This window comes from Oryx dammah, unplaced genomic scaffold, assembly GCF_014754425.2.
Source record: "Oryx dammah isolate SB20612 unplaced genomic scaffold, SCBI_Odam_1.1 HiC_scaffold_27, whole genome shotgun sequence".
In the NCBI taxonomy this organism is placed as follows: domain Eukaryota; kingdom Metazoa; phylum Chordata; class Mammalia; order Artiodactyla; family Bovidae; genus Oryx; species Oryx dammah.
In genome coordinates this window covers 40752619-41226972 of record NW_024070211.1, presented here as the reverse complement: position 1 = coordinate 41226972, position 474354 = coordinate 40752619, and the positions used below count along the sequence as shown (strand labels likewise).

The 474354-nt window shown below is 39.9% G+C and overlaps 4 protein-coding genes and 1 non-coding gene across 6 annotated transcripts; 3 read left to right on the top strand and 2 right to left on the bottom strand.

Moving 5' to 3' along the window:
- Positions 1-14823: 14823 nt before the first annotated feature.
- Positions 14824-14930, bottom strand: LOC120855246. The gene has a single exon (XR_005719210.1). It is a non-coding gene; the product is annotated as a U6 spliceosomal RNA (small nuclear RNA).
- Positions 14931-48909: 33979 nt separating this feature from the next.
- On the top strand, positions 48910-154785 carry ZDBF2 (zinc finger DBF-type containing 2). The gene is made up of 6 exons (XM_040227920.1): positions 48910-48969; positions 50227-50354; positions 52245-54882; positions 55015-55310; positions 55428-59167; positions 154544-154785. Exons 1-6 carry the CDS (start codon positions 48910-48912, stop codon positions 154783-154785), a joined length of 7104 nt encoding a protein of 2367 aa, XP_040083854.1.
- Positions 154786-155595: 810 nt separating this feature from the next.
- On the top strand, positions 155596-345090 carry ADAM23 (ADAM metallopeptidase domain 23). Of its 2 annotated transcripts, XM_040228708.1 has the most exons (27): positions 155596-155809; positions 156907-157124; positions 202401-202477; positions 257516-257579; positions 268426-268508; positions 269544-269607; positions 273590-273662; positions 274656-274732; positions 276790-276855; positions 286843-286914; positions 289172-289335; positions 290374-290458; positions 291217-291307; positions 293976-294024; positions 296772-296871; positions 300387-300458; positions 301058-301147; positions 303008-303088; positions 310104-310154; positions 310828-310891; positions 312134-312239; positions 315487-315606; positions 318435-318603; positions 321105-321216; positions 333469-333559; positions 341387-341480; positions 341864-345090. In XM_040228708.1, the coding sequence occupies exons 1-26, from the start codon at positions 155596-155598 to the stop codon at positions 341433-341435; spliced, it is 2502 nt and encodes an 833-aa protein (XP_040084642.1). In that variant the 3' UTR covers positions 341436-341480; positions 341864-345090. The 2 variants fall into 2 exon arrangements, with proteins under 2 accessions (XP_040084642.1, XP_040084641.1); XM_040228707.1 differs by having other exon boundaries at positions 341387-345090.
- A 29726-nt stretch (positions 345091-374816) lies between these two features.
- On the top strand, positions 374817-379199 carry FAM237A (family with sequence similarity 237 member A). Its single transcript, XM_040228706.1, has 2 exons — positions 374817-375228; positions 379060-379199. Exons 1-2 carry the CDS (start codon positions 374817-374819, stop codon positions 379197-379199), a joined length of 552 nt encoding a protein of 183 aa, XP_040084640.1.
- Positions 379200-382202: 3003 nt separating this feature from the next.
- DYTN (dystrotelin) lies at positions 382203-441113 on the bottom strand. The gene is given in 13 exon segments (XM_040227919.1): positions 382203-382306; positions 395792-396006; positions 396008-396300; positions 398463-398622; positions 419290-419438; positions 421136-421247; positions 427451-427614; positions 427870-427941; positions 433008-433108; positions 433628-433713; positions 435613-435814; positions 439157-439231; positions 441092-441113. Coding segments are annotated over 13 exon segments (1755 nt in total).
- Between the last annotated feature and the right edge of the window lie 33241 nt (positions 441114-474354).

Here is a 474354-nt window from a genome sequence, read left to right as displayed (position 1 = left end):
CAACCAGGGAAGAGACCCACTCTCCGCAACTACAGAAAGCTGCAACCAGGGAAGAGACCCACTCTCCGCAACTACAGAAAGCTGCAACCAGCGAAGAGACCCACTCTCCGCAACTACAAAAAGCTGCAACCAGGGAAGAGACCCACTCTCCGCAGCTACAGAAAGCTGCAACCAGGGAAGAGACCCACTCTCCGCAGCTACAGAAAGCCCGCGCACAGCAATGAACAACCAGCACAAACAAAACGAACTAACTAAATAAATCTTAAAAAAAAAATAAAAAAGACTGATTCAAGAAGTAAAAGCATGGATAGCAGTGATGTGACTAATAGTTGCCTAGGACTTCCCTGATGGTCGAGTGGTTAAGAATCTGCCCTACAATGCAGGGGACACCTATTGGATCCCTGATCCAGGAGGATTCCTGGAGGCTGGGCCTTGAGACAAGCCACTGCAATGAGAAACCAGAACACTGCAACAAAGAGCTCCCACAGGCCATAACCAGAGATAGGACTTGGGCAGCAACAAAGGCCCAGCACAGCCACAAATGAGATAAATACATAAACTTATTAAGAAAAAAGCTGCCTAAATTGTATCTTCAGCAGACATATCAGTTTTACTAAAATTAAGCTATTAATTGTTGATGTAGAGCAGGAAAAGAATCTTTCACCCCATCCATCAAAAGAGGTCCCTCTAACAAAAGACAGGTTAACAACAAAAAACATACAAATTTACATAATTTTAGATTTACATGACTTAAGAGACTTCATAAGAATATGCAGGCCTGAGGGAACAGTTGAACCTGAGTGTTTTTATGCTTGGTTTGATGAATAGCCCAGTCTTGAGAAAATTAGATGGGATAGAAAAATTATGAACCAAGTACAGTAAATTGGGGGAAATAGCAAGTCCCATCTGTTCAGATTCCCTTGGTGTCTTAGAGATGAGAATGCCCCTTTCATCAGTATAGGAAGGGAACCACGCACATGATGGTTTCATGGCTCAGGAGCAGCTCGGGACAACCTGTTTCTTAAATTCCTTCAGCTCAAAATATTCAATATGGCAAGGTGCCACACTTTGGGGTGATGTATCCTGAGCCGTGTCACTGGACAATTATTTGCAGAAAATATTACATTGGGGGTTCCCTGATAGCTCAGTTGGTAAAGAATCCGCCTGCAATGCAGGAGACCCCAGTTCAATTCCTGTGTCAGGAAGATCCCCTGGAGAAGGGATAGGCTGCTTCCTTTGTGGCTCAGCTGGTAAAGAATCCATCTTCAGTGTGGGAGACCTGGGTTCAATCCCTGGGTTGGGAAGATCCCCTGGGGAAGGGAAAGGCTACCCCACTCCAGTATTCTGGCCTGGAGAATTCCGTGACTGTATGGGGTCACAAAGAGTCAGACAGGACTGAGCGACTTTCACTTTCATTATTACATCAGACTGTGAACAAAGGATCTACAGTCAAACTGTTAGATATTAAAAATTGTTGAAGAAACAGTTCAATTTTTCTCCTTTTGTGTTATAACTATGTATTTATTTTTCACTTTGTTTCCTGGCATAATTATGTAGTCAAAGTTGAGTAAATAAAAATTCTCACTACCTAGATTTCTTTTTGTTTCATTTCATGACATTGCTGGAAATTATTTGGTCATATTGAGGGGTATGTGTGTGTGTTAGTTGCTCAGTCATGTAATGTATGACTCTTTGTGACCCTATGGACTGTAGCCTGCCAGGTTCCTCTGTCTATGGAATTCACCAGGCAATAATACCGGAGTCAGTTGATATTCCCTGCTCCAGGGGATCTTCCCGACTTGGAGATCGAACCTACGTCACATGTCTCCTGCATAATCAGGCAGGTTCTTTACCACTAGCGGACCTGGAAAAGTGAAGTGAAAGTGAAAGTCACTCAGTCGTGTCAGACTCTTTGTGACCCCATGGATTATACAGTCATGGAATTCTCCAGGCCAGAATACTGGGTTGGGTAGCCTTTCCCTTCCCCAGGGGATCTTCCCAACCCAGGGATCGAACCCAGGTCTCCCACACTGCAGACGGATTCTTTACCAGCTGAGCCACAAGGGAAGCCCAAGAATACTGGAGTGGGTAGCCCATCCTTTCTCCAGGGGATCTTCCCTACCCAGGAATTGAACAGGGGTCTCTTGCAGTGCAGGCAGATTCTTTACCAATTGAGCTTTCAGGGAAGCTCCTTTTTAAAACTTGTTAAAGACTAAGTTAAATAAAAAATCTTCTTAGCTGTGTAAGGATAAACAAGAGACAGAGACAGGGAGAGACTCTCCATTTGTCCCAAGAGATATTGAGGAGGAGATTACTAAAAATCACTCTAGTCCAGGTGTCAATGTACTAGTACACCATTCCCATCCACATAGGGACCACCCAGATAATGTTACAGACGAAAAACTTTTCTCTCCCCTCTTAGGTTTCTTAGTGAGGCCTGTGAATTAAACTGACAAAAGATATATTAATAGGAAGAAAGGTTATTTCTCATGCACACAAGGACCTCACAGAAAAGAAATGAAAGCCTAAAGTAGTTAGGCCTGGAAATTACATATCATTTTAACAAAGAGCAATAAGTTAAGGAGAAGTGACTAGGCCAAAAAAAGGTGAGTGATTGTGCTTTTTAAAAAATATTATTTATTTATTTATTTGGCTGTGCTGAGTCTTGGCTGTAGCATGTGGGATCTAGTTCCCTGACCAGGGATCGAACCCAGGGTCCCTGCCTTGGGAGCATGGAGTCTCAGGCACTGGATCCCAGGGAAGTTCCAATGATTGTGCTTTTGCAGATAATACACTGAGGAAATTTAACTAGAAAATTTAGTGTGGTAGAGAAGATTGTTTAGTAAGTGCTATGGTCTGAATGTGTCCCCCCAAAATTCATACACTAAGATAGTATTAGGAGAGGGACCTTTAGGGGGTGGTTAGGTGAGGAAGCAGAGCCCTCATGGGTAGGATTAGTGCTCTTATAAGAGAGGTACAGAGAAATGCCTTCCTTGCCCTTTCTGCCTTTGAGGACACAGCAAGGTGCCAGCTATGAACCAGGAAAAGGGCGCTCATCAGAATACCATCATGCTGCCAGCTTAATCTTGGGTTTCCCAGTCTCCAGAAATGTGAGAAATACTTGTCTGTTGTTTGTCAGCTGCACAGTTCGTGGTCTTTGTTACAGCAGCATGAATAGACCAAGAAGTCAGTCAGGTTTATTATGCAGACTCAAGTCAGTGCCATCTCCAGTACTAAGAGTCATTCTCGTCCTGGTGCAGGAACGGGAGGCACCTGTACAAGTGAAAGATTTACGCCTTGCTTTTAGGCAGAAAGAGGGAGGGCAGAGAGTTCCTCCTGTGTCTGCTGCTTCTTAACTGCTTTCAGGTAAAATAATCCTTATGCCAAAGGGCATATTCTGGGTTGGCTTATGCTGATCCCCTTCAGTTACCTCATGGGCTCATGTGTCTGTCCCTGGATTTATTCTGTGTTGGAGTTCTCAGCGGTTTAGTTGCTAAGTCATGTCTGACTCTTGTGATCTCATGGATGGTAACTTACCAGACTCCTCTGTCCATGAAATTTTTCCAGCTAGAATACTGGAGTGGGTTGTCATCTCCTTCTCCGGAGGATCATCCTGACCCAGGGATCAAACCTGAGTCTTGAACCCAAGTCTCCTGCACTGCAGGCAGATTCTTTACTGTGGAGCCACCAGAGAAGCCCCTGGAGTTCTCTGTACTCCATTTAATTTTTTTCTTTTTAAATCTCCCAGATGTGTAACTCTATACCTATTAAACAAGAACTCCCATTTTTGTTGTGATTCCCGCCCCCACCCCCCACCCCCCAAGGCACCACATAGCTTGCAAGATCTTAGTTGCTCAGCCAGGGATTGAACCCAGGCTACAGCAGTGAAAGTACTGGGTCTTAACCACTGAACTGCAAGGGAACTCCATGTGTGCGTGTCAATTTTTAAAAGAAATTTCAACTGACAGTTTAGGTAGAGGGAGGACCCCTGGCTAAGTAACCAGCATGGGGAAGGGCAATGTGAGTGGTGAGGGGACCAACATCACACAGTGCCCACGGAGAGTAACCAGCATGGGGAAGGGCAATGTGAGTGGTGAGGGGACCAGCATCACACAGTGCCCACGGAGATAGAAAGGACGATATGAGCAGATCCGACAGGGGAAGCCTGATTTGCCAGGCACGGCAGTCTTCCAGGTGGAGTTGTTGGAGGGGCTAAAAGAGGCCAAGACCACTATTTCCTTCAGCATTTGAAGAGGCTTGGTGTCCTCATCCTGAAACGTCCATGGAATGAGACATCAGCGGCTAGTTAAAGCTGTATCACTGTGCTGTCTATGTCATGACTGACACCTGACACCCACAGTCATTTTTTAAAATAATAACATTTCTCAATTGAGTAGTATGCTTATCATAAAAAACATTCAGAAAATGCAAAAGAGCATAAAATGAGAATTCGTCTTTAGCTTCACCATTTCAAGAAATCAAAGCCTTGGAATTTTGGCACAATTGTTTATTTTAAAAATGTTTATGTGAGATTAGATTGTACTTACAGTTTTATAACCTGCCCACTTCGCTTACTCCAGGAGCATTTTCCATGTCATTATAGGTTACTCAAAAATATGTTTTTTAAATGACTGCATAATATCACAATCTACAGATGTTCTTTAAGACATTTTTAAAGATGGCAACTTTACTCCCATTCTAGAACACAAAAATTGCAGGACTGTCAAACCTGTCTTCAAAGTAATTTCCAATACATCTTATACTGACACAAAGTTCTATCAAGTTTGATACCAAAAATGAGCACATTTTCAGAAATATTAAAATGAAATATAAAACCTTAACACAGGCTGCAATTTAGCCAAATAGAATCTGATATTATCTGTCAACAAACAACTTAGAAAACTTTTTCCTAGAATTAAATAATAATTTGATGTGTTATCCACTATATTTGTAGCAGTATAATTACAATAATGAGATGTATTTACTATAATGAGACTTTATATTTTGAAAAGGTTAAGTCATGGCAAACATGCTATTTGGTGGGGCCTAGCTATTAAGCCATTTAATATTTTCCATTTAAATGTTAAGAGCAAAGGAAGCAAAGTGGGGAGAAATGTTGAATTACAAGCATATTGAAATGGAATAGTGAGAACTTCTCTATCATCTTCCAGAATTAATTAGCAACAGAGCTGCAAGTTTTTAGCTTCAGTTAGATTCATGAACCCTCTCCAGTGAAGGCAAATTTATGGCATTTTAAAGCATAATTTAAAAAGCATACTTAATTCTTTCCTATCATATCAGCTGTCAAAATACTGCAATAAAATCACACTTGGAATTTACCTGGAAAAAAAAAACACCCCAAATTATTATGGTAGGAAAGCACATAAGGGTGATCAATGCAAAGACCAGGACACCTGTGGCCAAAACAGAACGTGGAAACGGAACTGAAGAAAGTACCCATTAGGAGAAAAAGTAGATTGATTAACATTGCACTTTAAGATAAAGAGCCCAGTCCTTAGAAAGGCATGGACCACACATGTTCTAAAATTCTTTTCTCTCTAGGATAGAAATGCTCAATTTTGTGTTTAGTCACTTGTTTCAGAAAAGTAGAACATACCACATACTGACTGCAAAACACTGGGCATTAGGAAAACCTGGTTTTCTGATTCCATCTGCTCGCCCACTGACCAGCTGAATGACTTTAAGTAAGTTTCTGAAATTCTTTAAGCCCTGATTTTCTTATCTGGAGAATGGGGATAATGATACTATCTATATCATGATGTTGTAAGTTTTCTATGACATATAAAAAGCCACATAAAGAGTAAGGTCTCAATAAACGTTTATATTATGACTTGCTCTGAATTGCCCAAGGTGCTTTTCACTTACACAGTCTGTAAATGAAGTGCTTTTATTGTCCATACACTATGTGACAGGGACCACAGTTACGTCCTCAAAATCCATTCCTTTCTTATTATCAGAACCACAATTTTATTTAGCAAATAAGTATTGTTGTTGTATTCAGATAAATCAGATAAAGTTCTCAGTTTCCACAGATGCTGAGAATGACCATTAAGATTTATGCAGAAAACATGGGCTGGGGCTTCAAGGAAAGCTAGCTCTGCTTTGGAGTTATACTTTGGAAGGCAACAAGATGACTAAAGATTCAGCAGCTCTTTAGGAGCTATAAGGGAAGGAAAAGTACAGGAGAGATGTTACAAAAAGCCTATACTTCTAGAGACCTCAGTCTTGAAATTCTTGAGACACTAAGTGCCAGCAATCTTCTACTTCCAAACTTATTGTTTATTAGAAATGTAAGCCTTTATGTGTCTGGGTCACTACTACTTTGAGTTTGTTGCTGTCATATTTTACCAAATCAAATGATAACTCACATACACCAACACCATGCTAAAATCCCTGAAAAATACCGATGACTTCATTACTCAAGGTATCATTATAATCATAATAAAGTCTCATTGTATGAGGTAAACTGAGTAAGTCTGTCTTGAAACAAACAAACAAAAAACTCTGAGAAGTTAGCTGACAGTGCTGTAAAGATGAAGTGGAAAGAAAGCACATAAAGCGACTTGCCTAATAGAGTCCCTGGTATGTGTGACTATTTGGTTTGTAGTGGCTGACATTACAGAGCTATCACAAAGGGAATCAAGCTACAGACAACTTTGCCTTGTCCTTGGAGTAGAAAGTAGGGACAATTATTTTTATAGCTCATCAGTTGACATTTTATATTATTGTTTTTCATCTGATGTATTCAGTAGGATTTCAGCTCAAGAGTGATTGAGAAGACAATCAATAGTCCAGTGGCTAAGACTCTACACTCCCATTGCAGAGGGCCTGGGTTCAATCCCTGGTCAAGGAAATAGAATCCCACATGCCTCTGCTAAGAGTCTGCACACTGCAACTAAAGACCCCACATGCTGCAATCAAGACTGAAGATGTCATGTGCCACAAATAAGACCTGGCACAGCCGAATAAATAAATAAAAATGGCAAACATGTTTTTTTTTTCAAAAAAAGAGTGATTGAGAAGGCCAGGCATAAAGGAGGGCCAATAGACTTCCTGAGACTGGAAGCTCAGAAGGAGTAACGTTATACTCAGAGGATATCAGGCAACAATTTATCATCTCCTGATGTGTCTCTGGGCTATGAGAGAAATCACATCATTGTACCCTGAACTGACTGTGTCATGGTTCAATGTCTAGGTAGGATGTGTATTCACAAAAGCACAGCTATGCCTGGTCCTGAGATGTTGGCTCATCATTGCCTGTTTCTTTGCTCCTATTTGCTGGTCATACAACCAGCACATCACAACACAGAACAGGAACGAACTCAGCAGCTCTGTGTATTTTTGAACAGTGGAAACATCTACAAGGATTGTCTCCCCAATCTACAATGCCCAATGTGATTAACAGATGACTCAAATGGCAACCTACTCCAGTGTTCTTGCCTGGAGAATCCCAGGGACGGGGGAGCCTGGTGGGCTCCAGTCTATGGGGTCACACAGAGTCAGACACAACTGAAGTGACTTAGCAGTAGCAGCAGCTGAAACTTTCAGATGAACTGTCATTTCCAAAACCCTAAGTGAAGTCACAATTTATACACTGAGGAGAATTTTTTTTTTATTGGGTTAGTCTGTTTTAGCATTATATTCTTTTTAGTTAAACTGTAAAAGAGCAATAAAATGCCAGAGACAGCTCCCAGGTAATGTATATTTATCTTGTCTTAAGCTTATTCTCATTGGATTTAGGAGACAGGCCTCTCTGAAAATTACTATGTCATGAGACATTTTTTGTGAAGCCATAGTGTCCAAAATGCTGTACAAAACACATAAAAGATAAGACTACTGCTTTCCCAGAATTTTGTCCTGTTTATCCAAACAGTGGCCTAATTTAAGTGGAAGGAAACATTCTATAGCAGTCATTCATAGTTAGGGTCATAAAGAGATAGTGTAAGAATTGGTAACCGCATTCTGATGTCATAAATTGTTTTATGATGTTAAAAAACAAGCTAACAATTCTGTGGTATATATAGGAATCACACCTAAATCAAAGAGATTATGTTACCTCCATACAATGGAGTCTTCTGCAGGTGAGAAAGGAATAAAGAATTTCTCTATAACACTTCCTAACACCATACACAAAGATAAACTCAAAATGGATTAAAGACCTAAATGTAAGATGAGAAACTATAAAACTCTTATAGGAAAATATAGTCAGAGTACTCAATGACATAAATCAAAGCAAGATCCTCTATGACCCACATCCTAGAGTAATGGAAATAAAAACAAAAATAAACAAGTGGAACCTGATTAAACTTAAAAGCTTTTGCACAGCAAAGGAAACTATGCTTCTGCTGAGTCGCTTCAGTCGTGTCCGACTCTGTGCGACCCCATAGACGGCAGCCCACCAGGCTACCTCGTCCCTGGGTTTCTCCAGGCAAGAACACTGGAGTGGGTTGCCATTTCCTTCTCCAGTTCATGAAAGTAAAAAGTGAAAGTGAAGTCGCTCAGTCGTGTCCGACTCGTAGCGACCCCATGGACTACAGCCTACCAGGCTCCTCCATCCGTGGATTTTCCAGGGAAGAGTACTGGAGTGGGGTGCCATTGCCTTCTCTGAAAGGAAACTGTAGGCAAGGTGAAAAGACAACCCTCAGAATGGGAGAAATTAGTAGCAAATGAAACAACTGACAAAGGGTTAATTTTCAAAATATACAAGCAGCTCATACAACTCAATACCAGAAAAACAAACAACCCAATCAAAAAGTGGAAAAAGACCTAAACAGACATTTCCCTAAAGAAAACATACAGATGGCTAACAAACACATGAAAAGATGCTCAACATCACTCATTATTAGAGAAATGCAAATCAAAACTATAATGAGCTATCACCTCACACCAGTTAGAATGGCCATCATCAAAAAGTTTACACAAAATAAACGCTGAAGAGGGTGTAGAGAAATGGAATGCTCTTGCACCGTTGGTGGGAACGTAAATTGATACAGCCACTATGGAAAATGGTATAGAGGTTCCTTAAAAAACTAGTAATAAAACCACCACATGACCCAGCAATCCCACTCCTAGGCATATACCTTGAGGAAGCCAAAACTGAAAAAGACACATGTATCCCATTGTTCACTGCAGCACTATTTACAATAGCTAGAACATGGAAGCAACCTAGATGTCCATCAACAGATGAATGGATAAAGAAGTTGTGGTACATACATATAATGGAATATTCAGTTCAGTTCAGTCGCTCAGTCATGTCTGACTCTTTGCGACACCATGGACTGCAGCACAATAGGCCTCCCTGTCCATTACCAACTCCCCGAGTTTACTCAAACTAATGTCCATCATGTTGGTGATGCCATCTTATCCTCTGTCATCCCCTTCTCCTCCTGCCCTCAATGCTTCCCAGAATCAGGGTGTTTTCACATGAGTCAGTTCTTTGTATCAGGGGGTCAAAGTATTGGAGTTTCAGCTTCAACATCAGTCCTTCCAATGAATATTCAGGACTGACTTCCTTTAGGGTGGACTGGTTGGATCTCCTTGCAGTCCAAGGGACTAGCAAGAGTCTTCTCCAACACCACAGTTCAAAAGCATCAATTCTTCATTGCTCAGCTTCCTTTATAGTCCAACTCTCACATCCATACATGACCACTGGAAAAACCATAGCCTTAACTAGACGGACTTTTGTTGGCAATGTGATGTCTCTGCTTTTTAATATGCTGTCTAGGTTGGTCATAACTTTCCTTCCAAGGAATAAGCATCTTTTAATTTCAAGGTTGCAGTTACCATGTGCAGTGATTTTGAAGCCCAGAAAAATAAAATCTGCCACTGTTTCCACTGTTTCCCCATCTATTTGCCGTGAAGTGATAGGACCACATACCATGATCTTAGTTTTCTGAATGTTGAACTTTAAGTCAATTTTTTCACTCTCTTCTTTCACTTTCATCATGAGGCTCTTTAGTTCTTCTTCACTTTCTGCCATAAGGGTGGTGTCATCTGCACATCTGAGGTTATTGATATTTCTTCCGGCAATCTTGATTCCAGCTTGTACTTCATTCAGCTCAGCATTTCTCATGACGTACTGTGCATAGAAGTTAAATAAGCAGGGTGACAATATACAGCCTTGACATACTCCTTTCCTGATTCGGAACCAGTCTGTTGTTCCATGTCCAGTTTTAACTGTTGCTTCCTGACCTGCATATATGTTTCTCAAGAGGCAGGTCAGGTGGTCTGGTATTCCCATCTCTTTCAGAATTTTCCACAGTTTATTGTAATCCAGTCAAAAGCTTTGGCATACTCAATAAAGCAGAAATAAAGGAAACTCTCTTGCTTTTTTGATGATCCAGAAGATGTTGGCAATTTGATTTCTGGTTCTTCTGCCTTTTCTAAAATCAGCTTGAACATCTGGAAGTTCACGGTTCACGTATTGCTGAAGCCTGGCTTAGAGAATTTTGAGCATTACTCTACTAGTGTGCATTGGAGAAGGAAATGGCAACCCACTCGTGTTCTTGCCTGGAGAACCCCAGGGACGGCAGAGCCTGGTGGGTTGCCGTCTATGGGGTAGCACAGAGTCAGGCACGACTGAAGTGACTTAGCAGCAGCAGCAGCTACTAGTGTGTGAGACAGGTGCATTATGCGGTAGTTTGAACATTCTTTGGCATTCTTTCTTTGGGAATGGAATGAAAACTCACCTTTTCCAGTCCTGTGGCCACTGCTGCATTTTCCAAATTTGCTGGCATATTGAGTGCAGCACTTTCACAGCATCACCTTTTAGGATTTGAAATAGCTCAGCTGGAATTCCATCACCTCCACTAGCTTTGTTTGTAGTGATGCTTCTTAATGCCCACTTGACTTTGCATTCCAGGATGTCAGGCTCTAGATGAGTGATCATACCATCATGATTATCTGGGTCTTGATTTTTTTCATATAGTTCTTCCATGTAATCTTGCCACCTCTTCTTAATATCTTCTGCTTCTGTTAGGTCCATACCATTTCTGTCCTTTATTGAGCCCATCTTTGCATGAAGTGTTCCCTTGGTATCTCTAATTTTCTTGAAGAGATCTATCAGTTCAGTTCAGTCGCTCAGTCATGTCCTGATTATCTGGGTCATGAAGATCTTTTTTGTACAGTTCTTCCATGTATTCTTGCCACCTCTTCTTAATATCTTCTGCTTCTGTTAGGTCCATACCATTTCTGTCCTTTATCGAGCCCATCTTTGCATGAAATATTCGCTTGGTATCTCTAATTTTCTTGAAGAATTCTCTAGTCTTTCCCATTCTGTTGTTTCCCTCCATTTCTTTGCATTGATCACTGAAGAAGGCTTTCTTATCTCTTCTTGCTATTCTTTGGACCTCTGCATTCATATGCTTATATCTTTCCTTTTCTCCTTTGCTTTTCGCTTCTCTTCTTTTCACAGCTATTTGTAAGGCCTCCTCAGACAGCCATTTTGCTTTTTTGCATTTCTTTTCTATGGGGATGGTCTTGATCCCTGTCTCCTGTACAATGTCATGAACCTCATTCCACAGTTCATCAGGCACTCTATCTGTCAGATCTAGGCCCTTAAATCTATTTCTCACTTCCACTGTATAATCATAAGGGATTTGATTTCGGTCATACCTGAATGGTCTAGCGGTTTCCCTACTTTCTTCAATTTGAGTCTGAATTTGGTAATAACGAGTCCATGATCTGAGCCACAGTCAGCTCCAGGTCTTGTTTTTGTTGACTGTATAGAGCTTCTCCATCTTTGGCTGCAAAGAATATAATCAATCTGATTTTGGTGTTGACCATCTGGTGATGTCCATGTGTAGAATCTTCTCTTGTGTTGTTGGAAGAGGGTGTTTGCTGACCAGTGCATTTTCTTGGCAAAACTCTATTAGTCTTTGCCCTGCTTCATTCCACATTCCAAGGCCAAATTTGCCTGTTACTCCAAGGGTTTCTTGATTTGCTACTTTTGCATTCCAGTCCCCTATAATGAAAAGGACATCTTTTTTGGGTGTTAGTTTTAAAAGGTCTTGTAGGTCTTCATAGAACCGTTCAGCTTCAGCTTCTTCAGCATTACTGGTTGGGGCATAAACTTGGATTACCGTGATATTGAATGGTTTGCCTTGGAAACGAACAGAGATCATTCTGTCGTTTTTGAGATTGCATCCAAGTACTGCATTTCAGACTCTTTTGTTGACGATGATGGCTACTCCATTTCTGCTGAGGGATTCCTGCCCGCAGTAGTAGATATAATGGTCATCTGAGTTAAATTCACCCATTCCAGTCCATTTTAGGTCACTGATTCCTAGAATGTCGACATTCAATATTGCCATCTCTTGTTTGACCACTTCCATTTTGCCTTGATTCATGGACCTGACATTCCAGGTTCCTATGCAATATTGCTCTTTACAGCATCAGATCTTGCTTCTATCACCAGTCACATCCACAGCTGGGTATTGCTTTTGCTTTGGCTCCATCCCTTCATTCTTTTTGGAGTTATTTCTCCACTGATCTCCAGTAGCATATTGGGCACCTACTGACCTGGGTAGTTCCTCTTTCAGTATCCTATCATTTTACCTTTTCATACTGTTGATGGGGTTCTCAAGGCAAGAATACTGAAATGGTTTGCCATTCCCTTCTCCAGTGGACCACATTCTGTCAGACCTCTCCACCATGACCCACCCGTCTTGGGTTACCCCACGGGTATGGCTTAGTTTCCTTGAGTTAGACAAGGCTGTGGTCCTAGTGTGATTAGATTGACTAGTTTTCTGTGAGTATGGTTTCAGTGTGTCTGCCCTCTGATGCCCTCTTGCAACACCTACCATCTTACTTGGGTGCTCCAGCAAAGCGCAGCCACTGCTCCTTACCTTGGATGAGGGGTGTCTCCTCACTGCCACCCTTCCTGACCTTCAACGTAGGATGGCTCCTCTAGGCCCTCCTGCGCCCAGGCAGCTACCGTTCCTTGGACGTGGGGTTGATCCTCTCGGCCGCCGCCCCAGCCTGGGGTGTGGGGTTGCTCCTCCCAGCCGCCGCCCTTGGCCTCGGGTGCAGGGTGGCTCCTCCTGGCCACCCCTGGCCTTGGGTGCCCAGTGGCTCCTCTCGGCCTCCGCCCCTGACCTCGGACTCGGGGTGGCTCCTTTTGGGTGCCGCCTCTGGCCTCGGACACGGGGTAGCTCCTCTTGGCCATGCACTCACCCATAAAAAAGAACACCTTTGAGTCAGTTATAATAAGGTGGATGAACCTAGAACCTATGATACAGACTGAAGTAAGCCAGAAAGAGAAAGATAGGTATCATATTCTAACACTATATACAGAATCTAGAAAAATGGTACTGAATTATTTATTTACAGAGCAGCAAGGGAGAAACAGACATAGAGAATAGACTTATGGACATGGGGAGAGGGGAGGAGAGGGTGAGATGTATGGAAAGAGTAACATGGAAACTTACATTAGCATGTGTAAAATAGATAGCCAAACTGGAATTTGCTGTATGGCTCAGGAAACTCAAACAGGGGCTCTGTATCAACCTGGAGGGGTGGGATGGGGAGGGAGATGGGAGGGAGTTTCAAAAGGGAGGGGATCTATGTATATCTATGGCTGATTCATGTTGAGGTTTGACAGAAGACAACAAAATTCTGTAAAGCAATTATCCTTCAATTAAAAAATAAAGAAATTTAAAAAGAAAAGAGAGAAAAAAAAAGAATTTTTCTGTATACTGATGTGGAGTATTCAGCAAGATAATTTCAGTAAATTAAAGTAAAATAAAAAATTAATGGGTCCAAAACTGTGTTACAGTATACTGCTTTTTGAGTACGTGTTGGGCTATATCCTTCTGGCCTACAAGGCCTGCACTTCCTCAGCTTCAAGACCAAAGAAAGAGCCCAGAATCGGCAGCAGAGATATCAGTACTCTAATGGATGGGGGAACTTACATATCTGAGGCAAGGTCTTGGAGCAACATCCCACGGTGTGCTGCAGATGGTGGGCAGGATATGGTGGCAGCCTTCATTCCCAAGGGAAGGGAAGATTGCCAGTTTTGGGGGGAATTGATGTCAGTCGGCTCATTCAGTTCAGTTGCTCAGTCATGTCTGACTCTGAGACACCACAGACTGCAGCACGCCAGGCTTCCCTGTCCATCATCAACTCCCAGAGCTTGCTCAAATCCATTGAGTCAGTAATGGCATCCAACCAACTCATCCTCTATTGTCCCCTTCTCCTCCTGCCTTCAGTCTCTGCCAGCATCAGGGTCTTTTCCAAGGAGTCAGTTCTTCGCATCAGGCGGCCAAAGTATTAGAGTTTCAGCTTCAGCATCAGTCCTTCCAATGAATATTCAGGACTGATTTCCTTTAGTTACCAGAGAAACCAGCACCGGTGCCTGCTCATAATTACCCTTTGATAAGAACAATCTCTTGATGAAAGTAAAAAAGGAGAGTGAAAAGGTTGACTTAAAGCTCAACATTCAGAAAACGAAGATCATGGCATCTGGTCCCATCACTCCATGGGAAATAGATGGAGAAACAGTGGAAACAGTGGAAACAGTGGAAACAGTCAGACTTTATTTTGGGGGGCTCCAAAATCACTGCAGATGGTGATTGCAGCCATGAAATTAAAAGACGCTCACTCCTTGGAAGAAAAGTTATGAACAACCTAGACAGCATATTCAAAAGCAGAGACATTACTTTGCCGACTAAGGTCCATCTAGTCAAGGCTATGGTTTTTCCAGTAGTCATGTATGGATGTGAGAGTTGGACTGTGAAGAAGGCTGAGCGCCGAAGAATCGATGGTTTTGAACTGTGGTGTTGGAGAAGACTCTTTTTTTTTAAAAAAAATATGGAACGCTTCACGAATTTGCGTGTCATCCTTGCGCAGGGGCCATGCTAATCTTCTCTGTATCGTTCCGATTTTAGTATATGTGCTGCCGAAGTGAGCACTGGAGAAGACTCTTGAGAGTCCCTTGCACTGCAAGGAGATCCAACCAGTCCATTGTGAAGGAGATCAGCCCTGGGATTTCTTTGGAAGGAATGATGCTAAAGCTGAAGCTCCAGTCCTTTGGCCACCTCATGCGAAGAGTTGACTCACTGGAAAAGACTCTGATGCTGGGAGGGATTGGGGGCAGGAGGAGAAGGGGACGACAGAGGATGAGATGGCTGGATGGCATCACGGACTCGATGGACATGAGTCTGAGTGAACTCCGGGAGTTGGTGATGGACAGGGAGGCGTGGCGTGCTGCGATTCATGGGGTCGCATAGAGTCGGACACGACTGAGCGACTGAACTGAACTGAACTGAAGAACAATCTCTAACTGGGGCCTGGGGCAAGTAGGTAGGAAGATCAGTCATGTGAGTCGTAGATGAAGCAGGCACCGGTCAGGCAGAGGATGTACAGAGAGCAGAGAACAGCCATCTTGAACGGTCTGACCATACAGTAAACTAGGGCATGTGTGTATGTCTGTGCCTGTATGTGTGTAGGTATCTATATATTGACAAAGACGCCTCACTCGACCACACTTTATTCCATTTCACCTGAACCCTCTCTTTAACAAGAATTTGTTTTGCAAAATCTTGTTTTAGCAAGAATCTGCCAGTTTAAGAGAACTCCTCACAGTGCTGTTCTTGATACATATGCTAAATTAGTAGCCTCTTTCTTAACCACTCCCCAAATTTAAATAGTTTCCAAGCTTTTGGAATATACCCCTAGGTCTCATTTCAAGGCCCTAGATTCATGGCGGGATTTTTCACCCTCCCTTGAGAAAGAAAACGTCTTTCACATCTTTTTTTTTTTTTTTTTTTAATTGAGATTTAGCTGACTGTGTTAATCTCTGCCACTCAGAAAAGTGCCCAACCCCTACAGTTGCTCAGTCGTGTCTGACTCTGTGACACCATGGACTGCAGCATGCCAGGCCTCCCTGTCCATCACCAACTCCTGGAGTTCACCCAAACCCATGTCCACTGAGTCGGTGATGCCATCCAACCATCTCATCCTCTGTCCTTGTCCCCTTCTCCTCCTGCCTTCAATCCTTTCCAGCATCAGGGTCTTTTTAAATGAGTCAGCTCTTCGCATCAGGTGGCCAAAGTATTGGAGTTTCAGCTTCAACATCAGTCCTTCCAATGAATATTCAGGACTGACTTCCTTTAGGAGGGACTGGTTGGATTTCCTTGCAGTCCAAGGGACTAGCAAGAGTCTTCTCCAACACCACAGTTCAAAAACATCAATTCTTCGTTGCTCAGCTTTCTTTATAGTCCAGACACTTCAAATTTTAGTTAAGTGTATAGAGCAGCAATCCCCAAGTTTTTTGGCACCTGAGACCAGTTTCACGGAAGACAATTTTTCCATAGACCAGGGTAGGGGTGGAGGGGTTTCAGAATGGTTCAAGAGCATTACATTTATTATCCACTTTATTTCTATTATTATTACATTGTTATATATAATGAAATAATCAAACAACTCACCATCACTTGCCACTCACTAGGGTTTTGACAACCCAGAAACTAATCCCATCACCATAAAACCCAAGACTTTGAACCACGTAGCAGAGCAGTCCTGCTGGGTCCCTTACCTTGCTGTTCTCCACCTGTGTGTCCCTTCCTAATAAAGTCTCTTGCTTTGTTAGCACATGTCTCCTTGCACAATTCACTTCTGAGTATTAGACATGAGCCCACTCTCAGGCCCTGGAAGGGGACACCTTTCCTGCAACACTCAGTTCTTTGATTGAAAAGTATCAAAGAATTGGGGGAATGGAAACCAAGCAGAATGCTGTGGGGCCTTCTAAGGTACAAAAACCCTTCCGAGCCTCCCATTTCTTATTTGTAAAAAAAAAAGGCATTAGTCCCTTAGGCCTTTCCCTGGTTCCAAAAAGCACTCAAGCAGTTACTAATTAGAGAAATGAGGGAAAGCAGAAACAAAGGAAAAGCAATTAAATAGGAAAAGTAATTATACGCTAAACAATGTTCATTGATAAAGTAGAGTGCTGGTTCCTCTTAAATAAATTTACATAGCAATTGGATGCATATCTTTCAATTGTTAAGTTGGAAATGGTGACTACTGCTGACTAGAGTGTGTAGAGCCCAGACTGGTTGGAATCTGAAGGTTGGTGATTAAAATTCCCTAAACGTCACGCTGTTGCCTCACCACCAACCAATCAGAAGAAAGTCCCCAAGCTTCAACCCTTGCCCCAAATGTTGCCCCCAAAGCTACTTAGGAACTTGGGTCTTTTGAGAAAGAGCTACTCTTCTCCCTGTTTGACTTTGCAATCAAGGCTATATTTTCCTTCACCATAGTCTGGTGCCGGTTAAGTTGGCTTTGCTGTGCGGCATGAGAATTCAAGTTTAGTTCCACAAAAATTGTGGTGATTACTGAGGGAGAGCAAACCTGAGTGAGTATCTTACCTTGGCACATGGACTCCTCACTAGTTACGTCACTTGGATCCTCTCCAGCCAAGCCTGGACACATTTGCCTCACAGACTGTCCTGAGCACTTGCCGCGAACCCGCATCTGCCTCCGTGCTTTCCATTTCCATATTTCCTGATGAAGGAAACAAAAGATCCTGCTGTGTAAGATACCTCTGGTAAGAGGTGGGGTGACATCAATGTATTTTTTGCTACTGGGGTTCCTTGATTGGAATTTTCCTCTTTGGGGGGTTGGTTGTGAGAAGAAAGACATTTAAAAAAATATATTTTTTATTCATTTATTTTTTGGCTGTTCTGGGTCTTCACTGCTGCATGGGCTTCTTTTCTCTAGTTGCAGTAAGCGGGGGATGCTCTTTGTTGTGGTGGGTGGGCGTCTCATTGCAGTGGATTCCTTGTTGTGGAGCCCAGGTTCTAAGTGTGTGGGCTTCAGTAGTTGTGGAGCTCAGACTCATTAGTTGTGGGTCATGAGTCATGTCTGAATCATCCTGGATCAGGGATTGAACCCACATCCCCTGCATTGGCAGGCGGTTCCTATCCAGTTTACCACCAGGGAAGTCTGGTCATCTGATTTTGAGCAGAGGGCTGCTATCACAGGAAGGGGGCATGGGCGCATGCTCAGTTGTGTTCAACTCTTTTGTTACTCCATGAACTGTAGGCTGCCAGGCTCCTCTGTCCATGGGGTTTTTCAGGCAAGAATACTGGAGTGAGTTGCCGTTTCCTCCTCCAGGGGATCTTCCAGACCCAGGGATCCAACCCATGTCTCCTGCACTGTATCAACTAAAAAGATGCACAGTGTGAGAGTTGTAACTTAAGTTCTGTTTGGGGCAAAGATGAGGACTTCAGCCCAAGAGATAGGACCTCAGATAGCTCTGAGAGACTGCTCCAAAGAGGCAGTGAGGATCAGTATATAACATTTTGGTGAAGAGGGAGTTCAATGCAATTAAGTACTTCCTTTACAAAAGGTTTTCTACTAGTCATGAGGAGCTAATGTCACCCTGAAAGGATTTAGTGCTTTTCTAGATATGGGGAGATGCAAGGACTGAGATCACGAAATCAGTCCCTGAAAATATCTAACTATCTAAAGACCTGTTGCACCAGTTTCCCTGGAGCACAGAGTGCCTTACTCTCCACGCTGAATTCCCCTTAGGGGTTGTGACAGCAGCAGAAGCCCAGGGTTCAACCTCCACAGATTTTGCAGATGGTAAATGTCCTTTTTTGTCATTTTCCAGTTGTTGGCAAATGCTCTTGGCAAATGCTCATTTGTAGTTGACAACAGGCAGGTAGACTGTTTACTACTGAACCACCTGGGAAGCCCCACAGGAAGGGGGGACCCTTTCTGAAACAGGTAGGAAGGGGGCAGGGCACAAACTTTATTTATTTTTTATTTTGGCTGCACTGGGTCTGTATTGCAGTGCATGGGCTTTCTCTAGCTGTTGCACTTGGGCTCAGTAGTTGCAGCAGAGGACAACCATCACAGATCAAAAAGTGGGTGCTGGCCCAATTTCTGTAAATTCCTGCCCCTTTCTTAAAATAGTTTGAATAATCCTCCCGCTAATTAGTCTATGAAATTACCAACCAGTAAAAACTAACCATGCCATATTTCGGGGCCGCTCTCACTTTCTGAGATGGCCCACACACTGTAGAGTGTGCTTCTCTCTAAATAATTCTACTTCTTACCTATCACTTTACCTCTCACTGAATTCTTTCTGCAAAGAGACACCAAGAATCTGAGCTTCATTAAGTCCTGAGACCAGGTGTGTGATCTCAGTTAAAAGACTGTGGGTTCAAATCGATATCCGAGTAGCATGGTTTCATCATTTAAACTGGATTTTTACTTCTGGGTTGAGGAGTTCCTTGGCCATCTGGCACCACTTAAGTGGTAATTGGGAAACTCCCTGCTAGATTGAGGCTTGTTTGCACTTTTGCCCGGAATGGCAGGTAGGAAAGTTTCCATCCTAGCGCTAGGGAACTTGCTACCCTTAGAAGTTACCAGATATGGATCTGCCAGTCTGTCTCTAGTAATACTGGCCATGACTAGAAACAATTCCACCTTGTAGTCCCCTAGCAAGTATTTTGCAAAGCTGGGAGATCTTCAGCTATGTTCCCATGAAATAAAAAAAAAAAATTTGTATTGATCATAATACTGCTTAGCTTCAGTACTCTTTGGGATCTGGAGAACAGCAGCCCTTTATACTTCAATGGCTCTTTATAATACTATCTTCCAACTAGAAATGTCTTGTAAAAGGGAAAGAAAATGGGATGAAATTCCATATGCATAGGCTTCTTTGGCTGTTATATCAAAGTGAAACTGTAGTCGCTCATTTGTGACCCCATGGATGGTAGCCCACCGGGCTCCTCTGTCCGTGACATTCTCCAGGCAAGAATGCTGGAGTGGGTTGCCATGCCCTCCTCCAGGGGATCTTCCCAGTCCTGGGCCTGAACCCAGGTCTCCCGCATTGCAGGCAGATTTTTTACCATCTGAGCCACCAGAGAAGCCCTATATCAAAGTGAGCCTTTTGGAATTGGTTTGGCTTTCATCTTGGATGTTTGAGTATTTCTGTACTTGAGTCAGACTTATTTTTTCTTGGTTTTTACTCTCATTAGGGGGTCCTGGTCTGGGGGGAGATTCCACTGGTGAGAAAAAAAGGAACTGAGAAAATTAGGCATTCTCAGAGACACTCCTGGTACTGAGGAGGATACTCCTTAGAGGATCCTGATAACTTGTCAGGCTGTTGAATGTTCTCCTAGGCTCATCTGTGAACTTTTTTCTATAATCCAATTTGGTAATTTCACCGAAACCTCCCGCCTTCCAGATTTGATCACAGAGTCCTAACCACTGGACCAGCAAGCAACTCTCAAGAAGAATTCTTTTGCTTAAATTCTTCTTGAATATGAACAGGAATTTTATTTCACGAAGCATCATGGAATAGTCTTCTTTATGACTGCACCATAAGGGATACCGCGACACCTTGCGGCGGAACTGCAGCGCCACACTGGAGTCCAGCACATTGTTTTGGAATTCGGAGTCTGGTGAAGCTGTGGGCCGTGGTTCCCTAGTTAAGTCCCCTTCAAGTTGTGAACTCTGGATACGAATGTGCATCGGTATGTTCAGTCATGTATACTGTTGGGATGCGCACCCTCTACAGCTGGTTTTGCTTTTGTGCACTTGTACAGTACAGTAATGTATAGGATATAGTAGTGCAGTATCTTTATTACAAGCCCAGAAAATCCAGAAGCAAGATGGTAGAGAAAATTGAATCCAGCAATGAATCACTTATGGTGTCAACATCAGGCATGAGTAAAATTATAGCATGGCTCAGACGGGGAAAAAAAATCTGCCTGCAGTGCGGGAGGCCCGGCTTTGATGCCTGGGTTGGGAAGATCCCCCGGAGAAGGGAATGGCAATCCACTCCAGTATTCTTACCTGGAGAATCCTATGGACAGAGGAGCCTGGCAGACTACAGTCCATGGCGTTGCGAAGAGTCAGTGATATATCAGCTCTACCATCCCCCAGGATAGGGGTTCGGGGCATTTCTCTTTTTAATATTTATGTATTGATTTATTTTGGGCAGCATCAGGTCTTAGCCGCGGCACCGGGAAACTTGTTGCCGCATTCTTTTTTTTAATATGTATTTCTTGGCTACCTTGGGTCTAGTTGCTGCACCCGGTGTCTTTAAGTTGCAGCTCATGGGCTCCTCGTTTGGGGCCCTGACTCTAGAATGTGCAGGTTCAGTAGTTGTGGCTCAGGCTTAGTTGCCGTTCAGCAGGTGGAATCTTAATTTCCCAACTGAACTTGTGTCTTCTGTATTGGAAGGTGGCTTCTTAACTATTGCGCCAACAAGGAATCTCCTCTGGGTACTTCGTATGCGGTTCCCGCATGTGGCTCAGAACTGGTCTACACAGTCTGACGCTTTGACACATTCCATGCCAGAGATCCCCAACCTTTTTGGCATCATGGACCGGTTTCATGGAAGACAGTTTGTCCATGAACGACAGAGTGGGCATGACGGTTCAGAGACTGATGAGAGGGAGGGAGCAGCCACTGAAGTTTCCCTTGTTTGCCGGCAGCTCACCTCTTGCTGTGAGGCCCGGTTCCTAACTGGCTGCGGACCAGCAAAAGGAAGGGAGATTTCCTACTGAACTCTCCTTTGGCAGCGTCAGTCCGTGCTCTTTCTTTGGATCCTTGGGTTCATCAGCCACCAGCTCTGCATTTCTTGCAGAAACCTACAGTTGCAGTACTTTTTGATGGAGTGTGTGTGTGTGTGCGTGTCCGTGGGTGCTCAGTTGTGTCTGACTCTTTGCAACGCCATGGACTGCAGCCCACCAGGCTCCTCTGTCCGTGGGATTTCTGTAGTAAAATAAGTGCCAAACTTTCACTGAAGCCAGGAGTTCACAGAGGGGCTGGGCAGGGTCTCCCCACCAAGTGCCAAATATGCCTCCACAGCAGCCAAAAACCCACAGACGGGCCCTGTGGGGTGCCCCAAGTAGTAAGTGCTGCGTGCTACTCTCCAACAGCCAGGGGGCCAAATAGGGGCTCTGCAGACTCCCCTCAAAGTGCCAGGGAGGTAGGTTGCTCCACAGTGCCAGAAGCCTGCAGTGGGGCTCGGGGGCTCCCTCCCTGAGTGAGCTCCCTCCCAGCACTTCCTGGTGCTCCATGGCAGTAATTAGTCTGCAGACAGCTCCGCAGGCCCCGCGGAAACCTGACCAATTACACACTGTCCTCCTCAGGCACCAGGAGCCCACAGAGGGACTCGGCAGGATCCCCCTCCACGTGCCTAGTACTCCATGGTCTCCTTCGCCAGCCAGTTTATGGAGAAGGGCTCAGCCAGGTCCCACTCCCAAATGGCCTGTGCCCCAGGGTTATCCACAGCCACAGGGAACACACAAAGGGGTTCAGAGGGGTTCACAGGGCTCCGCCCACGACCACCCAGTGTCCCACCATTTTACACAGTGGCCAGGAGTGCACAGAGGGGTTCAAGGGTTCTGCCCACAACTGCCCAATGCCGCAGGACTTTTCAGAGTGGCCAGGGGCAGGCAGAGGGGCTCAGTGGGCTCCCCCTAAACCTGGCCAGTGCTGGAGGTTTTTCCAAAAGCAGCCAGGAGCACAGCTGCCGAGTGCTACAGAGTTTTCTCCAGAGGCTAGGGGCAAACAGAGCGGTTCAGAGGGCTCCCACTACACCAGCCCGGGGCAGGAGCATTTTCCACAGTGTTCAGGGGCATGTAGGGAAGTTCAAGAGCTCCCCCCAACACCTGCCCAGTGCACCAGCATTTTCCACAGCATTCATGGGTACACACGGGTTCAAGAGCTGCCACTAACCTGACCGATGACACAGGCTTTCTACAGTGGCCAGGAGCGCCCAGAGGGCTTCAAGGGGCACCTCCCCCCCCGCCCCCCCCCCCCCACAGCTGCCCAATGCTGCAGAATCTCCCACAGTGGCCAAGGTAGAGCAGAAGGCTTCAGCAGGTTCCTCCCACCCCTGCCCAGGGTCATAGGTTTCCCCACAGTGGCCAGGGGCGCACACAGGCATTCAGCGGGCTCCCTCTGTACCTTTCCAGTGACACAGTGCTTTCCACAGTGTTCAGGTGTGTGCGGAGAGGTTCAGCGGGCTCCCCTACGTCTGTCCAGTTCCCCTGGGTTTTCCACAGTGGCCAGGAGCCAGCACGGGGGTTCGGAGGGCTCTACCAACGTCTGCTAATTGCCGCAGGATATTCCTTACGGCTGCTACAGCGAAGCGCAGCTGCCGCTCCTTGCCGCCGCGCAGCTGCCCCACTGGTCATAGCAAATAACTCTTCCAACAACACAGGAGAAGACTCTACACATGGACACCACCAGATCGTCAAAACCGAAATATTCTTTGCAACCAAAGGTGGGGAAGCTCTACACAGTCCGCAAAACAAGACTGGGAGCGAACTGTGTCTCAGATTAGGAACTCCTTATTGCCAAATTCAGACTTAAATTGAAGAAAGTGGGGGAAACCACTAGACTATTCAGGTATGACATAAATCAAATCCCTTATGATTATACAGTGGAACTGAGAAATAAGTTTAAGGGACTAGATCTGATAGATAGAGTGCCTGATGAACTACAGATGGAGGTTCCTCACATTGTGCAGGACAGGGACCAAGACCACCCCCAAGAAAAAGAAATGCAATGAAGCAAAATGGCTGTCTGAGGAGGCCTTACAAAAAGCTGTGTAAAGAAGAGAAGCGAAAAGCAAAGGAGAATAGGGAAGATAAACCCATTCGAATACAGAGTTTGAAAGAATAGCAAGGAGAGATAAGAAAGCCTTCCTCAGTGATCAGGGCAAAGAAAGAGGAAAACAATAGAATGGGAAAGACTAGAGATCTCTTCAAGAAATTAGAGATACCAAGGGAATATTTCATGGGCACAAGATGGGCACAATAAAGGACAGAAATCGTATGGACCTAACAGAAGCAGAAGATATTAAGAAGAGGTGGCAAGAATACACAGAAGAACTGTACAAAAAAGATCTTCATGACCCAGATAATCAGGATGGTATGATCACTTACCTAGAGCCAGACATCTTGGAATGTGAAGTCAAGTGGGCCTTAAGAAGCATCACTACCAACAAAGCTAGTGGAGGTAATGGAAATCCAGTTGAGCTATTTCAAATCTTAAAAGATGATGCTGTGAAAGTGCTGCACTCAATATGCCAGCAAATTTGGAAAACTCAGCAGTGGCCACAGGACTGGAAAAGGTTAGTTTTCATTCCAATCCCAAAGAAAGGCAATGCCAAAGAATGCTCAAACTACCGCACAGTTGCACTCATCTCACACACTAGCAAAGTAATGCTCAAAATTCTCCAAGCCAGGCTTCAGCAATACGTGAACTGTGAACTTCCAGATGTTCAAGCTGGTTTTAGAAAAGGCAGAGGAACCAGAGATCAAATTGCCAACATCCGTTGGATCATCGAAAAAGCAAGAGAGTTCCAGAAAAACATCTATTTCTGCTTTATTGACTATGCCAAAGCCTTTGACTGTGAGGAACACCACAAACTGGAAAATTCTTCAAGAGGTGGGAATACCAGACCACCTGACCTTCCTCTTGAGAAATCTGTGTGCAAGTCAGGAAGCAACAGTTAGAACTGGACATGGAACAACAGACTGGTTCCAAATCGGGAAAGGAGTACATCAAGGCTGTATATTGTCACTCTGCTTATTTAACTTCTATGCAGAGTAAAATGCTGAGCTGGATGAAGCACAAGCTGGAATCAAGATTGTTGGGAGAAATATCAATAACCTTAGATATGCAGATGACACCACCCTTCTGGCAGAAAGCAAAGAAGAACTAAAGAGCCTCTTGATGAAAGTGAAAGTGGAGAGTAAAAAAGTTGGCTTAAAGCTCAACATTCAGAAAACTAAGATCACGGCATCTTGTCCCATCACTTTACGGCAATAGATGGGGAAACAGTGGTAACGGTGACAGACTTTATTTTCTTGGACTCCAAAATCACTGCAGATAGTGACTGCAGCCATAAAATCAAAAGATGCTTGCTCCTTGGAAGAAAAGTTATGACCAGCCTAGACAGCATATTAAAAAGCAGAGACATTACTTTGCCAAAAAAGGTCCATCTAGTCAAGGCTATGGTTTTTCCAGTGGTCATGTATGGATGTGAGAGTCTGACTATAAAAAAGCTGAGCACCAAAGAAATGATGCTTTTGAACTGTGGTGTTGGAGAAGACTCTTGAGAGTCTCTTGGACTGCGAGGAGATCCAACTAGTCCGTCCTAAAGGAAATCAGTCCTGATTATTCATTGGAAGGAGTGATGTTGAAGCTGAAACTCCAATACTTTGGCCACCTGATTCGAAGAACTGACTCATTGGAAAAGACCCTGATGCTGGGAAAGATTGAAGGCAAGAGGAGAAGGGGATGCATAGGATGAGATGTTTGAATGTGATCACCAACTCGATGGACATGAGTGTGTGACGACTCTCTGTGTCTCTGGAACCAAAAGTGATAGAGATTGAGTAGGATGATCAAATAATTAGCTTAGAAACCCCATTAGGGAAGCTCCCATTGGAGATAGAGAAAGGGCTTTGTAAGGTGTAATGGGAAAATTCTGAAACAATGTGGGCTTGCTTGACTCATAAAGCAGAACAAATCGCTGAGCATCAAAGCCAGATTGGTTTGCTTAATTAATCAAGCTAACTTGCTTAGAAACTGTCGACTAAAAAATATAGTCACAACCTGAAAATAGAGAGTTATTTTATTTGGTGGTAATGTTTAGGACGGAGAAGGCAGTGGCACCCCACTCCAGTACTCTTGCCTGGAAAATCCCATGGACGGAGGAGCTTGTTGCTGAGGGTTGGACACGACTGAACGACTTCACTTTCACTTTTCACTTTCATGTGTTGGAGAAGGAAATGACAACCCACTCCAGTGTTCTTGCCTGGAGAATCCCAGGGACGGGGTAGGCTGGTGGGCTGTTGTCTATGAGATCGCACAGAGTCGGACACGACTGAAGTGACTTAGCAGCAGCAGCGATGTTTAGAACTCCAGCGCAGGAGACAGTATCTCAGTAGCTCTGAGAAAACTGCTCCAGGGAGGTAGGAGGGGAAGTCAGGCTGTATGCAACAAAGGGAGCAGGCAGTCAAAACATCAAAGGTCAGATATTAAGTTAAGGAATTTAGCATCCTGTGTATGGGAAGATTCAAGCCTCTGGGCTTACTGAATTCATTCTTTTCATATGCACCTCAGCTACCTGGTCGGGGGGCGAATCCTATTTCCTTATTCACCCTGTTTCTTGCATTCTCTCCGCTCCTCAGCAGTCACTGTGGGGAGTGGCAGCATGCACTGGATTTCTGTTTTGGGTGCCCTCATTCACTTTTGGAGGCCGGAAATCACTGATGGCTGTGACATTTCTTGTTTATTAATATGGCAGGTGCGTGCTAAGTCGCTTCAGTCATGTCTGACTCTTTTTGACCAGATGGACTATAGTGCCGGGGTCCAGCTCCCGCAGGATACAGGGAAACCCGAAGGAGAAACGGTGTCGGCGATTGCGATCGATTTAGAGAGAGAGAGATAGTTAAGAATGTGGTAAATAAGAAAATAGAGGAGAGAAGAAAAGAGGCTGATGTTCCTTGGTTTATACAGAAAATCAATAAAGTCTCAAGACAAGAGACTTGCACCGTCTACGTGAGGCCACAGGTGCCCTCCCGGTCTCCCAAGGGAGTGAAGGCACAGGGCGCCTTCCCGTTCAGGTCTTAGAAACCCAGGCAAATAAGTAGACACGGCAGATCTCTGTACTCCAGACGGGAACTAGCCTGAAAGAGAGAGTAAGAGGAGGAAAATGATTGACACAAGGAGATCAAGCTGCTTTGATGAGCGAGATCCATAGCTTTATTTTTAAACGGTACTTATATACTTTTTTTGTCCATAGAGGGAAATGAAAGATGCAAGGTCATACAGAGTCAGTCCAACATTCTAGCAGTTATGCCCTTATCGAAACCATGATTTTTTCTGCATACCTTTCCCACAAATGATGTTGTATACAGTATCTTCTGGCCTTGGAGGCCTGTGAACATTTTATGACCCTCTTTTGATAAAGGCTGCTCAACCAGAAAACTTATTTTCCCTCAAAGTGTTTTTTATTTATATTTCTAATCTATGTCAGTCTCAGAAAATGCCAAACAGAGTTACGTTTTTTACAGAGCAAAGATGCAGTGAGTTACAAGAAAGAACCAATTAGCTCAAAAGTCTGATATGGTTAAATTCAAGGCTACACGTGTTTTTCTTGCATTCTCACTATGTTAACTAATGCATTCCCAGGTGCACAGTGGATAAGAGATATAGGAACTTAGCAACAAGCATTGGCCCAATAATGAAATCCTAAACCAGCACTAGCACTACTTTAATAACTTTTAACTCTTTCAAAGGCTCTATGTTTTAGGCTTCCCGTGCTTCTCACAGTTGGGAGGCTGTAAATAATTGTATGCATAGCTGCAAGAGTCTGGATATACCTGCCAAGCAAGCTAGAATGCTAACAGAGGAGGTCTGATTTGAAATATTCCTCTCATGTCCAGGAGACTTATTAGCTATAGCCCTAAGCTGATTGTCTCCAGAGAAAGGTGGTCAGGGTTAGCCCCTTGTTAATGTCAGAGGAGTTGGTGAAAGTCATGAAACGGTAAAACAGACAGATTCTGGTTTTGGGGTAGATGCTCGAGAAAGCCTAGGGAGCCCCTTGAGTTCTGAAGCCTTGCTTAACAGTTCTCTTCCACATGACCCTGTCATGGGTGGGATCTCCCGTGGCGGCTCCCGGCACTATAGCCCTCCAGGCTCCTCTGTCCATGGGATTCTCTAAGCAAGAATACTGGAGTGGGTTTCCATGCCCTCCTCCAGGGGATCTTCCTGACCCAGGGACTGAACCTGTGTCTCTTATGTCTCCTGCATTGGCAGGCAGGTTCTTTACCACTAATATTTTCATTTCACACAAGCAAACTATGCACCAGAGTAGGAAAAGTGCCCCCAAACAATAAAAAGATGGTGGCGTGGGACCTACATCCTGTCCAGTGGCGCTGCCAAATCAATGAACCACAAAACATGCTCTGTGCACACAGAAGAAGAGTCATTTATGGAAAGGTGACTTTTAAAAATGAAAGACCCTTATTGTCCAGAGACCAGAAAATATTTTTCCAAAGTGTTATCTATGACAGTTGTGACCTGACCATATAGGGACAAGTAAACTTTCCTGCCTTACCTGAAGGAGGGACTGATAAGGAAACGTGATGTCTACTCGAGAAATACAAAAAAGATCTCTCCCTCCCCTCCCTTCCTTTGATTATAAAAACGTAACCCACTGAGAACTTGGGAAGCGCAAAGCTTGCTTGCATCCTTGTGAACCCAACAGAGGTGCTATTCTAATAAATCACTTTTTATCTACCACTTTGTCTCTTGCTGAATTCCTTTCTGCGTTGAGATATAAAGGACTGTGGTGCCATGAAAACTACACCAAATGGTTTCAGGTGGCGACCGCAGCAGGACCGTGGTAAGATAAAAAAGGTTGGAGTCAGGTCCTAGAAGGGTTGTGGGTCGCCACAGGCCAGGAATATCGAGGAAGATGCTCTGCCACAGCTGACTGCAATTTTCAGCCTCAAATGCTTTGCGGCTCTGATTGGATACAGACAGGCCAGAAGAAGGATGATACGGATATGGATATTTAAGACAGGAAATTGGAAGAATTGTGGCCATCATCATGGATTGCCATAGAATGGTGGTGTGGAGATGTGGAAGGGATATTATCGCCGGTTCAGGAGATGCGGGAGAAGGCATATGAAAAGGAAGGAATTTCACTCCCTGGGTTGCTTTGGCCAGGTTCAAGTCCTGGCGGCACACAAACATAAAAAGACTTTGCAAAAGGATGCTGTGCATATCCAACCACCAAGTCTGGAATAAAGTCAGATGCTACATGATGTTACAGGATTTAGCAATCTATACTCTTCTCTTTTACTCTGAGGTTTTCCTGCTATGCTTTATAGCTGTTTCTGTTTCATTTCTTTTAACTCCAAAAGAACTGTATGATCACTGAGATATAATAATTCATCCTTCTCTGTCAGTTTATGTGGAATGCCCAACGGAGGACCTACCAGGTCCTGATGTCAGTCTTTTTCCTCCCTCTGGCTCTTGAAAATGTTAACCCTTTTATTTCTGACTTGCCGCTAGACTGGTTCCAGGTTGTCGTCTGAGGACCACTGGGGATCTCTTCCGTACTACGCCTTTGTGGCAATTTCTTGGCCACTAACATCTGGTAGAGAGACTGCTTTGGAAGCGATACCATCTACCACTTACACACTTGTAAGTGCAAATCTTGATCATATTGCTTGAGAACAAAACTTGTGGAGACTCAGAATCAGAGACGTTTCCTCAGGTGATGGGTCAAACTCAAGTTGATACCCCTCTGGGATGCATACTCCAGGATTGGAAAAAACCTGAACAACAAGATTTGAAGGAAATAAAAAGCATATTAGGCTACATAACCAGGTTTGGCTGCAACATAAGTTAGAGAGCCAAGAAAAGTGGCCACTGAATGGGTCTCTAAGTTATAATACTGTATTGCAATTGGACTTATACCGTAGAAGGGAATCAAAATGGTGTGAAATATTCTGTGTTCAAGTTTTTATGACCTTGTATCTGTAAAATATAACTGGAAGGGAATCTAGTATATGTGTAACCCAGATGGCTAATTTAAGGAAGGAATCAGAGGACATTTTAGCTGACCCAATGTATGGGCTGTGCAAAGACCAGATCCCCAACAAGACGAAGCTGCTGCTCCTACCAAAGTTGCCTGCCCAGTGGGAGCTGTTCCCCACCCTCTTGGAGGAGATATTGTGCCAGCAGAGGCTCCTTGCTTCTGCAAGAGCTGCTGCTCCAGTTGAGGCCAAAATCCCAGGGGAAAGTGTACCCAAGGCTGAGGAGAGGTCACCACCATATTCTGGAACTCCTGAGTTACGCAAGGGACCCCAATCTTAGCCCAGCTAGCACCCATAGTGGCATAAGTCATCAGCCAACTACTTGTACACTCCGGCTTCTGAGGGGAGTTTTGATGAGAATCAAGACCAGTAAGGGTTCATGTACCCTTTCCACTATCTAAGTCTGGCAGAGGAGACATTGGGAAGTTTTTCTGAGGACCCTAAACATTTTACTAAGGAATTTACCAGGTTAAATAAGATCTTTGGATTTTACCTGGGGAGACTTGCAGATTTTTACTATCCTATTACTACATGCTAGAGGAAAAACAATGTATAATACTAGCAGCCAGAGCCTACCTGACCAAATGGCAATTGGAGCCTAAATGAGTGGGGAATGACACCATCTCTGAGGCTGATCCACAGTAGAATTACCAGAATTACTGACAGGGACAGATGGGACCATATGATTAACTGATAGAGGGCTTTCCAATAGCCCTGGTGGTAAAGAATCTGCCTGCCAACGCATGAGAGTCAAGATACTTGGTTCGACCGACCCCTGGATCGGGAAGATCCCTTAGAAGAGTAAATGGCAACCCACTCCAGTATTCTTGCCTGGAAAATTCCATGGAGAGAGGAGCCTACACTCAGAAGGCATGCAGAAGCTTATAGTCAAGCTCGTTAATTACAAGAAAGCAAAAGAAGTCCAACAGGGACAAGGTGAAAATCCTGAAGTTTTCTGAAAGAGATTAGTGGAAACTTTTTAGAAAATATACAAATGTGGATCCCTCCTCCCCTGAGGGACAGGCCCTTTAGGCTATGCATTTCATAGCCCAGTCTGCCCTGGATATCAGGAACAAATTTCAAAAGGCAGCTGCTGGTTGTCAGATCCCTACAGATGATTTAGTCTGATAGGCTTAGTCAGTTTTCAATAATTTGGATATACCTGAAAAAGCTGAATACATGCAGACGGATAAACAAAAGGCTCAAATGATTGCAATGGCTTAGTTCTCTCAGAGACCACCGAAGGAGAGGCCAGGCTTTCTGATAATGGTAGACCACAAGGCCCACGGGTACCCAGACTAAATCAGTGTGCCTAGTGTCGACAAATGGGAGCTGGAAGAAAGATGGTGATTGATGCACCCTTTGCAAACAGCCAGGGCATTGGCAGAGCAGATGCCCCAGACACCAGTGAGCTACAGGGGCCCCTTAGTCATCTTGTCATTGAAGGTTTCACAATCAGAAGACTGATAGGGCCAAGACCAGAAGAGGCTCTGCCTAGAAATGTCATCTACATAACTAGTGCCAAGTCTCAAGTGATCATTGAAGTGGCAGGTCACTTAACAGAATTTCTTATAGACACTGGTGCCACCTTCTCTGTCTTAACCCAAAGAAATGGAAATCTTAGCAGTCATAAAGACTATGTAATGACCATATCAGGAAAAAGACAGGGGCATGCTTTCCTGGAACTCCTTATACCTAACATTAATGGCCAACTACTTTTACATTCCTTTTTGTTTATGCCTGATTGCCCTATCCCTATAATGGGAAGAGATTTATTAACCAAGCTGGGGGCACTCTGTTTCTCAAGGGACAAAAGGAACAGACTGAATCTGCAGTTGAGATAGAAGCCCTAGCAAATCCTGAAGTTTGTACATTGAGGTTTGGGCTTAGCCAAAGACAGACAGCCAGTAGTTATCAGGCTAAGTGCTTGATGACAATATCTTTGTAAAAAAAACAATAGCTCTTACAACTGGAAGCCCAGAGAGGAATTTCTACTGTAGTGAAGAAATATTTTTCATATGGATTATTGGTACCTGTCAGTTACCATGTAACACTCTAATATTGTTGTTTCGTCACTTAGGTCGTGTCTGATGTTTTGTGACCCCATGAACTGCAGCACGCCAGGCTTCCATATCCTTCACTATCTCCTGGAGTTTGCTCAAACTCACATCCATTGAGTCAGTGATGCAATCCAACCATCTCATCCTCTGCCGCCATCTTATCTTTTTTTATTCAATCTTTCCCAGCATCAGGGTCTTTTCCAGTGAGTCGGCTCTTCGCATCAGGTGGCCAAAGTATTAGTGAAGGGTGTATATTGTATATTTCACCCTTCACCTTCAGCATCAGTACTTCCAATGCATATTCAGGGTTGATTTCCTTTGGGATTGACTGGTTTGGTCTTACTGTCCAAGGACTCTCAAGAGTCTTCTCCAGGACCACAATTTGAAAGTATCAATTCTTTGGCACTCAGTCTTCTTTCTGGCCCAACTCTCACATCCATCCATAACTACTGGTAAAACCACAGCTTTGAGTATATGTACCTTGGTCAGCAAAGTGATGTCTTTGCTTTTTAATATGCTATCTAGGTTTGTCATAATTTTCCTTCCAAGGAGTAAAGTCTTATAATTTTAGTTAGCATCTGCAGTGATTTTGGAGCCCAAGAAAGTAAAATCTGTCACTGCACCCCGTTTTGCCCCATCTATTTGCCACGAAGTGATGGGACCATATGCCATGATCTTAGTTTTTTGAGTGTTGAATTTAAGCCAGCTTTTTCAATCTCCTCTTTCACCCTCATTAAGAGGCTCTTTGGTTCCTCTTCGATTTCTGCCATTAGACTGATATTATATGCGTATCTGAGGTCGTTGATATTTCTCCCAACAATGTTGATTCCAGCTTGTGCTTCATCCAGCCCAGCATTAAGCATGATGTATGCTGCATGGAAGCTAAATAAACAGGGTGACAATATACACCCTTGCTGTATTCCTTTCCTAATTTTGAACCATTCAGTTGTTCCAAGTACAGTTCTAATTGTTGCTTCTTGACCTGCATACAGATTTCTCAGGGGGCAGGTAAGGTGGTTTGGTATTCCCATCTCTTTAAGAATTTTCCACAGTTTGTTGTGATGCATAGTCAAAGGCTTTAGTGTAGTCAATGAAGCTGAAGTAGATGTTTTTTCTGAAATTCCCTTGTTTTTTCTATGATCCAATAAATGTTGGCAATTTGATTTTTGGTTTCTCTGCCTTTTCTAAACAAGCTTGTACATCAGGAAGTTCTCAGTTCACATACTGTTGAAGTTTAGCTTGAAGAATTTTGAGCATAACCTTACTGGCATGTGATATAAGAGCAATTATACAGTAGTCTGAACATTTTTTGGCATTGCCTTTCTTTGGGATTGGAATGAAAACTGACCTTTTCCAGGCCTGTGGCCACCGCTAAGTTTTCCAAATTTGCTGGCATATTGAGTACAGAACTTTAACAGCATCATCTGTTAGGATTTGAAATAGCTCAACTGGAATTCCATCACCTCCACTAGCTTTGCGTGTAGAACCTCCTCACACACAAATGCCAGGAGTCTGACACCCAGTCCCACACCCAGTCCTACGGCGTTTAGGGCAGAGGATAGAGTCCTAGATGTAGAGGTCTGATAAAAGAATCCACCTGGGTAGGGGGTATGCATGGACTCTGAATTGGTTTGCTTGCATATCAAAGTTTTGCTGGCAGGCATGTTGTTAGCAACACTGATTCAAAAGACTTGACTTTGAGCAAACTGGAAGATAGAGGACAAAGGAGCCTAGCGAGCTGCAGTCCATGGGGGTCACAGAATCGACACGACTTAGCGACTGAACAACAACTAAATTTTTTTGTCTCCGATTTAGTTAACCCTGGAGAGTGGGTTCCCATTGTACACAAATGGATCAGGAGTACATTAAATAAGATAGGACTGTTAATACAACTGACTCTGTTGTACTCAAGCATTTCTTGGAATTTTGGCGGTAACGATACAAAAAATTAACAAGTTTTAGAGACCTGCTGGGCAACATTGTGCCTACAAATAAAAATGTAGTATTGTATACTGGTGAAGGGGCTTCCTTGCTGGTTCAAACTACTGCACAATTGCACTCGTCTCACACGCTAGCAAAGTAATGCTCAAAATTCTCCAAGCCAGGCTTCAACAGCACGTGAATCGTGAACTTCCAGATGTTCAAGCTGGATTTAGAGAAGACAGAGGAACCAGAGATCAAATTGCCAACATCTGTTGGATCATAGAAAAAGCAAGAGAGTTCCAGAAAAACATCTACTTCTGATTTATTGACTATGCCAAAGCCTTGGACTATGTGGATCACAATAAACTGTGGAAATTTCTGAAAGAGATGGAAATACCAGAAGACCTGACCTGCCCCCTGAGAAATCTGTATGCAGGTCAAGAGGCAACAGTTAGAACTGGGCATGGAACAACACACTGGTTCCAAACTGGGAAAGGAGTACATCAAGGCTGTATATTGTCACCCTGCTTATTTAATTTCTATGCAGAGAGTGGGCTTCCATTATAGCTCAGTCGGTAAAGAATCTGCCTGCAATGCAAGAGACCCGGGTTTGACTCCTAGGTCGGGAAGATCCCCTGGAGAAGGAAATGGCAGACTGCTCCAGTATTCTTGCCTGGAGAATCCCATGGACAGAGGAGCCTGGCAGGCTCATGGGGTCGCAAGAGTCAGACATGACTTAGCGACTTAACCACTGCTACTACTACTATGCAGAGAGTATTATGTGAAATGCCAGGCTGGATGAAGCACAAGCTGGAATCAAGATTGCCGGGAGAAATATCAATAACCTCAGATATGCAGATGACACCACCCTTCTGGTGGTGTCAAAGAAGAACTAAAGAGCCTCTTGATGAAAGTGAAAGAGGAGAGTGAAGAAGCTGGCTTACAACTCAATATTCATAAAAAGGAAGATCATGGCATCTTGTCCCATCACTTCATGGCAAATACATGGGGAAACAATGGAAACAGTGAGAGACATTATTTTCTTGGGCTCCAAAATCACTGCAGATGGTGACTGCAGCCATAAAATTAAAAGATGCTTGCTCCTTGGAAGAAAAGTTATGACCAATCTAGATAGCATATTCAAAAGCAGAGACATTACTTTGCCAACGAAGGTCATCTAGTCAAAGCTATGGTTTTTCCAGTAGTCATGAATGGATGCGAGAGTTGGACTATAAAGAAAGCTGAGCACCGAATAATTGATGCTTTTGAAATGTGGTGTTGGAGAAGACTCTTGAGAGTCCCTTGGACAGCAAGGAGATCCAACCAGTGCATTCTGAAGGAGATCAGTCCTGGGTGTTCTTTGGAAGGAATGATGCTAAAGCTGAAACTCCAGTACTTTGGCCACCTGATGTGAAGAATTGACACCTTTGAAAAGACCCTGATTCTGGGAAACATTGAAGGCAGGAGGAGAAGGGGATGACAGAGGATAAGATGGTTGGATGGCATCACCGACTCGATGGATATCAGTTTGAATAAGCTCTAGGAGTTGGTGATGGACAGGGAAGCCTGGAGTTGGACATGAATGAGCAACTGAACGGAACGGAACGGAACTGATGCTGGGAAAGACTGAAGGTGGGAGGAGAAGGTGATGACAGAGGATGGTACGGTTGGATGGCATCATAGACCTGATGGACGTGAGTTTGGGTAAACTTCGGGGGTTGGTGATGGAAAGGGAAGCCTCATGAGATCGCAAAGAGTCGGACACGACTGAGCGACTGAACTGACTGAACTGAACCGAGCGACTGAACTGACTGACTCGTACGTAGTTCAGCTGGTAAAGAATCAGCTTGAAACAGAAATAATAATTTTAAACCCCCCCTTATTTCTTCATTTTCTATTTTTATTTTTGCCGCGCTGCGCGGCAACAAGTTTAAATTTAGCTGATATGTTATTTTTATATTTATTTAAAATTTTTCTTTCTTTACTTTTGGCTGCATCGAGTCTTACGTTTCAGCATTTGGAATCTTCCTGCAGCACTAGGGGTGGTGTGCAGGCTCTGTAGCTTGTGGTAAGAAGGCTTAGTTGCCCAGAGGCCTGTGTGTGAATGCTCTGACACTACGTGTCTTAACTCTTTGTGACTCCTTGGTCTGTAACCTGCCAAACTTCTCTGTCTTTGGGATTCTCCAGGCAAGAGTACTGAAGCAGGTTGCCATCTCCCCTTCTGAGGGATCTTCCCCATAGAAGGATTAAACTCCACCTCCTGCATCTCCAGCACTGGCGGGCAGATTCTTTACCACTGTGCCACCGCGGAAGCCCCTAGCTAATATTTTAAACAGAAAAAAATTCAGATGACTCATAAACCAGAACACAATAAGCACCAGCGAAACATTTCACTCTCTAAACCTTCATTTTTCCTGTTTAAAACAACTTCAGCTCTGCCACAGAGGATTCTATTCATATCCTGAGTTTCATCTGAGTGTCATCGTGAAAATACAATTATTGTATAACTTTATATTCCTAGTTCTTCGTTTCTAATTTAGACTTATTATACGTTGCTTTTTTCTCTTACAGTATTCTGGAGCTCTTTTTCAAATAATAGTCAAAATGTCACCAAGAAAGTTTTAAAAAATAGGGCTTATGGAATTCACATTAGACTTTAAATTCTTCCTTATAGCAACTGTATTTCTTCGAGAAGGAAACGGCAACCCACTCCAGTGTTCTTGCCTGGAGAATCCCAGGGATGGGGCAGCCTGGTGGGCTGCCGTCTATGGGGCTGCACAGAGTCAGATACGACTGAAGTGACTTAGCAGCAGCAGCAGCAACTGTATTCCAATGAAATACTTCTATATTGTTACAAGTCAATCAATGAAAACACCTGGGAGCTTAAATAGAGGAAAAATCTCAAGAATATAGTTCTCATATTGATAACTTCATCAAATAAAAAGGTCATAGTAATTTTTTTTTAAAATTAAAACACCAGAGCACATGAGCTTTGCAATGACATTTGAGTTAAAGGAAGGGACAAGTGTTAAGTAATGACATTTTCAGTCCTAATCAGTACCTGAAGTTGAAAGCACTGTTTTTGAGGAGTACAACCTGTTTCTGTGCAAGAAAAAAGGAAGGAAAAGAAGAATGGGCAGGCAGAAGCAAAAGAGGGGAAGAAGAGAAAGGAAAAAAGAGAAAGGAGTAGAATATGGTAAAAATTAGGCAAGAATTATTGCGAACTATGCCAAACATGTTCCAAACTTGTCTTAGTGTGAAGGCATGTTACAGGTGTTTCCACGGGATGTAAAAGTGGAATAGAGTTGATCTGATTAGACTGAAGGAAGAAAATAGAACGGGAAGGCTATAACAGAGAAGTTAAACCTCATTGTACATAATTTTAAATTGCTTTAGGGGAAAACACTATGATGTTAAAAGTGTAGTCATTTGCCCTGCTGCTATGCCTTTGCCTGCATCCACTTCTGACGAGCAGAACAACCAGTAAAAAATATTTTTGGTCTTCAGTTCTGAAGGATAATCTGTAAGTCTACTTAGAAATAGGTTTATATTGCTATTTGGTGATATGCCAACTTTAGACAATATGCAGGGGTTAGAGGTACTGACTCCTCTCCTCCAGCAGTTCAAATCTGTGTTGTCTGAGGGTCAAATCTGAGGGTCAATTGTATATTAAATTCTTACATGATAAATGAAGATTTAACTCATCTGCATAATATCCCCCTGAGCTCTCCTCCCCAGGGTTTATACTGCAACTTTCCTAGGTCTACCATATACCTCTGCAACTTGAAGCTATATACTTTAACTTTCATTTCTTTTCGCAAATCTCTTTGTTCTTTCTTGTTCCAACAATCAGAAAGATGAAGACATCAGCACTATTCTTCTTTCCTTAGCCCTCCTTCTTTTGGATGAAACTTTTGTCAAAGATGGGAAATATAAGAGGGGATCAAGAACGAGATGAAATGGGAGGTATTTTTTGACCATTCTCATTAATTCTTAAATAACCATTTGGATGAGGCATGTGAGTGAATTCTTTTCCCTTAAAGATGACATTATACCCTTTAAAGAGGTAAAATGCTAAGCTAATGATTAAAAGCTTCAAAATGATCTGAACTAACTGTAAATAGGTAGGTAGGCACAACAACAGAACTTGGGGGAAACGTAATTCAAGCTCTAGATGGATGGAATCTAAATTCTTTTATGACTTAGGAATGAGATCTAGGTTTTCCCTGTAGCCATCTCCCTTAAGACACTAGCCTAATGTTAGCTTACACAGCTTACAAAGTACAGGTATTTGTGGACACAGAACAGCTTTTTTGCTTCCTTTGAAGAAAGAAGATAATGAAATTATGTATGTGTGTATATATATATATATATATATATAGTCATTTTCTCCCTGAGTAGGGAGTGAAATACAATTGCAACCTTGATCCTTAGCATCTTTTAAACAAGTATTTGCTGAATGTATGGGTTTATATCTATAATGGGTTAATAAAGGATTGGGAGGAAATTATTACTTCTGAGCTTAATCTTAAAAATAATTAAGTTTTATTGAAAATGCACTCACTGCCACTAGACTGAATCTTGTCTGGAAGGACTGCTAGTAAGTAAAATTGGTTATAGTGTTCCTCAATTTTCTTTACATTCCAACTTTTCTGAATCACTTTTTGAATCACTTGTTGATGGCTGCAATTTTCCACACAGTACTGTTTGTGTGTGTGTGCGTGTGTGTGTGTGTGTGTGTGCGCGTGCACAAAAGTGTTGGTGGCGTACATCCTTCCTCTTAGGGTTGTGAGTTTTATTAAACAATGCACTTAACTCAGGTGAAGTGAGGACAATGTGAACAGCTACATTCAAGTTTCTATGTATGGAAGGAATGACAACTTCGTTAATATAACCAACTGGCCAATAATATTGAGACCATTTTGTAAAATGCACCCCAATTTCAGAGATGTTAAACAATACATCATGTTATGGTGTCTGGGTTTATGTGTAAAGGGTTTTCTTTCATCATTTCCAAGGTTAGGATTTGGAAAGGGTTTGCTTCAAATGAGCACTTTTTGGTGTGTCAAAAAAATCTAAACGGGTTTTAAACGAACAGTTGCAATAATCCCAAATTTAAAGCGAGAGAAAGATGTAGTGGGGGAGGCAAGAGCTGAGAAATACAAAAAGAAAGGAAACTATGGACACCACTTCAATGGATACTTGAAAAAAACGGGGGTGGGGTGCAATGTCACAATTTGACCAAAAAAGTGTAATGATAGTTATCAGTTCAGTTCAGTCGCTCAGTCCTGTCCGACTCTTTGCGACCCCATGAATCGCAGCACGCCAGGCCTCCCTGTCCATTACCAACTCCCGGAGTTCACTCAGACTCACGTCCATCGAGTCCGTGATGCCATCCAGCCATCTCATCCTCGGTCGTCCCCTTCTTCTCCTGCCCCCAATCCCTCCCAGCATCAAAGTCTTTTCCAAAGAGTCAACTCTTCGCATGAGGTGGCCAAAGTACTGGAGTTTCAGCTTTAGCATCATTCCTTCCAAAGAAATCCCAGGGTTGATCTCCTTTAGAATGGACTGGTTGGATCTCCTTGCGGTTCAATGATAGTTACAGCAGCAACTAAAGAGAAGAGTAGCTCATGATGCTAAGGTTATTTTTATATAAGACACGCTCTCCAATTGGAGGCCCTTTCCATTTTTGGAATGATGATTTTCCTCCTCACAAATTATTATGATCTATTCTATACTGTGGTTGATTTAGGCTTATATTTCTCATACACAAAACTATAGTGTTTCTTCCACCCCACTATATTCGTAGTGAGTAGCAGTACCGTATGACTAAGTGGATTCTGGTTAATTTTCATAGCCTATTCATGTGTAGTGCAGGTCTCCAAATATCTAACGTCTTTAAATCTCACTTTTCTTATTTGTCAACTGAAAGTTGCTCAGTCCTGTCGGACCCTTTGCGATCGCAGGGGCCGCAGCCCACGCTCCTTGGTCCGTGGGATTCTCCAGGCAATAATACTGGAGTGGGTTGCCATTTCCTTCTCATTTGTCAAAGGAGGTATTAATAGGATTCGTCCTAAGATCCTATAAAGGGGTGCCTTGAGTATACATTGCAAGAATACACAAATAAACCTTGAACAGCTCCATTTTCTTTTCTACAGTTGCTCTGCGGCTTTGAATAGGCAAGCAATTTCCAGGCGGGTCCTCAAAAGCTAAAACCTTTAAGTCCATCCTGCGCTGGGAGTCTAGTCGCTCGGTTTAGAACAGGTTTAACAAAGCTCCGGACTGGGGCCCTGACCCTGGAGGAAGCGTTCCTTCGGAAGATGTGAGGAGGGGACATTGGGGCGGGAGGAAAGGGCATTCCGGCGCCAGGGGCGAGGGGTGGGCAGGGGGCGGTCCTTCGGCTCCTGCGTCAGTGGGGTCCCTGTTCTCGCACCTTCCTTGACGTCAAACCTCAATGAGAGCCGCGAGGCTGTATTCCCCGGGGATGTCTACGTGATGAGGCGTGATGCGGACCGGGGGACCTGCGAGTGACGCTCCCGCTCCGCTTATCCTCCCGCAAAGGCGGGAGAGACGGCGGCTCCGATTTCTGGCTCCGCGGGCGGCGGGCAGCGGCTGCTGTCTGGCCGACCTTGGGGTCCGGACGCCGCGGTGGAACCGAAGTAAAAGGGAGCGCAGTCCCCAGGTCCTCAGCCTTCACCGCAGGCCGGGAAGAATTGGGGAATCTTCCACCGAGGTGAGAACGGCGGCGGGGCGGAGTGGGGGCGGAGCGGACGCGGGCCGGGCGGGGCCGGGCGACACCGGCGGGCTCGGGCCGGGCGCCTTCTTCCTCCCGACGGACGCGCAGACGGCTCGCCAGTCTCCGGCGCCTACCGCGCAGGTCCTCGGCTTCCCCTCGCCCCGAGTCCCCTTCGGCCCCTCGTGCGGGAGCCGGGCCGGCACCTCCGGGCCGCGATCCAGGGGGCCTGGGCGGTGGGTGGCGGTGGCGAACTGGCTGCCTTGCGCTTCTGTCGGGGGCCCTGGATCAGAGGGGCTCCGGGACGAGGCCCGAGGGTGGGGCTGGGGAGGGGGCTACCTGTGGAGGTCGGATTTAGGGCTTTGTGCCCGCGGGGACGTGCAGAGGCACCTGTGGAGCCGAGGCCCGGAGCCCCCTGTCCACAGATCCCAGGGTCCACTTTGCCTCAGTGTCCCGCCTTGTGGCCAACTGTCCCCAAATCTAGGCCTTCAGCGGCCTCTGGCGATCAGAATTTGCTTTGAAAACGTTAGATTTTTGTGTTGATCATTTTACTATTATCGTGCAACGGTTGTGTAAATCTAGTCAGATCACGCCGTCATTTTCACGTGCTCCTAAGGCCCCTTCCAGTTCCTAACATGATTCTGGCAGCGCGTGGAAGAGATACTGGCTCTCACGGAACGAAAACACTTTTTTCTGCCCCCTCAAATTGAAATTTTGTCTACTTTTTTTTTTTTTTTGCAGGAATTATATACTATCAGGGAGGGAAAAACGTTGAAAAAAGCTATAAAACCCTTATCCTCAAGAAAGAGTCACTATTAACTGTTTGAGACACAAAATATATATTCGTGTTACATAAATGGGTTGCTAATATGATCTGTTTTTTAATACAAGAAAGACTTTTCCTATATTAATGTGTAAACATCTTTCTACAGCCTTCCCAAATTGCACTGATTTGGACTCAGTTGCACTGATTTTGGAACAGCAAAAATTTTCTTCTTCAATCTTGACCAGTGACTAACCTTAGCAGAGAAACTATTAAAAAGCTTAATAAATGTCACTGCAGTGGCCAAGGCGTTGGATGAAAGTAAACTGAATTCAGAGTACCAGTCATTTTCTAGAAAATATTATTTGCTTTGTTTAATCACTTGAGACAGTGTTTTTTAAAATGGCAGCTTTCAAACCATTAGTGAATTGTGAAATTAATTTAGTGGATCATAACTACTAAATTGATTTCATAAACCAAAATAAGATAACACAGAAACACCAGAGTTCATTACATGTAATGAAGGTATTGTTTTGTGAAGCTGTTCTAACGTGTGTGTGGTGTATACATGTGGGTTATGATATAAAATGTATTGCTTCCCATGTGCCATGCTAATTAAATTTGGAAATCACTAATCCAAGGTACTGTCAGCACTCATCTCTGAATGGGAGGGGAAAAAATGAAAAAAGAAAAAAGAATGGGTGCAATGATGCAGTTAAGGTTAACAATAGTTTTACTCTTTTCTTTGGTCTATGTGACCTTGTTGTTTGTACACATTAGATTCGTAATTACGTGTTTTCACGTATTATTAAAACAATCAATCAGCATTCCTGAAAATACAGAGAGAAAGCCTTTGAAAGAAGTTCACAGATTAAGAGCATAAACTGCTCAGACTGACCAAGAGTCAATTTGGAGCTATACTGGTGATTGGTGAGTGACTGGAATAAGATAGTGCTTCTCTGTGAACTTCCTGAAATGTAATGTGGGAGTTATTGGAACACCAGCCTTTTAAGGGTGTTTGATATTCAGATGCAGTAATGCCTGTGAAACTGTTGATTTAGTGCTTGGAACATATTTGATTAAATATTCACTAAAAGTTATCTATTAAGACTGAGCGAAGGTATCCAGGATAATTCTTGTCATCAGAGGTAAACCCCTATAAGGCAGAGAATCCAAAAAAGTGGGAAATTGAAGATTAGTTAATAATGTTATAAAGAAGAGTACCCTGAATTAAGATGGTCTTTCAATATCATTTGGTCATTATTTTGTGATTGCTCCCCTATTGTTTTCCTATTGCTAGAAAAATATTTTAGATTTTCTTATTCAGTAGACCAAGTGCCCTTGATAGTTCAGTTGGTAAAGAATCCGCCCACAATGCAGGAGACCCCTGTTCAATTCCTGGGTCAGGAAGATCCCCTGGAGAAGGGATAGGCTACCCACTCCAGTATTCTTGGACTTCCCTTGTGGCTCAGCTGGTAAAGAATCCGAAAGCTTGCATGAGGACTGGGTTTGATCCCTGGGTTGGGAAGATCCCCTGGAGAAGGGAAAGGCTACCCACTCCAGTATTCTGGCCTGGAGAATTCCATGGACTCTGTGGTCCACAGGGTCGAAAAGAGTCGGTCGAGACTTTCACTTATTTATTTATTTTGGCCCCTCTGTAGGGCGTGTAGGATCTTACTTTCGTTACCAGGAATCAAACCTGTGCCTCCTGCATTGAGAACGCAGAGTCTTAACCACTGGACCATCAGAAAAAGTCCCAGTCTTTCCTTATTTGCTGTTGAGCTGATGTCTCTGTTGTCAGGCAATTGAAAAATGTTTCTCACAGGGATTCTGGGTTTAGTTCTTACTCAGTGTCACAGCTTGAGAAACTCACATGCTTCTAACTAACTCAAGGCATTTCAGCAATGTGTTTATTTATCTCTGCAGTAGGTACAGATCTCAGATATGCAAGAAATAGTTCTGGGGGAAAAAAAAAGCACAACTTTATTTCTGTTTTGAGTCAGTTCTGCTGAAGTTATCTCAAGCACTTCAGAGATCTCTATTCGCTGCCCAAGATTGGTTTTTACAGTTTTAAAAGTTACATAAACCAATGAAAAAAGAGTGTAAGCACTGTCATTTTTTTGTAGCATTGTTATTTTTATGAAAAATAAATGCTTTGGCCTCAAAAAAAGGCTGTTGCAAAAGTACTTAATTGGGTATCACAACTGTGAAAGGTTTGGGAAATTCTTAAGCATTAATCGTAATACTGCTTTCGGTTTTGAAAATGTCTTTAAGTTCTTATTCTGTTTTAGAGGAACCAAAATGGAAATGTTACCGAACCGAACTTGGGTCTGCTCGCCTGCTGCACAGCAAAGCCAGTCTACTGACACCAGGTTGTAAAGGAAAGTACAGCGTTTATTTGCAGGGTGCCAAGCAAGGAAAAAAGGCAATTCGTGTTCAAAAAAACCGAACTCCCTGATGACTTTCAGGAAGTGTCTTTTAAGGACAACATTTGGGATGAGGGTTGATGGACTTTTTTCTGATTGGTTTGTGGTGAGATAATTGGGTGATGGCTCAGAACTCTCAATCATTAACCTTCTGGTTCCAGCCAGTCTACCTACTTTCAGTCTACCTGCTTTCAGCATGTAGTCAGCTACACCCATCCCTGGCCCGGGTGTGGGAGGGGCCTTAGTTTCAGCAAAAAAAAAAAAAAAAGCTGGAAGTTATGCTTCAGATCATTATATATATATATATATATATACACACACACACACATACCCTACGATTGTTTTATTACTGAAATATTGTTTAAGCTATACTTACTTTTCTTGACTAACTGCTTTTCCTTTGTTTCTGCATTCTCACTTCCCTCTTTGCTTTTTGGAACTCAGGGAAGGTCTAGGAGACTAAAGCCTTTTTCTACAAACAAGAAATCACAGACATGGAGGGGCTTTTGCACCTGGGAGGGCCCTTCAGGGTCCTGCTGGGTCTCAGAACCCGCCTTTTCTTTGATACTTACCTCAATCCTAAAGGGAGCAGGGATGGGATAAGAAAGGGAATAAAGTTTTGGATAGAAAGGTTAATTATAAAAGTCATCTGAGGAACTCAGTTTTAGGGGGACTTGGTTTCGGAAACTCCTTGAGGGTAAATCAAATGTGTTTATGAAAATATGAAAAAAAAAAAGACTCGGAACTCAAGCTGACTTGTCCACAAAGAGACCTCAATGAAGTAAAAAAGCCCATCTTGATCTTAAGTCAAACATGTATTAATTCGTATGTTTTAAGTTTGATAAAATATCAAGGTTATATGTCTATATATTTTACAAATCATCTTACTGACTAATTTTTTAAAAGTTAACTCACCAACTGCTGGGTCTTTTCTTGTTAGGCAAGAGGACTTTTATCTTACACTGATAAAATGAAATAGTATGTAGTCTTTAAATATTCTGTTTGGGAATTATATATATTATCATATAGAGATATTCATCATATATGGTTAAGAGAGAGGAGACTATAAAATAGAATGGGTAGTATCATTCCATTTTCGTAAAAACATGTTTAGAACAAGATTATATGGCAAATGTGAATGGTGGGTAGTGGGATCATGGCTGATTCCTATTTTCTTTCTTTCTTAATTTTTATAATTGTGCTATAATTTTGTTTTAGTTTCATAATAAAATAAGTCGATAAATTTCACAATAAAATTAATAAAAGTCATTTCTTAAAAAAAGTTAATGTGTGTTTTCCTAATTTATAAACATAAATGGGACTAAGTCTTTGCTCTAGGGGATACTGACTCTTTGAACTTAAATGTTTTGGGTATTAACTAATTCTTCAATATTCTAGGAAGTGGTGCTGAATAGTTTAAAGCTATATTCCTAATCCTGTGAAAAACATCTTTGAGTAGGGAAGAACTGTTGTTCTAGAATTTTCTTAAAGCACTCTCTGAATACACTGCTTTTCAAAAAATTTATATGCTGCCTAAAGATATGGTCTAAATCAGGGGTCCCCAAACTTTTTGGCACCTGGGACAGGTTTCGTGGAAGACAGTTTTTCCACAGACAAAGAAGGGGGTGAGGGAGATGGTTTTGGGATGATTCAAGCACACTGCACTGATTGTGCACTGATTTCTTTCTTTCATTATTGCATCAATTCCACCTCAAATCATCAGGCGTTAGATCCCAGAGTTTGGGGATCCCTGGTCTAAATCTTTGGTCTGCTTTTAAATTCTATTATGTCAGACTTCAGTCTACTTTTCTTGCTCTAATGCCCCTTAAATTTTTAAGTGAAAATGTAGCTCAAGCTGAACTTGTCAGCTTACCATCTCCAAAGGTACCTCGTGCTTTCTTGGTTTTATAGTTTTACCTCTGTGATACTTGGAATATCTTTTCCTGACAATTGTGTCAGCAAATTCTGTGCAGTTCCCAATGTCCAGTTATAAAACCATATCTGCTGTGACATCCTGGTTCCTACAGCTAAAACTGAATTTTGCAACTAAACCCATTTGCACGTATTTGTGCCTAGACATTTCTCAGATACCACCTCATATTTTTGTATTTATTTCCCAGTTCCATTTAAACTTATTAAGAGCAAGAAAGCTTGTCTTATGTTTCTTTCTATCCCTTCATGCTCCTAGCATGGACCTTTGTCCAGGGTAGGAGCCTGATGTTTGTTTCTTGATCAGACAGTGGTGTCGGGTGTTGAGTCCAAGTGTTGGAATTTTTTGCTAACCAGTGATTCTGGATAAGGGGGAGGGGGAGTCAACACTTAGCTCACAACAATGTGGAGGAGTCAAAAATTGATAATTTGGCTGAATTGTCAATTGATATAGATAGCTAATAGGGAATCGACAGTATTTTTTAAAAACTAACACAAGAGCTAAGTGTTGGTGTGGTTAGTACAAGAGCCAAACCTAAATTTCACATAAATATTTCTTCTAGAAGTTTCTCATAAAGTTCATTTTGGGTTTGATGGCCTCTTTGTTCTTAACCCTACCAGAGGCACAGGTGTGCCTTGCGTTCTTACAGCTACTGTTCCCAGAACCCAGACATCTGAAGTGTTGACGGTGGGTTCAGTGAACCATCAGAGTTGCTCTGTTCCAGAACATCTTAAGAGGTCATGTGGGATTCAGTGAGTCATAGTATGTAAAGTGCTTTGTGTTCAAAAGTTAATTTTCTTCTGTTATTGAAAACATAATTGTGTCACTTTTCAAATTTAAGCTGTGACTTGAGGATGTTTATTTAGTTAATGGTAGACACTTAAGAGGGTTTATAGTTTTTTTTTTTTTTTGTTAAACAGTTTTATTTTGATTTATAGATGTTTGCCAGGACTAAATATAGCTGATGAAATATCTGATCTTTTCTGCTCAAGGTAAATGATTTGTTACTTTATAAAAATACCAGGTACCAATAGAATTCAGAGTTTGTATAAAAAGAGCCATTTGGTTATTTAATGTCATCCCAGGCCCCAAAGAAATGGTACCTTTAAGGATTTTGTTACTACATGAAAAATGACATGTTATTGGTTCAACCTGTATCAGAATAATCTTGGAATGTTTTAAATTTGTGTAATATGCATGTGCCTGCTTCCAACCAGGGGTTTTGGTTCCATGTTTTTGGGGTCCTAGCATGTGAATTTTTCAAAATGCCAATGGGTGCTTTTGGTTTATTGTAGGTCTGTTTCATTGTGGCATATATATGGCACTAGAGATGATGAAAATGGCAGGTAATAATGCCTTGGGAGTTACCATAAGGGTGAAAGATAAAAAAAAAATTTTAAATTTTGCGCGCATGTGTGTGAGATGGTAGACTCATACTTTCATTCTGCCTTTTATTCAATGAATGTTTTGATTATATTTTAAATAAAGCACTAAAAAGTTTATTTAACTATCTTCAGAGTTTAGGTTTAAACTCTAGAGTTATCTCAGCCTGAAAATTGCCATATCTGTGAATGCAACTTAAAATTTCTTTCATTTTGTTGCTTCAGGTTAATAAAGTAAATTAAAGGAGAAAAGATCAAATTTTAAGTAAATAATTTCTTTAATATTCTTTATTTCAGAGGCTGATTTAATTGATTTATTTTCCTTATAAGTGAGAAGTCAGACACTATCAAAGTTTCTCATAATAAAAAGTAATGGGTAAGTAAATGTTATGATAGAATTTTGATTTAATGAAGCTTTGTTATTCTCATTGGTTTTAAGGTTGTGATTTCAATGTTTGAACACTGATTTTAGTGAATAAACTTTTTCTGTTGCAGACAATCTTATCAGAAGTACTCAATATTACAGAATTGTTCTCTTTATATTTTTTGACGGTTAAGAGTGTTTAAAATAATTAGAATTAAAATCTTAATGAAATTATTTCTTAAAAATACTATTTTCACTTTCAAAAAACGGTAAAAAGCTACATTGTATTGAATTTATTACGTAAATTTGTCACATTTTGTATAAATGAGTATGTAAGGAAATTTTAAAAATTCTAAATTCTAGGCTCTATTCTCAGATTTACTAAATCAGAATTTTGGAGGATGATTTTTATATTCAGTCTGGCTTGGAAATCACTATATTATGAAGTGTTGAAGGATTATAGTTTTGGGCTTGAGGGTTGAAACTTGGAAACTATTCTTTATTTGTTTAATAAATAAACTGTTCCTGTTTAACAAATAAACTATTCCTTTGTCTCTTACTGTTTTTCATTAAGAGAAATTTTTGTTGGATTTCCACTAGTTGGAAAAAAAATCTTCATGTTTGGTTTATGTAATTGTCAGAAGAGAAATATCTTTTGCTTCAGAGGCTGTATTGGTTGCTATTTTGTTTTTTAGCAACTTTGTTGGATAAATTACTTTAAAATCTGCCTCTTTGTGGATTAAGCAGAAAATAAATGCAGTATCTTTACTCTCATGATAGAGAATAAGGTGTTATATATGACACCGAGTGTTCACATGATGTGGGATTTTGTGTAGAAACATGATGGAAAAATTAACGAGCTTCATTAGAGTATAGTAAGTATACTGTTAGTAACAATTTAGGAATAGTAATTTGTCTTTATAAATTGAGTACTATATTCAATACTGAACCACTTCCTGATAATTCCTAACAACTTACCAGGAAATCAGTAAAAACGTAGTCATCAAGGCTTCAAATATTGGCAACACATTATTCTTTTAGAAGATGCATAGGTCTCAGTGAAAGACAAATACTGTATGATATCATATATATCCACATATATGAGGAATCTAAAAAATAAACTAGTGAATATAGCAGAAAAGAAACAGACTGGTGGGCTGCCGTCTATGGGGTCGCACAGAGTCGGGCACGACTGAAGCGACTTGGCAGCAGCAGCAGCAGATACAGAGAAGAAACTAGTGGTTACCAGGGTGGAAAGGGAAGAAAAGAGGGGCAAGATAAATGCAGAGAATTAAGAAGTACAAAGAATTATGTATGAAATAGAGAAGCTACATGGATATGTAACAATACACAGAATATAGCCAATATTTTATAATAACTATAAGTGGAATATAGCCTTTAAAAATTGTGAATTGTGCTGTGTTGTACACCTGAAACTTATATTGTGCATCAAATATTCCTCAGTTTAAAAAAAAGATAGAAAGGTCTCAGTTCATTGCAGGCTCACTGATTGGTTCAGTAGCACATAGTAGCCTTTTCTATTCTCATAATTATTAGAAATACTAGTGAGTAGGACTCAAGAATGAATTTCTGTTCTATGGTGTTATCATGGCTATCTTCTTCATGGTAGTAAGGAATTATTGTGTTTTTGTCATTTTTCTTTTCTTCCAGTTTGAGTATTCAAGGACAATAGCCATCTGACTTTGGTTTTTCAACATGCAGAACAGATCAGGATATTGCGGTTTTTGTTGTGTATTCTATAATAACCTGGAACAGGTGAGAAGATCCTATTACTATGGTTATACCACAAAGGACCTACTCATAACTTTCCCTTCTTTTACATAATGCGATTCATTTAACAGACCATATTGAGAATCTACTAATGAGGAGATGTGGCTTGTAGGGATATGGCTATGAACAAAATCAGTTTCTTTCATTCATGAAGCTTACAGTTTGATGCACTAAGACAGAAAATAAGTAGTCACATAAATTTAGTACATAGTGTGTCAGATTGTGATAAGTGATACGAGGAAGGTAAAATAGGGAAGAAGGTGCGATTTTAGGTAGAGTGGCCAGGTGAGGTTACAGAAGTGACATTTGAGCTGAGATTTGAATGAATTGTGGGGATCAGGCTTATTTATATCTTGAGGGTGCAGAATTTCTAGGTTAGAGGGACAGGATAGCAAGGATAGAGACCCTGAGGCAGAAGGGTAGGATTACATCCTGATCATAATTTGAAAGTCTTTTAAGTTGGTAATGCGTTTAACACACCTAACCTACTGAACATCACAGCTTACCTAGCCCACCCTAAAAGTACTTGGAATACTTAACATCAGCCCACAGTTGAGCAAAATCATTTAATGCAAAGCCTATTTTATAATGACTGGGTAACATGTAATTTACTGAATACTGTACTGAAAGTGAAAAACAGAATGGTTGTATGGGTCATTTACCCTTCCGTTAGAGAGACTGGTCTCCCTTTGCCTTTGAATCCCCTCCCCTGAGCACAGGTACAAACCACTTGCTTGTTTCTCTTCCCTTCGTACCCTTCCTGCCCTTCCTGTGTATCTTTCTTACAGCCATGGTTGTGCAGGAGTCCTTTTACTCATTTCCAGTTAGTTTTCAGTGAGAACTGTTCAACATGTAGATGTATTTTTGATATGTTCATGGGGAGAAGTGAGCTCCATGTCCTCTAATATTCTGCATTGATTTGTGCAGCCCTTAAAAGGTCCTCTGGAGAAGGAAATGGCAATCCACTCCAGTACTCTTGCCTGGAAAATCCCATGGATGGAAGATCGTGGTAGGCTACAATCCATGGGGTCGCAAAGAGTCAGACATGACTGAGCGTCGTCACTAAATGGTTTTCAGATGCGTATTTTAGAATTGCTTTATATAAAGGGTATATCAATTTATACTTTTACCAGGAGTATGATGAATCTATATTGTGATGCTCTCATTACTAATGAGTATTACCCATTAGTGTGTTTACCCATTAGAATATTTAGAAACATTCATTTTCTTTTTACTTCCTAGCATCTATCCAGTGACTATCACAGATCCTTGATCACACAGAAAAGACAACGGATGGGTGCTGCTAGTTTGATGAAACGTTTCTTGCAGGATGTACTGCAGCACCACCCATGTCATTATCAAGAAAGCAGGTAGAGTAACTGAGTGAAATAATATTAGTATATTCATGTGTGCTAAGTTGCTTCACTTGTGTCCAACTCTGTGCGACCCTGTGGACTGTAGCCCCACCAGCCTCCTCTGTCTGTGGGATTCTCCAGGCAAGAATACTGGAGAGGGTTGCCATGCCCTTCTCTAGGGAATATTAGTACGTAGTTATATATTACAGTAGATGTTTGTGTTAACGTCCTAATATTTCCTAAAGTGAACCTTTGAATCAGGGAATATAAAGTGAACCTTTATCTAGTAACTTATCTTTGCAGTTTAAAATTTTTTCTTAGGTTAAGTAACAAAAATCTCACTCTAAAAGATACGGACTACACTATGCTTTTTCTAAAGAAAAGTCAGGCCAGTAAATATGTATCATCACGGATGTCACAGGATTAAGCAGGGTAAAAAGGTGGGAACAAACATAACTTTAACAAGATTAGTAACCAAAAGTTGGTGATAGTAGCTAAGTAAGGATAGTCAAGGTAAAAATTAATTGCACATTAATGGAACTATTTGCTAACTCTGTGCTACTCTGTAAAACAGAATTGATTATTTTTATAATTTGTCAGTATCTTGATAGCTTACTCTTTTATTAATATATTTTGATTGTTTTAATAAAAAGAAATGTTTTGATAACATTTTAAAAAGTTAATGTCCTATGTTGAAGAAGAACTTTGGTAGAAAATCAGATTATGTACTCTGATGAGTTTGCTGCTACAACTGTATAAGATAAAGCAACATAGATCATTAGCACACCAATACAGTATTAGTTGACTTTAGTCCTAGCAGCAGAATAAAGGATAAACTTCTTGCACACTTTGCAAGTCACCAACCAAAAACTTAGCAAATGACGAAAAAGTTATGATGGGGAAAAGTTAGGAAAATATATTTGTTTTCTTAGCTGGTGGAAAGATGGAATTAACCTATCTTGAGGTCAGTATAAATTACCAGTTTATAGTGTATATAAGCAATGCTTCAGCAAACATATTTGTACATCCAACTCTTTTTGTGGAGTAGACTTCTAGACTGTGAACTTTTGGGCTAAAGTTTATGGACATTAAAATATTTTTTATTTTTTAACTTTGCATTTTAGAATAATTTCAGACTTAAAAAATTTAGTTGCAAAATGTTTCTTGTGTAACATTCACCTAGCTTCCCCAAATGTTAAATCTAAAATAACCACAGTGGATTTCCCTAGTGATAGTGGATAGGAATCTACCTGCTAGTGCAAGGGTCACGGGTTTGATCCTTGGTCCGGGAAGATTCCACATGCCGTGGAGCAACTAATCCTGTGTGCCACAACTAGGGCCTATGAGCCGCAGCCACTGAAGCCCGCGGGTCTAGAGTCTGTGCTCTACAACAAGAGAAGCCAGCACAGTGAGTGGCCCGTGCCCCTCAAGGAGGAGTCGCCCTGTTCCCCAAAACTAGAGAAAGGCTGCACACTACCCAGGAAGACCCAGTGCAGCCAAAAATAAATAAGAAAAATAAAATAACCACCCACTTGATCATGGTGTATGACCCATTAATGAATTGTTGGATTTGATTTGCTAATATTTTGTTGAGCATTTTTGTGTCTGTGTCAATACATAAGTGATACTGACCTGTAATTTTTTCTTTGTCTGTGATATCTTTGTTTGGTACAGCATTAGGGTGATGCTGGTTTCATAGAATCCTTTGGGATTTCCAACTTGTTTGATTTTATGATTCTACCTTCCTTTCTGTCCTTAGCCAAATGTTACAAAATTAATTTATTTTGAAACTCTCTGTTCTAGGAATCTGGCCCAGGATAGAAAGAACATAGCATTTATTATGCGTTGAAAAATCTTAAACGGATGTCAAAATATTTTAATGGAATTTTCCCCCTTATTTTTTAGATCAATGCAAAATGAGAGACTTCATATGACTACTGTGTCACCTTCAGAAGTGGTTCCTAATGATGATTTTAGTCCTGAAATAAAGACTGAGGATGTTGCTGGAGTCAGAGAAGAGATACCTACCAAGGCATCTGAACCCATTGAAAAGTTGTATTCTAGGCCTCAGGGATATATGCATAGTGTTTCAGATCGACCATCAGTTATTCAAAAACTGGAGAAAGGACAGCAGCATCCCTTGGAGTTCATTCATAAAGTTGAGAGCAGTATGAAAGAGTTTAATCCAGTTGGTATTGGTCACAGTACAAATAATAGACAAAGTGTAATATGTTCATCAGTGATTTCTAATGCTCCTATTAGTTGTTTACCTGAAAGTTCTCATGAAAGACCAGTTACAACTGACACTACTACTGGTTTATCACTTGGAGTCCATTTGGATTTAGTTAAGAAATGTGACCCAAACAAAGCTGACAAATACCTTAAACAGCTAAACAAGGGCTCTAGAAACCCTATGCTACCGTCCCATCCAGAAACTTCTTCAGTTCTATATCAGAAACCTAAAGAGTTAAACAGAAAGACTTTATGTACAAATTCAGATAAGTTGACCTTACAGGAAGATGTAAATTCTCAGACTAAAGCATTGTCAACTGGCTTTAAAGTCCATGAATTTGTGGGTACTGAAAACTCTTTAAAATTGGAATCCCTTTCTAAATTTGCAGTAAATCCAGTAGTCAACCTGAGTAAAACTGACATGCCTTCTAATATAGGAATCTTTGAAGATGACATTCCAAAGCACCATGAGAAATTCTTTCCTAATATGGATCATAACCAAGAAGGAAAGCATTTGGTTTTTAACAAGTCAGTCTTTTTGGAACAGAAGATCGCAGTGAGTTCTGAAATGAAGTCTGCTGGTGGCTCTCTTCAGTCAGCATCTGATCACTGTGAAGAGGCTGAACCAGACCTTTTGAAGGGGGAGCAAACTGGCCAAGAAGATAAGAACTGTGAATCAAGAGATTTTGAAGTAAGTTTTGATGGCAGTTCCTCTTTTTATCCACTGATGGACCAATCCAAAGTGACTGTTGAAGAAATAAACCTTTCAAAGGAAGTACATACTGATTTGCAATATAAGAATAATACATCTTATATTTCTGAAATAAGATCTGATTGTGATGACTCCCTTCAGTTGACTACCAGCAGAACTCAAGTGAAAGATGAAAGTGTTCAGAAGGTAATGCATATTAGGCTGGTTGATGAAAGCTATGAATCCAGTGATTCCGAGATGAATTTTGATTGTGATGCCTCACTTCAGTCAACTGCTGACTGCTGCCAACAGCCTGGGAAAGAAGTAAACCTTCCTAAGGGGGTGCTCGTTGGCTTGGTTGATATGAACTATGGATCTAGTAGCTCTGAAATAAGTGCTGATTCTGTTTCCTCGCTTCAGTCAATGCCTGGCCAATTCCCAGTGACTGTCGCAGAAACAGAACTTCAGAAGAAGGTTCAGATCAGCTTGGTTGATAAGAACTATGGATCGAGTTGTTCTGAAACAAGTTTTGATTGTGATGTTTCTCTTCAGTCAGTCTTCGACCATCCTCACATGGCTGTCAGTGAAAGAAAAAACCTGGAGGATAGGCCCGTCTCTCTAAAAGATAGGAATTATAAACCCAGTAGTGCTAAAGCATATCTTGATTGTGATGTCTCTCTTGAGACCGTGTCTGATGGACCTCAGAAGGATGTTGAAAATATTAATCTTTGGAAAGAAAAGAATGGCCCTGTGGATATGAACTGTGAATTTCATGGTCCTGAGATAAAGTTTCATCTGATGAAAACAGATCCTCGGTTAGTGCCTGCCCAATCCCAAGTAGCAGTCAAAGAGGTAAATGCTCAGGAAGAAGCTCCTGACCTGGAGAACAAGAGTGTTAAGTCTAGCATTTCTGATCTCAGTTTTGATTCTCACCTTATAGGTGCTTGTGGTGAAATAAATCTGAAAGCATTAAATGTTGACATGGAAGTTAAGAGCTACGGATGTTCCAGTTTTGAGTCCACTTTTGACTCTGATTCTTCTTTTATGTCGGTTTCTGAGTATCCTGAGCTGGATGTTGAAGAAATAAGTAAGAAGCATGTTAACCTGGAAGATGAGAGCTTTGAATCAATTAGTTCTTTTTATTCTGATGGTCCTCTTCCCCCAGTAGTTGACCAATCTCAAGTAACTGTTTATGAGGAGGATCCTATTGATCTGGAAAATAAGGGTAGTGAACCTTGTGTTTCTGAAATAACTTTTGATTCTGATGTGCCTCTTCATTCAGGGACTTATCAACCTGAAGTAGTGGTTAAAGAAACATTCATTCAGAAAGAAGTGTGTACACACTTAGGAGAGAAAGATGATGCACCCACCGGTTCTGAAATAAGTTTGGCTTCTTACATCCCTTTTCACTCAGTGATTAAGCAGCCAGAAGAATCTGTTAAAAACCTAAATCCTCAAAAAGAAGAGTGGGTACACTTAGAAAATAAGGAAAATGAATCTAGTGATTCTGAAATTTTTGATTATGATATTTTTCGTTCAATGACTGGACATTCTGAATATCCTATTAAAGAAAGAAACCTTCAGAAAGGGGAGATTATACACTTAGAAAATAAGGATAATGTACCTGTTGTTTCTGAAAGCAGTTTGAAATCTGGTAGTACTTTTCATTTAGTGACTGGTCATCTTTCCATAGCTATTAAAGAAATAAACCAAAAAGAAGAACACGTAAATTTAACAGATAAGAGTATTGAGTTAAAAGTTTCTAAAACAAATTTGGATACTGATATCCCTGTTCAGTCAGTGACTCACAAACCGGAACTGATTGTGAAAGAACTAGGGCTTCAAAAAGTTAAGTTAAAAGGTCAAAGTGCTGAATATAGTGGTTCTGAAATAAGTTTAGATTCTGATTATTCAATGACTGAACCTCAAATAACTGTTAAAGAAATAAGTGTTCAGAAAGAAGAACATGTTGTTCTAGAGAACAAGAGTGATAAATATAGTAGTTCTGAAATAACTTTGGACTCTGATGTCCCTCTTCAGCCAATGAATGAAAAATCTCAAACAACTGTTTTGAAGGAGGACCATGTTGACCCAGAAGATGAAAGTACTGGACCCAGAGGCTTTGAAAAAATATTGAATACTAATAACCTTCTTCATTTAGTCATTGACCAACCTCAACTAGCCCTTTTGAAGGAAAAACATGTTCATTTGGAAGATAAAAACAATAAATCTAGTGATGGTAAAATAGATTTTGATTCTGCTGACCCTCTTCAGCCATTGACTGAACAATTTCAGGAAGTGGTTGAAGAAACAAATGTGCAGAAAGAAGAGGATATGAGCCTGAAGAATAAGGTTGATGAACCTAATGATTCTAAATTAATACATAATTCTGATGTTTCCCTTCCAGCTGTGTCCAGTCAACCTAAAGTGGCTGTTAAACGAATAAACCTCAAGAATGCAAATCATGTGTACTTGAAAGATAAGAACAGGCAAGATAGTGGTTTTGCGATGAGTTTGAATTCTGATCTCACGGATCAGTCAGTAGTTGATCATCCTCAGATAACTATTTTGGAGCAAAAGCATACTGAACTAGAAGATAAGCACAATCAATCTTGTGGTTCTGAAATAAACTTTAATTCTGATGACCCCCTTCAATCAGTGGCCAACCAGCTTAGACAAACTGTTAAAGAAATAAGCCCTTGGAGGGATGAAGTTGACATGGAAGATAAGAGAGACGAACCTAAGCATTTTGAAATTGAATCTGACTCTGATGTCCGTGTTCAGTCAGTGGCTGGCCAAACTGAAGTTGTTAAGGAGGCAAACCTTCTGAAGGAGCATGTTGACTTGGAAGATAAGGTTGTCAAACCTAGTAATTCAAAAATAAACTTTGTTTCTGATGAAGCTTTTCAATCTGTGGCTAATGAAGTTCAAGAGGCTGTTACAGAAATGAATCTTCTGAGGGAGGGACCTGTTTGTCTGAGTGCTAAGAGCTATGGACCTAATGATTCTGAAATCATTTTTGCTTCAAATACCCCTCTCCAATCAGTGGTTGAGCCACACCATGATTTGGAAGGGCAACAAGCCAATTTGGAAGATAAAAGCAATGATCCTTGTGGTCCTAAGATAAATTTTGTTTCTGAATATCCTCGTCAGTCAGTGACTGGCCAGCTTCAAAGAAAAGCTGTTAAAAAAATAGGTCTTTGGGAGGAAGACCATATTTACCTGGAAGATAAGAGATACAAACTAGGTGATTTTGAAGTAAGTTATGATTCTGATGTTGACTTTGTAGCTGGTCATTCTGCTGTGGCTGTCAAAGAAATAAACTTGCAAGAGGAGGATCAGAATAACCTAGAAAACAAGAACTGTGAACTTAGTATTTCTGAAATAAAATGTGATTCTGGTGTTCATCTTCAGTTAGGAGTTGCTCAACCTCAGGTGGTTTGCAAAGAAATAAACCTTCAGATGGAAAAGTACCTTGGCATGCAAGAAGAGGTTAGTGAACCTAGGGATTCTGAAATAATGTGTGATTGTGATGTTCCTCTTCAAATAGTGATAAACGAAGAGTCAGACAGAGAAACAGATAAGATGCTGTTTGTGGACCTGAGAGCAAGTGATAATGACTGTGAAGTGATTTCAGATTCTGATGTCCCTTGTCACCCAGTGATTGATTCACCTCAAAGGACTGTCAAAGAAATCAGCTGTATAAATGCACAAAGTTTTGACCTAGATGAGAAATGTGACTCTTGTGATTCTGACCTAAGATATGTTTGTGAAGCCTCTCCTCAATCAGTGACAAACCATTCCAAAAAGGTCTTCAAAGTAGTAAAGCAGAAGCAAGACTATATTATTCTGGAAGAGACAAGCTGTGAGCCTTATGTTTCTGAACTGAGTTTTCAAATTGATTCCTCTCATCAGTCCATGACTTACCAGTCGCAAAAATCTGAAAAAAAAAAGGCAAAATATAGTGACCCCAAAGATAAGAGCTGTCAATATAGTGGTCCTAAAAGAAACTTTGAACGAGAGGAGACTTCTCAGCCAGTAACTCAGCGACAGCAGAAGGTTGACAAAGGAGTCAGCCTTTGGAAAGATGTAGAAAATATTGGCCTAAAAGATAAGAACTGTGAATCTGGTGTTTCTGCAACAGATTGTAATGCATCTCCTGGATTGGTGATCCATCAAATGCCTGATCAAGAAAACCTTTTGAAGGTAAAACATACTGATCTAGAAAGTATGAGCTGTGAACCTTGTGGTTCTGGGGTGAATTTTCAACGTGATCCTTCTCTCCAGTCTGTCAATGACTGGCCTCAAGAAGCTGTTAATAAGATCAACCTATTTAAGAAGATGTCTTTTGACCAGAGAGAAATAAACCATAATAATTCCCATTCAGACTCTGTTCCCATGGTTGATTCTGTAAGGAACTTGGCAAAAGCAAAGGAGGTCATAGAAGATGATCTTCATGAACTACTTCCTGAAGACTTGCCTCCCGTGCCTCCTTCAATCGTGGGGAAAACGCGGTCTCGGGTAATGAAAGAAGATGATGTGCAAATGAGTGCTCTCATGAAGGAATTTAAGAAAGATCATTTCTACTGTTGCTTTGTTAGCGACTGTGAGATGAGAAAAATGAAAAAAAAAATCTTGAATGAAGAAAAAAAGATGACCTGGACTGACCTCAATCAGGATACCACATCAATTCAAATTCTCTCAGATTGTGATGAGAATGTAGGTGGTATTTCAGATATTGATGACTTCTCAGTGGCTTTAGATAAACCTAACCATTATCCTTCAACAGGAAGGAATCGTGAACAAACATGGCAAGCTGCCTCCCAAGGCCAGGCTATAAAAGTTAGCCATAGAACTCAAACCAATCTCACAAGTCAGCCAGGGACAAAAAGAAGAATTAGTGGACAAGAGAAAGACTCTCCAGTAAGGAAGTGTTTACTTTTACAAAACAATGGGAAAACAAGAGAGAAAGTTAAAAAAAATGAATTTCCTGAATCATGTATTAGTGTTTTGAAGCCTTTGCAAGGAAATACCTTAATTTATATTCTTTCTTCAAATATTAAGTTGAAGAAAGGTGAAGCCAACAGCTTCTCTAAGAAGAGGCCCTGTAGTAGAAATAATTGGGATATTAACATACAGTACAAATTTAACCAGAGTTCCTTTAATTGTTATGACCCATTGAATAAGAAAATTGTAATTGATCCTCCTCTGAACATAGAAGTACCAGGGTCTGACAGGAATAATTGTGTTGAAATGCATGTTAGCCCCTTAAATTCTAATGCAGAAGATAATGATCCTTATGTACAAAGCTCTGCTTCAGTACCTTTTATGACAGTGTCAGTAGGACATGAACTGAAGTCGCGTCAGGAGGCCAGTGAATCTTCTGTGTTTCCAGAAAAATCCAAGATTTTTAGTTCTAGTGAAATTTCAAAGGAAAGTAATTTCCAGTCAACTTTTTCAAGTCATGATGTTGCCAAAACTTCATCAAAATCATTTAGAAAAAAGTTTTTGAAAAGTAAAAGCAAAAATCAGAGAAAGAAGGTATCAGCAAATAATAAGCCAGATTCTCCCAAAAAAGGTTGTAGCTCAGTTATTCCCCAGCAAAATATCAGAATTGCTTCAGAAAAACGGTCGATTTGGATTCAGAGCAAACTAAGTGATATAATTAAAAAGTATATTCCAAAATACTCTGTTTTTTTGCGTCACAAATATCAGCCCAGGAGCACTTTTGTTAGGACCCATATTAAGAAGAAAAAACCTAATGTTAGTAGGTTAAAGAAGGCGAAGAAACCAGCTAATATGCTCTCAAACTCCTCAGTTCTGTCAGCAGGAGCTGAAGAGCAGTCACGAGCTATAGCAGGCTCTTCTAAGCAACGTGTGCAGACATCTTCCAGCGTTGCGCGAAGTAAGAAGAATGGCAATAGAAAACATCCTAGAAGACAGCAGAGAAAGCCGTGTAGACCTATTAGAACATATGATTTGAGAAGTTTGTTTTCTGGTGTACCGTATTCGGACAGAATGAAGACTCGATTCTCTAATAACAAATTATGAGGTAATGAAGTAAACTAGAGATGTTTCTGTTAAGGGCTGGTTGAAGATTCAGTGCTTCAGTTGAAAATACATTTGGTACCTAGTGTACTACCTAGTCTACATAGCTTTCCTAACTTTGGTGGAAAAAATGAACCTTCAAATATTTTGCTATAGCCTTATTTTTCAGGACTTTCAATATTCATTTAAAATTAGTGTTAGGGTCTTTTTTTTTTTAATGCCCTTTGTCCCTTTGTTGTGAAAGAGCTTCATCTTAATTTATATTACATAATTTAGCACAATATATATACCATTTTCTACCTTCAATCATGTCCCATTTATTTTTTATGATTGTGTCTCATGTCAGCAGCAAGAATGAATGTGGCAAACATAAAATGCTCTCTTATTATTTACTTTTTAAAAATTGGAACAGATGAATATGTAGTTATTTTCTGTGTGTTTCAAAGTAGTGTTGTCAATTCTAACTGGGTAGTTAAAAAGAAGTTCTAATAGATTATCTCAGCTTTTGAGTGGGATTAACCTAAATAATCACACACAAAATACAATTTATCTTTCTTTCAAAAGCGTTACAGAGAATGAGATTTCATTTTTAATCCAGTTTTTTAAAAAAAAAACTGCTTGGTAATTTAAAGACATAACAGACTCCTGTTTCACTTAAACTGTATCTGCAGGCCTTCAACTTTCTTCACTGAGACACATGCATATTGTATATATACAATCTGTAAGTTTTTCTTTAGCATTACTAGATCTTAAGGGGAAAATGATCTTGCCAGTGTGATTATGCTTTTCTACCAGCTTCCCTGGTGGCTCAGGCGGTAAAGAATCCACCTGCAATGCAGGAGACCCAGGCTCGGTCCCTGGGTGGGGAAGAGTCCCTGGAGAAGGAAATGACAATCCACTCCAGTATTCTTTCCTGGAGAATTCCATGGACAGAGAAGCCTGGCGGGCTGCAGTCCATGGGGTCGCAGGAGTTGAACATAACTTAGCAACTAAACCACCACCACCAATGAAACTGATAACCTAAGTGGAGCCCCATTTTGCTAATGAAAAGCTGTATTTGTACATTGGTTTGGCCTTCCTTCAACCTGCTAACTGATTTTAATAGTTCAAATGAAAGATGTCAAGATATGCAGTTCTTCAGATCTTTTATTCAGGGACACTGGTTGTGCTGGTACAGGTTCATTTGGTTATTCTGCTAAGTCAAGGAAACTGGATCCTTTTCTGTCATTGATGCTAAAAGGGAAACATGAATTTCAGCTTCTATATTGTATAAAGCATATTTAATTGAAACTTGATCAGTGTACCATGTTTTCAGAAGTTAAAATGTGTTACTTCAGAATTAGGTACAGTGTAACAGTTGGTTTCTAAATGTAGCTTTATTTCAGGTGCCATTATTTAGCCTGTGGGTATGTTATGGTGTTACGTTGTATTTTATTAATAATTTCTTTTAGTGCTGTTCAGTTGCTGAGTTGTGTCTGACTCTTCGGTGACCCCAGCACGCCAGGCTTTCCTGTCCATCACCAACATCTGGAGCTTACTCAAGCTCATGTCCATCGAGTCGATGATGCCATCCAACAATGTCATCCTTTGTCCTCCCCTTCACCTCCCGCCTTCAGTCTTTCCCAGCATTAGGATCTTTTCCATTAAGTCAGTTCTTCACATTAGGTGGTCAAAGTATTCCAGTTTCAGCTTCAGCATCAGTCCTTCCAATGAATATTCATGACTGATTTCTTTTAGGATGGACTGGTTGGATCTCCTTGCTGTCCAAGGGACTCATGAGAGTCTTGTGCAACACCACAGTTCAAAAGCATCAATTCTTCGGCGCTCATCTTTATAGTCCAGTTCTCACATCCATGCATGACTGCTGGAAAAACAATACCTTTGACTAGACGGACCTTTGTTGACAGAGTAATGTCTCTGCTTTTTAATATGCTGTCTAGGTTGGTCATAGCTTTTCTTCCAAGGAGCAACCATCTTTTAATTTCATGGCTGCAATCACCATCTGCAGTGATTTTGGAGCCCCCTAAAATAATCTCTCATTGTTTCCATTGTTTTCCTATTTGCCGTAAAGTGATGGGACAAGATGCTGTGATCTTAGTTTTCTGAATGTTGAGCTTTAAGCCAACTTTTTCAGTCTCCACTTTCACTTTCATCAAGAGGCTCTTTAGTTCTTCTTTGCTTTCTGCCAAAAGGGTGGTGTCATCTGCATATCTGAGGTTATTGATATTTCTCCCAGCAATCTTGATTCCAGCTTGTGCTTCATCCAGCCTGGCATTTCTCATGATGTACTCTGCATATTAGTTAAATAAGCAGGGTGACAATATAGAGCTTTAACATATTCTTTTCCCGATTTGGAACCCATCTGTTGTTCCATGTCCAGTTCTAACTGCTGCTTCTTGACTTGCATACAGATTTCTCAGGAGGCAGGTCAGGTGGTTTGGTATTCCCATCTCTTTGAGAATTTTCCACAGTTGTTGTGATCCATACAGTCAAAGGCTTTGGTGTAGTCAAAGTAGATGTTTTTCTGGAACTCTCTTGCTTATTCTATCAACGGATGTTGGCAATTTGATTTCTGGTTCCTCTGCCTTTTCTAAATCCAGCTTGAACATCTGGAAGTTCACGATTCATGTGCTATTGAAGCGTGGCTTGGAGAATTTTGAGCAGTACTTTGCTAGCATGTGAGATGAGTGCAATTGTGCAGTAGTTGTACATTCTGGCATTGCCTTTCTTAGGGATTGGAATGAAAACTGACCTTTTCCAGTCCTGTGGCCACTGGTGAGTTTTCCAAATAATTTCTTTACTTCTAAATTTAAAGCAGTAATCTGGTTTTAAAATGGACAAATGTTTATATTTTTAGTTGCAGAGCAACTTCAACTTACCCTATATTCAAATATTTTAATTTCTTTTCTTAAAATATCACTGTCAGCTGCTAATTTGGAATAATCCTCCAATTTTAATTTAGAAAGAAAACTGTCCTACTGATTAGGAAGTAAATAAGCAATTAATTCATAAAAATATTCTACTTGTGGTTATTGGTATCTTTTTTCCCTATGAAGTAGACATGTAATTCTCTTGAGTACTGTTAATAGACATTCTGCAAGCTTTTAGTGTCAGTTTAAAAGCAAGAGATCATATGGAAAAAAATGTACCATGTAATTGTGATGTATCATATCTACTGTGATTACATCATGCAGAGAGGAAAGTTCTTATAATTCAACTGATCAAAAACTTGAAGAAAATTTACTTACCATTTTCACATTGGAAACTCTTCTAAGTACCTTTTTTTTCTTAAGAAAAAGTTTATATCTAAAGTTTAAAGTATAAAATAGTCCTGATGATTTTAAAAAGCATTTTGAAATGTTTACTAAGTTCCTGTAGTCATTGTTATTTTAGACAGGCTTGAAATCTTGAAATCGTAAATGTTATAATTTAAACTAAGTGGTGAAAAACTTTCAGAGTTTGGTAGGATACAAGTGTGTCCCTTTGTCAAAATTTGTTTGGGCTTAATTTACATATTAGATAAAAATTGGATTTTTCTGTGTGTGTATTCAAGTATGCATTAAATTCTTTTAATAGTAAAAAATCAAGTGATAGCCATAGTGAGTGTTTTATTAATCTTGTCCTTGCTCAGTATCTTGCATAAATGTTTATTATAATTATTCCAAATTTTGTAGTATGTAGACAGTGTGTAAAGTGTGTTTTGGACTTGTGTGTTTAAATTTTTGTGTAACTCAGGCTCTGAGTGACATGATTTTGCTAAAGAGAAACTATATTTAAATACTCAAATGATTATATATTTCCATGTAAAATGAATGTGAAGAGTAATGTATTTTTTATAATGCAATTTAAAGAGTAAGTTTGTTTTCAAAGTTACCATGATAAAATTTATCAAATATTGAAATTTGCCTCTATTTTCTCTTCACGTTAGGAACTTTATCTGGTAATACTTAAGGAATGATAGAATAAGGAAAACAGAAGTTCATTTTATAAATCGTCATACAGATAATATAGGGGAATATAAATGTTGATGCCGGTGAGAAAATAATTTAACCAAAGATACGTAGGCTATATTCGATGAAGTAGTTATTTCAAAGGATTAAAATTAAACAACTTTTTCTTTGTTTGGTGGAGTGGTGAGTTAGCAGTTTTTCACTTTGTATACCTGTATGGAAAGAGTCCGTGAACAGATTGAGTTCAGGAGGCAGTACCTGTATCATTATTTGACACCTACTGGAAGAGAACTTGGTGCATCCAATACCATAGCACATGTTTTAAAGAATGAGAAAACGTGGAAGAGTGTACGTATCTATGTCAGTGCCTTTCTCACCAGTACTGGCTTCTAGAGTTTTGGTTCAGAATTATATTGGATTATATAAAGAGAAGTCTCTCTTATATATGTCTCTTAAATAAGAGACTTCTCCTTATATAAAAATGTTAATAAAGTAAAAATGTTAGTTGAAGCCAATTTTCAATAAAGGACTTTTATGTATAGAAAAAATGTGAAAAACTGTGAAAAATCATGTAATTAAAAAAATCAGGAAATTACCCATCAAAATGTCAAGAAGATGAAAGGCTGAGGAGGAGTCTTAACATTTCCTTATACTTCATTGAGACCACAAATATTAGGGAAATAACAGTATATTTAATAATTTTCATGTGTTCTTGTACTTGATTGTACATATTTTAAAAGTTCTCCTAAAGTCTTTTAAATTATTTACCTTGATTAGGATGAACTATACTTAATGCTGAATCTTTAAAGTATGAACTTGTACTTTTCTCTATGTTTACCATTTATTACATGCATATTTTTTTGCATGCATTTTATTTTCTGAAATTTTAAGCTGGATATGTGTATGTACATGTTGAGCCCTATGTACCAGACATTGTTCTAGACTTTTGACCTGTGTTGTCTCCTTTGATCTTCAAAGGGCCCTTTTGAGCTAGGAACTGTAATTGTGACTAAATAGCCAATGAGAAAATTAAGGCATTGAGCTTCAGTTTGGCGATTAAAGATGAGTTGTTTTCTATAATCAAATGAGGATTACAAATAATCCCCATTCCCTTCCTCATCCCCAATTTCAGGCCGCCCCTAATCTATTGTCTGTCTTTATAGTTTAGCTTTTTCTGGACTTTTCATATAAAGGGCACCATATAATATGTTGTGTTTTGTGTCTGACTTTTTTTCATTTCCTGTAATGTTTTTGAGGGTTATTCATATAGCATGTAACAGTATTTGTTCTTTTTTAAATTGCTGAGTAGTATTTATAATTAATTTTTGATAAAAATGGTAACAGAACACTGATCTTCTGATGACAAATATGGTAAAAGCTATCAGGTGTGAGGTTAGATGTTTATGCGTCGTATACCTGTTACCCTTGATTACTACCCTAGATCTACAACCGACTGGATGTCTGCGTTTGTGAGTGCTCTTATTCCATACTTGAATACTTTATACTTCCTCTGTTTTTGACTCTTATTTTCTTTACTGCCCTTCTTGGCATTCTTTTCATTGTGCTTTGTGAATTCTCATTTCAGTGTCAACACATTACTTTCATTATGAATTCCTTGCAAGTGACTAAACTGAGAATCATATCCAAGTTGCCCATTTTCCTAATCTTACATGTACGATAAAGCCAGGAAGTGTTGATAATGGTACCGGTCATAGTGAAAGTTCCTATTTAAAATGACTGTCCTACGGGGACTTCTCTGCCGGTCCGATGGTTAAGACTTTATCCTTCCACTAGAGGGGGTCTGGGTTTGATTCCCTAGTCAGGGAACTAAGATTCTGCATGTCGCTTGGTGCAGCCAAAAAAAAAAAATTACTCTCCTACATAACCACAGTGTACCTCATCAAAATCAGGAAACTAACATTGATATGATTATTCCCCTCTACTCGACTGGTCTCACTTGGATTTTACAGACTGCTCCAACGCATCCTCTATAGGTCCAGGATTTAATTCAGGATCACACATTGTCATGATTCTAGTTTCCTTCAATATGGAACAGTTCCTCAGCCTTTCTTTGTATTTTATAACTTGACATTTTGAAGTGTACAAACAAATTTCTTTGTGGAATGTCCCTTAGTTTGAGTTTGTGCGGTGTTTCTTTATAATGCTTTTTCTGTGGGCGGTGGGGTGGGGCAGAAAATCTGTGGACTTCTCAGTGTATTAGAACAAAAGTCATGTGATGTCAATATGAATAAATGTGATGACTGAAAATATCTAATTTTTGTTTTCATTTTAGGGTAAAAGCGTTTAATAATCTGAAATGGGGGCTCTCATATAAAGTAAATTATCAACAATGGAAATAGTGTCAGACTTTATTTTTTGGGCTCCAAAATCACTGCAGATGGTGACTGCAGCCATGAAATTAAAAGATGCTTGCTCCTTGGAAGAAAAGTTATGACCAACCTAGATAGCATATTCAAAAGCAGAGACATTACTTTGCCAACAAAGGTCCGTCTAGTCAAGGCTGTGGTTTTTCCAGTAGTCATGTATGAATTTGACAATTGGACTGTGAAGAAAGCTGAGCACTGAAGAATTGATGCTTTTGAAGTGTGGTGTTGGAGAAGACTCTTGAGAGTCCCTTGGACTGCAAGAAGATCCAACCAGTCCATTCTAAAGGAGATCAGCCGTGAGTGTTCTTTGGAAGGAATGATGCTAAAGCTGAAACTCCAGTACTTTGGCCACCTCATGTGAAGAGTTGACTCATTGGAAAAGACTCTGATGCTGGGAGGGATTGGGGGCAGGAGGAGAAGGGGACGACAGAGGATGAGATGGCTGGATGGCATCACCGACTCGATGGATGTGAGTTTGAGTGAACTCCGGGAGTTGGTGATGGACAGGGAGGCCTGGCGTGCTGCGATTCATGGGGTCGCAAAGAGTCGGACACGACTGAGCGACTGAACTGAACTGAACTGATGTGCCTAGCCCTATGGTGGGTGCCCAGGATCCAGACATCAATTAAACAGGTCTCTAGTTGATCACTTTCATTACTGATATGAATGAAAGACAATTTCTGTAGTGGTAAGTCTGTGGAATTGCAACATAATTCTTAGGCTTTCAAAAGATCATTAAAAAACGTTGTGTAAGATCAAGATAGTGCTCTTTGGCATTAAAGAATTCCTCAACTTTCTACATTGGAGCCTATTGCAAAGCATTTCTCATGATTATCTTGGAATGATTGTTTTTCTATATTTGCATTATTATGAATAGTCTCTCGTGTTGGTTTGATGCCCCAGGATGAAGTTAGTTACCCATCTTATCACAGCACAAAAATGACTTCCTAAGGAAAAGTTTATATTTTCATCAGATGTTTATTTGAAAATATTCTAATTGAGGTATAAGATGATTTACAATATTATGTTAGTTCAGTTCAGTTCAGTCGCTCAGTCGTGTCCAACTCTTTGTGACCCCATGAACCGCAGCATGCCAGGCCTCCCTGTCCATCACCAACTCCCAGAGTCCACCCAAACCCACGTCCATTGAGACGGTGATGCTATCCATCTGTCTTATCCTCTGTTGTCCCCTTCTCCTCCTTCCCTCAATCTTTCCCAGCATAAGGGTCTTTTCAAATGAGTCAGCTCTTTGCAGCAGGTGGCCAAAGTACTGGAGTTTCAGCTTCAACATCAGTCCTTCTAATGAACACTCAGGACTGATCTCCTTTAGGATGGACTGGTTGGATCTCTTGTAGTCCAAGGGACTCTCAAGAGTGTTCTCCAACACCACAGTTCAAAAGCATCAATTATTCGGTGCTCAGCTTTCTTTATAGTCCAACTCTCACATCCATACATGACCACTGGAAAAACCATAGCCTTGACTAGACGGACCTTTGTTGGCAAAGTGATGTCTCTGCTTTTTAATATGCTGTCTAGGTTGGTCATAACTTTCCTTCCAAGGAGTAAGTGTCTTTTAATTTCATGGCAAATAGATGGGAAAGTGGAAATAGTGGCTGACTTTATTTTTCTGGGCTCCAAAATCACTGCAGATGGTGATTGCAGCCATGAAATTAAAATTAAAATATTATGTTAATGTATAGCATATTGATTCAGTATTTTTACAGATTGTATTTCATTATAGGTTGTTAATGAGAATAATTCCATGTGCTACATGGTATATCCCTGCAGCCTATCTATTTTATTATATAGAAATTTGTATTTGTTAATCCCATACACCTAATTTATTCCTCCCCATTTTCCTCTCCACTTTGGTAACCATAAGCTTTTTTTGAAAAAAAATCTGAGTCTGTTTCTCTTTTGATACATATATTTGTATTATTTTTTAGATTCCACATATATGATATCATATAGTATGTTGTTTCAGGCTCTGTTTCTTTCTCCTCCGATATTTATGATTTCTTTCCTTCTACTAACTTTGGGTTTTATTTGTTTTCTTTTTCCCTAGTTCTTTTAGGTTTAAGGTTAAGTTGTTTGTTTGGTGGGAGTCTTCTAAACCCAAGTAGGTGCATTTTTCTCCCTCACTTGGCTATCCCGTACCTCCTCTGCAGGACTCAGCCCATATACTTTGAATCTAGATCTTGTTTATTTCTCCCAGTAACCTTTTAATTTTCAAAACCTTGGTGTGGTATATGAATCTTTTTTTTTTTTTTTCAAGTTTTGAAATTTAAGTAGAAGATCCTGAGGATGAAAACGGTGAATTCACTGAGAGATATACACTTGAAGTGGCAGCATCCCTTTTTTTTCTTTACAATTTGTTTGAAAAAAATTATATGTTTATAACAATATATAAATTATATATTAAAATTCAAACACATAGCATTGGGATTCTGGAAGAGTTAATCTCTTGTCACTTTCCGAGCAATTTTTGACTGTTACTATGAATAAGAGGTTCTTTTCCTTTCCTTCCTTGAATTTTGTTACAAAGTCCTCTCTAATAACTTGCCATTGAAGGATCCTATGAGTTTGTGTGTGTGCGTGCATGTGTGTGTGTTCATACGTGTGTTTTTTCTTAACTAGGAGTGGTAGGAGAGAGGGCAAACCTCATATGGGAGAAGATTGTGACATAGGTTAGATCTATTATAATCAATAATCAATGAATGTTGAAGGAGCATTGTATTCCTCAGCAGCTAAGTGCCTGTTCTACATTCTGACCAGAAGCTTCTGGGGACACTGGTGTTTGGGTAGTAGTTTTCCTTTAGGCTAGTTATTTGGCGCCACAGGACACTTTCACCTCTTACAGCTAAAATGCTATGAGGGAAAGAGCTGTGGCTATCAAAATATTTATCTCTAGGATATCAACTATCTAGAAGTCATTTGTCACATTTACTTATTGATGTTCAAGTCAGAGATGTTGAGTGATTTTCTTTACAAAAAACAAAAGTGAAAGCAAAACTTTTAGAAATTTAAGATAAGAGAAAAATAAATTTCCTTGTTTGTTGTAGAAAAACTTGAAGCTATGGACAAAGTTAAAATCATCCAGAAATAACAGTTTTGGTATTTTGGTGTATATTTTTCCAGATACATTTTAATGAGATGATCCTGTAAATAGTGTATGGAGGATTGTTTTGTGACTAGTTTTCTCACCACTAAATACATTGTAATCATCTTTTCTTGCCACATTTTTGAATAAGGTACTTTTTTTTTTTTTTTAGGCCTCGCTGGGCAGCATGCAGGATCTTAGTCCCCTGATGGGGTTGAACCTGTGCCCTTTCATTAGAAGCGTGGAGTCTTAACCACTAGATCACCAGGGAAGTCCCTGAACAACATTCTTTTTAATGGTCTTGCTGTACTCCCTTGCATGCATGGTCACATGTTTATTTAAATAATTCTAGATATATTAGATGGTTTTCAGTTTATTTTTGGCAAGTATGTAAAAACTCTGCAACTACTATTCCTGTGGATAAAGCTTTTGAATATTCATGATTATTTTCTTGAGATAAATTCCTAGAAATAAAACTGTTGGAACACAATAAAACTGTTGGAATACAGCCTACGTGCATTTTTAGTAAGTGCTTTTCCTAATGTAGACAAACTGGTTTTATAATTAGTTGCTCTACCAAAAAGTGCAGCAGAGATTTAACATATGGCTTTTTCTTAAATTGTTCCATAATAAAAAGCTGAGGCTAATTTTTGTGCTATCATATTGTGAAAGGCAATTCTATTGAGGATAAGAGAGCAATATAGTACAGATAGGCTTATTTCTGGCAGCCTGTCTATTATACTGTCTCTCTAACCCCATAGAATGTAAGTTCCATGAAGAGAAGGATTTTTTTTCTGGTTTCTTTAATACTGTATTTTCAATATCTGTATCTAACACAGAGTAGGCATTCAATAAATAATTGTTGAAAAAATAAATAACTCTGGACTTTTGGGGCTTCCCTGATGAAAATGAAAGTAAAAGAGGAGAGTGAAAAAGTTGGCTTAAAGCTCAACATTCAGAAAACGAAGATCATGGCATCCGGTCCCATCACTTCATGGGAAATAGATGGGGAAACAGTGGAAACAGTGTCAGACTTTATTTTTTTGGGCTCCAAAATCACTGCAGATGGTGACTGCAGCCATGAAATTAAAAGACGCTTACTCCTTGGAAGGAAAGTTATGACCAACCTAGATGGCATATTCAAAAGCAGAGACATTGCTTTGCCAACAAAGGTCTGTCTAGTCAAGGCTATGGTTTTTCCAGTAGTCATGTATGGATGTGAGAGTTGGACTGTGAAGAAGGCTGAGCGCTGAAGAATTAATGCTTTTGAACTGTGGTGTTGGAGAAGACTCTTGAGAGTCCCTTGGACTGCAAGGAGATCCAACCAGTCCATTCTAAAGGAGATCAACCCTGGGATTTCTTTGGAAGGAATGATGCTAAAGCTGAAACTCCAGTCCTTTGGCTACCTCATGCGAAGAGTGGACTCATTGGAAAAGACTTTGATGCTGGGAGGGATTAGGGGCAGGAGAAGAAGGGGACGACAGAGGATGAGATGGCTGGATGGCATCACTGACTTGATGGACGTGAGTCTGAGTGAACTCCGGGAGTTGGTGATGGACAGAGAGGCCTGGCATGCTGTAATTCATGGGGTCTCAAAGAGTCGGACACGACTGAGTGACTGAACTGAACTGATAGCTCAGTTGGTAAAGAATCTGCCTGCAATGCAGGAGACCCTGGTTTAGTTCCTGGATTGAGAAGATCCACTGTAGAAGGGATAGGCTACCCACACCAGTATTCTTGGGCTTCCCTTGTAGCTCAGCTGGTAAAGAATCTGCCTGCAATGTGGGAGACGTGGGTTCGATCCCTGGGTTGGGAAGATTCCCTGGAGAAGGGAAAGGCTACCCACTCCAGTATTCTGGCCTGGAGAATTCCATGGACTGTATAGTCCATGAGGTCATAAAAAGTCAGACACAACTGACTTTACTCACTGGACTTTTTATAGGTACATATTGAAGTCATTAACAAGTGCTTAAACTGCATGGTGTTAAGTAGAGGCCCGTTGGCAGGGTAATAGGTAGGAAATGTAAGTTATCTTTATTTAATTGATAAGAAAAATTTAATTATTGCATATATTCCAAGAAAAAACATAAATAGAGTTAGAAATGAAACTAGAGACTTATTGTGAAACATTCCTGTCAAATAAAAATGCCTGTGAAATATAAAAAGGGAGGGAGCAAGAGTAGGCAGAAAAGTTCTTCAGATGTAGTACATGTCTGATAGCTATGAAAGGAGAAGGGGGAAAGAAAGAGGGTTGAGTGGGGAGAGACACAGACTTGTACAGTCTGATAAAGTCTTGGCCAGCCAGAAGGGAGCTCCAGTGACCCGTGGAAGAGTTCCACATTGGGTAGCAGTGGCTCGGTGGTAGGCTGAGGGTTGTCCGAGAGACTCATGGGCTCAGCTCAAATACTTAGTGGATCCTGAAGATTCTGCAGCTAGAGATGATAAGTTAACTGCACTCCCGGTTGCTGACCAGTGAATTCCTCTTAGACCAGGAGGTGTATCTTCTTGGTTACCATAGTCCTTATCTTGAGCTGTGCAAATCCTCCTCTTCATGCACATTTTTGAGGACACCTTCATCAAGGTTTGTTATGGACTATTGCCTTTAAGCTTACACCTTAATAAGCCATGTCACTGCTGCTTCAGACTCACTGCTGTTTGGTGGTACTGTGTGCATTATGACCAGTGATTCCCATGGTCATGAGCTCATTACTGTGCTTCCTTTGCTGTGAGGTAGGTTGGATGCTATGCTCTGTGTGGTTTCATGGTTGCAGATTAGTCCCTCTAAGCCCTCAGATCAGGGATGTTGGCAGGAAAAGTGGAGGCAGAAAAGAAGTTGCCTTTACTTTAAACAAGTATCTGTTCTTGAGAGAACGAATCACTGGCTTTTTGAGGACATAGGGGGCCCAGAGTAGTCAACTGGCCACCAAGTGGTTGTTAATAGTTGGTTTCATTAAGAAATAGTGCCCAATCATGGGTTCAACATTGGTCTCTATTGTTGGCAGCTTAGACATTCAGAGATAGCACTACCTCAATTGGCCTTGGTAAGTAAAAGTTCTTGCTCTTGGGACCACGTGCAGCCTCTATCCCTGACGTGGTGGGTACTCTATTTGTATGTCTATCTTTCCTGTTCTCAAGTGATTAATGATGAAAGCTATCTAATGTCACCATTCTATCTGTGCTGTTGTTTATTGCCTCCATGCTTTCTGGTGGACGTTAACATTTACCATAAAAGTTTTTACACTTTGTACCCATCACCATCTGTCCATCCACTTGCCTCTTCTCCAGAACTCTTTTCTCCAGTCACTCAGAATTTTCCTCTTAACCCCTTGACCAGTCTATCAGGCCATTCTTTTTTTTTTTTTTTTAATTATTTATATGGCTGTGCCAGACTGTCACTGTGACATGCAAATGCTTATTTTTGGCATGTGAGATCTATTTCCTTGACTAGGGATGGAACCTAAGCCCCCTGCACTGGGAGCTTGGAGTCTTAGCTATTGGACTACCAGGGAAGTCCCTATCAGGCCTTTCTTTACTGCTTATGATTTTGTATGTATTCTCACCTTGGACCATTTCTCCTTCCACACAAGTGAGTGATCAGGTGTGCCAGGTGAGGCTCCTGTCATTGTAAAGATCTTTTTTCTCACCACTGTCTTTCAAAGTCACCCCTGGATGGGACGTAATGCAGCTTCCATTTATGTTCAGCCTTTGCCAATATTTAGAGCCAATCCATCTGTGAACCTAGGTCAGGTTTTCTCCTCTTGATTCAGCTGTTTATGTGGGACCCTCCATATCACCATGAAGTGTAAGCTAAAGGAGGAACATTGGTGCAACCAAGGAAGGCAAATCGGAGTCTGGACTACTTCCCCGTGCAGCTCACATATACTTTTTTGTCTTGCATAAGCTTGATCTCTGGCCTATCTTTTCAATCTTCTGCTCTTGCTGGGCAGTTATGTGCCTGGTCTTTACCATTTCAGGGACCCATTATCGCCACTGCCATCTCTGAGCCTCTCTGACTGGCTCTCCTGTGGTCAGCCCTAAGCTGCAGAGATGGACCACACTGAGCTTCCTAGTGACACTGGAGCATTTCCTCTCCCTACTGCACTTCCTTTTGTGGAATTTCTTTTTCTTAGGTCTTATGGCTTAATTTCAACATTATTATGCAAGTCCAAACTAAATCAATTTTTTACATACATTAAAAACTCTACCTTTATGTACCCCACCAAGAGATATGTAACAAAATCACAGACATGGGGCTCAGATTCAAGACAGATGAAGCTAAGTCACAATACTAAAGAGAAACAGAGGGTCAGAGGAATCTAGGAAAGGTCAGAATCCAAAGGCAAGCACTTGACTATAAGTCAGGGAGCACTATTACCTCTGTAAGCGCCCCAGCACTCAGAGAGCAGAAATAGGTCAGGGGGCTCCTGTGGAGGGTCAGAAGCTTTACTTAAAATCCTGGCTCAGTTAGGAATACCTACATAGCTAGGGGCAAGTAATTAAATCTTTCTCAGGTTCATATTTCTCATATTAAGTGGGATAATAGCACACCTTTGCAGGTGTTTGTGAAGATTAAGTGAGTAAATGAGTTCTAAGTGCTCCCTACTGCATTTCTGATAGCCTTTGTGAACAGTGTGTCCTCCCGGTTCTCCTGTGGAATATTACTCTCTGGTTGTCTTCTGCTGCTGCTGCGGCTAAGTCGCTTCAGTCATGTCCGACTCTGTGGGACCCCATGGATGGCAGCCCACCAGGCTCCCCCGTCCCTGGGATTCTCCAGGCAAGAACACTGGAGTGGGTTGCCATGTCCTTCTCCAATGCATGAAAGTGAAAAGTGAAAGTGAAGTCACTTAGTTGTGTCTGACTAGTAGCAACCCCATGGACTGCAGCCTACCAGGCTCCTCCGTCCATGGGATTTTCCAGGCAAGAGTACTGGAGTGGGGTGCCATTGCCTTCTCCGGGTTGTCTTCTGGCCCCACATATATATGCATTCCAGCATGTTCAATTCCTTGAGGCTTTAAATGATTTTGCCACTGCTTTTCAGGGCAACTCATGCATTTAAACTTACTTAGCATGGCTCATTGCTTTCTCCAGGTGTTTAAAGTCACCCTACCAGTGAGTTTCCATCATCTCTTTGGGTCCTTGCCAGGGTGCTAAATCTTGTGTTCTGAGACAGTGTCTCTTAAGTCAGTAAACTCTTGCTTGTATGGGAATTGATCAAGCACACTCAAAAATCCAGTCCTTTGTCTTCTACCTGTATGTCTTAGCTAATCCTTGCTGGTCCTTTAGGGTATAATCTCTTCTTCACTTATTATTTCCAACATGTTTCCAGGGATTTCACCCTAGTTATTGATCAGACAGCTGAGGAGGTGGAAACAGCTTGTGAGATGGGGTGCTGGTTGATACGCAAAGGGAGACATCTCCATAGTGTCTTTCTCGTAGGGGAGGTGCTCACTCAGAAGGGAGCCTCATGGAGGAAATGCTGTCTTCATAGGGAGGGATAGGTAGTCTGTGAGGGCTTGGTCTACAGAGCCAAAGTCTTATGGGAGACTTCATTCTTATCCCATATTTTAAAGTCCTATGTTTTCTAGCCAGAGCCCTGATCTTAGTAAAACAGACTTGCCTTGGCTAAGTATACAATAGTCTTTGAAGACTGGCTATCCTAAATTGGCTCCACAGCTGTCTGTTCTCTGTGGGAGATATATCTCTTTGGAAGCTGTTTTTTTGTCTCACATGCTTAGTTTTAAAATAAGTGGCTTCAGTTTCTCATTGCCCCTTTATATCCTACAATAACCAGCCAGTTCCATTGTCCTTGTGTGTATAGTTCACCCGCAAATGCCTGAATTAATGCACTGGCCAGAGAAGTCTCCTGCATCAGAACATGCTCCTGGGTCACCACTGGTAAAAGTTTAATGAATAGCGCCATTTTTTGCTGGGAACTATCCATGCCACTGGGGCACAGGGTCCTCATTTGCAGCTGGGCAGTGAGTAACCTAATCCTGAAAGTCCCTTTTGCTATCCATTGTTTTGGACCACTCTCAGGATCAACTGACTGAGTTTGAATCCTCTGGGAAAAAGAGGTCAAGTCCAAGTTGGTAGTGAAAGTGATGGGAGTGACTCTGTGAGATGTAAACAGAAATAGGAACAGGCAGGTAAAAAAAGGGGGATAAATTAAGTAGGAAAGGGCTAACCCTCACTCAGTTCAGTGGAGGGCTCTGGCATAAGGACCGTGGGTAGAGGGGTCCCATGTTGGGAGATGACCAGTCCCTTGCATACCTGCCATGCGCGGTCATTGGCTTGGGGTTGCCAGGCAGAGTGTGGCAAATCCTGAAGGTGTTGTAGTTGGAGGCTGTCAGCTAACTTGAGTTAGCTTGAGCTGACTGACAAATCCGTATGGCACATATCTACAGCTGCCATATTACATCAGTTATTTATACATAAACCCAGGTGTGGTAGATTGATAATAACTCACAAGTGTCCTTATTAGGAAAGAGGAAGGTCACACACACACATACGGTAAAGTGATGTGAAGATAGAAGCAGAGTTGGGAGTAATATGGCCAAGGAACATCAGCAGCCATCAAGGCTAGAAGAGACAAAGGGGAATTCTCCCCAGAAATCCCAGAGGGACCACAGCCCTACTGACACCTTGATGTCAGACTTTGGGCCCCTAGAATTGTGAGAATAAATTTCTGATGCTTTAAGTTACAATTCTGTGGTTGTTACAGAAGCCCTAGGAAACTCATGCAGCAGGTGCATAATTTCTTTTTTAATGTAATTTTTAGTTGAGATTTAATTCACATACTATAAAATTTCCCTTTTAGAAATATATAATTGAGTGATTTTCTAGTATAATCACAAAGTTCTACAACCTTTACCACTCCACATTTTCACCATCCCCAAAAGAAACCCATACTTGTTAGCAGCAACTTCCCAATTTCCTTCACCCCATTCCTTAGCAGTCACTCATCTGTTTCATGGACCTAATAGATTTGCTTGTCCTGAACCTTTCGTATAAATGGAATCTTGCCATGTGTGGCCTCTGATCTGGCTTCTTTTGTTTGGCATAATGTTTTCAAGGTTCATCCTTATTGTAGCAGTCATCAGTACTTCATTCCTTTTTATGGCCAAATAACATATCTCTTTCAGGACTCAATCTGTGGCTTTGGTTGAACTATGAAAAAAAAAAATGGCCTTAAATAGATGTCAAGTGGAACAAACAAGAAGTATTTTAAAAGTCTTGTCAGGTAATTGTGGACGTTTGTCTTTGAAATTACATTGAAACTTGACAAGTGGTAGTTTCTTAAAGGATAGTTGCAATGTGAAATCTAAAATCATACCAGTGATCATTTTATACTTTGTTACTTTAAGGTCCATTGGTTTATTTTGCATTTTGAATGAATCTTTAACCCTTGCATGATTTTGTAACTTAATATGCATTGATCATTTGGGAAAATGCCATTTCACCGAGATATGCAGATCTTCCAAATGTTGACGCCTATTATACAATATCAAAAAATTATTTATATTACTGCTAATTGTATCAGAAAGTTCTTAAAGTATTGGCCAACTGTTAAGTTCACAGTGTTGGATACAGTTTTCTAAAATTCTAATTTTCAAGTGAAAAAGCTTGCACTTTATCATTGGTAACAATACTGTCAGTTGTTTTCCTTGAAGTTAAAGGTTCATTTTGTTTATTTTCAATAAAGTGTCTGCCAAATATATAAATCTGAATAAGCATACCTTGCTTTTTTTTGTTTTTTTGTTTTTTCAAGAAAAATGAGGTTACAGGAAAAAGTCTAGTTCACAAATCAACTGTGCAAATTCTCTTCCAGGAGACTATTTTAGTTTAGCACACAATAGTTCTTTTTAATTTGATTTGATTTATTTTTTTATTGAGTTATATTTGGTTTACAATATTACATAAGTTTCAGGTGTAATACTCAGGAGATTTTTGTGTACTTGCCATTTCATTTTATGGAATATTTAAAAGACATGTACCTAACCACCCAGATAGACTATAACTAATAATTTTTACTGATTCATCAAAGGCATTCTTAAATGAACCTGTTTTTCCCCTCAATAAGCACATTTTGGTAAAGACTATAATAACCATTGGTACAGCACCACTATTTTATTATGTACTTACGTTCCAGCACTTTCAATCACTATCGTTTTGTGCTATCAATAGAAATGTTAACTTGGTGATGCAAGCCCTTCAAATGATGTCTTAGTAATATTATAAAATTAATTTTTTATCTTATGACCCCCTGAAAGGGTGGGCTTCCCTGGTGGCTCAGATGGTAAAGAATCTGCCTGCAATATGGGAGACCTGGGTTCAGTCCTTGAGTTGGAAAGATCTCCTGGAAAAGGGAATGGCTACCTACCCCAGTATTCTGGCCTGGAGAATTCCATGGACAGAGGAGCCTGGCAGGCTACAGTCCATGGGATTGCAAAGAGTTGGACATGACTGAGTGACTTTCACTTTCCAGGAAGAGTATCCCTGATCCCCAGTGGTCCATGGGTCATGCTGTGAGAACAGCTGCCTTAGATCATCTTGTGTTCCAAGTGCAATGCTGCTAGGAGCTTTAAGCACCCCATTATCTCAGCTAAGAAGCCTTGACAGTGGAGGTAGAGGGCTGCAAACTTCATAATTTAGCAGTGAAGATAGGTGTGAAACAAAGAAGCTTTGACTTGTTTAATTTACCAACTGTTTATCATCTGGCTTGTTTGCTTATTTATTTGTACCACTTTGTTCATATGGTTTTTATTATAAGCTACAGCAGTGAACTCATCAATGCAATTTTATAAATATTTATATGGTATTAAATAGGTTGATGAGATAAAATAAACTCTCAGCTTGACAAATGAAGCTGTTCAGTTTCCATAGAGCTCTAAGTCATCCAAAGATAAAAGTCACTTATAAGAGCAAAGAACAGGGACAGAAATCGATTCTGGTATCTCAAGTGGGCAAAATCCATTTTCATGTTCCAAAATGATCGTTACACCAGAATCTAAAAGGTGTCATTTTCAATATGAATTCTGCTTCTGTGAGTTGTTCAAAATGGATACCATTTACTGGTTAGTAATTTCACAGAACAAGGAACTTTCTGTATTTTTATTTTTATTTTATTTTTTAGCATATGTTTCAATTCAGGTCAGTTTCAGGGTAAAGCATCAACAAGATCAAAAAGCAGTTATGTGGGCAGCAGTTATAGTATAAACATTTTTATTATGGTCGTGGAGATATACAAAAGGAGAATTTCAGGGTGTCTTCAAGTGCTATGAAAGGGCTTGCTTTATTTTAGTAGTAGCCAGTTAGAAAAAACTAGAAATCTATAGATAATGATTCTTTAAGGGAACTAAGATGTGATATGCAGTTGCCTTGAGAGAGAAATCAGAAGGTTTGACCAAATATCTGCTAGGATTTCTTCTAGATAAAGTGCTCCTTGTCAGGGAACTTGCTTGAAATAGTGACCCTCAGTGATACAGCTCATTCATTCAGACAACACTTATTTATTATGTTTTTTTAAATGGGCTGACTATATTCCAGGCACAATGTATTTGATCTGATAGACAATTATGAATGTGTGTCAAATCTGAGTGTTGGAGTAAGCCATAAGTTTGACAGTAGTTCAGTAATATAGTGATATGATACAGGAAAGTGGAAGCATGCTGCAAGCTCGAATGCCCACTTAGTCTTCCACTCCCTATTTATCTACTTTCACTCTGAGTAACTTGCACTTATACTCTTTTAGTAGGTCCCAGGTGTTACACATCTCCTTCCATCCCACTTCACTCATTTATCCAACAAATATTCATTAGTCACTGCTTGTGTGCCCGGCACTCTGCTAACCACTAAGGATGCAGCCATGAACAGGGCCCATGGGCCCATGTGGCACTTGCAGTCTATTTGAGGAGACAAAATTAGACACACAGTTGGATAACTAACAAGTACAGGTGTGATAAGCACGAGAACTGACGAAGACATGTGATTTGGGACTTACTTACCCTCTGTCTTGTGTACAGTCAGGCAGCCAGAATCACCAGGATGATGATCAATTGTGCAAATCCAAGGACCAAGGGGTATATGGACTCATGTTATGGTGACCAGATTTGCCTGGGACTTGACATTTCTGGCACATGAGTCTGTTAGTGTAAACCCAGGTAATAAACCACGATCATCCCAAGCTACCCATATCCTAGGACATTTTCTATCAAGTGGAAGGTCAGAGGCTCCTTTGGAATTGATGGACCTTAAAGACAGTGCCTGGTAGTGACACAGAATTTCCCTGTCTTGCCATCTAAAGGGGGGTGGGGTGGGTGGGATGCAAAGGGTTAGACTGGAAAATGTATAAGCTTGGTCACAGCAGGTGAGTCCCGAGGGCAGGTCTCCTCTGCCAGTGCAGAGCATTGTTTAGTGTGACTGGAAATTTCCAGTGGTTCCAAGCTCAGTAAATACTCTTCAGTTACAGAGGGAAGTGTGATTAAGTGATTTTACTATGGTTACAGAGCTAGTTGAGAGAATAGGTGATGCAAGTCTGGTTTCCATGGAAACAGACTCGCAATGATGATTCTGTTGCCAATGATTTATTAGAGCTTGCTCTTGGGAGCAAGGAAAGCAGGAAGAGAGATAGGGGAGAGATAGGTTGAATTGTGATGTGTTTAGCCAGGAAACTCTGAAGTGGGGATGGGCCTTCAGAGATGTGTGGATTGAGGCAAGAGACCTGGGTCCATGAGTCATTCTATGTAGACTGACCCTGGGAAGAAGCATAACCTTTTGACTGAGAGTACTCTCTTTCATTCAGCTGGGGCAGTGAGTACTTAGCTCTAAACACTAGACTGAGTGGCACATATTCTAGATACCAGGTCTTTGAGTTTCTAGTCAATGTTCCCATGATACCATGTGTCAGCACTTAATCAAGAATCACCTGTTTCTTTCGACTGTTGACTTCGTGTGTAATAAAAAAAATTTCCTGTCTTCAGAAAGATGCTGATTGATATGTAAAATCATAAAGTTGTTAATAATGAATGAATCTGTAGATGCAAATGGGATACAATTACTGTGTTGTGCTTTCACTGAAAAGACAGTGATTATTTCAGGTGGAAGCTGACTTTTAAAATATAAACTGTGATATACTCATGAACAAATAATCAGGTTTTTTTTTTTTTTTTTTTTTTTACAATTTCAGCATCTACCAAAACAACATGTGAGGTGACATTTTCCTACCAGCTTAGAAAGTATTCTGTGGACATCTAAGAAATTTCAACAGTAAGTTAACAGAAGAAATTGGGGAAATGTGTCTGAAAACTTAATTTTTCTTAAAGATTTTTTTTTGATGTGAGCAAAAAAAAAGTTTTTTAAAGTCTATTGAATTTGTCACAATACTGCTTCTGTTTTATGTTTTGGACTTATTTTTTGGTTGCAAGGCATGTGCGATCTTAGCTCCCTGGCCAAGGTTGGAATCCATGTCCTTACACTGGAAGGCAAAGTATTAACCACTGGACCACCAAGGAAGTCCCTAAAAACTTAACTTTAAAAGACTCCATCAATTCTTTTTTAAAGTAATGTCTCTAAATCAAGTTTAAAGACTTTATTCAATTTCTTGCTATATGTCAATATAGCATAATGTAAAAAAAAGATAACCATGTTTCATTAGATAAAATCAATCCATTTAGAGTTGAGTTAATCATGAACAAAAAAGATAGATAATTGTTTTCTTGCCTCTAAATCTGCTATGGTGAAATTGTAGAATGGCAGCCTTTAAACACAGCTACATATTAGAACCACCAGGGGAATATTAAAAAATGCTCAGACTCCACCCCAGATGTAATGCATTTGAATCTTGATGTGGCCCTATATATAGCTTGTATTTTGGCCAAGCTCTGAAAGTAATTCAAAATTTACAGTTAACTGGGCACTAGGCCAATGCCCTGATTTACTTTGGGGAAGTTCTGCATGAGAGTACAGCTTCAGTTGTGGGTTGTGTTTTGTTGTAACTGACTTTTTTTTTTCATTGTGGTAAAACATATATAACATAAAATTTACCACTTGAACCAATTTTAAGTGTCCAGTTCAGGAGCATTAAGTAAATTCACATGGTTGTGGAGGTACCACCACAATCCATCTGCAGAAAATAATCAACTTCCCCGACTAAACATGATATCCATTAAACAATAACTTCCAGTTCTCTTCTATCCCCAGCCTCCTAGCAACCACAGTTCTATTTTCTGTCTCTGTGGATTTGACTGTTCTAGGAACCTCATACCACTGGAATCATACAGTACCCTTTTGTGACTGGCTTAGTGTCTTCAAGGTTCATCCATCTTATAGCATGTGTCAGAATTTCCCTTCTTTTAAAGGCTAAGTAATATTCTATTGGATGTATATACAGCATCGTAGATGGATACTTGGATTGCTTCCACCTTTTGCTATTGTTAATCATGCTGCTTGAAAATGGGGCAATCTCATCATTTTAGCCAGAAAAGGGCCAATTTTTCCTTATTATCACTAAAACTTGTTATTTTCTTTAAAAATAACCATCCTAATGGGTGTATAGTGGTATCTCAATTTGATTTACTTTTCCCTACATGGCATCTGGTCCCATCACTACATGGGAAATAGATGGAGAAACAGTGGAAACAGTGTCAGACTTTATTTTGGGGGGCTCCAGATGGTGATTGCAGCCATGAAATTAAAAGACGCTTACTCCTTGGAAGAAAAGTTATGACCAACCTAGATAGCATATTCAAAAGCAGAGACATTACTTTGCTGACTAAGGTCCATTAGTCAAGGCTATGGTTTTTCCTGTGGTCATGTATGGATGTGAGAGTTGGACTGTGAAGAAGGCTGAGCACCGAAGAATTGATGCTTTTGAACTGTGGTGTTGGAGAAGACTCTTGAGAGTTCCTTGGACTGCAAGGAGATCCAACCAGTCCATCCTAAAGGAGATCAGCCCTGGGATTTCTTTGGAAGGAATGATGCTGAGGCTGAAACTCCAGTACTTTGGCCACCTCATGCGAAGAGTGGACTCATTGGAAAAGACTCTGATGCTGGGAGGGATTGGGGGCAGGAGGAGAAGGGGACGACAGAGGATGAGATGGCTGGATGGCATCACTGACTCAATGGACGTGAGTCTGAGTGAACTCCGGGAGTTGGTGATGAACAGGGAGGCCTGGTGTGCTGCGATTCATGGGGTCGCACAGAGTCGGACACGACTGAGCAACTGAACTGAACTGAACTGAATATGATTTCTATATGATTTGTGATGTAGAGCATTTTTAAAGTGCTTATTAGTCATTTCTCTTTGGAGAAATGTCTATCCAATCAGTTTATATTTCAATAAATCCTCTAGATTTATTGAAATATGATTGACATATAAAAATGTACATATAGCACAATGTTTTAAAACATGTACACATTGTGAAATGATTACCATAATCAACCTAATTGACATATCCATCATTTCTCATAGTTCTCATTGTATGTATGTTGGTGAGAACACTGGAAGTTTATTCTCAGCAAATTTCAAGTAGAGATCTTCCTTGACTTACAATGAAGTTAAGTCCTGATGGTGAGTAGAATATTAGTATATGCAGTATTTACAGTATATGTCAGTATCTCTTAAAGAGCCATATATACAACAATACACATATTCTCTTGGTTTACTCATTTGTCATAATCCACAGGCTTAGTCACAGAATTAGCCCAAGCAATTTTGGAAAACTCCAGTCATGATTGATAAAAGTTATCTAGGCAGGAAGGTGACAAGATGGCTTGGCAGTAGGTACCAGACATAGGGGCTTCCTGTAAAGAATGACTCAACAGGCAAAGAATCTGCTTCCAATGCAGGAGACACAGGAGATGTTAGTTCGATCCCTGGGTCAGGAAGATTTCCTGGAGAAGAAAATGGCAACCCACTCCAGGATTCCTGCCTGAAAAGTCCCATGGACATAGGAGCTTGGCCTGGTGGGCTACAGCCCAAAGGGTCACAAAGAGTCAGAGATGAGCAACTAAGCATGCACCAGACATTAAGCACAAATACTTACATTTTCCCAGGGACCTTCCAGAGAATGATCTCATTTAATGGAAGGTTATAATAGTGAGGATTTCAGGTCCTATGTCAAGCCAGAAGTGCAAAAATTTAGGGGCAAATGGACTTGTCTCTCAAATCACACTATCTAGTAGGTGATTGCTAGTTTTGATTTTATGAATAATTAGTCCCAAATCTGAACAACCAATGTCTTCCAGGAAGTTAGACTACTTATTTCTTTATGAGGTACTTTGAATTGAAGAGTTCATTGGGCTGATGTAAAGCCAGTGAATTGGCAGGTGAGTAGAATTCTGCTTTCCATTCAAGCCCCATTTTCTCTGACTAATCTCCCCACCCTCCCTGTTCTCTCCACCCCATTTCTCACTTGTTCTCACATCTGCTGGAACTGTTTTCAGAATTTATTTTTCTGGCAACTTATTTTGACATAACTGGCAGGTTGACTCATGTGAACAGTTAAATTAATCATGGGTTAAAAGTTTGTCATTTTGGTAGCACATTAGAGCTATCATAACTCCAGTGTTGTCTTTGCATGAATTTTCCTTCCTTGTCCTCAGCTGAACATCTCATTTTCAATTTAAATGAGAGGTTCCTGAATCTGTCTTTTCTGTCTTGTTCACTGTTCTGGTTTAATTCACTATCTTCATTGCTAAGCTAATTGGAGTTGGAATGTTATTTCCTCTGTTTTAGAAGAGATAGAAAGTGGCTAGACTATGATTCAGAACTAAATAAGATAGTTTCTGTATCTATTTTACAGTAAACACAATTATAATCTTTTGGGCATATTAAGTGTTCTGTTTCTGGGGGTGTTAGGTTCAGAGCTTAAAGGAGCTCAGTTGTGATTTGTTGAGACCAACCTATAATAATTTGTCACACTGAAGAGCTTCTTAGTAGTGAATTGGAAGCTATCCTCTTTGGGAATAAAACAAATTGAGAGGACTTCCCTGGTGGTCCACTGGTTAAGAATCTAGTTTTCAATACAAGGCATGCAGGTTCGATCCTCGGTTGGGGAACTAAGATCCCACATGCTGCAGGGCAACTAAAGCCCTTCAACTGGAGAGCTAGTGCACCACAATGAAGATCCAGCACAGCCAAAAAACCTGAACAACCCCCACCCCACAAAACAAACAGACAAAAGCAAACTGAAAATCTGATGGATATATGAGATGAAATATATAAAATGGACATATAAGTGGGACTTAACGTTTATTCATCTTTGAATGCCTAGTATGTAAGTACTCATGAAATATTTGGCTGATTTAAAGGTGTTTCCCTTGTTTACCTCCCTTTATTTATCAGTCACCTACATAAATGGCATGATTTACGAGATACTGAAAGGTCCGCTTGCTTTCCAGTTTTTGCCATGCTAGTTTGACATGGTATCTGAAATCTTTATTGTAATAATCACTCCCTGGAAGGCTTTTGAGAATATGCAAATATTAGCGTTTTCTCTTAGTACTTTCTGCCATTTACCTCCCTAGTAAAATTGCTCACTATCATTGATGCTACTCTCACTTTGCCTATTCAGACCATTCATATCTCCTTCCAAAGAACTTTCTATAGCACAATATTTAACCAGATGGTGATTGTCTCTACTTTTGGTATGGTCCCATTTAACCTTGAAGTAAGATTTAGTTATTTTTCACATTTCCTCAAAGATAAAGCTAATCAGGGGCATATTTTAAGGAGTCTTCCAAGATTGTTTCTTTTCAGGTTCTTTTCTAATAGACCCACTTGATACTTCGGCTTGTACCTCATTGATTGGAACTTAGCTATAGGCCGTACCTATCTACGAGGAAGTCTGGGAAATGCAGTCTGTATTTCAGGCAGCAATGTACTTGACTATAGATTGGGATCTCTACCAAAGAAGAAGGTGTGAATAACTATTTGCAGGTAGCCAACTGTCCTTGGCCTGTGACTCCATACTGTCTTTTGGGTATTCCTTCTCACGTGGCCTGTCTGGGAGGTGTAATGCTTGGGATGGCCGGATGAGCAGAAAAGCATATGACACGTGTAACTCTTCAGATGCCACATGGAAACCACAAGTCAGCTGACGTCTCAGCCTTTCAATGTGCTCTGCTTCCGTCATGGGGAATTTTCCTGTCCTGTTCCTTTCTGCTTGCCGTATCGAGGGCCCTGCCATCGCTCCAGATACCCTTGATGCTTGTTTCCTCCCTGTTTCCCAGCCTTACATCCTGCTTCTTCCTCTTCAAGGGTATGTTTTGTTTTGCCACCATTGGCTTGTCCTCAGCTCTCTCTTTTATACTTTCCACAGTTACTTTGAAATTCAGTTCAGTTCAGTTCAGTCGCTCAGTCGTGTCCGACTCTTTGCGACCCCATGAATCGCAGCACGCCACGCCTCCCTGTCCATCACCAACTCCTGGAGTTCACTCAGATTCACGTCCATCAAGTCAGTGATGCCATCCATCCGTCTCATCCTCTGTCGTCCCCTTCTCCTCCTGCCCCCAATCCCTCCCAGCATCAGTCTTTTCCAATGAGTCCACTCTTCGCATGAGGTGGCCAAAGTACTGGAGCTTCAGCTTTAGCATCATTCTTTCCAAAGAAATCCCAGGGCTGATCTCTTTCAGAATGGACTGGTTGGATCTCCTTGCAGTCCAAGGAACTCTCAAGAGTCTTCTCCAACACCACAGTTTAAAAGCATCAATTCTTTGGTGCTCAGCCTTCTTCACAGTCCAACTCTCACATCCATACATGACCACAGGAAAAACCATAGCCTTGACTAGATGAACCTTAGTCAGCAAAGTAATGTCTCTGCTTTTGAATATGCTATCTAGGGTTGTCATAACTTTTCTTCCAAAGAGTTAATTTCATGGCTGCAGTCACCATCTGCTGGAAAAACCATAGCCTTGACTAGATGGACCTTAGTCAGCAAAGTAATGTCTCTGCTTTTGAATATGCTATCTAGGGTCGTCATAACTTTTCTTCCAAGGAGTTAATTTCATGGCTGCAATCACCATCTGCAGTGATTTTGGAGCCCAGAAAAATAAAGTCTGACACTGTTTCCACTGTTTCCCCATCTATTTCCCATGAAGTGATGGGACTGGATGCCATGATCTTCATTTTTTGAATGTTAAGCTTTGAAATTAGCAACTCCAAAATAATTTTAGTCTTAGTGGTGGGGGTTGGTGATGAGAGAGAGTAGGCAGGCGTGTATGTGGGGATGTTATTAGGTCTTCTTCCAGACTTACCTCCTCCGCCATACCTGTCATGATTGTTGTTCTTCTGTAAGAGACTCTCTTTAGTCACAGAACTTGGCTTGAATTCTGCCTAACAGCAATGCCAAGCATTACCTTAATTATTGTTAGTTACAATTGAATGAATGAATATTCCCCCTTTTACTTTCTAGCATAAATTCTTTATTTCAGATGGTTGGGGTTTTTAACTTTCCCTTCCCTTTCACTTCCCAAGCTCAAAATCAGTAGTTTGTGGAATCTTTTCTACTTTTGTCATTTTGTTCTCTTCCTACTTCCCCACTTATCTGTGTCCATACTTTCAATCAATATTTTACCTGATTCTCAAATAGTAGCTCAGTAACAACCAAGCACTTTATGCTGTCTTCCCTAACTCTTCAGTTCAGTCACTCGGTTGTGTCCAACTCTTTACGACCCCATGGACTGCAGCATGCGAGGTTTCCCTGTCCTTCACCATCTCGTGGAGCTTGCTCAAATTCATGTCCATCGGTGATATCACCCAACCATCTAATCCTCTGTCGTCCCCTTCTCCTCCAGCCTTCAATCTTTCCCAGCATCAGGGCCTTTTCCAATGTGTCAGTTCTTCCCATCAAATCGCCAAAGTCTTGGAGTTTTAGCTTCAGCATCAATCCTTCCAATGAATATTCAGGACTGATTTCCTTTAGGATTGGTGGTTGGATCTACTTGCAGTCCAAGGGATTCTCAAGAGTCTTCTCCAACACCACACTTCAAAAGCATCAATTCTTCAGTGCTCAGCTTTCTTTATAGTCCAACTCTCACATCCATACATGACCACTAGAAAAACCATAGCTTTGACTAGACAGAACTTTGCTGGCAAAGTAATGTCTCTGCTGCTTAATATGCTGCTTAATACAGCTTCTCTTCCAAGGAGCAAGCGTCTTTTAATTTCATGGCTGCAGTCACCATCTTCAATGATTTTGGACCCCACCCCAAATGATCTCTTTCATATTAGAATACTTTGAACATTGGTAGTTTGTATTACACACTCAAACAGTTGACTGTTTTGTGTCATTTATCTAGTTATTTCATGAGAATAATAGCTCCTCAATAGTACTGTAAGATTTTAGAGAGGAGGAACTATGTGACTGATCAACCTCCTACCCACCCTGCTACCTTTCTTTATCTATCATCTATCTGTCTATCTATCTTCTATCTGTCTGTCTATATTCTACTCAATATTTAGGGTAGTATAGGAAAGATCAGTTCAGTTTAGTCGCTCAGTCATGTCCGACTCTTTGCGACCCCATGAATCGCAGCATGCCAGGCCTCCCTGTCCATCACCATCTCCCGGAGTTCACTCAGACTCACATCCATCGAGTCTGTGATGCCATCCAGCCATCTCATCCTCTGTCGTCCCCTTCTCCTCCTGCCCCCAATCCCTCCCAGCATCAGAGTCTTTTCCAATGAGTCAACTCTTCACATGAGGTGGCCAAAGTACTGGAGTTTCAGCTTTAGCATCATTCCTTCCAAAGAAATCCCAGGGCTGATCTCCTTTAGGATGGACTGGGTGGATCTCCTTGCAGTCCAAGGCACTCTCAAGAGTCTTCTCCAACACCACAGTTCAAAAGCATCAATTCTTCGGTGCTTAGCTTTCTTTATAGTCCAACTCTCACATCCATACATGACCACAGGAAAAACCATAGCCTTGACTAATGGACCTTAGTCAGCAAAGTAATGTCTCTGCTTTTGAATATGCTATCTAGGTTGGTCATAACTTTTCTTCCAAGGAGTAAGTGTCTTTTAATATAGGAAAGATAGTTGTCATTATATAAACATCACCCTGACAAATAAAGCAGAGTGAAGATAACCTATAAAAGAAGAGATACTGCACTTTAATGAATTATCGTGCTCATGCTCAGTTGCTCAGTCGTGTCTGACTCTTTGTGACCCCATGGACTATGGACTTCCAGGCTCCCTTGTCCGTGGGATTCTCCAGGCAAGCATGCTGGAGTGGGCTGCCATTTCCTACTCCGGGGACCCCTCCTGACCCTAGGGGGTCAGACCCACCTCTCCGGCGTCTCCAGCATTGGCAAGTGGGTCCTGTACCGTTGAGCCACCGGAGAAGCCCAGTGAGCATATAGAAGGACTCTAGTCCTGGTGATGAGATCACCTTCAGTCATCGTGGTGACACAGCAAGGGCGGTATGAGCAGCAGTGGATGGTCATGGCAGCTGCTGTGAAAGCTGCATCTGCTCTTCGTCACGTCGCTGTGGGATAGTGGGGAGGCCATGGTGCTGGTGCTACAGAAGCAGCAAGAGAGCCATCATGGCCTCTCACGAGAAAACACAAGCCGCTAGAGGCTCTGCCTGGCCAGTGAAGGAGATCAGGGGCACTTAAGGACCCTGTACCTTTATCTGTGAAGAGACACTCTGGAGTCTTCTTCATTGGCTCAGAATTTCCAGAATGTTCCAGAGTAATTGAGAAGGAAAAAGACTGATTCACCATTGCTTAATAACAATAATAATCCTGATGATGAGAATAGCTAGCACACTCTGCTAATGGTGTGCTAGGTGCTGTTTGAAGGGCTTCACATACACATTAACTCAGGCCTACTGCCATCCACTACCGAAACCCCCAAAGCACCTATTGGCCATTGCTGGCCTCTCGAGACTGGGAGGGTGCTGAAGAGTGTGTGGGGAGCAGAGATGAGCTGAGAACTGTCTTGGAGAGCAAGCCTGTAGATTAGGTCTTTTTTCTTCTGAATCTACTCTTTCTGCTAAATTTTGAAAATTGCTAAGCAAACCAGTTTTTTTTTTTTTTTTTGTTGTTGTTGTTCAATAGTTTTCTCTCTCTTTATTCTAAATTAGGAATTTTCATTTGGAAATGCATTTTGGGGTTGCTCTGGAGAGCAAAGGATAACAGAGTAGTGATGGGCAGTTATGACTCACAGGATGCATGATTTGTGCATCAGTGATTTCCAGAAGAGCCACAGGGTTAGACGAACATAACAGGGAGCTGACAGATTGCACTTCTAGGACTATAGGTAGAGTCTTCAATAGTAGCTGACCATTTCTGCTTCTATTCCTATCTTAGAAAAAACTGTTTATTAAGGGAAGGTTTCTCCACAGGCCACTGGGCAATTATCCATTGCTATCCGGTAAAGCGTGACACTTAGTGTACTTTGGGGAGCAAAGTAGTTTTTGTATTTCACTATTTTGACACAATATAAAGCATTATCTTCCTGGTATTTGAAAAAGAAATAGTCAAAAACCTTATTCTTCATCCAAGTAATTAAAACCAGAGTTGATAGTAAAGGAAAGCCAATTATATTCTGCAGAAAATTAGTTAAAGAAATTGAATGTATTCTTATTTCTACTATTTTAAGTACTTATTGATCTTTCCTGGTAGCTCAGTGGTAAAGAACTTGCCTGCCAATGTAGGAGATGCAAGGGAGGTGGGTTTGATTGCTTGGTTGGAAGATCTCCTGGAGAAGGAAATAGCAACCCACTCCAATATTCTTTCCTGGAAATCCCACGTACAGAGAAACCTGGCAGGCTATAGTTCACACGGCTGCAAAAGACTTAAACACGACTTAGCAACTAAACAGCAACAACAACAAAGTATTTATTATTGTAATCACTTTTTTATTGGAAGATAATTGCTTTACAACATTTCATGCAGAGATGGGCACAATAAAGGACAGAAATTGTATGGATCTAACAGAAGCAGAAGATATTAAGAAGAGGTGGCAAGAATACACAGAAGAACCGTACAAAAAAGATCTTCATGACCCAGATAATCACGATGGTGTGATCACCCACCTAGAGCCAGACATCCTGGAATGTGAAGTCAAGTGGGCCTTAGGAAACATCACTACGAACAAAGCTAGTAGAGGTGATGAAATTCCAGCTGAGCTATTTCAAATCCTAAAAGATGATGCTGTGAAAGTGCTGCATTCAATATGCCATCAAATTTGGAAAACTCAGCAGTGGCCACAGGACTGAAAAATGTCAGTTTTCATTCCAATCCCTAAGAAAGGCAATGCCAAAGAATGCCCAAACTCCTGCACAATTGCAGTCATCTCCCACGCTAGTAAAGTAATGCTCAGAATTCTCCAAGCCAGGCTTCAACAGTACGTGAACTTCCAGATGTTCAAGCTGGTTTTAGAAAAGGCAGATGAATTGCCAACATCTGCTGGATCATCGAAAAAGCAAGAGAGTTCCAGAAAAACATCTATTTCTGCTTTATTGACTATGCCAAAGCCTTTGACTGTGTGGATCACCACAAACTGTGGAAAATTCTTCAAGAAATGGGAACACCAGACCACTTGACCTGCCTCTTGAGAAACCTATATGCAGGTCAGGAAGTAACAGTTAGATCTGGACATGGAACAACTGACGGGTTCCAAATAGGAAAAAGAGTACATCAAGGCTGTATATTGTCACCCTGCTTATTTAACTTCTGTGCAGAGTACATCATGAGAAAGGCTGGGCTAGAAGAAGCCCAAGCTGGAATCAAGATTGCTGGGAGAAATATCAATAACCTCAGATATGCAGATGACACCAACCTTATGGCAGAAAGTGAAGAACTAAAGAGCCTCTTGATGAAAGTGAAAGAGGAGAGTGAAAAAATTGGCTTAAAACTCAACATTCAGAAAACTCAGATCATGGCATCTGATCCCATCCCTTCATGGCAAACAAATGAGGAAACAGTGGAAACAGTGGCAGAATTTATTTTTTTGGAGCTGCAAAATCACTGCAGATGGTGGCTGCAGCCATGAAATTAAAAGATGGTTGTACCTTGGAAGAAAAGCTGTGACCAACCTAAACAGCATATTAAAAAGCAGAGAGATTACTTGGTGGACAAAGATCTCTCTAGTCAAAGCTATGGTTTTTCCAGTAGTCATGTATGAATGTGAGAGTTGGACTATAAAGAAAGCTGAGTGCCAAAGAATGGATGCTTTTGAACTGTGGTGTTGGAGAAGACTCTTGAGAGTCCCTTGGACTGCAAGGAGATTCAGCTGTCAATCCTAAAGGAAATCAGTCCTGAATATTCATTGGAAGGACTGATGCTGAAGCTGAAGCTCCAATACTTTGGCCACCTGATGCAAAGAACTGACACATTGGAAAAGGCCCTGATGCTGGGAAAGATTGAAGGCAGGAGGAGAAGGGGATGACAGAAGATGAGATGGTTGGATGGCATCACCGACTCAATGGACATGAGTTTGAACCTGCTCCGTGAGTTGGTGATGGACAGGGAAGCCTGGTGTGCTGCAGTCCATGCGGTCGCAAAGTCAGACACGACTGAGCCCCTGAACTGAACTGAACTGAACTGAATTGCTTTACAATGTTGTGTTGGTTTCTGCTATACAACATTGCTAGTCAGTCATGACTATATATATATCTCCCCCCTCTTGGACTTCCCTCCCACCTGATTATATTCTTGAAAGTGCCCAACACTCCATGACTTTTGGTGTATTCTTAAATCAAACTGAAAATTTTAAGGGAATGGACCAGAATTTTTTATAAAAGTAATCATTTACATTTTTTTATGAAAAGCATCTGTTACACAAGAACCAATTTAGACAGATGCATAATAAATGGGTAGATGGAGTAACATCTAAGATTTACCCTGAAAAAAAAGTTGTGTCATGTTGTCCCCATAGACTGCTTTGGAAATTTTAATTTTTAGGAAAATTCCAAGAGATGTAAAGGAAAGCAAAATTAGGCTACATGAAATAAGCATCTTTTCCTTTTTGATGATTATTATAATTTTGATGATTTTTTTTGATGATAATTATTTTTGGTTAAAATTGTTGCTGTAGTGGTTAGAGTTAATATATCTGAGACCTGAGCTTAAGATCAATATACTTTGTGTAATGGAATTTAAAATGCAAGTTTTACTGTCTTTAAAAAAGAGATTTAAGTTCTTGTTAGTTGCAAGTGGACAATTTAAAATGATTTATAAAAATTATCTCTCTTAGTGACGTAAGAGGGAACTCTGGTGCTATAGCTACTATTTTCAGGTTCTAAAGTTCTCTTTGAGAAAGGTTTATTCTGAAGACATTAAATTTCTCTAGAACATGGGAAAATCGGCCTGAAAATCAGAAGTATGAGAGTGAGCATGGCATATTTTAGGAATAAGAAATAAAGGAAAGTATTTCAACTTTATTAAAAAAATAAAAGCTTGATTAAAAAAATAAATGCTTGATCGTGTGCTTCTTGCTACTCTGATATCCATGTAGATGGCATTTGTGCACAATATAACTTTATGTGGACAGAAAACATCCTCAAGGGTCCTCAGTTGTGTGCGTGCTGCTAAGCTGCTCGGTCGTGTCAGACTCTTAGTGACCCCATGGATCGCAGCCCTCCAGGTTCCTCTGTCCATGGAGTTCTCTAGGCAAGAATACAGGAATGGGTTGCTGGGACTTCCTCCAGGGGATCTTTCTGATCCAGGGATCAAATCTCTTACGTCTCCTGCACTGGCAGTCTTGTTCTTTACCACTAGCACCACCTAGGAAGCCCAGGGATCCTCAGATGCTGCAGTAATTTCCAACCAAATCTAGCAGACACAGCATCATGTCACAGTTGTGAGTAAGATACTGCTTCAGGCTCTTTTCAGTTTTGTGTTATATTCATGGTGGTTCTAAGGCCAATATGGACCTGACTTTTATCCTGGTTGTCTGGTGGCTAACTTAATGAAGCCTTCCCTCTAGCCTTTACTAGGCCCTTACCATCTACACCTGGATCACCAAAACCCCACCTAACCTGGCCTAGACATGAAGCCAGACATGTTTCTAAAGTGCAGTTCTGATCACGCCATTTATCGTTTAAAAATCATTCCCATCCAGTTTCCTGGCAGAGATGCAAGCTTGTACACATCTGTTGGATGAGTGTTGCCAATATTTATCAAGAATTTAACAAATACATCTCTCTTATGATTCAGCAGTTCTATGTCTCAGCATCCGTCTTCAGCAGATAGTCCTAAGCAAGGTGTTTTGAATACAGAGATGTTTAATGCAGCATTATTTAAGATAACAAAAATTGGAAACAAACTTAATATACATTTACATAGTTAAGTAGGCCATGGTCAATAAGATATTTTTCAGCAATTAAAAATACTTAACTACACTATTTTATAGCATAGAAAGATCTCCTGTAGAAGGGAATGGCAACCCACTCCAGTATTATTGCCTGGAGAATTCTGTGGACAGAGGAACCTGGTGGGCTACCATCTATAGGATTGCAAAAAGCTGGACACGACTGATTAACACTTTCACTTTTATAGCCTGGGACAGTGCTTATGCAATAATGTTTAGTAAACATCTTAAAATACAAAACTATCAAAATCCAAAGCCATAAAATATAGAAAAAGAGTTGAAACCTTCTCTTTCCTCTTCTCATTTCTGCGTGCCCTGCCCCCACCCCAACCACCCAGGGTGGAGTAGGGAAGGATAATAAACTTCATGTTGCCTTTTACTACTGACAAACCTAGTCTTGGAGATAGATGCCCTACCTAAGACAACGATTTGATATAATAGAAAAGCAAGTGATTTCAACGCCTTGCTATTTCTTTGTGGAGCCAGATGTGGCCACCTCAGATGCTTGGAAAAGATGCAGAAATTACAAACCTGGGAAGGATTTGTGAGCAGGAAGACAGGAAGCAGTTGTGGGGTGGTGAGGTTGTTTTGTATGATAAGGTAAACAGTATCTTCGGTATATGTGAGGCCCATGTTAACTCACATCTAGGAAACTGTTTCTCTAACTCCTTGGTATGAGCTGAGACTGAACTCAGAATTTTCTTTGTCTCTGTGTGTGTATACATTTGATTCAAGGATTACTTGCTGAATCTGTCAGGAAGAAAGCTGCCTGTTTTTACCTTACAATGGTAGAGACACCTTTCCTGGAATATTATTCTGACTTTGGGAGATGTTCTCCTGAGAGTGTTCCACGGACTGCTTATGAGAGAAAGGAGCTGAAGGCAGGGGTCTGGGTCTGCTGCAGACTGCTTTGGTAGTGATGGCTGTTTTTCCTTGAACTGTGGAGCCTCACCTCTGGTGTCTGGTTTGCATTTTTCTTTGCTGTGTTTCACTTTCATTACGTCCGACCTTCCAGAAAGTCTGTTCTCTATTTTAGGCTTGTGCAGTACTGTTGAAGGGAGATTAAGGAGCACGTCAGTAAAAGGGGTTTGCCTGGTAGCTCAGCTGGTAAAGAATCCACCTGCAATGCAGGAGACCTCGGTTCGATTCCTGGGTCAGGAAGATACACTGGAGAAGGGATAGGCTACCCACTCCAGTATTCTTGGGCTTCCCTGGTGGCTCAGCTGGTAAGGAATCCTGGGTTTGATCACTGGGTTGGTAAGATCCCCTGGAGAAGGGAAAGGCTACCCACTCCAGTATTCTGGCCTGGAGAATTCCATGAACTATATAGTCCATGGGATGGCAAAGAGTCGGACACAACTGAGTGACTTTCATTTTCCCAGGAAAAGCATCATGTAGCTCACTACTGTAGCAGCTCACTGACTTACTATGCATGAACTCAGCAGCACAAATAGCAACTGTCCCAGCAAAGACACTAGGTATGATTCCAGGCACTGGTGGGCGGAGGAATGGGCCACGGCCAGAGCAGGGCTGGGCATAGGGGAGTAATACTCCTTAGGAACAGGGGGCTGCCAAATGGGTGGCTCCATGGTGTACTGAGACCATTTGCTTCTTCACCAAAGAAATGAAACAGAGGTTCTGCTCCAGGTTGCTCTGGAACAACCTGGGAGTTTTCAAAGCTACTGATACCCGGGACCCAATTCGTAACAACTGAATCTGAACCTCTGGAGATGAGGTCTGGGAATCAAGATTTTGTAAGAGGTCCCCAGGTGATTCTGATGTGCAGCCAGGTGGAAACCACTGCCATAGAGATGGTGATGAGGAATGGGAGAGGCTGACCTGGGTAAGAAATATATATCATACAGATCTCAACAGCAATAGTGCAAAAAACTGAAGCATCTTAAAAAGTCTGGGAGAAAATGCAGTCCATTTTCAAACTGGTAGTTATATTCCCTAAGGTCTGGAAACGCTGAATTAGTGAATACTGAAGCACTGTTGCTAGGAGAAATACGTTCTTGCATATACATCTCTCAAATACATCATAATCTTAAATACTAAAAACAAATCGTCCTCGTAGAAAACCATGAGGTTCAGAGGTGTTAAGTGACTTGCCTGAGACCCTCCCATCACAGGTACCAGAGTTTAGATTCAAACCGTGTCCAGGTGATCGCAGAACCACAGCTTCTTTCGCTACACCACACTGCCCCCTACTGGCTCCATCCTCTGGTCTTCTTTGCAGGAGAGCTGAAATAGAAGGCAAAGAGTGACCTTCCTAATCTGGAAACCAGTGCAGCTCCAGTAGACTGCTCAACATTTTTCACTCTATATCATGCCCACAAATATTGATTTTGGAGTTCCAAATAAATTTTAGAGAGTAGGTGCATTTGCAAATTTAGAATCCACTAATAATGAACATCAATTGTAAATAATCATATTACTGGCAATTGTGTTTGGACATAATTAATTGACTTTTTCTTTCTCATTTTTCTATTTTTCTAATATCCCTTTACTGTGTACATATAAATTTTGTAAGGAGAAAAATGTGAAAAAGACAAACTAAACAGGTTCCCCACTGCGTTTGCCTATAGCTCTTTTTCTTCCTAAAGTGTGGCTTTGACATAGTTACATCAGAATCAGTTTAATTGGTAGCTGAAAAAGTTTAATACTGTCCCATCCCTTCCAAAACTGCTAACCTAGAATCTCAAATGAACCCAAGAAAATCTGCATTTGGCAAATTCCCCCAGGTTATCCTTATGCATGCTGTGTGAAAAACATTTGCTATTGCAGTCTCTAAAGAGTGAGGATGAAATAATGGTATTTCAGATAAAGTGACTGAAAAAATTTACCTGTCACAAACTTTTGCTAAAAGAACTATTTAGGGATATACTTTAAGAAAAGAAAACTAAAAGGAAGCATTGGGATGCAAGAGGTAATGGTGAGCAAAATGATTGGTAAACATATGGTAAACCTGAACAATTACTTATAGCAAACAACAACAAAAAAACTAATAAAAGGGGAGGAAAATGAAAACGAGGTGAAATTAAATTAAAAGGCAACTGTAACAAGGAAAAAGAGATGGTATAAGTGGTGCTAAAGCATGCTGAAATCTTTGCAGACTTTGGAAGAAGAAAGGAGACACTGTTCAAACCTTTTTTTTTGGAGGCACATGAGCATAATATAAGGATAATAAAAAAATAAAAACATAAAGTATAATTTTGAAGTTAGTAGGGAAAAAGGAATTTAAAAACTATGATAACCAAATAAAGAGAAAAAGAAGAAACAAAGAAGCAAAAGTAGGAAGACAGAGTGTTTCAAAAGAATGTGTGGGCAATGGAATAGAAGTGGAGAAGAGGCTCCACCATCAGGTACATTTGATTTTACTCTACTTACATGCTAATAACTTAGCCTATTATAGCTCCCTGGATGTTGGCAGAAGACACAAGATTGTTGGGTAAGATACAAAGGGCAATGTTACTCACAGCCTGGTCAATAATGTAAGCGTCAGTCAGCATATCTGTTTCAGTCCCTGTGTTTCCTAAGTCCCATAGCAGTGATACACAGGGTTCAGAGGGATGTTTGCACATGTAGGGGGTTGTGTTACAGGAGAGAAACACTGAATCCACTGATGATGAACATCAACTGTCAGTTGTATTATAAGCAATTGTATTTGGTTTTATAGCAAGCCGTAAGGAAGTCTGTTCTTTGTCCCAGAGGAAAACGTTGCCTCATCTCCACAGGTTATAGATAACCCTGAGAAATTGTCCTGGTAAACATCAGCTAGGGCTTTGCATTCTTGGCACAGTAGACATGTAAGAGCATGAGAACCTCAGTGGAAGCGAAAGAGTAGAAAAGAAGTTGTATGTTGTTGTTCAGACACTCGGTCATCTCTGATTCTTTGGGGCCCCATGGACTGCAGTCCATGCCAGGCTTCCCTGTCCTTTGCAAAGTCATTGAAATCTTCAGTGCGAAGGGACTTGTGTGGCTACTTGGGCTGCTATAGCAAAATACCATACACTAGGTGGCTAAAACCACAAACATTTATTTCTCACAGTCCTGCAAGCTGGGATGTCCAAGATCAAGGTGTCAGTCAGATTTTTATAGCATCTTAATAAAGAACAATGAACAGAAGAGCCTGGTGGGCTAGAGTTCACGGGGTTGCAAAGAATCAGACATGACTGAGCACAATAAAGAATAATAAACTTGTAATGACAAAACAAAGGAAAAGCACTGTGAGCTTCTAGGGGATGGCAAATTATGGAAAGATAAATATATAAAGGAAACTAACAAATCTAGACAGAGTATTAAAAAGCAGAGACATTCCTTTGCCAACAAAGGTCCGTCTAGTCAAGGCTATGGTTTTTCCTGTGGTCATGTGTGGATGTGAGAGTTGGACTGTGAAGAAAACTGAGCACCGAAGAACTGATGCTTTTGAACTGTGGTGTTGGAGAAGACTCTTGAGAGTCCCTTGGACTGCAAGGAGATCCAACCAGTCCATTCTGAAGGAGATCAATCCTGGGATTTCTTTGGAGGGAATGATGCTGAAGCTGAAACTCCAGTCCTTTGGCCACCTCATGCAAAGAGTGGACTCATTGGAAAAGACTGATGCTGGGAGGGATTGGGGGCAGGAGGAGAAGGAGACGACAGAGGATGAGATGGCTGGATGGCATCACCGACTCAATGAACGTGAGTTTGGGTAAACTTCAGGAGTTGGTGATGGACAGGGAGGCCTGGTGTGCTGCGATTCATGGGGTCGCAAAGAGTAGGACGCAACTGAGCGACTGAACTCAGGGTTGATGGTATAAGTGGTGCTAAAGTATGTTGAAATCTTTGTAGACTTTGGAAGAAGAAAGGAGACACTGGTCAAGCCTTTTTTTTGGATGGCATCACTGACTCAGTGGACAAGAGTTTGAGTAAACTCTGGGTGATAGTAAAGGACAGGGAAGCCTGGCATGCTGCAGTCCATGGGGTCACAGAAGAGTTGGACAACATTGAGCAACTGAACAACTACAGAAATGGACAAGTGTTTTTAGCAGTTTGTTATGTAGTATTCTCTGGCGCCATCTCTGGGCTGATAAGAGTCTAGTGTTGTCTCTAATGATTGAGAGTCTATCTGCCCTTTCTGGTAGAGAGGGGAAGACAGGAAGTTTTTCTTGCGTCTGATTGTGGTTCGTTTTTTATATCTTTAGTTATAGAAAACTTTTCTGGTAGGTTATGGCCTTTTCCACTGACGGTTGTTCTGAAAATAGTTGCAATTTTGGTGTACTCCGCTATCTTATCTCTAAGTGCAGACCTTTCATTGGGTTGGTGAAAAAGTTTGTTTGGGTTTCCCCATAAGATAGTACAGAAAACCCAGAATGAATTTTTTGGCCAGCTCAATAAAATAGACTTAGTCTGTTTATATCCCATGCCAATATTTCCTTTTGGAGGAGAGATACCTCTAAGAGCTCTTTGTGAATGAAGAAAATTAGCCCTTTGTTACATGTGCTGTAAATATTTTCCTGAATTGTTCCTCCTCCTTTTTTATTGAGTTATAGTTGATATACAATATTATATAAGTTGCAGATGTACAAAATAGTGATTCAGAATTTCTTTTTTTGGCTGTGCTTTGCAGCATATGGAACTTCCCCAACTAGGGATCGAACCCGCAACAGAAGCACAGAGTCTTAACCATTGGACCACCAGGGAAGTCCCAGTGATCCACATTTTTTAAAGGTTGTATTTCATTATAAAATATTGGTTGTATTCTCTGTGTTTTGCTATATGTCCTTGTGAAGGTGAAAAGTGAAAATGAAAGTGACTCAGTAATGTGTGACTTTGCAATCCTGTGGACTATACAGTCCATTTAATTCTCCAAGCCGGAATACTGGAGTGGGGTAGCTGTTCCCTTCGCCAGGTTGATCTTCCCAACCCAAGGATCAAACCCAGGTCTCCTGCATTGCAGGCGGATTTATTTTTTTACCAGCTGAGCTATCAGGGAAGCCTATATGTCCTCGTAGCTTATTTATTTTGTACATAGTAGCTTGTACCTCTTAATCCCAAACCTATATCTTGTCCCTCCACCCTTCCCTTTCCCCATTGAGTTGCCCTTTGTTTGTTGAATTGTTTGTGGCCTTGGAGAAATGTTTAATTTCTTCTTCTTTTTTTTTAATGTCAAATGTTCCATCAGATATTCAGTTCAGTTCAGTTCAGTTGCTCAGTTGTGTCCAACTCTTTGTGACCCCATGAATCACAGCACGCCAGGCCTCCCTGTCCATCACCAACTCCCGGAGTTCATTCAGATTCATGTCCATCGAGTCAGTGATGCCATCCAGCCATTTCATCCTCTGTTGTCCCCTTCTCCTCCTGCCCCCAATCCCTCCCAGCATCAGAGTCTTTTCCAATGAGTCAACTCTTCGCATGAGGTGGCCAAAGTACTGGAGTTTCAGCTTTAGCATCATTCCTTCCAAAGGAATCCCAGGGCTGATCTCCTTCAGAATGCACTGGTTGGATCTCCTTGCAGTCCAAGGGACTCTCAAGAGTCTTCTCCAACACCACACTTCAAAAGCATCAATTCTTCAGCGCTCAGCTTTCTTCACAGTCCAACTCTCACATCCATACATGACTACTGGAAAAACCATAGCCTTGATTAGACGAACCTCAGTCAGCAAAGTAATGCCTCTGCTTTTGAATATGCTATCTAGGTTGGTCATAACTTTTCTTCCAAGGAGTAAGCGTCTTTTAATTTCATGGCTGCAGTCACCATCTGCAGTGATTTTGGAGCCCCCCAAAATAAAGTCTGCCACTGTTTCCACTGTTTCCCCATCTATTTCCCATGAAGTGATGGGACCAGATGCCATGATCTTCGTTTTCTGAATGTTGAGCTTTAAGCCAACTTTTTCACTCTCCTCTTTCACTTTCATCAAGAGGCTTTTTAACTCCTCTTCACTTTCTGCCATAAGGGTGGTGTCATCTGCATATACGAGGTTATTGATATTTCTCCTGGCAGTCTTGATTCCAGCTTGTGTTTCTTCCAGTCCAGCATTTCTCATGATGTACTCTGCATAGAAGTTAAATAATCAGGGTGACAATATACAGCCTTGACGTACTCCTTTTCCTATTTGGAACCAGTCTGTTGTTCCATGTCCAGTTCTAACTGTTGCTTCCTGAGCCATTTCCTTCTCCATTAGCATTACTGTACCTTAATTTTTTCATGTAGAAATCATTAATATATTATCTGAGGCTTAAATGAGATGCAATATTGGAATAGTGCTTGGCAGAGAGTGAGTGCTTCCTAAAAGAGAAAGAGAACTTGGGTTAGGTTTCAGGTGGACTGGAAAAAAATAGACATAGAGAGACTTGTAGATTGTAGGTGAGTGAGTTCAAGAGGAATGAATGATCAACTGTCTTTCTGTGATTAAAATCATGACCATATTATGAAAACAACAATCAAATGCTGTGGCTTGGAGGTTCAACATAGAGACTCTAGAACCAGACAGCTTATTCTAGCGCTAGCCCGTTACTGGTTTCATGACATTGGGTAAATCACTTAATGTTTCTCTCTCTTGGTTTCTTCAACTAAAGATGTGGAATAATAATTATACCTATCTTATAGATGAAGAAATGAAAAGTGAGCTAAAATGTATAAAACACCTAGAAAGCCACCTGACACAGAGTCTGTGCCCGAAAAATAGTTATTATATGACTACTAATCATTTGTACATTTTGTATCATGCATTTTTACTATTACCTCATTTGAGTTTTCTGAGATACTTGTTCTTTTCAATATATATCCACCTATTGCCAAGATACTGTTCCTGATCTCACCAGGTCCTAAATTTGGGGACTGACTTAAGCCTGCTTTTCCATGCTTTGGATCTTTCATATGCTCTGCTAAGCTAATCATATTCTATGTTATTAATAGGTATTGATAACTTCATGTTATCCTTCTCAGATGACATTTGCATTTTAACAAGAATTTTCAAGGCCTTGACTCAAAGGAGTGAGTAATGTGGTTATTTTAGGGATCTTGGCAGAGGGAACCAGTCCTTGGGTTGGGAGAGCTTTCCTAAACTCTAAATTTATATCAATCTGGCAGCTGTCTGCTCTTCTCACTCAGAATATGGTGTGGGGTTGCATTGGTGACCTGGGAGTGATTTAAATCAATTAATCAATATTTTCATCACTAGTTATATGCCAGGAGCTGTATTAGATAATATGGAGAAGAATATAAAAATGAATAACCCTTGTTTCAAGGAATCTATGATCTAACTGAAGAGCTTAAGATGTGGAAAAATAAAAAACATAGTTATTGCCAAGGTCAGAACAGACCTGAGAATCTTGCCTTCCATGCATGAATGCTAAGTTGCTTCAGTCATGTCTGACTCTGTGTGACCCTACGGACTGTAGCTCACCAGGCTCCTCTGTCCATGGGATTCTCCAGGCAAGAATACTGGTCCATATGCTGGTGTGAGGTCTTGAGGGCCAGGTCAAACCAGGAAGATGATTACCTAGAAGCTACTTATAGGATTGTTTTATTGCAGGGCCATAGTGAGAGCAACTGCTTAGAAATGGATCTGGCTCTGCAGTCAGAACCTCTGAAGGGGGAGATACCGCACTCAGTTATGCAGTGGATAGAGAGTCTGGATGAAGCATTATTAGAGAGGGAGAGCCTGAAACAGGATGGGAGTGCAGGGTAAGTGAAGGTGGAGGATCCATGTGACTTAGCAGGGACCTCTATATGAATTCTGGCCAGACTTTTGAGGTAAGGATAGCATCTTAAAGAAACAAAACTGGGATGAACAAATAATATCCCTTTTCTCATTTGTGGGGTTTCCCTGATAGCTCAGTTGGTAAAGAATCCACCTACAACACAGGAGACCCTGGTTCGATTCCTGGGTCAGGAAGATCTGCTGGAGAAGGGATAGGCTACCCACTCCAGTATACTTGGGCTTCCCTTGTGGCTCAGCTGGTAAGGAATCCTGGGTTTGATCACTGGGTTGGTAAGATCCCCTGGAGAAGGGAAAGGCTACCTACTCCAGTATTCTGGCCTGGAGAATTCTACAACTGTATAGTCCCTGGGGTCGCAAAGAGTCGGACACGACTGAGTGACTTTCACTTTCACTTCTCATTTGTAAAATAAGGAAGGTTGAAGCACATGACTACAAAGAAATTGCCCAGCTCTAGAAGTTTATAAGTCACGCATTCTAGAACCAGACAAAAAGCATTAATAGGTAGTATTCAGATCAGCTATATAGACTGATGTTTCCAAATCATAGCCCATCAGAGTTCTTTTATTCATTTGCTGTGAAATCTTTTAATTTTCTTACACTATCACTTGAATGTGTTGAGGAAAGGTAGATTCATAATTCTCCAAAATTGAAGTGATCTTCTTTTCAGAAGAAAAATAAACTTAATCCAATTCAGTGATTTAAACTTAAAGTTAAGCATGTTGAGTCAAAATGATAGTAGCCCTTCTCCATTTTTTTCCACTGAACATCAGATCAGCTCTGATAATAGCATTTTTTTTATTATCCTTCTCTGTTTTTAATGTATTAACAGCTCATCACTTGTTTATTGTATAATTCTTCAAAAAGGCCTCCCAAAAAGTATTGCTGAAAGGAAAAACAAAAAGTATTACTGAAAAGAAAAACAAAAAGGAATCTATGAATATGAAAAAAAACAATTTAACTAATCTTATTGGTCTTTGGACTTTCTTCGTCCTTCTTGTTTCACTGCAAGATGGTGTCTTGGTGTATTTGCTCAGATAATCTTATGGTATTGAGAGGAGGATGTCCTTGTGTTCATAAACCATGTCCTCTGGCTCTTTAGTGCTATCAGTTCTCTACCCGATTAGTGCCAGACCTGAATGCACTCCACGGTGAAGCCTAGGGTAATTTGCATTCTGGCCTCTCTAGTTTGATCAGGGCCAGTGTTTTCCCTGGTTGACAGGATCTATGGAAACTCCTTATAGTCTGGTTTTGACTCCCATTTGGCCCTGGCCCACAACACTCTTCCCTCTCATTACACATTCAACTTCTACCCTGACTTGTACTTTTTCTTTCAACCCCCCTTGCCAGTTTTCAATGATAAATGAATCCCATCTATACTACGTCTCCCAAACCATGCTTACCACCTGATTCACTTTCAGGAGTTCACGTGTCTCTGGTGGGTGCTGGGGCAGCTGGAAAGGTGATTGCATTCCAGATGTTCAACAGGAAGCAGAATGAAAGTCTTCTGCCCGTGGAGGTCCCCAGCTTATATGAGTGTTTCCAAGTCTCCCTTAGTTTCTTCACTCATTCAATCAATATATATTGAGAACAAGATAAGGTCCCTATCCTCTGGGACTTTATAGAGTAATGGGGGCTGGGGAGTACACATGATAAAGAGCTCAGGAAATAAGTGAATAAATGCAATTTTAAAAAGTGCTATGAAACAAACAGGATTTTGTGTCCCAAATAATAAGTGAGAGTTACTAAAAAATCAATTTTAGAAGTAGTTTGGTGAAGATTTCTCTGATAAGATGATCTGTTAAGGATGAGAGGCAGCCAACCATGTGAAGATGGGAAGAGTAATGCAGGGTAAGGAACAGCAAATGCAAAGGGCCTCGATCATAAAGAGCCTCCAGATGGGTTGGGAAGTGATCTGCAGACGTAAGATTCTCCTTACATGCTTATAGAGAAGTCACGTGATTTTTCAGGTATGATTAAAACTAGAAACTAGAAAATTGCTGAGTTTTAAACAAGGCCCAGGCTAGAGTAAGACAAGTGAGGCACTCACCTCAGGTACAAAATTTAAGGAAGCACCAAAAAAAACTGAAGTTTGGAAGAAATGATCCTTATGAGTGCATTACTAGTTTTGACTTGATTTGGTAATGGAGTTCTATTGTTATACATATATTCATTCACTTAACAAACATTTATTAACATATGAAAAATTATCACTAGCTTTTCCCTTTGTTAGATTTTTTCCTTGTATCATCTTGATGATTCTCAAATTCTTTTTCCATTGAAAATTAAGAATGAATGAAGGTTGAGCTTCCCATGTGACACAGTGGTAAAGAATCTGCCTACCAATGCAGGAAATGCAAGTTTGATCCCTGGTTTGGGAAGATCCCCTGGAGAAGGAAATGGCAACCCACTCCAGTATTCTTGCTGGAAAATGCTATGGGCAGAGGGTCCATGGTGTCATTAAGAGTCAGATACTGCTAAGTAGGCTGCATAAAAAATGTTTGAACAGTGCCAATATAGCCCCCAAATCAATGTTTGAATTATTTTAGAAAGGCTTTATGGTAAGAAAGAAAGATGGCATTAAGATTTAAGCTGCCATTTGAGTCACTTGCCACTTCAACGAAGAATGAACAGGGCTGTGGCAATAGAACTGAGATGTGGAATAGGGGCTCCAACCGTATTCTATGATGAAGCTAGAAACGTAAATAAAGCTGAAAACTGTTGTGCAGGAGTTCTGAGATTTAAGGGCTCGTAAGGCAAGCTCTGGGGGTAGTCACAACTGAAGGCAGCTAGGACAGCCATGTTTGAAGCGAGTCACGACTTCTGTAATCTCACATCCTCTGGGTAGCAGCTGGGAGCTTTACTAGACTGGGAGCCGTGAGGATATTAAGGGTAGAACCAGACAGTATCACCCACTTAGTTATTCTCCTTCAAAGCCATCTGAACTGTCACCTTCCCTTGCTCTGTCTTCATGCATGTATGTATGTACTAGTCACTCAGTTGTGTTCAACTCTTTGGGACCCCATGGACTGTAGCTTGCCAAGCTCCTCTCTCTATGGAATTCTCCAGGCAAGAATACTGGGTAGCCATTTGCTTCTCCAGGGGGTCTTCCCCACCCAGGGATCCAACCTGGGTCTCTCACATTGTGGGAAGATTCTTTACTGTCTGACCCACCAGGGAATCCCTTGTCTTCATGCCTTTGCTCAACTGTACTTAGAAAGCCAAATTATTGTAATTAGGCTAGCTGCAGAAAGGGCAGGGTAGATCTCCTGGCATATTTTTTTCTACTTTTCTTTCTTCTTTTTAATCCACCTTCCATTTTTGTCTTATCATACAAACTATACACCTTCACATGCATACACAGACCACACACATTGTGAGTCCCAGGACATCTGAAAACTCATGTGGACATAACTTCAGAACATACCCAACTCTCAGCACCGGTCTTCTCGGGTAGGAAGATAATATTTCCCTGCTGTTAATTTCTAAACTGAAAAAAGGAACCCGGTTTGCTTTGAGTTCAGCGTCCTTTCCACTGGCTTTACGGATGAAGACACTTGAGCAGGTAGGATCCAGTGTACCCGATACATTGTGTACATGGGTACATATCCCGTGTACCGTAGAGAGGAAAGAGATGACTGAGGGCTGCCACAAAGAGAGAACTAGGACTGGATCAGGTCTGGGACCAGGTCCTGGTATATTCTTTACCAACCTCACCACTAGAAGTCAGTGTGCTGCTCACTCCTCATTTTCTGGATTGCTGAACTATCTCCTTTGGATAATCAGAAATCCTGAGGTATTCCCATAGACAAAGGCTTTGGATATTGGTTGGCCAAATTCAAGACACATTACTCTCTTGATCTTGCGTGTCCATATAATAACTATAATTAGCTCAGAAAGCCAGGAACTTTGCTGTTTTTCCCCTAAAACACAGCTGCAGTCCCTATACCCTTCATTCTGAATGTTGTGCTGGGACTGAGGCCACCTGTCTCTGTATCTGTAATTTTTTTCTCAAAGAGCTGAGTGATTGCCTTGAACAGCTGTGGGTATTTGTGTTTTATTTTTATAAGCCCTAAGCAACTGAGTGAAAAGCAAAGCCAATTATGTCATTGAGTCTTTTAATATGTATGAACAGAAGAGCAGAAAACTGAGTTAGCCATGGCAAATCCAAGGTTTACATAGAAGCAGTAGCACTGAGTTTTACTGGGGAATCAGTGAACAAAGAGGCAAAATGTTTGCTTTTGGGGGGAAAGACTATTTTTATTTTGTTTATGTTCGTTTAGATAAACTATCTTTACACAAAGTCTCTTTAAATCCTACAAACACTGAATTCATCGATACAAAATGGTAGAGGAAACGTGTTTGGAGGACATGCAAAATCTAAGTCCAGCAAAGAGAATTAGGCCTCTAAAGGCAGTAATCCCTACAGACTTATTTGTTCTTGGGGATGTTTAAAATAGTGTTCCCTTTTTCTTTGATTTTTTGTGGAATTTAAATGTTACAGTCAAGTTCAGTATCCCCTCTGAAAACCTGCTTGTAGCATCATCTCTTACTGTCAAGAATTTGGAGAGCTGGAGCCTGATTTCTGGCATTCATTTCAGATGCCATTGGGTCTTTGATCACTATCACTGGAGAATCTTCAGGTCAGTGTTTAAGGCAGAAGGCAGTTTAACCTAGTATTGTGTAGCATCTTGTTTGAAATTACAGGTCATATCTTCGATGGCTACATTTTTAGTGATGACGATGATGGTGAGTGGTGATGTTTTGGGAAGTTAAATACGTGGACCTTCCAATCTCCATGTGAAAACTTGTAGAAGCATTCTACTTAAAAAATTATGACAAAATCTGAGTCGTTTTGATCTCTTTTTCTTATTATTTTCCTTCTTATTTTAAGGTGAATGCAGTTTATCTCAGTTGTATTTTTTCTTCTTTATTATGAAAATGCCACTTAATTATTGCCTTTTAAAATGACAGAAAATATAGGAAAACTAAAGATAAGAAAAATTCTATCCCAAAAGGCAGTGTTTTAAGAACCTTATTCTTGGCCCAGATTTTTGTATGTGTGTGTATGTGTGTTTGAAATCGCTCAGTCGTATCCGACTCTTTGCGACCCCATGGACTGCAGCCCGCCAGGCTCCTGTGTCCATGGGATTTTCCAGGCAAGAATACTGGAGTGGGTTGCCATTTCCTTCTCCAGGGGATCTTCCTGACCCAGGGATTGAACCTGGGCCTCCTGCATTGCAGGTAGATTCTTTACCATCTGAGCCACTGTGTGTGTTTCTGTATTTGTAATTGAGTCTGTATTGTATGTACACTTCTGAGTTCTTTAAAAAGTTAAGCATCATAAGCCTTCTGCAATGTTATTAAAAATTCCATAAGCAATTTTGCCACTTCTTCTTTTACTTCTCCTTCCCTACCTTTCCATTCACTTTCTTTTCATTTAAAAATTCATTTATCTATTTATTTTGGCAGCCCCGGGTCTTCATTGCTGTGGGTGGGCTTTCTTTAGTTGCTGCTAGGACAAGTGGGGGCTACTGTCTCGTTGTGGTGCAGACGTTCTCATTGCAGTGGCTTCTCTTGCTGCAGAGCACAGGCTCTAGGTGTGTAGACCTCAGTAGCTGCAGCACACAGGCCCTATAGCACAGACTCAGTAGTTGTGGTGTGTGGGGTTAGCTGCCCTGTAGCACGTGGGATCTGCCCAGACCAGGGATCTCCTATGTCCCCGATGTTGGGAGGTGAATGCTTATCCACTGTATCACCAGGGAAATCCCCATTCTCTTTCTTAAACAGTATTTATTTTCTTATTTTTCTTTCTTTCTTCCTTTTTGCTTCATCAAAATGCCATTAAGAAAATGTTTGCTTTTGGACAAGACAGACTAGGAACTGGGTTTTCCTTGGAGCCTATGAGGAGGAGGCAGTGTGAGTCCAGTGGGGCCACAGCAGTTGAGACTCATGGGGTATAGTAGCAAAGCGATAACTGCACAGAAATAGAGCTCTAAAGATCTGAAGAGCATCAGAGTTTTCACCTGAGTACTGAACGGCATATTAGTGTGAGGAAATTATGACGTTTGGGGAAAGAACCAAATAAAAGGACTAGAAGGAAAAATCACTGGGATTCACATAGGGTTTAGAAGAGCCTGTAATCCCACTGGCCAGGGTGGATAGAGGGCGTGAGTTATGGATGTCAGAGTTATATACCAGAAGGATAAGGCTGTGCATCAGTGGGACAAAATTGTCCTTAGATTAAAAGCTGTTCTGGTCTCACATAAAAAAGTATAAAAGCAAGCCTCAAAAAACTTGAAATCTTTCTAAGTATTTTTACTCCAAGAACAAAGCTCAAGAATATTTGTATAAATATGAAAAAATAAAAGCCAGTACCCAACAGGTAAAATTAACAGTGTTTGATAGCCTATAAAAAGTTAGCATTTATACAAAGAAGTAGGAAAATATGAACCATACTGGAAAAAAAGTGGTCAATAGAAATAGATTCCGAAATAACATAGGTTATAGAAGTGGTAGACAAGGACATCAAAACTGGATATTGTAATTATATTTTATATATCTGAGACAGTAAGTTAAAGTATGAATAATTAAGGAGAGTCATGAAAAAGTTTTAAAAACTCAAACAAACTTCTCAAGATTAAAAATATATCTGGAAGTGACTTCCCCAGTGGTCCAGAGGTTAAGACTCTATGCTTCCAATGCAGGGGTATGGGTTGTATCTGTGGTCAGGGAACTAAGATCCCACATGCTGCGGGGTGCAACTGCCCACAAAAAAGTCTGAAATAAAATATGCATTGGATGGAATTAACAGTGGATTGGTCACTGCAGAAGGGAAGATTAGTAAATTTTAAAGCATAACAATAAAACCATAAAAAATGAAACACAGAGAAAAAGAAAAAAACTGAAAAAAGTGAACTCAGCTTCAGTGAACTTGGGACAAGTTCAAACAGCTTAATACACATATAAGGGGAGATCCTAAAGGAGGTAAGTGAAGATAGAAAAAGATGCAAATAAATAGTGGGTAAAAAGTTGCTAAATATGATAAAACTCTAAATCCACATCCGAGAAGCTCAATGAACTCCAAGTATAATGTTTTCCTTCAGTTCAGTCGCTCAGTCCTGTCCGACTCTTTGCGACCCCATGGACTGCAGCACGCCAGGCTTCCCTGTCCATCACCAACTCCCAGAGTTTACTCAAACTCATGTCCATTGAGTCGGTGATGCCAGCCAACCATTTCATCCTCTGTCATCCCTTCTCCCGCTTTCAATCTTTCCAGCATCAAGGTCTTTTCCAATGAGTCAGTTCTTTGCATCAGGTGGCCAAAGTATTGGAGTTTCAGTTTCAGCATCAGTTCTTCCAAAGAATATTCAGGACTGATTTCCTCTAGGATGGACTAGTTGGATCTCCTTGTTGTCCAAGGGACTCTCAAGAATCTTCTCCAACATCACATTTCAAAAGCATCAGTTCTTTGGTGATCAGTTTTCTTTATAGTCCAACTCTCACAGTGATAGAAAAATCTTAAAAGTAGGAAGAGAAAAAATTTATATGTAAAGGAGAAGAAAGAAGAAAGATAAGGGTAACCACAGACTTCTCACTGGAAACAATGCAATTAAAAGAGACAACTAAATGGAGGAATCTACTGTTTTCATGAATTAAAATAGTAGATATTATTGGAGGGAGCTGAGGCCGGACTGGGAAAGGCTGTTTGTCTTCTGAGCCTGGGCACAGTCCACGACTGCAACGATCTTCAGGGGAGAGGAAATAATGTAAAGAAGTGTCTTCTTTAAAGAAGAAAAACTTGAGAACCAATAAGTTTACTACAAAATTGGAACCTTCCCTTGGGGAGGGGTCTTTCCTGGTGGCTCAGACAGTAAAGAATCTGCCTGCAATGCAGGAGACCAAGGTTCACTCCCTGCATTGGGAAGATCCCCTGGAGAAGGGAATGGCTACCCACTTCTGTATTCTTGCCTGGAGAATTCCATGGACAGAGGAGCCTGGCGGGCTGCAGTTCATGGGGCCTCAAAAGAGTCAGACACAACTGAGTGACTTTTCTCTCTAGACAACAACCACAAAGGCTCTCACCTTAGATTAGATTAAAGACACCATCAAGGCAGGGTGAAACATTAAATAAGATTTTACTATCTGTGGAAGGAAAATGTACAGAAAAACTTTACCTGGAGAAATGTGTCTTGAATCTGGACAAGATATGACTTCTCCTTGGGGACCAAAGGGATGGCAACCACTCCAGTATTCTTGCCTGGAGAATTCCATGGACAGAGGAGCCTGGCAGGCTACAGTCCATGGGGTCGAAAAGAGCTGGACACGACTGAGTGGCTATCACTCACTGAGGACCACAGAACTGATCCATTTAAACTGGGCATCCAGGGAGAGATGCCAGCTAGGGACTTCCTCCCTCCAGGCCTCAACGTCCTTTGCTCAGGAGTACAGTCAGACCTCCATATGTGATTCTGCATCTGCAGGCAGATTCAATCAACTGAGGACTGAAAATATTAGGGAAAAAAATTCAAAAAGTACAACAATTTACATATCATTTACATTATATTAAGTATTATAAGTAGTCTAAAGATGGTTTCAAACTACGGTGCTGGAGAAGACTTTCAAGTCCCTTGGACAGCAAGGAGATCAAACCAGTCAATTCTAAAGGAAAGCAACCCTGAATATTCATTAGAAGGACATGCTGAAGCTGAAGCTTCAATACTTTGGCCACCTGGTGTGAAGAGCCAGCTTGCTGGAAAAGACCCTGATGCTGGGAAAGGAGTGAGGGCAGGAGGAGAAAGGGGCATCAGAGGGTAAGATGGTTGGAAAGCATCACTGACTCCGTGGACATGAATTGGAGCAAAATCCAGGAGATAGTGAAGGACAGGGGAGCCTAGCATGCTGGAGTCCCTGGGGTCAAAAGGAGTTGGACAAAAATTAGTGACTGAACAATGACCAACAAGGAACAGGCTGACTTCTGCCCTACTTAACACATTCTTTAATTTCCGACTTAGTGACTAAAACAACAAAGATGGTTTAAATGGGAGGATGTGCTGTAGATTATATACAAATACTATCATCATTTTATATAAGGGACTTGAGGACCTTCAGATTTTGGTATGTGGAGGTGGGGAGGTGGAACCAGTTACCCATAGACCCTAAGGGATGGCTGTACATCCCTGCATCTCCCAAAAGCCATTCCGAGAGGAAAGAACAGCAGCAGACCTTATGTTTTAAGTCATGGTCGGTGGATGGGGGTGAGTGTTTAAAGATTTTGGGGAAGGAAAAAAAGCTTTGTTACTCTTATTTCCTAAGTTCCTCTGCTTTCCCTGTACTTCGCCTACTCATCTATTTGGTTGATAAAAAGCCAGTCTTGTTACTCTAATAAAATATAACCCAAAGATCCCCCCTCCCCCAAATAGTAGATATTATTAAGATGCCAATTCTCCCTAAACTACAATCCAGTATGAATTGCAACAGTTTTTTGTTTGTTTGTTTGTTTACAAATGACAGTCTGATTTTCCAGTTTATATGGAAATTCAAAGGGGTTGGAATAACCAAAAACTTTGAAAAAGAAAAAGAAAGTTTGGGGGCTTATAATGCTTGATTTCAAAACTTATAAAGATACTAAAATCAAGGCAGTGTGGCTTCAGCATAACATTGGAAAAATGGTGAAAAACTATAAATAAAACTGCTTCCATAAGAGTCTTGGGTACCAGGTAGGAGATCATGAAAACCTGGTACAGGTAAGGAGAGCTGTTTTGGCAAGACAAGCTCATAGTCAGGTGACTGACTAGCTGTGGTCCCAACTTCAGAAATACAAAGCAATAGTATTTAAAACAGCATGATACTGGCATAAAAATAGACACACAGAACCATAGAATAGGACAGAGAGCTCAGAAAAAAACCTACACATTTACCATCAACTAATATTTGACAAAGCAGCCAAGAAAATTCAAAGGGGAAAGGATAAGTGTTGGGAAAACTAGAAATTCACAAGCAAAAGAATGAAAATTGATTTCTGTCTTATACCACTCACAAAATCACAATATTTAACTTGAAATGGGTTAAACACTTAAATGTAAGGCCTGAAACTGTAAAACTCCTGGGAGAAAATATAGGGTAAAAACTTCTTGACACTGGTTTTGATAACAACTTTTTGGATATGATACTAAAAACACAAGCAACAAAACCAAAAATAAACAAGTGGGTCTATATCAAACTAAAAAACTTCTGCACAGCAAGTGTCAACAAAATGAAAAGGTTATGTACAAGATGGGATAAAGTGTTTGCAAATCATATATCTGATAAAGTGTTCCTATCTAAAACATGTAAGAAACTCATATAACTCAATAGGGAAAATAATAAAATAGTTTGATTTTAAAAATGGGTAGACATTTTCCCAAAGATATGCAAAACAGGTTCATGAAAAGATACTCAACATCACTAATCAACAGGGAAATGTAAATCAATACCATAATCAGATATCACCTCATGCCTGATAGAATAGCTATTACCCAAAACAAGAGATAACAAGTACTGATGAGGTTTTTGGAGAAATTAGAACTCTTGTACATTGTTGGTAAGAGAGTAAATTAACAACAGTATGGAGTTTCCTGAAATTTAAAATTAGAATCTCCATATGGTCCAACAATCTCACTTCTGGGTATAGATCTGAAGGAAATGAAATCAGAATCTTGAAGAGATACCTGCACCCCCATGTTCGCTGCAGCATTATTCACAATTGCTAAGACTTAGAACCAGCCTGAGTACTCATCTACATATGAATGGATAAAGAAAATCTGGAATACATACACATAGTAGAGTATGATTCAGTTACAGAAAAAGGAAATCCTGCCCTTCACAACAATACGGATGAACTTGAGGACATTATGCTAAGTGAAACAAGTCAGAGAAAGATAAATACTGTATGATCTCACTTACATGTGGAATTTACAAAAGTCAAACTCATAGAAGCAGAGATCAGTATGGTAGTTGGCAAGGGCTAGGAGGTAGAGGAAATGGAAATAATTGGTCAAAGGGTAAAAACTTCTCATATAATTGAGATGTATCAATTATATCTCAATAAAGTTGGATAAATAAATAAATAAACAAGAAGGCTAGAGAAAGTCCTTTGAATAGAAAGCTAATTACTACATGCGGAAGAATTGATGATATTAGAAAATCTCCATTTGGCAAAAATTAGAGTAATGATTAATATTAATGGGTGTCAAAACTAGTAAGTGAAAGTGACATAAAGAATCAGATTTTATATAGTTATCTCTCTAGGAAATATTTACTGATGACAAAAGGGGAAAAACACAGCTTTACACTCTTAAGGATCTGGCAAATACTGTCTTGACCATGCGAAGTTAACACCTCAAGTAGCAGGGTTTTTGTAGAGATGAGATGGACCACCTACCCACAGTTGGTTCAGGTGTTAAGACTGGTGATCACACACACACACACACACACACACACCCCAAGAGGACAAAAAGAGGTTTATCACTCACATTTTGAGACATTTTGAAAAAAGTAGCAAGCATGTCTCAAAATGGCTTGAGAGAACAAGAAATGTGACTGCGTTTGGCTTTTATTGGGTTAACGGGTGGGGCTACAGATGTGGCTTCCAAGGCATGGGCCAGGGCTTGGAAGTTGGAACTTTGCTGCATGAAAGAAGGGAGCATCTGTGCTTTCTCACCAGCTTGCCCAGATGTGGGGCAGCAGAGGGAGAGGAATAAGACTTAAAAACCTTCAGCTTGTATTCAAAAAGAAGTTGTCCAAAGTCTATTTTACTGCACGTGAATCCATCATTTTAGCATTTCAAACATCTTTGTTAACATGTAGACAAAATGTTGTCTTGTTTTAATTTTTATTTCTTTGATCTCTTTAGCGGGTGAAGTATTTGCAAATTTTGTTGCTCATTAGTGTTTCCTCTTTTGGAAATAACATTTATGCCTTTTTTTGATCGAGGGTATAATCTTTCTCCCAGAGTTTTATATAAGTGCTTTATCATAGTTATTGCAGTATTGCCCCAATTTGTGGTTTGCCTTTTAACTTCGATTATCTTACTCTTTAAGAGAAAGAACTTTTTTCTTTTTGAAATGAGAAAATATGCTGCTGCAGCAAGACAAATTGCCAAATTCAAGGCTAGCTCTATATCTGGAAGGAGTTCCTAAGTCAGAGGAGGAAGGAAACACTGCCAGCTTTGGCTAAGGGGCTCTGTGTTTTGTGCTCTTGAGTTATACGGGAGTGAGGAATGTAGGTGGTGCTAGTGGTAAAGACTCTACCTGCCAGTGCAGGAAACATAAGAGATGCGGGTTCAATCCCTGGGTAGGAAAGATCCCCTGGAGAAGGGCATGACAACCCACTCCAGTATTCTTGCGTGGAGAATCTCATGGACAGAGGAGTCTGATGGACCATGGTCCATGGGGTTGAAGAGAGTTGGACACAACTGAAGTGCCTTAGCATGCTTGCAATATGCATCAAACTCAATAAGTTTTGTTGTTTTTTTTCTTTTTTTAAAAAAGATTTTACTTTATTTATTTTTGGCTGTGCTGGGTCTTCGCTGTTATGTGCTGGCTTTTTCTAGTTGCAGTGACTGGGGGCTGCTCTTTGCTGTAATTCAAGGGCTTCTCATTGCAGTGTCTTCTCTTGTCGCAGAGCATGGACTCTTGAATGTGGGGTCAGTAACTGTGGTATTTGGGATTAGTTGCTCCATGGCATGTGGGATCTTTCTGGACCAGGGTTTCAACCAGTGTCCCCTGCATTGGCAGGTGGATTCCTAACCAGTAGGCCACCAGGGAAGCCCTTATTTTGTTCTTAATCATAGGTCTAGATGACTTGTTTTGAGAACTACTTTAGAGTAAATTACACACACACACAAGTCATTTTTCTCCTCTGTCAAAGAATATTTGGAAAGTCTGGTACTAAGTTAATTGTATCACAGCCCTAAAAATTAAAAAAAAAGCTCAAAAAATGAGTTTACATAAATAGTGCCATGTGGGTTGACAAAAACAGACAGAAAAGAATAAGCAGATTGTACAATCTATTATTGAGAAAAATTCTGTGCTAACCCCAGTCATAAATACTGTGATATTCAATGTTTCAGGATAAGAACTCACCACAAAATAATATTATTTCAGAAAACACTATTTAAAAAACACATCAAAAGAAGATAAATGGATTGCACACAGAGTTGAGATGTTCAGAATAGCTAGGAAAAAACCCAGCCTACCCATCCAGGTGAGCAGAAGGTTTCAGCCACTTTGTTGTTCAGTTGCTCAGTTGTGTCCAAAGTCGCTCTTTGCACCCCCATGGACTGCAGCATGCCAGGCTTCCCTGTCATTTACTATCTCCCTGAGCTTGCTCAAACTCATGTCCATTGTGTTGGTGAGGCTAACCATCCATCTTGTACTCTGTCGTCTGTCCTGCCTTGAATCTTCCCAGCATCAGGGTCTTTTCCAGTGAGTCAGCTCTTTGCTTCAGGTGGCCAAAGTATTGGAGCTTTAGCTTCAGCATCAGTCCTTCCGATGAATATTCAGGGTTGATTTCCTTTAGGACTGATGGGCTTGATTTCCTTGCAGTACAACAGACTCTCAAGAGTCTTCTCCAATACCACAGTTCAAAAGCATCAATTCCTCGGTGCTCACCTTTATAGTACAACTCTCACATCCATACATGACTCCTGGAAAAACCACAGCTTTGACTAGATGGACCTTTGTTGGCAAAGTAATGTCTCTGCTTTTGAATATGCTGTGTAGGTTTGCCATAACTTTTCTTCCAAGGAGCAAGCGTCTTCTACTTCATGGCTGCAGTCACCATCCACAGTGATTTTGGAGCTCAAGAAAATGTCTGTCAGTGTTTCCATTGTTTCCTCATCTATTTGCCATGAAGTGATGCGATGGGCCACTTCAGTTCAGTCCAATTCAGTTGCTCAGTCGTGTCCGACTCTTTGCGACCCCATGAATCGCAGCACGCCAGGCCTCCCTGTCCATCACCAACTCCCGGAGTTCACTCAAACTCACATCCATCGAGTCAATGATGCCATCCAGCCATCTCATCCTCTGTCATCCCCTTCTCCTCCTGCCCTCAATCCCTCTCAGCATCAGAGTCTTTTCTAATGAGTCAACTCTTCACATGAGGTGGCCAAGGTACGGAGTTTCAGCCTCAGCATCATTCCTTCCAAAGAACACCCAGGACTGATCTCCTTCAGAATGCACTGGTTGGATCTCCTTGCAGTCCAAGGGACTCTCAAGAGTTTTCTCCAACACCACAGTTCAAAAGCATTAGTTCTTTGGCACTCAGCTTTCTTCACAGTCCAACTCTCACATCCATACATGACAACTGGAAAAACCATAGCTTTGACTAGATGGACCTTTGTTGGCAAAGTAATGTCTCTGCTTTTAAATATGCTATCTAGGTTGGTCATAACTTTTCTTCCAAGGAGTAAGTGTCTTTTAATTTCATGGCTGCAATCACCATCTGCAGTGATTTTGGAGCCCCCAAAATAAAGTCTGACACTGTTTCCATTGTTTCCCCGTGTATTTGCCATGAACTGATGGGATTAGATGCCATGATCTTAGTTTTCTGAATGTTGAGCTTTAAGCCAACTTTTTCACTCTCCTCTTTGACTCTCATCAAGAGGCTTTTTAGTTACTCTTCACTTTCTGCGATAAGGGTGGTATCATCTGCATATCTGAGGTTATTGAGATTTCTCCCAGCAATCTTGATTCCAGCTTGTGCTTCTTCCAGCCCAGCGTTTTTCATGATGTACTCTGCATATAAGTTAAATAAGCATTTGGAACCAGTCTGATGTTCCATGTCCAGTTCTAACTGTTGCTTCCTGACCTGCATATAGGTTTCTCAAGAGGCCGGTCAGGTGGTCAGGTATTCCCATCTCTTGAAGAATTTTCCACAGTTTTTGTGATCCACACAGTCAAAGGCTTTGGCATAGTCAACAAAGCAGAAATAGATGTTTTTCTGGAACTCTCTTGCTTTTTCCATGATCCAACAGATGTAGGCAATTTGATCTCTGGTTCCTCTGCCTTTTCTAAAACCAGCTTGGACATCTGGAAGTTCATGGTTTACGTATTGCTGAAGCCTGGCTTGGAGAATTTTGAGCATTACTTTACTAGCATGTGAGATGAGTGCAGTTGTGCAGTAGTTTGAGCATTCTTTGGCATTGCCTTTCTTTGGGACTGGAATGAAAACTGACCTTTTCCAGTCCTGTGGTCACTGCTGAGTTTTCCAAATTTCCTGGCATATTGACTGCAGCACTTTCACAGCATCATCTTTCAGGATTTGAAATAGCTCCACTGGAATTCCATCACCTCCATGAGCTTTGTTTGTAGTGATGCTTTCTAAGGCCCACCTGACTTCACATTCCAGGATGTCTGGCTCTAGATGAGTGATCACACCATCGTGATTATCTTGGTCATGAAGATCTTTTTTGTATAGTTCTTCTGTGTATTCTTGCCACCTTTTCTTAATATCTTCTGCTTCCATTAGGTCCATACCATTTCTATCCTTTATTGAGCCCATCTTTGTATGAAATGTTCCCTTGATATCTCCAATTTTCTTGAAGAGATCTCTAGTCTTTCCCATTCTGTTGTTTTCCTCTATTTTTTTTTGCATTGATCGCTGAGGAAGGCTTTCTTATCTCTTCTAATCTCTTTCTTATCTCTTCTTGGTATTCCTTGGAACTCTGCATTCAGATGCTTATATCTTTCCTTTTCTCCTTTGCTTTTTGCTTCTCTTCTTTTCACAGCTATTTGTAAGGCCTCCTCAGACAGCCATTTTGCTTTTTTGCATTTCTTTTCCATGGGGATGGTCTTGATCCCTGTCTCCTGTACAATGTCACTAACCTCCATCCATAGTTCATCAGGCACTCTATCAGATCTAGTCCCTTAAATCTATTTCTCACTTCCACTGTATAATCATTAAGGATTTGATTTAGGTCATATCTGAATGGTCTAATGGTTTTCCCTACTTTCTTCAATTTCAGTCTGAATTTGGTAATAAGGAGTTCATGATCTGAGCCACAGTCTGCTCCACGTCTTGTTTTTGCTGACTGTGTAGAGCTTCTCCATCTTTGGCTGCAAAGAATATAATCAATCTGATTTTGGTGTTGACCATCTGGTGATGTCCATGTGTAGAGTCTTCTCTTGTGTTGTTGGAAGAGGGTGTTTGCTATGACCAGTGCATTCTCTTGGCAAAACTCTATTAGCCTTTGCCCTGCTTCATTCTGTATTCCAAGGCCAAATTTGCCTGTTACCTCAGGTGTTTCTTGACTTCCTACTTTTGTATTCCAGTCCCTATAATGAAAAGAACATCTTTTTTGGGTGTTAGTTCTAAAAGGTCTTGTAGGTCTTCATAGAACCATTCAACTTCAGCTGCTTCAGCATTCGTAGTTGGGGCATAAACTTGGATTACCGTGATATTGAATGGTTTGCCTTGGAAACGAACAGAGATCATTCTGTCATTTTTGAGATTGCATCCAAGTACTGCATTTCAGACTCTTTTGTTGACCATGATGGCTACTCCATTTCTTCTAAGGGATTCTTGCCCACAGTAGTAGATATAATGGTCATCTGAGTTAAATTCACCCATTCCAGTCCATTTTAGGTCACTGATTCCTAGAATGTCGACGTTCACTCTTGCCATCTCTTGTTTGACCACTTCCAATTTGCCTTGATTCATGGACCTAACATTCCAGATTCCTATGCAATATTGCTCTTTACAGCATCGGATCTTGCTTCTATCACCAGTCACATCCACAGCTGGGTGTTGTTTTTGCTTTGGCTCCATCCCTTCATTCTTTTTGGAGTTATTTCTCCACTGATCTCCAGTAGCATGTTGGGCACCTACCCACCTGGGGAGTTCCTCTTTCAGTATCCTATCATTTTGCCTTTTCATACCGTTCATGGCGTTCTCAAGGCAAGAATACTGAAGTGGTTTGCCATTCCCTTCTCCAGTGGACCACATTGTGTCAGACCAGCCCCTTGGGGGAGCTCAGATCTCTCGTCCCTCAGTTACTACGCCACTTGCAAAGAGGTTGCCAGCAAGACACTGGATGATGAGTCAAGTCCAAGAACACAGTTAGGGCATTGTGCGAGGGCCTGGAACTTTATGCTGAAAGGAAGGGGAAACACAATTCCTTTTCAGGGTCTCATATTGCAGGGTTTTCTTTGATTGAGTTTTTAAGAAAACAGGTTTCCTATGGAGTTGGGGTGATCAAAGAGAGCTCTTCCTGGACAGAGATGCTCTACTGTCCCCTGGATGGTCTTGGGGGACAATGAATGACTTTCGGTATTAAGAAGAACTTTTCTTTCTCTCCTTGATTCAATTGAAATTTCATTGGAATCGTCTTTTCTCTCCATCAGAGGCAAACAATGAGGATGACTGCACGCCAGTTAACCTATCTGGATAATGGAAAAGAAGTGGTCATAGTGCACCAAGAATTAGTTTCAGGGGCAAAGGAGGGCTCAGCTCACAGAAGAAAGAGCTCTGTAGAGAATTTTGGACTGGCGGTGCTCGCATTTGTGGACAGGAGAGTGCATGCACTATCCAAGGGTTTTATTTCCCTTTAATCTCCTTTTTCTCAATATGGACTGAGATAAATTCTAATAATGGCATAGATATTAGATCACTAGAAGTGTCTGATAAGACAGCACAATGAAATTCATCACTAAACAGATAAAGAGTCCTTTTCTCTCCTTTTCAGTTACCACTCTCCTTCCCTTCATTCATTCCTTCAAGCTAGAAGACATATGGGAGAAAACTTCCTCTCTCCCTCCCTCCTTTTCTCTCTCTCTCTCATCCTTCTTTCCTTCTTCTCTTTGTTCACTCATTCATCTTTTCCTTTTTGATGTGGTTCCATCTAAGATGTATCAGTAATTGCTTTTCCTATTTGGAATTGACTTTTAACAATATAAGTGATTCCTGAATACACTCTCCTTTCAACAGACCAGAAACCTACAGTTAAAGCTGCTGTGAGGTCCTCTTGGAGCACTATCTTATTGCCCCCAGTGTGCATCCAAGCATCATTATTAAAGGAGGCCTATAGCCAGATTATCTTGGCTTAAGTTGTACTCTACCAATTAACTAACTGTGCAACTTTAGGCAAGTTACTTAACCTGTCTGTGCCTGTTTCCTTATCTGGAGAATGGAAATGTTGTTAATACATACCTTATAGGGTGGTTTTAAGGATAAAATGCAATAATTTATGTAAAACACTTCAATACTATATCATATTTAATAAGCTCTTTAAAATATTGGCTGTTACTCTGGTTCCCATTTGTGATATATTCTTTTCTTCCATTCCTGGAGGTTATTACTATTATGAGTTTTCAGAATATTGTTTTAATATCATGTGTGTGTGTGTATTTGACAAATGGTGACCTATTAGTTCACCAGGCTCCTCTGTCCATGGAATTTTCCAGGCAAGAATACTGGAGAGGGTTGCCATTTCCTACTCCAGGAGATTTTCCTGACCCAGGGACTGAACTGATGGGAGGTGAATTCTTTACCACTGCACCACCTGGGAAGCCCCCAACATATTACACATATTATTCTGTAATTTGCCTTTTTAAATGAATGTTTATGTTTTATGATTTATCCATGCTGATGCAAATTGATTTAGTGTACTCCTTTTGCTGCTAAGTCACTTCAGTCGTGTCTGACTCTGTGTGACCCCATAGATGGCAGCCCACCAGGCTCCCCTATCCCTGGGATTCTCCAGGCAAGAATACTGGAGTGGGTTGCCATTTCCTTCTCCAATGCATGAAGGTGAAAAGAGAAAGTGAAGTCGCTCAGTCATGTCTGACTCTTTGCGACCCCATGGACTGCAGCCTACCAGGCTCCTCCGCCCGTGGGATTTCCCAGGCAAGAGTACTGGAGTGGGGTGCCATTGCCTTATGATACTGTAAATCTAACTTGTTTAGCTATTTCCTATTTGACAGATAGTCAAAATGTTACTAATTTCTTCTATCATAAATAGTGCTGCATGGAACCCTCATATAAGTTTCTGGGCCATATTAGGATAGAAATCTATGTGTGGAACTTATGAGTTGTAGCAAAAGTACAAACTGGTTGAGCCAATTTGTATCCCCACTACTAATATCTGAAAGTACTCATTCCCCAAAACCTTGCAAAAATTCAAGAAGAAAATCAACCATTTTTGGCAATCTAATACATAGAAAGTTTGCCATTATTGTTTTAACTTATATTTCTATGGTTACTAGTGAGATTGAGCATCTTTTCATGTTTAATGGCCATTTGTATTTTTTGTGAATCATCTGCTCATAGTCTCTGTTTGCACTTCTATTATATCATTAATCTTTTTCTTATTACTCTGTAAGATAATCTTTAAAGTACATGACAATACTGTCTCCTAATCAGGTTTGCTTATCTTTTAGATTTGTTCATGAGGCCTTTGATCATACATGCCTAAATTTGTTTTCAGTTGTACTTAACTGCACACTTATTCTTGTAAATACCATTTTCATGCCTTTAGTCTATAGAAGGAAATTGAAGTTCCATAAGAAAAAGCAAATTGTGTAGAAAGAACACATAGAGTGAGAAAGGGAGAAAGGTGAGAATCAAAGCTTGCTGTAAAGAGCACCTTTATGTACAAGTGGCAAGTCTGGAACATGGACGAGAATAGATCTAACTTTAAAAATATATTTTGTCTTGCAATTCAATGGAGAGAGAACATAAAGAAAATGATGACATCAATCAGACAAACAGTGTAACCCTAGATGTTGTAGAGGAGGAATCAGAATAACTTAGGAAAGGGTGGAAGTTTGGGGGGAAAGCCCCTAAATTTGACTCTAAAGAAAGAGGGATTCTCTAGGGGGAAATGGAAGTGGAATACAAGAGTAAGGAATTAGTTTGTGTTACTATAGGAAAACTAAGATCATGGCATCTGGTCCCATCAGTTCATGGCAAATACATGGGGAAACAGTGGAAACAGTGTCAAACTTTATTTTGGGGGGCTCCAAAATCACTGCAGACGGTGATTGCAGCCATGAAATTAAAAGACGCTTACTCCTTGGAAGAAAAGTTATGACCAACCTAAATAGCATATTCAAAAGCAGAGACATTACTTTGCCAACAAAGGTCCGTCTAGTCAAGGCTATGGTTTTTCCAGTTGTCATGTATGGATGTGAGAGTTGGACTGTGAAGAAAGCTGAGTGCCAAAGAACTGATGCTTTTGAACTGTGGTGTTGGAGAAGACTCTTGAGAGTCCCTTGGACTGCAAGGAGATCCAACCAGTCCATTCTGAAGGAGATCAGTCCTGGGTGTTCTTTGAAAGGAATGATGCTGAGGCTGAAACTCCAGTACTTTGGCCACCTCATGCGAAGAGTTGACTCATTGGAAAAGACTCTGATGCTGGGAGGGATTGGGGGCAGGAGGAGAAGGGGACAACAGAGGATGAGATGGCTGGATGGCATCACTGACTCAATGAACGTGAGTTTGAGTGAACTCCGGGAGTTGGTGATGGACAGGGAGGCCTGGAGTGCTGCAATTCATGGGGTCGCAAAGAGTCGGATATGACTGAGCAATTGAACTGAACTGACTATAGTAAAAGAGGTAGAGAAAGCAGTGTTCTTCTTGACCTGAAAGAAAGCTAGGAAATGCATGGGATAAGACATATTGCTCTTTGCTGCACCACTAAGGTCTTGAGAAATGTTACCAGTGGTAACTTCAGAAATATACTGATGGAAGGATTCTCCACCTGGTACAAATGTGGCGGCAGAAGGAAATGCTAACCTAGAAAGTAGGATTGTTAGGACTAAAAAAAATTTTAGACTCCAAAGTCTAAAAGAGTAGCATCTTCAGCATAGATGATATCATAGGACTGGAAACAAACAAATACATGACAGCTGGTAGGAGAAAGAGAAACAGACATGAGCAGGAAATTGGAGGTATGGGGAAAATACACCAGGCAATGGGAGATGCCTTTTGTAAATGAGTGAGAACTGTTATAAGAGAGAACATGTGCTCTTTGATGGGGTTCAAACTCAGTTCAGCATTTGGACAGTAGGAATAAGGCAATAAATATGAAAGCAACTTAAGAAAATTTCAATATGCAGAATGAACACCAATGAGAAGAGAATCCTAGAAAGCCCTGGAGACTGGTGGACCCTCAGTGCAAATTTCTGAGTCATGCAATTAAAAGGACAGTTTACAGAGGTGATGGATTCTTTAATAAAACTTGGAATTTAGTATCATAATTAATCTCTTGGTTGCATTTCTTCTAGGTGTAAGGTCATGGGGTTGATGGAATGGACTCTGGAAAATTGCATGGATTATCCTGGCCATGCTTTTTCTCTTTTCTCTATTCCTTTTTGGAATGTACCTGTGTTAGTCTTACAATAAATATGCATTTGAGCATTTTTCATTCCTCAGCTGACACACTTGTTCCCTTTGGTTAGGTTATCTTTGTGTCTTTGGAAACAAGGCCATCCTTGAGGACATTGTGATGCTCTTCAACTTCTGACTCCTGACCAGCAGGTTTATCTATAGTCACACTTTACTTTTGTTTCTTTCCAGACTTCCCCATCAAGTGGTACTGTGAGCATATCCTTAAATATTTCCTCTCTGCTCCAAACCTAAAAGACCTGGCAATGAGGAACAAAAACCCAAACAATAACTCAACATTTTCATACACCAGAAATGGAAACACTCGGCAGTAAGCCAGGACTGCAGCATAGGCCTGCTGGGCTCTAGGTTCAGAAATAGACAGAGTTAGGAGAGTGACTTCTGCAGCAGAAAGAAAACCAAAGTGACTGACATGTGGTGAGGCACCAGGGCCAGCATCTTCATGTAAAGGCCAAGGCCAGGTGGGCCCACCCTGACCATGAAAGGAGGTGGAAACAGCTCTGATCACTGCTTGAAGCTGTGGCTTTATAAAACTGAGGCCCGGCAGGGGAGGCAGGAGGAAGTAGAGCAAGCCCAGCGGCAGGACTTGTTTGGCTCTGCAGCTAGATCTAAAATAGCCCCATCACTCTGCACTTGGACCTGTTCTTCAGTCTAAGACCTGGTTCTGGACTTGAGTGGTGGGTCTCCCTGGGGGCCGAGTGGAGGGAACCGCATAGTTTATAGAGAGAGGTATTGTCACAGAGAGAGAAAATAAGGTAATATAAAACAGCAACAAACCTGTTCCATCTAAGATTAGCCTACCAACCCATGATACAAATTCAGCATTATGAAAACTACCATTAAAAAAGAGAGCAAAATATTCAGATGGTTCACTCCTAGTAAAATGCAAAATAATAGAAACATATTGAATGATATAAAAAAATAGGTTTCCGATCTTCAAAAAAGAAAAAGAACAAGAAATTATAGGACTTCCCTGGTGGCACAATGGATAAGAATCCACCTGCCAGTGCAGAGGACATAGGTTTGATTCCTGATCCAGGAAGATTCCACATGTGATGGAGCAACTAAGCCTGTGCTCCACAACCACTGAGCCCGAGCTCAAGGGCCCGTGAGCCACAACTACTGAGCCTGAGTGCTACAGTTACTGAAACCCTCGCCTAGAATCTGTGCTGTGCAACAAGAGAAGCCCCCAAATGAGAAGCCTGCATACCTTAACAAAGAGTAGACCTCACTTGCTGCAGCTACAGAAAGCTCGTGCAAAGCAATGATGATCCAGCACAGCCGAAAATAAATAAAATCAAAATATATGTAAATATATATGTAAAAAGAAATTATAAAATAGGAATAGCAGATCTGAGTAAAGAACCAATAGGTCACAAATAAAAAACAATTAGGAATTGTGAGAATGAAAATACAGTTAAATAAAAAGTTTAATAGGGTAAACACTATACTAGACACTGTAAAAGGACATTTTAGGAATTAAATAATCTTACAAGTATTACATTTCCCCTCTTCTTCTGATGGTCTTGTATGTGAATGCTCTAAAGAGCATTTGATTGTCACTTTTCTCCCTTTCTCACGCTACGTGTTCTTCCTACGCAACTTGTTTTCTCCTGTGGCTTTAGTTTCCTCCTATAGCCTAAAGGCATGAAAATGTAGTTGCAAGAATAATTGTGTAATTATGTGTAATTATGCAAACATGGTCGATGATACATGAACCACTGTAGCTTTCGTTATTGGATAGTTTGCTAGAATAGTAAAACTGTTCTTCAGACAATGTAAAATATTGGCTGAAAATATTGCCACAGATCAGCTTTCAAAGTTTCTCCTAACTTTTCTGCAACAGGCACTATGATGAACAAGCTGCAGAGGTTCCAACTATTCATGTGACATATAAGTTATAGAACTATTCTGGCAGCTCACCTTCTCTTTACCACTGTATTCCTTTCATAAAATTGCTTTTGAATTAAAAAACTGCTTGGAAGACACTCTAATTGACAGGAAAGTCTTAATATGCATCTACTTGAATGAATATTTGGCTTCCTAGGTGGTGCTAGTGGTAAAGAACCACCAGTCAGTGCAGGAGATGTAAGAGATGTGGGTTCGATCCCTGGGTTTGGAAGATCCCTGGAGGAGGGTATGTCAATCCACTCAAGTATTCTTACCTGGAGAATCCCATGGACAGAGAAGCCTGGAGGGCTATAGTCCATGGAGTCGCAAAGAGTCAAACACGACTGAAGCAACTTAGCAGGCATGCACAGGACTTCTAGGCTGTGACCAGTAGTCTGATGACTGGGATGAGGAAGGTGTGGGAGGCGCTTCTGGTTGCTTTCCAGTCTTTCTACTCCCTTCTTTGCTAACAGAGCCCCAGTTTTATTCAGGGTGGTAATGGGTTCAGTCTTAAGGAGGAAGAATTCCCAAGTAAAACCCATGGTCCAAGAAGCCAGTTGTGACAATCCTGCTTTGTTCTTTGTTCTTTCTGCCAGCCTCCCTCATCCTTCCCTGGTTGTGACCCTGTGACTCAGTTCTATTAAGTAGGATGTGAAAGGAAGACTACTAAGTAGAGGAGCTATGTGGTTAGTTCTGCTCCTGCCTCTTTCCTCCTGCCTTGAAACTGATGCTTGAAAACTGTGACAGCCATCTTGGGAATGAGGGACAGATCAAGAGAACCATAGGAATACCAGTCCTGACCCATTGAGCTGGGTGAATGCCAGCAGTAATCTGCCATTGGACATTTTGTCACATAAGAAAAACTAGGTTTTATCAATGTGCGTTAAGCCATATGCAATTCTAACTGATACAGTGTGGGAATAAAATAGTTGGCTCTTTCAATCTACATTTTGAAGATTAAAGTGATTAGATCAATTCTAGGCTAAAGTAAAAGAAATACATGTTAACTGATATGTATTAGATAAAAACATACGCTTAAAGAAGAGAATAGGAAATATTTCCCTCACAACTCTTGTTAGAGTTTTTCAATGAATGTGGTGATGGACTTAAATATTTGAGCTCCTGTGATATCTCGACTGAAATAACTGAGGTTTGTTTTTTTTTTTTTAAGTATTCTTACCACTATATTTACAGAAATGAGAGTAGCATATAAAGATTAGAGAACTGAATATGAACTGAGGGTGAATGTGTTGGGCTCTTTCTAGCAGCTTATTACTGTCATTTATTGCCTTCTTATTATTCTTATTTTGAATAAATTTTAAGTTTATAGAAATGTGGTAAGAATAGTGCAAAGAACTCCCCTATACCCTTTACCCAGTTTTACTCATTGTTAACATTTTCCCACATTCCCTTTATCAGCCTCTCTATTTTTATTTATTTTTGGATGCAAACGTATTTCATTATATTTTTTCATGGAAAGACATTTTATTTTAAGTATAGCAATGTGTGCATGTCAGTCCCAAACTCCCAGTCTATCCCTACCCACTACCCTCTCCCTACCCCCATATCCTTATATTTGTTTTCAAAGTCTGTGAGCAATCTCTCTGTTTAGAAAAGTAGATATAGAAGTAAATATTTTTTTCTGAACTATTTGAGAATAAACTGTAGACCAGATGTTCCTTTACCCTTAAACTATTCAGTGTCTATTTCTAAAGAAGAAAGAAATTCTCTTACATAGCCATAGTACAATTATAAAAATCAGGAAATAACATTAATGGAATATTATTTAATAATAATATGGGCCTTATTCTAATTTTGGCAGTTTTCCAATAATGTGATAGATAGATCTGTCTTTGGGTCCAGGATCAAGTCAGGATTACATATTGTTTTTAGTGGTCATGAACCTGTTAACTTTATAACTAAAAACATGCATGTGTCTATTTTTCTAGGTGGCTGTATATAACAATCAAAATACAAAATGCAGTATTAACTCACTGTCTGTCATGATTTGTAAGCATAAGGCTATCATCTTTAATTAAGTTTTAAATTTGCACTGAAGTTTTAAACGCATGTAAAGAGTCAAATAATTCTAAAAGTTTTCTTACAAGAAAAAAAATAACAGCTTCTATCTTGACTTTTTAATCTTTTCTATTTCTCCTTTCTTAGAAGCAAATGTGTTAAACAATCTTAGCTGATTCTTTTGATATTTACTTTCATTACCTAAATAGCATGCTTATATTACTATATATTTTTAGGAGAGATTATACAAAATCTATTGATTTCCTGCTGTGGCAAATGAGAACATACCCTTCCCATATATCTGACCTAATTTAGTCATATCATAATTTTGGTTAGATTGGCTTAAAGCTCAACATTCAGAAAACGGAGATCATGGCATCCGGTCCCATCACTTCATGGGAAATAGATGGGGAAACAGTGGGAACAGTGGCAGACTTTATTTTTTGGGGCTCCAAAATCACTGCAGATGGTGACTGCAGCCATGAAATTAAAAGACACTTACTCCTTGGAAGAAAAGTTATGACCAACCTAGATAGCATATTCAAAAGCAGAGACATTACTTTGCTGACTAAGGTCCATCTAGTCAAGGCTATGGTTTTTCCACTGGTCATGTATGGATGTGAGAGTTGGACTGTGAAGAAGACTGAGTGCCGAAGAATTGATGCTTTTGAAGTGTGGTGTTGGAGAATACTCTTGAGAGTCCCTTGGACTGCAAGGAGATCCAACCAGTCCATTCTGAAGGAGATCAGCCCTGGGATTTCTTTGGAAGGAATGATGCTAAAGCTGAAACTCCAGTCCTTTGGCCACCTCATGTGAAGAGTTGACTCATTGGAAAAGACTCTGATGCTGGGAAGGATTGGAGGCAGGAGGAGAAGGGGATGACAGAGGATGAGATGTCTGGATGGCATCACGGACTTGATGAATGTGAGTCTGAGTGAACTCCGGGAGTTGGTGATGGACAGGGAGGCCTGGCATGCTGCTATTCATGGTGTCGCAAAGAGTTGGACATGACTGATCGACTGAACTGAACTAAATATTTGGAGTTAATGTTTTTATTGCTATAAAAATGCTACTGATAGTTGATATTCTAGGATAACTTTTCTTTTTCTGCCCATATTTACTTTCCTTGGATTTAATAATTGTCTTTTTATATTTGCTTATTTTCTATGTACAACATATAGCACTAACTCAAGGCCACATTCCTCTCGTTGTCTGTCTCTTTTTATTATATTCTGCTGTATTATGTCTTTTATCAATTGATCTTCTTGACAAGATATCTCCCAGAGCCCTCTGACCTTCTTCCATCTGAACCAGTTGCCCCTGTCTAAGGACCATTGTCATCAAGCATCTCTATCATCATTCTGAGGATTCTCATACCCTTTCTCTTTTGTTACATCTCCCATTTCCTATATTCTGTGTCTTAGTGTGTATTTATTTTTGGCTGTGCTGGATCTTTCTTGACACGTGGGCTTTTCTCTAGTTGCAGTGCGCAGGCTTCTCATTGTGGTGGCCCCTCTCACTGAAGCACAGGCTCCAGGGCATGCAGACCACAGTAGCTGTAGACCTCAGGAGACGTGGATCTCAGTAGTTGCGGTTCGTGGGCTCAGTGTCACGGTTCCCAGGCTCTAGAGTGCAGGCTCAATAGTCATGGTGCATGGGCCTAGCTGCTTCATGGCACGTGGGATCCCCCCAGACCAGGCATCAAACCTGTGTCTCCCACATTGGCAGGCAGATTCTTTACCACTGAGCTACCAGGGAAGCCCTATTCCATGTCGTCCTCTTTCTTTTTTCTGTTTCCTGGCACTGTCAGTTTTTGAGATTTTTGACAGTTCTAATGTCTACGTTAAATCATATCTTTATCATTTTCACTGCTGGCTTTAGATTCTGGTTTTCTTATAATTTTCAAAGACTCAAGAAGCAACACATGTGACAACATGGATGAACCAGGAGGACATTATTTTAATGAAATAAGCCAGTCATAGCAGGCCAAAGGCCCTGTGATTCCACCTATATAATTACTTAGAGTATGTAAGTACTTAGAGTAGTCAAATTCATTGATATTTTACAGAGGGTAAAATGGTGGTTAACTTGTAGAGCACCTGCCGCAGTCACCAGAAGGTTTGGACCTTGTGGGTGGGCCGATGCAATCCCCCTGGCCCAGGCCGTGCCAGAGAGCTCACAGGGCCAAGGTGGCAGAGTAGAAGGACGTGTGCTCATCTCCTCCTGTGAGTACACCCAAATCACAACTAGCTGTTGAACACCCATTGACAGGAGGGTGTTGGAACCCACCAAAAAAAATGTACCCCGTGTCCAAGGACAAAGGAGAAACCACAACGAGACTGTAGGAGGGGCACAATCATGATAAAATAAAATCCCATACCCACCAGGTAGGTGACCCGCAAACTGGAGAATAAAAATGCCAAAGAAGTTCTCGCGCTGTTGCAAAAGTTCTAGGCCCCACATTAGACTTCTCAACCTGGGGATCCAGCAAAGGGACTGGGAATCTCCAGGGAATCTGACTTGGAAGGTTAATGGGATTTGATTACAGACTATCCACAAGACTGGGGGAAACAGAGACTTTTGAAAGGCACAAACAAAATCTTGTGTGCTCCACGACCCAGGGGAAAGGAGCAGTGCCTCCACAGGAAACGGAGCCAGACCTGCCTGTGAGTGTTGAAGTTCTCCTGCAGAGGCTTGGATCGGCAGTGGCCTGCTATGGGGACAAGGGCACCAGCAGCAGCAGTCCTGGGAGGTGCATGTTGGCATAAGTCCTTTCGGGGGTCACCAGTAGCCCTTCTATGGAGCCTGTAGACTCCAGGACTGGGTCACTTCAGGCCAGACAGCTAACAGAGAGGGAGCACAGCCACACTGACCAGCAGACAACTGGTTTAAAGATTTGCTGAGCATGGCCCTGCCCACTGAGCAAGACCCAATTGTTCCCATGGCCAGACTCTCCCATCAGGAAGCTTGCACAGACCTCTTATCCTTATCCATCGCAGGGCAGATGCAAGAACTATAAGAAGAAGCAAAAACTATAATCCTATAACCTCTAAAAGAAAACCACAATCACAGAAAGCTAACCAAAATGATCCCATGGGTCACAGCCTTGTGTAGCTCAATGAAGCTATGAGCCATGCCACGCAGAGCCACCCAAGACGGCTGGGTCATGGTGGAGAGCTGGAACGAAACATGGTCCACTGGAGAAGTGAATGGCAAACCACTTCAGTATTCTTGCCTTGAGGACCCCACGAACAGTATGAAAAGGGGAGAGTGAGGAGTGGTGTATTATTGCTTAAAAAGTATAGAGTTTCAGTTTCATGAGAAGAAAAGATCTGTGAATTGGTGGCGGTGACAGTAACACAACGTTGTGAGTGTTTTTAATGCCACTGATGTGTGTACTTAAAAATGGTTGAAATGGAGCAAGATGAGGGAGTAGGGAGACTTCTGTCATTTTCTCTCCCATGGGCACACTGATTCCACAGCAATACATGGACCAATTTCCCCCTTTTTCCTCAAGAAATCAGTTGAGATGATTCTATCACTAAAGAGAGCAAAACAAGCCACACTGAAGCTGGTAGGAGAATCTGAGGCTCCATTTTGCTATAATCCTTCCCTTTGGTACAGTCCCACATGATGGGAAACTTGCAGCTCCCCGGATAAGGAAAGAAAAGATTAGACTGTGTGTCCAACATTCTGACTTTTCTGTGGGCACAGACCATATACTGGGATTCTTCCTTGCCTGAATGTGAGTGCTGATAGGTCAACACCCTGCCTTGGGAGCTTTTAAAAGCAAAGGCAGTTCTTTGGATTAACATTCAAGGACTCACCATAGCCTTTCCTCTGGGCTCAGTACTGAGTTAGAGAATGAAAAAAAAATTCCAAATCCCAGCTTCTCTCTGGGGAGGGAAAGGATTGGGCCACATGTCCAAAATTCCAACTTTTTTGTAGTGCTGTCTGAGAGACTGATATCTGTCTTACCTGTATCAGAGCACTGGATGGGATCAGCATATTCTAGATTTCTGAAGGCCACTGAGAATAAAGTCAAAGGCTTGGATTAGTACACAATCATCAATTAGAGCTCCTCAAAAACAGAGTGAGCAGAAAAAAAGTCCCAAATACCAGGTCCTAGCTGGGCAGGGACGGAGAAGGCGATAGTACCGCACTCCAGTACTCTTCCCTGGAAAATCCCAACCCTGGTAGGCTGCAGTCCATGGGGTCGCTAGGAGTCGGACATGACTGAGAGACTTCACTTTCACTTTTCGCTTTCATGCACTGGAGAAGGAAATGGCAACCCACTCCAGTGTTCTTGCCTGGAGAATCCCAGGGATGGGGGAGCCTGGTGGGCTGCCGTCTATGGGGTCGCACAGAGTCAGACATGACTGAAGCAACTTAGAAGCAGCAGCAGATTAGATTGCCACGGGCTAGTTGATGAGCAGCTAGGACCCTCTGTGACTGTGTCCATCTTTCCTTATATTTTACTTCATAGGCCTGTAATATTTATTTATCTGTATGTTCATTTTTAAAAATCTTAATATTAGAGGCATGTTCATCGACAGATGAATGGATAAAGAAGATGTGGTATATATAGAATGGAATGTTACTCAGCCATAATAAAGAATGAATTTGAGTCAGTAGTAATGAGGTGAATGAATCTAGAGCCTGATATAGAGAGTGAAGTAAATCAGAAAGACAAAAACAAGTATTATATATTAACACGTATATATGGAATCTAGAATAATAGTACCGATGAACCTATTTGCAAGGAAGGAATGGAGATACAAATATAGAGAAAGGACTTTTGGACTCAGTGTGGGAAGGAGAGGAAAAGACTAATTGAGAAAGTAGCATTAACATATATACACTATCATGTGTAAAACAGATAACTGGTGAGTGGTTGATATATAACACAGGGAGCCCAGCCTGGCGCTCTGTGATGACCTAGAGGCATGGGAGGAGAAGGAAGGAGGCTCAAAAGGGAGAGGATATATATATATATCTATATAGATATATAGATACTATATAATTATGGCTGATTCCTGCTGTTGTATGGCAGAATCCAACACAACATTATAAGGCACTTATTCTATAATTAAAAAATAAAATTTAAAAGTTTTAGAAGCATGTGAGTAGAGAGAGTGGAGAAAAATGGATGGGTTTCAAAGGATCTTCTATATCAATGAACATTTGTGTTTATGGTAGAGTGACCGGGGTTATGGCCTCAGGGTGGGATAAGGAGAAGGAGGCTTCTTGCTGAATAGTTTCTCTGATGCCCTAAATGCTTCATTGGAAAAAAAAAAGTCTTAATTTTAAACTGATAGTTCTTTGCCAGCTAAAATGCTGCTATATAGAGTAATTCCTTTAATTCCCAGCACATTAAAATCTAAAGTGATTGGCAGATTCTTCAGTTGGTAGTCTGAAGAACAGAAAAAAATAAATAAATTTCACTGTTTGAATAATTTTGCATCTTTTATAGGTCCTTGGGGTCCTTTCTGTTTTCACTCTAAATAGTCAGAGTTCTTGGAAACACAGAATTGCTCATTTTCTAGCCCACTAGAGGTAATGCCAGCCGGTACTTTGATAATTGAACTTCCTGAGGCTCACACTGTCAGATTTATGAAGCACAAGGAAGGAATTTCAGTAACGGGACAAAATTCACTTCCAAGAAGGGGAAATGTCAGCCATGTTGCTAGTTCATGTCAATATAGATCAATGGAAAGACAGTCTCCTTGACCATGTGTGGAATGTTGTGTCCTTTTTTTGACTAACTCTCCACGTATGTCACTAATGTAAATGAATCTTGGTAAAACATATTGAAGGTGAAAAAGACAATAAGGAAACATCATATTTTTTTTTTGCCTTTATGTTAAACAGTATCTTGTTTCTAGAAATGCTTTAAATTTGAAAACTGACTTAGCTGAAGTTGTTTGGGATGGAAAGGGTACAGAAAATGTCAAAGTTTAACTGCTGCCCTCAAGTCTACCAGTGACTGCGGACTAGATTATGAAGATGGAGTTGAATGGGGTCTTTTTCAGGCTTACAATGAGTCTGTTTTAGTCTCACTGATGTTTTTGCCAAAGATTTTTTTCCTTGCATGCTAATGAGATCCTCCTCTAACTTAGCCTTACTTAATCTTCTACTTTGAAAACTCTATCAAGTATCTCCTAATGGTTGCACTTAGAATGAAAAAATAAGGGACTTTATTGTTATCAACATCAAACTCATGCCTACTACTGACTAACTAGTTTGGGGGCAAGTTACTTAAATTCTCTGGAATTAATTCCTTTAGCCACAATGATCAATGGGCAATTTCTGAGTTGGGCTGAATCTTCAGAGTTGAGAGGGAATGTGGTGGTTATATTTTTCAGAGGGCTCAATTAATAGCTCCCTAGTTCTCTAAACAGAATCTATACAAGTCGAAAGAAGACTAGAGGCCAAAGCCTTATTCTGTTCTGATGGAGGGCTTCTGTCCTCTGTGGGTCACTCAGTCCCAGTAGGAGAAAGGAAAGCTGATCTGTGATGTCCAGTTTATTCATCTCAGATTTACTCATCAGACAAATCACTTCCGTATTCCAAAGGCGGAGCCAGGAAAGTGACAGAGAGAAGCCAGGAGCAGAATGCAGTCGATTTCCACTCCCTTGGAAAGAAACATCAGGAATGGAATTATTTCCCGCTAATAATGTTATATACATGTTAGTCATGTATGGAGGTGATAGTTGGACCATAAGAAAGGCTGAGGGCCAAAGAATTGATGCTTTCAAACTGTGGTGCTGGAAAAGACTCTTGATAGTCCCTTGGACAGCAAGGAGATCAAATCAGTCAATCCTAAAGGAAATCACCCTGAATATTCATTGGTAAGACTGATGCTGAAGCTGAATACTTTGGGCACCTGATGCAAAGAGCCGACTCATTGGAAAAGACCCTGATGATGAGAAAGATAGAGGGCAGGAGAAGTGGGTGACCCAGGATGAAATGGTTGGATGGCATCACTGACGTAATGGATATGAGTTTGAGCAAATTCAGGGGGACAGTGAAGGATAGGGAAGCCCGGTGTGCTGCAGTTCCTGGGGCCGCAAAGAGTCAGACACGACTTAGTGACTGAACAGCGACAATAACAACATGTTAGAGCAGAAGATATAAACTAGGAGGTTTGTATGGTAACCACGGGTCAGATCATGAAGGCTCTTGAAAAAAAAGGCAATAGAGAGTCATTGTAGGTACTTCAGAAAGAGCAAGATGAAAACAATTTAAAGAAAAGAACAACTCAACAAAAAATTAAAGAATGATAGTTTGGAGAACAAAGAGGGACTGGATGGATTAGAAAAGGAAAGAGGTAATAAAAGCTTAGGCATTTTGTTTTTGGAAGACATATTTCAAGAACAAAAAGCAAGTACAGGAACAGGATTCTCCTGTATTGATCCAGAGAATAGAGTTATATTAAGTGGAAGTTACATTAATATTGAAAGCTTTGGTTCAGAATAGGGAACCATTCAGGATTAGAGGTGTTGAAATGTTTTTTGTGCTATCAGTCTGGTTTTTCATAGAGAAAAAGTCACCACTGTGAATCAGGTCTGGTTCACATCCAGGTTTTCTTTAACTTCAGGCAATATTTTAAAACATTTGAATAAGTTGCTGCTGCTGCTGCTAAGTTGCTTCAGTCGTGTCCGACTCTGTGCGACCCCATAGACGGCAGCCCACCAGGCTTCCCCATCCCTGGGATTCTCCAGGCAAGAACACTGGAGTGGGTTGCCATTTCCTTCTCCAGTGCATGAAAGCGAAAAGTGAAAGTGAAGTCTGTCAGTCGTGTCCGACTCTTAGTGACCCCATGGACTGCAGCCTACCAGGCTCCTCCATCCATGGGATTTTCCAGGCAAGAGTACTGGAGCTAATATTTAATAATTTTTAAAAATCACCAAAAATCTGGATTTCCAGTTCTTAAGAAATTGAAAGGTCTAGCAACATTAAACTTACAGACAACAATTGGACTGAGCTATGGAAGGACTGCCCCATGTAGACAAGACATGCGTTTTCCTGTTTACCACCATCCCCACCATTCCTTATTGTATGGCAAATGCTTTTTTTATTACCTGCTGGTACCTATACACGCATTTGACTTTTCAGCCCTTGTGCAAGAAATCTCTACACCAAGAGAGGGGATGGATTCAATAACTCTTGACTCATGGCTTTTCTGATTCCAAGGTCTTTGGCCATTTTTATCTAAATTTATCTCATTTTAAATAAGACCAGCTTCCTTCTGTGATGTGCTATTTTTATTATCATTTTTCCCCTCATACTTCATTTCATTGTTCTGGTAATATTTCCTTTTACTTTGGAACAACTATGTGAGGTTTTCACCTGGTATTAAGCATAGAGATGGCCCACAGAATCTGTAGGTGGGCCTGGTGTCAAGCAAAGAGGAATGTGACCAGATTAGCTAGAGGTACTACTTCTCCCTCTCAGTGTGTCATCCAGGAAGATGGGGGCTCTTCGGGACACTTGCTATAGGTATGTTGTCACAGCTTGTACTCTCAAGTCCCTACTTAAAAAGGCCTCAGAAACCCTGGGCTTCCTAGATGGCTCAAGTGGTAAAGAATCCACCTGCCAGTGTAAGAGATGCAGGTTCGATCCCTGGGTCAGGAAGATCCCCTGGAGGAGGAAATGGCAACCCACTCCATTCTTGCCTGGGAACTCCCATGGATAGAGGAGCCTGGTGGGCTATAGTCCATGGGGTTACAAAGAGTTGGACATGACTTAGCGACTGAGCACACACACACAGAGTACTCTACATGGTTCCTGGCTAGCCTATTAGACTGCTTGCATGTGCACTAAGTGGCTTCAGTCATGTCCAACTCTTTATGCTCTTATGGACTGTAGCCCTCCAGGCTCCCCTGTCCATGGTATTCTCCAGGCAAGAATACTGGAGTGGGTTGCATGCCCTCCTCCAGGGGATCTTCCTGACCCAAGGATCGAACCTGCATTTCTTATGTCCTCTGCATTGGCAAGCGGGTTCTTTACCACTGGTGCCGCCTGTGAAGCCCTTGGACTGCTTAGCATGGCTTAGTTTCTGAGAAGTGGTTCTAAAGCCATGTCAGAATGGTTACATACTCCATAGTCAGCACAAGGAAACCTGATCCACAAGGAAATAAATAAGTCAGAAATGATTCTAGGGAAGCTAGGAAGAGATGCAAAGGACGTTAGGGGACAGAAACAGTAGGAGGTCAGGTGGTCAAGGGGGCATCAGTAGGGCAGGGGAGGGACTGTCAGGGGTGGGAGTAAGCAAAGTATCTGCACTACAGAGTGGGTGCAGGAGAAACGTTGTCAAGTAGGGATTCTGATTACTGTTGTCACTTTTGTGTATATTTTGGTTCTGGACTGCAGATGGGTTACTTTTTTGTTTACCTTACCTTGTTGACTGACCATGACTTGTATCTTATTTCTTCACAGTTATTAACAGAGAGCCAATAAATTGATGAACAGTTGATATTATGATAAAGGGAAAGGATCTCTTAGATACTAAGGAACACGTATATTGATAAAACCACTATAATATATTATATATATGTAGCACTGAACCTCAGAGGGTGGTTTTTCACTCACAAATGTTGCCCCATGTCTGGGAGCTGTTCCAGAAAATGAAAGAGAATACATATCCTGGATATCAACAAACTACAGCCATGATCTGCCCCAAGGCTCACACTACCATAAAGCCTCATTTTCTTCCATGACATAAATACCAATTACCAGAGATGTATGTCAAATCTGTCCCTTGCTTCTAATAATTTTTATCAACCATAAACATTTAATTAAATGTAAATTCCAAATATGATAATTGACAAGTTTGCAGTATGTCAGAGTTTATCTAGTAATTCCATGTGTACCCCTTTTAAAATTCTTCATAAGACTGTACTGAGACAAGACCTTCAATCGTGAATTGTATGCTCCCACAGGTGCACTACACTGCCTTTCTGCTGCTCTTACCAGTTCCTGATTTTTGCCAAAATGCATTATTTATCAGCCCTTCAGTATAGCAAATCACCACAAAATAGATTGTGTACTCCCCAAAGAATGTTATAAATGAGGATTTCCTTCTTTACTTAAAACATGCAATCATATTAAATAAATCAAAACAAACTACCAGTATTTCCTCTTTAAAATCCATTAATAGTAAGTCCAATAAATTGGAAAGGAATGTCTATACATGTTGATTACACAATAGCTCAAATACAGCATAGTTTATACAAAGTTTGGCAAATTTCTAACTCTACTTTATCATAAATACCACCCATCTAAAGTACATATGCTGGTTAAAATAACCATCAATTAAATGTGCAAGACAGACCTATGTATTTTAATGTAACAGTATAAAAATATTCAGTGATAGAGTTTTAGGTTCTACATTGCAACTAAGCTTTTGAAAACCAACACTCATGTAGTTTTAGTTTAGTAGCAAAGAAAAAAAATCCAATTATCTAAAATGGTTACAAATAGTACTCATATGCACTCATTGTGTGAGGCTGAATTTTTTTATATCCTGAAGCTCAAGCTGGAATCAAGATTGCTGGGAGAAATATCAATAACCTCAGATATGCAGATGACACCCCTCTTACGGCAGAAAGCAAAGAAAAACTAAAGAGCCTCTTGATGAAAGTGAAAGAGAGTGAAAAAGTTGGCTTAAAGCTCAACATTCAGAAAAGTAAGATCATGGCATTTGGTCCCATCACTTCATGGGAAATAGATGGGGAAACAATGGAAACAGTGACAGACTTTAATTTTGGGGGCTCCAAAATCACTGCAGATGGTGGCTGCAGCCATGAAATTAAAAGACGCTTACTCCTTGGAAGGAAAGTTATGATCAACCTAGACAGCATATTCAAAAGCAGAGACATTTCTTTGCCAACAAAGGTCTGTCTAGTCAAACCTATGGTTTTTCCAGTGGTCATGTATGGATGTGAGAGTTCGACTATAAACAAAGCTGAGCGCAAAGAATTGATGCTTTTGAACTGTGGTGTTGGAGAAGACTTTTGAGAGTCCCTTGGACTGCAAGGAGATCCAACCAGTCTATCCTAAAGGAGATCAGTCCTGGGTGTTCCTTGGAAGAACTGTTGTTGAAGCTGAAACTCCAATACTTTGGCCACCTGATGTGAAGAGGTGGCTCATTTGAAAAGACCCTGATGTTGGGAAAGATTAAGGGCAGGAGGAGAAGGGGATGACATAGGATGAGGTGGTTGGGTGGCATCACCGACTCAACGGACATGAGTTTGGGTAAACTTCGGGAGTTGGTGATAAACAGGGAGGCCTGGCGTGCTGTGGTCCATGGGGTTGCAAAGAGTCATACATGACTGAATGACTGAACTGAACTGAACAATAATTAAAGTGAATATTATTCTATTTCAAAACCAGCCTCTGCAATATTCAAATACTGAATACATTAAAAAATATATAAGAATAGCCATGATTCCTCTCATTGTTCCCTCTGTTTATAGCAAGAGCTAAGGGGAACATTAGACTGGTTCCAATTAGACTGGTTGGAACAATAGACTGGTTCCAAATAGGAAAAGGAGTACGTGAAGGCTGTATTTTGTCACCCTGCTTACTTAACTTATATGCAGAGAACATCATGAGAAACGCTGGACTGGAAGAAACACAAGCAGGAATCAAGATTGCCGGGAGAAATATCAATAACCTCAGATATGCAGATGATACCACCCTTATCGCAGAAAGTGAAGAGGAACTAAAAAGCCTCGATGAAAGCAAAAGTGGAGAGTGAAAATGTTGGCTTAAAGCTCAACATTCAGAAAACGAAGATCATGGCATCCGGTCCCATCACTTCATGGGAAATAGATGGGGAAACAGTGGAAACAGTGGCTGACTTTATTTTGGAGGGCTCCAAAATCACTGCAGATGGTGATTGCAGCCATGAAATTAAAAGACGCTTGCTCCTTGGAAGAAAAGTTATGACCAACCTAGACAGCATATTCAAAAGCATAGACATTACTTTGTCTAGTCAAGGCTATGGTTTTTCCAGTAGTCATGTATGGATGTGAGAGTTGGACTGTGAAGAAAGCTGAGTGCTGAAGAATTGATGCTTTTGAACTGTGGTGTTGGAGAAGACTCTTGAGAGTCCCTTGGACTGCGAGGAGATCCAATCAGTCCATTCTGAAGGAGATCAGCCCTGGGATTTCTTTGGAAGGAATGATGCTAAAGCTAAAACTCCAGTACTTTGGCCACCTCATGCGAACAGGTGACTCAATGGAAAAGACTCTGATGCTGGGAGGGATTGGGGGCAGGAGGAGAAGGGGACAACAGAGGATGAGATGGTGGAATGGCATCACGGACTCGATGGAGGTGAGTCTGAGTGAACTCCGGGAGATGGTGATGGACAGGGAGGCCTGGCGTGCTGCTATTCATGGGGTCACAAAGAGTCGGACATGACTGAGCGACTGAACTGACTGAAGGGGAACATACGTCTGAGTTTTTTCAAGATATCCCAGTTTTTGCCAGTTCTTCTTTTGGTTTAAATATTAAACACACTACTTTCACTCTCAAAAGTTTCTTGATTTGGAAAACAAATTTTCTATTCTCCTTAGTCAGGATCCTCCTAGTGCTTCTCATTGTGGATGGGTACCATTTCTGACTTTTCAGAAAGTGAAGCAAAGCTACTGATCCTTATATCTCCAGAGAGGGATCTACTCTCTTTTCTTAGGTCCGATTTAAGAAAAGTCCATAAAAGGCAAGGATGTCCCCTCTCACCACTCCTTTTCTACACAGTGGAAATTCTGGCTAGTGCAATAAGACTATTTTCCAAGAATAGACAGATACACACACACCTATGTATATATGTGATATACACACAGATACACACAGATACACACACGTATATGTGATATACATGTGAATATATATCACATGTTCAGTCCATGGGGTTGCAAAGAGTCAGACAGGACTGAGCGACTAAACAGCAACAAAATCACATTTTCTTTATTACGTGTTGATGGACACTTGGGTGACTTCTATCGTAAACAGTGCTGCTATGTACACGGAGGTACATGTATCTTTTCAAATTACTGTTTTCATTTTCTTCAGATATTCATTAAAGTGTGAAATTGCTGGATCGTACAGTAGCTCTATTTTTAGTTTTTTGAGAAAGTTCCAGACTATTTTCTATAGTGGCTGCACCAATTCATATCCCCTCACCAACAAGGTACAAAAATTCCCTTTTCTCCACATCCTTACTAACATTTGTTATTTGGAGATTTTTGATGATGGCTATTCTGACTAGTGTGAGGTGATAGCTCACTATGATTTTGATTTGCATTCCTCTAATAATCAGCAATGTTGAGCATCTTTTCACGTGCCTGTTAATCATCTGACTGTCTTCTTTGGAAAAATGTTTAATTAGGTTTTCTGTCCATTTTTTAATCAGGTTGTTTTTTTTTTTTTATATTGAGTTGTATGAGACTATGCATTTGTGGGAGTAGAGGGCATAGGGAAATTACTTTACCTTAATCTCAGTTTTGCTCTGAAACTTCAGTTCAGTTCAGTTCAGTCACGTCCAACTCTTTGCGACCCCATGGACCACAGCACTACAGCCTCCCTGTTTATCACCAACTCCCGAAGTTTACCTAAACTCATGTCCGTTGAGTTGGTGATGCCATCCAACCATCTCATCTTATGTCGTCCCCTTCTCCTCCTGCTATCAATCTTTCCCAGTGTCAGGGTCTTTTCAAATGAGTTAGGTCTTCACATCAGGTGGCCAAAGTACTGGGGTTTCAGCTTCAACATCACTCCTTCCAAGGAACACCCAGGACTGATCTCCTTCAGAATGGACTGGTTGGATCTCATTGCAGTCCAAGGGACTCTCAAGAGTCTTCTCCAACCCCACAGTTCAAAATAATCAATTCTTCGGTGTTCAGCATTCTTCACAGTCCAACTCTCACATCCATACATGACCACAGGAAAAACCATAGCCTTGACTAGATGGACCTTTGTTGGCAAAGTAATGTCTGTGCTTTTGAATATGCTGTCTAGGTTGGTCATAACTTTCCTTCCAAGGAGTAAGCGTCTTTTAATTTCTTGGCTGCAGTCACCATCTGCAGTGATTTTGGAGCCCCCAAAATAAAGTCTGACACTGTTTCCACTGTTTCCCCATCTATTTGTCATGAAGTGATGGGACCAGATGCCATGATCTTCGTTTTCTGAATGTTGAGCTTTAAGCCAACTTTTTCGCTCTCCTCTTTCACTTTCATCAAGAGGCTTTTTAGCTCCTCTTCACTTTCTGCCATAAGGGTGGTGTCATCTGCATATCTGAGGTTATTGATATTTCTCCTGGCAATCTTGATTCCAGTTTGTGCTTTATCCAGCCCAGCGTTTCTCATGATGTACTCTGCATATAAGTTAAATCAGCAGGGTGACAATATACAGCCTTGACATACTCCTTTTCCTATTTGGAACCAGTCTGTTGTTCCATGTCCAGTTCTAACTGTTGCTTCCTGACCTGCATACAGATTTCTCAAGAGGCAGGTCAGATAGTCTGGTATTCCCATCTCTTTCAGAATTTTCAACAGTTTTTGTGATCCACACAGTCAAAGGCTTTGGCATAGTCAATAAAGCAGAAATAGATGTTTTTCTGGAACTCTCTTGCTTTTTCCACGATCCAGCAGACGTTGGCAATTTGATCTCTGGTTCCTCTGCCTTTTCTAAAACCAGCTTGGACATCTGGAAGTTCATGGTTTATGTATTGCTGAAGCCTGGCTTGGAGAATTTTGAGCATTACTTCACTAACGTGTGAGATGAGTGCAATTGTGTGGTAGTTTGAGCATTTGTTGGCATTGTCTTTCTTAGGGATTGGAATGAAAACTGACCTTTTTTAGTCTTGTGGCCACGGCTGAGTTTTCAAAATTTGCTGGCATATTGAGGGCAGCACTTTCACAGTATCATCTTTTAGGATTTGAAATAGCTCAGCTGGAATTCCATCACCTCCACTAGCTTTGTTCATAGTGATGCTTCCTAAGGCCCACTTGACTTTACATTCCAGGATGTCTGGCTCTAGGTGATTGATCACTCCATCATGATTATCTGGGTCATGAAGATCTTTTTTGTACAGTTCTTCTGTGTATTCTTGCCACCTTTACTTAATATCTTCTGCCTCTGTTACGTCCATACCATTTTTGTCCTTTACTGAGCCCATCTTTGCATGAAGTGTTCCCTTGGTATCTCTAATTTTCTTGAAGAGATGTCTAGTCTTTCCCATTCTGTTGTTTTCCTCTATTTGTTTGCACTGATCACTGAGGAAGGCCTTCTTATCTCTTCTTGCTATTCTTTGGAACTCTGCATTCAAATGAGTATATCTTTTCTTTTCTCCCTTGCTTTTTGCTTCTCTTCTTTTCACAGCTATTTGTAAGGCCTCCTCAGACAGCCATTTTGCTTTTTTGAGTTTCTTTTCCTTGGGGATGGTCTTGATCCCCATCTCCTGTACAATGTCACAAACCTCCATCCATAGTTCATCAGGCACTCTGTCTGTCAGATCTTTGCAACCCCATGGACTGTAGCCTACCAGGCTCCTCCCTCCATGGGATTCTCCAGGCAAGAGATCTAGTCCCTTAAATCTATTTCTCACTTCCACTCTATAATCATTAGGGATTTGATTTAGGTCATACCTGAATGGTCTAATGGTTTTCCCTACTTTCTTCAATTTAAGTGTCAATTTGGGAATAAGGAATTCATGATCTGAGCCACAGTCTGCTCCTGGCCTTGTTTTTGCTGACTGTATAGAGCTTCTCCATCTTTGGCTGCAAAGAATATAATCAGTCTGATTTCAGTGTTGGCCATCTGGTGATGTCCATGTGTAGAGTCTTCCCTTGTGTTGTAGGAAGAAGGTGTTTGCTATGACCAGTGCATTCTCTTGGCAAAACTCTATTAGCCTTTGCTTCATTCTGTACTCCAAGGCCAAATTTGCTTGTTACACCAGGTGTTTCTTGACTTCTTACTTTTTCACTCCAGTCCCCTGTAATGAAAAGGACATCTTTTTTGGGTGTTAGTTCTAAAAGGTCTTGTAGGTCTTCATAGAATCATTCAACTTCAGCTTCTTCAGCATTACTAGTTGGGGCATAGACTTGGATTACCATGATATTGAATGGTTTGCCTTGGAAACGAACAGAGATCATTCTGTCGTTTTCGATATTGCATCCAAGTACTGCATTTCAGACTCTTCTGTTGACTATGATGGCTACTCCATTTCTTCTAAGGGATTCCTGCCCACAGTAGTAGATATAATGGTCATCTGAGTTAAATTCACACAATCCAGTCCATCTTATTTCATTGATTCCTAGAATGTCGATGTTCACTCTTGCCAGCTCCTGTTTGACCACTTCCAATTTGCCTTGATTCATGGTCCTAACATTCCAGATTCCTATGCAATATTGCTCTTTACAGCATCAGATCTTGCTTCTATCACCAGTCACATCCACAACTGGGTATTGGTTTTGCTTTGGCTCCATCCCTTCATACTTTCTGGAGCTATTTCTCCACTGATCTCCAGTAGCATATTGGGCACCTACCCACCTGGGGAGTTCATCTTTCAGTGTCCTACCTTTTGCATTTTTATACTGTTTATGGGGTTCTCAAGACAAGAGTACTGAAGTGGTTTGCCATTCCCTTCTGCAGTGGACCACATTTTGTCAGAACTCTCCACCATGACCCGTCCATCTTGAGTGACCCTACTTGGCATGACTTACTTTCATTGAGTTAGACAAGGCTCTGGTCCATGTGAATAGTTTGGCTAGTTTTCTGTGATTGTGGCTTCAGTCTGTCTGCCCTCTGATGCCCTCTCTCAGCGCCTACTGTCTTAGTGGGATTTCTCTTACCTTGAATGTGGGGTATCTCTTCACGGCTGTTCCAGCAAAGTGCAGCCACTGCTCCTTACCTTGGATGTGGGGTATCTCCTCACCCTGCTGCTCCTGATCTTGAACGTCGGGTATCTCCTCTCAGCTGCTCACTGCTCCAGCTGTGAATCTTTTTTTTTTTAATTAAAAAAATTTATTTTTACTTTATTTTGCTTTACAATACTGTATTGGTTTTGCCATACATTGACATGAATCAGCCATGGGTGTACATGAGTTCCCAATCCTGAACCCCCCTCCCACTTCCCACCCCCTATCATCTCTCTGGATCATCCCTGTGCACCAGCCCCAAGCATCCTGTATCCTGTATTGAACATAGACTGGTGATTTGTTTCTTACATGATAGCATACATGTTTCAATGCCATTCTCCCAAATCCCCATCCTATCCCTCTCCCACAGAGTCCAAAAGTCCGTTCTAAACATCTGTGTCTCTTTTGCTGTCTTGCATACAGGGTTATCATTATCATCTTTCTAAATTCTATATATACGTGTTAGTATACTCTATTGGTGTTTTTCTTTCTGGCTTATTCACTCTGTATAATAGGCTCCAGTTTCATCCACCTCGTTAGAACTGATTCAAATGTATTCTTTTTAATGGCTGAGTAATACTCCATTGTGTATATGTACCACAGCTTTCTTATCCATTTGTCTGCCAATGGACATCTAGGTTGCTTCCATATCCTGGTTATTATAAACAGTGCTGCGATGAACATTGGGGTACATGTGTCTCTTTCAATTCTGGTTTCCTCGGTGTGTATGCCCAGCAGTGGGATTGTTGGGTCATAAGGCAGTTCTATTTGCAATTTTTAAAGAAATCTCCACACTGTTCTCCATAGTGGCTGTATTAGTTTGCATTCCCACCAACAGTGTAAGAGGGTTCCCTTCTCTCCACACCCTCTCCAGCATTTACTGTTTGTAGACTTTTTGATAGCAGCCATTCTGACTGGTGTGATATGGTACCTCATTGTGGTTTTAATTTGCATTTCTCTGATATGAGTGATGTTGAGCATCTTTTCATGTGTTTGTTAGCCATCCATATGTCTTCTCTGGAGAAATGCCTATTTAGTTCTTTGGCCCATTTTTTGATTGGGTCGTTTATTTTTCTGGAATTGAGCTGCAGGAGTTGCTTGTATATTTTTGAGATTACTTGTTTGTCAGTTGCTTCATTTGCTATTATTTTCTCCCATTCTGAAGGCTGTCTTTTCACCTTGCTTATAATTTCCTTTGTTGTGCAGAAGCTTTTAATTTTAATTAGATCCCATTTGTTTATTTTTGCTTTTATTTCCAGTATTCTGGGAGGTGGATCATAGAGGATCCTGCTGTGATTTATGTCGGAGAGTGTTTTGCCTATGTTCTCCTCTAGGAGTTTTATAGTTTCTGGTCTTACGTTTAGATCTTTAATCCATTTTAAGTTTATTTTTGTGTATGGTGTTAGAAAGTGATCTAGTTTCATTCTTTTACAAGTGGTTGACCAGTTTTCCCAGCACCACTTGTTAAAGAGATTGTCTTTAATCCATTGTATATTCTTGCCTCCTTTGTCGAAGATAAGTTGTCCATAGGTGTGTGGATTTATCTCTGGGCTTTCTATTTTGTTCCATTGATCTATATTTCTGTCTTTATGCCAGTACCATACTGTCTTGATGACTGTGGCTTTGTAGTAGAGCCTGAAGTCAGACAGGTTGATTCCTCCAGTTCCATTCTGCTTCCTCAAGATTGCTTTGACTATTCGAGGTTTTCTGTATTTCCATACAAATTGTGAAATTATTTGTTCTATCTCTGTGAAAAATACCGCTGGTAGCTTGAATCTTAAACTGCTCTATAAAACAGTCTTAATTTTTAAAATCTCACGTAAAAACTTGATTGGGCACACTGAGCTGGGGGAGCAAGACCATGAAATATAGACATAATCATGGGCACCTACTCTCAGAATATTTTCAGCAGTGGGGATTTCCCAAGAGGGGTCCATGTGTGGGACTACTTGTCTGCTCAAAATTTCTCTCTCAAATTTCAGATGCCTCGCCTTCATTAAAATATTTTAGGATTTGGATGGTTATGTTCACCTTATCTACACTGTTCATGCTTTTAAATCCTTTGAAAATATTCCTTCTCATTCTTTATCTTGCCAGATAATGTGGTTTTTATCTTCACAGGTTGTTCTCAGCTGACAGCAGCTGGGTCTTTTAAAATGCTCTTTCCTGAATCATGCCCAGTTGCTTTATAGAACTTGTGCATCATAGTTTGGTATAATTTTGATCATATTTTCTATTTGGTTATCAATATTGCTTTGTTGGCATTTTTAAATAAAGTTGTTTTATTCAAGTGAGAGTCAGCTCCACAGTCTAACTCCCATGTTGGTGTGCAGGGGTGTGTGTGTGTGTGTGTGTGTGTATGTGTGTGTGTGTGTGTTATTGCCAGCTGTGATGTGGATAATACACTATATGTGCTGTGATATTTGAAGGTGGGATGTATAGCTATGTAGATATATAAACAGTTTAGATTACTTTTTCCAAAACTTACTTGTTGATAATGAAATTCTTTTCTTAGTTTTTTTTTTTGGCCAGTTCACACAGCCTCAAAAATTTTTGTTTATAGTTTATCTCAGTTCAGCCAAACATTTTATTACAAGGAAAAACTTCATGTTTTCTGCAGAGCATCTTCAGCATGCAATCCACCCCTCAGATAATTTACCAAAATAGCAAACAAAAAAGTCTTAGAATTGGATTCAGGAGAAGCCTAGAGTTTTATCATTTCCTTCTAGAGAAGTGATTGTCTCTATCACTCGTTTTCTACCTCTAAGCTATGTCTATGTCCGTGACATGAATAGTCTAATTCCATGACAGTCTTACAGAAATAATATAGCTATTTTAGCTTTAACTCATGTGCCAGAATATAGTAAGTGACAAATGTCACAAATAGCACCAGAGCATGCTATATGATCTAAGGGGCTGTTAGCTATTTCCTTTGCCTCAGAATAACAAAAGAATAAAAATATTTAATAGCTGCTGATCAGAGTTTAAGCTTTCTTTGTTATGTCATTAGAAATCTGAACATGTTAATGTGTTGGCAAAAGCTAATATTATTTTATAGGAGTAGATTAATAAATGTTGCTAATTATAATTAAACTAACTTGAATGGGTAGCTATGTTGGTTAATTTGAAATTTAGAAAAAGTTGAATTCTCTAGTGAGGATCTTGGCCCTCTCTTGTGGAATGGTATTTTAATTAGAAAACTAAATATCTGGACATAGCTAGGTTTTGTTTTGGAATTATACAAATAATTATATAGAATGGCAGTAGAGATTCAAAAAATCTCTTCTGTTAAGTAAGGAACACAATTCAGAACAATTCTGTGTATGGATCAATATGTTTATGGGTTTAAACAGACAAAAACAAAACTAAAAATTCTATTTATAGTCAAGTGCCATGATTTCAGAGGTCTATAAGTCCTTTGAAATGACTGTTTCAGGTGTTTGTTTTGAGGCTGTGGCCAAATAAATTATACAGCATTGGTGTTTTTCAGCTCCAGTTTTGAACAAAATTAATTTCTGATTAAATGTGGAATGGATAGAGGATTGAATTTTAGTTATTTTGTGGTGAATTTGATTATTAGACTTGATAAATTGACAGTGATTTTGACTCATCATGACGTGGTTGAGAGTTTATTCTTTGGAGTCAGGCAAACACATTTCCTAATCCAGCCCTACTTCTTAGTGGTCATATGACCTTGGATAAATTATTTGACTTCTCCCAAGCCTCAGTTCTCTAATCAGTCAAAATGGGAGTAAGAACAGTAGCTCTTCATAGAACTGCATGAAGACTTAACGAGATCATCCAGTTAAAGTGCTTAACCCAGTATCTAGCACATCTTAGGTGCTGCATGAAAATTTCTCTTCTTCCTTTTTCTCTTTGTTGTTATTATTTTATTTTGGAGGCTTACTAGGTGGCTCAGTGGTAAAGAGTCCACCTGCAATGCAGGAGATGCCAGAGAAGTGGGTTCAATCCCTGGGTCGGGAAGATTCCCTGGAGGAGGAAATGACAACCCAGTCCAGTATCATTGCCTGGAGAGTCCCATATGCAAGGAACCTGGTGGGCTACATTCCACAGGGTCACAAAGAGTTGGATATAACTGAGCATGCACGATTTTATTTTTATTGTTATTATTTGTGTTCTTTTTTGGTTTCTCACCAAATTTGGTACTACCTAAACCATGATTTAAGAAGTTACAGTTGTTGAATTCTTAAAATATACTGAGGGTATTACAAGAAACTCATTGGATGAGAAAATTGTCCCTTGGAAATATTTGAGACACAAAAGACAAGAGAAATAGGAGAAAAATAGGTATTGTATTTTGATGGATTACCTCCAAAGACGTGCGGGACCTTGCCGCATAGTTTCTACCCCTCCCCCTCCATATTAGGCTGCATCCATGCTGCTATACAAGACTGTATTGTGCTTCCATGCTGTTGAACTGGGCTTAGTGGAACTGATGCTGTTGGGCCCAGACCTCATAGCTCTATCTTTCTTTATCTTTACAGAACAATGTTGAGTGGAAGACTAAAAATGAATTACATTGCAGACTGACCAAGACTTTTGCAAGTCAATTTTTTTAAAGCAAACTATTTACAAAGTACAATGGAATGTACTGGAAAGCCTGGAAAGAGGAACTCTGAATCCAGCCCCAGTTCTGCCACAGATTGGTGTGAATTTGGGTAACAAGCTTAAACTCTGGGTCTTTGTTTCCACAACAATGGGTATGAAATCCTATTTGTCTTCAAAGATAACTTCCTGCTCAAATGCTAATTATGTATTTTCTTAAATCCTGCAGCAATTGTTCTAAGTTAATTTTTTAAAATTTCCTTGTTCAGGGTAAACTTGTTATAAGAGCAGAAATAGGGAAGAAGACCTTGGGAACAGTGCAGGACTTGAATTCAGGGTTCCAATTTGAGTTCTGATATGTTAATCTTGTTCTGGTGTGTGATCTTGGGAAATCCCTCTTCTCAGTATATCTTTACTCTGCTTCACATTCAATTAAATTGGAAGAAATTTTAAAACACTGATGTTAGACTCCATTCATGAAGGTTCTAAATACTTAGCCATCAATAGGTTGTTAAAGCTTTCCAGGTGACTAGAATGGAAAGGCAGGATTGAGGATCACTGCAAAAACCAGGGGTTCTTAATGTCCTTGCCTCCAAGATGGAACCCCTAAAAAGAATAGTAATTACTGTCCTCTCTGTGACAGAATTGAAGATCAAATAAAATAAAATAAAATAGAGAAAAGCACTTTAAGGCTTCCCAGGTTAGCACAGTGATAAAGAATTCGCCTGCCAATGCAGGAGACGCAACACGGGTTTGATCGCCTGGAGAAGGAAATGGCAACCCAATCTAGTATTGTTGCTTGGGAAATCCCATGGGCAGAGGAGCCTGGTAAGATAAAGTCCATGGGGTTGAAAAAGAGTCAGACACTACTGACCACGAGTGTGCACCATGCAAAAGCACTTTGTGATGTGTAAATGCACGGTAAGTATTAAAGCAAATGTTATTAAAGAGCTTAAGTATTATTATTAAGTATGTAAATGTAGGGATTAGTTTTAGTACATTAATTCTGTTGGTGGGATTCTACCCTTTCAGATAAAATTCACTTACAGTCTCTAAAAGTATTGATAGTTGAGGACCTCCTTCCCCAGTCAGTACTTGGCAATTTACTCCTGCAGAAACTCAAAGAGTTGCTCTGTGATCCAGAGAGAGTTTAATAGTGACGTGTTGCCTCAGTGATTATTATCAATAAACACAATTCTTCTGAGTTTTGCACAGCATTGATCATCACCACAAATCATCAAGACACGCTTGTTTATCCCTTTGTACTACAGCTTGTAAGTGCAGCAAACTGGGATAAACTAGTCAAATGTTCGTGTAGTGGGGAGAGAAGTCAATTGTTTTAAAGCTGTATCTTATTCTGTCAGGAATTCAAACTTAACCTTCATTTAGTATAAATAATATCCTTTAAGAATTAAATTTTATGTGTTCCCAATGGTTATCTTTATTCAGATATATTCATGCTTTGACACTTGGATACATTTTTGTCTGTTCAACTATTCCATTAGAAATATGTCTGTGACCACTGCAGTTTTGGTAATAAATACTTTTACTTTTCCCAGTAGAGTTAGAATAAGTTACACCTTGACTTCTGAAATTGGCCCACTGTGGTCTGTCCTTTAGAATGAGCAAGTGTATTTAGTACAGACTTGCAGACTTATTTTTCATGAATTTGTAGGCTGCCTGTGCAACTGTGTACTTGCTGCCTTGCAGCTACTCTTCAGGGTTGAGTTTGACGAACACATACTCAGGACACCTATGGTGACAGCGTCCAGGAAGGGCTGTCACTGCGTGTGTTAGTCCATCCTCTGACTTGTCACTGCTGGAACCTTCATTCAGCATCTCTCTGCTCACCAGAAAATGCATCTTGGCAAAACAAGACAAAGTCTGGGATGTTTTCTGTATCTGTATTTTTTTGGCAAATGATTTCTGACATTTCCCTCTGTTTTCTAAGTCTGGGAATGATCTCAAAATGTAGGAATGCTTCTTTCTTTGGGAATCCCTTCAACTGTTGAATGTCTATTAAACATTAAGCAATTACATGCTGATTAAACAGATCGTAAAGTTCAAGGAACAGCTAGTTCTTTTGGAGTTAGAGCCACGTGTACTGTTGCATATGCTTTTTGCTCACAAGCATATTGATGCAGTTGATGAAAAAATGTAACCTGAAGTCATATATATATGTAGTTAAAAATGATAGGTTGACAAACTAGGGCCCGCAGGTTGCATGCTTTTTACATTTTTAAAGGGTTATTAAAAATACTGGGAATATGCATCAGAAACCATATGGCACACAGGGCCTAAAATATTTACTATATGAGACTCTAGAGAAAGTGCTCGCTGACCCCAGAACCATGTGGAAAGTGCCAATAAAGAGCTCACCCATCTCTGGCTTTTACCAAGAAGTACGTTGTCTTGTTTTGAGAGGCTGGAGCTGGGGGACTGAGCTAAGAACATGCAGATTACGACCTGCTGAAAGGTGAGGGGCACAAGCCACTCACAGGGGCAGGCTAGTTTCTCTCTCAGTTATCTGAGCTCCCACTTTGGGAAAGTGTAATCAATTAAGTCAGTTGGATTGAAGGCATAGTTTCAATAAACCCACACAAAGGAAGCAGAGAGACAAGATTTATTACTTTCAGATCCCAGAAGCTGGGGGAGTGGTGGGAGTAATGAGCTGGAGAAAGGGCAGTCCTCTGTCCCAGGTCACCAATGAGCAGGAGATAAAGAGTGTGGCAAGCATCTATCCCTTATAAGGTGGTTGGGGCAGAGGTCACTGACCTTTTACTGGCTTAACCCTAGGTGGTTACTTGAAGAGGTACAGGGGGAAAAGCAAATGCGACCTTACGATGGGGATCTGAAGGTCGAGTCCTCATCTAAATGTTGACTCTGGTTGTGAGCAGGGTTTTCATACTGTCAAATGCCTAGGCAGCAAGTCAGAAAAACAAAAAGTTGTTTTTCTCATCACACTTCTTCCCTTGGAAGCATTAATTCTCACTTGTAAAATCAGTCTTCACAGCCAGTCTAAAAAGAGAATGAGAAACCTCCTGTAGCAGACGCTGTAACAGAATTCTCAGCTCTTCAATCAGAGCTGCCACCCTTTGGCCCTTGTTTGCTCCTTTGCTCTCCCTCCCCCAGACTGCTCCTCAACATCATCACCGGCCACCAATTTGCCACCCGCCGTCTTTGACCTTGGCTTCTTGGTCAAATGATTTTTCCATTCTAATTGCTCTTGTGAATCTGCTTTGCTACATTGTCCTACTTTTTCACCTGCTTTCATCTTCCAAGACCCCTCTTCTGTGATCTTTTTTTTCCCCCCTGCCTTCTCCACCAGAATCTCAGCCCTGTAGAGACAGATGCCTTCCAAATAGAATATTTCTACCCTTTTACTTGCTCCTGTGCAGGCCCAGTTTGCTCGCTGGTTTCAAGGCAGGTCTGGTTCTGGCCCCTGCTGCAGACGATAGCAGACAGAGGACTTTGGGCATTTTCCCTCATCAGCCTAGCTGCACCACTTTTGGGGAGCAGCACAGCTATCTTTCGTGGACACTGCTTGCACACATCCTTCATCCTGTTTATTTAGTATCCATATTGCTTGCTGTAATTTTCTTCCTGTGGACCTTCTGGCTGCTTGCTTTCCCCTATAACTGTAGCAGTTTTCTCCATCTACCAAACTGACCAGTCCACTCCAGTGGTGCCGGCTGCTCTTGGGGTCCAGCACACATGTCTAACTAGAGCTATTGCATGCTGAGTTGGTAAGTCATGCCTGACTCTGTGACCCGTGGACTGTAGCCTGCTGGGCTCCTCTGTCCATGGGATTTTCCAGGCAAGAATACTGGAGTGGCTTGCTGTTTCCTTCTCTAGGGGATTGTCCCAATTCAGAGATGGAATCTGCATATTGCATCTTCTGCATTGGCAGGTGGATTCTTTTTCATTGTGCCTCCTGGGAAGCCCAATCAGAGCTATGACAGCATTCAAATTTCTGATACATTTCTCTCTTCATTCCAGTTCAGCTTACTGAATCCCTCCCTCCTACCTGTGAGAGCCTCCTCTACCCAATACACATTTATCAAGTGTTGACACTATTCTGGGTGCTATCTAGGCTTTGCAGATGAAGGATGACTGACAGGCAGCCTAGGTCTCAGTGTTTTTTGACAGAGGAAAGATGATATGCACAGACATGAATATAGAGCAAAGCAGTAGGTGGTGATGAATACAATTACTAAACATTATGAGAGCAGAGGAGACTGTTTAGAACTAAACTCTCTAATGATAAAACTTCCAAACTACCTAGTGAGGATACTACTAAATTAAACAAATTAACCACTTAAAGAATCTTTGATTCTGTTTTTAACCTTCCCTTAAATATATAGTTTAAAGGTCAAACTCCTGGGACATTTTTTTCTGAGTGACTTATTCCTTCTCTGACTCAGTTTCATTTACTGATACATTATCTTGCCTCCAGTCGAGTCTATAAACATTAAAGTTCTGTAAATAAATGCAGTTTTTGGATTATAGTGCAAAAGACAACATCTTTTTTTTTTCTTTTTCTTTTTGCAAACACTCCTGCTTCTTACTAGAAATGGAATTCAGTCCTTATTCCGTTTCTCAAGTCTGTGGGATGGTGTCTGCTGACAGGTGGGTGTGCAGTTGATCCAGGGTGATTCATGGCTTTACTTATTGGAAGAGGCTTTGAGAGGTTGTCACTCGATTGCAAGAGATAGCTTTTAAAGAACTTTGCATCTGGGCATCCATTGTCTTCATTTCCTTTTTCCTTCTCATTCCTTATCTACATCCTTTGGCCCAAACCCTTTCCCAGGATTATATTGATATATCAAATATAAATTGGGAAAACCTGGCCATGATCTGCTTGTCTTGAGGGGGATATCCCCAAGAGCACCGGGCTGCAAGTAGGAACTGTGGGGTTTTGAGTGTGTTTCATCAGCTTGCCCCATGTGACTCCTGCCATGGGCACCACCGGCTGGTCTAGTCATTCTTGACATATTTTCTGAGAGCCTTCTCTCAGAAGCCTTCTCTGTGCCACAAACACCATGTTAGGTTCTAGGGACACAAACTGAGTCAAAAGGAAAACTGTTGCTGCCCACATTCGGGGGAGGTAGCATCAATTACAAGTTCACATTAATAAATGTGTGATAACAAATTATCCTATCTCTGATAGAGAGAGGAAGAGCTAATATTAGTGTTTAATTCTCCAACAGTTCTGAGATCTCTGGTCTCTGTGGGTGTGTCTTATCTCTCTCTTTCCCGCTCTTCCCTCTCTTTGAAGTGAAAGTGGAGCAGACAGCTAACACAGAGTCCTGCATGGTGCAACATACCCACATCTTTTCTTTTATTATTTTAATTGGAGTATAATTGCTTTACAATGTTGTTTTAGTTTCTGCTGTAGGACATGAATCAGCTATATGTATACATAAATCCCTTCCCTCTTGAGCCTCCCACTGCTCCCCCATCCCACCCCTCTAGGGCAACAGAGAGTACTGAGTGGAACTCCCTATGCTATACAGTGGCTTCCAACTAACCCTAACACATCATTTAAAAAAAAATATAAAATATATTTTACACATCTTTTTTTTAAATTGTGGAATTCTTCATCTCCCAAAGTAGATGTTATTATCTCCATTTAAAATACACATAATGGAGAAAAACACTATAGTTATTACTCAGACTGTCATCGGGAGGCGGAATAAATGAGTGCTTGTATTATGGGAGCTGGGGGCCGAAATCTGCCACAGGCCCTAACCGGAAACCATCGGATTTAGCGGCTGCTAATCCATTCAATTCCGGCATTTATTTTTTCCTCCGTATTTTTTACAGCGGTGAGAGAGAAATCTTTTTCTCTACAGAAGTCATTTCAGATCTCAAAATCTGAAATGCGTCCTCTCCGATGCATGCCCACCCACAGGGTTGACAAATGCTAGATTTCCCAAGATAGCTGCCACACGCTCGGTTTCTAATCTCCTTATTTATTCCCCGCCAGAATTTCTAAATCCTTCCCTAGTACATCTAGCCATCCTTTCTGAACTTTTGAGCTCCATCTGCTTTCCACAAAGCTCCTGGGCACTAGTCGGGCGACAGAGGCCAGGGCGGAGGGCCCATTTGGGGGATCCCTGCACCCGAGGTCTAACTCTGCAAGGCCTCTGGGCGTTCTCGGGCCAGCCAGCCCGCTACGCGCCAGCGTGCTTCCCAGTCTTAGCTCCCCCGGCGCTGCCGGCGAGCTGAATGAGGAGCAGCGCTATTTTTACCTTCCCGGCTGCAATCCCTTACATATATTTGCAGGAAGGAAATAAAGGATTGAGAAGGAAACGCTTGGCCTAAGTTTTACACTAGAAGGCTGGGGTTGGACTAGGAGCGGGTATGTAAGGTCGGGGCGGTGGAAAAGGCAGGTCGATTTCTCTGGGTGGTGGTTTCCTCCATATCCTTTTGCCCTGGAAATCCTCACACTCTTCTTTTTTTCCCCTCTGGCTAATCCCTGACTGCCAGCGTCCTCTCTCCCCCGCCCCCACCTCTGGAGGTGCCACCATCACCTCTGATGTTGCATCACTCTGCTGCCGTTTTCCCCCCATCTCTTCTTTTTCTTCCAAAATAAAGCATGCGCAGTGCGTCCCGTGCCAGGGAACAGCATCAGCACCAGCATCAGCATCAGCATCAGCATCGGGACGCGGAGCTGCGCTCGGGCGCGCTCTCGAGGGCGGGGAGCACGCCCGCGCCACTCGCGTCCGCGCGCAGCCTCAGCATCCTCAGCCCCCGCAGTCGCTGGAGCTGCCGCGCCCGCCGCAGGGAGGGCGGAGCATCTGGGGAGGCTCCAAGTTGGCGAAGCGACTGGGAACCCCCGGACTCTTCAGCGGCCGCCCGGGGAGGGGCTGAGAGGCGAGCAAGGGAGGGGGCGCCGCCCAGCCCCTAGCCTCGACCCCCTGTCCGCGGCCGCACCATGCGCGACGAGCCGGCGTGACCGGCTCCGCCCGCAGCCTCCCCTGCAGCCTAGACCCGCTCTTGCTGGCCACACCAAGCGGCGCCCGGGAGCTATGAGCCATGAAGCCACCCGGCAACAGCTCCCGGCGGCCACCCCTGGCGGGCTGCAGCCTTGCCCGAGCCTCCAGCGGCCCCAGCGGCGGCTCCACCGCCCCGGCGCCCATCCGCGCCCTGGCCCGCGCGCCTCCCTGCCGCCTCCTCCTCGTCCTTTTCCTGCTGCCTCCACTCGCCGCCTCGTCCCGGCCCCGCGCCTGGGGGGCTGCTGCACCCAGCGGTGGGTATGGCCCCGGTGCCCTTTACATTGCCTTGCCCAACGGGTCCTGCAGAAGAAAGCGAAGGGCGCGCGGGACCCTGCGCTCCGGACACGTCTAGGGCTCGGCCTTTCCAAGCCTCCCTGCCTGTCCACCTCTCTCATTCTCAAACCCGCGTTCACTCCAATTCACTTTTTGAAGTCCATTTTTTGTTGCAGTCACTAAATTACTGCCGGAAGGTATTTAGTGGATGCGGGGTCTCTAATTGATTTCTGTGCAACTTGGGGAGACCGGTGGACAGGAGATGCAGCGAGGGAGCAAGTTTTTTTCTCGGGTGGTGGAGCCTGAACGCGAATGCGGGAAGATGTGATGAGAACAGTGCTAATGTATCTTTTTAGATTGCCTAGTGGGTTTATTCACTGCTGTTGGAATTATAGGTGGGGGAGGGAAACCGGGGCTCTACACCTTTGGCTTGTGATTTCTCAAAATGCTTATTATTACAATGAACAATTAAGATAATGTAATGTTCACTACACTGATGACGGAAAACCAGTGAGAGCAGAAACCTAGCCAAAGCAGGAAAATGAAATTGGAAAGCGGCCAGCCTCTGCATCCCTTTCTGGCAAAGGATTTTTTCTCATCTCAAAGTTAAAAGAAAAAGGAATTGTCCATTTTGTTTAATGAATCAATCAACATTAAGTGTTCATGAATTCAACACTCAAGTTATCTTAGGAGTGTTCTTAGCTCTCAGGTGGGATACTGCTAGTCGGAATCCCATTGAGCTTTTGCAGAAGCCGAAAGGGTGGAGATGAGCGTCAAGAACCACTGAGCATGTTTGTTTAATGACCCTACCTTCAAGTCCATTCTCGCCCACCCCCATATTTAGACATATAGATTTAAGACTATAAACAGTACATTGTTGTATATGCCTTATTGGCTATTAACCTATTCAGGCCATTTCACTGTGGCAATTACTTGCTTTCCTGTGTCTCTACTCCTTACATGCTTTTAAGTAGAAAACTTTGGTTTTGCAATTAATGGAAAAAATGCATTGTAGTACTTATGTATTGATAGGGTACTTGTGTGTTTGTCTATGTTTGTGTCCTCCCCCCCACCCCAGCTCCGTATTGGAATGAAACTGCAGAAAAAAAATTGGGAGTCCTGGCAGATGAGAACAACACATTGCAACAGAATAGCAGCGGTAATAGCAGTTCCAGCCATGCAATGCAGAAAGAAATCACCCTGCCTTCAAGACTCATATATTACATCAACCAAGACTCGGAGAGCCCTTACCATGTTCTTGACACAAAGGCAAGACACCAGCAAAAACATAACAAGGTAGGCAGGGACTGGGTATGCAAAAGTGGCTGCTGTGAAGAGTTGTCCTTTGATTTGATTTTCTGCCAGAATCTGATTTTACAAATTTTACTGCAGCAGTTTATTAGAAAACCAATTAATGATAGGGGAGAAGCTGAAGGGATTTCACCTGGAATCTACTTGGATAGGGTTGCTGTTTCTCTTTCCTTTCTGACTCTAAACTGAAATTGGAATTTTCTTAAGGCCTTATAAGTTTAACAGCTGAAATGTGGTCCATTTTTCTTGTAGGTGCATTGAACACTGAACAGTAGTTAAACCAATATGTTGATAGTCCTGACTTTTATCTGTGAGGCTTTATGTAAGGGTGCAGTATTCTACCTCCCATGATGAAAACTGCTTTCAGTCTGCACCCAGAAAACTGCTATAAGAAGCTGTTGGGCCGTAGATTTCGCATCTACACTTTCACTTAGAAATCGAGTCATTAAGTTTAAACAACCTCTTTCTTTAGTTAGTCAATACTTTTTTTTTTTTTGGTTATATTTTCAGTAGGTAAATAATATGACATATTGAAGGATTATGGTGAATATAAACAAACAATTTATGTAACTCAGAGACCAGTTCTTGCATGACTTTATCTGTCTTGTTCATTGTGAGCAGTTGCTTTACTTTGGTTCAGAAAGTGTCACTGATTTTTTTAAAAAAGCACTCAGTGGAAGATGAAGGTGCATAATATCCAAAGAGTTTAAGGGATCTTTTTTTTTTCCTGCTTACTAGTCATTATTTGAGTTAATAATATTTTGGACGCCAAGCAGATTTCTATAATGGATTATCAGTGCCTTTTTCTTTATTAGCAACAGAAAATAGAGTTTCTGTGTTAAATATTTTACTTTGGACTTGTCAGGGAGGAAGAAAACTTTCTTCTAGCTTTCTAGGTTCTTCTCGCTGGTCCAAATATTAAATTGACATGAGTTTGATTAACAAGAGAAAATGAAATTTACTTTCATACGTATACATGTGAGGGTCCGAGGCCCCTGCATACCTGAGAGGGTCAGAGATGGAAAGATAAAATGAGGCATATATACCATCTTAAGCTAAGGAATGGCATAAGGCCCTGGAGCTTCCAGGGACAGGAGGGTCATTCATAAGATGATAGAAAGAGTGGATGGTTGGTAATTACATGTTTGGTGGCCATATAGATGGGGCCACTTAGCTAAAATTTCTCTCTGGTAATAAATCTTTTCTGGGAAAAATCCTCAATTTAAATTCTTCTGAGTTGTTAAGGGAGGAGCAGTGGCTTCTCTTGAACTTTCAGGGTCTTGATTGCACCTTTAGCTCAAAATAATCCTGATGGAAAAGTGACACATTGTGGGGGAAGTGGTTCTGAACACCTACAGATTACACTTGTTCAGTTGAGAAGAGCAGTCATTTTCTAAACATCTAGAACTTAAGGAAAGTAGATGGTTTGCATTATTACTTTTCTTAGTTTTCTAAAATTTAGGTAACAGTATTTATTCCCATTTTCCAAATGGGGAGTTAGACATTTAAGCCCATCAGATGACTTTCCATGACTGTAAAACCACCAATATAAAATTCAGGGGGCCTGAATATTTAATATTTACAGGTCAGGTTTCTGAGAAAATGTTTCCTTCATATAAGATGTTATTGGAGAAGTTAACTTTGCTTCATGTTGTTGTGAAGTGGCTGCTCCCCACCTTAGCTGAGGTGCAGGGGTCTCTATACTCACAGCCCTTTTCCTGGCTGCTTGTATGTAACTTGATGGGTTGACTCCTGGATCTTGTCTACCCATTTGTCTTGTTGGTAGGAGGAGTGGGTGAGTCTTCAAGGAAGAAAAAGTTCCTCTTGATAAAGACACTGAGGCCAATTTTATGGTTTTCCTACTAATTAATAAGATCTTCTATAGTTTGGTGACAAGTTCTCAAACTCACCAGTGCCTTTTGCATAAGATGCTGGAGGAAGAAAAAAAAAATGGCCAGAAAGTCTATTTTAAAGAAGTTCTCTGGAGTTGAGATGAAGGAGACTTTAGGGGAACTTTTTTTTTTTTAAACAACTCAGGTATTGTTGGCTATGGCTGACTCCTGTCTTCTAGCCTAATGTTATGTGATTGCTTTGTTTGGTGGGACTTGGTTTGACTACAATATATCAGAAGTTTTATGATAATGAGGTTGTTAAAACTTTACCCACCGCTCATATAGAGGAATCGGTTTCCCAGATGATGCTAGTGGTAAAGAACCCACCTGCCAATGCAGGAGATGTAAGAGATGTAAGAGATGAAGAGATGTAATGAAGAGATGTAAGTTCTATCCCTGGGTTGGGAAGATCCCCTGGAGGAGGGCATGGCAACCTGCTCCAGTATTCTTGCCTGGAGAATCCCATGGACAGAGAAACCTAGCAGGCTCCATAGGGTCCATAGGGTCACAAAGAGTTGGACATGACTGAAGCAGCTTAGCATGCATGCACTCATGTACACATGCAGAGGAGTAGATTTCTCACTGTGGAGCACATACTTGCTTTTGGAAGGATGTTACCTCTATTTCCACCGCCCTTAGTGGTTGAGTTTCTCCTATCTTCAAAACAAATGTTTATGCAAAAATTACATTTGAAAACATTTTTCTACTTATTAGTTTGACTCAACAAGTATTTGTTGCACTGTTCTCATGTGCAAAGTAGTATGCTAAAGATTCAGAGATAAGAGATAAGGAGAACATGGATGAACAAGACATGGTCTGTCTTCTAGGAGATGCAAAAATGAGATCAGCAAGATTCCAAACAGTGCTCTTGCACAAGTGTAAGCAGTGTTCTTCCTGTATGGTGGTTTCACTGAAATTTCCCTTTGTGTCCTGTGATTTCTCCTGTGCTTCTGTTTTGAAGCTTCTCTTGAACTCGTTGACAAACAGTGTTCCATATGTTTTCTGCTAGATCTTTGGCTGACTTACCTAACATAGTGATGGGAGATGCATATCAATTCAGCAGCTTTCCAAATGCTTCAGCAAGAGAGAAAGTATACAGTTTCCTTATTTTTGCTTTTATAAAAGAAGTTTTGATTTTAATATCTGTGTATTTTGCACCTTTTTTTCTCCCCTGATTTCATTGCACTCAAGCACATTTTAATGAATGTCTTAGAAATGCTGAATCACTGTACCATTCTCTTGGGTCCCTAGATTGGGGGATAGAGGTGGAGAGGGAGATTTCCAGATATAGATTGCAAGGCAGAGCTCCGTATTTACTTCCTAAATATTCAGAGTTGACCAGGCGCTACTACTTTACAGCTGTGAAAGTTAAAATGTTTGTTAACTCTTTCAAAATCAGTAAGTTTAAAAGCAGACTGTGCAAAGCACCGCTGTTAACACTAGTGTTTTTGAAAATCTTAAAGTTTTCTCTGTCTAAGATTGTTTAGAAATCTTTTTATCTCTAGATAGGGCTTTGTGTAACTCACCGTCCAAACTGTGACATTTTTTGAGAGTGAAAATAGGTGCACCTAATAATTATGCCAGGATAATTGGCATAAACCTAGATGGTTCAGGGCGCACTGGAAACTTGGTTACCTCAGACCTAAGTAGTAATATTCCTTGATTTTTGGAACTTACCCAAATTCAAGTGTTTTTAGAGACAGCATTATTTTCTGATGATTTATTGTAATTTTTTTCTTACTAACTAGGAAGTTAGTTTACCACCATGTGGAAGTAATAGGGTCTGAATTGGAAACATAGTTTTGCTGTGTTATCAAGACTTTACTTGTAGAGACTTTTATAAGCATAAATGAAATTTATGATTACTAAACACAAGCATTTTATCAACCATTCATTCAGTTTATTGATAAAATATACATTTGAAAAGGAAAAGAATCCATTTAGATAAATAAATAAATAAATTAATTAATAGATAATCCTATGAGATCTGTTTCTGAGAAAGTTAATGAATCTGTGGAGGAAGAAAAAGAATTTTTCTTCTACTTTTTAAGATTCTTGGCTGAGACACACCCTGTGATTAAAGACAGGTTAATAGGAGAAAAATAGAAGTTTAACACCATAACACTATAATATCAATAGTTAATAGTTGTGTTTAATAATGTGTATATCTTCTGTGTGCATGGGAGAGACCGAATAAAACTGAGTAACTTTGAAATGGCCCAACCATCAGCTTAAATAACTGTCCTGCTAAAGATCAGCTGTTGGGGACTGGGGAGCCACTGATGGGAGGCTGTCAGGAAAAGCACAGTAAACGAGGGTAAGATTGTATGCAGATTTAAATTGTTGCCTTTTACGCTGATTAAGTGTTTCTGGCGGCTTTGAGCATCTTCCTCTTTCCGGTATGGAGAGGGAAACACCTTATAAATAGAGATTTCTTATACATATAAATGTCTCTTACAAAAGAGTAACTTCTGCTTGGTTTACAGAGCTTCTCCTGTGTCTGGTGTTTCTTAAAAATAACCAGCCTAAAAGAATGTTTATGCCAAAGAGGCATATTTTGGGATAGTATATTCTGCTCCCCTTCAAATCTTTTCCTGAAACTTGCCTTTAGTCAAAATACTTGCCTTGAATCCTACTTTTTAAGGATTCTTTTCTCTTGCAGTTGGGAAGGGATGGAACGGGTACATTATGGACAGCACAGGTTCTGGGGGAAGATGAAAGTCATCTCCTTGGCTCAGTTTTTTGTTACCTTCCCTACTGTGTTGAAAGTGTTAGTTGCTCAGCCATGTCTGACTCCTTGCAACTGTATGGACTGTTGCTCACTGGGCTCCTCTGTCCTTGGGATTCCTCAGGCAAGAATATTGGAGTGGGATGCCATGCTCTTCTCCAGGGGAATCTTCCTAACCCAGGGATCGAACCTGGGTCTCCCACATTGCAGGCAAATTCTTTACTGTTAGAGCCACCAAGTCAGGAATATCCTCCGGAGGAGGGCATGACACCCCACCCCAGTATTCTTGCCTGGAGAATCCCAGGGGCAGAGGAGCCTGCTGCGCTACAGTCCATAGGGTCGCAAAGAGTCAGACACGACTAAAGTGAATTAGCACGCACACACGCAATGACCCTCATTACTGTGTTGAGGGGTTGGAGCTGGTGTATTGAATTAAGAACATACAGATTATGACCTGTTCAATGAGGGGGCTCAAGCCACCCACATGGTTTGGCTAGTAACTCCCTCAGCATCCAGGCTCCCACTTTGGGGAAGTGTAATCAATTAAGTCATTTGGATTGAAAGAACAGTTTCAGTATACCGTGCAAAGGAAGTAGAGTCACAAAATTATTACTTACAGATCCTAGAAAGGGTTGTGGGGCAGTGAATGAGAGGGAGGTGGGGAAGGAAAGTCCATTGTCCCAGGTCACCAGTGAACAAAAGACAGAGAGGGTAGCAAGCACCTATCACTTACAAGGTGGTTGAGTCAGAGGTCACTAACTGTTCCCAGGCTTACCTCTAAGTGATTATTATTATTAATACTTTTTTTTATTTGGCTGCACCAAGTCTTAGCTGAGACATGTGGGATCTAGTTCCTTGACCAGGAATTGAACTCAGGCCCCCTGTGCTTTGAAAGTGCTGAGTCTTAGTCACTAAGTGATTATTTTGAAGGCATCTGTGGAAAGCAAAGAGGGACTTTTGGTGGGAATCCCAAAGTCAAATATTTATCTAAATGTCCAGACCCTGGGTGTGAGCAGGATTTTTGTTCTGTAAAATGCCCCAGCAATAACCCAGAAAAACAAAAGTTGTTTTTTTGTCACACCTATTCCCACCACCCCAGGGTGAATAGAAAGGTTTAAGTGGATTTAGATCTCCATGGTTATTGTTACTGCCTACTCTGCTTCAGGACAAGGCTGGTTCCACATTTCTTGACCATGCAGAAGCCAGCTGCTCCATTGCTCTGGGTGTGGGACAGTGGAAACAAATACAGTGTCCTCAGAACTGATAGTGTGACCACTACTAGGTTATTTGGTAAAACAGACTTTGGTATTGGCCTCAGTGGCCTTCCCACATTTTCTAGGTCTTCCGAAGCAGTCATTACAAAATTGTAATACATAGAATTCAGGCCTGTAATGGTTTTCCTTATAATGCCTGGCATATAATAGGCTGTCAGTAAATATCTGTTTAATGAACTGATGGTTGAACACTCCTGTGTTAGAAAGAGTGCAGTGCTTTCTGTGAAATTTCATGTTATAATTAAATTGACATTCAAAAGAGCCTGAAGTTACTGTTAAGTATTTTTGGCACTGTGACAGAGCAGCCAGAGACAGAATTTTGGTCTCGAGTTATTAGCACTGCATAAATTGCACTTACATTACCTAAAATTGTGAGAATATTTGTATTAACAGTTCTTAGATTATTCCTATCCCTGTCACTCACCGTTAATGTGGATAATCACGAGCTGACTGTGTGGTAGATTTTGTCATTGCAACTGGTTAATTCTCAATGGTGGAGCCCAAGGTGTCCACTCATATAGTTTCCAGTCAATCAGATTTACATCTGTGAGGTGTTCAGTTCCATTTGGTTAATGCCTGTTTTGAATGAGGCCCTGTGCTAGACTCTGGGAAAAGCGAGGAAGAAAACTACTCAGTCCCTCCCTTTGCTCTGACTTGCTGGACATTAGCGACAAGGCAGCTGGCGGTGTGTGTGTGGTTCCTGTCAAAGTATTTCTAATTGTAGGAAGAAAGGGCTGCAGGGACTTAGGAAAGTCAGAGAAACCTCAGCCAGGAAGAAATGATGGAGCTGGCCCTAAAGACCAATTAGGAGACAAGTTTTCAGGAGATGGAGAGAATGGAGAGGTGGAGAGGGGCCCACAGTCAGCAGCTTTGGCCTTGGGGAGGCAGTGAGGTGAGTGTGAGAAGGGCAAATCCAACTGTGGGAAATTTAAAAAAAACAGGTGTTATTATTACATTTATGTTGTTGTTTAGTTGCTAAGGTGTGTCCAATTATTGGTGCAACCCCAAGGACTGTAGCCCCCCAGGCTTCTCTGTCCATGGGATTTCTCAGACAAGAATACTGAGTGGGTTGCCATTTCCTTCTCCAGAGGATCTTCCCAACCTAGGGAGCAAACTCGTGTCTCCTGCATCGGCAGGCAGATTCTTTACTGCTGAACCACAAGAGAAGCTCATTACATTCAGAGTCAACTTAAAAGAGACTCACTGAATTCCTCCAGAAATCCGGTAATGTACATGTTTATAGAGGCAGCAGTTGAGAGTTATTAGTAGTAGTACAAACAGCTAGTGCATGGCTGACAAGAGTCAGGATTCAAACCCAGGTCTTACCCTTTCCAGAGGCCAGGCTGGAGAGAGACTTGGGTGTGTCGGGCATGGCAGGTGGCCAAGGGGAAAGGCTATGAAGACTGTGAAGAGATCAAGCGTTTTGATTTATTTTGTGTCAAATGGTTCAGTCCTGACAAGTCCAGGGGTGAGCGTGTGACTGGTTGAACATTGAAGGCCAGTTCTTGGCTCCTTAGGGAACTTGCCTTCCAGTGAGAGGAGACAGACTGTAAACACAGTAGCAACAGCAGCACAAAGATTTCAAGTATTGACAAGTGCTTGAAGAAGATAAAATGGCACGTGTGGTAGAGAATCGTGGGTGGGATGGTTGCTCTTGGCGAACTGGAAGATTGGGCCTATGGTCTTGGGTGGGAGTAACTTACCTACTGTGGCTTCTCTTTAGATGGGGTGCGTGAGTGCTGTTTCAGTGCCCCCCACCCCCATCCTTGCTGCCAAATACCTACCTGTCCTGTTACTTGCCGGGCCCTTGGAGGAGTTTGAGTTTGGACCCTAGTCTTTGATTCTTCTCTCCCACCAAGTCTGAACCATTTTTGATCATTTCACCTTGGTTTGATTTGATGGCCACAGTGCTTTCCATGGTAGGACTTCCCAGGTGGCACTCGTGGTAAAGAACCCACCTCCCAGTGCAGGAGATGCAAGAGATGCAGGTTTGATCCCTGGGTTGGGAAGATCCCTTGGAGGAGGGCATAGTAACCCACTCCATGGGGTGGAGAATCCCATGGACAGAGGAGTCTGTGGGCTATGGTCCTTAGGGTGGCAAAGAGTTGGACATGACTGAATGACTTAGCACATGTGCTTTCCACGGTAAGTCATGCCCTTCGAAGTCTTGCTTCATCCTGTGTCCCTACATGATATTTTCCACTCTTTCTGTTCCTGGGTTGTCTCCTTCCTGATAACTATATAACTACCGTGTCATTCTGTCTTCACTTACTCTCAGGTTTTGTTCACAGATTATAGGCCACTGTTGTCTCTTTTGTTGTTGTCCGTGTTCAGTCTCTCAGTCATGCCCGACTCTTTGCGACCGCATGGACTGCAGCTCGCCAGGCTTCCCTGTCCTTCACCATTTCCCGGAGCTTGCTCAAACTCATGTCCATTGAGTCACTGATGCCATCCAACCATCTCATCCTCTGTCGTCCCCTTCTCCTCCTGCCTTCTATTTTTCCCAGCATCAGGGTCTTTTCTTTGCATCAACTGGCCAAAGTACTGGAGCTTCATCTTCAGCATCAGTCCTTTCAATGAATTATCAGAGTTGATTTCCTTTAGGATTAACTGGTGTGATCTCCTTGCAGTCCAAGGGACTCTCAAGAGTCTTCTCTAACAACACAGTTCAAAAGCATCAATTCTTTGACACTCAGCCTTCTTTATGGTCCAACTCTCACATCCATACATGACTATTGGAAAAACCATAGTTTTGATTAGACAGATCTTTGTCAGCCAAGTAACTGTCCTCTCCAAAGCCAGTCATAAAATAACAAGGAGCATTTATTTGCTCATTGGCTTTGCCCAGGGACTTCCCTGGTGGCTCAGATGGTAAAGCGTCTGCCTACAATGCTGGAGACCTGGATTCAGTCCCTGGGTCGGGAAGATCTCCTGGAGAAGGAAATGGCACCCCACTCCAGTATTATTGCCTGGAAAATCCCATGGACGGAGGAGCCTGGTAGGCTACAGTCCATGGGGTTGCAAAGAGTCGGACACGACTGAGCGACTTCACCTTCACTTTTACCCTGGCCGAGGGTAAAGTCACACAGGGCCAGAGCTGTCCTGGCTGCCTTGCTCATGTTTCTCAGTGGTACCACTGTTTTCTCAGCCACCTGAGAGTGAACCTTGGGAGTCATCGTTGACTCTTTTCTCTCCTTCATCTTCTGTCTATAAGTAGTCACATATTAAGTCTTGACGTTTCTCCCCAAATCCATCCTTGCCTCCTCTTCTGTATTGTGTTCTTGTCATCGCCTCTTGTCTCTCTTTTTCTCTCTGTCAATCCATCAGCCCCAGTGTGCTGACAGATTAATCTTCCTGGAACACTTAGTGCATCACATGACTCCTTTTATCCACATGCAGCAAGCATGATTTCAGCTGATGAATTTTCCTTGTGGGATGAAGAAGAGAAAGTGAAGTGCTCTGGAAGAGAGCTGTTGCCCCTGCACCCTAGCTGTTGCTTCTGAATCCTACACATTTGCTGGTCTTTTCTCCTTTCAGCATTTCTCCAGGCCTCTTTTAACCCAAAAGTCAGTCCATGGCAGGAGTTAATTTTGTCCAGATGATTCCATTCATACCCATCCAAACTCTGGGTCTAGTTACGGAAAACCCTTGTGTGTGTAAGTGTGTTAGTTGCACAGTTGTGTCCAACTCTTCGCCACTTCATGGACTATCTCACCAGGCTCCCCTGTCCATGGAGTTCTGCAGGCAAGAATACAGGAGTGGGTAGTGATTCCCTTTTTCAAGGGGTCTTCCCAACCCAAGGATCGAACCCAGGTCTTATGCGTTGCAGATAGATTCTTTACAGTCTGAGCCAGAGAAGCCCCAAGGGATCTAGTTACGGAAAACCCTTGTGATCAGTGGCAATAACTCAAACTGTCAGTAATGTGTTCTTGACTCTTTTTTTAGGTTCAAATACCTAAATTTGCAGGTTAAATTCCTGCTTCAGAAGGTTCTTCCTCTCCATCTTTAAGATCTGAATAATTAATTGCTCCTAGAGAATATGTTTTCAGAATGAAAATATTTTATTCCTTTCAAAAATGTATGCAATCATAAGGCTTTATTCAAAGTATTCAGTTCACAAATGACGTGGGTATCTGTAGCTTTATGGAAACCTCATTCATTCACAATACACAGAGCCTCTTAATTTTGCAATTTTACAAAGGAGCTTTTGTGTTTAGAATTTATATAAATTCAGTACAATTTAAATCAAATCCAGTGCTAGGAATTCTATTATGAAAGGGTGGATTCAGTTATCATATTTTAGTTAGAATAATGAGAAGTTCAAAACAATTACGTTCATTCACAGCAAATCAAGATACGGTTTTTGTGTCTCAAGAGGAAATGAGAGGTGTGTCCTCCATCGTTGGTTACCAAGTACAGACAGAGCCAGACTGGGAATTATGTTCCAGATAAGGTTTTGTAATACAGGTGTCTTCTCTGGCTCAAGAGTAGACAGAGGTTACTTTCCTCATCTGGAACATTGCAAATTAATGAATTCAAGATCTATGTTCAAATCTATTGTGATAAATATTTGTCAACGAGAACTGCCTCAGTGCTAAATGTTCTCAAAGCTTTCTATTTAGACATAGAATGGATAGAAATATGTATCCAAGTATCTCTTCTACTGATAGACATGAATTACAGAGAGTTAAGTTAAACCAATGAACAGAGAAATATAAGCGGGACCTCATAACCAGTGACCGTATTGCCCTTTAGCTTTGATTTGTTATTATATAGCTGGGACATTCATCTCTTTTTTATTTGCATGGCAGTGTCCACATGAGGGAGTCATTCTGGCATGTTTAAAGCCCTTTGTGGATAGGAAGAACAAGATAATCACACACTCCTAGATCTCCTTCTGCCCTCAGTGAGGCTGAAGATTAAGTGTATGAGTCAAATCTAAGCATAACTAAAGACATATCATACAAAACAGTCCAGAGCCATGAAGACATTGATATTTTGAGCATCTTCTTGAATTCCAGTATCTGTTCCAGTGCCTGTTGCTGCTTCTTTTCTTTTAACTGTGGATGTTCAGGAATTTGCTGTATCGGGTTGTAGTCTGGATCACTAAGCTGGGTGCTTTGTATTGTCTTTTGATTGTTAACAGGCCTGCTAATACCATAATACTATAATATCAATAGTTAATAGTTGTGTTACAGATGGGCTCCATTCATAATATAAACCAGTCAACATTTAGATCATTCTTCCCACCTGCATGTGCTTCCTTGCTCTTTACTTTTTCAGCATTAAATCAACCTGCACTCATTCTGCAGTACACTGGTAGTAACACATATAATACTCATTTTGCAGTGAACCTGAACAGTTTTATTGAGGCATTTTCATATCTATAATCTCACATGGTCCTCAGAGCAATAACACAAGTTTTTTTTTTAACTAGATGATTATTATTTCTGTGCTCTAGATGAGAAAACTGAATCCAAAGAGGCAAGATCAGTTACTCTAGGTCTTGAATTATTGGCATGACCAGAATGATCAGAACCTTGGTCTGTAGACTTTTAGGCCCTTGTTCTCTTAGCTTAGCACATCTGGAATTTGGGTTTGACTAGGGAAGTTTACAACCTTTTAGACACTTTTCATCTCAATAATAAGGGCCTATGAACCAGGGCTTCCCTGCGGGCTCAGACGGTAGAGAATCCACCTGCAATGCAGGAGAGCTGGGTTTGATCCCTGGGTTGGGCAGATCCCCTGGAGGAGGGCATGGCAACCCACTCCCGTATTCTTGCCTGGAGAATCCCCATGGACAGAGGAGCCTGGCAGGCTACAGTCCATAGGGTGGCGAGGAGTCGGACACGACTGAGCGACTAAGCACAGCACATACAGCACAGCACAGGAACTAATCACACAACAAGGTTCACAAACACATACACCTCCCCTGGTCTTCCTCTGCAACCAGTTGGTTTTCTTAATATTTTTTTTTTCCTAAATGAACTCCAGATAAATAATCTTGTTGAAAATGCTGCCATTTTAATAGTATTTTGTTTATCTGCTTACCTTTGCTTATTGGTCTTCCTTAATTTCTTTATTCCTCTATTAGATTCTCCTTCTGCCTTCTTTACTGAACAAGGGAGTTCTTGTTGGGCATTTCCACATCATGTGTCAGACATTTGACTGTTTTATGAGAGCCTTTTATTTTTTAATATTTTAAAATATTTTTTAATATAGTAGTGTGCATGCATCCTGAAGAAATAGGTCTTCATAAAGAGCTGAATTTACTAAGAACTGGTTAATTTGCCTTCTTTTCCCCATTAATGCCCAATTTAAATGTTTTACCAGCATGTGATAACCAGTGTTTCTACACAAACATGATATTTCAGTCCTAAGCAGGGAAACTGGTATTTTAATGATCCAGTATAGGCATTTATTTGTGGGATAAATATGATTCACACTAGGCTATTTAGCAGAGAAGGCAATGGCAACCCACTCCAGTACTCTTGCCTGGAAAATCCCATGGAGCAGTCCATAGGGTCTCGAAGAGTCAGACACGACTGAGCGACTTCACTTTCACTTTTCACTCTCATGCATTGGAGAAGGAAATGGCAACCCACTGCAGTATTCTTGCCTGGAGAATCCCAGGGATGGGGGAGCCTGGTGAGCTGCCGTTTATGGAGTCGCACAGAGTCGGACATGACTGAAGTGACTTAGCAGTAGCAGTAGGCTGTTTAGAGTGTCAGATATTATTTGACTTATCTTAATCTCCTTTCCCATGTAGCAGGAGAAGAATGGTTGGGGAGTCAGGGGTCAAAGGGTCTCTCAGATCTGCTAATACCAGCTATTTAGACTTGGGTAAGTTACTTAGCCTTTCTAAGCTCTAGATTTTTTTTTTTGGGGGGGTCAATAACATGGACTTAATAATAGTACACACCCCAGAGGCTATGCTTGGTCAAAATGGTATCACCCACGTAAAGTAGTTTGCACAGTGCCAGGCATGTAGGAAGTACTCAGTAAATGTTATCTGTTAATTACTGACTAGAGAATCCAAGCTGTGCTCTTTTATGGACAAACAGTTGTTTTATTAGAAAAAAAGGTGGGTTTAGAAGTAATTATGAGGACATTTGTGGGAAGGGTGATTCTCTGAGTCTTCCTGGTTTTATGGTTGCTGGTGAGCTCGACTGATCCACCTCAGATGAGACTAGAGTATTTATGCAAGAATAAATACTCACGGGGGGCTTCCCAGGTGGTGCAGTTAGTAAGGAATCCATCTGCCAATGCAGGGTACATAGGAGACTCGGGTTTGATCCCTGGGTTGGGAAGATTCCTTGGAGAAGGAAATGGTAACCCACTTCCTGTATTCTTGCCAGAGAAATCCCCTGGACAGAGGAGCCTGGTGGGCTGCAGTCCATGGGATCACAAAGGGTTAGACACGACTGAGCATGCATGTGCTATCACTAAGTATTCAAGGATGTGATATGATGTCTTGGAGGTTGCCACTCTCTAAACTGAAGTATGTCTACATGGTGTTTGTAGTCTGGCAGGTAGAAGAGCTTTCCCTGAACCTTTGCAGTGATTAGTACACTCCATGGTAGGCTTAGAATCAAGCATTTTGACACAGTTTTTAAGGTGAACTGTTTTCTGTGTCTAATTGTATGTCTCTGTGCGCATGCTCAGTTCCTCAGTCATGTCTGACTTTTTGCGATCCCATGGACTGTAGCCTGCCAGGCTCTTCTATCCACGGGATTTCCCAGGCAATAATCGTGAAGTGGGTTGCCATTTCCTTTTCCAGGGGATCTTCCAGACTCAGGGATGGAACCTGTTCCTCCTGTGTCTCCTGCATTGGCAGGTAGATTCTTTACCACTGAGCCACCTGGAATCCCTAATTATATATCTATATATCTGTGTATGGCTCAGTGGGTAAATGACCTGCCCGCCAGTGCAGGAGACACAGGAGGCGCAGATTCGATCCCTGAATCAGGAAGCTCCCACGGATGAGGAAATGGCAACTTGCTCCAGTATTCTTGTCTGAAAAATCCCATGGACAGAGGAGCCTGGCAGGCTATAGTCCAAAGGGTCGCAAAGAGTCGCACACAACTGAACAACTAAACACAAAAACAACATCTATGTAATTGCCAAAGTTATAGATATGGTGTGGCACCAAACACTATATGTAACACACATTCGTATGATAATTTCCCTAGAACTGTCCCTATTGGACATTCACCTTTCTCTCCTCTCCTAAATTCCCCAAACAAGACAAAACCCAAGAAATATTTTCATTTGCTATTGATAGTTTTCTGGCTTTGGAAAGGAATGCCAACAGTTATAAAATCATAGCAGATAGAATAGTATGTAGTCCTCATAGCCAGAAATATTTAACAGGGTAAAAATATTAGAAATACAATTCTGTTTTTGTTTGGACCCTGTGATATTATTGAACATGTTATGACCAAGAAGTGAAATTTTGGGCTATGCCTTTTAATTGCCTTAACCAAGTGGAGTTCATACACGACTTCCCTTCTCGTATAAATCATGACTAAGAATAGTTAGTGAACTCTTGTTAATTACTATGGTCTGCCCTGTACAATGTAACGGACTTTCATCTCTGTAGAATGTTCAGACCATCAGTTCAGTTCACTTCAGTCGCTCAGTCGGGTCCGACTCTTTGCAACCCCATGAATCGCAGCACACCAGGCCTCCCTGTCCATCACCATCTCCCGGAGTTCACTCAGACTCATGTCCATCGAGTCCGTGATGCCATCTAGCCATCTCATCCTCGGTCGTCCCTTTCTCCTCCTGCCCCCAATCCCTCCCAGCATCAGAGTCTTTTCCAATGAGTCAACTCTTCACATGAGGTGGCCAAAGTACTGGAGTTTCAGCTTCAGCATCATTCCTTCCAAAGAAATCCCAGGGTTGATCTCCTTCAGAATGGACTGGTTGGATCTCCTTGCAGTCCAAGGGACTCTCAAGAGTCTTCTCCAACACCACAGTTCAAAAGCATCAATTCTTCAGCATTCAGCCTTCTTCACAGTCCAACTCTCACATCCATACATGACCACAGCAAAAACCAAAGCCTTGACTAGACGGATCTTAGTTGGCAAAGTAATGTCTCTGCTTTTCAATATGCTATCTAGGTTGGTCATAACTTTCCTTCCAAGGAGTAAGCGTCTTTTAATTTCATGGCTGCAGTCACCATCTGCAGTGATTTTGGAGCCCCCCAAAATAAAGTCTGACACTGTTTCCACCGTTTCCCCGTCTATTTCCCATGAAGTGATGGGACCAGATGCCATGATCTTCGTCTTCTGAATGTTGAGCTTTAAGCCAACTTTTTCACTCTGCACTTTCACTTTCATCAAGAGGCTTTTTAGCTCCTCTTCACTTTCTGCCATAAGGGTGGTGTCATCTGCATATCTGAGGTTATTGCTATTTCTCCCGGCAATCCAATCTTGATTCCAGCTTGTGTTTCTTCCAGTCCAGCGTTTCTCATGATGTACTCTGCATATAAGTTAAATAAGCAGGGTGATAATATACAGCCTTGAGGTACTCCTTTTCCTATTTGAAACCAGTCTGTTGTTCCATGTCCAGTTCTAACTGTTGCTTCCTGACCTGCATACAGATTTCTCAAGAGGCAGGTCAGGTGCTCTGGTATTCCCATCTCTTTCAGAATTTTCCACAGTTTATTGTGACCCACACAGTCAAAGGCTTTGGCATAGTCAATAAAGCAGAAATACATGTTTTTCTGGAACTCTCTTGCTTTTTCCATGATCCAGCGGATGTTGGCAATTTGATCTCTGGTTCCTCTGCCTTTTCTAAAACCAGCTTGAACATCAGGGATTTCGCGGTTCACGTATTGCTGAAGCCTGGCTTGGAGAATTTTGAGCATTACTTTACTAGCATGTGAGATGAGTGCAATTGTGTGGTAGTTTGAGCATTCTTTGGCATTGCCTTTCTTTGGGATTGGAATGAAAACTGACCTTTTCCAGTCCTGGGGCCACTGCTGAGTTTTCCAAATTTGCTGGCATATTGAGTGCAGCACTTTCACAGCATCATCCCTCAGGACTTGAAACAGCTCAACTGGAATTCCATCACCTCCGCTAGCTTTGTTCATAGTGATGCTTTCTAAGGCCCACTTGACTTCACATTCCAAGATGTCTGGTTCTAGATTAGTGATCACATCATCATGATTATCTGGGTCATAAAGATCTTTTTTGTATAGTTCTTCTGTGTATTCTTGCCACCTCTTCTTAATATCTTCTGCTTCTGTTAGGTCCATACCATTTCTGTCCTTTATCGAGCCCATCTTTGCATGAAATGTTCCCTTGGTATCTTGACCATAGTTAGAGGCATTTATCACTGCTGGGCAGCTTAAAAGCAATTACTCGTTCCCTTCAGAACCAGTGGGGCATTGGGATGATACTGTCTTATTTTTGGCTTTGCAGTGGTGCATAAAACATTTTTTTTGGAAATAGTTAACTATTATCACTTCCTTTCTAATGAAATATGTCTATATTTTTCTTTTTATTCTTTTATTTGGGACATTAATCCTTTTAAGATCTGCTGATGCACTTTAGAATTATTACTCAGATAAACTATCCTGTCTGCTTATCAACTCTTATGTTGTTTTTCCATTTTAGTTTTCTGGAATTCCTGGCTTTGCCCTGATGTGTTTTAACACCCTAATGTGATAAATGTTTAGGAACGTCTTTGATTTATTTGTGTCATACACTTGTTTGTCATGTAACATTTAAGAATTTTAGTTCTTTCACAGACAGCATCATCTTCCTTGATACCCAGACTACATTTCCAACTATTTATCTCACATCTCCACTTGGATGTCTAAAAGATGACTCAAACTTAACATGTTCAAAGAAGAACTTTTTATCTCCTACCACATTGTGCTCCTTCCATGTTCTTCTCATTTGAGTAAATGGAAAATCATCCTCCCAACTAAGCCCTAGAGCCTTTACCCTTCTCTTAAACATAACTTCAAGCCATCAGATCTTGTTGGTTGTCTCGTCAGGGCTATTTAGAATCTGACCATTTCTCATTGGCTCCACTGATGCCAACCTGGTCTAATCTACCATTACCTTGTATTATTAAAATAGATACCTCTTAATCCCTACTTTGGTCCAGTTCCTATCAGTCTGGCTCCAGTCTGTTTTACACTCTTTAGGCATAGTAATTCTTTTAAATACTAATTGGGATCATGTCACTCTTCAGATCAGTAACCTGCAAGGGCTTCCCATCTGGTTCAGAGTGACTTTTTATCTCTCCCGATCATAAAGTAGTCACTGCTAGTAGGAAGTTTTGTATATGTTTTATATACACAGCTTCAGTTCAGTTCATTCGCTCAGTTGTGTCTGCCTCTTTGCGACCCCATGGACTGCAGAACACCAGGCTTCCCTGTCCTTCACCATTTCCCGGAGCTTGCTCAAACTCATGTCCATTGAGTCAGTGACACCATCCAACCATGTCATCCTCTGTCGTCCCCTTCTCCTCCCGTCTTCAATCTTTCCCAGCATCAGAGTCCTTTCCAGTGAGTCAGTTCTTCAGGTCAGGTGGCCAAAGTATTGGAGCTTCAGCATCAGTCCTTCCAAATGAATACTCAGGACTGATTTCCTTTAGGATTGACTGGTTTGATCTCCTTGTAGTCCAAGGGACTCTCAAGAGTCTTCTCTAACACCACAGTTCGAAAATATCAATTCTTTGGCGCCCAGCCTTCTTTGTGGTCCAACTCTGATATCCATACATGACTCCTAGAAAAACCGTAGCTTTGACTAGACAGACCTTTGTTGGTAAAGTAATGTCTCTGCTTTTTAATATGCTGTCTAGGTTGTCATAGCTTTTCTTCCAAGGAGCAAGCGTCTTTTAATTTCATGACTGTAGTTACCATCTGCAGTGATTTTGGAGCCCAAGAAAATAAAGTCTGTCAGTGTTTCCATTGTTTCCCCATCTATTTGCTATGAAGTAATGGGACCAGATGCCATGATCTTCATATTTTGAATGTTGAGTTTCAAGCCAGCTTTTTCACTCTCCTCTTTCACCTTCATCAAGAGGCTCTTTAGTTTCTTTTCGCTTTCTGCCCTAAAGGTGGTGTCATCTGCTTATCTGAGGTTATTGATATTTCTTCTGTCAATCTTGACTCCGCTTTTGCTTTATCCAGCTCAGCATTTTGCATGATGTACTCTGCATATAAGTTAAATAAGTAGTGACAATATACAACCTTAATGTATTCCTTTCCCAGTTTGGAACACAGTTTAGGAAGATTGCTAAGACGTACACATCATGCTCACTTGTGGTTTAGAAATACTATAATAAGCGGATTTACCTACTTTATCCCATTCACATTTTAATTAAAATTATTTGATTTTTTCTGTTTTCAAGCCATAGATCAAGCAATTAAAATGGAGCCTTTTTTTGTTATAACAGTAAAAGTAAGAATAACACCAAAATATATTTATTGACCTTGTGACAAGTTCAAGATTATACTGTTTAAAAATGCTTTTGATGTGTCAGTGGCTTTCAGAAGATTATACTATATTATTTACTGCAAAAAGATAGATGATGCTTCTGAGATCAGCAGACAGTGAGTGGGCTGAATGAGAGAAGGGTTATTGCTGTAATAATGAGTGTCACAGTTTTTATTTCCACGAAGAGCAGTGCTTTCTTTAGTAGTTGGGGAGATTGCTTGAGGCCAGAGAAGAGGAGCTTCCTTGTGAGGTCAGGAGTCTTCACAGAATTTTTGGAAGGGGACTCTTAATATCAGAGCTAAAGGAAATGGATTTTACTGTAACCATTGGTCTTCCTGACGAATGGATGATCACAGAAAGGTGGGTTTCAGCTGAAGCTCTTGAGAAGAAAATTGCTCAAAAGAAGTATTTGGAGATGTTTTGGTGGAAACTGAGATTTGCTAATTGCTAGATGAATAAAACAAATGGAGAGTAATATTTAAGAGAAAGAAAAAAGAGTAGTTCTATTTTTGCAAGTTAAACTTCTTTGTAGCTGCAAAATAGATATAACATAAACCTTTACCATTTTAATCATTTAAGTGTACATTCTGTGGTATTAAGGAGGAAATGGCAACCCACCCCAGTACTCTTGCCTGGAATATCCCATGGACAAAGGGACCTGGTGGGCTAGAGTCCATGGGCCCTCAAAGAGTCAGACATAACAGAGTGACTGAGCACACAAGTTTTATTGTGCAACCATCATCATCATTCATCTCCATAATGTTTTTCATCTTCTCCAACTGAAGCTCTATAAATATTTATTCCCTATTCTTCCCTCCCCCTGGCCTCTGGCAACTAAAATCTTACTTTTTATCTCTGTGACTCTGTCTTAGATACCTAATATGACCAGAATCATAAAGTATTTGTCTTTTTTGTGACTGGCTTATACTACTTAGCGTAATGTCTCCAGGGTTCATCCCTATTGAAGCATGTATTGGAATTTCTGTTCTCTTTAAGGATGATTAATATTCCACTATAGACCCAAGTTTGATCCCTGGGTTGGGAAGATCCCCTGGAGTAGAGAATGGCTAGTACTCTTGTCTGGAGAGTTCCATGGGTGTAGGAGCCTGATAGGCTATAGTCCATGGGGTTGCAAAGAGTTGTACACGACTGAGTGACTAACACTTTCGCTTTTTTCATGCACAGACACACACACACCACATTTTGTTTATTCATTAATTTGCTGAAAGATACTTAGACTGTTCTACCTTTGGCTAATGTGAATAATGCTGCTGTGAACATGGATATAGAAATATCTGAGTCTCTGTGTTCAGTTCTTTTGGGTATATACCCAGGAGTGGAATTTCTAGGTCATATGGTAGTTCTATTTTTAGTTTTTTGAGGAATTACTATAACATTTTCCAAAGCAGCTTCATTATTTACATTCCTGCCAGCAATTCACGAGTATTCCAGTTTCTCCACGTCCACATCAAAACTTGTTTTCTATTGTTGTTGTTGTTGTTTTAATAACAGCTATCCTAATTTGTGTGAAGTAGAATCTTATTATGGTTTTGCTTTACATTTTTCTGATGGTTAGTAATGTTGAACACCTTTTCATTTGCTTATTGACCATTTGTATATTTTTTCTTGGTGACATGACTATTCATTCCTTTGCTTATTTTAAAATTGAGTTGTTTGTTTTCTAGTTGAGTTGTAAGAGTTCTTTACATATTCTGAGTATCAATCGCTACCAGACATATTTTTCTCTTATTCTATGAGCTGATTTTTTACTTTTAAAATTTAGTTAATTTTAGTGAAGTTCAACTTTTCTATTTTTTCTCTTGTAGTCTGTGCTTTTGGTTTCATAGCCAAGAAACCATGGCAAAACCCAATGTCATTAAGCTTTACCCCTGTATTTTCTTCTAAGAGTTTTATGGCTTATGGTTAAGCGTTCAATTCATTTAAAAATAATTTTTGTATATGGTGTAAGGATCCAGCTTCAGTGTTTTGCATGTGGTTATTAAGTTTTTTTTTTTCCCATCACCATTTATTTAAAAGTCTTTTCCCTATTGAATGGCCTTGGCACTCTCATTGAAAGTCATTTGACAAGCATTTATTTCTGGGCTCTTTAGTCCACTGGTCTATATGTCTATCTTTCTATCAGTATCATATTGTTTTGATTACTGTTGTTGTTCAGTTGCTAAGTTGTGTCCAACTCTTTGCGACCCCATGAATTGCAGCATGCCAGGCTTCCTTGTCCTTCACTATCTCAGGAACTATGAGATTTTCAGCTTTGTTGTTTTCCAAGACTGCTTTGACTGTTCAGGGTCCCTTGAAATTCCATATGAATTTTAGGATAGATTTTTTAATTTGTGTAAAAAATATCATTGGAATTTTAATAAGGATTATACTGAATCTGTAAATTGCTTTGGGTAGTATTGATATCTCAACAGTATTATGTTTTCCAATCCATGAATATGAGATGTTTTTCTATTTATTTGTATTTTGTTTAGTTTCTTTTTTTATCAGTGTTTTAGTGTTCAGAGTCCAAGTCTTTCATCTGCTTGATTAAGTTTATTCCTAAATACTTATTCTTTTTGATACTATTGTAAATAGAATTGTTCACTTAGTTCCCTTTTAAGATTTTGCATTTTTAATGTATAAAAATGAAACTAAGTTTTGTGTGTTGATTTTTGTATTCTTTAACTTTGCTGAATTCATTAATTAGTTCTAATAGGGTTTTTTTCTTTATTATTTTTTAACTTATTTATTTTAATTGGAGGCTAATTACTTTACAATATTTTAGTGGTTTTTGCCATACATTGACATGGATCAGCCATGCGTGTACATGTGTCCCCCATCCTGAGTCCCCCTCCCACCTCCTGCCCCATCCCATCCCTCTGGGTTGTCCCAGTGCACCAGCTTTGAGTTCCCTGTTTCATGCATTGAACTTGGACTGGTCATCTATTTCACATTTGGTTCAATGCTATTCTCTCAAATCATCCCACCCTCTCCCTCTCCCACAGAGTCCAAAAGTCTGTTCTTTACATCTGTGTCTCTCTTGCTGTCTCACATATAAGGTTGTTACCATCTTTCTAAATTCAATATATATGCGTTAATATACGGTATTGGTGTTTTTCTTTCTGACTTACTTCACTCTGTATAATAGGCTCCAGTTTCCTCCACCTCATTAGAACTGACTCAAATGCGTTCTTTTTTTATAGCTGAGTAATATTCCATTGTGTATGTGTACCACAGCTTTCTTATCCATTTGTCTGCCAATGGACATCTAGGTTGCTTCCATGTCCTGGCTATTGTAAACAGTGCTGTGATGAACACTGGGGTACTCGTGTCTCTTTCAATTCTGGTTTCCTTGGTGTGTATGCCCAGCAGTGGGATTGCTGGGTCATAAGGCAGTTCTATTTCCAGTTTTTTAAGGAACCTCCACACTGTTCTCCATAGTGGTTGTGCTAGTTTGCATTTCCACCAACAGTGTAAGAGGGTTCCCTTCTCTCCACACCCTCTCCAGCATTTACTGTTTGTAGACTTTTTGATGGCAGCCATTCTGACTGGCGTGAGATGGTACCCCATTGTGGTTTTGATTTGTATTTCTCTGATAATGAGTGATGTTGAGCATCTTTTCATGTGCGGTTAGCCATCTGTATGTCTTCTTTGGAGACACGACTGAGTGACTGAACTGAACTGATGATTTACAAACAGAGATAAGTTTATATCTTTTCCACTTAATTTTCATGCCTTTCCCCTTAGTTTTCATGAAAGGCAATGACATTTGTTTCTTTTTCTTGTTTAAGTGTTCTGGCTAGGAATTCCAGTACTAAGTTGAATAGAAGCGGCAAAAAGTGGTATGTTTGTCTTATTCCTGATCTTAGAGAAAAAGCTTCCATAAAGTATGATGTTAGCTGTGGATTTTTCTTGTGTAGCCTTTATTATGCTGAGACAGTTTCTTTCTTTTTTTTTTTTTTTTGATAGTTTCTTTCTAATGCATGTTTTATCTCCCAGGTCTCTTTAAAAGGGGTACCAGAATATGTATGAGCAGAATAATGAATTGGTTGCATATCAGGTGGGCAGTTTTGGACAGTTCACTTCTGGATTTAACTTTCTTCATTTCAAAAATAAGGAGATTGGGTTAGATGAGGAATCTCAAACTTTTGTGTGAACTGGAACTTTCTGGGGTAAGTTGAAAACATTTGAGTTAGTAGTTCTGTAGGGAGTCCAGTGGTTTTTTATATCTCAGACTGTTTTCATGTGGGTGTGTTTGTTCTCTGCAGTCCTTTATCAATTCTAAAATTCTGTAAAGTATTCTTCATTGAGAGGTGACTGGTATTCCTAAGAGGTAATGAAATACCGAGATTGGTGGTTGAGTTAGGGATTGTTCATTATTCCAGACAAGGTCTGTGTTTGTGGAGTAGTTGCCTCCTGAGTTTCTGGCATGTTGGAAAAAGACAAGGAATTATAAAAGGTGGAGTCATTGTTTGAAAGTGTGAGAATAGCTGGCTCCAGAAGTAGTTGGCAATTCAGGAAGGAAGAACTTTGGAAAATGGAGGCAGAAGAGGGCCTAAGGGACAATTTTCCACAAAGAGACTGCTAGTGAGGTCACAATGCCCTTTGATTTATCAGCAAGAAGTCCTTGGTGGGGCACTTTCTAGTAGGGGAATTCCAAACAGCAGTGCTGGGAATCAGAGGAAAAAAATGTTGCAATAGGTGAAAAACTGATGATCCATTTACATATATAAACATGCCCACCCTCATGGGCAAAATTTGTGTAAATATTTGTGCAAAGTCAGTCACTGCTCTACTGCATTTATTTATTTAGTCTAAGAATTCAGAGTTCATTAAAAAAAATGAAATGGAAAGTTTCTCTCCCATAATTCCCCAAGGGCTGTTAAATTTTTATTTTTAGTTCTCTTAATGTTAAATAATTTATCTCTGCACTATTTTTAGACCCATCAAAAGACATTATCTTTTGTCTGCCTGTTATGAAATGTGAAGACTATATCACACTCTGTTGTGCTTTTTCCTTTCTTTCCTCTACCTCTTGATTTTTATTTCTTACGTTTCAAATTTTCTGGTAGCATTAGCAGGAATGTACAGTTAAAACAGACTTGGAGAGGGAGGGCATAGGTTTAGAATTATGTGGTAAGTTGATGAGCTGCTAACAGCTGCTGCCCAGCATACAAGGCTTTGGAAGGCTGATGGTAAGGGATGGAGAGAAATATTGTGGAGGAGAAAAGTTGCATTTTTTCTTCTCAATTATTTTTTAAAGGTGAGACGGGACCAGAAGATGAAGCGCCTATTAGAATTTTGTTCTGGTTATAATGGCTAACCACTGATAGGTTTTAAACAAGGAAATAACATTATCTGACTTATATTTTAAGAAGATCCTCTGGCAATTTATAGATGGGCTGTAGAGGGATCAGAGTTGCAGGAAGGGGATCAGTTAAGAGATGCTCACAGTTGTCCAGGGCAGAGTCTATGTGGCCCTGCACACAGATGGTAGCAGAGGAATTAAAAGAAAGTAGTTCAAAGAAGGCAGAGAGCTGAAGAATTGTTGCTTCTGAACTGTGGTGCTGGAGAAGACTCTTGAGGGTCTCTTGGAAAGCAAGGAGATCAAACCAGTCAATCTTAAAGGAAATCAACCCTGAATACTCTTTGGAAGGACTGATGCTGAAGCTGAAGCTCCAATACTTTAGCCACCTGATGGAAGAGCTGACTCACTGGAAAAGACCCTGATGCTGGGAAAGATTGAAGACAGAAGGAGAAGAGGGTGACAGAGGATGAAATGGTTGGATGGCATCACTGATTCAATGGACACGAACTTGGGCAAACTTCGGGAGATGGTGAGGGACAGAGAAGCCTGGGGTACTGCGTTGTGAAGAGGTTGTGAAGAGGTTGCCAAGGTTGCCAAGGTTGCCAAGACCCACGACTTAGCAACTGAACAACAACAACAACAAAAGTTGATTAGAGATATATTTAGTGGTGGAGCCTTCAGACTGTTGATGTAGGAGTTGGTGAGCTATAAAAGTCTTGCTAGAATGATAACCTTCCAAAGATGTGCACATCCTAATCCCCAGAAACTGAGTATGTTACCATATGTGGTGGTAAACGGTGGCTCTGATCACTAAATTCTAACATGTGGAGAGGGTTTTCCATAGCAGCAAGCAATTCTCAGGACACAGCAATGTATCTGATACTGCAGTTTATTTCTGACATTATTTACCTGGAGATAGGTAAATAAAATCACCCTCATTTCAGATGCCAGTTGCAAGCACTGGTTATCACCTGTACTTCTGGCTGACTGGCTGTAAATAAGAGGTGCCCATAACCTCCTTGGGTCTGATTAATTTGCTTGCAGCAACTCAGAGCTCAGAGAAACATTTTGCTTACTAGATCGTTGGTTTATTATAAAAGGAGATAACTCAGGAACAGCCAGGTGGAAGAGATGCAGAAGGCAAGGTACGGGGAAAGGGCGTGGAGCCTCCATGCTCTCTCCGAATCTCCATGTGTTCACCAGACCAGAAGTTCTCTGAATCTCTTTTTTTGTTGTTTTTAAGAACACTTCATTGCATAGGAATGATTGATGAAATCATTGGCCACTGAACCTCCAGCTTCTCTCCTTTTCACGGAGGTCAGAGGGTGGAACTAAAAGTTCCAATTCTCTGGTCAGGATTGGTTCCCCTGGCAACCGGTCCCCATCCTTAGATGCTTTCCAAAAGTCATCTCAATAGCAAAAACTTAGTTGTGGTGAAAAAGGGCTTGTTATGAATAACAGGACACCTTTATGGCTCTGAAATACTTTCAAAAACGAATGACAGAGACCAGCTGTTATGACAAAAGATGCTTCTATTGCTCTTATTGCCCAGGAAATTCCCAGGGTTTGGGGAGCTGTGAACCAGGAACTGTGGATGAAAAAATGTGTATATATTTTTGGTCATGTGACCAAATTCATATATTTCTTATAAATCACGATATTGCACATGGCAAATAGACCTTATAGATGTGATCAAGTTAAAGATGAGGAGTTTATCCTTGAATATTTTAGTGGGCAGTGTCATCACAGGTCCTTATCATCACAGAAACAGAGGTTGGAGAGATGCGAGGAAGGATTATTACAGAGCTGGCTGCCTGATGTGCACAGAAGTTAGTGCTATGGCTCTGGCTTTGGAGGAAACAAAGAACTTTATTTTGAGATCATCCGGCAAGGAGACAGGAGACAGGACTCAAATCTGTATCTCCCATCCAGGATTCAGGGCAAAATTTAAGGGCAGACTTGGCAGAAGCTGATTGCCTGGTCTCAAAACAGGCCCTCTGGAAGCCAGATCTCCTTGCTGAAGAACTTCTCCCTTCAAAAAGGGCTCTAGTAACAGCATTTCCGTCTGTAAAATAACTCCAGGTTTGAATAATCAGCCACTTGCTTCAAGAAAGCAAAGCCAGTTTAAGGTCATCAGTGCTGTTTCGATTTCCCCCTTTTTCTTTATACATTCCTCAGTCTGGAGGGAAATCGTGTGCGATGCTCTAGCTGCTTCCTGCTGATTAGGGGCGTGGATTGTTATTCGAAGAACGAAATTAGTTTGTACTTAATTGTAAATATTCTTGAGTCCCACCTTGAACTCTTACATCTTGGGCACTTATCATGCTAGTGGGGAGACCTTTTTAAGTATACAAGGCAGACAATATGTACAAAATTTTATAAGACCCATGAAGGTGTCTACAAATATCAGAAAATGTCTGTAATTTCCCATGGCTTTTGGCATAGCAGTAAAGTCAATTTGCCAGTCATTGCCTGGTTCTGTCCCTTGGTTTTGCACCCCTTAAAATATTGTATATGGTTCTGTCCCTTGGTTTTGCACCCCTTTTATTATTGGGGGTGGCTTGGTTTTTGGATTGTTTCTGACCAGGTCAGGAAATTTTGTGTTACCTTTTGGTTGGTCCTTCATGTTTGTGGACCAGCAGTAAATTGTAACCAGTGATTGGGTAAGTCACTGCCATAATGAGTTCGTTGATGTAGATAAGTAATAACTCTTTTCATTAACTGCTCAGGTGTAAGCACTAGTCCTTGTTTGTTATAAATCCAGTCTTCTTTGGTTGTTTGGTACCGATCATCTAAGTTTTAAGGTTCATCATGAAATCTCCCTTCATCTGCTTTCTCTAGATCCATATTTGAATACTGAGACTTAAAGAGGGATAGGTCCGCTCTCGGGATGAGCGCTAAGGCCTGAGGATCTGGATTTTTGGTTCCGGCTGCCTGTTCTGTGACCTGATCAGGCAAATTATTTCCGTTAGCTGTATAACATCAGTCTTTTGGTGGTCCTGGGCAATACAGTATGATTACTCCTAACATCATTATAATAGAGTCTAGTAAGGCCAGTATCTCCTCCATATGTTTTTTTTTCTTCCAGATGTTAGTAGATTCGCCCTTCTGTGTGGCTCCATGTGTGTGAACAGTAGAGAAGGCATACTTAGAATCAGTGTAAGTGGTTATCATTTATTTAGCCCTAAGGTACAGGGTTTTCTTAAAGGCCATGAGCTCTGCCTCTTGGGCAGACATTCCTGGAAGGAGGGCTTCCACTTCTAAGACTTCAACTTCCTGATGAGTTACTGCTCCTTATTCAGCCTTTCAGAGTCCCCAGTCCATGAAGTTGCTCCCATGTGTAAACATTTCTGTATCTGGTCGATCAGGCAGGTCAGGTCTGCTAGAATAGACTTCTTTAGTATTTGTATACAGTCCGCAAGCCAAGGTAGCTTCTAGAAGCCAGAAAGGTAAGGAAACAGATTTTCTTCCAGAGCTTCCAGGAGAAACTGCCCTTCTGACACCTTAACTTTAAGCTCTAGACTGATTTTGGACTTCGGACTTCCAGAAGTGTTAAGGTAATTATTTGTGTTGTCTTAAGTCACAAAATTGGGCTTCCCAGATGTCTCAGTAGTAAAGAATCCATCTGCCAATACAGGAGATGGGTTTGATCCTTGTGTCAGGAAGATTCTCTGGAGAAGGAAATGGCAACCAACTCCAGTATTCTTGCCTAGGAAATCCCATGGACAGTGGGCTACAGTCCATGGGGTCACAAAAAAGTCAGACATGACTTAGCGACTAAACAACAACAACAAGTCACAAAATTATGAAAATTTGTTATAGCAGTAATAGGAATGGGGTCAAGGATGACTGTCAGGCTTTTTCCTGGGGAATAAGTTCATAGTTTTGGGTATTTGATGTGTGCTCAGTAGTGTCCGACTCTTTGCAGCCCCATGGACTACACCTGCCAGGCTCCTCAGTTTGTGGATTTTCTAGGTAAGAATGCTAGAGTGGGTTGCTGTTTCCTTCTCCAGAGGATCTTCCCGACCCAGGGATTGAACCCATGTCTCTTACATCTCTTGCATTGGCAGGCAGGTTATTTAACACTAGCAACACCTATGGGAATAGGCTACTATAGGAAAGGCTGGGGAGGAAAGAAGGCTAAGAAGAAACGGAACCTGCCCTCTTCAGGCAGACAGTTGGTCATCATTTGGATATGTTGATGGGTGAGTTGGCCTTGGTCTCAAGGGCAGCCTGGGGTGCAATGGAAATGTGGGAGCTACCAACATATAAATGATATTTTGAAACCTGAGGTTTTACACCCCTGAAGAAAGCATATTACATTAATCATGGAAAGACAGCTTAGTAACTTCCAAACAGAGGCCACATACAGACTTATTCCCCTTCATTTCTTGCTGTTTAAATTATAGTTGTTTTCTTTTGAGTCACGAAATGACATTTCAAAAGATAATAATAAGCTGCCACTTTGGAAGAAAAAAAAACACATTAAGCATCCTTTTAAAAGATCACATTTCTGGACTGTATAGATAGTTGCAGTATTTCTTTCTTCATTGCTTTTGAAGAATACATGTGAGCTCACTTAACAGATTTAGACCTAAAGTTTAATTTGGGGGGATTTTTATGGGCATAAGGTTTTAAGAATTTGTTTCTTACCAGGTGGATAACCTTTACTTTTGAAAGAACCAAACTCCCCTTTTCTGTTGGTATCAGTTGCTTCATGCTGTTTTGTTCCAAGGGTTTCAGTTGAAAATGAGCTTTGAAATTAAAGTTAAATTTTATGTAAAGGCAGCCCATGTAGAGCGATCTATGTAAACTCACATTTCTCCTAAACATATAGATCAGGGGTTCTCAACCAGGGACAGTTTTGTATTCCCTGAGGGACATTTAACAGTGTCTGGAGATATTTTTGGATGTCCTTATGGGGATGGGATGCTACTGGCATCTCTTGGGTAGAGGCCAAGGAGGCTGCCAAACATACCACAATGCACAGGATAGCCCCTCCCCCCATTCACATTAAAGATGTATGTAGCCTAAAATGTCAGTAGTGCTAAGGTTGGCAGACCCTGTAACAGAACTTGTACACCTACAGGTTAAGAAAATGGGAATTATTATCTTTCTGTCCCTTTGAAAGTGAAAGTCGCTCAGTCATGTCTGACTCTTTGTGACCCCATGGACTATACAGTCCATGGAATTCTCCAGGCCAGTTGGGTAGCCTTTCCCTTGCTCCAGAGGATCTTTGCAACCCAGGGATCAAACTCAGGTCTCCTTCATTGCAGGCAGATTCTTTACCAGCTGAGCCGCAAAGGAAGCCTAATAATATTGGAGGGAATAGCCTATCCCTTCTCCAGTGTATCTTCCCAACCCAGGAATTGAACTGGGGCCTCCTGCAGGCAGATTCTTTACCAACTGAGCTATCAGGGAAGCCCTCTGTCCCATTACATATATACTGTTCCTACATAAATCTGATTGCTCATTGAGCTGGGAGACTTAGTTTTGCTGCCCAGTTGCAAGTACTTCAACATTCTTGAAGATTCTTTAAGTGTTATTGTGTGAGAAACTGGCTAATTTAGTGTTAACTGGTTTGGAAGGCAAAGAAGAGTTTAAAATAAATTTAAATGACTTCTTTGGGGGCTAAAATGAAAGTGCTAAATGTATTATAGTCCTGTTTTGGGGAAAATTTCATATTCTATAAGCAGTTTTTATTTTGGATTGTTTATCAGGTAGCGCTAACATTGCACCCTTGCTCAGTTCAGTTCAGTTTAGTCACTCAGTCTTGTCTGATTCTTTGCGACCCCATGAATTGCAGCACGCCAGGCCTCCCTGTCCATCACCATCTCCCGGAGTTCACTCAGACTCACGTCCATTGAGTCAGTGATGCCATCCAGCCATCTCATCCTCCGTCATCCCCTTCTCCTCCTGCCCCCAATCCCTCCCAGCATCAGAATCTTTTCCAATGAGTCAACTCTTCGCATGAGGTGGCCAAAGTATTGGAGTTTCAGCCTCAGCATCAGTCCTTCCAATGAACACCCAGGACTGGTCTCCTTTAGGATGGAATGGTTGGATCTCCTTGCAGTCCAAGGGACACTCAAGAGTATTCTCCAACACCACAGTTCAAAAGCATCAATTCTTCAGCATTCAGCTTTCTTCACAGTCCAACTCTTACATCCATACATGACTACTGGAAAAACCATAGCCTTGACTAGACGGACCTTTGTTGACAAAGTAATGTCTCTGCTTTTCTAGTCAGGACTAATTAAATACTGCCCTGATACAGTTATTTACTTATTTCAGGTAAAAAAAAAATCATTTGAAGTAGCTATAATTGAAAAAAATCAAATTGTAAAAATTGCTTTGCTTCTTATTCTTTGGCATTATTGAAATAGAATAAGCATTTTGATTTTAAAATGTATTAATATATTGAAGAAAAGCCTCCTTCCTATCATTTGCTAACTTAAGTAGCAGTCAGGAACAGATGTGGGAATAAAGACATTTGTACAATGATCTCAAGTCTTTTCACTCCTAGATGCAATATCAACTTTAATTAAAATTGCTTAGAGACTTTCAGAAACCCACATTATTTAGTAGGGTGTGAGATATGCTTTAATTTCTTGCAATTTAAGATTAAGCCTCTAAAGGTAAATTGGTGCAGCCACTATGGAGAACAGTATGAAGGTTCCTTAAGAAACTAAAAATAGTCACCATATGATCCTGCAGTTCCATTCTGGGCATATATCCTGAGAAAATTATAATTCAAAAAGATACATGCATCCCAAATGGGCTGTAAAGCACAAGGAGCTCAGCTCGTGCTCTGTGATAACCTAAGGGGATGGGATGGAGGGGTATGGGAGGGAGGCTCAAGAGGGAGGGGTTTGAATACAGTTAGCTGATTCACTTCATTGTACAGCAGAGACTAATACAACATTGTAAAGCAATTATACTCCAATTTAAAAAAATAGAAAAAAAAGATCCATGCAGTCCAATAAGTTCCATAGCAGCACTATTTGCAATTGCCGGGATATGGAAGCAACCTAAGTGTTCACTAACGGATGAATGGATAAAGAAGATGTGGGATATATACACAATGGAATATTAACTATAAAAAAGAGTGAAATAATGCCATTTGCAGTAACATGGATGGACCTAGAGATTATCATATTAAGTGAAGTAAATCAGATGGAGAAAGACAAATACCATATGATATCACTTATATGTGGAATCTAAAAAAAAATGATATAAATGAACTTATTTACAAAACAGAAATAGACTCACAGACTTAGAAAATGAATTTATGGTTACCAGAGGGTATAGTGTGGGGGTGGGGAGGAAGAGATAGATTAGGAGTTTGGGATTAACATATACATACTACTGTGTATCCCTGGAGAAAGGAAAGGCTAACCACTCTAGTATTCTGGCCTGGAGAATTCCGTGGATGGTATATCCCATTGGGTTGCAAAGAGTTGGACATGACTAAGCAACTTTTACTTTCACTACTTTGTATAAAATAGATAAACGACAAGGATCTGCTGTATAGCACAAGGTACTATATTCAGTGTCTTGATAACCTATAATGGAAAGTAATCTGAAAATGGATATATATACATGTAGATCTGAATCACTGTGCTGTACACCAGAAGTTAACACAACATTGTAAATTAACTATACTGTGATTTTAAAAAGTGGTTAAAAAATTAAAGTAAAAAAGAGAAATATTTAGAGGTTGTGCATTTTAATCCTCCAGGGACATAACAATTGAAAAAATGGACTAAAAGTTTCTTGTTAATAAAGAGAAGAAAAGTCAAGTAAAAAAATGATTCAGTTCAGTTCAGTTGCTCAGTCGTGTCTGACTCTTTGCGACCCCATGAATCGCAGCACGCCAGGCCTCCCTGTCCATCACCATCTCCCGGAGTTCACTCAGACTCACGTCCATCAAGTCCGTGATGCCATCCAGCCATCTCATCCTCTGTTGTCCCCTCTCCTCCTGCCCCCAATCCCTCCCAGCATCAGAGTCTTTTCCAGTGAGTCAACTCTTCGCATGAGGTGGCCAAAGTACTGGAGTTTCAGCTTCAGCATCAGTCCTTCCAAAGAAATCCCAGGGTTGATCTCCGTCAGAATGGACTGGTTGGATCTCCTTGCAGTCCAAGGGACTCTCAAGAGTCTTCTCCAACACCACAGTTCAAAAGCATCAATTCTTCAGCGCTCAGCCTTCTTCACAGTCCAACTCTCACATCCATACATGACCACAGGAAAAACCATAGCCTTGATTAGGCCCCTAAGATTGTAGATACAGTTAGTAGGTTAAAATCACAAGGTGTATACCTTAAAAAATTCCTAAAATAAGATATGTAACAGTGTATTTCTAAAAGCAGTGACCAGTTTGAAATATTAAAAATAATTAAGATACGACCACTTTTAGAATATGGAGGTGGACTTTTGGAAAATCAGGAATAAACATTGTATTGTTTCTTTGGAATACTTAATACAGATACGTTAATACTTTCAACTCATTTGGTTTGTTAAAGAACTAACATACTCATTTGCTAATCATTCTTTTGTAATTTTAACACACACATATTTACACAAGACATATGAAAATCATGCTCTTGGACTTAAATTCTTTTGGGGGAATTTGTAGTGCATTATATACCACTTGGATTCCAAAGTGGTACTGTTGTAACAGAAAATGTTATTGTAAAACTCAGTGAGTGAGTTGCTTTGTACTGACTTCTATAGTCCCCTTCTCCCTGTCCCGTTATCCCCAGTTATCTTAGCTTTCTCATTCAAGCCCAAATTATTTTAGACAGTAAGTTATCTGCTTAATAGATTTCAAATAGATGTTCTGAATTCTCACTACCATGTTTTCCTTCTGCAGCATTCCCCATTTCAATACATTGCTCACTCCTTCTGGTTATTTAGGCCAAAATTTCTTGGTCCCCTTATTTCATTTATAATACATATCTGATCTGTAAGTAGCTCTTGTTGACTGTGCTTTCACTAGCTACCCAGAATCCGACCATGTCTCATCAACTCCACTGTTGCTACCCATGTTAAACCCATCATTAACTCCTGCCTGGATTATTGCAACAGCCTCTTAACTGGACTTTCTGCTTTCTCCCCTGGCCCCTCACCTTTAGTCTTTTGTCAATGCAACAACCTTAGTGAATTTTGAAAAATGGAAGGCAGGTCATGTGACTCCTTGACTTAAAATCCTCAGTGACTTGCTGTTTCATTAAGAGTAAAACACAGAGGACTCACAAGATCCTATATAGCTGAACTTCTCTAACTTCAGTTGCTTCTTTAACTTCAATGCCTATAACACCCTGCTTGATCCAAACTGGCTTTATTGCAGTTCTTTACCATACCCACTATGTTCCTGCCTCTGAACTTTTGCAACCACTGTTCTCTCCACCTGGAATTCTTTCCGCAGATATCCTTGTGGTTTGTTCCTTCACCTCCCACTCTTTGCTCACATGGCACCTTTTCAAAGAGTTCTCTCTGTCCGCTTTATTTAATACTGTCACTTCTTCATACTGTACATTCCCTTTGCCTCTTACTTCCTTTATTCCTTTTACCTATAGCATTTATCACCATCCAGTGTGTTTTACATTTATTAGTTGATTCAATTTCTCCCCATTGCCCCCCAACACATTCTAAAATATAAATGCAAGGAAACTGGAGCTTCAGGTTGAAACATGGTAGATACAACAATTATTTGTTGAATGGGTAAATGATTTCATGTGTGATGTAGAAGCCAAGGAGGTCACATATAATCTGAGGAAATAGATGTGTTCCAAAGTACTATTTTTATTTTTGTATGTCTTCAAGGTTCCATGTAATTATAGGTTCTCATTTGGAAATAAAAATGAGCTTTAATGAACCTAAAACATTCTGGAGACATAGGGAGAGCTATCATTTGTTTTCTAAAATAATCAGAATATTTTGCATAGCAGTCAGTATTCTAAATGCTAGTTTTAAAAATTCTGTGACTACAGGCTATGGTTGGCATTTTGAGGAATTCTATAGAAATTGAATGTTAGAGAAGATGAGGTCACATCAATATTAGCTTTTCTACATCTAACTTTGAGTAAGGTGCTGTAAAGCAATATTGCATAGGAACCTGGAATGTCAGGTCCATGAATCAAGGCAAATTGGAAGTGCTCACTCATTGGAAAAGACTCTGATGTTGGGAGGGATTGGGGGCAGGAGGAGAAGGGGACGACAGAGGATGAGATGGCTGGATGGCATCACTGACTCAATGGACGTGAGTCTGAGTGAACTCTGGGAGATGGTGATGGACAGGGAGGCCTGGCGTGCTGCGATTCATGGGGTCGCAAAGAGTCGGACACGACTGAGTGACTGAACTGAACTGAACTGAAGGTATGTGTAGTGCCCATGTTACTTGTTTTGAGTAATATTGTGATACACGACAGTTGTGAGCCTCTGTCCCAGAACACAATTTAATAGCGTGACTTTTGAAGCCTAATGGCATCTATTTGTGAAATGGGAAAATCCATTTTCGATTTGGCCCCCAGTTTGTAAGTTACTCTTTTCATGCAAAAGGGCAGAATGCAACCCTTCCACATTCATAACTAAGATCAGAAGAAAGGACAGAGCCAGATACAACTGAGAACTGGAAAACACAGAACTCTTTCTAATCCATAAATGTAAACAGAGCTGGGTCCTGTCTACCCAGGACCTGTCTACTCTACAAGACAGAGCTGAGTAACATACAAGTAACATACAACTTGTAACACACATCTTCCAGAGGGTAGTTAAGGGAAGCAGAGACCTCTTAGGGATACTGTTGTCAAATAGCTATGTATGTACCATGAACTCATAAGCAGAGCCTGAAACATTTCTTCAAGTAGAAATAACAGAGCTGATCTAGAGATTCCACTACAAATCAGTTCTGGACAAGAATAGTGTTAGGCCCACCAATGAAGATCAATGGAGTCAAGGTAACTCAAGAGAAATCTGGCCTGGACAGGTCTGCTTAGCCTCTCTAGATTATACATTTTCAGTAGTTTTTAAATGAAGGAGACATGGACATTAATATTTGATTTTGCTCTGTATAATTTATGGTTTGTTGTATATAATAATGCTTAGATGAGCAGTGAAATTACTATCTCATTTTGTATTGACTCATTCATTCTTAATCAATCCTTCTCTAGTCATCTTAAAGATCCAAGTGAAAGAACCTTCTTTTGCTCTAGATAGATATTTGAGTTGACTTGAGTCCACTGGACTTCATAGGCAGCATTCCAAGGACCAGAGTGGGAAGCCCAGGAAAGTAGAGCTGCCTCTCAAAGCGGTTTTTTTTTTTTTCTTTCAGGAAAGTATTAATGTTAAATAAGCAAATTAAAAAGAAAAACACCTGTCATGTATATGAGTCAAAGACATTAAGCATGGAGCTTGGTGTTTATTTCTTTTTTGTTTTCTGAACCTTATATCCTACTTCAATTCTTTTATTTAAATTATTTAGTGGGTGTTCAGTAATTCTTGCTAGAAAGGCAGAATTTGTTCTTGTTTTATCATGGAAGTGTCAGCAGCGAGAGAAGCGCTCCTTGGAGACTCACAGTTTGGTGATGTAGAAATTGACGAGGAAAAAGAACGAGGTGAATCACACCTCAGCTACTAGATTAATGCGTCCAATTAAATTTTACTATTCAGGAAGGCAACAGAAAGAAATGCTTCCATGGTAACTGTTGTCAGAGTTGTATTTTCACTCATCTTTCAGAAAATATATGAAAGCTAAATAATATAGCTGTAGTGATACTTGTAATGATTTACTCATTTTCAAATGGCAAGAGCCCTAAGGCCTATGATTTCATCTCTCTCTTGAATTGGCATTGTCGATGTAATATCTGCTAACATTAATCACTAAGGGTAAATGTATAGAAGACAGTTCATATAAATGTCCATTTGTCTGTGAAAGTGTATTGTTCACAAAGTTCTTTTGGGTTGCTAAATGATCACTAAAGAAAATCTTAATGTGACCCATTAGGGCTTAAAAGACCCCCTCGAGCCCTCTTATAATATTAGAGGTAGCTTCTCTTCTTTGGCTGATCATGAGGAATTTTGCAAGTACATTTTAGTAGAGATAACTCACGGTTTATTCACTGAAATATCTGATGGATTATCCATGCCTATTTTCTCTCTTCTTCAGTGTCTGTCTTTTGTCTGAATCCTACTTTGAGAGCACCTCAAACTGAGGGGTAGGTAAAAAAAGGGAGGAAGCTGAAACTGGATTCTTTTTAAAATTGGTTTATATAGAAGAGTGCTCTTATAACAGATTTGGTCAGAAATTAGAATTCAACCTGTTGTCCTTTTTTTCTGTATTATCAGATGGATAATTGGATGTTGGCTAGACTTCTTTCAGAACAGACGTTCTGTCTTCCTTGGCGAGGCTGCCACAGAGAACAAGGTCAAACGGTGTCCTGCTTCTTTCACAGGGAGAGCCTGATCTGCTCTGACCTGTGCAAAGTCTGTGCTTTGTGGTGTTTTCGTATTGTTTCTGTAATATCCGTCCAGGCTAAGATTTCTGCTTCCTAGTTTAAGGGTGAAAGATAGATTAATTAACAAAATATCTTAGTATTTGTTGGACTTGTATGTGTTCACATGACTTACTGATCTCGTGTATTCCTTGTTTTGTAATAAATTACCATGTTTTAATTCTCACAATTAAACTCTACAATCCAAACTGGAGTTTAACCCTCCAGAATGGAAGGCTTCCTGTCTTTTACATTAAAGCATGTTTCTTAAGTCTCTATTTGTCAGGAAACACTTAGAAACACTTTGAAATTTTATCCTATTGAATCAGTCCTAGAACTATCTGAATTCTATCTTTAAATGCTGAAAAGGATCTCTCCAACAAGCTTTTCTTAGTTCTTCTCTAGACCTCAACATTCTCATTCCTCATATTTAAGTGCACTTGCTATGTATACTGTATACTTGTTCATACTAAATTGAGTAATCAATCATGGTTACGTCATCTGTAGTGTCTTTATAAATAATATTACTATTATCATTTAACTAAAGTATTATATTTCTTTTTGGCTTCTCATTTCATTTCCCTAAACAGACTATAAACTTTTTGATATAAATACTCATTCTCCTATACTTTTGGACTTCCCTGGTGGCTCAGACAGTAAAGAATCTACCTGTAATGTGGGAGATTCTGGGTTCTATCCCTGGGTTGGGAAGATCCCCTGGAGAAGGGAATGGCTACCCACCCCAGTATTCTGGCCTGGAGAATTCCATGGACTGTGTAAATACTCATTCTCCTATACTTTTACAGCTGCCACAGTACTTCATACAAGGTAGGGGTTCAGTGCAAGTTTGTTAATGGGTTAACCAGTAATCCTGTGAAATGGAACATGCTAGAAGGAAATGTGATATTCTTTCCCACAAGCTACCTATTTAAATGAATCTTGGGAAGAACATTGAATAAATTACCTTAATTTGCAAAATTGCCTTCATGTAACATTTGCAGCTGTTCCACTTCTCAGGGAAATGATTCATATTATTTTAAAGACACAACAATGTGAACAAGGTCAAAACAAAATACCTGATGGTTGTTAGCAGTACAGATATAAAAGTTGCAAATGTTGCAGAATCTAAGTGCACATTGGATTTGCTAGGAGGTGGCCAGCTATAATGGGAGGGAGCTTTTAAGATGGAGCTGACTGATAACCTTTGTAAAACCGTAATATACTTTTCTTTTTCTGTTTTTCTTTGTCCTTTTACTTTACCCCCTTCCTTTCTAAATTATTGAGCTCTTCCTATGTGGCCAGCCTTTTCTAGGAACTTTCTGTTACATTATTATATAATTTAATCATTGCATACATCCTGTTGGTAAACTATTATTGTTTATATTTTAATGACCAGGAAACACTGAGGTTTGGAGGCTTAAGGACTGCTGGCATGAAGTTGGCACTTTTTCTCACTGAACCTGATCTTTCTTTCTTTGATGTGCAACCTTGGACAAAAAACATCATTTGACTCCTTTGTGCTTTTTAAAAATGTCTTTCTTCTAGAAGAGGCTAATAAAAAAATCTGCCTTACTAGCTTCATATTATTCTAGATAACTGAGATAATTAAAACATGAGAAATATTGGGCATTATTATTTTTATTATATATGAGTCTTGACTGCATTGGTGATCACCAGTGAACAAACTTAGAAGAAGGGATTAGAACAAGATTGTAATTTAAAATGATCTGTTGATGTTTTCTTTTGCACTTTAAAACTCCTAAAATATGTTCCCATATTTGAGTTTTTGCATTACACAGAAAAAATCCACAGGTTGTACTTCTGTGTTTCTTTAGCTGTGCGATAAACCCAGATTAGTCAGGTACAGAAAAGCCTGAATGAGCTAAAAGAAAAGTAATATATTTTCTTGTTTATTTATGATTATAAATCTTTGCTATACAGCTTTATTCAATAGAATATTAGATTGGTTCAGTTCTCAAGTGGTGATTTTGTACAGCTTATGAGGAAATCGCTTGATAGTGACATTGTTTAACATTTTCTTTTACATTTTGCTTTTTTAAAAAACTTCTTTAAAAATTTTTATATTGGAATATAGTTGATTTACAGTGTTGTGTTAGCTTCAGGTATACAGCAAAGTGATTCAGTTATACATATACATATATCTGTTCTTAAGAAAGTGATGTCTTTCCTTCAAACTGATTTCAATTTAAACTTGGCAGTTTGTTTCTTATTGCAATTTAATTATTTGGGTCACTGGATTCTGTGTCTCCTGTTTTTCTGTGAAGAGAAAAACATATTGTGCAACCAAGATTGATGCAAGGCTCCCTAGTGAAGCATCTTTCTTCAACAGCTCAACCCATTACAACAAAGGAGGCTCCTTGTATCTGAGCTGCTGGTTCTCTTCCTTCTTAGTTGGAGTATTTCCAAGGTTGTCTTTTCCAAAATATTGTAAAATGTCCTGGACCTCAAAAGAAGGTAGTCTTTGAAATTCTGTGAACTCTTCCCACTGTGAAGAAAAAAGGGTGAACTCTTGAAGGATCTTTGGAAAAAAATAATTGAGAGTAGGGGAAGAAACCATGAGCAAAAAGATAAAGGGAGGAAAATCAATTCCCAAAAAAGTTATAGTTTATGCACCTGTGCATACAAAGACATACACACTGTCTATTTTGATATTTTAATGAACATAGAATAAGGAATATTATCATAGCAATGAAGGAAATGAGAAAATTTTTACCTACAGTCTCATGTGTGTGTGCTAAGTCATTTCAGTCGTGACCAACTCTGCAACCCCATGGGCTGCAGCCCACCAGGCTCCTCTGTCTATGGGATTCCCCAGGCAAGAATATTGAAGGGGGTTGCCATGTCCTCCTCCAGATGATCTTCCCAACCCAGGGATCGAACCTGCTTCTCTTATGTCTCCTGCGTTGGCAGGCAAGTTCTTTATCTCTGGTGCCACCTGGGAAGCCCACCTACAGTGTCTTTTCTGCTGGAAGGGATAATGGAAAACATGAAACAGCTGAACAGTTGATTACTAATGAGACCGTGTCTAATGAGACAGTTTTATTAATCTTTCTTCGAACTCTAATTATAGCAGTTTTCTTTCTCAGGCACCTTCTTTCCTGGAGCCCACAGCTCTCCTCTTTAGGAAGCAGAGCTGAAATATCTCAGTGGTGTCTGCTCGGGCTTGCTTGATGCCATCCAGGTCCTTTGCTCCCTATTTGTAAAGCTTTTTCTTGTATTATTGCTCTGCCACTCTGGATATGTTTCCTTCATTACTTAAATAAACTGAATATATCTTAAGGGCAGGGAAACATCTAAATTTTCCTCTGTTATCCTAACCATGTCTCTTATAGAGAATAGTAAAGCAAAATACATGCTCAGTGAATGTTGACATTGATAGCATGGATACCACAATTCAAGTGGCTCACTTTCTACTGAAATGCGGAATTCAGTCTTGTAATGTTTTCTGAATTTGAGAAAGTGTAAACTGCTTGTTTCCCATATTCTGTTTCAGTTATGCACACACTCTGTAGAATTCACAAGTCCTTATATAGTACAGAATACTAATGGAATACTTGTTATGTGTGAAGCATTTTTGCATGAAAACATGTATATCCTGGAAATACTTGCTTTTCATTTCTATAAGTAGATAGTCATCTTTTCCCATTGTTTTCATGTCCATATTAATGTTAATTATTCTAGAATGTAAGTCCCAAGAAAACCACTCTGTCTCTTCAGCTTATGTAGTATATCTTACCTAAAGCTGAATATTTATGATTGCTTAGTAGCATAACACTAGTGGATAAGATGCAAAGCCAGTCTTAGTTGAGGAATCTAATGGTCTTGTAAGTTATTTAATATGATATTAAATTGGCCACAAAGTTCGTTTGGGTTTTTCTAGAAGATGTTATGGACAAATCTGAACAAACTTTTTGGCCAACCCAATACCATTAGGTGCCATCTACTAAAAGGAAAAAACACAGGGAAGCAACAGCACATTGTTAAGATGTGTAAATTGTTCTTTAGTGAAGGAGGTTTGTGTATGTAATTGAGTTTAGTTGTTTTTGTTTACTGGGCTCCTATAATTTCCCTGTGCCAGATTCTGAGTCAAAAGAAAAATACCAAAGCGCTTAGGCAACAGCTGCTCTCAGTCCTTCAGGGTGGTAGTTCTGAGCCCAGGGTTGTGCTTATTCTTGTCGTGAAATGACGCTCTTGGACTCTAAAACCCTGCATTCTTCCACAGTGCTATTATAGTGACGGGCTTGTAAAAACAAGTGTTAATCTTTGAATCTGTTTAGCAGATATCCTGATGGAGAAAATAACCCGTTATGACCTGATGGGTGGTTCATGTACTCTTCTCTGGAGTATTCCTATGATTCTGTATTATTGAACATATTTCTAAACCTCGCTGTGCAGGTCCTTGTTTGTAAAAGAAGAGCAATGCTCTTTGAGGTTGTCTTTGTGTTTTCAGTGGTGCTGGTCAGTTAACTCTAAAATATTTAATAAGCTATAAACAATATGGCCATGTATTATAAAAATTTTCTACCTGTCCTGGCCATTCTTCTAATTTTTTTTTTATCTTTTAGAAGAATTGGGTTAATATGAAATAAAAATAAATAGTATCCAAAAATGTAATTTGTAAAACAATAATGACTCATTTTACCTGATTTGAAAACATATTTAAAATGAACTATTATCAAAACTATATACATGGTATTTTGTTGAAGAAAAAATGATCAATTGATGTGGAATAGCATAGAGACTCCAAAAGTTAAAGCCCATTTTAATCACGTCTAGGACAGAGCAGAAATAACAGAACGATAGGGAAAAGTAGCATTTGTCAGGTATTTATTTTGGTCTAGAGAAGAATCTGTTCTTTGTGTACAAAGGTATAATGTATAGCAAAGGAAAGAGAATATGAGAAAAATAGCTTACACCATTGTACTGAAATTGCTTCAGTGGGTACAGATATTTTATTTTATTTTTATTTATTTATTTTTAATATAAAGTTCTTTATTTTAATTGGAGGCTAATTACTTTACAATATTGTATTGGTTGGGTACAGATATTTTAGATGAATATACTAATTCCATTTGCCATCTATGCAATGAAGATGAATGTTTAAGGAAATCTGAAGTCATTTTATAAGAAAATTTACTCCTTCTCAGCATTAAAGTGAATTCAGATGTTAAAACAGTCTTTCTGATAAAGGTAACAAAATAAAAATTTTTTTCCTATGGAGAAACAGGAATGTTTTTGATATCGTCGTACTAATTGTTTCAGTTGTTGTCAAGAGGAGTCTGTCAATATGTTTGAATCCTAGTGTTGGTATTGATGATGATGATGATGGCATATGCCAGACACTGTGCTGAGTAAGTGTGGGGACATTTAAAGGAAAGCTCTCTGTCTGGGCCACATGTACACATGTATATGTGAGCAGACGTGTCAGTGAGCATGTCACACAAAGCTCCACAGCCCACCTTTTCAGATTCATTGTTTGACGTTTCCGCCAAAAGCCATTTTCCTATAGGCTATTTCATGAAAACCTTTTTTAAAAATTTGTTTTCCACGTTAATTTTTTACTCTATTTTTATAATTGTTTTTCCCCCAGGCCCTGAATATCTTTTCTTCTCCTGGCAGGTGGATTCTTTTTATTTTTTTATCTATAGCATTTAATTTTATTTTTATTGTTGTTCAGTTGCTCTGTTGTGTTCTGACTCTTTGCGACCCCAGGGACTGCAGCAGTCAGGCTTCCCTGCCCTTCACTATTTCCTGGAGCTTGCTCAAACTCATGTCCGTTGAGTCAGTGATGCCATTCAACCATCTTGTCCTCTGTCGCCCCCTTCTCCTCCTGCCTTCAATCTTTCAAAGCATCAGGGTCTTTTCCAATGAGTCGGTTACTCACATAGAATGTATGCAAATATAGGTACTCTAAAAAACTTTTTATTTTGTATTGATTAACAAACAATGTTGTGATAGTTTCAGGTAAATAGCGAAGGGATGCAGCCATACATATACATGTATCCTTTCTCCCCCAAACTCCCCTGCCATATAACATTGGGCAGAGTTCCAACTATACAGTAGATCCTCTGGCAGGTGGATTCTTACTCACTTTTAAAACCTTTGTTCAAACTGCACCTTGTCACTGAAGCCTTGGTCCCGGTGGCCCCTTAGACACGTGGAGGTTGACAGCTCTGCCTGCTTCTCTGGCAGATGCTGCTTTCTTGAGCCTGGGCTGTGTCCCAGCCATCTTTCTACATAGGGTGGGACTCAACACCTGTGTGTGGAAGGACTAAATAAAATAAACAAAGGAAAATCCCAGGATTAATATTATTTGCCAGGTTTTCCATTAAATTCTGTTAAACTGAAACTTGCCACATTGACTCAGTATAAACTTACTTAACAACAATCAAATTGTCTGACTCTCAATAATTTCTTCGAAATGGAGTAATCAGTTATAGAGGAGCCTGGTGGGCTACAGTCCATGGGGTCGCAAAGAGTAGGGCATAACTGAGCAACTAACACACACGCACAGACACAAGCAGTTGTTACCGGCTACATTATTTTGCAACAGAGTTTTCTTGGGGTTTGTACTTGTCTCAGTGCTTATTTGCTGTAAAATGAGTCTTTTGCTGGGTCACTATCAGGTTCTTTAGATCAGTTACAGACATACAGAGATTTGTCTAAGTTTGAATTATAAGCACTTTTCCTTGGAATACTTACTCATTTGGAAGTTTTACTCCATTTGTGTCGATGACATATAAGGCTTTTCTCTTCAGTACTAAAGAAGTTACTTATTTTTGGTCGTGCTGGTCTTTGTTGCTGCGCGCAGGCTTTCTCTAGCTGCAGTGAGCTAGGGCTCCTCTTCCTTGTGGTGCACAGGCTTCTTATTGCAGTGGCTTCTCTTGTGGAGCACAGGCTCTAGACTGTGTGGGCTTCAGTGGTTGTGGGGCATAGGCTTAAGTGCTCTGCCGCATGTGGAATCTCCTCGGACCAGGGACTGAACTCATGTCCCCTGAGTTGGCAGGCAGATTCTTATCTGCTGTACCACCAGGGAAGTCCCTATGTGTAGTTTCTGTTTTATGTATAGCTATTCTCTTTTCACCACAGTATGTTCTTGTTTATAAAGGTGCTCAAACAAGTACATTTAGCAGCTCTTTTAAGCCAGAGTGCCTTTAATGAACTCTTCTCTACTATTTAATATTCTTAAGAGAAAGTATGCCTAAGGGATGTGTTTTATTCCCAGGAAAAAAGCTGTTTTCTTTTCTTAAGCTTTTGGGACCCAGAGATGAAAAATTTTCCCCTTTACAAATTATTCATCAAGTAAAAATTTTCATGCAAAAATTAGTGCTTCAAGACAGAATAAATTTAGGTGAAAGACTTTGTGATAGTTATATTAGGTGACAGAGGTTTTGCTGCAGATGACAGAGACCACACCTAACAAGACAGAAATTTCTCTCTCAAGGAGTTGTCTGAATACAGGAAGCTCAGATCAAGGATAATGACCCTGTTCTACATGGTTGTTTGGGGTCTGACATGATACCCCATGGTATTAGGGATGGAGGCACCTTCTCTCTCATTGTTCTGTATTTAAAATTTAATATGTTAATTTCCTCTTAATTTTATTTGCTGATTATTGAGTGACTATCAGATCAGCAGTTATGCTTGACAAGAAGTTGAAGTCATGGTTTACTTATAGTATTTTATGGATTTGGCATGGCAAATTAGTCCTGATTATAAATATTTGGTTAGTTAATGAAAGTTCATATATTTTGGGGAAGGATGGTTAATGTACAGATGTTTGCAAGACCCCTGTGATAGCAGTTGTGAAGCAAACTGTCCAGAATGGAAAGTGATCATCCATCACTTGGAGGGAGGGCACAGTGCTCCTGAAGCCTCAAGTGCATTCCCAGCAGGTGTGTGTGAAGAAGACTTACTAGAAAGTAATGTCATTGGTCTGCCCTTGAAGGAAGGGTAGGATTTTGATAATGGAAAGTGGAGGAGGAACAAGAGTGGAACAAGAGGAACAAGCAGTGGCATTGAGGAGAGTGGGAGTGAAAAGTGTCTGGTTGCTATGCATGTAACATTTCATAGATGACACCCACTGTGCCTTAAGAATGAAGTCTGGAAGAAGGGTGTTTGTGAGCAAGGGGTCGGGGGGGTGTAGGTTACATTTATCTTTGTTCTTTTTTTTCTGATAGGCTGACAAAGGAGAGATTTTTCTTGGATAATACTTTAACAAAACTTCATTGATTTGTTAATTTATATTATTCAAGATGCTTCTGTGAGCTATTCTAATCTTTAGGACCATAGCCCGCCAGGCTCCTCTGTCCCTCGGATTCTCTAGGCAAGGATACTGGAGTGGGTTGTCGTGCCCTTCTCCAGGGGATCTTCCTGATCCAGGGATTGAACCCGAATCTGTTATGTTTCCTGCATTGGCAGGTGGGTTCTTTACCACTAGCAGCAGCTGGGAAGCCCCTTTAATACCTAAAACATATGACTCATGTTGAGATGAGATTATCTTTACATTTTGGGTTAAATCACAATGAGGACAGTATTTGTAAATATGTAACTTTCAAAGAGGGACAGAGACTCTCAGTATCCACAGAGGGCCTGGTTTGATGTGCTTTCTGAAGTTGAAAGGTTTTTTTACCGAGACATTCTGCTGATAAATCATTTAGAGAAAGTTCCAATTCCTGATGAAGAGCAGAACGCTGACATGATTTTCACTTAGGTGTGCAGAAAGAATTGGTTAGCTTTGTGCACAAAATAGGCTGAAATCAAGCTTTAATTAGTCAGACTTTTGCATAATTCATCACAGTCACTTTGAAAGTTCAGTTGAATCTGCTCTTAATTTTTATCAAGATGGATTCCTTTTTAAAGGACTTTTATTAGTTTCTTGCTGAACAGATATTTAGGCCTTCCAAGTAAAACCATGACGATATCCTTGTTCTCTTTTTAAATAAATAAATTACTATATAGGGATACATAAAGAAATGAATCAGTCCATAAAATATTCTTCTTATTAAATATCATTCTTGATATCAATATAATCAGCTTTAAAGATATGAAAGTAAACTAAGGTTCTTTCTGTCTTTTTGAATCCATAGGCTGTCCATCTGGCCCAGGCAAGCTTCCAGATTGAAGCCTTTGGCTCCAAATTCATTCTTGACCTCACATTGAACAAGTAAGTATTTAATTATGATCTTGTCAAGAAATAATTGCAATAAAACTATACTTCATGATAATAGTTTTGTCAAAATAATATCTGTTGTTGAAGCAACTGATACTTTTAAGCTAATTATATGTCATATAGCACCTAAAAAAAATATAAAGCCTGAAGTTAATTATTTTCTTTTGCTGAAAGAAGAGACATTTAATGTATTAAAATCTCAAATGGAGTACTTAAATGTGATTTTAAATGGAATAAATATTTGAAGTGATGCTAGCTAATTAAGTGCTAACTATAATCCTTAGTATATACATAGAGCAAGCATGATAAATTACTGACTCAAGTGTAACTGGACTTCAGTCTAGAAACTCCACTTTACCTTTCAGTATACAGTTCACATGACTTCTGTATGAAGAGTAAAGAAAATGATGACTTGCAAATAGTGCCTATTTTGAGAAGGTTCTTTGCTTCCTAATTTGCTCTAATACACTTTCTTAGAAATTTTGATCCTGATGAAGATTTACCCGATTTTCCTCTGAGCATGTGTTTATGTTGATATTAAATGCTATTTCCCAAGTTGGAACCAGTTGCACAGATGTCTTTGGACAAAGCATGAACAAGAGCTGGTGCCTTAAGCAGGACTCTTCAGTCTCTAATTGAGCCAGCAGCGAATATTTCTTTGGTGAAGGAGCATTCCTGCATAGTTTTCTGTAGTTTGAGAAGCTCCAGTCAGTATCGTAAACTCTCATCAGTATTTTGACTAAGACTGCATTTTTGCCAGAAAGATACCACGTAATGCTATCAGACACTATAATGTAGGTGACCACAGTTCAATATCTGAGAAATTACAAAAGACTCTAAAGAACAACTATTAAATTTCTTGTGTGCCAAATTCTGAGAGCTCTGCAGAAAAAAGAAATGCAGAGTCAGCTTGGGTACTCCTTACTCAAGTGTAATTGCAGCTTTAAGTCAGGATGAACCAGCAGAACTCAGAATTTCCTGTGTTACAGATACTGCAGGTTTTCGTCTTTGAGTCTGCTGAGTTCCTTTTCACCATGCTGGGTCAGCACTGCGTCTGCCTGAGAGATTTGTCTTGCCAATACTTAGACTATGTTGAGTAACAAGATATAGCTAATTTTAGTTTGTTTGGATCTTCTGTTCCTTTACCTCTTACTGCAATGGATGCTGTCATATCAGACTGTGCCTTGGTGATAGCAACCAACATTGCTATGTGGTTGAACATTGAAACATCCTGGCCATAGCACAGCATCCCAGATGACTGAGAAAGGGTCATAAGGGGATGTCCAGGGTACTTAGAGGTCTGTAGACACATCCAAAAATTATTTACCACTAATATTTAACATGCAGAGGAATCAAGTTGAGCACCTACTGTGAGCAGCCCTTGCCTTAAGGAGCTTATTAGTTGGGAGAGGCCAATAGATATACTTTTACAGGAGTGTGAAATTCATTGTGCTGGTGATAATGAACCAGCAATCCACGTTGGTTGGAATGCTATGGAGGCACTGAAGATTGGAAGCTCTTTGGGCTGGAAGAGTATGGAAAAGCATTTTAGGAAAGGTGATGCTTGAGCTAAATCTTGGAAGGCAAGTGCTAGTGAGGAAGAGAAGTGTTAGGGATGGATCGGAGAGTGAGAAAATGGAGAACTGTATTCTAGGCAGAGCAGAGAGTGTATGCTATGGAGGCAGGGCCATGCAGCAGTGTGGCAAGTTAAATTTTGTTGAATTTCTTGGTAAATTACAAGATTGATGCAGAGGGAGATAAGTCAGGAGAGGTAGACCCAGGGACAGCTCAGTTCCTGGAAGATCTTGTATATCATGCTTAAGTACTTGGCTATTATAGCCTAGACTGTGAAAAATGAAGTAAGGGGAATAAACACAAGTTCTGTTCTCAAGAAATGTTAAAAGGCATGGAGAGAGAATGCTTTTAAGAAATCTTTGATTGATAAAAATCATTAGGATAGCTTTGATATGGGTAACAAGGCAGAAAAAAGACTTAAAATTAACTGGTACCTTGATTACATAACTGGGTAGAAGATGGTATTGAGCTGAAATGGGCAGCACAAGGAACAAACAGGTTAAATGGTGAAGAAAAAAGAATGTGAAATCAGGGTAGATATCATTGATTTGAGGGCTCTGGGACATGTCTACGTGGAGGTTGGATAGAGCAGTCTGAAGTACAGGGAAGAGATGGGGGCTGGAGGCTTAACTTCCTAAGCTTTAGTTTCCTATTTAAGCTATATGTTGCTATAAGGACTAACTGAGCTAATGCATGGTACTTATACATGTCTGCTAATTGGAAAGACCTGCTTAATGCTGTGGACTGAATTCCCCCTAAAATTTCTGTGTTGAAACCTTAACCTGAAACATGACTGTATTTAGAGACAGAGCCTCTAAGGAGGTAATTAAGGTTGAATTAGGTCATATGGTGGAGCCTTGATTTAATAAGATTAGTGTTTGTTATTATCAGATAGACACCAGAGAGCTTGCTGTCTCTTTCTCTCTATCATGTGAGGACACAGCAAGAAGGCAGTCGTCTGTAAGCCAAGAAGAGAGCCCTCACCAGGAACTGAGTCTGCCAGAATTTTGTTCTTGGCAAGTCTCCAGAAGTGTGAGAAATAGATATCTAGTTGTTTAAAGCATGCACTTTATGGTATCTTATAGTGGCAGCCTGAGTTGATTAACACATTCAATATATATTTGAATTTATGCTTAATTATTATTGCCACAGCAAGGCAGTCATGGGGCTGGGTGTTGGGGAATTTAGGATTGAAAAAGAGAATCAGTGACCTCATGGAACTTATGGTCTAATGAGAAAAGCACAATAAGTCTTTGCTTTGTTTTCTGTCAGTACTTTTTTTTTTTCATTTTTGTACATGAGGGTAGTATACTCTGTGATCTTTACCTTGCTGAAAGTTAGACTGAAGGAAAGCTTGAGGACAATTTGACAGGCCAAGGTTGATATGCATTCAAGGTAATTAGCACTGAGAATTCAGACAACATACTTTTGTTGAGTTAAAAACCTATTTGCAATACATTTGGTCCTTCTCCAGCTGCTTATCCGAAATCCATTAAAAAGCATGACAAGACTTGTAAGTCATTGACTGTTTGGATACTCAACTTTCCATTTGATTATGTCTGATGTGGCTGCTGAAGCCTCCAGCATGCTCTCATGTTTATTGTAAAGTGAAATCTGTGCAGTCCTTCTGGCCTTTGCCTGGCACAGAGATGGAAGAAATCTCAGGATGTCTCAGGTGCAATAAGACAGCAGTTTGTTCCTGAGAGAACACTAGCCAATGAGAGAATAAAGGGGTCTTACAAGTCTGTCCTGTACATTTGTCTTGAACAATCAGGAAAGCTCCAGTTGGGTGGAATCTGTGTGAGACATCAGTATTGGAAGGTTGTAGCTTAAAAGTGAGGAGTGGACCTAAAGCAGCCTGGAGAGTAAGGACTGCCTCATGGGACTTCAGTGAGCTGGCAAAAACAACTCTGATTTTGATGAAAGGCAGAATGCTACAAACTGTACCATTATTGTCAAACAGGGACCAAACTAAAATAATTATGCATGTGTAGTTATCAGCTATCTGTGGTTTACTTTCCACACTGCAGCATGAGCAGAGTTCTGTCGTGAATGGGTCACTCTAGGGGAAGTGCAGGGGAAGGTTGTGGATGAACAACTTGTGTGGCCTTTGGTCTCTTCTTTTTTTAAATTAATCAATTTATTTTAATTGGAGGCTAATTACTTTACAATATTGTAGTGGTTTTTGCCATACATTGACATGAATCAGCCATGGGTGTACATGTGTTCCCCATCCTGAACCCCACCTCTCAGCTCACTCCCCATCCCATCCCTCAGGGTCATCCCGGTGCACCAGCCCTGAGCACCCTGTCTCATGCATTGAACCTGGGCTGGTGATCTGTTTCACATACGATAATATACATGTTTCAATGCTATTCCCTCAAATCATCCCACCCTCGCCTTCTCCCACAGAGTCCAAAAGACTGTTCTTTACATCTGTGTCTCTTTTGCTGTCTCGCATATAGGGTCATCGTTACCATCTTTCTAAATTCCATATATATGCGTTATTATATTGTATTGGTGTTTTTCTTTCTGACTTATTTCACTCTGTATAACAGGCTCCAGTTTCATCTACCTCATTAGAACTGATTCAAATGCATTCTTTTTAATAACTGAGTAATATTCAATTGTATATATGTACCACAGCTTTCATATCCATTTGTCTGCCAATGGACATCTAGGTTGCTTCCATGTCCTGGCTATTGTAAACAGTGCTGCAGTGAACATTGTGGTACACGTGTCTCTTTCAATTCTGGTTTTCTCGGTGTGTATGCCCAGCGGTGAGGTTGCTGGGTCGTATGGGAGTTCTGTTTCCAGTCTTTTAAGGAATCTCCACACTGTTCTCCATAGTGGCTGTACTATTTTGCATTCCCACCAACAGTATAAGAAGGTTCCCTTTTCTCTGCACTCTCTCCAGCATTTATTGTTTGTAGACTTTTTGATAGCAGCCATTCTGACTGGCGTGAGATGGTACCTCATTGTGGTTTTGATCGGCATTTCTCTGATAATGAGTGCGGTTAAGCATCTTTTCATGTGTTTGTTAGCCATCTGTATGGAAGACACCTTTCTTTATTCCTCCATTTCCCTGGGAGGTGAGTGGCTTTGTTCTGATGTGGGGAGATCAGGGGTATTTGATTTAAGATGAATATCTAGAAAATGTTGATTTAAAGAAGTACATGCATACAGTGGTTTGCTTATGAAGAGTAGTTCATGCAATGGTTTTAAAAGAAGAGGGGCTTCCTTGGTGGCAGGGGCTTCCCTGGTGGCTCAGAGGTGAATAATCTGCCTGCCAGTGCAAGAGACACAGGTTTGATCCCTGGTTTGGGAAGATCCGACATGCTGCAGAGTAACTAAGCCTGTCCACCACAGCTATTGAGCCTGTGCTCTAGAGCCCAGGAACTGTGACTTCTGAGCCCATATGCCACAACTACTGGAGCCTGCACACCCTTGAGTCTGTGCTGTGCAACAAGAGAAGCCACTGCAATGAGAAGCCGGAACACCGTGAGTAGAGAGTTGCCGCCCCCTGCTCGACGCAGCTAGAGAAAACCCTGTGCAGCAGTGAAGACCCAGCACAGCCAAAAATAGAGGAATACATAAATAATTGAAAAAAAACCAAGCAAACAAAATCACAAAAATAATATAAAAAAGAAAGGAGGAAACAGCTACATTGATGTAGTTTCAGCTAGATTAAATAAAACCCCTGGCTTTCATGCTGATTAATATGATTAATTTATTCTTTGTTCAGCCAGCAAAGGTTTATTGAGCATCTAGTTTGCTTTAAGATATTGTGCTGAGCAACCCAGGGGTTTCAGGACTGTGTAAAAGAATCCCTCCTCTCTAAGAGCCCACAACAGAGAATAAAATATATACAAATTGTATTAAATATGATAGGAAGTGACTTGGGAGGCCTTAGTGCTGGAAGGTCTTATGGGGAAGATGAGATTTAATATTTGTCTTAAAGGATGCTGTCTTAGGTTTGCTTCCCCTGGTAGCAGATCCCGAGGCAGGATTTCCAGAAAATACCTTCAGGGAGTTAGGAAGTGAGATGTGGCTGGGGTGGGAGCTTTAAAAGAGAGATTTCCCATGTGTTCAACTGGGGCTCATTCCCACTGAGGAAATCCTGGGAGTTCTTGGGTTCATTCTCTAGAACATGCCAGAATATTATCCAACTGAGGATGGAGGAAACTGGAGTTTCGTCCACTGACTGCAGTCTGTTGTTGGTTCAGGGCTGTTTCTAGGAGCAGTACCTCTTCAGCATGTTGCTCTTGTCTCCTGTGAGGTAGAAAAAAGCCAAGAGTCTTAGGTATTTCTAGTCATCTGCCATCAGCATGTTGAGGTTCCTGCTGAAGGCATGTGGACAGGGGATGTCAGGGTCTGCTACAGAAAGATGTGGGAGGGAGAAAGGTACATTCCATGTGGGAAAGTAGCAGAGCAAAGGTTTGGGAGCAGGTAAGCATTGAACCCCTGGTGTGAGTGAAAACCCATGAGCCCCTTCTCTTGAAGAAGCTTGAACCACCCATTGGTGGATGGGAGGCAAGCTGCCCACCCCGAGTCACTGGATTCAGAGGGGGAATTTCAGTCTTGTTCTGTTGCGTGTTTTTTTCAGCTCTTCACATTTGGAGATTTGAACTCAAAGTTGGGTTTATAAGACGCAACATGTGGAGGAGAATAGGCCTCCTGCCCCATTTTCCTTTTGTGAATGAACCAGAGAAGGAGTTCAGAACTGTGGCTGCAGAAGACTGAGGCAAATTTGCCTTCACTGCAGCCCAGGGTGGGCCATCCTGGCTTCCATCCAGGCTTTCATCTTGGCTTCTGAGTTGGTGTGACTCTTCTTTTTTTTTATAACAGAAAAAAATTATTTATTTTTAATTGAAGGATAATTGCCTTACAGTATTGTGTTGATTTCTGCCAAACATCAACATATAACAGAAAAAAAATATTATTTAGGAAAGAAACCTAAGAAAAATATTAACTAGAAATGCAAGATAGTAAGATTAAATACTGTAAATAACCAAATTTTATACACACAGATTCTCTCTCTCTCCATATATATGTATGTATGTATGTGTGTGTGCTCAGTTGGGTCCAACTCTTTGCAACCCCGTGGACTGTATGTAGCCCACCAGGCTCCTCTGTCCATGGACTTTTCCAGGCAAGAGTACTGGAGTGGGTTGCTATTTCCTTCTCCAGGAGATCTTTCCCAACCCAGTAGGCTTGACTCTTGACCTAGGTTAGCTGGTCATATAGCTCAGTGCTAACCCCTGGCCCACCCCTCTTCTCTCCTGCTCTCCATCCTTTAGTCTCACTGCTGGAATTCCTCTCACACATCTGGGCGAGGGAAGGCACTGGCTTTTCGGAATTCAGGCCTTTGGTCTCAGACTTGTGCCGAGGCTGCCAACTCAGGCATGTTTTCTGGGTTTGAGTCTAAAAGAGCTAGAAATGATGCGTAACATGGCTCTCCATCTCAGGATTCTGTTTCTTTAAGATGCTGCTAACTCAGAGGCTAAGTGCTACATTTCCTAGTTTCCAGAGTCTGTAGAAGGAAGGCTTTCAACTGCAGTCGTAATAGTAATAGAACCTCTGCCAAGCCCTTTACCCATTTTATCCAATTTAAATCCTGTGTGATCATTTCCAGCCTGAGACCTCGTGACATTCAGTTATGTGCTGGCGTTCAGTCTGTGCTGTCTGTCTGGAGTCATCTTCTGTTGCTGCTTTGATCACTGGACTGTCAGTTTACAAGGGAGCTGGGCATAATTCATCTCGTCACATTAAGTGAGACAAAACAATGTAGCTCTTTTAGTCAATTATTTCACTTTATTTATTTGTTTTAAAATTTTTGCCTGCACAGGGTCTTCATTGCTTTGCGTAGGCTTTCTCTAGTTGCTGCGAGCGGGGGCTACACTTGGTTGTGGTGCCTGAGCATCTCATGGTGGTGGCTTCTCTTGTTCTGGTGCATGGGTTCTCAGGTTCACGAGCTCAGCTGCTCCGTGGCATGTGAAATATTCCCATACCAGGGATCGAACCTGTGTCCCCTGCATTGACAGAGGGACTGTGCCACCAGGGAAGTTATATTTTTATCAATTTTTAAAGATATAAAGAAAATACAGGAGACCAGGGTTTGATCCCTGGGTCCAGAAGATCCTCTGGAGAAGGGAATGTCAATCCACTCCAGTAATCTTGCCTGGACAACCCCATGGACAGAGAAGCCTGGCAGGCTATAGTCCTTGGGGTTGAAAAGAGTCGGATATGACTAAGCAACTAACCCACAAAGAAAATGCAGAAGAAGGCCCAGTGAGGTGGATGAAAATAGAGCCTATTATACAGAGTGAAATAAGTCCCAAAGAAAAACACCAATTCAGTATATTAACGCATATATATGGAATTTAGAAAGATGGTAACGATGACCTCATATGCGAGACAGCAAAAGAGACACAAATATAAAGAACAGATTTTTGGACTCTGTGGGAGAAGGCGAGGGTGGGATGATTTGAGGGACTAGCGTTGAAACATGTATATTGCCATGTGTGAAATAGATGACCAGTCCAAGTTCAAAGCATGAAACAGGGCACTCAAAGCCGGTGTACTGGCACAACGCAGAGGGATGGGATGGGGCGGGAGATGGGAGGGGGGTTCAAGATGGGGGACACATGTACATCCATGGCTGATTCATGTCAATGTATGGCAAAACCCACTAAAATATTGTAAACTAATTAGCCTGAAATTAAAATAAGTAAATTAATTTAAAAAATAAAATTATCCTTTTTTTTAAAAAAAATTTATTAGTAACATTGGTTTATACCATTATATAAGTTGCATACGTGCTACATTATATTTCTACTCATGTGTACACTATAGCATGCTCACCACCCAAAATTTAGTGGCCATTGGTCACAGTACAGTTGATCCCCTTTACCCTTTTCATGCTTTCCCCTATTCATGCTCCTTCCCCTCTGTTAGCCCCACTCTATTCTTTGTATCTACTTGTTCATTTTTGTTTGGTTTGCTTTGTTGGATCATGAAAAAGCAAGAGAGTTCCAGAAAAACATCTATTTCTGCTTTATTGACTATGCCAAAGCCTTTGACTGTGTGGATCACAACAAACTGTGGAAAATTCTGAAAGAGATGGGAATGCCAGACCACCTGACTTGCCTCTTGAGAAACCTATATGCAAGTCAGGAAGCAACAGTTAGAACTGGACATGGAACAACAGACTGGTTTCAAATAGGAAAAGGAGTACGTCAAGCCTGTATATTGTCACTCTGCTTATTTAATTTATATGCAGAGGACATCATGAGAAACGCTGGGCTGGAAGAAGCACAAGCTGGAATCAAGATTGCTGGGAGAAATCTCAATAACCTCAGATATGCAGATGACACCACCCTTATGGCAGAAAGTGAAGAGGAACTAAAAAGCCTCTTGATGAAAGTGAAAGTGGAGAGTGAAAAAGTTGCCTTAAAGCTCAACATTCAGAAAACAAAGATCATGGCATCCGGTCCCATCACTTCATGGGAAATAGATGGGGAAACAGTGGAAACAGTGTCAGACTTTATTTTTCTGGGCTCCAAAATCACTGCAGATGGTGAGTGCAGCCATGGAATTAAAAGACGCTTGCTCGTTGGAAGAAAAGTTATGACCAACCTAAATAGCATATTCAAAAGCAGAGACATTACTTTGCCGACTAAGGTCCATCTAGTCAAGGCTATGGTTTTTCCAGTGGTCATGTATGGATGTGAGAGTTGGACTGTGAAGAAGGCTGAGCGCTGAAGAATTGATGCTTTTGAAGTGTGGTGTTGGAGAAGACTCTTGAGAGTCCCTTGGACTGCAAGGAGATCCAACCAGTGCATTCTGAAGGAGATCAGCCCTGGGATTTCTTTGGAAGGAATGATGCTAAAGCTGAAACTCCAGTCCTTTGGCCACCTCATGTGAAGAGTTGACTCATTGGAAAAGACTCTGATGCTGGGAGGGATTGGGGGCAGGAGGAGAAGGGGACAACAGAGGATGAAATGGCTGGATGGCATCACTGACTCGATGGACGTGAGTCTGAGTGAACTCCGGGAGTTGGTGATGGACAGGGAGGCTTGGCGTGCTGCGATTCATGGGATCGCAAAGAGTCAGACACGACTGAGCGACTGAATTGAGCTGAACTGAAATATTTTACATGTGAATGAAATCATATGGTATAGGTCTTTCTCCATCTGACATTTCACTTATCATAATACCTTATCAAAGTCCATCTATCTTGTCATAAATGGCAAGATTTCATCTTTCTTATGACTGGTATTTCATTCTGAATGTTTATATACCACATGTTTTGTGTCCATTCATCTCTTGATGGGCACTTAGGTTGTTTCCATATCTTGGCTCTTGTCAGTAATGTTGTCATGAATATATGGGTGTGTATATCTTTTTGAATTACTGCTTTCATACTCTTTTGATAAAAACCCAGAAGTAGAATAGCTGGATCATATGGTAGTTCTGTTCTTAAATTTTTGAGGAATATCCATAGTATTTTCCACCTGTTCACATTCCCACCAACAATGTATGAGGGTTTTTTTTTTTTCTATATCCTTGCCAGTACTTGTTATTTCTTGCCTTTTTGATAATAGTCATTCTAATAGGCATGAGGTGGTAGCTCACTGTGTTTTTGATTTGCATTACACAGTGATACTGAACAACTTTTCATGTGTTTCTTAGCCATCTGTATGTCTTCTTTGGAAAAATGTCTCCTTTGCTTATATTTTTAATGGGTTATTAGTTTTTTCATTGTTGAATTGTATGAGTTGTTTGTATATTTTGGATACTAATCCCTTATCGAGTATATAATTTGCAGATATCTTCTCTTGTTCAATAAACTGTCTTTTCATTTTGTTAATAGTTTTTTATATTGTGCAGAAACTTTCTAGTCTAATGTAGTCCCATTTGTTTATTTTTATTTTTGCTTCCTTTGTCTGAGGAGATACATTCAGAAAGATAGCATGAAGACAGATGTCAAAGAGTGTACTGCCTGTATTTTCTTTTTTAAAAAAATTTTTATTGGCATATAGTTGATTTACAATATTGGTTAGTTTCTGCTGCACAACAGTGAATCAGTTATATGTATATGTGTATATACTCTTTTTTATATTCCGTTCTCTTTTCAGTCTCTATTTTATTTTTTTTTTCACCCTGATCTATTTTATTTCCTTCCCCCTATTGACTTTGGACTTCATTTGTCCTTCTTTTTCTGGGTCTTCTATGTGCGGGGTTAGGTTGCTTGTTTGAGACTTTTCTTGTTCTGGAGGAAGTCCTGTATTGCTAGAAACTTCCCTCTGAATGAAAGTAATCCAGTTTGTTGAGCAGACTAGGTCATCTATTATGGGCTGCATTTTGTCCTCTCGAATTTATATGTTGAAGTCCCAACTAGCTGGTAACTCAGAATGTAGCTGTATTTGGATATAAGGACTTTAAGGAGATAATGAAATTAAAATGAAATCTTTACTGTAGACCCTAATCCAGTAAGACTGGTGTCCTTTAAGGGATTTCCAGGTGGTGCAGTGGTAAAGAATCCACCTGCCAATGCAGGAGACACAGGAGATGCGGGTTTGATCTCTGGGTTGGAAAGATCCCCTGGAGGAGGAAATGCCAACCGACTCCAATATTCTTGCCTGAGAAATCCCATAGACAGAGGAGTCTGGCAAACTACAGTCCATGGGGTTGAAAAGAGTCAGACAAGACTGAGCGTGCACACACACATGGTGTCCTTTAAGGAGAGGAAATTTGGACACAAGCACTTGTGTGCACATGAGAAATACCACGTACCATGTGAAGACCTAGTGAGAAGGAGGCCATCTGCAAGGTGAGGAGAGAGGCCTCAAAATGAAACCAGTGCTGCCCATATCTTGCTCTTAGACTTCTATCCTACAGAACTATGAGGAAATAAATTTCTGTTGTTTAAACCTCTGGTCTGTTGTACTTTGTTATGGCAGCTCTGGCAAAGGAATATACCATTGCCATCCATTTACTTACTGCTTATTTTCTTCAATGAGAGTCAGCATTAAACTGCTGCTTGTTAATGGGTGAGTCTGTTTGTCCTTGGTAGATAACTCTGCTACTATAATTTGTAAGTGTTGTTCTGAGAGATTGTGGCCTCTTTTGCATTTATGTACTTCAAAAAAAGAGTAGCATTATTTATGCAGTTTTGAAAAAGTTTCTGCCATAATAAGGAATCTTAAGAAGCAAAGATCTCTAAAGTTGCTCTATTGATTGCCTCTGTGCTATGTGCAATATGATGTAGATAACTATTGCTTTTTATTTGTCCTAGAGGCCCAGTAGTGTTCTAAGATTTCCAGTGCTGGCGGGATTGAGCTGCTATGGGATTTCTCTCGTTAAGTCATCCTTTCCTGTATATTTTTAAACATTTTGATTTGACAGTACAAGGTAGTTCATTTTGCCTTACTTTCACTGATCAGGTCTCCCTCAGGCATTTCTGTTTGAATAATGAAGCCTGTAATGGATGCTTTGGATAACATCATTATCATTTGCTTTTGATGACGCATCTTTAAGCTGCTAGATTAGATCCAGGAACTCTTGAAAAATTTTAAGATAAATGTTAGTAGGTTCTAGTTCTATTTTTGAGGATATGTGTTAATATTTGACCTCCTTTCAGAATGCTTTGACAGTGACTTCAACAATTAAACATAATAGCAGAAGCATTAAAAATAAAGTCACAATTGAACCATTGGTGTTTGTTTGTTTATGGCTGTGCTGGGTCTTTGCTGCGCGCAGGCTTTTCTCTAGTTGTGGTGAGGGGCTACTCTTCGTTGTGGTCCATAGCCCTCTCATTGTGGTGGCTTCTCTTGTTGCGGAGCACGGGCTCTAGAGCACGTGGACTTCACTAGTTGCAGCACGTGGCCTCAGTGGTTGCGGCCCTTGGGCTCTAGAGCCCAGGCTCAGTAGTTGTTGTGCACAGGCTCATTTGCCCCGAGGCATATGGAATCTTCCTGGGCCAACCCATGTCTCCTGCATTGGCAGGTGCATTCTTCATCACTCAACCACCAGGGAAGTCCAAACCATTGGTATTTGTGTACTGATTCTTGGTGTAGGTGGATGAGGTCTCATGTAACTTGAGTGGCAAAGGACTGTGGATGTTCGACCTCTACTTTCCTTAAGAGACTTCATTTATTCTGTCCTCTTCTTGTCTGTTGACCATAATTTTTAGGTGGAAGGAGACCCAGGGAAGTTAAACACAAGACTGAAGAACTCAGAAGGGCTATAGGAGCTAGATGTAGATTCTCTAAGTTCCAAGAAATGTAAAGATGGCAAAGTGAAGGAAAGCGAAGTTGCTCAGTAGTGTCTAACTCTTTGCGATCCTATGGACCATATAGTCCATGGAATTCTCCAGGCAAGAATACGGGAGTGGGCTGCTGTTTCCTTTTCCAGGGATTGCCCAGAAATGAGGAACTGCAGTGATAGCCCCTCACACAAAAAAGAAAAAAAAAAAAGGCATTTGAGAATTTCTAGCAAAATCAAGTGATCTAATTACCAATGGGATCACATAACACTGTGTTTTAATCCAGGATACAAATACCATGTATTGTTAAGAGACTATTTATTGACTGATGGATTAAAGGAGACCCTTTGCAGGTGTCCACCCCAATGCAGAATGTGGGCAAATTAAACTGGAACTTGGTTCATTCTTCAAACTACTTCTTGGTCTTTATGGTTACTGGGGGGAATGATGGGGCAGAGGTACATTGGGAGTTTGGAATTGACATGTACATGCTGCTATATTTAAACACATAACCCACAAGGACCTACTGTATAGCACAGGGAAATCTGCTTAATATTCTGTAATAACTTAAATGAAGAAAGAACTCAAGACAGATTAATGATTACTGAAGAATTACAGAAGTTAATTTTGACAAAAAATTGAGAAGCGCAGAAGATTAGTGATATAAGGCATCTAAGAGAAGTTAATTGCATTAGTTACTTATTGTAGGTCTTACTTTTCTTACAGCTAAGTGAGAAATGCCAGGTGCTGGGGTATGTAATTTCCATTATCTGATAAAGGAAGCTTATCTGTCTAGAGATATAAACATTTTCCTATCAGGGAGAAATTTATCCCTTTGGTGCAGACGTTGCCAGACGTTCAGTAGCATAATGGTTAATGTCTGTAACCATGATTTTGTGAATGACCAGAAATGTTATTTAAATGGACTTCTCATATTGACCCTCTGTGGTAGCCAAGTGCATAACGTACTTTCTAACCTCAGTGGATTGATGAATAGATTCCTATTGATCAACCCTTTTAAGAACCATTTCAAGCACTTTTGTTCCCCAGAAATGTTTACTGAGTACCTGGTAAGTGCCAGACGATGATGAAGCTGCCAGAGAGACACTCTCCCCTCATGAAGCTTACAGAACAATGGAGGAGAAAGACAATTCGACCACATCTAAATTATAGTCTGAGAAGTGCTATGGTGGGGAAAATTGAGGGTGCTTTTATCCCCTGTAGGAGCGGGATTGAATAGGAAGCTAATGTTTATGGAGCTAAATGTCTAAATTCAGACCTAAAGTGTAAAAGTTGTCCAGACAGAGGTTTGAGAGTCAGAGACTGTGAGGGTCTGAAAGGTAGGCAAGAGAGATGAGACTTGTAGTGAATGCACACTTGGAAGAATTGATAAAATCACACAATGAGTTAGGAAAAAAAATAGAAACTTTGTCATGGCAGGGCAGTATATTTGGGGCAGCTTTGTAAATACACATCTGAAAGTACCACCACTTGCTATCTTTTACATAAATTTCTTTAAGCAATAGGATTTTTTTCTCCTAGAAGAGCTGTGGACAGGAAGGTTAATGAATTCTACGTTCTTCTTATCACCTGACTTAAATTGCTTTTTGCTCTAAGTAAACAGCAATTGCTGTTTCAGTACATCTCAGCAGAATTTTATCCCAACAGAAATGGTCCCTATTCCTCCCCATGTAACCTCCATAGATGGAATGATAGACAAGGGAAGCATGGCTGACCTGCTGACTGGTTAGATTTCTGACAGTCTGCTTCTGATTCAATGGCAATTGTGTACATGCTTCTCACAATTAACAGAATATTATTTCATGGACTCTATCCTGGCCATTTATTTTATGCTGTGTTCTGACTTTTAATTTATTAAATAGCCTTTTTTTTCCCTACTCTCAAAAAAAGAAAAAAGAAGAATCACACAATAAGTGACAGAACTGGCATCAGAATTTAGGATCACCCACTGTCAAAGAGTAGTGACGTTTTCAGTAATAATCCCTTTGAAGTTATGTTTCAAAAGCTCAACAGAGGTGAACCTTAGTTATAAATAGAGATATAAATTTTATACTACTTGCCTTTTACATTTTTGCTTTACTTTCACTACTCCTATTTTTTGCAGAAATCTAGTCCCAAACAATAATGTATTAACTTTCCTCTAAATATTATAAAATGTGTATAAAGTGAGGGTTTGATCAGATAAAAGAGCTCATTAGGATTCTTGGTCATCATCTGCTGCCAATAAGAAGTATATTATTTTCCAGAACCAATTTTTTGATGATTCATAGACTAGAATCATCATGTAAGATAATTTCTCCTATTCTCTTAAAATTTAATTATAGTATTAGAATCTCCACTATTAGAACGTAAACCATGGTTTATTTAAATTTGTTTATAAAGGTGTCCTCTTTAAATGGTCAGTTCTAACTCAACTCCCATAATGATAACTGTGTGCTTTATGGTATTTTGATTGTGTTTAAAGACAAAATCTATTTAGGCTTTTTTCACGTGATCATTTCTGCAAGAAGTTTCAAGTCAATTCAATTAAAATAATTTTAAAATGAAAAAAAGATCTATCTGTCTTTCTTACAGAAATATTTTTCAAACAAGAGGCTGAAAACCTCTAATACATTGTAGAATGAACATTTCATTTCTTCCTCCTTTACTTTTTACCAAAATGACGTCATGCATGTAGTAAATCAGACTAAACTATTTGACAATAAGGATCTTACAACATTAGGACAAGACTATGTTTCTTATAAATTGGTAGAATTTCTCAGCGTCTTAATTGTGTCTGAGGCTCTTCCTCACTGCTGTTAGTGTTTATTCATTAAATGCTGACTGACCTGGTACTTGACCCTAAAGAGATCTTTTGGTCTGTGAAGCTGTTCAGACAATGGAAAAGGGTTTCTGGCATTTGTCCCATCCTCCCTCCCTCCATCCGTCTACACTGTCTTAAGGTTAAGGGAAAACAACGAAGAATAAGATGCAGTCTCTTTTTGGAGTCTACAATTTAGGGCAGGATCAGGGAAAGCTACACGGAGGGCATGGTTGAGCTGAATTTTGAAGGATGAGTAATTCAAAGATGAATGGTTTAATACTTTTGCACGGGCTGGGCGGGCAGTAACTCTTTTGGGCACCTGTTTAATATTTATTTATTTATCTAGGGCTGGATCTTGGTTGCTGTGCAGGTTTTTCTCTGGTTGTGGAGAACTGGGGCTGCTCTCTAGTTTCGGGGCGTGGGCTTCTTATGGTGATGTCTTCTCTTGTGGAGCACGGGCTCAAGGGTGCGTGGGCTTCAGCAGTAGCGGCAGGTGGGCTCAGTAGTTACGGTTCCTGGGCTCCAGAGCACAGGCTCAATAGCCATGGCTCACGAGCTGAGTTGCTCCACAGCACGTGGGATCTTCCTGGACCAGGGATTGAACTTGTGTCTCCTGCATGGGCAGGCAGATTCTTTACCACTGGGCCATCAGGGAATCCCTGGGCACTTATTTATTTTTGCGGGTGAGTCAGTGTCGGATACGACTGAGCAACTTCACTTTTCACTTTACTGCATTGGAGGAGGAAATGGCAACCCACTCCAGTGTTCCTGCCTGGAGAATCCCAGGGACGGGGGAGCCTGGTGGGCTGCCGTCTGTAGGGTCGCACAGAGTCGGACACGACTGAAGCCACTCAGCAGCAGCAGCAGTGTTTGATGTGGCATGTTCACTGGACATTTACACGTGGTGGGTGTTGACACGGCAGTTATTATGTATTCCTTCCTCACCCCCACCAGTATCTTTACCTCATACAGTTTTAATAGTCAAGAGTAGTTTTATGGGCTGTAAAAACGAAGTACTATTATTTTACTGAAGTTAAAAATGCATCTGTGTCCTTTTCTTTTGGGGAGGTTTAGTTAATTATGTTCTTATGAAATTATTAATATACTCGTGATGGAATGCAAACGTTCAGTGACAGCAGTGCTTTCAGTAGTAAATAATATATCTACCTTTTCATCCAGCTTTGAATACCTGGGTTCTTTGTGTGCTTTTGATTTCGTGAACTATAAAAAAATGAGAGACTGCAAGACACTATTAATTATTCTTTTTCATAAGAGCAGTTTGAGGCAAGGTTTCCAGGTCTGAGGATTAAAGGCGACATACTGTTCCTACCGCCTGCACCATCAGCAAGGCGCCCTTACTGCCTGCTCCTTGTTTTGGCTGTATAGCTCTCCTTAAGATGTGCTGTTTGGAAGCAGTTTTTATAATTCAGGTATGGCATGATTTATTTGAAAATTTTTTATTCTGTTTTATAGGCAGGATATTTTTCTTTCCTTCTGCAAGGCCCAGTAGATAAGGCTTGCTTATCATCTGGTTGTGTTGATCAGATACTATTGTCCACGTAGAGTATTTCATAGCATCGTCCCCGTTGTCCTATAGTAAAACTACATAAAAGCCAACAGAAAACCAATAATTCTGGCTCTTTGAAGGCCACTTACTGGTAAGTAATAGTTAAATTACAGGACCCTCAAAGTACAAGCTCTACAGATCCCTAGGAGTTACTCAGCAGGTGTCTACAGCTTAGGTCCCTCTCTCCTTCCTTTGTGCAAAATCCGGAGGGTCAGCCCATCTCTGCTTTGCTCTTGGCATCAAGGTAAGTCCAAGAATGTGAGACTGTGTGTTTCTGAACTAGATGTACTTAGGTCTGCTGTCATCTGCCTTATCTCGGAAGGGAAGTTGGTGGTTAGCTGGCAGATACTTTCTTGACAATACTGTTCCCTCTGTCATCTTCCACTTCTGATTTAGGGCTTTGAATGTAGCCCTATATTTATTTGGATAATTTTTAAAACAGAAGATATTTTCTTGATATTTAAAGAAAGCATGGTCCAAATTATCTTCTGAGAGTTGGACTTAATCACATTATTTCCTACTCTGGTGTTTTTAAGAGTTAAAAGTCAACATATGAATGTCTTAAAAAAAATTTTTAAAAGCTGTATGACTGTTTTTGTTTTTTTTTTTAATCTTTTGGCTGCACTACATGGCATGTGGGATCTTAGTTTCTCGACCAGGGATCAAACCTGCATCCACTGCATTGGAAGCATGAAGTTGAAACCATTGGACCATCAACGAAGTCCCTATAAAAATGTCCTTTATAAAGGTCTTGTTTCTTATATTAAAGGAGGCTAAGAGATGAGTTTGCTTCCTCTTTTGACTTCGCTAAAGTATATGATTTTTGAATCTCCACTTTGAAACTGAAGGGATTTACAAAGACTGCGGAATTAATTAAAAGGATTTTCACAATGTATGTTCATGCTAAGTGATGTCTGAGTCTGTGCAACCCTATGGACTGCAGCCTACCAGGCTCCTCTGTCCATAGGATTCTCCAGGCAAGAACACTGGAGTGGGTTGCCATGCCCTCCTCCAGGGGATCTTCCTGACCCATGAGTCGAACCTGAGTCTCTAACCTCTCCTCCACTGGTAAGTGGGTTCTTTACCACTAGTGCCACCTGTCAAATCATCACATTCTATACTTTAAATAACTTACACTTTTTTCAGTTATGAAATGTTTGTGATCCCTGAATGAAAGCTCTTGCAGGTATACTTGTGTATTTGGCTCCTGTTTCTAAGAATAGCTTACAGCTTCTTTTATGAGCTTCCTTTGAATCAGGAGAGATTGAGGTTAGCCAGGGAAGCCTGGCGTGCTGCAATCCATGGGGTCAACAAAGAGTCTGACACAACTGAGCAACTGAACTGAATGGAACTAAAATTCTTAAAAGTCAAGCAATCCAGCTCCCAAACTGATGATCAAATCCTTTTTTATCCCCTTGAGTAGTGGGGTGTATTCTAGAACATCACCAGGCCTCAGGTAGCTGATTCTTAGGCTGTGTTAATTTATCAAGTCCTTTTAAAATACCTTTCTGAAATTTTTTAACTCCCAGTCTCAGACTTTATACTTGATTTTGGAGACTAAATATTAGTCTACTTCATTTAGTTATCAGCACTTTCTAGAAATTATTTCCTGAGGCTATTGTCCCCCACCAAATAGCCAAGATTCTGTTCATAAACTGTCTACCTGGATTATAAAATAAGAATGCAGATCATTTCCAAAAAGAAAAGATTGGAAAGTTATAAAAAATTTTTTTCTAATACTTGAAAAGTGCTATTTTTTTAAGCATGTAAGAAGTTATTTATAATTTCTTCCTACCAGTGTTCAGTACTATTAAACAGCAGGAGATTTTTGCTGTCTAAAAAATGGTATTTTGAAGTCTTTAAGAACTTTGTCAAGGCGAAAGCAATTCAGGTTGAATTCTGCCAGAGTTTTGTTATTTCAGTATGTTTTACAGATGAGCTGGACTTAATACATTATATTAAGAAAACAGTTAATAACCATTTATCCATTAATTGATATATAACCCAATATATTAAATATAATTTAGTTTTATTTCTAAAACTGCATTGAAATATGATAAACATTCTGATTAGAACTGAAATTCAGTGGCTTAAATATGTTTTTAGTGTCCCCTTTGAAGAAAATTTTAGTCTATTTCAGGATCAAATTTGATGTTCAAATTTAATCTGTATGTGATCTGACTGTACTGGAAAGGATAGTATGAAAAATATACTAACTTCCTTTGCCCTAGTTTGGAGAGTGAGGGTCATGCATAGAAAAATAATCTAAAAGCCATCTGTGTGAAATACCATATTTTAAATTTATTATTATATTTATTATACTTAATCATTCAAATCTGATTGAAATTTCTCTTTTTATACACACATAGCAAGCACCTGTATATAAGGGTATACCCTTTAAATTGGCTAAGTATTTGGCCATCCTCTTTTCAAAACAGATCACTTTTTGATGAGTTTCTCTTAAAAGATTTTATAAGTAACTATAGTTATTTTCTCCCGTGTTATCTGTGAACCAGCAAAAGTGTTTGCTCTGGGTTCAGTTCAGTTTAGTTCAGCCTCTCAGTCGTGTCTGACTCTTTGCGACCCCATGAACCGCAGCACACCAGGCCTCCCTGTCCATCACCAACTCCCAGAGTTTACCCAAACTCATGTCCATTGTGTCAGTGATGCCATCCAACCATCTCATCCTCTGTCATCCCCTACTCCTCCTGCCCTCAATCTTTCCCAGCATCAGAGTCTTTTCAAATGAGTCATCTCTTCTCATCAGGTAGCCAAAGTATTGGAGTTTCAGCTTCAACATCAGTCCTTCCAATGAATATTCAGGACTGATCTCCTTTAGGATGGACTGGTTGGATCTCCTTGCAGTCCAAGGGACTCTCAAGAGTCTTCTCCAACACCACAGTTCAAAAGCATCAATTCTTTGGTGCTCAGCTTTCTTTATAGTCCAACTCTCACATCCATACATGTCCACTGGAAAAACCATAGCCTTAACTAAACGGACCTTTGTTGGCAAAGTTATGTCTCTGCTTTTGAATATGCTACCTAGGTTGGTCATAACTTTTCTTTCAAGGAGTAAGCGTCTTTTAATTTCATGGCTGCAGCCACCATCTGCAGTGATTTTGGAGCCCCCAAAAATAAAGTCAGCCACTGTTTCCTCTGTTTCCCCATGTATTTGCCATGAAGTGATGGGACCGGATGCCATGATCTTCGTCTTCTGAATGTTGAGCTTTAAGCCAACTTTTTCACGCTCCTCTTTCACTTTCATCAAGAGGCTCTTTAGTTCTTCTTCACTTTCTGCCATAAGGGTGGTGTCATCTGCGTATCTGAGGTTATTGGTATTTCTCCTGGCAATCTTGATTCCAGCTTGTGCTTCTTCCAGCCCAGCGTTTCTCATGATGTACTCTGCATAGAAGTTAAATAAGCAGGGTGACAATATACAGCCTTGACGTACTCCTTTTTCTATTTGGAACCAGCCTGTTGCTCCATGTCCAGTTCTAACTGTTGCTTCCTGACCTGCATATAAGTTTCTCAAGAGGCAGGTCAGGTGCTCTGGGTTAAGGGATTTAAATGTTTGATTTTTTTAAAGCATTTTTTTTAATAGCATGTAGTTAATTGAATCTTTACCACATAAAACAAATGTAAGTTGTAAAAGTCAGTATTTTCAATTGACTTTGCAGAATAGTAGAAAAGAAGTCAAACACCTATCAATAGCATATTTTGGTGATTATGACTGATACCTTGTTAATTTCCACATGAACTGCAGGTACAGAGGGTTACTATGATACAAACACCACACCATTAATCAACTTTCTCATTCACGTATTAGATATACATATGACAGTGACATGATACACTGTGTCACTGATCTGGACAAAGCCTCAACATTGTTTGATGTTTTCATCCTTGTCTATCTCCAGCCCCCTTCTTATTCTCCCACCCCTATCCAAACGAGGCAACCATTTTAAGGTGTCTTACATGACCTTTTTTCTGTATGTGTTCTTACTAATATGTATATTTCAGTTTTGTGGGCGTGTGATTTTATTTCGTATACATAGTGTTGTGCTACTCAACTCACATAAAGATTTATGTCTGTGACTTTGTATGTCTAGTGCATTATACCTAACTGTTGGAAAGTCCCCTATGGAGTATGTCCAATACTCTTCTGCTCTCCCAGGGCAGAAATCTAGATTCACTTCAACTCTCTACAACCACAAGCCATGTTATAATGGACCCGTAGACCCATTGTCCATGGACCTGTGTAAGAATTTCTCTGGTGCACGTTCCCTGGGGCAGGATGCTGGATCAGGCATTGTAGACAGGTTTATTCATAACTGATGAAGTACTGTAAAGTTACCCTGCAGAAAGGCTACCCTATTCTATTCTTGAGCAGACCTGATACTCAACAGTGTCCAAATTCCATTCATTTGTGGGATGGATCAAGTGATCTTTTTCCTCCAGGCATAGTTACTTTCTGTATGTTGGGAAGCTAATTGCTTATTTTTATTGGTTAATGATTTCAGAAGTGTGTTAAACCTTATGAGCCAAAGCAGCATCTCCTTCAGTAAAATTAGTTCCATTGGGATCACATGAATTTGGTCAGGCCACTGTGATCCTTTGGGAAATGGACTTTTACTCTTCTGATGTGAAGTGTTGTCTGATGTTTGTCATGGTGTTAATTTGAAAAGCTACAATAATGAAAAAGGAGAAGCATATTCACTTTGTGGAACTGGATTTGTATTTAAAGTCAGGTGTCATACTTAGAGTTATATGCCAAGAGAATACCAGTACCCGCAGCATAAGAAGAAAAGTTTATGTGTATGACTTCTTACAGTAGATGAGATAAGAAGACACCAGTTTGAAAGTTGGATGAGAGGAGATAAGAGGTGAGAAAAGGAAGAAGGACAAAGGAATACGTGGTCTGTTAGCACCTAGAACCTTGCCTGGCATGTGGTAGAGAAGCAATTGATATTTGTGTGATGAGTGAATTCATAGTGTGGTATGGTGGAAAGTATGCTTTAGATTTATAGCTCAGTTTTTTTTTCAGGTTATTTTTACTTATTTTATTATCAGCTGCACTTGGTCTTTGTTGCTGCATATGGGCTTTCTCTAGTTGCAGAGAGCAGGGCTACTGTTTAGTTCCAGTGCTCGGGCATCTCATTGCAGTGGCTTTTCTTGTGGCGCCTGGGCTACAGGGCATGTGGGCTTCAGTGGTAGCTGCATGTGGGGTCAGTAGTTTCAGTCTGTGGTCTTCATTGCCCCACAGCCTGTGAGATCTTCTTGGACCAGGGTTTGAACCTGTGTCCCCTACACTGGCAGGTGGATTCTTATCCATTGTTACCACCAGGGAAGTCCCTGGCTAAATGTTTTGATTTGCATACTGATTCTGCAACTTGGGGAACTCATGGAACTGTTCCAAGCCTCAGTTTATTAAACTGTGAACTGAAATTGAAGAGAGGACTCACCAAGTTGCTGTCTGTGAAAGAGACCAGTGTATATAATAGACACATAACAAGTGTTCAGTTCCTTGAGTAAAGTACACTTTCTATTTCCTTACCATCAGCAGTCTTTTGAAAATATTTTGTCATAAGTTGATTCAACAACACTTGAACCGTGAAATTCCAGATGTTCAAGCTGGTTTTAGAAAAGGCAGAGGAACCAGAGATCAAATTGCCAACATCTGCTGGATCATCGAAAAAGCAAGAGAGTTCCAGAAAAACATCTACTTCTGCTTTATTGACTATGCCAAAGCCTTTGACTGTGTGGATCACAACAAACTGTGGAAAATTCTTCAAGAGATGGGAATACCAGACTATCTGACCTGCCTCTTGAGAAACTTGTATGCAGGTCAGGAAGAAATAGTTAGAACTGGATATGGAACAACAGACTGGTTCCAAATAGGAAAAGGAGTACGTCAAGGCTGTATATTGTTACCCTGCTTATTTAACTTCTGTGCAGAGTACATCATGAGAAATGCTGGGCTGGAAGAAGCACAAGCTGGAATCACGATTGCTGGGAGAAATATCAATAACCTCAGATATGCAGATGACACCACTCTTATGGCAGAATGTGAAGAAGAACTAAAGAGTCTCTTAATGAAAGTGAAAGAAGAGAGTGAAAAAGTTGGCTTAAAGCTCAACATTCAGAAAACGAAGATCATGGCATCTGGTCCCATCACTTCATGGGAAATAGATGGGGAAACAGTGGAAACAGTGTCAGACTTTATTTTGGGGGGCTCCAAAATCACTGCAGATGGTGATTGCAGCCATGAAATTAAAAGACGCTTGCTCCTTGGAAGAAAAGCTATGACCAACCTAGACAGCACATTACAAAGCAAAGACATTACTTTGCCAACAAAGGTCCGTTTAGTCAAGGCTATGGTTTTTCCAGTAGTCATGTTATGTATGTGAGAGTTGGACTATAAAGAATGTTGAGCACCAAAGAATTGATGCTTTTGAACTGTGGTGTTGGAGAAGACTCTTGAGCGTCCCTTGGACTTCAAGGAGATCCAACCAGTCCATCCTAAAGGAGATCAGTCCTGGGTGTTCATTGGAAGGACTGATGTTGAAGCTGAAACTCCAATACTTTGGCCACCTGATGAGAAGAGCTGACTCATTTGAAAAGACCCTGATGCTGGGAAAGATTGAAGGCAGGAGGAGAAGGAGACGACAGAGGATGAGATGGTTGGATGGCATCACCGACTCAATGGAGATGAGTTTGAGTAAACTCTGGGAGTTTGTGATGGACTGGGAGGCCTGGTGTGCTGCAGTCCATGGGGTCAGAGTCGGACACAACTGAGTGACTGAACTGAACTGAATTGAAGTTGACTTTGGTCTTGGCCTTTCTGATGGCTGGTGTAAGGGTTTCTGAACAGTCCCTTATTTTCTACTTTGCTATTCATGGAAGTACTTGATTGAAAACTATAGTAAGGTTCTATTTAAAAACCACTCAAAGTGATTACCACTACACTTACACAATTGTGTATACTGAAACTGTGTAAAATTTTTAATTAGTTCATTTTTTGTTGAAGCATTATTGCTTTACAGAAGTTTGCTGTTTTTTGTCAAACCTCAACATGAATCAGCCATAGGTATACATATATCCCCTCCCATCTCCCTCCCCATCCTACCCCTCCAGGTTGATACAGAGCCCCTTTTTGAGTTTTCTGAGCCATACAGCAAATTACTGTTGGCTATCTATTTTACATATGATAACGTAAGTTTCCATGTTACTCCATACATCTCACCCTCTCCTCCCCTCTCCCCATGTCCATAGGTCTGTTCTCTGTGTCTGTTTCTCCATTGTTGCCCTGTAAGTAAATTTTTCAGTACCATTTTTCTCGATTCTGTATATATGTGTTAAAATATGGCATTTATCTTTCTCTTTCTGACTCACTTCACTCTGTATACTAGGTTCTAGGTTCATCCACCTCATTGGAACTGACTCAAATGCATTCCTTTTTATGGCTGAGTGATAGTCCATTGTGTATATATACCACAACTTCTTTATCCATTTGCCTGTCAGTGGACATCTAGGTTGCTTCCATGTTCTAGCTATTGTAAATGGTGCTGCAATGAAAATGGGGTACGTGTCTCTTTCAATTTTGGTTTCCTCAGCACCCCACTCCAGTACTCTTGCTTGGAAAATCCCATGGACAGAGGAGCCTGGTAGGCTGCAGTCCATGGGGTCACTGAGAGTTGGACACGACTCAGTGACTTCACTTTCACTTTTCACTTTCATGCATTGGAGAAGGAAATGGCAACCCACTCCAGTGTTCTTGCCTGGAGAATCCCAGGGACGGCAGAGCCTGGTGGGCTGCCATCTATGGGGTTGCACAGAGTCGGACACGACTGAAGCGACTTAGCAGCAGCAGCAGCAGCAGGGTATATGCCTAGGAGTGGGATTGCTGGGTCGTATGGTGGTTTTATTCCTAGTTTTTAAAGGAATCTCCATTCCATCTTGTGTAGTGGCTGTATCAGTTTACATTCCCACCAACAGTGCAAGAGTGTTCCCTTTTCTCCACACCCTTTCCAGCATTTATAGTTTGTAGACTTTATGATGAGGGCCATTCCGACTGGTGTGAGGTGCATCTTTTCCTCATCACCTAAAACCCATCAAGGACTATTTTTAAAGTTCTTAAATTTTGAAACTTCATTTACACAAGATTGCTAGAAAATGGATTGTTCGACATTAAGTGGTTTTCCAGATAACTAAAGTTTGTTCCTTGACATGCTAAGCTTTAAAATTGAGTTATTTTTGAAAGAATTCTTCTAAAATGGGAAAATATTTTTGTTTCTTTGATAGAATATATTTTAGATGTAATTTAACTTTTCAAAAATGTGAAAGGTAATTGTTTTGCTTACCTGAACAGCAATATAATAGGTATTCCATCTGATTCTTGTTGCAAGCTGTACCTTTTGCTCTCAGTGAACCTGTCATTTTAGCCTAGGTCTTACTAATTTTTTTTTTTTGATATGTTCAGCCAGAATAAGAAATAACCAAAATGATTAGCATTTTATGTAAGAGTTGATAACCTTGAGTAAAGACTTGAGGTCTCCTCTAGCCAAGTGTAAGAAATACCCTGCCTTTAAAATAGTGATTTCAGAGACTCAGTAAATCTTTTTTGCTTTGTATCCTGCATGCTGGTCATATTCCAGGTGGTTAAAAGTATCATGCATCTGAGGAAAATAAGGGGTATTATTTTACTCTATAACAAAATAACTGTAGAAACGTAGCTATCAATTTAATACATAGTTTGTAATTTATAGAGTCACAGACTTTTCACCAAATTTCACCATTTACAGATGAGGACCCTGAAATGCAAAAACAGACTCTTTTGCCCAAGGTGACCCTGGGGTGCGTTGAGTCCCAGGACTCAGGTTCTTGTCATTCTCTTTTTCCAGTATGGAGGGCATTGCCTTAGGGCTCTTATATATACAAATATGGATTATACACATGATATTATTGAACTGTACATTCTGTACCCAGATACTTCAAATTATTTAAATAGTAAAGAGAAAGTAGAAAAGATAAAGATAAAATAGTAAAGATAGAGAAGAAAGAATGAATGTATCAGAAATTTGGTGAGGATTCTGGGGTTGATAAGGTAGGTTTTTGAGGCATTAAATACCAGACTTCATTCCCACAAAGTTTTCTCTCTTAGCTTTGATAGAGCCAGGAGGTTTGCAGAGCAAAGAAGGGACTAACACACCTTCCAATGATTGAATTTGCAAGTGGGTATGCATTGCAACGGCTTCCCTGGTGGCTCTGTGGTAGAGAATTCGTCTGTTTATACAGGAGACGCAGGTTCGATACCTGGGTCAGGAAGATTCCCTGGAGTAGGAAATGGCAACCCACTCCAGTATTCTTGCCTGGAAAATCCCATGGACAGAGGAGCCTGGCAGGCTACAGTCCATGGAGCCTCAAGAGTCGGACATGACTCAGCTACTAAACAACAGCAATATATTTGCAAACTAAGGCTTTTGACAACAATGGTTTAGATCTGATTTTCTCCAGAATTATCTGCAAAGGGATAAAATTTTTATCCTAGGCTGACAAAGTTAACAGGACTTGGAATTCAGGTATAAATGAAAATAATAATTTCCGTATTGATCACTTCCAGGGTGTGCTGCAGTTCAGAGGACTGTATGTGAAATGACACATTTAATCTTTACCATAACCAAAGTGATGAGTACATTATTACCTCCCCCTCCTTTACAGATGGTGAGACTGAGGCACAGAGAAGTTAGGTGTTGCACTTTTTTTTTAAAGTTGATTAAAGTATAGTTGATTTATTGATACAATGTTGTGTTTTTTCGACAGCAAAGTGACTTATTTATACATACATATATTCTTTTTCGTAGTCTTTTCTATTATGCTTTATCACAAGATATTGAATATAATTCCCTGTGCTGTACAGTAGGACATTGTTTATTATAGTATATATATATATATGGTTTGCTTCTGCTACTTCCAAACGCCCATTCCTTCCCTCCCCTTCCCCTCTTGGCAACCACAAGTTGTTCTCTATATCTGTGAGTCTGTTTCTGTTTCACAGATATGTTCATTTGTATCCTGTTTTAGATAGGTGTTGCATGTCAGTTCACACAGTTAGTTAGTTAGTGATAGCCCTGGGATTTAATCCCCGTTTTAGCTCTAGAGCTCTATTTCCCCTCAAAAAAGATAACCCCATCTAGTTGTAAGGAAATCTAGATTTTCACCCAGCTTTTTCTTTTCCTTGAGAGAGAGTTTGGGGCAACTCAGATTTGCACTGAATGCTGGGAAGGTCTGGCTTCAATATAGTTGTGTGTTTACATTTTATAAAATGGATCTTCACATTAAGAAGGGTTCAATTTAAAGTTTACTGTTCTCTTACAAGAGAGCATAATTTCTTTCCCCTAAGTTAACCTCTGATTTTCAGAGGGGTCACCAGCTGTTTATTTTCTTGTTTGGTTGGTTTTTGTTTAGTTTTTATTTTTTGAAATGTATTTATTTTTAGTTGAAGGATAATTGGTTTACAATATTGTATTGCTTTCTGCCATACATCAACATGGATCAGCCGTAGATATATACATCTCCTCCGTCTCCCACCCCTCCCATCTTCTACCCCTTCCCATCCCTCTAGGTTGTCACAGAGATATGGTTTGAGTTTCCTGAGATACACAGCAAATTCCCACCGGCTATTTTACTATGGTAGTATACATGTTTCCCTGCTACTTTCTCCGTTTGTCCCACCCTCTCCTTCCATCCATAAATCTGTTCTCTCTGTGTCTCCATTGCTGCCTTGCAAATAGGTCCATCGGTACCATCTTTTTACATTGCACATATAGGTGTTAATATATAATAATTGTTTTTCTCTTTCTGATTTACTTCACTCTGTATAATAGGCTCTAGGTTCACCCATCTCAATGGCACTGACTCAAATGCGTTCCTTTTTATGGCTAGTATTCCATTTTATATATGTACCACAACTTATATTTATATTTATTTTTTAATTGAAGAATAATTGCTTTACAGAATTTTGTTGGTTTCTGCCAAACATCAACGTCAATCAACCATAATAGCTACCAAAACTTGTTTATCCATTCATCTGTCGATGGACATCTAGGTTACTTCCATGTCCTAGCTATTGTAAAAAGTGCTGCAATGAACATTGGAGTACACGTGTCTTATTCAATTATGGTTTTCTCAGGGCATATGCCCAGTAGTGGGATTGTTGGGTCATATAGTAGTTTTATTCCTAGATTTTTAAGAAATCTCCATACTGTCTTCCATAGTGGCTGTATCAATTAACATTCCCACCAATAGTACAAGAGGGTTCTCTTTTGTCCACATCCTTTCCAGCACTTATTGTTTGCAGATTTTTTGATGCTGACCATTCTGACTGGTATGAGGTGATATCTCATTGTAGTTTTGATTTGCATTTCTCTAATAATGAGTGATGTTGAGCATCTTTTCGTGTGTTTATTAGCCATCTGTATATCTTCTTTGGAGAAATGTCTGTTTAGGTCTTTTGCCCACTTTCTGATTGGGTTGTTTATTTTTCTGCTATTGAGTTGCATGAGCTGCTTGTATATTTTGGAAATTAACCCTTGTCAGTTTTTTCATTTTCTATTATTTTCTCCCATTCTAAGGATTGTCTTTTCTCCTTGTAAATAGTTTCCTTTGCTGTGCAAAGACTTTTAAGTTTAATTAGGTCTCACTTGTTTGTTGTTTTTATTTCCATTACTCTAGGAGGTGGGTCACAGAAGATCTTGCTGTGATTAATGTCATAGTGTTCTCCCTATGTTTTCCTCTGAATTTTATGGTTTCTGGTCTTACATTTAGGCCTTTAATCCATTTTGACTTGATCTTTGTATATGGTGTTAGGAAGTGTTCTAATTTCATTTTCTAACACATAGCTGTCCAGTTTTCCTAGCACCACTTATTGAAGAGACTATCTCTGCCCTATTGCATATTCTTGCCCCTTGTCAAAGATAAGGTGCCCATAGGTGCCCGGGTTTATCTCTGGGTTTTCTGACTTGTTCCATTGTCATCAGGTGTGTGTTTGTTTTTTTTTTTTAATTTCTTACGAGGACTCTAGACAAGTCATGCATTATTTTTCACCTCTACAGTCTCTGCAGACAAAAAACATTCTTTAGCTAACGGTAATTCTTTGTTACATTTGAGCGAGTCTTACAGAGGAAAGGGCTTGTGGGAAGAGATTTGTTATGGTATTCTGAGCCTAGGGCAGGCAGGATGGTGGGGGGCTGTAAAGAGGGAGAGGGGGATGGGGGATGCAAACAATAGTAACTTCAGATGAAAAGAGAAATGTAATAATTTTAAATTAGGCCCCTGTTCCCGAGATTCACCAAGAGATCGGTGTTTTTGCCAGGTGAAAGAGAATCTCAGTTAGGACTCTCTCCTGGGCTACTCTAACTACTCACTATATAAGCTGTGGTACAATTTAATACTCTTGGGTTTCCACTTTCCAGCCTTTGCCCTTTCAAACTTTTCCTCAGTTACAGCTTGAACCTATATTTGCAGTTCCAGGTAAACAGGCTACCTGCATTTGAATTTTGCCTTCTTACTGTTGAGATCCAAACTTTTTATTTTTATAGATGTCTGCTGTTGAAAGGATAAAAGCTTCCTGTGTTTTATCATCAACTGGAAAAAAAGTTTTTATCCTCCCTATTACTAACAAAGCAACTGTTTTGTCTTTAACAGATGTATAGTTATGTCCCTTGCATGCATGCATGCTAAGTGGCTTCAGTCATGTCCAACTCTTTGCCATCCTGTGGACTGTAGCCTGCCAGACTCCTCTGTCTATGGGGTTCTCCAGGCAAGAATACTGGAGTGGGTTGCCATTCCCTTCTCCAAATTATGTCTCTTAGTTTTGTCTAAAAAGAATGAGAAAAAGTTTGTTTTCCAGTCAACCATACTTGTATTTTGACATGGATGGTAGATGTTTGTCAAAACTACTGATTGTCTAAAACTGGAAGTATAAATGAAAGAGGGTAGGGTAGCTGTAAAAAAATGTAAGAAGATGTTAGGGGATCTGAAAAACATTGTGGGGTTATATATTAGCTTGCAATAGAAGGAGATTAGCCTCTATTTAAGGATTTCTTACAGGGTTATTTTTTTTTTTAACAAGATGAAAGTGTATTTAAAGTTTTGACAGTTGACAAAGTCATGGCGTTCTGGATGACAATTTGCAGTTGATGCTTGCCTGATAGGATTTACTGTATAAAGTTTTCCCAAGGGCTCCATTGGAAAATGCACTTTTCTTAATATTTTGTCTGCATATTTGATGCTGTGTATTTTCATGTCATAGTCTTATGCATATGTCGGTCTCACTGATTAAAAAAAATACAGACTGCTTTTATGTTCATAGGTGCCTTTAAACTTTGCAAGAGTACTGTTTTTTCCTGGTAGATTTTATCCCTGTAAAGTGTTTATTTTTATAAGCTGGAAATAGATGAGGATTATAGATCTGCAGATCATGGTGTGGCCTGCTTGGGCTTCCTTCATTGCTAGATCTCTTTTCCAATGGCCAGGGTATGGAGGGAATGGGGGGGAAGACAGAAAATGATAGCATTTTTCTTTTAAATCGTCTTTGTTGTTGTTCAGTTGCTGAATCGTGTCCAACTCTTTGTGACCTCATGGACTGCAGCACACCACGCTTCCATGTCCTTCACTGTCTCCCAGAGTTTGCTCAAATTCATGTCCATTGCATTGGTGATGCTGTCTAACCATCTTGCCCTCTGTCGTCGCCTTCTCCTCCACTTAATCCTTCCCAGCAACAGGGTCTTCTAATGAATTGGCTCTTTGAATCAGCTGGCCAAAGTAGTGGAGCTTCAGCTTCAGCATCAGCTGAATAAAGATTCCAATAAATATACCCAGTTGATTTCCTTTAGGATTAACTGGTTTGATCTTGCAATCCAAGACACTGTCAAGAGTCCTCTCAAGCATCACAGTTCAAATGCATCAATTCTTCAGTGCTCAGTTTTCCTTATGGCCCAACTCTCATATCAGTATATGAGTATGGGAAAAACCATAGCTTTGACTATACAGAGCTTTGTTGGCAAAGTGATGTTTCTGCTTTTTTAATATGCTTTCTAGGTTTGTCAGAGCTTTCCTTCCAGGGAGCAAGCGTCTTATAATTTCATGGCTATGGTCACTGTCCGCAGTATTTTGGAGCCCAAGAAGATAAAATCTGACACTGATTCCACTTTTTCTCCTTCTGTTTGCCACAAAGTGATGGACTGGATGCCATGATCTTAGTTTTTTGTATGTTGACTTTCAAGCCAGCTTTTTCAGTCTCCTCTTTTATCTTCATCAGGAGGCTCTTTAGTTCCTCTTCATTTCTCCCATTAGAGTGGTGCCATCTGCAGATGTGAGGTTGTTGATATTTCTCCTGGCAATCTTGATTCCAGCTTGTGATTCATGCAGCCCTACATTTTTCTTGATGTACTCTGCATATAAGTTAAATAAGCAAGGTGACAATATACAGCCTTGTCATATTCCTTTCCTAATTTGGAACCAAGTCAATTGTTCTATATAACATTCTAACTGTTGCTTCTTGATCTGCATACAGGTTTCTCAGGAGACTGGTAAGGTGATCTGGTACTCTCATCTTTTTAAGAATTTTCCACAGATTGTTGTGATCCACACAATAAAAGACTTTAGTGTAGTCAGCGAAATAGAAGTAAATGTTCTTCTGAAATTCCCTTGCTTTCTCCATGATCCAATGAATGCTGGCAATTTGATCTCTGGTTCCTCTGCCTCTTTGAAACACAGCTTATACATCTGGTAGTTCTTGGTTCGCATACTGCTGAAGCCTAGCTTGAAGAATTTTGAGTATAACCTTGCTAGCCTGTGAAATGAGCATAATTGCCTGGTAGTTGGAACACTCTTTGGCATTGCCCTTCTTTGGGATTGGAATGAAAACTGACCTTTTCTAGTCTTGTGGCCACTGCTGAGTTTTCCAAATTTGCTGACATACTGAGTGCAGCATTTTAAAAGTGCCATCGTTTAGGAGTGTAAATAGCTCAACTGGAGTTCCATCACCTCCACTAGCTTTGTTCGTAGTAATGCTTACTAAGGCCCACTTGACTTCAGACTCCAGGATATCTGGCTCTAGGTGAGTAACCTTATAAGAAGCAGCTAATGGTGAATGTTTTAATTAGTTTCCATTTCATTGTCAGAAATCTTTGTATTTTTGAGACATCGAAGTTGTTGTTTTATTCACTAAGTTGTGTTCAACTCTTTTGCAACTCTGTGGACAAAGGAGCCCATGGACTGTAGCTTGCCAGATGCTTTTGTTGATGGGATTTCCCAGGCAAGAATACTGGAGTGGGTTGCCATTTCCTTCTCCAGGGGATCTTCCCAACCCAAGATCAAACCCACATCTTCTGCATTAGCAGGCAGGTTCTTTACCACTAAGCCACCAGGGAAGCTGGAGACATAAAAGTTGTTGTTGTTGATCAGTTGTGTCTGACTCTTTGCAACCCCATGGACTGCAGCACAGTAGGCTTCCCTGTCCTTCACCATCTCCCAGAGTTTGCTCAAAGTCATGTCCATTGAGTCAGTGATGCCATCCAACCATCTCACCCTCTGTTGTCCCCTTCTCCTCCTGCCTTCAATCTTTCCCACCATCAGGGTCTTCGCATCAGGTGGCCAAAGTATTGGAGTTTCAGCTTCAGGATCAGTCCTTCTGATGAATATATAGATGACTGGCTGTCAAATCAAAAGCAATTTTCTGATGGAAATATTTTATTGTTTTCATAAACTGATATGTCTCTTTATAAAATTTAAAGTCAGGACAAAATAAGCACAGAGGAAAAGTTTAAAATTACCATTCAGAAATAACCATTGTTATTATTTGTATAGATTTTTAGTGAATGCTCTATGCATACAGATAGGTGTGGTAGATAAGTTTCAAAAATAGGGTTATTTTATAGTAATATTGTAAATATAAATGATTACACTTAATGAAATGCAAATTTAATGAATATTACATTTAACAAAAGAAAAAAGAACAAGGGGAAAGGATGAGGGGAAGGGATAGGGAGTTTGGGATGGACCTATTCCACTGCTATATTTAAAACAGACCACCAACAAGGAGCTACTGTGTAGTACATGGAACTCTGCTCAACCTGTTATGTGGCAGTCTGGATGGGGGTGGGAACTTGGGGGAGAATTGATACATGTATATGTATAGCTGAGTCCCTTCTCTGTTCACCTGAAACTAACTATCACTGTTTGTTAATTGACATACCCCAATAAAAAATAAAATGTTCTTCATAGCAAGAGATGTTACTTTTTAAAAAAGTTCCACTAATGTGAAGAACATTGTTCTGAGTCATGAGAAAAAAGCTTGTTTCAACTAGATTGTATATTTGAATGAAGTTAAAATTAACACACACTTTTTCTTTTGTTAGTTATAATACTCTTTTTATGTCGTCAGGGTTTATCATGTTTGCATTTTGTTCAGTAACCACAATTTTCACAGTTAGTATTTGTTCTTAAAGGATTCGGCATCCACCATGTGTCCGGTACAATGGTTTCTCCATTCTTCCTAGATATTTGTATTTTGCTTGACTGGAATTAATTGAACTTTCCCAGAATTAATATGACTCTTTAGTGTCAATAGTGTTCTATAAAATTTTCCAGGAACGTGACTGGGCTCTTTGAGCTGCAAATTCAAGCCTTTCTTTGATTTTAGGAAACTTATGTTCTATTTTTGCCTTTTTTTTCTTCCATATGTTTTATTCTTTTCTTTGGAAATATCAACAATGTACGTATGCTATCTTCTGCATCTGTTATTGCTGTATCACTTTATCATTGATTCTTGAATGTGTTTTCATTGTTTTTTTTTTTGTTTGTTTCCAGCTTGATTTGCATCCTTGTAATATTTATTTTCTATTTAGTCTTTTTCTTCTGATCCTTGCCTGCTTCTTTTCATTGATTCTATTCTTTGATGCAATTCTTTTTTTGAAAAAAGAGGTCATTTCTGTTACTTCTTTGAGGTCATAGAGAGGTATTTGCTTTAACATTTTCAGTCTCCTTGTGATGTATATTCTTCATCTCCCCTGGCTTTAGTACTTCTCTCTTTTCTTCCTCAGGACCTCTGACCAAGTTCTTTGTTCTTTTTAGTTATGATGACTCCCTGCATGGGGCTAGCTGTTTGCTGAGCATTGTGTGCAGAGGAGGGGCAGTGGTAACAGGAAGGGAGGAATGGCCCCGAAGGCCCCCAGCTTCTTTGGGGCTTGTTACCTTGATCACTCTTCAGCAGTCTGTTACCCTCCTTCGGAGAGTCACACCTCTCAGCAGGGCCATGAAAGAGTCGGGGGAACTCATTGCACAGCCTCCTTGGAGCTCTGTGTTGTGAGCGGGTGTTTGCACTTTCACTGTCCTCCCTCCATCTCCTTCACTTCACCTCTGAAAAGTGCTCTGACCTGTTCAAATTCTGGGGAGAAGTATGTTGGCTCAGATTTCCAAGTTTTCAGCTTCATAGTTTTTAGTAGCCTTGAAATTAGAACCATTTCTCCTTGAGGGAAATGTAGTAAATTTTCGTTCCTCTGTGATTTATTCTTCTGTTGTGATCTGTGTAGAGTTTATAATCTGTGTAAGAAACATGAAAAAAATCAATGATAGTCTAAGACAGAAAATGGGAAGGAGGGAAACATTTTCAGTCTTTGGAAGAATTCTGGCCATCATGTATTTCTCTTAGGTGTTTACACTGGCAGAGTAGCCTTGAATTTGTAGAATGGATGACTTGGTAACAAGTCGGTTATTAACTGGAAACTTTCACTGAGATGGAGATGACTGGGACATAGAGTATTTTAGATCATTGTTTCTATGTCACCTGTGGTAAAATTTAGGCAACTTTAGAAAATGATGCAGTGCCTCGAATCCAGATAAAAGAGCTCAGTTCAGTTCAGTCACTCAGTCGTGTCCAACTCTTTGCGACCCCATGGACTGCAGTGTACCAGGCTTCCCTGTCCATCACCAACTCCCAGAGCTTACTCAAACTCATGTCCATCAAGTGTGTGATGCCATCCAACCATCTCATCCTCTGTCGTCCCCTTCTCCTGCCTTCAATCTTTCCCAGCATCAGGGTCTTTTCCAATTAGTCGGTTCTTCACATCAGGTGGCCAAAGTATTGGAGTTCCAGTTTCAGCCTCAGTCATTCCAATGAATATTCAGGACTGATTTCCTTTAGGATTGGCTGGTTGGATCTCCTTGCAGTCCAAGAGACTCTCAAGAATGTTCTCCAACACCACAGTTCAAAAGCATCAATTCTTTGACACTCAGCTTTCTTTATAGTCCAACTCTCACATCCATACATGACTACTGGAAAAACCATAGCTTTGACTAGACGGGCCTTTGTTGGTAAAGTAATGTCTCCGCTTTTTAATATGCTGTAGAGAACTAATATCCATATGCTTGTTATCTGAGCTTATGGGATAAAAATGAGTTTTATCTTTAATTTTTAAAATACGCTGTTTAATATCCTCTTAAGGGATAAGCAAACTAAAATTCTTTTCTAGTTAAGAATTCTAGGAATGATTGTGCTTGAGACACAGAAAAAGGAAAAAGTCTCATAATGATATTACTTCACTCATGCCTTCTGATATTGAGTTACTGTTTATTGTGGATATTTAAGTTATTAGTCATCTCAAAAATAGTCTCTGATTTTAGATATTCTTAGGCATCCAAAAAGGCTAAGTGCCATTACATGGCTCTATGATTTTAAAAATTGTGTATAAAAATAGAGATACTAATTTGACCCTCAGAGCATGCATGTGAATACAATCCTAGAATAACCTTTTTCAGAACTACTGGATGTTCTAAATATCCAATACACTGTCTTTGATGAAAATGAGGAACTCTGGAAAAGACTTTGTCTTGTTGAGCATAAAATGTGGCTTGTATTGTGTCACATGAGTATGCCTTTGTACACCTGTGACATGGGTCTTGCTTGTCCTTGGACCCAGTGTTGGTTTTGTCAATCACAAATTCCACCTTCCTATGAACAGATTAGTCTCTTAAATGATAGGAGGATGAGGAGGCAAGAAAGGGAAGATACTTGTTGACATTATGAATTCATAAATTATTATAAATTGTTACTAAAACAACTGAGATTCATCTTTTCCAGCCATGATAGTCTTGATGACTGAAAATGAGGAATTTTTTTTAAAAGAAGTTAAATTTAAGTATTTCAGTGATGGGTATGGGATGGGATCTTTTACCATTTTATTTGGAAAGCAGTCATTTGCCATGGCAGTGCTCTCTGGGAGGTTTACTTAACTTTTTTTATCACACACATTCTTCACTTTTTGAATGTGGTTCCACAGAAAATTGGTGCATAGAAGGGTTTCATTTGCCTCACGCCTTAATCTTCTGTTCTGTTAGCTTTCTAGTCTGAGAGTTAAGTATTTTGATAATAAAGTCATCTGTAGTTCAGATGACTTCTGTCTGGTCTATTACATTTTATTACATTTTTGAACTTTTCTATACTTTGATATCCAGCAAGAACTTCTTTTCCAAGTTTTATTCTTTTAATAGAAATGGACTCCTACATGAACACTGGTGTCTAAAAGTGGCCTAATAAGCCTGCTATTTTTAGAGAAGGAGAAAGTTGCCTTTTGTTCTCTCTGTGCTTTTCATCTCCCACAAGTTCTTTAAAGTTTTTTCCCCTCTGGTCTTAGTGGTGATGGCTTTCTAATTCCAGATGCCTTTTCCTTGGTCCATTTTTGGCTCACTTTGTCTCATGCTCAAATTTTTCAATGTCAGAATTGAACTGGGCTCATCTGTTTCTTGGAGAAGGCAATGGCACCCCACTCCAGTACTCTTGCCTGGAGAATCCCAGGGACGGGGGAGCCTGGTGGGCTCCCGTCTCTGGGGTCGCACAGAGTCAGACACGACTGAAGCAACTTAGCAGCAGCAGCATCTGTTTCTATTACTTACAGATATTTTGGATTCCTTTTTCTTTAATTTACTAAAATGATAAAATATATACACAGAGAAGTAGAAATATATTTTTGCAATTTAAAGAAGAATGATAAGATGGCTGTTCATATAATACCCACCCTTTGGGTTGAAATAGAATATAGCTAGTATCTCAGAGGGGCTTCCCTAGTGACTTGGTTGTAAAAAATTCGCCTACCAATGCAGAAGACGTGGGTTTGATCCCTGTGTCAGAAAGATTCCCTGGAGAAGAAAATGGTAACTCACTCCAGTATCCTTGCCTGGGAAATTCCATGGACAGAGGAGCCTTGTGGGCTGTAGTCCATGGGGTCGCAAAGAGTTGGGACACAACTGAGTGACGAAACAACAGCAATATCTCAGAAGCCCTCTGTGTCCCTCCACCAAAGTATTTCCTCCTTCCCATCCCCCAACCAGGTAACTGCTCATCCTAAAGCTTGTGTAGGAGATTTGGATTTTTTAACAGAGACAGAAAGCAAGATAAAAGTGAAAGTGAAAGTGAACTCACTCAGTCTGTCATACTCTTTGCGACCCCATGGACTGTAGCCTACGAGGCTCCTCTGTCCATGGGATTTTCCAGGCAATAGTACTGGAGTGGATGGCCATTTCCTTCTCTAGGAGATCTTCCCGACCCAGGGATCGAACCTGGGTCTCCTGCCTTGTAGACAGATGCTTTACTGTCTGAGCCACCAGGGAAGTCCAGAAAGCAAGATAGTCATAATATTAATTAATAATCACAATAGAGTTTTCAGAAGAAAATAAATGTGGATGCGTGTTTATTCCCTGCATTCTGTAAAAGAAAAATTAGTTAAGGATTGTAAGGAAAATTAACCCTCTTGAAAGGATTCAGCCATTCATGATGTCTTACTGGAATTAGAGTTAACAGGTTCAAACATATGTCATGAAAATATTCAGTGGACTGCTACGCAGCATACTCTTGTCTGATGTTATAGAGACGAATTAGAAATTTCCTATCTTCGTCTATCATTTTGAGAGCACACAACTTCTCTTTATCTTGTTGACTCTTGGTGCTTGAGATCCTTGCCACATTTCTGTGTCTTACTACTTGCTGTGGATAGCCCATTAAGAAATTACACACACACACACACACACACACACACACATGCACGCGCACACGTACACGCACACACAGTCCTGTCACTACCTAGAGGTAGTGGTTGGAATAGTCAAGAGCACTGCTCTTAGCATAATTTCACAATCACGTTTGCTCTCATCCTTCATTTGTTTCTCAGCCTTGTAGTCCCAGTCTTCATGGGCTGACTGCCTGGGATTGGCTTTTAACTTCATGGATACTTATCTATCTATAAGAGAGAGATTAAAAGTAGCCTGAGTCTTACTTTTTCTGTTGCTTTTGCCATGGGCTGTCTCTGGGCCCACCTTGCTCACCTGGGGGTGCTGAGCTCTGCTTATAGGACCCTGGAGTTCTGTGGATTCCTTAAGCTAAAGTGTAATGTACCATCTTTTCTTGTCTTTTGTTTCTTTGAGCTTCCTGCTTGTGGCCTCATCAGCCACAGGACTTTATTAGATGTTTCCTCTGTGTAGGTGACAATATAAAGAGCTATGGATACAACATGTTACCTGCCATTTCTATGGAATAGTAGTTTGGAGAATCTCATTTGCTTCTGTGTTATTTATATGCTGGTGTGATCTCTAGACTCTTAGATGCATTTCAACTCATGAATATTCTCTGAGCCTGGAGTTTTAACCCTACTGGACTGTTAGTTTCTGGATTTTTCTATGAATGTAGTCCACTCCATTTTCTGTCATTGTAGTAAATTACCTATCATGGTATGGCTTTCTTTAGGATTGACTGGTTCGATCTTGCTGTCCAAGGGACTCTCAAGATGAGATGCTTGAATGACATCACTGATTCAATGGAAATGAACTTGGGCAGACTCTAGGACATAGTGGGGGCACAGGGAGACCTAGGGTGCTGCAGTCTGTGAGGTCTCAAAGTGTCTGACATGATTCAGCAACTGAACAACAACATGACTTTCTGTGATGTCAGTCAGTTCACTTAGGATCTTTATTCTTCCCCATCATCTCCAACACTAAGTACTCATGATCCTGGAATTTGCTATTGATACTTAGTAAATTTGCCACTATGGATAACATTGTTAATTGTTAGAATTTCCTTCAGTGTTCTAAAAATGTCTGTTTTTAAGATTAAACTAAAAATAGCTTCTCTGAAAGAACCTAAATAGAATAGTTTCTCCTTTTTTCTGTGTCAGTCTCTCTGGGATTTGGCTACTTCTAGAATCTTATAAAGATTTCACTTTCCTCCAAACATTGAGAGGCACTTTAATTGTGAATGTGGGTAAGAATGTTTTCTTGGACTTAAAATTTTAAGACAATTTAATGAAAGTTACCTGGCTTGAGAAAAAACCCATTTGCAGCAATTGTCTTAAAACTCTGATTTATAGGTTTATTGTTTTGCTTTTTTCTACTACCACTGATTTTATTTTATTACTGGCACTTTACATTTCTTAAAATTGATGGAAAGTATCTGATTATACAATATTTAAAATGAATTTTAAGACACATATTCAGAGAAGTGCAAATAGCTAATGATCTGAGTAGCTTTTGAAAGATATAAATTCAGATATTATGCAGTATGTCTGGATGTTATTAAAAGACTGAAATGGATGAAATTACTCAGCTGTAATCACTGTTTTATACATGTCTTTCAAAATGATATCAGATGTCATCAGATTTGCTTATCATAAGTTACTTATGCAAACAAATTCTTATTTTTTCTGGTTATCTTTGGTTTTTAGTATCTTTATGATAAAGAATGATAGTTGACTTAAGTTCTTAACTTATTTTTAGTTGTAATCAAGTAACAGGTTTATAATTGTGTTGTCTGGTTTTCAGCATACCCCTTAAACGTGTGCATGTGAATGTGCTCCGTCACTCAGTTGTGTCCAGCTCTTTGTACCCCATCAGGTTCCTCTGTCCACAGAATTTTCCAGATAAGAATACTGGACTGTATTGCCATTTCCTACTCTAGGGAATTTTCCCATCCTAGGGATCGAACTCTCATCTTCTGTGTCTCCTGCTTTGGCAGGTGTATTCTTTACCACTGAGCCATCTAGGAAACACTATACCCCTTAAATAGATTGGTGTTAATACACTATAACGTTACACACTATAGCGTTGGCAGATCTTAATCATAGCTGAATTTCTATATAAAATTTTTTTGTTCCTTATTAATCTAATCTGTAGAAAGAGTTTATCACTTTCCTTCTTGGAAATTGAGGTGTTCTTTTTTGGTGGAGGTACATAGAAATATGTAGAATTAGATAAAAATTATAAAGCAGCGCTTTGTAGTATATATGGAACATGAATGGAACTATTCTTTTAGCAGCATTCTGGAAAAGTTGGCCTGAAGTCATCCTAGTATATAAAAAGTTGATTACTTGACAAAGCAGGTACCAAACAGATGTGATATTGTGTTAACAATCCCAAGACCCAGCTTAGCACAGCTGTGCTTTTAGGGTAGGAGATGATGGCAGTCATGCAGTCACTGTTTTGGACTTGGAAGTTTTTTTAGAGGTCCTGTAATCCAACATTTTTGGTTTTTATAAGGGAGAAAACTTGTTCCACAATGTCAGGGACTTCTCCCAAGACCCAGAGACAGTAAGAGTCAGGTTAGGAGTTGGATCTTCTGATTCTTATTCATCTGTTTGTTCATTAGTTCAAAGAACAGATGGCTCCTGGGTGCCTATATAGTTCGGGTATTCATCATTGACTAAGGGTTTAACAGCGAGCAGAAGGAAATGGCAGCCCACTCCAGTGTTCTTGCCTGGAGAATCCCAGGGATGGGGGAGCCTGGTTGGCTGCCATCTATGGGGTCGCACAGAGTTGGACACGACTGAAGCGACTTAGCAGCAGCAGCAGCAGAGTGCAAAAAGGCCCAGTTGGCACTCGAATGAGCTACCTGGAATCAGAAAGTCTGCAGTAGTTGGAAAAAATTCCCTTTCCAAAGAAGTTACCAAGTAATGGTAGGTTTTCCAATAAATCCTATCATTTTTAGAGGTCTGTTGTCATTATTTTGAAATGGTACGTAATTTGGAAGAATGAAAAAATGTCTTTGGTTAGAGAAATTAGGAAAGTCATGATTGTTTTTAAACAATCAAAAGCCCAGTGAATAATTTCTTAATGCCATGAAATGTGCTTAGAACACTGAAGATCATTATCCCAAGTGGTAATTTATTTGTTTATTTATTGGCACTTAAAAAAATTGGAGTATAGCTGCTTTACAATGTTGTGTTAGTTTCTGCTGTACAACAAAGTTAATCAGCTCTATGTATACATATATCTCCTCCTTGAGCCTCATTCCACCCCACATTCCACCCCTCTAAGTTTTCACAGAGCTCCGAGTTGAGCTCGCTATGTTATACAGCAGTTTCCCACTAGCTGTCTGTTTTACACATAGTAGTTTGTCTATGGGGCTTCCCTGGTAGCTCAGCTGGTGAAGAATCTTCCTGCGATGCAGGAGATCCCAGTTCAATTCCTGGATTGGAAAGATCCCCTGGAGAAGGGATAGGCTACCCTCTCCAGTATTCTTGGGCTTCCCTGGTGGCTCAGACGGTAAAGAATCTTGGTCTGCAATGGTGGAGACCTGTGTTCAGGCCCCGGGTTGGGGAGATTCCCTGGAGGAGGGCGTGGCAACCCTCTCCAGTATTCTTGCCTGGAGAATCCCCATGGACAGAGGAGCCTGGCGGGCTATAGTCCATGGGGTCGCAAAAAGTTGGACATGACTGAAGTGACTAACCGCAGTAACCGCAGCACAGCACAACAACGTGGATAGACTTGGAGGGCTTTATGTTAATGAAGTCAGACAGAGAAAGACAAATACCTCATGGTATCACTTATATGTGGAATCTAAACAAACTAGTTAATGTAACAGAAAAGAAGGAGACTCACAGATACAGAGAACAAACTAGTGGGTGCTGGCTGGGAGGGGAGGGTGGGTCAACATAGGGGTAGGGGAGCGGGAGGTACAAACTATTAGGTGTAAGGTAGGCTCAAGGATGTATAGTACAACACAGGAGAATATAGCCAATATTCTGTGATAACTGTAATGGAAAATAACCTTTAAAAACTGTATAAAAATAAAAAACTGCATTAATACAAATAAAAAGGATATGGAAAATTTAAGTGAAAATGAATTAATCTTTAAAGTTTGGTTATCATTTCTTTATCTAACTTCATCTGCTTTCTTTTTTCCTTTTTGCTTCTCAGTCTTTAGCCATTAATTGAATGATTGAAAGAAAGTTAAAGCTACAGGTTTTCATATGTGGAAAGGCCTTTTCTTAATGTCTTTGTTGATCTCATGCCGTTCTCTCCTGCTGCTCACATTAATTACTTTGCAGATGGCTCTAATTGACCCAGTAAAAGAACCTTATCTGTGTTCAGTCCTTCCCAGGCTTTAAAAGACTCTGCAGCTTCTGAAGACACAGAATGCAGTGCTTACGCTCAGCTCTTCCTAGTCTGAGTACTTGGCCCTAGAGTTCTCTTTCCTTAGGAGGTTCAAACTTCTCTGCTTAAACCTGTGTCCTGTCTGGTCCCGATCCTACCTTTTAAACACCATCACCCCATGCCTGATGTCCTGGCCCCTGGACTTCTCCCAGAATATCCTCTCTGGCTGCACACTTTGATCCCTGTCTGTGTTACCTGCTCTTTCCTGCCTATTTGCCTATCTGTATTTTGTCCTGAATCTACCCTGGCCCTGTTTTCTTTTCTTTCTCTTTTTCATGTTTATTTCTTTTTGGCTGCCCTGGGTCTTCATTGCTGCACAGGCGTTTTCTGTAGTTATGGCAGGTGGAGGCTGCTCTCTAGTTGTTTCTCATTGCGGTGGCATCTCTTGTTGCAGAGTATGGTCTCTAGGTGCGTGGGCTTAGTTGCTCCTCAGGAAGCCCGGACCAGGGGTTGAACCTGTGTCCCCTGCATTTGCAGGCGGATTCTTAACCACTAGACCACCAGGGAAGCCCTGGCCCTATTTTCTCATTGAAAAGCTGCCAATCATTTTGAAAGTGAAAGTCACTCAGTCATGTCCAACCCTGCGACCCCATGGACTATATAGTCCATAAAATTCTCCAGGCCAGAATACTGGAGTGGGTAGCCTTTCCCTTCTCCAGGGGATCTTCCCAACCCAGGGATCGAACCCAGATCTCCCACATTTCAGGTAGATTCTCTATCAGCTGAGCCACAAGGGAAGCCCACCCAGTCGTCTTAGTTGAAATTAATTTGCCCTTTGGGGCAGCTTGATGGTTTACTGTTTATGATATTAGGGTATATGCTGTCCAGTCTTATTTTAGCTGTGAGATTATAGTTACCTTGAGGGTAGGGATTGCATTTTGTTTCTTTTCCTGTCCTCACCCCAACCTCCTTGTGTTCAGGGATTGTTGATCGCACTGAGGGGACAGAAGTAACCAGGCTAGCCGCTGCCCACAGTGTGGTTGGTGGTAGTTGTCATCGCTTGTAACTCTTTTCTTTACCTGTGCTTGAAATTGGTCATTAATTAATTAGTTAATTAATTAATCCTCTTCCTGAAGAACTGTGTTTCCCTTCCTTTAAGAAAATATAACTTTTGGATTCTCAAAGAAAATGTATATTCATTGTAAAACTTTAGGAATTATGGGTAAGGAAAGAAAGAAAATAAAAACCTTTGAAAATTCTACAGGAAACAAGCCTACAATTATATTTGTGTATCTTTGCAGATTTTTTTTGTGTGTGAATATACACATACAGACATACTTTTAAAAAGTTACTGAACATAATATCATAGTATTTTCTCATTAGCTTTTTTTTTGATGTGGTATTGTGAGCATCTTTCCCGTGTTTTCAAGCATCTTTAAAAACATATTTTTTTAAATTTAGTTTTTATTAAAATTTTTTTTTTTTTTTGGCTGCTCTGGGTCTTCATTGCGGCACGCAGCCTTTTCCTAGTTTTAGCCACACTTGGGGGCTTCTCTAGTTGTGGAGCACAGGCTCTACAGCGCGTGGGCTTAGTTGCCCTGCCACATGTGGGATCTTAGTTCCCTGACCAAGGAATTGAACCTGAGTCCCCTGCATTGGAAGGCAGATTCTTAACCACTAGACCACCAGCAAGTGAAAGTGAAGTCACTCAGTCGTGTCTGACTGTTTGTGACCCTGTGGACTGTAGCCTACCAAGCTCCTCTGTCCATGGGATTCTCCAGGCAAGAATACTGGAGTGGGTTGCCATTTCCTTCTCCAGGGGATCTTCCCGACCCAGGGATTGAACCCGGGTTTCCCACATTGGAGGCAGACGCTTTAACCTCTGCGCCACCATGGAAGCCCAGGGACCACCAGCAAAGACCCCTGTAAAAACACATTTAAACCTATTTGCATTTACATCATCTGCAGAGAAGAGCTCCATGTGTATCTATGTTTGTTTTTGTCTAGTTATTTCCTCAGGAAACCTTTATGAGTAGCACTTAAAAGATTATGAGAACTTAAGGATTTAAGGTGAAAGTGCTTTCAGTCTTTTAATGGCTGTTGTAAGTTGCCCCCTGTGTGCTCAGTTGTACGTCCATCACTTTGTGGCCTCCTGGACTGCAGCCCACCAGGCTTCTCTGTTCATGGGATTTTCCAGGCAAAAATACTGAGTAGGTTGCTGTTTCCTTCTCCAGAGGATCTTCCTGACCCAGGGATTGAACCTAAATGTCTGCTACATTTGCAGGAGAGTCACCCTGGCAAGTTCAAGTTGCCCCCTAGAAAAGCATATTAATTCATGTTCCCAACAGTACTGAAGTGCCAATTTAGCTTCAAATCTAGCTCCTATTACTCATTTTTTATTTTCTAAACTGATGGGAGAAAATGGTCTCTTACAGCTATTTTGATTTACAGGTGTTTTATTACTAATACAATGGTAGATTTGTATATAATTCATCACCATTAGCATTTGCTTTCTTTTCTTCTGTGGATTGCATTTTGGACATAATACTTTGTGTATCATCTGCCCATGTCATTTGCCTTCTTTTTGTTGGGTTGTTTGTTTTGGTTTTGGCTCCTTAAAAAATAGCAACTCTTTGTTTTTCATGTACTTATTTTTTCTCAGTTTGCCTTGACATTGTTTATGTTATTTTACATTTTAACTTGTGGAAATTAAAAAATATGTATAGTCTTATCTGTTATTAAAGTTATTTCTGAGTTTAAGATCATGCACAAAATGATCTCTTCTTCCTAGCATTCAGTTATATTTTTTATAGTAAATTGATTTTAAAACATATATGTCTTTAATGTATATATTATTGTTTGTTGTAAGATCTACTGTAGGGATCTAATTTTCCCCAAAAGTTTAGTCAATAGGTTCCAAACCTATTTATTCTTTATTGATTTTCTTCTTTACCAATTTAAAATGTTATTATTTTCATGTATTACTTCTTTTATATGAACTGTACTTTTTGTTTGTCCTTTGGAATGTCCATCTAATCAGGCCAGTGCTCTGTATTTCATTTACTGTTGTAGTAATGGAAGGCCCTATTGTTATCCCTCTTTTGAAAACAAATGGGTTGTCATAAACATTTATTCTTTAAACTAAACTTTAAAATACTTTTGTCAAGTTAAACAAACTTTCTGAGATTTTGCTTGGAATTACATTAACGGTATAGAGTATATGTTCATCTATACATATGTGTGTCAATATTTACATCCATAAAACATATATAACATTTGTTGCCACTGATATGGTTGTTAGTAGAAACTTTCCCCCTGGGTTATTTCTAGGTTATTTTTGCTTGTGCACATAGAATTGTATTTTGTTTTTGCATGTATATCTTATAACTGGCTATCTTAGTTAGCGCTTACTATTTTTGGTAGTTTTTCCATTTGTTTCGCATTCGTCTTTTTGACTATTTCACGCATACCTGGGAAGACTGGACACTGTATGAACAAATGGAAAGTTTATCCCTATAGACTGAAAAATAAAAGAAGTAGGGAGATCTTGTCTTGGGAGATGACAAAAACTGGAGTTGGAAGGTAGTTTTTTTTCTAGACAAAGTTCCAAGAAGGCAAGACTGATAATGGATCTGTGTCTATTTCTGTAAAGTTTCACTGCATGTGAAGCCTGGTTTGATGGTTTTATAAAGAAATATTGGGCAGGTCAGAAAAGAACCTGAATTAGCAATATTCCACAAACTATGATACTCATTATCAATTTTGAAAATGGTACTCCAAAGCATTTCAGTTGTGTATAACTGTGTTCAAAAGATATGCTATCTTTATTTGGATTCGGTTTTCCCTATGTTTAAAATTGTTCTTGTTTCATGACATATTGGGGTAAAACCACTTGTGTGAAAGTGACTGCAGTTCTATCATAAGAGGAAGCTCAGAATTACTGATGTACTTACAGAGATAGTGGCAGCCACACTAAGAATGTGTTAACTCCCTCAAATGATGTGGCTTAAAAGTTAGGGAGGAGACATTAAGCATCTTTCATTCTTATATGTGGTGTTTCCTTGTGGCTCAGCTGGTAAAGAATCCGCCTGCAATGTGGGAGACCTGGGTTCAATCCCTGGGTTGGGAAAATCCCGTGGAGAAGGGAAGAGCTACCCACTCCAGTATTTTGGCCTGGAGAATTCCATGGACTGTATAGTTCTTGGGGTCTTAAAGAGTCAGACATGACTGAGTGACTTTCACTTTCACTTTCATTCTTGGGTAATTAAAAATGTCTCTGTTGATTGATGCTACTCCTCTGAGAACTCTTTTTTTAAAAATTTGTTTTTAATTGAAGGATAATTGCTTTACAGTATTGTGTTGATTTCTGCCATGTATCAACATGAACCAGCCATATATATATATATGTCCCCTCCGTCTTGAACCTCCCTGTCATCTCCCACCCCATCCCACTCCTCCAGGTTGTCAGAGCACCGGTTTGATCTCCTTGAGTCATATAGTAAATTCCCCCTGGTTATCTATTTTACATATGTTAGTGTTTACATTTCCATGCTACTTTCTCCATTTGTCCCACCCTCTGCTTCCCTCACAGTTTACACAAGTCTGTTCTCTATGTCTGCATCTCCTTTGCTGCCCTGCACATAGGTTCATCAGTACTGTCTTTCTAGATTCCATATATATGCTTTAGTATGTGATATTTGTTTTTCTCTTTCTGACTTACTTCACTCTGTGTAATAGGCTTAGGTTCATCCACCTCATTAGAACTGACTCAAATGCATTCCTTTTTATAGCTCCTCAGAGGAGAACTCTTAATTGACCCCTTTTATCAGCTGATCAGGCCAGCTTGCATGGGGGTTCTCAGCTTTTACATCATCTCAGGTTTATCTCTTACTTCTCTGCTAACTCTTCTTCTCTCTACTGCCTTATCTATTAACTTAAAAGGTTTTAAGTTTCCTACTCTTACTGTGTTGACCAAAGAGTTAGTTACAGAAAAACTCAAACGAACTTTTTAGACAACCTAGTATTTTATATGGTGTTCTTAACTGTATTATGGTGCACGGGCCATCACTTATGAGTGCCTACACATTAAAGTACTGCAGCCTCTCCTGTGGTTCAGGAACTCATTGAATTCCTGTGGTGACCCCCAGAGAAGCTCACATCTCTACAGCTTGCTTGTACTAGGAGTGGTCTCCGCCTCCAGCTCCAATCCTATGAAATATGCCCACATTCTCCAGGCCTGCCTAGCATGCCGACACTGTTTGACTTAACACCAACCCTCAATTCAACCTGTAATTACTTTCACCCACTTAACATATCATTTCTATACTCTTAAATCCAAACCTCTTCATGTCTACAATCTTTGAACACAGCTTTAAAATTCTCACTGTATTGTTTACACTCAAAGGAGTATATAGTTTCTAGCTGAAATAACTTTTGGTATTAAAAATTATTTCAGTTGGGTTGAGTTTAACTTTTTCTTAAAACTTGAGAAAAGTGGTGGTTGAAGAATCTTCTTACCTTTTAAGTTTGTTGTTTTCAAAAAGGAAAGCACCATGAGGATAATAGTAAATTTACAAGCTTCCACTTGTATGAATGTACTAAGTTTAAAGTCTGTATCTGTATGGCAAAACCAATACAGCATTGTAAAGTAATTAGCCTTCAATTAAAATAAAACAATTATATTAAAAAAATAAAATCTATATCTCTCCTCATTACAACTTAGAGTGATGGTTTAATTAATTAAAAGTTAGGTGTATAAAAGGAAAAAAGTAAAACTGATGGAAAGAGGGAGCAAGCATGGTGCTTCGTTGTCCGATACTGTTCTCCTTGATGCCCCATGAAGCTGAGACTCTCCATAGTGCTCAGCGTTTATTGTTATCAAATAAATGAATGTCCTGGGTCCTTGGACTTTTCCATCAGTAGAAATTGATAAGAGGGCAGATGAGAATTCCAGGCAAGGCTTTATTGAAACTTGTGCTGTAGCATGAGAGAGCGAAAACAACAGGTACTCTTGCTTGCTGTCCAAGGAGGGCAGGCTGGTTGGTTCCTCAAATAGGGTGAGGCAGGGCGGGGGTGGGATGGGGTGGTGCACCAGTGAGTGGGTGGGGCTGGAGGGGTAGCTTAGGAGGTCTGCCCACCCCCTTGCTGATGCTGTGTGCAGGGATCACGTGCAGGACCTTGCTTTTGCTCCTGGCACCTCCATAATGGTAGTTGGTTTGTGGCCTTTTCGTATGTTATTGCTCATAATTGCTCTCGCTGCAGCAGGCATGTAGTTATGTTTAGTCTCTTATGGTTTCTTGTATTTTGTTGTGCAGGCACAAATTGCAAGCACCCTGGAAAAGGGTCCCAGGTCCCAGCCTACTTCAAGTGTAAGACTGGTGGGGTGAAGGGCAGACCTCCAGGGTGAATCTTTTAGGAGCCATGTAGGATGCTCAGGGATCCTAATACTGAGGAGTTAAACATTGTCAAGCAGAAGATAATCAGATGAGTGAATTTCCATTATGAAAATGGGCATCGGTGACACTCCTTTCTTTTCTAGACATAATCTTTCACTGTTCATGCAAATATTGACCTTCCAGTCCCAGTTTGAAACATATGGAAGTAATTTACATATTTTACCACCGAGAATGGAATTAGGGTATTAGTGATACTGTTTCTTTAAGAGCAAAGACATTGATTGACAAGCAGCATGGCTGGTCAGGACCTGACAAGTCCAGGGTATTGCGGTGAATGTAGATTCACAACATTCTGGTTTTTGTATCTCAAACTGCTCATTCCTCTCTCACATACTTCCTGATGTCAAGTGCTGAGAGAGAGAGAGAGAGAGAGAGATCCTAAGTCTGTCCAAAAACAGGGGCCATGTAAAACCCAGAAGCATCTGGAGAAGGCGACATATTCACAGTCTACTGGCTTAGTAACATCTCAGCTTTGGGGTATTTTTCACCTCATAGACTAGCCTAACCTTCTCTGTAGAACTTAATGTGTGTACCTTAAATTTGACCCTTAGGTAGAGTAACTGTATGTCCCCATTTTTCCAGGACAGTCCTTCCTGGTTTATGTCTGATGTCCTAAAATAATTATTAATATGCCTCTTTCTGTATCCTGATTTGGATGATAAATCATATGGCCAGCCAGTGCTTCAGCCTTGGTGCTTGCTACTGTTCTTCTAGACTTTTCCCCTAGCTCTGCTGGTGAGGGAATGCCCTATTGGCCTCAGGTCCCTCCAAAAGAGATTGTTCTCAATTTCCTAATCAGAGGTGTAGACTGAGGGTTCATCTCATTAATTGCAGTGAATGCAGATTTCAGAACTGGAAGACACTTTAGAGACTGGTAGTTTGACTACTTTTTAAAGGAAGTAAATGATCTTTAATGGATGTAGAACAAATGACCTTCTTGTGGTCCCATGTTTGTCTTTCCTAGTAGATTTCCTTAGAGCGCAAAGGTCTTGTTCTCTACGTCATCTCTTTCTAAACAAATTAGTTTGCTTGATGAACCCACTCATAGCCTATCATGACCAGGACTGTCCAAAAGAAAGCATATAGTTCTTTCTTTAAACTAAGGGATTCAAGTTATTTTCCAAAGAAGTCATTCACTCTTCTTCACTTTTCCAGGCTCTAGGGATTCTTGGTAAGTAACTTTTCCAGTTACTCAGATCCTTCCTTGGCTTTTCCATAGTGAACCTCCCTGGAGGAATGTAAGATATAAACTTTTGGAGTTTTGACCGCCTGACTGTTCATATATCTTCTTTCATTAGACACACCATCTCAAACTCAAGGATGCCAACAAATATTTATATAGGCAAAACTTCTTTTTGTATGAATTTTCAATGTCTAGATCTTAATAGCAGTTCTCTTTGTGTATTTGTGGATGATTCTGAAATTCTTTCAACATAAATTTCTAAAACTTTCTTGTGACACATGCTGGCTGCTGCTGCTGCTGCTAAGTCGCTTCAGTCGTGTCCGACTCTGTGCGACCCCATAGAGGGCAGCCCACCAGGCTCCCCCGTCCCTGGGATTCTCCAGGCAAGAACACTGGAGTGGGTTGCCATTTCTTTCTCCAATGCATGAAAGTGAAAAGTGAAAGTGAAGTCTCTCAGTCGTGTCCGACTCTTCGTGACCCCATGGACTGCAGCCTACCAGGCTCTTCCATCCATGGGATTTTCCAGGCAAGAGTACTGGAGTGGGGTGCCATTGCCTTCTCCCGACACATGCTGGAATTAGGATCATTTTGAGCATGTTTCAATAACAAAGAGGAAATCTGAAATCTGAGAATTAACAGTGTAATATTTTGTCTTTTACCCATGGTATGGTCTAATACAAATTGAGTGACTTTCCTAAGAAGCTGTTCTCCAAATCATGATGTAGGAACCCTAGACTGCATCCACCTTGTAGCTATGCCATCTGGGACATATGACTTCCAGGATTCCAGGGAAGAGAGAGCTCTGATAGTCATGCCTGGATTTTAATGTTCAAACTGGAAGAGTGGACATTACTTCCACCCATATTTCTTGAGCCTAAATTCAGTCTCTTGATCCCATCCTAAATGCTGGGAAAGCTATGAAATGTAGTCTTACCATGCCAGGAAGAAAGACAAAATGCAACTGGGTGGATACTCAGCGTTATTTCTGCCACAGTCTCCTTCATCATTGCTATGACTCTTGGTTCCTCGCCATGTTTAAATAGTCTTTCCATTCTCTTGCTCTTGGAGTTCAGCATCTTCAAGGTGTTTACATCTGTTCTTCATATGTTGAATAAAATCATAATGTCTGACTTTAGAGTCCAGGTTCTCTTTACTACCTTTGTGCAGATTCACCATGAAGGTGCTGAGTGAGAGGATTCCATAACAATATCAAAAGAGAATTTCCTTATTCCAGTTCTTCCACTCTCTTCCACCTTGCTTTGAACTTCCATCTTATATTTATCCCTTTACTTCCAAAGGCCACCTCTCTTTCACCAGATAACCTGCATGAGAAGCACTATAGTAGCTGGGGTGTATGGCTTTTCTGTAACTTAAATGCCTAGAAAAAGGATGTATATTTCAGGATTTAAAATGTTCAGAAATTCCTTTTCATCAGTTCCCTCACATTATCAGATAACTCAGAACCAAATGCCCAGTTGGCTGATCATCAAAGTAAAATGACAGTTTATACTTGGAACTGTAATTGTTAAGTAGATCAGTGTTGGACTGTTAGAACAGTCTGTTCCCGACAGGAAATTCTTCTAGGGAAACTGCAGAGGGCAGAGGTGGAGGAAAGGCCTTGGAGAGCATCTGCAGGCAGAGATTGCCAGACAGCTTATCTTCAGGCGTACAGAGATACAGATGACCTGCTCTTTCTTTGCAGGGTGTGGCTGGAGACAGGCCACCACACCACTCTCTGTTCAGTTCTTTTTCTCCAGTGTTACTTGTCCCTCACTGAAAAGTCTTGTTTTGAAATCACATTAAGACTTTAATAATGAGATTACATTTCAGTTGGCATTAATTCGCCTTCAGGAAGATTACAAATGCCATTTTAGGATGAAATGGCGAATCTCATACGTTTGTGCTGATTTGCTTAATGTCAGTTTCGGAGAGTGGCCTTCTTCATCCCACCTTCCCAGCACACGGTGTGGGTCTGGCATGGGGTGGATGTTCGTAGATGTTCGCTCACTCAGCAAATGTTGATTAGGCACCTGCTAAGCACCAGGCATCATGCCAGGTGCTGGGGACACTGTGATAAATGAAGCAAACAGTTTTAAGGCAGGGATGGCTCTGGTCAGATGGGAGGAAAGGATGGTGCAGGTGAGGACGTGATGCTATTTATAGGAGGCAGGAGAGAGGAGCGCCTCTGTCACAGGGAGCATATGGTCTTAGGTCTATCTCTGTCTGTCATAGGCTCCTAGAAGAGTGGCTATTTCTCTTCTTTAAGATTCTCACATGCGGGAGATAGTAGAAATAGGTATGTCCATGGTGGGTAAAAGACCTTGAAAAGAGAGAAATACGATAAAGTGACCTTTATCATATTTGGCGGTTAGTGGTTAGAATGTTATTATCTGCTTTTGTAATTACAAGCAAAAGTAGGGGGTCTAAAATAGCCTTGTTTTCCACTGTTAGACATCCTCCAGGGATGGTGTGGTTAAGAATTTTGAAACTAATGAATTACCTGTAGAGAGAGGTAATTAAAATGCAGTTAGTGCAGCCTCTCTGCCTCTCGGTGTTGTGGAAATATTCCTGAGAGAAATGTTGTCATCCACAACCCTGCTTGTGCACCTTCACAATGCTGACGTCATTAACTAGAACTGAAAGAAGTTTCTGCACCATGTCAGGTTCTCCCAAGTATAGAGAGCTGAGAACTGTCATTGAGGAAAGTGAAAGTGAAAGTCGCTCAGTAGTGTCCGACTCTTTGTGACCTAATTCTCCAGGCCAGAATACTGGAGTGGGTAGCCTATCCCTTCTCCAGCGGATCTTCCTGACCCAGGAATTGAACCGGGGTCTCCTGCACTGCAGGTGGATTCTTTACCAGCTGAGCCACAAGGGAAGCCCCTGTCATTATTTCTGCTATTACTGAGATTTTGAGAAGGCAATGAGTAGATGGTACCGTAAGTGAAGTGAAGTGAAGTGAAGTTGCTCAGTCGTGCCCGACTCTTTGTGACCCCATGGACAGTAGCCTGCACCAAGCGCCTCCATCCATGGGATTTTCTAGGCAAGAGTACTGAAGTGGGTTGCCATTTCCTTCTCCAGGGAATCTTCCCGACCCAGGGATCGACCAGGTCTCCCACATTGTAGACAGACGCTTTACCATCTGAGCCACCAGGGAAGTTAGTTTCAAATGTAGAATTTTCAATAGACACACATTTGATTAGTAATTTCAATAGAAAAACCTGTCCAAGATACAAGCATCTGCCTTATTTCTGTGTTGTAAAGGTTGTCCTTCAGCTCACACCAGAAACCAGGCTGGACCAGACGCTCATGTGACTCCCAGTTACTCTGTTGATTGGCTCCCAGCCTCCTCCAGACCCTGCACACTGGGTCATAGTAGAACCACATCAGGTGCCGCTCTCAAAATGATGCAAAACCCTTGAGTCCTCCCGTCCTTTTGTTAAAGGAGCAGTGTCAAGATTTCCCAACAAGAAAGCCTACTGGTAGGCAGAGTTTTGGAAGACAGAATGTCAGAGCAGGCCTTCCTGAGACATCGTCTGCTCCGGCCTATTTTCTTACAGAAGAAATGGAGACCTAAGTATAGGGCACACCCTTGGCTCACTGTTGAACCTACTGTTGTCCTTCAGTTACCAGTAGGACTAAGTGAGTTCTCCCTTGCTAGTCCTTAGGACAGTGGCTGGGATGTAGTGAGTACTCGGTCAATGTGAGTGATCTCTTGTTACCATTATTTCTAGTGGTATAGCTGAAACAGGAACCTAGATGCCCTAGCAGTTCTGTGCTCGTTTGGAGGCACGTATTTTATATTTCCTACCTTGTATAAAGGGAAATGTGTTGGAGGAAGCTGAGTTAAAAATAGTGACAGCTGCAGTGCCCGTTACTGGGCACGTACTCAGCGCTGAGTTCTCATATGGGTGGTTTCATTTAATCCTGTTAGTGTCTATGCGATTCACACTCTTTGTTGTCTTCGTGTGACTCATGTAAAGGCTGAGTTGGGTACCTTGCCCATGGTCACACGACTAATAAGGAGCTGGGCTAGGTTTTAAACCTCGCTCTGACTTAAAAATCCATGTTCTTAACTATTATTTTATTCCAGGAGTTAGCGAACTGTGGACTGCAGGCCATATCTGGCATTTCTGCTTTTGTAATCTTCGAGTGAAGAATGTTTATTAAACTTCTAAATGGTTGCAAAAAATTAAAGAAAAAGAATATTTCCTGATGGGTGAAAATTATGTGAAATTCAGATTTCAGTGTCCATGAGGTGTTATTGGAATACCACTGTACAGCCTGTAGCGACTTACATGATAAAATAGCAGAGTTGAATAGTGGTTATACAGACCCTGTGACTTGAAAAGCCTAAAATATTTTCTATCTGGTCTTTTCTCTGTACTCTTCCTCAATGATAGTTTTGAGTTTCCAATTAGTTGGAGTGTAATTGTGAATTTTTATAGTGCTCATCTTCTCCTGTTACCTGCCTCTTTGTTTGTTCCATATTAATGTATCAAATGATGAATGTGTGCATAAAAAGAGTTAATCTTTAAATTATCTGTATTTTACCCTTTTTAACAAATGCAGGAGTGATTTGTTGCTGGATAACATTTGGCACTGTTGATGACATCTGTTCTGCCCTTAACTGTGGACAGGAGAGCTTTGTGGTTTACATAGCTCTCACATCCATTTATTGAACTGGTTATTTTTAAAACCTCCAAGTATCTTAGATGTGCAAATCACTGTATTTTCTTTCCTTTGTAGTGGTTTGCTGTCTTCTGATTATGTGGAGATTCACTATGAAAATGGGAAACCACAGTACTCTAAGGTATGGTCAGCAGCATATAGACATCCTATAGTATAAATATTCTTATTCACAGAACGCTGTTCATTGCACTCTGCATTGTTTTGCTGTCTCACTAAAATACTGTGGCCTCTTATAAAAGTTATTATTTTTAAATTTAATGTACATTTAGGAGAAATTTATTAAAATTTACAAATGTTTGAGATAACATTAAATGCTCCAGTCAATAAAGAAATGTTCATTGTCTTGGCTGTACATACGGTATCTTATGTAAGTGGATGGTATCAAGACTTCTCCAGTTCCATGGCAGCACCAGGCTCATGGTCAGAAAAACTGAATGATCTGGAGGGGCTGTTAGAGTGACTGTTTAGTCCAAGGGACTTTGGTGCTCAAGGACGGAGGACAGATGGGGAAAGGAAGATGTAGAGAACATTCTCCCTCTCAATCTTCACAGTAGTTCTGTGGGTATTATTATTCCTGTTGTGCAAAGGAAGAAATGGAGGCAGAAAGAGGGCAAATAAACCTCATGGCAACCAAGCATTGTAATATCAATGCAGTTGGGTGCTTGGTTTCCTTCATTGGAGATTAACTATTCTTTTCATAGCGAATCAATAAGGAAAAGTGGATTTAGATTAAACAAGAGAGAGAGATTACTTGTATGTAAGGAACACAGTTGATCTCCCCTGGTCAGGGTGAAAATTCCTGGAATGGCTGCATCCAGAGAGAGACTGAGCTGTAGGAAGGTTACGGAGCACCTCTAAGCCTAAGGTGTGTCCGTGGATGCCTCAGGCATGGGATGCAAGCAGAGAAGCAAAACAAGGTGGGGAAACATTACTGGATTTTGTTTCTTGATTGCTAATGAGCACTGGCACAAAAGTGTGGGCTTGCTGGGTTGTACAGTGTGGGGAACTGGGCTGGTCCATCTTGTATCCTCTCCACAGATATTTCTAGGTAGCCTGAACTAACTACTGCCCAAGGGTCATGGCATTTCTTAGGATTTATAATTGCCCACCTAACAGTGGACACATTTGAAATTTGATGTGTGTTGCAAACCTTTGAATTTTATGCCTCAGATTAAGAATTTCCACGTATCACTCGTCTGTCACTTCTCACCTTAGGCTGCATCTTGGGCCGGGGCGTGGGGGTGGGGGGTTGTCGAATCTCCCTAAAAGTTAATGTTGTGGAAAGTGAACAGAAATGCTAAATCAAGCTCGGGAACAGTGCTGCCTGGCATTTGTACAAACCAAAGCTTCTGTCAGCTGTGCCAGTGCTGTGGGCTCTGCAGATGCTGAATCATGAGTCTGGAGAAGAGAAGATTGCGGGAGACCTTTACAGACTCAGCAAATGAGTCTTTGCAGGCCTCTGTAACCTGATCCAAACTTCTCACTAAGAAAGTTTTTTTTTTTCAAGGAAATGGAATAGCTAATTGGCCTCCAGAGGTCATTTGAGGTCCCAAATGGAGGTCCTGTCATGGATTAGACATGTCAAATCTTATATCAATTTTAACTGAAATTTAAAACAAAGAGTATTTTAGCACTGACAAAAGAAGTGTTCATTGGAGTTTGTTTCATGTTTATTTCTTTTTTCTTATTTATGACCCATTTTCTCCAAACAGCTTATATACTCAAACTCACTTGCTTCATATCTAATGAATAAATGGTAACAGTCTGTTTTTTATTTGTATGTATCTATATATATGGGCTTCCCAGGTGCCACTAGTGGTAAAGAACCCACCTGCCAATGCCAGGAGACATAAGAGATGAGGGTTTGATCCCTGCGTCAGGAAGATCCTCTGGAGAAGGGCACAGCTTCTCACTCCAGTATTCTTCCCTGGAGAATCCCATGGACAGAGGAGCCTGGTGTGCTACAGTCCATAGGGTTGCAAAGAGTTGGACACGATTGAAGTGACATAGCTTACACGTATGCCTCTCACACTCCCAAACCCGAGTTGATGTGGTATATACTATCCTATGGGAGAAATTTTAAAAAATATATATACATATTTTATTTCATTAAACAATATAAATTTTTAATAAAATATTTCAGATTAGAACATTTTTAACAACATGGCAATGTTCTGTGCCAATTTGTACAGGCTTTGAATTAATCTAAATTACATATTGATAAAAGATAAACCATTTAAGCATAAATGGATGAGTGACATAAATGTATATTTCACAAAAGAAAAATACAAATGGCTGGTAAAATTTTTATAAGCAAGTGCAAGTTAAAATGAGAATACAAATGGCATCTTTTAAAATGTTAAATTATCAAATTTCTTTAAAAAATCATAATATCCAATAAAAATCACAATAATATTGGTGGGAATATAAATTTGAGGAACATGTCTAGAAACAACTTGATTACAGTTATCAGGAATCTGTAAAAAAAGTTCAAATCAAACAAATGGATCTTGAGAACTTGTTTAGAGTTTCCAGGAAGGGAATACAATTATTTATATATCCCTGATGGAAGAATGGTCATTCTTTCAACTTCCAGGAAAATGACATTAGGATTGATGAAGGAATAAAGAAATACCCAGCTCCTCAGACCAGCAGAATACTGGAAATAACTTAGGCAATGAAAACTACAACCAGATCATTTATATAACCCCTTTTGAACTGTTCATTTTCCTTCTGAGAATCAAGTCCTAGGTAATAAGCAGAACTTATACCCATATATTTACTTGCAAAGTTTTGGTAATTTACAGTAGAACAGAGAAAATAAAATTGTTTTTAGCCTAACAATATTATAAATATTTTAACAGGCATTAAAATTTCTGCTAAACTTTTGTTTTAAAAAGATGTATAATGTATCCAATTCATTTGCTATAATTTGTTTAATCCCACAATGATAGACATTTAAAATTGCTTCTAATATTTCACTGTACAAATAACTTTAAGTGCTGGTGCTTAGTCACTCAGTCGTGTCCGACTCTTTGTGACTCCATGGACTGTGGCTCACCAGCTCCACTGTCCATGGGGATTCTCCAGGCAAGAAAACTGGAGTGGGTTGCCATAACTTTAAGTAAAACCCTTCTAAATATATTTTGTGTACTTCTTTACTAATTGCTTAAGGATTACTTTCAAGAATGGAATTTTCTGGGTTAAAGAGTTGGTACATTTTTAAGGCTTTTGCCACATATTCACAGTTTTTCTTTCTAAAATTTTGTATAAATTCATACTCCTACTATCATTGCATATCTATTTTTAAAAGTGTGTCTTTAAAGTTCACATTGTGTTCCATGTTAAGAAAATCTTCATACTGAATACCAGAAAAGAAAATTAGTTTGTAAGAATGGCAAGTTAAATAAGCCTGTTTTTACACCTTGCAAACTTTCTTCCAAATATCTCAAATTATTTAGACAAAAGTATACATGTGCATGCATACACACACACACACACACACACTATTATTCATATGATTAGGGAGGAACAGAATCACTAATAGCTTACTTGGCTTTAAAGTGAAATATAAATGTGGACATTTAAAATATTCTGGGAATTAGTTTCAAACAAAATGATGAGTCACACTTCAGAGCTACTACATGTCTAGGTGTTCCCATTTCATGACTACCAAGCCCCCACCTAGTTCCCACTTTTAACTAAGAAGAGGTTAATGTCCTGTGTTTTTACTTTTGTTGAATGAAAGTGAATTAAAGGGGCTTCTTTCCTTGTGAAGTGAATATAGGAACTGAGAGGTCAACAGATTAAGTAGGCAGGATAGAATTCAGTTCAGTTCAGTTCAGTTGCTCAGAGGTGCCAGGTATTAGTAAATGCATATGACAGAACTTTGCTTCTGCACCAACAGTTCCTAGCATGATGCTTTGAACACAGTATACAACAAAACAACTTTGTTGATTTGTTGGTCAATTTTATTGATGAACCTATAACATAAGTTATTTTTTAGTGTATCAGTTCTAAAGGAGTTAGGCATCAATATAATGGTATAATAGTTCTTTTTCAATTTAGTATATTTCTATTAAATCCGTTTCAGGTGAACCATTCACCAGAATGCTTGCTAATACTTTGGTTTCTCTTCTTAGTAAAAGAACTACCAGCAGTGTAAGACTGAATGGATAGATAACAGTGGTTCTGTCCCCACCTCCCTTGTTACTCTTCATTTTATGGGGTGGGGGTATTGTCCTTTCCTAACTGTATTTGCTCACCCTGGCTTCTTCCTATTTCTTTGCTCACTCTTGCCCAGGGAAGCAAGAACACTTTAACTGATGGGAAGGAGCTGAGCATGTCTACATAGTCCCTTCCTCTTTTTTGGGGGTGAGAGTCACCTCCTTACAGGAAGAACACATTTTCTCTACTTTCCCATATTCTAAGTTGTTCAGTGGCAGCCTCTATTTGTTTTTTTGACCGCCCCACTTGGTATGTGGGATCTTAGTTCCCTAACCAGGGATAGAACTTGTGCCCCTTGCAGTGGAAGTGCAGAATCCTAACCACTGGACTGCCAGGGAAGTCCCACAATTCTATTTTAATATATTAAAACTCACTGAATCACAAAAGAGTGTCTCAAAAAGAAAAAAAAAAACAACTCAGATAGGTAATGGGAGTTTATTTACCCACTCTTTCAACAAGCCTGAATCCTTTGGTCCTTTAAGACTGGCTTCTTCATGAGCCTAAGTGACAAGACCATTTTTATTCATTCATTAAACGGCTGTTGATTTCACTCACTCTGATCTCATCATTGTTCTAGAAGTTGGATATGCAATGGTGAACCTAGCAGATAAAAATCCCTGCCCTTGTAGGTTCTGTGTTCTGTTCTCATCTTGGTTCTTTTCTTTGTCATTTTAATCATGTTGCCCTCCTAGAATTTTTGTGTGTGTATGTGTGCTTTCCTTATCAAGTCATCACCATGGTCAAGCTCAAAATCACTTCTTCCATGAATGCTTCTTGGCAGGGAGTATTGTCAGAGGCAACGGGCTTCTGTGGGCAAGGCTCTTGGCTGGGAGGTTGAAAAAAACACTCCCCAGGAAATCAAGAGAGCATCCCACACTGGCTCTCTACAAAGTTATTTTAAATCTGAATAGTATTACTTGTGTGAACTATTAAAAATGTATATAGCACTAAAATTTATGTAGTACAGCTATATATATATAAATATATAAATTAGGACATGTAAGTGTTCTGATACCTGGACATTTTTTCCCCTTGAGTTTAGCAAAGACAAACAATTAAACTGGTGTTGGGTTCTCAAGTTGTCCAATTCTCTGAAATGTTTTTTTTTGTGTCCTTATTTTGCAATATTCAAATTCAGGTATATGCATCCTATTTTAAGTCCCTTTGACGATGCAATAATCTCCGTTTATTAGATTCTCCATTTTTGTTGAATATAAGTACCCGACAGTTTTTAATCTGAAAATGCTGATGCAATAATCTCCATTTATTAGATTCTCCATTTTTGTTGAATATAAGTACCCGACAGTTTTTAATCTGAAAATGCTGATGCCCATGGAGACACATATAGACTTGTGTCGTGTATCAAATGAGCCCTTTTAATTCTCCTGCCTGCCTTTTGCCTAGTTACAGGTCTGTGACCCCCTCATAGGTGGTGATCTCAAAGTCTCTGACCAGTGCTCTTGAACTGCCTGAGGCCTTCCTGATTGCAGAAAGAAACACTGGAGCCTGCACATGTGGGATTCAGTTTAGCTTTCCACTGTATGCGGTAGAACCTTTTAGCACTTTGTGACTCTCTCCCTATTTGTACACAGAGATGGCAGTTACTGTTAAGCAGTGAGGGTTTCAGCTGGCTAGTACCTTGGGTGGAGGCACCCTGGGAACTGACTATCCAGTGTCTTTATTAACAAGGCCCTCCCCCTGGAAGAGGCCTGACCTGACCTGCTCCTGTCATCCTGATACCCAAGAGAGAATACTTCTCAACAGGGATTTATTTAATATGAAATACCCAAAGATCTTACTTTGTGGTGACATTAACAAAGTGCTACATAATCTGGACAGTTGCCAAATAGTATTTTTCTGGTAATGCTTTCTCAAAAACTTGGTGTAAATTAAGCAATAAGGAAGTCAGAAAGTCTTCTAATACTACTAATATTAACACTAAATTAGGACTTGCCAAATTGTGTGTTGTGTTTAATATAATTACACAAGTTAGATATTAAAGCTTTCTTATGATGATAAACATCAGGGATTAGATATTACTGCAAGTCTCAAAGTCCTGGAAGTATGGTGATCCACATCCACATATACCGTGAACTGAACAGTTCCCTTCAGATGATATTCTGCCTTAATTAAAACAGGTACCAAAGCCCATCAGCTTTTGGTTTTCAGTGCAAGCGAATGAAACTGAAGTGTAAGAAAAGACTTGGAAATATTTTCTGGGAAAAAAGATTATTTGCAGGAAAATATAAAAAATAGAGCTTTTCTTAGAAAGGTCAAGTAAAGATGACAGTGTTTGCTTTGCACTTCTAACAGTCACTTGACTCAAGATAGCTTTTTGGTGTGACACAAAGTGCTTATAACTGATTTGATGGAATTTACAGTTTCCTATGGTTGTTTTTAGAATCATGGGAAGAGTCTGATATTTAATTACAAGGTATTAATCTGGATTCTCAAATTACTGAAATGTGTGGTACCATTTGCCCCAACAAGTTCCAGAGTTGAATATGCAAATAGAATTTGACATAGTATATAGAAGTTAATATTTGTGCACTGGGAGTAGATTTTTGAGAAGCAAAAGCAATACTTTACAAAATAGTAACAAGATTGTAATACCAATTTTAGAAACCAACATTGAAACTTTACTAAAAGGAAACAAACTAAGTTAATTGAGGAGTGGTCATTTGATATATGGGTGTACCCTTTTACGCACTTAAATATCATCTGAGGCTATTGTAATACAGCTTAATAAGCAGTGATTGAGATGACTGTAAATCAATAATAAAAAGTCAAAGTCAATATTCTATTGAAGAAATTTGGGATTAACATATACCCACTGTATATATAAAATAATCAACAAGGGCTTGCTGTATAGCACAGGGAACTCTACTCAGTATGTGTGTGTGTTAGTCACTTAGTCGTGTCTGATTTTTTGTGACCCCATGGACTGTAGCCCACCAGGTTCCTCTGTCCATGGGATTCTCCAGGCAAGAATACTGGAGTGGCTTGCCATTTCCTTCTCCAGGGGATCTTCCTGACCCAGGGATCGAACCCAGGTCTCCTGCATTGTGAGCGGATTTTTTACCATCTGAGTTATAGGGAAGTCCCTTCTACTCATATATGTATGTATAACTGAATCCTTTTTGCTATGCATGTGAAACTAGTACAACATTGTAAATCAACTATATGTGTGTGTGTTAGTGTCTCAGTCATGTCCGACTCTTTGTGACCCCATTGACTATAGCCCGCCAGGCTCCTCTATCCATGGGATTTCCCAGGCAAGAATACTGGAGTGGGTAGTCATTCCCTTCTCCAGGGGATCTTCCCAACCCAGGGATTGAACCCAGGTCTCCTGAATTGCAGGCAGATTTTTTATCATTTGAGCCACGAGGGAAATTACATTTCAATATTAAATTAAAAAAATAGGAAACTTCTGGTTAGACAGTGTGGATTCTGTGCTTATCTTTATCTCTAGTTCCTTATAGTGACATACTCAAATAACAGTTAAGGAATTTAAAAAAGGGTATAAACCCACAAGGATTAAGAGAAGAGAAGACAGCTAATAAGAGGTGTCCATAAGATTGTAGGAGCTAGAAAGAAGATGGATGAAGAGTAATTGTCCTAGGTTTGAGTTTTTCTTGTTCTGCTAAGTTCCACTGGGACAAAACCAAGCAGAACCAAGCCAACTTGTGTTTCTTCACCCATAAAGCCCCAGGAATTGAAAGTACCAGAAAACAGAAAGATTGGTTGAAAGTCTACTTGGAGAAGGTACTAAATCCCTGATCTACTCCCTACCCTAGAGAGCCAGGCAGCCATTCCTCTGCTTTAGTAGAAAAGCTCAATTTGTAGAGAAGAATGGAAAGGAAGGGGCTTATCAGAGAAACAATAGAAGTTTCCCAGAACTGAAATGCATGCGTTTTCTTTTTTTACCCTTTTAATATATGTATTATTATTATCTGCACTGACACATGCTCAAATATGTTTCATGTGGAGTTGTAGGGTTTTTTTAAAAAATTATTTTATATTGGAGTATGGTTGATTAACAATGTTGTATTAGTTTCAAACTAGTACAGCCACTATGGAGAACAGTGTGGAGTTTCCTTAAAAAACTGGAAATAGAACTGCCTTTTGAGCCAGCAATCCCACTGCTGGGCATACACACCGAGGAAACCAGAATTGAAAGAGACACGTGTACCCCAGTGTTCGTCACAGCACTGTTTATAATAGCCAAGACATGGAAGCAACCTAGATGTCCATCAGCAGATGAATGGATAAGAAAGCTGTGGTACATATACACAATGGAGTATTATTCAGCCATCAAAAAGAATACATTTGAGTCAGTTCTAATGAGGTGGATGAAACTGGAGCTTATTATACAGAGGGAAGTAAGCCAGAAAGAAAAACACCAATACAGTATCAGTTCAGTCGCTCAGTTGTGTCCGACTCTTTGTGACCTCATGAATCGCAGCACGCCAGCCTTCCCTGTCCATCACCAACTCCCAGAGTCCACTCAGACTCATGTCCACCGAGTCAGTGGTGCCATCCAGCCACCTCATCCTCTGTCAGCCCCTTCTCCTGCCCCCAGTCTGTCCCAGCCTCAGAGTCTTTTCCAGTGAGTCAACTCCTCACTTGAGGTGGCTAAAGTACTGGAGCTTCAGCTTTAACATCATTCCTTCCAAAGAAATCTCAGGGCTGATCTCCTTCAGAATGGACTGGTTAGATCTCCTTGCAGTCCAAGGGACCCTCAAGAGTCTTCTCCAACACCACAGTTCAAAATACTAACACATATATATGGAATTTAGAAAGATGGTAACGATAACCCTGTATGCGAGACAGCAAAAGAGACACAGATGTATAGAACAGTCTTTTGGACTTTGTGGGAGAAGGAGAGGGTGGGATGATTTGGGAGAATGACATTGAAACATGTATAATATCATATATGAAACAAATTGCCAGTCCAGGTTCGATGCAGGATACAGGATGCTTGGGGCTGGTGCACTGGGTTGACCCAGAGGGATGGTACGGGGAAGGAGGAGGAAGGGGGGTTCAGGATGGGGAACATGTGTACACTCGTGGCGGATTCACGTTGATGTATGGAAAAACCAATTCAATATTGTAAAGTAATTAGCCTCCAATTAAAATAAATAAATTTAAATAAAAAAAAACAACAAAAAAGCAATGTTGTATTAGTTTCAGGGTGTGCAGCAAAGTGATTCAGTTATACATATATAGCTATTCATTCTTTTCAGATTCTTTTTCCCATGTAGGTTATTACAGAATATTGGGTAGAATGCATTTTCTTGATTCGAAAGTGCCCAGCACAATCAATAAGCAAAGTCCTGCCCTGAGGTGCATCATGAGATTTTGTGAAAATGGGTATGAATAGAATTTCCTGCGATCTTCTTGAAAAGGGAAACATAGACTGTATGGACAATGTTTAACATTAGAATAACTTCCAATTCTCAACATTAGAAGATTTAAGAGTGTGCACAATGCCTTTGAAATACTGAGAGAAAGTAATTATCAATCTAGAATTCTCTCCCCACCCACATGATCTAGTGTGAAGATAGAGACAGGGTTTTCAACTTTCAAACTTATCTTTCATAAATACCTTTTCAACAAATTACCAGAGGATGTGTACCTTCAGGAAAGGGGATCATGAAAGCAGAAGACATAGGATCTAGGATTCAATACGGAAAGAGGACAGAGGAGTTCCCAGGATCATGCTATAGACCAGTCCTGGGATGCAGCCATGCATCAGACCTAGCATGAGGGTGAAACAAGCGGGGTGTCTCCAGGAACAAAATGGATTTGATAACTTACCTGCTAAAACTGATCATAGGAGAAGAGTTGTAGATAATATTTTAGATAATAGGGTCTGTACACATGCTGAATGCATGGAAAAGCAAAGAAGAAAGAAAAGTTCTCAAAAAATTTTAAAATAGAGCATGAAAGACAATGTCATCAGAGTGGCACAGCTATGAACAATATTTGTGTAGTCATAATACAAACACTAAATATAATTTAACCAAAAGCTTCTGATGTGTGTTAGAATGTATTGCGGGCAAGAAAAGTTTTCGAGTTTCTATATTAGGAAGGTAATTTCTAAAGTGAAATAAATTAGGATATAACAGTATAAATATTCCATTCAGAAATACATAGGTAAACAGCAGAAGAAACAGCTGAAAGTGTTAAAAATAGTTGGTATGGAGGAGGTGAGAGAAAGTGCTAGGAAACTGCTGTGTGTGTGTGTGTGTGTGTGTGTGTGTGTGTGTGTAAATAGGCCTTGCAGTTACTATTTGCCTTTGGAAAGTAAGTTCATCCATTATTTCTAAAAAATTTATCAACTGATTTTAAAAGGTAGGAAAGCAAATCACCAAGTCTTATGTAGTTTTCCATAAAAAATGATGATAAACACCACCTTTGGGGGAATCACCTCAGTTATGTAGAAGATTTTATTCCCTAACAATATCTGCTAAGTGTCTACTCTCTCACATGCTTAAGAAAGGTATAAAAGTTGTTCCAGCTGCAGTAATGTCTTATTCCTGTTAAAGCCTTTTCTTCATTACATCGAATATACACCTGCTTCTTATAGAAAGTTTGAAACACTGAGATTTCGTAACAACCTGGAGGCGTTTCTAGGATCATCTCTGCCTTTCTTTTGGCTTTACAGATGTATCCCAAAGAGAGAATCATGTTGGAGACAGCATAATTTATCAATAAAATCTTCTTCTGTATTACAGGGTGGAGAGCACTGTTACTACCATGGCAACATCAGAGGTGTCAAGGACTCAAGGGTGGCTCTGTCAACCTGCAATGGACTCCAGTATGTGGGACTCTCAAAGGGAGAATCCCCTTGCTTTCATCCGTTCCTTTTACCCTTTCCATCTTGTCTTTCATAGATATTTATTTTAGTGACTCTTCTGTACCAGTCCTGGGATAGAGACTGGATGTGGTGAACAAGGAGGGCATAGTCCCTGCTCTCTTAACACTTAGAGTTCGCAGGTGATTTAGAGATTAAATGAATAATTATACAGATTGTTATTTAACTGCCATTTTGGTGGGTACTGTGGAGGAGAAGGACAGGGACTTTGAGGGTGGCCAAACCTAGCCCAAAAAGGTTTCCCAGAGGTATCTCCCAGAAGAACTATCAGTCAGCTTAACCTAAGGATAAGGTGAAGGTGGCCAGGCAAGGGTGGTTTGAAAGAAGAGGAACCCATGCTTCGGTTTTCAGGCAGGCTCTTAAAAAACATTTGTATGTGCCTTTTAGATTCAAACACAGTAGCACTTTGTGGAAAAATCTGTTACGGCCATGTGATGAAAAGGATCTTGAAAATCTTATTTACACACTTTACAAAAAATCCTGTGTCTCTCAAAATTAAATGTGGTTCCCAACACAGTCTTAGAAATTCACAGTTTGCAAGCATAAAGATAATTCTGTTTGCCTCTTCAGAATCAAATGTTTTTAGATTATTCTTATACACTAAGAACCTGTTTTCTTACAGATAATACTGGATTTGCGAATCAAATTTGTACTAGTTGTACATGGTTCGGTAATAACTCAAGATATTAGAACAGCATCAATAGTCCTATCCCAATTTGACCTTCTTATCTGTTCATTTAATTCCAAAAACTAATCAGTCATACCAGGTATAATGTGTATGCTTCTCTTGTACACTTTTTGCACTTTCTGTAGCCTAGACATTGTCTAGGGCAGTGCTAGGACCACAGGGTGATTCCATGCAGATATGTGAATTTGATTTGAGGCACAATAAAGGTATTTATTCAGATGCACTCATTTTTAAAGACAGTGTGTTTGCTATATGTGTTAACTCTCTTTCTGTGGTTCCTTGTGTCGTAGTGGTATGTTTGAAGATCATACCTTTGTGTATATGATAGAACCATTGGACCTGGTTCACAATGAGGTGAGTGTGACTGTGACATCAGTTTTTTTATGGTGCTTTATTTTTCCAGCATTTTGTTTTTGAGCAATCAAGAGATGATCACATAGATTTCAAAATACATTTATCTAGAGCAATACATGTGGTCGCTCGGACATGGCTGAGCGACTTCACTTTCACTTTTCACTTTCATGCATTGGAGAAAGAAATGGCAACCCACTCCAGTGTTCTTGCTTGGAGAATCCCAGGAACGGGGGAGCATAGGTTGCATGTCAGTGGTGGCATGTCAATAAGGGATGGTAAGAGGCCTCAAATATTTTCTGAAGCTAAGATCAGTTCTTCCCAGTCAGAAGAGAAAACAGATAAGATGCTTTGTTTTATACTGACCAATTTGTTTTCCTTTAAGCAAGCTTTTATTCTCATGGTCTTTAGATAGTTGTATGACTGTAAGCAAGTATATATATAACTTTTATGAGTCTAAGAATCTTCAATGGGGAGATTTGTGGGTTCAACTATGATTATATTAAACAGTATTTATTTTTCTTTTGAGATATGGAAGAAAATAATATTTAGAGTCATGCATAGGCCAGCAACCTAGGTAAGAAATCATGAAGGCATTATGTTAAGTGAGTTAAGTCAGCCGGAACAAGGCAAACATTATGTGATCTCATTTGTATGTGGAATCCATATAACTGAACTCACATGAACACAACAGATTTGTGGTTACCAGAGACTGGTGGGGGAAATGAGTGAAGGTGGTCAGAAGAACACACTTCCAATTTTAAGTTAAGTAAATTCTGGGGATGCAGTGTACAGCATGTGACTGTCATTAACAATATAGTATCATGTATTTCAAAGCTGCTGAGAATAGATTTTAAGTTCTCAGCACAAGGAAAAAATGCATAACTAAGTGAAGTGATGGATATTAACTACACTTATTGTGGTGTTCATTGTATAATATACATCTATCAAATTATTATGTTGTATACTTTAAACTTTTCCAGTGCTATATGTCAATGATATCTCAATAAAACTGGAAAAAAGAAATCATGTACTCTGATCATGTTGCTAACTAATAGAATGCAACTAAATTTAAAATTTGGTATATTTATGTATTCATGCTTCCCTAGTGGCTCAGATGGTAAAGAAATTTGCCTGCAATGCAGGAGGCCTGGGTTCAGTCCTTGGGTTGGGAAGATCCTGTGGAGGAGGGCATGGCAACCCATTCCAATATTCTCGTGTGGAGAATCCCCATAGACAGAGGAGCCTGGCGGGCTATAGTCCATGGGATCGTAGAGTCATACACAACTGAGTGACTAAGCACACGTATATTCATCAATATTGTAATAAGGGCTTTCTACATACTGGATATTATTTTAGGTGCTGGGGATAAAATGGTGAACAGAATAGACATAGAATCTGAGCCTAATAGAGTATGTAGTCTTCAGGGGCAGAGAAAGGAATACATAGGTGAATAAGTAATTTTATATGGTATGTTAGATAGTGCATACTAAGGAGAGAAAAATGAAGCTGGGAAGGTGGTGCCTGCCAAGTCATTTCAGTTGAGTCAGACTCTTTGGAACCCTATAGACCGTAGCCTGCCAAGCTCCACTGTCCTTGGGATTCTCCAGGCAAGAATTCTGGAGTGGGTTGCCATACCCTCCTCCAGGGGATCTTCCTGACCCAGGGATCGAAACTGTACCTCTTACATCTCCTACACTGGCAGGCGGATTCTTTACCACTAGTGCCACTTAGAGTGGTAGGGAGGAGAGTGACAATTTATATTAACTGTCAGGGCAGGGCACATGAGGTGGTGATATTTGGATGAAAACCTTCAGGAAATTAGGGGACTGGATGTGTATCGCAGGAGAAGAACAAGTGCAAAGGCCCTGAGGTAGGAGCATTCTCAGTGCGTTTTAGGAACTGCAAGGAGCTCTGCGGGCTTGGAGAGGGACAGACCGGAGGAGGTGAAGGTGCTGAGAGGTATCAGTTGGGAAGTCATAACAGTGAAAAGTACTGCTGATGGGAAAATAGCAGTTTGAAAGTGATAGCATCAGGATATTGCAGTCATTGATGGCGAGCAGAAAAAGGTGTTTTTTAAGTCTTTAGAGATTTCAAATGTAGATAAGATAAATTTAAAGACAGGAAATAGTCATTCAGGCTATTGATAATAATAGTTGAACAGATAAGTATTTATTTTCTTTATATGGCAACATGTGTATGAATATGGGGTAATTTCAAATTTGAGGCAGAAAAGTCTTTATGTTTGAGTAAAGCAGTATTATTTTTAACTGATCATTTAAAAATCATCAGATAATGAAGATCACCCCACCTAGATAGATAAAGGCATTATGATTAAGTAAAATATTTTTCCCTTACTCTACTTGTAGGTAGATAAACTATGTACAGCATACTCATACAGTAAAAAATTGACTTTGATTTCTGGCATTGATTAAGGATCCTGTGACCCTAAAATAAAACAAAAACAAAGCCAAAGAGCACCCCCGCCCCCCAAATAACAACTTTCTAAGCCTTGAGTCTTTAAATAGGTAAAATGAAATAATTTTCCATTGCATCCCTCATAGGGCAATTTTACACATTTGATGAATTAGTAAATATACATGACTATGTCTATTAAACTGTTAAAGAGATTTATAAGGTGTTATTATCATAATGTTTACAGCATTGGTTTTGCATTGTTAAACCCATAATCCTTTTCTTCAGGAGCTGATGGTTATATACTTAATGCCTTTTCTCTTTTGCCTTCCTTTTTACTGCCTGCCTTTCATTCATGCAACGATTTATCCTCATCTTTACCATGGGAGAGGGAAAGAAGCAATGCTTGAAACTTTAGCTGGTTTTTAAAATTATGTTGCTAGTTGTGGGTTTCATCACTCCATGTATCTTTTCCCCAATACCAGAATTAAGAGTCTATGGTACTTGAATTTAGATTTTTGATATTTAATTTACTACTAATTTTAGTATGCTTTATAAGTCCAGTAATATGGATAGGGTATTTCCTGTGAGAACTCATGCTTTTCTCAAATAATAAATGAATGGCAAAACTTTTAATTATTATGTCTTTTATGTAACTTAATAAGATCACTTTTTAAAGTAAGTTTTTTTAATGATTATAAAACATTGTGGGGAATTTGGAAAAGTGCAATAAGCAAATATTTAACTGAATAGTATTTATCCATTATGCCATCCCCTAGAGATAACTTCTCTTTACCTTTCAGTGCACATTCTTCCAGTTTTTCAGTGATACGTTCCCATATTTTAAAAAAATAAATGGACCATTATTTTGTAATATAATTTTAACTCATTAATGTATCCTCTGAACCTCAATATTTTTGTTAAGTGGCAATGAAATATGCAACATATAGAGTGCTTAAGAGCATTAAATTGGTAATTGGTAACGCATCCTTTGCACTCAGTAATGGAAGCTTATAATGATGGAAATAAGACTTTAATAAAAGTGTAATATCGTGGGCAAAGGATATGGATATTTTCAAGATTTTTGATAGACTTATTAAATTTCTCTCTGACCTGTGCTACCAGCAGTGTGTAAGAGTGATTTTTGCCTTGCAACTGTAATTGACTATGGTTGTCATAATTTTTAAACCTTTGCCAACCTGCTGGCAAAAGTCGGCATATCTTTTTACTTGCATTTTGAAGAAGTGTTAAAGTATTCATCTTACATTGTGCAGTCATTGCCCATTTGTGTTTCTTTCTTGTGAATTTCTTATGCATGTGTTTGAAAAAAGTTAAGGTTTAAGAGTACTAATGAAACTATGCTTTTTATCTAAACTGGGACAATGGGATGATGCTCTATTTTATTTGAAGTTCAACTTTTAACAAGACATATACTTTTCATTTTTGGTAACTAAACCATCAGCATATAAATGTTCCCATTTTAAGGAGGATATTAGAGAAAGTGCTAGCACTGTTCCATACAGATGTAATCATATCTTGCTTTTTAATTGACTAATTGTTTTTGTTTCAGAAAAGCACAGGTCGGCCGCATATAATCCAGAAAATCTTGGCAGGACAATATTCTAAGCAAATGAAAAATCTCAGTAAGTTTTGATTAAAGTAGCCATTCTGTTTTATGTACTAGGAGCTTTGACTTGAAGCTTGGTAGATATGCAGGCTTGTTGGAAAGTGGAATTGGTTTGAGATCTGGAGTGAGCAGTGTTGGTGGGCAGTTCATGTGATGAATTGTAATGAATTACATGGCTTTCATGTAATGAAGTGTGAAGAGTCATTTCCAGTGGAAAGACTGAAATATGAAACTCAGATGTAAAGCTGTGCTAGACTGTGGCCATATATAACAGAGTTATTTCAGGGAGGTTCATCCTTAGATTTTTGTGGAAGTTTGCTGCTCTTTGACCAGCTGGTACTCTCTCTCTCATGGTCTGGTTCTGAGGCATCTTAAGCATGCTTAAGATTTGGCAAAAGCCGCTTTTGGATTATTGGGGTATGCAATGTTATTTCTGTGTATCAGTACCAAACGTTTTTAGTAATTTATGCAAAAGGTTATGCCATGCATTCTTTTTAATTCTAAAATAAATTAAGGGGACTTCCCTGGTAGTCCTGTGGCTAAGACTCCAAGATCCCAGTGCAGGGGACCTGAGTTTGATCCCTGGTCAGGAAACTAGATCCCACATGCCACAGTGGAGACTGAAGATTTGGTGAAGCCAAATAATAAAAACCCTTTAAGAAAAGGAAAGCATTAAAAAAATAAAGTGAATTAAGCATAGTAGAATTATAAATTTCCCGATATCTAGGGTCAGGTGCTTGTAGATCAAATATGCATATTCCCAGGAGTCTTGAATAGCTTATTATGTTTTTCATGAGGTTTGGAAGAAAATTATGCTTTTGGATTACATTTGTGACCATGAAAATATGAACTGTTTAATAATTGGCGTGCTTTTTCCACCTTAGTTTATTTTGATTTTGAGAAGACAAATGCTATCAATGCTGCTATTCCCTCACATAATATTTTTAAAACATTCTCCCATTAAAATGCAGTCAAACATAAATTTTGGTATTCTTTCTCTTTTGCACAGGTATGGAAAGCAGTGACCAGTGGCCCTTTCTATCTGAATTACAGTGGTTGAAAAGGAGACGGAAGAGAGCAGTAAATGTGAGTGTGACACTGAGTTACTAAAGAAGAATCCTGTAATTATATAATCAACAACTTCCATAGAGCTCCTATGTATTGATAAATGTATAGGGGCTTTTGAATTGAAATTATGTTCCTAGTGTATTTCATAATAGGTTAGAAAGCTGTAATGATGGGGACTGTTAGTAATTACATGGTGAATGCTATGTAACCAAAAATTAATTCCACAGCATATGGATTACATGGTAATTTACTTGATAACTTAATGAGTAATTATACTGAAAATTGCACTTTTTATTTTTTTGACTGTGTCACACAGTCTGTGGGATTTTAGTTTGCTGACCAGGGATTGAACCCATGCCCCTGCAATAGAATGTGGAGTCCTAACCATTGGACTGCCAGGGAATTCCCCAAAATTGCACAGTTAAGATAGTGTTTTGCTAAATGTAATTTTTGTGGAAAATTAGACCACCAGCCATCAGAAACTTAGTGATAGGTCAAATCACCCTCTCTTTTATGAACTTGTCTTTGTATTGTGGTGATTATGGATACAATTTTCTTTAACTTAAAGATTTGTTTTTGGTTACTCTTGAAATTGCAGTTGGTAATAATACATTTTATATAGACGTTTGTATAGATGTTTGACTGCAGTCCAGTCTTATCAAATATAAACTGACCAATCACCATGTGCTCTTCTAACTATGAAAAACAAATGATAGTCCAAATGACAGCTAAAATACTTAGCCCTTGCTCTTTAAAGGATTATCTAGTAATCAAACTTTATTTTTTTTAATGAGAGTTTTTATTTATTTATTTTTTAATTTTAATTTTATTTTTTTACTTTATAATACTGTATTGGTTTTGCCATACATTGACATAAATCCACCACAGGTGTACATGAGTTCCCAAACCTGAACCCCCCTCCCACCACCCTCCCCATATCATCTCTCTGGGTCATCCCAGTGCACCAACCCCAAACATCCTGTATCCTGTATCAAATCTAGACTAGTGATTCATTTCTTACATGATAGTATACATGTTTCAATGCCATTCTCCCAAATCATCCCACCCTCTCCCTCTCCCACAGAGTCCAAGAGTCTGTTCTTTACATCTGTGTCTCTTTTGCTGTCTCGCATATAGGGTTATAAGTTCTAATCAAACTTTAGAATATGATAATTGTCAACATTTGTTCCTTTGAGAAGTTGTGTGGTTAGGAATTAGTACAGTATTATGAGAATTTCATTCCCTTGAATTCAGGTTTCTATATGACTACACTGGTACCTATTCCAGATGTACTATGCCATTCTTATTGAGATTTATTTATTTTAACATATTAATAATTATGCATTTTTCTCTAGAATATTTTTACGTGTAAAAATTGTATGAAAACCACCTGAACTGCTCTCTGTCTGGATGAGGACCTAATGATAATTAAAAACAGTTCTTTTCTGAACGATTGTACACTTGTTGTTTAGTTGCTCAGTCGTGTCCAACTCTTTGCAGCCCCATGGACTATATAGCCCAACAAGCTCCTCTATCCATGGGGATTTTCAGGCAGGAATATTGGAGTGGGTGTCCAGTTCCTCTTCCAGGGGATCTTCCTCACCCAAGGATCAGGCCCATGTCTTCTGCAAGTCTCCTGCATTGCAGGCAGATATTTGATCACTAAGCCACTGGGGAAGCCCAGTTGTATGTTTTGTCTTTTTTGTTCAGTTGCTAAGTTGTGTCTGACTCTTTGTGACCCTACAGACTATATGGGTTCTTCAGGCAAGAATACTAGAGTGGGTTGCCATTTCCTTTTCCAAAGGATCTTCTTGGACCAGGGATCAGATGCATGTCTCTTGCATTGGCAGGCAGATCTTTACCACTGAGCCACCAGGGAAGCCCAATTGTATGTTTACTCACACTTTATGGTCAGTTTTTCCTTCCATTTCCCTGACCAGGTTTCTTTGAGGATGCTCATAAAGTGAGCAGCAATGAGTTCTTCTGAAATTCTAAGTCAGTCTTCCATTTAACAGTCAGCATTAGAGATATTTTCTTTAATCACCATTCTGATCACATATTTTTATTTTCTACAGCCATCCCGTGGTGTGTTTGAAGAAATGAAATATTTGGAACTAATGATTGTAAATGATCACAAAACGGTAAGAATACAGAATCAATGGGTTTTAGACTGGATGGTTTACTTAAGAAACAACAATAGTCTCTTAACTTCTGTCAAAGTGAAATGCTTAAAAGACATGTGAAGAATAATTATTATCCTCCATTGGCCCCTCTTGAGGATAAAGTAGGAATTTTCTTAACCATACTCTGCTGAACCACTTTCCTTATAAAATATCTTGGCTGAAGCCCAGAGCATTCTGAAGGGTCTTGGTCAGTAGGCTGTTTGCTAGCACAGTTGAATCCCCAGATACAGATGGCCGACTGAATCTACTGTAATGTACTGCACAATTTTATTTAAAGTCCTGAGCATCAGGATTTTGGCATCTTTGCTGCTGCTGCTGCGTCGCTTCAGTCGTGTCTGACTCTGTGTGACCCCATAGATGGCAGCCGGCATCTTTAGGGGCTCCTAAAACCAACCACCCTTGGATACTGCAGGACCACTTTATACCCAATACTTGTGGTGTGCTGGTAAATGCTTAACACTTGGTTCTCTGAAAAAACAGCTTTGATTTAAAATGTTTGCTGATACTACTATATATATATGTATATATGTATATATATGTAATAGGTTAACTAATAAGGATCTATTATATAGCACAGGGAACTCAATACTCTATAATGGCATATATGGGGAAAAAGTGCATATATGTGTATGTATAGCTGATTCACTTTGGTGTGCACCTGAAAATAATGCAGCTTTGTAAATCAACTATACTCCAATAAAAAATGTTAAAAAATGTTTGCTGATATCCATGGTGTAAATGCTCCTCCATGACTGATTTCAAGCTACCAAAGTGATGTCATTAAATGAGGATCTAGGAAAGATGTATTCAGTTAGCTCATGTGAATTGGTGGGAGCTGGCTCCAGTACCCTACTGCCCCATTTTTCAAATTGTTTAGGGCACTTGTAATTTTTGTTGTAATTACATAATTCAGTTTTTTAAGCTGTATAAACTAAGGCAGAGAATAATTTGCTTTATGAAAGCTAAGTTACTTTTTTGGAGAGACTTTATAAAGATGGGACTGTTAAGACACACCTACAAGTCAGGTATAGATGAAAAACTTGTAAAAAATTGCAACAAAAATTCAGATTTTTTGGAAAAATCTTTAAGTCCTTGTTTTTCTTTAAGGGAATCAAAGTTAGGTTAGTAAACCTATTAGGTTAGATTTTATATAATGTATATATAATATAACCTATTGTTGTTGTGTCCGACTCTTTGCGACCCCATGGACTGCAACACCCCAGGCTTCCCTGTCCATCACCAACTCCTGAGCTTGCTTAAACTCATGTCCATTGAGTCGGTGATGCCATTTAACCAGCTCGTCCTCTGTCGCCCTCTTCTCCTCCTGTCTTCAATCTTTCCCAGCATCAGGATCTTTTCTAATGAGTCGGGTCTTCGTATTAGGTGGCCAAAGTATTGGAGCTTCAGCTTCAGCATCAGTCCTTCCAATGAATATTCAGAATTGATTTCCTTTAGGATTTGACTGTTTTGATCTCCTTGCTGTCCAAGGGACTATTATGTGAAATTCTAATCAGCAGAAAAGCCCTTAAAACTATATGTTTTTTAAAATGTTGATTTAATTTATATCTAAACTTTATTGGAGTCTCTGCTTTAACTGATGTTTTCCATTAATTACCAAGTACTGGCTCAATTATAGAGCTTCCCTTGTGGCTCAGAGGGTAAAGCGTCTGCCTACAATGCGGGAGACCCAGGTATGATCCTTGGGTCAGGAAGTTCCCTTGGAGAAGGAAATGGCAACCCACTCCAGTATTCTTATGCTGAATATGAAGCTATTCAGTAGCATCCCTCTTAGTATGATACACAGACTTATGTTTTGAATCAGTAGCTTTTAAGTACATTGCTTGAATGTTAGTAGGAAGCAGAATTATGTACAATTTAGGACATATTTTTTGTGATAGAAAGGAGAACCAAAAGTGCTAATAGCCATTTTAGATAACAAAGGCTAAAATACGACTTTCTAAAGGACATTAATTTTCTTAAAATGCCAAGATAATTTTTTAATCTGAATTATATTTGTTGATTGGAGCTTTGAGATTATTGCCATCTACTTCTGAATCTTTAGGCATGTGGTAAAATTATTTTAAGAAGCCTAAACTTTTCCCAACATCCAGTGTACAATATTTTTACAGTAGTGAAAAAATAATTAAGATATATACATTACCTCTAAATTCACAAAGTGGATTCGCATATAGCTGGTAATTGATAGACAAATTCTCCAGCCCATGACTTGTGATTCCAATCTCTTGTTCCACGACTCTGTTAGGAAGATTCATGAAGAGCAGATTTCAGAAACCGTACAAATAGGAAGCTTGATTAATTTAGAAAATTATATATTTTGAATTTATTTTTATGTCTTTTAAAATGGGAAGCCTTTAAATAATCTTGTCTTTATTTATGAATAATAAAATGGTGCCCACCTTTAAAATATTGTTTTGTAGATAGAATATTTCTAATATTATTTATATTCTGTGATAAAGTTACCTTATTTAGGTTACCAGTCTTTTAATGGTAAATCTTAGTAATTTGTTTTATTGTTACTATTAGAGTGAGAATTAGAGAGTACATCTGTCTTTGAAACCAGAAAAAAGAACTATAATTCCCTCTGATAAGTTTGGAGGGAATACATGTTATGAAATGGAAAAAAAAGAAAGCCTTTATTATTGGATGATAATAAGGCCTAAAGTAGAAATATATTAAGAAGATTTCTACTGTTTTTTTAAATTGAAGTATAGTGGGTGTTCATTGGAAGGACTGATGTTGAAGCTGAAATTCCAATATTTTGGCCACCTGATGCTAAGAGCTGACTCATTTGAAAAGACCCTGATGTTGGGAAAGATTGAAGGCAAGAGGAGAAGGGGATGACAGAAGATGAGATGGTTAGATGGCATCACTGACTCAAAAGACATGAGTTTGGGTAAACTCCAGGAGTTGGTGATGGACAGGGAGGCCTGGCGTGCTGCAATTCATGGGGTCGCAAAGAGTCGGACATGACTGAGCGACTGAACTGAACTGAATAGTTGATTTACAGTGTTTCAGATGTATGGCAAAGTGATTCAGTTATACAGATTCTCTTCCATTGCACGTTATTACAAGATATTAAATATAGTTCCTTATGCTGTACAGTGTGCTTCCCAGGTGGCTCAGTGGTAAAGAATTTGCCTGCCAAACAGGAGATGTCTGACAAGCAGGAGATGCGGGTTCCATCCCTGGGTCAGGAAGATCCTCTGGAGAAGGAAATGTCAGCCCATTCCAGTATTTGTGCCTGGGAAATCCCATGGACAGAAGAACCTGGCAGGCTACAGTCCGTGGAGCTGTGCATGAAATGGACAGCTCAATTTAAAAAGACAGTAGAAATCTTCTTAATATATTTCTACTTTAGGCCTTATTATCATCCAATAATAAAGGCTTTCTTTTTTTTCCATTTCATAAAGAGTTGTGCATGACTGAACAACCTAACAGCAGCAGCAGTGCTATGTAGAAGGTTCTTCCTAGATTTCTACTAGTTACATAAATGCTGCTTTGGTGCAGTAGAACTAAATTGATTCCTTTTCTTAGACCAACTTGGATTCTAGCTCATAATAGTCCCAAATAAGTGGGTCATTTTATAAGAATTTTTTTTCTTTTGAGAGTTATTGTTGTTCAGTCGTTAAGTGGTGTCCAACTCTTTGCAACCTCATGGATTGCAGCACCCTAGGCTTCCGTGTCCTTCACTATCTCCCAGAGTTTGCTTAAACTCATGTCCTTTGAGTCGGTGATGCCATCCAGCCATCTCTTCTGTCACCCCTTTCTTCTCCTGCCCTCAATCTTTCCCAGCATCAGGGTCTTTTCCAATGAGTCTGCTTTGCATATCAGGAGGCCAAAGTATTGGCACTTCAGCTTCAGCATCAGTCCTTCCAGTGAATATTCAGGGTTGATTTCCTTTAGGATTGAGTGGTTTGATCTCCTTGCCATCCAAGGGACTCTCAAAAGTCTTCTCCGGCACCACAACTTGAAAGCTTCAGTGCTCAGCCTTCTTTATAGTCCAACTCTCATATCCACACATGACTACTGGAAAAACCCTGATAGCTCACTTGGTGAAGAATTTGCCTGCAGTGCAGGAAACCCCAGTTCTATTCCTGGGCTGGGAAGATCTGCTGGAGAAGAGATAGGCTACCAGTTCTAGTATTCTTGGGCTTTGCTTGTGGCTTGGCTGGTAAAGAATCCGCCTGCTATGTGGGAGACCTGGGTTTGATCCCTGGGTTGGGAAGATCCCCTGGAGAAGGGAAAGGCTACCCACTCCAGTATTCTGGCCTGGAGAATTCCATGACTGTATAGTCTATGGGGTCACAAAGACTTGGACACAACTGAGCAACTTTCACTTTCACTTTGACTATACAGACCCTTGTCAGCAAAGTGATGTCTCAGCTTTTTAATATGCTGTCTAGGTTTGTCATAGCTTTTCTTCCAAGGAGCAATCTTCTTTTAATTTCATGGCTGCAGTCATCATCAGTAGTGATTTTGAAGCCGAAGAAAATAAAATTTGTCACTGTTTCCGCTTTTTCCACATTTGTTTGCCATGAAGTGATAGGACTGGTTGCCATAATCTTAATTTTTTGAATGTTGAGTTTTAAGCCAGCTTTTTCACTCTCCTCTTTTACCTTTATCAAGAGGCTCTTTAGTTCCTCTTCACTTTTTCCTATTAAGGTGGCATCATCTGCGTATATGAGGTTGTTGATATTTCTCCTAGCAGTCTTGATTCCAGCTTGTGATTCATCCAGCCTGGTGTTTCTCATGATGTACTCTGCGTATAAGTTAAATAAGCAGGGTGACAATATCCACCCTTGATGTAGTCCTTTCCCAGTTTTGAACCAGTCTGTTGCTCATGTCTGGTTCTAACTGTTGCTTCTTGATCTGCATATAGGTTTCACAGGAGACAGGTAAGGTGGACTGGTATTCCCATCTCTTTAAGAATTTTCCAAAGTTATGATCCACACAGAAATTCATGAAATGAGAGTTGAGAAAAGTTATTTTTTAAAGATGTGCTTTATATGAGATGAAGATAGTTTTTGAATTTGAATACTTAATAAGGGATAAATCAGAATATGGATCAGGGTCTTAAATTTGTGTGTCAAAGTAAAATTAAACTAGAATAATTGTCATCTATTTAAAAAAATGTTTTTGGCTGCATTGCACAACAGGTGGGAACCTCCCTGACCAGGGACTGAACCTGTACACCCTGCAGTAGAAGCATGGAGTCTTAAGCACTAGACCACCAGGAAACTCTGACATCTATTTTTTAATATCTGAATGTTTACTATTGGGTTTTAGAATGTCTTCCCTCTGAGAGTGCTCATCTTATAATCTTTGTGCTACATGAGACAACACATATATTTTCATAACTGTGACCCTTAGGTTGAAAATAAAGCTCTAATTTTAATTTTTTTCAAAAAGCAAATATCTTTTAAATAATTTTTATTGGAATATAGATGATTTACAACATTGTGTTAGTTTCAGGTGTACCACAAAATGAATCAGTTATTCCTATACATACAAGATATCCACTCATTTTTAGATTCTTTTCCTATACAGACCATTATAGTCTTCAGTAGAGTTTTCTTGTGCTATATTGTAGGTCTTTATCCGTTATCTATTTTATACATAGTAGTGTGTGTATGTCAATCCCAATCTTCCAGTTTATCCCTACCCGCCTTTCTTCCCTGGTAACCATAAGTTTGGGGCTTCCCTGGTAGCTCAGTTGGTAAAGAATCTGCCTGCAATTCGGGAGAGCCAGGTTTGATCCCTGGGTTGGGAAGAACTCCTGGGGAGGGGAATGGTTATCCACTCCAGTATTCTTGTCTGAGAAACCCCAGGGAGAGAGGAGCCTGGTGGGCTACAGTCCATGGGGTCACAAAGAATTGGACATGACTGAACGACTAACACTAAATAACCATAAGCTTGTTTTCTACATATATAACTCTGTCTGTTTTGTAAATAGGTTCATTTGTACCTTTTTTTTTAAGATTCTACATGAGTGGTATTATATGGTGTTTGTCTATCTCTGACTTATTTCACATAGTAAGATGTTCTCTAGGGCCATCCATGTTGCTGAAAATAGCATTATTTCATTCAAAAATCAATATCTTAAGGATTGTGCTTGTTTAGAAAGGAGAAGTAAATTTGACACTTTAAATGTAAATTATTCTCAGTGATTGGAAAATGTGAAAATAAATTCGTTCATAAATGGAGATTACATATTTTTCTTTGTGTGTATAATTAATTCTCATTCATGCAGGAAATAGAAACATTTTGCCTACATTTACTTTCAAGTATACCTCTTTAAAATCAGAGTAACCTAATATTGCCTTCCTCAAAAAATGCAGATATCTTATTTGGAACAAGCATCATATATTATCAGTAGCTTTCAATTAGGAAAAACTCTCTCAATGTTGTGTAAACCATTTTAGCAGCAGGCTGGTGGAGTCTAATTTGTGAGCTAATTATAGCCTTGATAGGGATCTGCAAACATTTCTTTGAGCTGCTTAAGCTAAATATTAATATAAATATTAAACACCTTTTTCTATTAGAAAACTAATTGAAATATTTTAAAGTGCATGAGAAACAAATGTTTTTCTACATTGTTACTGTATCTTTATGTATAAGTCAATAGGTGAAAATATATAATGATAACTCATATATTTCGATTTAAACCTCATGTGGTTTTCCTTATTTAAAAGCCACTATATTTTATAGGGCTTCCCAGGTGACACTAGTGGTAAAGAACCCGCCTGCCAATGCAGGAGACATAGAGATGTGGGTTCGATCTCTGGGTCAGGAAGATCCCCTGGAGGAGAGCATGGCAACCCACTTCAGTATTTTTTTGTTTTGGCCATAGGCTGTGGCATGTGGGAGCTTGATTCCCCAACCAGGGATCAAACTCATGCCCCCATAGTGAAAGCCAGGAATCTTAACCACTGTACTGCCAGGGAAGTCCCCCACTCCAGTATTCTTGGCTGGAGAAAACCATGGACTACAGGCCGTACGATTGCCAAGAGTCAGACACGACTGAAGTGACTTAGCATGCACACACATATTTTATAGGTACCCCAACAAATTGTGATTTTTCATCAATGATCGTGATTTATTAAGCATGTACATTAACTATTTTATATTACTTGTTAACAAGTTTATCTCTTACGTCGACCCAGAGTAAGCATTGAATTCCAGCTGTTTGATCTTGGATAATTATTTATCCTCTCTGAGCCTCACTTTCCACATTTATAAATGGGGATAATAAAACTTACCTCACTGAGGAGGGCCAATATTTGTTGTAGGGGAAACACTAATCATAGATCTCAGTAAATCCTGGGTACTCAATTATATGGAATTCCAAGTGAATAAACCTAGTGGTCACTCTTTTTCCTTGTCATACTTGTTTTCTCAGCAGCATTGGATAAGTTGGTTATTCTTCCCTATTTGAAATATTGTATTCATCTTTCTGCTTCTATGACACAATAGCTGTCTCACGTCATTGTCCATTTTCTTCTTAGACTTTTATGTTTGGCCTTTAGAATTTTGAGAATGCCCCATAGCTTGGTTTGGGCTCTCTTTTCTTTCTATAACTTTCCCTCAAGTGACCACTTCCTAAGTTTTTAAATTATATCATGACTTAAATTCATCACTCTCAACTTTATACTCTAACCTGCTGAGTTCCATAGTTCTATTAATATAACTGACTGCCTACTTCAATATTAGGTAGACATCTCACATGTAACATTTATAGATCAGAACTCTTGGTTCCTTAGTCCTAAACTGCTTTTCCCCTAGTCTTTCTCATCATTTTATTTTATTATTTATTTTTTCTCATCATTTTAAATGGCACACTCCTGCCTCCACCCCAGCTATTCTAGTTCAAAACCTCGGAGAAATTTTTTACTCTCTTTCCTTATCTTCCACATCCTATACAGGTGTCCTAGCTTCATTATTTTTTAACCTGGACTATTACAATATTTTCCCAACTGATCTCCCTTCCATTTTTGACCCTCTCTAATTCACTCCCCTTACAGCAGGCAGAGTGATCTTTCTAAAAAGAAAGAGGTGGAAGTAACAAATATGAAATAAATAAAAACATCACACATCACATTCTGATAGACTTTTGAAGTTCTCATTTTTTAACTTGCAAGTCATGCTTTCCATGTTCATTATACTATAAAAGAACATTTCCCAAAAGGACAAATTAATGTTCAGAAGCAAAACAAATTCATTTGAATAGGTGTGTTACACCATTGCCCTGGAATAGATGTCAACTAATATTTTTTTCCCTTTCTTTTTTTCATAAGTGCTTCTTAATGTCAGGACTTTTTTTAAGTGTACAACTCAGTGACATTTAGTTTTACATCCATTACCTCTATCCAGTTTCCAAATATTTCATCACCCACAAGAGACAATGTTGAGACTTTTGCTTTTACTTTTAAATATATTTTTGAAAATTTTCAGCTTGTATAATTTGCTAGGCAACTTAAAATGCTGAGCTCTTTGCAGCAGCTTCTTTGTGCTAAGTTTAAAAACACCTGTTAAAATATCTCGCTGTGTCCTCACATGATGGAAGGGACTAGGGATCTCTTTAGATACTTTCTTTTATAAGCCACTAATCCCATTCATGAAGACCCCATCCTCATAACTTAAGTACTGGTCAAAGGTCCCACCTAATACCATCATTTTGGAGTTTGGAATTTTAGCATAAATTTGTGGAGCACACAAATATTCACACTATAGCAAATATTATAAATATAAATAGCCATAAATTAATGATACTCCTAATAACACAATACTAATTTATTGTTATGGGTTGTCAGTATGCTCAGTATTATAAAAATTTTATATCATATATAAGCATTAAGACATACTCTTCATTTTAAAAATATAGTAACAGAATTAAAGAGAATGAAATAAAGGGGTTCTGACAAATTTATAGTGTAAAAATGGACAAAGGAGAAAAAAAAGACTATTATGAAAAGTGCATTTTTTAATAATTATAGTTGAAGTCAAATTTTAAAGATATGGTACATATCTTATTTGGTAGTTTTGAAAATGTTTTTCTTTTTCTTCAACATAAGGCATAATCCCCCTGTGGTAAATGTCCTCTCAAAGCCATATTAAGCTAAGAACTCCTTACTAACACTGTAGCCCTTCAGATGTTACGTAATTATTCTATTAATTTACTTTATTTCCTTAAATGGTCATAAATAACCATAAACAACCATACTGTTTATGTTTATGTGCCATTTCATTTATACTTTTTGTCTCTTCTTTGACCTCTGAGCTGTCAAAAGCAAAAGGCTTCGTTTGGAGGAGGTATTCTGAAAGGATATACTAAAATGTATGACTGATGTAGTCCATAGTGTGGACTGAATCTAAAGTGTTGCCTAAGAAATCTTCTTGATCTTTGTATGAGCTTGAATTCAAGTGAGAAGGATGTCCTGTAGGGATTAAATTTCTTGGTCTACACTCTTGATAAACTGGTAAAGTCAAGTAACAAATTTAAAAAGGATTGCATTTGTTAGACATCGAGAGTGATTAACAGCTTACTGCTCAAGTGTAAAGTTTCTCACACAGAATCACTTGGCTCTCCCCATTATCCAGAACATCATGGGTATTTTTAAAAATTAAAATTATTAATTTAATAATTAATTTTTAAAATTGAAGGATAACTGCTTTGCAATGTTGTGTTGGTTTTATCATGGTTATTTTAGACAGTTACACTCTTCCTGCTTAACAGAGAAATAAAATAAGAACACTGCTATGTCCAAACACAGCACAAACTGAATTTGGTATTTTTAATTCCCATTTCTACTCTTGCTGTCAGATTTCTGTTTTTATGGAATTTTGAAAATGTCATTAAATTATGGTTTGACAGTGACTGATCTTTGTCTCCTCTCCCCCCGCTGCGCCCCCTCCTCCTGACCCCAGTACAAGAAGTGTCGTTCTTCTCTCGCACATGCGAACAACTTTGCAAAGTCTGTGGTCAATCTTGTGGATTCTGTAAGTATCCTGGTTTTCTTGAACCTGTTTTTCCAAGATGGAATGGTTTATATATCCATTATTTACTTGTTGCTTTAGTTGTTTCTGGGACAAAAGTAAAAACACTATCCTTTAGCTCATGTGGCTAAGAAATTGTAGACTGGTCTGAATCACAAAGAAGAGTGTTATCAGAGTTTCAGGGGATTGTTGAGTTAGTTATTCTTGGGATCCCAAAGTTGCACTGATGTTGCTTCTGGGTGATATCTGGATATTATTTTCACCAGAGTCTATGGAGGACAAAACATAGAGAAAATTAGCTACAGAACAGAGTGTAAATTAAACTTGGCAAGTGAGACTTCGTTAATAATAATCAGCTGAGCTTATCATCTTAAATATATAGCAGAAAAAACTAATAGATTGAGGTGGATTATGTTTGGTGAATATAGGCAGTACAAAAATTTTTTTTTAAAGAACCCAAATTTATTTTCTTAGTGTTCCTATGAGAATGCTTCAGACTGTATTTCTAGATGACAAAGTTAAGTGCAGTTCCCAAATAGAGCTAATTTAAAAGTAAATGTATATCTTCTTAAAAAAGGCTTCTAATCCCTAAATCGTTCATATCGACATTTTTTTCCTCTTCTCATTCTGATAGGAAATCTATAAGTGTGAATATTATTCATTCTGTTCCAATAAATAATTCAATTTGAATAGTCATAAATAAACAGCATAATATTTTGTGTGTTCTAACATAAAGTTCTGTTTTGCAAGCTAAATATATATATATTTATCCAGTATTTATTGTATATACTGGGAAAAACATTATAAATTGCTTAATATCTAAATGATACTAATTTTTTCCAAAGAACTGCCTTCTTTTTTGCCTTAAACAGTCCAAAAGCCTCTAATCATCTAAACACTCATATAGTAAGTACCTAGTAGGCACAGTTGGCCTTTCCTGGTGGCTCAGCAGTAAGGAATCCACCTGCAATACAGAAGCTGCAGAGACCCAGGTTCAATCTCTGGGTCAGGAAGATCCCCTTAGTAGGAAACGGCAACCCACTCCAGTATTCTTTTCTGGAGAATTCCATGGACAGAGAAGCTTGGTGGGCTACATTCCACAGAGTTGCAGAGTCAGACAAAACTGAAGCGACTTAGGACAGGAACGGTTGAACAGAATAATATGGGTAGAGGGTAACAGAATGTCACATAGAGTTAAGATTGAAATTCTGAAAGCCAGTTATCACTGGGTTTATTAATTTTCTTTAATTTCAGCCCTTGTCAGTCTTCTCAGAGGATAAGTATAAGTGGATGTGAAAAAGAGAATATTAAACCTCACTTTTCCCGTGCCCTAGCTATTTACTTGGTGGAATCTTAGTGTTTGTCATTTCACCATGATTGAATAGAATCACATCTTACAATGTGTCATTTTTATTTTGAGTTATACAAGGTTCTGAAGTCAACCAACTATTTTTTCAAAGACATTACATTTAACTCACTTCTTGTTGTAAAATCATTATAGCGTCAGGTTAATTTAGACATGATGGTGTTTCCTTTCTTCAGTATGTTCTATAGTCATCGTTGTTTTCTTAATTAGCTTGAAAATAGGACAAAACATTTCATCAAAATTGCTTACCTGAGTGAATTCTTTAGCTCCTGGGCCAAAAGGAGAGAAAGAGCAGAAAGTTACAATTTAAATATTGTGAGTGATGTCACCCTGTAGTGAGAGGTACATCGGTAATATAAGTCTGCTCTTCTTTTTGGCCTCAAATTGGTGTTTCTCTTCCGGTGTTATTTTACTTTTCATATAACAGGGATTCCAAGAACAAGCCAACCTTGGTGTTAATGCTTGTCCAAGGATTTAGTAATCTGTTCCAATCCTGCAGGAATAACTGATCATATCACACGTACTCAGAGCGAGTATATCAGACTCCAACCTGTTATTCCCTGAGGTTTGGAAGGGTGATTTTGCTGAACCTGGATTTGAATTTACGTCCATACTTTAGGACTGTGATGCCCTAGAGAGATGCTAGCTACTGAAAGTGCTGATTGGGGATTGAAGTAACTCTGTCCGAGAGGCTGAACTTTGTGACTGTTCTTCCTTTTTTTTTTTTTTCTCTTGAAAAAGAGAAAGGAAAAGAAGATTCTCTCTGAGGAGCTAATTCTGACCTCGTGTTCTCCTCTCACCTCCCCTCCTGTCCCTCCGCTGACTCTGAATCACTGATTGTGCATGTTTGACCCAGTGTTTTCCTCCTGCACCTGTCCTGTTGTCTACCCTCAGATTTACAAGGAGCAGCTTAACACCAGGGTTGTCCTGGTGGCTGTAGAGACCTGGACCGAGAGGGATCACATTGACATCACTACCAACCTCGTGCAGATGCTCCACGAATTCTCCAAATACCGACAGCGTATCAGACAGCACGCTGATGCTGTGCATCTCATTTCGTATGTATTCCCAGCCCTTGGCTTGATATTGATCTCTCTCCCTTTATTGTTATCAGTTAGGTTATATATTAGTAAATCTATCCTGAACAAGATTGAGGTTGATTCCTCTGTTACCTAAGAAGCACAGAAGTAGGCTGCCCGGTGTTGACACAGTGGTTCCACAGTCATGAGATCTACTTTTAGAGCACTTCCCTCCTTTCAGACCTTCCATCCTCAAGGTCAACTCATGACTCAAGACAGCTGCTGACACTCCAGCCTTCATCACAGGCAATAGGAATGCCAGGCAAGGTGAAGTGTGAAAGGACCCTCCCTCCAGCTAACCCATTGTAGTAGATTTCCTGAAAATGTGCATGTATCAATTTCATCAACAAATCATTTACTAGATCTTTATCACAGTGGCCACAATGAGCTGTAAGAGAGTCTAGGAAAGCTAGTCCTTTGAAATGAACTATTGAGTAAAATTGATGTTCCATCACTAAAGAAAGGGGATACCTTGTTTACTTCTGATAAGTTGTTCACTTCCCCACTGGTGGTTAAGCTGTTTTCAGACAGTCCTCTAAGGTTCTGTCCTGGGATCAAACTAACTGAAGTCCTTCTTCCTTCTTTATTCTCTCCTGTTACTCTTTGCTTTTCTCTCAGTGTTTAATCAGCAATTTACAATTGTCAATATTTTGTATAACTATTAGATAGTCTCTACTAAAAAAATCAAGGACTATGGTCTCTTTATCTTTGTGCTTCAATTTCTGTGCCAGTATGTGGTGCTTAGGTGCTCAATTGATTTTGACTCAACTGAGATTATTTAACATAACATTAAAGGTATTTATGATAACATACATTTAGAAGTATTTAAAATATAGTTTTTGGCTTCCTGAAGGAAGGCTTGGTTTGGAGTATTCAGTGTAGGAGAATAGATGTATTGAAATTGAATATTAATAGAATAAAGTTGGAATTAATGGAATTAATTGGAATATTAATGGAATAAATTTGAAATATAATGGTCACTACATTGGTTTCCTAACAGCACTTATTTTTCCTAAGGCGTGTGACATTCCACTATAAGAGGAGCAGCTTGAGTTACTTTGGAGGTGTCTGTTCTCGCACAAGGGGAGTTGGTGTGAATGAGGTAAATGTTATCAATTTTCCTAAAGTAGAGCTTTATCTGTGCATCTGATTTCTTTCTTCCCTGTGGCCTAGTTTACATCCCTTCTCAGGCCTGTTTAGAATGATAATGACATTGAGAATATAGTGTAAGTGCTTTGTATTAGTAAATAGAACCCAAAGTGATCTTTGGTGTTAGAAAAGAGCTATTGTTTCATATCATAATGATAATTTTTCCTATTTATCAGGCAGATGCAAACTGAAGATTGGCCCAGAAATTTCTTGGCCTCTATAGATAAGTTTTATAATCTTGTTAATCCTTCTGTTATGACTTTTTAAAGAATTATCTGCTCTTCTGCCCATGTTAGGTTTAACACACCCTCCAAGTAGAACCAACTAAATCTAAACCTTGGTCAGTTCCTGAATATATAATGGTACTAGATTATCCCAGTAGCCATCATTCAGTGGAGACTTCTCTTGACAGATTGGTAGTAAGTTGAATTTATTCTTGGTTTGGTATGAAGTGAAATGGGGCACAGCCTTTTATGATTTTATGTTTCCATGTGAAAACATCAAGTTCTGAGAGATGCCACATAGTGAGAGAGGCTTTCTGCTTCTTGGGCCCAGTTGCAAGGAAGAAGTGATAAGGAGCATGTGCCGTCTTTTGATGCTGTGAGGCTCTACTTAGGGACTGAGAAGATATGTGGTGATGATTAAGAAATAATAACTAGCTTTGTGCCCTCTCTCAAATGTTTCCCACACACTCTCAACTCTGAAAAACAGTATGGTCTTCCAATGGCAGTGGCACAAGTATTATCGCAGAGCCTGGCTCAAAACCTTGGAATCCAATGGGAACCTTCTAGCAGAAAGCCAAGTATGTACATTGACCTTCTTACTTTCATGTGCCATTCTGTCTGTATAATGCATGTCCGGTCAAAAAAGAAATATTTTTCATTCCTAAGTCATAATAGCTTAACTGTGGTATATGTCCTTCCCCTAAACAAATGATAAAATGAGTAATTTAAGGTAACTCTTAATCTGTGTGGGTTGGAGAAATGTCCCTTTCAAAGTCTGTAAAATCATCCTTTCTCAGGGCATGATCAGCTCTTTCTCACACTGCAGGATGTTGGGGTACTTAGAGGTGAATACTCAGCCTGTAGGGTCTAATCAGTTGAATACAGACACAAGATGTCAGTGGAGCTCCATCACAAGTTCAGTTGGATCAGAAAGAAAGATCTGGAATTAAAAGGAGCTTAAACCCTAATGAAATTTACCAACATAGTACCATCATTAACATTAGAGAAGCTTCCCGTATAGGCATCCCATCCTGGGGGCAGGTGATAGAGGATAACACTCCTCTACTGAGCTGGCAGGGCCTCGATGAAGTAGAAACAGCCACAAATCCCATCCTGTAGGAAAACACAGCCAGCGACTACTGCCTATCACTTTCCTCATTAACCAGAGGAGAGGCAGATGAAGACAAGTCTGAGATTCTAGAGGTGAGGTGTTAAAGGCCCACAGTAATTTGAGGGGGGTCCTTGAACATTTTAAATTTCTTTTAAAATTAGTATAAAATCCAACTTGGATTATATTCCTCTTTATAGCAATACAATAGTAAAATATAATTTCTATTAATAATACACTTTTGTGGCAGAAGGCCAAAGTGCCTAGGAAGCCCACGATGTGATCCTGTGGAAAAAAAGACTAAGGTATTCACTGCAACTAGTCTCTTACCTAGGAATCAAGTGGAAATCTACTCTCCTCTGTGAAAATATCAGGTGCTAGGAATAAAGGTATCCTTCTCCACCCCCTCCCCAAAGAAGAAAAGGATAAATATCTACCTTAACATTATCCTATGCTTTATACCTTTTTGACTACTATCAAATAATTGTCATTAATGGATAGTGTTATGGAAACTTGAAATAAAATCTATATCCAGGGTGTCTTGATTCCCTTTAAGGGCCTATTAGGTCATCACTTTATGGGTACATTAAGTCTGGTGGCATTTAGCAAATCTCCACAAACTTTCATCTGTTAATTTCTTGCTCAGAGTGTTTGCTTTCCCAGAGTACGCATTAAAGGAGGTGATTCAGGTTTCACTGGCTGGCATCAATGCCCGAAAATCAGAAGGAGTAGGACCAGGTTTATGACCTTGTTTGAAAAACCTGGAACCAAGAAGAAACCAGTGCTGGGGGCAGCTAAGAGATCTTACTGAGTCATATGATGGAGAAGGGTGAGCAATAGGGTTCATTACTAATACCAGGCATAGTTCCTTCCTTTCTAAAATTCTTTATTCCTTTGTGAATTGTTTGTTCAGATAGATTAGTTCTGAATTGTGAATTTTTTAAAAATCCATTTGGAAGTCTTTAAAAATATCTTTGTCTATCATAGCAAAGAGAATAAGAAAAAAATGAATGAAAAGGCTAGCCTGTCACACTATCCGTATGTCCATCGGTGGTATCTGTGTTAAGTTTATGATTGTTATTTAATTTAGATGATTTTACATTTCTATTTTAGATTGCTCTCTTTTACTGTATGTTTTAGCTTAGTGTTCTTCAAGCCTCTGGCTGATCCTCGCTTTGACTATAGCAGGTTGAATTCTCTTCTCTAATGTCCAGTGTGCTCTGTTAGCAGGACTTCAGTGAGGACTCATTGAACTGTGCAGCAGAGCTTTGTAGTTCCCAGAGAACACATAGGCTACCATCTCATGTGAGCCCCAGAACCATTCTGGGAGATGGGCACAGAGATACCTTCCCATTTTAGAGGTGGAAATCCTGAGACCCAAGAAATGCTAAGTCACTTGCCTATGAAACTCTCATCAGATAGAACTTGGACTAGAACACTAGTTTGTAAAGCCTACCTTGGACCACAGTACTTTCCATTAAACATTAAAGTAGAAACTGAATTGAATTCTCTGAGTTACAAAAATGAAGAGAGGCACAATTTTATTTCTTGCAGCTGTTGTCTTAGAAGGCAAGCTATACTTGTTGGAAAGGAAAAAGAAATATTAATTTAAATGAAATAGGTTTTGCTGTTGATTCTTTTCCTAGATTAAAGAAGTTAGCAATGAATAATTAAGGAGTTAAAGAATGACTAGTTCTCCACCCCCAGCAGCCCCTTAGCAATCCTGCAGGCAAATCAGCTGGGCAAGATAGCATCTGAAGAAAAATCAGGAGGAGTCAGGCAGTTTGCACACAATGGAAAACAATGCAGAATCCAGCCTCTTGCCCTCATAACTCACTGCAATTTTTTCTCCTTTTTCCCTTAAAAAACTGCCATGGCCAAGCAGAATCTTCAGAGTTGGTTTGAGACATGAGTCTGCCTTCTCCCCAAGTGTCTGGCTTCCTGCTTAAAGCAACCTTTCCTTTCCAACCAAAAAAAGAGAAAGAAATAGGTTTTGTTTGGTGAGACATCATGTTCTGTACCCATTTGACATGGAATTGGTAATAAGGAATTATTTTAAGAGCTATGATGCAAATTAAAGATGTGACTTTTGTTGTTTCCCTTTTCTTCCATTGCTTTGTATTGTTTCACTGGACTAGAATGTGACTGCACAGAATCCTGGGGTGGCTGCATCATGGAAGAAACAGGGTAAATTTTCATTGTACCTGCATGTGATGTATTACTGAAACTGGTATCTGTTATCAGCTACAGTCTCTCAGATACTGGTCTGTTAAGCTAAGCCTTAAAATAAATTCAATAATTCATTATCTGATATTTTAAAAAAATGGAATAGCAGGTTCACCTTGTACTTTGAGGTTTTTATTTAAAGTTGGTAATAAAAGTAAAATAAAGTAACTGCTTCTACTTCTATTAACCGTTAAAGGAAACACATGATTAAGTGCTTCTAAGTTTAGTGGTTGCATTAATTTTTTAGTACACTTAGGATAAAAGCTGGTTATCTGTCAGTGAAAACCCATTTAGTCAACAATTTATATTTTAAGGAACTCATAAATAGACGTTTACTGTAATAAAATTGTACTGTATTCCTTACATAATCAATAAGACTTAAAAAAATTGAGATAGATTTATCATGACTAAATTAGGTAGTCTTCTATTGATAGGCATTTGAACATTTCCTCACCTAACTCCTCTTTGGAAACTAGAGCAGCTGTCTCAGGGTTGCTAGTAAATCTGTGAACCAAGGCCTAGAAACACAATCTTTCCCAGGGACCTCTGCCCCATTGCAGCCACTGCCCAAGGCCTCCTAAGCTAGAGGCCCCTCCCTATAAATAGAAGTTCCTCACTCATATCTCATCTCCCACTTCCTGTGCCCATGTCAGACATCTGCTCAACACATCACTGTTTCTGGTCCTGCCCCCTCCCTGACCTACTTTTACAGAGTCCCTTCCTTATTTCCCTACCAGGAATCCGGCTCAGGGGAACAGGAGGTGTGGCAGCATGAAGGCTTGAAGAGAGACAGCCATTATGCCTGCTACTCTAGAGCACATGTTTCTAGAAATTAGCTCAAACTTGACTGTTAACTTTGATGCTTTCCCTTTCTATTGTACCATAGTTTTGCAACATTGTTGCTTAATCAGGCTTTTTTGAGGTAACACCATTCATAATATTGGTTCTATCAAGAGAGGTCTTCTGAACTTCCAATTTCTAAATGAATTTTTAGACTGACACTCCAGAGGATATAATAAAACTATTTAAACTTAATATGTATTTTCTGATGGGCTTCCCATGTGGCTCAGCGGTAAAGAATCCACCTGTCAAGCAGGAGACATGGGTTTGATCCCTGGGTCAGGAAGATCCCCTGGAGAAGGAAATGGCAACCCATTCCAGTATTCTTGCTTGGCCTATGGACAGAGGAACATGGCAGGCTATAGTACAGGGGGTTGCAAAGAATCGGACACACTAACAACTACACCCTACAGCCACACCATGTACTGACATAGTGATAGAAATTTGGTTAATTAACTCACAAAGAAGCTATTATATTATATTCCTTTTGTTATTATATTCCTGCAAAATCATGGATATTACCAAGTAGTAAGTTGAGAATAAGGAGCTGTTGCCAAATTCTAATTCAGAAGGAGCTTACCCTAATTCTGGTTTGATTATGTATATATACATATAAAAACATACATAGTCTAACACATCTCTTTAGGGTTTCCTTGTATACCTCAGTTCTGTTGCTAAAGCCTGCAATGTAATATCTTTAATCAATTGACTCTCACAATTCCCTCCTCCAAAGTAAAATCTTGTAGGTTCCTAAGCCCCTTTTATTTAGTTCAGAGGCAATAAAAAGAAAGTGCTTATCTTTACTATGTGCGTGCTAAATGCTTCAGTCGTATCCGACTCTGTGTGACCCCATGGACTATAGCCTGCCAGGCTACTCTGTCCATGTGATTCTTCAGGCAAGAATACTGGAGTGGGTTGCCATGCCCTCCTCCAGGGATCTTCCCTATCCAGGGATCGAAACTGCGTCACTTACATCTGCATTGGAAGGTGGGTTTTTTTTTTTTTACCACTAGCACCACCAAGGAAGCCCTATGTTTACTGCTGCTGGTGCTAAGTCACATCAGTCATGTCCGACTCTCTGCGACCCCATAGATGGCAGCCCACCAGGCTCCAGTGTCCATGGGATTCTCCAGGCAAGAACACTGGAGTGGGTTGCCATTTCCTTCTCCAATGCATGAAAGTGAAAAGTGAAAGTGAAGTCGCTCAGTCATATCTGACTCAGCGACCCCATGGACTGCAGCCTACCAGGCTCCTCCATCCATGGGATTTTTCAGGCAAGAGTACTGGAGTGGGTTGCCATTGCCTTCTCCATCTTTACTGAGACAGAGAAAATAAAGTGACCACATTTCTACAGCCTAGATGAAGTTTTGGGATGAACTTTTCAAAAAATCAAGTCTGAGCGCAAAAGGGCTTGACTGCGAAGGAGGCTGTGACCTAGCCTCCCAAATCTGTGGCTTCCTTTGGATTTCTATTTTTACAGGCTCTAGCACACATACTTACTTGACAGTTTGAACATAAGTGCCTTGAGATTTGTGCAGAATCACGTGACTCTCTGGTGGATTCCCTGGTGGCTCAGGCAGTAAAGCGTCTGCCTGCAACGTGGGAGGCCCGGGTTCAATCCCTGGGCCAGGGAGATCCCCTGGAGAAGGAAATGGCACCCCACTCCAGTACTCTTGCCTGGAAAATCCCATGGATGGAGGAGCCTGGCAGGCTACAGTCCATCGGGTCGCAGAGTCGGACACAACTGAGCTACTTCACTTCACGTGAATCCAGAGTGATCATTTTGTTCTAATTCAAAGGTTTTAATTTTCTTCTTTGATGACTGTTTTGGGTAAATTATTTACATAATTGATTCTTTATTTTCTCAGGGTATCTCATTCCAGAAAGTTCTCAAAGTGCAGTATTTTGGAGTATAGAGACTTTTTACTGAGAGGGGGTGGAGCCTGTCTTTTCAACAGGCCAACAAAGGTTAGTAACTTAGAAAGTGTGCTTATTTCTCCTTTTCTTTTCTTTCTTTTAACAGTGGAAATATGCCAAATGTCAGATACTCGTTTTGGAAAGCAGTTTTCTTTCCAATCAGATTAATGTTTAGTTATAAAAGGCTTTATCATGTTGAAGAGTGAGTCTTGTTTCAGTGAATGACAAGACCACAGCTTCACTGTTTCAAAACTCTGGTGTTTCAGCGCTGGTTGTACCTCCTCTCAGTCCTCCCCTCCAAAAAACAGACAGTCCTTCAATTAAAATATCTTGAAGTTCCCATGTTAGGGTCTTTATCCTGCTGCCAAGAGATAGTGAGTTAGATATATTACTTTAGTAATTTAGTAAGATATATTCCTTTAGTAATTACCATTACTCTGACAAAAATTCTGTTTCCCTTTGACATTTTCTCTAGGGGTATAAATAATTTCTTAGATTTTCTTTTTTGGGGGGAGGAGAGGAATGGTCCATTCTCCCAGATAGAAAGCATTGCTAATATCAACTAGCCAAAAAAAAATGACCCAAAGTATTTATGGATCTTGTGCATACATACATGCATGCTGCTGCTAAGTCGCCTCAGTCGTGTCCGACTGTGTGACCCCATAGACGGCCTCCCACCAGGCTCCCCCACCCCTGGGATTCTCCAGGCGAGAACACTGGAGTGGGTTGCCATTTCCTTCTCCAATGCATGAAAGTGAAAAGTGAAAGGGAAGTCGCTCAGCCGTGTCCGACTCTTAGTGACCCCATGGATTACAGCCTAGCAGGCTCCTCTGTCCATGGGGTTTTCCAGGCAAGAGTACTGAAGAGGGGTGCCATCGCCTTCTCCAACATACATGCATATTTGTGTGTATGTATTTCTTTACTTGAGAAGGTCCGTTTGTCAACGGCATTTCATTACTATTCATGTATACAATGCAACAATCTCTTATCCACAATTCCTTCATTCAAAAGCTCTGAAAATTGGAAATGTTTTATACGAATTTAAAGGAAACATAGTGGACAGTAAAACTTGTCCTGAACTGAAAAATTTTATTTAACCCTCATAGTGTAAATATTCATAAATCTTACTGCAGAAATGTTAATGTGTTCAATTCTAGTCTGTATACCAGGCTTTTCAGGGCTCTTTTACAGAACATAGTAAATGCATCATACTTTTCTAAAATTCAGCAATACCAGAAATCTTAAGCTCCCGGGCTTTTAGATCTGGGACTGTAGACCTATAGCAGAATCATTCCAAACGAAGTTGCTTAAAGGCAAAAAGACGGGACTAGTGCAGATTAGCAGATGGCATAGACATTCTAACATTGCACATTTCATATTTCTTTTTAAGACACTACATCATAAGTCAAATACAGTCCATTGCTCTGCAAAATATTTAATGCTCTGCAAATTGAGAGAGCAGTGAAGTCATGTTGGCTTTTAAAAAGAAAACAGTGACTGATGTGGATAACTGACAGAATAATATATTCCTATCGCCATAATTAAGTGATACTGCCAAGTTAAGGCTGATACTCTGATGCCTGACATCTGTGTAAAATCTCAGCAAGGCTGCAGAAAAAGAAACAGGAATTTTAAAGTGACCTTGCATCATTAAACTCAGTCGCCTGCCTTTCATGGCACTGATCTCAATGCAACAGAAATTTGAAAGCTTCAGAGTGTTTAAACGGGTGCAGTTAGTAATAATGAATTAATGTGAGCTGCTGGCATTTCTGAATTGCAAAGTACATGGCTAATTTTACCTGCCTTACAGCTCACCAGCTAATTATAAGCATCACGCCTGAGGAAACAACACTGAGTTGTTTGGAAATACTAAGAGCTCTAGTGAATGTATAAGGATCCATCATTAGATTTCTGAGATTGCCTGAGAGTAGAAAATTAATTATTCCAATAACCTGGAAACTAAATAAAAAATTACCTATATGTCTTCAATTTTAGCAGTTAGTGAATATGGAATTCTGTCTTTTTAAATGACATATTGGAATAATTTTTAAAAAGCTCCTGTGGATTACAGTGGGATGGTTTATATGCACGTATAAAAGAACGGACTTTTTTCCAAATGTTACAGTCATCGGATGTATATATATATTTATGCATGAGGATCCCCTGGAGAAGGAAATGGCAACCCACTCCAATATTCTTGCCTGGAGAATTCCATGGACAAGGAGCCTGGTGGGCTATAGTCCACGGGGTCGCAAAGAGTCAGACATGACTGAGTGACTAACACACATGAAAGAACCAACTTTTCCCAAGTGTTACAGGCAATGGAGATATATATATCCATGTTTTATGTGTTCTTTTCACATTATCTATGGACATCTTTTCTGCTCTCTGGGAACCTTCTCAGCTGTCATGTTAGCCATCTGATTTGTAACAGTGACCTGTCTCCAGATGGAAGAAGAGCCCTAGGAATGAAATCTAGCAGTGGTTTACGCGGGAGGCCTGATACAAAGAGCTATCATGTTCCAGTCTGCCTTTCTCTTTTCTCCTCTCTGCTGACCAGAGTATCACAGAAATGAGGACTTGGTTTTAGTCACTGGATTTTCCCATGGGGAAGCCCCACCCAAGTATCCTGGAAACCTTGCTTGCTTGTTGTAGCTGCGTTCCTCCTGGAAGCAGAAGGAAGATCGGGTCTTCCTCGGGTGGACTCAGTGGGAGGCAGTCCTTCCTCTCTCAGATACAGGGCTCTGAACATTCGGATTGGAATGCCCTGTTCCAGTCTTCGCCTGAGTGTAGTGGACATACACAGGAAAATCTTGCCCCTGGTAATGGGAAATGGAAATGTTTCTCGTAAAAAATCAGCTCCTCAACAACTGATCTGTAATATAGTTTATTTGGCGATCAAGTTCATAGCATTAGGAGGGTGGATTATTCTAGAAGTTTGGCTCTTCCATCACTCCAGGAATGATTGAGAAATTTCTATAATCTGTGCATCTGCCTACATGTTTGCCTAATATGGTTCAGATGGTGCAGTTTTCTTTTCGGTGACAATGATGGGAATGGATTTCCAGCAACAATTTTTCCCTAAGTTTATTTGCATTTACTTGATGGCATATATCACCTTTAGCTGTGACTGAAGCATTTTTTATCTTTTTGACAGTTTTTATATCTTCTCAGCTGTCTGGATATAAGTCAGCAAATTAGGTACCTGTGAGTCTTATTAGAGATGCATTTTAACTCCATTAGTAAATATGAAAAGTGATCTATTCATCTTGACAGCTTATTTCTATAAAAAGTAACTCTAATGGTAGAGGTCATCTCTGGAGCCCACCACCAGAGAATCAATCCTCCAAGAGATATTACCTCCATTTAAAATATGTTGTTTAGAAGTGTTATTAATAAATGAACAGTGTTTCTCACACAGATATATTTGTAAGATGCCATAACAGTAGGTCATAGAGGAATATCATGTGATAGCTGATTATAGGGTGTGTATATAACCTAATTGGAAAATTGATTTTCTGTGATAAATTGAAATGTTTTCCCTTTACCTTTCTAACCTCTTTCAGCTATTTGAGCCCACAGAATGTGGAAATGGATACGTAGAAGCTGGGGAGGAGTGTGATTGTGGTATCCATGTGGTAAGTATGAGAAATCTTTTCTACTTTCAGCACATCTTCCACCCAGAGCAAACAGTAATAGCATTAGTGAGAAGTCTACCTCATTATTCACTGTGACCTCACTGCCTTTACTTCTGACCTCTCTCATCAATGCTTAATCCTAGCTCAGACATGTTAGAATTAAACATGTCCTTATGGCTCTGTCTGAAGAAACCTAACACATTCTTCTAATCAAATTCATATCTCTTAAAAATTCATAGCTCATATTCATCTCAGACAAGTTGTACCAAGACATGAAAATTCTTTCTGTGTTGTGTAATATTTTTGTCTTTGTAAAGCTAGATTGAGTGTTAAAATTATAATAGAGCTAACCGAGGGTAGGATGCCTGCTAAAAAATAAGCTTACTCTTTGGTAGAGAAGTCCTTTCTTAGAAGATCATACTTTGCTGAGAAGTATAGCAGGAAGAAATCTACCACTAAAATGATTAATTCTTTCCTAAAATATTTGCTTACCATTATATACATCTCCTCATGTGAATAATGCATGTCACATGTGGAGAAAATATAGAATGACCAGCGAGTGGGTTTCCTCACTTACTCACATGAAGTGTTTTCTCTAGGAATGCTATGGACTGTGCTGTAAGAAATGCTCTCTCTCCAATGGGGCCCACTGCAGCGATGGGCCTTGCTGCAATAATACCTCGTGTCTTGTGAGTTCTCTGACAGTTTCATCTCTCTTATCGATGACATATTAGCCAACTATTGCAATGTGTACCTTGAGTATTTGTACAGCTTGTCACATTTTTGTTGATACACACTGTGTATTAGCCCAGCAATTTTATTGAATCAATAAATCTACCTAAATTCTGTGAGTTACTACAATTATCTTTATTATAATTGACTACCAACAAACCTTTGGACAGCAAGGAGATCAAACTAGTCAATCTTAAGGGAAATCAACCCTGAATACTTGTTGAGAGGACTAATACTGAAGCTGAAACTCCAATATTTTGGTCATCTGATATGAACAGCTGACTCATTGGAAACGTCCCTGATGCTGGGAAAGACTGAAGGCAGAAGGAGAAGAGGGTGTCAGAGGATGAGATGGCTGGATGGCATCATTGATGCAATGGACATGAACTTGTGCAAACTTTGGGAGATGTTGAGGGACAGAGAGGCCTGGTGTGCTGCAGCCCATAGGGTGGCAAAGAGTTGGACACGACTGGGTGACTGAACAACAACCAATAATCCTATTCTCCAGCACCTCCCTAAGAAAATATACCTATAATCCTTCCAAAATAAACACTGGAAATTGCCCTACTAACATGGGTGAAAACCAAGTTAAATTGTTGAATAGAAGAGGGACAATTTCTGTGGTCTTTTTCATAATATGTCCCACTTACAAACTTTTTCTTTAAAACTCATCCTAATTTATTTTAGAGCCTGAGCATAAAACCTAGTCCTTATATTTTCACATTTGATTTTTAAAATCCCTTAGAAAGGCAAACGGGAAATGGCAACCCACTCCAGTACTCTTGCCTGGAAAATCCCATGGGCGGAGGAGCTTGGTAGGCTGCAGTCCATGGGGTCTCGAAGAGTTGGACACGACTGAACGACTTCACTTTCACTTTTCACTTTCATGCATTGGAGAAGGAAATGGCAACCCACTCCAGTGTTCTTGCCTGGAGAATCCCAGGGACGGGGAAGCCTGGTGGGCTGCCGTCTGTGGGGCTGCACGGAGTCGGACACGACTGAAGCGACTTAGCAGCAGCAGCAGCATGCACATCTTTTGTTTGTGTTGAAATATAGTTACTTCTATCTTTGGAAACCTCTGGTTAATTTTTTAAAAGTTATTTTTAAAATCTTTGTTTTTCTCATTCTATAAAATTCCTAATATTTTTTAAAACCAGAAAATAATATGATTTAACTTTATTCAATACCAAAGGGGTATTAGGCATGTGGTATTCTAGAAGATTCCAGCTTAGATTTTCTTGCCCTATGTCCCCAAGCAGATTATAAATTGCTTGAAAATGATGGACTCTTCATCTTTTACCAACCCCTCTCCTAGACAAACAAAATGCCTTGTATTCAGCAGTCATTCACTGGCATCACTGAAGGGAATTCATATGAATTAATTGAAATCTGATTGTATATATTTAGCTAAAGCAAGACTAGTATCCAAGCTAATAGATAAATTAGTGCAGATTGGGTGTGTATATCAGCCTTCAGAGAGGTCCTAAACATTTATATTTATATTTTAGTGTTTAATGCTTTTGCCTTAAGCCACACCAGTGTTTCTTCTTTACATAATTGTTATCACAGTGTTTTTCAAATACAATACTCTGAGATAGCAGATTTTGAAATCTGAACATTTAATGCCTTGGTTAATGATTCATATTTACTATAGAGAGTGGTTTTTGGGAATTATCTCTATTCTGAAACTACCTTGCTGATTCATAAAAAGAGTTTGGCAGTGGTTATGAGAGGATGTCATGATTTCTGGTGGATACAAGAATACTAACTCTTTGAAATATTAATACTGGTTCCTAATATTGAGTTTTGATTTGCAGTTTCAGCCACGAGGATATGAATGTCGGGATGCTGTGAATGGGTGTGATATTACCGAATATTGTACTGGAGACTCTGGCCAGGTATGGCAAACTGAGTTTTAGGAAATAGATCTTATTTGCAAATACATATTATAATGCTTTCAATTTGAATTACATGTGTGATTATGATTTGGTTCTTTTGGGGTTTTTGGTTTTGTTTTGTTCTGTTTTCTAATAGTTTCTAGCTCCCACTATGCTTTTATTTTAGGAATATTTATTGGGCCTAAAAAATCCATTTTCTTCCAAATTTCCCCTTTATAATTAATTTCCTTTATTATTGCTTATATCCAATTAATTGGTATAGTTGTATGTATCAGCAATGTTCTGGTCCCCACATCTAAAACAGTAGGCTCACACTGATAAAGCACTAATGGTACTGTTTTCAAACAATTTTGAGCCACAAAACGCTTTCTTTTAACAAAATTTTGGACACAAGCTCAGTGTAGACATCTGAAAGCGTCGCACTGCTGTAGTTGAAGTGGGGCTGTCTGTCACCAACTCTCTCCATTTATGTATGAAGCACTGGCTTCATGGCCCACACACTTGGCATGATCTTCTTCACGTTAAAATTATTTCATTATCATTAAGATTGCCTTTCGGCATTCCTTCTTTACTTTTTATGTTTTTAAACATTTACATCATGTTATTTTAAGTCTTTGTCATTCAAATGGATATTTGTGGAGCCCCTGCTGTGTCTCAAGCACTGCTTTGAATGCCAGGCTTTGGGAGGAATCGAAATAGGCACCTCCTTGCTCTTCCCAGGCTTGCATTCTGCTGGGTTAGAAAGGCTAATAAATTAATGAAACCCAGTGAATACCGAATCATGGCTTCTTCAAGAGATGGAATGGAAGCAGGGATAGCTGGGAAATAGTGGAAATGATTCAGGGAAGAAGTCAGGAGTCAGGTGTAGGGGCTTGGTAAGAATTTTCGACTTCATCCTACCTTCAGTATTATTCTGATGTTACTTCAACAGCATTTTCCCATGCTATGATATAGTTTTTATACATATTCCCTTTACAGTTGCATGAAAGTCAGCCATGTGGATTTACCAGTCACTTCTACATCTATTGATGAATATTTAGATTGTTGGCAGCATTTCATTATTATCATTAATTTGGCTATAAATCTCTTTGCATTAAAAAAATTTTTTTTTCTGGCCCGGCCACATGGCATATGAGCTCTTAGTTCCCTGACCAGGGATCAAACCTGCTCTCCTTCCTGCATTGAAAGGGCAGAGTCTTAACCACTGGACCACCAGGGAAGTCCCTCTATGCATTTTAAAAAGTGTTTCTTGTTTGGAGTTAGCAACTTAGGGTAAGTTTCTCAAGAGCAGAATTACCTATTGCCAGGTATTGTGATTTACATGGAGTTGATGATAGAGTATAGCTGGAAACTAAAATATCATTTTTGTTATTGCAGAGAGCCAAGTTGAAAGTGATAGCTCAGTGTGAGGGCTAAATGGGCCTCTTTACAAATCCCAGATTTAGGCTGTAGTAACAGATTATTGCCATAATTGGGCCTGGAATGACCTCTCCTTGCAAAGGCGGCCCTTGCCTTGTATGCTATGGAGGAGCAGTAGAGAGAGGATGAATTATGTGAGTAGGCAGGAGAAGATGGCAGAACTGAGCCAGAATGCTGAGTTATTCTTCTGAAGTGTATCCATCAACCTGTAAATTGCTCTACCTGCCTGGAGAAGTGAGCACAGGAGCAGAGAGTAACTGGAGTAACACTGAGTTCTCCTCCCTGGAAGGAAACATGAGGAGAGGAAAACAAAATTTACTAATTAATCTTTTGAAAGGTTTTGATGTATATATTCTGAGGCTTGATTCAAATGGATATAGTACAAAGGTTATGGTATAGTGAACTGTATTCAGGTTATCTTTTTGTGATTTTTATGCATATCTGTCATTATATATAGCAGAGAAGGCAATGGCACCCCACTCCAGTCCTCTTGCCTGGAAAATCCCATGGGTGGAGGAGCCTGGTAGGCTGCAGTCCATGGGGTTGTGAAGAATCGGGCACGACTGACTGACTTCACTTTCACTTTTCACTTTCATGCATTGGAGAAGGAAATGGCAACCCACTCCAGTGTTCTTGCCTGGAGAATCCCAGGGATGGAGGAGCATGGTGGGCTGCCGTCTATGGGGTCGCACAGAGTCAGACACGACTGAAGCGACTTAGCAGCAGCAGTCCTTATATAAATACATAAATTGATTTCTTTGCAGTTTTTAAATAATATGGTATTAGTATGTAAGAACTGTGGATTCTGTGATTTATGACATGTATACTGACATTTCTGATACACTATTTCATTGAGTTATATTTTTAGTTTTGTAGAATGAAACTGTTTTTATACCCGTCGTATATGGGTTTGGTTTTGTGTGTTCAGTTCTTTTAAAAATATCAGTTCAGTTCAGCGCTCAGTCGTGTCCGAGTCTTTGCGACCCCATGGACTGTAGCATGCCAAGCCTTCCTGTCCATCACCTACTCCTGGAGTTTGCTCAGACTCATGTCCATTGAGTCGGTGATGCCATCTGACTGTCTCATCTTCTGTCATCCCCTTCTCCTCCCATCTTCAGTCTTTCCCAGCATCAGGGTCTTTCCAAATGAGTCACTTCTTCACATCAGGTGGCCAAAGTATAAAAGTATAGTTTTTCCATTCCAACCTTTAACTCCTGACTTGTCATAGACTTTACTGGAAATAAAGTTTTTATAATAAGGGTTCTTGTTCAATCTAATATTTTATTTAAATTTAAAAAATATTCTTTTTATTTCATGTCCCAAGGTGAAAATTGTACTGTTAAATTCTCAGTGACGTATTAGAATAGCATGATCCTTTAGTAACAATTCCCTTCTATGATCAGAAGGAACCTGAACTAGATAAGTGGAAGAGAGGGAGTTAAATACCACCACACCCCTGCCCCCAACACACAGTAATTCTTCTGTTTTGAAAGAAGCAGGAATCTTTGAATTTAATTGATACTAATAATAATTAAAATGGGATGTCTTAGAATCTCTGCATCTCTGAAAATCAGTACTTTTGGTGACATTATGTATTTATTGCTTTTATCTCACAGTTTATTTCTGCTTATTTTTTATATTAGTATTTACTGATGCTTCTGAGCTGCTTTTTAAATTCATGATTTAAAAGAGAATAAATAAGACATGGAACTGAGAGACATTCTGGGCAAACAATATGGATGATCTAATGAAGATATTTTTGAAAGATATGGGAAATATGTTTTGTTAAACACTATGAAATATGTCATCAAAATGGGAGTATAACACAATTTAAAATAAGCACATTTAAAGGCTGTTGCACTGTGGAAGCTAGCCTCAGTTGGACCTTCCCCCACAGGGTAAAAATGGCATTTATTTATCAGTATTATTTTTTATATATTTTTAAATTTTTGACTGTGTCTCTAGTTGAGCCATGCAGGCGTAGTTGCCCTGTTGCATGTAGGATCTTAGTTCCAAGATCAGGGATTGAACCCATGTCCCCTGCACTGAAAGTCAGATTCTTAACCACTAAAGCACCAGGGAAGTCTCTCAAATGGCATTTAGAGACCGAATCCAGAGCTCTGCTCACAAGCAGAATAAAGTACACAGATTTATGGTTCTTCTATGTTAAATGTCTCCAGAGAACAATAGACATTTCATAATTTCCTTTGTTAAACATTTCAGTGTTAAACAACTGGCTTTTATTAGCCTAAACTGAAAATAGATTAAAAATCTTCTTCTGGGTAGTTATGACAGTTTATAATGAGAGCTTTTTAAATTTTATCAAATCCTACTAGTTTTCTCCTGTTGAAACATCACAAAAGTCAAATATGACAAGTTAAGTTTAGACCCTGATGTGTGTATTCAGCAAACGACATTTCTTTTGCATTTTGGTTCAATGTGGTTGCATTCACCTTGGAGTAAGATAATGATGGTGTTTTGAATGGATTTGGATGAATGAAAGAGACCATAGGGAATCTCTGTTTTTGTGCAGTTGGTCCAGTAAACCAAGTTCTCATGCTGATAACTACATCTTTTGAATAGTTACCATTAGGTTGAATGAAAACTGGTATGAAAATTGGTTGTTCTTTAGAAAGCTGTAGAACCAAAGCCTTTAATCTCAATGTATTCCTTGATAAGTTACTGCTTCTTAGCAATTCTAAAGTAGTTCTATTATCTTTCTGTTGTGACCTTGATAAACAGCTTGCTACTGCAGAATAAAATAATTGTGCAGGTCATTTATTTATTTTCTCAGTCAGTCACTAGTCATTGAGCACCTTCTCAATAATAGTTGAGCCCAGCTTTGTTCTAGGTGCCAGGGAGGGAGCAAGGACAGAAAATCCCTGCCTGCATGGAGCTTGCATTAGGATGGGAGCAGTAAACGAAGCGTTTGCATGAATCACAACAAACTGTGGAAAATTCTTCAAGAGATGAGAATACTAGACCACCTCACCTGCCTCCTGAGGAATCTGTATGCAGGTCAAGAAGCAACAGTTAGAAATGGACATGGAACAACAGACTGGTTCCAAATCGGGAAAGGTGTACATCAAGGCCCTATATTGTCACTCTGCTTATTTAACTTATATGCAGAGTACATCATGAGAAACGCTGGGCTGGATGAAGCACAAGCTGGAATTAAGATTGTCAAGAAACACACATTAACACTGTGGCTGATTCATGTCAATGTATGGCAAAAACCACCACAATATTGTAAAGTAATTAGCCTCCAATTAAAATTAATGAATTAATTAAAAAAAAGATTGCTGGGAGAAATATCAATAACCTCAGATATGCAGATACCACCCTTATGGCAGAAAGCAAAGAACTAAAGAGCCTCTTGATAAAAGTGAAAGAGGAGAGTGAAAAAGTTGGCTTAAAACTCAACATTCAGAAAACTAAGATCACGGCATCTGGTCCCATCAATTGATGGCAAATAGATGGGGAAACAATGGAAACAGTGAGAGACTTTATTTTCTTGGGCTCCAAAATGACTTCAGATGGTGACTGCAGCCATGAAATTAAAAGATGCTTGGTCCTTGGAAGAAAAGCTATGACCAACCTAGGCAGCATATTAAAAAGTGGAGACATTACTTTACCAACCAACTTCCATCTAGTCAAAGCTATGGTTTTTTCAGTAGTCATGTATGGATGTGAGAATTGAACTATAAAGAAAGCTGAGTGCCAAAGAATTGATGCTTTTGAACTGTGGTGTTGGAGAAGACTCTTGAGAGTCCCTTAGATGTCAGGGAAATCAAACCATCAATCCTAAAGGAAATCAGTCCTGAATATTCATTGGAGGGACTGATGATGAAGTTGAAACTCCAATACTTTGGCTACCTGATACAAAGAACTTACTCATTGGAAAAGACCCTGATGCTGGGAAAGATTGAAGGCAGGAGGAGAAGGGGGTGATGAGGATGAAATGGTTGGATGGCATCACCAACCTGATGGACATGAGTTTGAGCAAGCTCCAGGAGTTGATGACGGACAGGGAACCCTGATGTGCTGCAGTCCATGTGGTCGTGAAGAGTCAGATACAACGAACAACTGAACTGACCGAACAGACAAACAGATACGTGAAAGTTTGGTGATAAGTAAAACAGCGAATGGGGAACAGAGGATGCTAAAATGGGGGAGGAGGTTACGGGGTTGGAGGACATGGTTAAAGAAGGGTTCTCTGAGATGCTAATGTTCAGGCAAAGTCCTAAAAAAATTGAGAGAACAAGCTGGGTGGAAATCTGCAGGAAAGCTTGGAGGAAGAGCAAGAACAAAGACCATGGGTTGACAGCGTGGCTGGTGCATTCACGTGAGGTCAGGTAGGGACGAGGGCAGGGTCGATATAGGAGCAGATCATGAGTTTGGAAGACCAGTGAGTAGACTGGGAAGCCATTAGCAGAAGAGCAACATGCTGTGGTTTAGGTTTTTAAAGGGACACTCTGGTAGCTCTGTCACCTATAAAGAGACTAGAGGGGATGAAGAGAAATCAGCTGGAGGTGGTTGCATCATCAGGTGAGAAGATAGTGTTGGGTTCAACCAGCTGTTAGCGGTGGAACTGGTCAGATTGTAATTATATTTGAAGGTATTGCTACCAGGATTCGTCGATGGACTAGAAAGAGAGTGTGAGTAAAAGAGAGGAACACAGGATGACTCCCTGGTTTGGGGCCTGGGCAACTGGGAGAGTGGGATTGTCATTTACTGAGAAGTGAAAATCAAGGGATGACCTCACAGGGTATTGCTATGTTTCTTATTCACTTACTGCAACTGTGGTATCTTTTTTTTTTTTCCCTTTTAGTATTTGTTTTCAATGCTGTAGCAGAGCCTTAGACTTGACTTTTTTTTTTTTTTTAGCTCTCTTAAATGTGATAAATAACATGAAGAGAGAGTAAAAATGTGAATTATCCAGGATAATGTTAGGGAAAATTGAAGTGTACTTAAAAAAAAAAAACAATTTGATAAATAGACCTGGAAAAAGAAAGAACTATCAAACAAGTCTATAGTTTGAGAGGTCAGAAATGTAATGGAGAGACAGCAGTTTTGTTGAAGGGCTGGGTATTTCTTCTTTTTCAGTAATGTGGCATGGAGGTGAGTGGAATGGGTGTCACATGCAGATCTGACATTTTCATAGAGCTGAATGGGGTCTTGTAAATTAGTTCCTGAACGTATCCACTCCTGTGTAACAAGCTGATTTGTTCCCTTCATTGTCCATTTTAATCCCTTCCACTTTGAACTTTGTAGGCAAGTGAACGTAAATTATTCTAGTGCATCTCATGGAAAACAAACATAAGAAACACCCACTGCTTTGACTGATTGATTCATTTTTACCAATGACTGGAGAATAAATTTGGATTAGCTGTTTAAGGAGTTACTCATGTTTTCCTAATTATAAGTTGTATTTTTTTTACATTTATTTCAAACTTTACTGATATGAATGATGTGTAACACACAATTTACAAATAGTAATAAAATCATCCTTAAATTTTTTTGCATTTTAATGTATTGTGCAAACAAGCTGAAAGTACTTCACATATTGAATGTTAACTAAAAATATATTTTTCAGTGCCCACCAAATCTTCATAAGCAAGATGGATATGCATGCAACCAAAATCAGGTATGCTGGGCCATAGGTTTTAACTGGGATTTTATGAAAGGCTCAGTTTTCAGGGGATTTTTTTTTTTTTTTGGATGAATGTAATTTTGATGGCAAATTGTAGCTCAAACAACAGGAAATTATTGCATTGGTCTTCTAATTCAGAGTTGTTTCATATCATATAGAATACTAAATATATTTATCTCTGGGTGTAAACTGTCCAGATTGAGAGTGTGGGAAAAAAAAGTAATGGCTGAAGAATTAGAGATCTAACTTACGGAGTTGTTAACTATCTTTAATCATTTTAGCCTATGATGGGAAAATATGGTAATATATTGTAATGCTTTTTTTTTTCCTGAAGCTATGTTATGACCTAACCATTCACATACAAAAAAACCTAAAAATCATTTTGGTGTCACTCAAAGAAATGCACCCATTTTTGTTTTCCATAAAATTTTAGATGATTAATTGTACTTGAGCTGTAACAGTGAGGTCTGTTCTGTTTTTTAGATTTTAATTTTCATTCTTCTGTGTCTCTTAAGATGTTTGTGAGTTTTATTTTCATTGTGAAAATACTAGGGTACCCCAAAAAACCCAACTTTGTCTAAAACGATGATAAGGAGAACTTGCAGTGAGAATCTGGGGGGAAATGGGACCAACTCCTTGTACCTTAGAGCATGTATTCTCTCCTCAGGGCCGCTGCTACAACGGGGAATGCAAGACCCGGGACAACCAGTGTCAGTACATCTGGGGAACAAGTAGGTCGTGTTTCCTGCTTGGTGGTCACACTCAGGTTTCTCCTGGGATTCTTTGCTGCCCGTCTTGCTGATTGGGAGTGATTAAAACAAGAGAAAAAAAAAAAAACTAGAAAAGGCTGAAGAGTAATGGTGAATCATAGTCATAAAGCCACAGCAAACAACTGCTGACGTTGAAGACTTGTCATCAGAACCGAACAGCGCTCTTCACTGACTGTGGCTGTGACAGAACGGATGTCACACCCACTTGCTAAGATTGGGTTGAGTGCAGTGGTCATGCTCCTTATCAGTCCACTTGGGTAATTTTCTTTATACCTTGGATTTAACATTCACCGCTTCAAGTTAGCTTTCCATTCTTTTATCCTAGGAAAGTACCAGGCTTTTTTTTTTTTTTAATTCTGTAATTGATTATCTCAGTTCGAAATGAAACACAAGTACTTCCTGATATACAGACGGAGATTTGGGTACATGGTCATTTTCTCAGTATGTTCCCTACATGTCAGTACACATATTCTCTTCCTGACATTTTCATTGTCTTGCCAGTGAATTTCAGTTAATGAGGTCCAGACTGGAAGAGAGAGAAATGGTTCTGTCTTGCTGGCAAAGACTGGGTCACCTACCAGGAAAAGAAGGCACCCGAAGGGGACTAGGACTCATGTACAACTGATTTAGTGTTTGGGAAACATCATTTAACTTAAAGATTTACTTTCAATCGTTCAGTTTTGACAAGGGAAAGATAATAGAGGTATATTTGTCTTTCAAAAAAGTTGAAATATCAAAATCCACGTGCCAACAAAATTTCCGCAAGCTCAGATTTTATAATGCTTCCTGATACTAATAGAAAGCAGGGTTACGAATGTTTTTTAGTTTTTTTGGTGTCACTTCACTAATTCCTGCTGATGATTAATTCTACCTTTCATCCTCAAACCCACCAACAAGAACTGGAAATCAATTTGTCTCCCAAGTTAAAAAGAATGGTGTGTTTGAGCTGTTCTGTCTTAGCTTGCAAGAGCCATGGGTGAAATTTTCAGGAATTTTAGAAGCCGATTGGTGTCACATTCTTAGTTTAAAATTAGCCATGTATTACACTGTGGAAATTTACACCATGGAAATGGGTAAGTGCTACAAATTAGGAATTTTTTCCTTTTTCTGGAGCAACAGTTATTAAGATTTACTGGCACAGTACTGGTTATGGAAAACAAAGAGAACTAAAAGTAATTCTCTTTTCTTGCTCATCTCCAATAGAGGCTTCAGGGTCTGACAAATTCTGTTATGAAAAGCTGAATACGGAAGGCACCGAGAAGGGCAACTGTGGAAAGGATGGAGACCGATGGGTCCAGTGCAGCAAACAGTGAGTTGGCCGTCCCTGGGAGCATAATGGGTGGACTTGGTGCAAGGAGCACAGAATAAGTGTTACTGATTTTTAAAAATCAATTGACTACTAAAATTTTTGAAGTATGAATTTAAAAGACTGTATGTCTAGAAGCAAATGACTATGAACTAAACTGTTTCTGTAGTACAGACACACCATTTCTGTAACATTCAGGAAAGCTCTCACATGCTGTATTTTACTTGAAGCTTGTTTGGAAGAGATATGTTGCTCAGGCATTTTAAATTAATAGTGGGTTTTGATTTTCTACTTTTGCTTTCAAAAAGCCTATGAATGTACTAGTATAAGGAATTCTGCAAGCAAAAGATGTAGACTGTCTATATTTCAGGGGCCATTTAAAATGAAATAACATACATTTGATTATTTTTCAAATGTAACATAATTTGATTAAATGGCTAATATCTGTATTAAAGTTTTATTTTCCCTTTTAAAAAGTATCTGAAAGTGAAAGTCGCTCAGTTGTGTCCCACTGTTTGTGACCCCATGAACTATACAGTCCATGGAATTCTCCAGGCCAGAATACTGGAGTGGGTAGCCTTTTCATTCTCCAGGGGATCTTCCCAACCCAGGAATCAAACCGGGGTCTCCTGCATTGCAGACTTATTCTTTACCAACTGAACTATGAGGGAAGCCAAAAAGTATCTGGTCAGTGCCTACTGAGGACTCTTTACTCAGGAAATGAGACGCCTTCAGAGCACATTGGTAATATTTTCCCTTGATTTGTTGAGGAAAGTTAAAATTGCAATTTAATAGTTTTTTAAGGTTAACTCAATGACTTGGATCTCTTGCATCATTATGTGATAGACCAAAGCTCCTCCATTCTCCTTCCATAACAATGGGGATTCTTCTCCCATTGTGAAGCAGAGCTACAATTTAAGGGAAGTTTTATTTATCTAATTAATGGTCTCTAATGTTGTACTTTTTGAAACTTGGCAGTTGTGTGTAATCTTTGGTGGTGGATGAGGCCTTAAGAGGCAAAAAATCTTTGACTTCTTTAAAATTAAACCAAAATAACAGAACAGAGCTTCCCATCTGATGTCCCATGACTGAGGTATAGAAGTTTTGAGATGTTCAGTCTTTGAGGTTCCAGGGAGAAAGTGGAGTCTAAACTAGTCAGAACCTATGGCGTTGGATGCCTCTGGCTTCATTCATTAAGTCAATGTCACAGACCAATCTGATCATTTCTCTGTGTCTCTGTGACTTCAGAAAGTTGGGAGGCATTGCTTTAGATCATTGTAGAAGACAGCTTTCAATATCTGGCAATAGAATATCCAGCCACAAGTGAGTTAAGGAAAATAAATGTATATTTTTTAAATTAAAAAAAATTGAGAAATATAGAAACAGAAAAGTGATTAATATACAAATATACATTTTGCCAAATAAATGCAAAGTGAACTTTCATGTAACCCTCTATGAATCAAGAGATAGTGCATCCCAGGATGTATTCTTCACCCTCACCGCTCCTGTCTCTCTCCTGAAGCTACTGTTGTCCTCAATTTTATGGCAGTTGCTTTCTTAGTTTTCTTTAGAGATATACTGCTCAAGTTTTCAGCCCTAAACAGTTTACTTTGCCTAAAACTTTTGTAGCTTTATATAAAAGGAATCATGTTTCATGTATTATTTTGTATTTTGCTTAAGTTCATTATTTTGAGAGTTTTCCATGGTGTGTGTAGCCATAGATTCGTATTTATTATTCTTTTATTTCATTTTCATTCATATTTATAGGTATATACCGTCTCCATTTTGTGTTGACAGACATTTAGATCGTTTCCATGTTTTGGCTATTAGGAATCGTGCTACTGTGAACATTTGGGTACATGTAACTTAGTTCCCATATGTACATATTTTTCTAAGGCCATTCCTGGGAAAAAAAATTGCTAAGTCATAAGGGATGTATATTCTCAGTGTCACTAGATGGTATGACACTATTTTCTAAAATGGCTGTGCTAGTAAATGCTACTGCTGCTGCTGCTAAGTCACTTCAGTCGTGTCCGACTCTGTGCGACCCCATGGATCGCAGCCTACAGGTTCCTCCATCCGTGGGATTCTCCAGGCAAGAACACTGGAGTGGGTTGCCATTTCCTTTTCCAATGCATGAAAGTGAAAAGTGAAAGTGAAGTTGCTCAGTCATGTCCAACTCTTAGCGACCCCATGGATTGCAGTCTACAGGCTCTTCCATCCCTGGGATTCTCCAGGCAAGAACACTGGAGTGGGTTGCCATTTCCTTCTCCAATGCATGAAAGTGAAAAGTGAAAGTGAAGTCGCTCAGTCATGTCCAACTCTTAGCGACCCCATGGACCGCAGCCCACCAGGCTCCTCCGTCCATGGGATTTTCCAGGCAAGAGTGCTGGATTGGGGTGCCATCGCCTTCTCTGCTAGTAAATGCTCCCATTGATAATTTGTGTAAGAGAATTTTGTTGTACTATACTGTATTCTCACCAACACTTGGTGTTATCAGACATTTTACTTTTGTGTATTCTGCTGGGTGTGAATTGCTTTATTATTGTGGCTTTAATTTGCATTTATGAATGGAATAGTACATTTTCATGCATTTACTGGACATGGGTTGTATGTGTGTGATATGCCATTTCAATTCTTTGCACATTTTTTAAGGAGTTCATTGTTTACTTAACAAACATGCTGGAGGTAGGTGTCCTCATGGTGAGTGAGTCATTTAACAATGTCACCAAGGACCCAGATGATCTCTGCCTCTCTTCTCTGTAAAGCTTAGCATGTTCACTTTGTATCTTTACATGTGAATTCACGAGTGCAAGGTGAATGCCAAAGTTCCGCCTTCAAACGCAGGAAGCAGGGGTAGCAAGAAAAGCCTGTCCAGAGCATAAAGTTCTCCCCAGCAACTCCCTATCTGGCTTTTCTTCACATCTCAATATTCCAGAGGCCACTGTTAGCTCTAGGAGGATGGGAAGGAGGCATGGCTAAGTAAGTGGCTGTAGAGAATGGGGGTGCCATGGTAGGTTCTGGCACCAGTCATGAGCCATCTCTCAGAGCTGGTTACTTTGCTGCCTCGCACAAGCTTTTATCCTTTTAGGAAGGAGGGGGGATTTTCACCAACCAACAGTATCTAAACAAATGTTTTCCTTTAGAAGGAAAGGGAATATTTCCTATTTTTAAGTATTTGTGGACCAAATAATTTTGATTTTTTCAGTTTGATTCCTCCTGTCTTGTTCTTTTTGTTTAATATGTTCAGTGATGTGTTCTGTGGATTTTTACTCTGCACCAACCTTACTCGAGCGCCACGTATTGGTCAACTTCAGGGTGAGATCATCCCAACTTCCTTCTATCACCAAGGCCGGGTGATTGACTGCAGGTAACATAGTAAATGTTGACAAGCCTAATGAATCGTGAGAGTTACAAATTTAGAAAAAATCAAGGGAAATATTTCTATTTTTCATGAGAGAAATAACTTAGATTTTATTATCACTTTGTGTATTGAAAGGCATTTAAAAAACAAAGTTATATATCAATTTGCACATTGCATTGCATCTGCTTAAAGATTATGCCACTTATTAGTAGGGAGACATTCTTTGTAATTATAATTTTAAAAGTAGAATTTTATGATATTCATTTTGAATATGATTAAAGTTTTGAGCATTGAAATATGTCACTGTTTGAACATTGTATGTTTTATTTTTTGTGACAAAAAAATTTAAGCTATACTCTATGTGCTTGCTTTAAAAGATTAATTGAAACCTAATCACATATAGAAAGTATAGTGAAGTGAAAGTGAAAGTGAAAGTCGCTCAGTCGTGTCCACCTCTTTGCGACCCCACAGACTATAGCCCACCAGGCTCCTCTGTCCATGGAATTCTCCAGGCAAGAATAGTGGAGTGGGTAACAATTCCCTTCTCCAGGGGATCTCCCCAACCGAGGGATCAAACCCAGGTCTCTCACATTGCATGTGGATTCTTTACCATCTGAGCTACCAGGGAAGCCCATAGAAAGCATATACTAAAATATGTATAGCTCTAGTCAGTCATTTTATATCGAATTGTCTGTGAGTACAAGGCACGGAAGATACAAGACTTTTTTTTTTTTAAACACTGGGAGTCTTATTATATTTTAAATAATATTGTTCCCATTACAGGAGTAATTCTAAGATGCTATGCTCTCATTCAAATGATAATGTCCATTGCCCAAAACACTTTTGGGATTTCCCCTACAGAATTGCCCTCAGAATATGTAATGTTTATCTTTCAGTTCAGTTCAGTTCAGTTCAGTTCAGTTCAGTTCAGTTGCTCAGTCGTGTCCAACTCTTTGCGACCCCATGAATCGCAGCACACCAGGCCTCCCTGTCCATCACCAACTCCCGGAGTTCACTCAGACTCACGTCCATATCGAGTCAGTGATGCCATCCAGCCACCTCATCCTCTGTCGTCCCCTTCTTCTCCTGCCCCCAATCCCTCCCAGCACCAGAGTCTTCCAATGAGTCAACTCTTCGCATGAGGTGGCCAAAGTACTGGAGTTTCAGCTTTAGCATCATTCCTTCCAAAGAAATCCCAGGGCTGATCTCCTTCAGAATGGACTGGTTGGATCTCCTTGCAGTCCAAGGGACTCTCAAGAGTCTTCTCCAACACCACAGTTCAAACGCATCAATTCTTGGGCGCTCAGCCTTCTTCACAGTCCAACTCTCACATCCATACATGACCACAGGAAAAACCATAGCCTTGACTAGACGGACCTTAGTCGGCAAAGTAATGTCTCTGCTTTTGAATATGCTATCTAGGTTGGTCATAACTTTTCTTCCAAGGAGTAAGCGTCTTTTAATTTCATGGCTTCAGTCACCATCTGCAGTGATTCTGGAGCCCAGAAAAATAAAGTCTGACACTGTTTCCACTGTTTCTCCATCTGTTTCCCATGAAGTGATGGGACCAGATGCCATGATCTTCATTTTCTGAATGTTGAGCTTTAAGCCAACTTTTTCACTCTCCACTTTCACTTTCATCAAGAGACTTTTTAGCTCCTCTTCACTTTCTGCCATAAGGATGGTGTCATCTGCATATCTGAGGTTATTGATATTTCTCCCGGCAATCTTGATTCCAGCTTGTGTTTCTTCCAGTCCAGCATTTCTCATTATGTACTCTGCATATAAGTTAAATAAGTAGGGTGACAATATACAGCCTTGATGGACTCCTTTTCCTATTTGGAACCAGTCTGTTGTTCCATGTCCAGTTCTAACTGTTGCTTATCTTTAGTATCCCCCAAATAGCAAAACTTCATCTTACATAGGTGAATGTAAGATTTAGAATCATCCCTAAATAATTTTGAACAAAATTTGGTAAATCAACTGGATAGCCACATTGGATATTGCTTTTTTGGTCAAATGGTTGCTGATTTCATGTCTTTTAAATGGCTCTAAAGATGATTTGAACAGGGTCTTAGATAAGAAGATCCTTCCTGGATAAATTTGTAGTATTCAAATGTAGTTACTTTGATGCACAGAAGCTTCCTTTGAGTGTGTAAGTTTTCACAAATCTTTATTGCAACAACTTTGTTAAATTATATTGTTATAGTCTAAACTAGTATATTTTAAAAAATTTTAATATTAAAATATTTTATTTTAATATTTTAAAAATGTTCAGCAAGGTATCTAGTTAGTAATTATAACATTGATTATTATTCAAATTCCAGTTGTCCTTAGCTTTGAGATTTTAGAAGTATGTATCAATAGAGAGGAATAGGCTTGTTTTTTTCAATCATGAATAATCCAGCCCTCTAAAGTAATAATTTTCAAGATGTTTTCAGTTGCTTTCTATGCCCAACACCTGCCTTTTTGTATCAGAATGTCTTAGAGTGCTAATGATAGGATTGCTTCTGTTGTTCTTATGCACACCTCTCCTTTAATCTTAATGTTAGTCTTGCAAACAAGGAAAGGTTTAGAACACACTTTGTGCAAATGACATATTTTTGTTCTGATGAAGTGCAGAGCAATCATGCTACTGAAAAGCAGTTTCTTTTATCATGCTCTTTTACTAAGGAGAGGTGGAAAAAGGGTGAAAGGAAAAGTAGAGAAATGCTAGGCGAAATCCATGTCCACTGACAGCCTCTTCAATTTCCTGAATAGCAAACCTCACTCATGTTGGTGGTATATTTCCAAGTGTGGTGCTAATGACTGTATGACTATCTTTTTCTTTTTAGTGGTGCTCATGTGGTTTTAGATGATGATACAGATGTGGGCTATGTCGAAGATGGAACACCATGTGGCCCATCTATGATGTGTTTAGATCGGAAGTGTCTACAGATTCAGGCCCTAAATATGAGCAGCTGCCCCCTCGATTCCAAGGGTAAAGTGTGTTCAGGCCATGGGGTAAGTAGGCATCAGTGTCCAGCTCAAGTCTTCCTTGACTAACATCCTCCAAGTTCTCAGTGGTTAGACTTCTAGTCCAGCCATTCTCCTTCTGTGATTCTAGGCACTGACTGTGATTATTTCCTTACACCCTTATCTTCTAAGAATAACACCTAAATGTATTGATATGGTTTTAGTTTTTTTTTTTAATTACGTTGTATATTTGTGTATTTTTATTCACCACAGTCTCTTGGAATCCAAGGAGTTAGAAGAAAAATGATGTGATTCCTAAAGAAAGTATAGACCCTATGTGACTGCTTTGCACCATTCATAATAATTTATACTTTTCAGTAATTCCCTTTCAGCTCCGCAACTACTCAGTGTGCATACTGAGTATCTGTGTGTTGAAGATCACACTAGACTAGAGGTTGGATCACTGCTATAATTGACATGTTAAAGTTGGACAGTTACTCTTGGACCATTGCCAGCAAAAAAGAAGGTGTGCTCTCTACACACACCTGCATGTATCTTTAATTCTGTGCACAAAGTTTTGGGGCAGGTACTTCCTGGAAAACCTAGGTTTATTACCTAAAAACACATTTTAGTGATTATTTAAATTGGATTTAGTAAAAGAAAGATAGTTCAAAATTTATACAGAATTCAAAAATGGTAAAAGACATGAAGAAACTCAGAGTGATCATATCAAAGGAAGATGCTGCAGCAAAGGCAAAAGTAATCCAAAATATAGATAGCTAAATGAGTGATATGTCACACAAGGTAGAAAGGCATAAGGAGCTTACGCCCAATGACTTAGACTCATGAGTAGGCAGTAGAGACTAGTGATCAAGAGCGTGGATTTTGTGGCTAGAAAGGATCCTGAGTCTGAATCTTGACTCTGCTTCTTTTTATCCCAGTTACTCTGGGCAAGTCACTCAGCCTCTGTCAATCATCAGGGTGCTAGTGATTAAATGAGATGTTATGCACAAAGCACTGAGGATAAATACCTAGCATATAATCAATGTAGTAAATATTCAATAATTGCTGTAGTAAATTAGGAGCTTCCCTGGTGGTTCAGTGGTAGAGAATCCACCTGTGAATGCAGGAGATGCAGGTTTGATCCCTGGGCCAGGAAGATCTCCTGGAGAAGGAAATGGAAACCCACTCCAGTATTCCTGCCTGGGAAATTCCATGGACAGAGGAGCCTGGTGGGCTACATACAGTCCATGGGGTTGCAGAAGAGTTGGATACGACTTAGCTACTAAAAACAACAACAAAAGTAAAAGCACTGGGCAGACCACTCAGGTACTCAGTTGTTGCTCTGCAAGCATTATATATAAAACAATGCATAAAAAAGTCCATGATTCTCCATTACCCCCCACTTCTTCATCCTGTTGAAAAAAAGGTAAAATTCAGTGTGTTAATTATCATCATCACATTATATCATTTCAGATTAAAAAGCTTCTTATATCCATAAGCTTAAATTCAATTTTATCATCTCTAAACAATCTATCTCTGAATGTATTTCACAGGCAGATGAGGATTTAAACTACTCTGTCTCCAGTTTGTGGATGGTTATTTATTTCATCTAAATTACAGGTCCATTCCAGGGGCAGAGAGAGGGGTAGAGATCACTCTCGGAGGGTCTGCAGCCAGGCCGACTGAGAGAGGAGTGGCACTACAGGCAGGCAGGGAGGGTGGTGGTGGTGGGGAGCTTGTTTGGCTGCGAGGATGCCACCGAATGACTTCTGTGTTTAGCACGATGAGGTAATGCAGTGCGTTGGTGATTTACGTCTCCTGGTATTTCATCTCTGGCAATGCCTTTTAAATCCAACATGTATTAATTTCTTGAATTAAGCATATTGTTTCTAAGGTATGTTTCTAGAAGCAACTACTTCTGAAAAAGCTACATTGTCAGACGTGTATACTTAATATCAACACCAGTAATTAACATTTAATTCGAAAATTTCTTCCTCTTAATCTTTGATTTTTCTAAGATTAACTAAAAAAATATCACCCAAGAATTCGATCTATGCATTGTCTGGTATTCAGAACCAGGGGAGAGGCTTCACTGATGGATCAGTGGTAAAGAATCTTCCTGATCTGGGAAGATCCCACATGCCACAGAACAGCTAAGCCCATGCAGCACAACTGTTGAGCCGGTGCTCTCGAGCCTCCAACCTGCAGCTACTGAGCCCACGTGCCGCTACCGCTGAAGCTCACATGCCATGGAGCTCATGCGCTGTGACAAGAGAAGACACTGCAATGAGAAGCCCATGCAGTGCAACTAGAGAGTAGCTGCCACTCACTGCAGTTAGAGACAAAGCCTGTGCAGCAGCCAAGACCGAGCACAACCAAAAATAAAAAACAATAACAAAAAAACCCAAAAAACAAAACCAGGGGAGACTTAAACATTTCTAATGGTTTTAAAGCTTCTGCCCTGTCCCACGTGTCTTTTACATTTATCACCATTATTCTACCAAGCACGGTGAGAATGCCCCATCTCTGTTCTTTGTTCTTCACAGGTGTGTAGTAATGAAGCCACCTGCATCTGCGATTTCACCTGGGCAGGGACAGACTGCAGTATCCGGGATCCAGTTAGGAACCTGCACCCCCCCAAAGACGAAGGACCCAAGGGTTTGTGTGATTTCAGTTTCAATTCCTTGCATACTGAATTCATTAGTATTCTTCCAATGGTGCCAATATAACAAGTTCATAGGTTTTCTGGAGACACATAAGAATATCTCTTTTTGTCATTAAAATGTCTGATTCATGTTCCCGCAAAATTAAGGGTTCTTGGATATGACATTGAAAAAAATGCTTAAGTTACCCCTTAGTCTAGAACTGGAATTAGGAAGAGGTAAATATACCAATTTCCTTTCTTTCCTTTAAATCTCATTCTTCCATAATCGCAAATATTAATCATTTTATAGTTGGTTGAAGCTAAATCAGTTTTTTAAATAGATGAACTCTTTTTCACTGACATGAGACACTGGTTATTCCTCAATACTGGAGTCCTTCCAGAGGGAAGTTGTAGTCTCCTATGTTCTGTTTAAGCACACTTTTGATTAGGAAGAAACTGGAATTATTTACAGAACTTTAACACTGCAAAGAAAACTTGAAAGATCTGGACCTTTGTTTTAATCAACATTAAGAAGAGAAAAATGAGAATTTTAGAATTGGAAGGAGACTCAGTGGCCATCTAGAACCACCCTCATTTTGCAGATGGGAACTCTCAGTCCCATCCTATGGTTACTAAGGTAACCAGAGGCAGGGCTGGGACCAGCATCTCAGGTAACTTGAGATCGCAAATGCCCGATCTCAGGCCTTCTGCTACCGTGTTATAATGTAGCCTATGTCATCTAAATGTGGTAGTTACTTTCTCCTTATTCCCCCCATTCTCAACCCCTTTTATGATTTTCAAAGAGCTGGTGAAGTCATCAGTTACAGTAGACTTACTGTACCTGCGAAACCAAAAAATCATTGGAAAGGATATGGTGCACCAGGGGGTACTGTATCAGGCACTTCCTTCTCATGGTGCTGCTAACAGTATTTCATAAATAACTATTACGCTTTTTTCCTGCAGGTAGGAAAAATACGTATAGAAATAGTGTCATTTTGATCTGCTTAGTTTGGGATGAAAGTGCCTTTAAACTCAAGCTTCAGTATTGTCCATACGGGAAGCTATGCTTTCAAAAGTAAAGTTCCCTAGTCCTCAGTTCCTGAAGAGATTCAGGCTGATTTGCATGCATGTGTAATGTTCAGTAGGAGTGGGTGTTAAAACACTTCATGCATTTGCTTATTATGCCACGATGTTAACATTCTATAAGAATCACAAGCACACCCTCACAGTCTATTTCTGTTCTCCTTCTAGTTATAAAAAGGAACCATTATAAAAAAGGAACCAATTCCACTTTTACATTTAGTCTTTTATTGCTTTAAAATTAGTATGAAAAATTCTCGGATCCACCTTCAGAACTTCGATTTAGAGAATATTTAGCCTCTGACAAGGAGAGATTCATTCTTTCCAAATTTTCTCTCCATGTCTATGGTTCTCTTAAAGATCTACATGCTGTTTCTTAAGTGATGTGTAAGTATGCCTGAACAGATGAGCACAGCTGAAGTGGCTTAGACTTTGTTCTTTTTCATAAGGAATTATTAATTTGCTCTCTCTCTTCTCCATTCCTTCACTCACCCATGCCTAAAAAACCTATTTGAAGGGATAAAGTAAACAAATACATTCTAGAGAAGAGAAGATCCCTAGCTGCCTTTTGTTTTGTTCTGCTTTTTTCTCATTTAATGTGGTGCTAGTCTTCATTGTGTTTTAAAGATAATCTTTTTGATCATTCAAGTAATACATGTTTATTGTAGAAAATTTTGAAAATACAGAAAAGGTTAAAAAGAAGGTAAAAATCCCTCTAAATCAAGTAACTTGGAGGTAATCAATATTAGCATTCTGGTTTATTTCTTTCCTGTTGCATATTTTCTTTTTTACTTAATTCTTAATGAAAACAGTGGAATCATTTGAATAAACCTACCCATGGGTTCTAAAATTGTTAAAATCTTCATGAGTCTTTAATAATCTTGATTCATTTGAAAAAAGGTATTAATTGATATAAATAAAGAGCAATTACTATTGTAAATTACCAGATTTCCAGAAAAAGTCAAGCAGTTTTAGAACAACTAATAATGGCTCTATCTGTACTGGCCATTTATATCTTTTCAGCCTCTATAGAAAATTCCATTAATATGCTAGGAAAATGGAAAACAACTGAAATGAAAATTTAAACCCTTTACTGTAGATCTTATAATTTTAATTTTGATATTCTGATTAAAGAAGATGGTAAGAGAGAAGCTAGATACTTTACTTCTATTTTTTTAATCCAGATAGCAAATGTTTATTGATTCTATACTATTTAAAAGTCAGCACATCCTTGCACATGGTAGGCACTCTATAAATACCACATCCCTTCTATTTGGGAATATGTAAAAGAAGGGAAATGGTGCATGTTAACACTGATTTTCAGTTTATCCGAATCCATTTGTTGTATTGCCTTGCTGAAGAGTAACAGGTAACAAACTCAAGATACTGAAACCATCAGTACTTCCCTGACTGAAGGTTCAACACCTGTGTGAGGTGCGAAGGTTTTTCTCTATAACTTTGTGTTCTATATTTTCTCATGATTGGATTGGTTTGGTTGACACTTGACTTACTGAGCACAGTCTTTGGACCCTCCCTAAATACTTGCCATAAATAATGAGCAATATCCACAATGACCTAACTTGTCATATTTGTGTAGATAAGGGCTTTTCTGTAGAGATACAGTGAGTGGGTATTAAAAAATACTTATTTTATTTAATTTGAATGTACTTCCTTATTAAGAAGAAAAAAATTTAAGAAACAGAATGAAAATATTTCTTTTTAAATCATGAGATTTTATCATAAAAGATGAATTATACCCAACTACATCTCTTTGGATCGAGATTAAATTAGTAAAAACTAAGGTGAATTCTGTGACTCTTTGATTTGAAGAAATGAGAAATGAACAAATGTGTTTTTGGTATTTCTTTCATTTTAACTACAGGTTACTAAAAGAATAAAAATTCAGCTTCATCTGGCTAGGGATGAATAACACACAGGAAAGTATTGCCATTGAAGTCACTGCACCGGCTCAAGTTGTCCATTGTTGACCCACTGTTTAAAACGTGGAAGATAATTGCTCCAGCTCTCAAATTAAAATTATTAAAAGACAAGAAATAGGCTTTTAAAGCAAAAATCATGTGAGCAAGATTTTTTAAAAAAGGTTTTTCTATTAGATATTACATGACTCATGTTTTCTACACTGTTGTTCATTTTACATACAAAGACGCTTCTGTCCCTCTTCTCCCAACCTGTTTCCACTAAACTCCCTGCAAGAAATTATTTTGGCCTGTTCTATGAGGGAAGAATATGTTTGAATTCTGTTTAAAAGACCTAGACTTTCCATCTGTTATAGGGAGAGCCATGTCAAGGACTGGTAATTTTTGTGTTGTGTAGGCATCTTTGCATAGTGCTGTCAGATATGACTGAGCGACTTCAGTTTATTATAGGGTACAATGCAACTTTTCTCGTTGGATGGTTTGCAACACCTTGTAGGAGGGAAGAGAAGAAACTGGAACATATCAAATATTTTCCCTGATATATATAAAGTCAAAGAATGATCCTGGGAAGCTTTGGTCAGATGCTGTCATCATGACAGTAGTAATCTGATCAGAGATAGAAGGGCCTTAGGGGCATTGGAGAAGGAAATGGCCACTCCAGTGTTCTTGCCTGGAGAATCCCAGGGACGGCGGAGCCTGGTGGGCTGCCACCTACGGGGCGCACAGAGTTGGACACAACTGAAGTGACTTAGCAGCAGCAGCAGCAGGGGCAATTCAGTTCAGTCCCACTTTTCTAAAACTGAGAAAACTAGCTAATTAATAAGGTTAACAGCTACTTAGGTATAGAGCCAAGAATAAAACCTACATCACTTGATCTTCAGCCCAATGTGTTTTTTTCTATTATTGCACACAGCCTGAGTTAAAACTGGGTGTTAAGTTATTCTGCTAGTTTGTATAACAGTACTAAGTAGAAAGGGTTAAAAAATAAGTAATGATTAAGCTTATTAACTGATACATTACTTGTCAAAGGAAGTATTATATTGTTAGCATTTAGTATTTTGAAAACAGTAATTTCTAAGTCTACATTGAAGATTATTATTTAGTGTTTACCTTTGCATGCGTTTTTTGATGACTTTCTTTGTGAGTGCAGAAATCCTTGATTTTGTAATTCAGATGATTAGGTATGAGAAGTTATGATTGTCATATATAATTATGCACCATCTCAGTATTTTTCTCATTACCGCCTCATACCTCCTCATCAATAACATAAGGATTTACTAAGTTTAAAATTTTTGTGATAATTCTGAGTTTACTTTGTTTGAGTTCAGAAAAACTCCATGATATTTTCATTGAGAGCATAAACAAATAATATTCTTATAAAAATAATTTATTTTTTTATCCTTCAGACATTTATCCCAATGTGTCAAAAAAAAGACTCAATTTTTAAAAAGTTTATGTAGAAGAGTAAGCAGATATGGTTATACATCTAAATACTGAATTGTAGAGCTTGATAAAATATCTATCATGCTAATATTATACTCTAAAATACAAAGAATGTATTTAGTATTTATTTCTAATCTTAAATTTTAACAAAATACTAAATCTCTGCAGAAAGAACTTTGGTCGTTAGAGTACAAATGATGTCTTTGATGCCTCCAGCCTTCACCCTATTTAAGGGTGCAGAATTGCAGCCCCTTTTGGTTCATTGGAGTCATATAGATGAAATACTGCAGCCTTTTGTTTCAGAAAGTCTCTAAAAGTAGAGAAAAGGAAAAAAATCAACCACTCAGTTTCAAAAACAGTTTCAAAGCGTCTGAAGCATGACTTGTCTGTGAAAGAATTCTACATATAAAATAGAAATTCCTGAGAAAAGGAGAAAATTCTTAGTTCTTATTGATATTACACACTTCTCAAAAATTCTACCTTTTACATGTATACCCATGGCTGATGCATGTCAATGGATGACAAAACCCACCACAATATTGTAAAGTAATTAGTCTCCAATTAAATAAATTAATTTAAAAAATTCTACCTTTTAGCACATATGATAGCTAGGACCAAGATTAAAAATAATAATTAACCAACAAATAACAGAAATAAGAAAACAAAAGTGAAAATATACTGCTAAGTAATAGTAATAGTAATAAACAAGTTAAATGAAAAGTAAGTACGGTGAAGCGTTGGAGAGCAAAATTAAGTTCCTAATATGATTGTGTTGTTAGCTAGAATCTACAAGCCTTCTAGGTTTGGTAGGATGAAAAGAAAAATAAGGTGTATCACCAGCATGGTTCCTGGAACAACAACAAAACCTTTTCGTAGATACTGAATGAATGAATGAGTGAATGAAAGAGCAGATACAGTTACATAATAAATAAATTAGTAGGGAAGTAAAACTAGATTATAGGTCCCCGAAGGTCCGACAAAATTTTTTCAATGAGAAGATAACTTCTTTTTAGCTGGGAAGAGCAGCTGAGACCTTAGTTTTTAAATATCCCCTGTACACATCCATTGGAGAAGGCAATGGCACCCCACTCCAGTACTCTTGCCTGGAAAATCCCGTGGATGGGGGAGCCTGGAAGGCTGCAGTCCATGGGGTCACTAAGAGTCGGACATGACTGGAGTGACTTCACTTTCACTTTTCACTTTCATGCACTGGAGAAGGGAATGGCAACCCACTCCAGTGTTCTTGCCTGGAGAATCCCAGGGCGGGGGAGCCTGGTGGGCTGCCGTCTATGGGGTTGCACTGAGTCGGACACGACTGAAGCGACTTAGCAGCAGCAGCAGCAGCAGTACACATCCATCCACCTGTGAGCCACTCAGTAAATTCATGTCCATTTGAAAACAGGTTGAGTTGCTACCTACTGGAAGAGATAAGCCTATTAAGTGTCATGATAAAGAATCAAATGAATTTTGCATATATTTTTAGTTAAAAAGTAGTGGGAGGGCAGGAGAGCAAAGAGGGGAAAGGATGTTTTTGAAAAAGCTGTTTTTCCACTTACTTTTATCTTGTTTTGTTGTTGAGTATCCATCAGTTAAGAATTGGAGATAATTGCTCTTGCCCAGGGGAGATTGCAGATTATATGTTTATCTTGAATACATATTTGAAGCGTCTGTAGAATCGTGTTCATCTGGTTGTTTCTAAGTCCTGTGTGATCAGTTTCCTAATTCTGTGGATTCTGTGGTGAGAAATTACATCCAGAGCAAATACAAAAAGCCTTTTAAAATAGATATTGTTATTTACCACTCACATAATTATTATAAAAATAACAAATATTCGTTCAGCATTATGTTTTAAAGGGATTCTTTACCATCTGAAAGGGATATGTTAGTTTCCTATAATTTAGCACATACAGCTTTTATAAAATATTAAAGAGGTAATCGGACTCTCATATATTTTGGGTCTGAGGGACAATACCTAACAAAAAGTATATATATAACATGATGTGTCCTAGTTAATTCTGAAAGCAATGATTTTCTATGGTCTCAAAAAAAAAAAAAAAAAAAAGAGGCAGTCTAACTGGAATACATTTCATCTCAGTATTTACCTCCATAATTTGGAAGTCTGAGCTCTTATTTAGGTTATATTGAATTATAATGGATTGTCACATTTGAAAAACATTGCTCAGTTCTCAGCTGTGTCCAATTCTTTGCAACCCTTTGAACTGTAGCCCACCAGGCTACTCTGTCCGTGGGATTTTTCAAGCGAGAATACTGGATTGGTTGTCATTTCCTCCTCCAGGGGCTCTTTCAGACCCAAAGATCAAACCCAAGTCTCCTGAGTCTCCTGCATTGCAGGCTGTCTTTACCACTGAGCCATGGGGAATCCTTGAAGACCGTTACCATCACCTTATATGTTGGTCTTCTTTTCTTCCCCTCAATGCTCTCCAGAGGCTTTCTCTGTTTTTTGTTGTGTTCCCTATCATTTTTTTGTTGTTGTTGTTATTTGAAGAATAACTCAGGTTGGTTTTAGTTAATGATAAAGCTAGACTATCTGACTCATACTATTTACTCTGTGATAAAGTAATTGTACCATTGCTCATCAGGTTTACACATTCAAGGTCCTCTCTCTTCTTTGGGAGAATATTTAGCTAAAAAGGTCAACGAGCCCAATATTAAGCCTTAAAAAATTGTGACTTTGAGTCGTGGTTCTTTGTGTGTTTCCTTGTGTATCAGAGCACACAATTTATGTGAATACAGCCTTGTGGAAACTAATTTTTTGTTTTCATTGTTAAAGTGAAGGGAACCGGTATTTTTGGTTCATATAGAAATGTGAGTTAAAGTGCATTTTTGTCCAGAGGTTTGCATGCATAGTCACAGACAGACTCACAAACACACTCAACCATAAATAACCTGCCTTCCTCCAAGACTAAATTTCATCTTGCCCAATTAGGGAGCACTAGGGACCTGTGCTCATTCCAGGCCCATTTTGCAATATTCAAAATCTATTCACAGAAGCTTTGATGTATGGGGATGGAGTGTCTCCACTGAGTCAAATACTGCTGGGTCGTCTGAAGCAATTACTACAGCATCATTGAGACCCTAACTTTCTTTCAGCACATAGTTTATACACTGGAGACTATAAAAAAATAAAAATAAAAGTGTTCCAGTACTATGTATGTCCCAAACACTGCAGGTTATTTGAAATATACTTTTCCAGATAAAATAATTTTCTGGCTGAAAATGCAGTTCATTTTAAAGATAATTCTATTTTAAATTTGTAAGTGTGTTCATTAAATTTGAATGATAAGTTCTGAGTTTTAAAAAAAGATATAGCTTCTTAGGCATATTTTGCAGTTTGAGAAGATTCATGTCATTCTATGCCAAAACCAATACAGAATTGTAAAGTAAAAATTAAAAATAAATAAATTTAAAAAAAAGTATACTAATGGTTTACTGCTTTTATAACAAAAACAGATTTGCTGCTATGCAATTAAAATCATACTTTAATTTTATCTCACTCCATGTAGGACTACAACTCAAATTGGATTATTTATTATACATGTTTAAAGTATAAGACTATGTTTTAAGTAGGGTTTGTGGAATTTGAAGGTACATTCAGAATTCTTCTCAAATATTTGCAATGTGTATGTAGATCTTAATTTCAAATCTTCAGGCAAAGATCTCAATATTTGACTTTCACAGCATTTTCTGAACAGGTTATGTTGTATGTTAGTGATATCAGTGTGTAATTAATTTCTTTTGTTAAAAACTCTCCGTTTTCCCTCTGCACAGTGAACATGGCCACAAGCAGGCTAATAGGCGCTGTGGCTGGCACCATTCTGGCCCTTGGGGTGATTTTTGGAGGCACAGGGTGGGGAATAGAGTAAGCATCTTTCTGAGTTTCAGAATGTTTCTGTTTGATCCCTGGTGTGTGAGCTGATCCTTGGCACCTGACTCCCCCATGTGCTGTCTTGTTGCTGTGTACCCCTTGTGGTGTGATTTGAATGTGTTTGTGTCCTGTGGTTTTCTTGTGCAGTGGAAAACTTCTCCTGTCTGGAAAAATGTGGGGCATAAAATAATATTGGGGTGCTTATGATGTCTTCACAATTAAGGCAATGGTCCCAAAGCTTCCATTGCTTCTCCATTTATAAAAGTAACTTTAGGATACAAATCTTTTTTTGACAAACCGTTAACACAAATGCTTTTCTATGAGGGTTTTGTTAGGATTCTTATAACAAATTTAATCTTCACAGTCAAACGGTCTAGTCATGTCCAACTTTTGTTACTCAATGGACTGTAACCCACCAGCCTCCTCTGGTTGTGGAATTTCCCAAGCAAGACTACTGGAGTGGGTTGCCATTTCCTTCTCTATCACTAGTCAAATAGATCCACATATACAGCTGGAAATTATCAACAGTTTTCGCTCCTTTTAAAGAAAATCCAAACATTTGCTCCATTTATTTAGAGTGATATAGGAGGCTTCAGCTTAATTTTCTTTTTTTAAAGAAGCTATTTAGTTTACCGTTTTGTTTAAAGACATTTATGATACTGTCCTTATTTTCTTCTTTTAGAATAATCATTCAAATCCAAAGTTTACATAAATGTTTGGAAACAAAGAGCATCAAGAAAAAAAAAAGATATTTGGTGCAAACCTACAAAACCTTAGGTGAACAGTTGCAAATAATCTGGTGTGTTTGTCTTAAAGAATAACCAGTGTATAAATAAATCTACTGTGTGCCACTTGCCCTACACAGAAATACAGCTCTCCTCGTTGGTGCTTTTATTTACATTGCTTTGTACTTGATCCACATCCTCATAACAGCTGTCAGTTCTCCATGGGGTGTTGCTCTTATGAGATTGCTAATCTGTAGACTAGAAGATTATCCTGATATTTTTTCCCCTCTAATTACAGAGAGAGCATATACAAATAATGGAAATACTCCCAATACATGCTGTCTTTTCTATTGAGTGTAGTGGTCATGACACTTTCCAGTGGCTGGAGAATGAATTCCTAGTATTTTAAGAAATCACAGATAGCCTCTATTCAGCAACCTCCCCAAACCCTGGGCATGTTGCTAACATCACTCATGTTTCTCCTTAGTCCCATTAGTGGCCACACATGGTACAGTACGGGCTTGGGAGACTTAGACACTGAATTAGCATTAACAGAGGAACAAGTCCAAAGGTCACACTTTCCACTATAGATTTACTAAACTTTCTCTCCCCTGCATCAAAGGGCTTTGTCTAGACTGAGATCTTTCAATCTAGATGGGATCTTCACATCCCATCTCTATGGACTGTGAAGCTAATTAACCCCAGGAAGCTAGAAATATTGGAAAAGATATTTTATTTCTTTTCTCCTGTTAGAAAATAAATATTTTATTTCTCCTTACTTAGATAAGACAGAGCTAAAATACTTAGAGAAAGCAAGAACTTTGTCCTGTAAAATTTCACGTTGGGTGTGTTTATTGGATTATATACAGAAGCAACATTTCTTTTCCAAGAGAAATTCTTTATATACATTTATGTGAAATTCTTCCTTGAAAACAGGTAGTTTTCAAAAAAGTCATCCCAGTTCCTTTTTTTATATTATTTATTGGCCGTAACTGCAATGTACTAATGAAATGGATACATTTTAACAAATTCCCCTTGGAGTCTTAGAGCTGGGCGAAATTGCAGGCAGTTGCTGTAAAGCATAGTCTTTGTTACCAATCTTTGTTTTATCTACTCTTCCACTGTTGTAAGTTTGTGGCTATTTTTGGGTGTGACAGGTAAGTCCACATAAGTACTACTATATTTAAACTGTCCAACCAATAGGACCTACTGTATAGCCCAGAGAACTCTGCTCAATATTATGTAACAACCTAAATGGGAAAAGATTTTGGAAAAAAAAAATGAATACATGTAAACATATAACTGAATCACTGCTGTATACCTGAAACAAACACAACAATGTTAATCAACTGTATTTAAAAAAAAAAAAGAGCAGAAAAAGAAATGTGGGAAGGAGATACAGCTAAGGGGGATAATGTTTAGCAACCTTTGTGTGAAGACAGTAAGTTGCTTTGACTTTTCAGGGTGTCTGTCATAGCCTCGTGTTTGACCTCTTCTATCTCTGCCTGAGATCAGCCATAAACAGTAGGTAAACCAGTGATTGTGGCCATGTTCCTATAAAATTTCTTTGCCAAAAAATTCATCAGGGACAAATTTGGCCTGTGGGCTGTAGTTGGCTGCCCCTCAATCTGTAGCATAAGCTTGAGAGTCAGACAAATCTGTGTTCAGATTTTGCCTCTGTCGCTTATTAACATCTAGAAGCCCTTGTTTCTTCATCTATTAAAGTGGGATAAAAATAGTTCCTATCTCATAGGGATTTTATGAGGATCAAATGAAATATTAATATTTGTCAAGTACTTAGAACTGCATCTGGTAAATAGTAAGTGCTCAATATACAGTAGGTAATCTGTTTTTCTTGCTCTCCCAATTATTTATTATTGTCATTGAGACTCTATGGGCCACTGAGATTTGTGTTCTGTAGAACCTCAGTGGTGCATCTTAAGAGCATGTCTCTGTCTAGGAGCTGGTGAAGACCACATTCCTGACACTCCCATTGCCCTATACTCTATCCCACTCATGCGCACAGCACTGGATGATCTTAGTAAAAACATATAATTCACACAGTTTTAGTGCGGTGGCATCCATTTATATACACAGCTGAGGGCACTAATGTGAGCAGAAAAGAGAATTTTTTACACAAAAATGAATGTATGCACAAATTCAGGGTTTTAGGAGAACTATCAAAATTGGTTTCATGACTTCTGGAACAGAGATAAATAGAACTGAAATTAGTTTGCTATCAGGAGCACTGTGCCTGCATATTAGCCCCCTGGAGGATGTGATACTTAGAGTAATTCATGTACTGAAGTTAATGTTGCTTACATTTAAAAATAGTGTGCTAAGGTGTTTTCCATGTGAATGGAGAGGATTTACTATATGTTCCAACTGTTACAAAAACAATTGACAAAAAGATTCCACTTTGGATTTTCATTCTTGCTGTCTTTATTTCTCACTTCTTTTTTTTTTCAAATGTCTCCAAGCCTCAAATTTCTCTTAGTAATACCTGGAAACTTGAAGATCGAGTCAGTCGAACTTAAGGAATCTTTATCCTATTTCCCCAAAATTACTCAAATAAATTTTATGCTTCCTTTGTATCTTGTCTTTGGAATTCCATGTTGCTGTATAAACACTGTATGGGTCTCTGCAATGAACAAGCATCTTTGAGCGCCTCCCAGTTAGATCTTTGTTGGTACCTTCCTTCTTCCTTCTGAATTTTAACTGTCTTCAGTGAGGGATAAAAAAAATTTAGCATGTACATGTAGACAACTTTATCTGCTGCTTGCAAGAGCACTTTAGTGGAATAGTTTTCCTTCTTTTCATGCCTTCATTTGCCAGCCAGAGGGTACGAATTCGAATGCTGTCATGTTTGTTCCATCTTTTACTTGTTCGCTTCCCAATCCTGGGGTAGGGGAGGAGACAAAAGATGGGCGACGGCAGCAAGTGGTCATCTGTAACTTTCTCCAGATTCTGCGGAAGGCGAATGGAATGGAGCTTATTCTGTCAGTGGTGCAGAAACTTTAGATTTATAGGCAGGCAGATCTAAGCAATAGTTGTCTATAAACAAAGGCGATATTTAAGTGTTTAGTGATCTTTTTCAGAGGGGATTTACTTCCTGTAACTGCTTATCTGCCTGTCGCTGGTGGTAATGAAAGTGGTCAGCTCATCTGACTTTCTTCCCATGATCCTTTGCCACAGGTCCTAGTGCCACCAATCTCATAATAGGCTCCATCGCTGGGGCCATCCTGGTAGCAGCTATTGTCCTGGGGGGCACAGGATGGGGATTTAAGTAAGCAATGCCGCATGTCTTCTTCTCAGTGGCTCTGGCACTTCTCTATTCTGCTTACATAACCAAGTTTTGAGTTCCTGCTACCAGATTTTGAGTTTTAACAGTAAAACCACTAAAAATAGATATTTGTGTTCAGAAATGGGTCAGAAGAAACATGGAACCTCAAATATCATCTTCAGGCAGATGGGAAAACACAAAATGTAGAGAGCACTTATGCAGAACTTAAAGGAGAAGGTCTTTGATAAAAGTAGTTTTAGGAGCAAGCATCCTGAGAAACATTTATTTATATGCAGATAATCCAGGAAACTGTTGTTAGATATAAGTGCATCTCCTCATACAAGTTCTTTGTATCTGTTTAAAACTGCTTTACATGCCACTGACATTTTGAAATTTTCACAACCTTATTTTTCACCTGTATAGCTTTATTTGAAAAGCTTTATTATTTTATAAAAACATTAAAAATAGTTTCATTAATTCCCTAACCTACTAAATCAGTGTCTCACTGGAATTTGAAGTCTGTGGCTTTGTGTCACTTAATATTTTTTAATGAACTGTTAATATTGACATGACTGGTAGAGTAGGTGTGTTTTCATATGACGTTTCAGTTTGGATGGTACCTTGATCACTGAAGTAAGTTTGTTTAAATAGACACACCAGATAATCATAAACAAACCTTGATTGTGGTTCACATTTTTGAATCTGTTTTGTCCAGTTTGGTGTTTGCATACCTTGAATTCATTGGGTAATTGCTTCCTATATCTTTTTGTGCTCTGATGACTTGTTTATTGTGGTTTGTAGATAAGACCTAATACTCCCCGTGCCAAATACTCCCTGTGATAAATTCAGTTTCAGTTAGATCTAGGGAAACAAATTTAAGTGGGAAATAAGAATATTACCCAAGTTCAAAACCCACTTTGCCTCCATTTGGTTACCTAATAGAGAAAGTTTTTGACCTGAATTATCTGAGTAATTACCTCAATTTTTTTTGTTGTTTTATATTTAAAATTCTCAATTCAATACATTTAAACCAGGTAAAATGTTATTATTAGAAATTTATTATGAAAGAAAAACAATCCATAAGATAATTTAAACAAATTAAACTTTTTCTGCTATTTTTGTTATTATATTAAGATTTAATGAATAAGCCTACAAATTTTTGAGTGGCTTCAGCTTGGAAGGGTATTATCAGATGGTACCTCTTTTCTTCAGAGATATTTATAAATTTGAACCTGTTTAGTAAAACAGTAATTTTGACATCAGCACGCTTTCAAAGACACACAAACATATTTAACTTTCTCATCGTGATATTAATAAGATTTTGCCCAGTTAATGAGTCACTCATGTGGTACCTAACAACAAAAAAATATGTGTTTGTTTGGGCTGAAATAATTCTAGCAAAAACTTTTCTTAGTGTCTCATTACTGTAAAAAGGTCATTATACATTTCAGTAGTTCCATGATCTGTTACTCTAGAATGCTCCTTTGAACTGTTTCATAAGTATGCCTCAAGGAAAATAAACTTGGCTCATGCCAGGCTTATGCCTCCTTGGTGTTAGGAGACTTCAGTTTCAAAGGCCTGGAAAAGAGTCCGCTGGGCATCTTAGCCATCCAGCTGCGTGCAGTGTCAAAAGTACCACTTCAGCATTTGGAGATGAGAGCGCTGTTCTGTAGCAGGACCTCAAAACACTGGCCTGGCCTAGCTCACAGCTTGAATTGCATGTTTCTTTGGGGAAAAGCAAAAAAGCATTTATCACTGTATAAGTAGTTTAGGCCTGTACAGTGTATTTATATCTGAGAAAGATATCTAGTTATCAGAACAGAAAGCAAAGGGGAAGAGATGGACATTTAGTGAGGTGAGAAATAGCCTTTGGGGGGATGCTGTGCAGACCTGTGTGGCTGGGTTCTGTCAATGCCCTTTCCCTTCCCTGTGACGCTCATAGGAAAACATTTTGGAAGGCACACAGTAGTATAAAGTAAAGGAAAGGAAAAAATGAAGACAGAATTCTTGAACATGTCATTTTAGCAGTTTAAATTTGTAGGAGGTACTGCTGTTTGTGCTATTTGTTGCTCCATGGGAATCTTTAGTTTAGATTTTTAGATGTTAGATCTTTAGATTTTAATAGTAGCTATGTGGTTTGTATGGAGCTTTAAATAACTACTTCAACCTTGCAATAAAAGCCTTTGGGTGCTGAATGATGAAGCTTCAGTGTTCCCACCCTTCACACAGTTTTGGAGATGATTAGTCTAGAGATGATTTGGAAGTATAATTATTTGCAGTTTGAATTGAAACTTTGAAGTCTTTCATTGAGTTCAATGTAGATACAAAAGAGGTTTCTTTAGAACCAAAAGTTGAAAATAGTTTGTAAAAAGAATTGCTCTAAATATCTTTATTGGAAAGCCCCCTCCTGAAACTGGGTTTTTATTACTGGATGAGAAATTAGCAAGATAGCCTAAAGAATCTGAAGGTACAGTAACTGCTCAGGGGAAGTATTGTTTTTTTCTAATGTTGAATTTCTTTAGCTGTAACATTCTGAATGATGTAGTTGTGAAAGAAGTTTCATACCCACCATTACCTGTTCAAGTATGAATGAGAGCTACAGCTGTGCTCTGACTCCTGACACTGGCATTATGGTTCTTTCTTTTTTTAAACCATATTTACCCTTAAATAGCTGGTTAAAGCATAAGCTTATGTGAGTGTACATGCATGTGTGAATGTGTGCAAATTTGTGTGTGTAAAGTGATGATGAAGCTTTATCAAGATTGTGTGGTCAAAACAATAGTATGAATTTAGATTACTTCTTTTTAGCAGAATAGTAGAATCTGAAAACTTTGGTTAATGCAAGCAAGACTTCCCTGAGCAAGATGGTGAAACTCTTAAAAAGAAAAAAATGTTTTATTGGGTAGGTTATTTTTTAAAAATATTCTGATATATTGGGTAATGTGGTAGGCATACCTAAGTAATTTCCATAGTTCTGTATTCCAGAAGTGTGAAGATGCTAAGGGATAGTTTAGTCTATGGATTCTCAGTCTTTAAGGTGTTAGGATTTTTCTCTGAGAAATCTTGTGAAAACTGAACATAGGCCCTTGTCATACCAGTTTGGTCAACTTTCTCCCACATCTGCATTTATTTGCTCTCACCCTCTGCTGTTTTTTTTTTTTCTCTCTCTCTCTATCCCTGCACACACTAAATTAAGCTATGAACTGTGGTGCAAAAGATTGCAAACGTGGTTGCCAAGGAGGCTCCTGGCTATCATTCAGCATTGAATAATAATGTTGCTCCACTAGGTCATTAGAGCTGTTGCCTTTCCTGGACATTGAAAAATATCAAGAGACTGAAGTATCATTTTAGTAGCATCTTTCTCTAAAGCTTAGGACGAGTGACAAGTATATAAAAAGATAATTTCATCTCTTCATCTAACAATGAACAGAATTGCTGTTATTAACTTGGATGCAGCTTTTTATCTGAATTCTCTAAATCTGAAGACAGGAGTTTTGATGTGAGCAATATGGTCATCTATATGCCCATAAAGTATATCCACACCATAGGTGATGGTGGTAGAAAAGAGATTCTAGGTGATGATAGGAAAAGAACTTGAAGGTTAATAGTGATAGTTTGCTGACAGTTCATATCACAAGATATGAGGACAAATGTTGAGTTCTTTCAAACGTGTTATAATTGCAGGCTATGGAAGACCATTGCCATGTCCCATTATTCCACCACCTGCTCTCTCCATGGGATTCAGCAGCAGGAGTGGCCATGTTGGCCTGGCAGAGCTGCCCCTGACATTAAAAGTTAATTTAATAAGTCTATGTAATTAAATATGTGGTTTCCTGTCTATGAGAAGTCAGATTCAGTCCCTACTGAACCTGACTTGGACGCTAGGAGATTGTTTGGCTTGTGTTCCTTGTCGTTGGAGGTGCTAAAGAAAGGACTGTTTAGGTACTTGCAATAAACGAAATTGAAAGGGTCATATCTGGATTATCACAAGGAAAGTTAACTGAATTGTTTGAATGGCATACTGAATGAAATTTGAAATGAACCTAATATTGCTATTACATTTTCTCAAAAAATCAAATGTCTTTTTTCTGCTTTCATTTTTTGTGGAATTTAGAAATGAAATCAATTTTAGCTAGTCTTTCCATGAGGAGGATAACCAGATTGCTCCTTTTCTAAATTCCATGACCATATCCCAATGTAAAATAAAGGACCTGGTTTCCCCAGTATCCCTCTGACACTTGGGTTAGGCACTTTCTTACCCAGACCTAGCAGGTGGTGGTGGTGCCAGGTTAGCCAGAAAGAGCCAATTCAGCTCCCTGACTCAACCACCTGGGGAAGTGAACTCAGTCTAAGGTGACCAAGGAGGCAGAGTTGGGAAAGTGTTCTTGGTGGGTGAGTGATGACTCATCATGGAAAAAGAAGAGACTCATCATGGAAAAAGAAGATCTTAGTGGTGGATAAACATGCCCTTAAAAGAATATCTAAGACTTTGCAATTCCCAAAACATTATTGTTACCTAAAGAGCCTTTAAAAAATCTTTTGTAGATGTATATATAGTATAACATGGGAGAAGGCAATGGCACCCCACTCCAGTACTCTTGCCTAGAAAATCCCATGGATGGAGGAGCCTGGTGGGCTGCAGTCCATGGGGTCGCGAAGAGTAGAACACGACTGAGCAACTTCCCTTTCACTTTTCACTTTCATGCATTGGAGAAGGAAATGGCAACCCACTCCAGTGTTCTTGCCTGGAGAATCCCAGGGACGGGGGAGCCTGGTGGGCTGCCGTCTATGGGGCTGTACAGAGTCGGACATGACTGAAGTGACTTAGCAGCAGCATGTAGTATAACATATAGTAGACAAAAGTACAGGTTTTTCAGAAGTAGTAAAAATGGATGAAAACTGAGTCAATGCAGGGTTTATGGATTGCACTGATATTCTACAGTGATTCAGAAATACCTTGCAGGTTATGATGAAAAAGTGAGCGGCCTTCAGAATCCAGTGAACAAAGGATTTCAGAGAAAACACTTGTGGAGGGAAAGCAGCAAGCATCTACGGATGAGAGATGTGCTTTCACATTAAAATAGAACAAAATAACTTGATAGGCAATTCTCAACATATAGTAGCCAGTAGTGGTTTTACAGTTGATCTGTGAGGAGCCCTGAAAGTCAGCCAACTGCAGAAATGGCCCTCCCTGTCCTCATCACAGGGCTCCATCTTCTCTCTGCTGGGACGTCAGTGGTGGAAGCGTGGTCCTGGAACTCCCCATTAGGATTTAGAGTCCATTTTCCCATAGACAGGAGGGTGGGTTGGCCTCCTGATCTGCCCTGGGAGGCCAGTCATACTGTAGGACGTTTTTATAAAAAATGCAATCTAAGCTTCAAAACTGACAACTTATGGACACTAGAGGTTGCCTATATGTCAGGCTGAAATGGAATTTCATATCTCCAAGTGAACCAGGGAATTCACTGGCAGTCCAGTGGTTAGGACTCAGGGCTTTCACTTCTGAGGACCCAGGTTTGATCCGTGTTTGGGAAACTCAGATCCTGCAAGCTGTGCGGCTTGGCCAAAAAACAAACAAAAAGACCAGATTGCTATTATGACCTTAAATTTGGCTATTTATCTGACATTCCCTGAGTTTGAATAAAGGGTTTTATATAAGGGCGATAGAGTCATTTTGGGCTTCCCTTGTGGCTCAGCTGGTACAGAATCTGCTTGCAATGTGGGAGACCTGGGTTCGATCCCTGGGTTGGGAAGATCCGCTGGAGAAGGGAAAGGCTACCCACTCCAGTATTCTGGCCTGGAGAATCCCATGAGCTGTATAGTCCATGGGGTCGCAGAGTTGGACACGACTGAGCGACTTTCACTTTCAATATAGTCATTTACATGTGTAGCATGAGCCCACTTGATTTTTCCTCCACACCCAGTTTTAGTTGGGGAGACAAAAGTTTAATGGTTCTCTTGCATTCTGGCAACACATATCTGAATAGATTGGGGCGCCTAGTCCTTCAAGGTCATTCCACAAGGTCAAACAGTCGCTGTTTTCCCCCCACCTGACTCATAGGAAGTGTGGTTCCTAATGCATCTACCTTCAAGGGCAGTGGCCGTGTGGAGACACAGGCCCTGTGCTCTGAAGGAAACTGACTTAGTAACAGATACATCATGGGAGACTTCCCGTTTGTTCTCACCTCCCTTTCCTGGGCAGCATCAGCAATGATTGCTTTTAGGGATACTGACCCAAAAGAGGGTTGAGAGGGAGGAAGGGGAATGGTGAAAAGGAAAAAGTAGCAGTGCTACAGTGTTTGTACTATGTGTTAGCCAGTGATCCACATGCTTAAGCCATTAGTGAAGACGCCATAATGAAAACTTAGAAAAGGGGAGATTTTCTTTAAAGCGTTTTATATTTACTATTGAAAAAGAGAAGCATCAAAGCAGTCATCTTGGAGGAAAAAAAATAAGAACTTTGCAAGATGTCTTTCTACATATTTTGAGCTTTCGTATTGTTTTTATTTTGAATTACCTGTGGGGATGAGGAATATACTGCAGTCCTTTTGGTACTTAGGGCTGTAAGGGTATCAACTGGCCCCGAGTGAACGGGCAGGGAGGGGGATGAGGGGGCTCCAGTTTTGCATGATGCCATGGTGGCAGCTGTGTTGCGCCTGCCCAGTGTGCAGACTGAATGCATGAACCCCTGCTTGATGCCCCACATGAAGCCAGACCATGGGGAGGTTGCAACCAACTTTTGTTGTTGGCTTGTAGTGTCTTGCTGGTTCTCTTCTTTCTCTTTTTAAACATAAGAACCTCTTTTGAGGAGACTGGACACTATGCGCAAAGCATTTTAACTTGCTTATTTCAACTAAGCCAAGCTGCTCCATTTGCTTAACTAACCTGAGCCTGTGTCCATTCTCCTTGGAGTGTACCATCTGACTGTGCACTCTGGGTTTCTACTAGAATTCTAGGTAAGAAAAACGCTTGTTCCAAAGTGAGGTAAGAGCTCACACCCCAAGGCAGCAAAATAACTGAGTAGAGCAGTTTTTTTGTTTTGCTTTGTTTTTGTCACTGGTAAAAACCAGTCCACAGATACGGAACTCTTAAGTTCCCAAAGGAAACAGTTCTAAGACTTTCAAAATATTTCTTAGTTTTTCTAATAGCCCCCTAAGTGGAAGAGCCTCCTGGATTAATTTATACCTAGTTAATGTTAGCTATGTCATTTCCTTCTGAAACCTGCTTCCCTGATATCTCAGTTGGTAAAGAATCCACCTGTGATGCAGGAGACCCCGGTTTGATTCCTGGGTTGGGAAGATCCACTGGAGAAGGGATAGGCTACCCACTCTAGTATTCTTGGGCTTCCCTCATGGCTCAGCTGGTAAAGAATCTGCCCGCAATGCGGGAGAACTGGATTTGATCCCTGGGTTGGGAAGATCTCCTGGAGAAGGGAACAGCTACCCACTCCAGTATTCTGGCCTGGAGAATTCCATGGACTGTATAGTCCATAGGGTCACAAAGAGTGGGACACAACTGAGTAGCTTTCACACTTCCTTCTGAAATAGACAAATTGGGCTGCTGAGGTTTTCTGTTCCAGTGAACAACTGGAAGCTTCTTTTCAGCCTTCACAAATGGATATGCGCTGGCAGGGAGGTTGTAACAACATCCAAAAGTGTGAGTTGTTCTCTGTTTCGAGTTATTTTGGACAGTCTGCCTCGGGGTGAGTTGATTACTTTGCTCTGGAACTAGCGTTGCTGTCATTATCATTACCCTTCTCTCATCATGATCTGATTAATATTGTGGATTTTTCCCCTTCTGCTTGCATCTTCTTTTGACGTACTCTGGAAGAAATGTCAAGAAGAGGAGGTTTGATCCTACTCAGCAAGGCCCCATTTGAATCAGCGGCCCTGGATGAACAGCATCTTGCACTGTGGGATTCTGGGTATGACATACTTGCAGCATCGTTGCCAGAACTGTTAAGTCTGTGAACAAAAACCTTGGGTGGTAATGACTAGAGAACTAACGTTGGGGTAACAGGGATGGAGTCAAAGAAAACTGTCCTTTTTGGAAATAATTTCAAAGAACCCCTCCCACCACCTATCAATAAAAGGGAGCAAAAGCAAATATGGTACAAAGAACTATTTCAGAATCTTTTTTTTTTCTAATGAAAGGAAGAAGGAAGAACAACAAAAATTAAGTGCAATAAAAGAACCATTAAAAAATAGCAAATGATCTTTTTCTTTCCTCAGCCTGCTACCACTTAATATCTTCTAAATGATTTAGCATGATTTTTTTTTTTCTTTTCTTACCAATGACACACTCCAGCGGCATGAAGATCTAATTTTCGAAAGGGTAAAATCTGCATGGCCTATATACAACAAACAGCTAGCAAGCCAATCCACAGCAAAACCTGCAACTCATTTCCTAAGATGAAAGTGGCAGATGAACCCACGGAAGCTGCCTGCCCCCCTGCCCTCTGCTCCCTAGTCCTGACCAGGCCGTGAGGAACTCCACGCACCCCTGCTCTTGTTGACTCACTTCCTGTTGTCTTTTCTCCTGGACCTCACACCCTTTGGAAATGGAAGCTGGAATTTGAACAATGATGCTATTGTATAGTCCTTTTATAAATGTAAATATGGAAATAGATTTTGACACATCATTTTCACTTGTCTGTACTGAAGTATTTCTCTTGTAAAGGTTGTCTGTAAATTTGAGTTTATTGTTTGTTCTCCATCATTTTTATTCTTTTTCTCTATTTTTCTTTGTCTCTGTCCTCTCTTGTAACATGTTGTACAATGATTCTTGAGTTTGCTTTAAAAAAAAAAACAGATATGGCCACAAATTCAAGGAGTTTGGGCACAAAACAGGTGCAATTAAAAAAATGAAATGATTGAATGAGATGAAATGCTTGAAACCAAAAATAAACAAAGAGTGGGGGACACAAAAAACAAAACAACCCACAGGAAAAATATAAAAATTTACATAAAAATGTAAATGCAAATATGTGTACTCACAAGTCTCTAATTTTTTTGATGTCATTATAAACATCTGTATATAATGTAAGAAAGTAGACACCCTCTCAAATTAATCACGAAAGTGCCAAGCTCATGATGTCAGTTTTTGATTTTAACAGTTTTCTTTCCCTGTCTTTAATGTGAAAGGAAGATAAACTTAAAGCCTTAAATTTAAAAAATAATTTTTAAATGTTGAAAGCTTGGGGAAAAGTTAAACTTTTCATTTTATTCCATATCTATTATTGTCAGAATTTCATTCATGCCTTCAACTTCCTGCCTCAAAATATATATGGTAGATCCCCACTGTAAAGCTGGTAATGAGGACAGAAACAGCATTTACCTTTTTCTGAGCACTGTTAGGATAGGCTTTAATTCTGTGTGTTGTGTTTTTCAACCAACCTTGTCTGGCCCGGTGTATGACTGATCTGTGGAATGTTGTGATGGATTACAATGGGGTTCTACGATATACAAATTCACATCGTTCTTTTCCCTCCAGGCAGATTTGCAGATGTAATCTGGGTTCCCAAGCCCCTCTGAATTTAATTCACTGTCACTGATTTTTTTTCTTCCATTGATGGTCAAGATAGCTTTCGTTCAAGTGTTGAGTATCTACGGTAATGAAGTTTAGTTCCACCTTTTTTTTTCAGTATAAAAGCTTGTACATGATCCCTTTAGTAAGCATCCACCTAGTGATGTTTTGCTGTTTTACCCTAAAGAGCCCACACTTCTGTAACATCCTCCTGTTTTTAGAAACAGGACATCCAGTTGTCCCATTCACTTCTTCATTACAACTAAATTAGTTGCTCAAGTGAGCTTTGAGTTCTTTTTCAGCAAGATTCATGACACTAGTCTCACCAGTTTTGCCTGAACTTTGCAAAGGATTTTTTCCTTAAAATATGCTGCTTTAAACAGTGGGGTTTTCCCCAAGTTATCCTTTGCTTTGGAAGTGTTGCAGTCGTTGAGCAGAAACCTTAATTTCTAAATGCTACACTAGACCGTAAACTAACATCTTAATCCTGTTATTGCTTTCTGAGTCCTAGGTGCTATGCAGGTATGTAGTCTTTCTCTAGAACTAGCTGTATGTTTATGTTGTAATAACAGGGTTACCTACAAGGTTTATCAGCCTTACCCTTGGTGTCATAAGCCATGAGTTCTATCCCTCTACCAAGCAGCATTGGCTCTTAGAGGGAGCCTGGAGGAAACTCAGATTACTCGGGATCTCTTCCTGTTACTCTGTTTGTGTCTCTCTGTTGTTGAGTCCTGTTCACCAGTGGATACTTAGCTGCTGCTGAGTCCACCATACACACTTCACTGCTGTTCCAGAGGTACCGTGGTTCACTTAATAGACACAAAACCCTGGTAGTACAAACAAGTTTAAACCTGTTGTTAACTTCTGAGCATTTCACAAACAACATTGTAAATGTGCGATGTTATGTTTTAAATCAGACCACAGTGGTCCCCAAATATTATGTACATATGGCAACTGTCAGTGTAACTTTTTATTACACTGGCACTTTCATAGGTAAGGAAACCTATGCTCCAATGTTAAATTATTTGTGTGTATATGTAAAATACACGAGCTTTAAGCTATCTGTGTATGACTGTGAAAGATAATGCAACCATACCAGTTGTGAGCAGTGGATTATAGTTATGTTTGGTGGTGTTAGTTTATGTAAGATCAAGGTCTGTTGTATTTTCTCTTGCACATACCATTCATTTGCTGATCCTTGTGGTGTGAATATGCCAGTTTATTCATTTGAGCTCAAAGCACAAGCATCTCACCGTTTAATGTTACCCTACAAGAGTTAGTGTAAAGTGATGACAAGTTCCCATTTCACCCGTTAACTTGTGCTTCACTAATTGGTGACACCTGGATGAGGAGATGTGCGCTGACTTCATTGCTCACCCTCGGATACTGCATGAACCCATCGAATTAGAGCTACTCTTCTTAGATAAATGAGCAGTACACATAGGTGCATGTTCTAAAACATGAATCACGTAGAGCTGTGGAGTTTTGCCAAGTGGTTTGTGTGTGACTTTAGTTTCTGTTTTTCTTTCTTTCTTTTTTTTAACTATGCAGAGATGGGAAATGCACAAACTTCTCAAAGACTAGTGTCTGAAGAACTTTCCAAACAGTAATCGAACCCTTTCTTTAAAGTCATCCCACCATACTTTATAGCCATTGTTGCTTCCACTGTTAATTTTCATTTTTAGATGGTTTCCAGTTCTTTAAGTGCACAGCCTGAAGTTTTGCTGGAAGCTAAATAAATTCATTCGTATCTTGGTTGTCTATAGATGGAGATTCAGTAGTCATTGTATGCTTCTTCAGTCAAGTGTATATTAAAACTTTCGTTAACATTGAATGTTGTAGTTTTATACTTTGGTCGTTTTTCTTAAACCCTTTTTCTGTGCTCTCTTGTGTTGTTGATTCAATGGCTGTGCACCAGATATCTTTTAGCGCCGGTCTCTCAATCAAAGGCTCACTGAAAATTTAATCGGTCAATGGAGCAAAATAAAATCCTGATTGATGGTAAATATGTTGCTGATTAGGATTCAGCTTCAGTGGATTTATTGGAAATGCTTTGCTTTTTATAAGTCCAGGGTGGGGGGGAACACAGTAGGGTCATGCCATTACTATATTTCTTTCTTTGTTGTCTGTCTTCTGAGTTTAAACAGGGGATAACTAGTCATAACATCCACACTTTTGAGCCTGGTACCATTAGAATCAAACTAAAAAGAAAACAGAAGGGTTTGGTTGTCTACACTGTAATACCAAAAACATTCAAAGGAAGGTATTTCCTCATACCTTACATAGGATTGTTCATCAAATAATAATCCTAAAAAAAAAAATCATAATCCTATTTTATGAATGTCTCTCAATGTCTCCTCTCTCTTCCCACTGCCCTGCTTTGGTTTGGCATCAACAACGGCATGTATCTCACATAAAGGTACTGCAGTAACACAGAGCCTGATCTGCCTACTTCATTCCTCTGATAGAGTTTGTAGCAGTTCTTCATTTTCTATAAGATAAAGCCCAAACCTAACAATATGACTTAAAGTGCTAGCTGCCTTTCATGACGTCACCCTCATTTATTTTCTTAGTCTTCATCAGTTCTTATCCTCCCATAATCACCCTGCTTAGAGTTCCCCTCAAGAGCCTTATCTGCCCAAGTCTGAAGAGTCTGATGTAAATTTTATGTCCAATCACCATAGTTCATTTGTTTCTATGTCATTTTGTATGATAAAAGAAATATGGAACACTTAAAGTAACATGAAGATTATACTTTAAATAAAGAATATTAGAGTATAATTTATCAGTATATTTGACTTTAAAGGAATTATCTCATTTTTATGTTTTTCTTTCTCATTCCATTTTTGAGGTTGACACCAAATTGAATTCTCTCATGCTCCCTTGGTAACTGACTGTGAAAGGTGACCCAGAAACTTTCTAGAAAATAGGACAGCAGGCCTAGAGTTAAAACTTTGATATAAATAATTAGGTGGATAATCCATATACTCACAATGAAATTCCTAAGTAACCTTTCAAATTTAATGTAGGCCCCCTTTAGGTTAATTACAAAAGTTAGGAATTTCTACTCATTAGTTTATTCATTTGACAAATGTTTATTAAGCTTCTGTGCCAGGAACTCTACCTGGGACTTGAAGGAACAGAATAAAATTTGAGTCCCAAGGTGCTCACAGTTTAGCATGGAAAGACAATGTGTCTAAAACAAAACAAAACAAAAATCCCCCTCTGAGCCCAAGGTGGTAAGTAAACTAAATCATGTAGGAAGTTAAGATAAGAGGACTGGTGTAGGGAGAGGGATGCAGGAAGGCTTGCTGAAAATGTGTTGATCTGTCTTGAAAGATAAGTTCACTGGTCTTATAAACTGGGAAGCACTCAAGGCTTAGAAAGTAGTATGCTTCAAGACTAAAGAAGAGGAGCCCAGACACTCTGGGTAAGTAGTACTGTCTCTTTCCTTACATCTGGCCTACGTTTCCTTACATTCTGCTAGCCTGCCATCCTCCTCTCCCACTCCCCCAACTCCTTACTTCTTTCCTTCCTACCTTTCCCAAACTTGATCTATAAAAATTCTGCAGTACTGTGCCTGGTCTCAAGGACACTATGACTGAGCTCTCAATCTTCTAGCAAGACGCAACGTTTAAATTCAGTGTGATAAGTGCCTTAATAGACTTAAGAAATTTCGGTGCCTCGGAAGAGAGGAGGGAGACTCTGTCTCTGCCTTTGAGTTCAAAGAGGTAAGAGGAAGTGGCACTTGAGCAAAGAGGCTGTGCCGTTGGACCTAAAGCCGTGATCATGTGCTGTTTCGTTTAACCAGGGCTCGCTTTTGTTGATGGAAAGAAGTCTGTCTACAAATGCCTTGGGAGTAGAATAGTCTGTAATATTCAGACTTAATTTTCTGCTCCAGATATCTGGATTTATTTTGCTGGAGTGACAACTATTATAAGATTCTCCATCAAAACCTAATATTTTTAGATATTTTCCCACCAATGAGCATATCATAGATCAATCTTCAGTGTTTGGGGCTGTCAGTAATGACAAAGAGGGCTTCTTGATCTGACCTGTAAACCCTATTTTCTTAGTGTAAAAGTCCCCAGCTAATCTCAGTCCGGAGTGAGGGGATGGATAAGAACCATAAGTGCTTTTAAAGCATTATTTAGTAAGTCTTTCAATTCATGAGGGATCAAAATCATCTTCCAAGTGTAATTTCACTTCCAGTCCACCAAAGTTACTATTTATCTCTTTTTTTGTGTGCCTTAGAAGGTTATACTTGTGCAGTCTTTTCAACAACCTATTAGCTTCTCTGGCTCCTTAACTAGAACAAGTTACTGGTTACATACTTGGTTTCTGGTGAGAAAAGAAACACACGATCCCACATCACCTGAAAATAGTTGTCCTGCTGGAATCTTCCGAGGTCCCCTTTGCCAGTCCATCATCTGAGGACACACCCTTGTCCTGGTGTGGCTGAAAGGCTGCACTTGTGACCGCACAGTGTTCACCCATGAGAACATTTATCTGACTGTGATGATCACCGAAAGCCAGATTGACCCAGGAAATTGAGTGGTCCCTCAAAAGCAAGGTAAAACAGAAAAATCTTCATCCTGAATGATCAGGAGGGTATCAAGAGTTCTTCAGATCTATTTGGAGCTTTAAATAGCTTCCAGCCTCAGGAGGTAAATGAGCTGACAGCAGAGCTCCCTGCTTCTTCAGACCCAGGTCTCAGACTGAAAGAAGGAAGACAGTAACTTATAAATGACATCAGGGTGGGCTCTGCCCTGCAGCAAGACAGTGCCGCTGAGCCAGGGTCACTCCCATAGAGATAGTGAATGGACGGTATGCAGTACGTTTAAACTGCTTTTCCTATCAATACATAGATGAAATGGTATGAAGCAAGGGTGCCCATTATCCATATGAACAGAACAGCTGTCTAGGAGACAAAAGAGCCAAGGAGACCAAGCTGAGCTGGAGAGCACACGCCTGGTCTCTGTTCCACTCCAGTCAGTGCTCACCCGTGGAAAACTGGACCCTTCACTGCTTCACGTGCATGCTAAGTCCCTTCAGTTGTGTCCAACTCTTTGTGACCCCAGGGACTGTAGCCCACCAAGCTCCTCTGTCCATGGGATTCTCCAGGCAAGAATACTGGAGTAGGTTGCTATGCCCTCCTCCAGGGCATCTTCCCGATCCAGGGATCAAACCCACATCTCTAGTGTCTCCTGTGTTGTCAGGAAGGTTCTTTACCACTAGCATCACCTTCATTGCCTCTCCCACTCATTTTTCTAGAGAAGCCATCCATCCAGATTCATATATAGGATTACCTTTTTTTAAAAAATATCATGCAGCAATTCATATTTTAAAAACACCATGTGGATAAAGGCAGTGCAAACAGAAACTGTCTTTGCACAGAATTGAGCCTATGGCCCCTTGGATGTAAGTTCGACATAAAATAATGAGACGTTTTCACATGCAACCCCTGCAATCTGCTTGATCGTTTCAGCAAGTGTGGAGATGCAATCTTGACCTCAGTCAGGGTTGCACGTGGCCATGTGAAGAGTCATGCAGGCATTTTCATGAGCTGCCACTTATATGTCAACCTACTGCTGTTTCTTGGGGACGTGAAAGCCACAGGGGGTCAAAGGAAGCCTGCCTGAAGCTACTTCCTTTTGGTGGTGCTTCGAGTGCTAAGCTTATTCACATGTGCTCATTTGTGGGAGATGGACTGGTCTAGCGTTGACAAATAGACATTATCTCAAAGCTTACTATAGCTGCGTAGTGGCTGCCTGGCTCCTTCACCATATCTACCATTGGTTCGATAGAATGCTGAGGTTGATTATGCATGTCTGCTACCTGGCAAGAGGAAGTACAGGACTAGGTCCAACAAAATCTTAAGGACAGAATTTATTTCAGTCTGACTCTCCAGGCCAGTTAGATACAGGGATGAATCAGCCAATGTGGCAAGTCCAAAGATCCTTGCGTAACTTTTTGGATCCAAGGAAATAAAGGATTCTTGAGAAAAGAAATTCAGAAACTGAAAAATCTATCAGGAAAGAGTGATGAAAAATTTACGTGTTTATTGAAGAAAATGTAGGAAACAAAAAAATTCAAGAAAATTAAAATCCCTGTACTCTAGTCATCAACATATACACTCCATTAATACTTTGGTGACTTCTTGAACCTTTATTTTGCTTTTTCCTGTCAGCACAGAATCAGGTCACAAAGGTAGGCAGCCAGTGGGTCTCTCTGGGGATCTGTGGTTCTACATCCCTGCTCATTTGTGTGTGTGCGTGTGTGTGTGTGTGTGTGTGTAAGTGTGTGTGGATGTATGTGTATGTATGTGTGTGTGTGTGCATGCCCTCCTGGCTCCCGAAAAGGATGGGACAGTTGAATCATTAGAGAAAAGATATGCTTTCTAGTCTCTCAGCTGTGGCTCAGACTGTTTCCTTCACTGGGAAGAATTCCGCTTCCTCACACAGCTCTAGTCACATTCCTGTGCATCCCCAAGCGATGCACAGGAATCCAAAATGACCTCCTTCACAAAGTTTTTCCCGATCCTTCCACAGCTTTCTAGATCATACAGAGTGTGAGAGCTCCACTTAGTGATGGAGTGAGAATGAACCCCCAGGTCTTTTAGGCTCCAGAGCCCATATTCCAACCACATCACTGTATTGCCCCTCTTATATTTCCATTTTATAGCTGAAACTTCAAAGTTGAAAAAGTTTAACACTTTCATTGTGATCATCATTCTAGTAAGTGGTAGGACCAATGTCAGGACACAGACAGCCGAATTCCTAATCCTTGTCTGAATCCAAGACCACATGTGATGGACACATGCAATGAGCATGAGGATGTAATCAGAAAATCCTTGGAGAGAATCACTTCCTGCCTATGTTTGTGGGCTGATTCTGCTTGAAGCTCCTATGGAAACCACTGCTACTAGGAGGTAGTGGGAGTGTCCCCAGTTACAGAAATTGTAATGATGTCACTGCTTAAGTGTACGTTCTGGCCGTTTGTTAGAACTAGACAGAGAGGATAGGGCTTCTCAGGTGACACTAGTGGTAAAGAATGTACCTGCCAGTGCAGGAGATGCAAGAGATGCAGGTTTGATCCCTGGGTCAGGAAGATCCTTTGGAGGAGGGCAAGGCAACCTACTCCAGGATTCTTGCCTGCAAAATCCCCTTAGACAGAGGAGCCTGGCAGGCTACAGTCCGTGGGGTTGCAAAGAGTCAGATGTGACTGAGCACACCCACAGAGAGGGAGAGGCCAGCAAGACCAAAGGAAAAGGTTGAAAATGTATTCCTACAAAATTTATTCCACCTAAGAGGGAATGTGTTAATTAGCTTACAAATCTGCAGAATGTTAAGTGAGAGATGAGATTTTTCTGTTACCTCTGTTGAATGAAAATTTTGTTACAAAACTGTCAGTGAAGATTGGAAGGAATGCCCCTTTTAATCCCATATTAAAAAAAAACTTCATTGAGTCAATAAATAATATAAGCGTTTACCAAATCTTTGCTGGATACAGCAGGTCAGAAGCTATGATGGTCAGATGCTGCTTTGCATTCATGCGTGCTAAGTCACTCGGTCACGTCTGATTCTTTGTGACACTTTGGACTATAGCCTGCCAGGCTCCTCTGTCCATGGAATTCTGGAGGCAAGAATACTGGAGAGGGTTACCATTCCCTCCTCCAGGGGATCTTCCGAACCCAGTGACAAACTCACATTTCTTACATCGCCTGCACTGGTAGGTGGGTTCTTTACTACTAGCACCACTGGGGAAGCCCAGTGCTGCCTTACAGGGCATTATCACTTAGCACAGGATCTGAGAATAGGGGAAGAATAACCAGTTATTTACTCTTTTCTTTTTTAATCAAACTATAGTTGATTTATAATGTTTTAGCTATATAGCAAAGTGATTCAGTTATACACACATATACATCTATTCTTTTTTCAGATTCTTTTCCATTATAGGTTATAGAAAGATATTGGGTATAGTTCCCTTGTGCTATACAGTTGCTCATGTCAGTTCAGTCGCTCAGTTGTGTCCGACTCTTTGCTACCCCATGGACTGCAGCACGCCAGGCCTCCCTGTCCGTCACCAACTGCTGAAGTCTACCCAAACCCATTTGCATTGAGTTGGTGATGCCATCCAACCATCTCACCTCTGTCGACCCCTTCTCCTCCTGCCCTCAGTCTTTCCCAGTCTTTTCAAATGAGTCAGCTCTTCGCATCAGATGGCCAAAGTATTGGAGTTTCAGCTTCAACATTAGTCCTTCCAATGAACACCCACGACAGATCTCCTTTAGGATGGACTGGTTGGATCTCCTTGCAGTCCAAGGGACTCTCAAGAGTCTTCTCCAACACCACAGTTCAAAGGCATCAATTTTTCAGCACTCAGCTTTCTTTATAGTCCAACTCTCACATCCATACATGACTACTGGAAAAACCATAGCCTTAACTAGACAAACTTTTGTTGACAAAGTAATGTCTCTGCTTTTGAATATTCTGTCTAGGTTGGTCATAACTTTCCTTCCAAGGAGTAAGCGTCTTTTAATTTCATGGCTTCAATCACCATCTGCAGTGATTTTGGAGCCCCAGAAAATAAAGTCAGCCACTATTTCCACTGTTTCCCCATCTATTTCCCATGAAGTGATGGGACCAGATGCCATGATCTTAGTTTTCTGAATGTTGAGCTTTAAGCCAACTTTTTCACTCTCTTCTTTCACTTTCATCAAGAGGCTTTTTAGTTCCTCTTCACTTTCTGCCATAAGATTGGTATCATCTGCATATCTGAGGTTATTGATATTTCTCCTGGCAATCTTGATTCCAGCTTGTGCTTCGTCCAGCCCAGCATTTCTCATGATGTACTCTGCACAGAAGTTAAATAAGCAGGGTGACAATATACAGCCTTGACATACTCCTTTTCCTATTTGGAACCAGTCTGTTGTTCCATGTCCAGTTCTAACTGTTGCTTCCTGACCTGTATACAGGTTTCTCAAGAGGCAGATCAGGTGGTCTGGTATTCCCATTTCTTGAAGAATTTTCCACAGTTTATTGTGATCCACACAGTCAAAGGCTTTGGCATAGTCAATAAAGCAGAAATAGATGTTTTTCTGGAACTCTCTTGCTTTTTTGATGATCCAGTGGATGTGGGCAATTTGATCTCTGGTTCCTCTGCCTTTTCTAAAACCAGCTTGAACATCTGGAAGTTCACGGTTCACATATTGCTGAATCCTGGCTTGTAGAATTTTGAGCATTACTTCACTAGCATGTGAGATGAGTACAATTGTGTGGCAGTTTGAGCATTCTTTAGCATTTCCTTTCTTTGGGATTGGAATGAAAATTGACCTTTTCCAGTCCTGTGGCCACTGCTGAGTTTTCCAAACGTGTTGGCATATTGAGTGCAGCACTTTCACAGCATCATCTTTTAGGATTTGAAATAGCTCCACTGGAATTCCATCACCTCCACTAGCTTTGTTCGTAGTGATGCTTTCTAAGGCCCACTTGACTTCACATTCCAGAATGTCTGGCTCTAGGTGAGTGTGAGTGATCACACCATTGTGGTTTACCTATTTTATATATAGTAGTGAATATATGTTAATCCCAAACTCCTAATTCATCCTTCCTCACTTTTTCCCTTTGGTAACTATTAAGTTTGTTTTCTATGTCTGTGAATCAATTTTGATTTTGTAAATAAGTTCATTTGCACCATTAAAAAAAAATTCCACATATAAGTGATATTACATATTTGTATTGGTCTTACTTCACTTTGGAGAAGGCGATGGCAACCCACTCCAGTACTGTTGCCTGGAAAATCCCATGGACGGAGGAGCCTGGTGGGCTGCAGTCCATGGGGTCGCACAGAGTCGGACACGACTGGAGCGACTTAGCAGCAGTAGCAGTACTTCACCTAGTGTGATAATCGGTAGGTCTGTCAATGTTACTACAAATGGTATTATTTCAAGAATGACTATGATAAAAGTGTCATGCTAGGTAAAAGTGGTATGCTAGCTAAACTACCATGGAAGGTCAGCAGAGGAAAATACTACTTCTTCCTTTGGGGTGTAGGAAGATCAACAAGATTCTCCAGATAAGGAAACAGTTAAACTGGTGTCTGAACAATTGGTGAACTATGGCCAGGGGAGCCTGGTAGGGTCTAGTCCATAAGTTGCACACAGTTGGACATGACTGAAGCGACTTAGCATGCACCAGGAACATGGAAATGGGGAGGAAACTGTTGCAACTTGAACTAGGTAGATGAACAAGTTCAACTGAAATAACGAAAACCAGAAGACCAGTAGTTTAAAAAAGATAGAAGCTTTCCCCTCTTGAAGGAGCCACCCGGAGCTAATAGGTGGCTCCACACACCCTCCATCTTCTCGCTATGAAATCCTTAAGACTCAGCTTCTGTCTCATGAAACAAATTCTCTGCTTCAGCCCGCATCAGCCTGTCTACCTTCCAGGAAGCAAGAGGAACGGAGGAGACTTGGAGGGCCTATCGGTTCTTCTGAATACAAATCTAGCAGTGACATGTATCAGTTTTTATCAGAGGCGTTGGTTGGAACTGTGTGGTGTCTAGTGGCAAAGGAGACTAGAAATTTAACAGGAATGAGGGCATTTATTACTAAAGAAAAAGTTTAGAAATGGGCACAAAAGATAGCTCTCAGTCTGCCACTGAGTTTATAGAAAAGTGCCTCTGGTAGGGTGTGTGATGTACCACTTGGACCTACTTTGAGAAATAAAGGGATTATGTAAAGCAGGAGTCCCCACTGTCCGGGATCTAATGCCTGATGATCTGAGGTGGAGCTGATGTCATAATAATAATAGAAATAAGTGCACAATAAATGTGTGCTTGGATCATCCCGAATCCATCCCCACCCCCAAGGTCATGGAAAAACTGTCTGCCACAAAAGCAGTCCCTGGTGCCAAAAAGGTTGTGAACTACTGATAAAGGGTTTATTCCTCTATGTGCTGGGAGGGCTGCCAGAAGACGGGCAGCAGCTGTTGGCCCTTTTGGAGGCTTCCCCTAATGAAGAAAACTGCCCTGCTCGAAGAGGCTATATCCAAAGATGGAGCAGTGCAGGGTTCTCAAGATCCACCCCTCTCAACCCATCTCAGGATTCAGACTCCAAGAGCGCCTCCTTTTCAGGGGCCTGCATGAAAGCTCATCTTCCTCTGCCCAGTCCTATTTCCATCACTCCCCTGCCACAGCTACAGAAAAGCACTCCCTAATAAAATTCTGCTCTAACCTCTGCCTTGGAGTCTGCTGCCCAGGCAGCCCCATCTGGGACAGTCATCAAGAGACTGATTTTATCAGAGCATAAAGTATATAAAGGGCTTCACTGGTGGCTTAGCAGTAAAGAATCTGCCTGCAATGCAGGAGATGCTGGTTCCACCCCTGGACTGGGAAGAACCCTGGAGGAGGGCATGGCAACCCACTCCAGTGTTCTTGCCTGGAGAATCAATGGACAGAGGAGCCTGGTGGGCTACAGCCTATAGTGTTGCAAAGAGCATGACATGACTGAAGCGACTGAGCACACACACGCAGAGTGTATAAAGTGGAAAGGAGGAACCGAGGAATGACCTGCAACTCTGGGTAAAGTTGTAGAGATCTTGAACTGTCGTGCATGGACTTGGCCATGGCAAGCAGGCCCCTGAGTCTTGGAAGAGTGGAAACTGTCTGGCAACAGTATATAAGTTGGACTGTGAATAAGAGAGGCAGGAAGTGGACAAGCCAGATAGGATACCAGGACCATACCACAGATCCAGAGTAATAAAGAACTGAAGCAGGGTTTCTGCAGTGCAGAAAGGAGTGGGATAGATCACATGGGTAGAATCAACAGAATGGGCAGCTTATTGCAGGAAGTACGAGAGAGAGAAGAGCTTGACACCTGGTGACTGGAAGGATGGGGATAATCTGGGAGAGATACTGATCTAGGGTGCAAAGATATCTTCCACCTCGGATCTGTTGAATTTGAGAAGCTTGAAGGAGGCCTGGGTGAGGATGTCCAGCAAAGATATTGAAATGAGGGTACAGGACCCCTTAGAGGGGTTAGGGCGGAAATATTTACCTGAGAACCATCTACAAATATAATTTAAGCATAAAATTGGGGGCAATTTCTCAAGGAGGTATCATCAAAGGGGAAAGGAAAAGAGTAGGGGAGGGAAAGGGCTGAAGATTGGGAGAAAATATGGAATAAATGTAGCAGAGGAAGAAGATTCCTTTCATGAGACTGACACTTTGTGCTCAAAGGTTACTGATAGCAGGACTGAATTCTTGGTCACAAGAATTGAACAAAAAAGGGTAAATCTGATCTTCCTGCTATAGCCATGATTCCAACTGATATGAAATCAACAACTACTTTCCATAAAGGGCAACAAACAACTACCCCCAAAACTGTGGGCTTCAGTAGGATATCTGAAAAAATTTTGAGGAAAATAGGGATGTTTACACTTAAATAAACTTCTGATGATATTTCCATGTTGCAAAAGAATTAATTAAAATGAATGAATTAAAAAACTCTTACTTCCATGAATATAACCATAATCATACAATTTTGGTCTGAAACTGAAAGTATAAGTGTTCAGTATTCCAGAGACAAGAAATCAGAATGTAACTCCTCTCCTCTGTTGTTCAGTCACCCAGTCATATCTGACTCTTTGTGACCCAGCCGACTGCAGCATGTCAGGCCTCCCTGTCCCTCACCATCTCCCGAAGTTTGCCCAAGTTCATGTCCATTGCACTGGTGATGCCATCCAGCCATCTCATCCTCTGATGCCCTCTTCTCCTTCTGCCCTCAATCTTTCCCAGCATCAGGGACTTTTCCAATAAGTTGACTATTCTCATCAGATGACCAGAATACTGGAGCTTCAGCTTCAGCATCAGTCCTTCTGAGAATTCAGAGTTGATTTCCCTCAAGATCAAGACTGGCTTGATCTTCTCGCTGTCCAAGGGACTCAGGAGTATTCTCCAGCACCACAGTTTGAAGACATCAGTTTTTTGGTGCTCTGCCTTCTTAAAAGTCAGTCCAGCTCTCAAACCATACATGACCACTGGAAGACCATAGCTTTGACTATATGGACTTTGACTGAGTTACGTAAGCCCCTTCACCACAACAAAGCAGTGATCCATGAAGGGGACTCCTCTACTTATTAGGAGCCAAATATTGATTTATCAATTTTGTATTAGGGTCAGTGCTGGGTTGCCATAGTGGCTCAGACCACAAATAATCTGCCTGCAATGCAGGAGACCCGAGTTTGATCTCTGAGTTGGGAAGATCCAGGATTCTGGCCTGGAGAATCTTCTGGACCGAGGATCCTGGAGGACTATAGTCTATGGAGTCACAAAGAGTTAGACATGACTGAGTGCTCCCGTGTGCGCACATGCACGTGCGCGCCTGTGCGCACACACACACACACACACACAGTTGTTTATTAATAACTTCATGGTAACTCTCCACAGAAAAATATCTTTGCTGGCCCACTATGATGTAAGTGCAGACATTTGGCATAAGGTGAAACAAAAGAAAGCTGGTAATTGCTCATGAGTCTCAAAACCACATTTTCAATGCCACACAGAAAGAGATGATGCTTAAGGCTTGTTTTTTTGTTTTTTAATGGGGCATTTGGTAGTTTGAGAAACTGAGTTGAATTAAGAAATAAAAGGAGCCAATCCAAGTAGAAACTCATGGTTACAAGTAATCAAAATGGCTTTGTACTTCACTGAGTGCTCAGAAATTGTGTTACCTCTACTTTCATGGTGACGTGTTGCTTGGAGCCACATTTCATTACTTATCGTTACAAAGAAATAATTTTTTCTTTATTAAAGTTAAAAAAAACTCTCAGAAAGCCTTGTACTCAAATACTTATGTGAGACCAAACTCTCAGATGAAAGGAGGGAAATGAAGTCAATTCAGTCCATTTTGCTTTGTTCTCAGGATCTATACCAAGTAGGTAGCTGCTCACATAAAATAAAAAGACTCTGGCTTTTTACAGATGAATGAATTGCAGATGGGATGACCATGGAAGAAATCTTCTGACTAGTAAAGTCTGAGCAATTTACAGAATTATTTGCCAGAAGGTAAACAGTTTGTACATCCACAGATCACATACCACTGATATTAGCAGACTACTGTAAATATTTTATGAGAAAAAATCATCTCTGTTTGGGTAGGTTCCTGCAATAATTTGACAGTTAGCTAAATAGCTTTGCAGTTAGTTTGGTTTAAAAGCTTTATATATATTTACTTTTATTATAGTGAAAGAGAAGTTTAAAATCTGAACTCCTTGAACAAAAGAGTGATTGATATCTAAAACTGAACTTCTTGCACAAAAAGTGAAAGTGAAAGTGTTAGTCACTCAGTTGTGTCCAACTCTTTGTGACCCCCTGGATTGTAGCTTACCAGGCTCCTCTGTCCATGGAATCCTCCAGGCAAGAATACTGGAGTAGGTAGCCATTCCTATCTCTAGAATATCTTCCTCACCCAGGGATTCAACTCCTGCATTGTAGGCAGATACTGTACCATCTGAGCTACCAGTAATTGACAGCTAAAAATGATATTGACATCCTGCTTTTGAAACAAGAGGGTTTTTTTTTTTCCCTACCACAGAAAAATGAAACCCTGAAAGCATCTCTGGCAAAATAATCCCAGCCTCTCATAATACTACTCTTCTTCCTTTCTAGATTTTACAAAGGCCTGAGTATGTGTGAACCTTTCTATTTACTGTGAGACAGGCTGTTTTTTATAACGTGTTAAATGTATTACTTGTTCTGGGAATCAGTTTTGAGAAAGGGAGAAGCATGGTTTCAGAAAGCTACTGGGATCCTGGTTCTGAACATCGGTTCAACCATGGTGATTTAGAAGTAAACTGGGTCATATTTGTAAATACGACTTTTCAGAAATGGTTAGAGACAGAGTTTGGGTCTATCAGCAGATGAGCATAGCTTTAATTTTATTGTGTTTGCTCTGATTTTCTCCCTTGGTCTAAGGTTTTATGTCTGAAACATTTATACCTGAAGAAGGTAATGAAGAGGTTCAACAGTATTTACAACCAGCAGCGCACTAGAGTGTGTCCAAAACTGCTGCACATTCAATACACTGTTTAATACAAAAGCTCCAGGTGTGTGAGTTGTTGCTTAAACCTTCTGGTCTTAAAGCGGATAGATGCAGTGGTTGTACAATAGATCTTTTGCACAATTCTCTCACTTATGTCTGCTGCCTAATGAGGAAGAGGTATTGAACTGAAAACTCAAGAAATTTGCGGCAAAATCAAATTTCTTTTTCTGCTGGTGATGACAAGCTATGTTGGGTATCAAGTGCAGATGTCATGTTTGAGATCAGAGGGGATCAGCTTTCTGATAGCAGTTCTGGAAAAATCATGAACTTATATATGATAAACCATGAACTTATATATAATAATTTGTAAACTTCTCACTAAGATTTAATCAATGTCATTTGCTGATGTCACTATTTTCTTGCATGATTATCAATTCAAGGCCATGTGTGAATGCAGGCCCCAAGAGTGTGTTAGGTATGAAACTTCATCTAGATATAGGATCCCAGGATAGGATGGATATACATACATATATATACATATGTTTGTATGTATATATATATACATGTATATCCATGTGTCCATATACATATATATCCATACATATATATATACATGTATATATATATATATATCAATTTGAATATGTAACATGATCTTCTAAATCTATTCTAGTAAAATTGTATATAAATTTAAATTCTCTTAGGCTATTTCCTTCAGATATGTCAGAAGCATGGGACCTGTTAAAAGAAATTTATTCTTCTGAAGATTTTTTAAGGAAGAGGTGAGGGGAGGGTTCCAAAGGACCCTGATTGCAAAGTGGCTGAATGGTGAAATGGTGAATGGTGAAATTTGCTCTCCACTTATTTTGGTAGGTTTCAATTGTTTCAGATGTGTGTGCCTAATGGCACTTGAATTTGGTTGATACAAGTCATTTTTATAAGCATAAGGGTCTGCAATTTTGTTCTAATGAGTTCTGATGCAATCTCAAAGCTTGCATGGATTGAAGATTTTAAAAAGTTAGAGGACTGAAGTCATTTGTGCTTTAAAGTAAAAATTTCCCCTTCAGTCTCTATTATAATACATGATTTTATTTCCTCCATTTCACTTTTGCTCTTTTAAATTCTCTTGTTTATTTGTTTACTTAAATATTGTCAGTCTTTCCCAGTAGAATCTAAGTTCCAAAGAGCAAAGACTTTGCTTATTTTGTTCATCGATATATATCCCCGTGCCTGTAGTAGTAAATGACATGTTGTGTGTGTGTGTGAGTGTGTGTAGTATATAGCAAATGAATTGTTCTGGTTTGGGCATATGTGTCATCAATGCTTTGTTCTTTGCCTGTCTTCATCTGCTATGTTCCTCATTATTTGGGGATTCATCATGGTTTAAAACGTACCTTGATAATCTTTCATTTCACCCAATACAGGAGATGCTTTGAAATACTAAGTATTTGGTCACTTCAGTAATCTCCTTTCTGCTCAGGAAGATGGTGTGGATGGACTCTCATGTCTCATGGTCCTCACCTCACTCCAGAGAAGGAGCACAAGGATGAGACTGGTGGTCAAAAAAGTACAGTGACTCTTGTCATCTCCGGAGGAACTGGAGTTCAGGGTAGGGCATGGTATATTTGTGATTTCACTCCTAGTTTTATCAGCACCACATAAATAACTAGGTGATCTAATAGGAGACACTCTAAATAACCAAAAAATTATACTATTTTTAGTGAGTGAATTTTTGCATCATTTGTTTTATATGAAAAATGAAGAACATTAGCTTAAGGTATTTTTTTTTTTTGCTTATTTGTTTTGTCATCATTTATTTATTCTCTGACATATTCCTTTTTTTTAGGTTAATCTGAGTTTCTGAAATATATATATAAATTTTTTTTTTTTTGGTTAGGCTTTTGAAGTTTTTATTTTTTTATTTGTTTATTTTTTTTTAAAGCTTTATTTTTTATTTTTTTTTAATTAATTAATTTATTTATTTTTAATTTTTACTTTACAATTCTGTATTGGTTTTGGCATAGATTGACATGAATCCACCACAGGTGTAAAAATTGCTTTACAATGTTGTGTTGGTTTCTGCCATACAGAAACTTGAATCAGCCATAGTATGTATATGTCCCTTCTTTTTTGAGTCTCCCTCCTACCCCCACAGTCTCCATCCCACCCTTCTAGATCATCACAGAGCACCAAGTTGAGCTTCCTGTGCTCTACAGCAGCTTCCCACTGGATATTTATTTTAGATATAGTCTTGTATATACATCAGTGCTACTCTCTCAGTTTGTCCCACGCTTTCCTATCATTAGTCCATCAGTCTTTTGTATGCAAGTATATATTTATTTTTCACCTACTTCTTTATTTAAAATTCTATAAAATATTTATGAACCTACTACTCAGTGTGATAATAAGAACATTGATGGTAGCTAACAAAGGTCCATCTAGTCAAGGCTATGGTTTTTCCTGTGGTCATGTATGGATGTGAGAGTTGGACTGTGAAGAAAGCTGAGCACCGAAGAATTGATGCTTTTGAACTGTGGTGTTGGAGAAGACTCTTGAGAGTCCCTTGGACTGCAAGGAGATCCAACCAGTCCATTTCTAAAGGAGATCAGTCCTGGGAGTTCTTTGGAAGGAATGATGCTAAAGCTGAAACTCCAGTACTTTGGCCACCTCATGCGAAGAGTTGACTCATTGGAAAAGACTCTGATGCTGGGAGGGATTGGGGGCAGAAGGAGAAGGGGACGACAGAGAATGAGATGGCTGGATGGCATCATGGACTCGATGGACATGAATTTGAGTGAACTCTGGGAATTGGTGATGGACAGGGAGGCCTGGCGTGCTGTGATTCATGGGATTGCAAAGAGTCAGACACGACTGAGCAACTGAACTGAACTGAACTGAGTATTATCTATATGAAACTTTTCCTTCTCATCCATTTTTTGGACTCCTCCTTGCTAATGTAATTATTACTTGACTCTTATAATAATCATTTCGTTGCCATTTGAAATATACTTAGTTATATATTTTTACATTTTCCTAATAAATGTGTTGCTGTGTGTATGTGCTTGGTCGTGTCCAACTTTTTGTGACCCCTTGAACTATAGCCTACCAGGCTCCTCTGTCCATGGAATTTTCCAAGCAAGAATACTGAAGTGGGCTGCCATTACCTACCCCAGGGGATCTTCCCAACTAAGGGATAGAACCCGTCTCTTGCATCTCCTGCATTGGCAGGAATGTTCTTCACCACTGTGCCACTTAAGAAGCCCAGATGTGTTGTTTTAGCTATTTTAAGTTTACAAAAAGGGCCTGAAATTTTGAATATAATCTTTGGAGACTTATGTTTTTCTTCTCAATAATATTTATAAAACCATAAAACCATGGTGTTCCAACTAGCTATACTCCCTTTTAACTGCTGCAAAATAGTCTATTGGGTAAACATACTACATCTTATTAATTTATTCCCTATTTTTAGGTATTTGAGTTGTTTCTGGTATTTTCTATATTAGTGTCTCTGTAAACACTCTTACATATATTTATCACTGTAAAGTATAAGAATTTCTCTGGTGTTTATATTGAAGGACATAATTGCTTACTCATTGGATGTATCAATGTTTAACTCTTTTCTACAGTGACTGTACCACTTCTAATTCTTAATTTCAGTTATTTGCTAAACTCCCAGATTTCTAGACATTTATTCAATTAATAAATTATTACTGCAAATCATAAGATAATAAATTGCTAAAGCAGAAAACAATTTTGAGATTATCCAATTGGACCCATTTGATTTGTTGAGAACATCGATACACAGGAGAAATGAAATAAATTGCTCAAAGTCCTAGAAACAAGGGGCTTTCAAATTTATCACCAAGTAGTTTAGCAACCATCATTGCATTCTTATCAGCATTTTCTGTTTCTCAAATATGCAGTCTTTGGTGAATAATATTAAAACTTCTATTATTTGGTTAAGAAGTTAAGACTTCAGTTCAGTTCAGTTCAGTCGCTCAGTCGTGTCCGACTCTTTGCGACCCCATGAATCGCAGCATGCCATGCCTCCCTGTCCATCACCATCGCCCGGAGTTCACTCAGACTCACCTCCATCGAGTCCGTGATGGCATCCAGCCATCTCATCCTCGGTCGTCCCCTTCTCCTCCTGCCCCCATTCTCTCCCAGCATCAGAGTCTTTTCCAATGAGTCAACTCTTCGCATGAGGTGGCCAAAGTACTGGAGCTTCAGCTTTAGCATCATTCCTTCCAAAGAAATCCCAGGGTTGATCTCCTTCAGAATGGACTGGTTGGATCTCCTTGCAGTCCAAGGGACTCTCAAGAGTCTTCTCCAACACCACACTTCAAAAGCAGCAATTCTTGGGCACTCAGCCTTCGTCACAGTCCAACTCTCACATCCATACATGACCACAGGAAAAACCATAGCCTTGACTAGACGGACCTTAGTCGGCAAAGTAATGTCTCTGCTTTTGAATATACTATCTAGGTTGGTCATAACTTTCCTTCCAAGGAGTAAGCGTCTTTTAATTTCATGGCTGCAGTCACTATCTGCAGTGATTTTGGAGCTCCAAAAAATAAACTCTGACACTGTTTCTACTGTTTCCCCATCTATTTCCCATGAAGTGATGGGACCAGATGCCATGATCTTAGTTTTCTGAATGTTGAGTTTTAAGCCAACTTTTTCACTCTCCTCTTTCACTTTCATCAAGAGGCTTTTTAGTTCCTCTTCACTTTCTGCCATAAGGGTGGTGTCATCTGCATATCTGAGGTTATTGATATTTCTCCCGGCAATCTTGATTCCAGCTTGTGTTTCTTCCAGTCCAGCGTTTCTCATGATGTACTCTGCATATAAGTTAATAAACAGGGTAACAATATACAGCCTTGACGTACTTCTTTTCCTATTTGGAACCAGTCTGTTGTTCCATGTCCAGTTCTAACTGTTGCTTCCTGACATGCATATAGGTTTCTCAAGAGGCAGGTTAGATGGTCTGGTATGCCCATCTCTTTCAGAATTTTCCACAGTTTATTGTGATCCACACAGTCAAAGGCTTTGGCATAGTCAATAAAGCAGAAATAGATGTTTTTCTGGAACTCTCTTGCTTTTTCCATGATCCAGCGGATGTTGGCAATTTGATCTCTGGTTCCTCTGCCTTTTCTAAAAGCAGATTGAACATCAGGGAGTTCATAGTTCACGTATTGCTGAAGCCTGGCTTGGAGAATTTTGAGCATTACTTTACTAGCATGTGAGATGAGTGCAATTGTGTGGTAGTTTGAGCATTCTTTTGCATTTCCTTTCTTTGGGATTGGAATGAAAACTGACCTTTTCCAGTCCTGTGGCCACTGCTGAGTTTTCCAAACTTGCTGGCATATTGAGTGCAGCACTTTCACAGCATCATCTTTCAGGAATTTAAACAGCTCAACTGGAATTCTATCACCTCCACTAGCTTTGTTCGTAGTGATGCTTTCTAAGGCCCACTTGACTTCACATTCCAAGATGTCTGGTTCTAGATTAGTGATCACATCATCATGATTATCTGGGTTGTGAAAATCTTTTTTGTACAGTTCTTCTGTGTATTTTTGCCACCTCTTCTTAATATCTTCTGCTTCTGTTAGGTCCCTACCATTTCTGTCCTTTATCAAGCCCATTTTTGCATGAAATGTTCCCTTGGTATCTCTAATTTTCTTGAAGAGATCTCTAGTCTTTCCCATTCTGTTCTTTTCCTCTATTTCTTTGCATTGATCGCTGAAGAAGGCTTTCTATCTCTTCTTGCTATTCTTTGGAACTCTGCATTCAGATGCTTATATCTTTCCTTTTCTCCTTTGCTTTTTGCCTCTCTTCTTTTCACAGGTATTTGTAAGGCCTCCCCCGACAGCCATTTTGCTTTTTTGCATTTCTTTTCCATGGGGATGGTCTTGATCCCTGTCTCCTATACAATGAACCTCTGTCCATAGTTCATCAGGCAGGCACTCTATCTATCAGATCTAGACCCTTAAATCTATTAAATAAAAAAGTAAACAGCAATGAATTTTTCTCAATTTAGCGTTAAAATTGAATTTATTCAATGCACAGTTTTCCATCAGCTCATATTGCTTTATGGGGTTAACTTTGCTGATTGTTCCCCCCAAAACCATTCCTAGCTCTCTAGAAAAAGCACTTTAATATCTTATAGTGGAGCTGTTTCCCCCAGGCTTTGCTTGTATCCGTAAATGACCATGTGACCTTGTTGTAGTCAATGAATTAAGTTTTATTCCACTGATGAAAGTTATAGAAATGCTTTCACTTTTTTGATTAAAAATTAACAGAGGTGACTGGGCTGAAACAATCCTTCCACCTACTTTCTGCCTTGAATGTAGATGTGATATCTGGAACTGTGACAACTAACCTGTGAGTCCAAAGAAAGGGTAAATGAACCATAGAAATGTGAGTCTGATGTCCTTGAGCCACTGAATTGCCATCAGCAACCACATGTCTCCAGATTTATCAGTAAGAAAAATAAACCCTGTTCCAGTAAGCTACATCGTCAGATTTTCTTTTACTGGTAGTTTAATGGATTCCTAGTTAATATAACATGTTACAAAAATGATCTCCAACTACATTTAGGATGTTTCTCTTTTTCCAGTGACTGATCATGAAAATCTTGTCATTGGATGAGAAAATTATTCCCCCTGCTCAGGGAAAATGATATTTACATTTATACTTAGCATCTACTTCTAGATTATAGTCTTTTTTATCAAGAACCCCATTTCAGAAGATGTGCCCATAATCACATCAAAAGAATATTTCCATTCAGCAAAAATATGATTTGAAAAAAAAAAAACTAGGCACTAAATAAAGGACAAAAAATCCTAAATTGACTGATGGACATTTTGATTTCTTTTTCTAGATATGAGAAAGAAATTTTATCAGTGCAAAGTTGACTAATGATACTCACCATTCCAGTCTTTGGTTCAAAATGAGACTACAATTCTCACAAGTAAATTCAACCAACATTAATTAAGAAGTTATCATATGTGTGTTGGACCCTAAAGTTAGGAAAGGTCAGACACGATTCCCAGTCTGAAGGAGCTCTCTGCTGGTTAGGGTGGGAGGGGGATAATGAGGAGGGACAGATAAGCGTGTATAACAAATAGAATAAGAATCTGCCTGCAGTGCAGGAGACCCAGGTTCAATCCCTGGGTCAGGAAGATCCCCTGGAGAAGGGAATGGCTACACACTCCAGTATCCTTGCCTAGAGAATTCCATGGACCGAGAGACCTGGCGGGCTACAGTCTGTGGGGTCTCAAAGAGTTGGACATGACTGAGAGACTAACACATAATGGAAGTATGAACATAATTGTATAGAGATTCAGAACAAAATAGAGTTAAATCCCTTAGATATGCATAAGTCAAAGGAAAGTTCCTTATCCCAGGAGCCCTGTTCATCCTGTCAGATGTTTTATGCCTTCAACATATAGGTCTATGTCCTTATTTGTCATTTTATGGATATTTTCTTCTTGGCAGAAGTCCTTAATTGTCAGCAAACCTCTGGCTTTCTGAGCTATGAAACCCTTTGGTCCCCCTATTGTGCTGAAGTAAAGATTTTATGTTGTTTTTTGACACTCCATCATAATTGAAGTCTTAGGGGAAGAACTCACTATTGCTAAAAGCTTAGACCTTGTTCTTATTGCCTTCGTATGTAAAGCAAATTGAAAACAAGTCACTTGTAGTGTAGTCTCCTTTGGAAATGAGTAGCCCAAGAGACAGGACAATTCTGTAAACTAGTACTTACAGTGGTCATTTTAAAGTGCTGGGATTATTGCAAAGACATAAAATCAACATTTGACAAAGCCACAAGAATCCATATGGGACTTGCAACCTCCTGGAAGAAAATGGGGAAAGATGAATGCATCTTGGAAAGTACCCTAGAAAGAATTCACAACTAAACCTGTTATCATAACCAGAGTATTTTCACCCGTATAAATAAGAAAAAAATATGAATGAGCCATTCTTGTATCCCTGAGTAACTTTCCTTTTCTGCACATTTTAGAATCAACGTCCAATATCATCTGACTACTTTATTTCAACCTGACCTTAGGAATTTGATGATACTTAAAAACTGACTCATCCACTTACCCCAGTGGGCATTCCAGGAAATTGTTCTTGTTTATTGCCACCTTCAAATGATAGAAAAGCATAAAAAAGTGAGAGAAAGTAATTATTTTTACTATGTGACCCTAAATGTTAAAGAAACATCCTATTCTTAAAGGCTGGCCCCATCATTTGCAAATTAATGCACTGCTAAAGATGCAAAGTATCTATATAACTGCTCTCAAATTTCATTAAAATTATTCGGAAGTCCTTTTTAATGTCTGAGAATTGCTTCAAGTGGCAAAAATCAGAAAATCTGCCCATGGGGCATATTCAGCTAATTGCAATTTACTTTTCCACTAGTCATTCTCTCGCCCTGGGCTGCAACTGCACAAAACTGAAACAACTCTCTGGATACAAATGCCAGTCAAACCAGTTATTTAGCATCATGTAATTTAAAATGACCCATTGGTTTCCCGAATATTTTTTAATCAGTCAGAATGGTGATGCAATGGATTGATTCCAGATATAACTTGTGAAAATTATTCTCTCTGTAAGTTGTACCTGCCATATGCTTGTTTTGAGGGAGCCATAAGGGAATAAGGATAGACCACTGTGAAGAGAATAGAGAGTGACAGTCGACGTATGTGTTTGTGTAAGCATGCTGTTTAGGATAGGTCAATGACAGTGAATAAAGCTAAGCTTTGGAAACAGAACCATGTTCTAATTCTTACCAACTAACTGACTCAAGGAAAATCCCTTAACAGCAAACTGGAGGAAAAGAGAGTAAAATGTGAGACCATGTATAATGAAAATAATGTTCTATAAAACAGAGATGCTGATCAAATGTGTGTCATCTTTAGAGAGCATCTAGTCTGTGGAAATGAAACCACAGGGATAAAATATTAAACTAAGCATCCATATATGTTTAACAGTATTAGTTTCATTCAAATGATTTGATGGTGGCTTTCTTATAATTGAAGTATAAGAATTAGTGTGACACTTTACTCTTGCAATTGTTAGTAAGTTTTAGATTGAAAATACGTATTTCTTTCTGAAGAATCTCTCTAAATTGCCCTAACCAAGGAAGTTTTAAATGTATGTATACAACAGAGTATATAGTTATTAGGATCTTCTAAATAAAACTATTCATAAGATGACTACTTAAATTTCAAATGTAAGTTGGTAAACTGTATTTAAGAGAAATGTTTCATCAAAGAATTATTTTCCATTCTGGCACTATAAAAAATTTTTACTGAAGGTCAAAACTTCCAGTTCCAAGTAATTATATTGAAAATGAAAAAGTATACAAGCGGACAATAACTAGGCTTTTAGAAATATTTATTTTTAAAGTCTTAGCTTCCATTGGCAAGAGTTGTCCTAGCCGCCTTTCTGGTTGTGATGCAATGTCACTCGCCCTCAACTGCTATAAAGCTGGAGTAACCATTTCAATTCATTATCTTATAATACTTATTATTATTATAGTACAGGTTGGTAGCTCAGTTGGTAAAGAATCTGCCTGCAATGCAAGAGACCCTGGTTTAATTCCTGGGTCAGGAAGATCCCCTGGAGAAGGGATAGGCTACCCACTCCAGTATTCTTGGGCTTCCCTGTTGGCTCAGATGGTAAAGAATCTGCTGTGATGTGGAAGACCTGGGTTCAATCCCTGGGTTGGGAAGATGCCCTGGAGAAGGGAACACTATCCACTCCAGTATTCTGGCCTGGAGAATTCCACGGACAGAGAAGCCTGGCAGGCTACAGTCCTTGGAGCTGCAAAGAGCTGGACATGACTGAGCGACTTTCACTTCACTTTCATAGTACAGGTGGGGCCCAACTACAGTGGTCTTTGCCTTCACTCCACTTCAGCGACTCATTTCAAAGGTTGTGCTCAGAATACAGAGCTGCTCTCCTCTAAAATCTGAAGCCTTAACCTCCCTCTTCCTGACTAGCACCTTTCAGTACCCTCTCTCTTACTCCTCTTACACTTTTTTTCCCCCTTTAACAAGGTTTCAGTTTTCATTTCCAATGAGTCTTTTATCTCTTTACCCCTTTTCTCATCTCTTTTTCTAACCTATGTATACCCTTGATTCCTTCACCTCCCTCTCCTTCTTCAGCATTTACCCAATAAATCACTATCAATATAACCATGACAGTTCTTTTCTCCTACATTCAGTCAGATGAGCATTTCAGGAGGAAAATAATAACTAGCATTTATCGAGCACTAGCTACCTGTGGCGGAGAAGGCAATGGCACCCCACTCCAGTACTATTGCCTGGAAAATCCCATGGATGGAGGAGCCTGGTAGGCTGCAGTCCATGGGGTCGCTAAGAGTCAGACACAACTGAGAGACTTCACTTTCACTTTTCACTTTCATGCATTGGAGAAGGAAATGGCAACCCACTCCAGTGTTCTTGCCTGGAGAATCTCATGGACGGGGGAGCCTAGTAGGCTGCCGTCTATGGGGTTGCACAGAGTCAGATACGACTGAAGCAACTTAGTAGTAGTAGCTACCTGTGGCACCATTCTAAGTGCTTCTTATGTATGAACTCATTTTATCCTCACTAGCCATAGGAATATTTTTGCCCATTCTACAGGCAAAAAACCTGTCTCACAAAGGTTAATTTGTGCCAAGTTATTATATCAAATCAAAGACACTCTCAATTGTAGACATCTCATTATTTTAATAAAGCAGAGGAAAATGTTGCAATTCTGATTGTAAGGTGCCATCACTTGATTGATACAACCTGATTTCAACAGATGTTTTGTTAAATGTGAAAATTTGTATCTAAGAATCAATAAAATATGACACATATGGGAAACAAAGAGCAAAGGCAGGCAAGTTTGGATCTTTATCTGTGTGCTATTCTGCCTCATAAAAACCACACAAGTGCATAAAATGGTCTGTTATAAATTCATGGTCTCAAACTCTGTCTGGGCATTTAGTACTTTCTTTAGTTTCTGCCTCTCTTTCTCTTATCTCCCCTCTCTCTTCTTTTCAAAGATTATTCCAAAGCCTTTCCCCTCTCCTTAATTTCCTTACTTAATATGTCCTCCTGTTAATTTTTTTATAATGATTATGGACCTTACTTCATTAAGAAAGTTGAGACCATTCACCATGATCTCGCTCAACTCCTGTTCCCCCATCCAAATATTAATCACAAATGTATCCCTAACCAGAGGGAGCCTTTCTTTCTCCTTGTTCAGAAAGCAAGCTATCCTTTCTGTAAACTGCTGGCTCCTCCTTATTCCCCTATTCTATTGCTTCTGTATCTTCTGAGATTGTTAGTTGTTCACCTTTGAATTTCAACTGCTCCTTTTCTGCGGGCTTTTCTCCATCAGCCTGTAAACATGACTAAGACCCAACACTAACCTCCTGTTCCAATTCTTCTTCCTCTTCTATTCTAAACTTCATAGAAAGTGCTTCCCAGGGCCGGTCTGCATTTCCTTGCTTTTCTTTTCTGCCTCAGCTCACCACGTCTCCCCCCAACCTCAGTCAGAATGTTTCTCAATGAGCAATTTGATGATCTTCTATTTTCCAATGGAAAATGCTTTGTCTTCATTTGATTGACCCCTTCTCCTGATTCTGTGTGCTGTGGTTTGTTCCTTCACTCTTCATGAAAATCTTAATCTCATTGGTTTCCAAGGCACCATTTTCCCCTGTTTCTCTTAACTCTTTTTCTTAATCACTTAAATATTGGCATTTTCCAGGTCCTATCCTTAGGCTACTATTGCACCCACTTTAGTACAATTAAGCTTATGAGGTTTTTAATTATTGCCTATAGGTTGACAAAATCCCAAATCCAGACATTTTTTTTCCCCCTGAGTGCTAGATAAGTATACATCTTCAGTCCCTTCTTCTTCCTTACCTGTTCAGCCTATCCATTTGGATGTCACTCATCTCAAACTTAACATGCTGAAAAGCAAATTATTTTTTGTAATTGAAGTATGGCTAGTTTACAACATTATATTAGTTTTAGATGTAAAATATGGTGATTCAAAATTTTCATAGATTATAGTCCATTTAAAATAACTATAAAATATTGGCTCTATTTCCTGTGCTGCAAATATATCCCAGTACAAAGGCAAATTCTTGAGTTCTCTTCCCCAAACCTATTCCTCAAACCATTTTTTCTGTCTTAACTTATGGTTCCAATCTTCCATTTGCTTAGTGCCCAAAACGTGAAGTCATCTTGAATTTTTTTCTTGTACACTACATCCAATCTACCAATAAATCCTGTCCTTTCTATCATCAAAATATATTCAGAGTCTGATCACTTTCACCAATTGCACTGCTACCATCCTTATGTACCCTGGAGGAGGGCATGGCAATCCACTCCAGTATTCTTGCCTGGAGAATCCCATGGATAGAGGAGCCTGGAGGGCTCCAGTCCATAGGGTCTCAAAGAGACCACCACTGAAGCAACTTAGCATGCATACACGCATCCTTATCTAAGCTGCTATCACATCTCATCTGGATTATTTCAGTAACTCCTACTCAGACTCTCTGCTTCTGTCATTGCTCCCCTCTAGTCTCTTCTGTATTGAGCAACAAGAGTGGATTCCTGGCCACCTTTCTGTCCTTATCTCCTATCACTGTGCCCAGAAAACACTTTTATGACACCACATACGTTCCAAGGCCATTATGCTTCCCTTATGTTCCTCCTGGAGCATTCTGTCACATGTATATCCATGACTCTTTCATGTTAATAAGTCTTTATGTAACTATCTCTTATCAGGAAGGACTTCTTAGTATTCTATATAAAATAGAATATTTTTTCTTACCATCACTGACATATTACACATATACTTTTCCTTGGGTTTTAAAATACTAAACTCTTATTATTGACTCATGGTATATTTGTTTATTTAATTACCCAGTTGTCTGTTTGTTTTTGATGCATAGCTATAAGCTCATCACTTAACACAGAAACTAGAAACACAGATCATTATATATTTAATTTTAAAATTAAGATGTAAATTTTCCTCTCACACCACCACTACAGTGTAAGTTCTATGAGTATAAGGATTTTGTTTTGTTCCTTCTGTGTACGCAGCATCTAGAATAGTACCTGACACACAGGCACTTGAAAATAAAGTAAGCACTGCCTATTTATTACATACCAATATTTTCAAGGGTAATGTGAACTTCAAGATGTCTAAAACCAGAATTAACCTTCCACATCCTTACCTAGGTTCTCGTTCCTCTTTCTACACTCCTTCCCTTGACTCTGCTCCCCAGAAGCACAGAATTTCTTTGAGCACTCCCTCCATGCCTTTGCTCATGCTAACTTCTCTGCCTGGAGGAGACCATCTCCCACCGCAAAGGCCCCAGGACACCTGTATAACTCCTCTCCAAGAAGCTCACCAGTCACTCCCTCAAAGATGCCATCTCTGCCCCTTCCTTTCCCCTTTCCTCTCTCAGGGTTCTCCCATGCCAGTCGCTGTCCCTTAGGCTCACACACTATGCTTCTCTAATTATTTTCTCCAAGAGGCCAAGAGCTCCTTGAAGCTCAGGAAGCATGAAGCCTTTACCCATGAGCTCTTCCAACTTTCTCAGAAAATAAATAGAAACAGACATTAGTATGCCTGGTTCACAGATTGCAAAATTAATTTCAGAGGAGGAGAAAAAGTCCAGAACCCCTCAGGAATCCTCTCGAGAGCTCTTTATTCCTATCACTTGGGTAGAGGCATCATTCCTCTTGTCTTTGGTAAACTTTGCTATAAGCCTGGGTTCCTCCTGGTGCCCCTCTGGAAGGTAACCATGGATACTGGTTTTGAGCTGGCACAAAAACTTTCAGTTAGTGGAGGCTACAAGTTGTTTTCAGGATGCTTAGAGAGTTTTGGGGTGAAGGGACAAAGCCCGGAAACACTGACAAAGGTAAGACCTTTGCCTTGGGCTCCTGGTCTGGATGTATTTCATTTAGGGTGGGCCCTAAAGCTCAGCAGAGTCCCTAAAAGGTGACAGGTCTGACTAGGATATTAACTAGCTTTCAGTTGAAAACCAAAGAGAATCCCAGACATCTCCTTTTCTTGGAAAGCAGGACCCCCTCTGTGAAATCTGAAGCAGAGTGTTGACGCAAGCAATACCAGCAGCAATCCTGGGCTCCTGGGGTGATCTAAGACACAAAGTCTGGAGACAACAGGTCTCCTGTCCCCAGTCAAAGGGAGCTTCCAGCAGCAACTTGTCCACACCCACATTCTTGCCCCCAAAGTGTGTTTCTTTTCGCAGCCCAGGACCATAGGCAGGCAGGAGATATTCACACTCAGGGCGTCTCCCTGAGGCACCTTCATCTCCTCTGAGCCCTTACTGACACCTGGGAGGGCACCGAAGAGCATTCTCCCTCCTAGGGGTCCTGGATCTTCCCTGCCATCACTTTATTCTCAAACAAGGCACGTCTGGAGAGTAGAGATCTAGGGAGCCCCACTCGCTCCTAGACGGGAGCGGAACTGGGTCCCAACTTTCCAGTTTCGGCCGACCCGAGTTTCGCCTCCCAAGGTAGGACCGGGAAGCCAATCGCACCAAAGCTCGATTGAGCAGGGTGGGTGTGGGTCAGAGTCAATGAAGTGTGTGCCGCTAAGCCTGCTGGTTTCCTGAAGCGAAATCTTAAGGGGAGGGAGAGAAGAAGAGGGTGTGGGAGATGGAATTGGGGGCGAGAGGTGCCGGCCTTTTCCCGGGGCGTTTTGACGTAGACTTGAAGAAGCGCCGAGCACTCCCACTGCTTAAGAAGAGACACCGTAGCCATCAGGACGCCGGAGCTGGGGACTGTCTCTTGCTCGGGGAGCAGTCTGAGCATTTCCTCTCCACGCACTCCGAGGAATCCAGAGAGGGCTGCAAAGGTAAGTGAGAAGGGGCGTCCTTCTGCCACCTGGGAGTAAAGCCGCGGAGTAAGGAGTCTCATGGGGCACAAAAGACAGCGAGTGTCCCAGGCAGCTCCGCCCTTAGGAGGGAGAGACGGTAGAACCAGGTTCAGGATCGAGACGTATGGAGCACCCCGCGAGACTTGTAGCAAGACACACGCAGACACACGCAGGACCCCAGGGTTGGGGAACTTCCAGGCTCGGGGAAGACTCGAAAGGGAAGGGCACACGAAGAAGCCGAGGTGAGCGCTGTGGCGCCAGCAGACAGCGAATCCCGGACTCGCCAACTTCAGCACCCTGGACAGCGTCCCGCCCTTGGTCTTCTGATAAACTTAGCAGTGACACAGTTTTGACTAAGGAAAAACTAACTTTGCATCTCCTCGACTTTAATATTTCAGTTCAGAAGAGTTTGATTTTGTTCATGTCAATATCCTGTGTAAATAATCTGAAATACAGAGGAAATGGTTTTGAATAGCTTTGTATCTCAATATGCCTCTTCAGGAATGTGTCTATTCAAAGACAGTTTCTGAAATATTGACTTAAAGGAGATCCCCCGGAGAAAGAAATAACAACCCACTCCAGTATTCTTGCCCCTGGGAAATTCCATGGTCAGAGGAGCATGGTGGGCTACAGTCTATGGGATCATAAAAAGCCGGATATGACTTAGTGACTAAACAACATGTTTTGCTGTTGTACAGAAGAGAAAGATTCATCTTATGGTGTTATCATTAAGCATTCTAATATAGACATATCCTCAAGACAATTCCCATGAGCTGTGCCTGGCTTGCCTTCATGATACTAACATCTAGAAGATTTGGAAATATAAGGTAAAAGTGAAAGTGAGCTGTATATAATCTCCTGCTTTTTCTTTAGGGTTAAGTGTGATATAGTCTGAAGATTCAGAAAGCCATTTTTAGGGACAAATTATTATGTTGAGTACATCATTTCTCATTGGACTTGTCTGAAGTTAAAAGTAATTTCAAAATGTGTAGGGATGTCTTGGTTTTATTGCAACAGGCTTTGAAAGCCAGAAAAGTTGAACAAGAGACAAATAATTTTTGTTAAAATAATTGAGATTTATGGCAAGAAGAGAAAAATGAGAAAATACCATTTTTGTGAAAATTATGTAAAAATTACAGAATATTTTAGATGTTTGTAAAATTAATTTTACAATATTTGTTTATTCTATTCTAATCAGTTGAATATATATAAGTATTATAAGTATATAGATAAGTATATATCCCATACTTTTAACACACTGTCTTGTGTTTATTTTTATTTATAACAGTTTACAATTCATATGCCTTTTTTAATAATGAAAGGAGCCAGAATAGGAAAGCATTCAGGGTAAAATATGTTCAAATTCTTAATTGTGTGGGAGTCTCGATTTAGGATAGCTAGGCTAAATTATGGTATTATAAAATAATAAAGCCATGTAGCAAGACTAAAAAATTTCACTTAATACTCCTTTAAACTATATTTCTCAGTACTAGAGAAAAACAGCTTTATTTATCTTACAAAGGAGCATTTTTTATGAATAAATCTTTCTTAATCTAAATATCATTGTTTTAGGCTACCTGGCTTGACAATGCATCATTTTAGATAAAGTGGGGCTTGTGGGAGGTAAGATAAGCCTTTTCCTAGAGATACTGGTATGTTTCCATTGCTGGCACCAAGGTTCTTAAAGGACATAACTATTTTCTTTACTGAGTAGATCACAAGTAGGGACTCATATGAAATATTTCCATCTTGTGCAGTTTCAAGGTCATGGCTGATCCTGGAAACAGAGGAAAGATCTACCACCCCTTGAATCTCACCTGCTCCCTGCTCATTGTGGGAATGTGCTGTGTGTCTCCTTTCTTCTGTCATAGCCAGACAGATCTGCTGGCTCTTAACCAAGCTGATCCTCAGTGCTGGGAATCTTCTTCAGTGCTCCTCCTGGAAATGTGGAAGCCTCGAATCTCCAACACTGTTTCAGGTTTCTGGGATTTTATGATCTACCTGAAGTCATCTGAAAACTTGCAGCATGGGGCATTGTTTTGGGATCTGGCCCAACTCTTCTGGGACATCTATGTGGACTGTGTTCTCTCCAGAAACCATGGCTTAGGAAGAAGACAATTGACTGGAGAGGAAGTGAAGATCTCAGCAGTGCATCCACAGCACACAGGGAGAAAAAAAGGTGGTCAACCCCAGGCCCCATGTTTCTTGAAAGGGTCAACCAAGTATGAATGTGCTGAATTGTGAGGAACAGGGAAATGGCTTTAGAGGAATCCATTGCCACACATAGTCTTCTTGGGGGTGAACCCAAAGAACACACAAATGATAGGAAGATACATAACACTTCCTTTTGTAATTTGCAGTAGCTTTTAAAAAATCAACATATTGTCCTCATCTTCATACTTCTGGTAAATAGCAGCAAAGAAGAATCAGATAGACAAGTAAGAAAAGATATGATTCCTAAAACACAATATCAAGGTATAAAGGGATGCCCCAAAATTTACATTTTTTTTCAGTTAGGCTGAACATTGGTATTCATAACCTGTGTTTACTTGCTATGAAATCAGGAAGATTTGAATATAAGCCTGAGGAACACCTACAGCACACAAGCTCTTACCTCTTTTAAATAGAAAAAATAACCCAAATGTTTTTGTATAAATGGGAGGACTCCTTGAGATTTACTTAGTTGATGATGTAAATAGTAGAAAAATCATCTGGCTTGCAAATTCACTCTTCCTTGTTTTCTGAACAAATTTCAAATAAGTAATTAACTTCCAGCAAGCTGAGTAATTAATTTTTAGAAATCTGGGACTTCCTACAAATTTAGATTTTTCATTGAATAAATATATATTCAAATATGTAATATTTGAATATATATTAGTCTTCAGTCTTACATATATCAGTCTTCTCTGGGGGCACTAGAAAAAAATTTCCTTTATAGAATTAGAATGAGGGTGAATGAAGCACTGTGAGTAAGCTGAGAGGTAACTTAGCCTTATTCATACTGTTTTTGTTCCTTTTTCTGTGTTGTTTTCAACCAACGAGCTTCTAAAGCTTGCAACAAGGGCTGTTCGAGTGGTAGTAACTGTTTATGAAGTAGTGGAAAACTGAAGAATAAAATAATTTTTTATTTGTACGTTTTGTTGTGAGAATTGTTATATAATTGTAAAATGGAAACATCTATTAAAATAGCAATTAACAGTGATAGTTCTAGATAAATCTTTTCTCAAGATATTGTAGAACCTTTAAATATTTAATTTGTTTTAATCTCAATAACAAAAGATATGATTAACTGACCCATAAAACCAGATAATCCACTGGTATTATTTATACATAAATTTATTGTTTGGGCAAGTGTTATTGTCACTTAGAGGAAATATTGTCACCTAGAGAAAATATTCTTTCACCAGCTTAGTTGCTAAAGCAGAAGTACAAAATTAGTGTCTATAAATGTTGGTTGCCAATATTTTAAAAATATTTTGAACAGAGGCTGCCGAGATATTGACATTAGTAAGCACTGTATATTTTCTTCATGTGTACTGTAGACTTTTTATCCCATCACTCTTATCCTATATAGCTGTTGTACTCAAATTACTACCAGTATTTCTTGGTTTTGTATTTTACACTCACTTTGAATTACTTTATCTATAGAATAAATGAAAATAATAATATTTGTGTTCAACTTAACATGAAAATAATCTATAAATATATCACATATAATTATATTATAACTACTTATATATTATATACTCTAATTCTATATTATAATTATGTAGATATACATAGAATCTCAAAAAATGGTTTCAGTTTGCTTGTTTGCAATAGGCTATCAAAATAGTCTGAGACTACATGTAATTTTCTGAGCACACTTCAACATTTCTACCTTTAAAAAAATCTAGTGGATGTGTCTTCAGCATTGGAACTCACTTCCTTCATCTCACTACAGAGATGCTATTGACCTAGCTGGTCTGAAAACTTTGCAAGCAGTAGGACTAAACATCTTACTTTATTGAAGTTATTTTAATGTTTGACATAAACAATTGTTGCATACCAGGAAGTAAGACTTTCCATTTGTACTGTATAGTCACAGTCAAAGAGGGTCTTGGGTCAAGGAGACACCATGTTTTAAAGCTAAATAGTTGCGGGAACATCGAGATTTTATCTCAAGAGGCTTGATTAAATCTCTAGTGGCTCAACTAGACTCTGGATGTACCTGCACAGATTCTCTACTAATTTTTTCTTTTGTCCCCAGGGAATTAATATTCTATCAGGTTGGGATGGGGTGAGAGTGAAGAAGTGTTTGTCCCCATAGTTCTCAGGAAAATTACATCATCAGAGCAGAAGAGAAGAACTAAAATAAGTGTCTCCATAATACACAAAAAGGTTCTTGCTATTTTGATGGCTTCAAGTTAAATAGTTTAAATACACTTGAATAATGTTGCAATGAATCATGCCTTATTAAAAACACAGAACTCCTATATAACTTTGTATGTTAATATATTTGTTAATATTGAGTCAGGAAATACAAAACAAGAGATATCAAATAGCTATATAAACTTGGGCAAGCTAATTGACTTATTTAACTCTTAGTTTCTTCATCTGAAAAAGAGGGATATGGAAACATTTAGAAGACCCATAATGTCTCTTAAAGTTCTGTGTTCTGATGTTCTGTGACCTTATAAAAAATAAATGTATGAAAAGCATGGATTTACCTATAGAAAGAATCTGAAAGAGCTTTTTACTCCAAGGATAACTTCCTGAGCTTAGTGATGAGCTAGACACTGTGGTGCTTTATAACAATGATAAGCAGGAACAGAGATGATCCAGAAATGAGAATTGCCAAAATTCTGAGAACTGAAGATATCATTGTTTGAGAAAAGACTTAAAAGGGCATCATTAATTTGTCTAGAAAAATACAAGCTAATAACTGAATGTTGAAATATTCAGAAGACTGAAGAGGTTATACCCAGTCTTAAGTACTAAATTATAATGGATTCTGTGTAGGCAGAGAGGCAGAGAGAATGAGAGAGAAAATGATAAATTGATTTAGGAAAAGTGTAAGCTGATAATGTCTCCCAAGTAGAAAATAACAGAGTTGAGGTTAACTCATGGGTTCATAAAGGCTTCAATACAAATGAAAGGATTTTTACGCATATCCTTGTTTGTATCAAAAGTGATGATTTCTTGCTTCAACAAATCTTGCTCTGCCCCTGAGAGGAGCAGAGCTTGGTAGTTTGGATGGTCTAGAAAAATTGTGAGTCTTTGCTTTTCTCTTTGACATGAAAATTAACATTTAGGTTTATAATTTGATGATGTTTGCAGTTGGTGTCTAGCTGACAAATGTTCATAGTGCTTATTTTTTAAACACTAAGCAGAAGACAAAACAATGCTTTAGAAATACAAATTAGACTGACAAATGCTTGATTTTCTACTTTACTCACTATAAGAAATTTTGTAAGTAGCATATTCAGAAATTACTTATCTAGAAATCTTTCTAAAGAAACATTCAGAGCTGTAGTCAACTTTGCAGTACAAGGTTCTTCATTGCAATATTATTTATAGTAACAGAAAATTGGAAATAATCTAAATATCCCATAGTTGGGTAATGATAAATTAAATTATGGCATAAAGTATGTATGCATAAAATTATGATTCTCTTTGGAAGATTATACTATGGATGGTTTAAAGTTTTTTTAATTTTATATTATATAACAATTTTAAACTTTTCTAGTCAGAAAAGTATATTTTAATACATCTTAATCCAATAGGAAATGTATTTCTTATAATTTACTTAATTCATATTACATAATTAAACCTTATAGGACACAAAATTTTGCATAAATAAAAATTTACACATATACCTCTGCAATAAATTTATACAGAATCTTAATTGCAGAGTGGAAGAAATAGTAGAGTGGCAGAAAACTTTCTTTATAAAACCAAGTCATTGATGTTTAATCAGCCTGAAAATATTTTGGTGATCTAATGATTAGTGCCTTTTCTCTACTTTCAGGTGCTTATTCTCAACAACCAAGAAACCCTTCCCTAAAGAAGAAAGAGTTGATTGAAGACTTGATAAGCATGCATGTGCATAGGAGCAGATCGAAGTTCATTGGAAAAGCGACCAGTGGCCTGAGAATAAAGAGAAAATAAATCTAACCTCAGAGCTACACACATCTTGGCATTTAAACAAATACATATATATTTTTTTCTTGACTATTGATCATTCATTTACTTGAAATGGTGGGAGTGTAAAAAGATAAATATTAAGCCACATTGTCTCAGAGTACTTAGCTTCATTCTTTTAGGCTTCTAGCACGTTCCTTCAAATGGTGACACTGCTGTCAGATCATCCCACTGTCTGAAAGAGAGGACCTGTGCATGCCAAGTTGCTTCAGTTTTGTCTGACTCTTTGCGACCCAATGGACTGTAGCCCCCAGACTCCTCTGTCCATGGGATTCTCCGGGCAAGAATGCTGGAGGGGTTTGGCTGGGGCTACTCAGATTCTTTGTATTCATTTTGGTCATTGTTTTGGGGTGCTTGACATTGTTAATGAACTAGAGTGTTAGACATTTAATTTGAATACACTGCATGGCTTCAAAGACATCAATCACTGAATTGCTTATGCTCAGGCATATGAGACTATACTTACTAATTACCTGAATCTTGTTTGAAAGAATATTTTTTAATATTTTGAACTGAGTGATGCAAAAAACAAAACGACTGGTAAATAAAGCATTCTACTAACAGAAACTAAATTAATAAAAGCTCTGGACCCCAAGTAATGTTATTGAAGTCTTTTTATTTCAATATTCAGTGTTACTGTTAATGATAATCCAAACTCTAACAAAATAGCAGTAAGTATAAATTTTTTCTCCAATTAGTATATTTTCTATTGGATTAAATATTAAGACTATAATTGATAACACTTTGCTAACAAACTAAAAATAAAAACAGCATTATAAGAAAAGAACCCATAAAAATATTTTTTCTCAAAATGACCAGGCCCAAATAAGGTTCATCACAAAGAACTCCAATTAGCAAATTTATTTGAGTTCCAGACACAATGCTATTTTTATCTCTAATTATGCTCATCTCGCCAGTCATTTCTGACTATTATAACTGATGGTTGAAAACTAGTTTGAATTTCAGCCATGTTAGCAATTCACTTGCTTTCCTAGATCCAAAGGAAGTCTCAGTAAGTGTTTTCACTGAAGGTTTAGGGCCTCCTTAAATGCTAAATCTTACCCAAAGGGTTAATATTAGAAGATATAGCTGCATCTGAAGATTCACCAAAGTCTAGGGAAGGAAGTGAGAACGGGAACCAGCCTCAGCTTTAACTTGATTGGAAGAATGAGCACATTAAGAGCTGCCATTCTTTGACTACCATTTCTACAGAGGGTCATGATTTTACCTTTGCGCTACTTTCGCTAATGTAGCAATCAATTTCTTAAAAAGTATCACATAAACTCATCATCTGTTATACATCGTTGGAGAGATGCCATTCTTGCAAGGCTTGCCCCTTACTCCTCCTACACCTTGGTACTACGCGAGAGGGGCTGCCAAGTTTTTCTGATGCTTTGTGAGCCATCTAGTCTCTGGTGCAATTAATCAATTCTGTCTTTGTAGAATGCAAGCAGCTGTAGACAACATGTAAATACATGAACATGGCAGTGTTCCAACAAAACTTTGCTTGTGGACACTGAAATTTGACTCCAAGTCATTTTCAAGTGTTAAAAACCATTATTCTCCATTTGACTTTTTCCAATTATTTTTTTAAAAAATGTAATAACCTCTGTTCATTCACAGCCAGTACAAAACTGGCAGTAGGCAGATTTGACCCTTGGGCTGTAGTTTGCTGACTGGTGCTCTGGGGCATCCTTATCAAACTTGTAAGGAATAAGATGGGAGGAAATAAGAAAGAGTGAATATGCTGAATAACAAAACCAAAATAAAAATTAAAAAACTCTCATGTTAGGCTGAAAAGCATATTCAAAAAGATTAGGATGAGATTGAACAGGAGTAACATAGTCCTAATCCTACCCAGTTGGACATTATTTCACTTTGGAAACATTACTAGAAGTTACGGATCATATGAAAAAGAGCACACAGTCTCTCTAAATGTAAGACAAACTGCACATCCAGACAATAAGTGAAATAATGGAACCAAAGCAATTTTTATTGAAAGTTGAAAGCAGTGGTTGGAGTACAGGCTCAAGAGCTGGGTTTGAACCTCAACTTCATCAAGTAGTGACCAAATGACTTTGGACAAGTTACTGACCATCTTTGTGCCTTAATTTTCTTATAAAATGAGATATCTATTTACTAGGTTTGTTGTGAGGTTTAAATGAGCTAGTACATATACGGTGTGTAGAAGCTAAACACTCTCACAGTTAAAAAATGTTAGCTACTACTTTGAACTTTATTCAGTTAAATACCCTAATCATACATACAGAGCAGGGAAGCACACAAGTACTTTGATCAAATTCATTGAATGCAGGATTTTAGTGAGAAACATTTATGTTTTAAAATAAATTTATTCTGAGATAATTGCTGAGACATACACATTGTAAGAGATAATACAGAGACATCCTATTTACCCTTCATCCAGGTTCCCTCCATAGTAACATCTTGCATAGCTATAGTACAATAACAACCAGAGAACTGATACTGGTAGAATCCGCACAGTTTATTCAGATCTGACCAGTTCTGCATGCACTCGTGTGTGTGTGTGTGTGTGTGTGTGTGTGTGTGTCTTATTCTTTGCCAAGCCTGTTCCCCAGCAGAAGCATCTGGACAGAAGATTAGGTCATCAATTCGAAAATTTAGATATTAAAGAAGATAGTTGCACAAATTCCTGTAGACCACACACTTGAATACGACTACCAATGTATTCAAAGAAAGGGCCTGTATTGGAAGCACAGCACAACTAGATTTTAATTGCCTCTTCTTTCCATTTCCCTCTACCCCTCCTCACTCCCAAGGCTTTACTCAGAAGAACTAAGACACAAGAGTAGAGAGATTAAAAAAATAAAATTTTCATCATGCTTCATACCAGACTATCAAGAAAGAGGTAGAAGGTTTAGTGCGGTCAGTACAGATTTTGAAAACACGTTTTGTGATCACCTTAAGGGGCCTTAGAATCTGGGTTCCTTTTCACTTCAGGTTGGTCAAGTTAATCTGATCAATAAGGACAGAGAAGGCCCTGCACACTCGCTCAGTTCCACAATATAGGTCCAGGTTTACTGAATATTGCAGGTCTGACATCAACAAACAGGAAAGTCCTTCAGAGAAAGCACCTGTAGGTCCTTAAACTGATCTTAATAAAGTTCTAGCACAGAGAAGAACTAAAATCCATCCCTCTTCAGTTCCTGGTGGCAATGCCCTTTCTCTAAGCTAGCCTGCAAATGAGATGGGTATCATTTACCATGATCAGTTACCAATCGAGACAAGTTGTGGTTCTTAAAGAGAATTTTCCCATAGATTCAAGCAAAATTCTGAGTAGCCAGAAAGCCCACTCTTGAGCAGCAGTTTTCAAACTCTGGTGTATGTTGAAATCACTTCTGTTTGTTGTGTTGGTTGCTCAGCCATTTCTGACTCTTTATGATCACATGGACTGTAGCCTGCCAGTCTCCCCATCCGTGGAATTCTCCAAACAAGAATACTGGAGTTGGTTGCCATTTCCTTCTCCAGGGGATCTTTCTGACCCAGGGATTGAAGCTGGGTCTCCTGCACTGCAGGCAGATTCTTTACCAACTGAGCCACCAAAGAAAACCTAAAATCACCTGGAGAGTAATTAAAACAGATTGCTAGGTCGCAGGTTCAGAGTTCAGATTCAGTATATACGATGGTTAATTTTATCTGTCAATTTGAATAGACTGTGGTGCTTGGATATTTAGTAAAATATTTTTCTGGGTGTATCTGTGCAGGTGTTTCTGGATGAGGTTAACTTTTAAATGAGTAGACTGAGCAGAGCAGAGTGCCCTCCCTAATTAGGTGGATAGACCTCATCCAATCAATTGAAGGCTTGAATAGAAAAGGTCTGAGTAAGAGAATTCCTTCTGCCTGATTGTTTTCCAGCAGAGACATAAATTTTCTCTTGCCTTTGGACTCAAAAGGAGACATCAGTTCTGGAGAACTCAGACTGCTATAGTATATCAGGGATGGGACCCAAGAAATTGTGTTCCTGATAGGTTCCTGGGTGATACTGATGCTGGCCTAGGGACGATGCTTTGAGACCTCTGCTCTAGAGTTACTGATCAATGGTTTGAGTGGTCCCCTATGATCTATTGTAATAGGAATCATGCTCTAGAAAGGTCTTCAGTTTGGCAATTATCAACCAAAAAAATGGATATGCATAACTTTTAAGCTAAAAGTTCCACTTCTAGGAATTGATCCTACAAACATATTTGCATATGAGTACAAATATATATGCCATAAGGATACTCACCAAAACATTCTTATGCTAATAAAAAATTGAGAGCAACTTAATTACACACCAATAAGTAAATTATTATATATTTATACCCTTGGATATTATGTAGCACTTTAAAAATGACATAGCTCAATGTCTAAGGTATATTGGCAAGTGAAAAGAGCAAAAACAAGTACAATCTAATTTATGTTAAGAAAGTAGAGACACATAAATGCAAAGAAAAAAAGTCTGAAGAAAAATTCACTAACCTGCCAACAGTGTTTACTTCTGAGAAACAGGTGTCAGGTCATGATGGTGAATTCATTTTTAACAAGTATGTGCACTTGGTCATTTTAATTTTACGATGAGCATGGTGTATAATATTGTCTGTATAATTAATAAAAATAAGATCGCAGGAAACAAAAACTTGGAAAGGCTTATTTTGTTAGTTATACACTTCAGTTACATGATTTATTTTGGCTCCATCTGTGCTGTTTTCTGTTGAACGTAAGAGGAGAGGGTTCATACCTTTTGTTTTTTACTGTTTATTCTCTAACACTGCTCCAGAACTACAAGAACCTTGAATAAATAATATTCTATTGCTCAAATAAAATCTTGTCCAGAGGCAAACTTATTTTAGAATATTTTGTTTCTCAACCCATAGTTATAAAAACTTTAAATACAGTAATAAAGAATAGAGAAACAACACTCCATTTCATACATTTTTTAAAAAGTTTAGTTTTTTTTTTTTTTTAAGTTCCAATCCCTTGAAATGTTAAAATAGCCGAAGATATGCACCTAGAGCTGACTGTGGCTCAGATCATCAGCTCCTTATTGCAAAATTCAGGCTTAAAGTGAAGAAAGTACAGAAAATCACTAGGCCAGTTGAGTATGACCTAAACTAAATCCTTTATGTTTATACAGTGGAAGTGACAAATAGATTCAAGGGATTAGATCTGGTACACAGAGTGCATGAGGAATTATGGACAGAAGTTTATAACATCGTACAGGAAGCAGTGACCAAAACCATCCAAACGGAAAAGAAATGCAAGAAGGCAAAGTGGTTGTCTAAGGAGGCTTTACACATAGCTAAGGAAAGAGAAGCAAAAGCAAGGGAGAAAGGAAAAGATATATCAATTGAATGCAGAGTTCCAGGGAATAACAAGCAGGGATAAAAGGCCTTATTAAACGAACAGTACAAAGAAGTAGAGGAAAAAAGTGTTATGGGAAAGACTCGAGACTGCTTCAAGGAAATTGGAGATATCAAGGGAATATTCTGTGAAAAGATGAGCACAATAAAGGACAGAAACGGTAAGGACCTAACAGAAGCAGAAGATATTAAGGAGAGGTGGCAAGAATACATAGAAAAACTGTATGAAAAAAGCTTTAATGATTTGGATATCCGTGATGGTGTGACCATTCACCTAGAGCCAGACATCCTGGAATGTGAAGTCAAGTGGGCCTTAGGAAGAAGCATCACTATGAACAAAGCTAGTGGAGGTGATGGAATTCCAGCTGAGCTATTTCAAATCCTAAAAGATGATGCTGTGAAAGTGCTGCCCTCAATACACCAGCAAATTTGAAAAAACGCAGCAGTGGCCACAGGACTGGAAAAGGTTCATTCCAACCCCAAAGAAGGTCAGTGCCAAAGAATGTTCAAACTACTGCCCAGCTGTGCTCATTTCACATGCTAGCAAGGTAATGCTCGAAATCCTTCAAGCTAGGCTTCAACAGTAGGTGAACTGAGAACTTCCAGATGTACAAGCTGGACTTAGAAAAGGCCAAGGAACCAGAGATTAAATCACCAATATGTGTTGGGTCATAGAAAAAGCAAAGGAATTCCAGAGAAATATCTACTTCTGCTTCATTGACTATGTTAAAGCCTTCAACTGTGTGGATTACAACAAACTATGGAAAATTCAAGAGATGGGAATATCAGACCACCTTACCTGCCTCTTGAGAAACCTGTGTGCAGGTTAAGAAGCAACATTTAGAGCCGGTCATGGAACAATGGACTGGTTCCAAATTGGGAAAGGAGCACATTAAGGCTGTTCAGGTACGATCAAAAGGAGAGGCCACGTGTCCTACCACCTCCTAAAATCCTTCTTGTTGGAATCCGTCTTGACTGAGTAATGCATGTACCACCAGGAAGGACCCTGAGTCAGAATGATTGGCTAGAGACAACCCAGAAACTAATCCCATCACCATAAAACCCAAGACTGTGAGCCATATGGCAGAACAGTTCTCCTGGGTTCCTTTACCCTCCTGCTCTCTGCCCGGGCACCTTTTTCCAATAAAGTCTCTTGCTTTCTCAGCATGTGTGTCTCCTCAGACAATTCAGTTCCATGTGTTATACAAGAGCCCACTTTTGGGCCCTGGAAGGGGTCCCCCTTCCTATAACAGGAACACGTGTGAAATCAGCGTGCATGGGTGCATGCTAAGTTGTTTCAGTCGGGTCCAACTCTTTGTGACCCTATGGACTGGAGCCTGCCAGGCTCGTCTGTCCATGGAACTCTCCAGGCAATTCACCATGGGATAGGTTGCCATGCCCTCCTGCAAGTGATCTACCTGACCCAGAGATCGAACCTGTATCTCTTACATCTCCTGCATTGGCAGGTGGATTCTTTACCACTAGGGTCACGCAACAGTCCAGAGGAAATTGCAATGGGAAAATAATTCACTTGAATGTAACTAACAATCTATCCGGGCTGTGAATGAATTAAGGATGTGAGAGAAGGCTATCAAAATAATGGGTACAGAGGTTTAAACATATTAGATTATCTAGTCTGTATTACTATTCTGGCAATGGAAATACTGAGCCCATGCTTTCCTTACTAGAATAATTAATTGGCAAACCAATATATATTGAATATTTACTCTGGACTAAGACCTCTCTCTTGAGCTCCAGATTGTACATGATGATTGCCTCTGATATTTCCATTTGGTTGTTTCCAAGCAGTTCACATTTAATGTGTTCAAAACAGAACTCCTGACGTGTTGACCTCTGTCTCAGCTTTCCCAGCTTTCCTCATTGCGATAAGTATATAACCTTCCACCCAGGCTAAGCCACTGTCAATTGCCTAGACTACAATAGGCTCTCATCCAGTCTGTTTACAAACACTCTTGCCCTTCTTCAAGTCATTTCCCACATAATGTCAGTTTTGTAAAAACATAAATCTACCCGTTTCTAAATGAATGCCCAGTATCCAACACAGCTCTTAACTTAGCACATAAAGTTCAATTAGTATTTGTTGAATAAATGAATGATGAACCAACCAGATGCATTTTTTTCTACCTTCATGGAGCTTAATGCTAGAATTCTGTGTACCATTTCCTATAAAGGATTTTCATATATATGCATATATGTGTGTACATGTATATATAACAAAGAGAGAAAGACTCACCAAGACTTCAGTACGTACTCTTAGGATTCCTAGGCAGTATATCTACGCATACCTTCATGGCTACTTTTGAGAAGTCTATTTTCTAAATACTTGAGATAAAGATCCAGTGTTGCTTAAGCACTGCTCTTTATTTTTCTACAATCTGCTGAAGTTCAAGCTTCATTTTCTGATTATTTAAAATAATGGCTTAGATGACAGTTCCAGGTGGGGAAGAAAGGAAACGGAATAATTCTCCCATGTCCCCCTTAACCTTGCCTCCTAACCCCATCATCACTCCCTTGCCTTGCCTTCTCATCCTTGAAACATGCTGTGGTAAACAGAAGGCAAGGAGAGATGGAAGAGAAGTGGCGGAAAGAATTTCAGAAATTTACATAGGAAATTTCACTCATAAATGAAAAGAAAATAATTTAACGAGAAAGTAAGACTAGAGTATGCTGCCCTTTTTTGGTCACCATAAAAATAAATAGTGTTAGATGGCTCTTTCAAATCCAATTTCTTTACTGCAAGTTTGAACAAACCATTTCCCACGGATTTTCAATCCAACATTTGGAATTTAAAGAGGTTTGGGGAGACCCTTCTATACACTTCTTCTTTTCCAGTAAGTTCTCAGAGTCTCCTGAAATTCTGCTATCCTAGATCTTGATACTAAATGACTGTATTCAGTTATGTCAACAACTATGCCCAAACTGACCATGAAGCTTGCCATTTTTGTTGCATCTCCTGCACTGGCAGGGGTATTCTTTACACTGGCACCATCCAGGAAGCCTGAGTCATATAGTCATATAAAGTTCATCTTAATTTCCAAAATATGTTGATTTCTTAGCAAAGCTCCAACTCAGAAGGCTAGTCAGCTACTAGGATAATCACAACACTGAGTGAATATATTGATAGTCTGAGTAAATCAATATGTTACAAACTATAGATCTTTCCGGTTTTTCTAACAATTCTCAAATAAAAAAATAAAAAATTAAAGCAGTAAAATGATTAGAAACTTCCTGCTATTATCTGATGCATCTGTAACAGAGATAGAAATAAAATAAAAATGACCAATACCTTAATTCAGTTTGTTTGCCTTTCATCTTCATAAGTGTGGTTATCACATTGTGTCTCTGATTACATTTGGTGTGATTTTGGTAGGCATGCATAGATTATGTACAAATTACAGGGGTATTTTTATAATCCATATCAACAATGGCTAAGTTGAGTTTACAAACAGGATTATATTCAATATATCACTGAATGAGGATACAAACTTAATAAGAAACTTTTGAGTAAAGAATGGCAGTGTTAAACAAATTTAAAAAGTAGCCATGAAGGTATACATAGGTCCCATGCTTAAAAACCTCAAAAAAATTAAATTGATGTAAAAGAAATAAAACAATAAATTTAAACCTTAGAGTTAGTACTTGCTGAATTATCACAAAGTATACAATGCAATATAACAACAAAAAGGGAAAGATGTACTTTCCTGTTAATATCATAAGCATGTTTTTATAATAATGCATGCTTCCTGCAGAAGCATCTCAATGGTGCTACTGTAAATGGAAACAGGTAAATTTTTTGAGATATATATTTTTTATATTATCTACAAGACTGGATAATGCTAATTGTATCTTTTTACATTATTGCATAATCTGAATTTAAAAATAAACTTTGCCTTTTCATGCTTTCCCTTTTAATAATCTAATGATGGGTGTATATATAGATATATCAATATATATGCTGCTGTTTAATCGATAAGTCATGTCTGACTCTTTGAGACCCCATGGACTGTAGCCTGCCAGGCTCCACTGTCTATGGGATTTCCCAGGCAAGAATACTGAAGTGGGTTGCCATTTCCTTCTCCAGGGGATCTTTCCCACATCCGCCTTGAGTCTCCTGCATTGCAGGCTGATTCTTTACTGCTGAACCACCAGGGAAGCCTCCATTCATATGTATGGGCTTAGCCACTCAGACATTTCCGACTCTTTGCGACACCATACACTGTAGCCTGCCAGGCTCCCTTGCCCATGGGGATTCTCCAGACAAGAATACTGAAGTGTGTTGCCACGCCCTCCTCCAGGGGGTCTTCTCAGCCCCGGGATCAAACCCAGGTCTCACGAATTGCGGGTGGGTTCTTTACCATCTGAACCATAAGGGAAACCCAAGAATACTGAAGTGGGCAGCCTATCCCTTCTCCAGGGGAACTTACTGACCCAGGAATCAAACTGGGATCTCTTACATTGCAGGCAGATTCTTTACCAGCTGAACTATCAGGGAAGCTCCATTTATATGTATAGACCTTGGTAAAGCTACTTAAAATACGCATGGAACTTTTAGATATCAAACTGATCAGTCAGCTCAGTTCAGTTGCTCAGCCATGTTCAAATCTTTGCGACCCTATGGACTGCAGCACACCAGGCTTCCCTGTCCATCACCAACTCCTGGAGTTTACTCAAACTCATGTCCATCGAGTCAGTGCTGCCATCCAACCATCTCATCCTCTGTCGGCCCCTTCTCTTCCAGCCTCCAATATTTCCCAGCATCAGTGTCTTTTCAAGTGAGTCAGTTCTTCTCATCATGTGGCCAAAGTATTGGAGTTTCAGCAGTTCTTCCAATGAACATTCAGGACTGATTTCCTTCAGCATGGACTGGTTGGATCTCCTTGCAGTCCAAGGGACTCTCCAGAGTCTTCTCCAATATCACAGCTCAAGGGCAGCAATTCTTCAGTACTCAGTTTTCATTACAGTCCAAATCTCACATCCATACATGACTACTGGAAAAATCATAGCTTTGACTAGATAGACCTTTGTTGGCAAAGTAATGTCTCTGCTTTTTAATATGCTGTCTAGGTTGGTCATAACTTTTCTTCCAAGGAGCAAGCATCTTCTAATTTCATGGCTGCAATCAATATCTGCAGTGATTTTGGAGCCCAAGAAAATGAAGTCTCTCACTGTTTCCATTGCTTTCCCATCTATTTGCCATGAAGGGATGAGACCAGATGCCATGATCTTAGTGTTCTGAATGTTGAGTTTTAAGCCAACTTTTTGACTCTCCTCTTTCACTTTCATCAAGAGGCTCTTGAGTTCGCCTTCAATTTCTGCCATTATGGCAGTGTCATCTGCATATCTGATGTTATTGATATTTCTTCCGGCAATCTTGATTCCAGCTTGTGCTTCATCCAGCCCAGCATTTCTCATGATGTACTCTGCATATAAGTTAAATCAGCATGGTGACAATATACAGCCTTGACGGACTCCTTTCCCAATTTGGAACCAGTCTGTTGTTCCATGTCCAGTTCTAACTGTTGCTTCTTAACCTGCATACAGATTTTTCAGGAGGCAGGTCAGGTGGTCTGGTATTCCCACCTCTTGAAGAATTTCCCACAGTTTGTTGTGATCCACACAGTCAAAGGTTTTGGCATATCAATAAAGCAGAAATAGATGTTTTTCTGGAACTCTCTTGCTTTTTCTATGATCCAACAAATGCTGGCAATTTGATCTCTGGTTCCTCTGCCTTTTCTAAATCCATCTTGAACATCTGGAAGTTCACGGTTCACCTACTGTTGAAGCCTAGCTTGTAGAATTTTGAACATTACTTTGCTAGCTGTGAGATGAGTGCAGTTGTGTGGTAGTTTGAACATTCTTTGGCATTGCCTTTTTTTGAAATTGGAATGAAAATTGACCTTTTCCAGTCCCATGGCCACTGCTGAGTTATCCAAGTTTGCTGGCATATTGAGTGCAGCACTTTCATAGCATCACCTTTTAGGATTTGAAATAGCTCAACGTAATTCCACTACATCCACTAGCTTTGTTTATAGTGATGTTTCCTAAGACCTACCCGACTTCAGACTCCAGGATGTCTGGCTCTAGATGAGTGATCACACCATCATGGTTATCTGGGTCATAAAGATCTTTTCTGTATAGTTCTGTGTATTCTCGCCACTTCTTAATATCTTCTGCTTTTGTTAGGTCTATACCACTTCTGTCCTTTATTGTGCCCATCTTTGCATGAAATGTTTCCTTGGTATCTCTAATTTTCTTGAAGAGATCTCTAGTCTTTCCCATTCTATTGTTTTCCTCTGTTTCTTTGCACTGATCGCTGAGGAAGACTTTCTTATCGCTCTGTGCTATTCTTTGCAACTCTGTATTCAAATGGATATATCTTTCTTTTTCTACTTTGCCTTTAGCATCTCTTCTTTTCTCAGCTATTTGTGAGGGCTCCTCAGACATTTTGCCATGTTACATTTCTTTTTTGGGGGGGATAGTCTTCATCACTGCCTCTTGTATAATGTCACGAACCTCCATCCATAGTTCTTCAGGCACTCTGTATATCAGATCTTGAATCTATTTGTCACTTCCACTGTATAATCATAAGGGATTTGATTTAGGTCATCCCTGAGTGGTCTAGTGGTTTTCCCTACTTTCTTCAATTTAAGTCTGAATTTGGCAATAAGGAGTTCATGATCTGAGCCACAGTCAGCTCCTGGTTTGTTTTTGCTAACTGTATAGAGCTTCTCCCTTTTTGGCTGCAAAGAATATAATCAATCTGATTTCAGTATTGACTATCTGGTAATGTCCATGTGTAGAGTCTTCTCTTGTGTTGTTGGAAGATGATGTTTGTTATGACCAGTGCATTCTCTTGGCAAAACTCTGTTAGCCTTTGACCTGCTTCGTTTTGTACTCCAAGGCCAAATTTGCCTGTTACTCCCAGTATCTCTTGACTTCCTACTTTTGCATTCCAGTCCCCTATAATGAAAAGACATCTTTTTGGGGTGTTAGTTCTAGAAGGTCTTGTAGGTCTTCATAGAATTGTTCAACTTCAGTTTCTTCAGCATTACTGGTTGGGGCACAGACTTGGATTACTGTGATCTTGAATGGTTTGCTTGAAAATGAACAGAGATCATTCCGTCGTTTTTGAAATTGCATCCAAGTACTGCATTTTGGACTCTTTTGTTGACTATGAGGGCTACTCCATTTCTTCTGAGATTCTTGCCCTCAGTAGTAGATATAATGGTCATCTGAGTTAAATTCACTCCTTCCAGTCCATTTTAGTTAGTTGATTCAAAAATGTCGATGTTCACTCTTGCCATCTCCTGTTTGACCACTTCCAATTAGCCTTGATTCATGGACCTAACATTCAGGGTTCCTATGCAATACTGCTCTTCACAGCATCAGACTTTACTTCCATCACCAGTCACATCCAGAACTGGGTGTTGTTTTTGCTTTGGCTCTGTCTCTTCATTCTTTCTGGAGTTATTTCTCCACTGATCTCCAGTAGCATATTGGGCACCTACCAACCTGGGGAGTTCATCTTTCAGTGTCCTATCTTTTCACCTTTTCATGCTGTTCATGGGGTTCTCAAGGTAAGAAAACTTAAGTGATTTGCCATTCCCTTCCCCAGTGGACCACGTTTTGCCAGAACTCTCCACCATGACCCGTCCGTCTTGGGTGGCCCTACATGGCAGGGCTCATAATTTCATTGAGTTAGACAAGGCTGTGGTCCATGTGAGTAGTTTGGTTAGTTTTCTGTGGTGGTTTTCTTTCTGTCTGCCCTCTGATGGATAAGGATAAGAGGCTTATGGAAGCTTCCTGATGAACGAGACTGACTGAGGGGCAAGCTGGGTCTTATTCTAATGGGCCATGCTTGGTAAATCTTTTTTTTTTTTTTTTTTTTTTCCGATGCAAAAGCAAGAGAGTTTTTATTACCAAGCTCGAGCTGGGGCTCCCACTGATACTGACGCAGCAGCTATAGGGAGGAGCCCTGAGCTCTGGGTTACATTGCTTATATAGGGTATTCTCGCGCGAAAAAGACCTCACCCCACCACCTGCGAACCAATCAGAACCCTTGGCCAGCCCGGGAAATGAGAACCAATCAGAACTCAGCACCTAACCCTTCACCAGAAGGTGACCAATCAGACCGGGAGACTCCCGTTTTCAAATTTTTCGGTAAATCTTTAATCTAATTTTCCGTTGATGGACGGGCTGGGTTCCCTCCCTGTTGTTTGACCTGAGGCCAAACTATGGTGGAGGTAATGAAGATAATGCCGACCTCCTTCAAAAGGTCCCATGCAGGCGCTGCTGCACTCAGTGCCCCCAGCCCTGCAGCCGGCCACCGTTGACCTCACCTCTGCTGGAGACTCCGGGACACTCAAGGGCAAGTCTGGGTCAGTCTCTTGTGGGGTCACTGCTCCTTTCTCCTGGGTCCTGGTGCACACAAGTTTCTGTTTCTCCCTCCAAGAGTCTGTTTCCTGTGTAAGTTCTGGAGGCTCTGTGGTGGGGTTACTGGTGACCTCCTCCAAGAGGGCTTCTGCCTTACCCAGGTCTGCTGCACCCTGAACCCCTGCCCCTGCGGCAGGCCACTGCTGACCCGTGCCTCCTCAGCAGACACTCAGACACAGTTCTGGCTCAGTCTCTGTGGGGTCTCTGAATCCTGGTGGGCACCAGGTTTGTTTGAGCCCTCTGAGCATCTCTGGCGGGTAAGGGGTTTGATTCTAAATGTGATTTTGCCCCTCCAACCATCTTTCTGGGGCTTCTCCTTTGCCCTTGGACGTGGGGTATCTTTTTTGGCAAGATCCAACATTCTCTAGTCAATGGTTGTTCAGCTGCGAGTTGTAGTTTTGGAGTTCCCGCAGAAGATGAGCGCATGTCCTTCTACTCCACCATCTTACGCCAGTATACAGAGTCAGGATATTGTCTCCCAGATACATGTAGCAGATGTAGTCTGTTAAGAATCTGAGATGAACCACATTTGTGAGGGCTAACCCAATATTTTTAATATTTTAAAAATCAATAGCTTTCATAAATTCAATTGGAGAAACAAAAACAAAAAATAAAAATGGGATGAATATGTGAAATCCTAGAATAGTTTCTAAAATAAAAACCATGTTTTTATGTGAAATTTTCCTAAAAAGGTCTAGTGGATATTGACTTTATTTTAGAATGCTCATCATGACCCCAGTGATGTTTAGATGGAAATAAGTGGGTGGAATCTTGTGTTGGCCTATGAATCAGGCACAATGAGTTCTCATCTCTTCTTTGTCTCAGGCAGTCTGAGCATACTTCTGGCATTTTTGTGATTTTACTTTCTCTAATACACGATTATAATTCCAGCTCTCTTCACAGTAGATTTTTAGAATTACCCAGTAATTACTTCATTGACTTGGCTCTACCAAGTTCAGTGTATAACTGACATTATCATGTTCCCATCTTACAGCTCACCAGCTGCTCTCGTGTTTCCCTTCCTAAATTCTTATACTGAAGTCCCGCTTCCACTATCTCCAAGTGTGACTATATTTCTGCTGCTGCTGCTGCTGCTGCTAAGTCATGTGAGTCGTGTCCGACTCTGTGCGACCCCATAGACGGCAGCCCAACAGGCTCCTCTGTCCCTGGGATTCTCCAGGCAAGAACACTGGAGTGAGTTGCCATTTCCTTCTCCAATGCATGAAAGTGAAAAGTGAAAGTGAAGTTGCTCAGTCGTGTCCAACTCTTAGCGATCCCATGGACTGCAGCCTACCAGGCTCCTCCGTCCATGGGATTCTCCAGGCAAGAGTACTGGAGTGGGGTGCCATTGCCTTCTCCAGACTATATTTCTAGAGTCTTTAAAGAGTTAATTAAATTAAATGAACTTTGTGTGGCTGGATCCTAACCCAATATGAGCAGTGGACTTATACAAAAGAAGAAATTTGGATAGAGACATTTTGTTGTTTTGTCACTAAGCTGTGTTTGACTCTTTTTGGGATCCCATGGACTGGGACTATAGCTCACCAGGCTCCTCTGTTCATGGAATTTTCCAGGCAAGAACACTGGAGCAGGTTGTCATTCCCTTCTCCAAGGATATTCCTGACTCAGAGATCAAACCCATTTCTCCTGCATTGGCAGCAGTTTCCTTACTACTGAGTCACCTGGGAAGCCCATTATAGAGAATGCATGGAGGAAAATGGTGTGAAAACACAAGGGGAAGACAGTCATTGACAAGCCCAGGAGAGAGGCCTTAGAAGGCAACAATGCTGCTTATACCTTGATCTCCAGCTTCTAGCATCCAGAAGTGTGAGGAGAAAATTTAATTGTTTAATCCACCTGATCTGTGATTCTTCATTATGGCTGTTCTAGTAAACTAATATATCAACTCAGAAGTATTTGGGGAAGGTTTTCTCTGATGCAAAAAATATGAGAATATTAACCTTTGTTTTATCGCTGGTCTCTAGATGACTCATTCCAACATAAAAGATCTTAAAAAGAAAGGGATGTAAATACAGATATAGGTATATTAAGATGACAAAGTCTTCTATAAATAAGACAATGTCACTGCAAAACAGAAGAAATAGCTATAATAAAGAAGTATTAATAAAAAGAACCCTCAGATTTAGCAACAAGCACAGCTTATAAGGGTGATGATGACAGTGTTACTTGTAGAAACATTCATCACTTATCCTCCAGAGAAAGACTATCATTCTTACTCTCATTTTAAAAGGGTCACATCAGGCTGCCCAGTTATATATGTTTTAGTACTACTGATCATGACAATTGCCACAGCAAAATAATAGCCATTTATTGAATTCTTGGCATGTGCCAGGAGCTACGATAAAATCTCGTACGGCTTATCACCTCTAAGGCTCACAATAACACTCTCAATTAGGCAATACTAGAAATCAAGTCCGAAGACGTTGTGCATGTGTTCTCAGTCGCTCAGTCACGTCCACCTGTTTGCAACCCCATGGACTGGAGCCCGTCAGGCTTCTCCACCCATGGAATTCTCCAGGCAAGCATACAGGAGTGGCTTGCCATTTCTTACTCCATCAAAGAGGCTATTAATGTCCAAAAGACTCACAATTCGGTTACTCACTAGATGAATTGCAGCTGTTGGGCTAATATTATGGACTCAAGTGTTTTAAAAGGCAGCCTGACGCCCCTGGTCGTCACTATCTCTAGTGATTGTGAGCATCTTACCAGGAGGCGCTTCTAGAGTGAAGGCATCCGTGAGTTTTGACAACAGTTCTTGCAGTTCTCCCTCTAGCTCATCCTTCCCCTCCTGGATGTTCATTGCCCCTTTCCTTTCCACTGGTGCCAGAGCAAGACTGGTCATTTCAACAAGAGGAATTTGGGGGATGTCCTGCAGCCGTCCTTCCTGGGAACTGGGCGGGGCTAGAGGTCTCCTTTGAGGTCTTCTGTGCTCGGCTTTGTGCCCTGGGGCTTTGCAATGGCCTCAGCTTTGAGGTGGCCTCTGGTAATTCTGAGTTTGGTAGGGCGTGTTTTACAGGTGGTGGACCTTGGTTGCTTCCATTAATCACAGTGGACCTAGGAAGTGTTTTCTGTTGTGAACTATCCTCAGTGGAACCCTTGATCTGGGAAGAATCTCCTCCCCTTTTCTGAAATCTTTCTTCACCCTTTCCATGGTCAACCTTGGCAATCACATTTTGCCAGGAAAAAGATGAAGGATGGAGGGGCTGCAACATTGCCTGGGTAAAGAAAATTTTATTTATGAAGAAATTAACATTTTTCTTACTTTTTCATTATGTGTTAAATTTCAATATTTCAATAGGAAATTTTAATGCAATATTTTCTTTTTTTGTCTCTACATTATTAGCAATTTTATTTTATGCTACTAATTCAATGTCACCCTAAAACTGTCTACAAAAGTTAGAACAGTTTAGATTCTAAAAAGATCACAGGGAATAATCATAAGGAATTTTGGAAAACTTTAGGTTCTGAAAGTTCAAGTTCTAAAATATCAAAGGAATATCTGAAAATGTCATGATGTATTAGATTGATAGATAAAAATATTACAATAAAAAGTTCATAATGATCTACTTAGATAGGTTTCAAAATAAGCCATAGGTATAAAATCTAGGGAATGTGCAGCCTATAAAGCACAGGTCTCTAAGTGTGGTCCACAGACTCCTGGAGATCCCTGAGACTCTTTCTATAGCACAGGGAACTATATTCAATATCTTGTAATAACCTTTATGGAAAAGAATCTGAAAAGGAATATATGTATTTATGTATAACTGAATCACTTTGCTATATACTTGAAATGAACACATTGTATATCAACTATAGTCCAATAAAAAAGAAAAAAATAATATCCTTGAAGGTGTAGCAAAAATTCTTGTTTTTCTCAGTAACATGTCTCCTTAATATTGTATGTGATGAAATGTGATGTATGCATAAAGCATTTCTGATATTTACTGAAATATAACAATTTTCTCTTATGCAAAAGAATTAGGCTTTGGTATTTGGCAAACATCTTTTTCAAAAATGAATTACTTATTACAGTAAGGAAAACAATGCTCTCTGAGGACAGTTTTAATAGCTGAGCTTTTAAGCAAACATTAGAATTTTGGAAAACTTTCATCCACTAACATGAGCTTGTCTCCATTCCAATCCCTAAAGATTTTTCTGACAAGATTCATGGTAATATTAATGAATACGATTTTTAAACTCTTACATAATGAAATGGATGATCATTAGGAAGTTCAGCATAGCTTGGTAAATTTCCAGCTGACCAATGTATGATGGTACAAAGTCATGCCTAGATAGAAGATTCATTCAAAAAGGACAACAGAATATTGTATCTTAATGAAACAGGGTGTAAAAGACATGTGGTTTCAGATTCAATATTGCAACCATTCTCTTATGGAAACAATCATTTATTATGTTTTGATCTGGTGTCAAGGAAGATCTCCAATTATCTTAAAAGGCTACTAAAATGCTTCTTTCTTTTTCATCTGCAAATCTGTATGAGGCCAGATTTCTTCACATACTTCAGCCAAAACATCTTGCAACAGACTGAATGCTGAAGCAGGAAAAATTCAGCTGTCTTTGTGAAGCCAGACATTAAATAGATTTGTAAAAAAACATAAAACAATGCCAGTCTTCTAATTAAATACATATTTAAGAATATATGGGGTTCCCTGGTGGCTCAGATGGTAAAGAATCCACCTGCAATGAAGGAGACCTGAGTTCAATCCCTGGGTTGGGAAGATCTCCTGGAGGAGGGCATGGCTACCCACTCCACTATTCTTGCCTGGAAAATTCCATGGACAGGGGAGCCTGGTGGACTATAGTCCATGGGGTTACAAAGAGTCGGACACGACTGAGCAACTAACACACACACAAACACAAGAATATATAATTACTGTTTAAAACATTACATTATATAATAGGCTTATTATTTTCATTTTCAAATTAGTTAAACTTATTTTAAAACCATTTTACTTATCAGTCTTAATTTTGATTAGGGTAAATAGCAATAGATATAACCCACAAAAGCGCTCTAGGACCCTCAAAAAATTGTAAGAATCTAAAAGGGGTGCCTAGACTAAAGGTTTAAGAATCAATGCTATAAAGTACCTCTCTGCCCCAAGTCTACTGTTAGTAAATGGTACCCATGCTATTCTCTCCCAATGGCACCACGTTCAGAAAAGTGGAAGATATCATCTGGCTGATGAAAGGGGGAGTTGATTAGGGTATAGGGAAAAGTGGGAAAGGGAGGAGGCTGATCAGAGTGAGGCGCAAGAGCCTCAGGCTGCAGCCCACCCTCAGCCCAAGGATTCTAGGTCAGACCTCCAGATGGTCCAGATGGCTGGTCCAGATGGCTAGTGTCTCCCACATTCTATACCTGTAGATCCTGTCTCATTAGCTGCAGCTTGGTCCACAGACTGTCCCGATTGATTGTGAGTTCATGAATCTTTGTATCATATCTGCAACTTTGTTCTTCCTGGCAGGCGTATATGGCTTGCAACTTGTCTTTGTATCCGTTTAACTGCTTTTTAAGGAGCCTGCAAAAAGGACAGGTCTGAGTGACTTGGAAGGGCAAGACCAGTATAGCAAGATGCAATAGCCCTAGCGAAATGTACTCCGGGTCCTCTCTGTGGGAGAAGGAGCTGGAGAGGCCTGGACTTGACTAATAACACCTAACATTCACTGTCCTGCTTTAACCTGTTCACCCTGTACAGCTGTTTCTCATGTCTACTATACACACAATTCTCCCAAGAATTTCAGTGTTTTTAGAGGTGTTTTCAAAAACTCATCATGCTTTTACGGACTACTTTTGACAGCATACCTTCAGCAGCTCCTTAAATGTGAATATTGACTTTATTCGTCATCCTTCTGTCCATAAATACTCCGTTTAGAATGACGACATGCATGTCATGGCTAAATACCTAACATCTGACTAAGGCCACAAGGGAAGGAACAATGATGCAATTCGTGAATTCTGGGTCTGTCTTGGCTTCTCATCCTAAGTCTAGTCTAGTGGTTGATTGGTTTCAGAATGAATCAAGTAGTCAGAGTAATTCCTTCATAACATGAGGGAGGTCACGTAACTCCCCTGCTCAAAGTCCTCCAGTGTGTCCCCCTCTTTATTCAGAATAAACCAAAGTCCTTACAGAGGCAGACGAAACTTGATAAGACGGCCAGGATTTCCCTTCCCTCCTGACCTCATCTCTAATTTCTCCTGCTCACTGACTGTCCTTCAGTCACACAGAGCTCTTGGCAACTGCTTGAACTCCCCTCAGAGTTGGCTCTTTTGGGCCCCTCTGTCTGGAATCCTCCTTCCCCTAGGTTTTTGCTCATCTCATCATCTTACCATCATTCCCTCAGTGAGGCTCTCCCTCACTGCTCTACTTGAAACTGCAAACCAGAACCCCCAACCTCACCTCCATCATCTCCCATCTCCTTCCCCCATCCTTCCCATCTCCTTGTCTCCATGGATTTTTGCCACATCTAATTGCTACAGAACATGATACAATCCTAGATTTTGACTTAGTCTCGAGCCTTCAGACTTCTGGAGAGTCACTTTTATGACACACTACCTGCTTCACTTGTTACTTCACTTGTATTTTACTTATTCTATTACTTAATAATTACTTATTGTGTCTTTATTCTGGCAACTTTTTTTTTCTATTTCGCTTCATGTCATATCCTCAAACCCAGGCCTAAAACAGTTCCTGTTACAAGGTATGTTTACAACTAAAATTGGCTTTTTAAAGTACTGTCTTATTCTTTGACCAGTACTGTTCTATTTGTGGAATTTGTGGAAATTGGCTCCCTGGTAGGAAACAAAACAAACATTTTCAGTGTTAGAGCCTTTAAAGTTTTTAATTGCCACAGATATTGGAGAGGTCTTGGAATTTAGCTGGGGTTCATATCCAAAGCAGGGATCTCTCTAAAAGATGGCCCTCAAACTTCCAGATAGCCACACAGGTGGAACAAGAGTCTGACTTTAAAATTTTTGATTGTAATTAGAATTTCAAGTACATCTTTATGATGGACTTTTCAGAAAAGAGTCAGCTGAGAGATTTTATATAGCAGACAACAAAGAAACATTCTCCAAAGCTTCTCTAGACGGTATTTTCCATATGTAGAGTGTTGTGCTTGTTATGACCAGTAATGACAGCCGTTTTCTCCTGTATTGCCCATCACTGCCATCCCCTTCCTCCTTTCTGGCCCATCCACCATGTTTGAACAGCTCATAGACACACATTCTCATCTTTGACAATCCAGGTGAAAGCAGGGAAAGCCTGCATTTCTTTTCTGACTCTGTTCTTTTTTTTTAATGGAGAAATTATCATAGTTTCTGGTGAACATAATTTACCTAGTGCCCATATTTCTGGGCACATATTCACTGCTAACATGGTTCAGATTATTTGAGAAATAATTCCTTTCAAATGATCTGAAATCAGTCTTTATAAATTAGATCTTTATATGTAGTTCTGCTTTCTGAAGTTAAGGAGCTTGAATCTCCCATGTAGGAGGCCTTCAAACAGAACACAAATATTCACATGGCAAATGAATCATGTACAGAGTAGTGATAGTTACTTTCCTTGATCAGCACCTAGTAGAGAGTAACAAATAGACAGCTAGTAATTGAATGATACTCTTTCTTATAATGTAGCCTGAGACTGCATTGCTTTTTAAATAATCAGTGACACAATGTGGGCTGTTATTAAACTTACAGTTTACTGTATTATCTCAGGCCTTTCCACACTATTTACTGTGAACCTGGGCCTATAATTATAGGATTTACATTTAATCTTTTAAAATTTAGTCTTTATTAATCGCCCCATTATTCCAGACTGCAGCATCTTAGACATTTAAGACTCTATTTTGACTTATTATTTATGCCTTTTCTATCATGTCACACACATTTGTGAAGTATGCTCTCTACTATTTTATCCAAATCTTTGATGAACACAATGGTGTACACAAGAACAAAGATAAAGCCTTCACATAGATTTTACTCATTAGTTAAGTTCACACTGGTATTCTTTGTGTTGATAAATACTTTACTAGGAGACCAAAGGTGTATTTAGTGGGCATGAGGTATATAAAATGGAATCATTTAGTTTAAAACAATAGCTTGAGATACTCTTATTGTGTTTCAAAGGACAAATCATTCCTTGCATTTCTGTATCCTGTTGTCATTCTTTAAGACAGAATTCTTGGTTCAGTTATTTTAAGAATTAAATTTCAAAGTTTCCTTTTTATTTCTACATTTTGTGTTTCAAAAATGCCTTTTTATTTCTATACTATTTTAAGTTTATTTCTAATTTACTTTCTGTATCTTCCAGATGTTCAAGCTGGATTTAGAAAAGGCAGATGAACCAGAGATCAAATTGCCAACATCCGCTGGATCACTGAAAAAGCAAGAGAGTTCCAGAAAAATATCTACTTCTTCTTTATTGACTATGCCAAAACCTTTGACTGTGTGGATCACAACAAACTGTGGAAAATTCTTCAAGAGGTGGGAATACCAGACCACCTGACCTGCCTCCTGAAAAATCTGTATGCAGAAGCAACAGTAGAACTGAACATGGAACAACAGATTGGTTCCAAACTGGGAAAGGAGTATGTCAAGGCTGTATATTGCCACCTTGCTTATTTAACTTATATGCAGAGTACATCAGGAGAAATGCCAGGCTGGATGAAGCACAAGCTGGAATCAAGATTGCCGGGAGAAATATCAATAGTGTCAGATATGCAGATGATACCACCCTTAAGGCAGAAAGTGAAGAAGAACTAAAGAGCTTCTTGGGGAAAGTGAAAGAGGAGGGTGAAAAAGGTGGTTTAAAACTCAACATTCAGAAAACTAAGATCATGGCATCTGGTCTCATCACTTCATGGCAAATAGATGGGGAAGCAATGGAAACAGAGACTTTATTTTCTTGGGCTCCAAAATCACTGCAGATGGTGACTGCAGCCATAAGACCCTTGCTCCTTGGAAGAAAAGCTATAACCAACCTAGATAGCATATTAAAAAGCAGAGACATTACTTTGCCAACAAAGGTCCATCTAGTCAAAGCTATGGTTTTTCCAGTAGTCATGTATGGATGTGAGAGTTGGACTGTATAGAAAGCTGAGCACTGAAGAATTGATGCTTTTGAGCTGTGGTGTTGGAGAAGACTCTTGAGAGTCCATTGGACTGCAAGGAGATCCAACCAGCCCATCCTAAAGGAAATCAGTCCTCAGTATTCATTGGAAGGACTGATGCTGAAACTGAAGTTCCAATATTTTGGCCACCTGATGTGAAGAACTAACTCATTTGAAAAGACCCTGATGCTGAGAAAAATTGGAGGTGGGAGAAGGGGATGACAGAGGATAAGATGGCATCACTAACTTGATTGACATGAGTTTGAGCAAGCTCCAGGAGTTGGTGATGGACAGGGAGGTCTGGCATGCTGCAGTCCATGGGGTCGCAAAGAGTCAGACATAATTGAGCAACTGAACTGAACTGAACTGACATCACGAAAAAGATAAAAAAGATCAACATTGTTTTTAACATTAAATTATTTTTAAAAGTGTTGTTAAGCCTCTTTTAATGAATTATTATAGAATTTTTAAATGCTCCTTATCTATCATATTTTTATATTATGAAGCACATCTCATTAGGTATATATGGGTATATATATGATGAAGCTATATTAAATGCTCAATAAATTTATTGACAGCATTTTATTTTAATACATATTTATTAGCATATATTTATACATTAGTTTACTGAGCATCTACTAGATACCAAGTATTGTGCCTGCAAACAAAGATCTTCCCTCAGGGGTCCTTCCTATTGAGGGCCAGGAATTCTGTCTCCTAAAGGAATGACAGCAGGATACAGGGACTCCAAGAATGATCTGCCTTTGAGACATAATAAGATGGTAAACAGTTTCCAACCAACCTAATAAATCTTCAAGAAAGATGCTGCTAGAGAAGGTATACTGATTTCTATAGAAGCAGGTAAGACACACAAGAGACACACAGAATACCTCACTGAAAATGCCTAAGCAAATTTCAAGGAATAAAATAAATTAAAACCTAAAACTTAATCTAACTATCCAAGTGGTTTTTGTTATGCTTAACCACTCAAATCTCCCCGTTACCTTCATATGGAATCACAGGGTTTCTCCATTTAAGGACTGTTTCCAGATTAGAAGCAATGCACTAAAAACTTTGCAAAATTTTTTTCTATAAAAGCAAAGTGTAATGCTACTGATGTGTCTCTGCTGTTAGTATTTGTCCACATGCATGTGGTTCCTACCTTCTGTCTCTATGGAGAACATTAATGGATTCGTGGGTATTCCACAGTTCATTCCTAATGCTGAGTATGGTCTAGAGAAGCAAGAAATACAGAAAATAAGTCTTTGATTTGAATTTAATCCATATTCCTAAAAATTCATAAAACATGATAATGATATTTCAAAATTTTTCTTTTTCAAAAAGTGGCGAGTATTTGTATGCTCAAAGTGCAACCACATTATCTCAGTTTTACATGAGGCACTTTTCTTTAAAGATATACAAACATGAGTAAAATTTTTAGGTTTTAAAAATAAGTCACAATAGTCTTTTGCCTGAGTTTCGTTGCTGCCCGGAACATCTTCCCTAAAGGCATCTGCAAAAAGCAGCTGGATTATTTTATTTCTCTTGGCTCAAGAAATCTTTCACTTGTACCTCCTACTGAAAGTTTCTTATCTTTCCATTTCATGTGCACTGAGATTCATCATTTCTCTTTGCATTCACTGAGTCTCTTTGAGTTAATAATCATCAGCTCAGTTCTCATACAGAATTTTCTCACCAAACTTAGCTGCTTCCTGACCTGACCCAGCCTGGCCCAGGCTCCTGGGGCACCATGTACCTACCAGTCAACAGGTCTGGATGGGAGATTAGATTTCATTATTCTACATTGATAGGCAGCTATACTCTGTGACCTTCTCTCCTCCCTATAAATAATCTGAAGAGGGACTGGGCACCTGGGGAATGTTCTTCCATAGAACAAGAGAAAGAGGGTGGGGCAGGGGAAAAAAGTGAGCTACAGACTTGAAGTCACATTCTCTGGTTGGGTACTGGCTTTCTGTGGCCCTTCTGAGTGACCCGTGCCTATCTACCTTTTCATTCAAATATTCAAACAATTTCTAGATGCCTAGCATAGGTCACAGTGAATCAGTGAAATCCACATCATTAATATCAATGTTATCATATGATACATACTGTTCTGCAACTGAGAAGCATTAAAGGTTAGCACATATTGGATGTATCATGGTATATCCAGAGAACAGGTATCATGACTTATTTAGTCATTTGCAATAGCAGGATATTAGGCTGTTTCCAGCTTTTCAGAATTAATAAGCAGTGTTGCAGTGAACAAAGAGGTTCCTATCTTCTTGTGCATATATGTGCAAGTTCCAGGTTTTAAGTTTTTTCTCCCAGATTCTAAGTGTAATAGATAATAGCCATTTGTCCCCTTTGGGCACACACATATGAATATTTGAATAGTTGTATGTGTAGTATAAAGTCTGAAAGATATACCCCAAATTGATAACTCCTAGAAAACTAGGGACCAGGTTTGGGCAGGGAATGATGGCTGAAAAGGACTCTACTCTTATCTGTAATATTTTAACTGTTTTAAAATATAAGGCAAACAGATTCAAGTCTTATTTGTATAATTTTAAATGTTTTCAGGGCAGGAATAGAGGTGCAGATGTAGAGAATGGATGTGTGGACACAGTGGGGTAGTGGGTGAGATGAATTTGGAGAGTAAGATTGATACATAGACACTGAAAAGTGAAAGTGTTAGTGTTCGGTCACGTCAGACTCTCTGCGACCCTATGGACTGTAGTCCACCAGGCTTCTCTGTCCATGGAATTCTCCAGACGAAAATACTGGAGTGGGTTGCCATTCCCTTCTCCAGATATATAGACTACCATGTGTAAAACAGATAGCTAGTGAGAAGCTGCTGTATAGCACAGAGTTCAGCTCAGTGCTCTGAGATGACCTGGAGGGGTGAGATGGGGGCAGGGGTGGGAGGGAGGCTTTAGAGGGAGGAGATTTATGTATACATATAACTGATTTACTCCGTTGTACAGCAGAAACTAACAAAACATTGTAAAGCAATTATGCTCCAATTAAAAAAAGATAAAAATTTAAAAAGTGAAACATACTGCTTTGTGAAAATGACTTTTCTTCCTCTTTTATTCAAAGCAGAAAGTGGAGCAGCTCTGCGTTTGTCCCCCCACGCATAACTCCAGCTCCCTGCAGGCACTCCAGCCCTCTGCAGGCACTCCAGCCAGCCTGGTTGGGTGTGCAGTGAGGTAGTCTGAGGGGCTCGGCTGCCTGAGCTGCTGATGAAAACACACACAGACCTGAAAGACCATCACCCAGAGGCAGCTGCACAGCCCATTCCTGGATGGTCACAAGGCTTACTCTCCACTCGCACTTCTACCCAGAACAACTGCAATATGGGAACTCTAATTTCTCTTTGATTGAAAAACATCACAGATGATCATATTTTGAAGACCTTCCTTAGAGTCTGACTGTACTGATTACGATGATGAAAGGAACGCCTACAAGTGGAGTTACACATGGGAGGGCAAATCAACAACTGATTGAAAACATGATAAAGTAGTTGCAGAATGTACGCTTAAAAAAAAAAACAGGAAGCATTTCTAATCCCTTTGATGAAAAATATTTCACTGGGATTTTGCTTTTTTAAGTTTCCTCTCTCTTATGTTTCTTTCACTTTCCTCTCTCAACTCTTTCCTTTGAAAATTCCTGAACATTTTATGTATAGATGGACTAATTTCCCCCCTTCCCCGACCTTTAAATTATAATACATAGAACCTTAGAATACTGAGTTGTCAAATTAAGGAATTGTGGGCAGAAGAAAGCCTTGTCTGTATGTAAGCTTTATTTTGAAGTTTGGGGAGGAGACTTATTATCTATGGACACTGGAGTAATTTAAAGATATCAAAATTGAATAGGCAGAGTCCTCTCAAAGTTAAACTTTATCTATTAAGGCAGCGAACAAGACAGTTGTACATCAGAGGTAGCGTGTGTTGGGGTTGGAACTGCCCACTCTTTAGGGGGCAACAGGTAAGAGAAAATTCATGTTCCTCAGCTACATGTAAATGAGGATAGGTTTGTATCTCCTTAAGGATGCAACTATGCAGTCTTCTAAAAATGCTGCAAACGGGCAATACAAATTATACTGTAATTAATTGCATGTACCACTGTTGCCATTAATTCATAGTTCGTAATGGATAGAAAAGTTATGATGTACTTGATCCTGGTGAACATCAGATAAACCTGATCTATTATCTTCAGGAAAAGCTATGCAATTAAGTGTATTAAATAGGCCAAAGACAGATATGCAGTTTTGTATTTTGAGGGTATTACAGGTTTTCCTAACATATTTAATTTGATCCTTCTGATACAAATGCCACTTTATTCTCTTGGGGTAAAAGCTGAGAATATTTGAGTTGAATTAAAAGAAATTTGAAGATATGATAAATGAATGAAATGGTAAGTTTAAAATATCTTTCTTAATTAGAATTGAAAATCGTGAAGCAGATAACTTTTTCAAGAAAATTAAATTATCAAAGTTAACTGAAGAAAGTATGAAGAAGTATGAAGAGATTATTAAGCTTGAAGAAACAGAAAGATTTCTCTAAATATTAGAAAGATTCCAATGTCCTAGGGTTTTCTTGAACTTTGTCTATTTAACTCTTGAACTGTGAACTGAAAATTTTATCTAAATATTATAAAGTTTCCCATGTCCTAAGCTTTTACTCATGAACTTGTTCTAAAGAAATAAATGGTCCTTATGTTAGATAAATTGTTAAGATGAACAATAGCTAGTTGCTTATGTGTAGCTACCAAATCTCAAATGCTCAAAGCAACAAATATCATATTGAGAGAGAAAGAGAGACTATTCTGATTCATAAGTAATGCAATTCTAAATAAAAAATGAGCAAATAAAATCTAAAGTGTAGTTAGAGAATAATTCACTATAAACAAGTTTAGCTTTTAGTCCCCACAGTCCCAGGAATATTTACTATCAGGGATGCTATTAGTGCAATGCTTCCAAGAAGAGAAAACATGGGATATAAAACAAATAAATTCAAAATCAATTCTGACTGCATACCCCCAAAAAACCTCTTAAAAAAGAAAAAGAAAGTGACTTTCCGCATACTATAAAGAATCTCAGACAGACAACTAACACGATAGTACTTAATGAAGAAATACTAGAAAAATGCCCCATTAAAGCTGATCCAATTTAAGATCATCTGATACAAGCCCCATCATCTCTTGCAGTACTCAATTTTGTCGTAAAAGATCTGGAGCCTCTCAGCAATGAAGACATGAAAGAGAAATGAGAGGTTTAGATACTAGAAAGAAAGAGGCTAAAACAAACCTTTTGATTGCCTACCTAGAAGCAAGAGAGTCAAGCTAAACCAACATTTGAAATTACTAAGAGTTTAGAAAGGCTTTTCTTTACAAGATAATGATTCAGAAGCCCATAACCGTCATCGATCTAATTACAAAAAAGGTAAAATTAGAAAAACCTTTATTCACAATAGCAACAAATGTGTGATACCCAGGGTGTCCCCAAGGAGAAACACAGAATGATAAGAATTAAGCTACATATAACCTTTTACTGAGAGCTAGAAAAAGAGCTGAGAAAAGTAGAGACCTAAACACCACAAGTCTTCCCTGGTGGCTCAGATGGTAAAGCGTCTGCCTGCAATGTGGGAGACCCGGGTTCGATTCCTGGGTCGGGAAGATCCCCTGGAGAAGGAAATGGCAATCCACTCCAGAACTCTTGCCTGGAAAATCCCATGGATGGAAGAGCCTGATAGGCTACAGTCCATGGGGTCGCAAAGAGTTGGACACGACTGAGCGACTTCACTTCACTAAACACCACAAAGATGACAGATATTCCCAAAACAACATATAGGTTTAATGAAAACCTAAATGAAATACTAACAGACTAATTTGGCACCTTACAAATGATTTTAAAGTTTTCCTAGAAGAATAATTGTTTAATAACAGTCCTGACTCAATGGACATGAGTTTGAGCAGGCTCCGAGAGATGGTGAAGGACAGGGAAGCCTGGCGTGCTGCAGTCCACGGGGTTGGAAAGAGTCAGACACGACTGAGTGACTGAACAACAGCAACACTTTTAAAATAAGAGCGATGCTATCAAGATGGTGGGAAAGGAAGCCCTGGATCTCCTTCCCACCAAGATACACTGACTGAACAACAATACAAGAACAATTCAGCTTCTGCCTGGAGAAGAAACGAAAGGTCTGGACCACAGTCCACTATTCTGATTTTTTCTGTCTAACGCAATGGCTTTTGTCTAACCCATCTCATCACACTCTAGATGCTTTCAGTTCAGTCGCTCAGTTCTGTCCAACTCTTTACAACTTCATGGACTGCAGCATGCCAGGCCACCCTTTCCATCACCAACTCCCAGAGTTTACTCCAACACATGTTCATCGAATTAGTGATACCATCCAACCACCTCATCCTCTGTCGTCCCCTTATCCTCCCATCTTCAATCTTTCCCAGCATCAGGGTCTTTTCCAGTGAGTCAGTTCTCATCAGGTGGTCAAAGTACTGGAGTTTCAGCTTTAGCATCAGTCCTTCCAATGGGTATTCAGGACTGATCTCCTTTAGGATGGACTGGATGGATCTCCTTGCAGTCCAAGGGACTCTCAAGAGTCTTCTCCAACACCGCAGTTCAAAAGCATCAATTCTTCGGTGCTCAGCTTTCTTTACATCCATATATGACTTTCTCTCACATCCATATATGACTGCTGGAAAAAGCATAGCCTTGACTAGATGGACCTTTGTTGACAAAGTAATGTCTGCTTTTTAATAAGCTGTCTAGGTTGGTCATAACTTTCCTTGTAAGGAGTAAGCATCTTTTAATTTCATGGCTGCAATCACCATCTGCAGTGATTTTGGAGCCCCCCAAAATAAAGTCAGCCACTGTTCCCACTGTTTCCCCATCTATTTGCCATGAAGTGATGGGACCAGATGCCATGATCTTTGTTTTCTGAATGTTGAGCTTTAAGCCAGAGTTTTCACTCGCCTCTTTCACTTTCATCGAGAGGCTCTTTAGTTCCTCTTCACTTTCTGCCATAAGGGAAGTGTCATGCACATGTCTGAGGTTATTGATATTTCTCCCGGCAATCTTGATTGCAGCTTGTGCTTCATCCAGCCCAGCGTTTCTCATGATGTATTCTGCATATAAGTTAAATCAGCAGGGTGACAATATACAGCCTTGACGTACTCCTTTCCCAGTTTGGAACCAGTCTGTTGTTCCATGTCCAGTTCTAACTGTTACTTCTTGACCTGCATACAGATTTCTCAGGAGGCAGGTCAGGTGGTCTGGTATTCCCATCTCTTGAAGAATTTTCCACAGTTTGTTGTGATCCATACAGTCAAAGGTTTTGGCATAGTCAATAAAGCAGAAGTAGATGTTTTTCTGGAACTCTCTTGCTTTTTCAATGATCCAACAGATGCTGGCAATTTGATTCTGGTTCCTCTGCCTTTTCTAAATCCATCTTGAACATCTGGAAGTTAACGGTTCACCTACTGTTGAATCCTGGCTTGTAGAATTTTGAGCATTACTTTGCTAGCGTGTGAGATGAGTGCAATTGTGCAGTAGTTTGAGCATTCTTTGGCTTTGCCTTTCTTTGGGATTGGAATGAAAACTGATCTTTTCCAGTCCTGTGGCCACTGCTGAGTTTTCCAAATTTGCTGGCATATTGAGTGCAGCACTTTCACAGCATCATCTTTTAGGATTAGCTCAACTGGAATTCTATCACCTCCACTAGCTTTGTTCATAGTGATGCTTCCTAAGACCCACTTGACTTCGCATTCTAGGATGTCTGGCTCTAGGTGAGTGATCACACCATCATGATTATCTGGGTTGTGAAGATCTTTTTTGTATAGTTCTTCTGTGTATTCTTGCCACCTCTACTTAATATCTTCTGCTTCTGTTAGATCCATACCACTTCTGTTCTTTATTGTGCCCATCTTTGCATGAAATGTTCCCTTGGTATCTCTCATTTTCTTGAAGAGATCTCTAATCTTTCCCATTCTATTGTTTTCCTTTATTTCTTTGCATTTATCACTGAGGAAGGTTTTTTTATCTCTCCTTGCTCTTCTTTGGAACTCTATGGGTATATCTTTCCTTTTCTCCTTTGCCTTTTGCTTCTCTTCTTTTCATAGCTGTTTGTAAGGCCTCCTCAGACAACCATTTTGCCTTTTTGCATTTCTTTTTCTTGGGGATGGTCATGATCCCTGCCTCCTGTACAATGTCATGAACCTCCATCCATAATTCTTCAGGCACTCTGTCTATCAGATCTAATCCCTTGAATCTATTTCTCACTTCCACTGTATAATCATCAGGGATTTGATTTAGGTCATACCTGAATGGTCTAGTGGTTTTCCCTACTTTCTTTAATTTAAGTCTGAATTTGGCAATAAGGAATTCATGATCTGAGCCACAGTCAGCTCCCAGTCTTGTTTCTGATGACTGTATAGAGCTTCTCCATCTTTGGCTTCAAAGAATTATAATCAAAATTATTTCAGTATTGACCATCTGGTGATGTCCATGTGTAGAGTCTTCTCTTGTGTTGTTGGAAGAGGGTGTTTGCTATGACCAGTGCGTTCTCTTGTCAGAACTCTGTTAGCCTTTGCCCTGCTTCATTCTGTACTCCAAGGCCAAATTTGTCCATTACTCCAGGTATTTCTTGACTTCCTAGTTTTTCATTCTAGATGCCTCAGGACCACTGAAAACAAAGACAGCAGTTTGAACTAACACAAAGGTAAAAGGAAAAATGTCAACAGACACACAGACATATAGTAGACAGACAAACACACACGACCTATAGCTCACTAAAAAAAACTACAAATAATCTAATTTTAAAAATGAACAGAATTTCTACGAATAGACAGTTTTCCAAAGAAGACATACAAATGGCCAACAGGAACAAGAGAAGACACTCATCAGGAACTTGCAAATTAAAACCACAATGAGATATTACTTCATCCCTATTAGAACATCTACTATCAAAAACACAAGAAGTAACAAGTGTTGGTGAGGATGTGGAGAAAAGGAAACCATTGTTCGCTATTGATGGGAATGTAGATTGATGCAGCCACTATGGAAAACAGTTTGGAGATTCCTCAAAAAATCAGAGATAGAACTATCATATGATCCATAAAGTCCATTTCTGAATATTTATCCAAAGGAAACAAGAACAGTAACTCGAAAAGACATTCTCACACCCATGCTCACTGAAGCATTGTTTATAATAGCCAAGACATGGAAGCAACCTAAATGTCCACTGATGGATGAACAGGTAAGGAAAATGTGATATATCTATATCTATCTGTGTATATATGAAATATATAAACGAACCATAAGAAGGAGGACATTTTGCCACTTGCAACAACATGGGTGGACCTTGAAGGCATTAGGTTATTTGAAATAGTTTAGACAGAGGAACAGTAATGCTGCACGATCTAACTGGTATGTGGAATCTTAAAAAAGAAAAAACAGCAAAAACACCCCAACCAAAAAACTGAGCACATAGATACAAAAATAGACCAGTGATTGCTGAAGCAGGGTGCAAGAGGCAGACAAAATGGATGAAGGTGATCAGAAGATGCAAACTTCCAGTTAAAAAGTAAATTAGCTCTGATACAGCATGGTGACTATAGTTAGTAATATAGTTAGTTGTATATTCAAAAGTTGCTAAGAGAGTTGATCTTAAAATTTCTTATTGAAAGAAAAACTGTAACCATGCGTGGTGGAGGACATTGACTAGACTAATGGTGAGCATTTCACAGTTGTACATACATTGAATTATTATGTTGTACATCTGCAACTAATGTAATGTTATATATCAATTTTATCTCAATAGGAAAAACAAGCAAACAAAAATGGAAACTATCAACTTTGGGTTACTTTGTGAATTATCCCATGTGAGTTAAATTGATGGTGTGAAAGATCATAATGAATACATTTTGAATTGAAAAAAAAAAAAACTTTGTTCTATAATATGCTGCTGCTGCTGCTGCTAAGTCGCTTCAGTCGTGTCCGACTCTGTGCGACCCCATAGACAGCAGCCCACCAGGCTCCTCTGTCCCTGGGATTCTCCAGGCAAGAACACTGGAGTGGGTTGCCATGTCCTTCTCCCTATAATATGCTAATGGTATCATAAAGCTAGAATGATTAAAAAATATTCTTGTGTTAAAAATAAAATTAAAGGCAGCTGAGCCAAATTGATGGCAATAAAACACATTCTTTAAAATGGTGAAAATTATAATATATACTAAAGAAACCACTACATAAAATTTAAAAAAGGAAAAGATTCATTTGAAGTCAGAGAAAACTGGCTATTTAAATGCAAAGTAAGAGTAAGGGAATACACTCACTTTCTAACATGTATCAAAATAACAGCCAGGTATATTTAAACTTTAAATGTTAAAAAACAATCAAATAGTGTTAAAACAAATACAGGTAAAAAGTCATTTGATTTCTTAATGGTAAAAACTTTCCTAGTATAAAGCTGTGTAAAAAGTCAGGAATGTTAAGATTGAGAGCACTTTCATAAGAATTGAAAATGTCTATATAACAAGTCACATATAGTCAAAGAAAAATAAAGTCAAAGAAAATAATTATAAAGAAAGGTTCTGCACAGTTAAACTTAACATTTAAAAAGTTAAAATCCATTAATAAATCAAGCTGATGCATCAGTACAAATGAACAGCAGACTCCAACAGAAAGGAAATATAACTACCTTCTAAACTATGTGGGGAAAAGGAAGTTTCATTTCACCGTTAATCAGAGAAATAGAAATTATGGCAAACAAACTATATCCTCCTCAAAAAATTAACAAAATTTAAAATGTTAATAGACAGTATTAGCAAAGATTCAGAGAGTTACTTGAACTCACTAGGAGTGTAATTTGGTATATCCTTTCTAAATAGCAATTTTGTATGAAGAATCTTTAAAATGTTCCCACTTCTCATTTAGTGATTCCACTTTATAAAATATACACTCATGAAATAAGTGGGGAGCCATGTACAAAGATCAAGTTATGAAGATTTCAGTAGTAAATTTTGAAATTATAGCAAAAGTTGGAAATAACCCAAATATCCAACAACAGAGGAGGGGTTAGATAAATATTGAATTTTTACATTTAAGTAAAAAAATACAACCATTAAGATGTTCTTGAAGAATTGTAACAGCAATGGGAAAATACCCACAATATAACTTACAGTTATAGAACTACATAATCAATACATTTTGCAGTATGATGTAAACTTTATTTGAAATATTTGCAGAGAAAATAACAAACTAAAAATACTAATGATAGTTAGAGATTGATTGCAATTTTAATTTTGCTCTTTGCTTGTCTCTGAATTTTCCAAACTTTACAATAAATATGTAGCACTTTATGACTGGAAATAAGCTATTTTAAGAAATATGTTCTGTATGGATGTGAGAGTTGGACTGTGAAGAAAGCTGAGCACCGAAGAATTGATGCTTTTGAACTGTGGTGTTGGAGAAGACTCTTGAGAGTCCCTTGGACTGCAAGGAGATCCAACCAGTCCATTCTGAAGGAGATCAACCCTGGGATTTCTTTGGAGGGAATGATGCTAAAGCTGAAACTCCAGTACTCTGGCCACCTCATATGAAGAGTTGACTCATTGGAAAAGACTCTGATGCTGGGAGGGATTGGGGGCAGGAGGAGAAGGGGACCACAGAGGATGAGATGGCTGGATGGCATCACTGACTCGAGGGACGTGAGTCTGAGTGAACTCCGGGAGATGGTGATGGACGGGGAGGCCTGGCGTGCTGCGATTCATGGGGTCGCGAAGAGTCGGACACGACTGACCGACTGAAGTGAACTGAACTGAACTGAACTGAATGGTGGATTAGAAGAAGGAAAACCTACTGACCTAGTTCTTAGCTGTGTTGATAATGTTGAAGTTCAAATGACAATAAAAACAGCTTGTAATGAGCTTCGAAAAAGAAATACGCGCCTAGATTTTTCCTTGATCATATTAGCAGCTTGAAAATATTCCCCATATTAAGGAATGGCCCATGGCAGTTCACCACACCAATGCCAGTCCAGATTAATTGTGCTTTGGTTGTTCTTTTCCTCTTTGGTCTCACCGGGTGATGTGGGGTGCTGCCACTGGTTTGCTGAGCTCGAGATGGTTGTTGAGGCATTTGTTTGAAGGTCTCCGTGGCTGCTGTTTCTACCGGTTCAGTTGTACACTCATACATTGGTGCTTCAGATCTATTACACTGAATGGAGAGCCTGTGATAAAAGTAGAATTTTATGAGAGGTTGTAATAAGTTTTAATGATCAGGTGTGACACTGAGAAGAATCTTGCTAGAAAATGTTGTCAGTTATTCGATCTAATATTTAAAAAAATAACAAAGTAGTTCAGCTTTTTCTCTGTGCTCTCTCTTTCTTTCAACTACTTAGTTGATATAGAGCTAATTAACCAACAAGAGGAACAAAACGTCCATTCCCTTCCCTCCTGATAATCTAGAAATGAGAATGTAAAGAAGTTCAGGGATGACTACAGAAAATCTCCCAGGTCATCATGTCCAGGTCAGATACTAGGGGTAAGTGCAGATGTGTTTATTACCAACATATCTAAAAGAGCATAGAGTAGACTAGTTAAAGGTCAGGCATATTTCATTTTATACAACTACATTTAATTTCTTTCCCTTATTCAAAAACTATTTAAAGCATCTTACCATCTTGAGTTATTGCAGACAAAAAAGACTAAAAAAAAAAAAAAAAAAAAAAAAACAGAACTCCCTGCTCACAGAGAATTTACATCTAATGAACAGACAAATACAATCATTTCTGACATAGTGCACTATGTCAGAAATTTTTTTTTTTTGCATTGCATTTTTACAGAATGCAATGAGAGTACAAGAAAATAAGTGATTACTCTGTGGTACACTTCACTTTTGTGTTTAAGGGGCCAGCATTTTCTGGTGAACAGAATATAACACATCGACATTTTAAGAACCTTTAGCTCTGCATATTGCTGTTGTTCAGTCGCTCTGTCATGTCTGACTCTGAAACCCCATGGACTGCAACACGCCAGGCTTCTCTGTCCTTCACCAACTCCCAGAACTTGCTCAAACTCATGTCCATCGAGTCACTGATGCCATCCAACGATCTTGTCCTCTATCATTCCTTTCTCCTCCTTCCTTCAATCTTTCCCAGCATCAAGGTCTTTTCTAATGAACCAGCTCTTCGCATAAGGTGGCCAAAGTATTGCAACTTCAGCTTCAGCAGCTATCCTTGCAATGAACACCTAGGACTGATCTTTAGAATGGACTGGTTGGATCTCCTTGCACTCCAAGGGACCCTCAAGAATCTTCTCCAACACCACAGCTCAAAAGCATCAATTCCTCGGCATTCAACTTTCTTCATGGTCCAACTCTCACATCCATACATGACTACTGGAAAAACCATAGGTTTGACTAGATGGACCTTTTTTTAGCAAAGTAATGTCTCCGCTTTTAATATTCTGTCTAGGTTTGTCATAGTTTTTTTTTTTTTTTTTCCCCAAGAAGCAAGTGTCTTTTAACTTCATAGCTGCAGTCACCATCTGCAGTGATTTCAGAGCCCAAGAAAATAAAATCTGTCACTGTTTCCATTGTTTCCCCATCTATTTGTCATGAAGTGATGAGACTGGATGCTATGATCTTAATTTTTTGAATGCTGAGTTTTAAGCCAGCTTTTTCACTCTGCGTTTTCACGTTTATCAAGAGGGTCTTCAGTTCCTCTTTACCTTCTGCCATAAGGATGGTTTCATCTTCATATCTGAGGTTATTGATATTTCTTCAGGCAATCTTGATTCCAGCTTGTGCTTCATCAATCTGGCATTTCTCATGATGTACTCTGCATATAAGTTAAATAAGCAGGGTGACAATATACAGTCTTGATGTATACAGCTGTATACAAGTCCTAACTGTTGGTTTCTTGATCTGCATACAGGTTTCTCAGGAAGCAGGTAAGGTGCTCTGGTATCCTTATCTCTTTAAGAATTTTCCCCAGTTTTTTTGTGATCCACATAGTCAACATCTTTAGCATAGTCAATGAAGCAGAAGTAGATGTTTTTCTGGAATTCTCTCCCTTTTTCTATGATTCAATGGATGTTGGCAAGTCCTAGCTTTGCATAGGGCTTGCAATTCCCTTTCTTCGTCTTATCTCCACAAACACTATTCTGGGAGGAGGAAGAACAAGTTATCTCCATCTTCAGGTGAAAAAAACAAAGTCCCCAAGGCCACTCATGGAGCTGGCTAAGAACAAGATTTCTTTGTCTTTCTGTCCCAGGTTTAAACGTCATTAACATCTTCCAACAGTGGATAATTAATTACTCCTTGTAACACTTCATACTCCATTCTAAGAGACCCATGTTATCAATCCAACCATCCATCAGCTCCTCTATCATGCATCCACCCATTTTATTATTCAGTCCATCAGTTATTCAGCAAACATTTATTGAGCATTTATCATATTGAGATGCTGTTGTAAATTCTGGAAATACAACTGGGAACAATAAAAATTCCCTCCCCCGATGGAGTTTCCACTAAAGCAAAAAAAGAAAAAAGTGAAATACATAGAATGTCAGATGCTGATAAAATACTTTTGAGGAGAAATAAAACAAGGGAGGAGCTTTGGGAGTGCCAGAGTGGGAACAGGGGCTAAAATGGTAAATAGGTAGTCAGGCAGGGCCTTAAGGATGAGATGACATCTGAATAGACCTTTTGCGAGTATTTAAGAGGTAAGGAGTCCAGCCATGCAGAAAGGTGGTCTAAAGATACCAATTCTTTAAAGTAAAGGTTTTAAGTATTGAGATTGAGGGATGCAGCTTAGTCCTATGGTGAAGAGGGAGGGACAGAACTGGAGAACAGAGGTGTGGAGGGGAGAATGGCACTGGAGAGGTTCCCAGGGTGGCTCAAATATGCAGGGGTTTTCTAAGTCATCTTAAAATGTTCAGTCTTTAGCTTAGAAATAATGGGAAGCTACTGGAGGGGCTTAAGGCCTACATTAAGTTTGGGGGAAATAAGTGCATGAGAAATACCATCTTATTTTGTGTTTTTTTTTTTTTTTTAAAGATCAGCCAGGCTTCTGTGGCCAAAAGAAATGCAAATAAGAGCATAGATCTTGGTGTTCTAACTATTAGAATGGAGGGATTTGGAGAAGATTTCAAATATGCAATAAATCCAGCTAACTAATTGTCAGAGTTTAGTGTTACTCTACTAGGGAAAGGTGAAATAAATGGCTTGAAGATGGCAGATGAATTGGTACCTGATATCTTTGCTTTTATTTTTAAATTTAAATTATTTGTGCTATATTAAAGATATACATCAAGATGATATCCAGCACTTCCCTGATGGTGCAGTGGATAAGGATCTGCCTGCCAATGCAGGGGACATGGGTTTGATCCCTTGTCCAGGAAGACTCCACATGCTACTGAGCAGCTAAATTCCTGTGCCACAACTTCTAAGCTGGAGCTCTAGAGCCTGTGCTCCACAGCAAGAGAAGCCACCACAATGAGAACCCCTCGCACCACAACAAAGAGTAGCCCCCATTCACCGCAACTAGAGAAAGCCCGCGCAAAAGCAACAAAGACCAAGTGCAGCAAAAAAAAAAAAAAAAAAAAAAAAAAAAGATGAGTAAGAATTAGCCAAATTCTCTAACTTTATGAATCCAGTAATAACCACCTGCTAGGTAAGTGTGGTACAGGTATAGGCATGGTATCTAATTTCTAAGTCAATATGTATTTTTCCTTTCAAAGAGCTATAAAAATATATTAAATTACACCAAACTATAGTGACAAAATGACCACAGAAATAGGGTCTAGGATTGAGATGGAAATATGCTGATAGATGACTGAGAAAAGTTTAGAGAATTACAGAAGAAATTAACAAATGAATATCAATTTGATTAAAGTGATCTATTCTTACACTTCTGGTAGATCAAATAAGAGTGCATGGATTATTCTGGCTGTTTTCCACCCCAAAGTTTGATGATCATAAGCCCATGGAAACAGTGCTTCTTTCTTTCTCTTCTGGAGTTTTAAATTATAAAGAAATAGTGACTTCAAACTTTAAGGTCATGATGATTTTTAAAAGGTCATCTTTAGGCTGGTACTCAGGTGTGTGATGGATGATCTCAGTTACCAGGGTGATGGGTGTCCTTTGAGTAACCCTTTGGAACACAGATTGGCAGTCTGAATTTTGAGGATTAACAAAACTCACAACTTTTAATGCAATTGTTTTACTTGGGCAAATTTACCCTAATGAAGTATTAAACATATAGGAAAATGCACGTATAAGGATGCTGACAGAATTTTAGTGAGGGGCAAAATTTGAATAGAATCAAAATGTTAAAGGATTACTTCTAAATTATGGCATTTCTTTATAAGGATGAGAGTGAGGTCATTGAGATGATATTTTGGAAGCTACATGCTAAGTTGCTTCAGTTTTGTATGACTCTGCGACCCTATGGACTATAGCCCACCAGGCTCCTCTGTCCATGGGGGTCTCTAGGCAAGAATACTGGAGGGGGTTGTCATTTCCTACTTCTGGGGATCTTCCTGACCCAGGGATTGAACCCATCTCTTCTCTCTCCTGCATTGGCCGGCGGGTTCTTTACCACCAGCACCACTAATGATAGGACAAATGCTCTCCATTTAAAAAAGAATGAAAATCTGTATCTACAGCATAATTCTTGATTTGGTAATACTGAAATGTGAACAGCATATGGTTGTGAGTGATGGAATGTGTCTTTTCCTTTTTTAAAATAAAATATTAATTCTGAATTAGGCTTTCCAAAGTAAACCAATGAAAAAGAAAGATGTTGGAGAAAGTTATTCAAATCCTCTAATATTAAAAATCTTCTGCGTCTGTCTGAGGTCTTTAGTTGGGATAACTAAATGATGGGATGGGCCACTTAAAGGTAGTTTTGTCTCTTGTTCTACTTAAATTAAAGGTTGTTTCTAGAGGGGAACAGCATCTTACCCCTTCCCCTGCTGCAGATGCCCTGGGCTGGCTGCATAAACACAGTACCAGGCTTCAGGTTGTCACCCTGCAGGAATCCACTCACCTGGCCTGTGCATGGTTAGCTGTATCCTTTGGATTCACCTTGTCCAGGAGCCATTGCCTTCTCGCAGCTTCTTTCCTCCTACAGCGCCCTTGGAGCAGATTGTTTCTGAGGGTCCTGAGGATGAGTTTTGTATTGTCCTTTGCTGATATCTGCTGGAATGGCCAACAGTACAAAGGGTATCAGATCAGCCTTAATGTGGTCCTCTTTCCTTTCTTGGGTGGACTGGCCGCCACGAAAGTTTCTGAAATTATTTCACTAACTTTTATGTCCACAGAAAAATCATCTTACTTCCATCTTATCTGAACGTCTTCACATTCTCTCTCTATTCACATACATATAATATCCATTCCAAATTAAATACCCCCTAACTTCCACAATAACTCCTCTTCTGGAATGTGGAATTTGAAAGCTAAAAGAGGATGTGAAAGAGAACTAAGTCTATGGATGCTAATTGGAGGGATTCTTTGGAAATTTATTTCCAGAAAAATGTCCATAATTTTAATTTTCCATAAAAGTTCAGTGGATTCACAGGCCACCTGAAGTCCATCCACCGACCCCTGCTGCTGCTGCTGCTAAGTCGCTTCAGTCGTGTCTGACTCTGTGCGACCCCATAGACGGCAGCCCACCAGGCTCCCCGTCCCTGGGATTCTCCAGGCAAGAATACTGGAGTGGGTTGCCATTTCCTTCTCCAATGCATGAAGGTGAAAAGAGAAAGTGAAGTCGCTCAGTCATGTCTGACTCTTTGCGACCCCATGGACTGCAGCCTACCAGGCTCCTCCGCCCATGGGATTTTCCAGGCGTAGTACTGGAGTGGGGTGCCATTGCCTTCTCTGTCCACCGACCCCACGTGTAAGCCAAAAGGAAACAAAGTAATGAGAAGTTTTGAAATGTTCCACTCTTAAAATCTAAAGTGTAATAACAAAATGACCACATGGTGTCAGTCTAACATCGATAAGACTTATTTTTCCCCAGGCGGGAGGATCATACGCTAATAAACCTGAGAATCCGAGTTAATCAAGTTTAGTAAAGCAATATCCTCTGAAAAATTATTTGGCAAGATTGAGGTACTTGACTTTTGTGGACCATTCATGGTAAAGCGATCATGAGGGAAAATTGTCCACAGTAAAGGTGATTAGTCAACAGCTTCTACTATTTGAAATTTGAGAGCAAGGCCAGCTGCATGGAGAAACTGATTTCTACTAAGTGATTTCTGGAAAATCTTAAATGCTGTCTGCCTTAAAAGAATCCTATTTCTCTTTGTTATTTTCATGAGCTGAATTCTCTTCCTGCATATTTATAGTTGTCTTTAAAATTTTTTTGAAAGTCAGCTATAAAGGCTAGTTTTATATTGGCTCCAGTCAAAACTGAGATAGTAATCTTTCCCTTTTGTTTTTACTAAGGGAAATACACTTGAATTTTAGTGCTGGGGAAAAGACATGTTAAAAAAGAAAACTTCTCCTGAAATGCAATAGCAGCTAGAGGCCTCATTGCATCATTTTTTTTTTTTAACCAAACCAGAGTTTTTAAATTTTTAATCTGTATCCATTTTCAATGCCTCTCCCTCTTTCTTACTCCTCAGATATTTTCTTGCACATAGTACCCAGTCAGTGGCTTCAGGTTAGACTCTGGTCTATTGTCTCCAAAAGGTTTTATTGAAATCTACAGTGTAAAGTATGTGTATATTGAGAGATATTTAAGGTTGAGCTTGCCACTTCTTTAGTCTTAAATACTGTAATGTATGAAAGGAGTAGAATCTGTGGTCTTCCTGATGGGAATGTTTTTTTCATTGCTGTAGCTCTCACAGATAAGACTTATGAATAGTTTGGTACATTGCATTAGATGTTACCTGGATGCAGTTCTCAACCACAGGATGAGACTTCTGGTGGGACTCGCCCTGAAGACTAGATAAGAAACACACTTGGCAGATGTCAAAGTTGAGACACTTCAGACAGCGGTATCTGCCAATGAAAGTGGAAGTGTGACTTACATCACTATTAATAGGTGAGCAAAGAAAATATTATTCAGAAGAAGGAGCATCCTAAGATAAATAAGAGGTATCTGAGCTATTGAGTGAGTATACAGTTAGGTCTTCTTTTTATCATTTTTATAATATGACATTAAATAAATATAATTTTGTCAACAAACTATAGTAAAGAGGCCTGATTTATCTTCTCTCCCACCAAAAAATACCAAGTGTCTTTTATATGCATGGGACTGTGTGCAACAACCCTTAGGGTACACTGTGAAGTTTGCAGCCACATTTTGGGTAGCTGCACAAAGAGCTTGAGTAATTTCAATGTGATTGCCAACAAAGAAACCCGGAGATTTCCAAAAAGTTAGAATTCTAAATTCTCTTGAGAATTTGTGAGATGTGATGATATTGGACCTGCATTCCTATGTAGTATTGGGGAAAATAAAATCATAGGTAAAAGAATCTAAAATAAATGTGTCATTTTTTAGAAATTTGTACATAGGAAGGAATACAGTGAAGAGCGGGAGTTCCTCATCAGCCAAGGTCGAAGTCCAAGTGAAGCCGCTCAGTCCAACTCTTTGCAACCCCAGGGACTGTACCTACCAGGCTTCTCCATCCATGGAATTTTCCAGGCAAGGGTACTGAAGTGGGTTGCCATTTCCTTCTCTAACAGCCAAGACTGAGTGACAAACACAGCCAAGTTTGTTAACACATCAGTACTGCAGACTCTCTATTACGAACAGTTACAACCTTAAATCGCCTGTCAGAGAAGAGGAGATCTTGAGATATTCTGCTAAGGAAGGGTGTCTCTAGGCACTCAGGGAAAATGTTGTGCTTTTTGGGGGCTTTGCTGGTGAGACCACACAGTCAAGAATTAGTAACTTTCAAGGATGAATTGGATCATACCATTCGTAAAATATCAGGGATCTATACTTTTTCCAAAAAAAGCTTTTTATTTTGTATTAGGGTATAGATGATTAACAATGTTGTGATTGTTTCAGGTGGACAGCATAAAGAGTCAGACATACACATACATGTATCCATTCTCTCCCAAACTTCCCTCCTGTCAGACTGCCACGTAACACTGGGCAGAGTTTCCTGTGTTATACAGTAGGACCTTGTTGGTTATCCATTTTATATACAGCACTGTGTACATGTATCTCCCAAAAGTGAAAGTCGCTCAGTTGTGTCTGACTCTTTGTGACCCCATGGACTGTAGCCTGCCAGGCTCTTCTGTCCATGGAATTCTCATTTGTATCATTTCTTTTTAGATTCTGCATGTAAGGGATGTCATACAATATTTCTCCTCTATCTGACTTACTTCACTCAGTATGACAATCTCTAGGTACATCCATGTTGTTGCAAATGGCATAATTTCATTCTTTTTAATGGCTGAGTAATATTCCATTATATATGGAATATACAGATAATATTTCATTATACATAATATTCCATTATATATAATATTCTATTATATAGTATATATATATATATATGCACACAAAACATCTTTATCTATTCCTCTGTGAATGGATGTTTAGGTTGCTTCCATGTCTTGGCTATTGTAAACAGTGTTGCAAAGAACACTGGGGTGTGTGTATCCTTTTGGACGATGTTTTTCTCCAGATATATGTTCAGGACTGGGATAGCAGGGTCATATGGTAGCTCTATTTTTAGTTTTTTACAAAACCTCCATACTGTTCTCTATAATGGTTATATATGCTACATTCCCACCTACAGTGTAGGAGGGTTCCCTTCTTTATCTATACCTTTTCCCCTGATATTCAACTGCAGTTTCTGTGACATAAAGTCGTGTCTTCCCCATCAGTGGCCACAACGGGCGAGGGCAAAGTAGCGGCTATTCCTTTAGGACAGTTCCTCCCTAGCCTCTTTCCCTCATTTATATACTTGTCTTGCCCCAGAAAGCATTTAAGTTTTCAATTCCTGTTTCCAAATTTACAAAAGTAAAACCATGACAAGATTCCTATAGTCTTCAAGTTTTGTATCTTGCTGCAAAGACACGATAGGGAAACTTGAGGTATACTAGCTAGCAAAATTAAGTGCCGTGTGATGAAGTGCAGAGTGAGAGGCATGGAAAGTAAATGTAGTAGGAGCGAGAGAGGCGAAGACACCTGGGAGTAGGATGATCTGATTAGTTTTTACGGAAGAAGTGAGGCTCATGCTGGGTGGGAGATTAAGGTGAAGGAAATCCCAGGTAGAAAGAAGACGAGGTATGAGGTAACGCAGACTAGGGTGAAGAAGGGTTTAGAGCTTTTCAGATCTATCAGACCTACAGATAACTCGGGAGAGCAGAGAAATAAAAAGTTGGAATGTTCCTGAGGCCAGATGGCAGAAGGGTTTTTGACCAAAGTCATTGGAAGGCAAAGCAGAATTCAAGTGCCATAAGACCAACTCTCACGGCCCTTGTTCACTGCTGTCCCTGACACCTAGACTCACAGTGGGGTACTAATAGAGTGTTGAAGGGCTATCATAGTAGCATAGAAAACATTTTTGAGCCCTCACTATGCAGCAGGCGGGGGACATGCATTGACATAGTTAATCCCCATGAACGTTCTTTAAGGGAAGGCATTCTTATTGTTACCCTCATTTGAATAAACCGATTTCTTTAAATCAGTTCTTAAAACGCATAGAGATCTTAAGCAAATGCACAAAGTTACACGATGACTTGGTAATGGTTTAATTAGGCTTTGAGCCCAGGGATACCATCCGAATGGAGAGCCAGTAACCCATGTAATAGATCACCAAGGGGAGACTTCCCCACCAAGGGGAGACTTACCTGGTGGTCCTGTGGTTAAGACCCCACACTCCCAATGCAGGAGGCCTGGGTTCGATCCCTGGTCGGGGAACGAGATCCCAAGTGCCACAACTATGAGATCACATGATGCAACTGAAAGATCCTGCGTGCTGAAACTAAGACCTGGTTAAATCAAGTAAGTAAACAATAAAGAAATACGTGCATATATAGGGGCTCCCCTTAGAGCTCAGTTGGTACAGAATCTGCCTGCAGGTGCAGGATACCCGAGTTCAATTTCTGGGTTGGGAAGATCCCCTGAATAAGGAAATGGCAACCCATTCCACTATTCTTGCCTAGAGAATCCCATGGACAGAGGAGCCTGGTGGGCTATAGTCCATGGGGTCGCACAGCATCAGATACAACTTAGCAACTAAATCACCAAACCACCACCAAATGTATATATAAAACGGAATACAAAGGCAGGAAACTTGAGTTAGAGTCACATGCCGCTATTACTAGATGACCTTGAAACAGAAACGTAAGTTCATGGTTTTGAAGATACCTGGTACATGGTAGGTTTTCAATGAATATTTATTGATTGAGTTAAATGAATGACTTTGTTTCTTCAAGGAGGAAAATGGGGCTAGTAAATCCTGACCACTAGGCCTTGAAAGAGTGTGAAGTCACTCGGTCGTGTCCAACTCTTTGCGACCCCATGGACTGTAGCCTACCAGGCTCCTCAGTCCATGGAATTTTCCAGGCTAGAGTACTGGAGTGGGTTAGCCATTTCCTTCTTCAGGGGATCTTCCCGACCCAGGAATTGAACCCGGGTCTCCCATATTGCAGGCAGACGCTTTACCGTCTGAGCCACCAGGGAAGCCGAGGCCTTTGTAAAGTTTTAACAAAACTTTGACAATTATTCAACATGCATACTCGGGGAGACGTGAAGTGTATAACATGAAGTATTTTTTATTAAGATGATTTGATGAACCATCTGTACTGGCTGCTTTACTTGGCTTTACTGTATGGTTGCAGTTGATTCCTTAGGACAATATGGTGACCCTAACCTTGGCTTAGCTCCTCCAAGCTCTGAAACTACCGACAGAGGCATGAGAAAGGGTGCAGTGTGGACAACCAGCTGGTCTGTTGTTGATGCTTTTACTCACAAAGAACCATGATATTTCTCCCTAATCTCATTTCAAAATTACATGGCTATTCAGGAGTATAAGTGCGACACATCCTGCTAAAATTGGACCCTCAGCTTAGGAACAGTCTCTGGTCTTTCTTTCTGACTTTAGGAGGCCAAGTCTTGCCCTCTTCTTGCTACCTCCAGATCTGCGAACACTTCTGCTCTAAGATGACTTTATGATTCTCCCTGAAACTAAAAGCCTTGATGCTATAGCTGTGGTTTTCTGAGAGCCAAAAGCACAGGCTTAAGGTTAGACCTGTAATGTATTCAAGCACTTTCTAATAAGCTCAGATGGTTACAGCTAAGAGAAGCGTAAGTCATGCTTTGATTCACCCATCCTTCTCTTGCTTACAAAGAAACTGTGGTCTAGAGAAGCGCAAGGTCATGCCCAGATGACTCAGCTGTCTGCATGTATGAGAACTATACATTGCCTTAGATTTCTAGGAGGAACGATGGGCCACACAGAGGCGTTTCTAAGAAGAAGCTTAATCTCACTCTTAGTAGGTAGGGACACAACCAAAAACTTACAATATGCCATATTTGGCCCTATGCTTTTGCTATCTTTTTTTTTTTTTTTAGTGACCTAAGCAAGTCATTCACATTCTAAGACTCCGTGATAAAATAAAAATAATAATACATGCTTTATGTTATACATAAGGATTTTGAAAAAAACACGTCAATGTTAAATTTGTATTTTATGTAACCGCCAAAATGAATTCTGTCTCTGGCCCAGTACAGGATACAGTGTAACTGCTTATGTAATACTTGTTTATTGAGTAAATGATTATGATATACTTGTAATATAGAAAATCATATTAATGTTTTTCCCACTGCCCAATTAAAGAAAGAGTTAACTTTTCACTGTAGTGTGTATATTTCTTTGGTTTAGCTTGCTTGGTTACCAACAATTGGGGCCATTGGTATGTTTTATTGTTTCAACTTGTGTTATTTGTGAAGAGTTTCTGTGAGTGAAATTTCACTGTGTTCTCAGACTTCTCTGCAAAATCAGTTCACTTTCTCAGCAAAATGAAAACCTGATTTCCAGTGAGCTCAACAGACTTATTTTATATCAGACCTATTTTATGTCACTTCTCCTGCCCCTTCTGTGTATACCTCCTTTTTTAACCAGTTTTGAGTTCCCAGGTTGTCCTAGCTCATCAGTTTCACCACATCACTAGCCCCTGTTACACCTGTGTTCACCCACCATGGTGATGGTCACCCACTTGCCTGGCCCCCACTTGCTGGCTTCCTTCTCTCCTCCCCATCTTTAATAATAACTCAAATTTTACTTCTTTATTGTTTTATTTAGAGGAAACCTACAACACCCTTTTCCTAAGATGGGATTTTGACTGTCATCTAAAAGCCATGTAAAGATCAGAATTTCCTGCCTCCAAACCTAGCTTTCAAATCTGCCTTTTCCTCCAGGAAAAGAGACGCTCTGGCATGAGCAGCTCTTGTAAAGCCTCATCGTTTTTTTGGTTTCAAGGAATGTTCTCAGTTGTCTGCACAAGGAGGCAGCAGAGCATCACGGTTGCAGAGCAGGGACTCTGGATTCGGCCCACAGGCTCAGCCACTTGCTAACCATGTGAGCTTAAGCTTAGGTTATTTAGCTTCTCTGCTAAATAGTAATAATACCACCATTAGGCATAATAACACCATTTTTTATATGGAGTTATAACGTTTTACACAAATGAACCATGTGAACCACACAACCTAATATTTGTTCAACATTTAACAAACGTTAACAAGGTCCTGTCACACAGGGAATCATAGTCAATATCCTATGATAAACCATAATGGAAAAGAATATGTAAAAGAATGCATGTATGTATAACTGAACCACTTTGCTGTACAGCAGAAATTAACACAACACTGTAAATCAATTATATTTCAAAAATATTTTTAAAGAACAAAAAATGTAAACTGTTGTTATTGTTATGGTTAACTACAAAATATTTAAAAGAGTTTTGGTAACAAAAGACAAAAAAATTTCCCCTTAAGGAATAAAAATATCTACTGGTTTGAGTATGTGTCCCTAGAACTTAATATTCCATTAATTATAGAAGGTAAAATAAAATATAAGCAAGATCACTCATACAGGAAATTATTATTCCCCCCTACCCCCCAAATCAGCTGAGTTCTGAAAGTGTGACTAGGACAACCAAAAGAATCTGGAGAGAAGAAGCTCCAACTCCAGATCCATTTGGAGAGTGATGGTCTGTGTAACAGTGATGAGTGACTGTACCTCAGTCCTGTGATGGGAAAGTTCCTGCAGATTCTACACCGAACAGGGTGAGTGGCTATTTCAGTGACTGACAGTCGGTAGCAGGTTGGGATCCATAAGAGGATGGGAGGCTCAGACTGCAACCAAGACAGGAATTTCTCTTCTTTGATTACTGGGCTCAGCACCTGAAAAGCAGTAGCACAGTCAAATATGTTTCCAAGCATGACTGCAGTCTCTTGTAGAGATGAAAGTGTATTTTCATCTCCTCTTCTGCCTCTGTTTCTGTTGACTCTGCTGAAGTTTATCTCATGCAAAGGTGGGGCAAGTCTACCTCCTGAAGTAGGTTGTCTGGGATGTGTGTGGAGTAGTAGGTCTGTGATTGAAATGGGTTGGCAGCTGTGTCTGCCCCCAGTTCCCAAGGACATGTGCGTGGCACTCACCCCTTGGAAACAGCTGCGTGTAGCACTCTCCACAGAGCACAGGGCACGACTTTCCCCAACGACAGCTGGAATCTACAAGAGGCAAGAAACCCTGTGTCAGTGATTAAGAAATGGAGAAGTAGGTGGCCACTAGTCACACCTGAGCAATGGTGCTTATGGCCAAAGAGTCACATGTACCTGGTGTCTGAGGCTGGATGAGCTGTTTCAGTGAAGCAAACAAGACACGTGTGGATTTTGTGCAGTGTATGAATAGAGACAAAGAAAGAACAAGTGGGGAGAAGTGGGGCTCGGACGAGAAGAGTAAGAAGTTCTGGCAATGAGGGCAATACGGGGAGGGCTTCCATGCTTCCCTTGTGACCCCAGTTAAATTATTTACCCTTTCTTTGCCCTTGGACTGCAAGGAGATCCAACCAGTCCATCCTAAAGGAAATCAATCCTGAATACTCATTGGAAGGACTGATGCTGAAGCTGAAACTCCAGTCTTTTGGCTACCTGATGCGAAGGCCTGATTCATTGGAAAAGACCCTGATGCTGGGAAAGATTGAAGGCAGGAGGAGAAGGGGATGACAGAGGATGAGATGGTTGGATGGCATCACCGACTCAATGGACATGAGTTTGAGTAAACTCAGGAAGTTGGTGATGGACAGAGAGGCCTGGCGTGTTGCAGTCCATGGGGTCTCAAAGAATCGGACACGACTGAGAGACTGAACTGTACTTGCCTTTGTTCCCCTACGAATTACATATAACAATGATACCATATTAAAGTTCAGGGCACTTTTAAGAAAAACCTTTTCAAACACACATCATTTCATTTTAATAAATGCCAATTTTCGAGGCAGGGCAGTTATTATCCTGTTGACAACAAGAAATAAATTGAGATCTGATATTTTGCTCAAGGTAAAACAAACAAACAAAATAGATGCGAATCACTATACAAATGAGATCTCCCTCCAAGACTCTTTACTCTGTTGAGGGGTTCTCCCAAAGCTTTGTCACACCTGGACCTGATTTGTATTCCAATGACTTGATTTAACACTACCTCACTCAGTGGTTTCTATCTTTCACTCAGTCACATTAAGGAGTTTAACTAAGGGATTAAGAACACTCTGTGACTCCTGAGATGGCCAGGGACTTGGCCCTGACATTAACTATATGCACAGATACATGTACCTGTCACCTCCATTTATGCCCATTTGGTCACGTGTCCTAATTTCATGTCTAATGCCTTCTACAGCACAGATTGTCAGCAGGCATTGCTCCCAAGCTCAGAAGTAATTTCAAAGACCCCCCTGCTGAGTCCATCAACTCGAATAAACATTCTTCTAATCAGGGAAGTGGCACTTAGAACCACTTTGCTGACAATTAGCCAGGCAGAAGTCAACAAACATTTGTGTAATTGTGACAAGATGGCTTGTACTTTAAATTAATAATAACCCCATCACCAGCTGAACTAAACATGATGTGTTATTTGGCTTTTGTCTGAAAAAATAACTCATTACCCCTACTTTGGCCTGTGAATGCTGATGAACTAACTGAACCACTTATTTGGATGGTATCTTGAGCCCTGGGAAAGGGGTTTAGCCTCATTTGTACAGTATGGAAACTGAATCAGATAGGATCCACTAGCCAGTTCTGGGATTCTGATATCAGTCAAAAGAAAATTCACTTCTGTTGTGGGTTGTAACCTACATTTCTGGCTCTAAAGTGTGTGCACAAAGATTTTGTGCCCATTTGACTAATTTCTTGCAGATAATCTAAGGAAGAATTAAATCTGGCTAGAGGGCCTGCAGTGTAGGCAGAACACCACTTGAAATGATAATTAGGGTTCTCGGGGGAGGGGGTGGGATCACACAGAGAGGCCTGGAGTTCTCTATGGGAACCCATCTCGGTGTTCTTAATGGAAGTCAATGGGATGATAATTTGCGATGCAAATCTCCACCTTCCTAACAGCTTTCTCAGGAGCCTACTGATGCATGAGGGGGAGACAGCGCTGCAGGAGCTGCCATTTCAGCAGCTCGTTGACCTTGGTTGAGCCTGAAACAAGGGCAGATTTTTAGGGCCTCTTGGGTGGGGAGCCAGCCTGGGGTCAGCTGTACTAGTGAGAAAGTGGCATAGGATTTCAGAAGGAAGATGCCCCTCCGTCCATCTTCTTTCATCACATCCACTTCACCACTTCAGTCTAACTAGACTGATTGCATAAATGGATGGGCAGATTTTCCCAGTCTCCCCCCAAAATGGGGGGATTGTTGGGGCAGTAGCTTCCTAAGATATGCCTGAGAGTCAGCAGAAAACTGGTGACAGGATCCATGTGCTGGGGCAACCACCAGAAGAGCTCTTTGAAAACTACATCTGAGGTCTGAACCTTAGAAATGAAAAAAGATCATTGCTCCACTTAAGAAATATGAGCATCTTACACGTTGTTTGAAATTTACACAATAAATTAAATACTAATTATTGTAATCAGTATGAACATAAATTCTTAATATTAAGACCAAATCAAAGCAAGGGTAACTTTTTTAATTTTTATTTTTTTGGGAAAAGTAATTATATTTTATTTATTTAATTTTATTTTTCGGCAGCACTGCATGGCCTGCAGTGCATGCCAGGCATGCAGGATATTCCTGACCAGAGATCAAACCCATCCCCCTTGTAGTGGAAGTGTGGAGTCTTAACCACTGAACCACCAGGGAAGTTCCTGCAAAGGTAATTTGGGTAGGTTTTCCTAAATCATATTCCTTGTCTGATAACCTTTCTCCTTACCTACCTCCCACTCTTAGCATAATAATCCCCAGTTCAGAATCCTTGGTTCTCCAGGGTACCAGAATATGCCACCCCAAATATACCTCCTTGGCATATGTATTATTTTGAGCTAAAAGTCATCGAGAGCCAATAGAGGCAGAAAAAGCACTAAAAATAGGATACAGGTTTTCCTTTTGTAAAGATAACTTACATTTATACAGTAAATTTGTTTTTACCAATAGGGTCTCCCTCTACCTACCAGGAGGAGGAGGACTCTTAACAACCCTCGTTAGCAGAGAAATCACAGACTTAAATGTGCATAACAAACCCTACTAAACAACCCTTGTTCGCCATCTATTTCCTGATCATCTTCTCATAAACCTGCCTCCCCCACCTAGAAGCCCAGAGTCCCTTTTCCTTTGTTTAGCATAAAATAGCTTACCAGCCTGAGTTGTATCTACTTCTTTGAGTTACTCATCACTGGGTGTTCCCATGCACCATACACATGAATAAACTTTGGTTTGTTTTTCTCTTGTTAATTCTTTTACAAGTCTAATTTACAGGGCCCTAGACACAGAACTTAAGATGGGTCAGGGAAAAAGATTTTTTTTCTTCCAGAACCAGGAGGGAAATGACAGAAAATTACTATAGTTTCACAGTGCAGAAAACCTAGTTCAAGGATTTTACAGGTGCTTGAAGAATCCTTAAAGGATGCTTGAAGCATCTTTAAAGCAGGGGTAAAAGATACAGAGACAGTAATCAGTTGTACACAAAATAATCTAGAGCCTACATAACTCATTTGCAGAAGATCTTTCTTGGTTACATCATTTTTTACAATTAAGAAGCATATTTACATTAAGGAGGTTAGATTCCTTATTAATTGGATGAAAACAATGTTATATTTGCACATTCTTAAAGCATAGGAAATGATGGAAATCAACTATTGAGTATTCAGGGCTGCATTTCATCTATGTTTTCATTAAGCACTTGTTAAAGGTCTTAGTAGGCTTCCCTGGTGGCTCATCGGTAAAGAATCTGCCTGCAATGCAGAAGCTGCAGGAGATGCAGTTTCGATCCCTGGGTCAGGAAGATCCCTTGGATGAGGGCATGGCAACCCACTCCAATAATCTTGTCTGGAAAATCCCATGGACAGAGGAGCCTGGTGGGCTATGTCCACCGGATTGCAAAGAGTCAGACATGACTTAGCACATAACACATGCACGCATGAAGACTTTAGTATTAAGCACTTTTCAAGCTATTGGAGACATAAAGATCACTGAGATATAATCGTTGCCCTTGAGAAGCAGCCTAGTGGGAAAATCATATATCTAAGACATGATTGCAATAAAATTTGACAAGTGCTATAACAAAGTTATTTACAAGGAGTTTAAGAAGTTTTCAGTGATGAGGTGACTAATATTTTGAGTAAACTTGGAAGACAAACAGTATTTGTCAAGTAAAGGAGAGGCAGTGGTGTTGTGGATAGATGTACCTGCACAAGCCAGTAGTGGAACATGTCAGGTACAGTGAGGATTTTGATATGCAGGAGACACAAAGCTGGGAGGAGTATAAGGAAAAATCAAAACACTGTAGAATACACAAAGGAAACCACTGGATATCTTTCCATTGGGGATTATCTGAACCTAAAGAGATATGCATCACTCTCTTTCTCTAGGCTACCTTATAATTTTATAGAGATTAATGTCGATTTGTTGACAACTGATCACAATGCAAATAATTCCTATTTATGGACATCCAAATGAATTCTCTCCTGGTTGAGCAACAACTCCCACCCTTACCCAAGCCACTCTTGGGTCCACCTGCAAATTCGTTACAACATTCTTAATCTATCAGTTTGTCTGATCTTTAGTTATTTCTTTCAACTTGTTGAGACGTCTTACTGGAGCACTCTTATAGTTAATAAATAAAAAACTGAATAAAATTTTATATTTGCTTACTTTGAGTTTCGTTACCCTTATTTGAGTTACAAATATTTATTTGTTTGCATTCATTTTAAATTTGTATAAGTATCATGATTTTACTTCTTTTTGAAAATAGAAGATTGGAGAAAGCTTTGTTTGTGATACTAAGGAGTTTAGGTTTTATTCTATAGATAGAAATAGCCAATGAGGAATTTTAGGCACTTACATTGACATTTGGAAGAGTCACTGGCTGCTGTGTGGAGGAAGAGTTGGAGAAAGGAGAGGCTTGAGTTGGGCAAACCAGTTAGGAAATAATTGCAATAGGTTAGACTATACTCAGGTATTACCAATGACTAGAGAAGAGAGAGATTGCTTGGAGAACTATATCAAGATGGAATCAACACTATAAAGAATAAGATCCTTTAATAATTAATATAACTGGAACACATTTAGAACTTTTGAGCATTAGAGGTTTACCTGTTGTAGATCTGTTAGTAGGTTTCTCAAAACCCTTCGAGTCATGCGTGCTCCCAAATCATGACCTCCCCTGTTATTTTCTGCATAGAGCTGAAAAAGAGCTAGACATATAAGGGGGAAGAGAAAGCTTTAATTGAATATTTGCATATATCTTTGAAGAGTATGTGCTTTGAATCCTAAACACTTAAATTGTGGGTCTAAAGGGGGAAAGAGGAGAAAGTTATAATTCTTGATTATCCACTTGCTATTTTGAAACCTTCCCAAACTAAGTAACTTGAAAAGTAGTGAAGAGCCACTCACATTTCTAATTTTTGATAATTGAGCACATCGATGACAAAGACCATGAGTTTGGTGAATGGTGATGGGAGTAGGGACTGCTTTAAAAGAATAAGAACTACTGGTGTCTGAATAATCTCTATACAAATAAATATCAAGGATAACCAAATTATGAATAGTTAGAACACGTAGATCAACATTTTGGAAAATTCTGAGTTTGCTGGGTACATGCTGAACCAGAGCCGTGTGGTAGTGGGGATACAGGAGTGAGTGAAGAAGGTCACGTGTTGGAGAGGTCTGGTGGTCACCACACTTCAGACACTCTAAACCCCTACTTATGTTACCTCTGTATTTTGTAAGAGGACTGTCCCCTGAGAGGGTGATCAGAGCAGCGGCTGCAGGTGCAAGCTTGATAAAACCCGTTCCTGTGCTGCATGGCAACAACAACAAAAAAAACAACAGAGGCAAGAATGGGAAAGGCAGGGTTGGTTATTCTTATAAAAACCATGACTATGAATGATCATTTCTGACATCATGTTACAAGTTCACGCTCTTCATGGTCTGTTTTCCTATATCTAGAATTTGACAGGACTAAGAATTGAATAGAAATATTTCATCCTTCATGATTTATTCATTCATGTGTTCAACAAATATTTATTGGGTGCTTTCTTGATGCAAAGCACTACCCTAGGCACCGGGGACCCAGGGGTGTGCCCTCTCTTCCTGGACCGGGTGGTCTCATTGTCTTTAGGGTTCACAGGCCCAAAAAGCAAACAACAGAGACAAGGACCAAAGGGCAGGCAGAATGAACAAATTTTTATGTTAAAAAAATCTGCTTCTTCTCAGGTCACTACCTAGAGCCTCATCATCCTGTGCCCACCAGCTATGCAGTTAGGAAAGCTACAAAACAATGTATCAAAGGCAGGTGGGTTGTTAGAGGCAGGCACTGAATACAGAAAAAACAGCCAAAAGCTTAATGCTTAAGGAGGGTGAAATCAAGAAAAAAAAAATCACTTGAGAACATATTTATATATTACTGGCATGACAAAAAATAAACAATAAACTAGTAAGGAATTTGCCAAATGGTTAAACTGTCCTTGTCTCTAGGATGCAGGCTTTGGGGGTGATATTGCGTCTTCCTTACTCTTTCCTGCACTTTCCAAATGTTTTATATTCACTGCGAGTTTTTAGAAGTCCATTCGACAAGATGAAGCCAACTGGGTCAAGACCACGTAAGATAAACACAGCTGAAGTGGAGCAAAAAAAGTGATAAACTTGAGTTCAGTGAAACACACAGATACACTCACACACACACACCACCACTGACTCCATAGCATGCATAATTAAGCCTTTGACAAGGTGGAAATGTTTATGTACCTTCCCTCTCCAAGTCATATGTTGAAATCCTAGCTCCCAGTGAGAGACTATTTAGAGGTAGGATTTGGGGAGATGACTAGGTCACAAAGGTGGAACTCTCATGAACTAGATTACTGTTACTATAAAAGAGACCCCAGAAAGCTCTTTCACTCTCTTCCACCATGTGAAGACACAGCCAGAAGATGGATCTCTGAGTGCCTGGAAGAGGTTCCTCACCAGACCCAAGTGTCTGCAGCTGCCTTTGATCTTGGACTTCTAGCCTCCAGAACTGTGAGAAACAGATGTCTGTTAAGTCCCCTGGTCTATGGCATTTTTGTATAGCAACCCAAACCGACTAAGACAAGAGGTTGGCCATTTATGCACAGGTTATTCAATCTTATCCCACAAACAGAAACTGATAAATGGTTATAAAGAAATAAACAAAGAAATAAATTACCGGGGACTCGTGTCGGGAAAGATTGAAGGCAAGAGGAGAAGGGAATGAAAGAGGATGAGATGGTTGGATGGCATCACTGACTCAATGGACATCAGTTCAAGCAAGTTCCAGGAGATAATGAAGGACAGGGAAGCCTGGCATGCTGCAGTTCATGGGGTCGCAAAGTGTCAGACACGACTTAGCGACTGAACAAGAAAAAGTGTAATTTTCAGTATCTATAGATGCGTAATTGCCCTAGAAAAAGGTGTGCATTCTTCTCTAGAGTGGAAATGAAGTTTATATGAAAGTGTGGATTTTCCTACTCATTGCTTTGCATGAGTCATTTATGTTAGTGAGGTTGATAAGCATGTACTTCTTTGTTCCCCTTCTGAATGAGTAATACATTTGAGGAAAACAAACAAAGAAGCTTTCTTAGAACTCACGCCCTGAGCAAATATTAGACATCCTCAATTGGTCAATGACCAGAGGCAACTGCATACCTCCTGTTAGGTCACAGCTTGATCTCTTCATCCTCACCTGTCATACATTGTAGTGAGAAGGCTCAGAGTGAGTTCTGAAGCCCTGGGGTGCACCTGTCCTGGTTTTTCCACTCTGACTTTCTGGAACATCTCCTGCAGAGCCTGAAAAAGCTGCTGCACAGAGAGGGTGCTTTCTCCTGCCTCCCAGAGACTCTGACGTAGTAGGACATGCTGAATCAGAGAACTGCCAATCAAGTCCACTGCAGGAAGCAAAGGAAACACTGCACATCTGTGATGGGAACAAAAGGCTTCAAAAAAGTAGACATCATCTAGTCTATAAGACTTTTTTTTATGGCAGCTATTTTTTAAGGGAGTTACATATGACCACAATTTGGATACAGTGTATTAGTTGCTTGGCTGTGTCCAACTCTTTGTGACCCCGTGGACTAAGCCTGCCACACTCCTCTCTCCATGGGATTCTCCAGGCAAGAATACTGGAATGCGTTTCCTTCTCCAGGGGATCTTCTCGACCCAGGGATTGAACCTAGGTTTCCTACGTTGCAGGCAGAGTCTTCACCATCTGAGCCACCATCTTGTACATAATTCAGGCATTCCTATTCTGACAGTTGATTTGATTTTGGAAAAGTACATTTGTTAGTGAAGGAAAGTTAGAACATTATTCCCAGTATAACCTCTAAGATGTGACTTTAAAGTAGGAAATTAAAAGGTAAAGAAGTGAAAAACTTGAAAACAGCTTTCTGAAGAAATTAGAATACTGGTGAAAAGTTGGGAAAAACATTTTTTTATACTCTTTATTAAGTCGATTGAGAAAATTCACCTTTCATGTCATATAACTTTTTTTCCTGGTGCATAGCCTAGCTCGAGAAGGAATATTGTATGTTAAAATACAATTGTGCTACTTAAAAAAACCCAGTGATCTTTATAAGAGAACAGTTGCTGAATTATCAGACTCTTTAGGTCTCACCCTTGCCTTAGTAATATATATTTTTTTGATCTTGGTCCTGTCAGTATTACTATCTTGGAAGGCACTTAATAAAACCAAAGTTGCTTACAAAATGGTTTATTTCTTACATATTTTTTTTATCACATTCTCCTAAAAATGTTACAAGGCAATGAAGATAAGGGAGAATGAAATAGAACCAACCCTATGGTTTCTTGCAGATGGAGAATGACAGACAAAATGAGTAAACACCCACTCATGCCATCTGAGAGATGGGGATGTCAGTGGCACCAAGAGCTGCTGGCATTTTAAATGCTTCGCTTGTGCAGTGATAAAACCCCGCGTTTCTATCTACTTCGTAAATCAACCTCACAGATGAGAAATCTAGCAAATATCATAAAATTTTTTATTTGTTCTCTGATACCACTTTAAAGGGGAGAGTCTAAGGAAGTGAGGGGGTAGGTTTGGGGATGTGATTTTAATAAAAACCTGGCTGCAGGTGGTGGAGGCTGCAAACTCTTTTATCATTATTCAATCGCAAAACCTATCACCTCGGCCTGGCGTGCTGTACACAGGATGCTGTGTCTTCTGCTGAGAGTCCTATACAACAGCAAAACAGATAATAGTGGTGTCCATTAATCTCACCACCAGATTTGTGTAGCAATGCTCTCTTGCTCCCCAGATCCTGCTGCCTGGAGCTCACGATATGCTTTATCTTGGTGTCTGGGACTTTTCTTTTTGTTTTCCAATTTTTGTGTGGCTACCTTCTATAGGTAGAAATTTCCAACTTCTCCCTGTGTGTACTGTTACTATTTCCCATGACTATTATTTATATTCACTGTTTTTGATGCCAGGTGTAATAAAAGTTCAAAAAGGTACACATCCTCAAATTACGTTGCATCAATTACAGGCATTGATGATGGAGGCTCATATAACGGTGGCTGCTAACTTTCTTTACTAGGAGACATTCTCCAGGAAAACAGTATAATTGAGGGTGAATTTTTTTGAGCATATTCTGTTTTTTTGTGAATTTCTGGAATTAGTGATTTGTCTATATCCATGAATAAAAAATTTTTAGGCCAAGAATCCCTTCTTCAAAGGGATTCTTTCACATAAGTGCAGTATGAAAGATAGAGAAAAACAGAATTGTTCTGGTGCAGGAACAACTTTTGGGTTGTCTTTTGGGTTTTCTTGGCTTGCCTGTACTTCTTTTCCTGCTTTGCTGATCCTTTCTTATCCTACTTCATACCCATGTCTACTCTGTGAAGCAATGTGGAAACCACTAGTCTATCTAACAGGCAATGGCAACCCACTCCAGTACTCTTGCTTGGCAAATCCCATGGATGGAGGAGCCTGGTAGGCTGCAGTCCATGGGGCCACTAGGAGTCGGACATGACTGAGCAACTTCACTTTCACTTTTCACTTTCATGCACTGGAGAAGGAAATGGCAACCCACTCCAGTGTTCTTGCCTGGAGAATCCTAGGGATGGGGGAGCCTGGTGGGCTGCCGTCTATGGGGTTGCAGAGTTGGACACGACTGAAGCGACTTAGCAGCAGCAGCAGTCTATCTAACCTATTAGGCAGAAAGTAATATATAAAAAATTTCAACCTTTATATATACATGTGTGTATATATATATATGTTAAAAATTTCATTTAGATCTGCTGTAATAAATGTCATAAATCATTTCACATGAAGTGATTTTTAAATGCAATATAAAATTTATTAGAAATCAATAATTTAGATATGCTGAATGCCTATTGTTTTTCATAGTCAGGACCCAAGTCATTTGGTTTTGGAGAATTCTTACAGGATAAACCTTGGACTTCCCTGGTGGCTCAGATGGTAAAGCGTCTGTCTACAATGTGGGAGACCCAGGTTCGATCCCTGGGTTGGGAAGATCCCCTGGAGAAGGAAATGGTAATCCACTCCAGGACTGTTGCCTGGAAAATCCCATGGACAGAGGAGCCTGGTAGTCTACAGCTCATGGGGTCAAAAAGAGTCAGACACGACTGAGCGACTTCACTTCACTTCACAGGATAAACATTTTACTATATTTTACCATATTTTGCCTAGTTATAACCATATAGGAGAAGAAACAGTGGCATTCAATCAGATAAAATTTAATGCAAAAGAGCAGTTCAGAAAATTCCCAAGAAATTTTTAAACTTTATGGCCTGAGGATTATTCATCAAAACTTACTTTTGCAGGTTCAGAAAGAGATAGGGAGAACAGCTTAAAAATGCAAATTTTAAGTGGTAGGGGGAAATTAGAAATGTTTATATTTGAATCTACAAATTAGATTAAACTAACTTATTTTGTGATTTTATTTTTTATCAGTAATGGTATCCTGAAAAATAAACAAACAAACAAAAAATAATAATTCCAGAAACAAAGTAGGACACATTTTTTAAGAATTAAAATTCTCGTCCATAAACGATTAGCAAAGCTGCATGTGGACTGAGTACACAGGAGTATCTTACCCACTTCATCTTCTCTGTTACAAGTCGGGGGTACATGCACAGGTCCAACCTTCTGAATTCAGCAGTCACTCACATGGGGGAGTTTCCGGTTCTCTGTGCATTTTACTTTATGCATTACGGTCAGGTTATTTCAATGTTTCAAGAAAGCCTGTACTTACATTGACACAGGGTTTGCACTGATCGTAATTTGAAGGCTGTTCTATAAGTGGAATTCTCAATACTATTAAGAGCATCTGTAAAGAAAATATGAAATATCATAGATAAAGGACTCTCCCATTAGATAAATCTTGTAAGGAAATCCGAGCAAGCACATTATGCTGCTTAGTCACTGAGTCATATCTGACTCTTTGTGGACTGCACCCTCTATCCCCCTGGCTCCTCTGTTTATGGGATTTCCCAGGCAAGAATACTGGAATGGGTTGCCATTTTCTTTTCCAGGGCATCTTTCCTACCCAGGAATTGAACTCATATCTCCTGCATTGGAAGGCAGATTCTTTACCACTGAGCCCCCTGGAAAGCCAAGAGAGCATGTAGCCCTACTTTATTTTGCAGGTGAGGAAAACCTAGTATTAGTACTAAGTCGCTTTAGTCGTGTCCAACTCTTTGCGACCCTGTGGACTGTAGCCCACCAGGCTCCTCTGTCCATGGGATTCTCTAGGTGAGAATACTGGAGTGGGTTGCCATGCCCTCCTCCAGGGGATTTTTCCCACCCAGGGATTGAACCCATGTCTTCTGCAGCTCCTGCATTACAGGCAGATTCTTTAGCGCTGAGCCATCAGGGAAGCCCATTGCTCTTTCCTGCTGCTGCTGCTGCTAAGTCACTTCAGTCGTGTCCGACTCTGTGCGATCCCATAGATGGCAGCCCACCAGGCTCCCCTGTCCCTGGGATTCTCCAGGCAAGAACACTGCAGTGGGTTGCCATTTCCTTCTTCAATGCATGAAAGTGAAAAGTGAAAGTGAAGTCACTCAGTCGTATCCGACTCTTTGCAACCCCATGGATTGCAGCCTACCAGGCTCCTCCATCCATGGGATTTTCCAGGCAAGAGTACTGGAGTGGGGTGCCAGTGCCTTATCTTACCTGGGAGCAAATAATAATGTACTACAGTATCCTTGAATTCTCTGGTGGTCCAGTGGTTATGACTCTGTGCTTTCACTGCCGAGGGCCCAGGTTCGATTCCAGGTCAGGAATTGAACTAAGATCCCATAAGTTATGAAATAAAAGAAAGAAAGTGAAATCGCTTAGTCGTGTCTGACTCTTTGCGACCCCATGGACAGTAGTGCACCAGGCTCCTCCATCCATGGAATTTTCCAGGCAAGAGTACTGGAGTGGGTTGCCATTTCCTTCTCCAAGAAGTTATGAGGTGCAGTCAAAAAAAAAAAAAAAGGGTTTCCCAGGTGGTGCTAGCAGTAAAAAACCCTCCTGCCAATGCAAGAGAAATAAGAGACACGGATTCAATTCCTGAGTCAGGAAGATCCCTTGGAAAAGGGCATGGCAACCCACTCCAGTATGCTTGCCTGGGAAATCCCAAGGACAGAGGAGCCTGGTGGGCTATAGTCCATAGGGTCAATTTAGCAACTTAAACAGCAACACTATCCTAGGCTGCATGTGGCACTAGAGAGCATCCTCTGAGCCCCCTACACTAACTAAGCAGTCCCCCAACAAGGACTCCTCTATGAAGCTATCGGCTTTTTATATAAAAACAAAATGACCATGTGAAACAAAACAATAAGACAAAAAACTATCTGTAGAATATAAATTGTTAACATATTCTACTCATATGTGCACACATATTTATGCATCTATGAAAATGACTGAAAACCTATTCATCCCTTCATTTAGCAGATTTTTATCAAGTTCTTGCTATATGACCCTGGCAGGAGTCCCGGCTCTTGAAATATAGCAGGTAACATAACAGATAAAAATTCTTGCCCCGAGGAGCTTAATTGCTAGTGGAATTCATCAAAATTGTTAACAGTGTATATCTTTGAGTGCTAGAATTCTTGGTTATTTTCTTCCTACTTGCCAATATTACCTAAATTTTTGGTGAAGAGCACATGTTACTTTTATAGTCAGAGAAGAGTTATTAATATACCTTCTTTTTCCACCACCAACATCACTACAATAGTGGCTAGCATTTCTGAGCCCTTACCAGGCACTGAGTATGTAAAAACCCCTTTCACAGTGTGGAGAAGAGAATGTGCTGGAGCCATATCTAGGTCCATTCTTTCCTTTTTCCTTTGGGGAAACTAGTTCACACTGATTTTCAGTGTATTCATGAGATTAATAGGGATCACATTACACTCCTCCTAGGGTATTTGTATGATTTAAATAAGAAAATAGAGATAATTATCTCTCTTCCTTCTGCTAAGGACCTACAATTTAATTTGTTTCACTGATCTTTCAAGTTGGATTTTTGTTTAAGAGACATGTAACAATCTCAAAATAGAACTTTTGACTGGTTAAGACTGAAATGACTAGCCTTCATTTCTAGAAAAAGGAAAATCTAAAAGAATGCCACTGACCACTGAACTCATATTATCTGGACTTAAAATTCTTAAATTTAGAATAAGTAAATAAATAACCTACATAAACATGAAAAAAAGTTCTAGTTTAACCATTTAAACTGATTTCATGACCCACAAATGGGTTGCAATTCACACTTTGATGTTACAGGAGTTTGCTATCATTTTAGATAATGCTGGTAGAAATGGTGGTGGTGACCCATGAAAGCCCGTGATTACTCTTTCTCTGACTCAGCACTCCCACGCTGCCACGGCTGACCTCTCTCCTAGCCCGAGGCCTTCTTTATCTTGCCTTATGCTCATTTCTCTCTAATGGCCAAACTTTGATGGGATCTTCTTGCTTGAATCATCTGTGTCTTCAAAGGAATACATAATATATATTTGTTAAATGAATGTCTGAAGGAATAGTTGTAAAAAAAAAAAACCCACAAATTTAGAAAGTATCTCTCAAGTTTCTACTCTGTGTGAAAGCTTGCTTATAGAGACGTCTGCAGGTAAGTCAACATAAAATAGCTATTCACATTTGTTTATTTATTCATGAATTTGCCCCCTTTCATGTACACAAAACACCAAAGATTTGAGTGCCCATGAGGTTCCAGGTATTATGCTAGGTACTGAGGGCATTACGGAAAATCAGGATTTCTCAATGTCAAGAGAGAAACAGAATATGTAGGTCTATAATAGGGCTTTAACAGGGGATGGAAAGAGTGAACATCGACATTTTAGGAATCAGTGAACTAACACGGCCTGGAACAGGTGAATTTAAATCAGATGACCATTATATCTACTACTGTGGGCAGGAATCCCTTAGAAGAAATAGAGTAGCCATTATAGTCAACAGAAGAGTCCAAAATGCAGTACTTGGGTGCACTCTCAAAAATGACAGAATGATCTCTGTTCATTTCCAGGGCAAACCATTCAATATCACAATAATCCATGTCTATGCCCCAACTAGTAATGCTGAAGAAGCTGAAGTTGAACAGTTCTATGAAGACCTACAAGACCTTCTAGAACTAACACCCAAAAAAAGATGTCCTTTTCATTATAGGGGACTGGAATGCAAAAGTAGGTAGTCAAGAAATACCGGGAGTAATAGGCAAATTTGGCCTTGGAGTACAGAGCAAAAGCTAACAGAGTTTTGCCAAGAGAACGTACTGGTCATGGAAAACATCCTCTTCCAACAACACAAGAGAAGACTCTACACATAGACATCACCAGATGGTCAATGCGGAAATCAGATTGATTATATTCTTTGCAGCCAAAGATGGAGAAGTTTTATACAGCCAGCAAAAACAAGACCAGGAGCTGACTGTGGCTGAAATCATAAACTCCTTATTGCCAAATTCAGACTTGAATTGAAGAAAGTAGGGAAAACCACTAGACCATTCAGGTATGACATAAATCAAATCCTTTACAATTATATAGTGGAAGTGACCAATAGACTCTAGGGATTAGATCTGATCAGTTCAGTTCAGTCACTCAGTTGTGTCCAACTTTTTGTGACCCCATGAACCACAGCACACCAGGCCTCCCTGTCCATCACCAACTCCCAGAGTTTACCCAAACTCATGTCCATTGAGTTGGTGATGCCATCCAGCCATCTCATCCTCTGTTGTCCCCTTCTCCTCCTGCCCCCAATCCTTCCCAGCATCAGGGTCTTTTCAAATGAGTCAACTCTTTGCATGAGGTGGCCATAGTATTGGAGTTTCACTTTAGCATCAGTCCTTCCAATGAACACCCAGGACTGATCTCCTTTAGGATGGACTGGTTGGATCTCCTCGCAGTCCAAGGGACTCTCAAGAGTCTTCTCCAACACCACAGTTCAAAAGCATCAATTCTTCGGCACTCAGCTTTCTTCACAGTCCAACTCTCACATCCCATACATGACCACTGGAAAAACCATAGCCTTGACTAGACGGACCTTTGTTGGCAAAGTAATATCTCTGCTTTTGAATATGCTATCTAGGTTGGTCATAACTTTTCTTCCAAGGAGTAAGCATCTTTTAATTTCATGGCTGCAATCACCATCTGCAGTGATTTTGGAGTCCCCCAAAATAAAGTCAGCCACTGTTTCCACTGTTTCCCCATCTATTTGCCATGAAGTGATGGGACCAGATGCCATGATCTTTGTTTTCTGAATGTTGAGCTTTAAGCCAACCTTTTCACTCTCCTCTTTCACTTTCATCAAGAGGCTTTTGAGTTCCTCTTCACTTTCTGCCATAAGGGTGGTGTCATCTGCATATCTGAGGTTATTGATATTTCTCCCAGCACTTGATTCCAGCTTGTGCTTCTTTCAGCCCAGCGTTTCTCATGATGTACTCTACATATAAGTTAAATAAGCAGGGTAACAATATACAGCCTTGACATATCTTTTTCCTATTTAGAACCAGTCTGTTGTTCCATGTCCAGTTCTAACTGTTGCTTCCTGACCTGATAGACAGAGTGCCTAAAGAACTATGGACAGAGGTTCGTGCCATTGTACAGGAGGCAGTGATCAAGACCATCCTCAAGAAAAAGAAATGCCAAAAGGCAAAATGGTTGTCTGAGGAGGCCTTACAAATAGCTGAGAAAAGAAGAGAAGCTAAAGGCAAAGAAGAAAAGGAAAGATACACCCATCTGAATGCAGAGTTCCAAAGAATAGCAAGGAGAGACAAAGTCTTCCTCAGTGATCAATGCAAAGAAATAGAGGAAAACAATAGAATGGGAAAGACTAGAGATCTCTTCAGGTAAATTAGAGATACCAAGGGAACATTTCTTGCAAAGATGGGCTCAATAAAGCACAGAAATGGTATGGACCTAACAGAAGCAGAAGACATTAAGAAGAGGTTGCAAAAATACACAGAACTATACAAAAGAGATCTTCATGACACAGACAACCACAATGATGTGATCACTCACCTAGAGCCAGACAACCAGGAATGCAAAGTCAAGTGGACCTTAGGAAGCATCACTATGAACAAAGCTAGTGGAGGTGATGGAATTCCAGTTGAGCTATTTCAAATCCTAAAAGATGATGCTGTTAAAGTGCTTCACTCAATATGCCAGCAAACTTGGATAACTCAGCTGTGGCCACAGGACTGGAAAAGGTCTTTTCATCCAAATTCCAAAGAAAGGCAATGACAAAGAAACTTCAATTTACCACACAATTGCACTCATCTCACATGCTAGTAAAGTAATGCTCAAAATTCTCCAAGCCAGGCTTCAACCGTGAACTTCTATATGTTCAAGATGGATTTAGTAAAGGCAGAGGAACCAGAGATCAAATTGCCAACATCCATAGAAAAAGCAAGAGAGTTCCAGAAAGACATCTACTTCTACTTTATTGATTATGCCAAATCCTTTGACTATGTGGATCACAACAAACTGTGGAAAATTCCTCAAGAGATGGGAATACCAGACCACCTGACTTGTTTCCTGAGAAATCTGTATGCAGGTCAAGAAGCAACAGTTAGAACAGGACATGGAACAACAGACTGGTTCCAAATTGGGAAAGGAGTATGTCAAGACTGTATATTTTCACCTTGCTTATTTAATTTATATGCTGAGTACATCACGCAAAATGCTGGGCTGGATGAAGCCCAAGCTGGAATCAAGATGGCTGGGAGAAATATCAATAACCTCAGATATGCAGATGACACCACCCTTATGGCAGAAAGTGAAGAACTGAAGAGCCTCTTGATGAAAGTGAAAGAGGAGAGTTAAAAAGTTGACTTAAAACTCAACAATCAGAAAACTAAGATCATGGCATCCAGTCCCATCACTTCATGGCAAATAGATGGGGAAACAATGAAAACAGTGACAAACTTTATCTTTTTGATCTGCAGATGGTGACTGCAGCCATGAAATTAAAATGTGCTTGCTCCTTGGAAGAAAAGCTATGACCACCTAGACAGCATATTAAAAAGCAGAGACATTACTTTGCCAACAAAGGTCCATCTAGTCAAAGCTATGGTTTTTCCAGTAGTCATGTATGCATGTGAAAGTTGGACTATAAAGGAAGCTGAGTACCAAAGAATTGATGCTTTTGAACTGTGGTGTTGGAGAAGACTCTTGAGAGTCCCTTGGACTGCAAGGAGATCCAACCAGTCAATACTAAAGGAAATCAGTCCTGAATATTCATTGGAAGGACTGATGCTGAAGCTGAAACTCCAATATTTTGACCACCTAATGCGAAGAACTGACTCATTTGAATAGATCCTGATGCTGGGAAAGATTGAAGGCAATAGGAGAAAGGGACAACAGAGGATGAGATGGGTGGATGGAATCAGTGACTTGATGGACATGAGTTTGAGTAAGCTCTGGGAGTTGATGGACAGGGAAGCCTGGCATGCTGCAGTCCATGGGGTTGCAAAGAATTGGACACAACTGAACTGAACTGAACTCAAAATAGGCTAAACACATAGGAATGCAGATAGATGATTTCTCAGGGGAGATGAAGTGAGAGCTGACTCTTGAAACAGAAATAGGGAATTTTCAGGGCATTAAGTCGGGTGAAGGGTTTGGGGGAAGGGTGCTTTCTAGGTCTAGGAAGAGCTGGTGCAAAGGCACAGGGGTATGAGGACCAAGGAGATCAGTATGGCTGGAACAGAGAGCTAGGGGAGTGAGGGCGTGGGGTAGGTTGGTATGAGTTCGTTAAAGAGCTTGCAGTTTTCTGGCAAGCAGGGGAACTGATTGATGTTGTTATTTAGTCATTAAGTCCAGTGTCCCTGTGGACTGTAGCCTGCCCAGGCTCCTCTGTCTATGGAATTTCCCAGGCAGGAATACTGGAGTGGATTGCCATTTCCTTCTCCAGGAGATCTTCTTTACCCAGGGATCAAACCTGTGTCTCCTGCATTGGCAGGTAGATTCTTTACCACTGAGCCACCAGGGAAGTTCTCCTGGGGATTGATACAAACTTTATAAAGCTCACTCCAGCAGTTGTGAAGAATGGATTACTGGTGAAACTAGAAATAAGAATTTATTTCAATGACTCAGGTCCAGATGATAGGATTGATCATGATTCAGCCACAAGGAAAATTTAATGAATTTCAAAAGTAGCAGAAATATTACAGAACTAGAGAAATGACATGTTCTCTGGCCCACAATACAATAAAACTAGAAATAATCAATGAAAAGATTTTTTTTTAAATTGTCATTGTGAAACATATTTTAAATTTTTTCTAAATGTCATGAGGTCAATTTAGAAATCAAAGTTGAAATTAAGCACTATCTAGGGGCTAAAAAGATGGGAAAAAATGACTAAATATCAATACTATAAGTACCTAAGCAGCAAAACCAGAATAGTAATAGAATTGGGGGGAGGGGAGGGGACAGGAACTGGCTTTTTGGTAAGAAAAGTAAATTAAGCAAACAACTGACAAGAATAGAGAAGGAAAAAAACATAAAACATTAGAAATGAAAAAATCTTTATATTTACAGTTACAGAGAATATTTTAAAATGGAAAAATGCTCTGTATAATTTTATACCAACAAATTTGAAAACATATATGTAATAGAAAATAGACATCATCAAAATATACTAAAAATAGTTGAAAGATTAGTTACTGCAGAAGATTTTTAGAAGGAGAAATAGTCTTCAAAAATAAACAACCATAAGAAGAGATGGTTTTGCAGGCAAATTCCTTTAAACTTTCAAGGGATATAGGAATTACTTTTAATCAACTCTTCTAAAAACTGGAAACACTCAGAAAACTCCCCAGTTTATTTTAGGACACTGGCATAACTAAAATACTAATATCTGATAAAGATTTATTGAAAAAATTACACTGTTATAACTGAGAGAAAGTAGTTAAATTCTGAGTTGAAGCTTTGAAGGAAATTGGTGTAACTAGCCTAAGAAAGTTGTCTAATATGGAATTGTTCCAGTATCAACTCAAAAGTCTAATGTCTCATCTAAATGTCCCCTAAATCAGATATATAAAAAATAAACATATATAAGATGAAAGCAAAGATAAAACATATTATCAAACATTTTCAAGAACATATTAAAAATTATGTTCCAGTATATAGAAAGATTTATTTTAGGAATGTTCAACAGTTGGTTTATATATTAAAAGAAGGGAAAAAACTATTGAGTCAGTGAATTCTCAAAATATGTTAGTTAAATTCATCAGCCACTCTGATTTTTAAAAACTGATCTTGGTACATGATACATGGTACATGATCTCGGAAGAGAAGGAAACATACTTAAAATGTCATAAGTAAAAGGCAAATTTTAATAAATGTGATAGACAAAAGATACCCCAGTTCAACTAGGAAAAAAATCAGCCCCACCCCCCATGTCAGCACTATGATCCAGTACTAGTCTGAAGCAGAGCAACAAACCACAGGGCATCAGCGCCAACTCTGTCCCCTCCTAACTGCCAGACAGGGCAGAATCTCTTGGATAGATCTTGAAGGATAGCCCTTCAGAATGTCAGTGTCAGTCCATTGGAGCTGGTACATAATAATATAATGGGAATTTATTTGCTGTCCTTGTTTTGGAATTCTAATCTACAGAAACAGAAAAATAAGAGTTATAAATTTCAGGAAGGAAGAGATTTATGGATGATCTCTACTTAGATAATTCATGATCATCTGCAAGCTGGCTGGATTTAGGACAATTGCTTGAGAATCAATAACTTCCTATTATATCAGTGGTTTTCAAATTTATCTTGCCTCAGATTGCTGGTCTTACCCCCAGAGTCTGGAGGGGGTCTGGGAATTGCATTCTAATCTCAGGTGATGTTTGTGCTTTCAGTCCTGGAACTATACTTTGAGGACCATTGTTTTAAACTAACAATAATTAGAATAGGTAATTTTAACATCTAAAAATAGTCTAAAGTACATGAAACAATGTATAAGACCTTATAAAGTTTTACTGAAAGACATTAAAGATAATATGAATACATGGAGACATCTATTTCCTCCATTTCTGGATATTCCTGAATAGGAATGTTCAATATCATAAAAATATGAATTCTACCCCAAATGAATCTATAAATTTAAACTAATGTAGTGGTTGGTGGTTTAGTCCCTGTATTTTGTTCAATTCTTATGACCTCAAGGGCTGTGGCCCCCTCCCCAGGCTCCTCAGTCCATAGGATTTCCCAGACAAGAATACTGGAGTGGATTGCTATATCCTTCTCCAGGGGACTCTCCCAACTCGGGGATGGAACCCAGATCTCCTGTGTTGCAGGCGGTCTCTTACATTGCAGGTAGATTCTTTACTGGCTGAGTCACCAGGGAAGCCCCAAATTTAAGGCAGTTCCAACCCCAATTCCAACTGTTATTTGGAACTTGACAAACCAATATAAAATTAATCTGTAAGAATAAATGCAGTGTGTGTTTATTTCAGGAAAAGATAGGGTAAAGGAATAGGAAAGAATCAGAAATTGACCTATGTATACAAAAGGTTTTAGCATATGATAAAGATGATATTTTAACTCAATGAGAATCAACAACTTCCCTTTATATTGGTGGTTTATATCAGAGGTTTATACCAATGAGGAAATGAGTTTATTTAGTAAATAATGTTGAGACCATTGGATGTATAACTCTTTGGAAAAACATGATATAGGCACCTTAGTTCAGATCATAAACAAAAATAACCCCAGAATGTACTACAGAGTTAAACATGAATTTTTAAAGCTCTAAGACAATTAAAGGAAGAAATTTTTGGTGAGCTTGAGGTTGAAAGACTTTTTAAAGCATGATTATAAGCCTAAATCCATGGTAATATGTCTATAATTTAGTATGGTCCTATTTTGTGAATAATAAAAAATAGAAAAGAAGAATCCAATAAACACAGTAGGGAAGGCTACCTATCAAACTTTATTTATCTGGGGACAGGAGTACATCATGGGAGGGGTTTAATTTTTTACTTTCTGTAACATGATAGGGATCTGAATGGAGCTAGGGAGAGAAAATTGCAGGGAAATATGAGGCATAATTTGCTAGTGAAATTGACAGGGATTGGTGGCTGATTGGTTGTGGGAGGGAGATCAAGTGTAGGAAATAATGGGGGAGGAAAAAGTTTGCACATAGAGGTGGAAGGAGGATTCATTTTTAACCTCTGAGTTTGAGGTTTCTATAAGACATCTGAATGGAGATGTCCAGTAGGCAGTTGGAACCCCCTCTCAGACACTTGGGAATCCAGGAATGTGGAACCTGGGCTTGGCCCTTGAGGCCTGGGCTTGGAATGCAGGGCATGGTCCTTGGACTGCAGAGCCTGGAACTAAGGTGATCTGAGAGATCAGGTATACATGTCGGTCGAGGTGTCTTTCTGAGAAGTCTTGGAGGTCAAGCAGAGGCCAGGTGAAAGGTAAGAGGTCAGAAACTGAGAATGCTGGCCTAGAGACAGAAGGTTCCACACGGTGGGGAAAATAAGAAGCTTAAAGAGATTTCCTAGCATCATGAATAGCCATGAGAGTCTTTTAGACTATTGCTGTCCAATAGGAGAAATACAATATGTGTCAAATATGTCAGCCTAAATTTTTAGCAGCTACATTTTAAGATGAAACAGGTGAGATTAATTTTAATGTATTTCATTTAATCTAATCTTTTCTCAGTGGGTAAAGAATCTGCCTGCAATGCAGGAGATGTAGGAGACGCAGTTTTGCTCCCTGGGTCAGAAACATCCCCTAAAGAAGGGAATGGCAACTTGCTTCAGTATTCTTGCCTGGAAAACACCATGGACAGAGGAGCCTGGTGGGGTACTGTTCAAAGGGCTGCAAAGTGTCAGACAAGACTAAGCAAGCAGGCAATCTATCAAGTTATTATTTAACATGTAACCAACATGCTGATGCTGAAACTCCAGTCCTTTGGCCACCTGATGCAAAGAACTGACTCATTGGAAAAGACCCTGATGCTGGGAAAGATCGAAGGCAGGAGGAGAAGGGGACAACAGAGGATGAGATGGTTGGGTAGCATCACTGACTCAATGGACACGAATTTGAGCAAGCTCCAGGAGTTGGTGATGGACAGGGAGGCCTGGCGTACTGCAGTCCATGGGGTCTCAACGAGTCAGACACGACTGAGCAACTGACTGAACTGATGTAGCAAACATAAAAATTATTAAGATATTTTCTATTGTTACTGTCTTTTTTTACACTTGTAGCACATCTCATTTTAGACTAACCATATTTCAAGGGCTTGATAGCTACATGTGGCTAGTAGCTACCAGACTGACAGCTCAGTTTTAGAGAATGCTGGCTGGGAGAGGAGAGCAGTTCAGATGCTGAACAGGCGTCGATTTTTGACTCTGTGTCTGGAGGTCAGGGTTGCTATTTGGGATGGGATAGAATTTAGGAGTCAGTAGTGCTGGCTTCGGGCAAAAGTTTGTTCAACTATTAGGCTATCTAAGAAGAATGCTTTAAGTGAAGATAAAATTAGGCTAAGTAACAGTATGCCTGAGAAACATAATCACTTAAGTAACAGGAGGAAGAGAAACCCAAGAGGAAGGACGAGAAGGGAAAGCCAAAGAAACCAGCAGACAGCGATGGTACAAAGGTCAAGGAAGGTGAGTTTCAGAAAGTAGAGACAAGTCAATGCTTCAGTACCTGGAAGCCACAAGGAGATCAACTATGGGCTAAAAAGTAACCTCTGTGTATGATTAACCTGACTATTGAAGGCTCCCTAAGCACAGCTTTATGGGAATATGGGGGCCAAAATCAAACTGCACAGGGCTGTAAAAAAACAACTCTTTCAAGAGCCTTACTCTGAAGAGAGCCCAAATCTTGTTTTCAGAGGCAGGAGAGATTCCAGAATATGTGAATGGGTCAGAACAGGGAGTCAGGAGAGAGGATGAGGTTGAGGGTCCAAGAAGTGGGGATCCAGGTGGAATTTCATACAGCAAAGTCTATATATAGACTAAACATATCAGGGCACATACCTTAGCCATTCAGCATCCATTCATCTTTCTTCTGGTGAACAATCTCCCCCTAATCTTAGTCCATGAAATTCTAGTTGTGTTCATTCCAATACACCACGAAACTTGGATCAAGGACTCTTTGAATTACTTTTTTCCTCTTGAACTTGGAATCAGAGATTGAAGTGGTAGTTACTCTTTCATCTGGGTGGATAGCTTGAGCATGCAATCAGCACACAAAGAAGAGTAGAGATGAATTTGGAGACAGAGAAAAGTCACACCCTAGGTGACATTATCTAGGACCAGCGCAAGCTAGTCCTCCCTTGGGTCATTAATTATACAAGGTAATAAGGCCTCTTTGAGCTATTTTCTCCCACAAGCAATTGAAATATAGCTAACTGATAAAATCCCTGAGGTAGAGGCAATGGTTGGGAGAAGATACATAGGTGAAGGCATTAGATCTGGGGAGAAGCTCATTCCCTGAGAGGAAGGAAAATATGGAGATGATGATGGCTAGGGTAGGCTGCAGTCCATGGGGTTGCTAAGAGTCAGACACGACTGAGCGATTTCATTTTCACTTTTCACTTTCATGCATTGGAGAGGGAAATGGCAACCCACTCCAGTGTTCTTGCCTGGAGAATCCCAGGGATGGGGGAGCCCGGTGGGCTGCCGTCTATAGGGTCGCACAGAGTCGGACACGACTGAAGCACCTTAGCAGCAGCAGCAGGGAGAAGAGGACATTCTAAGGGCTTCTGTTTTCTTTTTGAAGTGAGGAACAAATTGACTCAGAGTTAGGAGGAGATGGTGAGCAGAACACTTGAGGAATGATGAAGATTTGAAATTGTTACAGCAGCCATTGAGAGAGGGGACCCGTCACACACTTTGGAAAGAACTGCCAAGCAACATGGCGTCTCTAATATTTCCTGTGATGACAAATTTCAATTAAATAGACTTTACACCCTAATGCTTACTTGGAGGCAAGATTTCACATGCAAACAAGCTTTGAGTCCAGGACTGACTTGTATCGACTCTGCTGAAGGGAAGACGCTTTGAGGAAAATAAAGCTATTTTCAAATTTATCATCAGCTGATTACCATAAAACTGAGGCAACTGGGAGTAAATGGTCTGTGTGCTAGAGAAGTGTTTGTGACTAGAAACACAGTAGGCCCTAAACAAAACAAAACAAGGAATTATTGGGGGGAAGGAGGGAGATTTCATTGATTCAAAAACAGGTAGCAGGATAAATTATGGTGATTTTAATTCCTTCCTTGTTCTCACAGCAGTGGGAGAATTAAAAGAATGAAAAGGCAATGTTTCCACGTCCATTTCTGTGTGTGTTCCAAGGCTTAAGTTCTCTTTACTCCTTACCATCCTTTAAGGGGCCAGTGCTTAGAGGCCCACACCAAATTCAACCCACTCAGGCCTTAGTATGAAAGGCCCATCCAAGAATCAATGCCATCCATGCACAGGAGAGAATCAACACTACAATTACATGGACTAAAATCAGGGGCATGTTGTTCTTCCACAACAAAATAGGTGCACTGCTTCACCAGAAGAAACTTGACTAGATGCAGGATGGTCAGAAGAGTAGGTTGCCTCTGAGAGGGACTTTTCTGTGGTAAATATCACCTGATTGGATCCCTCAGAGCCTGAATCTCAAGCTCTTCCTTTGTCCTGGCCCCTCAGCCCTAACCCATACACATCCAGACATTCTAGAATCTCCCTTGCCTTTGAAAACCAATCTTGATGTTAGTGTTGTTCTAGCTATGACTCTCTTTACCCTGGGGTGGGAGAGATGCTAATACTTGGACAGGCAAGTGGGAGATGCCTAACTGGGGTTAAAATTTGTGGGCTGATTCCAGGGCTGCTCTTACTATTAGTAGCAGTTTCCTGGGTGGAGGGAATGACTGTATGGTGTAAACAGGGAGACCAGCCACCAGGCTTGGCAAGGATTTCTGTGTCCAGTCTTGACATGGAGTCCCATGTCTTCAAGTGGACCCCGAAGCCAAAGGCAAAGAGCAAGGTGAGTGGCAACCACGATGCCACTTCAGACCAGATGTTTTGAACACTTGAGACCAGATTTTCAGGATGAATATCTGAGTTATTTCTGTTGTGAGATGGCTGCTTCCCAAACAACTCAGTCTAAATTTCATACCAAGCGATAATGACTTGATTTTGGTTCAGAAAGTACTGTTTCAGGACGTCCCTGCTGGCCCAATGGTTAAGACTCCATGATTCCAATGCGGGGGGCATGGGTTCAGTCCCTGATCAGGTAACTAAGATCTATGCTATGGGCCGAGGCCAGAAAGTAAAAAACAAATGAGCAAGCAGCTGTTTCTTGCCCTTGAGTGTTGTGGCTTGAAGTCCTAACTGTTCCAGCTGTTACACTGAGTGCTGGGCACTATTCTAAGCCACTCAAGGGTGTTATGACTTCCCTGGTAGCTCAGACGGTAAAGTGTCTGTCTACAATGCGGGAGACCTGGGTTCAGTCCCTGGGTTGTGAAAATTCCCTGGAGAAGGAAATGGCAACCCACTCCAGTACTCTTGCCCAGAAAATCCCATGGACGGAGGAGCCTGGTGCAGGCTACTGCTCATGGGGTCGCAAAGAGTCGGACATGACTGAGCGACTTCACTTTCACTTTCAAGGGTGTTATGGCACTGAACCAAGCCAGACTCACCCTTGAGGCCTTGGAGCACACCTCTGGCCTGTTTCTAAACATACACTGATTCAGTGATCAATATACGATCATGAGTCCCGACCCAGGGAATGAAGTCAGTTCTCCTGTATTGCAGGCAAATTCTTTACTATCTAAGCCACCAGGGAAGCCCCCAAAACACCTACCTCTGGGGAATGTAGGCTGTGCCTAAAGCTGTCATTAAACAAGATAGCTCATTTAAAAACCCTCCATATTTTTAAAATTCTTTTTTGAACAGGTATAACCATATCAGAGACCTACAGTTTAACTCTTTTGTTGTTTACTATTTCCTGATGTTTTAAAAAAGGCTTAGCTTTCAGTTAAGAGTCCAGTGTTAGAGAAGGGAAGAAGTCACACCTCTCTGCTCCATGTCTGGAGAAGGAAAACACGTGGAGAGTAGCCACCATAGGGTGGAAAAGACTTATAAAAATGTAATGTACAACGTTGGTTTTCCTTTTGGAAAGTGGCCAAGTTTTGTGCCCTGATTCCTCTCAGATGTACCAAATGAACACAGAGAATCAGCAGACTAGGGAGTCTGCAGGTTCCCAGATGCTGCTTGTGGTGGAAGAGTGATTCTACGGCTACTCTACCATCTGGCCCATCACACTCCTGTCAAATTATGTTTTGCAGTGTCATCTGACGAAGCTATGCAGCATAACATGGCAAGCTGTGATAGTGTACATGGGGAAAATGGATGAGCATCCAGGTGATTCACCAGCAGTCTTGCTTCCTCAAGGCTTTTTCTTCTTCTTCTTCTTCTTTTTTTTTTTCTCCTGCTGGTAGGAGAAAACTCAAGAAAAGAAGAGAAATTGCTGGATGTATCAGACCCAAAGCTATAAACAAAATAATGTGCAATGTTCAAAGAAATAAGAACATAAGCTACATATGGTCTTGTCCATGGAAGCAATTTAACTGGGAAACAAGTTTTGCTTTAAACGACTCATATTTTTACTTAGCTGAATAAATATGTGTCATTTTCCACAGATACTAAGAATGGAATAAAGATTTCTTTCGGCAGTCCCTCATGTAGTTGGATGATCGAGAAAGAGATATTTTAGGCTGGTTGTCCTCCAAGTGTGGTCCTAGGTGGGCAGCATCAGCATGGCCTGGGAACTAGTTAGAAATGCATGTTCTCAGTCCCCACTCTGGATCTACTGAGTCACAAACCCTGGAGGTGGAGCCCAGCATTTGAACAAACCCTCCAGTGATTCTGATGCAGACATACTACATGTAAGAAAACCCCCTTAGGGAGAGAAAAGTGGGCTTTGCATACATTATCTACTGCTTTGTGTGAAGCTTAATTAGTATGAAAGCCCAATTTTAGAAATCCACAGATAATTTGAAATATTCAGAATGCTGTTTTAGATAAATAACTTAAGAGAATGCAGAATTTTATGTAAAACAAGTCAAGGTAATCTAGATTTTAGCCAGAGGAATAAGGCTGCTACTAGATTCTGAACTAAAACGATCACATGCCAATCATGGGTCTACCCTGGCATTCAGAGATGCTGGAAGAAGAGGGAATCAGTTTTCCTCTGTCCATATATCAAATGTCAAATATTCTTATAGTAACAGCTGTGAACTTTTTTCTCCCAACTTTGTTTTGAGATTTTTTTGGGGGGATGTGGACCATTTTTAAAGTCTTTATTGAGTTTGTTAACAATATTGCTTCTGTTTTATGTTTTGTTTCTTTGGCCGTGAGGCATATAGGATCTTAGCTCCCCGACCAGGGATTGAACCCACACCCCCTGCTTTGGAAGGTGAAATGTTAACCACTGGATGACCAGGGAAGTCTCTTTCCCACTTTTGGCCTCACATAGAACTGTAAACCTACCCCTGAAACTAAAATACCTACAATGATGTCATTTTAATAATAAAAAATGAAGACATATATAAATGAGATAAGCTATTTTGTATATTTGAATAACAATTTAAAATGCAATTACATTGAGATCAAGTCTTTGTTAAATTATTTTTGGTGCTTTGGGGACCACAGATCAAATACTCAACATATTATGAATTTCTGTTTAGATAAAGGAAAAAATCTTCTCTATCCCCAACAGTTTCTTTATCAGCCAGGTACTTACCAAAGGTCACTCCTTTGCAACTCAGAAGTCTGAAAATACATCTGTGTGTTTGCAAACTGTGCTCAGAAACTTAACAATAATACTTACCTTGTTTATCTGGGTCCATTTTAGGAATTTCCTGGAATGACAGTTGGGAAGAAGGTCCTTGTAACTGGAAACAAACCAATATTTTAAGCAGGAGGTTTATGAAGTGATCAAGTGGGATAGGAAGCAAAAAGACAACTAAGCAAAGTCCTTTTACCTGTGGCACGATGACTACAAGGTGTTCAGAGAGACTGAAATCTCCTGGAGGATAAAAAATAGGAAAGCAGGGAGAGGCTTTTTATATGGGTCCCATCTCTAGGGATTGAGAGCTGTATCTCAGAAACTGGAAACAGATCCTTAAACTAATATGGTGAATACTTAGAACTTTTTTTTAAACTGAGATATAATTGACATACAACATTATATTAATCCAAGGTATATAGCATAATGATTTGATATATGTATATATTACAAAATGATCACCACAATAGGTTTAATATCATTATCATACTCAGTTATACATTTTTTTTTCTTGTGATGAGACCTTTTAAGATCTACTTTCTTAGCAACTTTCAAAACTATACAGTATTGCTAGCTATTAGTCATCATGCTGTAGGCGAATACTTAGAACTTTTGAGACGTTATAATTTTAAGAGTGGACTAGAGTCTCACTTCAAGAAAGTAGAAATCTACTTGACTTTTGAAGGACAAAATTTGAAGCTCTCAATGCTTGAATTTCTAATAGCACTATATTAAGTAATGCTATACATTAAATACCTGAGAAATATTCTCTACTTGAACATATTATTGCAAATACGTGTGCATTTATGTGCATGTGTGTATGGAGTATCAGTTTGCTTTCAACAAAAAGAATAAGTTATTTTATAATAACACTTAAGCAGTTCTAAGAGTAAGGCATTTCTAAATATGAGCAGTTGAAAAATGTTTTAAAAAGTTATATGATAATTAGGCTTATAAAGGACTTCTCTTCTTCTTCTAATGAGTGTATTAATTAAGGTACAAATTATTGGGCAGTTAAGCAATACTTTACAGAAAGATACCAAAACAAAATTGATTTACATTATTTCTCTAAAAATATGATAGCAACAGTTATAATACCAGACTTGCCTCAAACCAGGAAAGTTTCAAATATGGTCAAGTAAGATTTGTTTTGAAAAGCTGTAGCAAGGGCCATCAGGTTAGAACTCTTTTGGTGTTCTCCTGAGCCCATCCTGAAGCCCTCAGGTAGGTGCAGAAGGGTCCAGCCTGCCATCCTATCAATAATGCTCCTGGAAATACAGTGTATCTGCCTCCATGCCAGGTCCTTACCTTCCTTAGTGTCCTTGGGGAATCAGTTTAGTCAAACATTCTGCAGTGGTTACTCAGCAGGTTTGGAAGAAGGACAGGTTGAGTACTAACAGATTGCCAGACGTGGCATTCCTATGGAGAGTCAATGTCCTGTTCTGACTGCCCAGCAATGACACAAGAAACTGACGATGAGGCTGCCCTGTTTTTAAGGGCTCACAGAGGTGCATTCATTAGTAATAAAGATGATGAATAATTTAAGGCCACTCCTACAACTCTGTTTCAAAGGGCTATTTTGTATTGATTTCATATGTGTGGGAGAGACAAGTGAAACTTCTGTGTGCTGTCCAGAGCAGGGGTTACCATAGAGATTAAGGGACAGTAAGAAAGGACCCACATCCTGGGTAACAGCCACCGTACTAACCATCCCAGGTAATAAGAGTGACCTAGGAATAGAATCTAATTCACTTGATTATTAGTTCTTTCAGGAATACAGAGATAGAGCTATAGATTTTTTAAGGCACCAAATATGACTTTAAAAGGGTAATAATAATTTATGAATGCACATTTCCTCTTAAGTTTTAAGTATAATCTGAAAACACACTTTTAAAATTCAAATTAAAAATATACCTGTTGTAATCCTAACAAGGTTTTGTTTTTAAAAATGATGTCATATGAACCCAAATATATTAGAACTTTACCATTAACGTCACCAGGCTGCTGGAGACCTGTCTTTCAGAAGGGCTGGAATGCAAAGCATGGGTACATTACTCCAAAAGCAGTGCCCAGAGAGCCAGAACATCAGGGAGTCCTCACTCCCAACTGTCACCGAGTCCAAGCTCGCTCAGCTCTAAGAGATGAAGGGTTGAGGCAAGGAATATGACTTTATTCGTATTCTCAGCATGAATCTCTCAAAATAACATTTTATAGGAGTCTGGATACCACTTATACAGAATGGAGATGGGGGGAGGTGTGGAAACAAAGTAAAAAGGCTATTAATCTTGCAAATATCTCCTAGAATGACAAGCCTCCAGGAGGGGATGCGTTAATTTCTTCCTTCCTGTAGCCATCCATAGGTGAATGTGGTCCTGAACAAATGCACTTTGAATTAATTTTCAGGCAAAGGATTAGAGTTCCCTAGGGCAGGAGATTATATATAAACGGTACCCTTTTAGTGAAAAAAGCAATAGGAAGCAAAGGCTAAAGTAACAGATTCAAGATAGAGTCAGCATTGGCTCTTCCCTGTAACACAATTGATGCTCCTAAAACAATTATCATAATGAAGGAGGAAACAGAACAGGCTCTATCTTGAAAGCAGAACTCCATCTTGGGCTGGACTGTGGACTTTGAGCTATATGCCCAGTATCTAGGGAAATGACATACCAACTGGAAAACCAGGCCCCCAGAAGGAAAAGCCCCAGGGCTCTCAATCGCCTAAAAGAATACCCTAATTATCTATGTAACCGAATAGAATCATGCGTTCTATTATGCTTATTAAGGTATGACCACAAGCCTATTGTTAATTGTCCCCTGTTAACTACCTAGGCTTAAGGCATATGAATCACGGGTTAACTTTGATTGTATCTTTCTTTTTCCTTTGTTCAGACTAGTTTCAGGGAATTTAGGGAGGTGGGTTTGCGGGTGTACACTTAGGGTATATAAGGTTTTCATACAAACTGGTCGGGGTCCTCGGCTAAGAGGAGACTCTTCCTTGGGCCCACTGGTGTAATAAACTGCACTCCACGGAACGCATGGCTATGACAATAAGTGGTCACCAATACACTTCAGAAAACACCATGAGAAAAATCAGTATCAGCTCTAACAACAGCCAATTTATTCTTCTCAAGAAGTATTAGTATGGCACTACTGGTTTTTTAAAACCAGAAACTTGGGACATTTAAAAAATGAAAATTGATTAGTAATGGGACAAGAATGGGATCACGTGGAGGGAGGAAAGTATACAATTTGTTTTTCTCTATATAAATTTTGTTGATTTTCTGGGAGCAGATAAGACAATTTAGGAACAGAGAAAATCTGTCTCACTGGAAATCTGTTTGAGTGATATAGACCTAAATTGGAGAACAGATTTCAAAGTTTTTTAATTTCATTATATGTGCATCAAGACAACATAATACTTGAGGTTGAAAAGTTGAAAAGTTTTCCTGAATGCTGCCATGTTGAGATTTGAGCCAATCCCCAGCACTGATTGATTATATGGATCAAAAATCTTGTCCCCCAAAAAGAAGGTTGTCTGTCTGAAGTTCCAGGCAAATGCTATAATAAAATAGACAAATGTTTAAGTACATGAGAAAGAACTAGGGGATGTTGGAAAGTAATTTAAGCAAATAGGCAAATTGATAGTCCTGAACCTGCCTGGTTTTGGATAGCTAAGATGACAGATCCAAGGACAGTTTTAGGTTCACTCACTTCTGTTAACTGGAAGGTTTTAATTACTGTTGCACTTCCTGGTTCAAGTTGAGATAGACTTAGTCACATTAAGACTTTTCTTTTTCATAGTTTGTTTTGGGTTATACGTCAAAACAAGTTATTATATTTTTTCAACATTTAGATAACTGACAAGTTTTCATTTTTTTACTACTATGGCAGTGCGTGTGTGCTTGCTAAGTTGCTTCAGTCATGTCTGGCTCTTTGTGACCACATGTGAAAGAGGAAACAGAACAGGCTCTATCTTGAAAGCAGGACTCCATCGTGGGCCGGACTGTGGACTTTGAGCTATATGCCCAGTATCTATGGAAACAACACACCAACTGGAAAACCAGGCCCCCAGAAGGAAGAGCCCCAGGTATCTCCCTCGCCTAAAGAATATTCTGCGTAACAGAATAGAATCATACATTCTATTATGCTTATTGGGGTATGACCACAGGCCTATTGATAATTGTCACTGTTAACTACCTAGGCTTAAGGCACATACGCTTAGGGTATATAAGGTTTTCACAAAAACTGGTCGGGGTCCTTGGCTAAGAGGAGACTCTGCCTTGGGCCCGTCGGTATAATAAACTGCACTCCAGTCTCTGCATTGTCCTTCTGAGTGAGTCTGTTTCCCGGGACACGTGGCTACAACACTTGGACTGTAGCCTGTTAGGCTCCTCTGTCCATCGGAATCTCCAGGCAACATTACTGGAGTGGGATGCCTTGCCGTCCTCCAGGGAATCTTTTCAGTCCAGGGATCGAACCTGCATCTCTAACATCTCCTGCATTGGCAGGCAGGTTCTTTATTGCTATTGCCATCTGGGAAGCCTAGTATGGCAGTAGTGCCTGTAAATCACAATTTTGTAATTCCCAATGTCTTTACCTTCTGAAAAAGAGTAGCTCCACCCTGAGGAAGCAGGTGAGAAGAGGGTTCAATCTGCCTGTACCATCACAACTTGCCCTGATTTGGACAGACTCCATACCAATCAGAAACTGGTGACTGTTCCTTATTGTGATGGAAACTATTTTTTGAAGCAGCCAGTATTCTGTTTGATATCTGATAGCTTTTTATACATACATACGAAGATCCCTGTGATGTGGGTGGAAGATCCCACATCACACCCTAAAATATGTAGGTAGTCCCTTACATAAATTACAGGATAATTTTACATACATATTTACATATATGATGAACTTTTTTAATAAATAAAGTTAACATAGTTGACTCAAGAAAAAATAGAGAAAAGAGAACCTTTGTGCATTGTTGGTGGAAATATAAATTTGTACTGCCATTATGGAAAACACTATGTTTAAAAATAGAACTGCCTTGTTATCCAGCAATCCTTCTTCTGCTATACATCCAAAGGAAATAAAATCAATATCTCAAAGAGATATCTGAACTTCCATGTAAATTATAGCATTATTCGCAGTAGGCAAGCTACAAAAACAACATAAACGTTCAACCATGGATGAATAGATAAAGAAGATGGGATGTGTATATATACAATGGAATATTATTTAGCCTTAAAAAAGAAGGAAATCCTGCTATTTGCGAAAATATGAATGAACCTGGAGGATATTGTGTGAATTTGAAATGACAGACACAGAAAGACAAATGTCACATGATCTCACCTGTGGAATTTTAAAAAAAATGAAAAAACAGTCAACCTCATTGTAACAGAAAGTAGAATGGTGGTTACAGAGGCTGGGGGCTGACGGTGGGGTTGGAGGACATGTGCAGCGAAAGGGAGATATTGATCGAAGGGTACAGACTCATTCTTCAGGCTTCCCTGAGGTCTTCCATGCTGTGCTTAGTCACTCAGTCACATCTGACTCTTTGTGACTCCACGGACTGCAGCCTGCCAGGCTCCTCTGTCCACGGGGATTCTCTAGGTAAGAATATTGGAGTGGGTTACCATGCCCTCCTCTAAGGGTTCTTCCCAATCAGGGGATTGAACCCAAGTCTCCCACAATGCAGGCGGATTCTTTACCGACTGAGCCATGCTGGAGTGGGTAGCCTATCCCTTTCTCCAGTGGAGATCGTCCCGAGCCAAGAATTGAACTGGGTCTCCTGCATTGCAGGTGGATTCCTTACCAGCGGAGCTACCAGGGAAGCCCTGAGGTCTTCCAGGAACACCCGATCTGAAGTAGCTTCAACACATACCTCCATTTTATTCATAACTATTAGCACAGCCTGTGGTCATCTTGGTTCTTTATTTGTTAACTTACTATTGGCTTCCACTAGAAAACAAACTCCTCAGAGGCAGGAAGAGATCTTTGTTTATCTCTGTGTGATACTGTGATTCATAATAAGAAATATGTATATTTGGATTTTGCCCCTTTGTTCCTTTTCTGGCACGCTCAGTGCTCAATCGCTTCGTTGTATCAGACTCTTCCTGACGCTATGGACTGCAGCCTGCCTTGACATTTTCTCCCCCAGACGACCTTCTGGCAGTGAGTTCCTTAAACTCTTGGAATTTCCTAAGGGATGAAAGTGTGGAATTGTCTTTGCTTATGTTAATGAGTTGACTTTCCAAAAGCACTTAAGGATAGGGGACTGGTTGCCAGAGAAACCAACCACTCTTTTAGCAGGTTGAAACTTTGCATCCTATTTTGTTGACCTCAAGGCCGAATCACTTACCAATAGCCAATAAGGAGGGAAAACCACTAGGCCATTCAGGTATGACCTAAATCAAATCCTGTATGATTATATAGTGGAAGTGACAAATAGATTCAAAGGATTAGATCTGATAGACAGAGTGCCTGAAGGACTGTGGAGGGAGATTTGAAACACTGTATAAGAGGCAGTGATCAAAACCATTTCCAAGAAAAAGAAAGGCAAAATGGTTGTCTGAAGCGGATTCACAAATAGCTGTGAAAAGAAGAGAAGTTAAAGGCAAAGGAAAAAGGAAAGATATACACACCTGAATGTAGTTGCAGAGAATAGCAAGGAGAAATAAGGACACCTTCCTTAGTGAACAATACGAAGAAATAGAGGAAAACAATAGAATGGGAAAGACGGTGGCTCAGACGGTGAAGAATCCACCTGCAATGAAGGAGACGTGGGTTGGGAAGATCCCCTGGAGGAGGACATGGCAACCCACTCCAGTATTCTTGCCTGGAGAATCTCCATGGACAGAGGAACCTGGTGGGCTTTGGTCCAAGGGGTAGCAAAGAGTCAGACACGCTGAGCGACTAAGCAAGGCATGCAGCACAGAGAGCTCTTCAAGAAAATTGGACCTAACAAAAGCAGAAGATATTAAGAAGAGGTGGCAAAAATACACAGAAGAACTGTACAAAAAAAGATCTTAATGACTTGGGTAACCACAATGGTTACCCTAGATCACTCACCTAGAGCCAGACATCTTGGAGTGCAAAGTCAAACGGCCTTAGGAAGAATCACTGCTAACAAAGCTAGTGGAGGTGATGGAATTTCAGCTGAGCTATTCCAAATCCTAAAAAATGATGCTGTGAAAACACTGCACTCAATATGCCGGCAAATTTGGAAAACTCAGCAGTGGTTACTGGACTGGAACAGGTCAGTTTCCCAAAGAAAAGCAAGGTCAAACAATGTTCAATCTACTGCACAACTGTACTCTTTTCACATGTTAGCAAGGTAATGCTCAAAACTGTCGAAGCCTGGCTTCAACAGTACTTGAACTAAAAACTTCCAGATATACAAGCTGGATTTAGAAATGGCAGAGGAACCAGAGATCAAATTGTCAACATCTGCTGGATCATCAAAAAAGCAAGGGAGTTCCAGAAAAACATCTATTTCTGCTTTATTGACTATGCCAAAGGCTTTGACTGTGTGGATCACAATAAACTGTGGAAAATGCTGAAAGAAATGGGAATACCAGACCACCTGACCTGCCTCTTGAGAAACCTGTATGCAAGTCAGGAAGCAACAGTTAGAACTGGACATGGAAAAACAGACTGGTTCCAAATAGGAAAAGGAGTATGTCAAGGCTGTATATTGTCACCCTGCTTATTTAACTTATGGGTAGAGTACCTCATGAGAAACGCTGGGCTGGAAGAAGCACAGGCTGGAATCAAGATTGCCGGGAGAAATATCAATAACCTAAGATATACAGATGACACCACCCTTATGGCAGAAAGCAAAGAGGAACTCAAGAGCCTCTTGATGAACGTGAAAGAGGAGAGTGTAAAACTGGCTTAAAATTAAACATTCAAAAAATTAAGATCATGGCATCTGGTCCCATCACTTCATGGCAAACAGATGAGGAAACAAAGGAAACAGTGACAGATTTTCTTTTCTTAGGCTCCAAAATCACTGTGGATGGTGACGGCAGCCATGAAATTAGAAGACGCTTGTATCTTGGAAGGAAAGCTGTGCCCAACCTAGACAGCATATTAAAAAGCAGAGCTATTACTTTGCTGACAAAGTTCTGTATAGTCAGAGCTATAGTTTTTCTAGTAGTCACGTACAGATGTGAAAATTGGACCATAAAGAAGGCTGAGCATTGAGGAATTGAAGCTTACTAACTGTGGTGTTGGAGAAGACTCTCGAGAGTCCCTTGGACTGCAGGGAGATCAAACCAGTCAATCCTAAAGGAAATCAGTCCTGAATATTCATTGGAAGAACTGATGATGAAGCTGAAGCTCCAATGCTTTGGCTACCTGATGTGAAGACCTGACTCATTGGAAAAGACCCTGATGCTGGGAAAGATTGAAGGCAGGAGGAAAAGGGGACGACAGAGGATGAGATGGCTGGATGGCATCACTGACTCAATGGACATGAGTTTGAGCAAGCTCTGAGAGATGGTGCTACAGTCCATGGGGTCGCAAAGTCAGACATGACTGAGCAACTGAATAGCAATGATGATTTAATCAATCACTCTTACAATGAAGTTTTCATAAAACCCTCAAAGGACAGGGTTGAGAGAGCTTCCCAGTTGATGAGGCCGTGGCGATTTGGGACAGTAGCATACTGGGGCGGGCATGGTAGCTTCATAACCTTTCCCCATATGTTGCCTTCTGCATCTCCTCCATCTGGCTCCTGAGTTATATCTTTTTTCTTTTTTAACAAAGTAGTAATCTATTAAGTTAACTCTTTCCCTGAGTTCTGTGAGATGCTCTAGGAGATTAATCTCACCCAAGGAGGGAGTCACTGGAACTGCTGATATACAGCGGTTGGTCAGAAGCACTGGTGACAATCTGACCTTTTGATTGGTGTCTGAAGTGGTGTGTGTGTGTGTTGGGACTGAGCTCTCAGCCTGTGGGATCTGAGCCTATCTCCAGGTAGACAGCGTAAGAACTGAGCTGAATTATAGGATGTGCAGCTGATCTCAGAGAATACCTTAGTGGTGTGGAAGACCCTCACACATCAGAATTGGGAGCAGAATTATTCTCTGTATCCTGCGTACTTGTTTCCCATGTTGTATGAGCTGTCATAAGCACCCAAGAAATGTGTTGGATAAGTCAGTCAGGAGAGACTAGTTAGTACTGTGTAGGAAGAGAGTACCCTACCCGTGGTCTCAAACACTCCATATGGCATATGGCTCTACTGTGGAGATAAAGTTAATTAGAGTCTGAAGTTTTCAGATTTCCAATTCATCTAAATACTTTTCCTTGTTCTGACTCCAAGTCTTCTGATTATATTCTGTGTCCCCATGTAGCTTGCAGAGGAAGTAAACTCACTCTCAGGACTGTGGACATCTGGTATCCTTGATGGTTCTATTTTAAACCTAAGACTTATAAACTGGCACTCTAGTTCTATCATTAGTCTTGGTTGGTTTTTTGAGGATGGTTAATAGTGCCTGAGAACTATACTTCTTATTGTGCATGGCTGAAGATAGACTTTGGTGCTGGATTCTACCTAGGTAATATCACCCTAGAAGAAAACTAGCTCACTTCCTTGGAAACTTACTGGTTTCCCTTTTTTATATATACTTCAAAAAATAGTAATGATTGCCATTAGAATTTAGAAGAGAGGGACAAAAACATATACTGATCACAATTATGTCTCAGGCATTATTCTAGGTGCTTAGAAAAGATCAGAGAACAGATGATGACCCTGCCATCCTAGATGAGAGATGGACATTATAATTAGTAGTAATACGTAAATAATAATACTGATTATTAGAAGTGCCATAGAATAAAATAAAAAGTAGAGCAGAATAAAGAGATTTGAGACTGCTGAGTATGACAGAATTAAATAGTGTGGCATGTGTAGGCTCTATTAAGTTGGGCAAAGACCTGAAGGAAGTGAAGGTGTTGGCTAAGCACCATTTAGAGAAAGAGTGTGCCAGGCAGAGTCTCTGAGGAGGGAGAGTACTTGGCAGATGTAAGTGGTAGTGCGGCCAGAGCCGAGTGGGAAGAGCATGGAAAAGAGGAATAGGAGAGATAGATGTTCATCGTTCAGTTGTCTGACTATTTTTTGTGACCCCCATGGATGGTGATCTGCCAGGCTCCTCTGTCCATGGAATTTTCCAGGCAAGAGTACTGGAATGGGTTGCCATTTCCTTCTCCAAGGAGAGATCAGAGATGCAAAGGTGAGGGTGGGGGTGGGGAGAGGCCATTGTAAAGATCTGACCTTTTGTGTTTTGTTCAGTCGCTCTGTCGTGTCCAACTCTTTGCGACCCCATGGGCTGCAGCATGCCAGGCTTCCCTGTCCTTGACCATTTCCCGGACGTGAACTCAATGGTTCACGTTCATTGAGCCACTGATGCCATCCAACCATCTCATCCTCTGACCATTACCCTGAAGTAAATTGAGAGCCTCTACAGACTTTTAAACATAGATGAGATACTATTACCAAAAGGAATTTCTGGGTCTGGCCGCTTGGCGCTCAAAAGCCAATAAACAGAACAGGTTGGTGGAAAGGGGAGGGTGGAGGGTGGCAGACATCTGTCCAAAGGCCAACCTCCCTCCCCCGTGACAAACAGGGAGTGAGAGCTTTTATAGACAGGGGTGAGGGGTTACATGCAGAAACAGCACCATCATCTCTAACAGTCTTCTTCAAATTGATCACCAGTGGTCTGACCAGCATCATCTTGATTGTTTGAGGTACAGTTAATCCTTAGTTCCAGGGTCCACTTGTTCCCATTTCTTTGTGGTCAGTTCTCAGAATTGTGGCACTCATGTCCTGGGTACAGTCTGGTCACCATGTAGTTAACCTCTCCACATGGTGTTTTGGCATCTATAGGACAGCTCACAGGATACAGCCCAGAATATTATCTATAGCACTTGAGGAAGAACGAAAGGTCCCTGGCAGTGGTGGTGGTTTGGTCGCTAAGTCATCTCCAACTCTTGCGACCCCATGGACTGTAGCCTGCCAGGCTCCTCTGCCCATGGGATTCTCCAGGCAAGAATACTGGGGTGGGTTGCCATGTCCTTCTCCAGGGGATCTTCCCAACCCTGGAATCAAACCTGGGTCTCCTGCACTGCAGGCAGATTCTTTACCAGCTGAGCTACAGGGAAGCCCTAAGTATGTCTGAATTGTACTTGGTATACGTATTTGTGTGTGTATTACTCGCTCAGTCATGTCTGACTCTTTGTAGCCCCACAGATTGTAGCCACCCCTGACTATGCTTAATGACCACGTTATTGTCATTTAGCCTCCTTTGACTGTTTTCCTTTGTCTCAGCATTTCTCACTTCTCTGATTAAACTTATTGTTTCACAAAAGGCAGGCAGAAGACATGCTGGGTTGGCAAGGACTGTACAGTCCTGCTCCATTTCAGTGCTATCTGATTTACAGGAGAATACTTTGGAGTTGGAGCCAATAGGATTTCCTAAGAGACTGGATGTAGAACGTGAGGGAACAAGAAGTAAAGGGTGACTCCAGCGATTTTGGTTTGAGCAATTGGAAGGATAAGTTCCCCTTCACTGAGAATCTGGGGGAGGAACAAGTCTGAGGTGTGAGATGCTGGAATAAAAGAGAAATTGGGGACTTGTCAATTTATTTGCCTATTTGCCATTTAACTGGAAATTTGAAGAAAAATAGAGAAGTGTAAACTTTGGAAGAGATGAAAGTCTGCAGATATTAGTTGGAGAGTTACCTACACACAGAATGTAAAGCCATGGAACTAAATGGAATTATTGTCAGATGCAGATGAGTGTAGATAGAGAAGATAACCAAGGATAGACTCTTGGAGCCCTCCAACCTTACAAGAGAAGAGGGGGAATTAGCAAAGGATACAGAGAAAAAGCGGGGCACCTCATGGGATGAAGTAGGAAGAAAACCAAGGGAGTGCCCTGCACTGGAAAGCAAGTGATATGAAGAGAGGGAAATGATCCACCACGTCAAACACTGCTGATGGGTCAAATCTGTGTGAGGACTGAGGATGCATCATGAGATTTTTCAATCATCGCAGTGATTTCTGGGGGCTGTGGATGAAAACCTGACTTGGTGGCATTACTTGAGTGACTATTGCCTGCTATTCTTGGGCAAGAGACACTCGGGCCTGGGGCCACTTTCCCTGAGACAGGTATTGTACCTAAAGGGAAGCAGGAAACCACGCCTCTGCAAAACTCTACTTACGGCTCTTTGTATAGAAATCATGCTTCCTTGGACCAATGAAGTGAGAAGCTTGTGATCAGAGATCTCTGAGGGCTTATTATTTCTGCCCAGAAGAAATTAATCAAAGACACAGAGCAGCTGCTCAGGCTTGGGAGGGTTATGGGCTTTGCTTCCAGCAGCTCAGCTGTCAGTGTGGGTAACATTTTTGTGTCCTCTGCAGAATGAGTAAGCATTCAGCTCTGGGCAAGGACCATTTTAGAGGTAAAGATGCTCATGTTAAGGCCAGCAAAGGAGCAAATGAAGGTTATATACAACATTATTTCCCACCTGGCGGGGAGTAGAGGGAAGAAAAGGCTCTTTAATCTATTTCTGTCTGTTGGAATTCCATAATTTCCTTCTTTCTGAGATAAAAAGAAGTGATTTGTCCAGGAGAAGGAAGGTCACCCCACTGTGTCAGACCCAAGGAGGCTTCAGTGAGATAAGACTCTAGGCAGGGCCAGTGGACTGAGAGCATGGGGAGGCAGCAAAACTAAAGCTCAGAGGATTGTGTCAGACCAGTCTGGGTGGCATGAAGAAGTCCTGAAACACTGGGCTGGTAAGTGGAATCCTGTGGCCAGAAAGTGAGTGTCAGGACTATAGTTCAGTCACTCAGTTGTGTCTGACTCTTTATGACCCCACGGACTGCAGCACACCAGGCTTCCCTGTTCATCACCAACTCCTGGAGCCCACTCAAACTCATGTCCATTGCATTGGTGATGCCACCCAGCCATCTCATCCTCTGTCGTCCCCTTCTCCTCCTGCCTTCAATCTTTCCCAGCATCAGGGTCTTTTCCAATGAGTCAGTTCTTCGCCTCAGGTGGCCAAAGTATAGGAGTTTCAGCTTCAACATCAGTCCTTCCAAAGAATATTCAGGACTGATTTCCTTTAGGAAAAGGATCTCCTTGCCCACCAAGGGACTCTCAGGAGTCTTCTCCAACACCACAGTTCAAAAGCATCAATTCTTGGGCACTCAGCTCTCTGTATAGTTCAACTCTCACATCCATACATGACTACTGGAAAAACCACAGCTTCAGGACTATCGGTGTCGATAAAGGGAACTGGGGAGGCGGTTGACTTAGGAGGTGACTGTCCATTAGCTGGGGCAGTGATTATCAAAGTGTGGTCCCCAGATTAGGAACATTAGCACCGCCTGGGAATTTGTGAAGAATGTAGATTCTTAGACCCCACATAAGACCTGCTGAATCAGAGACTCTGCAGATGGGGCCCAGTGATGTGTTTTTGACATATTATTCTGATTCCTGGGCTAACACTGAAAACTATTGGTCTGGGACTGAACTAGGCTGGTAACATTTACTAACTGGAACTGAGAACACTAAAAATATGAAAGTCAATACAGCTTTGGAACCTGAGTGGGAGAATTGTCTAAATTATCTAAATATATTTCCTATTCATTCCCAATAACAATAACAAAATAAAAGCTATTTCTCCATCAAGTTATATAGCTTTTGGCTGTTTAAGTAACAGAAACCACAACAGGGGCTTAATCTATGTTTGTCATTTGTTTGACAGCAACTCTGAAGTTGATCCAAGGTTGGCTCTGAGGCCTTTTGAAGTCACTGAGGCCTTGGGTTCGGGCATCAGGTTTTTCTCTTGCTATGCTTCTACTCTCCTGGTGGTATCCTCCCGGTGATGTCTGTCCTTATTGCCACAAAATGATCCTCCAAGCTGCAAGCATTACATTCTGGTAGGAGAACGTGTTAAACAGGAAGGAAGGAGGTGGAGGCCAAAGTGCTTTCTTCTTGCATATCAGTCATTCTCTTTCTCTCTGCCCTCCCCATCTCCAGGCCCCACCCCACCTCACCCCTCTCTCTCTCACACATACAGCCCCTCTGGAAGATGACTTCTCCTCATGTATCACTGTACAAAACTGGGTCGCATGCCTGCCCCTACACCAATCACTGGTAAATGAGACTATATTGGATCTATCAAGATTCATGTCTTAAGGTTGGGCCCATTGACCATCCCAACAAAATCAGAGTTCAGGTAGTCAGGAGAAAGGCAGCAAGGCTGTAGAGAGGGCAACTAAGAGTGCCTGCTACAGTTACAATGATGTACACTTAATCTACACTTCAGCTACCAATAAAGTAACCACTTTATATATATAATGACTTTATCTGAGTCATATTCTAAAATTCCGACTGAATATTCTTCCCTCATGCCTTTATCGGACAGTTTTAATAACATGGAGAAATTATCTTTTAATAATCTCATATTAAAGTTACTCCTAATGGGAAGACCAGACTTGAAAATTTTCCAGGATGGTTCATTACATGTAATAAGCTACTGTGAGAACCAGTGCAGCAGCTGAAAAACAAACACAACAAAATAGTAATTCTCTGAAAGATACCAGTTTTGAAATGGCACAATCATTACTTTTAAACTGATAGCAAACACAAATACTTTCCTCCTCCCATCAGTCTGTATCTTATATTAATTTTCAACAGATGTGTGGTAGTAGGTGTCGTGGATAAAATCACTTTGTTCTCTTCGCCTATGGGAGTTGTCTATCATAGAGCATCCTATCACCCCATAGTGGTTCAAACAAGTGTTAGTGCTGAATCATACTGGGAAATACAGCCTGCTGGAGATGGGGCTGAGTGTTTCCTACAGTGTCCCCAGAGAGAAGCTCCTCTGCCCAGGGCTCTCCCTAACCCCTTCCTAGATGTCCACCTATTGGAGAAGCAGCTGATCATCTGATTGGTCAGCACTTGACACCCACTGGGAAGAGTCTCACTAAAGGGCAGGGCCACTGGCTTGAAAGGTGGTGTTGCGTCCATGGTTGTATTCACTGACTTTCCCTCCCAGTTTTGTCTGATAACTGATGGGCAAAACTGACTCCAGGTGAATGGAACAGGCCGCTTTGCTGCAGTTTCTGAGTTACACGTTCCAGTCTAGTTCAGTTTTACCGTGAAGAAGCCCTGCATGTTGAGGGGGCAACTGTCACATGCCTCGCTGTGTGTTGAGGACAGGCAAGTTCTCCTCCAGTTACTGTCCTTGGTGGTCTCACTGCTTTGGTTGAGAACCCCACGAGAAGAGGCAGGGGAAGTGGTAGGATTAGGGCACAAGACCTCACTTGAAGTCCTTAAGTTTTCTTCACTATAAATAAGGTGCTGATTTAAAAAGAAAAGCCAAAGTTAGCCATGGTTTTAAAATCATACATTTTATTATGACAGTACAGAAGCAATGTAGAAGCGTCTGAAATCTCCTTGAATTTTCAGAAAGTAGTTTGTACCTTAAACATCATTTAAAACTACAGAGAAAGCACAAATGCCAGCAGTTTTTAACATGAGTCTTGGTCTTTCAAAACTTAAAGAATCCTCCTGTCAATGGAGGGGACACAGGAGATGCAAGTTAGATCAATGGGTTGGGAAGATCCCCTGGAGAAGGAAATGGCAACCCACTCCAGCATTCTTGCCTGGGAAATCTCATGGACAGAGAAGCCTTGCAGGCCACACTCCATGGAATCGCAAAAGAGTCGGACACTTAGCAACTAAACAACAACAACAAAAGCTTGAAATATATGAGCAGACTGGTATGACTACTACTACTTTAATAAAAGACTATAATTTTTCTTAAATCATAGAATTATTAGGTATGCAAGCATGCTAAATCACTTCAGCCATGTCCCACTCTTTGCAACTCTATGTTCTGTAGCCCACCATGTTCCTTTGTCCATGGGATTTTCCAGGCAAGAATACTGGAGTGGGTTTCCATGCCCTCCTCCAGGGATCTTCCTGATTCAGGGTTTGAACCCGTATCTCTTAGGTCTCCTGCATTGACAGGCAGGTTCTTTACCACTGGTGTCACCTGGGAAGCCCAGGTGTAAGATTGTACTTTTTTTTCAAAATATAGTTTACCTGGGCTACATGTGGTGTCAAAAAACAGAATCTATTCAATTTAGACTAAAAGTGTGGTTTGTTCTAATGATACTTATACCAAGGAAAAACAACGCACAGCTGAGTCTTAGGAAGGTCGTGAAACTGACCAGGTCTAAAGGCCCCACAGACAGAACCTTGTGGCCTCCTTTTGCTCACTACCATTGCTATCACTCAGACACCAACTCACTCATCCATTTTGCTGAGTTCAAATTTCTTGAGAGAGCAAGAGAAAGCTCTGATTGTTTCTCCTTGAGTCAGGTGTGTACCAGTCGAGGCTGATGTGGTAAGGACATTTGAGCAAACGTGGCCACCTAGGCCCATGTCTTAGGGTTGGTCTGTGGGAGGAACAGGTTCTTTCAGAAGGATGTATAAGCAGGGATGCAATGACTGACAATTCTATTTTAGCACAGTTCAAAAAACAGCCGTTGGTACCACATTATTTGGAGAAAGTACAGAAATGGCAACCCACTCCAGTGTTCTTCCAGGAAAATCCCACAGACAGAGGAGCTTGGTGGGCTACAGTTCATGGGGTCATAGTCAGACATAATTGAAGTGACTGAGCAGAGCAGAGACAGCAATAAGCAAACATCAATGAATCCAGGTAATACAAAATGATTGAACTGACTTTCTGTGTGTGCTGTCACTCGTATTGAACTGTCTAGTATAATATTAGCTAAAAACTGAAGCAAATCTTTCAAATTATTCTTCCCTGAATATAGATATTCAGGTTTCCCTGGTACTTCAGTGGTAAAGAACCTGTCTGCCAATGCAGGAAACATGAGTTTGATCCCTGGGCCAGGAAGATTGCCTGGAGAAGGAAATGGCAACTCACTCCAGAATTCTTGCCTGGGAAATGCCATGGACAGAGGAGCCTGGTGGGCTACAGTCCATAGGGTCGGAAAGAGTTGGACAGGACTTGGCGACTACACAACAACAAAATATAGATATTGATGGCCTTTCCGTATTTATTATACTACCAAATAATCTTATAATTGGCCTGATTGGATCTCTTACTGTTCCATAGCCTTGCCTTCAGAATCTGCGAAAGGAAGGTAATGAAAGAATATGAAAGTCAAAGTGTTAGTCACTCTAAAGTGTTAGTGTGTCTGACTCTTTGTGATCCCATGTATTGTAGCCCACCAGGCTCCTTTGTCCATGGAATTCTTCAGGCAAGAATACTGGAGTGGGTTGCCATTTCCTCCTCCAGGGGATCTTCCTAACCCAGGGACTGAACCCAGGTCTCCTACATTGCAGGCAGACTCTTTACTGACTGACCAGGGGATCCCCGAAAGGATGTAACTGTTCTAAAAATACGTTGGTCAACATGTTTTCATTGGCTTTTCTTTGGCTACCCCCTTCCTTTCCTTTACTGGATTCCTATACTCAAGCTGATTCAATAGCTGAGAAACTGCATGTGTGAGAGGGACCCTATGAAAGAAATCAAACCACTGATCATCATTAGATATTTTCATATAGCAAAACTAAATTCTGGCCACTTTTCCTGACTTTAATCTATTTATACCTGCAGTCCCTCTTGGCTCCTTTGTTTCTCATTCTGAATTTTGCTTGTGGCTATATTGTCAGTTTCATTTCCTCTTTTGGCCCTGCTTTTCCTCTATGCACCAATTCTAATTCCCCATGGCTAGCCCCACTCCAAAGCCTCCCACACTGCACAATTTCAGAATGGAAGGCGCAATGGATCTGTTCATCTTACTGGACATAGAAAGAGAAGTGCTAACATTTCCCCGTTCCAACATTTTCAGCTAGAAAAGAACCTACCTGCCAATGCAGGAGGCACAAGAGACGTGGGTTCAATCCCTGGGTTAGGAAGATTCCTGGAGAAGGAAATGGAAACCCACTCCAGTATTCTTGCCTGGAAAACTCTGTGGACAGAGGAGCCTGGCGGGGCCATGGGGTCACAAAGAGTAGGACACGACAGCACGCATGCATACCTGTGAGGCCGTAAGTGAATATCCTGGGTGGGCTAACCACAAAGAAATCTATGTCTGCCTTCTTTGCATA

Bases quoted from the DNA above. Each gene is read 5' to 3' on its own strand.
- ZDBF2 (XM_040227920.1), top strand. From the start codon at position 48,910: ATGCAGAACAGATCAGGATATTGCGGTTTTTGTTGTGTATTCTATAAT. The intron at 55,311-55,427 runs TGAAAAATCTCA...TCATTTAGTCAT, and splicing joins GTCCCTCTTCAGCCAATGAA to TGACCAACCTCAACTAGCCC. The intron at 59,168-154,543 runs GTAAGAAGAATG...ATTCCCCGCCAG, and splicing joins ATCTTCCAGCGTTGCGCGAA to AATTTCTAAATCCTTCCCTA.
- ADAM23 (XM_040228708.1), top strand. From the start codon at position 155,596: ATGAAGCCACCCGGCAACAGCTCCCGGCGGCCACCCCTGGCGGGCTGC. The intron at 268,509-269,543 runs GTATGTGGGACT...CTTGTGTCGTAG, and splicing joins TCAACCTGCAATGGACTCCA to TGGTATGTTTGAAGATCATA. The intron at 291,308-293,975 runs GTATGTACATTG...TCACTGGACTAG, and splicing joins ACCTTCTAGCAGAAAGCCAA to AATGTGACTGCACAGAATCC.
- FAM237A (XM_040228706.1), top strand. From the start codon at position 374,817: ATGGCTGATCCTGGAAACAGAGGAAAGATCTACCACCCCTTGAATCTC. The intron at 375,229-379,059 runs GTGGTCAACCCC...CTCTACTTTCAG, and splicing joins GCACACAGGGAGAAAAAAAG to GTGCTTATTCTCAACAACCA.